The sequence below is a fragment of the Cavia porcellus genome, unplaced genomic scaffold (genome assembly GCF_034190915.1).
Source record: "Cavia porcellus strain 051 isolate PalLab524CR breed Dunkin Hartley unplaced genomic scaffold, mCavPor4.1 scaffold_19, whole genome shotgun sequence".
Classification (NCBI taxonomy): Eukaryota; Metazoa; Chordata; class Mammalia; order Rodentia; family Caviidae; genus Cavia; species Cavia porcellus.
The window spans coordinates 1,749,050-2,319,901 of NW_026947502.1; the positions used below are offsets into that span (position 1 = coordinate 1,749,050).

At 48.3% G+C, this 570,852-nt stretch overlaps 13 protein-coding genes, 2 long non-coding RNA genes, 1 other non-coding gene and 1 pseudogene across 45 annotated transcripts; 8 read left to right on the plus strand and 9 right to left on the minus strand.

Annotated features, from left to right (window-relative positions):
- The first annotated feature begins 2,553 nt into the window (after positions 1 to 2,553).
- LOC134471562 (uncharacterized) lies at positions 2,554 to 38,206 on the plus strand. The gene is made up of 2 exons (XR_010041004.1): positions 2,554 to 2,685; positions 31,643 to 38,206. It is a non-coding gene; the product is annotated as an uncharacterized LOC134471562 (long non-coding RNA).
- Positions 38,207 to 59,218: 21,012 nt separating this feature from the next.
- On the plus strand, positions 59,219 to 247,213 carry Adamts2 (ADAM metallopeptidase with thrombospondin type 1 motif 2). 4 transcript variants are annotated; one of them, XM_063230484.1, is made up of 23 exons: positions 59,219 to 59,961; positions 60,719 to 61,119; positions 131,699 to 131,858; positions 186,415 to 186,617; positions 197,301 to 197,384; positions 211,788 to 211,944; positions 216,512 to 216,617; positions 217,278 to 217,421; positions 217,690 to 217,822; positions 218,688 to 218,801; positions 219,419 to 219,564; positions 221,082 to 221,257; positions 222,043 to 222,176; positions 228,365 to 228,488; positions 229,754 to 229,834; positions 231,812 to 231,978; positions 233,525 to 233,684; positions 235,604 to 235,736; positions 236,450 to 236,657; positions 237,457 to 237,586; positions 238,473 to 238,559; positions 244,194 to 244,660; positions 247,058 to 247,213. In XM_063230484.1, the coding sequence occupies exons 1-22, from the start codon at positions 59,856 to 59,858 to the stop codon at positions 244,646 to 244,648; spliced, it is 3,609 nt and encodes a 1,202-aa protein (XP_063086554.1). In that variant the 5' UTR covers positions 59,219 to 59,855; the 3' UTR covers positions 244,649 to 244,660; positions 247,058 to 247,213. The 4 variants fall into 4 exon arrangements, with proteins under 4 accessions (XP_063086554.1, XP_063086553.1, XP_063086555.1 ...); XM_063230483.1 differs by lacking the exon at positions 247,058 to 247,213 and having other exon boundaries at positions 244,194 to 244,669; XM_063230485.1 differs by lacking the exons at positions 59,219 to 59,961; positions 60,719 to 61,119; positions 247,058 to 247,213 and adding an exon at positions 72,916 to 73,032 and having other exon boundaries at positions 244,194 to 244,669.
- Positions 247,214 to 248,056: 843 nt separating this feature from the next.
- Znf354c (zinc finger protein 354C) lies at positions 248,057 to 277,115 on the minus strand. Of its 5 annotated transcripts, none has more exons than XM_003461631.5 (5): positions 276,952 to 277,115; positions 275,160 to 275,211; positions 270,061 to 270,187; positions 269,377 to 269,472; positions 248,057 to 252,987 (listed from the first exon to the last, which is right to left on the minus strand). In XM_003461631.5, exons 2-5 carry the CDS (start codon positions 275,190 to 275,192, stop codon positions 251,576 to 251,578), a joined length of 1,668 nt encoding a protein of 555 aa, XP_003461679.2. In that variant the 5' UTR covers positions 275,193 to 275,211; positions 276,952 to 277,115; the 3' UTR covers positions 248,057 to 251,575. The 5 variants fall into 5 exon arrangements, with proteins under 5 accessions (XP_003461679.2, XP_063086560.1, XP_063086561.1 ...); XM_063230490.1 differs by having other exon boundaries at positions 275,160 to 275,243; positions 276,952 to 277,113; XM_063230491.1 differs by lacking the exon at positions 276,952 to 277,115 and adding an exon at positions 275,965 to 276,937.
- A 4,648-nt stretch (positions 277,116 to 281,763) lies between these two features.
- Positions 281,764 to 293,620, minus strand: Znf879 (zinc finger protein 879). Its single transcript, XM_013154939.3, has 5 exons — positions 293,454 to 293,620; positions 292,500 to 292,567; positions 288,715 to 288,841; positions 288,238 to 288,333; positions 281,764 to 283,737 (listed from the first exon to the last, which is right to left on the minus strand). Exons 2-5 carry the CDS (start codon positions 292,530 to 292,532, stop codon positions 282,299 to 282,301), a joined length of 1,695 nt encoding a protein of 564 aa, XP_013010393.1. The 5' UTR covers positions 292,533 to 292,567; positions 293,454 to 293,620; the 3' UTR covers positions 281,764 to 282,298.
- A 13,702-nt stretch (positions 293,621 to 307,322) lies between these two features.
- Grm6 (glutamate metabotropic receptor 6) lies at positions 307,323 to 317,837 on the plus strand. The gene is made up of 10 exons (XM_003461633.3): positions 307,323 to 308,309; positions 309,757 to 309,973; positions 310,260 to 310,395; positions 311,283 to 311,437; positions 312,277 to 312,417; positions 312,521 to 312,721; positions 313,405 to 313,550; positions 313,639 to 314,262; positions 314,641 to 314,952; positions 315,866 to 317,837. Exons 1-10 carry the CDS (start codon positions 307,806 to 307,808, stop codon positions 316,061 to 316,063), a joined length of 2,634 nt encoding a protein of 877 aa, XP_003461681.2. The 5' UTR covers positions 307,323 to 307,805; the 3' UTR covers positions 316,064 to 317,837.
- Positions 317,838 to 327,618: 9,781 nt separating this feature from the next.
- On the minus strand, positions 327,619 to 343,554 carry Znf454 (zinc finger protein 454). Of its 3 annotated transcripts, none has more exons than XM_013154907.3 (5): positions 342,685 to 343,554; positions 342,373 to 342,488; positions 339,723 to 339,855; positions 339,247 to 339,336; positions 327,619 to 329,301 (listed from the first exon to the last, which is right to left on the minus strand). In XM_013154907.3, exons 2-5 carry the CDS (start codon positions 342,403 to 342,405, stop codon positions 327,965 to 327,967), a joined length of 1,593 nt encoding a protein of 530 aa, XP_013010361.1. In that variant the 5' UTR covers positions 342,406 to 342,488; positions 342,685 to 343,554; the 3' UTR covers positions 327,619 to 327,964. The 3 variants fall into 3 exon arrangements, with proteins under 3 accessions (XP_013010361.1, XP_063086582.1, XP_023421699.1); XM_063230512.1 differs by having other exon boundaries at positions 343,262 to 343,553; XM_023565931.2 differs by lacking the exons at positions 342,373 to 342,488; positions 342,685 to 343,554 and adding an exon at positions 337,677 to 337,836 and having other exon boundaries at positions 339,723 to 339,798.
- A 5,484-nt stretch (positions 343,555 to 349,038) lies between these two features.
- Positions 349,039 to 383,512, minus strand: Zfp2 (ZFP2 zinc finger protein). Of its 19 annotated transcripts, XM_063230503.1 has the most exons (7): positions 383,390 to 383,512; positions 380,531 to 380,594; positions 378,948 to 378,971; positions 378,417 to 378,519; positions 368,835 to 368,967; positions 368,443 to 368,538; positions 349,039 to 351,468 (listed from the first exon to the last, which is right to left on the minus strand). In XM_063230503.1, the coding sequence occupies exons 4-7, from the start codon at positions 378,417 to 378,419 to the stop codon at positions 350,018 to 350,020; spliced, it is 1,683 nt and encodes a 560-aa protein (XP_063086573.1). In that variant the 5' UTR covers positions 378,420 to 378,519; positions 378,948 to 378,971; positions 380,531 to 380,594; positions 383,390 to 383,512; the 3' UTR covers positions 349,039 to 350,017. The 19 variants fall into 19 exon arrangements, with proteins under 19 accessions (XP_063086573.1, XP_063086581.1, XP_063086580.1 ...); XM_063230511.1 differs by lacking the exons at positions 378,417 to 378,519; positions 378,948 to 378,971 and adding an exon at positions 369,770 to 369,818; XM_063230510.1 differs by lacking the exon at positions 378,948 to 378,971.
- Positions 383,513 to 384,076: 564 nt separating this feature from the next.
- On the minus strand, positions 384,077 to 384,192 carry LOC111757438 (U11 spliceosomal RNA). Its single transcript, XR_002791788.1, has one exon. It is a non-coding gene; the product is annotated as a U11 spliceosomal RNA (small nuclear RNA).
- Positions 384,193 to 386,750: 2,558 nt separating this feature from the next.
- On the minus strand, positions 386,751 to 401,555 carry LOC100722937 (zinc finger protein 354B). Of its 3 annotated transcripts, XM_063230513.1 has the most exons (6): positions 401,364 to 401,555; positions 400,229 to 400,313; positions 397,540 to 397,666; positions 396,959 to 397,054; positions 395,030 to 395,129; positions 392,043 to 392,086 (listed from the first exon to the last, which is right to left on the minus strand). In XM_063230513.1, exons 2-6 carry the CDS (start codon positions 400,259 to 400,261, stop codon positions 392,080 to 392,082), a joined length of 363 nt encoding a protein of 120 aa, XP_063086583.1. In that variant the 5' UTR covers positions 400,262 to 400,313; positions 401,364 to 401,555; the 3' UTR covers positions 392,043 to 392,079. The 3 variants fall into 3 exon arrangements, with proteins under 3 accessions (XP_003461683.2, XP_023421689.1, XP_063086583.1); XM_003461635.5 differs by lacking the exon at positions 395,030 to 395,129 and having other exon boundaries at positions 386,751 to 392,086; XM_023565921.2 differs by lacking the exons at positions 397,540 to 397,666; positions 400,229 to 400,313; positions 401,364 to 401,555 and having other exon boundaries at positions 386,751 to 392,086.
- A 6,944-nt stretch (positions 401,556 to 408,499) lies between these two features.
- Prop1 (PROP paired-like homeobox 1) lies at positions 408,500 to 413,509 on the minus strand. The gene is made up of 3 exons (XM_003461645.2): positions 413,077 to 413,509; positions 411,809 to 412,044; positions 408,500 to 411,080 (listed from the first exon to the last, which is right to left on the minus strand). The coding sequence occupies exons 1-3, from the start codon at positions 413,183 to 413,185 to the stop codon at positions 410,742 to 410,744; spliced, it is 684 nt and encodes a 227-aa protein (XP_003461693.1). The 5' UTR covers positions 413,186 to 413,509; the 3' UTR covers positions 408,500 to 410,741.
- Positions 410,115 to 444,570, plus strand: LOC134471697 (uncharacterized). Its single transcript, XR_010041283.1, has 3 exons — positions 410,115 to 410,322; positions 440,748 to 440,805; positions 443,570 to 444,570. It is a non-coding gene; the product is annotated as an uncharacterized LOC134471697 (long non-coding RNA).
- Positions 414,885 to 418,677, minus strand: LOC100727343 (olfactory receptor 1361-like). Its single transcript, XM_003461646.2, has 2 exons — positions 418,548 to 418,677; positions 414,885 to 415,865 (listed from the first exon to the last, which is right to left on the minus strand). The coding sequence occupies exons 1-2, from the start codon at positions 418,582 to 418,584 to the stop codon at positions 414,934 to 414,936; spliced, it is 969 nt and encodes a 322-aa protein (XP_003461694.2). The 5' UTR covers positions 418,585 to 418,677; the 3' UTR covers positions 414,885 to 414,933.
- An 8,923-nt stretch (positions 444,571 to 453,493) lies between the features above and the next one.
- LOC100723217 (olfactory receptor 1361-like) lies at positions 453,494 to 454,386 on the minus strand. The gene has a single exon (XM_013154761.2). It carries the CDS (start codon positions 454,384 to 454,386, stop codon positions 453,520 to 453,522), a length of 867 nt encoding a protein of 288 aa, XP_013010215.2. The 3' UTR covers positions 453,494 to 453,519.
- Positions 454,387 to 467,715: 13,329 nt separating this feature from the next.
- LOC100727619 (olfactory receptor 1361-like) lies at positions 467,716 to 468,645 on the plus strand. The gene has a single exon (XM_003461647.2). The coding sequence runs from the start codon at positions 467,716 to 467,718 to the stop codon at positions 468,643 to 468,645; it is 930 nt and encodes a 309-aa protein (XP_003461695.2).
- A 35,565-nt stretch (positions 468,646 to 504,210) lies between these two features.
- LOC100728092 (olfactory receptor 1361-like) lies at positions 504,211 to 505,134 on the plus strand. The gene has a single exon (XM_003461649.2). The coding sequence runs from the start codon at positions 504,211 to 504,213 to the stop codon at positions 505,132 to 505,134; it is 924 nt and encodes a 307-aa protein (XP_003461697.2).
- A 26,692-nt stretch (positions 505,135 to 531,826) lies between these two features.
- On the plus strand, positions 531,827 to 532,849 carry LOC100728373 (olfactory receptor 1361-like). The gene has a single exon (XM_003461650.2). It carries the CDS (start codon positions 531,827 to 531,829, stop codon positions 532,748 to 532,750), a length of 924 nt encoding a protein of 307 aa, XP_003461698.1. The 3' UTR covers positions 532,751 to 532,849.
- Positions 532,850 to 566,308: 33,459 nt separating this feature from the next.
- On the plus strand, positions 566,309 to 567,239 carry LOC100723493 (olfactory receptor 1361-like; annotated as a pseudogene).
- Positions 567,240 to 570,852: the final 3,613 nt, after the last annotated feature.

The following is a 570,852-nucleotide window of genomic DNA, read 5'->3' on the forward strand; positions in this document are numbered from 1 at the left end:
GCAGGGGGCAATTTTTGTGCAAGGCAGTGTACACATGGGTGGTGCTGGTTACAGAATGAGACCCTGAGGGAGGGGACGCTTGGGCTCTGGGGACCCGAGTCGAGTGACTGAAGCAGCTGCAGGGGAGGTGCGTGCACTTCCCGTCAGGAGCATTGCCACTCGGTCTTTTCCATGTCCTTGCCAACTCAGCGTCTTCTCAAGGTTTCAGTCCTTAAAAAAATAGCACATTTGTTCACTCACTGTGAATGAGTTGGGCATCTCTTAATATTCTTTAAAAAACTGAAACAACACAGTTCTGAGAGGCACATTAAATTGCCCAACACGCCGGAACTCATCTGCCCTGTGTGCTTCATCTCAGGACCCGACTTCCTCTTCTCCTGTAATGGTCACTGTTCTGAATTCTGGGAGGGTCCTGTCATTTTAGTGGCCAGCCTTGAAATCATTACACAAGTTCTTAACTTAGGAAAGCCTACAGCTTAACTGAAACTCATCTTCATGAATGACAGAAACCCATAGAAAAGGTACATACTGTTTACCCTACTTTCCTTCAGCTTCTATGTTATTTCGGTCACCTATTTTAATCCTATCTCCTTCATATGATTTCTAGGATCTATTTGTATGTTAGGAAACCAGCTCCTTGTCAGTGGTATGAATTACAGATCCATCCCTCTTCGTTGGTCTTTTTAAAATCCTGACTTTGGCCATAGGGTCTTTTATTTTTGTTTTCCAGGTACAGGAAATTGAACCCAGGACCTTTACACTGAGCTATATCTCTACATTTTTAAAATTTTGAGACAGGGTCTCTCTGAGTTACCAAGTGGTGCAGACTGGACTCAAACTTGTGATTCTCCTGCCTCCATCTCCGAGAGTACTGAGATTACAGGAATACACTACCACACCCAACTGGCCATAGAGGTTTTCAGGCAGTTTTCCAAAACACCAATAACCACAAAAAATGGTAGAATTGGGGCTAATTTTTGACTTTGCATTTTAAAATTGTTACATTTTGTACTGAAAGTGTATACATTTTACTGTTTTTTTTTTTTTTGTCTTTTTCCTTTTTAGCGGTACCGAGGATCGAACTCGCCACTGCCTGCTTACAAGGCAGGCGCTTATGCCACTGAGCTAAATCTCCAGCCCCAAGTGTATACATTTTAATAAGAAAGCAAAGCAAAACATATCAGATGCCATTAAAGTAGACTTGTTCATGTGCAGTTGGTCTGTCCAATTCCCTGTGGACCTGGGGGTATTGATGAAGTTACTTTGCATTAAGGTCCAAGTGGTCCTGTGTCCTCCTTCTACCTAACCTGCTGTTGACAGTAGAGACTTCACTTGTCCCACAGTCCCCGTGTGTTTGGCAGTCTTCATGGTGAGTGTGTGCTGCCCACACTGCTGCCCTACCACCCGGAACCTTTCCTCGACAGTGTCTCTGAACCGTGGGCCCTCCAGGGCCTCGCCTGTGACAGCCAGGCTCTCCTGAGGCACATGGGTCAGATATCAATGAGGCCAGGAGACTCTGGTTCAAACGTCTCTTTTCCTGTGCAATCTTCACATCCCCCGGCTACACTCACCAGCAGCTTGATAAATGCTGTGACTAAAGGTATGAGGCAGCGAAGAGTTGGGGGCAAGAAGGAGCTGATGGGATATGCTGGGTCTAGAAATCTCCTGCAGGGGGCCAGGTGGTGACCACGCAGTGGTGGGAGGCTGTGGGTGGAGTGCGATGAGCGGAGACTGGAGAGGCTGGGCTGCCCCGAGCTCATCTGGAGGCCAGAACGCCAGGCCAGCACCTGCCCAGCGTAGGGCAGCTGCACCGCCCCTCTGGCCACACCACAGTGGTTCTGACATCTCTGTCCCTTCCGCGTGCCTGCCTCTCAAGGCCCATCCCCCTCCCCTGTTCTTGGCTTTGGGTCCCTTGAGAGATACTCCTGGCATTGCCGGGAGGTCTCCCGGGTGGTCTTGTGTGTGTTTTAATGTCCCCAAGGCCCAGGCTGCTGCAGAGGGCTCTGGAGCACGCCCCCTCCCCCGCAGCACAAAGCTCGTGGTGGTGTTTCCACGTTAGCCTCCTTCCTTGCTCTCGCTATGTCTCCATCCTTGTTTTTCGTTCTTTTTTTTGCTCCCACATTTAATTTATGCAATCTTGTTATATATGTGTATCCTTGTAAGCACCTTAAATCCTTTCCAGAAACGTTGGGGAGAAATCATAAATACCATTTCTATCTTCATCCGGAGCCTGGGGGTGGGTACATCTTGGTGACAGCCAATCTCATTAACCCTTTCCTGGGCAGCCGGGGGACAGTTCCTGCGTACAGCAAAGCCTCTGGGGTCAGAGTTTCCCCTACAAGGCTGGCCGGGTGGAGACTGAGGGGCGGGGCAGCGGAGAGGAAAGTTCCTCTGGGCCTGAACTTGCACAGGGGTCTTGGGGTGTGGACAGGCACAAGATCCGGTGGGGGAAGTAGGAACTGGCTGAGGGTGCTGCTGGGGGCTCTCCATTAGCTTCAGCTGCCTGGTTATTTGATAAGGAGCTTGATTAAGGTTGCAGAAAGATAGCAGAGAACCTTGGGAGCGACCAGGGGAATGGCTGACAGCTTGTTCCAGGCCAGCACGAGAGGAGAGGCAGGGGTGGAAAAGATCCAGGTCAAGGCAGGTGCTACGAGGTGCCCAGAGCCCAGGAGCCTCCGGACGCAGGTTTGGAGGCACCGTTTCAGGGGTCATCGGTTTCCAGGCTGGCTGCGGGAGAGGCTGGTTGAGGTGGAGCCTCAGGAAAGCTATGGGTTGTGTGGACATCCCTCGCACGCTGACTCCTTCTTGGGAGCTTGGTGTGCAGCCAGCTGGGTGAGTCCTCCAGGCTGGGGAAGTGGTGCTGTGGCCCTGACTGTGGCCTTTGCTGTCCCGCAGCCACTTGCCTCCTCCTTGTTACTTCGACGCAGTAGCTTTCAGAACGTGGCCCCTGTACCGATTCTCAGATCATAGGTTCTCAGCAGGCTGTGCTGCCTCTCAGGCCACAGCTGTGGGTGCATGGTAGGCCTCCCAGCAGGCTGATTTAATTAGTGAATCCTAGCACTCAAGAGGGAAATTCGGGGAAGCAATGCTTTCTTTCTTTTTGAACTAGAACATGGGAAGGGGAAGGCCTAGAACTACTGGCAGCCACATTGCCACAGTGAGGGGCAGCAGCAGAGCCATCTGTAAGCTGGTGTGATGGAAGCTGCACAGCCAGCGCTTGGGAAGGCCGAGGCAGGGCTGCAAGTCTGAGCCCAGCCTGGGCAACTTAGCAACTCAGGGAGGCTCCACCTCTGTCTCTGTCTCTGTCTCTGTCTCTGTCTCTCTCACACACACCCACACCCACCCACACACACACACACACGGGAGGGGTGGGGCTAAGCGTGGTGACAAAACCCTGGGTTCTGTCCCCAGGGTTGGAAAAAGAAAACCCTGTGGTAGAGGGGAAAGAAGGACTGAATGTGCTGTTTTCAGCTCCTGAAGCCAAGCTGTGCCTGAAGATAATTTATAGATTTATTTAATCAAAGTTCTGAGGGTAGCTTGAAATTTAGGAGAGGCTTGATGAAGCCCTCAGTAATCCAAGGACGCAGGCCTATCTGCCTGCCCGCTTGTCTCTCAGCAGTGTTCGCTTGTCTTGAGGCTGCGCCTCCTCTGGTGTCCGAGTGGCTGCCAGCAGTCACTCTGTTCCTCATAGAGGCAGAACTGGTCTCCCTGATCATCGCTGTGGGACAGGGAAGTGTCTTCCCAGGAGGTCTCTGCAGGCAGCTTCTCAGGATCACTGACCGCACTCACACACTGGGTCTACGCCAGGGGAACCCTGCAGCCCGGGAGCTGAGCCCGCCTGTGTGAGCAGCTCTGACAGGGCCCCTACACCATGTGGGAAATGCTGGGGTCTGGCTGGAGACGGGAAGGTATCTGCTGAGAGGTGCCCAGCCCCCAGTCCCTCAGTCAGCGGAGTGACCACCACTGGCTTCCTGAGACCTCTGCCCTGAGGCACTGCTCGGCAGCACAGCCAGCGAGCTCCGAGCTCTTCTCTGCCTAAGCCTCTGGGCGGTGTCTCTGGGTCTGACTCCAGTTATAGAGTTGGGGAGCCCCCGCTCCAAATGAGGCTCAGAAGTCACTAGGAGACTGGACATAGCTGAGAATGTTTACCCACATCAAGCCCGATGCCTGTTTACTCCAAATGACCCTGACCCTGATGATGGAATGGCCCCTGAGATGTGGATGAGTCGTGTCACTGGGGTTGATGGGCTGTGTTTTGATGTGATGAGTTGGTAACCACTGCTTCATGAATTTGGATCCCATGGCCTCACTAACTCTGCAGTCACCATGTATTTCAATTTAAGCACTATATATATATATATATATATACACACGCTTTATATTTATTTATATTTAAAATATATATTTATATTTGTGATATATATCATATTGAGACAGGGTCTCACCATGTAGTCCAGGCTGACCTCAGACTCACTATTGTGCCTTGAACTCCTGGAAATCCTCCTGCCTCGGCTTCCCAAGTGCTGGGATTACAAGTGTGCATCCCCATCCAGGCAACACCATATGTTCTGATCACATTACTGCCTGTGGCTCAGGGAGGTGGGGCTGAGATTGGCCAGGTAGCTTGTCTCCTTCCAGGGCTGGACTCCCTGATGGCCACTTCCTGGGAAAGGTGACCTTGAGTCCTGCATGCGTCGCCTGCCCAAGGCCACACAGTAGGTAGCTCAGTATGACGGAGACTGGGGTGCAGGCCTCGTACTGCTTCCGGCGGGACTGTCCGTGTTTGTGAGCATTCCTGGCTCTCCTGGGGAGGCCGTGCAAGTGAACACTGCAGGGAGGGGCTGCCCACATCTCAGGGCCCCGCATGCCCCCACCCCGTCTCCCATGGCCAGCATGCTGCGGCTCGATGTGCTTCTGTGAAGTTACTTCCTTGTCACTCCCCTGGACCTGCCTCTTCTTTGGTCGTGGACAGATAATCCACAGTGGTGATATGGCCCCTGCATTCCCAGAACTGACTCGCCAAGAGGGCAGACCGGGCAGTGGTGGCACATGTTCTTCAGAGAGCTAAGGCAGCCTCCTGTGCTGACGGGAGGCGGGGAGGTCACTCTGAAAGGGCCAGGCCCCTGGTGGCTCAGTCTGGTGTTGGCTGCACTGCAGCCTGGGAGCACGGCCGGCAGGGGGAAAGGGAGTGGGCAGGAGCCTGGGCGCCTCAGAGGAGGGCAAGTCAAGGCAGGGAAGGGCGGGGTCTCAGGGTTAACCTGAGCGTCAGAGGACTTTTCAAAAGACTGTCTCTGTGGGGGTGGAACTGACATTCAACACAGTGCGCCATTTCTTTTTTTGTGTGTGTTTTTTTTTTTTTTTTTTTTTTTTTTTCATTTTTATCGGTACCAGGGATCGAACTCACGACTGCCTGCTTTCAAGGCAGGCGCTTATGCCACTGAGCTAAATCCCCAGCCCCCAGTGCGCCATTTCTAAAGTGTACACCGTGATGAATTTTGACTGACGGCCACCTTGGCGAGGACGCAGAGCTCGCCCCTCATCTCCGAGGCACCCCTGCCTGTCCGAGTCAGCTGCAGTGCTCCCAGCCCCGGCCCTGGGCCTCCGTGCTCTGCACTGGCTGTAGATGAGCTCTGCTGTCCCAGAGCTCTGCTGTCTGTTGTGTCCGGCTCCCTTTACTCAGCGAAACGGCCCCGAATTCATCTGTGTTGTTACTCGGTGCATCTGCAGCTTCTCCCTACTGTGGTAATCCACTCCACGCATAGTTTACAACATTATCTCTTATCCTGTTGATGGGCAGCAAGGTCAGTTCTAGTCTTGGGCTGTTATGAATAAAGCGGCATTAGACATTCTTAACTAAATATATCATGATCAAGATATATTGTGAATGTTTACATTTGTAGAAATTCCAGTGAAAGACACATTGCTGGCCTGGGGATGTAGCTCAGTGCCTGCCTGGCAAGCATGAGGTTGTGAGTTTGATCCCAGTACAAAAAAAAGCAGGCACCTTGCCACTGACCTCCTTCACAGTACTCCCCTTGCTGTGATCACACTTATCCCATCCTTCAGGAGGAGTCCTGAACGCCTCTTTCGTCCGTGTCTTTATGCAATGTAACAAAGAAACACAGCGATGCTGCTGCCAAGTGCCACCCGATAGGGAGGCAGGTTTCATCCTCTTCTGCTTTATTCTCAGGGTCTGGCACAGAACAGTTCTGGCTCTTCCCCAAAGTCAAAATGATAATGAAAGGTGAAGGTTTTAAATCAGTCTGGGACCTCAAGGTGGCCGTGACAGCACGGCTAACAGCACTTGCGCGGCTCTGGGACAGGTTTCCACTGGTCTTGGTAACCACCACAGCATCGGAGCATTCACGGCTGGGACAAGCATGTGTCTGACCACACAGGGAAATGCAAGGCGGCTTCCAGGGGCCCCACCATTTCCTTGTTACCAGCACTGCTGGAGTGTCTGTGCCTCCGCATCTCACCAACACTTGATGCTGTCAGCTTTCACCTAAGCCAGGGTAGGGTGGGATTTTCTTGTGGACTGGATTTGAATTTCTACAGAGGGCTTTAACTGTCAGTGGAGTGGCCCCCGACACATGATAGAGTCTCATGTCAGACATCCGCTTGATTGAACTGGACTCTGTTCTTTGTTTTTCTCTTGAGATTCTGGCTCTCTTCACTCCCAGATCATCTTTTCTCCATGCTGCAGCCCCCTTGCAGCAGTTTGGATGTGGTTGGAGTGCGTCTTCCTGAGGTTCATGTGTTGAGCTTGGTTTCCCGTGACAGTGCAGAAAGGTGGTATGGCACCTTTAAGAGGCGAGGCCTGGGCAAAGTCTTTAGGTCATTGGAGACATGCCTGGGGGTCCTAGGGGGTTCCAGTCTCTCTGGCTGCCCCTTTTGATCTGTGATCACTTCCTACCACAAAGGCTGCTGTTAAATTGCACTGGTTGTCAGGCCTTGACGAGGGGCCCAGACACAGGAGCCTCCATAGCTTGGACCCTGAGTCTCCAGAACTAGGGGCAAACGAACCTCTTTTCTTTATAAAGTTGTAGACTGAGGAATTGTAAAAAACAGACTGATACATCCTTACAGAAAGGCCTGCAGCTGCCGTCATTGGCAGGTGGGTTTTTGGGTTCACAAGTGCACATATAGGGAGACCCGGGGACACAGGGCCAAGTCTGGCAGTGTCAGCCCTGAGCCTCACCAAGCCCTGGCACCACACTGGGTTTATTTTCAGAGAGGTATTGCTGGCACTTCTGAGTAAAGCTTCTGTGGTACCCCCTCAAGGGGGTTCCCCCATCCTTGGAGTGCTCAGTCCCTCAAGGCTAGTGGATGTCACACCTTCTCCATGCTCTCTGCCCTCCTCTCTTTGAGGGCTCTGATCTCAAGGCCCTGCTGGCAGCGGCCCTCTCCTGCCATGGCCCACTTTCCTGGGGGAATCTAACTCAAGCTCTGGAGTCGAGGGCGAGGCCAGCTGGTGAGTCTTGCTTCCCTCACTCAGGTGAGGGAACTGTGGGTGCCTCAGTCTCCTCATTTGTGAACTGTGGTGGCTGCACGTCTTCTTCAGGGAGTTGGTGTGAGGATGACCCTCCTAACAGGCAGCGTGTGGCACTGAGTCGGTTCTCCCCAAGCTCTGACCCTCCTGGCCCAGCGGTACCTATGGCCAAGGCTGGGTGTTTTGTCCTGGCTCCTGAGCATCTCGGTGTGGGGCGGGGGTGCCTGTCCCACAGAGGACCTACTGTGTGGCCTCCGGAGCCTCAGCTTTGTCTCACAGCCTGGCTTCCTGCTCCCTCCCTTTTGTCTGTGCCCCTCTCCTCCTGTTCCTCCCTCCTGCTCCCATCTTTCCTTGAGCCCCTTTTCCCCAATCCAGTTCAGCTGAGTTTCCTCCTACTGGTCCTGCCTGACCCTGGTGTCACACTTGGCCTGCTGTGACTGACACCTGAACATCTCTACACCTCACCCCACAAGGTGTGTTGGTGGTGAGTGCCCAGAAACAGTGTTCAGTTGGCTTGGGGTGGAGTGACCCACTGTGTCTACGCCCTTGTGGGTGCCCTGCACAGACCCACCCCCACGCTCCAGCCTCTGCCCCCAGACCCGAGCCAAAAGCTCCCATCATCCCGGTGACCTTGAAGGATGAGGGCCATGTCACAGCCCAGGGCTCTTTGTTTATTTAGATGTGGGTTTTGAAATCATATCTCAGGGACCCTCTGAGAGGCCAGCTGTGCCAGAGGCCAGCTGTGCCACATGGACCTGGATGTGTGTCTGACCCCTGCCTTGAGGCCCTGAGCCCCAGCAGGGCACACGCCGGGCTGTGGGGCCCCTGGAAGGTGGAGGGTAGGTGCAGACATGGGGTTCACACTGCTGTCCAGCAGGGAGTGCAGGCCTCATCTGGCTTCCTCCATAGTGATAACCACGATTCCAAAGTCACAGGATGTGACACACAGGGACAGCGTTCTGGTGGCTCGTCCAGGAGCTAGAGACAGGGGCACTGCTATTCAGAGAGTGAGGCCAGCATTCCTGAGTGCCCAGCAGTGCCACTCTGGGTTTGCTTGGCCCCTGACTTTTTGGGGCACACTTGGTAGGGGTGAGAATCACCCTGATCTCTGCTGCAGTGAGCAGCTGTGACTCAGAGGGACAGAGCCACGGCCCAGGCCTTCACTCAGAAACGGGGGCGAGTTGTCCCACAATGCAGTGGGCATGAAAGAACCCCAGAAGCGTGCTTCGAGTTTCACCAGGGTGCACAAAACACTAAGCTGCACAGCAAGCTGTCTGTGTGTGACCAGGAGCTTGCAGGGCCAGGGTGGGCAGGAGGGAACAGGGGCATCAATAGAGCCAGCAGGGCCCTCGTGGGCTGGCGGCTGGGCAAGGCATCAGAACTCCAAACTCTGCCCCAAAACCCAGCACACGACTAATAGGAAGTGGCTGTGCCCCTCACGGTTGCTCTGAGAAAATCATACAGGAAGAAAGGACTCCCTGGAGAGCAGGCGAGGCCGAGGTCCACAGTCAGAGGTGTCTGCCAGGGCAGGAGGAGCAGGAAAAGTGGGCCTGGATGTGGAGGGCAGGAGCTGTGAGGGTCGCCAGCCTGTGGACTCGAGCTGGGGGCCGGGAAGAGGCCTGGGGCGCTGCTTGCCAGAGGCAGAAAGGCTGGGCTCCCGGCTCCGGGCCTGTGGTTTCTCCTAACTTGGGTTCTACACTGAGTTGTTTAGTCCTCCTCGGCTCTGTAGATGGGGTTTGGGCCCAGCTCACGGGTAGCTTGGGTGTTGGTCACAGTGTCATTTGTGGTACAGTTAGGGCCAATGGGAGGGTGAGATTGGTGCCCTGGAGGTGGCCACATGTGGACTCTGCTTCTCAGACTGAGGATGCCGCTACTAGTTGGGTCCAGGTTGCTGTCCTCGATGGGGAGGGCTGGGGAGGACCCCAGAGTCCCCAGAGCTGTGCCTGGCCATGTGATAGCTTCTGAAAACCCAGCCTGAATAGCTTGTGTTCAAAGTGCTCAGAAGTGTTCCAGGTCTCCACTTTTTTCAGATTTTGAAATATTTCCTTAGACAAAGTGAGGAATTTTGGGGGATGGGACCCAAGTCCAGACTGAAAATCCACTTATATTTCGTGTACATTTACACACATCGCAGGAAGGTGATCTTGTACGCTATGTGAGTGCTCTTGCGTTTTGATTGTGATCTCTCTTGTGAGGTCGGGTGTGGCATTTCCCACACTTTGACACTTTCCAGATTTTAGAGTATTTCTGTTTTGGTTTTTGGGCTAGGGATGTATTAACAAGTGGGAATCAGGTCTCCTTGTCCTTCCCTTTGTGCCACTGCATCTGGCCCTCATACCAACCTGGTACAAGAACACCCCCATTTTACAGATGGGCAGGACAGGGGTCCTTTGGGAAGGTCATGGAAGTCAAGGAGCAGAGGTCAGCCTGGGTGCCAGGCTCCTGCTGGGTCTCGCACTGGCAGCCCCTTCCTGCCAGACGCAGGGCCTGATGGGAAGGCTGTCAGACTGCCAGCACCCCAAGAGGGGGACAGCTGCGCTGGGAACTGCGTCCCAGACCTGCTCTGCCCAGAGCCTCTAATTGCTGGGTGCTGGCCAGCCCGAAGGACAGGATGGTTATTGCAGACCTGGCGGAGTGTCCTGTTCTTTGGGGTGTTGTTTTTTTCCACTGTAGTCAAAACGAGTTTGCTCCTTCCTGCTGGATTGGGCCAGCCCCTCTTGGCAACTGGCATCCGAGCAGAACCCTGGAAACTCTGACCCAGCTGGGCACCCGGAAATGTGCCTGTGTCACTTCTTCAGCAGCTGGGCCTATGGCTGGTGGTGACCTTGAGGCTGTGCTCTAGCCACACACCGAGCCCCAGGTGGGGTCCAGGTCTGGCCTGAGTGTCCTGCCCAGGACAGCAGTGTCCTCCTCCTTGACCTTGGGCCATACAGGGAAAAACTCCCAGCCATTCCCATCCTGGCTCAGGGGAAGGACCTGTCTCTGCACCCACCTTAGATGCCCCAATCCAGTGGCAAGGCCCAGGAATCCAGGAAAAGGACGCTGGCCATGACCCAAGGAGAGTCAGGTATCCGAGGCCTGCTTCTGTCATCTCTAGAACTTTCCAAACCCCTGAACCTTCAGGGTTCCCCAAGAACCTGTTTCAGGGGGAAGAAGCTTGCAGAATACGAGAGTACACTTGAATGGGACAGGAGGAGGGAGTGGAGTGAAGGTGTGGCTCAGAGTTCGAGGGCAAGAGAAGGAGGCCCAGAGGGTGGGAACACTGGGGTCTGGTGACCGTGGAGCTGAGACCGTCCCAGCCCTGCAGGGCCAAGAAAGACACCGGGTTGACCGTGCAGCTGTAGATGAAATGTGCTCCCACTGTGCTGTGATAGCTGATGTCCAAGGTGTACAGCAGAGACACAGCAAACTGGTAAAAGTGTGTGTGTGTGTGTGTGTGTGTGAGAGTGTGAGGCGGGACTGCATAAGTGCGAGTGTGTGAATGTGTTCACCTGGAATACTCTCCCCCCGCCACTCATTCTTCCACTAGTGACTTGGTCTTCGAGGACTCCCCCTCCCGTCTTAGGCTGTCTTGTGTTGCTGTAACAAAATGCTCAAGGCTGGAAACTTTCAAAGAGGTTTATTTGGCTCACGGTTCTGGTCACCAGTGGGCACAGAGAACATGGCACCACATCCTGAGGACACCGCTGACTGCACCATGGCTTGGCAGAGAAGCACAAGGCGTCCTGGCATTGTGCAGGAGGAGGACGCAGGGGAGATGCCAGGCTCCCCATGAGGCCTACCTGTCCCTTCAGCAGCAGAGCTGGTTCCCAGTACTGATGTTAATCCCTTAAGCCTCACCTTCGCCAGGTGCCATGCTGCCACACTTGGGACCAAGCCCCTGGGTGACACACTTCAGCCCTGTTCGAGACAGAGCACCCCACTTCTCCCTGTCCACACTGAGTCTGTTTCCCTCTGCCGCCCGGATGTGGAGCGTCCTGATGCTGAAGTGGTCCTTGGGGTCCTGCATGGAGCCTGTGGCCAGCGATTCAGTCAGTCATCTGGGAACTGTGGAAAGAGGGAAAAAGTTGTCAGTCTGATAGATGAAGGAGAAAAAGGAAGAATACAAAGTGGACAAAGCCAGGCGTGGTGGCTCCCTTAGTCCCCGCACTCTGGGAGGTGGCGGCTGGATGGCAGGTTCAAGCCCAGCCTGGGGGAACAGATAAATAAGGTGGGGGACCAGGCCCTGGGTTCCCTCCCTAGTACCTCCACAAAGGGCAAGACAAGAGGGAGGTAGGGGTGGGGGATGCGCAGGCCGAGGGCTGCTGTGTGGCCACGCTCCTGCTTGCCACGCCAGCCACGCACAGAGGCTTGCTCCTGCCCTTGCCCTCCCCTTTGTGTGGAATGGCCCGTCCCTTCTGGTTTTATGATTTTTCCTTGCTGATCATGCCAAATGTCCTCTCCCGTGTGAACCCCCCCATTCTCTCTCTCATCCAAACCAGCCACAAGTTGTTGACCTGTCCCCGGCTGGGTGGGAGGTGCAGTAGGTGCAGCCCATCCACAAAGTGTCCACTGCTCAGTGTCACCATGCAGGGCCCAGCCTTGTTCCCCGCACGGTCCTCCGGGGCAGGGCCGCTGTCCGATCATGGTCCATACTCAACATGTTCACTGGATCCAATGGAAGCTCAGGTGGTCCAGAAATGCAGCTTCTGAGAGACTCCTGCCCTGAGGGACCAATTTATTTGGTGATTTTATTCAGTGGTCAGAGACATATGACTCCTACAGACAGGGGACTGGCCCAGCCCAGTTCAGGGGACTCTGTCCCGTGCTGAATCAGGACGCTTTGCAGGGAAGAACTATATTTCCCCAGCAGAACTCCTTGACGGTTAAACTGGGCCCCCTGGGGCCCTGCGGTGACTCAGGCCAGTTTTTCCCTTCCACTTCCCCGCTGTGGGTTTTGGAAGACTCTTCTGCTGGGGAGCAGCCTGCAGCCTCTGTTGAGCTGAGGTCAGTTGGTATCCACTGGTCCTGCCCTGACTTGGCCTGGTGCTGGGCTCTGACCCAGGGGAGACCAGGGTGTGGGGCAGGCTGGGGGCACAAGGGCGGGTTCTGGGTCCCCCTGGGTCTGGGTGCCTGGGCCGACCGAGGGCTGTGAGGAGCAGCCTCAGCCCGACTCTTCCCCCCACAGCTCTCTCAGCACCTCTCCCTTGGCCCTTCTGGCCCACAGGCCCTGTGCCCGCTCTGCCCTGTCCTGTTGCCTGGCCCCATGCAGTGGGCCGTCAGAGTGGTTTTGGGCTCTGGGCGGAGGCTCTTCGGGAATCCCGGGAGGCCTCTGGAGAGGGTGAGGAGGAGGCTGAGGGCTGGAGGAACTGCCCAGCAGGGCCCAGTGCTGCCCACGTGGCCCACCTCATGGACCACATCTGCCCCCAGGCCCCGCCTGTCCATGGGCCCGGTCACCCCACTGCTCTGGGCTCCTACGGGGGACCTGCACCTGGGCAGTCTGACTGGCTGGGGACAAAACAGGGCTGCAGGTCACTGCGCTGTCCACATGGGCCTTCCCAAAGCAAGGCCTCGGGAGTAGCTCCTCGTGAGGAAGGGATTTTTTTTTACAGATGGAAGCTCTAATTAAGACATTTGAATGTCTTCCATATTCCTAATTCTTTGTTCTTTTCCTTTATGTAATAGAGACGGTTCTGCCTAGCTCATTACCAGCTGGTCTAGTAAACATCTAGAGACTTTAAGGATATTTTATTTTAATTGCTCAAGCCTCAGGACTGTGGGAACAGGATGGTGGGGGAAGGGCTCCGAGGCAAAGCTCGAGGAAGAAGATACTCCTTGAGACGTTCTGGCTGGAAGACCGAGCTTTGGGTCCGTTTAGGGTTTGGTGCCTCCGGAGCGTTTGACCCTGTCCAGGAAGACAGAGAAGGGTTTGGAGGCTGAGCCGTGGACGGGTTGACAAGAGGGCAGGTTCTCAGCCAGTCACTTAAGCACTTTTCTCCTGAATCAGTGTGGCAAATGGCATGAAAATGTGCCTTATTTTCTAAGTTTCGTGAATCAAAGCCTGGCAGGAGGCCGAGAGGCGAGAGTGGCTGGCTCTGTGAGAGACATGTACACAACATCCTGACGCCGGCTCGGGTACAGCTCCCCAGACCAGGGGCCCCGTGCAGCCTCAGGGAGCAGGAATGGCAAGTGGGTCTGGGTCACCAGCCGGGAGGTGCTGTGGCGGTGTGGCCCCAGGCTTCCCTCTCCAGCAGAGATGCCATTAGCACCATGACTCCAGGGCCCGGGGCTCGCCCTACACATGTGCCTGCGGATGCTGACTTTCCTGGCAGACACAGGGCCCAGGAAGAGGGCAGAAGCCAACAGCTTCTCCTCGGCCTCCGGTGGGGCATTCCCATGTCTGACTCCGGGGCTGGCGGGGTGGGACCTACCCGGCCCCAGGGCATCTCCCTTCTTTCTTGCACTGTGCCTCCTCCTTTAGGAACAGACTATGGCTGTGTCACCCAGGCTGGCTTCAAACTTCTGGGTGCAAAGGATCCTCCCACCCCCGCCTCCAGAGAAACTGGAATCACAGGTGCACACCACCACGCCTGGCTGGGTGTGCGGTTCTTAAAGTGGGTTTTCTCCCTGGAGGGGAGCTGGAGCCGGCTGTCCTGGAGCGTCCATCCTGCTGCTGTCAGTGCCCCCTGGACACCCCACTAGGCCTCTGCCCCATGCCTGGCTGCTCTGGTGTTGGCTGCTGAGTGTGTGGGAGCCAGGCCTGGAGTGGGGCAGCTGGAGCTGGATGGGGCTGAGGAAGCAAGATGGAGATCTGGGCCTGTGGAGAGCCACATGGACCGGTCCCTTGCTGCTCTGCCCCACGTGACATCTCCCCCAGCCCTGTTATTGGTGGCGTTTTTGGTTCAGCTGGAAGAATCTCCCTTGGCCTTATTAAAACCAGGATCCACCGTAAATGTTAATTCTCCACTCTTAACCCACAGTGTGTGTGTTGATGGCCCAGGAGCACTCATTAGGACAGAGTGCTTCCTGGGCTGAGGAAGCCTGGTCTCGTTAGGGAGGCCAGCATAGCCCTGGTAGTACTAATGAGCTGTAAAAGCCACTCAGGAGCAAGGGAATTAGCAGAGAGGGTGTTCAAGTTCCAGAGGAGCCCGCAGCTGGGCGTTTCATGGGGAGGGGCTGGCCCCCTGGGACTCAGGAGCAACCTCCCGCAGGGGGAGTGCCCTGCCCTGCATCTCCCCGGCCTCTGGTTGGGAAAGGGCAGGTGGTGTTGGGTGATGGCCATGCTGGGGCTGCTGCAGATATTGGGTCTGTGGAACTTAAGAGGGAATGTGGACAGTGGCCACTGAGGGTCCAGGCAGAGGCTGGCAGGGGTCCTGGCCTACGGCTGGGCCAGGGAGATGGGTCTGGAGGGAGTGTACTTGGATGGCGGCTGTGAGGCCCACATCGGTTTGTTCTCAGAGACTCCTCCACAGTGATTCTTGAGCAAAGAGGCTCACAGGCTTCCTGAGCCCCTCTACCCAAAGCTCACAGAAGTGGGGACACAATGGGGTACCCAGGGTACCCAGGCATGCCAGGGGGGCAGTAGGCAGCCACTTTCCAAATCCTGGCTTCCTGGGGCAACAGTTTGTGCCCTTAGCCCAGCTCATCAGTATGATCAGCTGCACCCCAAGTGTGGCTCTGTGTCTGAGGCCAGGGGCTCCCCAGCACATACAGGTGGGGAGCAGTGCTGGTGCATCTCCTCTGCAAGGAGCACACCTCTGCTCCTCCTGGTCAGACCCTCCGTGGACCTTCGCGGCTCACAGGCCCCGGGGTGCCCTTCGCTCCCTCTGCACCCCGGACACAGATGGTCTCCGTCTGCACTTCTTCCTCCTGCAATCTTTGTCCCACACCCAGCTCCTAGCTCTCCCCCCTCCTCACTGTAAACCGTCTGCAGACAGTGTCATAGTCCCCAGGCTCGCGACTCCTGGCTCTGGACCCCAGCCCTGGGTTCAGGCGTGGCCCGCTTGACTTCTCCTCAGACCCAGCACTGAGCTTGCCTCCCCAGCCCCTCTGCTCCTCTGCAGACATGGCTCCTCCTGTCGCTCCATCCTGTGTACACACCGCGCTCTGCTCTAGACCTGAAGGGACCTTCACATGGCGTCGTGCCAGGCTCATCTTGGGGTGGCGTGTCCCTGGACGTCCTCCTCCTCCTGCCTATCTTCTGCATGAGAGCCTCTGACAGGCCACAGGGGAGGGGCTGTCTGAGTGCTGGCGTCCAGGGGGAAAGGAGTTCAAAGGATTTGAGACTTCTTGGTGTCTGAGCAATGAAGTGCTGCCTGGCCCTGACTGTGACAGTGTCACAGAAAGAGCTGTCCTGGGTACCGCTCCCTGTCACTGCTCCTATCCATAACGCCCTGCTTACGTTGATTTTACCTCCTGGGACACCCAAACCCCACACTCTTTTCTCCCCAGCACTGCGCCCTGGCCCAGGCTGTCATTGGCCAGCCCTGGACCCTTAGGTGGCCTCTAACTGGTTCCCTCATAGCTTTCTCGTTCGGCCCTCTGCCCAGCCGCAGGCTCAGCGCCTGGCCCTCGATGTGCTTGTGTGAGCCAGGGGTGAATGCAGCTGCTTGCTGGGCTCCACTGGCCCCAGGGAAAAGTTTCGTTTCTAAAGCTATGCAAAGCAATCCAGCAGGATGTTTTGTAGTACAGATCTACTAATGAGAAAAATGGTACCATTTCCAGTTCATTGAGGTTGAAAGTTATATTACCATCATCAAGATCTATTTGAAGTGCTGACAATATTTTAGGTTCTCACATTTGAAATTGTCTTTTCATAGAGGTACTGCTAAATATGGATACAATCCATAGGAGCATGACCTTTTCTCATTTTAAAAAAAATGACATAATCTACATAATAAAAATTACCACTTCAAATGTACAACTCAGTAGTTTTTAGTGTGTTAGTAGATCACTGTATTAACTATGCCATATGACTGTCATCATTAGCTAATTCTAGAAAACTTCCTTCAGCCCCCAAAGACACCCTGTTGTCATCTGTGGTGTACATAAGGACATTGTGACATCACAATATCCGCCACTCCTCAGCTCATGACAAGCAGTAATCTAACTTTTGTCTTTTTGTGGATTTGCTTCTTCTGGATATTTTATGTAAATGGAACCCTATCATAAATGGCCTCTTATGTTTGGCTTCTTTCATGTAATGTATTTTCAAGCTGTAGCAGGTAAAATACTTCGCTTGTCCTATGACTTGGGGATGCCCACTGGATGGCCGTGGGGCACTCTCTGTCCAGTCCTCAGTGAATGGACACTTGGCTCACTTCTGCTTGTTGGCCATGGTGCAAATACTTCTCTGAAAGGCATGTGCAAGCTTTCGTGTGAACACATTTTCCATTTTCTTGGCACAGCTATGGCTTGGGTGTGGTTGGTCCCTGCCAAAGGTCACGTTGGAATCGGATTGCCAGTGTAAGGGTGTTGGGAGCTGGGGGTCTTTAAGAGATGGCCAGGTCATGAGAGCGCTGTCCTCACCAGTGGGCTAATGTCTCTCTTGAGGCTGGCTTAGTTCTCAAGGGAATGGACTAATTCCTCGAAGAACAAGCTGTAAATGGAGCCTCACATCCCGCCCTCCTCATCCACGTGCGCTGTCTCCCACACACGCGCCTCTGCCCTTCTTGTTCTGCTGGGAGTCAAAGCAGCTCGTTGTCTGCACCGAGCGCTGAGCAGATGCAGCCACTGGTCTTGAACTTCTGGCCGCCAGAGCCAGGAGATAAGTCAACCTGTTCGTAAAGCGGATTTTCTAGTCACGGGTATTCTGTTATAGCAATAGAAAGCAGACTACGACTGGTATACTCTGAGGAGTGGATTGCTGGGTGGTCACTTTCTGTTTACCGGAGAAGCCAGCATGCTGCTGTCTACCAGGGCCACACCATTGCCATCCATGCCAGCGATGCACTGGGGCTCATTCTCTATCGCTCGTTTGTCAGCCTTTCCTCCCTCGCTGCTTCCCTCCTTTCCTTCCTGTTTCCTACCCCTTTTCTTTTTAATTACAGACACGCAGTGGATGTGAAGCTGTGAACCAGGATTTGACTAGCATTTGCCTAATGACTGATAATAATGAGCATTTACAAACATCCTTACTGACCATCTGTATGTGTCTTTATAGTTTTAATGTTTGCATTTGCTTTCTATTTATCTTTTCTGTGCAGTAAGAATTGAGATTCATATAACCCTGTACAGGCATCCAGTTGGTCCAGCACCACTGTTTGAAAGACTATCCCTTTCTGGGGTGGGAAGAATCTAAGATGTCCCCTTGAGGGCATGGCAGGGTGGCTGAGTAGATGGGCATGACCTGTCAATCACAGAGACCAGTTGCTCAGCGAGGTTCTGGACACGTGTGCAGATTAGTTTCCGAGCCCTGCACCTGATTCCGAGGATTGGAGAATGCTGTCTTTAGGTCTTTCGGCGTGAGATAAGTGGGCCTTTGATGGGTGGTCTGGATCTGATGTCAGGAAGAGGATGTTAATGATGGCGGCTACTGATGTCACTGCCGCTGCCCTCTCGCTCATTTCTTTTCTTCTTTTGTCTTAAATAAACATTAAACTTCCACATTCATCACTTTCCCTATCCAGTTCTGTGAATGAGACAACAAGAGTTTGGAAATATCCCTGGTCACTCTACCGTCCAGCAGCCTCCTGGTCCAGCATGAGTAGTGGCTCCACAGAGATGCCCACATCCTGATCCCTGGAACCTTGACTGTCGCATCGGATGGAAAAGATTGATTAAGGCACTAGGCAGAGTAAATGTTACTGATCAGCCGCCCTTGAAGCAGCAGTGCTATCCTGGATTATCTGGCAGGTGCGATGAAATCACAAACATCCTCGTGTGTAAAGGAGAGAGAGGCAGTGGAGGGCAAAGTGTTTAATGCGCTAAGAATTTGGTTTACAGTTGCTGACTTTGACAGTGATGGAGGAGTCATGAGCTCCAGAAGCTGGGAAGGGCAAGGGAACAGATTTTCTCTGCAGCTTCTGGAAAATAAGACAGACCTGCTGACACCTTGATTTAACTTGTTGGACTTTTGAACTCTAGAATTGTGTGTAACATTCGTGTTTTTTTAACCACCAATTTGTGGTAATTTGTCCCAGCAGCCACATGAAGCCCATGTAGTGTTCACGCTTTCTGCTTCCTAGCGTGCGCGCCCTGTGTGATGCCTCCCCTTGAGTGTGAGGGAGATGGGTGACTGAGGGCAGTGCCGTATGGCAGAGGGGATCCTGCAGCTGTCACGCAGGTCTTTGGGTGACCGTGGGTTAACGATAAGAAGGATCGTTCTCCAGTGGCCTGACCTCAGGAGAGGTTAAGGAGGCTCAAGGACAAGGAGATTCTTTTGATGTCTTGAACTAAGGACTTCAGGCCTTCAGCCAGAAGGATTTTCTTGGAAGAGGAGTCCAGATTCAAAAAAGGAACTCTATCTGGCTGACAGCATGATTTTATCCTTTTGAGACCTAAGAGAACCCAGGTACACTACGCCCAAACTTCTGCCCTGCAGAAGCAGATGCAATGTATACTTGTATGTGCAGTAATAAATCAGTGCCATTTTAAAGCTGCTACATTCTTACCAATTTGCTTTGTAGCAAGCAGTGGAAAAATAATGCCTTTCCTTGATCCAATTACTTTGACACCTTCATTGAAAATCAATTCAGTGTATGTTTGTCTCTGTTTTTGGATGCTATTCTGTCCCATTGATCTTTGTGCTCATCCCCCCCCCCCCCGAACTACTGTCATTGGATTACCAAAGCTTTTTAATGAGTCTTGAAAATTAGATGCCAGGAGTCTTCCAACTTTGTCACGCTTTTTCAAAACTGTCTTGCAATTTTGCATTTTTATATAACTTTTAGAATCAGTTCTCTCCTTCCCTCTTGAAGCCAGCCACTGTGTTAGAAGCAGCGATTCTGAGCCACCGTGCCACAAAGTGGCTCACGTCCAGGGATGCACAGGGAGTGCTGAGGTGGCAGACGCGTAAGGGATGCCTCTGTGACCTTCAGCAGGCACCACTGCCCGGCAAAGCAGCAGAGTGAGTCAGCCCAGCCACCCCATCTGGAGGAGAGGAGCCACCCAGCCACGGCAGGGAACTTAGCAACCACAAGACACTGCCATTGCTTTACGGTACTAAGCTTTGGGATTGCTAATAAAGCAATAGGATACTGGTAAGCAGGACTAGTTACTTTTTCTACTTTTTCCTGTGTCACTTTTGTTAAATTGTGAGGTTCAAGTAAGTTTTCCATTTCATCTAAATTATTGAATTTATTGTCATAAGCTTTTTGGTAATAGTTATTATTATTACTCTTTCAATATTTCTAGGCTCTGAAATGATTCTTTTCTTCCATTTCAACTATTTTGAGTGTGTATATATAAATGTATGTATACATGTAAACACACAAATATACACACATATACATACACTATATATAAATTGTGTGTCTGATATCATATATAATGCATAACACATATATGATTTTTCTCCATCAATTAAAAAATAAAAGTTTAAAAGATATTTTGTAATTTATATTCTTTTCCTTGATCAGTTGTATTACAGGTTTTTCAATTTTATTAATATGTACAAAGAGATATCTTTTAAAGATTTTTTATTTAAGGAGAAAAAGAAAAAAACAGAAAAAGGGTACAAGTTATACAGAATTAAAAAAAATAAACAGTAGGAAATCACTAGTTGATAGATTACATATTGTCATCTTAGAAATATTTGTTCAAGTTACAAAATTAAAGCATATAAAGTAGACATTCAAACAGTGAGACTGCAAACGTTCTGTTCAATGATCCAACAAAAACTCAGTAATATGGTTATCTATCTTACACACTTAAATATACATGCAGTTATATCGTTTAGAGCACTTTTTTTTTTGGTATTTTTCTTTTTTATCGGTACCGGGGATCGAACTCGCGACTGTCTGCTTGCAAGGCAGGCCCTTATGCTGCTGAGCTAAATCCCCAGCCCCTAGAGCACTTTCTTTTCCTCTCTTTTTTACAATGACAATTACACATTTTGGGTTTTATTGCTCCCACAGTTCTTATTACTTTTTTTTTGAAGAGAATAAAACCAAATGTGACATAACAAAACAGAGTCAGTCAAATCAAAAGGATGGACATAGTACATAATGTAAAAACAGAATACAAGGTGATCAACAATGGTTACCATAATGCCTCTTGCTTTCTTAAAAAGAATTGCCTATATCATCAGTTATAATAAAATTGAACAAAGCAATAAAGAACAAAACCAACAAAACCAAAACATTGGAGACATTACAGGACTTCAAAAGAAGATAATAGTCAAACCAGAATGGGCATCATAGTGAATCTTATTGTCTTCACAGTTGTTGCCTATACTCTCGAACTTGGTACTATCAAGCAAAACAGAATAGAGTAAAATCAGTCAAAATAAGATGGTGAGAACAATACAGGGTTCAAATCAAGTTAATAGGAAATCAAAGTGGGTTACTATAATATATCCTGCTATTTTTTATTTTTTCCCTTAGTTAAAAAGATAAAAATGAAAAAATAATAAAAAAGGGAGATTGAGATAAAAGAGGACATAACAACAAAATAGCACAGGTCAGAACATAACCATTTAAGCAAAATAGTGTTTCACCACAAGATATCCCAACATAAAAGTGGTTACCATAGTGTCTCTTTCCTTGAAATCTTTGAGTATAACTTCATATACTGTAGCATCAAACATATCAAGACAATGTAAAACCATTCAAGAGAATGACAGTATTACAGAATCAACTAACAGAAAATGAACAATGGTTTCTGTATAATCTCCTTGTCTATAGAAGTTTTTGTTTATATTACCACATATAATAAAATCCAATAAGATACAACATGTTAAGACCAATGGAGACAGAAGAACAAAAGCTTGATGGGACTTCAAAACAAGATGATGTTAAATCAGCACTAGCTATTATGATGTCTTGTTTTCTCCAAAATAGCTGTCCCTACCATCCAACCTTCTCTGCCTCATTTCTGTTGAGCTGTTTTTCTGTCATTAGTTGTCAGTTTGTTTTCTTCATTTCGCTTTCTGCTCCATTCATTGTGGCCGCTCTGCCACTGTTTCTGGAATCTTGGTATTTTTCTCTTTTAGAACTGTCCTGCAGTAATCTCTGTAGAATTGGATTGGTGGTTGCAAATTCCCCCAGTTCCTCTTTATCTTGGAAACACCTTGTTTTTCCATCAATTTCTAGGGACAATTGTGCAGGGTATATCAATCTTGACTAGAGTTGTCTTTCAAGGTTTGGATTATTTCACCCCACACTCCTCTAGATTTCATGGTTTGTGCCGAGAAGTCTGTTGTAATTCTGATGGGTTTTCTTTCGTAAGTGATCTGTTTCTTGTTTCTGACAGCTTTAAATATTCTGTTCTTATATTGGATTTCTGGAATCTTGATTATTATATGCTTGGGTGTAGTTCTGTTTGAGTTGTAGGTGGCTGGAGTCCTGTATGCCTCATACATCTGAGTATCTTTGCCTTTTGCTAAATTAGGGAAATTCTCCTGGATTATTTCTGTGAATAGCCTTTGCAGTTCATTTGTTTGTATCCCTGCTTCTTCCTTTACATTTTTAATTCTTAAGTTATAGATCCTCTTATCATCTTCTAGCCTTTGTATTATTACTGCTTGTTTCCTTGTTATTTTTAAGAAGTTTTTCCTTTCATGCTCCCACATCACAAATCTGTCCTCCAGTTCAGATAATCTATCCTTAGTTTCTTTCAAGCTGTTATGTGAGCTTTTCAAAAGAGTTTTTAGTTTCCTGGTAATCTCTTTGAACCTGTTTCATGTATTCTACGTTTTCTCTATTTTCTCCATCAAACAATTCTCCCCTTTTTTTCTGTTCTTCCATTCCACAATCTGTTTTTTCTTGGGAGGTGCTTAGCATTTCTTTAACTATTCTACTTATATCTTGCTTCACTTGGTTAAATATTTCACTTTTGAACTCGTCTATGAGGTCCCGGAGATACTGCTTTATGTCTATTGGTACCTTGCCTGATAGTGCATGTTTTTTGTCCTCATTCTCCTTTGCATTTACCTTTCCTGGATCAGTGTTCTCAGAATTGGAGACTGAGGACCCTTTCTTGTTGCTCCCTCTTCCCATACTTTTTGTTCCTTCCATACAAGCGTATATAGGAGGCCCAGTTTCTTTCTTTGTGGGTTACAGTTTGTTTGAATCGTGCCTGCTAGGTGTTCCCGCCCACTGCAGTGTATGAGGGAGACACAGACTGGGGCAGCCTATGCTGGGCCTGCCCCTCCAGGTCAGTCAATCTGTTGAAGGCTTCACTGCATTAGGGTGCACTGCCAGCCGCAGCGACCTGGTTTGGGCTAGCCTTCTGGGTCTTAGTCCTGCAGCGTCATCCAGGTCAAGCACTCCCTACCAATCCTGCTTGAAAGGGGAATATGTGACTAAAGTCACTGCAGCATCCTGTTTTGGCTAGTCTGCCTGGTCCCAGAATGTCCTCTGTTGGAGCCTTCTAGTCTATGGAAGGGTCCCTGTTCTTCTCACTCACCGCAGGTTGATGCAGGGCTCCCCACCATTTCTGCTCTCTATTCGATTCGCCGATTCCTGCTCTCAGAGCTTTCATGTCTCTATCCCTGCTGTGCCGATTCAGATGCAGCAGCGGTGGCAGGAAATTCAAGTCGCAGTTTCCAGAGGTGCGGGTTCCAGCTTTGGCACTGAGATTTTAGCTGTTCCAGTCGTAGCATTGGGATTGCATTTCCAGTTGGTTTCTCTCAGCTTAGTTCGTTCCTGGGTCATCAGGGTATATCTCCCCTTGCTTAGGACTCCTCACGCCACACCATTCCTGGAATCTAAGCTGGCTATCTCAGAGAGCCTCTGTAGCTGCTGTTATCTATCCACCATGTTCTTCTGGAAGTCCCCAAAGAGATATCTTCAGTTTTGTTATTTTTCTTCTATTTGTTTTGTATTTCATTGATGTTGGCTGTGTATTATTTCTTTCCTTCTCTCTACTGTGGGTATGATATTGTCTTCCTTTTCAGATTGCTAATGTATAAATTCAAATTAGAACTTTTTTGATGTTGGGTATCAAAGCCAGCATCTTATGCTTGCTAAGCAAGTGCTGTACCTCTAAGCTACATCCTCAGTTCTCAAACTGCTCGTTTTTAATCTTTGCTTTTTTCCTATTATGGACACTTAGAATGATAAATTTCTTTCAAAGCATTGCTAAATGCATTCTATAAAAGTTAATGTATTCATCATTATACATTTAAAAAAATATATTACTATTCATACTCCTGAAATAAACAAAACATATAAAATCATCATTGTGAGGTAAATTTTTTTCTGTCTTATGCACTTGAAAATAATGTGTATTTTGAAGTTGTATCATAAGATGCTAAAAATGTTAATTAGATCAAGATCATTGATAGTGTTGTTAAAATCTTTTATATCCTTATCTGTTCTTGTCTCCTTGTTTATAAATTCTGAGACACAGGTGTTAGCATTTCCACTTCTGACTGGGGGATTATCTGTTCCTGTTTTTCTGTTAGTCAGTTTTTGCTTTATAAATTTTGAAGCTCAATTATTAGGTACAAACAAATATCTCACCTTAGTTAGTTTTTATGATTTCCTACCAAGTTCATCCCTTTGTCATTATGAAATACTTGTAAAAGTGCTTTTTATCTTGTGTGTATTTTGTTTTACTTAGCAAGTTTTTGTTATAATTTTCACATCATACCGTTTCCATCCTCTTACTTGCAACCCATCTGTCTTTGAATTTCATTCTCAGATTGCTGGGAGCTCCTTTAAAAAGCTCTTCTGACAATGGCTGCCTTTTAATTAGTGTTCAGCTCATTTATAGTAAGTTGGGTTACGTCTAATATCTGGTTATTTGTTTCATATTTTTTTCATCTGCTTTGTGTTCCACTTCCTCCTTTGCAGTCTTCTTTTGGATTAAGTAAATATTTGGTAGTATTCTTTAAAAAAATTCCTCTGTTGGCATTTAGCTATTCTTTAAAAATTTTTAGCAATTGTTTTAGAAATTACAATATGTGCTCTTATTGTGGCCTACTCAGAATTAATGCTGTTTACTTCACACATGATTATTCACACTTCACAAGTGTGTGTAAGATACTGACAGAGTTACAAATTTATCTTCTTTCCAGCTCTCTGAGCTATTGTCATAATTTCATTTATATGTCTAGTGTAAAGCTCACCGTATAGTTCTGTTACATTTTCTTTGAATAGGTATTTGCCTTTTTAGAAAATTAAGGAAAAGGCTAATGTTTTCGATTTTCATGGTTACTTCTGTATTGTTTGCCATTCCTACCCAATTTCCATCTGTTTCCCATTCTCTTTCTGCCTAAAACTCTTCGTGTGTCTTACATTAAAGGTCCACTAGCAACCATGTCTTCCAACTTTGGGTCTCTGAAATGTCTTTTTCTCCGTCTCATGTCAGACCAGATCCTGTCTAAAATGCGTGGACCATGGCTTTGCACTCCGCTCCGATGTCCTTCTGGGATTTTTCTGGATAGCTGTCGTGGTGTCTTTGTCCTCCTGTGCACCTCACCATTTTAATTTGACTGCTTGGAAGTGTCCTCTTGCTCTCCGTTTCTCCGCAGTTTGACTAGAACGTGCTTGCTCCTGCTTCTCGTTGGGTTTACCCTTTGTGCAGTTCATGCAGTTTCTTGAGTTGGTCAGTTGATGATTCCCCCATATTTGTATACATTTCAATCATTATTTTTTCAAAATATTATTTTCTTCCTAGTCGCTCTCTGCTTTGCTCTGACATTAAAATGACATGTTGGACTGCTTAGCATTGTCTCACTAGTCATGGTGATTCTACTTGTGTTTTAGAAATTACTTTTTATCTCTTTCCTTCAGAATGGAAATTTTTGTGAATCTGTCTCTGTTCATTCTTTCTCTTGCCATATTAAATTTGCTGTTAAGCCAATATGGTAAATTTGATTTCTCCTACTTTTTTTAGTTATAAAAGTTTCATTTTTCCTTTTCACAAAAATTTCCAGTTTTCTGCTGATTATTCACCCATTTGCTTGTTGAGATAAAATTTTTCTTCCAGTTCTTAAATATATTTCTAATGTTGCTTTTAAAGTCCTTGTCTACAGATTTTAACATCTGGGTCATTTCAGGGTATCTTTCAGATACTCTTTTTCTGATTATGAGCTATATTTTTTGCTTGTTTGGATGCCTAGTAATTTTGGGCTATATGCTAGACATTGTGATTTGTATATTTTAAAGCATCTTGAGGATACTTTCTTCCTTTAAAGGGTTTCAGTTTAACAAGCAGTGAGTGTCCTGGCAGCTCTCCATAACCCTCATAAGGTTTCCTTTCTTGTTTGCTGAAGCAGGTTTGTATTACTAATTTACTGCTATGTGACAAATCACACCAAAACCTGGCACTTTAGGACAACAAAAATTCATCATGGCACCATTTTGGAGGACCAGGGCCTTGGGAATGACTGGGTTCTGTGGTTCTGTTTCGGGGTTTCTCCTGAGTGGGGTGTCATCAAGCAGTCACTTGGGGCTACAGCTGCACTAGGAGTACCAGCGGCTGCAGGAAATGCTACCCCACAGCTCCTCGCTGGCGGTTCCGGCTCCTTGCTCGTTGCTAGGTGCTGGCTGGAGCCTGTGCTCCCCTCCCACTCGAGTTTCTCCATGAGGGGTGTACTAGGCTTGGAATGGTGAGGGCCCAGGTAAAGGCATGGATAGGGGAGGTGAGCGCCCTGGGGGCCATCGAGGAGGCTGGCTACAGCTGCCACGGGTCTAGAGTAGCCCTTCCTCGAGGGCGGGGACTCAGCCCCCACGCACGTGAGGTGGGCAACCTTCTGGCTGGAGTTCTTTTCTGCAGGGAACAGCTTTGTGCACTGTGGGATGTCCAGCCGCATCGCCGGTCCCCACCCGCTAGGTGGCAGTGACGCGTCCCCCATGGCAGTCACAGCCACCTCCAGACACTGCCCAGCTTCCCTCGTGGGGCGGGCAAAGCTGTCTCCTCCCTGCCCAACAGAGAGCTGCCCTGGAGGACCCGGTCTTCCTCCAGGAGATGTGGGCAAGGACACGTCGTCTTCCAGGTCTCCCTGCTCGCCGTCTTACACTCTGCTCGCTTGGGCTGAGCTCGGGGGTTCTCGGCCTAGCCTTGGTGCACCTCGCAGTGCTGCCATCTTCGGGGGTCCCCCATGTGGGGGTCACCTCGGGCCCTCTCCTCTCCGCGTTACCCATGTGCAGCCCCTGTGCTCTGCTCAGCGTCCTGCTCAGGGTGCGGCCCTGGGGCTCAGCTGCTGGCACCTGCACCTGTACCCTCTGCTGTCCCCTGCCTTCCACGATTGCTGTCAGCAGTTTTGCACCTTCTTAGTCACTTCAGCTGCGGCAGGGACGAGCCCGAGCCCCGGGCCGGGCAATCTCAGTGTGGTGTCTTTGGCCTGGTGCCCAGGGTGGTGGTACTGGGAGGTGCTGCGAACCTGGAAGGGGTGGGGTCCAGGGGGAAGGCCCTTGAAGGGGCCAAGAGGGTCCCCGCTCTCTCCCCACCGAGTCTTCCTGGCTTCAGATGTGTGCATGCGCTGCCTCAGACCGGTGAGGCTGCCTGATCTTGGACCTGACCTTCAGAACTATGAGCCCAAATAGACCTCTCTCTGCTTCAAAAGCAGCCTGTGTCAAGTATTTTGTTATAGCGATGCAAAGCTGACTAATACAGGAACCAATTTAAACAAGTGAGAAGATTCCATTTCAACATTAATCTCCCCACTGCTCTTAAAAAAACCATGGCTTTCACCCTGTGGACAGTTCCATTCATCTTCTCCGTAGGCTGCTGTTTTCCTCATTTCTGTGAATCCCAAAGTCTCTACCTTTGCCTCATAAAAAAAGGAAAGACAAAGTGAATGGATGGTGTAAATCTTCTCACAAGTCCAGACTTTCACAAGTCCAGCTCACATTCAAGTCAGCGATCCCACCACCACCACCAAATTGGTACTTCTGAGGAGCAGGTGAGAGCCAGGGATAGAAAAACCCTGTTGTGATCTGTACGTGCATCAGAGTGTACGTAAGAACACTCTAGAAGCTTTTCTGACCCAGCGATTGTCCCATGGATCCGCCAGACTAGGTTAATCATACGGTCACCAGCACGCAATTCCAAGAGCAGACGCCCTGAGGGGTTTGCTCTGATGTGGTTGTCTGAGTCCAGTCAGAAGCTACACATTTTCCCGTGGCCTCTGGCTGGAGAACCTTCAGTGGCCAGAAAGATTACTGAAAGAAAGTTCAAAGAGGAGCAGGACACTTCATCACGTGTGTCAGGGCCGTCGTCTGGTCTGTATCCTGCCCCACCCTGTTTGGGATTCCAAGTGAGAGGAGCATATCCAGCCTCAGTGGGGATCTCAGTGGGGTTTGCAGATGCACATACACAGAGGGTCCCTGGTATATAAGAAAAGAATGAAGATGGGGGTGGTGTGACCTGGGCCCACTGCAAAGTACGTTTCCCACTCAGGCAACCTCTTTCCAAAGTGGAGAACTTGGAGCTGGTCACACACAGCGCCACATGGCTCTGCCTGAGGCCTGGCAGTCCATAGTTTCTGGCTCAAGCTCCAGGTGCATGAAGTGGAAGACATCACAGCCAGTTGCCCTGGGTGTCAGTTATCTCATCTGGGTAGATGGGCTCTTTTCAGTAGCTCGGAAGTTTCCTGATGGAGTTGGGGCCCAGGACAAAAGGCCTTAAGTGAGCTTGATGGCCACTCTGAGCTGGCCCCGACTGAGTGGCCCTTGGTGCCTTATCCCATGCCTGGGACCACACCCTTCTGTACATTCCCCTCCTCAGTTTGTAGCTAAGTTGTCTGAGTGGCACAGGGCAGCCTGCCATTCGCCGTCCCTGGCTGCCACCTGCATTTGCTCTGTGGGCTTGGCTTCCTGAGACTCCGCTGTGATCACTCGGGTGCTGGAGTCCTGAGGCCTGTGGAGTGAGACAGAAACAAGGACAGGAAATGCCCACCTGAGCCCAGGGGTCCATGAGAGGTGGTCATACTAGACCCCCACACCCCAAACTCCACTCCTTGTCCACAGCAAGTAGCCCCCCCCCCCGTCCACGCTGGTGGCCATGTCCCCTGTGTCTTCTTCCTACAGTCTCACCCAGTTCTTCACATTCAGAGGCCTCTCCGCATGAGCCTGGGTCCCCAGCTGGGCCAGCGGGGAGCCAGTGACATCTGCACCTCTCCTGTCTCCTTAGCACGCTTTGTTGAGTCCCACGCATTTTTCCAGGTGTTCCTGAGAAATATATGTTGCTCATTTTTAACTGTTATTTTAAATGTTGATATCGATTCTCTTCAGAGATTTAGAGAGCATAATTCAATGTCTGAGTTTCATTTTTAGAGATACCACACAACTAGGAATAGACAGACACTCCCGTGACTTTATGACAGCTGTTACGGAGTCACCCTTTGGCATCTCCGGGGGACCCATTTCAGCCCTCTTCAAAGCAAAATCCAAGGAGGCCCAAGTCCCTTATGTCAAGTGGTGTGATACTTGAATGGAATCCATGCACATCCTCTTGCATACTCTGAATGTCCTCTAGGTTACTTATAATACTTAATATAACATGTGCCATTAAAGAGTTGCTACCGCCATTATTTAGGGCATAAGGACAAGAAAAAGTCTTGTCATTTATGACTTGAGGTTGGTTGAATCTACAAATGCAGAACTCATGGATACACAGGGCCAAAGTGTGTTCTAAAGGTCTGTAGCAACTAGGGCACAGGAAGACATTTAGACTCACTCCTCTCACTGTGACCAGGCTGGGTGAGGAGCGCTCCTCACCTTTACTGTTTGTGGAGCTTAATAAAGTCCCTATTTGGATCTTGCTCAAGTAATAAGGAATAAAAATGACATAAGGCCTGTCAGGGTCTGAAAAACAAGTTGTTTATTAGTATTAAAATCCTGGTTATTTGCAGATGATAACTATATATATATATCCTAACAGATCAACAGACAAAACAGTAGAACTAACGAAGAATTTAAGCAAGGTTTCTGGATACAAAGATGCTGTCAGCTTCTCTCAAGGTCAGCAACAACTAACTAAAAAGTGTCACAGAGGCAAGTCACCCAGTTTGTGAGCACACCAGAGTCCCTGGGGCGACACACCCAGTGGCTTGTGTCTCCTTGTCCCGTGTTCTGTACTTTTCATCCTCTGCCCTGTGCGTCTCTTCTGCTTGGTCCTTACTGGGTTTTATTCTTACAGCAGGCTGGCAGATGGACTAAAGCTAAAGGCTGTAAGTACTTTATCTAGAATGTGTTAGTTACTTTTTTTCTCATTGCCGGGACAAAATACCCAACATCCAAAGTTAAAGGAGGAAAGGTTTACTTAGCTCACAATTTGTGGAGGTTTCAGTCCATAATCTGCTGGGTCCAAGGCAGGGTGGCGTGGTAGAAGAGAGAACAAACAGCCAGAACAAAAAGGAGGCGCACGAGAGAAGCCTCTTTCCCAGCCTTACCTCGGATGTAGGCCACACACCCCAGGGTGGGTGCAGGACTCACACCCGTCATCCCAGCGCTGGACCATGAGTTGATCACAAACTCTAGAAGCCTGCACCGTTGAATATTTGAGGCTTTGGGGGGACATCCAGACACAAAACATAACACAGAAACTGGGGCTTTTAAAATTCAGTTTTGGGGCTGGAAAACAGGCTCCTTTCTTTGTACGTGGTCTTGTGAAAGAACCACTACTTTCAGTTCTACTGCAATTCCAAGGATTGAAGCAATAGCAGAATTACCCTGGCCCTTGGCTTCAAACAATTCCAAACCAGCTGTAAATATGTAAGCCCTCTGTCGGCCTTACCTGATGATGAGACACTGACAGCCAAATAAATTCTCTTTGTAGAAAAATGAATGATCGTATATGAGCAAATGTACTGTAAAATGTTAATGTTAAAAGTGTACTATAAAATATTTCATAGGAACTAGTTCTTAGTGAAAAATGACTAAGAAAAAAACCACAAAAACCTTGCAATTTGCAATAGCAAAAACCTAAAAGTCATAGTGGAGTCAACCTAACCAAGACTACACAGGTCCTTTTTAGGGGGTAATTAAAGATTCTGCACAGGACACAAAAGGAGTCCTTACTCCCTGGGAGCCCGGCCGCGTGGATGGATGAGGCGACCTAACGCGACCCGGCCCCCACTCTTCCTGATTCAGCTGTGCGTCAGATGTAGTTCTGATCAGATCCGACTGGAGATGCTGAGGAAATCAACAAGCTCATTGTGAAGTTTGTGTAGAATCAAAGTTTGTGTGCACACTCGTTCCCCATTTGTATGCAATCCAGGCCCCAGAGTGACGGCCTGGGGGTGGGGAAGGTGATTAGGTGGTGAAGATGGAGCCTCATGAGTGAACTCTGGCCCTCACAGGACGCCCCGGGGCTGCCTGGCCCTCCAGCTGTGGAGCAGTGGTGAGCCGGGAAGCACCTCGAGCTTGGACTTCCAGCCTCTAGAGCTGTGAGAAACAGTCTCCCATGGTTCCTGAGCCACCCAAAGGGACCACAGTTCACACACAGCTGCATAAACTGCAGCAGTGTGTTTGGTAGCTGGGAACCCGTGTACGCCGCTGCAGGAAGAGACACAGGCTCAGACTTCGGTCCCTCTCCACGGACACTGCCCGAAAGCCTCACGGAGAGAAGGAAGCAGAGGGGGCAGCATGGTCAGCCCACCGGTGTTCACACCAAGAGCACAGCTGCAGGGCCGAGGCCCCCACACCCCAGCTGAGCATGCCTCTCGGGCCTTACGGAGAGGCCAGCGGCGGGCACGGGAGGAGGGGAAAGGAAGTGGCACAAATACGCCAGGGCTTCACGTGTCTGCATTTTTTAAAAGCTGAATTCTCAGGAGTATGGTTGCAGTGCAAATCGCTGGAGCCTAGGTTTAAACAAAGAAATACGTACTTAGCCGAGCAAGTTCTAGGTTTTCTAATAAATTCATGAAATCGTTTCTTCTTATATAGAGGACAGATTAATACATAGGGGAAACTGGGTTTTAATTCAGGGGAAATGATCTTAATTCACATAGTGTCTCAGATCTCATGGTGAGTTCTTGAAGATTTATAAAATAACTAAAAATTGAAAGGAAAAGTGGCTGCATGTTGTCTAAGCTCTGCATTCTCTTTTCTTTTCTAGTGTTGGGGTCAAATCCAGGGCCTGGCAAATGTTGGTCCAGCGCAGTCGCTGACTGCTGTCTCACCCCGTGAGGCTGTGTTAGCAGTGGATGGAGCGGACACCAAGATGCCTCCACCCCACACGTGTCAGGAGCGGCGTGCTCGGCTGTGATCCTTGTGTGTGTAGCTCTTTTGTGCTCTTGGTCACCAAGCCCCACAGATGCGCTCTGCCTTGTGGTGAGCTGGCTGCGCTGCAAACCCACCGCGAGCTGATATTTCAAAGACAGACTTAACACACGCAGCCCACCAAGCATCCTAGCTTCGCCTGCCTGAATGTCTCCAGAGCATTGCTCAGCACGCAGTTGGCGGTGGTATCACACCCGGAGCCCATTGTGTAAATTGACTCTCTCGTGTGACGTACATAGCACTTGTAGCCCAGAAATGCTTGCCAGCTGGCACGCTGTGGAACTGGTTTTTCCCTAGTGATGGTGGGGCTGACTGGGAGCTGCAGGTGCTGCTGCCCGGCGTCGGAAGAGAGGATCTGACCCCATATTGCTAGTCTGGGAAAAGAGCCAGATTCAAAATTCAAAACTCAAAGCAGGATGTTGTGCATCACTAAAAAGCTGAAAAAATCGCAAGTGGGACCATTATAAAGCCGGGACAGCCTGCGTTTCCACTGCAGGGGTGAGGCTCAGAGAGGGAGGTGAGGCTGGGCCCGAGCTGCTCACAGCGGCTGGGCTTTGAACACAGCCCAGGCCCAGCTTCTTCCCGCCTGCAGAGGAGGATCAAGGCGGCTGCATCACAAAGCCACACGCAGCCAAGGCCGAGCCACAGGTGGGAAGCGCGAGTGCCACCGAGGTGAAAATGAACCTAGGTACAAGGCTGAGTGCTCAGAGAGCGTGGAGAAGGGTTTTACTTAGAAAGAAACCAAAACGGCACACGAATGTTGCAAGAACGGCTTCACTTTGTAAGTCACTAAAAAGATGGCGAGCACGAATGCGTTATGCATTATCATCTCCGTTATTAGGCTACAAAAACGCACGTGGTGCCTTGGGGCAGGCTGGCAGAAAGCACGCACACGGTCACCCTATCCGCGAACCTGAGGCGCAGTGCAGACCCACGCCACGGATGGCACCAAACCCCGCGTTCACTGCTCTCCCTCTTGCATTCACAACTCTCTGGCAATTAGACATATTAAGGAATAGACAGCAACCACTAACACAGCGGCACAGTTACAACAGTGTGCTGTAACAGAAGTCATTCAAGGCCTCAGAACTGTTATTTGTGGAATTTTCCAGGTAAGAGTTTCAAACCGCCATTGACTGCAATTAACTGACTCCCTGGAACGTGACTGCAACAAGGCGGCCTGCTGGGTGAGGAGGAGGCGCCTCACGGTGGGGCCAGAACCGGGCAGTGGCTCCCTCTGTCCCCAGGGCCTGCGTGTGTTTGAGGAGCTGTCATTCTCTCCACATAAACCCGGCCAGTGGCAGAGCCAGGTGAGGGGCTCTGCACCACGCAGGAGGAGGCTGAGGCAGGAGCAATCTGAACCCTCAGCGTGCCGAGTGCACCATCGGGGAGGCCGCTGCTGCCGTGCTCCTCTTGGGGCTTCTGCTCTGTCTCAGCCCAGCCCCATCCTCCAGGGTGGGTGGGCTTCCTGCCAGGCCTTCAGGCTGTGGAAACTCATGCGTGGTTCTCTGGTTTCCTTGTTGGATTTTTCCGACTATAACTTCTAAGACAGGAACAACGTGCCCCTCCACATCCCCTCCAGGGGTCACCTCTTCCCTGAACTGATCAGGAAACGCAGGGCCAGGAGCAGGAGTACTCAGGTGACTGTGGCCTGGCGTGGTGTCAAGCACTCGGAGCTTAGGGCCTTCGGATTCCTTTTTCCCTGAGAGTCGGTCGGTCAAGTGCAGACGCCTCTCTCGGGCTGGGGTCACTAAGTCCACTTAGTGGTGCTGTTATCTCCTCAGACATGGGGAGCTCTGTGGGTTTTTCACACGTACTCAAAGGAACCGACGGCAGAATGACCAGGATTCAGGACCAGGATACGAGACGAGCAGGTTCTAAAGATGCCAGACACGTTGTCCAGGGCGGGTCCTGTGTGCGTCGTCCCTTAGCTGTGAGAAGAGCTGGACATGCCAGGCATGGGGCTGGCCACTGCGCATCTGTCACTCCTATGTCAGTCCTCACCACTGTGCTGCACGCCAGGGGTCACCGCTGCCCTGAATGGACGAGGAAAGGTGGGTTACAGTCCCCACAGGACACCCTCCAGGTACCCGGCTCCAGCCACATGACCTCATCAGGACTCAGAGGCCGCTGTGGCCTGGCAGATGCTGGCGCTGGTGCTTAGGACATTCCTGGCTGGAAGGGGTGCTGTGGGGCCTGCTGCTCCCCTGCTTCAGCATCCTTCCCCAAGGTCTTCTCTGCTCATGGCTCAGGGTAGAGGATTTGCATTTCTAGCTAAAACAGAGACAGCAGCCTGACCGAAGGTGGCCTTGCTGTGCCCCTGAGATCCTCCCCCTGAAGCCTCAGTGCAACGGCATCTCCAGCGAGCCTGCACCTGGCTCGGAGGCAGAGCATGGCCCCAGCACCCCATGCTGAGCTTTGGGGTGATCTCCACTGCCAGACCATCCCTGACAAGTGCACTCTGAAGGTGCTGGTGGGACTGGTTGCCTGTTACCGAGAACCCCAAAAGACCCTTAATTGGGAAGCCCTTTGCCCACCTGACATCCCACATCCAGGTCCAGTGTGCAGTGTCCTTCTCCCCGTCTGCTCTGCGTGCTTCTTGCTAGCTTGCTAGTGGATGTGAATATTTTCCCAAACCATCATGCTGGGTCTAGAGTTTTCTTTCCTGGAACAATGGAGAATTGTGGTCAAATTTAGGACATTTAATCTCTCTCCTGAAATCCTGACAAAAATCCTCCCAGGGTGACATCCAAACCTCAGGCTGGCTGAGTTCCGCCCCCACCCGTCGCCAGCCACAGCCCTCAGGCAGCCGCACACCCAAGGCCTCAGCCCCGCGCTCCCTCATGGTCATGCGCTGTGACACCTGCCTGCCTTGGCACAGGTGCCCGCGAAGCGGGGCCCTGCAGGGACCGATGTGTGCTTGTTCCCTCCCCCCTTGCTTATGTGACCAGGAGATGAGACATTTTTGTGGTCCAGGGACAGAAGTAGGAAGGTAGCTTTTCGGAGCAACCTTCACAACCAGCTTACCTCCGCATGACAGAGGGTCTCTGAAGCGGAAGGGGTGGCTGCAGCCGAAAGAGCATCATGGTGGTCTCTTCCTGTTTCTCCCTGCTCCTGGAGCTCTCTGCAGCCTGAGGAGGCAGGGTCCAAGCTCGGGACCAGGCCACGCGGCTTGGTGGCCCATGTGCCTGGGTCCACGGCAGGGCCACCTTGCTGAATGGATGGTGGTGCACAGGCCGGAAGCTGCCCATACCTCTGCCCATGCTTCCCAGTGGACAGCACTGTGTGGAAGTGACCAGTCTGGCTGGTTGCTGCCCTCACAGAAACAGTCAAAGAGGGGCGTCTGCTGGATGGTGGGCCCACGCGCCTCTCCTGGGCTTGGCAGCCAGCCCCACTGCGGACCTGGCATCCTTCTCTACCTTTCTCTGTGGACCCTTCCTGATGAGCCCCTCTTTCTGGCACCTGTCCCTAGTGGGTGCCTCTCTCTTTCTGCACCTGCGCAGAATGGAGGGCCCTGGGGTTCTGGAGTTCTCGTGGTATTACCCGCGATCGCCCACAAGGGGAGCTGTGGCGCTCTCCCGGCCAGACAGACCAGATTGAAGAGGGGCCTGAGTGGGGAGGGCCCCGTGGTTGCTGTGGGGCTACACATCCGGGGATTTAACCAGCCATGGAGTATGCAAGAAACGGCATCTTCACTGAACTTGCTCAAAGCTTTTCTTGTTCTTTTCCCTCTGTCAGTGGTGGAGAGCCTACGGCCTGAGCGCCCCAGCGGGCTGTTGTAGCCCTACCCTGCCCAGGATAATAACTCTACACAGCACTCACACTGTGTTAGATATTTTGCATTATCTAGAGGTGCTGTCAAGTGCTTGGAGGACAGGTTAAGGTATGTGCAAATATATCATTTTATACAAAAGACATGAGCATCTGCAGATTGGAACATCTGCAGGTGGGTCACAAAAGCAATTCCCAGATACGGAGGGATAAGTGTATTTTATGGGGGTCGCAGAGAAGGCTGGGTTGGGTATTGAAATGACACCGGAAGGAAGAGAGGAGGAAGTCACGTGGCACCTGGTGGAACCGAGCCTCAGGCAGATGGGTGGGAATGCACCTGGCCTGTTTAAGGAAGAGCGGGGAAGCCGTGGAGGGCTTGGGGAGCAGAACGAAGGGGATAAAGATGCCCTGGACTGCATACAAAACAGGCTCTGGACTGCAAGGGGCCCAACAGACTGAGGGAGCCGGGCTGCCACGAGCCCTTCCCTCTGGTCGAAAGGTCCCTGGTAGAGAGCGCCTGCTTGGGAGAAGCGCTGGCCAGCGCCGTGCCGGGCTGGTTGCTCTGGTGCCTTCCACACCCTTGCATCTGGACTCCCTGCTTCTGCTCCTCTCTTGGGGAGCCTTGAAGACTGTTTGATGAGGCCCAGACCCATAACCCTCATCCACAGCGCTGTCTACTCTGAACACACCCTGGCCACTTCCTGAGGGTCAGACACACGTGAGCTCATGGGCCATCTGGATGTCCTACCCATGCAGGCCTGCAATTCCCTTCTCCTGGGTAACACAGCCAGCTTGTCACCCTGTAATCCCTGCCTGTTAAGATACGGAAACCACCCACAGGCTTCAGCTCCTATGCCAGTCCATTATGGAGTTTTTGCTTTTCTGGAGAGAGATGCCAGCTGTTCCTGGAGGTCCAGTTCACACAGCTCTTCCCTGGGGACCCCTGGAGTCTGTCTGAACTGGGTGAAGTGCTGTGGTTGTAGGGTCCACCTCTCTGGTCAGCAGAAGCCTGGGCTGTTAGGATTCATGGCTGCAACTGCAACTCAAGGCAGCTCTAGGACTCACTCAGCAAGTTCCTGAGACTTGGAGACTTGGTAGACAGACACTGCCTTCCCACGGGTCTGGAGGTGCTCCGAGTCCACGGTCAGAGTACCTGTGTGTTGGAGATCTGGTGAGGGCTTCTCTCCACTGCCAAGATGGCACCCTGTAGCTGTGTCCCCTGGGTGGGCAATAGAAGGGTCAAGGAACACTGGGGTTCCTCTTCATTTATCACACTGGCTGTCTTAGTTACTTTTCTTTCATTGCTGGAGCAGAATACCTGACACCCAACATGAAGGAAGCAGACGTTTACTTAGCTCACTGTTTGTGGAGGCTGCAGTCCATAATCAGCTGGCTCCAAGGCAGGGTGGCGTGGCACCGGGGCAACACTTCAAGACAGCAGCCAGCAAAAGCAGCCAGAGCAAAAGAGGGAAGAACAAGCCTCTTCTCCTCCCTTGTATTGTATGCAGACCTCCCCCTCTCCAGGGCAGAGGTAGCACTCACCCATCTCCGTGCCCTCCTCTTGCACAGGCTGAGGATATTACAAAGTAGGAATGTGGCTGGCTGCTGAGTCTCTTAGTTCAGCTTCTTAACTGCTCAGTTCAATGCAGTGTATCAACCGTAACACTGACCACTCAGCTCCCACCCCTGAAGTGGGGATGAGTGACATTCACAGCATAGCACTCTGTCCCGTTTCCCAAATGTATGGCCTCATTTGCAGAATGTATTTATTCCATGCTAATAGCTCCTAAAATCTCAAATTTTTTGTGTCAGTTTATAACTACAGTTCAGAGTCCTATCTATATTGGAAGTGAGAGACTCCAGTCCCGGTCTGTCCTGAGCGAATCCCCCTCACTGTGAGGGAACAGGAGTGTGGCTGCGCCCAGAACTCTGCTGCTGCCAGGGCCGGTGCGCCCAGACCTCGCCTTCCACCTCTCCCTATCCCAGGCTGCTGCTCACTGCAGACCTGTTCCGTAGCCTCTTCCTCAGGGCTTTTGTTCAGCTCAAGAGCACCGCGGATGGACACTAGCTGGCCTTGTGTAGGCCACATGCAACCTGTAGCAGGAGTAGGGCACCGCTTTGGACTGGCGGCTCCCCTCCTGGCCAGAGATGACCAAAGTTTTCCCTACTCGGGTGAGGTGTGGGCAAGGCTTGGCGCATAACTGCCAATGACACCTCTGCATCCAGGCTCCCAGGCTCGTGCCCGAGACCCTCCTCACAGCTGTCCAGATGTGGGGAAGGACAAAGAAATGCACCTGTCAACCATGGTCATTACATCTACAGGCAGCGATCATCCACCCGCCATGTAGAACCTGTGTCCAGTGTGTTCAATCAACAATTCTCTTCCCACAGGAGCAGTTACTCCCATCCTCTACGTAGAGAAACTGAGGCACAGAGGCCTAAAGTGACTCTGAAGATCACCAGCCTAGCTGGTCTGCTGGGTTGGAAACTTGGCCTTTTCCTCCCAAAATGTTATGACCATGGACAAGTCCAGACAGGAAAAGAAGATTCTCCGAAACACAATGCAATGGAAACAAAACAAAATGTGTAAATATAAGAAAAGCAAAATAAATCAGCCAGATGAAGTGAACTGATATCTTTCACAGTCAAAGACGGCACCACTGCAGGAAAAGAGCCACCACTGTGCCACCATGTTAGAAGTGGAGGGCTAGGGAGACTTGGCTGACAGAATAAGCCCCCCAGGATGACCAAAGGTCCAGGACTCCAGGTGGGCGGTGGGAAGCCACACGGGTGGGGGATGCGTGAGGAAGGGGTCCAGCCTCTCCTCTCCACCAGGGCTGGGCCGAGGAAGGATCATGCCAGCCGGCTCCGGGCTCTGCATCTGGGCGTCCTGTGCCCAGGCTGGTGCCTGTAGGAGCTGTGGCTGGCAGAAGGTCTTTGACGGCACCCTGCTTCCCCAGCCCCTTCTCACAGCTGTCTGCCAGCCATGGCAGATGCACCTGCAGGTGTGTGGTTCAAGGCCCTGTCAAACTGTGGCTGCTCCCACAGCAGACAGGATGCCACAGTCCGCCCTGAGCTGAGAGGATGCACTGCCCACATCCTCCCTCGCCTGGGACCTGGGGAGGGGGCTCTGTCTCAGGTCCAGCAGGTGAGCGTGCTGCAGCCCTGGGGTCGGCCTGCCCGCTCCAGCCAGGAGCTCCAGGCCTGGAAGCTGCTGAGCTGGGAGCTGGGAGCAGCTGGGCCTGGTGTCTGAGAGCTGTGTCTTCTCAGGAGTTGCAAACAAGGGATGCGCGTGTTGTTGCTGGGATACGGCGGAGCCCCAGGAAGCTGGGCCAGCTGCTCGCTGGCAGTGGCATTGATTTTACCAAGGGCTGTATGTGTCTGGCCCTGCGGAGCCCGCGTCTGGGCAGGCTGGGGTCTGTGAGCCGGGCCTGGCTGCCAGGGGCCCTGAGGATACGGCTGTGAAGTGAGCCTTGAAGGTCATGTCTCTTGGGGACTGCCATGCTCAAGGCCATGGCCCTGTCATGTGGTGCTTTTGGGGCGCTGTGGCCCTGGTGGAGCCCACCTTCGGGGGTGGGGTACAAAGCCAGGTGAGGTCGGTGCTGAGAAGGCAGTGGAGGAAGGGAAGCAGCTAAGCTCTAACGTCCTACAGCGCGGTCCACAGGGACTGGAGGTTTGATTAAAATCCAGGAGAGAGGCATCCGGGGCTCCAAACAGAGGAATGCCATGTGTTTCAGCAGATCAACTGCTGGTCATCGGTTTGAACATTACACACATCACATGCAGGCACGAAATGATCACACAGTATCCCACAAACACCAGCAGGCATCTTGTGTCACTTGAAAAAATGTGGGGCAGAGGAAAAGTCCCGCGGTGGAGGAGATCAGCGGTGACCTCGGACAGCTGCCGTCCCCTGGCGGAGCCTGCTTCTCATCTCTAACGTGGGGTGGGGAAATAGTTCAGACCTCGGAGGGCAGTTGAGAGCCTGCAGTGAGGTAGAAGATGAGGCTTCTAGGACATCGCAGGTGCTCACCGGGGCAGGGGCCGAGTCACATCCTCCCTGAGCGCCTGCATTTAAGTTGCACCCAGGACCTCGCCATGGCACTCGGAGATGGGCCCTGAGAGAGGACTGGTTCAGGTGAGGTTGGTGGCGCCCTTGCGGAGACTCAGGCACACATGGAAGGAGCCCACGGGGCCGCTGAAAGAGGACAGCACCGGCACCCAGGCCTGGCCTCGCGGTGGGGGTCTGGGGTGGTGGGAGGGCCCTAAGCTCTGTGCTCTGCGGCCTGTCGTAGGCTCCAGCACTCTGGTCCTGCTTGGGCTGAGGTCTGTGCTTGCTGTGTGTGAGTGGACTTTATTCCTCTATCCCTCCCTCCCTTTTCCCTTCCCCTCCCTCCCTTCCCCTCCCTTCCCCTCCCTCTCTCCCCCCCTCCCGCTATTTCCCTGCAGCACAGCACTGAAAGCTGCAGCCTTGCAGGCTGCCCTGGGCGCACAGGCAAGATTTTTCTCACCAAGGCAGGGATGAACCTCCTTGGGGGCATGTAGAGTGTTAATTTTAATTTTAATAGATTTTCCGTTCACACTCATCACTCTAACGACCTCCCGAGACCCCAGGAGTCTGCCGCAGCGGTCTGTGCCCTCACACCTGAGGCGCAGGACCGAGTCTCCAGGGCACAGAGCAGAGGTGAGGGCCGGGCACTCCCACAGCCGCTGTCGCAGCCGGGACAGCCGGGGCCAGGGAGAGGGAGCCCCTACCTCTTCTCCCCCTCTGCCAGGACACGCTGGCTGAGAACTCAGAAGAGGAGCGGTGCCGCTTTTTCCTCCCGACTTCCAAGTATCAATCCTGGATCCTAGGACAAAGACACGGGGACTCCCAGGCCCGACCCAAGGGGGCCGGGCTCTCCTTGCTCCCTGTCCACTCCCAGACACCCCAGGGGCTGCAGGGCGGGCATCCCCGCCCCCAGGGAAGGATTTAAGGCTCCGAGTGACGAAGGCCCTCCAGGCTTGGTCCTGGAGCCACAGCTCTGCCTGTGCGCCCGCCCTGCCAGCCTTTCCGGCTCTCTCCTCTGCCGGGCAGGGATGGGCTAGAGAGCCGGGGGCAAGGATCCCAGGTGGAAGGGAAGCCCCAGAGGGGTAGAGCCGGCCGGCTGTTGTTCAGGACTGAGGGCCGTGTCCAGAGGGCTGTGAGCTGGGGCTAAAGTGGGAGGGTGGGGAAGAGGCCCAGTCTCCAGGCGGAGCTGGTTTTCTGGTTGGTTCTCTGGGCTCCGGCCAGTTGCTGGGTGTCCAGAAGTGGCCTGGACACACTTCTTTGGGCATTTAGAGGCAGAGCAGACAGTTGCCATGTGAAATCCCTCAGGGCCAGTTGCTAGGGCACAGGCTGAGTGGCATTTGTCTCCTGACTGTCCCCAAGGCTGACATCCCTGATGGAGGGTCGGCAGCCGGTTTCTTCTGAGCTCTCTGTGCTCAGCCATGGAGGGCCACCTTCTCCCCATATCTCGCCAGGCCCCTCTCGGGGTTCGGTCTGCCCATAGCTGTCTCCTGACATGGACTCGGGTCCTGTTGCTTTGGGGTGGCCCTGTGTGACCTCATTTCCTCGCTGTCCCTTCCTGAAGGACTCTGCCTCCAAATAACCCACTTTCCGGGGCACTGGGGCTCAGCATCTCCAATACGAATCTGGAGCGAGGCGTCATAATTTAGGCTACAGCACCCCTGATAGCTAACCGTTGAGCTTCTTTTTTGAAATGTGAAAGTTCTGTAGGGAACAAAGCAGCCCTTCCTGTGCTGCCCGTGCTTGGGGATGGCCTGAGGGACTCACCTCAGGCACGACCTTGAACCCAGCACCACCCAGAGCACCGTGTGTGACCAGGAGCAGGGGCTGCAGCTTGGTCTGCTGGGTGGACTGCTGCAGAGCCCCTCCTGGGGCTGCGGGTTGGGCAGGGCAGGACAAGGGGTGTCTGCGGAGGGGAGAGGGGTGTCCCTCCCTGCAGACCTGAGCAGGCCCCGGAGAGGGCTGGAGGGGCAGGGATGGTTGGCCATTGCTGGACAGAAGATGGCGTGCCAGGCACTAGGAGTCCATGCATGACGCCCCTCGTCTGGGTCTTGGTGGTCCCTGAGGTCTGCGCAGGACCCCAGTGGTGGACTTTTGGGTGGGTGGGAGTCTGGCGCCACGTTCATGCGGGAACAGAGTGGAGCTGGAGGGTGGGGGTTGGGGGCAGCAGCAGGATGAGCAGGTGATAGAGCCGCCGCCGTCCCCTGCCCACCTTGGCTCCTGGGCTGCACTGAGTCTTGGGCCAGGTCAGGTGTGGGGCTGGGCTGGGCCCAGGGGGGCACAGGAAGAATGCGAGGCCCAGGCTGTGCCTGTGCAGACGGGCAGGGCCTGGGCATCCTCGGGGAAGATGGGAGCCAATTGTCACTGCAGGACAGGCTGCCTGGCCAGGGAGGGGGCCCCGCTCTTCCTGTGGGGTGGTAGGGGTGGCAGGGCTGGCTGGGCTGCAGGCCTACCCTGGCCAGCAGGCGATGAAGGGGAGGGCCCAGTCCAGCAGCGCAGGCTCAGTAAACAACCGGTGGTGCTCTGGGCACCCTTGAGTTTCAGGCCCTAGACCCTGGGGGTGATGCCGAAACCTGACCCATTGGTAGCACACACCTGTGTGTGTGTCTGCTGTGGACGGGGCCAGTGGCCCTCATACCTGTGCTGAGGCCTGGACAAAGGACAGAAGGCCTGTGGCTCCCAGGAGCTGGCCTGGTGGGGATACATCCTACCTTTCACCAACAACTGTGTGGCCGGGACGAGGAAGGCTCTAGAAGAGACGATTCCGAGCAGTGCATCGGAGGAGAAATGGCACGGGATGACGAGACTGGCAGGGCACAGGCAGCAGCTGACCAGGCTCCTCTCCAGGTGGACCTGGGCTGTAAGCGTCCCATGGCCAGGTCAGCCTTTTCATCTCTACTTTTTGTTTTGAGACAGGTTTCTCCAAGTCACTATGGTGCCCAGGCTGGGCTCAGACTTGGGATCCTCCTGCCTCAGGCTGCCAGCATGCTGGAATTGCAGGTGTGCACCACCACACCTTCTCTCTCACATTTATAAGGTTACTAGTGCCATTATGAGGCCCTGTACCCCCATATAACCCTAATTACATCCTGGTTAGACTGCCTCCATGATCAAGTGCCCTTGGGGAGTAAGCTTCTAGTACTGAACTCTGTGTGTGTGTGCAAACCACAGCGAGTCTCCTTGGTCGCTCATGGTCACTTTGCATCTGTATCCTCACCTCTTCTCAGTACCTATCGGTGTCCAGTCCGGACCATTTGTCACCTTTCAACCTTGGTCACGTCTCTTTGGGATGACTGCAGGCAGCGGTGTGGTAGGGATGATGCTGCGTTCTCAGATCTCTGGGGAACTACTTCCTGGGCCCCTTCACCTCTGTGCTCCTTGCTGTGAGTGTAGGGGGGGGGTCTCCAGCGGCCACCTGCTGTGTGCGTCCCTCTGACTGGCGAGACCCATGGAAAAGAGCCCTGGCTTCAGGCTGCCAGCTGGTGCTGCAGAAAGGAAGTCGCACCCGTGGCCTCCTTGACCACCTTGGGATGGGGCAGGAGCCCTTTCTGTGAAGCCCCTCTTGTGGTCTTCAAAAGGAAGCGGAGTAGGACCTTTTCCTCAGTGAAATGGTGGCAGAATGGGGGAGAGGGAAGGACACCTTTCAGAGTCCTGGCTTGGGCCTCTGGGGAGCGAGGGGCCATCCCTGGAGGGACCACAGCAGGACACAGGTGTGGGGGGCCGCGTGGGAGCACCCCAGTCCTGGATCTCAGCACGCTGTGCTCAGGCACTGAGCTCCCTGCAGCCCCTTCAGGAGATCACCCCGCCCAGCCCAGGCCCACAGTGGAGGGGGGCTCTGGGAATCCCCTTCAAACCCGCCCCCGTTACCTGAGTCTCCTCTGGGGGCTCCAGCCTCCTTTAGAGCCTTTTTCACTTTGATAAAATCTCATTTTGGCTATTTTTGCTCCTGTTGCCCGTTCCCATCTAATCGCCTTAAAATCTCTGCGTATATCAACGTCTCCAAGTGTTTCTCCTGCGTTTTCTTCTAGCAGTTTCATAGTTTTGGCTCTTATATTTAGGTCTTTGATTCCCTTTGAGTGGATTGTTTTGTACTTTGAGAGGCAGGGGTCTGGTTTCATTCCTCTCCATGTGAGTATCTGCCTCCCGCCCCGCTTCCCACGGGGGCTGCCCTCTCTCCTCTCTCCAGTGCGTGTTCCTGGCACCTTTGTTTATCACACACACATGTGCATGTGCACGCACGCACACTTCCCTAAGGAACATTTGCGTGGCAAGACTTGGATTCGGGGTTGTACTGGGTCACTCAGAATATTCTAGAGCTGAGAGGACGGAGACAGTGAACTGGACCAGCTCCCTGAATTATAGCTAGGGAAACCGAGGCGCAGGGGAGATGGGGCAGGACGTCGGAGGTCACGGTCAGGTGGTGACCAAGCTGGGGTCTTGAAGGTAAGCCATGAGAGGTATTGACAGGGGTCGCGTCCACAGCCATGGTGCAGCCTGCAGCCCTCACACCCTCTCTCCTTCACCCTGATGGGGCTCTGGGGAGCCACTCTGACCGAGGCTTCGTTGGGGCGCTACAGACCCGATGTACACCGGCCAAGCTTGGCTTCATCCTGTGGTCAGGAGGTGCAAATTAAAGCAGCTGGGTGCTGTGTTCGCATATTGGATTAGCAAAAATCCGAAGTGGACACCCTAGGAGGACAGCCCAGCACATCGGCAAGAGCCGGCTGCCCCAGCTTGAGGGTTTAATCCCATGGATATAAAAGTACTTCATGCAATGAAGCAAAGATGTTCATCCCGGGATTGCTAGTACATACACACACACGCACACACACACACGCACACACACACCCCCACGCACACACACGCACGCACACACATACACACGCACGCACACACGCACACACACGCACAAACACACGCACACATGCATGCACACATACACATACGCACACCCACACGCACACATATACACACGCATGCACACACACACGCACACACACACACACGCACACACACATGCACACATACACGCACACACACGCATGCACACACACGCACTCGCACGTGCGCACACATGCACACACGCGCGTGTACACACGCGCACAGTGCACACGCACACACGCACACACATGCACACACGCGTGCACACACACGCACACACGCACACACATGCACACACGCGTGCACACACACGCGTGCACGCACGCACACACACGCACACACACGCACACACACGCACACATGCGTGCATGCAACACACGCGCGCATGCACGGACATACACGCACACACACGCATGCACACACACTCGCACGCAGTCTAAATGTCAATAAATACAAGGGTAGCCGAGCAAATCGTGGTGCTAGGCTTTTAAGCAGCTGTTACGAGAGGCAGCATGCGGAGCTTTCTGCTGTCAAGCCCAGCCGTGTATCGTAGAAGTTCTGTAACTGCTGGCTGCTGTGTGACGTGGGAAGATCCCATTTCCAATAAATGAGTCCCCAAAGGGCTTCATGTGAGCCTGGGGTGGGCTGTGCTGGACCTACGGTCGGCAGGAGGAAAGGGGAGTATGGTGAGAGGCAAAGGGTGTGAGCCTTAGAGGGACAGGCGCCCCGGTGGGGTTCTAAGTCTAGATTCTGGGGGCCGGGCACGGCTGCTGGGCTGGGAGAAGGGCCGTGTGGACCCAAAGTCTGTGCCCTAGGCAGGCTGTGATGTGTGGGGTGGGAGACGTGAGACAGCTCCCAGCCTGGGTCTTCAGCGCTCACTGTAGTGTATCTTGGGGGTCCCTTTCCCAGGGACCTGTTGAGCTGTTTTTTCTTGGAGCTCTCATGCTGCTCTGACTTGGGTGTGGTCTGTGCCCCTGATTTCATGTGTTCTTGGTGCCTGGTGTCACAGGCAGGGGAGGTGATGCGGCCTGGTGGGGGTCAGCGGGTCGTGGGGACCACACTAGGCCTGGGTTGAGGTCTGGGGAGCATGAGACAGGGCTCTCAGGACAGGACCTGTTGTAAAGCAGCTCCTCTGCCCTCTCTCCGGATGTGCATCAGCACCCTGCTGCGATCCACCTGGATAGGACGGATCCTGGGCGCGCTCCTGGGCGCGGCTGCCCTGCTGTGGGGCTTCCCAGCTTCCAGAATCGTGAGACACCCGAACCCATTCTTCATGGTCACCGGGCAGGTGTGCCGATGGGGCGACACAAAGGACCAGGGTACGTCGCAGTTACCCTGACCCTCAGGGACAGAGCACGCCTGACCGTGCCCCGTGCCCCATGCCGGGTACTGTGGGGAGCTGTCAGGAGGTGACCAGGGTTCAGTGAGGCCTCAGAGGGGGAGCTGTGATCTGACAGTGAAAGTTCCCACGAGAGAGGAAAGGACGGGCCTTGAGGGTGACCCTGTACGTCTGGAAGCTGGAGACGCCAGGGCTGTGCTCGCTCTCCGCCCTCCAGAGCCACGCAGAGGCGAGCTCCGTGGTGGCCCAGAGCAGCCCGACTGGTGCACCGAACCCCTGCACCACATAGCCCATGTTAGAAATGAGAGTGAACCTCTTCTGTGAGTCAGCAGACGGACGCTTTGTCAGCCTGTCGGAGGGGTGCAGGAGACACCCCTGTGCCTCCCCTGGGGGTAATGAAACTGGGGCAAAGCTGAGCCAGACCTGGTTTTAGGGGTGGATGCCCCTAGGCCAACACCAAGGCCTGGCCCCTGGGTGCCTTCTTGGGCATAGGATAAAGCGCTTGACCCTGTCTGGATCCACCAGCTATCTGGAACTAAGTGTCATTTGTGGAAGCAGCTTGTTCTTCCTCAGGCTTAGCATTGTAAGGCCATGAGGCCAGTGCTGTGGCAGCCTTCTTGGCATCATGAGGCTACTTCTTATTTGAGAAGGCAGTGACTCACCGGAAGAGGGGCGGTCAGTGGGAAAGAAAGACTGGCATTTCCAACGATGCCTGGATGGTTAATAAGTTCTCTTTTTGCCCAAATCAATCCATCAGTTTCTGTCCCTTGACTCTGACAGCACTTGATCTTCTAGTCCTTGTCAGTGTCTGAGTTGTCACAGGTCAAGGCAGAGCCATCCACTGTGCTGGGGCAGAGCCTGCTAGAGGGCACCCAGCTGCCCTGGCTTCCCGGCTCCCACCTCCCAGCCCAGAGCGCCATGGAGGGAGCCTGCGATGCCAGGCATTGTGGAACATTTCCTTCAAGGCGGCAAGCAGAGCATGGAATCTCTAAGGCCCAGCTTTAATTTAACTGACAACTTAAAAAATCAGAACCACTGTCTGGGGCATTCAGAATGTCTGTCTTCCTGGTTTAATTTCCCAGGGATTGTGTTATGGCTTTTGATAAAATGTTTCATTTTAAAGAACTTGGTTTCATCAAAGCAGGGCTTTTCTTCCTGGGACAGCGCCTCGGACAAAAGGCATTTTCATTAGGGAAAAGCAATGTTTAGCCCAGACTTAATTGTGGGTTCCTAGCCAGAGCTGTGCGTGAGCTCTTGGGGTCCCTGCAAGACCAAGGAAGCCTGTGTCCCCCACCGCGTGCAGATTCTCACTCTGCCTTTGCTGTGTCTCCTCTCCCTGGATGCCCTTTCCTGGAGCCTGGCTGACTTGACTTCCTGCTTCCAGTGCGTCTCTGTTGTGCGTGGAGGTGACATCCTTACCGTGCTCGGGAAAGCATCTTCAAAGACGTGATTACACGGATGACCCTGGGCTCGCTGGATGGCCCCCACACCCGCCTGAGCACACTCACATATGCACACATACATGGAGGAGGCGGACACATAGCCATGGAAGCTGCCATAGGCAAGGGGGTGGCAGTCACCAGAGGCCCCAGAGGCCAGGCGCACTTCCCCGGAAGGCCAGAAGGAGGAAGCCATGCTGTGCCTTGATTTCGGCCTGGTGACCCACTGTGGACAGCTGGATAGATCTGTTTCAAGTTCCCCCACTCAGCAGGGACAGGACTCTCACATGGGAGGGACACTGGTTGCCTGTCCCAAGCAAGCCTGCGGCCACAGAGGACAAGGCTGGTGCACAGTTCCCAGGACCCAGGGGAGACAGCAGCAACTCAGCTGTGAGGGTCGGGGCCCAGGGACACCGCTTCCTCCTCCGGCTCCCGGGACTCCCGTCTTCCTCGCCAATTCCAGCTCCATCAGCCTGCAGACCCAGGCTCACAGAGGATTCAGGCCTTCTCTCTGCACCGTTTGGAATTGGTTCACTTGTGGCAGCAGCTTGTACTTCCAAAACATGGCCAGGCTCGGAGATGCAGAGTGAGAGGTGCTGGGTCACTTTACCTTGGGGGCTCCCCTTGCCCAGATCCGTGGTCTCCCACTGGGCCGGGGTGGCCTTCTCTGTGGCTTGTGTGGCAGTGGAATGTGGGTGGAGATGCCTTCCTTTGTGGAACTCGGGCTGGAAAGTCGGGGTGCTCTACCATGGACACATCCCCAGCCCTTTATATTTATTGCTGATGTTGAAGTACAGCCTCACAAGCTGCCCTGGCTGGCTCGACACTCGCCATCCTCCTGCCTCAGTCTCCCCGGGAGCTGAGATGACAGGTGTGTGCTGCTGCTGTGCTTGGCCACGGTGCCAGTTCCGAGCTCAGGATTTAGAAGGCACTGGGTCTTTCTCCTCCCTCGGTGGAGAAGGCCGACTCCCCTGTGACAGGAGCATCCCTTGCACCCCTCAGTATGAGCCCCAGGAAGCAGGCTCAGAAGCAGGGCTGTGAGCCTAAAATACATCACTGTCTTTGGGAGCTGCCAGGTTTCCGGTGGTTTATTACGCAGTGCTATTATGGCACTGGTTAACCGCTACGGAATCTGGTACCTAGGACAGAACCTGCACCGTGGCATTGGCTTTGCAACCAGAAACTGCTGTAGGCAGCTGAAGCAAGGATGGCCTGAGCTGTGGAGGGCCGGGCACCTGCCACACTGTCACCTCAATACCTGGGATGTCAGGAAGTGTGTCACATGCGCTGGTAGCCATGGGCTGGGCATGTCCAGTGGGACCTTGATGGTGTGGACTGGCTCCTGCTGCCTGCGCTGATGTGAGGGTGAAAAGAGATGGCCCAGGATCAGCTGGCCACTTGTCAATGGCTCAGAAAGGAAATCCTGGCTGGGCTGGAAAAGCAGAGGATGCCAGTCTCGAGTCTTCCCATCAGGGGAAGGTTCTCAAGGTTCAGCCAAGAAAAAAGTCAAGTCACAGACACACCTGCTTGCTGCGAAGACCCGGAAGGATGAAGCAGCCTGTGGTAACCCGCAAGGTGGACTGTGCGGCCCTACGGCAGCCCTGGTCTGCAGTTAAGCCTTTTGAGGGTCCTGTCTGGAAATGAGTTGTAGCCATGGCTTTTGGCTCAGAGTCAGATACATGGGAAACCCACACTTTTAGGGAGAGCTGTACTGACAAGAGCCCACCAGTGTGGACTAAAAGAGAGGGCTGTCGGGCTGGATGAAGTGTCTGACCTACCAGGCAGGCTGGCCATGCCACCAGCTGAGGGTGAGGGGTGTGTTTTCCGGGGTCCTTGTCAGAAGCAGCCAAGGAGAATGAAGGATCTCCTGGGGGCAGACTCAAAGCCGCCCACGGGAATGGTGGAGGCTGCAGCATGTTCTCTGCTCTGCGCGAGGGTAGTGGCACCTGCCAGTGCTTCCCCAACGGGGCTTAAGCACTGTTACAGGCTGGGGCTTAGCTCAGCAGTGTAAGCGCCTGCCTGGCAAGTATGAGATCATGAGTTTGATCCCAGTACAAAAAAAATTGTTACAGACAGACCTTCCCCTGTGGATGGCAGTGTTTATGGGGTGCCCGTGATATGTGGGGTTTGCATGTGAGGAGCGGAAGGTAGACGGGGCACAGCTAACTTGTCCTCTGCTCCACGGGTCTCTGAATCCAGCAGAGCCCCACGTGGACCTATGGTATGAGATGCCACCGGCCTTGGTGGCTGGGCCTAGGCAGATGTTGGTAGGTGTCAGGGTGGGGTGAGCATATTTTGCAGCAGGAGCATCTGGTCTGGGTTGTGCTATGTAAGGGAATAGCTGTGTAAGCATATTTTGAAGATCACTCATGGGTGTGGGGACTGGGAGGCTGAGGACAGGGTTTTCCTGCTGTCCCCGCACACAGTGGACAAGCGAGAGCCCACCCTGATCTGTCCAGGAGGGCGAGCCCTCTGATCCGAACACAGCCCAAGGCCCACTTCCCTTGCATCTGTGCCCTGGGGGTTAAGTTTCCAGCACACAAGCTTGGGGGACACAGTCAAAATAGCAGGGTGGCGAGTGAGTGGCACCTTCATGACTGTGTCCTGCCCCTTACCTGTCCGACACTGGTTTTCCAGAGCTGTCATAATAAATCATCACAAAGTCAAATGAGGGAAGAAAACAGAAATTCACTGTCTGGAGGCTCGAAGTCGGGACGCAAGGCACCAGCAGGGTTGGCTTCTCTGCAGTCTGCTCCCTGACCTGCTCCTGGCTCCTAGGGCTCGAGGCTCTGTCGCAGAGGCTGCCCTAGTGACGCCAGGGCGCGGGGGCTGGCACATGGAAAACGCACTTCTCACAGTGCTGGGAGTGGAAGCCCCAGACGCTGGTCTCCGAGGCCTGGCTTGCTGACTTGCAGAAGGCCAAATTCCCGCCATGTCCTGCACAGTGAAGAGGGAGATGGAAGGAAGGAGAGCGGAGGAGAGGCAGAGAGAGTGCAGGAGAGGAATCTTCCTCTTTCTGTGAGGCTGCCAGGCCTGCTGACCTGCCCTGGAGGGTCTCTCTCACCCGGTTACCTTCTGCAGGCTCTAGCTCTGTACAGTCACATGGGGTCAGAGGTCAGCCCTGTGGAGGGGCACTGTTCATTCCGTCCTGGCTCTGGCAGTCCTCAGCTCCACTCTGCTGCATTCAGCACCCTCCCAGTATGTCTCCTGCAGGTCATCCGTCATGCTGGATTGTGTCATTCTGATCTGGAGCGAGCTCACTAATGTATATCCGCACAGACCTCATTTCCAAGCGAGGTCTCTTCCTAAGGTTCATGGGGACCCACTTGTCCTTTCCCACTGAATGTATATTTTAATTATGAATAAAATATTTTAAAATAGGGGCTGGGGATTTAGCTCAGTGGCATGAGCACTTGCCTTGCAAGCAGGCGGTCGTGAGTTCGATCTCCGGTACTGATTAAAAAAATATTTTAAAATAATTTTAATTATTTGGCAACTTATCACACCATTCAAGTGGACCTACGTTTTGGAGGATGCTATTCAATCCAGCTCACATCCCTGTGTGAGGTGTCCTTCCCTGCTGTTCACATGGGGCTGGGCAGTGAGTCTCCCCCAGCTGATGGAGCCTAGCTGGAAGTGATGGGTGCTAGCTTTGAGCCTCATGTCTTGCTCCTCGGCTTTTAGAAGCTTCTGGGCATTTCAGTGAGGTGAGCCTGCCCCGGGAGCTGCTGGCCCAGCACTCTGGGCCTGATATGAGTTGACATGGAGCTGAGCTACCCGTGCTGCTCCAGACGCCTGCACTGTGCGGCTCTAGGGAGGGTTGTGTGGCTGTGTCCGCGGGGCAGTAGCTGGCCAGCCCCAGCGGGGAGGGGCAGACACAGAATGTCAGCCTCCCCTTCAGGGGCCTCCCTGGTAGTGTGGGGTGTGGACCTAACACGCCTGAGGGCTCCTTGCTTAGCTGGCTCCCTGTAACGACTGCCATCCTGGCTGATTCTGGCTCCAGGAGGAAGGTGTCTTCCTGGGTGACACTCATCCCCGGCAGGCCCAACAGATGGGACACAGATTCCTCTCTGAAGGAAGGTAGAGCTCACCTCCCTGCGTGGGCCCAACCGGAGACGTGGGGAGTTGTTACCTGAGGCCCTCTGCCCCATACTGGGCATCCCGGGTGACACTGCCCAGAAACACTGGCATTTGAAATCTTTTCTCATGTCAATTCAAGAAAAAAAATAAAAGACAAAAATAACTTCAGACCAAAGAAGAAGAGGAGGAGGAAGGAGAGCTATTTGGCAAGGTTTGGCACGGAGACTCCTGGTAGCGGAAGCGCTGGCGTTGTCAGGCGGCTCCAGAGGGAGAGCTGCACCCCCAAGCCTGAGCCGGCTCCCTGGACGCGGCTCCCTGCAAGTTTGCCTCCAGCCCCAGTTCATTTGCCCTCCCAGACGTCTAGAAGGTGGCGTTCGAAATGTTTACACTTGTTTCAGCTGCCTTTTTGCCGAGTCTGGTCCCCACCTCCCTCCCTTCACTTCACACTCGCGGCACCCTTGCACACAGGCTCATCTCTCTAGCTACATATATATGTGGTTTTTATATATGGCTTGTGAAATCTGCCAGACAAAGACATGAAATATTCCCGAAAACAGCTGGAAAATTATGCAACGGCGGGGAGAGGGGGCACATGTACATTCTGTACTGCAAAGTTGCACAACAGACCAAGTTTGTTATAAGTGAGGCTGGAGGTTTTTATTTTTTCTCTACGACAACAGCTTGCTTGGTGGAGTCAGCCTCCTGCAGAAGGCGTTTTCTCGGGAGCCTTAGCTTTCCCAGGCAGAGAAGGGGAAGCTGGTACTGTGGTGAGAACTCAGGTCTGCACCCTGGGGTGCAGCTGAGGGGAGGCAGGGTCCGAGGTCCAGTGAGCCCCAGGCTTGGGGCTCAGTCAGGCCGAGGCTTGTACCTGGTGGGGCTGCGCCCAGTGCCCGGACTGCACTGAGGCTGGAGTCTGAGCCCAGTGTCTAGTGAAAGAGAGGTCTTCTCTCCTGCAGGAATCTGTTTCCTGTACCTTTGTCAGGTGGACAGAATCTTCTGCAGGCTTTGAATGTGCAAGCCTGACCCTCACCCAACCCTCCTGACACTCTCCCAGAGCTCTGGGGCTTCCCCCAGCTGGACGTCCAGAGCTGGTGAGTCCACCCTCCAGGACAACTCTGGAGTAAGGGGCTTGATTATTCAGAGCAGGCTGGGTCACCCTGGGACTTGACTGTCCCTGGGATTTTCCTTGCTCATCTCACAGATCAAGGAAGTGAACGAAAACCAACACTTGTGATTGGTTTCAAAATCTCCATTTTCCCGTGCCATTTAGGGATGGGGACACCTCACTATGTGTGTATGAAAACGATCTCACTTGCCCAGAGGTGTAACAACAGTGTGGTTGGTAAGACGGATTTACCTGCGCCAACACTGAGTGTGATAGGATGGTTAGCAGTGGCTTCCACTTGGGGTCTGTCTGGGATGCCACATGGAATGAAGGAGGAGGGGCTCCCAGATGCTGGTCTGCCCTGCAGGTCAGAGGGAGGAAGGTTAGGTAGAGGGTGAACTGCCCAGACCCAGGGACACGGGTCCCCTGGGTGGCAGCTGCACAGGGCTCCTGGGCTTGGAGCTGGTTCTGTGTCGGTGGGTAGCACTGTGCTCCCGCTCTGAGGTTTCAGCAGCACCAGGAGGTGGCGGCAGCCCAGCACCCTGCAGCCCCTGGACATGCCTGCAGCTCCTGTCCGAAGCCCCTCAGGGAGGGTGTGCAGGGGGCTCTGCAGGCCAGCTGGTGGAGGCCAGGACGCTCGCTAGCAATGTGGACCTGCCGAGGGTTGCTAAGCAGTCCGGAGCCGCCTTGGCCCTTCAGAACGGAGATGGGAAATCGCCATGGGGGAACAGCAGCCGCCTGACAGTCATTCGATTTCCTCTTTCTCATTTTCAGAAATGCAATTAGGGAGGCCAGAGTCCTGTGTGGGATCTGGAGCACACGTCTGCATGTCTGGGTCTGTGGGTATTCATGGGCTGCAGGTCAACATGTGTCTGCATGCACATCTGTGCACATGTACCATTGCATAGGTGTGTGCAGTGTAAGCATGTGTGTGTGTGTGTGTGTCCGATATGCATGTGCAAATGATTCTCGCCCTCCTGGGGAAGTTGCCTGAACTGGCTGCTTGCTTTCCACTCATATTAACTTATCAGCAAGCCCCCTAATTTGAAATGGGGTTCTCCTGTGGTAACCAGCTCCCCGCACCCCCACCCCCGCAGCAGCCTATGCTCCAGCACACACCTTTGGGGAGCCCAGGCCAGCCGCCTCGGGGCCATCTGGGGTGACTCCTCCCCGGAACCCCTGCACAGAAGGCCTAGCTGGGCTGGGCAGCGAGGGACAAAGCGACTGAGTGAGGGCAGCGCAGGCCGGGGAGACAGAGTCTGTGGTAGCCCCCGGCTCCAGCGCCCGGCTGCCACTGGGCCTCGAAGCCCAGCGTGGCCAGATGTGCTGCCGCCGCTTCTTCTTCCCATAAAAGCTGGAGCTGCATATTTCCATGGGAAATCTTTTGATTTTTAAAAAATCTTAGCAAAAAACTCAAGATAAAAAACAAAGCCCTGTGGGCTGCCAGTTGGTGGCCCCTCTGCATCAGCTGAGGTACTTGCATTTTAAGCAATCGCTAATGGCTCTGCTTTTGTCCCAGATCAAGAGTAGGGGCTTAAAATGGGGTGCTCAAGTCTGCACCAGGAGTTCAGGGGCTCAGAGAAGCTCCGGGGCTCCAGCTCCGCATGGAGCCGGGGCTGGAGGCAGCGGGGTGCAACCTGGCTCCACACCCTCGGGGGCCACCACGCCCAGCTTTGGCAGCATCATCCCAGGTGGCAGTGTCACGGTGCAACCTGGGGGTGGCATGCAGGGAGATCAGCTGCCAGACAGCTCTGCTAATTCACCAATGCAGCCCCACCCCAGTGCTCCCAGCAGCCTCACTCTCCTAATCCCAGCTGTGGCCCAGCTGTCCCAGCACAAGGGAAGATGAGGGGCCAGGGGCAGAAGTGTGCACCATCCTTCTCCTGGAAGGGACCTGGGAAGCCCCCACCCAGTGTCCCAGTGAGGCTCTTAATTCCCTAAGCACTGTCAAACCACCACTCAGGGCGAGGGGCTCCTGTCTGAGACCTGCAAAGCCTGGCTCCTCTGTGGTCCCTGGTGCCCACCCACCTCGTCTCCTCTGCTGTCACCTGTGGCTGTCATTCTTCACTCTGGCTTTTTTCTGGATGGCTTTTAGCCCAAACTTTCCCCAACCCTTCCTCCTTCTGTTCTATGCCTGCCATATCACTGGCCTTTTAAATTTTCTGCGTGGCCTCTGTCTTTGGAAATCATTTTATTTTGTTGATTTGATCCACAAATATTTACTGAGCATCTACTATGTGTTAGGCTGTGTTTTGTGAGTCTCCAGACTTCCCGGGAGGTTATTAAGCTAAACCCAAACTGCACTCACTCATGCCCCACAGAGTCGCTTGGGTTTGGCTCTAAAGTCAGAGTGGACATGGAAGAGGCCATGACCAAAGCGTTCTGTAGCATTTTCAGGCCACACATGGTTCCCGCTCATGACGCTTCCACTGAGAATTCCCCGCCTTACAACCGTGTGAAAGTGACACACTCAGTAGAAACCACGTTTGAACTTGGATCTCTTCTAGGTGTGTGGATAAGAGAGGGCGGCTCCTTGGCCACGAGCACAGCTCCAGCAGGCCCTGTGACCACGGGTGGGGCGGCTGGTGCTCCAAGCGGGCCGCTCGGAGGTTCGGTATACTCGAGACGTGCTGTTTTGCATTTTTCAGTGCACTTTTTTCCCTTGGATAATTTCGATTTGCAATGGACTGACTGCACTGTAGTTCTACAAGCATGCGCTCCAAGGTTCTTGTTCCACTAGGACTCAGTCCTTCCTTTGTCCTAAGTCGCTGGATTCTCAACCCCACTGGTGACGGATGTGGTGAGTGATGCCACTGTATGCTAAAGAAAGAGGGGTCCGGGGAGGCTAAGCCAGTGCCCCAGAGGCTGACGGAGTCGGAGTCGGAGCCGGTCTCAGGACTCCCGTAGTCCGCTGGTGAGCTAGGGTGGAGCTCAGGACCACAACCTGACAGCGTGGGCGAGGGAGCTGTCCGAGAGCAGGCCCACCTCACTATCCAAGCTGCTCGGATTGGCCTTCAGCTGAGAACAAATAAAGCCAGGCCCCAGCCCTGCCCAAGCCTGAAGGGACTCGAGTGTGTGATCCCTTCCTTATAAACAAGTGCAGATGACAGCTGTGTGTGGGTCACTGGCAGGGGCAGGGGGAGTGCACTGCCCATCAAGGAGGGTCGCACAGAGAGGGGCAGCGAGGCAGTGGATGGCAGAGCTAATCAGAGGGCAGCAGTGGCAGCGGACCCCTTCTCAGTGGAGATACAGACAGGGCGGGGCCGGTATGCCCCTGGTCTCTGGCTGGGGACCTGCCTCTGTAGACAGTGGGGACACAGGAGGACTAGAGCAGAGGTGGGATGGGTGGAGACAGTGACAGCTCATGGCAGCGAGCTTGTGGGGCCAGGAACACCCTGATGGAGGTGACCAGTTCTCATATGAGTGATACTTTAAGTGTCCTGGAATTTGATGTTGGGTCTTTGTGTTTTTATGGAGGAACGTGGAGCTTCTCAGGATGCAAGAACAACACTCTGCCAGGAAAGGGCCTTGCAATGAAGAGGTTGCTTCCTCTGGAAAGCTCCCAGAAATGCAGCAGGGGTCCCCAGGGAGCCCCCAGTGGATTTAGTGATGACCAGTGGCTTTTGACTTTGCACCTGAAGTTTTCCTTCCACCGGGGTCTTGGTCTCAGGCTCTGTGTGGGCACCATGGCCAGCCTCAGCATGACACTGTGAGCTGGGCAGGGTCAGGCTGGACTGTGCAGAAGGAACTTGACATTGGGATCTAAAGCCGCAGGGACCAGAGTACCTGGGGCACCTGCTGAGGCTGAGGCCATGCCCACTGGATGAGCCCCTCAGGTTGCAAGCTGTACAATGTTTGGACAGGCTTAGAAGAGGCTTGGGTCCATGGAAACAGGCCCTTCACACATTTCTTGCAGGACTTTTTCACAAGTTATGGGTTGTGCCCGCTGTACTGCTAGTGCAGCGTAGGAGTGTGTTGCTCACCAGGGGGGGTGTGCCTGGGACCGTGCGATGCCCTTGTTTGGAAACAAAGGCAGACAAGGCATGGGGGACATGGGGAATGATGCCTGACACTCCCCACTTCAGAGACCCTTGTCACAGTGACCCTTGTCTGCCCCCGTCACAGCTGGACATGACATCTAGCCTTGGTCTTCTGGGGCCAGTGAGATATCTCTGCGTGGGCCACTTTGGCATTCTATGTGGCCAGCCACAAAGAGAACATACAGACAGCCTGGTGCCATGGCTGAGTCTGGGGTTGCTGTCCCTGGGGATGTCTTGTTGTGTGACCTGCCCCTACAATTTAAGCTGGCTATGTTACAGGCAGCTGGGAACACTGGAAGAGATACACAGATTTCCCAGAAGGAAGGCTGAGACCCCGCCCTGGCCCCAGGGGAGCACGGACACAAGCACACTTGGGCTGAGAGCCCGGTCCACTTGCACTTAGGGTGTCCCTGCCTGCCATGTGCAGGTGTCTCCTTAGGGTTACTCTCCGCTACTCGGAACACATGTGAGGGACCCTATGATGGGCTGGCCATGAGCCGGGTCACCACGTCAAGTCCGGGCCTCCATCTTGTATCTCCACGTAGAAGTGCTGACTGAGCCTAACTGCAAGCCTTCTGTCTCTGCTCCCAGGGCCGCAGAGCGTCTCTGAGTGGAACAGGACAACAAAGAAATCTTCTGGCCAAATACCACCCACGTCTCCCCTTTCACTGCCAGCCTGTGTGACTCGGGAGCCAGAAGCAAAGCAGAGGGCCTCCTGGCCTCTGCAGGGAACAGGAAGGATGTGGGGGCCTCATGGCACCCCAGGTGACCAGGGCAGTTCCCTTTCTCTTGCTGCACCATGCATCTCTGGGCAGATTTTGAAGGGTCTGCCCTTGGTTTGTCAGAACTCCTCCTCCCATACAGGGGAAGCACGGTGGCGACAGTCATGCGTATAGGGCGACAGGGAATGGTGGGGCCTGTGTTAAGTTTGTAAGCTGGACCTGGAGATGTGCACGCTCAAACGCAAACACCTGTGGTGCATACCTCAGCTCAGGCCTGTGGGTCCTATTGTCTTCGGTTCCTAAGACAAGGGGATGCAGCCTGAGGGCTCCTGAATCTCATGTGTCACCTGGGGGAAGAGAGGTGGCTGCAGGCAGATGTGGACACACAGCTGGGTGACAATTCCCAGAGGCAAGGAGGACAGGGGCAGCCCGGAGTTTTGAAAGAGGCCACTGCTTTTAAGCAGAGAATGGGTGATCAGAAGCCTGCAATGCATCTCACCACCCTGAGTGCCGGCCAAGGAGGGTCTCACTTTAAGGCTTGCTGTGTATGTGCCTGCTTTATCCGCTGCCTCTCTCAGAGTGTCCTTCCGGGACTGTTGGATGACAGGGAGGATTGAAGCTGGAACTGGTCCTGTGGAGGGGGGATTGGTCAGAGCTCTGCCTGGGTCGGAAGGGAGTGACATGGGAAGAAGCGGCCTCCAGGAGTGTCAAGGAGACAGTATCGTCCCGAAGCAACATCACATAGCTTAGTTCCATGGACCCAACTGTCCCCTTGAGAAGGGAGAGAGTTACTCCTCAGTTCTGCTTTCATCCTGATTACACCAAAGAAAACACCTGCGCCCGGCCCTGGCATCTCCATGCCCAGTGCCCTTGCTGGAGAGCCTTGGCCTTTCACAGACGGCAGCAGCAATGATTTCTCCCCTTCCCTTTCATTTACTGGGGCAGGGGCGTGTGTCTTTGATTCATAGTGAGCTGGTGAGAGGCTGGGGTTGTCATGGATGACAGTGATTTACCCTCAAAAAGGTAAGTAAGTCATTAAGCACCCCCTGAAGATGCAGCGGTATTGCTGAAGCACGGCAGTGATCATAAACACAGCAGAGAAGCGAGCTGGGGGCTGGTGCTGTTTATGCTGCTTCTGCGGAGCACAGAAAGTGCATCCCCGGGAAGCAGGACAGAGCCCAGCAAGGGCCACTCTGGCCTGGCTGGCTGGCTGCCCTCATCTTCATGGGACCTCTTGCATGCCCAGCTCTGGAATCATCTCTCCTCTGACCCTTTGACTCCAGCTCCAACTTTGTCCATAACCAGCCAGGTCATCAGAGGTCATGAGAGCCGCACTTGCAGGGGTGAGGGGAAGAGGACCTTCCACAGCTACAAGGAGGCTGCTCCCTCTAGGGGTGGCTAAGCAGGAAGGGGGCTCAGTGGTAAGAAAGTTAATGCTGACAACTAGCCTCGGCGCCCTTGGGTGACATACAGAGCACAGCTGCCAGGTGGAGATGGCTCTTGAGAAGCAGGGGCCTCGCACCTGGGTTCCAGGAATGATAGCACTGAGGGTAGGATGTCACAGCCCCGGCCACTGAGCAAGTCACGCTTTTCCCTCCTTCTGACACCAGTTTCCTGGCCGCAAGGGCGGGGCCTAAGGCATCTCTGCATCCCTTGGCCCTAACCAAGGTCCACACAGACCCGGGCAGAGAGAATGAAGGACCAAAGGGACAGGTGTCTGTGTCTCAGCTCCAGGAAAGCAAAGCAGGGGCTGGGGATGTTTCTGCAGCCGCATGCCTGCGGGGCTGCCCAGGAGCGGCCTGGTGGGAGAGTGACTACAGGCCAGGGGGATGAGCTGCCCTGCGGAGGGCAGGGAGCCCACAGCACACCTGCGCTGCATAAACTGAGCTGTCTCAGGTGCTAATTGGAAAAGGTGGGCGGAGTGTGGAGAGCCCATCTCAGGCGGGGGTGGGATGCACGGGCCAGGGGCCTCATGGAACAGGTGAGGGCAGGACCCCGACCGCGAGTGGGGGCCAAAGCCCCAGTCCTGCGGGAAGAACTGTGCCCTGAGGCTGCAGCGGAGAGGAGCTGGGGTCTCGCGGTCCTGTCTTTCTAAGGAAGGGCGAAAGTTGGTTTTCGGAGTAGCTCAGGAAGGGCGCCCCCATCAGGGCAGGGCCGGCCCAGCGCAGCGCCGGAGCCGCCCTCGCCCTCGCGTCCTCCTTCCCGGTCGGGCCGGCTCGGGGCGCAGGAGGCGGCGCGGCGCCCTGCTCCGGGCGGGGCCGCTCCCGCGTGCCCGCCGCCCGCTCCGCCGCCCGCAGCGCTTCCCCGCCGCCGCCTCGGGGCGTCTCTGCTCCGCCGGCGGGGCCGCGGCGCGAGGAGGGGAGGCGGCGGCCGCGCGGAGAAGCGCCGGGTCACCGCAGGCGGAGGCGCCGCGCGCCGGCCCGCCCTCCCTCCCGCCGCCTCCCGCGCCGCCTCCCGCGCCGCCTCCTGCGCTCCCCGCCCTCTCCCGCGCCCGCCTCCTCCGCCCCGCGCCCTGCGGTGCTGCAGCTGCGGGCGGCTCCGGCGGCCCCAGATGTGGGCTGGGCGGCGCGCGGGGAACTTTCGCGCCGGCTGCGAGTGCGGGCCGCGGCCGCGGTCCCGGTGCCATGGCTCGGCGCCCGCTCTGCCCCGCGCTGCTGCTGCTGCTGCTGCCGCCGCTCCTGAGCCCGGCGCCGCCCGCGCACGCCCGGCTCGCCGCCGCCGGCGCCCCAGGTGAGTGCGGGTCCTCGCGGCCCGCGCCCCCTCCCCCGCCGCGCCCGGCCCGACTTGGGCAAACTCCGCGCGCCCCGCCCGGGGCCAAGTTGGCCAACTTCGGGGCCGGGGCGGTGGCGCGGGGGGCGCGGGGCGCGGAGCCCGGGTCGGCGGAGCCCGCGGCGGGGAGCAGCGTTCGGGCAGCGGGTCCGGGCAGCCGGGCGAGGCGGCGCCAGTGCTCGCGTCCGGGGACGCTCGGGAGGAGCTGGACCGAGTGCGCCGCCCGGGCCCTCGGGATTGGTCGGGGCGCCCCGGAGGGGATCCCCGGAGATCCGCGGGACCCTGCCTTACCCCTGCCTGTCAGCGGGCGGGGAGAGGGGCCGCGCCAGACCCCGAGAACAGGCCGCCCGTGCGCGAGGAGCCACGTCCCCGCGGCCTCGGAGGCCCCGCTGGGCACTTAGGCAGCAGGGCGCCGCGGGGTCGAGGCGCGCGGGCGGGGGCCACCAAGCACGGCTTTCGCGCAGCCCGGTGTTTTGCCTGGGGCTGTGGGTGCGAGGCCGGGGCGTTCTGCCCGGATCATCCCGGGGGACTTCCAGGTGCCAGCGGGGCCCCTGCTGGAGTGGGGCAGGAGCGCGAGTCCACGGCTGCGCGGTCCTCGAGGGCCCAGCCGGGGCGCTAGGGCCCCTTCCCACCCCTCGGGGCGAGGCTGGGGTGCGGGCTCTGCGGCGGAGCACTGGGGCTCCGAAGTCTGCTGATCTGACGCCCCTTCCCGTTGCAGGCGGGCCCCCGGGGCGCGGAGCCGAGCGCATCCTGGCGGTGCCGGTGCGCACTGACGCCCAGGGCCGCTTGGTGTCCCACGTGGTGTCAGCGGCAGCAGCGGTGGCTGGGGCGGGGGCGCGAGCCCGCAGGGCTGCCCCGGTCCAGACCTCGGGTTTCCCCGGGGGCAGCGAAGAGGACTCCGGTGGCCGCCTCTACTACAACGTTACGGTCTTCGGGAGAGACCTGCACCTGCGACTGCGACCCAACGGCCGCCTCGTGGCTCCCGGGGCCACCGTGGAGTGGCAGGGTGAGACGGGCGCCACCCGCGTGGAGCCCCTGCTCGGGACCTGCCTCTACGTCGGGGACGTGGCCGGCGTGGCTAAAGCCTCCTCCGTGGCGCTCAGCAACTGCGACGGGCTGGTGAGCACTGTTCTTTCTCTCCTCGGTGGACCGGTTCCCGGGGTCCCCTTGGGAGGGGCAGGCCTGAGCTGAGAACCAGCCTTTCCTGCCCACCGGGTGCTTAGGGACCACCTGCAAGGCTGAGCTTGACCGGAGGGCAAGCTGTTTCTGACTCTCTGAGGGGTTGATTTAGGGAGCCCCAAATCTGCTCCTTTTTACCCCCGTGCCTACGTGCAGGGTTTACAGGTTTAAGTCGGTGTCTCTGTGTGTGTGCATGTAGTCTCGGAAGTGTGTGCACTTGCACGAGTTTTGGAATGGTGTGTGCTTGTGTCTGGGTGCTGGCATACCCGTGTGAACCCGGAGTGTGCCCTTCCCTCTCCAGCGTGGGGCGTCTCTGAGTTTCTGCTCACCTGTGTATCCTCGTATCTGTTGAGTGAGCTTCTGTGGCTTTTAGAGCATGGATATGTGGAGTGTGTGTGTGTGTGTGTGTGTGTGTGTGTGTGTGTGTGTGCACGTGCACTGGCAGTGAGTATTCTTGCTTCTGTGTCTGTGAGTGATACCAGCCCCAGGGCAGATTGTGATCCCAAGGTGCCTGGTCACCCTCTGCCCTTGGCTGGTCAGTGATTTTACAAGGCAGTGATTTTACACTGTGGTTTCCTGCTGAACTCCAGCTGGCTGTTTGAAAAGTCAGTATTCTCCATTTGGAGCCAAGGGGAGTGTCTGGTGCCTGGGAGCTGCTTGATCTTCTGGGGGGCAGTCCCTGAAGGACAGGAGAGGCAGGCAGGATCCTCCTTCAGGATCGTGGGGCTGCCCAGTATGACCAGAGCCCTGGGATGTCCACCTGCTTCAGGGACCCAGCGGGACCGTGGCTCAATGCGAGGGCATCTTGGAGGGACCCAGTCAGTGCGCAGGGAGGAGGCCGACGTTGGTGGTACAGCACAGTCCCGCAGCCGGGGCCTGGCACACGGCAGCAGCCACTGCAGTTTTCTATTTTGGGTTGGGTATGTGGTGGTCAGGCCGGCCGTGCTGGCCAGACATCTGAAGCTGCCCACCGTGGGTTCTGCTCTAATTGCTGCCCGGGTGCTGCCAGCCTCCGGGCCCTGAGCCTGGCGGTCCTCAGGCTGCCCCGCTGGCCCTGCTGGCCGCAGAGCCTGCCATTACCCCCAGCCTGTAACCACTGGTGTTCTTTTTATGGACACACAGGAAACGTCACTTGTTGCTTCAGAAAATCACTGCCTGTGGTTGGAGTGAGTTAGAAGCTGGGCCTGCTGCAAATCCGTGACTGCAAATGTCCTTGGAGGAGTAGGGTGGACGCAGGACAGCTGTTTGTATTCCCTGCTGGCTCTGAGGGTTGCCCCGGGGCTCCCAGTGTGTCTGATCTTACGCTGCAGGCGGGTTTCCGATGCCAGGAGACTCGCTGGGGACTTGGTAAGGTGAGGGACAGCGCACGTGGGTGTGATTGCTGTCAGCCTTGGAGTGCATCAGGAAGGGCTGTGCCTCATTCCTCTTCATTCAGCCACCCCTCAGATGTCTGGTCCTGTTCAGAGATGTGGCAGACCCCTGCCCATGGGGGTGGGAATGGTGGGGGTGAGGGTGTCCTTGGCTTGGGTGTGCTCCTGGGGCTCTCCACATGGGGTCTCGGGCGGACTGGCTAGCTGGAGAGAGGAGTGTACCAACGAGCCAGGTGTGGGCTGGCCGGGGCAGGACAGGTATGCTAATGTATCACAGGGGTCAGACGTCTGCAGGGCTGGAAGGAACCCTGGGGACGCCTGACTGGCCTTGATGGCCAGTTCATAGTGGCCTCAAGGCAGTAGGCCACCATTATTAGTTCTCCATTTGTTCTGGTCTTTTAAGAGAAAAATGTATATCTGTTGCAATTTTATGCCAGTTAATTCCTTAGCCCTTAAAGTCCCCTTGTGCCTCTGTGATTTCCCTTGGCCAAGGAGCCAGGGCTCCACACCACAGGGTGCTTCTGTGTCTATAGACACTGCAGGTGGCAGGGGGAAGCCTGGTCCTGGGGGTGCAGATGCTGTATGAAGCTCCGAGAGGTTGAGTGACTTGCGTGCGGTCCCTCACCAGGGCTGGCGGGAGTCAAGCCCTTGTGCCTTGGGGCTCCCGAGTCTGAGTGGGTGGGGGATGCTGAGATGCAGTGAGGGAGCAGTGACCTGTGCCCCCCAGACTTCCTGTGGCCCAGTGACAACCTGTGCTGCCTGAGCCCTGAGTTCAGCCTCCCGCGCTTCTCCCAGGTGGATGGCAGATGCCTGAAACCTGGGGTTGCAGGGTCTAATGACCAAGCAGATTCAGCTGCTCCCCGGGGGAGGCCCAGGCTCTGCATCTACCTGGAGACCTCAAGAGGCTTTGCCAAAGGCCTGCTCACCCTGTTCCTCCCAGAGCGGTCTGTGAAGCTCTGCTCTGAGCAGTGAGCTCACAGGTCACAGGAAAAGGGAGAGCCGGCAGCTGCGTCCCCTGGGGACCGGGAGCTCTGGATGGGACACTGAAGAGGCCCGAAGAGCTTAGTGTGACCCAGCACTTTGCTCGTGGCTGGATCCTTTGCATGCACAGCATGCATGCAGAGCCCCGAGCGGCATGTGGAGGACCATGGTAACTAGGTCCCTTTCAGGTGCGTGGCACACATTAGGTATTGGCATCCTGATCCTGAAGACTGCGCACTCCTCTGAGGTGAGGGCAGGCTCTAGTTGTCGTTACCAGAGGTACTGGGCTCCTATTTAGTGCCAGGGACTCATGTCACTGTAGCAGTCAGAGTCATTTCAGCTATGGTGACAGAAAACTCACATTAGTTTAGACATGAGGGGACCTACTCAGCTCACTAAGCATTACGTCTTCAGGTGCGGCTGCATCTGGGCACTGCTCTGTGGTGACCTGTGGGCCCTGGTGGAGCCATGCTGCCCTTTCCCACCAACCTTAGCGGGATCTTGTGTGTGTCACTCAGACTCTCTAGGGTGACGCCCAAAGTCTTGGGCCGAAAGACAGTGTGTGTACTCATGGAGGGGCTGCTGAGTATGACATCCAGCCTCAAGTACAGCGGCCAGGAGTTGTGCGTAGTATTCTCTGGGCAGAGCAGAAACTGCCCATCCCGCGGGGAGAGATTGCTGAGCTGAGTCTCCCGCACATTATGCTGCTGCAGAGGTGGTTCTAGTGGGGCCAAGGGACGGGTGCAGAGACTGTGCATCATTTTTGTACACTGATTGAAAGCCCAAGGAGAGGCTGTTGGCATAAGGAGTAATAATCGTGACAGTGTTTAGCCGGGCCAAGCGCTTCTGTCCCATGGCCTTGTTTTGTCCTCATAAGGGCCTGTGGAGTGGGTCCTGATTTCATCCCCATTCTGCAGAAGGGTAAACCAAGGCTCAGGAGACCAGAGAGCTGGCTGTAGTCTTGGCAGCCAGGATTTGAACACACGTCTGTCTGACCACAGGGTCATGGTACTTTTTTTCCCCTGCATGATAACGAAAAGAACAAAGATGAACGTTTTCATAGTACACTTTCGGCCCCTCCTGTTCCATCCTGGAGGGCTCCTCGGTTGGCAGTGTTGGCCATTGTCAGTGTGAGTGAGGGCTCGGGAGCGGCCCGTGGGCTGAGTGTCCTTTGGCTGTTGGGAACTGGCTGTGGGCCATAGCTCGTGAGCATCCAGATGCCTCGCTGCCAGGTCACCACAGTGGGGACTCTAGTGGATGGAAGCTGCCACTTCTGTCCTTCACTCTGTGGGGCCAGGGACCTCCCTGCCTCAGCGCTGGACCCAGTGATTGCTGCCTGCGAGGGCAGTAGGGAGGGTCTGGCCTTTGAGGACTGATCTGGTCCTGGGGCCTTTGAGAGCAGGTGACACCTCCTGTGGGGGCTCTGGAGGGGTCCCCGCGAGCCTCAGTGTGTCCCAAGCTCAGAGGGCCCTGGGTCCACAGCAAGGAGGAAGCTGGCTGCTGCCTCTTGGGCCAGTGCAGGCGGTGTGCTGGTCAGTACTCAAACAGCCAGTCTTGGGCATTTGGAATCACTGGAAGACACAGGGAGAAGGCACAGCTGTCACTAGGGACCCAATTAGAGGGCTGCAGGTGCCGACGGGTCCCGGGGCTGGGGCTGGGGTGACGGGTCCAGCCGGCCACTCAGGGTCCCACTCCCTCCCGCTCTGCAGTGAGAGGGGGTAGTAGCTGGAGAGAGGCTCTCCTCAGGTCAGAGTGGGGTCCTTCCTGGCCACTGCTGAAGCATCTGCGTAGCCCCTGTGGCAGTCTCAACCTCCCCTCAGCTGGCTACCTTCCTTCGGATTCACTTTAAGTGACAGAAAGTTGGCTCATGGTGGATGCAGCCTGCAGAGGACTTGATGGACGCAGTGATTTGAGGGTTCTGAGGAGGTTAGCCTCAGGCACGCTGCACCCAGCAACTCAGAATGCGCTGTCTCAGTCCAGCCACTCAGATCATTCTAGAATGCGCCCCTCTTGTGTGGGAGCCTTCAGCAGCCCTGGGCCTGACCTATCTTCCAAGGAGTACGTCCTCTGAACTGAATGGGCCCTGCAAGAGTCCAGGCACCTCCTGGATCATTGTTCAACCATCTGTAATGTGGATGCTGAGTCTTGTGCCCACCTTTGTGACACCCCACCTCAGAAGTGGGAGGAGTTCAGTAGTGCTCGGCTGTGCAGCTGCTTGGGGGCACCTTCCCCACACATCCTGATGTTCTGTGCCATCCTCTACGCCCCACCTTTCGCTTGGATGGGAGTCCCAGGGCCCCTTCTTCTAGAGCACTGATACCCAGCTAGCCTCGTCTTGGAGACGGCTGGGCTGCACCCTGGTCTTCGCCCAGGGCTGCCTACCGCACCTGGCCTCATGCCCTGTCTTTGCCCCATGCAGCAGCCATCTGTCAAATCGTGTCACCTCTTTGCTTTTTACTGCTCTTCAAAAAGAAAAATCCAAAGCGGTGGGCCTGGTGCTCTGGCCCCTCTCTTTTCTGTGGCTCGGCTGGGACCACAAGCCTTGTCTGTCACCGTCTATCGCCGGACCCCCTATGGCTGTGCCCTGTCACCTGAGCTTTCAGTTTTCCAGTGGTGGGCTGTGCCTGTCCCCAGCTCTCCGCCCCTACCTGCTGCGCTCCGTAGGTCTTGGCTAAGTGACATCGTATCCTGGAAGCCGTCCTCGGTTGTGGGTCCTTGTCCTGTCCCTGCTCATGACATCTCCTAACTGATGTGGAGTCCAGCTGCAGCCTGGGTGGGTGGTATGCCCAGGTTCCTCTGTGCCCAGCGCTCAGGCCTGGCCCACTTCTCTGTTGTGCTCTGCTGCTAAGCCCAGGGCCTTCGGAGGTGGCCGAAGGTGCAGGAGGACCTACATGGTCATGCTGGTTTCCTAGCCTTGCATTGGGTTTGGAATGTGAGTTTGGATCCTCTGGTTTAACACGGGTGGAGCAGGGCAGGGGGTGGCGTCGGGGAAGGGGAGACAGGAACCGGGCTGCACTTCTGTGCTGTGCTTCTGACTCTGTTGACATTGTGGGGCCCAACAGGCTCTGTGTGAAGACCTCCCGGGGTCCCAATGGTGCTCCTAGAGGCAGATATGGAGGTGCAGGGGGCGTCAGCAGGCCACTGGCTGGCGAAGGCTAGTGGCAGGGGCTATCTGTGACACCCAGTCGAGGACACAGTCCATCTTCACCTTGGCCACTCTGTCTCGTCCCACTGCATGTGGCCCATGTCCCTGAGCCTGCAGCTCCGCAGCCTCCTGGCCACCTCACCACCGCCTCTCACTGGGGCCCACTTGGTGGAAGGAAGAGGCTTCCGAGGGGCTCTCCCCACAGCGGGTGGACAAGGGATGTGTGGTGGATCCGTGACTGCTGAGATGGAGGTGGCTTGCTGAGGGCTGTGCTCAAGGGGCAGGGTGCAGGGCGTGGGTCCCCTGTTCCCTGAGAGGGCTGTACTCAAATCTGCTCCAGCCAGGGTAGTATCTTGGGCTTGGGAGAGGGAACTCAGGAGTGAGTGTGGTGCCTTGAACCCCTTGCTCAAGTCCTGCTCTGGGACCCTCTTGGTTGCAGCTGCTCCCACACCCTGTGAGGCAACCTGGTGGGGAAGAGGGAGGAAGGCCGAGTTTACAGCAGGCACCCCCCGCTGAGTGCCCCCTAACCAGGCAGGCTTAGGTCACGGGACCTTTGCGGGACCACTTGCCATGGCTCAGGGATGAAACGTGCTGATTGGCTCCAACCTGAGTCACATGCTTTCCGGTGGACAGGTCATGAAGGAGCAAGGGCTGCTGGGAGGCAGACCATGAGGGTCCACCCCATGAGAGAGTGCTGGGCTATCCTTATTCCTGCTGTGCCCAGGCTGAGGGCTTCTGCATGAGAGATGCCCCTGGAAAGCCAGCAGTGGTGGTACCCAATCCCTGCTGTGTCCTATAAGCTCACCGGTGCTGCTCCCATTTTATAGATAAGGACCCTGAGGCCCAGGAGAGTTACTCAGATCTGTAGGGCTTTCCCTGAATGTGGAGTCAGCCCGGACCCTGGGGAGGCCACGCCCTGGTCTCTGGGCCAGAGCCTAGGGACACTTGCTCTCCCTGGACCAGCCCCTGCCATGCACTGGTGTTTCTGCCGCTGGGGGCTGAGTTGTCGGCACCACTCATTTCTGTGTGCTGGTTCTGGTTCCTCCTGTAGTGGCCGGCTTGGACCTCTGGGTTCCTCTAAGCCCCAGCACTTGATGATGATGAGTGGGGGACTAAAAGTCCTCTCGGCCGAGAGTCAGGCAGGAAGTAGGAGTGGCTGAGTCTCTGCCCAGGCCTGCAGTGGGGACCAGAGTTCCACAGCAGGTGTGAGTGGAGGAGTTGGGAAGGGCTCATCTTCTGGGTGCCCTGGGGTGTGCCCCAGGGCCCAGCATGCCCACTCCATCTGCTCAACTTCACTTTGACTTCGTAGCGGTCTGAGCTGCGGCCTGCACCTCCCTGTCTGGTCTGGGACGAGCCGTAGGGGCAGGTGTGTGGGCTTCCTGGGGACCGGGTTCTGCACAGAAAGCCAAGCATCTTTTGTAACTTGAATCTCCTGCTCTGGCAGGAGATTCTGTAGCCCTGGGCGGGGCCCTGTGTATCTATACTTGTGTGGTCACATATGAAGAGTGTGTGTGGAAGTATGTGCATGCATGTGCACGTCAGGTATGTAGGGATATGTGTGCGCACAGAAGTGTGCACGGCAGCGTATGTGTATGCATGCGTAGCTCAGCGTGTGTGGGTGTCCATGAGTCTGCCACGTGTGCATTGGAATGAGCGTGTGTATAAATGGGCACATGTGTAAGGGCACCTGTAGGTGCTTGTGTGTGTGTCTCTGTAGGCATAAGTGTGCGCTCAGGAGGTTATGGGTTTGTGTGTGCATTAGAGGAGCCACATGTGTGTGTGCCCTGTGTGTATGCTTGTGCATGTGTGTGTTCTCGGCAGGGTTCTCTGTGGCCATGGGTCCTGAAGTAGGGTGCAGGTGTGGGGGCCACCCCAGCCCTCTGTCCTCTGGCGCTGCCTTGTGGCTCCCCTCCCTCACTGGTCCTCAGGAATGGGAGGGTCCAGGTAGGAGCCCCGAGCTCTGCTGAGTATGTTTCATATTAAATGTCAGCTGTCCAGCGGTTCTGCGACGCTGCCATTAATATGGAGAAGTTATTACTAGCCCTGGAGCCAGCTCCTCAGGCTCATCCATGAATTTCAATTATACTGCACATTGACTCCAGGGCAGGTGGAGCGGGGCACGCGGTTTCCGCTTGCAGGCAGCGGCAGCCCTGGCATCCAGGAGCAGGGGCTGGGCACAGCTGAGAGCTCAGGTGGTCTGTGCTGACCCCACCCCACCCTGTGTATTTTGGTGGTTGCTGAGCAAGAAGTGGCCTTGGCACATCTGGGCCAGAAGCTGCTGCTCATGTGCTCAGCTCTGCCCCACAGCTACACAGCTGGGACCAGGGCCACGACTCTGGGAGACACAGCTCATCGGATGATAGAAGGAAGAGCCTGTCAGCACCCCTCCCCGGGCACCGGAAGACTGTGATTGATACTAAATGACCATGCAGCCCAGGCGGAGGCTCAGGACAGCCTGGCTGTTTCTGCAGTTCACTGGGCCTACAGAGCCATCAGGTATTGGTCTCCATTATTTTATATTCTGCCAAGAAAGAGGAGTGTTCCCGATGCAACTGCCACCTGCATCTCATCGCAATCTCCTGAGGCGTGGGCACCAGCGCCTGCAGCTCCTGTGGCCTGGGTGCACATTGCTGTCCACCCGGGTGAGAGAGTCAGCCCTCCTGCTTGAGCTGTTCTGCATGTGCAGTGACCAAGGGAAGCCCTGCCTGTCTGCTTTCTCCTGCTCTGGGACCCTGTGGAGTAGCAGTCGTTCCTCCAGGATGGGCACTGGCCTCTCCAGGGCTGTGTGTTCCTCTGCATGTCTCTGTGCTGTCCACTACCATTGCAGTGTGACTCCGCAGAGATGTGTTTGGTGGCAAAGGTCTGGACATGACAGTGCCACCCCTACTTATGCTTTAGTCGGAGCCATGGCTCGGGAAAGCACTGCCGAGGGGGCATGTGCCGGTGGAGCCCCCGTCCTGATGAAAAAGCATGCTGGCTTTGTTCTGTGTTCAGAGGTGGTGACTGTGGAAAATGCGCCCTACCAGCATGTGGATTTAGAGCCTTGAAGACATGGCTTGATGTGACGATGATGATGGAGGAGGAGGAGGAACAACTTGCCTGAGGCCCATTCAGGGAGCCGACCCGACCTGCAGGTTCTGTGCTGGGGACCTCAGGGCCTGGGCCATGTGTACTCACGGGGCCAGCTCCCAATGGCGGAGCATGTGAGGGTTCACCTAGCTGGGCCCTTCTCCTCTGGAAACAGACACTGGGACCACGTAGACAGTGAGATGCATGTATGTTGGATGCAGCACCGTGTAAGGGTCCGTGTGGCTAGTCTGATAGGGACAGAGTTTCTGCAGCTGTGATGGGCAGTGGCTTGAGTCCTGAGCATATTGGTGTGTATGTCCAGCTGTGCCCTGCTTAAAAACAAAGACCCGTCTAGGGTATGTGTCACTGGGCAGTGGTGTCACTGTGCTGCACCCACACAAACGCAGGCAGCTCAAGGTCGCTGGCACATGCTCGAAACCTGTCCTTCACCAGCCCAGGTGTCACCCTATGATTGTGACTGAGTGTGCATAGGTCATGCCACGCCCCAGGTCCTTTGTGTGCAAAGGAAACCTCAGGTTAAGGGACGCCTCAGATGAATTGTTTTCCTGGCATCTGTTCTTGCTCCAGGAATAAGCTGTGCTCACCATGTCAGCTTCAAAACACAGCAGCTACTGCGCCAGAGACTCGGAAGCCACGCAGTCCCAGACAGTAGCCAAGAGCCACTGAAACGTGCGGTTTCCGCCCAGAGTTTCTCTCTGTGTAAAATACACATCAGACTTTAACGACTTGCTGTCAAAGAAACAAATGTAAGGCATTTTACAGGTCATTCATTCATTCATTCTTTTTGTCATGCTGGAGAGCAAACCTAGGTCCTTGCATTTGTAGGCAGGTACTGCACCTCAAATCACACTCTTACCCGCCACAGGAAAAGTTTAGCACCGATTATAGGCTGCATTGATAACCTCTTGGATGCATGACGTTAAATGAAGCAGACTATTGAAGTGAATGCTACCTGTGTCTCATTCCATTTTTAAAAATGCGTTTGCTATGTGACGCCTGCCTATGTCCTTGCTGTCCTGTGCTGTGGGGATGCCTGGCCGGATCCTTCCTCCTCTGCAAGCATTTTCTTGCCTGGTCACATCTGTTCTTTCAAATGAATTTTTGAATTGTTTTGTCAAGTTAAACAATCCCTTGTGGATTGATTGACATTAAATTAAACTTAAAAGCTAATTACAGGAAGAATTGGTGTAATGTATTGTATTTACCAGGAACGTAGTTATCGTTCAGTTTATTTAATTCTGCTGTCATGCAGCGCAGTAAAGTATTCCACATGTTTAACTCATGCCATCATTTTTTAAAATCAAGGTTATTCCAAGGATTTTTTTTCTTTTTGCCAATGCAAATTGAATCCTTTCCATCTATTGTCGTTTACAGGAAAGCTATTGATTTTTATATAATTATTTTTTTATCAAGCAGCTTGACTAAACTCATTAATTCTCTCTGTGACTCCCCTGGGCTTCCTAGGTAAACAGTGGTGCTGTCTGTAAACCCGGACAGTTTTGGATTCTCATTTCCAACCTGCGCGTCGAGAACCTTCAGAGCCACATTGAGCAACCCGTGGCTTTGTGCCTTCTCCTTCTCCTTTTCCTCCTCTTCCCCTCCTCTGTGCTGGCTCTAATGGGAATGCCCCCAGAATTCTCTGCTTCATAGAATGCTTGCTTGAGGATTTAGATGGATTTCGTGTGAAGGCAATATCCTCTGATTCCTACTCTTCTAAGATCCCATCTTTATCAGCAAAGGAGCTGAAATCTAGATAGAAAATCACACCCTCTTGCCAGGAGAAAAGAGCCAGCAGTGCTTGCAGTCTGGAGCTGGGATCTTGTGTTCTTATGTGGCCACTGGTTCTGTCCCTCACTCTGCAGGCCCAGGGGGGAGACCCCACACAGGCAGCATGGCGGGTGGGGGTGCAGAGCAGGGGGCAGGCAGCACCTCCCTGCCAGTCAGGCAGCTTCCTGGAGGACATGGCTGCATGGGGAACAAAATGGGGGTACCCCCACAGCATCTCTACTGTACACCCCTGCAGGCCCCTCATTGCTTGCTGGACCCCGCCCTCTGTCCTGACCCCCGAGAGGGACAGACTGCACCAGCCTCATCCTCCCAGACCTTCCGTTACTTCTGTCCTGTGCGCATTTGGAAGATACTGTTCACACAAAGGCAGCTTTCTTCCAGGAGGATGTCTGGGGCTCGCTCTGCTGAGAGGGGGGCGTTTTGAGTGACCTCCCTGGCCATGCCATACCCCAAGGTTCTGAGTGATCAGATCCCGCTGAAACCTGGGCTTTGAATTTTTCAGTGGCTGCACAGGAGAATCCCGTACAACAGGACACGAACGCACTGACCTGGAGCGTGGGCTCGAGGCTCAGGCTGGCAGCCAGCCACAGGGTCCAGCTGTGCCCTTGTTGGCCCGTGATGCCTGTTTCCCCAGGTCCAAGGGAGCAAGGCTCCGGGCCTCCTTCAGAAGATTGGCGTGCGGGGACTGTGAGGACAGAAAGAGGGAGCCCAGCGAACAGACCCCTCGCAAGGCTCCCCAGGGGTGCCCACAGTGGGAGGGCCTGATGGCCAGCAGCGCCTGGTGCCTACTGGTGGCCTGTCCGTGTCAGAGGCGTCTGGGTCTTGGTAGACACTGGACCCTGGTCCTGCGGTCCTGGGTGCAGCACGGTGAGTCAGGAGCAAGCTTCTGCCCCTAGCCTGGCTGCAGCCCCCTGTCCCCTCCCCTTCCCCTCTGCACCTATTGCTGCCCCTGCCCTGAGCCGATCTCAGGGTCTCCGGGCAGCATGGCCCTGTTGCAGGCCAGGGTGGCTTGTCTGTGACAGTGGTAGGATAATCCCCAGCAATGCAAGGAAAAAAGTATCTGTTCTTCATCCCCAGTCCTTCACGTGGAACCCTAAAACTCCTGTAATTTCCTGAGTGCAAAGGGTGACAGGAGTGTCTTTTGTAGCAGTGCCCTGGCTTGTTCCCTAGCTTCCAACCCAGAGCTCCGGCCCGGAGTCTGCAGAGAGAGCAGGGTGTTGGTGCATGCTAACAAGGCTGGGCCCTGTCTGCAGAAGGAGCCAGGCAGGATGAGGGGGGCGTCTGGCCCCACCCCCATCTCTGGGGAGAGGCGTGGCCAAGGTCCACAGAACCCCGAAGCTACGTCTTGGAGTTTGGCAAGCTTCAGGGCTGGCCAGCATGTGGGGCTTTCTGGGGTGGGTGTCCAGGAGAAGTGTAAGCTCTGCGGATGCCCTCACTTTGGCTGCTCTGAGCAGGGCCCTTTATAATACCCCAGCCAGGGTAAGTATCCCCACACGAGGCATCCTGGGGAGTCCTGCTGTTGGACGCGGGGCCTGCTGGCCTGCAGGGCTCTGAGGCTTGTGGGGCCCTGGGAGGTTGGTGCCAGCCCTGAATGGAGCCAGAGAGGTGGGGGGCTGGGGGCCTGAAGGGGAAGCCACAGGCTGGCGTCTGAACAGCTGAGTAAAAACAGATCTGGGGAAGCACCACAGCAGGGCTGTGGGAGAGGAGGGGAGGTCCCAGCCGGCAGCCTCAGGGCCTGCGTTTCTCTGGCAGCTCCAGCTGCAGCTGCTTCACGGGGCAGGAGGCTGGGGGCTGCACAGAGCCCGCCTCTCCTCCCTCTCCTCTCTTCTCCCTTTGCTCCTCTCCTCACCTGGCTGCCTCCCTCCTTCTCCTCCTTCCCCACCCTTCATCACCAGGACTCCAGAGCCCTTCCTGGGTGGGGGCTGGCATTGGAGGTGGCATCCAGAACCCACGACTTCTGTGTCCTCCTGGGATACTTCCAGAGGCCCTGTTGTGACAGGTGCGCTCTTGGCACACGAGTGGCTGTCCCTCCGAGCTGGGAGGAATTGGGATGAGAGAGCGGGACTGGCCACCCAGGGCCACAGAGTTCAGAGCCCGGGCTCCTTGTGCCGCAGTGGCCCAGCCTCACTCTGCTCGGGCGCTGTAACCCCAGCCACCCACACAGGCAAAGCTAACTATGGTGGAGGAGGTCCCGCCAGCTCTAAGCTGGTTGCTAAATGCTTGGTGCATTCCCAGCAAAGAGGCTCCAGGCCACACGCTTAACTCCGCTGAAGCCAGAATAGCCCCTGCCCATAGGGTGGCTTGGTCTTTGCCCACCATTTCTTGGTGGGCAAAGTGAGGGCAGACCCTTGCTGGGTGTGTCGGAGTAGGGAGGCACTGCCTGGTATCTGTCCCTACCATCCAGGCATAAGATGCAAGCCAGGGTAGTCTTGGGCGCCGTTGGTGTCTAGGGGCTGAAAAGGCCTTGACTCTGGTCACTTTGTGGCCTCTGGTGGCTGTGTTAGCTGCCCCAGGACTGGGGCACCCTGTCTTGGTGACCCCCTGTCTCTGATTGGTGGTAGCCTTCCCCCAATGGCAGGAGGCTGCTGGGGCTGGGCTGGGCTCAGAGCCCTGGTTCTGGGTCCAGCTTCTGGTTAGTTATGTGCAGGCCCGGGGCTCTGTGGTCGAAACTTTGCTTCTTTGGTGACTAGTGGTTGCTGCCCTGCAACTTCCTCCTCTGGAGCCTGTTGGCTGTCGCAGGCAGCCGTTCGCCCCTGTTATCCTGGGCTGGTTGAGTTTACAGCCTCCTCCACTGACCTGTTTCTTCTGCTCAGCCTGCCAGGCCTTTCCTGTTAATTTCATCTGCTGACTCAGGCTGTAGGAAATAAACAGTTGTTCCCCGGCCCTCCTATTTGATTTTTAAGTGTTTAAATTCCTTTAACAGAAATGAAGTGTGCTTCCAGTACCAAGCAAAGTGTTGGTGTTTAGTATTTTTTCCTAAATTGCTACTCCGATGTGTTTTCTGCACCCCTGTACCGTGCTTCATGACTCTGGGATTCAGATTCCGCCATCCATGAAGCTCTGGAGCGGATCTGCTTTGCTCCGGGCGGTCCCTGTTTTTCTTTTTTTCACGTGATCACCAGGCTCTTTAAGAACTATTGCTTAGGGATGGATTCAGCGATCGGGTGGAGCACCTATCATCGTGACTCTATAAAGACAATTTGTTTGTTTTTGCCCCTTTTCCAAATGGGTTTTGTTTGCCTTGAATAGTGTCATAAGAGGGCCTTTGTTTGGGTTGGTGCTGCCACCTAAAACAGTGTCTAGCGTGGCGAGGCCTTGCCAATCTCTGCTGAATCTGTGAATTGATGATGTCTAATTTTTCCAGGAGAAATACAAGCTTTAAGTCTCTTACCATATATCCCAGTAGCTTTATTATTAAGAGTTTTAGAATTTTATTAACATGGTGAATTGGGTCTTTTCCATTGTATCTTATAGCATTGTATCTTATTATAGATATTTAGGAAACTTTTAATTTGTAATATGCACATAACCATTTACTCAGACTATCCGAGACCTGCTTGTTCCATGTGAATGAAATTCTCAGGTCAGACATCTTCATTCCAAGAGAGCAGAGTTAAAAATGACTCATTTCTCCGGATCACGGCAGAGCATATGCAGACCACAGATGAACACTGGACAGCTGCTGTCAGCCAAACCAAGGCCGGGGTCACCATCCTTGGGGTGGGGGCCTCCCACGACCCTTATCTGATGATTTGCTGGGTTCACATCTCCCCTTGTGTTTCAGCAAACTGGCTTCTGTTACTATAGTGGCATAAAAACGAAACACAGATAATCACAGAAGAATCCTTTTAAAATAAACCTCTGGCTTGGATGTTTCTCACGTTGCCTGCCTAGATACACAAGTGACTGTATTGATTTTGCAGAGATGTTTTAGTGAATGTCCTTATTACTTTTTCCCATTTTTTTTTTTTTTTGGTGTGTGTGTGTGGGGGGAGGATTTTTCTAAGTATGCAATCATCTTGGGTAACTCATAATGTTTTGTCTTTTTTTAAATAGTCATTTTATGTCTTACTACACTGGTTGGAATGCAAAGTGGAATTTGAGTAGTTTTGTGTGGGAGCTACAGCCCATGGCCTCAGGGCGCCTGAGCCTCCGTCCTAGGGGGTTGGGAGCCAGGTCCTGGCTGTGTGAACGCTGCTGCTGCCACTGCTGCTGCTGCCGGACCCCGAGTGTATCGACCTTGGCCCAAATGGATCTCCTGTGCTCTCTCAGCCTTGGGGATAGTCTTTTGTATCAAGTAAAGCTTCAAAGATGGGAGATGGCTGTGTGGTCGGTAGTTGTTTGGGGACGAGAACCTCTTCCATTTCTGGTGGTCTGTGGCTGGGTTGCGGTGCCCTGGGCCCCGCGCAGGATTGTGTGCAGGGATAGCAAGCAGGCTGCTGTGGATTTCACGGGGGAGGTGGTTCCGTGAGACACTTCAGGAGGCTGCAAGGAGCTGCAGTCGTACAGCCTGGAAGCTGTGCATGAAGCTGGCTGCAGGAGCCCTGCTGGAGCCCCTGCCCTCCCCTTACTGATGCCGTACCTTCTGAACTTCACTGTTCTTGCTCTGCAGGGTGGAGTTTGCGTACTGGCGGGCCGTGGGCCGTGTCCAGCCGCAGATGAGTTTTGTTTGGCCATCTCAGTATTTGATGAAGCCTCAGGTTTCCAGTTGCTCTTGAGAATTTGGGAGATCTGCTCGGCCTGTGTTGCTGAGGGCTGGAAGTCTGCTGCGGGGTGGCACAGTCTCTGTGTCACCCAGCCCTGCTCCTTTGGTGTGCATTTCTCACACAAGGCTTATGGAGGCACCTGGGATTTTCTCCTATGTGAGATGAACACTGCGTGGCTTTCGGATCCATCATGTCTGCCTCCCCCCTCTTTCTTCTCCATGATTCCGTTTATGGACCACTGGCTCTGTCCGTATTCTGCTTGGCCCCAGTCCCTCTCCGCAGAGTATGCCTGATTCTGGCTCCTGCCCTCACTGGCTGAGCCCACATTTCTCGTCTGTGAAAAGTAAAAGTTGATGGTGGTAATTGCTGTGCCGGGTTAAGATGAGGACGGAATGAAGTAAGGTCTGTAGTTGGCCCTTGGTGGCCACAGGCCTTTGTAGTCAGAGGCAATGTTTTCCTCATGTTGCTGCTCAGAGGAACCCGAGCCTGAGAGTGCAGTGTAGCTCTGGTCACTCAGGAAGCCCTGTGGGCTGGCGGGCTGAGTGGGCGTGGGAGGCGGGACTGGGGAGGGGGTGCAAGGCTGGGGGAGGGTGCTCTCCCGGCCTCACATTGGGATTGGCCTGGGCCGCACTGCCAGTTGAGGCTGTGACTCTTCTGCAATGGAATTCCTGGGTCAGAGGAAGGAAGACAGATGTTTACTGGAAGAGACTGATTGCCGCTGATGTCATCGTGAGCCCCGCAGGACACTGCTGCAGCCAAGGGTCCTCCGGCCCTTCCTGCCAAGGCAGCATTCCTGGGGCAGCTGCTGGGGCAGCCCCCCCCCCCCATTCTCCCATCATATCCCCCACCCAAACACAATTACAGGGATGCAGAAAAGATTTCCAGGCTGAAGAGCGAAGGGTATCGTTGGTGGGTAGGCGCTGAGCAAGGAGGCCAGGCGCGTTGTGGGGTGCGCAGTGCAGGATGGAGGAGCAGCCTGGGCGGGCGGAGGGCTGTGTGGAGCTGCGGGCCAGGTCAGGGAAGCACACATCCCTTCTGCCACTCCATCAGTGAGAGCCTGGCCTGGTTTCTTCTTCCAGTCTGGAGCAGGGTGTGGTGAGAGGACCTGGCGCCTTGCTCCTGTCCTTTCCCAGCATCTGTGCTGCTGATGCTGGCAGCCCATGCCTTCCTACAAGCCATCCCTCGTCCAGATCCCTGGGACTGCAAGTGATGAAGACCCAGTGCAAACTGGCCCAGGCTAAAGGAGGAACGTGCTGCCTTCTGGGAGCTGCTCAGGGCTCCTGTCCTGCTTTAGCTCTGCCTCCCTTTGTGTGGCCCTGCCTCAGCAGCACAGTGGGTGACACCTGGCTTACCTGGGTCCCAGCGGGCAGTCCCAACTGAGAGGCTTGCCTTTCTCTAAGGGCTTCAGTGGGAGTCCCAAACCTGGTTGTGACTGGCTCAGGCTGGGTCATGTGGGAGGTTTTGAGCAAATCACGGTGGCTGAGGTAAGTAGAAAGGCTTTGATTGGCCAGGCCTGGTCCCATGACAGCCTTGGGGGTGGAGTTTATTGTCAACCTCTTGAAGACAGTGGGTGAGCACTGGGGGCTCAGAAGAAAAGCAGGCTGCTCCAATGGTGTGGCGCTGAGAGGCGCCACTGCCTTCTCTGTCTCCAGGACCTCTGACTTATCTTCTCCCTGGGTCCTCTTGTTTCTGCTCTGACCAAGCTGCCCTGTGATAAGCACAGTGCGTCCTGCCATGCTCTATCGAAAGTAACTCCAGTGGTTCTGCTTCTCCTGAGATCAGCATGCCCAGTGCCCCTGATCGGTCACCATTTCCTGCTTATCTTAACACACTCTCCTCCCTCTCTTCCGTTCTGTGTGCCAGGGGCAGGAGCTCTACCATATCATACATTGCCATCAGACTTAAGCTCTCCCAAGTGGAAAACAGTCCTGTATAGATCCGGGGCTTAGTCACAGGTGAAGCTAAAAGTGCCGTGAGCCAGGTGTGCAGATCCGGGTAGGGCACCCCTGGGCTTCTGTGGGGTAGCATCAGCAGAGCAGTCAGAGGGGGTGTCCTCAGAGGTCTCTGGGCTTTGGGCTGCAGTGCTGGGGACCTGGCTGTGTGGCCAGCTTTCCCACCATCCCTGTACCGGACGCGGCAGCTGACATGTACACAGCCACATCGCTGTATCCTTTGGGGGCCTGATCCCCGTGTCCTGAGCCCTCTGGGCAGTCTCGGGAGGCCCATGACCCCTTATCAAAAAAGTGTCTTAAATGGACAACACAAAATGCAAAGGAAATCAAGTCTATTGAAACAAGGCTGTCAGCAGTGGAAAAAACTTATAATACATGCACACATATGTTTTTAGTTTTCTAAATCATCATGTCTTTTTTCTTATAATAGCTTTTTTGACATATACTTCACATACCTCCTCTTTCACCCATACAGAATGTGAAACTCAGTGACTTTGGCATATTGACAGTTATTCAGGCATCACCATAATTAATTTGAGAATGTGCCAGTCAGGAAGAAAATCACCCCAGTTACCCTACAGAGCCCGACCCTGAGGTGGTTGGGTTGTTCAGAACCTGCCTGTTCTGTACATTTCTTCTTCTTCTTTTTTTTTTTTTTTACTGGTACCAGGGATCGAACTCCCGACCACACGCTTGCAAGGCAGATGCTTATGCTGCTGAGCTAAATCCCCAGCCCCTAGTTCTGTACATTTCACGTCAGGGGAATCATTTATGTTTGCCCTTTGTGTCTGGCTTCTTTGGCTTACTGCTTTGGAGGCTTGTGGATGCAGCGTGCATCAGAACTTCTTTCTGGACAGGTATTATTCTGCTGGATGGGTATTCCACAGTTTTTTAATCCATTCATCAGCTGATGGATGGGGTTGTCTCCACCTCCTGTCTTTTGAGAACACTGTTGTAGACAGTCACGTGCAAGTGTTTCTTGTGCTTTTTAACTAATATGCATTAAATAACAAGAGCCAGGAGTGTATTTCGCAGCCTTTCTGTAGTGAGGTATCTCTTAACAATGTTTCAGTTAATGGTGGCCCCACTACTGGCCAGTGATTTGGTGATTTCGTGGTCACTGTATCAAAGTACATCACCCACGTGCTTGTGGTGCTGCTGGTGTGAAGTGATCAATGGCACTGCCAGGTACATAAAAGCACTGCAGATACAGTTGTATTGAGAACCTAATACTGGGAATAGTAATGAGTAGCTGTGTCACTGGCTTATACCCCTGCTGTCCTTTGTGTCATTGTTTGAGAGTGTATTCCTGCTGCCTGCACTGAGTGTACCGTGAACACCACGTTTACCTCGTGTTTACCGCTTCCCTTAATCGCATGGAGCGGCTGCATGCGGTGACTGCCTGGGTGCCCAAGTGTGTGTACATACACTCCATGATGCTCGTACAATAGCACAGTTGCTTATTGCACGTTTCTGAGATGCATGCGTGTTTGGCTGGGTGTAAACACAGCTTGGTTGAATCTGCAGGTGGCCGAGATGCAAATGTCAGATGCGCCATGCTGGGCACAGGTGCTGCCCTCCCTGGGGCTGGCTGCCCCCAGCGGTGCGGAAAGAAGTGCCAGCGCTTGGCGGTTAGCAAAGACACAGATGGAGGCTTCTCTTCTCCAGTTTGAAGTGCTTGCAGGAGCCCCCTGTGTGTGACAACAGCTTCTGGCCGCCAGAGACCCAGGAGTGGCCCCTGGCAGGACTGCACGCTAGGTCAAGGCAGTGGCAGTTGTGCCCTTGCCTCTACAGTGCTGGCCTCTGGCAGGCCCCAGGCCTCAGTCACTGCCTGTGCAGCCCCTGCAGCCACACTGGCAAGGACTCCTCAGCTTGGGGGTCCGAGGGTCTTGACTCTGGGTGGGTTTGGCTGGGCCGCTGAGTCCTGCCTCCTTCCCATCCCCGTCTGCAGGCAGGGCTAGACTGGACCCTGTGCTGGGCACACTGTCGCCTCCTTGCGGTGGTCGAGGAGCACGGCTGTGTCCAGGAGCTGCGTGGCCAGGCCCGTCCTGGGGCCCGGCCTCAGCTCGTGCACTGCAGCAGCTCTCTCCTAGCAGCTCTTGGTCCCGCTGGTAGGAGTCACAGCCTGGCGCGACCTCTCTGCTTTCCAGCTCTGTCCTCTGCCACTCTTGGGCTGCTGCCCCACCAGCCACAAGAGCTGCCAAGTCCCTTGTCTGGTGCCCTCTGTGGGACCTTCTGTCCTGCTTCTTGGGTTTCAGGGGCAGCCAGCGGGATCTAGACGTGGCCTCCTGGCATCTCCTGGCTGTCTCCTGTGGCCATGCGGCTCTGTGTCAGGGCCTGCAAGCACCTGTGTTACCTCAGGTTGCCGAGTCGGCTGGCAGATAGAGAGCTTGTTGCTTGTTCCTGGGTGACGCTGGGCAGGTCCCGCCATCTCTGTGAGCCTCTGGGGTCTTGAGATTTCCAGTGGACACTGCTCCAGGGGAGATGGAATGACAGGACAGTGTACCCTGAGTCCCCTCCCTGGCCCTGCTGGGGCCCTGGGGAGTCTTGTGTCTCCTGACAGCTCACAGTGCCTCCCAACTTTTGGTTCTATTATTCTTAAATCCCAAATATCTCATCTGCCTTCACAGGAAACGAAATCCACGGACGAACTGAAGGCAGGGAATCGGAGGCCTGGAGACTCACTGTAGTCAGTGGTTTCCTTCGTGTCTCCTGTACCTGGCACGTCTGGAATGCTTGGGCTGAAGGCCACGCTGTGCGTTCCCTTGGTGACTGCTTTTGACCCCAGTGCCACGTGGATGGGTGCTCTGTGTGGGGCAGGACAGCACCTGGGTCCCTCACCGTGCGGACATGGAGGGAGGTGGCCAGGTCCTGGGAGAGGACAAGGGAGTCAGGAGGGAGGGGCTCGTCCAGGCTGGTGGGCAGCGGGCACTGGGTCCCAGGGTCTGGGGGCTTCGCACTGCTGGGTCAGGTGTGGGGAGCCTGTGGCAGCTTGACTGACAAAGGGCAGAGTGAGGCCGGGGAGCGGGTGCATTACGAGGCAGGCACTGTCGGAGGGAAGCATCGGATTAGAGAGGATTTGCTCTCTGCGGAGGCTCTGCGTAAGGGATCTGAGCGAGGTGTTTGTGTGCGTGCCTGTGGGTGTGTGTTGCAGCTCTGCCACTTGATAGAGTGGATTTTAGGTGTGCACAGACTGAGGACACAAGTCCTGGAGAGGGTGCGGGGGAGCTCTGGGAGAGGAAGGGTGTCTCAGGAGGTCTTCCTCAAGGGTGTGAAACCCAGGAGGTTAGTGAACCTGCGTGTGGGGAACCCAGGGGTCTCTGGCTGCAGGTGTGTCTTGATCCAGGTGCTCAAATGCAGTTTCAGTCTCTGTTTTCTTTCTTTGCCTTCAATGTTGATCCCTCTCTCCTGTGGTGGCTTTGTTCTCAGGTGAGGTTTTGAGAGAAGGAAAGGTGGCCGCAGGCGTCACTGCCCAGCGTCCGTCCTCACAGTTCAGCAGCTCGGGAGGCCGCTTTAGTTCCATAAGAGTTCCCTAATTGAATCTGATTGATTAATGTCTTTGTCTGTTTTCTGTTTCTACACTGCAACACGAGGGACCAGGAAACTTATAAAGAAAAGAGGTTTATTTTGGTTTGAGGTTCTGGAGGTCAGTAGTCCGAGCCTCACCGGTGACGGTGACTGCATCTGGTGAGGCCTTTTGTGCTTGACTCAGGGGAAGTGGAGGGGTGAGCAGGCAGGAGGGAGGGAAGAGGCAGGAGGCCAGGGGAAGGGTGGTTCTGAGAACACAGCCGGGTTAGGGGAAGGAGCTGGTGGCGGCTGGCGCAGGCTGGCTCAGGGTTCCCAGGGGAAGTTGGGCGGGGTGGGGAGCCCGGGAAGGCCCCCTCCCCTGCCCGAGGAGGGGGAGAGAAGGAGCAGTGCAGACTCAGAGCCGGTGGGGATTCCCTCAGTGGCCTCTTCCCTTTCAAGATTGGGTTAGGACAACAGCCAGGTTGCTGGTAGGCGTTTACGGCTCTCTTGGGAGCTGTCTGGCCCTGGAAGCAGAGCATCGGGCTGGGGTGGTGGTCTGGTCACTGGCTGCCCCAGGAATGCCCCAGGACCATCAGGCCAGGCAGTGGAGCAGTCTGGACATAGGAAAGCAAGCGCTGAGAGCAGGCGTGGCTGTCCTGCTGTGTAGGGAGTCAGAGGCAGGGACTGTTAGCTGGGTGGCTCACAGATGTGGCAGGCTGGGTGCAGTGTGCTGCCCCTGCGGAGCCCCAGGGTCCAGGCGTGATGCACGCTGTGCCCTGGGACCCCAGGTCAGTCTTCAGTTGGGCTCTATGGGGCTTCTCAGTGAGAAGGGAGTCATGGGCTTGCCCTACCGATGGGCTGAGCAAACAAACAAAAAGCCAAATAAACGCCATTGCACATGGTGTAAGAACTGGGGGTGAATGTCAGAGGCCGTGTGCTCCCAACAGGCCTCTGGTGTGCACGCGTGTGCTGTAGGTGATGTGTGAATGCGAGTTATGAGTGTAAAGCACATATGTACAAATGTGTATCACATGTGATATATATAGTGAGTGTATGGTGGCAACACGGTCGTGCACGTGGTAGACGTGTGAAGAGTGCATGCAGACGTGTGTAAGGCATAGGGTACACGCATGCGAGGGCATCATGTACTGTTTGTGTGTGCACGTGAGGGGCACGTGTGGGGGTGTCGGCATGCTTGTCTGGGAAGCGCGTGATTGCGTGTGGGGTCCCTGCAGTGGTCCCACCGCCCCTCCAGCCCGTGTCCTCCGCCCTCGTTTCTCTCCGAGTCTTGGCTCTGGCTCCCGCCGCGCCTCCTCCCCAGCTTCAGTCTCTACCGTTTTAATGAGGGCCCGGCCTCCTGTGCGCCGTGGCTCAGCAGCGGTGCATTTAATTAATAATCTTACATTACACTTCTTCCCAGTAACTGCTGCCTCTTTATTCCTCACTAATTGGAAGGGGCTAGTTAAGCTGAGATGAATGACCTTTCTGTTGCAGATGTCTTCGCCTGGAATCTCCACCAGGGTGGACGTGCCGGAGCACGGGGCCAGAAGGCTGGGAGAGCCAGGCTGCCTTGTGCCTTCTGGGCCAGGGGAGGCTCCTTCGCTGGTGGCCAGGGCAGAGCTGGACTAGGTCGCAACCACCCCTGCCCTCTGGGAAGAGTGTGCAAGCCGGGGGTCCCGGTGACAGCCGGACCTTGGACTTGCCTTTTCCCTTTGCAGGGTTCCCCTGTCCCCCAGCTCCAGAGAGCATCAGTCTGGGTCTCTGGAGCCGGAACCTCCTCTGGTCACCTCCCTGCCTCCCAGTGACCCTGCCCCACCCTGTCCTCTCCCGCCCTGCAGCCGTGTGTGCTGGCTATGCCGCAGGTGTACCAGAGGCTTCCCAGGCAGCACATGCTCCCATCCCATTGCAGCCAAGAGAATACAAGTGATACCAGTGCTGCCATGCTGTTGGCCACCCACAGGGTGGCAGCTGCTGGTGCAGAGCTCGTGTGCTTGCCTGTTTCCTCCACGCGGGTCTCATGGTGGTGCCCCCCAGACTGACTGCTGGGGCCAGCACTGTACAAGAGAAAACATCCAAACACTCCATGTCCCTCCAGAGGAGAAACCGGAGTCATGGGCTCGAGGCCTCCTGCTCCTTCCCTGCTTGGTTGTGCAGGGGTTGGAGGTCACCTCTGGGCAGCTTGGGCGTGCAGTGTGGTACTGTGTTGTGACATTATGTCTTCTGCCAGCCGGGCCAGGCATTGGGGATAAGGCAGCTCTAGCCAGACTCCAAGCATGGTTTATAGGACCTACCAAACACTGGCAGGAGGACAGAGACAGAGTGCTGGGCATGGGGGTGCGGGTGGCTCCAGGGGCTGCTGCACAGGTGATATCTGTGCAGAGCTGGCAGCAGGGCTGGGGTGGGGGGACCAGCAGCACCCAGCTGCTGTGTGCTGTACCTCACCCGTGTCAGCTGCTGAGAACTAGCTGGGATTCCGCTCTCTGTCTCTGTCATGGATTAAAAACTGGTGGGCAACTTAATACCAGCTGTATTAAATCAGCACGGTGCGAGGTGTAGATGGCCCACCTGAGGAGAGTTGGCAGGGTAAATAGAAATGTGGAGGAGAGCAAGGCAGTGTGGGCTCTCCTAAGTGTTGCGGTTTGAGCCGTTGGTTCCCCTGGAGGAGCGCGCCATGACTAGCTTCCCCAGGGTGAGTTTGACCGTTATCATCAGAGGATGAGAGTGGCTGTGGTTCACTTTGGGGAGCTCTGGTCCTTGCATCGAGCATCACTTCCTGGCTCTGGAGGGGAAGATAGGTGCTGTTTAATCTCCAGGGGAAACTCGTTATGCTGGCTTTCTGTGCTCAACTGTTCTTATCGCTGGAGGAGCTCCAGGATCTGTGTGTCGCCGAGGATGGCTGTTTTGAGTGTGACTTCTTGGCTCCAGTGTAGAACCCTCAACCTACCAGCACAGCTCCCCCACTGGCATAGACTTTCTAGCTTCCACCGCTAATCTTTGGCCCTTACCGGTGCAGATCCATAAGACAGACTGGTGAGAGTCCTTCTCGTGGGCTCTAGACCTCTACTTGGACTTGTGGGAGGCATAGTGATGGGCTCTAGGTGTTTATCTGGACTCACACAGGACGTTGCTGAGGGGTCCAGGCCCTTGGCTGAATATTCCAGGTCTTCAGTGTTGTAGACAGATTTTCTGCACTTTCTGTGTTAACTCTGGGTGACCGTCATAAATAATACTATAAATTCTGTGTCCTGATTCCAGTTGTTCTCACAGTCCCAGACTACTGCCTGGCCCCCTGGCTCTGTGTTTCTGCCTCTGCCTCTGCCTCTCTCTCTGAAGACTGAGCCTGGGCTTCGTGCTTACCCTTGGTCTCTTCTCTCTGTCCTTCCTCTCCTTCTCCATTTCCTTCCATTCTCTCTCTGCCCCTCATCCTCCTCACCAGGCAGCGTTTGCCGTCCTTCCTCCACCCAGGCTTTGGGGATCGCTCTTGCTGGGAGCGCATCAGGAGGGTCTGGACCGTGCCTCTGCGAGCGAGGGGTGTCCTGCGAGGGCGGGGACTTCAGGCGAGCCCTTGCTGGGCTCTGAGGCAGGGCCTCCCCTGCAGGCATCTCCCATGTGCTGCCCTACGGGGTCAGTGTGACCTCGGCCACTGCTGTCCTCCTGTCCTCAGTGCTGGCTGCTGTGCTGCATTCAGGAGCAGAGGCACCTGTTCCCCCGAGAGATCCTTTTCTCCAGTTTTTTGTGGGTATGACTTCCTGGTGTCCCAGTCTCTTGTCTGCTGCCCCCACTCCGAAGAAGGGCCTTTCTTCGTCCTGGACTTTGATGTCCCTCTGGTAATTTCTTCTGTACAGGGATCTGCCCTTTCTCTCTGGGAGTGCTCAGAGCTTTCTCTTTGTCTTTAATGTTCCTGGGTTTCATTATGAGTCTGGCTGTGGGGCTTTTTCTTAGCTGTGCATTAGTAAGTCCTCTGTGATTGCACTAACACTGGATCTTTAATCTTGGGAAGTTCTTGGCCCTTGTTTTATGCCATGCTGCCTCCTCCTGTCCTTCCCTTCTGGGATTTGCCTGTCACACCAGCTTTTCCTTCGTGCCTTCGCTTCTTGATGGCCTCCGGCAGCACGGGAATTCTGTGGTGCTGCTTGGCTTTGGGGTAGGTCTGGGGCTCATCTGTTCACTGCTCAGGTCAGCCGCAGAGCCTCCCGGGCACAGCTGTGCTCCCTGGGCCTCGGTAGCTTCCCCCTGCCCCGCTGCCGTGTGTCGTTTTCTTTTCTCTCTGAGAACTGCACCATGCTGTTCCAGTTCTCCCTCCACTGCCCTGTGCTGCCCAAGTGTGGTCTTTGAGTCCTGGGGTGTGGGTCTCCTCTGCAGTTCTTTTGTGAGCTTTTATGGCCCAGCGGCTGAGTGGCTGTGGCTCACCCCTCCGGAGGATGGTGAGGGAGAGGAAGTTGGGGTGACAGTCCCCAGAACTGGCCTTCCTCCCACCCAGTATCCATGTACTGATCCAAGCTCAGATATCAGCGATGGGAAACCAAGTCTTTGAGGAGTGCCAGGAGCCTGGCACTCCACGCACAGCACCCTGTCTGCTGTGTGGATGGCCTCGTGTCCCTGGTGACCTTGGGAGCTATGAATCAGAAAGAGCTTTCTAGGACTGGGGGGCCGGGGAGGGTTGGGTCAGGTCATCCAGGAGGAAGAGAGGAGAAAGTTGCCAGGCAGAAGTGGACAGAGGAGGCCCAGAAGGCCAGGATGATGGGTGGGGCCAGGACCGCCTTAGGTTTGGGAGCGGATGTGGAGGAGTGGTCCCCAGAGGCCACTATAGATGGCTTTGCTTGAGGCTGCCAGGGCCAGGCCAGAGGGACTCACTCCCCAAGGCCCTGTGGCTGTGGCTTGTCCTGGACGTGAGGAGGTTAGAATAGCGGGACCTGGGCCCTGGGACTCAGGGGCGCTGTGGGCCTGGGTGCAGAGAGGTTGTAGGAAATCAGGTAGCAGGACCAGCCAGCTAGAGCCAGGAGTTGGAATTCTGGCCCTGCACTCGTGGGTTGGGAACAGGATGGTGGCCTCTTCCACCCGCTTCCCTGCAGTGAGCATGGCTGTTCCTCTGCCGAGCAGGGCGCAGTGCCTGAGGATGACTTGAGGAGGGGGCATGGCTGGCGGTGGCACTGGTGAGCTGCCGGCTGAGAAGGAGCTGGAGCCGGGAGCTCTGGTTCCTGGGCTCTGCGTGGAGCCCTGGATTTACTACTGTAGTTCCGTCAAGGAGTGAGGAGACGCAGCATGAGTTCTGCCCCGCTGCCTGCCTGTGGGTGCCGGGTTGGGGAGGAGCCTGCCCTGCAGTCTGAACCCGCCCCCCTCCCTCAGTTCCCCGCTCGCAGCCACCCAGCCACAAGTGAGACGTGGCAGCCAGGAGGCCCAGGCCAGGCCAAGTCCCAGATGGCTGGCTCAAGGTGCTTCCCCTGAGCAGGCGGAGCAGCGCCAGGCTGGGGGCCGACCTGGCGGGCAGGGCCAGGAAGGGATCGGATCCTGGGAGGCACCACTCCTGCCCACCCTGGCACAGCCCTGAACCCCCCCTCCCCCCCGAATGTTGCTGAGGATGGGGAAGGCGGGGGCGTGGGCTCTCCAAGGCGGTGGGGGCAGGGAGCCTGTGTGATTCCTGAGCCCGAAGCTGACACTCTGGGTCCAGTCAGGCCCCCGTCTGACACCACGTGCAAGTGCACATGTGTGCTTGTGCCGGTGTGTGCAAGCATGAGTGTGTAAAGACAGGCGTTCCTAGAGGGAGCCCGGCAGTTTTAGGCTGGGTGTCGGTTCTGCGGTTATTCTCAAGTCTCTCAATCCTGCAGTTTGCTGTTCAACTGAGGGCAGGGTTCCGTCCCAATAAAAGCATCATGAATGGAAAAGACTGTGAATCACAAACGCAGTCAATGCATCTGACCCTCCAACACCGCCTCACACACTTAAAACACTGCAGGCAGGGGACAAAGCCTGCGTGAAAACACCTCGTGTTGTTCAGCAGCGCTGCGGTGCTGGCCGTGTGCCCCGGGATCGGGTGCCTGGGAGGGGCTTGTCCCTGGGCTGCCCAGTCTCTTGCTGAGGACCACTGCCCTGGAAAAAATCAAAACTCAGAGTTTGGAGTGTGGTTTCTGCTGTGTGCATAGCACCTTCCCACTGCTGTGAAGTCAGGAAGCCATAGATGGGCCCACGGGAAGTAAAAAAAAATTTCTTTCCTTTAAAAACAATTACAGTGATTGTATCAAATGGTGGGCTTCCTGATGTCACTGTCACACAGTGTATCACATGCTCTGACTGTCCCCCTCCGCCTCCCCTTACTGCCCCCTTTCTACATTTATGGCATCTTTCTGGTTTCCTTTTCCCCTTATACGAGAGAAAACTCTGGTACTTGTCTGGGACTGGTTTATTTTGCTTCCCGGGATGATCTCCAGTCCACCTATTTTCTTGCATCTGGCTGATTTTGTTCTTGTTTATGGCTGAGTAGTACTCCATTGAGAACATATGCCACATCGTCTTGCCCTGTTGATGGGCACCTCGGCTGACTTCCTAACCAACTGTTGGGGCTTGGGAATGTGGTTATCCCGAGAGTGTGCCGACATATTTCCTCTGGTGTGCACTAGGGAACAGCTGTAGCATACGGCAGCTCCAGCTTTATGTTTGGAGGTCCCCCGTGCCGATTTGCGCAGTGACAGCGCTCATTCACTTCCTCACACAGAGTGTACTCTGAGCGCCATCTCCCTCCCCGGCCCATTCTTCAGGAGAAGGGTCACCACTTTGAGCCCACATCCTAGCTCCTGGATGTATTGGCTCCCTCTGGGTACTGTAACAAACTTACTGGCTTAAAACAGTTGCAATGTGTTGTCTCCTAACTCCGAGGCTGACGTCAGTCTTGACTGACCCAAATCAAGGTGTTTGCAGCGCTGAGCTCCCTCTGGAGGCTCCAGGATTGCTGCTGGTGGCCGTCAGCATGCCTTGGCTTGTGGCCGTGCCGTCCCGGCCTCAGCAGGGCATGCTTGGCCGGTGCTGTCTCACAGCACCTTCTCTGCGTGTCTGTCCACTCTCCCTCTGCCTTCCCTTATGAAGACCTGTGAGATTACTGCTGGCTCTGTCTCAGTCCTTGCAGGTGGTGGCAGAAACATGCCACGAACAACAGAAATTCGCTTCTCATGCTTCCAAGTCCAGGGTCCTGGCGAGGTCTGGTTTGGGTGAGAGTCCTCTTCCCATCTAACAGACCACCCCTTCTCTTGGCATCCTTCCTCATGGAGAAGGGAGAAGGGAGCGCAGGAGTCCCCAGAGCGCTACCCATTCCTGAGCTCTCCACCTCACAGCTGCCCCACTCCTAACACCATTACATCGGGCAATCGGGGTTCAGCGCGTACTTTTCCTGTGTGTGTGTGTGTGTGTGTGAGTGAGTGAGGGGGCACACAGCATTCAGTGTGTTGCAGTACCCACCCTGAAAATCCAGGATAATAGCCCCAGCTCAAGACCTGTAACTCGATCACATTGGTAAAGCCTCTTTTTATAGCACTGAGTAATATTCAAATTCAGGGGTGAGGACGGGTACAGACTTTGGGGGACCATTTCTTAGCACAACTATCCTTTAGCTCTCAAAGTCACACCATTGCTCCTTCATAGAGGGCCGCAGGCCCAGGCCCCCTCTGTCCTCCCACATCAGTGCTCCCTGCCCTACCTGGCACATCGGGTGTCATTAAAAGCCCTTCAGTGACGTCTGTGCCAGTGAGGTCCATTAAGGCAGATGGCCCTGGGGATCGTGGTAGGTACAGGAGCCACGGGGATAGGGGTTCTGCAGGGAGCTCAGTCCTGGGCACAGAGAGCCGGGGAGCTGAGGACTGGGCTGGGGCGGCAGATGGGAGATGGCCAGGAGGAAAGCCCGAGTTACGGGCCTCACTAACAGAATTCTTGCTGGAGACAAGCCAGGTAGGTGATCAGACATCACCTGGGAGGATGGAGGACGAGGGACCAGTCACACGTGGAGGTGAGTTCTTGTCGAATGGACTTAGCAGAACCCTTTGCTGAGCCTGGGTTCTGTGAGGGGCTGCAGAGGTGGCTTCTGGAAGGGTCAGGAGCCCGCTGTTCGGTGAAGCAGGGAGCCCGTGGCCACTGTCACACTCTTTGTTGTAACTAGGCCTTTGCTGATAGGGTTCCCAGACCGTGGCTCATGGCCTGTGGCTCACAGCTGTCTGGCCGTGGCTAATTGCTGGGAGAGCATGTGGGAGGGCCTGACTGGAGCCAGGACACTGTGGGCACTACGAGGTGATGTCCAGCAAGGCCAGCTCCCCCTGGGGGCCCTGAGGCCAGGCCCTGGGTGGAGAGGGATCAGGATGGCCTTCCTCTGTACGTAGGGGAGACCGCCACAGAGCGGGCATCTGCTGAGCATACGCATCTTTCCGTTATATAATCTAGCTGGGGCCTGGTTTTGAAAACTGGTTTCCTGCTGCGGTGGTGGACAGCAAAGCCCAGGCCTCCCTCAGGCGCGATGGGCGGGTCCAGTGGGGTCTCTTGGCTCTGGCCCGAGGTGAGAGAAGGCGAAGACAGTGGGCTGAGGCGCCCGGCAGGTGGGAGGCTGCCGGGCCTGTGTGGCAGGCTGGGTGCCCGCCGGGTGCGATGCTGGGCAGGGCCTCCTGTACTCAGGAGAGTGGCCGAAGTCTGCCCCAGAAGTGGACAGGGGCCTTTCCGCCATGGCCTTGTTGGTCTTCCCTATCCTTGGGAGGCTGAGGCTGGCACATTTCTCGCCTTTTGCAGCCAGTGAAGTGAGGCTCAGCCACACTGCTGGGCAGGGTCGGCTCAGCACCTGGGTCCCCCACATCGAGAGCCAGGCCTGGTTCTCTGCTGCTGGAGGAACGGGTGTCTGCAGAGATCTGACTGGTGGCAACTTTGGGGGCACCTTGTGACCTGGGCTCCATGGCCTTTCTCTAGTGCCCCGGAGTGGCCTGGGGCAGGGCAACCCTAGTTCTCAAATGAATCGACGTTGGTCCTCTCAGCCAAGCTGGACCGCCTCTCCCTGTGCACAGCCAGGAGATGACGGAGATGCAGGAGTGGCAGAGGGCTCAGACAGCCAGAGTCAGCAGCCGGCCCCACTCCCCTGGAGCCGCTCCCTGGGCCCAGAGCCTCATCTGTGCCCCTGGGAGCATGGCTGAGGGGAGACTTAGAGGCCAGAACTGGCGCCCCAGGGCTTGCAGTAGATGCCACAACACTGTAGGCCTGGGGAAGCAGGCAGAGGAGCTCGGAGCTTGCAGGAGGGAAGGATCCCCAGCAGCCAGCACCCCAGGGCCCACTGTCCGGAGGCTTCAGGGCCCGACTCCCCATCTATGTACACTGGCATCATTTGGGGGAGACCGTATTTTGCAAATACAGTGTATTCTGCCTTGTAATCATGGTAACAGTCATACCACTGTGCATCTGTTACAGCTCAGAACTGTACAACAAAAGTTTTCACTGTGCACATTTTTTTAAAGTAAATAAAAGCAGGATGAGGAATTTTAAAATGCTTTTAGAAAAAGCTTTTAAAAAGAGGGGGAAGGGGACTTCTTGTACAGTTTTTACTTAGACAAGGAACAAGCTGTGTACCGTGAGGACCTGCACAGGAGCCCCCGTGGCCCTGGGCCCACCTGCACCTTGGCCCTGGGAGCTGTGGCGGCTGCCCCTGCCCGCCCCGAGCCCGCCCGAGGCTGCGGAGCTCCTCCCCCGGCTGGCACTCCGACCTCACCAGCTGGCCTTCTGAGTGTGTTCTCTTGGCATTGCTTCCTTCTGCCCATCCCGAGGCGGTCATCTGTCAGATGGCCCTGGTGGCTCCCGACGTCTCTTCAGAGCCCCCTGCTGCAGGAGCGATTGTGTCAGACTCTCCCGGAGCCTCTCTTCCCACCTCTAAGTGGCGACCCGAATGCTCAGGCGCTGGGGAGAGAGCAGCCAGCAGTGTTCTCGGTGCAGTGCTTGCTGTGTGCCTGCTGGGCACAGCCTAACGGGAGGGGCAGGGGCTGCAGAGATGGAGCCACGGCTCTGTACCCTCGAGTGCCTGCTGGGTGCTGGCGCTGGGCTGAGGGAGGTCGGTTTACTTCCTGTTGCAGAGATGGAGTGAGTTATAAAGAAGGGGAGTTATTCTGGCTACTGGTTCTGGAGGGGGAGGGCCAAAGGCAGCACTGGTGATGGCCTCGCTGGCAGTGCCCCAAGGTAGTACGGAGCATTGCCTAGTAGGAGACAGGTGTGTGTGTGTGTGTGTGTGTGTGTGTGCGCGCGCGCGTGCACGCGCGTGTGCCTTCTCTACCTCTCCTTATAAAGCTGCCAGGATTTGATCCCATGAGCTCCATCCTGATGACGCTGTGTGCTGCGGCCACCTCCCAAAGGTCCCCTCTGTAGACACACAGTCGGGTGAGGTTCCATCCTCTTAATAATGGAGGTTAAAGCCCAGCATGAATTTCCAACCACAGCAGGGGCCTGTGGATCCAGCAAGGAAAGCTCTGCCTCTCTGGTCTGAGGGCCGGCAGTGACGGATAAAGAACCCCCAGGTCTCTAGCTGGGGAAGCGGTGTTTGAAAAATGGGGCAGGATGGCAGGGCGGCTTGTGACGAGCGAGGGACACTCCAATGCCAGCGTCCTCTGGGGAGGAGACATCTGCGCGGAGACCTGGATTTTGGGGGGAAGCGGCTCCAGGTGGAGGCTGCAGCAGGTGCAGAGGCCCCGAGGGGAGCCCCGCTGAGTGTGGAAAGGACAGAAGGGAGACCTTTGTGCTAGAGCTCGGATGAAGAGCGATGGGGAGTGACGTGTGCAGTCACATGGCGGGACGCTGCCGAAGGGCCCTGGGCAGGCAGGTGACAGGTCCGATTCGTGGTTCAGAGATTCTCCTGCGCAGCCATGTGGAGACCGGAGAACCAGGTCAGGCAGGCGCGGTCTGCCTGGCTGCCAATCTGGCACGCTCCGAGTTTTGTCAGCAGATGGTGTGGCCTGGCCCGGGAAGCCCCTGTGAAGCAGAGAGCCTGGTGTCCAGGCGGCTGAAGACTCGTTGGTAGAGCTCACCATGCCATAGCGTTGTCCTTGGTGCTAAGTGGACCCTCTCTCGGCTGGCCAGGCTGGAGCCCCGGGTGGGCGGTTGACTTGAGAAGCCCAGGCCCTGTGGCTCTGCAGACTGAACTTCGGTGGAGGGCAGTGCACCAGTGCACAGTACAGCAGGCCCGAGTGGGCTGGGTCAGTGAGTGGCTGGGTCCCCAAGGGCTGACGCTCAGTGCTGATGCTGCTGGAGTCACCACAGTGGTGGCTGGGACTTCTGGTTAGAGCCCTTGTCCAGACCCTACCCATCAGCCAGCTGATCTCTGATCTCCTCCAAGGTCTCGCCTGGATGCAGCAGTCCAGTCTCAGGCCCTGACTCCTGCCGGGTCAAGGCCAGGTCCTCTGTGCCTCTGGGATACTTGGTGCTTGAGGGCCCCTCACAGCTCTGCTGTCTTCCAGACTGCCTCCTCTTCTGCCTGGCTCCCTGCTGCACAAAGCCTGGTACTGGAGATTTCAGTTTCAGCCAGGTTGGTGCAGGAAGCAGAGAACCCTCCCCTCCCCGAGGCATGTTAGGGCCTCATCTTCTCCAGGCAACTGCCTTTCCCCAAGCACTGGCTTTAGGGGCCTCCAAGAAGTGCTTCCCCCAAGCACTTCTCTGGGTCTCTTCGGGCTCACAGGCTGCCCTGGCCCCAACAGTCTGTGCTGAGTGCTGGGTATGTGTATACAAGTGAGTGTGAATGTGCCCCGTGAGTTTGTGTATGTTTGAGGGAGTATGCAAATGTGTGCTTATGTGTCTGTGCGAGTGTCTTGGTTACTTTCTCGTTGCTGGGAAAAAAATACCTGACATCCACAAGTTAAAGGAGGCAAGATTTATTTTGGTTCACAGTTTGTAGAGGTTTCAGTTTGTAGTTGGCTGGCTCCAAGGCGGGGTGACACATCCGAGGAGAAGCAGTCCATGGCAGGGCAGCAGGAAGCAGAGCGGGATGGAAGGAGGGGAGGACGGAGGTTATTGTTCAGGCCACACCCAGTGACCTCTTCCCAGCAGGCTTCACCTCCCACTGTTACACCCAGCTATAGACCCCTCGGTGGACTAAACCATTCACCCCCCAAAAGTCCCACCTAGGAACACATGAGGCTTTCAGCACATCTAGATGTAAATGTTAACAGGGTATATTTGAGCAATGGATGTGAGCATAGATTTCTGTGTGTGATTAAGTGGTGTGTGTAGGTTGTCTGTTTGTATATGTGTGTCCATATGACTTCTTTGAATGTGTTTTGTGTCAGTGATGTGTGTATGAGAGTGATTATGTCTGTTTGTATGCGTGTGTTTAAGTGACGTTTGTGATCATATGGCATTTGTCTGTCTTAGTCTGTTTTCTGCTTTTATAATAAAATATCTGAGGCCAAACAATGTTACCAAGCATAGAGGTATGTTTGGCTCATGCTCTTGAGGCTGGAAAGTGTACTTTCGTGGTGCTGGCATCTACTTGGCAGCTGGTGAGGGCTTTCTTGTGGCACCGTAGCACGATGTAGGACATTTCACAGCAAGACAGAGCAAGCATTTGAGGTTGGGTCACTCCTCCTCTCCAGTAGTACCATCACGGGGTCCCACCCTCCTGATTTAACTCTGATTACCTCTTGAGGATTCCACCTTCAAGCACCCTTAACACATGGACCTGGGCCTAAGTTCCCAACACGTGGACTTTTGGAGGACACATCCAAGCCATTGTCATGTCCATGTGTCTGTGGACTTGAGTGGCATGTGACACAGTGCCCCAAGGAGGTCAGAGAATATGGGATCCCTAATAGGTAAGGTCTGCAGCCCCCTCCAGCTTGAAGATCCACTGCATTCCCGGGTAGCTAGTGAGGCTGTGTTTGTGTGCATCTATACGTGTGCATGGTGTGTGCACAGGTGGGATTGTGTGTGAGTGTGTGTGTGCGCGTGTGTGCATGTGTGCTCCCTCCCACTGCAGTGGGACAGCCCCCCTCTCTCGTCCTGGGCTGCAGCGACCTTGCTTCTTCCTGAGAGCTGGCCAGGCCCCGTTCCTGTGCACGCTGCCCCTGCCCAGCTGGCTGCCCCCTCACCCCCTCTGCCTGTCTCTCTTCAAGCCTCACCCAGGGGCCCCTGGGCTCTAGGATCAGCCTTGAAGATTTCACAGCAGATTTTTCTCTTTTGAAAAAGATATCTAATTTCAACAAATTCTTCTACTTTCATTCTATTTTAATCACCCGAGTCATTTGAATATGTTCTTGTAGAACTTGAAGCCATGCAGATAAGGGGAAACCCTGGGGCCCTACCCAGGCTTCCTGGGCTCCTGTTCTTCTGCAGGAAGGGTGACATTTAAAAATACCCTTCGAGGCCATTTTCCGCGTGTTTGCATGTACTTTAATGTCCTTGGAGAAAACAGAGTTCTGTTTGTATATTCCTCCCTTCCTTTAAAGATACATAAACTGTAATTATCATCCTATCATTTTCATTTTCACTCAGAATACACCCTGGGATTCTCGTCCTGTTGTGTAACTCCTCTCCTGGCCCCATTGCAGGAGCCCGCCCGGACTCTGGCCACTCCCGTCGGCGGGGTGCCTGGGCCGTTGCCAGCGTTTGCTGCCAGAAGCAAAGCTGAGAGAGTCCGCTTCTGAGCCCTCTGTGGCGGTGGTGGACGTGGCATCGGCAGAGTGAGGCTGTCGGGCGGGGAGTGCGGCTGTTCTGAGTGGCAGACGCGTGATGCAGAGGGCCGGGTCCTGCTTGCTTAGCTGTCCTGTGCCCGGGGCCCAGGCTGTGGCTGGAGCCAACTCCCCTGGCGCCTCCAGCCTGCTCTGCACTGCTGTCCACCCTCCGTCCTCCAGGCCTGAGGTTCTGTCCTTGGGAAGGAGGCATGTGGAGAGGTGTGGAGGGCACCAGGGCTGGTTGGGCGGAGGCTGGGGAGACTGGCTGTGCTCTCAGGCATGCGCAGCCTCTGTGTCTCTCCTTGGGTACCCAAGAGGCTTCCAGGCAGGTTCCGCCGGGGGCATTGGTGACTGTGCCTTGTTCGCCCTCCTGCTGGTCAGGACCAGGCAGCACTGTGGGGTTCCGGGCACCAACAGACGTGTCCACTGTGGCAGCTCACAGCAAGGCTGAGTGTTCCCCTCTCATTCCAGCCTCATCTATCTGGGGGACACGCACGGACAGGTCCTCAGGGCCATCGCTCTCAGCTTCCTATTCCTCTGTGCCAACATGGCACCATCTCGATTACCGCCGCTATACAGCAGGCGTTCTTCCTGGGTGGAATCCCACTTCTTCTCTCTTCCTTTTTAAAACCGTTCGTTCTAGTGATGCCAGTTCTTTACTCTTTCCTGTACATTCTAGAATCATGTTGTCTGTCTGTGTAAAAGTTCCCACTCGTAGTTTGATTAGACTTGCTTCATGTCTATATAGCAACTTGTGGAAGACCTTTAAAATGTTCTTGCAATCCAGGAACCTGGTGTAGCTCCATTTGTTTAGGTTTGCTTCGATTTCTCTTTATCAGATTGAGCGGCTTTTCACACACAAGTCCTGCAGGCTATTTAGATGTATACCTACGTAGTTGTTTTTGTTTGTTTTGTAAATAGTTTAGAAGTCTGCTTCAGTTAAGAGTTTGTTGCCAGAATATAAAAACATGACTGAAAAAAAATAAACATGATTGATTTCTGTGCGTTGACTTTGTGTTCTCTGACCTTACTAAACTCATGCATTAGTTCCAGAAATTCCTTTTATAGACCTTTTTGGGAATTACCTGCATAGGACAATCATGAGGCCCATGAATAGTGACAGTGTTGAATTTCTCACTTTCCAATCTGTACGTTGTCTATGTATTATTATTATTTTGCTTATTGAACTATCTATGGCTTTCAATACGTGACTGAATAATGGTTTTTTGTTTTCTTTGTAGATGTTCTTTTTCAGGTTGAGGAAACTCTCTGTATTAAGTAGTTGAGGGTCTTGTTTTTGCTTAGGAATGGATACTGAATTTTTTACATCGCGGGGTGTGATTGCATGTGTACTTTTTTAGTCTGTTAATATGGTGGAGCACATTGACTTTTGAACACCGGTCTAGTCTGCATTCTCAAGATAAGTTTAGTATGTTCGTGGCATATTGTTCTTTATTTATGTATTGCCAGGTTAAACTTGCCAATATTTTGTTTTTTCTGCATTTGTGAAAGATACTGGTTTCTAAGTTGATTTTTCTGTAGTTATTTGTGTCTATGTTTGGTTTTAGTATCAGGGTAATGTTGGCCTCATAAAATGAATTGGGAAGTGCTTCCTCCTCTTTTGTTTCTGAAAAATGTTATGTAGAGTTGTCATTTTTTCCTTAAGTGTTTAGCAGAATTTTCCAGTAAAACTGTCTGGATGGGGGATTTTTTTGGGGAAATTCAATTTTTAAAATAGCTGTCAGGACTTGTCTGGCAATCTGTTTCATCTTGGGTGAATTTTAGTAGTTCATCATTCTGTAGAAAATTATGCATTGCATCAGAGTGGTTGAATTTTATAGAGTTGTCTGTAATGTTCCATTATATTTTTAATACCTGTGAATGCTTTTTTAAAAAAATCCTTACATTCATATTTTTTTCTATTTTTCTTCTGTCAGTTTCACTAGAGATTTATCAATCTTATTGATCTTTACAAAGAACAAACTTTTGGATTCATTGTTCTTTCTCTTGTATTTTTCGTACTTGGTTTCAAAATGATTTTTGAATCATTTTGATTCAAAATGATTTTTGAAAAAAACCTTGATTTTTTTTTTTTAATGCTCATTTTCGTTTCTCTCTTCCTTTGGGTTTGTTGTGCTCTTCTATTTCCAGCTATTTGAGTTTTTTTTAGTATTCCATTTTATCTTACCTGTTGTGTGACTGCAGTTCTTTGGGAGTGTTTTCAGTGGCTGCTCTAGGGACTAAAGTGAGCATCCTTGTCATTTTGGTCTCCTTAGAATCAAGATCTCACCCTTCCAATTGTTAAGTGAGTTTTTTTCTCCTACTTGGGGTTGTAGTTGACTTTTATACCCGCAGATACATTGGAATCGCCACAGACGATGTGGTTTCTCTTCATTCTTTTGAGCTAGCCTGTCATGTTTTCTAGATACGCACTATTTCGGTCCTTCTGCTCTTGGTCCTCATGTTCAAAGGTCCTGGTGCCGTTGTCTTGAACTACACATAGCAAGCATTTTAGGGTCAGTCTGCTGGCAGCCTGCTGAGCTTTCCGTCACCTCTTTTCAGGCCTCTACAATTTTTCCTTCCTCTATTTTGTTTTTTTCTGACTCATAATAATTGTACATATTTATGAGATGTAATGTGATAGTTCTGTACAAGTATACAGTGTATAATGTTTCCAGATCCTTGAAGAATATTTTTGCTGGAAATGAAATTCTGGGTTAACATTTCATTTTTTTCAGCTTATTAACAACAGTTTTCAGTTCCGGTGAACTGTGGCTTTAATAAGAAATCTGCAGTTATCTGAATCATTCTTCCCCCTAGAGTAGGGCCCTTGATTCCCGATGACTTTCAGAATTGTTTTGCCTGTAGTTTTTAGCAGTTTAACGATAACACATGGGACCATTTTAAAACATTTGCTGCCTTTGAGGTTTGCTGTCCTGGTGGGCCTGTAGGATTGTGTCTTTCACAGCGTGTGGAAAGTTCTCAGCCACTGTTTCTCACCCATTTGTGTTATGACGTCTCCTCTTCTCCTTTCGGAACTTCAGGGTTAGATCTTTTGGTATTTCACTGGATACGTTTTTCATTTCCGTGGTTTGAACTGGATAACACCTATGGACCTGTTGGTAGGCACAAACCCATTTCTCTACCATCTTTGCAGAGAAACTGTGGTGAGTTTCTAAGTGTTCTAATACTACCTTTTTAGGTTTTAAAGTTTCCATTTACTTATTTTAAAAAATATTTTGTATTTCTTGCTGAGACTAGCTTTTCTTTTCTTTTTTTTTTAATTTTATTTAAGAGGAAAAAGAGAAAAACACAAAACAAAACAAAGCGGTGTAAGGTTACACATAATACAGAACTACAAAAAAAAAAAAAAAAACCTAACAGTAAGAAATCACCTGTTAATAGATTACATATTATCATCTTGGAAATAGTTGCTCAAATCACAGTATCAAAGAATACAAAGTGGACATTCAAACAGAGAGACTGCAAACAGCTGTGTTCAATGATCCAAAAACATTAATATAGTCAGCTATTTAACACCCCTAAACACACTTGCTGTTATATCCGTTAGAGCTCTTTTTTTTCCTCCCTCTCTTTTTTTACAACAAAATTTACACATTTTGGATTTTATTACTCCTTAGTTCTTATTACTTTTTTGGGGGGGGGGAGAGAATAAAGTCAAATATGGCAAAACAAAGCTGTCAGTCAAAACCAAGGATAGACATAGCACATGATGTAGAACAGAGTACAAGGTTATCAACAATGGTTATCAACGTTGTCTCTTGTTTCCTTAAAAAGAATTGTCTATCTCATTAGATATTATAAAGTTGGACAAAACAGTAGAGAACAAGACCAATAAAACTGAGGCATTGTAAACATTACAGGACTTCCAAAGGAGACAATAGTCAAACCAGAATGGGCATCTTAGTGAATCTTATTGCCTTCAAAGTAGTTGCCTATACCCTCAGACTTGATACTATCGCACAGAATGGAACAGAGTCTAATCAGTCAAAACAAGATCGTGGGAGTATTACAGGACTTCAAAACAAGTTAATAGGAAATCAAAAAGAGTTACTATTATATATCCTAATTTTTTTTAATTTTTCCCCTTAATTAAAATAAACATAAGAAATAACTAAATAATTTTTTTAATGAATAAGGGAGAGATTGAGATAAAACAGGACATAACAATATAAGAATACAGGTCAAAGCATGACTGTTTCAGCAACCTCGTGCTTCACCACCAAATAACCCGACTTAATAGTAGTTACCAGAGTGAGACTAGCTTTCCATTGTGGCAAGAGTTTCTCCTCCTCTTTTTGAGTATTTTTTATAATATAGCGGCTTTATAATCTTCAGATATTTCCAGCACGTGTGCTGTCTCAGCTTTGCTGTCTGTTGAGAAGTGGAGATTTTCCTGTTTACTCATTGCCAGGTCTGTAAGCTTTCTGACTCTGTGACAAAATAGCAGAAGCAATCAACTTACAAGGAGGAAAAGTTGCTTTCTGGGGTTGCTTAGCCTCACCGTGGCAGGGAATTCATTGGAGAGGAAGCTACTGGTGTCATGGCATCCAAAGCACAAGGGGAGAAAGGAAGGGGGCAGGTGTCCAGGATCCTGTTCCGGCCATGCCCTCCCGCGAGGTCCCATCTCCTAAAGGCTCCACTGTGTTCCAGTAGTACTGCAGGCTGGGACCAAGCCTTGGACACACGGGCCTTCGGGGCACAGTCATGGTCTCAACTACAGCACCTGGTAATTTTGGTGTATCTTGAACATTTCGGTATTACCCTGTGATTTTGGATCTTGTTTAAATGCTATGGAGCAGGCTGATACTTTTGTCTCCTTACATCATTGATTCTATCAGGTTAAACTGCAAGTTCCAGCTTATGGGGTGCAGTTCCAGTGTTCTGTGCATTGTTTTCAGTGATGCTTGGGTCAGCCCTCACTATGCACCCTCCACAGGCATCGGTCTACACAGAATGTAGTTCCAGAGCCTCCGGGGTGTTGTAGGGCCAGACCTGCCTGTGTGCAGCTCAAGGGTGGACCCAGAAATTATCACCAACTTCTGAGATCAGTTTCCCAGCCTTCACCGTTTCTGCCGTTCTTTAGCACTTCCCAGTTTTCTGGAACTGAAGGCTCCCTGTTTAGGCTCTCTGGCCAGAAAGTGGAGGTTTTATTTACCTTGATCTTTTATCTGCTACACTCTTGGGAAGATAGAGAAGGGGGAAAGCCATGGGGTTTTACTCCAGCCTCCTGAGGCCATCGCTCCTCCAGTTGGAGAGTCGGGATTCCCTCCTGCACAGTTCCTGGTGCCTGTGGGCAGCTGTGGGCCGGGCTGTGAGAGGGTGGAGACCAGGAAAAAGTGGTGTTGCTGAGTTTGGGTCTGCAGTGCCCTTCGGGATGCCCTTGTTAAAGGCGTAGTCCACAGTGGGGTCCTGCAGGCAGCTGGTGGAGCCTTCCAGAGGGGCCTCGTGGGCAGTCTTCAGATCCCGGGGCTGTGCCCTTGACCTGTCCACTTCTTTTTTAAAAGTCCTGGCTGTTAGGTAAGTGGCTTTGCCTTGCCACACCGAGTGTGCCTTAACTTCTTTATCAGTTGGTTAAGCTAGCGATTTGTTAAGTAACAAGAAGCTGACTTAATACAGCACCCCCATGCCATTCTGCACGTTAGGAATGGTTTCCGTCCCCACGAGCCACAGCGAAAGTCCTCTCCTGAGCACTCCCTCTCTGCCCCACTACGTCTGCAGTTTGAACTGTCTTGTACCTGGACTGAGGATTGGATGGTTTAAAAAAATTGGTAAACGCACTGCTGGTTTAGTGATCCTTCAGGTTCTGCTCTTCTCCTCTAATCTGCTTGGGACCACTTTTCAGATCCTTCAGCGTGGCCCGTATCATCAGGCTGCCTTTGGTGGGGTGCACTAGGTAGCGTGTGCTCAGCGTCTTCTGCAAAACTGGCCCCTCGCTCTGGCGGTGAGGCCCTTGCAGGCTTGACGGTGTCATGCTCTGTTTTCTGTTGCTTGTAACACAGCAAAAGACTGTCTAACTCTAAAGAGAGGTTTCTTTTGACCCATGGCTCTGATCCAAGTTTGGGGCTGCGCATGGCATCACGGGGAGAGAGGCAGGGCGTGTGTGTGTGTGTGTGTGTGTGTGTGTACCCACGCGTAGGTCCTCTGATCTCCGTCCCTTCTTTGTGACACCACTCCGATTCAGTTATGGAGCTTTGTCCTAATGACCTTCTCTGACCCCGACCGCCTGATAAACATCTCATCCCTAAACTCCACGTTAGATCAAGTTTCCACCTCTTAGAGCTCACCATGGGGATTAACTTTTGGAGTACAAGCCCTTGGAGGACACACTCAAACCATACCAGGCCGAGCTGGATTCCACCTGACCAAGACAATCTGCGGAGACAGGAGAGGAGGCCTCCTGCGTCACACTTGGCCCCTGCTGTTGTCATCCGACCCCTGAGCGGTGGAGATGGGACTGGGGTCTCATCAGTGCCCGTTGAAGGCCCTCCAAGGGCTCCGCGTGGCACAGGAGAGAAGATCTGAGCTCCGAGTCACAGCAGAAGGGGCTGGCAGCCTGTTCCTGTGCACGTCTGACCTCGAGCCTCACTGCCTGTCTGCCTTGGGCCGCAGTCACCCTGGACTCTCCCCTTAGATGCAGCAGCTGTGTCTTGGCCTCCAGGACGTGGCAGTTGCAGTCTCACCAGGCTGAGTGAAACCTGCTTGTATGATTGGCTGACTCACGTCACTGAGGCCGTGGCTTCAATGTCACCTCTTCTCAGAGCCCCTCCGACCCGCGTGCCCGTGGTATTGCTCTCCTCTGTTATCCTCACCGCCCTTTGCTGTCTCACGCTTCGCTGTTTGTTTCCCACTTGCTTGGCCCCATAAGAGGCGTCCTCTCGTCTGTGTCCAGCCCCTGTTGCAGGTGCTGGTGACCCAGAGCACGTATGTGGCCGCATCTGTGTGGTGTTGCTGGCAGGAGGGAGATTGGAGGGCTGGACCCCTCATTTCCTGGCTCAGAGGATGCCAGGAAAGTCAGCTCTGTGTTCTCCAAGAATCTTGGTGCCTCAGCTTGGGGTGCCCTGGGGTGCCCTGTGCCCTGACCCATCCTCCATTTTCTAGAGTACAGCAAGTGACAGGAGAGGTTGACTGGACCCTGGCCCAGTTCCCTCTGTGCTTCCCGTCCTGAAACTCTGCAGATTCCTCTGCAGTGAGCCTTTGCCTCCGGAGCCTCAGGGCCACCTTGGAAGGGCGCCCATAGGCCAGGCGTGCTGCCTGACTTCTTCCGAGCTGTGGGCAGCCTGCCTCCCTCCCGCCTGGCACAGCCTGTGGGGAGCAAGGGCACCTGCACCCCCACTGCCACCGCACTCCAGCTTCTCCCTCCCTCACACAGCCCCGCGGGGGAGCGGTCACTGCTGGGCCCACAGGGCAGGAGGTGTGGAGCCTGCTGGAAGCTGTGCTCCTTTCCCAGAGGTCAGGCTGGCTGCGAGCTGCCACTGATTCAGACTTGGCATTGTCAGGCGGGGTGTGTCTGCCAAGGGGCTGCCTGACCCTTTCACTCCCCGATGGCTCCAATGCGGCCCAGGACATGGGGGAGGTCTGACCGCTTCCTCCCAGGGCGTCCACCAGTTGCAGGTGGTGGGGACTCCCCCATCCCAGTGGCAGCCACAGAAGGGCCCCAGCTTTGGGGCCAGTAGAGCGGGGCCAGCTGGTCCTTAGGGGTGTGGCTCTGGGTCTTTGAGTCTCCACTTCCTGATCTGCCAAGTGCAGATAATGAACCTGCGCTCTCCCGCTTGGCCGCCTTCATCTTGTCTGTGGTTTGACAACTCGGTGAAGCAGGTCTGCTCTGTGCGCGGCCTAGCACATGGGAATGTTACCATTTCCCCCTGTCACAGTGCTTCCCCCACAGTCAGCAGTGGGACACCGTACGGTCTGTGATTCATTTTGTTTCTGGTAGTAGATCTTTGAAACCTGGTGTGTGTTGCACACATGGACACCTCTCCATTCAGACCAGTCACATTTCTAGTGCTCAGTGACCTCCCATGACTCACAGCTAGTACCGTTTTGGACAGAGCAGCTTCAGAGTGTCTAATATGGTAGATGTTGGAGCTTTGAAGCTCTAATAGTAAGCACAGTTCAGTATCGGAACAGGAGGAGACTGTCAGGAAAGCAGAATTTTATCTGTGGTGGTGTTACTTGAGGTTTCCTTTGCAACCTAGAGAGGTGGTTTGTAGTAAAATCTGTTCAGAAAACTATGCCTGGCATGATGAAGTTTCAGCCAACAACAGCCCACATACATGGTGGCCTGTAAAGTTATATGGCCGAGTGACCTTGTGGCCGTTCTGGTTTGTGTAAGTACACCCAGTGGTGCTTGTGCAATAAGATCCCTTGATGCGTGTCTCAGGATGCGTCCCAGTGCAATGGCAAGCAGAGACACCGACACAACACCCAGGATTTGGAGGCAGAGTCATTTATGTCGATGAGCACTGATCAGGATCATTCCCAAGACATCAGGCCCTGATCCCTGGTGGTCCAGGGCTTGTATTGGATAAGCAAGCAGGAAGTACAGCAGTGCAATGGCTTGTCAAGTGGGGATTGGTTATTACAAGATGCATCACAGTGACCAGATTTTTCTAGGAAACAGAAGCAACCAAAACTGCAACAGGAACTGTTACCTGGGCAACTAAGAGACTGAAGTATTCTGGCTGCGGGGGGGGGGGGGCTGTTTTTCGACAATTAAGTGACGCATGACTTTACAGTGCCATTTTATAGATGAATGAAAGAGCGGGATGGAGGCCATGTAGCCTGGAGTTACAGCGCAGAGATCAGCCTAAAAGAACGGTCAGTCGGTGAGATGACGGCTGTGCCGATCAGCCTGACCCCATCTTTCTTTTTTTTTTTTTAAATTTTATTTAAGGAGAAAAAAGAAAAAAACAGAAAAAGGGTACAAGTTATACAGAATTTCAGAAAAAATAAACAGTAGGAAATCACTAGTTAATTACATATTATCATCTTAGAAATAGTTGTTGAAGTTACAAAATTAAAGCATATAGAGGGGACTTTCAAACAGTGAGACTGCAAACAGTTTTGTTCAAAATCCAACAAAACTCAGTAATATGGTTATCTATCTTATACACTTAAATATATATGCAGTTATATCTTTTAGAGAACTTTCTTTTCCTTTCTTTTGTACAATGACAATTACACATTTTGGGTTTTATTACTCCCACAGTTCTTATTACTTTTTTTTTTTTTTTAAAGAAAGTAGAACCAAATGTGACATACCAGGACAGAGTCAGTCAAATCAAAAGTATGGACATAATACATAACGTAAAAACAAAATACAAGGTGATCAACAATGTTACCATAATGCCTCTTGTTATCTTAAAAAGCATTGCCTATATCATCAGTTATAATAAAATTGAACAAAACAGTAAAGAATAAGACCAATAAAACCAAAATATTGGAGACATTAGAGGACTTCAAAAGAAGATAATAGTCAACCAGAGTGGGCGTCACAATGGATCTTATTGTCTTCATAGTTGTTGCCTAGACTTTCAAACTTGGTACTATCTAGCATAACAGAATAGAGGAAAATCAGTCAAAACAAGATGGTGAGAGCAATACAGAGTTTCAAATCAAGTTAATAGGAAATCAAAGTGGGTTACTATAATATATCCTGCTATTTTTATTTTTCTCTTAATTAAAAGGATAAAAATGAAAAAGTAGATAATAAAAAGGAGATTGAGATAAAAAAAGAGGGCATAACAACAAAACAGTGCAGGTCAAAACATAGCCATTTAAGCAAAATAGTGTTTCACCACAAGATAATCTCGACATAATAGTAGTTACCATAGTGTCTCTTCCCTTAAAATCTTTGGGTATAACTTTGTATACTGTAGCATCAAACATATCAAGACAATGTAAAACCATTCAAGAGAATGACAGTATTACAGGGTATTTAGAATCAACTAACAGAAAATGAACAATGGTTTCTGTATAATCTCCTTGTCTATAAAAGTTTTTGTTTATATTATCACATATAATAAAATCCAATAAGATACAACATGTTAAAACTGATGGAGACAGAAGAACAAAAGCTTGATGGGACTTCAAAACAAGAGGATATTAAATCAGCACTACCTATTATGATGTCTTGTTGTCTTCAAAATAGCTATTCCTACCATCCAACCTTCTCTGCCTCATTTCTGTTGAGCTCTTTTTCTGTCACTAGTTGTCAGTTTGTCTTCTTCATTTCGCTTTCTGCTCCATTCATTGTGGCTGCTCTGCCACTGTTTCTGGAATCTTGGTATTTTTCATTTTTAGAATATCCTGCAGTAATCCCTGTAGAGTTGAATTGGTGGTTGCATATTCCCCTAGTTCCTCTTTATCCTGGAAGCACCTTGTTTTTCCATCAATTTCTAGGGAAAGTTGTGCAGGATATATCAATCTTGGCTGGAGGTTATTATCTTTAAAAGCTTGAATTATTTCCCCCACGTTCTTTGTGATTTTATGGTTTGTGCCGAGAAGTCTGCTGTAATTCTGATGGGTATTCCCTTGTAAGTGATCTGTTTCTTGTCTCTGATGGCTTATAATATTCTGTTCTTATATTGGATTTCTGGAATTTTTATTATTATATGCCTGGGTGTAGCTCTGTTTGGGTTGTAGGTGGCTGGGGTCCTGTATGCTTCATACATCTGAGTATCTTTACCTTTTGCTAAATTAGGGAAATTCTCCTGGATTATTTCTGTGAATAGCTTTTGTAGTTCATTTGTTTGAGTCCCTACTTCTCCTTTTATGTTCTTAATTCTTAAGTTATAGATCCTCTTATCATCTTCTAGTCTTTGTATTATTGCTGTTTGTTTTCTTGTTTTTTTTAAGAAGTTTTTCATTTCATGCTCCCACCTTACAAATCTGTCCTCCAGTTCTGATAATCTATCCTTTGTTTCTTTCAAGCTGGTATGCCAGCTTTCAATAGAGTTTTTAGTTTCCTGGTAATCTCTGTGAACCTGCTTCATGTATTCTATGTTTTCTCTATTTTCTCCATCAAACAGTTCTCCCCTTTTTTCTGTTCTTCCATTCCACCATCTGTTTTTTCTTGGGTGGTGCTTAGCATTTCTCTAACTATTCTACTTATTTCTTGCTTTATTTCATTAAATACTTCCTTTTTGAACTCATCTATGAGGCTCTGGAGATACCATTTTATATCTATAGGTGCCGTGTCTGATATTGCATGTTTTCTGTCTTCATTCTCTTTTGCTTTTACCTTTCCTGGATTAGTGTTCTCAGGATTGGGGACTGAGGACCCTTTCTTGTTGCTCCCTTTTCCCATACTTTTTGTTCCTTCCATACAAGTGTATGTAGTTTTTTTTCTCTTTGTCTGTTACAGTTTGTTTGAATCCGCCAGTTAGGTTTTCCTGCCCACTGCAGTGTACTAGGGAGATACAGACCTGGGCAGCCTCTGCTGGGCCCGCCCCTCCAGATCAGCCTACTGAATGCTTCACTGCTAGGGTGCACCACCAGGCACAGGGACCTTATTTGGGCTAGCCTACAGGATCTTAGTCCACGGCATCACCAGGCCAAGCGCTCCCCACCACTCCAGCTTGAGAGGGGAATATGTGACTAAAGTCACTGCAGGGCTGTGTTCCGGCTAGTCTGCTCGTTCCCAGAATGTCCTCTGTTGGAGCCTCCTAGTCTATGAAAGGGTCCCCATTTCTCTCACTCACCGCAGGTCGATGCAGGGCTCCCTGCCAGTCCCGCTCTCAAGCCGTTTGGGCCGATTCCTGCTCTCAGAGCTTTCGCGCGCCTCTCTCCCTGCTGTGCGGATTGGGGCGCAGTATCGGCAGCAGGAAATTCAAATCGTGGCTTCCAATGGCTCGGGATCCAGCTTCTGCACTGAGATTTTATCTGTTCCTGTTATAGCATCTGGATTGCATTTCCAGTTGGTTTCTCTCAGCTTACTTTGTTCCTGGGTCGGCAGGGTACATCTCCCCTTGTGTAGGGCTCCTCACATGGCACTGCTCCTGGATTCTAAGCTGGTCTGACCCATCTTTCTCTGATGGGTGCATAGAAACCTCACATAGCACCCCAAGGTATATGTCCTTACTATTTACCAATTAAAACACATACATTTTTACCAAGCCTTCATAAAGTCTCCTTCAGTTCAGGAGCTCAGGCTGGTGAGGCCAGAGGGGACCCCCGAGCCCGAGCCTGAGCCTTGGCCTTCTGGGGTTCTTACTGGGGCAGCAGCATGTGAGGCCCCCAGAGCTCCGCCCAGGGTCACTGCAGTGAGAATCAGGGTGTCTGGCTGGACAGGGTGGGTGCTACATCATCCCCAGCCAGGGGGTCTTGCCAGCAGCTGGCTGTAGCCCGAGGAGGCCGTGCGTCCAGCTCGCACTGGGCTGTGGGGAGTGTGTGCCCGCCCTGGCTGTGGGCCACCCTGGCTTCCAGCAGTGTCCTCCAGGCCAGAACAATAACGTTTTATCTGTCTGCTGGCTTATATTTCCCAGACTGTTTCTGAATTAACTTGTGTGTCTGAGGATTCCTAAATAACACTGTTTGACTCTGTGCTGTAATACAGAGCATTTTTGAATGCACACATCACTGCTGCAGGACCAGGCCTCCTTTTTAAAGGGTTTTGTCCTAAGGTTGAGGAACATTTAAACCTGCGTGCTGGTGCCCGTGGCCCAGGGCTGCATGCAGCAGTGGACCTCAGGCAGCTAGCAGCCCGAGGGACAGGGATGAAAGACCTAGCCCAGGGCCACTAAGGGGACAGGAGCCATGCTGCGAGAGTGCTGGGGCTTCTTTAGTTTTCTACTGTGTTCCGTATCAAATAATGCTTTTCAAACATGTACGAGTTGCTCAGTGTCAACCAAAAATATCAAGCAGTGTAGAAAAGCAGAAAGTCAAAAGCGAGCAGTATGACGTGTTGCCACGTGTGCCGAGATGGCCGTGGCGGGACCTAATTCTGCTCCCCAGAGACATCTGGCGCCTTGTCCCCAGACCTGCGTGCTTGTGCTGTTCGTGGCAAGGGGCAGGGCGGAGTGAAAATTTCTAATCAGTTGACTGTGAAATAAGAGGATTATCCAGCAGGCCCAGCGAGGCGGCAGAGATTCTTTAGGACAGAAGATCAGAGTCGGAGAAAGACTGCGGGGTGCCACACTGGTGGCTTTGAAGATGGAGGAAGAAGTGACAGCCATGGAAAGGAGGTGCCCGAGAGGCTGGAGAAGGCAGGAGAAGGTTCTCTGTGGAGCTCCCTGGAGGAGCGCGTCGTGTCGGCCCGGAGAGACCGATTTGGACCTGGAGCCCTGGAGCTGTACGGTGATAAATAACTGTAAATTTGGAGATGAATGTACACACACACACACAATGTATCAGCCCTAGATGCCCACATGGCCACCGCTAATTTCTAGTCTCCGCGTCTTGTCTTGTGACACGTATGCACCTTTTTATAGTGACGATCCCGCCATTCCTGTTGTTTTTATTATCTCACTTGCCCGAGGTCCACTTCGGCCCTCTCCTGTCTTCCTAACACAAGAGCCTGCCTGTGCCATGGGGCTCCAGGCTGAGAATTTGCTCCTGTGCAGCCGTGGCTGTACGCACACTGTGGTCTGCTAAACTCTTACAGCATCATTTGAAGAAGTATTTGTGATTCAAGCTATTCCAGGGAAAAGTTGCTAAGCTTTCCAGTGGCCAAGCTGTAGTGTGTTAACTGTGCGTGCTAACCCTCCTGTTCTCAGAATGCAGTGTCTCTTGTGGGTTTGCCCAACTCTGTTATTGTTAATGTGGGAGCCCCTCAGTGTCCGTGGAAGTCCCTCTCCAGCCAACACTGGTCTCGGTGTTCCGCAGGGGCCACTTCCCTGGCACTGCTTGGTCCCCTGGCACTGCGGGCGTCCTCGGGTTTAGTCTGCAGCCTCCTGCTGGGGGAGGGGAGTTCCCAGGCTTCCAGTATCTCCCAGCCAGAGCCCCTGGCCTGGGGGTGTCTCAGTCTGTGTGCGCTGTGGTAATGACCTCCGAGGACCTGGGGGACTCACACGTGACAGGACTGACTTCTCACAGCTCTGGAGGCCGGAAGTGCCAGGGTGAGGTGCCAGCTGCTCTGCTGTCCAGTGGGTCCACCTCCTGGCTCATGGATAGCACTTCTTTACACTGCCCTCAGTGGTGGACAAGCCCCCTGAGTCTCCATTACAAGGACTTGGACCCCACACACGAGGGTTCCAGTCTTGTGACACCAAGTCACATCCCAAAGGACCCAAGTCTTCCTTCCGTCTCCGGGGCTTAGGATTTTAGTGTCTGGGTTTTCGGGAGAGACCCACGTTCAACTGTGGGCATCAGGCACCTTCCAAGGCCACACTCTGGCAGGCTGGAAAGAGCTGGTCTCTGTGGAGACCTGGCCAGGTGGCCCTGGTCCAGCCCAGACTCCCGCACAGTGAGCGGAGGGGACCTGGGTGCTCCGAGCTCCATCAGTTGAAGGAGGCACGTGTGTGCACCACTGGTTCATTGCAGAGTCCGGGAACCAGTTGGACTCTGGTGCTCCTGGATACCCAGGAGGCACCAGACAGAGGCCAGAGACTGGGGCAAGGAGGTCCCCAGTGGCTTGGGGCCGAGAGGGCAGCAGCAGCCAGCCTGCAGAGGAGACAGGTGTGAAGGGAGGCGAGGTTCACTGGTTCCTGGGTGGAGGGGGAAGCCGCCCTCCCTGTGTCGGACCAGAAGCCAGGCCTGGTGCGGCCCACAGAAAGGCCCCCGAGGAGAGGGCACGGGGGATGCACTGAGCTCTCATCGGCTGAGAGCAGGGCAGGGTCCACACAAGGTGGACACCCCACCTGCTTCCCCTCCCACTTCCAGGAGACACTTTCTGTATTTGTAGTTTTCTTTATCTTCTTTTCAGAAACCAGGGCCTTCATACTGAGCTCCTTTCACAGCCCTTTTTATTTTTCATTTTGAGATTACAATCTCACTGTGTTTCCAAGTTGCCCAGGCTCGGCTTGAAACTGTGACCCTCCTGCTTCAGCCTCCCCGAGTGCTGGGATTATAGGTGTGCACCACCACGCCTGACTTTAAGTGTGAATAGCATTGACATAATTTAAAAAGCCTGATCAATATTTAACTGCAAATGCCAACCCTCTGACAGGTGTCTTTAGTGTTAAGAATGTTTGTGATTGTTTTGAACTGTTTTCTGTTGCTAATAACAGTATACCTTGGACTGGGTAAAATTAGATAAAGGGTTCCGGTCCAAGAGAAGCAGCATCCATAATGGCCTCGCTGGTGGAGTCCCACGGCAGTGACGTTGTCACATCTGGAGGACTGGCCAGACTGACTTTGATAGCGGCCACTCTTGAGATTGCCCACTGACCCTGGAGCCCACTCTCCCAGGTCGTGGCTCTCGGTGTCTCTAATGGGACTGAATTTCAACAAGAGCCTGGAGGGGATGGGCCACATTGGGGCGATGTCATAGTTTACCTGGGTTTTTCTCTGCGGATTATGCCTGGTGGCCCTCCTGACAGGGCAGGCAGGGGAGCTGGTGTCATCAGACACTGCACCCCAACCCATGCTGTGGCCCCAGCCACCCTGACTGGCCCTCCCCTCCATCTTGCCCCTCGGCCAGGCCCTGCTCAGGATACTGCCTGCTGTGGCTGGGCCTCCCCTGCCCTCCCTTGTCCAACAGCCCTCCCTGGGGGCCTCCTTCCCAGGACCAGCCCTGGTCTTTCTGGGTGCCTTGCTGGGCTCACCCGGCCCCTTCCCTGGCATTCTGCCTCCTAGCAGAGATGGTGTCCTGGCCTGGCCATGAGCATCTCCCTTATTCCTGACCTCAGGCCTCTGGTTGGAAGTGTCCTCTCCCAGGGGACCCCTGCTGTCCATGCTCCCTCCCGCAGTGCACAGCTAGTCCCTGGAGCTGCCCCTCGCTCTGCGGCCCTGTAGATTTGCCGAGCCCCAGCTCCGTGTGTAGACATCTTCACGATTGCCTGTGCCTGTGCGTCCTCCGGAGCTCGAGTCGTCTGGGGTGCCCACCCATTCCTGCAGACCACAGGGCTCGATACCAGGGCATTATCTATCCCTGCTCAGCTGTGTCTGTGTCATTCCTGCACCTCTGGCTCTGGGGTCTCCTCCTGCCTCGCTTGGTCCTCTGCGCCCCTCCATAGGGTGGGAATCGGGGGGCTAGACCCCACATCCTCCTGGTGTGCTCAGACCTTTGCAGAGCGTGACAACGGCTCCAGCCCTGCACCCCTGGCCTGTGTGGCTAATGGGCAGGCGTCTCGAGAGCGACTCCTCCGAACTGCCTTGCCTCCTCCGCCCCAGGCCACAGAGGAGGAAGCCCTCAGTCTGCCTGGAGGCTGAGCTCTTGCCCACCCTGCTGTGGAGCCTTCCTGGTGGGGCCCCTGGCCACACCTCACGCTGCCTGTGGCAAGGGCGCCTTGCAGCCAGCCCTTCCACAACTGCCACCAAAGTCACGCTTCTGCTTCTGGTGAGTACCAGGGAGCTGAAGGGATCCTCCCCCTCCCCCGCCCCACATGGGGCTAGCAGCCTGGTCCCTGCCTGCCCACAAGTCCCCGGCCCTCACCCTCACCCCAAGGAGCTGTCAGCGCCTTCCCACCAGCCTCCCCCTGCTGTGGTTCTGTGGCCGCATCTTGCTCTCCTGAAGGTCTCGAAAGGGTTTGCTTAATTAGAACACAACTTCTCATCCTCTTTCGTTATCTATATTCTATACTATATCCTTACTGTAAAACATGTCTCGGTTTTTTCCTTCTGCAGTGACTTGGAAGATAAACATCCGGCTTTTATCCTACTAGCTGTTACCTTTCAGATCGAAAACCTTCCTTGTGTTAAATTCCCCAAGAATGAGTGTCTAGGGCTCTGCCTGCCATTGCCCACCCGCCCCTTTCTGATGACACAGAAACAGAACGGATTTCGCTGTGAATAGACTTTGGGATTTTCTGTCCCTGTTAGAACTACTATATTATTATTTTTTTAATAATGTGTGTCTTCTGCTTTGAGAATTGCCTTTGATGTCTGTATTAAGTTTCACAAAGTATTCAGGATGATTTGGGCTGAGCTGGTCCTTGGTAGTCGTTTCTCTTGTTGCTTTTAGCCTGAGCTTTCTCTGTCCACGTGATTTGCGTTTTGTTTCGTCCTCAGCTAGTTGGAGAGCCTTCCTGGTGGTGATGGGAAGTCCACCCGATCTGGGGTGTGTCCCACAGATGCATAGACTGAAATCTAAGCCCTGATATGATGGTAGTACGAAGCTTCTGGGAAGAAATTAGGTCAGGAGGGTGGGGCCCTCCTGAGTAGGATTAGTGCCCTTATGGAAGAGGCCCCAGTGAGCTGCCTTGTCTCCTCTGCCATGTGAGGCCTCAGCTAGAATGACTGGGGGGAAGTGGGCGCTGGATCCCTAGACGCTGAATCTGTTCGTGCCTTTGATCGTGAACTTCCAGGCTCTGGAGCCTTGAGAAATATGTTTCTGTTGCTTATAATTCACCCTGCTGTCAGAGCCTCGAGATAAGTGACAAACAGAGCCACCTCCAGTAGGGTGCTCTAGGCTGGTTCAGAATGGACACCTGTGAGCCACGCAGCCAGTGGAAACCCTCCCGGCTCCCTGCATGCTGTGTTCATCAGGGGAACAGTGGCCACACTAGAGGCATCTGTCTGTTCCCAATTAGATAGCCTCAGTGGCTGTTGGCATTTGGGAAGCTAAGGCTGATTGGGTGGATGCAAACCTCACCTCTACTTAGTGGGCAAATCAAGAGCTTTTCAGTGATAGTGTTCACGTTTGCGGTGGACTCTAGAAGCAAGTTTATCTATGCTCACCAACAAGACGCTCCTTTCCCAGCAGAGCACGGGCCATCCTGCAAGTGAGGAGCACTGTGCTATGCATATGGGTGAGACCCAGTGGGGATGCTGCCCATTGTGTGGGGGGAACCAGGGATTGGGTGGCCCTTGCATTCCCTAGAGCCTGTGGGTGTGTGGTGGCACCATTCCTGAGCTCACGGCTCCCGAGGCTGTGTTGGATGTGTCAGACTCATGGGCATGTTCAGCACCCCAGTGCTGGTCCTGCTGGTGCAGCCTCAGAACCTGAATGGAGTCTCTAGAGATGTACGTGAGGTTGATTAGCCAATGAAAGGGCATTCTTTAAACATCGTTGGCCAGCTAGATGTGTTTCTGGGCTCCCAGCTCTGACTGCAGGACATATACCTTTCAGTGACACTGCTCTCCTGGCTCCCAGGTATTAAGCTGAGTTTCTGGGACAGACCAGGACCTAGAAAAACAAAACCACCCTGGGAAGCCAATTCCAGGGCTTGTCCTGGGCTTAGGTCACAGGCCCTTGGCACATTCATGTCCTTGGTAATGGGAAGCTCCTGTCTCTGTGTCCTACCTGTGACTCAGTTGCCACTGGCACTTGGCACCTTCTTGTCCATGGTAACCAGGAGGTGATGTTCCATGCCTGTCCTGGACTGAGGCCTGTCCGGCCTGGGCACATTCTTGTGCATGTGTCCGTAGTGATGGGAAGTTGTTCTTGTGTGGCCCAGGCTGTGATTGTGCCACTTTCACTCTCCTGTCCATGCTAATGGGCAGGTGGTGCTTCCTGTGTGACCTGTGTGACCTTAAGATCGCCAGCCATCGGCACATGCAGCCCATGGAGAAGGGAAGGTGAGGGTCCACGTCTACACAAGTCCCCAGCGCTGAGTCACTGCAGTTCAAAGGGAGAATACTCTTCATATCTGGAGGTTAGCTTTCACTCCAAGTCTAATTTCTGATCCGTAAACAAAGCCTGCAAGAATGAGGCTCCGCAGGTGCGAATCAGCTCACCAGTTTGACTTACTTCGAGCAACACCTTAGAGGTGCCTCTGCCTCTCGGTGAAGTTTAGCACTTTCTAAGCAAGTGTGAGTCTTGTTGGGACAAAGCAACACCATGATGCACCCCTTATGTCAGGAGCACAGAGAAAAGTGGGGCCAGACTGCCCTCCCTGTGAAGGGCAGGGGAGGCTCCAGGCCAGCACTACACTGTCTCCTGGGTGAGGTCACGATGCTTAGGATTTGGGGGGATAGTTCTCTTTCGCCTGGGACCTGGCAGGCATAGGTGAGTGCCTGCTTCCTCCAGGAACGCAAGAGGGACCCTATTTCAATAGGGCCAACAGAAGCTGACTCTGAGAAGAGAATCAGAGCTGAACCATCAGGGCCTGGAGACAGAGGCTTGGAAATAGGGTGCCTTTGAGGGTCCCCACTAGCTGCTCAGGAAGTGGCTTGGGCAGTGACCAGGCCTTGGAGTAGGGGCCTGGACTGGCCCGCGTCACACTATAGTTCTTAGATATACATCTCAAGGAGAAAGAAAAGCTGAGTAAGCTGACTCTCACCCGCTCCCCTGGGCTCCTTATCAAGACTTGCTGGACTTTCCCAGACACAAGGCCTCCTTAGGGGGAGCAGGGACCCTGAGAATGTACTGTTTCTCAGGACTCGTGTCTGTACAGAGAATTCAGTTAACTGTATGAGCCGTGGGGGTTTGGTGAGGCTCCATGAAGGTACAGAGGAACGGGGAGGAGGCTAGCCTTTGTTCACTGTCCGGTCTGTGTGCGTACAATCCTGGGCTGTGTGCAGTCCAGCGAGCCGAGGGTCTTTTACTGTCCAGTGCCCTGCTCTTGGTTGTTGCATATCTACATCTCCTCTCGTGGGAGGAGGCAGCCGTGGTTTCCCCTCACCCCAGCTGAGGCTTTTTGGAAGCTATTGTCGTGAGACCCTGTAGTTCTTGTGTGCTGCTGCCTTCTGTAACCTATGTTTAACTCGGGGTACGGCACCTCTCCCATCTTGGCGTCACACACGACACACCCACACATACACTGCCGCCTGTGACTTTTGAGTTTGTCCCTGCAGGAAAATGTGAGCCACTGCTCATTTCCTGTTCACGTCAGATTCACTGTTTGGAACTGTATGGTTTGTAAGGGAAGAACACACATCTTTGGGCCAAGGCTTTGGGCAGAGCTGTGTAGACTGTCAGCTCTGCACCCCTCAACATGCCCTTAGCCAGTGTGGAGACCCTGGCCATGGCCACCAGCAGGTGAGTGGAGGAGCAGTGCAGTGTGAGAGGCACCCACCCTCTGGAGACCCTCTGAGGGTGTGACGTCCTGGGACTCTCTCCCTGGGAGCGTCCCTCCAAGGAGATGGGGCTGCTCTGCGATGACCCAGAGCCTTGAAGGGTCCGAGGCTACCACCTGGGTCCAGGTCAGGGCACGCACATTGAAGAGGACACTGGGAGCCATTGCACCATGCCCGAGGCCCGGAGGTGACACTGAGCACACATCAACGGAGCTAGTGCCCTCGTGTGTAGCACACTTGTGTACTCAGAGTTCAGGGCTTGGACAGCAGCAGCCCAGAACCAGACACTCGGCGTGTAGTGTGTGTCAGCAGCATGCCCCCTATGACTGGAGGAAGCGCCTGCTGGCTGATGGAGCACCCCACCTGTGAAGCCACCTGCCTTGGACCTTGGGGCCACCCCCTAGGCACAAGTCCCGAGGTCCTGGGGCACCGGTGGCCCCATGTGTAGGAGTAAAGTAGCAGGCTGTGTGGGGGCAGTCCAGGCGGCCCTTTGTGGAAGAGCCCTGCTGTGTCTGCGTCGTTGCTAGGTTTGGATGTGTCCCCCAGAAGTCTGTGTACTGGAAGCATAATCTCCATAGTCATCTGTTGACAGTATCTGGATGTGGGCATTTAGGGGATCGTGGGGCCTTTAGATGAGAGCACGGGGGATGTGATGGCAGTAATGGCTTTATAAACAGAGGAGGAGAGTCCTGAAGTGGCTCGTGCTTGTGGTCACACAGGAAGATCTTTCACTGGGGCGCAGAGCAGCAGAGTGAGCGTCCTTTTGAGATACCAGGGCAGATACCAGCGACGCATTCTTAGACTTGCCAGGCCCCAGAACTGTGAGCCAGGGCCTCTGTTCTTCCTAAATTACCAGTGGCTTCTGCAGTTCCCATGACAGAAAACAGACCGAGGAAGCGCTGTCATGTTGTGCTCCTGGAATGCACCAGGCCCCTCCCTGGGCCTTTGGCCTCTGGCTGTTTCCCCTGGGACTCCCCACCTCCTTCGGTGTCATGCCCTTCCCTGCCCCAGGAATGCAGCTGGGCCCCCCTGTTCTAGAGAGAGGCAGCCAGCTCCAGTAAGCTGGTCAAGCTCTGAAAGTGGCTGGAGTGAAATTTTATGTTTGTGGATTAAAACTTTTTATTTGTTGTAACTATAGTTCTACGTTATTTTGCAAAAGTAGCAACAACAAAGAAGTTGCAAAACACAGCACAGATTTCTTGGGTGCCTTTCACTCTGCTTCTCCTGGCTGTAACATCTCACACCATCAGAGAACAAGGGCTGAAGCCGGAAACTTGTGATGTCACAATATTGGACTCAGTCTCCAGGGCACCAGCTCCTGTCAATTTGCCGACCAGGACTCCCGAGAGATCCCACACAGGGCCTTGGGTTGTGGTGTCTCTTGTTACCTCCTGTTGGGGCTGTGATCCCTAGTCACCTCTGAGGACACTAATCAACTTGCGTGCAAACTGTGCCTCTGCGTGGGTCTCACGTTCCCTCATGTCAGGCTGAGCTTACGCATTTTTGGCAGGAACCCGATGGACGCCAGATGCCTCCCGAGTCAGTTCAGTGTCACATTGTCTTGCATGGTTGCTGATGGCCTTCTCCACCTGGTTAAGGTGTTGTTTTCTGGGATTCTTCTCTGTAAAGTGACCAGCAGTCCCCACTTATCTGTGAGGGCTAGGATCCTAGCCCAAGGCGGAGGTCTGGAACCACAGCTTGTGTGGAATGTGTGTGTGTGTGTATGGGTGTGCACGTCTATGTGTGCATGAGGGATCTGTGATGAAGTCTAATTTACAGAGGAGGCACAGTAAGAGGTTAATGGTAACTAATAATAAAATAGAACAATTACAATAATTCTGTAAAAAAATGACAGGAGTGTAGGGTCACTCTGTCTCCCTGCATATTCATCCTTCTTGTTAACGCAGGTGTCATGGTTTATGTCTGTGTCCCCCAGGCTTCATGAGTTTGCATTGTGTATTTGTGATGGTTCATTGTCTAGTGCTTGGATTGATGGTGTCAGTATGCCACCCACATAGGGGTGGAGCCAGGATGTGATGTAATGGCAGGAAGAAGGTGTGTCTTTCTTTTTGCTGGTTCCTGTTTGCTGTTTGCAGCCGCCATGAACGGCGGCCCAGCCATGCCGACCTGCCTGGGAGCCAACTAAATGTAGACTAAAACCTCCAAAAACTGTAAGAAATAAACCTTTCCTTTCCCAACTTGGGTTTCAGGTATTTTGTCTCAGTGACGAGCATAAAGTAACTAAGACAGAATTTGGTACCAGGAGTGGGGTCGTTTGCTGTGACCATACCTGACCATGTTTCTTGAGAGGAAATGGCTTGTGGACAGAATTTGGAAAGGTTCAGACATGTCACCTGGATACTTAGAGCTGGAGCAGCTTAAGCTGTTCTGCAGAGGAGATTCTGGTCAGAGCTCAGGAGACCAGAAGGCTGATGGAAAGCCTGATGGTAATGACCAGGCTTGGGAGGTTTCTGCTGGGAAAAAGGACTGTATTGGTTGTTGGGCTCCACATGATGTGTGTTATGGCTTGGCAGAAAGTTTGTCTGCATTTTGCTCCTGCCCAGAGACTTTGCCTGAGACTGAGACAAAGGGCAATGGACTGATTAATCTTGAAAAAGAAATTAAAAAGCAATCAAACATTGAGGCTGTGGCATGGCTATTGTTGGGGGCTTTCAGCCAGCTTTATGTTTCAAATCAGGAGCAAAGAGCCCAGCAGGATAATGTACAATGCTGTGAGTTTGGCCCAAAGGAAAATTCAAGGAAGGCTGTGGATTGTAAAGACAGTTGAGCTTTTGATTCCTGAGGAGAAACAGAGAGATAAGAAAGATGGCCCCAGGGCATCCCAGGAATCGGGTCCCCATCCTTTGCAGCCTCACGACAAAGGTGAAATAATTTGCTCAGAGAAAAAAGCTACAGAGTGCCATGCTCCAGAATGGTGACAGAGGCCATGTGAGGTTCCAAAATGGCAACAGAGGCCACATGAGTTTCCAGAATGGCGGCAACACAGAAAAGCTTTTCGTCACAATCAGGTAAACAGAGCCCTGTGATCAGGCAACTGACCCCTACAGCCAAGGAAGAAAAAAGCCTGGCTACTGCTTCAGCTAGCAGCAGACCTTGGCGGCATCCACAAGGTACTGATTTTAGGTGCAAGGAAAATGCACAAATTCTGAGGGTAAGATGGCTTCCACCTCGATTGCAAAGGGCCTGGCTGGCCAAGCAATGTGCCCCTGAGACGGCAATTTGTGAAGATGTAAGTGTGAAGCCAAAGGTGCAGTGGAGACCCCAGAAGTTTGGAAAAGCCAGGAATGTGGATGATCCAAGGGAAGCTGCAAAAAGCGAGCAGAGATTTAAGAGAAAAACTGTGGGAGTTGAAATCACTGGAAGTGCCCTAGGGGTGGAATCACCCAAGGCTTTTGGAGCTTTCAACCAGATTGCTTCAGATGCTGAGCACGGAACTCTAGGACTTAATGTTTGTCCTGCTGGATGTTGGACTTGCTTTGTTTCCAATGTTTTGTATTCCCCTGTTTGTAACTTTTGGAATGGTAATGTTTATCTTGTGCCTTTGCATTTCAGAAATGTTTAACCTTGTTTCATTTATACAGGGGTTACAGTTAAGAGTTTGCCATAAATCTTGGAGGAGACTTGGGACTTGGACTGTTCAGCAATGCTGAAACTGTTAGGACTTTGGCAACTCTTGGAGGTGGACTAAATGTCTTTTGTATAAAGGATGTACATGAGTCCTGGGGGCCAGGTGTGGAATGTCATGGTTTATGTCTGTGTCCCCCAGGCTTCATGAGTTTGCATTGTGTATTGCATTGTGATGGTTCATTGTCTAATGCTTGGATTGATGGGGTCAGTGTGCTACCCACCTAGGGGTGGAGCCAGGGTGTGATGTAATGGCAGAAAGAAGGTGTGTCTTTCTTTTTTCTGGTTCCTGTTTGCTGTTTGCAGCCACCATGAATGGCGGCCCAGCCATGCCCGCCTGCCTGGGAGCCAACTGAGTTGGCTCCAAAAAACCTCCAAAACTGTAAGAAATAAACCTTTCCTTTCCCAACTTGGTCTTCAGGTATTTTGTCTTAGCGACGAGCATAAAGTAACTAAGACAGCAGGTAACTGAAACCCTAGAAAGAGAAACCCTGGACTGGGGGTCTTGAATGTTTTTCTTTGTGACTGACCCGCTCCTCTGGGGAGCTGCTCTGGCAACACAGGCATTCCCCTTTCATGGCACCTTTGCCCGCTCACTGTGGCACCCGGATGAGGCTTGCCTGCCCCCGTTCTTGCCACGCTGTTTGTGGTGGTTATCTGCTATCTTTGGCATTTCTCCAGCTTCTCTTGCATTTATTTATTGCTCACTTGCTTATACCACTGTAAACTCAAGGGTGTTTCTTTAATCCCGTGGGTTAGAACCCATTGCCCTTCCAATTGGATGGTGCGTGTTCTCTGCAGCCAGGGGGTGGCTTCCTGTGGCTTCAGAGGTTGTGCTGTCTAAGCCAGGCATACTGAGGTAAGCCAAGCCCTCCGGAAAGGGCCCAGCACAGCATGGCCGCCACTGGCCTGGGTGCAGCTGCTTCCCCGTGCGGTGTCCAGGGGAGGCCATGAAGGTCCAGGCTGGGCACTGCTGCTTGGTGGAACTGAGTTGTGTCCAGGTGCCATACTGCCTGGGGCCGGGCATAGAGTGGAGGGGCCACTGGTCATCTTCCTGATACTGCCCGTCATTCCCTGGACCTGTCATGCCCTCCCAGGATGCCAGGTCCCTGTGTGGCACCTGACCCAGTGGGTGCCCATTAGGGGTGGGGGTGGGGGATACCGAGCCTGCCTTTGTGCAGGTGTAGCGCTGTGGTTTCTCAGGGTCCTTGGCTGGGCTCTGATGACCTGAGGAGGGACATGGGCTGCCGTCCTCACTCAGGAGTGAACAAACCTCCCAATGTCACAGGGAAGACTTGCTGGTGACGGGGCCGTGGCCTGCCAGCCCAGGAGAACACATGACAGACTGTGCGTAACGGCCTGCAGGGCAGCCTGGCCCCAGCCCAGGCCACCTGGCCCTGAGAGACCCACTTCTTCCCAGAATAAACCAGACGAAATCCTTCATCAGATGGTGTGGCCTGATTTTTGTTTGGGGAAATCTGGACAGGAAGGGGCAGCAGACAGCCTTGGGCCCTGGCAGGGTTGTCCACCCAGGAGTGGCAGCTGGGCAGGCGGGCAGAGGACGGTCGGCGGTCAGCCTGCCCCGGATACCTCAGTGGGCCCCAGAGATGGGAACAGGGAAAGAAGCCAGACCTGGAGGAAACCAAAGTCAGGCTATTGTGTGTCAGGCCCAACGGCCTGGAGGGGCGCATGTGGCCCATAGAGTGGCCACAGTCCCCAGGAGCAGACGAAAGCCACAGTCCTTTGTCTGAGGAAACTTCCAGGCCTGGGCACCCCATGACGTGGGCATGGAGGCACAGTTCCTCCGAGAGTCAGCATCTCCTCCAGGGAGGCCTGTGGTAAGGAACAGCCGAGCCCGCCCTGCACAGGGGCAGCAGACTGTCGCTCACCTGCACCGTCCCCACCAGAATTGAGGTGTTTGCTCTCCTCTCTCAGCGCACTGCCCAGGTGCTGTGACTGCCTGCTCCCTGCCCTGGCCACGCCCTCACTACACGTGCTTTAAGAAAGTCCAGGTTGGAGGTGAGGCTGCAGGTCCCCTGCCCTCCAAACACCGATTCATTGCCACCCGGACACTGGACCCTGGGTCAGCACTTGTCCCCAACCATCCGGAGGCCCCTGGAGGGGCAGTGCGTGTTGTGGGAAGCAGAGCACGGCCTCCTCAGTCTTCCAGAGCCTCCCGAGGAGCATCACTGCCCCAGATTACAGGATTCTCTCTAGAGTTGTGAGTCCTGTCTTCCCACAACCGTAGGCCCGCCCAGAAAATCCTGGGGCGCTGTGAGCATATGGGGAGCCCCTTGGCAGGAGGCCTGACTACCTCTGAAGCCTTTACCAGGCTCTGCACAGGATGAAGGCTGCCAGCCCACATCTGACCTCAAATGCAGGTTCAGGGCAAAACTGCTGGGTTGAAAGGAAGGGTGAGTTCCGGTCTCCAGAACAGCAAGTGACCACTGCTGTCGGCTGAGCCTAGCCTGGGGTACTTGGTTATGGCAGCCCTAGCACCCGATACAGGTGCGCCAGAGTGGCTACTGGAGCTGGGCCTCACGGCCGGGCGGCAGGTTTCACTTGCTCCTCACAGTGGGGCTCCAGGGGGTCCTGGATAGTGAGGCTGGCGACAGCTGTAGGGCCTGGGGGCCTGTGGATATAGGGGGCCCATGTGCCTTGGCCTGGTTCCCTGCCACCAGGGATGTTGGTTTTGGGGGTGATTGGCCTCCTCTAAATCTTCCTTGGTACCCCCTCCCAAATAAACCCATACATCTAGGGAACAGGCAAGGGCCTCTGCCACCCCCATCTCCTTGACCAGAATATGCAGGACCTAACTGAGCAGGCTGGGGCCAGGAGCTCAGACCTGCTGGCCTCCAGGGCCTGGCAGCAGAGGGACAGGGCAGAAGGGCAGAGGGGCAGAGGGATGGAGACTGGCTGAGGACAGGTACCGAGGTGTTAGCCAGCCTAGCAGGGACAGGGACTTTGACCTCACTTTCTGAGCCCTCCTCTACCTCCCCTTTCCAGGCTATGGTCTGCCGTGGTCCAGCTGGTGAGATGCGGTAGCTCAGAAAGAAAGACCCTGCTCTCTAGCTTGGTGAATGCCCCACATGGGAGTCATTTTTCTTCTTTGGTGGCGGCCGCCCGTTATTGATGTGAATGTTAATGTGCGGCTGAGGACATTCCCCGACGTGGTCCTCATGCCAAGTGAGACCTGGGGGACGTCAGCTGGAGCATCCGGCAGGGAAGCATGTCGGCTCTCGTGATGGATGGGCAGGCCTGTCCTAGTCCCAGGGTCTGAGCCTGGCCCACTGACCCCTCTGTCCTGGCCTGGGGCAGCCAGCCAGCTCCACTTCCTGTAATCTCCCCGTGCCTGTGAGCTCAGGATCCTTGGGTGGGGGAATCTCGCTACAGAGGCCCAGTGCTGGACACTGGCCTCTCACAGGCTGTCCAGGCCACACCCATGGGAGTCACTTGAATGTCACCTGATTTAGTGGGAGACCCGCTTGGCCAGTCCCCCATTTTTTCTCTTCTTTTCCTGTCCCTGCCTGGTACACCCCCTTTGCCCTCTGCTCCTTTGTTCAAACAAAATGTATTGATGCATATCCTTGTAAAAATTTCAGAGCATACAGAGAATTGCAAAACTCACCCAAACCGTATCACCGACTCTGTCACATGGTTGTAGGCAACTCGCATGGCATCACAATAACAGTGATGGTGATAACGGACAATTTTCCCAGGCCCTGGGCCTAACGTCCAGTGCAGGAGCTCGTTCAGCCCTCCACAGCTGTGTAAATCTTACTGTGAACCTCATTCTCCAGTGTTTCATGAAACCTCGTTTTATGAAACGATGGAGGTTCAGAGAGACCCCCATTACCCAAGGGTGCAGTTGGTGCGGGGTCTAAGGGGGAACTTGGAGGGCACATGCCTCGTTTTGAGGTTCTACTGATGTTAGGCCCGGGGAGATTAAGACTTTACCCCTGGGGCACGTGCTGGAGCCTGCCTCCTTCAGTCACTGGTCTGTGACAGACATGTTTGTTCCCTGAGTAGTGAGAAATCTGCAAAACCCTTGGGCCTAGCAGAACTTAGAAATTTAGGAGAAGTGTTTTCAGCACACGGAGTGTTAGAATCACCCTGACCATTTACATTTATTGTGATAGCGGGTATATTTTTCTTGCCTCATCATCTAATTTAAGGATTAGATGCACGTGGGATTTTCTTTTTGGTGCTGTTTTCCTGTGCAGTCTGTCTTCAGGAATGTGGAAGTATGTATTAGTTTTACTTGTGGCTTTGCCAACTTCAGATATCCTTGAAGTCATATTGATTGGCTTTAGAGACTTATCCCTGTTAATCTATTCATGGAAGATTAGCAAGGCAACACTGTTAAACTATAACTTTCTGCCTTCCTGTACACTTTCTCTTGTGGGATTTTTGTGGGATTGCTCACCCTAACTTGGTAAACGAATCGCACATAGTTCAGGTTGTGTAGCTTTCTTTTCCAGAGGTAAATGGTTGGAAGTCCTGATTCGCACAATGGAACCAAGATGAAGGTTGACCACGTGCTCTAAGTCTGTGGTTTCCAACCATGGCAAAGTCAGTTCCGTCCTGAAATTGAGTCTGAGCTGCACAGAATGGCAGCTGAGTGGGGCCACCCAGTGAGGTGACGCTGAGGTGCTCGGGGGACTTTGCAGCAGCTAGAGTGAGACCCACTCCTTCTGCCTCCCCGTTTCCTGAGACCCGTGCTTGGGGTGGCCTGGCTGGTCAGCTGGCAGAGGACAGTCTTGTCTCGGGTCTGTATTTATTTTCTGATGCAATGTTTTCTTCCAGGCCTAAGGCTGGCCTCACAGGTGTACTACTGTGTACCACACGCAGATCGGCAGGCATTAAATCCCTTCAAAATCCAGGCTGGCTTCTTGGCAGACACTGACAAACTAATCCCAAAATTCATAGGGAAATACAAAGGGTCCAGAAGACCTGAAACAATCTTGAAAAAGAGGGGAAAAGTTGGAGGATTCTTGCTTTGTGGCTTTAAAACATACTGCAAAGCTATGGTGACCAAGATGGTGTGGTACTGGCAGAAGGGTAGACCAGGAGCAGTGGAACAGAACTGTGAAAAATATCTTTTCACATTGACTTTTGACAAAAATGCTAAGATAATTCAGTGGGAGAAAAGCCAGTCTTTTCACCAGTGGCATCTGTACAACTGGGTATCTGCCTGCAAAAGAACTGGATCTCTTCCTTCCACCGTATACACAGTGCAAGAGCTGAAGCATTTTATAAAAATCTTTTTAAAGGGAGGAATGAGCCTTCGTTACTTTGGTTTAGGCAGTGTTAGATACAGCGTCAGAAGCACAAGTGATAAAAAATAGATGAACTGGCCTTCAAGAAGATCTCATGACTTTGGAGGGCATCATCAAGAAAGGGAGCAACAGCCCACCGAATGAGGAACTCATCTGTGAATCCTGCGCCTGCCGAGGGACTCCCCTCGGTGAGAGGAGAACTGCTGCGTTTACAATGGACAAGGGATGCCAGGAGACATTTTGCAAAGGAGATAAACCAGCGGCCAAAAAACCACATGAAGACATGCAAATAAAAACGTCACGAGATGCTACCTCACCCCTGCTAGGGCTGCAGCCTTGCTGAGGAGGAGGAGGAACCGAGGCCTCCTGCACGGCCTGGAAATGGCCTGGGGCAGGCAGCTCATAGAGACAGAGGTGGACTCATGGTTACCGGGAGGGGAGGAGGGAAGAGAAGTGGGCTGACTGCCAAGGCGGATGGGGGTCTTTTGGGGGTGAGAACGATGTGTTCCAAGGTTGGTGGTGGTGAGTTGTACACTTGCCTTGTACCTTCTAAATGAGTGGATCGGTAGCATGTGCGTTACGGCACATAAAACTGGTGTATATTCTAAAAATGAATCTGACAGCGGGATTTCTCTTCTCCTTTCAGGTACATTTTCAATTCTCTCTTATGCCAAGTGGAGTCTCATTTGGGGCTGATGGATCTTTAACAGCTCTCTAACGCTTCCCAATCTTTTTCATAACCAGAAGGGATCAAAATTCGTGTGCCGTCTTAACAGACAAAGTGTCTGGTTGAAATTTAATAAAACTGGGCTGAGGCAGAAATCAGACTGTCATTGAAGAGAGTGCTGGACTGGTGATCCTCATGGCCTCCCTTGGGGGCTCCACTAGGCGTGCCCCTGTGAGCCCCCTGGGCGCCTGGGCCTGTGACCTCGCAGTCTGAGCCCGTGTGCTCTCTGCCCACGGGGCATCTGCTGTTAGAGCGTTAGAGAGCTCACCGTGTTTGAAAACCCGTGCATAACACCTGGCCCCTGGGTGGCCCTAAGGCTGGGGCCCCTGTATGACCCCAGATCCCTTGGGAAGGAGGAGCAGAGGTGCGGATGTTCCTGAGAGGGGCAGTGGGCAGCACTGAGGCACAGAGGAAGCTGGAGGCCAAGGAGGAGGCCTCTCTTGGCCTTTATCCCACAGACAGAGGTGGTGATCAGGGAGGAGCAGGCTTGGGATTCGGGTCTGCATGTCTCCAGCTCTCTCTCAGAGCTTTGCATAGTGCTGTCAGGATTACTGAAGATAGCAAGGAGGGGGCACCCAGTTCACAGGTCGCCCAGCCCCACTCCTCATTCTGCAGAAGGGGGATGAGGTGTGGTGGGGACAGGAGGGACCCACACCCACTGTCCAGTGTTCTCTGTCCCTCCAGCCTGCCTGTCAGAGCAGGGTCCAGCCTGGCCACCAGCTGGGCTCTGTACTTGGCCCTGGGTGCGTGTGACCGTTAGCATCAGGCTCAGAAACTGACTCTGGTAGGTTTAGGCCAAAAGAGGGACATTTGGGAATCAGGGATTCACAGGCCCCAGCCGGGGCAGGGCCTGACAGGCAGAGACTTTGGGGTACCATGGCACTCAGGGACAGCCCTGTCCATGGTCTCCACACTTAAGGCAACTCTAGAGGCCCCATCTCTGGCCAGAGGACAGAGCCCTGCTTGAGGGGAGGGAGGCCCCTATGTGTCCACCCCAAATGCTAAGAGGGCCAGGCAGGTAGGGCTCTGCTGCAAGGCACATCAGGCCCTTCCAGAAGGGGGTGCTCCAGAAGGCGCAGAACCAGAGCAGCCCAGATGTAGGCACGGGCGCTGGCCTGCCGATGGCCAGCCACTCTGGTGACGGCACCACTCCTGGCACAGTGGAGATCTGTACTCGGATGTCCTCCAGGGCGCTGCTCTGAGAAAGAGCCACACTGCCTCAGTCCCTGTTCAGCTGTGGTGCAACCTCAGCGCCCGGCCGCTTCCCTTCCTGGGGAGCCCCTGGATGGCCCTGCTGTGCCCGGTCACTGACAGTGTCCCCAGGCGGGCCGTGTCACTTGTACAGCACTCTCAGTGGCGCCACTGTGAGACCGGGCCATCTCTGGGGGGAGGCTGGTGGTCCCTGCCCCTCGTCCTGCTGAGTCTCCCAGGTCATTGTCTGAGGGGAGAGACGGGACATGGCTCTCCTGGGTGTGTAGTTCTCGGCCGGGAATCTCAGCAGGGCCAGCATTTCGGGCCATCCCATGGATGTGCAAGCCAGGTGTGTACACACCGATGCACACCATCCCGCCCTTTGCGGAAGTCTGGTTCCGTCTGTCGGGTCAGCCTCTGCCTTGCTTTTTCCTTATGCTGGGGCCACTGTCATTGAGCTCTGTTCAGTGCTTTATTATTGTCTAGGGTCTTGGGTTGTGCAGGCTGAACTTGTGATCCTCCTGCCGTCTGAGTGGTGGGATCACGTCTGTGTCCATGCCTGGCTTTTGCTATCCTTGTTGTTCCCACAGGAGCCTTGACAAACACCTGCCGGTCTGTGCCAGGGGCTGTGCAGACGACAAGGCTGCGGACAGGCCTGGCTGCGGGGCTGTGCACACAGGGAGGAGGAGCAGCCACTGACTTCTGTTTCCCATGAGACCCGACTGTGCGGCGTCCGTGTCCTGAATGCTTTAAGATCCAGAGGAACAGCATGCGGCTGTTGGTCCTGTGGATCCTTAAAAATTTTTTAACTTTAGTTTCAATTTCTAGTGACTGTTTCACCATAAATCAAGCAGCAAAGAGCAGGCACAGGAGAAGGAAGTGGGGGCCACTTCACAAGTCATCCAAGCCTCAGCGTGCTGGCGGGATGCCAGGCTCTGGGCTCCTGTGTGGCACGTGAGGCGTGGACCAAGCCTTCCCGGGAGCGTCTCTCCATCCCAAGGGGAGACAGGTGGGCACAGCGGTCATGGACTTGCAGAAGGGGCAGGGTACCATGCCTTGTGCGAGACACAGGCCGGACGGACATGGGAGACATGGGGAGCGACAGCGCGGCAGGCTCCCAGCTGAGCACTTCTCGGGTCGGGACACTTGAGAGATTTCTTTAGTGTTATCAGATTGGGAGCAGATGCTGATTCTTATTAATAAAGATCACATATAAGAACAGGGGCACAGGGCTGGGGATTTAGCTCAGCGGCATAAGTGCCTGCATTGTAAGCAGGCAGTTGTGAGTTCGATCCCTGGTACTGATAAAAAGGAAAAAGAAAAAAAAAAAATAAAAAAGTACAGGGGCACTTGCCACGGGCAGCAGGGAATCAAAGTCCTGGGAAAAACTCAGCAAAATGTAGCTCATGTTCTGTGCCTTGTTTTCCTGTCAGCTTTCTTCTGCTGTTCTTCGCAAGGGTTGCTCTTGGAGTACACACTAAAATGTTTGAAAATGAGGCACTTTATTAATGAACCCCATTTTGTGGAGAGCCCCACCCCCAGTGTTCTTCAGACTGGTGGCCTGTGGAGGAAGTTGGTGGTGCCTCGGGTAATTAGTGATGGTTTCAGCTTGGTCATCTGTTGGCTGGGGGCAGTGGTCTCTCGCTGGTTGTGGCTTGACTCGGGGATGCTCACTGCTGGTCCTCAGATGCTGGCCAGGCATTTGACTAGGTGATGGCCATGTTGATTTGGAGTGGTCCCTGTTGGCCTTGGGGGTGGCCATCCACTGACCTCACCATAGCCAGGCCCCAGATCATCAGCATGATGGACATGTGTGGGTTTCACAGTGCTCAACGGGATGGGTTAATTCTGGCAAGGAATATGTCAAAACTCTCATCTGAGGACGCCGCCTCCTAGAGGCTTCCGGTGTGCGAAAACCTGGCTTACCAGCCTCACTGCTGCCTCCGTGGGCTTTAGAGCCCCTCAAGGGGTCGCCTGAGAGAGCCCCCACAGGCATTGCCTCTGCCTGGCTTCCTGAGCATGGCATCGTCAGCAGACCCAGTTCCCCTGTCAGCTGGCCAGCTTCTCCGGGGTCCCGCCAGGGTCACCAGGGTATGTATCACCAGAGCCATCTGCCCTGCTATGTTGGGGTCTTCTGGAAGAGGAGCCTCCCTGAGGCACAGTTCATCCCTCTTTGTGCTAGAAGGTCCAGTCTGGCCCCAGCCCTTCCCAGACACCCTGGGCAAGCCTCCTCCCTCACTGGGCCTCAGTTTCCTCATTTGGAAAGCAGCGGGCTGGGTTGGGTCAGGTGAGCTACGAGGCACCGAACGGCGTGCCTGGCTCCGAGTGTGTCTGGGGTGTGTGTGAGGTGACGGGGTGGAAGGGACCGCTGTCTCCACAGAGGACTGAGGCTGAGGTCACCCGCTGGCCAGAAAGCACGCTGGGAGCCTGGGCTCTTGGACTTCACTTGCTACCGCCTGGCTGACTTCATTCCCACACTTTTTTGAGTTCTATTAATAAGTGGGTTGGAGACATTGGTCTTCCTAAAGCCACGCACACCAGGAATGTCCGTGACAGTGTGCTGCATGTTCCACTGACATGCAGGGGACTGGAACCACCACTGGCCCTTCATCACACGTCTCTCGGAGGACGTGTCCCTGAGCTCTCGGGCCAGCCTGGCACTCAGACTTCGAGCATTTGCTGACGGAGCCAGGGCTGGCAGCACCCTGGAGCCAGTGATGAGTCAGACGTGGGGCCTCGGGGCTCCCACCGGGGCTCCCTGCCCTCTCAGCATCCACGGCCTTGTCCTGCTTGTCCCTGCTGCCCTTCCGGGCCTCCTCCCTGCCGCGTGCCCTGCATATCGTTGTGCGTCCCCCTCCTCCTGCTCTTCCTGTGTCTCCCAGAGAATGAACGGCCTCCCCTCCCCCTGCTCCCTGCTGGGGAACCTGTATTTGTTTCCTGTGGCTGTTGTAACAAATTGCTTAAAAGGACAGACATTCATTTTCTGAAAATCTGAAATCAGCATGATCTGGCTGAAATCGGGGCATTTTCAGGGCAGTTCCTTGGGAGCTTCTGGGGCAACGCCTTTTGCTGGCTTCTTTCAGTTTCTGTGGCTGTCAGTGTCCCTTGGCTTGTGGCCACATCATTCCAGTTTCTGTCTCTGGTCACATTGCCTCCACCGTGTGCTTGCATCCGGACTCATCCTGGTCTTCAGGACAGGTAGCTGTGGAGCCTTTGACACGGTCACATCTGCGAAGTCCGTCTTTACCACATAAACTGCTGTGCATGGGGGCAGCACTGTGGACCTGGAGAATCTGGGGGGCTGTTTCCTCAGCCAGCCACAGACCCGGGAGCCCTGAGGCAGCTGTGCCCCAAGTCCTGACCTGAGTTCTGCTTCCCGGTTCCCTCGCATGGCCCTCCAGGACACCTGTTCTGTAGCTCCAGATCCAGCTGTTGCCCCCCAGGAGAGCCACCCTGAGGTGTGTCCTGCCCTGGGCTCTGTCTCCTGTCCATGTCCTCACCTGGACACCCACTGTCCAGTGCTCTGCCACTCCTCATCTCACCCTTCGTGCTCAGGCACCATCTCAGGGTGGTCCGCAGCCGGGGCCTGAGCTGTGGGCCTTCAGAGCTGTGGTTCTCTCTGGTTGGAGCACCAGCTCTCCTGGCCGCTCGTCTGGCCAGTGCAAAGGGCCAGGCAGGCACCAGCGTCCTCCACCACCTTTCCTGTTCTCGAGTCTGTCCTTTGTCCCTCTGTGTTTCCACTGGTCCAGCTGCTGGCCGCAGAGCCTCTGCTGGTGGGCCGTCCACATTACTGCCTGACACCAGGCCTGCCCCATAGTACCCATGGCTGAGTGCACCAGGGAATGGCACCCATGCCAGGCTCGCCTCTCGTGGCAGAGGTCAGCATGGCAGTGTCACCTCCTCTTTGTCCCTGAGGACTGCAAGCTGGAACCAGACAGGCAGCCCAAGGTCAGGGAGGAGGGCAGCCTGTCCTCCACACTGTCCTCCCGGCTGAGATGATGGTGTGGCAGAGGCCAGGGGGTTGTTTTGAGGGTGTGGTTTCCTGACATCCAGATGGTGACCTGGGACTGCATGCCCAGTACATACCCCACATCAAACGGGGACCCCAGCCGGTGCCAGCTAAGCCAGGTGTCCCACTTTCTGAGAGAATCTGGGAGTCTTTCCTTGTGGAGTCTTCTTATTCTTTTTTTTTTTGTACTGGGAATTGAACTCAGGACCTCATGCCTGCCAGGCAGGCACTGTGCCACTGTACTAAATTCCTGGGCCTTCTGGTTCTTAAGTCTGAGTTTGAGCTTTTAAAATCCCACAATGGTTGGTAATGGAGATGCACCTTCAGGTTGGACTCTGTGTGAGCCCCCAACAGGAGACCTTTGGGTTACGGATAGTGCACCAAAAATTGAAGCAGGAGAGGGCGCCGTGGGGTGGTGGACTAAAGGATGGCGGATGGTCCAGGAAAGTGGTACCCTGTGCTCACGGCGGAGGGGAGTTGAGAGGACCTGAGCAGGCGTTAAAAGGAGGGTAGGGGTTTACCAGCTGGCTGGGGCAAGAGGTGGGGTCGAGGTGCCCAGCTAAAGGCCTGGCAGGTCAGCTGTTCCCTGTGACTTGCGTAAGGACTGGGAAGATGGAGGCAGCTGCACCTTGAATGCTGTAGGACAGGGCTGCCTGATCCCGAGAGTAACAGGAAGGGCCGTCTGGTCTTCAGAGAGGCAGCAGGATGCTTCCTGTAGAGTCTGGTCTTGTGCTGGGGGTGGCTAGAGACCGGCAATGGGGTACAGTGGGACTGTGGCCAGTTACATGTCCATGTCTGTCCAAGGTGTCCACTGTTGGCGGAGTGCTACCCTCTTTGATCAGAGCCTACATTGGAATTGCCTTTTTAAAACAGGACATTTCTTCAGTTTGAGTGTCGGGCTCAGTTTTGTAAGTATTGTTTGGCCCAAATTGAATATGTCTGTGGCTGGCTTTGGCTCCTGGCTGACGTTCTCTACCTTTGTCTTGAGTTTTGGGCTGCTGGAGTTGGAGTGGCCCTTGGCCAGTATGGGATCATGCTTGGTGTCATGCTAGGGCCATGGACAGGTCTGCAGCTGCCCTGGAGTCCCTTGCCAGGGACTGAGTCAGGTTGCCCTTGCCATGTTGGTATCACGAGTGCACTGGTGTTTCTGGAAGGACAGTTGAGGTGCAGGTTTGGAGTGACAGTGGCCTGGCCTCTAAAAGTGGTGTCTGAGCAGAGGAGGGACACCAGCCCATGCCCTCTAGCCCACTAGGGCTGCAGTCGAGGCCAGTGGGGCTGGGCAGGACTCTCGAGGGGAAAGCACTGCCCTTCTCTGGCTCCCCGCTGCTCCTCCTCTTCGGTCTGTTGTGTACTGAGAGTGTGAACCTCTCTCCTTTGCCTCTGCAGGCCGGTCTGATCCGGATGGAGGAGGAGGAGTTCTTCATCGAGCCCCTGGAGCAGGGGCTGGCGGCGCAGGAGGCTGAGCAGGGCCGAGTGCACGTCGTGTATCGGCGGCCGCCTACGCCCAAGGCCCCTCTTCCCGGAGCCCCGCAGGCCCTGGAGACAGGTAAGGCTGCTGCAGCCATCAGGCTGCATGGGAAACACTGGGTCCCTGATTCCCAGGGGAACATCCTGGGGGGCAGAGACACCCCTCCTCGGGCCCAATAATAGGCAGAGTGCAGCCCGGCCATGGCACAGTGGAGTGCTGGGGCTTGGGGCTGGCACCCCCATTCTGGGTGCACACAGGCAGGAAACAGCTTCGGCACCCAGTGCGTGCAGGCCTGGGGCCCTCACGAAAGAAGCAGAGGTTCTTCCTGAGGACCAACACATGTAGGAGGGCAGGGCCAGCCCAGCCCAGGCCTGCACCCCACACCCCTCCTGCTGCCTGTGTTGCCCCATGACAGTGCAGCCTGATTGAGGGCTCTTTCTAGATTCCCCATGGGATGAGCCCCAGAAAGACCCTGGGTTGCTGCCAGTGCCTGAGGAGCCTCTATACATTTGTGGGATTTTCTCTTAATTTCACATGAGCGTGTACTTTGGGCCCAGGAATGTGAAGGTAACTGCAGGTGACCAGGGTGATTGGCTTCTGCCTGTGTCCTCACCATGGTGTCCCAAACCTCCCTGCAGTCTCTGATTCCGGACTATGGTGAGGCCCAGGCCAGGGTCTGCTGTGGTCCTGCAACAGCCATTGTTCCCAGGGCCCAACTGTGTGGACGAGGCCACCTTACCCAGGCTGGAGCCCTCGGCCTCTTGCCCTGCTATCTGGCTGCTGAAGGCTGCTGTGGGTGGTGACAGCCCAGCAGTTGGCCCTGGGGCCCTCGCTCCCAGGAGTGAGCACTCCTGAGCCTTGCACCATGATTTACTGCCTCACACGCCTCCCGCAGAGCGGCCCTGGCTCATTAATTTAGATCTCCCGACTGACAGATCAATTGGGTGCAGCCTGGCAGGGCTCATTCTAATTTCAAGAGGCCGTGTCAAATAACTTTGCAAAGGAATTGTTCCGTCAGGTAGCCCAGCGCGCTGTGGAGCCGATCAATACTTCTGGCGGGCCCCGCTTGCCTGGTAATGAATCGTCGTCTTCTGTGGTTGCCAGCAGCGGGGCTGCTGGGCACAACCTGCTTGGCCTCAGCGCCTGCTGCCTCCCCTAACCTGGGGCTTTCTGTGTGTGTGCACATGTGTGACAGCCATGGTGGGCAAGAGTGAAAATGGGGCAGGGCCCGCCCTCAGACCTGGGCTCAGGCCCCCTCCCCAGCACAGCCCTTGCAAGCCTGGGCCTCCGACCTCTCCCTTCTCCCAGCTTTGGACGGGCTTGGAAATGCCTCCCTCTCAGGCAGCTCAGGGCCTGGCCATGTCACGCTTCAGGCTTGATACTCGTGCGTGGGCTGGCCCCTGCTGGAAGGTTCTGGGTGGCTCCAGCAGTGCAAGGCGGGGCCTGCAGCGTGGACCTGGCCAGGTGCCTGTGGCTGAGTCTCTGGCCTTGAATTCCACAGGGCTCTTATCTTCCTGAGCATGGCAGCCCTTCCCCCGTGGCCTCGTTGGCCTAACCTTACTTTCTGACTTCTGCTGGTGTTTTGGCATCTTCTGTTGGATCCTCTCCACCTCACAACCCTCGTCCACCTATCTTTAATGAGAAGTTGAAACAGAGAACACAGGAAAGGAATTTCAAACTCAGAAGAAGTCCAGAAACCACTGGCCTTAGAAAAGTCTGGGTGAGGCCAGCGGTCAGGTCGGGGTGAGGCTGAAGGGTGTGGTGGTGGGGCTGGTCGTGGGCCATGGCGGGAGGTGGCCTTGGCCACGGCTGAGCCTGAGACTCCTGTCCTGGCTGCATAGACCATCACTGACCGTCCAGGCTGTGGGTGTGGGTCCAGGCCTGGGGCCATGGTCGCAGGGCACAGGCTCAGGGTCTGCAGCTTAGACCTCTCTTTGACGTTCCTGCCCAGTGTCAGCCTGACTTGCGTGAGGGAGTTGGGTTTTCGGGGAGTTCACTTTCTCTGGGTGTGCCAAACTGTTCCCACACGGCCAGGGCTGAGGTCGGCTCATTCCCTGGCTGGCAGGGGTCCAGAAACAGTTTATGTTGGAGCTGGGCTGAGGGCCCAGGGTGACCTCAGACGGCTCAGCTCCCATCGGTCTCAGCCATCCGGGATCAAAGTGGCAGTCTGGTGATGCACAAAAGCCATGTTCTGTGGCCAGCAGAGCAGAGGACATGGGTTGCTGGGCACAGAGTCTGAGGGCCTCAGAGCAAATTGTGTGTGCACGTGCGTGTGTGCACATGGAGGGGAGGTACCATGTGTGTTAGTGTGCGTGCATGCAGAGGGGAGACGCTGTGGCTTGGGCATGGTTTATTCCCCAGGCGTTCTGTGCTGGAGCCCCGTTCCCCGGGGCCAGGGCGGTGGTGAAGCGGTGGAACCTGGGAGAGGTGCCATGGTCATGGGCTCTACCTCCACGAGTGGATCAGCTGTGGTTTTACGGAGCTGGTGGGACTCACAAGAGTGAGTCCGTCCTCATGAAAGCAGGCTGTGGGTTATAAAGCGGGAACGCCCTGTGTGTGTCTCCAGCACGAGGCCCTCGCCCTTGCTGCTGTGCGCCTGTGTCTGAGATGCTAGTGCTGTGCCATGTGGACCCATGAAACTCTCAACTGATAACGTACCATCCCTCAGGTATTTTGCTATACAGTGTGGAATGGACACAGACACGAGGAGACTGTGGGTTTTTTTCTATCGCAAATACCTGAGAAAGGCTGACTGCATACAGAGAAGAGCTGTGTTTAGTTTTGGGGGTTTGAATACTGAAAGTTCAGGATCAGACGACCACGCCCGTTGCTGCTGCCTCCCAGAAGGACAACAGCTGCTGGTGTCACTGTGGCAGGCACACGTGGAACTCGAGGTTGCATCTATGGATGCGAATCCGGATAATCCATCTCAGGATCCTTAATCTCATCTCTTCTGCCAGGTGCTTGTTTCCCACAGAGGGTGCCGGCCCCAGGTTATAGGAAGCAGAGTGTGTCTTCAAGGGTCCTGTGCAGCCAGTGGCAGGAACTGTCCTTCCTGGGGCGGCTGGCCACCTAGTGAATGGTGCACAGGTCTGTGAGGCCCCTGGGGGGCCGTGAGGGGGAGCACCAGCCTCAGTCTCGCCAGGCCCTGCCCGCTGGCCAGAAAGGATGAATCACCAGGGGCTGGGCTGATCCCAAGACTGTGTGTTGGAGAAGCCGGTCCCCACTGCTGGCCTTCTGGTCTGGCTGTTTCTTCCTTTGAGGGACCAGTTGAAATTCTGCAAAGCTGCCCAGGTCAAGTGCCAGGCATCTGCCGAGGGCCTCGCCATCTCAAGAGAGAGCTACAGGGTGCGGCCATCAGTACCTGTGAGGCTGGCAGCACAGAAAAGGGAAAATTAACTGCATCCACCCGTGGGTCTGGCTTTATTCTAAACATAGATGACAGAGAAAACATTTGTGTGAAAATGAGAACAGCAGCATGAATGAGGCCGCACGGAGTCCCCGGCCCTGGGCTCACCTCGGGCACCTGGCAGAGCAGAGGCCCCCTCTGAGGCAGAGCCCTTTGTTGGATCCCCCTGCCCTTGGCCTGGTAGAAATCGGTCTGGGGAAGCTCGGTATCTTACAGCCAGGAGAATTCAGATATCATAATTGTTACGTGAACCGCCCTGACGTGAAAGTGTGGCTTCCAGTTTGTGAAAAGTACCATCTGGAGCTGATGGAGCACGCACATATCTGTTGGCCTTGCTCTGAGACAAAGGGCAGAAGCAGCTCTGCCCTGCTCTAGGGTTGCCCTCTGGGGACCCCAACACACCTTGGGGTCGAGGAGGGGTGGGTGGTTCCCATCTGCAGGTTGCTGTGCCCTGGAGCCGAGCATACTGCCCCTACCTGAGGGAAGGGATGTCAGCCCCAAGCCAGTGACCTTGGCTGCCCCACGTGGCCTCAGAAGCACCAGTGCCAAGCCTCTGCCCGCTGCTGTCAGGCCCCGGTGTCCTCCCAAGGAGCCTCTGCCCTGTGGCTGCTGCCAGGGCCGCCTGCCGGGGAGGCGATCAGAGCAGCTGCTCCACGTGGCCGGTGCAGCTGGCAGCTGCTGTGAGCGTCTCCGCCCAGCGGCCACAGCCAGGCCCCGGCCCCTCCCAGCCCGCTCCTCACCCTGCCGAGTTGCCCTGAGCCTGATACAGGAGTCCTCCAGGCTGCTGGGGAGCTCGTGTGGACCTGCGGGGGGGAGCACTGAGGGCAGCACTGCCTGCTGCTGGGCTGTGTGAGGCCACAGCCTCGAATGACCTGGGCCCTGGACAGTGTCCTGTGGGCAGCGGGCAGCTATCAGAAGGGTGTGCAAGCACTGAGTGAGGGCTGTGTGCTCTGGCCAGCCAGCCTTGGTCGCAGGAGGCTGCAGGGAAAGGAGCCCTGTCCTGACCAGTGGCAGGCAGATACCAGGCCTCAGTGATGCAGCGGATTTGGGGTATGGGGGAGGGCTAACCAGAGCGGAATGGGAGGAGAGGCGAGAGGACGGGGCTTAGACAGGGCAATAGGAAGGTATTTCCCTGCAGCCACTGTCGTCTTAGCTACTATGGCCACAGTGATGGGTGCCACACACTTAGTAGCTTAGGCAGCATGGTTTGTTTCCCCCAGTTTCAGAGCCAGGAGTCCTTGGTGGTGTCTGGGGGCCTCTCAGGACATCCACAGGGTTGCCTCCTCCAGAGAGCATCCGATTCCTGGCCTTGCCCCACTCCCCGAGGCTGCCAACTGCCAGGCTCACAGTGCACCCTTTCGGGCCGCTCCCCTGGGGTCCCATGACCTCTTCTTCTCTAGCCAAGTGCCCTGCACCTTCCCCTGCTGAAAACATGTGGGATTGCTTGGGGTCCAGTCGGGTAACCGGGGCTGTCCCTGTTTCAGGGTCCCGAAGTGAGTCATGTCTGCTGTCTCCTTTGCCCACTCACGGGGTCTGGAGAGTGGGATGTGGATCCCCTGGGAGCCATGACTAGCAGTGGCCTGGCTCAGTGACAGGTTGGGTCCTGGGATAGGATGGACAGAGCTCAGACCTTGGCCCAGACTCACAGCCTGATCCTCGGGCCTGGCTGGCGTCCCCTCGAGGGGACTTCTCTGTGGGTCTCTAACCCAGGTGCTGCTGTCCCCGGCCTGCCCTGGTGACCCTGGGCTCCCTGCCGCGCTGGCTCTGTGCCCTGCCAAGCCACCCTGCAGCAGCTGCTATAGCCGGCCCACCGTGCTCCTCCTCCTGGTTTCCGCCACACTGCGCCTGTAGCCGGGCCCGAGGAACTGGGAGAAGCACTGATTGTGAAACCGGAGCCGGCTGGCTCAGCGCCCGGAGGCGTTTCCCAGCCTAGCGCATCCTGGCAGGGGCCACTGTGCTCCTGTCGTGCAGCCTCCGGATGGCTGTGGAGATGCCAGGGTGCTGACGTGGCCCCGCGCGGGGAAGGGTGGGCGGGGGTTGGCGCTGGGAAAGTCGGAGCTGCACATTCTCAGAGGCACAGAGGTGTCTGGGGTCAGACTTGTGGAGAACACTGGGCTGTGCAAGCCAGAGGGGCCCGGCTCCCCGGCCTGGCCTGCGTAGCCCCCCTAAGTCTGGAATCTACAGCTGGGGAGCCCCACACACAGGCAGCTCCTGGAGCCGTGCTTGCAGCCAGGCTTAGGCTTGGGGCTCACCTCATTCAGGGGGAGACAGAATGAGGTGTCACTGTGTGTCCACTGCAGTCTGTGACTGGTCTGTCCCAACTACTGCTGGCAGGCTCCCAGTGTCAGTCCAGCGTGGTTTGGCTGCCCCGTCAGGCCTGCCGCCCCATCTCTGCCTCTGGGATCTGCGTTGGGTGGGACAACAGGAAAGCAGCCCCAAGAGTTCTGGGTGGTTGGTGGCAGTCTCGGTTCCTGCCTGGCCATGGTCCCAGCTGAGGTGTAGGGAGCCAAGCTCCTGAGGCTGTGCCTCGGAGGGGCTTCCGTGCCGTGCAGGGCTGGTGTGTATGTGGCTTGAGTGCCCCCACCCTAGTGGCTCCACTGCTGACTGTGGGGCCCTGGACCACGTCCCCAACCCTCTCAGACTCAGTTTCCCTGTCTCTAAATGGGTACAGCATTCCAGGCACTGTTGGAGTTGGCGCACCCTTCCTCCCCTAGCGTGGAGCCTGCTCCTGGCTGCAGGGCTGCGCCACTGTGATCCCAGGGGTGTTTGTGTCGGTTCCGGTCTCCCGCCCCCTCTCTGCTCACAGCCACAATAGATGGACGCTTTTCTCTTTCCCTGGCATCTGTGTTTCGAGGGACCCCCGAAGAGCTCTTCTGGTGGTGACATAATCACGGCTGCTTCCAGACAGCGCACAGCTGGTCAGCGGTCGGCCGCAGGTGTGTCTGGAACTTAATGAGCAGCAGTAGCGCTGGCCGCTGCTTTGGCGGGGCCCCCGCAGGCCTGCTCCTTGCGTGTCCCCAGCCCAGGGGACGCCAGCTCCTGGGGGGATGCTGTCTCCGGACAACTGTGCACATCTGCACACATCTGGGGCATTTGTGCTTCCGGCTTACAAGCCCGCCCGCCTGCAGGGGACAGGACCCCTCAGGGCTGGGTGGGCTCCCCTCACAAGACCAGGTGTTCTGTGTGGTGCGGGACCTGGATGGGGGCTGCAGCGAGAGCTCTTCCCCACTAGTGGTGTGGACAGGCCCGGCTCACACCCTGGCTGTGGAGTCCTCTCTGCCAGCTCGTACCAGCAGAGCCCTCCGGCCACAGGCCCCATTTCCTCTCGGAATTCTCGGCAGAATGGCAGACACCTTTAGCCAGCTCCAGGCTGAAGTGTTTTCTATAAAAATTTCCAATTTTCCTTGACCCATTTCTCTTTGAAATTAATCCCAAGCAGTGCTGTACACTTGGCCCTGGAGGAACTCTAGCCGGAAAAGTTCACGCAATTAGGTGGAAACGCTGGTGTCTGGCTCTCGCCTCCTCCCACCACGGGCGTCTTTGTCTCTCTGTTAGTCTCATCCTCTGTCTTGAACCCGAGCTGGGGCAGCCCAGAGACACGGAAGGGGAGGAGCATGGAGTCTGTCCCAGACCCAGCCTCGGGAGGTCATAGCAGCCCGGGGGCTATGGGCCGTGCGCCCCCTGCCTGACACATGCCGCCATTCAGCTCAGCTCCGCTGTCTCCTCCAGGCAGCTTTGACCTCAAGACACCCCACACCCTGCACGCCTCTGCCCGTGGCATCTCCCCTCCTGTGTCAGCTCAGGGAGAGCAGGGCTTCCTCTGGCTCCACCGCTGCTGCCTGTCATGCAGCTGTGGGATGTGGGCTGCATTCTTGAGTTGGGGACGCCTCTGCCAGAGCTCCTGACTTGGCCCTTTGGCCAGGACTTGGTTGTGGGGTGCTATGATTTGGATAAGTGCCCTGAAGACTACATTAAAGGGTTCATCTCCAGCCTGTGGTGCTTTGGGAAGTGGTGGGACCTTTAAGAGTTGGGCCTAGTGGGAAGAAGTGAGGTCACTCGGGGTGTGGCCTCAAAGGGACTATTGGGGCCCCACCCCTTCTTCTTCCTGTCTTTCACTTCCTGGTCTCCATGGCCTGAGCAGGCCTCCTCTGTCATGTGTTCCCACCATGGTGTTCTGGGCCATCACAGGTGCAAAGAAACAGACTGTGCCACTGTGGGCAGAAAACCCTGAAACCATGATTAACAATAAACCTTTCTTCCTTTTAAGTTCACTGTGGTCAGGTATTTTGTCATAGTAACAGAAAGGTAATCAATATAGGGTAAAGCTTCAGGAAACGTGCAGCCTGAGGGTACACACCTTGATGCACACCTGTGCACACTCAGCTTCGGGTTTGTGAGATGGAACAGAATTTGCAAATAGCTGGACCAGGACCTGGTGGGGCACATGGCCTGGGAGCTTGGCTTGTGCGGAGGGGAAAAGCTGAGCTGGGAAGGGCCAAGTGCTTGGGTGTCATGTAGGGCTCAGTGATACCTCACACAACCCTGCTCTGAGATCTCAGGAGGGATAATAGCAAAACAGCTGCAGCTCTCAGGAAGGGCTCTGCTGCACTGAAAGACCCCTCAGCACTGCCATTCTCATTCGTCCATTTAGTCTGCATTCTCACTGAGTGTGCACTGTGTGGGCGTCCTGGGATGCAGCAGTGGACCAGTCAGAGGGAGCCCCTCTCCCGAGCTCCGGGCAGCAGGGGGACACGGTGAGCAGGGGAAGTCCCATCCTCACAGGTGGATGGGGACCAGGGCAGCAGGAGAGCGGACTCTGGTTCAGCTGGAAGGGGCGACCAGTGCCGGGAAGCGTATTCAGGCGGAGTGAGCAGCAGGTGCAGAAGCCCTGAGGCTGGGTTATCTCCACGGGCCCCTGTGGAGAAGCCGAAGAGGCCCTGTGCCTCCGTCCTGCTGCTACGCCCTCCCACTGTCCGTGCCACGCTGGCTGGAAAAAGCCATTTTCCGGAGAGAAGATGTGGATGGTGGGCTCCTGGCGGAGGTGAGGCGGGGCTCCACCTGGGTTTGCCGCAGCTGCTCCTGCCCTGGGGGTCGGAGGCCTTGCCCTTTCAGGCTCCTGGGAATAGTGCGGAGCTAGGGTCTGGGGGATGTGCATGCATCTTCCCAGCCTGCCGCTGGGTGGAGTGTGTGCAGGACAGGCCACATGCTCGCTGTCCGTGCCTGTGATGACAGATGCCTACTACACAGTGGCTGCGTGCTCCTCGCCCCCAGTGCCACCTCTCTTGGAATCTGGGCTTGGGGACACGCAGGCAGCTGGCCTTGGGCTCCGTTCCTGTGCACCCTGCAGCCCTGGCTCTGAGCAGTGCTTGCTGAATGACAGAGAAATGTGGAACCCGAACACTGAAGGAGCACGACGCTCGGCAGAGCCAGGCCAGTTCCCACTGACACCCCGGTTTCCCACATCCTTGCCGCACAGGGCCTCGGCCGTAAAATAGTGCACTCACCCAGTGCCACTTTTTCGCTTTAATCTGTGGCTCTCAGTGGCCGAGGAGGAAGAATGCTCCACTCTGTGGGTGAAGACTGTACGGGTCTCCTCCAGGTTAGATTCTTCTGCCGGGTTAGTTCTCTCCTGGGGTCCTACCCTGGAGATGGGGCTGAGCCGTTTGTCTGTGTTGGACACTGACTTCCTGTCATATCTGATACACGCTGCCCCAGCTGCAGGCCCTTTTCCTTTCCAGCTTTGTCAGCGTGCACTGCACAAAGCCCACTTTTCTGTGGCCCACTTTTCTGATATGGATTGAAAACTGGTGCTCAACTTAACACCAGCTGAATTAAATCAGCATGGTGCTGAGTGTAGATGGCCCACCTGGGGAAAGTTGCCAGCATAAATAGAGACGCGGAGAAGAAGAGCTAGGCGTGTGGGTTTCTCTGAGTGTTGCTGTTTGAGCTGCTGGAGGAGCTTGTCGTGACTAGCTTCCCCAGTGTCTGACCACTGTCATCGGAGGAGCTTGGGACCTTGTTGGTGAGAGTGGCTGTGGTTCACTTTGGGGGAGCTCTGGTCCTTACATCGAGCATTGCTTCCTGGCTCTGGAGGGGAAGGTGTGTGCTGTTTAATCTCCAGGACACATTCCTGGTGCTGGCTTCCTGGCACGTACTCAACTGTTCTTATCGTCGGAGGAGCCTGGGTCCTCTGTGTCGCTGAGGATGGCTGTGGTGCTTTTCAGGACAGCCCTGGTCTTTGTCGTGAGTATGACTTCTCGGCTGCAGTGTAGAGCCCTCAACCTACCAGCACAGCTCCTTCACCCCGCTGGCATGGACTTTCTAGCTTCCACTGCTGATCTTTGGGCCTTCCTGGTGCAGATCCATAAAACAGACTGGCATGAGTTCTCGTGGGCTCTGGATCTCCACGTGGAGTCGTGGGAGGCATTGTCATGGGCTCTAGGTTTTCATCTGGACTCACGCAGGACATTGCTGTGGGATCCAGGCCCTTGGCTGAATATTCTATGTCTTTAGTGTTGTGGACACATTTCCTGTACTTTTTTGTGTTTAATTCTGGGTGACTATCATAAGTAATATTATAAATTCTGTGCCCTGATTCTAATTGTTCTCAGCACAACCCCTGACTACAACACCCCTCAGCACTCGAGCAGTGGCTCCTGGATGAGCGCATTTATTAAGAGCTTGCATGAGGGTCATTTAAATCTGTGCCGCAGCTGTGAAGCAGCTGGGGACACTGAGGCCCATTAAAACTGTCTTGTGTGAGAGCAGTGGGGGAGGAGGACAAGAGGAACTACAGCTCAGCTCCACTGGTGCCATGGCACGTGTCCCACAGATCCTCATGATGAACCCTCGGGGTTGCTTGGTGCCACTGCTGTGCCCACTTCGCTGATAGTAAACAGAGGAAGCCAGGCTGCTGGATTCTTGTATGGGGCCAGGAGGAACAGGCCTACAGCTCAGGGCTGCTGATTTCTGTGTCTCAGACCCGCCTCATGGTCAGCCGTCCTTGGGACACTTCTGAGTGCCAGGGCCAGGAGCTCCACAGAGAACACAGAGGCCGAAGCCCAGCAAGGGCATGTGAGTCCTCAGGCCGCTCTGCAGCGTAACTCGGGGAGGAGCTTCTGTCTGCAGCGGAGTGTGGGGTGGGGCGCCTGGCACCCAGTGGGCACCTAAATATTCGTGAAAACAGAGAATGAACGCAGCTCCTAGAAAGCCTGGCCCCGCGTCCCTCATTCCTGAGCAGCAGGGGTTTCTGCAGACGGCAGTGGCTACTTTTGCTGTGCCGCTCTTGCGGTGATGACGGGACGCACAGTGACGGTACTCCTGGCTGCAGTGTCTCAGGCTTGTGGAGGTGGGAGGCTGCTGGACTGCAGGACATCAGGGGCTCGGGGGCCTTTGCTGGTCCCATCTCCTTGCTTCTGACCAAGGCTGGCTTCAGGAGTGTGTGACCTGCCAGCTGTCACCATCCTGGAGCATGGGGTGAATGTGGGGTGCATGGAACCCAGGGCCTTGAATGTATTATGCAAGCGCTCCACCCTGGGCCCCCCAGCCCCTCCATCTTGGAATTCTTAATCACTCTGTGCACAGGAGCCTTGGGTTTTTATTTTGCACCAGACCCTGTGTATTGGTGGCCGATTCTGCCATCACCCTCTGGTCCATGGCTCTGCTCCCTGCCCCGACCCAGGCTTCCTGGAGCTCAGATTAAAGACCCCTGGTGAGCATTGCAAAGTGGCCTCTGTCTTCCTTCCAGACCCAAGAGCCCAGTTTCTTGGGAACTGTTGGACGTTTATTTTGGAACGTCTGCTGCAAGCCTCAGAGAACTGGTGGCTGGTGGGTGAGGCCAGGCCGGGCATGTCAGAGACACGCGCCTTTAGGTACCTGAGGACAGCAGTGCTGTGGGCCGTACTGTGGCCTCAGCCTGCTCTGTCTGGGGCTACTGTCAAGCAGCAGGGGGCTAAGCTGTGCCCGCTGCTCTTAGCATGCTCCAGCCACTGTTCCCAGCCCATTGTCTTTGGACATAAAGCGTCCTGTGGGAGCCAAGTTACTTGTTGAATTGGTCATTCAACCCATTGGACAGATATTTATGGAGATGCACAGTGGGGCCTGGTGCTGGCTCAGGTCCTACGTCCCTAAGGGGTGCAGATGGAGCCCAGGCATCAGGTGGCTTCTGGTGATACCCGCACAATTAGAAAAATTGGCGAGCAGTGCCGTGAAGTCACCATGCCGTAACTGGGTGTTGGGGCTGAGGTCATGGTGTAGACTCACTGGGGTGAAAAGAGACTGGGGGCCACAGATGGGCAGTCCTGAGGGAGGAGCCAGGTCCTGTGAAGGGACAGAGGGAGGGCTGGAGAGGCCCCTGTGGCAGATGGCAGCAGGGGTGCTGAGCCCTGGCTCTACGTGGCATGGCTTGGCGTCCCTGGGGAGGGCAAGTGGGGAGAAGGCGGGGAGCCGGATAGGGACTATGGCCCGATCAGAGGGGCCAAGAGGGGATGGAGAGGAGAGGCCATGGTCAGCAATGTGGAGCTGTGGCGTGAGAGGGTGCTGGGGCCCATTAGACCACCCCTGCCGTGGCTACAGGTAGCGTTTGCCTCATCCAGAATCACCTGAGACCAGGGAGAAGCCAGCACTGCCTGTCCCCTCCGCACTTCCAGAGCTCAGTGTGTCTCCTGTGGCTGTCACCTTTGCCAGAACACAGTCCCGGGAGGGCACTGAAGCTTTCTCTGGAGCTCCCGTCCGACTCCCTGTGGACACACCTGCATGCGCTTGCAGGTGGGGCTGCTGCAGGGCTGATGCAGGGCCTGGATTTGGGAACCCGGGCACTCGGCAAACAGTGGCATTAGGAGGACACAGTGCCGGGATGGGTCAGGCCACTGAGGACAGATGATTCCAAGAGGGCAAGGGACCAGGGGCCACCCCAAGAGCCCCTCACCTTGGGCACAAACACTTCCATGGTCTGTGGGGAGCAGGATCCCGTGCACTGGGCTGACCGGAAGCGCCGTATGTGTTGTTCAGGTTGGGGGCTCAGGTTAGGAACAAGGGGAGCGACGGGCTGCTCAGCTCTGAACCCCTACTCCAGAGCCGTCATGGGCTGGAGTGCCTACAAGAGATGAGGGACACCTGAGCCACAGCACCCAGCTTCGAGGGATGGGAGCATGTGTGCCATGACCTTGCCAAGAGCCTGGGGCTTGGGCATCCACGGAGGCCGAGGCTGTGCATGGACCCCGGTGGGAGCAGATGGCAGCTCGCAGGTGGAATGGGCTGGGTGGGCCGGACATGGGGCTGGCCGGCAGCTGGAGGGCCTCTGAGGTTACAGGAGAAGCCGGAAATCACGACTTTATGTAAAAGCGCTTCATTTTTAAATGTTGGCAGCTAATGTAGCATTTCTGAAAACTGTCTGAGCCAAGCGGCTCCCAGGTGGGTGGCGGTGGGAACCGACCAGGGCTGTTATGTGGTGGCTTCAATGCTGGGGACCTCCGCCCACGCCCACAGTGCTCAGGCCCTCTCAGATGTGGCTGGGGCTGCCTCTCACTTGAAATGTACTTCAGAGGAATTTTTATTTTCCTTTCGGGAATGTCAAGAGAGAACTTTCCAGTGGTTCTGTCTCTGTGAAGAGAAATCTGTGGTCGGCCTGTTTTTCTTGGGGGCCGGTGAGGAAAGCCATCTGCAGGGCGTTAATGGGAAGAGCGATGGGGTGGGGTGGGGAGGCGCTGTCCAGGCTGGACAGAACCCTGGATGGGGCTGGGTAGCTGGAGCAAGGCTGCCCGGCTCCCGGGAATGGCCCCCTGCCCTGGGCAGCCCTGAAGGAGCCGCCCCACACTGGCCAGGCCCCACGGAGCTGGGTGCGAGAGTTCCGGTTGGTTGGTCCCTGCCCGAAAGGACTGAGGTTTGCTTTTCCCAGGCTCCTTGTGGTGGGTCTGCCTGCCGGGACTCTGTCCAGACCCTGTGGCCTGGGAGCAATGGCCAATTGTAGACCCAGGAGATTCCACCCCTTCTCCGCTTGTGTCCAGGAGGTCAGACAGTGGGGCACTTTTGTTCTGGGAAAAATTCTGGGAGCAGCTTATGTTCTTGGCCTTCATTAGCAAAACTGGGCTCAGATTTGTCCAGCACTTGGGCCAGGAAGGAGCCCTGGGTCTTTGCATACCCAGAAACCTCGGGCTACTGCAGAGCTCCTGCTGTGTGGGCCCTTGGTGACGTGGACTGTGGGGAAAGGCCCGAGGTGCCCTTTCCTGGTGTCCTAAGTGGCAGGACATTGTGAGTGCTCCCCAAAGGCTGTGGCGGGTGGTGGTGGGCCCTGCTCTGGCCTGGCCTCAGTGTCTTCATTTGTAAAGCTGGGGTGTTAAACCAAAGCCAGGCCAGAGGTGAATCCCTGTATCAACACTCCCTAACTTGTTCACTGAATGTGTACTTAAAAATCAGGCGGTTTCATTAAAATCTCAATTTTCAGTTTCTGTGGCGATCAGAGGTGAGGCAGCTGTGGGCCTGGCCTGCAGGCAGTGCTCAGCTGTGGACCTCCTCGGCTGGAGGAACATGGCTCTGTACCCCCAGTAAATGGGCTGTCCGGGTCTTTCCGCCCGCTCCCTCTGTGTGGTGGGGTTTGAGAGTCCCGGACAGAGGCTGCCTCTGCTTGGGAGTTACCTCTGCTCGCGCTCTGTCTCTGCGTCTGCCTCTCACGTCTATCCACTTGCCTGAGTGTGCACATGCTGGTTCACATAGCAGGCAGTGTCTCCATCCACACAGAAAATGCTGGAATGAACCACACTGCCCTGGGGAGCTTCCAGGAGACTTGTGTCTACCTGTTTCTGGACAGCTCCCCCTCTCCTGGCCTCAGTGGAGGTCTCAGGCTCTTAGAGCTTCACAGGCCGCCCTGACACTATGGTCCCTGTGGGACAGTCCCAGGACCCTTCTCCATTGAGTGTTTGTGGTTCAAGAGGCACATCATGAGCCTGGACCACGTGGGACCTGAGCCATGGTTCCCGCTGGCTGCTGGGCCCTCTTCAAGGGTAGGAGGTGCTGTGTGCCTGCCTGAGGGGACCCAAGGCACAGTGAAGGGGTCTTGGCAAGAAAGTGGCCAGGGCCCTGTGGCTGTAGCAGACCTCCAGGCCCATCAGAGAGGCTGATGGGATGGCAACCCATTCAGGGGCTGTGCGGAGGGGCTCAGTAGGCCTTGGTGGTCTGGTGGGGTGGACTGTGCCATGCACACCACGGCTGCCCAGACTCCTCCTATTCCTGTGGATGGAGATGTCATGGGGGTAGAGGCAAAGCCCTGGCCTCCATCCAGTCAGTATTTGTACCAGTGTGTCTCCAGCAATGGCTGAGGGCCGGCTGGAGGAACATGGTGACTTTCCCACGTGCTGTCCTCTGAAGCCAGCCCTGTGGTCTAGGGAGATGACCTGCTGGAAGCTTTGCCGGCCCACTCTGACCCTGGCCCTGCTGGGAGAAGCTGAGCCGTAGGAAGCTCTGAACTCATGGGTGGAGAGAAGATGGGTAAAACTGCTGTCGCTCACAGTCCAGACCCTCCCCAGTGGTTTTCCCCAGGACGCCCATGTGCTATGGTGTCAGATCAGGTGCTCCAAGTTACGCAGCTCTAAGCCCTAGTTCTGAGCCTTGAGCAGGGCTTTGCACCCTTATTAGGCTCTGCAGGCGGCCTACCTTGCCTCTCTGAGTTGCTGTGGATTCCAAATTCAGGGAGAGATGAACCCGTGGTCCTGGCTGCATGGAAGCTGAATTTAAGTTTGACTTCTGCCCCATCTCTTCCTGAAGGCTCTTTTTTCCTGTCTTGGCCTTGGTGTTGCTAATCCTTGGCAGTGGGTCCACAGACACAAGAAGTTGTTTTCAGCTCCTCTTTCACCCTCCAGAATGGATTGCTGTCCAGCCTGATCGGAGTCAAACAGTGCTGCTACAGCGTCTGACTTTGTTATAGGTTGCAGTGCCGTGGATGTGAAGAATTCAATTTCCAGTGTCGGAGTTAATCTACCTGTCAGTCCATCCGTTTGTCACCAGTCACTCCGTACCCCCGGGGACTGGAAGCCACACATCTGCTGTCTCTGCAATCTACCTCTTGTGGGGATTTCTCCTAAATGCAGTCTGCCTTTATACCCTGGTCCTTTGAAAGACATCGTCTTGCTAAGCGCAGGTTCCCCTATGTGGCTGTGCGGGGTGGTTCTCTCCCACTGTGCCCAGGCTGGCTCAGTCCTGGCCCTCCCTGGGTCGCAGTGGGCCTGCAGGAGCCCTCCTTCTACCTTCCTTGTGTGTCTGGCTCTGCCAAGCAGCTGCCACAGTGTGTTCCCAGAGCCACATACCCAAGCCACCGCCCAAGCTGCTGTCTAACCTTTGGGGGCCACTCTTCACCCTCCTGCACAGGCAGTGCGCCAGCTCCCTGGCTCCTTCTGACGACTTAGTGCTGTGATCACTTATCCCTTAGCTCCAGCCAGGTTCCTTCCTGAAGCTGGAGATGAGGGGACTTCATTCCTGTCCCCGGAAGACCTTTCCTCTGAGGTCAGGTCAGCTTCTTAGGCTGATCTTCAGAACTCCCATCGAGGGGCTCCTGGAGCATCAGAGGCCCATGACGTGAATGTAAACCAAGGACTCCAGCTCTGCAAATGAGTGCTCGGGCGGCAGGGTGTCCCTGCTGGGTTCTGGGCTCAGGACGCTTCCCGTGGGCCTGCCCATCGCCCGATAGAAATGGGGCCAGGTTTGAGATATGTCGGGCTCCTGTGTCTCTGGAGAACGGGGGCTGCACACCACACGCCCTCCTCACAGTGGGAACATGGACCTGGGAGCCCTGGAGTTGTAAGGTGTAGGAAATGGGGAAGGCTGGAAAAACATCTTATCGCCTCCCTCTACCTAAGGGGTGACTTTCTCCCAGTTCCGGAAATGAGTTTGGTGTGGACATTGATGTGACATCTGTACCTGCCCAAGGCAGCGTGTTTGCAGGGTCTCTGATTCCCCACTAACTGGGAAGTGTGGGACCCCGTGGCACTGATTTCTACTCCCCTCCAAAAACCCCAGATGTACCCCAGCTTCAGGCTGGCATGGGTGTGCCATGGGTATACAGAGGTATGCATGTGTGCCCAGGCTGCAGTCAACACAGCTGTGAGAGGATATATTCCAGAAAAAAGTGGTCATTTTTTAAAATAAAAGTTACTTAAAAAAATAAAGGAAACAGAAAAGCCAAGATAAGTTGAAATCATAGAATAAGAGGAAAAATGAGGTCCAAAGATATCAGTAATCCCAGTAGATGAAAATAAATTAAGCCCATCAAATCAAAGAGAGGTTATTGTATTAGATAAACAAGATGAAGCCAGAATCCCAAATCCAGCAATATTTGATCACCAGAGATATAAATAAAGTGAGAAGACTAGAAAAGGTTACAAGTGGTAGTACGGAGACAGAAATGCCAGGCAGCCAAGGCGGGCTGGCGTCGTCATATGAATCTCAGCCTCAAGACCAGAGGTGTGGCCAGGGGAGGGTAGGTCACTATTTAATGAGAAAAGGTTCATTTCCCCGGGTGGTACAGGAGTTCTAAAGATAGCTCATTTAATAAGACAGCTTCCGTATACTGGATGTGAGCTTTGTCTGAAATACAGAAACCTGTCATCTGGGGAAGATTGCAGCTAGTTTTTTCTGATGAGTGTTGGATTAAGCAGATAAAAAATCAGCAAAGAGGAGGAAGATCTGAACAATGCAATGACAAGCTTAATTCAATGGACAGAGATAAATTTTGCATCTGATAAATATTCATTTTTCTCAGGCACACATGCAATACTTACAGGTATCTCTCAACTAAGTGAAAATTTCATGAAAATTCAAAGAATACTTATGATGCAGATCTTGTTTCCTGACTGTCATGATTTGAAGTTAGAAATTAATAACCTCCCCAAAGTTTTTTAAAAACATTATTTGGAAATTACAAGCAAACTTCTTAAATAATTTATGGATGAAAGAATTAATGATGAGGGCTGAGGATTTAGCTCAGGGGCTCAAGCTCTTGTATGGTAAGTGCAAGGTGCTGAGTTCAATTCCTGGTACCAAAAAAAAAACAAAAAGGAGTTAATGATGAAACTTTAAAAATACTTACAACTCAATTATAATTAAACACACCAAATATCAAAACTTGGATGGACTTTTATATGAGAAATGAAAGTCTACAAATTAAGGCAATCAATTTCCAGTGCAGGAACTTGGACATACAAATAGGATCAGAAATCATGAAAACTTCTCTGTTCTGACAGTTGTTGTTAGGGGGATGTGGGTCAATGTTGCCAGATCTTTGGTTTTTCAAAAGAAATCAGAAATACATAATTCTACAAGGAACTGAAGAATTTGAAATCTCTGACTGGTCTGTAGGAGACACTGTGAAGGCTGTTTGGCCTGTGCTTCTTTGTGACTCCTAACTCTTTTTTTTGTTGTTGTTTTTTAATTAGCATGCACTTTAATTGCAGAGTCTCGGGGAAGTGGGAAAGGACCCGGCTTCGGTCGGTAGAGGGTGGCACCCTGGTACGCGTTCAGACCAGTCCTCTTGCAGAGCGGGAAGCCAGAGTCACGGATGCCTGGTGGGCTGAACTAGGTTTGACAGTGACCTCATGCCAGTGCTGCACTCTGGGATCCTCATGTTCTGACAATTGTTGGGGGAACAGGAGTCTCTTCCTTGTTGTTTGAGGGATGATCTCTTCCTGGGATAGCGTTGTCCTTTCTATGGTGGCCGACTCTGCCTTTCCTGGAATCCAAGTGATCGCGGGTTTAGGATAATGGCTGGAGCCTTCTGGGTGTGCTGAATGTTCTGGTAACTTCTCTCCCTGGGGTCCTCAGTGTTGAAGGGAGATGGGATTAACTCAGGGCTAATCAACCCTGTCTGGCCAGCTCCTTAGAGACACCCCCTAAATGGTTGAGAGGCCCCTCCTCAGAGCCAGGAAGAGACCCAGCCCAGGCTAGGTCATGACTGGGTCACTACCCCTGAGAAACTATGCCCTTATCTTACGGAGACTAGGCAGAGATTTCTTTCTGTCTGTCTCTGTCTCATTTCTCTGTCTCTATTAGTATTTTAAGTATTTCACTCTAGTTTTACTTTCTTGTTGGTTAAGACCGAAGTGAGTAATCAAAATTTGCTTTCTTTTATTGGTGAGGCAGGGCTTCTCTGGGGTTCCTGTGGGGGCCACATGAAGAGCCTTTGTCCCCTCAGATCTTCATCGGCTGTGTCATCTGCCAGGACGGGTCACAGTCTGCCTTGACCATGGGCTTCCTTCAGAGCCTGGGACAGTCCCCTCTTACTGATACTGCTCTTAGCACGAGGCACATTAGCTGAGTCCTGTCCAACTGCCCCCCACCCCCGCTCCAGAGGTGGGGGGATCTGTGACTCGTGACTCAGTGGAGCTCCACGGGGGTTCTGTGTGTCCTGGGCGTGGCTGGCCTGCAGGGCAGGGCGAAGGTCGTAGGACATGTTTCTTCTTTGCTGTGGTCTCCACACCTCGGTTGTTGAACATCCAGGTCCTTATGCCAGTCTTAGGGCAGAAGGAGTAGGTCTTAATCCAACCATGGTGTCCTCTGGAGACTGAGAGTTAGTGTCCTTCCCCATTTGTCTGCCAGGGAGTGGCCGAGTAGCTTAAAATACTGTTCAGATTGTCAAAAATCACACTTCTGAGGATTGTGGCTAATAGGCCACAATCACAAAGTTTTGCTATGGAATATAAAACAAAGATGGTAAAACAAAACAAATCCAGCTAGCATAGAGGCTAGCTTAGGAAACATCATCTAGTCTTGTTTTCTCAGAATTAGAGTCCTCCTAAATAGAATGTATCTTTAAATGTGCCTTTTAGGTGACTAATTTTAGGCCGCACCAGAGTTAGGCATATCTAATTAGCCCCGTGCATTTAGGAACAGAACCAGAAAGTGGCTGTCTGCACAAACAGTGGTGGTTTTAGGGCGGGGATCCAGTACATCAAGGTGCTTCCCAGAGCTGTGTTCCAGAAGACTCTGCACACACAGGGACACAAACACATTTAATACACGACAAAGCCAGCCGTAATTAGTATCACACTGACATGGAAAATGTTACATACAACTGAGCTTTTTACTTTTAAGGCAAAATTTAGAATCTATAATCATGTAATTATGGCTAGAATCATGTGATTTTTTTGTTCTTAACAGATCTACAAAGTTTAACTGTACTGGCAAAAAAATCAGAATTTAGATTATGTATGCATCTGAGGACTAAAATTGTGCGAATATACAAAGTTTGTGAAACTAAAGATGCCTAAGTGTGATACAAGCACGTGCATCTGGCGTGGAGCATATATATGCACAGTGGTCAGTAGAGTTTAGCATTGCTGCTGTTACTTGGTACCATCGGGGAAAATCTGCCCCTCGGGCAGCGCTGCCCGTAAAATCTGGTGATGTCTGCGGGCACTGCCTCAGTGAGCATTTTGTTGCTGTGAGAATGAGATGCACCTGGCTGTCGGATAGTAAGTCTGCCTGTGGTTGTGAACACTGTCCCACCTCACTTGGCATTAGAGGGACATGCACCTGGGATTTAACTGGTGGTGGCAAAAGTGCCCCAGGGGGAGCGGCGGGGTCCACACTCTGACCCCTGCTGGATCTGACAGAGCTGGCTTCACCCCAGTGATGCAGTGGGGCGAATCTGTATTCTCAGCCGCTGGGCCCTGAAGCTGCCCCCCACCACACAGCACCTCCCTGTTTTCGGTCCCCGTCTGTTTTCTATCACTGACGACACATCCCAAGCAGGTTGGCACGCAGGTGAGTTATACAGGAAAGAGATTATTTTGCTCACAGTTCTGGTGAGTTAGGATCCAGGGTCGTATCTGGTGATGGCTCTTCTCCTGGCAGAGTCCCGAGGTGGTGCAGGGCATCATGTGGTGGAAGACAGTGTTTATGGAACGGGGAGAGTTCAATCAGGGGGCTCCTGTGATCCTCATCTCTTCCCAAACCCTCACCCCAAAAACTAGAGATGAACTTTCTACCCTCCCACCACCTCATAGGGGGATTAAACTCCAGCACGAGGCCTGGAGGAAAAACACATTCAGACCTAGCTCTCAGTTCCTCTGTGAGGGTTGTAGATGTTTTTCTGTGCATGGGCATAGGTTTGCATTATTTTGAGGTATAGGCCTAAGAGGAGACTTGTTAGGCCTCAGAATAATTCAGTGTTTAACACTTTACAAATGTTTTGCTTTATTTTATTTTTTATTAATATGTGTACATTAATGGGGTATGGAAAAACTGATGGAATTGGAGGACATTATGTGAGGTGAAATAAGCCAGACACAGAGTTTTGAGAGGCTGTCAGACTGTGTTTTATAATGTGTAGTATATGTCAGAGGGTAGTGTCAGGACCAATGCTGGTGACAGAGGTCCCTGAGAAGGCCAGATGCTGTTTCCTTATTAGCAGGGGTGTGTATGTGTGTGTGTGTGTGTGTGTGTGTGTGTGTGTGTGTGTGGTGTGTTGTGTGTTGTGTGTCCATGTCCTGGTCAGTTTGTTTTAGCCACAAACTGGAGAGGCAGAGGAGAAAATCTAAGCCCTGCTTCTGGTGTTGGAGAATCATTTCTTCACTGGGTCTGTGCTGATGTGGATTCTCCCATGGACACAGATGCATCTCCTGAGCCTTTCTTGGGGTAACGGTATTTTAAACTGTGTTGAGACTTGTTTTTTGACCTGCTGTGTGGTTTGCCCTGGAGAAGGATCCATTTGTACACAGAAGCGATAATACAGTCTGCAGTTGTTGGGTGAAGTGTTCTATGCTCTTGGGTCTACTTGGTTTTTAGTGTTTTTCAGGTCCTGTTTCCTTTTGGTCTTCTGGCTGATTGCTCTGTCCATTGTTGAAAGTGAGTTATTGGATCTGTCAGCTGTTTTGTCTGTTTACTTCTTCTATGTCAATTTTTTAATGTATTTTGAGACTCCGCTTTGGTGCGTATATGTATATAGTTCTTATACTTTTTGATGTACCGGTCCTGTCCTCAACATATCCTGCCATTCGTTGTGGCAAAAACTTTTGATTTAAAGTCTGTTTGTCTGGTATTAGTACAGCCATTCCAGACTGCTTCCGATTACCGTTTGCGAGGAGCTTCTCTTCCCTGCCTTCTACTTCCAAACTATTTGTTTATTTGGACCTAAGGACATTCTTTTATAGATAATTCAGTTGGATAATGTTTTTGTTTTTAAATCCTTTCTGTCAATTGCTACCTTTTAATTAGAACATTTAAACCATCTATATTTAAAGTAATTATTGGTAAGGAAGGACTGAATTCTGTCCGTGGTTGTTTTGTGTATGTCCTTATTCCACATTTTTTCAAGTCCTGTCTTCTTTTGTGTGTAATTGATTTTAAATAGTATACAATTATTCATTTCTTGTTTCTGTTTTATCTTAAAGGTATTTTCTTAGCAGCTACCCTAAGGATTATGACTTATCCTAAATACGTAGCGAGCTAATTTGAGTGAACACTAATTCAGTTTCACAAATCTGCTTCTATAGAGTTCCATCTTCTATACCTTGCATAATGTTACAACACAAATTACATCTCTGTTGTGTGTTCCTTAACATAAATTTATGATTTTAAAATGCATTTTAACATATAAGAAAAAAGAGTTAAAAACCAAGACTGTGTAGTTGCTTTTATTGGAATCCTTTATTTCTTCATAAGGCTTCGAGTTCCTATAAAATATCCTTTATTTCAACCTGAAGGGCTTCCCTGAGCATATCTTAGAGAAACGATCGATGTACACCTCTCTGGCTTTTGTTCTTCTAGGAACATCTTAATTTTTCAAGTATTTTTGAAACATAATTTTACTTAGTGACTGTTCCTGGTTGGTGTGTTTGCTTTCAGCACTGTAACGTGCGGTCCCACCGCCTCCTGGCGGCCACATCTGTGGGAGATCAGCTGTTCGTCCTACTGAGATCCCGAATGTAGCCGGTACCTTCCCGCTTGCTGCTTCCCAGAACTTTGTCTTTTGATCATTTGCTTACGCTGTATCTCAGCGTGTATGTCTGAGTTCATCAGATTTGGAGTTTACTGAACACGTCAGATGTATAGACTCATGTATGTTTTTAAAAATAAAATTTGGGAATTTGGGGCCATTTTTTGCACCTTTCTTTGTCTCCTCTCTTTCTGGAGCATCCATGTGTGTATTTTGGTGCGCTGAGTGGTCTCTCATCGGCCTCCTGGGTGCTGTTCATGTTTCTTTACTCAGCATTTTTGCCTGCTCCTTAGGCTGGACAATGGCCTGTCTTCGAGCTTCTTCTCCTCAGTCTGTCTCTTCCCGCGCTTTTCAATTCCTTGTCCTGCTCCCTTGTATTTGCGGCTGAACCCATGCACTGAATTGTTCATTTCAGTTATATTTTTGAGCTCCAAAGTCTTTTTATTTCTACCTCTTTATTCATACTCTATTTTACTAATAGATATTCTCTTATGAGATATTTTTCTGCTGTTTTACTTTAATTCTTTGTGCATGGCTTCCTTTAGCTCTTTGGCCATATTTAAGATATGGACATGAAGTCTTTATTTATAAAGTCTGGTATCTGAGCTGTCTCCAAAACAATTACTTTTTCTTTTTTCTTTTTTTCGCTTCTGTGAAAAGACCATAATTTTTTCTTTACACACACCAAAATTTTGTTCTGTTGTTAGAACTAAACATTTTGAATACTATAATGGGCTGATTCTGGAAATTAGATTCTCCCCGCAGCTCTAGAGTTTGTTGCTGCTTTTTATGGATTGTGGTTGCTTGTTTGTGTAGTGAATTTTCTAAGCTGCTTTTGGAAAGTCTGCATCCTTTGCTGTGCATGGAGACTGAAGTCTCCGTTCTGTTAGCGTGGTGAGCAGCCAGTCACTAGTTGTTGAAGTGCCCAGGGCCAGGCTCTGTGGACTGGCTGCATGTAGAAGCCATCCTGCAATGGCCAGTCAGGTTACTTTCAACTTTGGCTTAGCCTTCACCTGGTGTACCCCAACCCTGAAAGTCAGCCAGAGGTAACAACTTTGGGTCATCTCATTGTGTGTGTGTGTGATCATTCATCCAGCCCTGGGCACGTATATGTGACTTTCTAGATTCCCTGGCATACATGGGAGCTTTCCAGATTCCTTATTCCCCCAAATTTCTCCTTCCTACCCTCTTCCATTCCTAAGTTTTGGATCTGTTTATTATGTACTTTGTCCCAACTGTTACGCCTTGTCCCGGGTGGCCGAAGCTAATATATTCAACTTCAAGTGATTTTGACAGACATCATCTGGAAAACTACTTCAACCCTGAAGAAGAAGCTTCAAGGCGGGTGAAACAAAGGCAAGCCACCACCCAGGTAGAAATGTCCTACCACAGTCCTTCCAGAGCAAGGTTCTTCCTGCTGTGTCCCCTACACCAGTGTGTACCCTGAGGGTCGCCATCTTGGTGGAGCTCCTGGCTGGGGAGGCAGTAGGGTGAGCAGGCGGACTGACCCAGGACACTGCGGTCAGCACGCGCTCCCTGGTGGTTGTGTTTGTTTGTTGTGAGCTTGTGATTGTATTCTGGAACTCCCAAGACGTTGATTCTGAGAGATTTGCCAGCTTACTTATTGCTGTTGTGGAGGGACAGAGATTTAGAGCTTGGTGCTCTATCGTTTTGGTGATGCTCTCCCCTTTTCTCATCATCCGACTGCTCCAGAATGACTTGATGTTTACACTAATTCCACACGGCTCTTATACACCGCCGTCCCCCGACCCTTGTGCTGTGAACACAGCGTTCACACTATGTTATGTAGTAACACTACATTATTTTCTATTGCTGTTGCACTAAATTGCTGTAATTTAGTGGTGTATGTAACACATTTTAGTATTTTACAGTTCGCAAGGTCAGAGGGCCGAGGTGGGTCTCACACACTTGTGGGGCTTTGCTTCTGCGGGAGGCTCGGCCGGAGGACCGTTTCTGCGTCCTTCTGAGTGCTGGGCTGTGACTCTGTGCCCCACACTTCCTCCCTGTCCAGGGCCGACAGCGTCAGGCCAAGGACTTCTGCGTTGCTGTCTCTAGTTCTCTTTTCTTTCCTTCATTCCCCCTTATTCTTGTCCTTCCATTTGATATGTTTATCTAGTTTCAAAATTTTTCCTTCTGCCAGATCAAATATACTGTTGCTCTTCTTAGTTGTTTTCCTTTTCAACTCCTTTTAGCTTCGAGGCCACTTGCACTGCGCTCGGCCTTTTGGTTAATCCAGAATAAATTTCATTTGATTGAGGCACTGCTGTCCCTTTGCCATGTAGCCTTGCACATTCCAAGGTTCTGAGGCCGAGGACGTGGCCGTATTTGAAGGATTATTATTCTGCCTGCTACAGATCTGAAGAAAGCCAGGCCTGTGCACACACCTGTCACCCCAGCAGTCAGGAGGCTGAGGCAGAATGATTGCCATGCCTTTAAAACCAGCCTGAGCTACCTAGTGAGTTCAAGGCCAGTCTGAACTGTGTAGCAAGACACTGTCTCAAAAAGAAAGAAGAATCTGTATGCACTTAAAGTTTTTGCAGTGACCTTTCTATTTGCCACTTCGGGCTCTCTTCATTTTGTTCTTGACACCATCTGGCGTCATTTTTTACTTCAGTGTGGCTTTGTTCCCACCCATCTCCTGGGTGCTGTTAGTGTTGAATATATATAATTTTATATGACATATGCTCAACAGTACAGTTGTATACATATTTTTATATTGTTGCTTTTTAAGTCACTAAGAAAGAAGAAATATGCATTTACTACACTATCTTTTATAATTGTGTGATTACCTTTACTAATAATGCTCTTTTGGTTTTGCTGTGTAACTTGAATATCTTCTCACCTATTATATATATGGGACTATATTTCACCCTTACTTTGAAGGATGGTTGTGCTGGATATAAGATGCTTGGCTGAGGTTTTTTCGCTCTGGTTATGCACTTTGCTGCCTCTGGCTTCCTTTCTTCTTAGGAGAAGTCGGTGGTTAACCTCATTGGGGTTCCCTTGTATGAGACAAGTCATTTTTCTCTTGCTGTTTTCACACCTTTTCCTTTTGCCTTTTAGCATTTTTCTGTGCTGTCTTTGGGCATGGATCTCTGCATTTATTACTTGAGGCTTTTTGAGTTTCCTGTATACACAGACTAACAGCTTTCATCAAATTTAGGACACGCGCAGCAGCCACGGCTGATGTGTTCCTGCGCCTTCCTCTCCGATGTTCCCTTGAAGTCTGCACTCACACTCAGGGTGGCCCACATCTGTCTCCTATTTTTCTCCATTCTTTTCCCCATTTGTGCTTCAAATTGATCTCTTTTTGTGTGTTTTCAAGATTTCTCCTTTCCGCCAGCTCAGCTATACTGTTGAGTTTCTTAGCTATTTTTCTTTTCAACTCCAGAATTTCCATTTGATTCTTTTAAAAATTTTCTTTCTCCTTACTGGTATTCTTTATTTGATGAGACAGTGTCATTGTGACTTCTTTGCTTCTTGAGAGCATCGTCTCCTTTAGTTCTTTAAACAATTTAAAATGACTATTCTGAAAACTCTATTAAATATGCCTTCCCACGGGCACATTCTGCGGCCTGCTTTTTTCTTGTGAGGGCCAGGCTTTCTTCTTTCTTTTTGTGCCTCGTTTTTATTGCTTTTGTTGTTGCTGCTGCTGCTGTTGCTACTGTCGTTGAAATACAACAGAAGACACGACAGTGCTGCTGTTGCTGCTGAGCTCTACTCCCTGGACTTTGGGAATGTACATTAGAAAACCTGGGTACAGCTGCCCTGTCCCTCTCTGGGCCACGTCATTGCTTGTTCTTTATCTGTTCTCCACGTAGCTGCACTAGTGTGGTGAAGCCTGCTTCCTCTCCGAGGGAGGCCTCGCATTTATCCTCGGAGGTTGTGATCTTGAGCGCGGACACAGTCGTCTTGGTTTTAACAGGACTTGAGCATCTGTTTCCTGATCTCTCAGGTAAGCTCTCTGCCTACTTTTGTTTAATCACACCCAGCTGATTAGCTCCATTAATTGATTGGTCTATTAGTTTTGACAGTGTCCTGGGGCATATTTGCTACAGGATCTGATCCAATTAAATTTGAATAGGGCAGTCTTTAAAGTTGGTTCTCTGTCTGAGAGCAGAATTATTAGCTGTTTTCTTTGTTCTTCCCGGGAACTGTCTGTCCTATAGTTTTTTAGCTCCTTGCGTCATGTGCTCCTCGTCTGTGTTCACCTCCACACTCTCCACTGCTTTTGAGAGTGTGCCCAGGCGCTGTGTCAAATGGAATCCATCCTTTTGTGAGAGCTTCTACTCCTGGACTTGGGGACACCTCCTTTCCCGTGTGCTTGGGTGTGGATGTGGCTGTCCTGAGTGTTCCTGTTTTGAGAGGCAGTGTGGACCGTGTAGGAAGTGGGGCCTAGAGGGAGCTGGCTCATATCCTTGGGGTGTCCTCTTGGAAGGGCGAAGGTGATTTTCGTGGACCCCTGAGTTAATTCTCCTGAGCGGGTGGTTACAAAAGACCAAGCCAGCTGCACCCCACCTCCTTGGTTTGCTGCTGTGCTGTCAGTCCTGCCAAGGGCTCCCAGCGTTGTCATGTCCTCTGTCACGAGGCCCTTGCCTGAGCTGAGCTGATGCCGGCACCATGCCTACCACCCTCCAGAACTGAGAGCTAAACAGACTTCTTTTCTTATAAATTCCTGGCTGCAGGAAGTAGGCTAATGCATTAGGTAAAATCTGCTCTACTGGTTCAGGCATTAGGAAGAAGTAGCCCCTGCCTCCCAGTTTGCCACTCCCCGACCGAGCACTGTTTTCCAACACGCAAGCTGAGCCCAGGATTCTCCTTCGCCCTGCTTTGGTTGGAGTAGAGAGCTCGGTGAGTTAAGACTGGGTGGAGTCTACCCCTCAGCCTCGTTCACCAGGAGCTTAGCCCCTGCCACTTAGGCCTGGGGGGGCCTGTCTGTCTCTGTGAGACACCCTGTACCGTGTACCGGGGACCCAACAGCAGGGGGAGCCTGGTGCTCTGGCTGCATCCCCCAGCGTAGCGCTTCCCCCAAGCTGAAAGCGGGAGGAGGAAGCCAGTTCCAGCGCGCATGCTGGGGACGCCGGCCCTTCTTCCTGAGCCCTTTCCTCCCCAGGAGCCAGTCCATTTTCTTGAATAAACGGTGTTCCTTTATTTTTGCACGTCTTTGGTGCAGCTGCCAGAGACTTTGCATTGTTGACTTTGGTGTACTTTGCAGTCATGCTCACCAGCTGGGGCTGTTTTGTGAAGGAAGGCATCCACCGGGGCCTGTCTTGGAGCAGGTAGTTCTTAAGCTGTTTGGGGTCACAGCAATCACTGACATAGAGGACTGCATATCTGTCAGGGTCTTCAAAGTATAGCCCATGGATAGAGCTCCGAATCCAATTAAGCCACACAAAGAAATGTGTTGGTACATGTGAATGAGACAGGAAGTGCAGCTGGCCCAGGGAGGCCGTCTCCCCTCTGGAGTCTGTCTCAGATGGAGGCAGCTCCAGGCCGCGAGCTTGCCGAACCACAAAGGGAACGTTTTCCTCTCTGTGTGTCTGTATCTCATGGGGGACCTCTGATTGGCCTCATGCCACTCACGTGTCCTCCCTCCGGCCACTCACTGCAGCAGGGGGACGAACAGCAGGTATGTCAGGTGCCTCCGCTGCAGCCACCTGGGGGCCAGGTGGGCCTGGTTACAGAACTCTGCAGAGCCACAGCAGCCGAGCTGGGCCTGCCCCCAGCAGAGTGGGCCGGTCTGAAAAATCAACACAACAGTTGTCCCTTTTAGAAACTACTCGTAGGTAGTCTCACAGAGTTTTGTACATAAGGACAGTCAAATTATAGTGACTAAGTGATATTTGGACTGTGCAATGATCCGAAGCCATATGCACTCAGCAGAAACAGTGCTTCAGTTCTGCCTTTTCCTGGCTTGCAGCGCATGGTGCTGGCTGGCAGTGGCGGGCGGTCAGGCCCTGCTCTCCACAGACTCGTGATCGCAAGGGGAGGCTGAGACCCTGCCGCACTGCTAAGCAGGACGCTTGGTGGGTTAGGAGGGTCCAGCACGTCCTTTTGACTTACAATAGTTTAAATTTTTGATGGGTTTGTTAGGATGTGACCGCACTGTGAGTCAAGGAGCATCTGTAGTTAATTTTCATGCCCCGTAAATCGCCTTGATCTACTCAGAAGTTAAAAACAAACTTCGCAAGAGTTATCTCTTCTGACTGCACTTGTCATTTAAAAACGAATGGCCACTTCCTGACAACCTGAAATAAATTCAGATTGTGCAAGTAAAACGAAGAGCAGACCTGAACTCGGCCCAGCCGTGAGCGTCTCCGAGGGCTGCGGTCTCTGGCCTTTCATAAATGGAAATTACAGCGCAGCCTTGGACCCGGCCGCTGGCGCATCGTGCTGACATCAGATCGATTTTGACTCCCTTTGGATGGCAGTGAGGCTGAGCGCGCTGACTGGTGGAGTCCAGAGGAGCAAACCCGGGCCACCCTGCCTTGCCAGGTGGGGAGTCACACTGGGCTGAGCTGCCACCCCCTCATTTTTCACAAGCGTGAAGTTACCTCTGACTGTGTGTGGCTCGTGGAGGAGAGGAGGGCAGCAAGTGCTGGCCGTGGGTGCAGGGTCCCTCCAAAACCTGCCCGGGGTGAGGGAAACAGCCATGCCCACCCCCGGGAGTAGGTGTCTTGCACACCGTGCTGTTGGTACGGTGACAAGGCCTGCAGTGGTGTGGCCTCTCATGCTGGAGTGTTCTTTTCTCCCGTTGGTTTACACTCCTGTCTCATCTTGATGAAAGGACACTTTGTTCTCTGGCAGCTCTCACAAAGGCCTTGGTTTGCCTCATCCATGTAGCTTGTCAGGAACGCCAGGACTCGAGATAAGTCCTCCTGGGAGATGTGCCTCCCTCCTCCTCTTCAGATCCCGCTGCGCTGAGCCAGGCGCTTCGAAGTTGCCCCTGGCTAACACCATCTTCCTCTTCTCCTCCAGTCAGAGCTGGGAGAGGTGAGGCTCGCTCTGCCTTTGACCGTTTGTGGTTTCCACAGCCAGGACCATGGCTTCTGTCAGGTCCAGGGCAGCAAGGTGCAGGTGTGCGGAGCTTCTGGCCGCTTACACCTTGACACGCACCACAAGAACACACTTGACACTAGATCCAGTTTGCGACATTTCTCTCTGGTTTGACCATGGAAGAGCTTCCGAGTTTTCTACAAAGGACTCACTGACTGGATTTTTCTTTGATGGCATTATTTGTTAGTTATATCCTAGAGTCTAGGCCAGTAATGGGAAACCTTTTATAACCAAGCACCCAAACACCCCCAGACCCACTTATTTATCACAGAGTACCAACACTGCAGTTAAACCTAAATACTGAATTTTCAGGTTAGAAAAAAAAAAGGACTGGGATCAGATGCCCAGCTGCCAGGAGGCCTTGGGTCACAGACTGACAGGGTGGGCTCTGTGTGCCCACTGCAGTGTGCACGCCATAGGACCCCCACCACTGGTCTAGACCTTCATGTAAGTCCTGGTTTTGGTTCATATAAAGAGTACCCAAGACCAGGTAATTTGTAAGACTAGAAATTTATCTGTCTCATGGGTATGAAGGCTGGCGAACCCAAAAGCATGGTATCAGGATCTGCACAGCACCCAGTGAGGGCCCGCAGGCTGCATGAAACATGGCGGCAGGCATCACACAGGAGGGCCTGGTGAGTGTACCAGGGAGAGCTTATGCTCCTGCCATGGCCTCATCAGTCCTGCATGGGCAGAGCTCTCCTGACCCAGACTCCTCCCAAAGTGGCTGCCCCTCCAGTGCCATGAACAGGGTACCAGAAGTAAGCCCTTCTGTCCCACACACGGTAGGTGATTATAATTTATAACGATTTGTTTCATACTTGACAAAGAACTGGAAGAGGGGTTCCCAGTGTCCCAGGACAGTGCTCCGTGTAAGGGGATGGAGATGCCAGTTCCTCGGCATTGATCACTGTGCAGCGTGGCCTCACTCACTGAAGCAGCCTAAACAGGTACACGCTGCATGCAGTGATCACTCTGCACTTCCTCGGGACATGTAACCATCATGTGTCAACTTACAGTGAAGCCTAGTATTCTGTAGTATGATTTAGAACTTAGCTGGGAGACGAGTCCCAGGTATCTTGCAAGGCAGCGTGCTCTGTGGAGAGGACTCCAGCTTGTCACCTGGTCTGTGCCAAAGGGGACCACAGCCACTCCGGTTCCGGTGGCTTCCTTTGGGTTGGAGGGAACAGCTGTGACCCTGGAGAGGATGGGACTGCTTCACTGTCACACCAGTCATGGAGCAGCCTGGCTGTTCCCGGAGCACACGACTTCACCCCAGTCACCCAGAGCCCGGCTTCTGTGCATGATTGTTGGCAGACGCTGGATCCAGGCCCTGGTAGGGCAGGAATGGGAGCGTCTTTAATAGCAGTGCTGCATGTTTTGGGAGGGAACACGTCTGTGTGAAACCTTTGCTTGCTCTTGGTCAAACACCTCCCAGTTATGAAGAAACCCTGAGCTTTTGTGCCCTGTTAAATTCAAGGATGAAGGACAAAGCAGAGCACACAGATGGTCCAAGTTGCGTCCTTCATGGGGAGATCTCCTGGAGGACACAGAGGGGCCCAGAGCCCCTCTCCAAGCCCCGCCTTCCTTCCATCGCCAGAAGACTCTTACAGACGTTCGGGCCCGGTGACCAATGATCACACAGGACCTGGTGTGTGGTCAGCATTCTGTCACTGTGACAGAGTTCCTGAAGGAAAGCACTTCAAGGAGAAGTGTACCATGGTGTGCAGGGCGGGGACACAGCTAGGGGGAAGAGGGTGCCTTCCTCCGTTTTATCTGGGCCCCAGCCTGCTGGATTCAGCAGCAGGCTGCCCTCAGCTCACTGCCCCCACCCAGTGCCAGCTGTCGGAGGGAGCACCTCACATAGCCCCAGAAGTGTGCCTGCCTGGCTCCCTGGGCATCTCTTAAAGCCCCCAAATTGGTGGTCGGTGCTACTGGCACACCTGGCCTCCCAGCTGCACCCCACACTGTCCTGTGCCTGCGAGGTGACACAGCTGCAGGGTTTGGCTCAGAATTATGAAAGCTTTGGCCTAGTTCAAGGTACTATGCCAAAATGGCCATTGAGTGGGAGGTTTAAATCATAGCTGTCCTAGACGAGGGGCTAGAGAGTTGGATGTGGGTTCATTGTCTTGGAGAGCTAGGTCCAGATTCAAAGTGGCACCATCCTGCTGCATCCTTCCACAATGGAGAGGTGCGGAGCGCTCTGGGGTCCCTTTATCAGGGCACAACCTCAATCATGAGGCTGCAGGACCTGGTCACCTCCAAAGATCCCAGTCCCAGCTTCCAAGCAGCGATTAGGTCCTGACATGTGACTTTGGCAGTGGCCTGGGTTGCATGCAGTCAGTCTACTATGGGCAGAGGAGTGGGGAAGCCTTTTTAAAATTCTTCATCAGAGATCCTGACAGTGGCCCTTCTCCCATGTCAGGTCCCCTGGCCTTCTGCTGATCTTTCTTGGTTGGACTCATAGGACCTCAGCGGGGCCTGGAGCATGGGCACTCCCGGTAGATTTGGTATAAGGCCCTGTTTGCCCCCCAGGAATGGCAGGAACATCTTCCCCAAGCACCTGAAGACAGCACTTGCCCTTAGTGCACAGAGGGAGGAAGAAGGGAAGGAAGGGGGGGGGGCTGTTTCCAGGAACCACCATCCAGACGGAGCACGGGGCCTTCATGGCTCCTGGCAGGCCTTCCTCTGAGCAGGAGTCGAGCCATCTTCAAGGCCACATTGCACCAGATGTGAGTGACAAGCTCACAGGAAGCAGCAACATCTGGGTACTAGTGTGGCAGAGGCTGCGAGCTGGCTGCCACTTCAGGGGTGACGGGGACTGAGGGGCAGAGTGCTTGCCCATCTGCTCAGTGGCAGCTGGGACCCAGAGTGTGGCAGGTGGAGGGGGATAGGGGCAGAGGGTGGGGCTGGGGCTGAAGGATGTCAGAGAGCGGGCAGACCCTGCCCTGGAGAAGGAGGCCCTCCATCTGGGCCAGGGCAGGGATGAGGTCCGTGCCCGACAGCCGCTCTGTGGCATCAGTCCTGCTGGGATTTCTCTGCAGCTCCCTAGCGGGGCTGTCACGCAGCTCTGGTCTTGGTCACACATGCAGGGACTCGTTTTCCTTGGCTTAGGGGTACAGCTTCATCACCCCCCCACCCCATGCATTTCATGAGCCAAGGTGAGCCTGTTTTCTGGCTGCTGTTTACTCCCCCCATCCGTGTGTCTCAGTTTTATCACTGAGGGCCTCCTTCCAGCCAGGACACGTCCCCAGAGGTGAAGCTCACATATTTTTCTCTCTGGAGCTCATAGTCTTGATGAGTGAGACTTGGAAACTGATGGATTCATAGTTCTGCATGGTCAGTGACATGAAAATCTAACGTAGAGGAACTAGGTGGCAGGGTTGAACGAGGGTAGAGAACTGGGCTTTGAAACCTGAACAGTTGGTCCATTTTCTGTTGCTGTAACTGAATCCCACAGCCTGGATAACTGATGAAGAGCGGGTTTATTCGGCTGGTGATTCTAGAGCCCCGGCAGTGTAATGTCAGGGCGCCAGCGTCAGGGACAGGCCTTGTTTCGTAGCAAGGCAGACAAGGGCGTTGGGTAGCTAATCCCAGTCTCTCCCCTGTTCCTCCAAAGCTGCTGATGCTGTGGTGGAGACCCCTCTGCATGGTCTTGTTTAACTACCGCCTGAAGGTGCCACCTGTAAGCACCTGTTCCCAGCACTGTAGGATCACGTTTGGGACAGAAACTTCTAGGGGACACATTGTAACTCTGGCAGCCAGAGGGAGGGGCCGGGCATGGTGGGCAGGGCTGCTGTGCACTGCCAGACCTGCAGCTGCAAGAGCTGCAGCCACACCAGCCAGGTCTGGGGTGCTGGGGAGCTGCTGCATCCACTGGAGCCCCAGTGTGATCTGGGTAAGTCCTGGGGGACCCGTGCAGGGTTTTGATGGGCGGCAAGGTCACTTGAGGGCTCTAGCTGCTGGGTGGAGGGGGCATGTGAGTGGATCGGTGGAGGGTGGTAAGGAGGCCACAGCCCCCCAGGAGGGTGGGCCCATCTGGAGGAAGGAAAGACCACATTTCAGAGCCTAGAGGGGCGCGGCTGCTCAGAGGTCAGGGCTCTCATAACCCTTTTGTACTTAATGCTGCGTCCACAGCTAGGGCAGTGTCCATGGCGGGTCACTTGTGGCAGAGCAAAGTCTGAAGGTGGTTTCTCTAGGTGACAGGGCAAGAGGACAGTAAAATATTTTAGCAGAGAGATCTCTATGTTGTTGTTATTGCTAACCTCTCACATACCTAATTTTTGACCTAAGCTCTATTGGCAGTGTGTGAAAACCTGGTACTCACAGGGTTCCATGCTGCCCATGGTTCTGGGCATAGAGAAAGGCCTCGGCCCGCGTTGTGGTTTACACCAGTGTGCTCAGAGGCCGGGCTTTTGGAGGCTGATTGGGTCATTATAGACCTCAGCAGCCACAGAGCTGCCCACTGACCAACCCTTCCATGGATGTGCTGTCGCGAGCTGGGGCTGGTCAGAGGCTGGGTCATGGGTGTCACCGGCCTGGAAGGGTGCATCTCAGCCCTGGCTCCTCCTTTTGCTCTGTTTCCAGTCTCCGCCCCGTGAGCAGCTCTCCTCCCCGCAGACCCTCCCACCGTGGTATTTCTGCACTTAGGTCTGCCCACCATGCGCTGAAACCCTGAGCCAAAATAAACCTCTCCTTGAATTTGTGGGAGTTGGGAATTGTGATGGGAAGGTGACTGAAACAGTGTGTATCCCGAGTGAGGAAGTGGAGGCTGCCCGTCCCCAGGAGGCAGCACTGGAGATGGTCAGGCAGAACTGAGTCAGGGTTGGCCGAAGGGAAATACACCATCAGCTGTGCTTAGCAGACTGGTACCCAGACACAGTGGCCTTCACTGTAGAATGTGTGGTTATTTGCCACTCAGCAAAGCATACTCAGTATCTGATTGTCTAAATATGTTTGCTGAAAAACACAAAAAGCAGGTTTCTTTTTCCTTTCCAGTATAGCAGTTATTTTTCAGCAGCAGGTTTAAGGAGCACTGACATTGTAAACTTTTATCTCAGAGGTACACGCTGTCTTCAGACCTGGAAACACATGCTTGTGCAGCTGTATGCTTCCAGACTTGTTAGGAAGACCGTATTTTATGCTTTTATGATTTTGTTTTTGGCAGTGTTGAGGAGTGAACTTAGGGCATCGCGCATGCTAACTAGCACTCTATCACTGAGCTACACACTTGGTGCTCCTTATGTTTGGTTTTGGGACAGAGTTCTGCTAGTTGCCCAGGCTGGCCTTGAACTGGTGATTTTGCCGCAGCCTCCCAGCAGCTGGGATTACAAGTGTGCACCTCCAGGCCTGGATTATTGTATGTAGTCCAGTGAACAACATTATTCTACATTTAAACATTTGAGATGTAAATGTATTTTGCAATTTTAATGAAAAAAAATAAGAATGTGTTGAGCTTAAGCATGGGAATTAACAGTTCAGCAGCTCTTCGTTTTTAGAAAAACAAACAGAAAAAACAAAAACAAACATCTTAGCAGTGAAGTCAAAGGCAAAAATCAGTGGTGACAACCACAAGGTGCTCCACATGATCCAGTCACCTTAGCCCGACGCAGACACGGGCAGGAATCTTCTTGGCATGTGGAGCAGGGGTCAGGGCTGCCCTATTTTACAATTTAAGAGGCGGAGAGATATTTTTAAAGCATTAGTGGATTTCAGGGCTGGGTATTTAGCTCAGTGGCATAAGCGCCTGCTTGGCAAGCTTGAGATTCTGAGTTCGACCCTTGGTACCAGAGAGAGAGGGAGAGATAGAGAACATGAGTGACTTACTTGCTTAAAATGTCCAAGTTAAAGCTAGCATAATGTTAAAAGATGTCATCTGGGAGCATCAACTTCACTTTAAAAAGATGAGTTTCCCTTATCCTAAATGCTTGAAATCAGAAGTGTTTTGGGTTTCAGATTTGGCAATATTTGCATGTTTATAAATGAGCTATTTTGAGGATAGGATCAAAGTTTAAATCCAGTATCACTTATGCTTTGCACGCACCTTATACGCATAAGGTTTTATTCATTGTTTATATGTTGTTTCATACTTTATAGTGTAAGCTTTTGTACATTGTTTTATACATTGTGGTTTTGTACATTGTTTAGTGCACCTGCAGAGAGAGACCTCACATGAGGTTGGGTGTGAAACTTTTGGCTTGTTTCATCATGTTGGTGTTACATCATGTGGAATATTTCAGATTTGGAGTTCTCAGGATTGGAATGCCCGCTTCTACAGTATTTCAAATGTAAAATTTACACATTTTAAAGACATGCAAAGGCAGCAATAAATTTCTAGTTTTTAGGACATTGCTATGAGTTCTGCCTTATCTTCCTGGGAAATTGGTTAATTTCCTCTTATTATGGAATTTCAGATAAAACTGTACTATGTGGATCCTACAGGAACAGCCATGATTTGGGCAATCTGGACCCAGACAGTTTCGGCCCCGTGTCATTCATGAGCTGGGAACCGAGTTACTGTACGCCCGTTTCTCATTCCATTTGCTCGGGGAGCTCAGATCCTGCGTGCATTTCTCAGTGGGACGGAAGTGCTCCCTGCCCCGCCGAACTCTGCTGGACCGGTGAATGGGAGTGTGGTCTGTAACCCAAACCTGTGACACAGCCCTTTTCTGGTGTGTTGTGGTCACACTTGGTAACGTGCAGGTAACTCTTCTTACGCAGCACCTTCTCTTTTCTTGTAAGTTTTACTAAGATACCATTGCTAAGCAGGGCTGCACCTGTGTGATACCCATAGTGAGTCTGGATGTTTATAGCATCTGTAAAACCATCGCTGTGCCAAGGCACTGGTTGTATTCAACAGCGCCTAAAGTTTCCTTGTGTCCTACACCCCGCAGCCCACTCACCCCTTTTGAATGGTAAGAACCCTAATGTGAGATCTCCCCTGTGAGGTTGAAGAGTGCATAATACTTATCATTAACTTTAGGCATGATGGTGTGCAGCAGGTCTCTAGAATTCACTTATCTTTGTACTATTGAGAAATAACCCTCCACTCCCCCTACCCACGCTCCGAACAACTGTGTAAGCTGCTTCTGTGTGTCCACCGATGTGGACAGTATGGCCTGGCCCCGTCTGCAGCCGATGCATTCCAAGACAAGCCGTGGGTGCGCGAAACTGGGGGGAGGGGGCACTGAACCCTCCATATAATTATTTTTCCCTGCACATCCCTGCCTGTGATAAAGTTTAATAAATTAGGCGCAGTAGGAGATTAACTACAGTAAAGAGAAACAAAATAGAACAATCATAACAATATACTATGGTAAAAGTTATTTAAAGCTTATGAGTTATTTATTTCTATAACTTTCCATTTATATTTCGAGTTCACGACAGAAACCGAGCAAGGTTTCTGACCGCCATCTGAGTATCTTCATTCTGTCTCCATTCTTCTGGAATTCTCCTGATTCAGAATGTATGCACAGGGGCCAGGAAGCACCCAGTCACAGATGATGTGAAAGACAGACCCCAGGTCCCTTTCATTTTTTGAGAGCCACGTTGTGACAAGCAGTGATCCTTTCTGTCCTTTATGTGTCATCCAGACCCCCTGTCTTTCGATCAGGCAGGATTCACACCCTTAACCCTAACATTGCACCATGAATCAGCCACCACATCACACCCATGATCCAGCTTCACCCTAGATCCAGCCACCCCCAAAAAGCCCCACCATGCCCGCATGGGCTCTGCATGGGGGATGTCCCGACACAGCATCTCCTCTGATGACACAGCATCTCCTCTGAAGCACCACATCTCCTCCGGCCTCTGCAGGGTGGCTCCGGGCGGTCTGAGTGAATGACTGTGGGACCAGGCTCCCCAGGAGGTGTACCACAGAAGCTGGCTGAGGGCACCCAGGGCTGTGGAATGCTCTGGCCTGGGCCAGCAGGCTGGACTTTGAGGCTTCTCTCCGTCCTCTCTCACACCTTGACTTCCTGCCCACCCTCTGCATGTTCTGGCCTCTCGCCCACCCTGCTGCCCTGCCCACCAGCCTGCCAGCCCCTGGCTAGCCCTGCCCCTCTCCTGCCCCGCCCGCAGGGACCTCCTTTTGCTAAACCACTTAATCCGGTGATATATTTCCTCTGGCAGGCCCAGCCTATCGATTCTGACTCTCAAGGATTTGATTACAGTGTTTTCTAACAAAGCCAAAAGCAGATTTCCATGAGAGGCCTATAGTTAAGTAATTATGATGCTTTGGTGCTGTGTGCCAAGGCGCAGGGATGTCGGGGGTAGGGATGTCAGGAGAAGAGGTCAGAAAATTAAATTAGAGAGCGGGAAGGTGGGCATTAGCAAGAGAGGCTGGGTGGCTGGCAGGGGATCCCAGCAGGCTCGAGTACGTGAGAAAGGGGAGCTGTAAAAATGAACCATTTCACGCTTAATCACGAGTTCCCATCAGCTACTTAAGGAATGATGTTGCCAACTGAACTCGGACAATTAGCGTGATTAAACATTCATGCTGCCTGCGGTCCATTTCCTGCCAGGGGATATCTTTGGAATCAGAAGTGATTCTTCTTGGAGGTGATTTCAAGAGCGGCTTGTGGAGAGAGGGTTTCCTGTAGGGCTGGAGCTCGGGGGTCCACGGGGGTCCTGCATGGAGGCAGGACCTGTAAAGAGAGCGTGGCAGGAGCTGGGCCCTTACCTAGGTGCCATGGGGACAGGTTAGTGACCCATTGCCATAGTTGTCGATTCCACGCCACTTGATCGATTCTCCCCTCCTCTCAGTCCCCTTGTGAGAGGACCTTCATGATCACCTTGATTTCACTGGGCTTCAGCTTTTCCACATCCGGTAAGTACTTAACCCTGATTGCTGTTGTCAGGACCAGCATCTGTACTTTTCAAATGGGGAAACTGAGGTCCAGAGAGGGAGAGTGACTTGGCCACGTCACATATGTGGGAGGTGGCCTTGCTGTGATCCGAACTCAGGGCTCCTGCTCATGTGTTCCCTCTAGTTTTTCAGGTGTGGGTGGGGAGCACAGGTGTTCCCAGACTGGTGGAACTCACCAGAGGAGAGGCAGCAGGCTTCCGAGTAGGGTGGCAGTGGCTGCTGAATTTGGGGGCAGGGGAGAAGCACCCTGGGGTCTAGGGCCCTGCAGGTGCCCTTGGGTGCTCAAGAATGACACTCAGTGATGCCCGCCAGGTCCAGGTGGTGGGGGTTTTGTCGGTGTTAGGGCAGGGGCCGCAGTGGGCACCCCGAGCTGCCTGCTGGCTACAGAGGACAGGACAACTGGGGTGCGGGGGGCTCCTGTTGAAGTGCTGGCTTTGGCCATGGCCCTGCAGATGGCCACTCTCAGAAGGGGGATGCCCTGCTGTACAGTCACCTGGAGCCAAAGGTTGCTTCTATCTGCCAGGAGTTGTAGGGAGCACATGTGTGTGAGCTGGTGTGAGCCAGTGTGCGTCTGTGTGCAGGTGTTGAATGTGTGAGGGTATATGTGTGTGAGTGTGCCCGTGGATGAGCATGTGACTGTGTAAGAGTGCAAGCAGACGTACTCCAGTGGGGCTGGGGGTGGCAGTGGCTCAGCCCCCAGAAGATGTGACCGGCAATCCCGCCAGGACTGGCCTCGGTGCTCGGAGGCAGCTGGGAGAGAATGAATGAAAACAGGTGCTGGGAGGGTAAAGGAGCCACTTGGCTGGCCAGCGGTGCAGGACATGCAGTGAGGGCAGACGGGAGCTGCCCCATGCAGGTCAGGCTGGACCTGGAGGGAAGAGGGCCGCTGCCAGGCAGGCCGGGCTCTGCGCAGTGGCTGTGTCCCTGCTCGAGGAACCAGAGGTGCAAACGTGGTCACTGTCCTGGCCACAGCCTGTTCTCTGCAGCCCTCGGGGCATCAGCACAGCCGGGCCAGCACCGTCCTTCTGGCGGGAAGAGTGCTCATGTCCCCTGCCCTCCCCAGGCTCAGGGCAGCCCTGGGATCTGAAGTGCGAATTCACTGGCTCCCTGCGCCTGCTTGTGGGAGCGGCCATGTCTCGGGTTAAATTTGCAGGATTCAGCACTTGCTCTGATGCCCGGTTTCCTCCCTCCACTAAGTGGGGCCGATCAAATTAAGCTCTGTCAACACTGTGGTCTGAGAGGCCTGGGAGCAGAGCTGGCACCCCAGACTCCGGTGTCTCCCTCCGCAGCAGAGTGCCATCCAGGAAACCAATGTCCCCAGCTCTCCAGAGGCCGAATCCACACAGGAGGGCAAATGGGAGGCTGGCAGCCTTTCTGTGGAGTTGGATGCTAAAGATCAGAGTTTGGAAGTTTGATCCCCTCAGGGTCTCTGGCGCTGGCCCCTAGACTGCACCTTGGGAGATGTCATGGGAGGGGCAGGGCGGGGAGGAGGCTCATGGCCAGGCCCAGGAGGCCCTGTCCAGGAGGACAGGAGAGAGGCAGAAAGACAGAAAGACCAGCTGGCATTGGCCCTGTGCAGGGTTAGAGAAAGGAAAAGGAAGCCAGGCATGATGGCTCATGCCTGTAATCCCAGCACTCGGGAGGCTGAGGCAGGAGGATCATTGTGAGTTTGAGACCAGCCTGGGCTATAAAGTGAGCTCAAGGCCAGCCTGAACTGCATAGCAAGACCCTGTCTCAAAAAGACAAAAAAAAAAAAAAAAAAAGGAGGCAGGTAGTCAGGGATCATACAGCCCGAGGAGGGAGGAAGGGGGGTACCTGACATGCACAGGGCCAGGAAGGGAGGGGATTGGGGAGACTTAGGCCAGACAAAATTCATCAAGGGGGCAGGAGAAGGGATGCACTGAACCATGCACCTCAGTGCCCAGTGTGGGCCACACATGCAGTCATGTGGTGACAGCGACATGCTCAGGCATGTAGACCTTCAGCGGTGCTGCTGCTGCGGAGGCGCATGGACCCTTCATCATGGGAGGTGGCTCACGTACTGTTACCTGCTCCGCAGAGCTCCCCAAATCCCAACATCAGCAGGAGGAGCCACGTGCCGGCCCTAGACCTCCACTGCCTGGACCCTGGGGAGGACTGGGAGGAGTGGGGAGGGGACCGCCCAATTCCGGGGTGCTAAGTAAGCCAGGGCAGCATCGAGATCTCCTGCACATGTTGACATAGAGTCCATCCCAAAGGACAAATGTCCACACCCCACAGTGTGCCCCCAAACTACGTGACAGGGACACAGAGCCTAACAAGGGACAACCAGATGGAAGGGTAGCGAGAAGCATGCTGGGACTTGGATCTGATGCACTCAGGGTTAGACAAGGCACCAGGTCCTGCGGGAGGCCTGGGTGATGGCAGAGGGGACAGCACCACCTGAGAGCAAGGAGCAGAGGCAGCTGGGATGGGGTCGGCAGGCACGGTGCTGTCCTTGGAGACTGTAGGGTCCAGGTGGGGACTCCAGCGTGTTCGCTAGGTGGCAGGAGGGATTTCCTGGCCTGTGGCATGCCATGACAAGCTGTGACAAACAGGCTTCCAGCCGTGTGGTGGCCACGGGGAGCCTTCCACGGTGGCTGTCACCACCCTACTTGCCAGGCCCTCTTCCCTCATTCTGTGCTGAGCCTGTGGGTGTCTGTGTTTTGCTCTGAAGCCACGGTAAATATTTTCATTAGCAGGTCTGCCGGAGTCTCTCCCCCGGCTCCTGCCATCTGGTCGCCGTGTCTGGGAAGGGAAGGCTTGGGGACCCTCCTCGGCGTTAGCAGGTGCTCTGCTACCCGGGCTCTTCAGCCTGTGCTTGCAGCCTTTAGAGAGCAGGTGGCTGCAAAGGCTGCTGAGAAGGCAGCATGGGACAAGGAGCCCGGGCGAGTCGACTGGTTTGGTGGCAGAATGGGACGAGGATGCACTGGCCCTCTGGGACGAAGGTGTGGACAGGCCTGCCACAGGCAGCCCAGGCAGAGTTCCCGGGGCTCCCGGAGACCCGCAGCAGTCCGCTGCCTCACACTCAGCCTCGGCTCCCCTGAAGCACTGCGAGGCATTGCAGGAGCATCACTTGCCGTGGACAGAGCCTGGCCCCTTTCCCCGGGCCACAAGGCTTCAGTACCCAAGAGGCTACCCACTGGGTCCCCCGAAAGGAAGGAGTGCCCGCCCAGGGCAGAGGGCCGTGGTATGCCATGTGCCTTGAGGGTCTGACAGTGCCCGAACTGTGAAACACAGCTCTGCATGTAGCCAAAGTCAGTGTGTGAGACTCGCCTGCCACTGGGGGTCACACTGGACTCCCGAGCTTGAGGACAGAAAGCCAAGTGCGCTGACTGGAGAACGGAGCACCCAGGAGCCCATCAGCTCCAGCCACAGTCGGATTTGTTTTAGTCCTTTTTTTGTTGCTGTAACAAAATGTCTTGGACAGGCTGCTTTCTAAAAACAGCAACTTGCTCTCCTGGGAACCAGCCTGGGTCTGGAGTAACTGCACTGTGTGTCTGTGTCTCTGTCTCCTGTGGCCAGACACCCCCCAGCTCTGCCTCCCCAGTTTCAGTCAGCACAGGGTTGGGCTTCTAGTGCGAGAGACCCCAGGGCTCCCTCAAGCTCCTCCAAACCCTAGTCCTGGCTCGAATCATCTTTCTGCCTCTGCCACCCTAGATCGACGTGGGACCCTCCCGTGGCCTTGGCTTCCGTGGCCTGGCTGGGCCACGTGGGTGCTGCTGGAGCTGATGCTCAGTGTGGCTGGTGGTGGACAGTCACCAGCAGCACACATGATAGGGCAGGTCACCATGCCACTAGGGTGAGTGGCTGCTGGACAGGCCAGGCAGCCTGGGTCTGCCACGGAGGAGAGGCCTCTGCCTCTGCCCGGAGAGTGCATTCTAGGTCTCTCCACAAGCAGGAGGCAGGGAGGCGCCTTTCCTGTCTCCAGAGCTGCCCTCTCCCCTGTGCTGGCAGTGCTGGAAGGCGTCACAGGCTTCAGGCCCACGGGGCAGCTCCGCCTTTGGGCACCTGATGGGCTCTCTGACGCTCACGAGCCCTGGGAGCCCCTCCCTGCTCTTCTGTTCCACTTCAGGTCATGGAAACGACACTGGAGGAGCTTCCTCTGTGGGAGTCATGAAAATTAATTCAGACTCGGTAATAAAGTTATACAGGGCTGAGATGAAATAATCGTAACGAGCTTCTTTTAATAAAACTCACCAGTGGGACTCTGTGCTGATGGCCCCCGTGGGGCTGAGCCTCCTTTCTGCTCCCAGAGCCTCAGAGAGGCAGCCTGCTGCCGAGCAGGGCTGCTTGCCGTGTCCTGATTATGCTTCTGAGAAAACATATTTTAACTTAACGATCATCTTTACAGCAGTATGCAGGCCCAGGAACTGTCTCCTGGTAGTTAACAAATTGAGGGGTGACCTTTTTCCAGATGCCTTCCTCTGGGCTGGGGCCCAGTGAGCGCTCTGTGAAGGTGCTGGTACCAGGATTTCAGACCCCGACCCTGACCCCCAGTCCCTGCAGGGCCTGGAAGTGGCTGTCAGCTAGAGGAACGGCTCTGGATCTTCTTTGACCAGTTCAGTGAGCATCACTCTCCCCTTCTTAAATCACTCAACTACAACTGCAGGACAGTTTTGAGAATTTAAGCTTCAAAGTTTCCAAGAATGGGGAGAGCAGATCGTGCTCATCCACAGGGTTGATGGTTGGGGCGGTAGTGTGGTGCCTTGTCGAGCCCACCCAGCCACTGACCAGCCCTGTGCAGCCAGAGGAGACCCCGAGAGTTCAAGGTAGCTTACTGTACAGGGGTCATCAAGGAGGGGAAGAGAAAGAGCACTGGACTTGGGGCCCAAAGCCTGCCCAACACCAGAACATAAAAAATGTTTAGCAACATTTTCTTCTAGTACTTCTGTGGCTCCGTTCCAGTCATCCCAGACCACGGTTGCACTATAAGCGTTGCATTACTATGACAGGGTACCCAAAGCAGCTAACTCTACAAAAGAAAGGGTTTGTTTAGTGCATTCTTTTGACAGTTCAAGGGCATCGTGCTGGCATGCGTTCGGCTCTCAGCACTGTCGTTGTGGATAGCTGTGGTGGGAGTCCACGCAGAGAAAGCAAGCGGTCATGTCTTGAACCAGTAGCAGAGATTCTTTTGAGAATGGCTAAGGTGAAGTCTTGACCTTTTTAATACTCCCCCAGGTTCATTCAAGGGATCACAAGAGGAAATGGGCCACACCCCAGTGACCTAACACCCTGCCCCTAGACCCCGCCTCCACCACTGTCGTGTGCTTTAGTCACAGTGAACCCTTGGAGGACACAGCTCCCGTCAGCAGTGAGCCACCTGCCATTTGCTCTTGCCTACCGTGTGAGATCAGAACTCCATCTCTTTCTGCTGCATCTAACCAGTTGTCCTGACGTCATAGGAGCACGACTGGCTCCTCAGTAACCCTGTCTGCGTCTCCTCAGTGAGCCACTGTCATGAGGTGATCTGGGGTGCCCTTTAGTTAGTGTGTTTTTGCGTCCCGAGTGTGGCTGCCTAAATCTGTGTCTTCAGCCAATATGAACCGTTCTGCACCTACGTCTCAGTTTGCTTCTCACCGATTGCATGTGGCACTTTGTTTTTAAAACCCACCCATCCCTGTGGATGACACAAGTCTGCCCTCTGCAGAGCACTGCACAGGGTGCACCCGCCACACCTGCCTCTCCTCTTGCCCATTGGTAATACCCAGCCACCCCCGCAACCCTGCAGTAACAGTCTAGGAGCCTCCTTTTACACCTGTGCAAGCTTCCCACCTGCAGACCCAGTTCAGGGCAACAAAAAATGGCCTAGAGGACAAGGCTTGGTGTGAGGAATGGATTAGGGGTGGGAGTGTAGCTCAGCGGTACTGCACATGCTTTGTATGTGTGAGACTGAGTTCAGTACCCAGCAGGAAAAGAGGAAGGGAGGAGGGGGAGGGGCTGGCAGAGCCTGTAGATGTGTACAGCGTTAGCATATGGGGTGTAAGGACTCTTACAAGAGACCAAAGAAGAGGTGCCAGCTGCCCGCACACCCTCTGGCTGCTGTTGCCAAGGCTGTCTCGCTTTCCGCCCAAGCCTCAAGCGGTCACAGGTGGGGCTTTTTGGAGGTGTCCAGACCTGGGGTGTGGGATGCTGGGGCTAACTGTGTGGCACTGCCCAAAGGCGGGTACCCTGGGTGAAATACGCTGCCCCTCACTGCTTTGCTGCCTTCCGCCCAGCCTGGGCTGATTCTCCTCCGTGGAGCCCCTCTGCCACGGCACCCTACGTTGGGGCCAGGTGACTGTGGACTGAAATCTACAGACTGTGAGCTGAAATAAACCTTTTCTCCTTTAATTTTGAGTGTTGTATATTTTGCCTCAGCCATAAGAAAAGCAACTAAGATGGTGCTGTCTTTATTATTTACTAATTTTATCTACTGTTCTATTATTTGAGGGCTTACATGAAATGTAAGAGCTGACACGTAAATGCCTACTGGAAGTGATTAAGATGCTAGACAGCTGGGCATGGTGGTGCACACCTACAATCCCAGCACCCTGGGAGGACCAGGCAGAAAGATCAGCAGTTTGGACATCCCTTTGGCAAGATCCTGTCCAAAGCAAAAGGGGACCCTGGCCATGTAGTCCAGTGAGGAAGCCCTGGGTTAAATCTCCAGTACTGAGAAGGGAAGGAGGAAGAGGGGGGCGAAGTAAGCACGCACACAGGAGACACGAAAGGAGAGGGCGGCCTGACCCCGCTGGGCAGGGTCTCCGGGTCACCTCCCCTTCTTGAGGAGTATCGCAAGCCTCTTCTCAGGAGGTCTGGGCGAGGTCTCCAGAGGGTCTTGGGAGACCCAGGGCTCAGCACAGCCGGACACCAGGCAGGCCTGGGCTATGGAGCAGGTACTGGGCTGGCAGCAGAAGAGTGGCGGAGGGAGGGAGGGCGGGGGGCTCTGGCCCTTCTACTTCTGAGCACACTGCACCAGGGCCTCCTCCTCCTCTACTCCAGGAGAAGCTGAGGGCTGCTGAGTGGTGTGCGCCCGTCCTTGGCACAGCAGCAGAGGGCAGCCCTCCTGGGCACATCGTCAGCACCGGCTAGGGAGGGTCGAGGACCTTGTCCCTGCTCTCCTGGGTGCCCTGCCCTTGGGGTAGAACAGTGGGCCCAAGTCATGGAGTCCTGGACATGAAGGTCCCCTCCTGGGCCACGTGCGGTGTGGCTCAGTGGCCCCTGCGCTGGGGGCAGAGCTGTCCAGCAGGGATCATTTGTCATCATCTCTGAGGGATTCCGCTGTCGTGTGTTCTGCTGAGCCAACTATTTCTCCAACTTTTTCTTGGTCTCCTTTCTTGTTTTGATGGAGCACATCTCTGAGTAGCTCTTCAGACAGGGAGCTTGGAAGGTAAATGCTCTGAGAACCTGTATGTCTGCAAAGGTCTTTACTCTGCCTTCATCCTGGATTGGGAATCTGTTTGGGGGCAGAATTGCAGTTGGGAGATCATTTTCCTGCAGCTCTCTGAGGCCTTTGCTCCACTTTTCCCAGCTTCTAATGGTGGTTTTGTGAAATCAAAGCCATTCTGACCCCAATCCTCTGCATGCGACTTTCCTGTAATCTGCTTACTGCCCCAGCGTCCCTACGGATGCCTGCAGACTCCTGTGCAATTTCAGCGTGGAGGGGGGGTCCGATTTCCTCTGCTGTGTGGCCTGCTAGCTGGACCCTTTCAACCCGGGACTGCCTTCCGGTGATGGGAAATTTCCTTACATTGTTTTAGTACTAATTTCCTTTCTCTTTCTCCTTCTGCTGTGTGGGTATGATACACTGCTGGTCTTCTTATCTGTTGTTCTAATTTTGCAAGTCGTTGGCTCATTGTGCTCCTTTCCTGGGAGCTCTTTGACCTTTGCATCACTTCTGCCCAAACGTCTTTAACTGAAAGAGCCCTTTTATTGTTCTGCTGCTCTTACTTAGTGGATGCGAATCCCTTTGGCTCGTCAAGGGTGCTGGTGATAGGTTCCCACTTTTTTTTTTTTTTTTTTTTTTTATTTAAGAGGAAAAAGAGAAAAACACAAAACAAAACAAAGCAGTGTAAGGTTACACATAATACAGAACTACAAAAAAAAAAAAACATAACAGTAAGAAATCACCTGTTAATAGATTACATAATATCATCTTGGAAATAGTTGCTCAAATGACAGTATCAAAGAATACAAAGTAGACATTCAAACGGAGATACTGCAAACAGCTGTGTTCAATGATCCAAAAACATTAATATAGTCAGCTATTTAACATCCCTAAACACACTTGCTGTTATATCCGTTAGAGCTCTTTTTTTTCCCCTCCCTCTCTTTTTTATAACCAAATTTACACATTTTGTATTTTATTACTCCTTAGTTCTTATTACTTTTTTGGGGGGGAGAGAATAAAGTCAAATATGGCAAAACAAAGCTGTAAGTCAAAACCAAGGATAGACATAGCACATGATGTAGAACAGAGTACAAGGTTATCAACAATGGTTATCAACGTTGTCTCTTGTTTCCTTAAAAGGAATTGTCCATCTCATTAGATATTATAAAGCCGGACAAAACAGTGGAGAACAAGACCAATAAAACTTAGGCATTGTGAACATTACAGGACTTCCAAAGGAGACAATAGTCAAACCAGAATGGGCATCTTTGTGAATTGTATTGCCTTCAAATTAGTTGCCGATACCTTCAAACTTGCTACTATCGCACAGAATGGAACAGAGTCTAATCAGTCAAAACAAGATCTTGGGAGTATTACAGGACTTCAAAACAAGTTAATAGGAGATCAAAAAGAGTTACTACTATATATCCTAATTTTTTAAGTTTTTCCCTTAATTAAAATAAACATAAGAAATAGCTAAATAATTTTTTTAAAGAATAGTAGTTACCATAGTGTCTGTCTTTTTCCTTAAAATATTTGGATAAAACTTCATATACTATAGCTTCAAATATTTCCATATCAAAAAGCCCAGAATAAAGCCTTTCTAATTAATAAGTGAAAATTTTATAAGGCTTCAAGGTTTTGAGCCTCTGTTTTCTTCTTTCAGTTGTGTTTTGTCACCTTGGCCCCTTTCTGCAATGCTGGAGGCATCATCAGAGAACTCAGGACCCTCGGCTTGCCGGCTCCCGGGTGAGGGTGGGCGCCAGAGTGGAGGCCCCAGAGCCTTTGGTCTCTGGCTGGTGAGGTTCCCTGGAGGAGGCCGTCCAGTCTCCTGCCCAGGTGGGTGTGGTGTCGCGGGATGGACAGGGCAGCGGCTGGTGTCTCGGCAGAGTCCGTTTCCCCAACACCACCCCTCTGCTGTGTCCCAGAGACTCAGCTCCACCTTCAAGAGGGAGCGAGGCTCCCAACCAGGGACGGCAGAAGCGGGGTGCAGGTGTGGGGAACGTGCTTGACATCAGCCTGCACCCTTCATCTGCACTGCCGGGTGGTGCCCGACGCACCGGTTCCACAGCCTGTGACGCTGCCTTCCCTGGCAGCGTAGAGGTCAGCGCTCTTGGACCTGGCACATGCCCCAGAAGCGCCTGTTTCCAGCCTCCGACGGTGTGGTTCTTGCCTCCTCCGCCCCTCTGCCTGTCCTCGTAGAGCTGTGACTGAAAGGAAATCCCTTGACAGCAGTTGTAAGGGGACCCGGCAGGAGCTAACCAAGACTCGCGTGTTCAACCCTCGGCTTTTACCCAGAGCTCTCCTGTGTGCCTGCGCCTGGCTTTGGAGCATTCGATTCGGCTCTGCTGACCCACTGCTCCCCGACACGGCCCCTCTGTGGTCTGATGGATGTTATTTTGTAACGTTTATTAGAAAGACAAATACTCCCTAGTTATTCTTTTCCATGCTTTTGTGGATATTCTCTCCCATGTTGTGTTGCAGGAGAATCCTAGAGTTGCTTTATTAGAGCTTAACAATTCTTTGATGGCAATTGTACTAAATTTATGGATCAATTTGGAAGGGAATCAACTTCCAATACAGGCTTATGTCGTGGCATCTCCATTTACTGGGGTCTCTTTTCTGTTTGGGGCAGTTTTAGACTGTTACTTTTGGTGCAGTCTTTATTGTGTTACTTTTTATTTATTCCTGGGTGCTCTGGTGGTGGTGGTGGTGTTTTGGTACTGAGAATCAAACTCACGACCTTGCGCTTGCCAGGCAGGTGCTGGCCTGCCTGAATACAACCCTGGTCCTGTTTTGGGGGTTTTGTTGCTATAGAAAAATCCCTTTTCCTCACCCTGTTTTCTAGCTGGCCTTCACTGTGTATAAAGAAGGTACTGATCCTTATGAGCTCATTTCATGTAAGATGAGAAGTGTCTATCCCTGGGTCTATCCCTGCGAGGTTTGGTAAAAGTTTTCTATAACAGATTCCAGGTTTCCTCTTTTTTCCAGTTTTTTCTGAGGTTATTGGTTTATTTAGGTTTTCTATGTGAACTGACAGCTGGAGTTTCTATTTTGCATCTCATAGGCTTATCAGGACTTTGTTGTTAATTTCTGGCATTTAGAGCTTTGAGGGTTTCCTTTTCACAGTTACTTGTAATTTGGGTGTCAGTATTCGTGATTTTGGACACGCCTTTTGGGTTTTCTTTGCATCCCAATGCGATGCCAAGTTCAGCGCTTGCCCCCACCTGCTTACACAGGGCAGGCTCTCTGGTCTGGGGCTTTACACCCTGGACTGTCTGCATCGCTCAAGCTGTGCACGCCCCTCCCTAGTCTCACCTCATCCACTCTCGGGTTGGCGTGTTAACCTGTGCAGGTACCCAGCCCTGTTTGCCCTGCTGTGTCATCATCGGTGGGGGCGTCAGTCTCCCACCCCTTACATCTTCTCAGGGGAGCCTTGTGTCAGCCGCTGCTCCTCAAAGGCTCCCGGTCACATTTACTCTCGCGAATGTTATGATGATGCCCACTTGCTTTTTACTTCTGCTGCCTGGTGTTTTCCTCCCCGTCCGTTCTGACTCCTCCAGGCCCTTCTGCCTCGTTTACTCCTTTGCAAGTGAGTAACAGCCACGTTGTGCTCCCGCTCCTGTTCCTCGGCTGTCACCCCCTGTCCTCTCCCCATGCCTGGCCTTTCTAGTTCTGCCTGCACCTCCCTCTCCTTCCAGAGCAGCTTCCCGGGGGAGCCTGCTCCCCCCGCCCAGGGCCCTGTATTCACACTGAGCTGTCGGCCATGGCGCCTGCCCTTCACAGCCCTGTGGAGCTACAGGACAGCTGGGGAAACTGAGGCACACCTGACCCCACAGCTGCTGTCTCCCAGCAGCTGTCATCCGAGGAAGGGGAGGCAGCTAATGCACAAGCAGCTTCACAGGCAAGACTGGATGTGCACACAGTGCCCCGTTATGTGCAGGAACAGGATTCTGTCGGGGAGCAATGGGGGGCTCTTTCAGTGTAGGATAAACAGAGGAGGAGATCTTTCAGCTGGGGCCTGAAGGTGAAAGAAATGTGGGAAGTTGCCCCATTGAAAGGGGACAGCAGAGAGCTTCTCCGGGCCCAGGCACCCCAGCCCACCCCCGTCATCCTCAGGGTGTTTGGTGAGAGCTGCAGCGGAGGCCCGTGGTGACCGACCCGCCATCTCATCCCGAAAGCCTGGGATAACTCAGAAGCAAGAAGGGTTATTTGGGTTTCCAGCGGCCAAGCTTTCAGTCCATGGCCACGTGGCTGTGTCGCTTTCAGCCCACAAAGCCCAGTACACCGTGGTGGGAGCCCGTGGTAGAGAAGGCGTGGGAAGCAGAGAGAGATGAGGAGCCTTCCCTGGGGAGAGAGCAGAGGGGGGCAGGATCCCCACAGCTCTGCAAGGCCTTGCCCCAAGCGCCCATTCCCCCCACCAGGCCACACTTCCTAGGACTCCTGCTTCCCAGCGGTGCTGAGGGCTGCAGGCCAGACCTCTGGGGCTGCGTAAGATCACAATGCAGCGAGGATCCCTGACCCACGGCAGTTATGAGCCAGTGCAGGAGGGAGGCAGTGAGTGTCCTGCACTGGGGGACGTGGGCTGTTTTCCTTCTGGTCTTTGGGGATCCTGGGAGCCTCCTGCGAGGCTGACCGGGCAGATGCAGCAACACCAGCAGCAAAGGCGTGAAAACACCCAGGGGCCTTTGACACAATGGGCGGCGGCTCCGTGGGCAGCTCTTCTGAGTCGAAGAGCCCTGGCCCTGGCTTCTCCAGCTAAGCGTGCTTGTTTCCACCATTTTCTGCTCTCCCTGAACCAGTGCCGGGCCACGTTGAACAACACTGTGGCATGGAGAGTCTCACTGCAGTGTCCCGCTGTTCCCAAGTAAGCATCATTACTCTCTGGGAGAGAAGAAAACTGTGTGTCCTGGCGTGGCCTCGGGCCCTGGCCCCTCCTCGCTGGCAGCGTGCTTTGACAGCATCACTTCATCTTCTGCTCCTCCAATTCTTTGTCACTCGGCTTAGTACGTTTTGCGTTGCTGTAACGAAGTGTCCGAGGCCAAACGATGCATAAAGAACAGAGTCATTTCACTCACCATCGTGGAGGCTGGAACAGTCCATCTGGGCAGGGAGCCCCTGGCTGTGTCATGATGTGGACATGGCCAGTGGCATCCTGGTGGCAGGGCATGGGCAGGAAGGAAGGTCACCTCTTGGACAGCGCCTTTCTCTCCATCTGGAGACTCAGTCTGGAGTTGGTCTTAGACTTCCTGCTGTATCATCCTTTGCCCAATACCTGCGAAGAGACAACTCCAAACTGCTGTCCAGGACAGTCCTTGAGCACAGGGAGGACCTGGAGCTAAGCACCTCTCTGGCCACCCATTTAGAAAAGGTTCCCGTGACAGACCCCTTCCCTTAGGACAGGCTCAGTGTACCAGGGTGTGGTTGCTAGGGTCGTGGCTCTCTCTCTGCCACCCACTAGCCCCCCATGGGCAGTGGGAGGCATGCATGGACAGGTTCCAGAGGCCACGGCTGACGTCAACTGGACCACTGGGAGGCTGAGCCCGGACCAAACAGGAGCGCCCTGCACCAGAGATGCCTTTGGCACATGGGTCTGCCGGGACCAGGGCTGGCTTGGGCTTCGGATCAAGCCCACTGTGACTCCCATGCCTGATAAGGTGATGCCTCTACCTGGCTGCCAGTCCTAATGAGACAGGGACGGGCAGGAAGACAGCTGAACCAAGGTTTGTGAGGCCCCAGGCCTGGGGACCCAGCTGAACCCCCCAACTTTGAGGCTGCTCCCCATGTCCTGAGCAAGGCTGAGACTCGTGGGAACCAAATGGCTCAGGGGACTGTCCCCTGCCAGTGGACCCCCGGGGAGCCCTTCCTGTCTTCACCTGTTTTGCCTTTGGATTTTGAGGCTTCTCTGCAGGAGCCAGGGCTGGCTGTGTTCTAGAACATGATGTCCAAACAAGCCCCCAGATGATCATGACAAGAATAAAGACAGCAGTAATAATAATTATGCTGGATTTGAAGTTGACGTTTCTGAAGCATCTGTGGAAACTTTGCTGTCTTGTGTGGACCTGTAACGTTCACTTCCATTAAAGCCACCTGCAGGGCAGGGCACCTAGACCTGCCCTGGACCTGCCTTGGCCTGCAGTGGGCCCATATCCCCCAAGGGGCCTGTCCGGAAGGTATCTGCATGGTTGGGGGGGAGGCGGGCAGGAGGGCATCAAGGGCACCATGCTGCGGCCTGGTGACCTGGGCCCTGTGTCCTGCTTCCAGTGTGGCCCTGAGTCAGGGCTCTAGGTTGCCCTTGAGGTGGTCTCTCCTGGATCCTCAAGAACAACAGGAGGCTCTAGATGGTTTTTAACAGGAAATGTACCAATTATCATGTCCTGTCCACCAAATAATGCCGTGTGCCCTAGCAAGCCCTCTGCAGTCTGCATGCATCCCATGGGAGCTGCCCATGTGCGACCCTGCACTTGACAGAGGCAGAAGGGACTGTAGTCCGGCCTCTTCCCCAGGGGAGGAGTTTTCTATGGAAATCACCTCTTTCTGTTTCCCAAGGTGGTTCTGAAGGTGAGCTGTCCCTGCTCATTGGCAATGCAAAGAAATAAATGTATAAAAATAGAGTAGCAATTCCTCAACTCCTCTGTGGGCTCCAAGTCCCCGGCGCCTCCTCTGGGAGCAGCAGGGAGGCCTTGAATCATGGCAGGCAGCCGAGCAGAGAGCACTCGGCCCTGCCGGCCACTGCCCGCCGGCTAGCTGTTTGCAGAGCAGCTTCGGACGCCTGCCACATGCATGCACGTGTGTGCATGCATTGCCTGCACGGTGTGCACGCCTGTGTGCTGGAGGGGGGAGTTCCAGGCCTGAGGATCCCAGCAGGCACAGTGACCAGAACAGCTGCTTGGCCTGGCCCCAGTGTGCTCCCCACTTCGGGCCAAGGCCTCACCCTCTGCATCTCACCTCTCCCTCATTCGCGCCCACAGTCAGTTTTCCGTGTCAGAAGCAGACAGCTGTGCAAGGAGAGGGCTTTGGGCAGAGTCTGCACGCTGGGTCCACTGTCTGCTCCTCTGTAGGGTGGGGCATCATCCTGGAGACACCCGTCTGTGTGGCTTGGATGAGAGGCGCTAGGGTGATACTGAGCAGGCCCCAGGCTGGCGGTCTTCCAGCTCCTGTCTGAGGTCTGGCTTCCCTGTAGGGCTGCCCTGTGCCACAGCGACCCAGAGGGAGTCTGTCTCACCTGGGGAGGCAGCAGGCGAGGGCCACAGGGATGGTGAAAAGGGCATGGAAAACTGGACACGGGTGGTGACGCCCAAACATCAACTGCGGGGCAGCACTTCTTTGTCCCAGGGCACAGGCTGCAGGGTCCAAGTGCCACCCTCTGTTGGGTGGAGCAATCTCAGGTGATCTGTGGTCCTGTGGCCCTCCCTGGGCAGGAGACAGACCTGCCGGCGAATGCCATAGAGAACCATGACCTTGCAGCATGGAGTCCTGTGCAGCAGGTGGGGTGGGGGCTTGGTGGGCAGCAGGCAGTGTGGTTGGAGTAGATGCCCATGCTGCGGGTCAGCCTGGCCCACTTGGCTGTGACTGCGGGTGGCGGCAGGGAGGGCCAAGGTGAGCTCCGGAAGCCTCTGCTGTGCAGACAGTGGTGACGCCATACTGGGTGGTGGCATGGAACCCTAGGTCCAGGGCTGCCCAGCTGGGGTCCTTCAGGGCCCACTCCCCAGGACGATTGCTGCCCTGGTCAGGTGCTATCCCGGCAGCAGGTGGGTCCCAGAGCAAACTTGGGGAGTCGGCCTGAAGTGATCATGTTGGGCCCTGCACAATGCTTCAGCAGGGGTGGGGTGGGCACAGCTCACCGGGTCAGGGGAGGCAGCAGGCCCCTGAGGTGCCAGACCAGTGACGCAAACTTTGACCTTTCTGTGCAGGACTGAGTGAGGTGATGGGCAGGGCAGCCCTGAGGCCATGCAGAGGCTCACAGTGCCTGGGGAGGGCCCCTTTTTCCAGGGGGACAGAGCAGTAAGCTGCAGGACTCCTGGCCTTACCAGTGCTGGGCTGGCCTGACTTCCTTGTGCTGGGCAGAGTCTGGCAGGTTCTGCAGCACAAGGGGTCCTGCCAGGTACAGAGTGGATACCAGAGGTGTTGGTTTGTTTCCTGTGGAGTCTGAGCGGGCAGTACGGCCCCTTGCCCGCTCTGGAGCCCTGTCCTGTGACAGGTCCAGCACTGTCCAGGTCCAGGGCGTCTTGAGTGTTCTCAGTGTCTGCATTCATCTCTGTGAGGGGTATGGACACTGCACACACACAGGTCCCGCTGGTTTCTGACCCCTTCCTCGCTCTCCGCTGCTCTCCCTCTCCTGGGAGCCCTTCCCGGCTCCAGAAGGTCCACACCCTGTCTCCTAGGAGAGCTCCTCTACCTCACTCTTTAAATTATTTACATCTTGAATATCTCATATGAGAAAAACCATGGGATATTTAACCTTCTATGTCTGATTTATTTCTCATAACGTGATGCTCTCAAGACCCATCTATTTTCTGACGAGTTACAGGAGTTTTCCTTTTTTGGGGCTGCTGGTACCCAGGATGTGTGTATACAGTTCACGCTGTGCATCCATCTGCAGAGGGGCACCTGGGCCGTCTCCGCGAACACCGCACTGCCGGAGCTGGGGGTGTGCGTGATCCCTAGGACATGAAGACTTGGGCTCTTTCGGGAAAACACCCGGGAGAGGAACGGCTGGTCCAGTGGGATTCTTAGGCTGAGTTTTCCAAGGTCTCTGCGCTGGTTTCCACAGCAGTTGCCCTGTTTCCACTCTCGCCCACCATGTAGACCCTGCCACCCACCCCTACACACGTGGGTTTGGAGTCCTTAGTTAGGGCCGCCAGGCAGGCAGTGCTGCGCCTCCTGGCGTTAGGTTGCAACTGGCGGGCTCTTGCAGAGCAGCGCTGCAACCCAGGGCTCTGCTGCTGCTGACCTGGTCCTCTTCCCCAGGGGCCCCTGCGGACAGCCTGGACAGCCTCAGCCGGGCCTTGGGCGTCCTGGAGGAGCGCGTGAACAACTCCCGCCGGCGGACACGCAGGCACACTGCGGATGATGACTACAACATCGAGGTGCTGCTGGGTGTGGACGACTCTGTGGTCCAGTTCCACGGGACGGAGCACGTGCAGAAGTACCTGCTGACGCTCATGAACATCGTGAGTAGGGCTGGGGGCTCATTGGTGGGGCACCGGGTGGGCGGGGCCTCGCAGATGGGGCGGGTTGCTGGGTGGGCGTGGGCTCGTGATAGGCGAGCTGTTGTATGGGCGGGGCGTTGGAGGCAGGGCCGATTGTTTTGGTGGGCGGGGCATCAGATGGGCGGGGCCTCTGGGAGGGACAGGGCCCTGTGGGTCCAGGATCAGGTGGACCAGGTCACCTACCTCATAGACGTGGAGAGGGCCTGGATGTGGCTCTGAGGGCAGTGAGAACCCACTGCACGCACTGCTTCCTTTCTCATCAAAGGCAAATATGTGGTCCCCCTCTTCCCAGGAAAATGAGACTCTGCGGGGCTGCCCCTTTCATCTCCGACCCGCTTCTCACAGGAAGCTGGGGGCTGTATTAGTCTGTATTCTGTTACTGTAATGACATACCTGAGGCTGGTTACTTTATTTAGTGCACAGTTCTAGGTATTCACAGGAATGGCCCCAGCATGGGTCTCATCCTGGCTCTTACCTACCTGGCAGAGCGCCCCTGTCCTGAACTTGGTTTCCTCATTTTTAAACTGGAGACTCTACCTCCTCCCACACACTCTGATCTTCCAGGCAGGCCCAACAGTCCTTGTCAAGAGGGTAAGTCCGTCCCTGTAGATAAGCGGCCTCCTGCCCGCTTCCATACCTGCAGGTGGACCAGCCGCTTCTGAAGGCATCAGTGACCTCTTTTGAGTCGAGCTCTGCCTCTTTCCTGCTCACACCCTAGTCCTCCCCACTGCGCCCCACTTGACAGCTTAGAGGAGCCATTGAAGTCTCTTGGGGGTTCTTTCTAAAGGATGAAATTAACAGACCTTAACAATCATTTAATGACAGCTGGGCAGGAGGGGCAGATTTCTGGGCAGGCAGAGCATTCTCTTCCAGCTGTGTTAACAGTCTGTTCAGGAAGAATTCCTGGCCACTTGCCCCCTCAAAGTACGTCTTCTGCCGAGGACTGACACCCCTTCAGTCGACAGATAACATGGCTCTGCGGGCCTGACCTTTCCTTCTCCCCGCGTGAGGACGTCTCCGTACAGTGTGTTCTTAAACAGTTTCTCTTGAATGAATGATCTCTCTCTCTGCCAGAACTCAGATATTTTTCATCTTTTCTTTTCTAATTTAATCCAGAAATTGGCCTTGACTTACCAGAGCCTTGCCAGGGTTTGCAAACAATCGGAAAGCATATGGGCTCAATTTCTTACCAACTTTCAAGAATGCTGTGGCCGCGTGGTTGGGGGAGGGGCAGGGCAGGGCAGGAATGTTTCTGGTGGCTGCGGGGAGAGGGATCTGGATCGTGGAACTGGCCAGCCAGGCGGGAGGCGCCAGGCCCCAGGCTGGTTCACATGTCTGTTGCTCTGTTTTCTTGGAAAGAGAAAAACATCTCTGGCGCTGGCTGCTAAAAGTTGGTGCCCTTAAGTTTGGGAGTAGGGGGCGCAGGCAGGCTTTCCAGACAGGGAGCACACTCCGTTGGGATCTTCGGGTGCCAAGCAGTATCATTTCAGTTCCTCACGCTTGTCCTGCAGGTGTAGAGCTGGCTCAGGTGCCCCGGGGAGGCCCAGCCTGAGGGCCTGCCATGTGTGAGCTTTTGCTCGCTCTGCCCCCGAGGCGGGGCCAGGCAGGCAGGGGCCAGGGTGGCTGTAGGCAGTGGTGGCCACCAGGGGCCAGGAGAGCCCCCTGCCATGTCCTTCTGAGTCCCGCTGGCCTGTGGTCACGCAGGGATAAGCAGGCCTGTTGCTGCCCTGTCTTGAAAGGACAGCAACAGCAAAAAGCTGGAAATCCAATTTTCATAGGAAATCGAATTATTTTTCAACATGGGCAACTAACTGGAATTACGAACCCACGCAGCACAGGTAAACGAGGGCACAGCTGCAGGGCGAGGCTGGAGTCCTCCTTCCAGACTAGGAGAGAGGGGAACACTGCCCCAAGTGCTGTGTCCCACAGAGAGGGGACAGCTCCTGCCACCTGCGGGGACTGGAAGAGGCCTTTTGAGGTCATGAGCTGTCCTTCAGTCCCTAGTCCACACGAGGCCTTGTCTGCACATTTGGGTATAGAGGTGACCAGGACTCGGACCCCACTCAAGCTGCCCAGAGCAGGGGCGCTGTGGGACAGGATGAAGATGAGGAGTCACCCCAGTAGCTGGCCTGTTGACCCCACCAGGGAAGGTGACTAGGGCAGCCGGGTTCAGAGACCTTTATCCCTGCCCCAGCACAGGGCCCCGTGTGGTTCACACAGGGGCTGGCCAGAGCTCGGGCTGTAGGGAGTGGAGGGGATGAGGGCAGTTTGGTGTCCACACCAAGAGACTGGACCCGGGCCTTCTACATGGGAAACCCTGCATCCCCTCTCTGTCGACCAGCAACCCTGGGAGGGTCATGGGGGCTTGGAGTGTTTGAGTAAAGTGACCAGGACATGGCAGGTGGCATTAATGTGGAGCAGGAAGCCATTCTGGCCACCCAGTGCCAGGCCTCCCCTACATGCAGGCTGAAAGAGCCTGGATCGAGGGCAGGACAGGCATGTCTTTGTCTCAGCCCCTCTGGCTCCCTGCAGCCTCAACCTCCCAGATTGTACCCTTCCCCGCCCCACAGCAGACTTCGTGCTGTCTGTCACTGTGACTTTCTTGGGTTTTCCCCGGCTTCTCCCTCCAGGGCACTTGCCTGTTTTCTGTCATCTCGCCCTCCCTGCCACGCATGTCACTCAGCACAGGACAGAGCCGCCACCTCGGGTCGGGCGTAGTCGACGGCAGGCGGTGCCATGCAGGGCAGTGGTCCTGAGCAGAGCTCGCCCTCTGGTTGGAGTGGCAGAGGCCAGGGTGCTGAGCACCAAGAAGGAGGTACAGGCACCCCCTCGGCTGGCACACCCGCTCTTCTCCCCCCAACCTGCCACGCCCCCACCCCCGCGCTGCGTCTTGCCTGCCCTCCTTGGTGACGCCTGCTGACAGCATGGGGTGCAGGGAGCCCAGGAGCCGCCTGTCCTTGGCTCCCAGAGGGAGCTGACGGTTGTCAAAGCTGGAGCGAGAGTCCCAGTGGACAAGAGGGCCAGGCGCCGTCACTCCTCAGTGACAGCTCGACTCGCTCAGGCGCCAGCGAGGAGGTGACAGCTGAGCATCCACAGCGCCCGGCAGTGCCCACGACAGAAATGGTGCTGCCCAAGACAGGACTGCAGAGGACATGCAGTGGGGGGGCAGAGGGGGTGACTCAGGCCCCTCCTCACCTGCGCCTGGTCCTGACCGGGCAGGGGCTGCCCCTGCCCCAGAGTCCCGCCTGGCCCATGAAAGCAGAACCCAGCCTTTTGTTCCGGGGCTCTCTGGGAAGCAGAAGGCTGCATTCCGGGCCCCTTGGAGCTCGTCCATCCATCCCCTCCTCTGCCTGTTCCCTTGCTGGACACTTCAGAGGCCATTCTGGACTGGCCTGGGGGCGTAGACAGTTACGGGACAGTGCCGAGCCTGGGTATGGGGTCAGCAGGGAGCTGAGCCACCTCAACAGATGCTCCTGGTGCAGGGCACACATGCTGTGCAGGGCACAGCCCCTTCCTGCCGTGTTCAGCGGGGCACTGAGCCTGCCACGGCCCGAAGCAAGCACCTGATGACTTCATTGGGGGGACAGACGCCCCCACACACAGCCCCTTGGGCTGTGCTGAAGCGCAATTCAGTTCTCCTGAGGTCCCTGCCATGGGCTCGGTGGAGATGCCAGTGTAAGGTCCTTGGTCACGGTGCCCACTCCCTCTGGGGACCTTGCCTGCTTACCAGGGCCTCTCCTCACTTCTTCATGCCGGGATGGGGGGACCCATGGGGCCCACATGGCAGTGGAGGTCCAGGATCGGCTCTGTGTGACCCCGTGGGTGGCCCAGCTTTGGTGCCAGATTCTTTACCAGGGTTATTCAAGTGTGCTGGGCCTCCTGGTCCTGGTCCTGGTCCTGGTCCTGGTCCTGGTCCTGGTCCTGGTCCTCGATGGGCCCTGCCTTCTGAAGCCTCCCCAGGGTAACTTCTGGACCACCCATCCATGCCCATGTTGTGTCAGCTACCTGGCAGGTGCCACACTGAGCTCTGACTCCCCTCTAGGGATGCGGGCCTGTCTCAGAAGAGGGGGGCCCAGCCTTTATGGTCAGTCTGACCCTAGGTTGGGACGAGGCAGGGGCAAAGGTGGGAGCCCTAGCCCTGGACCTGACCTCCCCCTCTCCTGGACAGCCTTGCCCATCCACCTGTCCCCTAGCCTGCTTTCTTCTCCCCTGTGCCACCCCTGTGCCGCCCTGCTCTCCGCGGGGTGGCCTCTGCCCAGTTTCTTTCCCCTGGTCAAAATCTGATCAGAATACATCACACAGGATGCAACTCCCAAAGTGTGAAGCTGGGGTGAGCTTGGGGCAAAGGGGGAATGGAAATGATTAAATGTCGTGTGCACCCACTACACCGAAGTGAACCCCATGATCTGCGTAAACAGTACCCCTGATAAAAATATGGTCAGCAGGATAAAAGCTTCAATCTGAGAGGGCAGTAGGGGAGCATGGTTCATGGAAGGAGGGAGACCCTGCTGTTCTTGGGCACCACCATGGTGCCCAGCCGGAGCCATGCAGAGCTCTGGTTCCCAATCCAGGCTGTGCTATACAGGCGCAGGGCTGGGCACGACTGGGGAGTCTGCCCTGATCCAGGTCTCCACACGATCAGGGAAGCCAGCGAGCTGGGCAGAGTGCCGGGAGACCAGTCAACGGGTGTCCTGCTGCGGCCACTGCCAGCAGAACCACAGCCGCCTGATCCCGGCCTCCTCCCAGCGGTGGCCCTGCAGCCAGGAGGTCCCTGGCAGCACCAGCCCTGGCCCGAGGCCTCCACTATGGCCTTGTTAGTACGTGGCCTCACCCAGAGCAGAGCTAGGGTGGCCCTGTAGCAAAGCCCAGAGGGACCACAGTTTGGGACACCAGGGAAACAGCTCGCAGTCCTCGGTGCTCCTGTAATTTGATGACAACCTGGGGACAGTACAGGGTGCTGGGGATTATGTGGGTGGTCAATGCTTCACTGCCATCAGCCCCCATAGCACCCTGAGTGGCAGGGAGTGGCAGTCTCCGTTTCATGACTGCACTGGGGAAACTGAGTCACACCACCCGGCTGCCCACAGGCCGGGGCAGATCCCACACTGGCTGGAGTGGAGATTCCCCCCACCTCTGCTCAAGCCCCAGACTCCAGGGGGGCCGAGGCAGGGGGACGCGTCTGCAGCTATCAGTTAACCCCAGCCTGGCCTGGAAAGCAAAGGCAGCTTCGTCTTCGTGCTTTTGCCTGGCGTCCTATTCAGCTGCACGATCCGTTGCCCCCGACCCACAACCAGGTTCTGGGCATCGACCTGCCTGCCTGGGGCCCCTGGGCCCGAGAGATGTCCACAGCCACGCAGACTGTGGGCCGGAGGGAAGGAGGGAGAGGAGTCTCAGGGCCCAGCTCCTGCCCTCGGGCTGGAGGAGGGGCTGCTGCACCTCCACTCAGAGCAGCGTGACCGTGAGCGCGGTCACCCTGACCCTGCCGTGCACTCCGAGAAGTCTGACTTCCCTCCTTCCCTCCCTCCTTCACCTTCCTTCTTTCTCGCCCTTTTTCTGTCTTTTTCTTTCTTCCTTTTCTCCTTCTTTCCCTTCTTTTCCTTTGTGGCCCTAGAGGTGAACCCCAGGTCCTTGCCCAGACCCCCATGTTTGGTAAAGGTTCTTCTACCGAGCCTCCTCCTGGTCCTTTGTATCCTCTTCTGAGAAGGCCTCTCACTAGGTCACCCAGGATGGCCTTAACACTTGTGATCCTCCTGCCTCAGCCTCCAAAGTAGCTGGAATCACAGGTGTGTGCCGCTGTGCCTGGATGATACAGTTTGGTATCTTGAGCCATGTGAGGGTCCACATTGCCCCCAAGCATTTGTGGAGAACCAAGAGGAGCCAAGGGAATGTTTGGCCCTGGGACAAAGCCAGGCTCCTGCAGCCTCGTGTGTGCAGGGACGCGCACCGATGCAGGCCTTCCTGCGTGGGAGCCGCAGCTCTCTCCCCAGCTCTGGCCAGCACGCGGGCTCTCCTCCGGCCTCCACTGTGATGGTCCATGGCTGACTTTGGGGCCAGCAGAGGCTCCGCCTTTTCTGTTTATTTCCCGGCTCCCTGAGAGGGCAGGTGGTGAGTGGTGCAGGCTGCCCTTTTGGCCTCCAAACTCTCAGCCCGTGCCTGCTCCCCAGGGTTTTCCCGGGGGTCCCCTAGCTCTCTGGGCCCAGCAGAGGAGATTGTGTCTGGGAGGGTAGGGGTGCTCCTGGCCTCCAGCCCTTTCTGCCCCCGCAACCAGTGGGAGCCAAGCCCATATCGAGCCCCATTTCCTGGAACAGCTCCCCCTCTTGGCACCCCCTTCATCTCCCGACGACATAGCCAGAGAGAGATGCCCCTGCCTGGCAGCCACCCCAGGACTCACAGTGGCCCTGGCCGGAAGTCTGCTGACCATCGAGGTGAACTTTTCCATTGTCAAGCAGCTCTGCGACCTTCCTTACCGTCTGTTCCAGAACCGAGCTTGGCCGCCTCTGTGCACTGCAATGTGTTTCGGCAAACAGGAGCCCTTGGCCTCTCGAGCAGGGCTGCGGCTCTGAACATTTCCCCCAGGATCTGAAGATTCCAGGATCGATTTCTCAGACAGGGCTCAAGGACGCCGTCCGTCCGGGGCTTTCCCCCCTCCTGCAGACTGGGCACAGAGAGCGGCTTCTCCTCAGCTGCGGCAGGAGGCTGGAGGAGGGAGGAGAGCTCAGGGAGCTGGGACCACAAGCCTGCGGGGCACCGTTTGCCCACTTCCTGTCATTTATATCCTCCAACTGGAGTCCCTCATTCCTTCAGTCAAACATCCTCCAGAGCACATGTGAATGTCACGTGTTGCAGATGTGCGCCCGAAAGCCCCCTTTGCTGAATGCCTAGCAGGGCCTGGGAGAGCTGCAGGGAGGGAGGTCCGCAGGTAGAAAGGCCCTGGGGTCAGACAGGCTCCCTGCTGGGAGTAAGTGAGGCCTTCAGTGTTATTCCAAGTGCAGCCAGAAGGGAAGTAAATGCCTTTCTCTTCTGAACCCCATGTGTTACTATGCATTTTGTTTTGTTTTATTGTGTTTTTCCCAAAATACTCTTCTGATAGTTAAAGAATTCAGGGTCTGGAGCAGGAATGTGGGAATTTCAAGCACGAGCATTGTACAGGCAGCAGGCAGGGCAGCCAGGCTTGGGCGGGAGTCCAGCCACAGTGACTGCAGACTCATGGAGGAAGGGCTGGCGAGGGGCAGCAGGAGCTGGCAGGGCCACCTGGAGGGCTGCACCTACTGCAAAGGCCCTGGGGCCCCGGAGGGCTCCAGCAGAGGAGGGACAGCATGGATCCACTGCCATGCTGACCCTGGGAAAGAACAGAGTTGGGCAGGGGGAGGGCATGGCTGGGCTCACTGGGGAGCCCCTGCCACCCCTCTCCCTCCTGAGGGACACGCAGAGGGGCCCCGGAGAGGCAGAGGTGCTGTCTCCTGTCTTTTGTTGCCCTTTGCCCTGTCCATCAGCTCCGTCCTAGGTGAATGTGTCGTAGCTGGGGCCCCAGTAAGAACACGTGTTTCCCCGGGGACTTTACTGATTGTTCCCCGGGGGTCCCCGATGCCCACATGGGCCCTGCAGGCTTCTGGCCATGGCTGGGTCTGGGTGACAGCCTCCAGGGTAAGAAGACTCCAGACTCTGGGCGCCATGGCAATTTCAATGCCCACTAAAAGGCAAGTGAAGCCCTGGGCTTGAGGAAACGGGACCTTAGGCCAGCGGAGCAGAGGGGCACTGGGAACTCCCCCGCCTCGTGTCCCTTACAAACTGTGTCCCAGCCAGCTCTGATGTGGATATATTCAGATGTGAGGGTCAGGTCCCCACTTGCACTCTGGGTCTGCCATGGCAGCTCCACAGGCCAGCAGGTCAGTGACCTCCAGGGCAGTGTGCCTGCACGGAGAGCATGCTTCTGGGAGAAGATGCTCCCCAGCCAACTGCTTAGTGACCCTGGGAGCCCCCACTCCAGAGCTCCACAGCCCCGGGTTCTCAGGCACATACAGGCTTCCAGAGACCAATCCAGGGCGCCCAGCCCTGGGGCCACAGTTAGCTGCCTGACACCTGAAGGCCCTGTCCACCTTGACTCCCACACCCCACATAGCCTGGCCTGGAAATGCTCCTCATTCACAGAGTTCAGGGATGAGCAGTGGGGTTTGTGAGGTGCCTGGTCCCCTCTAGTCCTGAGTGAGGAAGTGGCTCAGACCTGCCCTGTCCAAGGACCCCTCCCGAGGATGAGAGCAGAGCCAGGAGAGCTAGGGGATCCTGTGCTGCGTGGGCAGGGCCTGCCCCCGAACCCAGTGGGGCCAGCTCTGCACCTTCCCCCTGACCATGGGGATGGAGCCCCACCTTCGCAGAGCCTCGGCTTCCCCTTGCTCAGGCAGAGCCCCAGCTCCTGCCCCAGGCCAGGGTCCTGGTCCTGCAGAGGGAGGGTGACCAGGTGGGGAAGGAGAATGCAGGTCAGAAGCACACGGTGGCTCTGGGCCTGGTGTACGCTCAGCTCAGGTTGAGAAGTCCTGTGGGGAGCCTAGGAAGGAGCCACTGGCTGCAGGCTGGGGTGAGCATTCAGACACCAAAGTGCAAAAGGAAGTGGTCTGATGTCACCCAGTCCCAGGCCAGAAGAAAACAGTGCCACTGGGTCCCCGAGAGCTGCCCAGGCTCTTCCTGTGTAAAGCCTTTGGAGGAATGGTCGGGTCAAGCCCTGCATTAGCCAGCTTCCCAACGCTGTGATAAAGAAGCTTAGCAGAACCAATTTAAAAGAAGAGGTGCAATTTGGCTTATGGTTTTAGAGGTTTCAGTTCATGGCCCCTGGCTGAATCAGAGCAAGAGAAAGGAGCTGGAGACCCCTTGGGGGTATCCCCGTGACCTCCCTCCTTCCCACTGGGCCCCGCCTTCCCACCTCTCCATGGTACCACAGGCTGGCCATCTGGCCTTCGGCACATGGGCCTTGGGGCGCAGTCAAGATCACAATCACTGTAAGCCTGACGCAGGGCTCAGTGTGGACTCTTAGACTGGAAAAGCAGACCCTACAGGCGGGACTTCAGACGGCAGGAGTTTCTCCCTCTCTCGGTTCCGGAGCCTGGGAATGCCAAGCCCAAGGCTTCCGGCCGACCCACTGCACATAGCTGGGCCAGGCCGCACCCTCTGGCTGGCTTGCTGTGGAGTGTGCTGAGCCCCCTCCTGGGCTGCCTGGGGCCACCTTTTACTCTTGTGGACCTGTCCCTCTGCAACCTCAACAGCAGCTGGCTTCAAGCTGCCTGCCTTCCCTTCCCTCTGGCTCTCAGACTGTTTCATCCTCTCCCTGCTTCTACCCCATTCATGAGCCCTGAGTTCAAGGACCAGACTGGGAGGAGTGAAGGGCACTGCCCCTCAGGGTGGCAGGTTCAGGGGACTCAAGGGAGCCCACAGCGCAGAGCCACAGGGCCTTTCTGATCCCTCCACCTCCCCACAGCACAGGAAGGCTACTGGGAGGGAGCTGGAGCATGACCAGGTGAGCTGCTGAGCAGGAGTTCCAGAGAGGCTGTGAGGGGCTGACGGTGGCGTCCGCTGGGAACCGATGAGCCCTCTTTACAGCAGCAATGACCGCGGCCACAGGGCGCCTTGTCTCACAGACCCCGCGTGCCTCTCAGCTCATCCACTGGGCTTTGATTTTCCTTGTCAGCTCTCAGATTTTCCGGAGCATCTTCTGCTAAGAGTGGTTTGCTGCCTGTCTATAGGTACCAATCACAGTCGCTCAGATACAGATTCTAAACATCAAGGTGCGGCACACCCAGGACCCTGGACTGAGGTGGCAGAGGGCTCTAGGAGGTGCAGCCTGCCTGTGTCTGTGCCGCAGAGGTACCCAGTGCCCAGTCAGCAGCCTCCCCTTGGTCTGCACACAGGGCAGGTGCGTGGCTGGTCCATGCCTCCCACTCGGTGATGGCTCCAGCGGAGTTAGTTATTATTCTTTTAATAAAAAGTCCTGCCGCATGCTTCTGTGCCAGGAGGCTGAGCATGCAGGAGGGAAGTACAGATTCTGGAGCGACTCAGAGTCTAGGGGTGGAAAGTTCCAGAAGCCAAGGCCACAGTGCTCCGTCAGGAGGAAGCAACTCCAAGGCTGGCTTGAGGAAAAGGGTTTGGTCAACCCATGAAGCAGAAGGGCAGGGGCTGTGCCCCGAGGGTGCTATGTGTGTGGCAGGAGGGTGGGGAGGATTTCGGGGGACAGAGCCTCCAACAGTGCCAGCCAGAGTTGACCTCACCCGTGTTTCTGGCTGTGTGGTGGAGCTGGGAATGCAGCCCTAATTTGTGCTGTGGGTCCTGTGACATCTGAGGAAGCCCATGGGACTGTGCACACTGGCTCAGAATAATGCCTTTAAATGCAGCAAGGAGGGGGGCCTATGGGGACGGGGGATGGTCCCAGCTCCCCACCCCCAAGCTGCAGTAATCCAGAGGGGTGGTGATGCCTATAGGGGAGGGGACTGGAGCCAAGGGTGGGCGGTGCGGTCACCCGATGCTCACAGCTGGTATAGTCACTGGGAGAGGGACAGGTGGGATGGGACCTTGGTCCCCACCTGGGGCCTGGGGGGTGAAGATGTGTTTATAGAGTCCCAGGCCATGATTCCCACTGATGCTGCTCTGGTTGTCTTCCAGGTCAATGAAATCTACCACGACGAGTCACTGGGGGCCCACATCAATGTGGTGCTGGTGCGCATTATCCTGCTGAGCCACGCGAAGGTGAGTGCACGCGTGTGGCCAGGGCCTGCCTGCCAGCCACCGAGCCCCACTGCACTCTGGGAGTGAAGGGGGCCCCAGAGCAGTACAGCCAGGGCAGTCCCTGCCGAGCAGAGCAGAGCAGAGAGGAGCAGAGCACAGGCTGTACCCCACCATCCAACTCCTGGCCCTGGGCTGTGGTGGAGGACAGGAGGAGGCTGGGGATACTGGGTCTGACTTGGCTGGTTTTACATGAAACACATACACACACACATTGTGGCTGTCTCTGGGAACTGCCCAGAGCTGGGAAGGACAGAGACTCCAGGGTCAAGACCTGAGGTGAAATTCGTGGTTGGCCTGCCTCTGCTGCCTGACTGCATTCTCCTCCTCTCCACCTGGTGGCTGCTCCCGTGGCTCCTTGCCCTACTGGTCTCCCTTTGCTATGAAGCTTAGCGCCCTTTCCTGACAGTGTGCCTGGGTCCCTGGTAAACAGCCACCAGGGACGGTGACCTGGGATAGAAAGAAAAGGGAGCTGCACGCAGAGAGAGATGGAGAGAGAGAGGGGAGCGCTGTGGTTCGGCCGGCACCGACCAGCTCTGCACGGGTTCACTCACAGGGGGCAGCACCGGCTGTGACAGTCCCCACCTGCAGAAAAAGACACTGAGACTGAGCGTGACTCAGTGCCGTACTAGGTAAGCAGCCAGTGCCACCTGGCTGCTCAGGAGTTGGGCTTCTCCCTCAGGCGGCCAAATTGTGCACCTGCTGTCTGAGTGAGCACACAGAAATCCTACTTGTGGCTGTCAGACCCCGCATGGGGGAAATATGTAAAAGCTTAGCTGCTTCTGCTCAGAGAATTTCAGTGCCAGAAACCGGCATCTAACTGCGCGCAGTCTATGCACAAGAGTCGAGCGAAGGGTGGTGAAGGCTCAGGTGCAGAGTGAACCCCGTGAAAAGCAGGTCTCGTCCTGCTCCTGCACCCACAAAGCCAGTCATTCGGAAGTAGCTGACAGCAGCCTCAGGAAGGACACTCGCACTGGGTGTGCGCAGCCTGAGACAGCTGGGAAACGTTCCAGAGCGAACTGTCAAGAAGAAAACACCTGCACACCGGCTGTGGGAGCCATAGGCTACGAGTTAAACCGCAGCAGACCAAATCCTGCAAAACTGGTGTCGTTTTCCCCTTGCTCTGTTAGAATTACAGAGGTATTTAGATTATACAGAAAATTTCAGTGAATTTTCTAGAGCAAAGAAGGATTAGGTTATATGCTCTGACTAAATGCCCCAAATCTGATGGCGAAGAATGATGGGAGAGGAGTTACAAGTCTGAAAACAGTCGAATGTATGAGAAAACGCTTACAGACCCCACTGGGAAGGAGAACATCAGGGCTGCAGTTGCAGACAGATCCAAAGGCTCATAAAAACAGCGGCACTACAGAGCAAAACTTTTGCACTGGCAAAAATAGCCAGTCTGATTCTCTGTGTACAGGTGATTTTAGGGTAACTTTGAAAGCCGTGCAGAGCTTGGATTCTTCCCATGGCTATGGCACCTAAGGTCTGTTCTACATGCCAGGGAGAGGAGGAGAGAAAAGCTCCCCCGTGGATCCGCTTGCGTTCCCCACCTGGATGCTCTGGTATCAGTTAAAAGGGAAAATTTGGAAATCGTGGGGTTCATTGTTTGCTGATGTTGGCAAAGCCCCGGATCTTATTTGGCCTGAAGAGAGTCTGTCTCCTGCAGTCTTGGCTGCTCGAAGAGGCCCCTTTCACTGCTCATCTTTGGCAGATTCTGTGCCGGACTGGCTCTACCCTGAGCCATTTCCTCTTCCTGTTTTCATCAGGAGTGTGGTCACAGAAAGTCAGGGTCTGAACATGAAGATCGTCAACAGGGAGCCAGGTCCTGGGGAAACCGAGACCCCACATAGCATGGGACGCGCCCTCTGTCCCCAGGAGACAGGAATTCAGAGGGGTTTTTTTGTTTTGTTTTACCATTTGCAAAGTTGTCATAAAATTACCCCTAAATGATCAGAGCACCCCTTTTTGCTGGTACTGTCTTATTCAATTCAAGGAATTATTCGTGAAGGGCAGTATAACACCATGGAAACTCACAGACCATTCTGCAATGCGCTGAATTCTCTCTCTCTCTTTTGTTTTGTTTTTGTTTTGTTTTGAGACAGGATCTTGCTGTGCAGTTCAGGCTGGCCTTGAACTCACTATGTAGCCCAGGCTAGGCTGAAACTCATAGAAATATCCTGCCTCAGCCTTCTAAGTGCTAGGATTACAGGCATGCACCACTATACCGGCTCGAGTTCATTTTTGTAGCCAGTGTGACCCAAACACCTAAAGCTGACGACAAAGTACTGAAGTGTCTTTCTTCTAAAAGTAGACACAAAAATCATACGACATGCAGTGTGCTGGAACGCCGCGTGAGGAGAAGCTCTCACCAGGGTGAAGCAGGACTTGTCCTGGGAGCAGGGAAGTTGTTCACATCAGGGATCTGTGGGTCTCACTGAGCCATCAGTTTACTGTGACAGATCTGGCCAGCTGGCCAATGTGTTTTCTGAGGGCTTCTATGTATCAGCTGTCATGGGGGCTGTCAGCAGGGCATGAGACACAGAGGTGGTGCGGGCCTTCCTCGCCTGGCCAGGGAGGAGCATGGCGAGGAGCTGCGGGTAGAGGCCATGTGGAGACCGAGCCGTGAGCTGCAAGGGCAGTGGTGCCACAGGGGCGCTGGCGGGAGGAGAAGCAGAGGGCACGGCCACTGCTGGAGTGGCCAAGGGATGGGGCCCTGTGATCGCTGCTGCAGTGCCGGCCATGCAGGAAGGCTACTCTGAGCACTGCATTTCCAAGTGTGTGACGCCAGTGGGGCAGGCACTGGGACCCCTGGTCACTGGGGTGAGGGCGGCTGCAGGAAGCTAGGTGCTCAGTGGGACCACAGAGTGACCACCAGGCAGATGTTTGAATGCCAAATGCCCCCAAAAACCCAGGAGTTACAATCTCCATCCCCAAGATCCCCTGCCCTCCGTCTCTGTGGCCCTGAGATGTGACCACGCGAGCTGCCTCACCAGAGCCTGAGTCAGCGGGGCTGCCTGAGCTGGAGCTTGAATGTCCATGCTGGGAGCCAGGCAAACCTTTTCTGCTTATGAAGTGCGCCTCGGGTATTTCATCACCGTGATGCAGAGCTGATGGAACTATGGGAAAGGCTGGCATGGAAGGAGCTGGGAGCAGAAAAAGAGAGGCTGGTGGAGGAGAGTGGCTGGGCTCGCCCGAGACCCCCGGTGCTGAAGGGCCGTGCCACCCCAGAGGAGGTGGCCAGGGCAAGGGCAGGGTGTCAGAGCCCCGAGGGAAACCTGCAGCCTGAGGTGATGAGTGGGGAGCTGGCTGAATGGGGACCACAGAGAAGGGGAGCCCAGGGCCCCCCGAGATGACAAGGCAGGCGGCAGAACAAGGCCAGCTCCACAGCAGCTGCAAGTAGCTCGTTTCAAGAATTTGAGAAAACTAGCGACAGATGGTAGCATGACAACCAAAATCTTAAGTGAAGTTGGAAAAAGAAGCACATTTACCTAAAATGTTCCACACGGCTGATTCTCGGATGTGAACAGATTTACACAGGAAAATGGAGGGCCCAATACTGCCGGTAAACAAGGGGAGCGGGGCCCCCAGGGGCGCTGCAGGAGCGGCCGCGAGCCGTCCGGGACTCCTCTCGGGGGCCACTTCTCCTCAGTGAGGAGTCCTGCAGCGCTTGCCTTGAGGGTGCCGCCTGGAGGCAGTCACAGCAGAACTGGAATCCAGGAAACCCCAGACAGGCTGTGCAGCATGAAACTCCTGCCAGGGGACAGCAGACAAAATGGTAACTATTTGCCCCCACAGATGTGCCAGGAAGACTCAAAAGAACGCCAGGTACAAGGTGTAGTTAATGAAGAAGTCTGGGCCTGACAGATGTCGCACATCACTTCAGGGCAGGACGTACTCTGAGAAGGAAGCGTAGATGATCTTCTTGCTGTTCAGACCTGGCCGGGACGCTCTGGGTGTCACGATCTGTGGGTCAGCGCTGTGCATGTGGCCGTCACTGGCCGTGGCATCCGTGCATGGTGCGTGAGCTGGTGAGAGAGTCACAACACTCAGTGAGTCGGGCGTGAACCAGCAGCAGCCTGGTAACATGTAACAGGGAGAGGAAAGTCTCCCGCCCACGGGTGACCCAAAGTTCAGGACACTGTCACCCGGCTGCCCAGACAGCCCGGGACTGCGGGAGGAAAGTTCACCTGGTCCTGGTAGGAGCTGGTGAAATAAACGAAGAAATCCAGGCTGCTCTTCCTGGGGAGACTCACACAGAGAGAATGTTGGGGTTTCCCAGATGAAGAATCGGAAGTCTGAGGAAACGGTTCTAAGGTTTGTTTAGAAACAGTGAAGGGCTGGGAACCCTCAGAAGCTCCACAGATGAAAAGGGAAATACTCCAGACACCTTGTAATGTAAAAATAATTAAAATAATACTGTGTCTGCATAAGCATGAGCAGATGAGTTGAATAAAATATCTGAGATTCTCCTCCTATAGATGATTTAACTTTTGATAAAAGCGGGATGGTTATCAAGCACTACAAATAAGTATAAATTTAATAAACACTTTACTAACATCATACGGTAAATATAAGTGACCGCAACAGTCAGCTATTTAAATCACAAATAAGAAGAAAAGAGCTTTCTAAGCATAAATTCAACCGGAAGAATTGTAAAGAGGAAGGTAGGTGTTTTTGGACACTTAAATATGAAACTTCTTTCACTACACAAATGAAAGGCAAATACTAACCAGAGAAAGAGTTGCAACATGACGAAGATGTCCTGAGATGTGGAGAACTAGTATGAATCATCAGGAAAACAAAAGTGGCCAGAGAAGTACATAGTTAATAGAAGAAAAGTACAGATGACGGACCGAAAACACATGTGAAAATCTCTAACTTCATTAGTAAACAGATGAAAGGATACGCACTGTCAAAGGCCAGCCCTGAGGAGCAAGAGGGCCGCTTCCTGCTGCTCGGAAGGTGAGTGGCTCGGCCTCGGCCTCCTAGCGGAGCATTAACCTGCAGATGTCCTCCTGGGAGGAAATGTGGCCGCGCCTGCCGTCGCCTCTGGGAAGTGCCGGATGCTTGGCACCTGGTCATTCGTTTCCACGTCTCTCTCCCAAAGCAGTTCTCGTAGCTGTGCACCCAGCTTTAGGACAAGATGGTTGTTGTGTTCTTATTTCTAAATGCAGAAAAGAGGAACTAAGTGACGGTTTCTGGTAGCAGAGGTCTGCTTAAACCAATCCTGACGATCTCTCGGTGGATCGCTAGGCTGCTGGTAAATCTCACTGTCAGAGCATGTTCAGAGACCTCGGGAGACTAACGGCATGAAGTCAAAAGTGCTCTTTGTTTGTTTGTCTGAAAGGCTGGGCCTCGGTGTACATGCGAACGTGTGTGTACGGGAGAGGCCGGAAAGCACCTGCCATCTGTCGTCAGTATTTATTGCTGGGCCACAGGCGAAGGAATTGTTATTTCCTTTTTGTGTATTTTACTGAATTTCTCAACTGTTGTGATACGCATGGTTTTTACAAGTGAAAGGGTGCATTTTTAAGTCATTAAAAACTAGTTCACATTTAAAAAATCCTTCAAGTATCCGGGGACCCAGAGATGCTGTTTACCTGGACCCCAGGGCCTGGGTAAGCATCTCTGCTGGTCCCGTCTCCGGGGCTCTGTGGTGAAGACAGAAAAGGGCCTGGTGCTTCCCCCGCACCTGGGTCTTGGGGAGGCCTTTGTGTTCTGCCTCATTGAGAGTCATGGACGTGTGAATCAGTCGGTGCTTATTAGAGAACAGGTTTGATACAAGATATACAGATACATAAGAATTTACCAGACTGGCTCACGATGCTGCCCAGTTGGGCAGAGAAGGGTGAGGGGTCTGTCTACGCGCTGGGGACCTGTGGGATCCAGTGCCAGGCCTGGAGCTCACCGCCGTGTCCTGTACCAGCCCCTTGGGAGGCTCAGGGTCTGCAGGAGAAGCCCGCAGATGACGCCCAGGATGGACGTGCAGACAGGAGCTGCTCGGGAGAAACAGAAACCAGACTCCTTCTTTGCTTCCCTCTTATGCCATTCTGGCGACAGTCCTCCCTCGGCTGTGTCTTCCCTACCCAGACGATGATGCTTCAATTTAGTTGGGCATTTCTGATCAAGTTGACACCATCAGTTACCTGTCACAGTGTATGTGTGGTGGTGTTAGCTTTCCACCACTGCGACAAAATACCTGACGTAACAACTTACAAGGTGAAAAGGTTTCTTTTGCCTCATTTTCGTAGACCTTAATGCATGGTCTTTTGGCTCTTGTTGCTTTGGGCAGTCAGAGACCAGTGCCTCACAGTGTGAGGGTGGGATGGAGGAAACTGCTCTGTCCTGGCCCAAGGAAGACCAAGAAAGGAAGGGCAAAGGGCTCGCCCAGTACCCTACTCCCCTCCAGCCACCCCAGGTCCTGAGGTTTCACCACCTCCCTTTCCCACCTTGATACCCGGGGGTCCATGCCTGCAGCACATGGGCCTTCAGGGAACATTCCAGAGCCCAACAAAAGCAGAAAGCATGGTGTTCGGCTGTGGACTTTGAGCTTAAGTAGACACAGCCTAGATGCAGCTTTAGAAGCAGCACCCGAGGGGGGGGGGCACTCACCCCCAGGGCCACGGGGACGCAGGAAAGCAGGAGCAGCCCAGCCCCTGAGGCACCTCAGCGCTTGGAAGCCTCCCGCTGCTGCCCCCTGCAGACCCGCTCCTGCGCTGCGGACCAGCTTTCAGATGAAGAGGCAAACCTGAGATAGGATTTTGCAGGATAGACAAAGAAATCCAACCCTGTGTTTTTATGATTAGATGCCATACATTTCATAAATTTCAGTCTGGTGGCTGGTAAATTAGCTCAGGTGGATGAGGTCTGTGTCCCTGGCATGGCTTGACCATGTATAATTCAGTCCCACATTCAGTTCCCAGGGTGCCCTGTGGCCCAGGTCCCCGAGCTCAGCCTCAGCCTGGGCAGCCTGGAATCCCAGAGCAACTCAGGGGTCTGCTGAGGTCACAGGGCCCGCAGTGAGACAGTCTGAATGTTGTGAGGAAGGTACCAGCCACCTGAGCTCTGGGGCGGGGACACAGGACCCAGTGGGCTTCACCTAACACCACACTGTCCACACGGGGTGTGGGGCTCTGGGGAGAGAATGCCCATGGCCACAGGCCCTGAAGGGCCTCTGTTGCCACTGAGGAGTGAGGCCCCATCCCAGGGATAAGCGAACTGTACAAAGGGCTACAGTCAGGAGCTGGACGGCTGCATCCCTGGGGGCAGGATGACCCTGGGCAGGGTGCTATAAGGCCGTGACCCAGTCCCCAAGGCAGAGTGGCCCGCACACCTACTCAGCTGCTGCGTTCATTCCCAATTGTGACAGAAATAGCCCCGCTGCCGCCTTCTGCTCCCTCCCTCCTTGCCTGTCCCCAGGTCCCAGCTCCGGCAGGGATAAAATTGGTGGCACTTGGGTGAGTGACATGTTGTTTGTCTTCTAGCTTATGAGAAGCCTCTGAGTTATCTCAAGTTTTTCCTAAAACAATATTTTTCTCCATTTCTTAAAAAAAAAAAAAAAACAGCAGAAGAAAAGAGATGATCTTATTTTATACAATATGCCATCAGCCCAGGAGCGAGCAACCGCCACACTCCAGGGTTGCATAGCAACTGGCTTTTCAATTGATTCCGAGAGAAGGGACCACACAGCTACTCAGCTGTTCTCATTTTGAATATTTCCTGGGATGATGAAAAAATGGAAATCAGAGACCTGGGGACAACCGAGAAAGACATGAGGCGTCTGGCTGGGAAAGGCCAGGTCCAGACAGCAGGGGACCTTGCTGGTGTTTCTCAGTGTGCAGAGCAAAAGGTCAGACAGCCTGGCTGAGTCTAGGCGGAGGCAGGGTAGGAAGAGCTCGGTGGCCCAGAGCACAGCTGGTGGCCAGAGCCTCCTGTGGTGCCACCCTGCTCACGTCTGAGTGGGTCCCCAGAGGAGCAGCGCAGCATGGGGGTAAGGCCAGAGGGCGTCTGGGGAGGCCCTGCCAAAGGCCCTGCGGGCCCTGAGACAGGGACAGGGAGGACAAGCGTGCTCCTGCCACAGCCCGGGGCAGCCCCTGTGCTTCCCGAGCACCACGGGGTCCTAGCTCCAAGCTGAAAGGCCAGATGGCCTGGGGCAGGTTACTCCTGTGTGACAGGGACACCCTGGGTCCAAGGAAGGACGAAGGGCTTCGGGGCCAGGCAGGACCCAGTGATGCTGCTGACCTCGGGGCCCAGCATCTCCAGGTGGCCTGGGTGCAGCAGGAGCCAGCCATGAGGGGCAGGCCCCCGAGGTCGGCTGTCAGGATGACCACGGTCACCGCTGTGGAGAGGCTCGGGAGCTGCCCGCCCGCAGGAGCCTGGAGCGGGGCGAGTCATCCGGAACCGCCCGGGAGCCTTGCGCGGCCCTGCGATCGGGTCTGGGCCTGGAGCCCCAGACTATCCGTTCTGGTTCCAGTTCTGGGGCGGCCCGAGCCCAGGCTACCAGTCGCGCTTTCCTGTCTCCTTGACTGCAAGAGGGAAGAACATAAATAATTCAGCGTCTTCCAGCGCAAACAATGGTAGGGCAGAGCTCCACGCGTGGAGCAGAACTTCCTGCGCAGGTCCCAGCCCGAGCCGCGCGCCCGCTGCAGCAGCGCCACCTGGTGGCCTCCGCGGGTGGAACTCGGTAAAAGGCTGGGGCCCGCGCCTCTTTCTAGCTGTGGGCTTGGGGCGATGAGGTCTCACCCCAAAAGTGGGGAAACAGAGTCCTCTGTATGAGGACAGCGGGAAAGGTTACTTGAGGTGGTAGCGCGAAGCTGTGTGTGGCCCGGGAACTGGCCCACGGCTGCCCCTCCCTGCGGCCCCCTCCTAACCCAGCCTGGCTCTCAAGAGTGCGTTCAGTCATTCACTCATTCGTGTCCGTTCAGTGCTAAACGTGAGCCCCAATGGCAGGGCCGCTGCTCCCCGTCATACACTCCCTGGCCTTGCCGGGTGGCTCGGAGCAGGGAGTATGCAGGTGTCTTGGGGTGGACACTGCCCACTCGCCCGCTGAAGTCCTGCTGACCCCTCACTGCCTCCAAGGGCCCAGTGGGGTCGCCCAGCTGCTGCAAGATGCATGAGGATGTGGGCGACCAGTGCTCCCCCAGCTCTGAAGCTCAGGAGTCTACAAAGTCACCCCGCCCACCACAGGGTGAGGGGCCAGGTCCTCAAGCCTCCAAGTGCTGTGCTTTGTCCCTGGGGCCCAGAGGCTCCCGCTCCCTCAGGACGGCCCTGCAGTGCCTCCCCGCCCCATCCACCGTCAGCACCACTTGCTCCCTGCCTCAGCCTCTGGAGAGAGCTGCACGTCTGTAAGCTGTGCCATCGCCCCTGCTGAGCCTGGGGTGCTGCTCCTCAGAGCACATCACTGTGGGCTCACTCTGTCCCTCCTCCCAGAAGCACTGCTGCGAACAGGGCATTGTACAGAGACTCCCCAGAAGCCAGCACAGAAGTGAGCAGGCAGGTGGGGTCAGGCCGCTAAGGAGGAGAAAGGAAGCCACAAGCTCCCAGCGAGCTGGCCCAAGCCTTCTTCCCAGCCGATGCAGGTGCGCTCTGCCTCCCTGGTTCACCGGTGCCCTGGGAGGAGCCTCAGGCTGAGAGGCATTGTTTCCCCTTGTCCAGGGCTCCAGTCGCCACCTTCTCAGTCTCCCAGGATCAGACAGTCTGAAAATATCAATGGAAAACTCCAGAAACAATTCTTAAGTTTTAAAAGCAAGCTGCTCAGAGGAGTGCCGTGTAATCTCTCACCCTCGATGCCCTGCGCCCTGCCTGGGTTGATGCTTGGCAGGATCCTCACGTGGTATATGCTACCCACCTGTTAGTGACTCCAGAGCTGGCTCAGGTTCACTTCAGCAGCTGTAGTGTGAGTGCCTATTTGTGTTAACCCTCATTTTAGTTAATAATGGTCCCAAAGTGCAGGATTAGTAATGTTGGAAACTTCAGTATGCCAAAGAGAAGCTGTGAGCATTCGTGTAGAAGACGTGGGATTCAGTGTTGTGGTTTCCTCAGGGGTCTTGGGACGTCCCTGTCATGGATGAGCGGAGAGCTCCGTGGATGCATCTCCTCACTTGGAGGAAGGCGCAGTCCTGGTGCAGTGACCCGGGGCGGGGGCTGGGCAGTGGAGGGTTGGATGGAGGCTGTGTGACTCATGGGAAGCTGCCGGGCATCAGGACCATCTCCTCTCCCCTGGCCCGCAGCAGGGAGACCCTGAGAGGTGCTGTGACCCCTGCTCTTCCAGGGGCCAGCTGCAGTCAGACCTCCTGGGACCCAGACCTGCCAGCCCCCACCCCATGCCTGATGGCTGTGCCTGGAACAGATCCTTAGGACAAGAGGCGCCAATGGGAAGGCCCCTGGCGGTCCTCATGGAGCGGAGAGAGTGGGTCGAAGGAAGGTGAGGGCCAGGTATAGGCAGGACTATGGGGGTGCTTTGGGGGCTGCCCCTGACTGACCCATTCAGCCTGGTCTTGGTGCTTCTGCATCTCTGCTCCATTTGCTTTGCCTGGGTCCTGGGCCAGCCCTGGGCCTTGGGGCTATACCTGAGCGGTGGGGAGCTCCTGAAGCCTTTACCAGTGAGACACACTGTGCAGGAAAGAGTCCCATTACTGTCACACAGACACCTCAGACCCTACACCACCCCACTAGGGTGCAGCCCCTCACGTACCTCCTCTGCCACTGTATCTCTGGTCACCTGGTCTCAAAGCAGAGACCAGGCACCATCCCTGCCCCATCCTCCCCACCCCCCAATCCCTGAGTCACCTCTGCTCCCTGCCACCCCCAGGTTCTGACTCCTGACACTGCCGCAGCTGCCCTGGCTGTCCCTTGTCCCCTCCCTGTCTCCTCCCTCCTCACTAGCCAGGGTGGCTCTGGCTAACAATCCCATGGGCCCTGCCCTGCTGCTGGTCACAGCCTCTCGTATGGTCCAGACCCAGTGAGGACCCTGGCCCGTGGCTCCATTGTGCCCACCTGAGACAGGCTGGACCTTGACAGGCTTGGGGTGGGCGGAGGGGAGGGAAGGGGAAGGTGCGGTTGGCCCTCCATACCTGTGGCTCAGCTCCTGCAGGCTCCTCCAAGGGGTGCCAAGGGGTGACGTCTGTACTGAGCATGCACCGTCCCCCACACCATGCAGCACAGTGGCTGTCCACGTGGTGTCTGCTTTGTGTGTGAGGTCAGGGATTTGGAGGTGATGTGAAGCCGGGGAGGGGGGAGATGCTGTGCACTGCGGTTTCACTTTACAGGAAGGGTGTAGGCACCCTGCTCTCCGTGGGCATCAGGCAACACCTCACCTTGTCACTCAGAGCTCGGCCTCAGAGTTCACTCTGGACTCCTGAACTCTGACCCATTCCTTTCCTCAGTTTGCTGGGTCGCCCCACATCCATCCCCTTGCAATGTGCAGCACAGGGTCCCTGTTTATGAAGTCCCCCCTGCCCGGAGCTCCCCCTGCCTGGGATCAAGTCCTCCAGTCCTCTTCTCTGCCCTGGCCTGGGGCAGCACCCTAAACCCTGAAACTAGGAGATGAATTCCGGACCAACCCTTTCAGCAGCACGAATGCCTCCAGGGTGGAGAACTCGGGTGGCTGTCTGCCTTCTTGGAACGGGTGAGGAACAAAACAAGGCAAGAACAAATCAATATTTCATCGAATTATCCTGCCACGGTAACAAGGTCACATTGGTGGCCACGAGGGGCGAGACCCTGACAGGGAGCGTCTGGAGGGAGCTGCCCAGTGACGGCCACGCCCAGGCTGGCAGAGCCCAGGGAGGCTTCACCCTGGGTCTCTCTCCAGGAGACCTGGGAGGGGCGCCTTCCTCCAGGCAGCCCTTCCTGTTAGCCTGCATCTTTGTGAAATGTGGGTTGATGAGTGCCTGAGACCCCCAGCCTAGCAGCAGATGCCACCTCCTCCTGCTGGGCCTGGGTTCTCAGTTGCCCCCCTGTCCTCACCGCTCCTCATTGGCCAGCACTGTCAGGAAACGTCCCACCATGGCGCGTCCCTTTGGAACCCGCAGACCCATTGCTCTGGTTTATGTCACCTCTGGCACCCATCCAGGACGTGGGTCGCAGTGTTCTTCCGATGCTCCCTGGAATGCAGGCTCTGTCTGCGTGGCCGCAGCCTTTGGGCTGGGTGAGACACCTTCTGTGCTGACCCTTTTCTGTGGCCCTAGACTGACATTTAAGCTCAGGTTGCACGGGCCCACACTCTAGGGCGTGGGCAGACTGGCTCCTGAGGCTGTGAGGGTCCCTGGGTCCACAGTGAGGAGGGAGAGGCTCCTATTTGCTCCTCCTGAGCTGTGGCCTGTCCAGGGCGCCCGGAAGTGGCTACCACCAGGCAGGGAGAGTCTGAGGGTCTGGCTTGGATATGATGCAAATATCTGCTTCCTTGCTGGGCAGCTCCTTCATGGGCTGGGCTGGCCACCATTAGGCTGCAGAAACAACAAAGCCCCACATCCCACATCCCACATCCCATAGCCCAGCGGCTTTAAACAGCAAAGAGTCATTTCCTGCTCGCTCTGTTTGCTGTGAGTCTAGGGTACCAACCACGTCTCGCAGGCCAGAGTGACAGAGCAGCGCTCCAGATGCTACTGGATCCCCTGCCAGGAGAAGGTGCCCCAAGGGTCCACGTGGACCCAAACACTTGGCCAAGGAGACCTGCACCCTTTTGCTATCATCTCCTTGGCCAGAGCTGCTGATGCTCCTCCCTGTCACAAGGGGACAGGAGCGCCCCTCCCCGGCCGCCTCCTGCTGCCCCTGAGCTGTCCTCCCGTGTCAGACCAGCCCCAGTCTCTGGTTTGTGAGTCACTTCGCTAGGGCTCGCTGCCATCCTGTTATAGTGAGCAGCTGAGGACAGCGACGTCACAGTGGGCCCTGTGCTTAGGACTCGGGAACTGGTCTGGCATCATGTGAGCCGCAGACGTGGGTGACACAGGGACCCTGGCAGTGTCTTCCCTTCCTTGGCCTCGTTCTTCTGGAACTGTCTTGCTCACTAACGGTTCCCTGCCTCTGCTCTTTGCAACTTACTGTGGCTGTCCTGTCACTCCTCTGTGTCCGAGGGGAACTGGCTCCAGGACCCTCAGGGATGCCCAAGTCCCATGCATAAAATGGTATTGTGTTGGCATAAAACCTGTGCACATCACTGTGGTTTGCACCATCTCTAGGTGACTTCGTAATACGTGATACAGTGTAAATGCTCTGTAGAAAGCTCCCGTCCCGTATTATTTAGAGAATAACAAGGAAAAGGCCTGTGCGCGCTCGGTACAGAGGTGGTGTTTCCCAGACATTTTCAGCTAGAGGTTGGTGGACTCTGGTTTAGAGTGGAGGGAGCAGTGCTCTGGGTACCTTTGTGCAAGAGAAGCAGCAGAGCCTCCTACGGCCGGGCCTGGAGTGTGCCTCTCTGCCTTACTGACCCGTGTCTCCTGGAAGAAGAGCAGGAACGCGCCCAGGGCTCTGACACAGTGTCAGCTCTGTGGAAGGGAATTTCTCCGGAGGGGGAGAAGGGAGTGGGAGCCAAAACCAGACGCCTGCCCTGAGGGTCTGGAGAGGGAAGGAGTGGCCGTCACAGGACCCCTTCTTCACGCTGAATGGTGCCTTCTGGTTGGGGGAGGCAGTTTAGGGTGCTGGGTGAACAGAGTCCGGCTTTAGCTCTCCTGGGTTCAGATCTGATCTCTTCCGCTTCCCAGGCACATGAGTTGGGGACACAACTTCTCTGCCCTTGCAGGGGTGCACACCAATGCCAGGGTGAGGAGCGGCTGTCCAGGACCGTGGGTCACTGCCAGCCGTGGCTACTGAGTGCGTGTCAGGATCCACGATGGAATGTGGTGGTTGCCAGTGGCTTCCCATCCGTGGATCCTGTGTAAATGTTCTGTTTTGCTCCTGCTCTTCACACAACCCCTCCAGAGCAGGGGCCTTTTCCTGTCATCGCTGCTGAGTGGTCACAACCGTCTAATGGGAAAACACAAGGCCATCTGCCCTTTCTCTGGGGGCGCACCCCCACAGGGATTGCCACCACTCCTGCTGGAACCCCTGAACTCTTTGGGTGAGATCCACATGCGCTCGCCTGCTGTCCCCAGCTCACCCCGGATAGGTCCCTGGTAGAATGCAGGGACTGCTGGAGTGGGCGGGTGAATTCATTGAGTGGGGGAGGCCTTAGATGACTCCTGAACTTTGCTTCCATGTCCTGCCTGCACACTGTGCATGCCTGCAGGTGACTGGAGCCGAGTGACAGGCGGGTCCAAGAGTGCCTGAGAAGGGCTTGGTGTCACCCAGACCCGACCCCATGTCAGCACAGCAGCCGGCTTGTCCCCAACAACATAGCCCCTCTCTCCCCTCATGCCCCTGCAGTCCATGAGCCTCATCGAGATTGGAAACCCCTCACAGAGCCTGGAGAACGTCTGCCGCTGGGCCTACCTGCAGCAGAAGCCGGACACAGGCCACGACGAGTACCATGACCATGCCATCTTCCTCACGCGGCAGGACTTCGGGCCCTCGGGCATGCAAGGTAAGCCCCACTCTGCAGGCCTGTGGCTGGGAGACCCGCTGGGCTGCATGGGGCCTGCTGGAAGTGTCCAGGCAGGCAGGGCTGGGGCCACCTGAGCTGGGTGGGTGTTTTGTCGTTGATGATGACCTCCTGGCCCTGGAAACCACTGGGACCAGATGTGACCAGAGAGACAGGAACTGGGCCCAGGAGCCTAAACCTGGACAGCTTCTAAGAGTGGGTTTCAGAGGCATTGGCTTCCCCTGGCTTCTAAACAAATCTGAGTCCTTTGCCAGCCTTCCAAACTTGGGGATTTTTACATAAAGACTCAAATTGCATAAAAGAGAGTGAGAGAGAGAGAACACTATACTAAAGTAGTGGAGAATATATACTGTTTATGATGCATGTGAAAATATACCAACACAGAAGAAAATCCCAACAAAATGTAAAGGATCAAACTCCTGCAGGGTATATTCCCTGACCACACTGGAAAAGAATGATGAGAAACCCTAAATGATTTGGAAATTAAGTAGTATACTTATAAATGATTCATGAGTCAAACAAGAAATAGCAACAGAAATTAGACTATTTTTGTAGTTGAATGGTAATGATGCTATGACATATCAAAACTCATAAACCAATATAATTAGATTGGTAAAGCTTTTAATATGGTGATTGGGAAAATGGCTGAAAATCAATTGTACGTATATATCTCAAAAATTTAACAGAACATCAAATTAAATGCCACAGAAGCAGGAGGAAGAATATTAAAATAAGAGACAAATTATTCAAATGTAAAACAGTTGTAATAGAGAAAATCAATAGACCCAAATTTCAATTCTTTGAAAAACATGGTTTGAAATTGAAAATCCCGTGGCAATGCTAATTTTAAAAAAGAAAGTACAAATCGTTATGCACCCTACAGAATTTTAAAAGATGGAAAGTATTTTGAACAGCTTTATATCAGTGAAATATAAAATCTGAGAAAATAACAGTGCCATATCTATTAAAGAAATTAAATGTATAATTAAAAGCTTACTTCAAATTTCAGGAGTTAATAGTTTTGCCAGGTAATTCTTCACGGTGTTTAAGGAATAATAGCACCAATACAGAACAATAATAATTGTTATAACCAATAATAACACACAAACCTCTAGAGAATGGAAACAAACAGTTTCCAACTAATTTTATGAGACCAGCATAAGCTTGAGAGCAAAATTCAAGAAAGAAATTACAGAGAAAACCCATAAAGGGTCATATCACTCACAAATATAAATTCAAAATCTCAAAATGTTAGCAAATCTAGTCTGGAGCTAGATTTACTAAACGGCGCTGTGTCATAATTTGTTTAGTCTAGGAAGGCACAGTTGGTTTGATATCTGAGTCACTGTGATTCATCACATCAACAGAACAGGGAGACCATTATACGGTCATCTCAGCTCATCCAGAAAAAGTTTCAACCACATCGAGATCCATATACAAATAAGTGTTCTATGGAGCTAGAAATAGAAAAAACTATCTTACTATGGTGTGGACAGTTGTGAAAAGCCCACCCAGACACCATGTGTAATGGTAAAGTGTTGAAAGCATTTCTTCTAGAGAGAGAGTAGGTGTGTCTGCCAGAGCCACTCCACTCAGCATTACAGTGAGGTCCTCGCCAGTGGACACGGCAGGAAAAAGAACTGCAAATATAAGTATCAGATAGGAAAAAATCACACCCTCATTTGAAGATGGTACTTTTGCATTCACAGAAAATCCTGAAGAAATTATCAAGGATTATGAGACTTACCAATTAATATGATCGTGGTTACTGGAAATGTTGATCACAAAAATCAAGTGAATTTCTGTATTTTTATAAAATAGAATTTTAGAAAGTTCCAAGTAATAAGTTCAACAAAATATAGCCAATGTCTAGACCAGAAAACCGTAAAGCTTTTTCGATAGAAATTGTGAAAGATAAAATAAAGGAAGGGATCCTCTCTAGGGCATTCTAATACGTTTAATTCCTGCAGGATATTTGGGGGATATTAGAACCAAACTGATTCTAATGTTTATATAAAAATGCAATAAGCTAAGAATAACCAAGAGCAAGAGCAAAATATTTAAAATGTATGAACATACAACAGTAAATGTCGATGTGAGGGTGGGCACACCTCACATACCATTAGAACAGAGCACTGAGTTGAGAACTGAACCTATGCGTGTTTGGACGCTTGGTTTATTTCAGTGGTGACCCTTCCCAGTACAGGATGAAGACAAACCTTTAAAGTGATGGTAGCATCAGCTGGACACCCACGCTGGGAAAGGAGCGAGGCGTGACCTCCCTGCTTTATGCTTTATACAGACACTGTCTCGTGAGAATTTCAGACCTAACTGTGAAGGGCGGACTAAAACCTACAGAGGGTAATACAGGCTGAGTGTCACTAACCTGAGAATCCAGAATCTCGAACTTTCTGCAAGCTGCTCTAGGACCCCCGAGGAGAAGATTGTGCAGGCGCCCGGACGGGCTGCAGTCGGATGCAGCGCAGCGAGGGGGAGCTGCCGTGTGCGCATGCGCGGTGCCTGCCAAGCGCCCCTGCGTCCCAGGTTTTGCCCTGGGGCTCGCCCTCGAGGCGTCCCACTGTGTTTATGAAAATACGCAAAACCTTGAAAAAACCTGAAACCCAAAACTTCTGGACCCAAAAATTTTGGATAAGGAGTCCTCAATCACTGTGGGAGAGAATCTCTGCATTCTGGGAATGTAGAGAAAATTTCGTTAAAAAGAAAAGAAAAGCACTGACTGGTGGGAAAAGCTTGGTAACATTGGCTGCATTAACACCAACAACTTCTGTTCCCTGAAGGCGCCATGAAGCCGTGGAGGTTCCGTTCATAGCAGATCTTAACTGAAGCCTCGTGTGGCGCACTCCTATGAATCAGTACTATGCTAAGGACGAATCCAGTAGAGCCATGAGCAGGGAACCTTGCCGGGCCCTAAATGAAGCATGCGTGACAGACCTGTGCAGGGGGTGGACCGCGGGGGCCTTGCAGGAGTGCAGTGTACCAGGGACACCGAGAAGGGCTGGGCGGTCCACAGCTGCCTGCTGCTCCTCCGTGCTCAGCAGCAGGACTGCGGCAGGGAGGAAACAGACACGACTTTCACATAAAGTGACCTCACAAAAACAGTCTGAAATGCAGAAGGACCGGAAGGACTGCCACTGAGTGCCAGACATTAAAGGACAAGAAACCGACAGCAGAGCAAAACAGGGCCAACGTGGGAAGTACACAGAAATCTTAAAACTGGACTCCAGAGCAAATGGAGCTAATTTAGAGGATGGAGAAGAGCATTTTATAAAGTAGTTTTCCAGAGATTTGAGAAACTACATCCACGAACCCACGATAGGTTGCTATGAACCGCTGGAGGGCAACAATATTTTTAAGACATTAAAGGCAGTGATAAGCAAAATAAAAAGTTCAAAAGCTAACACTGAAATTTATTTAAAAGGAAATACAAAAAGGCCAGCTCTCTGTTTAAAACAGAAGGATGTAAAGATTAAAATCAGCAAAGACTTAGAAGACACGGAGGCTCAGTCCGGGAGGTAAAACATCTACCTAATAAGATTTCCAGAAAGTGAGAACAAATGCAGAATCAGAAGTAAAACAAACAGAGTTTTTTCAGATATTTTTGTTTTCCAGCAGACAGTAGCTGCACCCTTTTTGCAATCTCAGCAGCTGCTGCAGTATTGAGCATGGGTGTCTGAAGGTGCTCACCCTCGGGATGCTCATGTGCCACCTACAATTCCCTCCAAGCCTGCAGAGCAAACAGTAAAGAGTCTCCCGTTTATCGCAAGAGGAAAGGGCAGTGGTCGGATTAGCATATTTGTACAGACAAGTCCAGAGCAACACGCCAAGGCTCAGTGTCTCTCCTCACTTCTGCTTCTGTTTTGTCCTTTAACTGTGCCACCTAGACATCTTGCAAGGGAGCGTGATGGGTATGAGCCAGCTCGAGCAGGGAGCCGGGGTTCTGATCAGGCAGGCTTCCGGGGAGCCCATGCGGATGAGCACGAACCTCTTGGGACACACAGCTCTGAGCGTGCTCCCCTGCCCTGTCCACACCTCCTCTCTCCCCTGAGATGAGAACCAGAAAACCAGAGGGGCCTGGGGAAGGGGCCCTCCCCATGGAGGTGGGCTCAGAGGCGGCAAGGCCAGGCGGGTGCAAGGCCAGGGCAGGGTGGTTCTGGAAGAGCAAGAGGTGTGGGGACAGCATGCTGCCGGAGGCCAGAAAGTTCCTCCAAAGGTGGGAGAGGCCCACAGGCAGGACGCTGTGGACATCCTGGCTGGTAGTTAGAGCTACAAAATCGACCACAATGTGAGCTTTGACAGGCAGGGCGGCCAAGGGCCTGGGCAGTGGCCGGCTGAGGTCTGGCATGCAGAGTGACTGTCTTCCAAGCTGCACCAGCAGGCAGCTCCTTAGCTCTGAACCGGACCCAGAAGAGAGTCAGGGCCAGGCCTGCCCCTCCCCGCACAGGCCCCATGTGAGTTTTACAGGGTCCCGGGCTGCCTCACATAGAGCTCGGGTCTGAGACTCTCCGAGTCACCTTTTATCCCCTCCCAGGCTATGCTCCTGTCACTGGGATGTGCCACCCCGTTCGCAGCTGCACCCTGAACCACGAAGATGGCTTTTCCTCGGCATTCGTTGTAGCGCATGAGACCGGCCACGTGTAAGTGCCTGGCCATGATTTCTGTCTGGGGACAGCCAGGGCTTGGAGAGGATCCCTGGATCCTCTACCCCTCTGCACACTTCCTGGCTGAGAGGGACAGCTGTGTATGACATTCTGTCCAGCACTGCCAGGGCGAGCTCCAGGTCCTCTTCTTACTGAAGGAGCAAATCAAGCGAGAAAGCCTGGAAGACCAAGCAGCTGCTTGGGCCCAGGGAGGCACTGGGGGCCTTGAGCCATTGTTCTATCCAAGCCGGGGAGGGGGGAGGGGCCTCCCCAAATTACAGGAGTCCTGGGGCCCCCCAAGCAGCTCTTCTGCCCAGCCTCTCGTGCCCGACACCTCTGAGCCCCTGCATCTCGCAGCTGGGTGGTGTTGACTGATGGGAGAGACAAGGTTCGTCCTGCCGGTGTGGAGGAGGTGCCCGGGATGCCATGGCCTGGCACATGCCACAGGCATCCCAGAGTCCACAAGACACAGTGGCCCTTGTTGGGGACAGGCTACCTGGGGGGCTGCTGCTGATGCCCCCTCCCCAGGGTAGCTCTAGCAGGCAGGAAACTGGTGGCACCAGCATAGATCAGGCCCTCCGAGTGTGGGGAGTCAGCATTGGCGGAGGGGGCCCCCCAGCTGTCCAGCCAGGCCCCTTTACTCTGCTCCTTGCACAGGCTGGGCATGGAACACGACGGGCAGGGCAACCGCTGTGGTGACGAGGTGCGCCTGGGCAGCATCATGGCGCCGCTGGTGCAGGCTGCTTTCCACCGCTTCCACTGGTCCCGCTGCAGCCAGCAGGAGCTCAGCCGCTACCTGCAGTGAGTACCCGCTCCCCAGGGCCCCGCAGTGACTCCCATCCCCGGCCAACACTAGGGCCCTCCGGCCACAGGCACCAGAGGGCGCTCCCGTCATTGGAGAGCCTGGCCTTGGTGGCAGGTGACACAGCAGCAGTCCTGGGAATGGCAGCCGGGACTCAGGCAGCACACAGAGGGCTGAGTGCAGATGAGCCCACCTTACGGCTCCAGCAAGGGCCTTGGCCAACATCCACTAAAGGCCGCTGTGGTGGGCGCCTGCATGTCCTCACAGCTCCTATGACTGCCTGCGGGACGACCCCTTCGCCCATGACTGGCCGGCGCTGCCCCAGCTGCCTGGGCTGCACTATTCCATGAACGAACAGTGCCGCTTCGACTTTGGCCTGGGCTACATGATGTGCACTGCGGTGAGTGGGCGCCAGGGGCCAGAGGGCAGGACATGGGGACAGACTGGCCAGAGGGCCAGCGGGGCATGCAGGAGTCTGTTGGGGGTCTGCAGAGTTTGGGGGGGGCCTTCCCTGGGCAGGAGGGGACATGGAAAGGCTGAGCTGGGACAGAGTGGTCAGCAAGGAGGAGTCCCACATGCAGAGGCCCAGAGGGGAGGGAGCAGGCACCCAGGGGAGCAGCACCCCATGGCCCCAGGGCTGAGTGCAGGGTGGAGACAGCAATAGCAATGGGGTCCCGAGACCGAGGCAGTGCTCAGAGGTCACTCAGCCACCTTAGAGACGAGAAGCCCACTCTCAGAGCTCGGTCACCAGCAGAGCCTGAGTGGAGCCCAATGGGCTCAGTTCTCAAGGTCAGTGCACCCAGATGTGGCGCTTGTTCCTTGGGATGTGCCGGTGCAGAACCCCCCAAGACAAGCAATAGAAAGGGGTAAAATAGGGAGGGGACAGAGGTGAAGCTGGGACTGGGGGAACTTAGGACCCAAGGGCAGGGCCTGTCTGGGGCCTGGGTGGAGGCATCTGTGGCAGGGAGGTCATGGTGCCCACCTGGCCCTGCAGTGACTGCCCCTTAGAGTACTGTTGCTCCTGCTTGGGCAGAGCGCTGCCCACCGGCTCCCTGGCCAGGTGCTCTGGCTCCCGTCTGCCTGGCCAGACTTTAGAAGGCTGCAGCCTCAGCCTCCAGGACCACGCTCGGCATCTGCTTTTGCATACTCAGTCCTAGAATCTCTGATCATGCAGAACTCACAGCACCCAGGGACCACGCAGACCCAGCACGAGGTGGTCCCTGCCACACCAAGTGACCTGGTGAGCTGCTGGCTCTGTCTTCCAGTTCCGGACCTTTGACCCCTGCAAACAGCTATGGTGCAGCCACCCTGACAACCCCTACTTCTGCAAGACCAAGAAGGGGCCTCCCCTGGACGGAACCATGTGTGCACCTGGGAAGGTGAGCCGGCAGGTGGCGGCTGGAGCAGCCCACCAGGTCACCTGTGGTGATGTCCACACGGGCTCCAGGCCCCCACCAGCTTCTTGCTGCCCATCCAATTACTCCCCACACTAAGAGGCAGTTCAGTGCCTCTGCCACCTTGTGCTTCTGACACCTGCGCTCTCCCCACAACAAAGCCCTGGCATGTGCATGTGCGGGGTGACTGTGGGCCACCTCACCACAAGGACAGCACTAGGGTGCCTGGCCCAGGACAAGATGCAGCCTCTGCACCCCAGGACCTCTGTGATGGCCCCTGTAAGGAAGACTGGTTCCTGGAGGTCACTAGCTGGTCACCCCATGCCCACCTCGAAGCAAGCCACAGAGAGAGGCTCTCTGCTTCCTGCCACTCCCGCCAAAACCCTGTGGCCGCCTCTTTGGGTCTCACCTGGTGCCACTGAGGCCAGACTGGCCACTGGGGGCACCATGGAGTCAGAACAGCCATCAGCCCAGACTTAGACTTATTTTTTTTGTACCAGGGATGGAACTCAAAACCTTGGCGCTTGCCAGGCAGAGGGGACAGGGCGTCCACTGACCCTGGTGTGAACCAGGTGTCACCGGGACGGCTTCCTGTCTTCTAGCACTGCTTCAAAGGACACTGCATATGGCTGACACCCGACATCCTCAAACGGGACGGCAACTGGGGTGCCTGGACCCCCTTTGGCTCCTGCTCGCGCACCTGCGGCACAGGTGTGAAGTTCAGGACGCGCCAGTGTGACAACCCACAGTGAGTGGCCCAGCTCACCCCACCCTCCTGAGTGACAGCGGAAGCCCCGCTGTCCCTTGATCGCAGGCAACCCTTGCCGGCTGTTGCCTGGCAAGGTGGACCGACCTGATCAAGGTCAAGAGCACAAGGTCCAGCCACCTGGGCCCATCCCCAGCCTGGGAGGAAGCTGGGGCTCGAGATGACACTTCCCTGAGTTGCCACCTGCAGACCTGGTCTCCCGATCCCAACCTGCAGTCCATTCTGGACACAGGCTTCCTCTGCTGGGCAAGGGCAGAGAGGGGCAGTGGGGGTCGATCTCCCAGGCTGCTGGGAACCCCAGAAGGCGCTGCTGTGACCATGCAGCAGTTTACAAGCTGGTGAGAGTCAGGGTCAGGAATGGCCCAGGGGGAGTCCACAGCCTCCACCAGATGCCCTGCCTCAGTGCGTCCCCCTGGTCCCTCCTCTGCGGGGCCGTACCCGGGGTCCTGCTGGTCCTCCACCTTGCTTTCTCCCTGGTCCGAGCCCTCGTAGGTGCCAGTGGCCTCCCCTGGCTGCTGCCCTTCCTCCCACTGGTGCTCTTCGCCCGGCCTGGTGCTGGGCAGTACCCCGTGGAGGGGCAGCGCTGGCTGGGGCTGACAGGGCGGGGTGGGCCTTCCAAGGTGCCCAGCAGGTAACCTTAGCTCTGCCTGGCAGACGTTGGGGGAAGGACCTTCATCTCATTTTGGCCTATCCAAAAGATTTGGATTAAAAGGTTTAAAAGATTTTGGGTTATCTGAAAACATTGAAAGGCTGGAATTTCCCACAAAAACTTGAACAGATTTCCAGCTTCCAAACTGGGCCAACACCGGCTGGTGGGCAGTACCTGTACCCTCACCTCTGTGGTACATCCCCCGCCATCTTCCTGGACTGCTGTACATTCACTGACATCAAGGACCCAGCTCAGTCACAGGCCGTCCTGGGCAAGACCAGATGGGAAGAGGGAACCTCGGGTCCCTCCTGCACCTCTGGGTGCTGCTACCCTCACGGGGAAGAGCTCAGGCTGGGGAGTTAGAACCCCGAGAGGCAGCTGGTGGATCAGTCTTATTCCCCAGCAAGCAAGGAAGCTGTGGAAACACAGCCTGGATCCTGCCATGTGAAGAACTCAAGCCACAGGATCCTGCTGCTTGATAACCGCTCTGGGGCGTCCCACATGCCAGGCCCTGCCTCGAGTGCCAGGGGTCTGACTGTGAAGTGGCTTGGCCAGGCTTAGCTGTACCAGGGCTGTGGCTGGGAGGAAAGGCAGGATCTGAAGGCCTGGGCCCCGCCCCAGGCTCAGCATGGGCCCAGGAGGGAGGCCCAGCACACAGGCCTCCCCTGGTCTGGATTCTCTGAGGCCTGAGGCTGGGAATGGCCCAGATGGACAGCGGAGACGCAGCAGGGCTCGGTCACTTTCCCCAGAAGAGGTGATGCCCCATTCCTGAGGCTCAAGGGGTCCCCTAAAATGCCCACCCGAAAGGCAGCTCTTCCCGAGCCAGCAGGCCCTCTGCTTCCTCCTGCAGCCCAGCCAACGGGGGCCGCACCTGCGCAGGCCTGGCCTACGACTTCCAGCTCTGCAACCCCCAGGACTGCCCCGACACCCTGGCCGACTTCCGTGAGGAGCAGTGCCGCCAGTGGGACCTGTACTATGAGCACGGGGACGGCCAGCACCACTGGCTGCCCCATGAGCACCGGGACGGTGAGGCCAGGGAGGGCGGCGGCAGGGCTGAAATCCTCCTGTGCCCAATGTCCTGTGAGGCCACCGGGGCCCCGCTGGGGCTGGGATTTGGGACTGGGGACTGGGCTGCAACCTCAAAGGCACCAGGAGGCTGCTGGGGGAGGCTGGAGGGGTCCAGGCTCCTGCCATCACCACCCCATAGGTGAGCCTCAGTTGCATGGTTGACAGATCCAGGGACAGAAGGTGACCTGTGACCTGCTCTGCCAGGCAGGACTCTCGGCTACCCGTGTCAGAGTCGAGCACTGCTGCGGACACTTGTGGCCGTAATCCCAAGCTCTGGAGGCTGAGGTGGGAGGGCCAGAAGCTCAGGTTCCCCTCGGCAGCATAGTGGGGCAGCATCTCAAAAGGCAGAATGTGGAGGGGGCTGGGACTGTAGCTGGGGAGAAGGTCCTGGTTCAGACTCACTACGAGAAGGAGGAAAAAGACAGGGACAGGGATAGGATGGCATTCTGGCTGAAAAGTCAGGTAACATCAGGCCCGGGGGTGCTTTTGTACACCCCTGGTCCTTGGTTCTAGGACCGCAAGCCTGAAGGAAACCAAACGCCACAAAGGCTTGAACCCTTGTGCAGTGTCATAGCATCTGTGTGCCACCTGCAGGAGACCTGAGGCAGCCTCAAGGGCTGCGAGCTGTGAAGGCAGCCTCGGCCCCACTCCCTTCCCTCCCTGCACCCTGGAGGGCGGGCTGCATGGGCTGGCGGATGGCCCTCCCTGGTGCTTCTCTTGAGAGCAGGCCACTTCCGTTCCAGCCAAGGAGAGGTGTCACCTGCACTGCGAGTCCAAGGAGACTGGGGAGGTGGTGTCCATGAAGCGCATGGTGCACGACGGGACTCGCTGCTCCTACAAGGACGCCTTCAGCCTCTGCGTGCGTGGGGACTGCAAGGTGAGTGCCACGGTCCCTGCCCTCCCCGCCCACAAACACACACACAGGCCAAATATCTGATAGAGCGCCTCAGACACAGGCAGCGCTCAGCAGGAGTCACTCTCCTCCTCCAAGTCTGGGTCTCACCCCTGAGGGTGTCAAGGAACCCCTAGGGCGTAGGGGGTATCATTTCCAATATTCTGGTCCCACGGTGTCTTGGTTACTTTTCTTTTATTGCTGAGACAAATCGGCCTCCACCCACAATGAAGGAAGGAAAGTTTATTTAGCTTACAGTTTGTGGAAGTTTCAGTCCATACTCAGCTGGCCCCAAGGCGGGGTGACAGGCATAAGGGCAAAACCGCTCAAGGCAGAGCCAGAGCAGAGGGGCAGAGCAGGCCTCTTCTCCACCCCCCTCCAAGGTCAGTGTAGCACTCACACAACCTCTGTGCCCTCCTCTTACACAGGCTCAGAATGTTTACAAAGGAGGCAACCTGGCTCCCTGCTGAGTCTCTTAGTTAAACTTCTAAATTGCTCAAGTTGACACAATGTATCAACCACCTCACAAGCTCAGCCTGAATTCTTGCTGTGCCCCACTGATTCTGATGCATGAGAGGCACAGGTGAAGCGTGCCTGGCGGGTCACCTCCAGTTACCCCACTGTAAACTGACAGTGTTGCAACCAAAGTGATACTGAACCCTGTGAACCTCCTGGGACCTCAGCATAGCAATGCCACACTCCATGGGGTGTCGTGCTCCCTGACCAGGGTGAAAGGGATGACAGGGGCTGCAGAAGCTGCTACTGGCCAGGCAGGGTCAGAGTCTGGTCACCAGCCCAGCGAAAGGTCAGAATTCCACCAGAAAGTGAGGCTGGGACTGTCTGTACATCCGTGGCTTCTCCTGTGTGCTGTCACAGAGAATAACCATGGGTAATCAGGGCTTTGGTGCGAACCCACACCCCTGGAAGCAGGGTACACCTCTGCTGGAGCTGAGTGGACAGGACAGTGGGTCGCAGGTGTCCAGACCTGACGCCTTCCTTCCTGAGACAGGCACACCATGGGGTGGGGCGGCGGAGAGCCCCGGAGCAAGACGGAGGAGAGGCATGGGGCACAGCAGTGCTCCCGGGCTGCTCACACTTGTGCTCCAGCAGGGCCACAGCAGGGCGGCCACCCAGCGGGCTGTGGGACAGCGAAGCCAGGACTCAGGGGAACACAGCAAGCCAGCACCACTGAGAGGCACTGCTTACTTACGGCTGTTATTACTTACGGTTTCCAGGGAGGACACAGCACACCACACAGGGTCACCTGCAGAAGCAGCATGCAGGGGGAGCCGGGACCACAGCCCTGAGCGGGTTTCCTTGGAAATACCAAGCCCACAGCCGAGGGAGGGCCTTTGAATGCCCCCGGCCAGCTGAGGGTTACTTGGAGCCTCCCGTTGTCTGGAGTGGGATAAAGAGGTCACCAGGCTGCAGAGCAGGGAGTGTGTGTGTGCAAGGTGCACCCGCCTGAGCCCTGCTCCTAGAGCCGAGGCTGGCCCTGGAGGGGTGCTTCTCCCCGGCTGGGGAGGTTTGCAAGATGCCTGAGCATCCTAGGATTCAGGGAATTTTAAAAAAGAAATAATACAGACAATCAGCATAGGACACATCTTAGCAGCTGTGAGTGTGATCACGGAGCTAACCGAGAGGCCAGAATCCTAGGGCAGCTGTTCACTGGGTGTGGTTATAATTTCAGTCTTGGTATTGATACTGGTGACTCAAGAAGAATAAGCTAAACATTTTATATCTTAATGGGGTGATTTTGATAGATAAAAGCAAGATATATATAAAAGGAGCCAGAAAGGAAACGGGAAATCAGATGAATTTATCAGTCCTGACAATACATGTGCGTGTGAAACTTGTCTTTTAGAAGAATCTAATACTGGTAAAAATAATAATACTTAAGTGAATGCTGTCAGTCAGAGAAGATTGACACACAGTGACTCGGAAGTTACAAGGGAGAAGACAGCAGAGATGTGAGCGGAGAATAAAGACACACACACAGAGCGGGGAAATCAAGAGAGAAGCATTAACGGAGGCCAGTTGGGGTCATTTTGTTTTAAAAGGCCATAATTTGATACCTTGATAAAACTAATAACCTGCCACCAAATATGTCATCCAGAATCTGCTACAAAAAAGAGAAATGTTGAAGTAAGCTGGCTTCCCCGTGCCCCTGGGGTATAGACACAGTGGTAGACAATGCCAGGAGCTCGCCACGGACAGACGCCCCCAAGCCAGAGCCTCGGTGACAGGCAACGCGCCTGACACGAGCCAGCCTGACTTCCTTTTGTTTTTTTCCTGTTGCTGTCACAAAATACTCAAGGCTGGGTAGTGTCTGGAGAGAACAGCATTGTTTAGCTCATAGCTCAGACTGAAAACCCAGGACCGGGCAGTCCTGTTGGTTCAGTGACAAGTGTCCCCCGACCGAGTCACAGCTCCACAGAGAAGGGCAGAGGAGGCGGGGCATAAGTGGGCTCGTTTTGTAACAACCTGCTCTTGGGACAGCCGTGTCACCCTAAGACCAGCGCTAGCCCCTCCGCGCTGTGCACCATCTCGGGCCCCTGCACCCCAAAGCCTCCAGTGCAGCATCCCAAGGCCCAAGCATCAGCACATGAACCAGGGCGGGGGGCCACACTCAGGCCACCCACGTCTGAACCACGGCACGAGTGCCACACAGACAGAAACCACCATGCCCAAACCCTCTCCAGTGACAAGCAAGGTCCTTTTGACTGTGATTCTTGGCCACATCCTGATTTCAGAAGTGATAAAAGATGGAAGAAATCAAGGACCTCAGCCTTGCAACAATCCTGGCTACTCTAATGCAGCAGAGCATCGAACGCCCCATGTCACAGATTTGGGGACAAACTTGAGTTGACGGATGCACCCTAGAAGACCATCCCACAAAGGGCCCTGGGAGTCAGCCCAGGCTGCAGTGCCATAAGAGACCAATGCTTTGGGGTCTCATTATCATAACATTTCCCTTGGGCAAAAATCGTTTTCCCAAGAACCTCTTCAGCAAATATGAATATGTTCAGCTAGGTGTGGCACACACCTGTCATCCCAGAACTCAGGAGGCTGAGGCAGGAGGATCGCTGTGAGTTTGAGGCCAGTGTGGGCTACAGAGGGAGTTTGAGGCTATTCTGCATAGGAAGGCCCTGTCTCAAAAGAAAAAAAGAAAAAAACCCAAAACATAAGTATGTTCATCTTGATCATTTCACATCCCGGACACTTCCAAAATTAAGTCAAAAAGCTTAAATAAAGCTAAGCATCACACAACCTACATTTCCAATGTCTTGGGAGGCCAAATAGGAAGGCTGCAAGTTCAAGTCCAGGCTGGACAAATTAGCAAAGCTCTGTCTCATCACAGTAGAAAGGGATGGGTAGTTCAGTGGTACAGCACCGTGGGTGTGTTGGTTTCTCTTCTCTCCTTGCTGAGACAAAATACCTGACACCCAAAATAAATGGAGGAGAGGTTTGTTTGGCTCACAGTCTGTGGAGGTTTCAGTCCATCATCAGCTGGCTCCAGGGCGGGGTGCTGTGGCAGAGGAGAAACAGTTCACGACAGCAGAAGGCAGCCAACGGGGGAGCAAACAGGAAGGAGCACGGACAGGATTCTGGCTCTGATACTGTATGCAGGCCACATCCACTTGGGTGTGGTACTCACACCCATAATCCCAGCGTTGGACCATGGATTTCACGAACTCCAGGAACCCGCCCCCATGACCATGAGGCTTTGGGGGACATCCAGACACAAACCATAACACTGGCTTCAATCCCCAATACTGAGAAGAAAAAAAAAAACAACCTTGTGAAACTACAGACTCACGAACCACAGATTATGAATTTCTATCCACGGATTCAAAAATGACGAGTCAGTCACCACTCTGCAGCCCTTTCATGGTCTCGAGTCCCTCACTCAAGTCTCTATAAGACAAAAGTCAGAAATCAGAGAGCAGACAGGAGAGGCTGGGCATGTAGCTCAATGACAGAGCATTTTCCTAGTCCAGATTGCAGTCCAGATTCAACCCCAGCGTCAAAGACAAAAACAAAACCACTCAAAGGAAAGGAAGTCTCTCCAGAGGTGGTGACAGTGGAGTCTTTAAAGGAGACCTGGCTGGGGATTTAGCTCAGTGGCATAAACGCCTTCCTTGCAAGTGTGCGGTCATGAGTTCAATCCCTGGTACTAATAAAAACGAAAAAGACCAAGAAAAGAAAACTGAGCTAAAGGAGACCTGGATTTGAGCCTCCTAACAGCCAGAGCAAAGAGGGAAGCCTGCATTTTGGTCTCTTCTCTGGGATGGCCAGGAGGACCGAAAGGCTCAGTCGGCTCCTCTCTGCTGAGCACCCCAGAAGTGGCCCCACAGACTGCACACTGCGCCCTTGCCCTCATCAAGCCCTTGGGCTGTGCACAGGAACAGAGCCTCATTTGTCCTCATCTCTGCTGGCCAGCTCCCTGCAAAGCACCATCCCCACTCCGTGCAACCATTTTAGTTCCTGGCGTGGCAGCATGTTGAGGGTTTAGCTGAAGAGTGAGCACAGAAGTGTCCATGTGGAACCTGACACCTGTAGACAGAATAAACAGACCTTGTACAGCTGCGAGCGGAGTGGAACGCACAGTCTAGACAATGCCTCTGGTGGGAGCCACTCGGGCTGCCTTGGCGATGCAAGTGGTGAGATGGGGCAAGGGCAGGGCTCCAATCACAGCCTCCAGGACAGAGGGGTCTGGGGCGTCTGGGCCAGGGTAGCCGCAGGCCCTGAGCTCCTGGTTCCTCAGATGCCCAGGAAGGCGATCGTGAACCAAGGAGGAGGTTGGGAGAGTTGTATTGGAAACTAGGAGAGAAGCTCCTGGATTCCAAGAGGGGCCTGCGGTGGGTTGGTAACTGGTGGTCAGCATAAACACTGGACTGAACCATCGTGGTGCTGAGTGTGGGTGGCCCCAGGGGAGCTGGGACCTTGTTGCTGAGAATGGCTGTGGTTCAGTTTGGGGGAGCTCTGGTCCTTCCAGTGAGCATCACTTCCTGGCTCCAGAGGGGAAGATGTGTGCTGTTTAATCTCTAGGAGAAGCTTGTTGCACTGGCTTCCTGATACGAACTTGGCTGTTATCACCGGAGGAGCTTGGGTCCTTGCTGTCACTGAGGCTGGGTGTGGCACTTTTAAGGGAAGCCCTGGTCCTTATTTTGAGTGTTGCTTTCTGGCTCCAGTGCAGATCCCTTGGCTGCTGGCACAGATCCTTCATCCCATTGGTGCGGTTTCCAGCTTCCACCACTGACCCTTGGGCCTTCCCAGTGCAGATCTGTGTAACAGACTTGCATGAGTCATTGTCATGGGCTCCAGGCCTCCAGCTGGACTCATGGGGGGCATTGCCATGGGCTCTAGGTCTTCAGGTGGCCTCATGCAGGTTATTGCCATGGGATCTAGGCCCTCAGCTGGATTTTCTAGGTCTAGTATATGGACAGATTTCCTGCACTTTCTTCGTATTTGACTCCCTGGGTGACCGTTATTAATGATCCTGTATATAATGTGTCCTGTATGTAATTGTTCTCCCTGCAACTGCTGAGCACAACAGGCCCCAAGGGGGTGGCCACGTGGTCACTCAATCTCGACCCACCTACAGATAAGCAGAGCCAGGAATGGCTTCACTGTTCAGTGGCCGCCTAACGCAGGTGGCTCTGTGGATTTGGAATCACCAATGGGTCTCTGGCTTTCTAACTCGGTTCTTCAACAGTTTCCTTTAAACTGGGATTTTAGAGAAAAAACTAGGTATTTTACATTTTAAATTCCTCAAAACTTGGGAGTGTGGCAGGGGGTGGGCTGTGCCCCTGCTGCTGGGCGAGTCCACTTTCGGTTCCTTGGTATGGCGGGTTGCCCAGCTCTGTCTCAGGCCTGAGCTGCTTCGCTCACAAGCTAACTAAAAACCTACACCTGGGCAGTCTCAGGCACGGGACCCCATTTTGCTGAACAACAGTGTCCAGTAGGTCATGCTTTCCAGAGAGGTAAACGGAAACACAGGAGGGCTCCTGGGGATTGCATCTCCCTTGTGAGAAGTTCCAGGAAGAGACACGCAGCCCATAGGCTGCAGGAGGACACAGACGCTGGGTAGGGAGGGCCCTGGAATCCCACGAGGCCAGGGCACAAGTGAGGAGAGCGTCTCAGGTGCTTCCTGTCACCCTCCCCTGCAGAAGGTGGGCTGTGACGGGGTGATCGGCTCCAACAAGCAGGAGGACAAGTGCGGCGTGTGTGGCGGGGACAACACCCACTGCAAAGTGGTCAAGGGCACCTTCACGAGGTCTCCCAAGAAGCTCAGTGAGTGGGCGGCACCCTGGGGCCCTTCTTGCACGGGTGGGTGTGGCTCAAATCACCCTTGGGCTCCAGCTGGGTTCCTGGGGGCTGGTGGCCGGATACAGGGAGGGTCCTGGGCTGGCTGCTGCCATGGTGGGCACAGAGGAGGGAGACCACAGGGTCGGATGGCCTTGCTGGTTGGGCCTTAGAAGTCTGCATCGGAGATCAGGGGCCGTGCAGGGCACCTTCCCTTAACCACCAGGATGCCAACTTGTCTGTCCCCACTCCGTCCCTCTGTCCCGCTGCTAGCCAGGTCTCAGTAGGGATCCCTGGGCTGTTGGTCTGTCCTAGCAGGGCTGCAAGTTAGAGCTGGAGACCTGGAGGGCTCCTGGCTCTGTTACTGCATGTTTCGGTACTATGATGAAATTCCTGAGACTGGGAAACTTGGGAAGGAATCTGTGTGGCTCACAGTTCTGGAAGCTGGAGGTCCATGTCCGGGGAGGGCCCCTGATTTCATCACCGCATGGCAGATGGCAGCACTGTGGCAGAAGCAAGACTGAGATGACAGGGCCACGGGGAGGGGCCAGAGTGACCGCCCGTGAGGTTCTGCCTCTGGAGGGCCAGCCCCTGAGCAGCACTGACCTGGGCCACACTCCCCAGGCCCATGCTGAGCTGGCCTCCACCTGGCCCTCAGCTCTCTGGACACACCTGCAGTGGCCAGCTACAGCTCTGTGCCTCAGCTGGTCCATCTGTGACTGCGCAGAGGCCACGTGGTTGGCCTCCCTTAGGAGAAGGCCCTGGGGCAAAGGTGCAGGTCTTTGCTGGGAATTGTACGCTGGGGAGGCCTCCTAAGGCAGGCGCTCAGCACTGGACTCTCCAGAGCCCACCAGGGTGCAGGGGCTGTGGAAGTTTGTGGACAACAGGCCGAGCAGAGGCCTCCAGTCCGCCATGGTATTGTGGACTCACATGTGTCAGGACTCAGGCTGGGTTCCCACCTGAGTGTCCAGGGGAGGAGACCAGCCAGGAGGGCACCTGGGATCTGAAGGGGAGCAGAGAGGCGAGTCAGGCAGCGTCCAGCCCTGGGCTGTGGCCACACCCCGACCCAGTAGCTTTTGTTGTCCCACTCTGATGGGCTTCCGAGGCCCTGGAGTGACAGCAGCGTCTGGAAACCACAGTGAGGCGAGGCCCTGCTCCCATGGTCCGCATCCAGCCGCCCCTCCACTGCCCTCTCCTCCTTTCCCATCCCCTCCTCTCCTCACTTAGTGTTGTCTTCCTGCACCTGAACAAAGGTTACATCAAGATGTTCGAGATCCCCGTGGGAGCCAGGCACCTGCTCATCCAGGAAACAGACGCCTCCAGCCACCATCTGGGTGAGTCTGGGGACCCGCCTGGCCCAGCATCTCTGGCACTGACTCTTCAGGCACGGGCCGGGCAGAGGTCTAGGCGAGGAGTCTGGCCGGAGCCGAGCGAGCCCAGGCTATCAGGGGAGGCCACAGCCACGCATCCCCTGTCCTTCTGCCTGGCGCCCGCTGGACTCATCACCCAATGGGGAAGCCAGGCTTTGCGGTCAGGGCTTCCCTGGCAGTGGTTCCTGTGGGCCACACCCCTCCACACTGCCCTCTGCCAGGCAGGCAGGTCCTGGGCAGCGTCCCCGTCACACCAACCCGGCCAGCAGAGCCACCTTGCAAGGCTGCGTCCTCCTGTGTTGAGGTATTTTACTCTGTGTTGATGTCCCCAGAGCCTTGTGCGCACTCCGAACCCACCGAAGCCCTGGTGCAGCACCTGTAGCCCATTATTTTAGATTTAAGAGAGTCCTCCTGAAATGGGGACTTTTGACCTCTCTTGAAGACCAGACGGTTCTCCGGCCCTGGGTGCCTGGGAGGCCTATCCCAGTCACAGTGCCTGACAGCACAGCCACTCAAGGGGACAGGGCTGGAGTTGGCAGGAACGGTGCAGTTGGAGGCCTGCCACGGGGTCAGGAGCTCAGCATGCGGCAGCCAGGAGACAGAAGAGAGGGGCTTCGGAGAGGAAGAGGCACCTTCCGTGTCCAGCTGTAGTGACCAGGCTCCACCCCCAACGGCAGTCCAGGGTGGGTGTGGGGCAGCCACCACCCAAAGGCCTGGGTCTGGAGCACACAGCTGGGGGACATCCACCTCCAGACCATCTGTGCTTCCCTTCCAAGGCATCTGGGGCAGCCCCTCGTGGGGTCCCTTCCCCAGCCTGAGTCACCCCTCACCCACCTCCGTCCATCCTTGGGAGGAGCCAGGCTTGGCAGGGGTTTCTGGCCTGCCACAGGGAGCCACCCCACCCGTGCATAATAAACCCATCCATGTCTTCAGCATGGCCTCCCTTGTCACCGTCCAAGAGGGAAGGAAGGCTGCAGCTCTGCCCTTGCCTTAGACAACCCGAAGTGAATTCCTAGACAGACAGACAGACACTGTGTTGTGGGAACCACAGGTCCCAACACTGGGGCTGAGGGAAGTCTTCACGATGTGGACAGAAGCGCAGGGGGCTTGGGCAGGAAATGCTATGCTGGATGGCAGCCTGTCTGGGGCCCCCCAACATCCACCTCTGCTGCAGAGAGTGGGGCTTCGGGGGCCACGTGGCTTTCCTAGACAGTCGGTGGATGCCCAGGGGCCTGTGTGGGGCATCACGTCACCAGTGGGTGGAAGCCACTGCTTTGCAGCAAGGTGCTTGTCACTTCCCACATGAAGCTCACCAGGCCCTCCTGGCCCTGTGCCTCTGTTTCCAGGGGAGGCTCCCTGCCGCCCTGGCCTGGAGGATTCCTCCTGCTGCGATGAGCAGGCAGGCTTAGAAAGGTTGATTCGAGCCCATAGTCCAGTGGCCACAGTGGGAGCCATAGTCATATCTCCAGCTGGGGGCCTGGTGGGCCAGGGTCCCACATTCTCTTGTAGGGCACGACCCCAGCGACCACAGAACATGCCCACAAGGGCCAGCTGAGGACCAGGCCTTCATCATGGTGGGGGGAGTCACCCCAGCCTCTATGTGCCTCTGGCCAGTGCTGTGCATTACAACGCTGCTTCCCCAGAGCCTGCAAGCCCCTGAGGCCTGGTGGGGACAGGCTCCAGGCTGGGCCCAAGGTCCGGGCAACGCCATGCAGGCTCCACCGAGAGACTGCAGCAGGAGTGGCTCCCGAAGCGGTTTGGGCTGTTGACAGCACAGACTGAGCCTTGGCAGAGGGCAGCGGGGAGAGATGAGGGGTGCTGCTCCCACGGTGACCCCCAGCTGCCCAAAGTAGTGCGCCCCTCTGAAGCCCCACAGTGGGCCTGGGTCCTGCTTTCCAGTAACCGTGGTGGGGCGGGGGGGCTCCCTTTTGTCATTCTCAGCCGTCAAGAACCTGGAGACAGGCAAATTCATCTTAAATGAAGAGAACCACCTGGACCCCAATTCCAGATCCTTCATCGCCATGGGCGGGGAGTGGGAGTACAGGAACGAGGAGGACAGGGAGACCCTGCAGACCATCGGCCCGCTGCGGGGTCCCATCACCGTGCTGGTGAGCAAGGGTTCGCCCAGTGCAAAAGGACAGGGGCTGGGGCTCCCCGAGTGCTTCAAGCCGTGCTCTGAACAGCCCCTTGGGCACGCTCTGTTCTCCTGGCTCCAGGGCCAGAAACTCATGAGGCCATATGTCGGGGCTGTGGTGCTGCGCCCACCCTGGGGACACTGGTGACCTGGGCAGGGACTGCTCTGAGAGCTTTGGCTTCTTCGTCTGAATGACATTCACAGTCATTGCTGCCATGCCCTGAAGTGACAGTTGGGGACAGGCCAGGCTGGCTTTGCATCCAGGCAGGCCTGGCCCCAGATCTCCTAGGGCAGGGCCACAGGCTGCTCCTGGTGACTAGGAACCCCCAGAGGTCTGGGTCTTCCAACCACTTTTTAGATGTAAATTCAGTTGGTTGTGTAAATGTTTTATTTCTCAACAAATTCACACACTACAGAAAAGCCTCCCGGCCCCTGGGCCGAGGCCCTCGGCACCAGCACCAGCAACTGTACACACAGGCGCGCTCCGCAGAGAGGGTCGGCTGGGCCAGCTGCCCACGAGTGCACGGTGCAGCCTGCCTGCCTGGCCTACTAGCACTGCTGCTCTGTGCTCGAGCCTTGGGGACCCACCGAGACAGGCCCAGCTCCTCTGTGTTTACTCCCTCCCTAGAATTCACTTGTGACCTGCAGCAGGACGTGGCCGGACTGTTTTTCCGGCTGAGAGGTGACTGCTGGCCGCTGCCTTCCTGTCTCGGCTCCCTTGCTCGGGAGTCTTCTGCGGCCTGTCTGGTGTTGCATCTTAGGCGTTGGGGCTTTCCTGGGGCCGGCTCTGCTGCTTCCCATGGCACCTAGGCCTTCTGCTAACGTCCTGTTTGGTGTCCCTGAGCCCAAAAGGCTGTGACAGGAGTTGGAGAAGTGTGTTCAGGTGTGAGTGACAGGGTTGTTGGTGACCAGGTCACTGACATTGAGTCAACGATGCCTTTTACAGAAACACACGGTAGAAACACATTTGTGTATTGATTGGTTGGCAGAGGAGGGGAACAAGAGCTCGCAGCTTCTCCCCCTGGACAGGTGGTCCTTGGCGCCAACGGGGTCACACCTCTTAAGCCCTTTTAAGTTGAGAATACCGAGTCCAAGTGCGTGTGTCCTCCTCACCTCCTGGGGGCCCCTGCTTGTGGTGGGGGTCATGTTCCTGGGGCCGCAGGGCTGACTGGGAGCTTGGTTCACTGCTGCCACCCAGCATCATGGGATATTGGACTACACATTACTACCCCAAAATCTAAACTCAGAGTGGGGGCTCTCCTAAGTGCATATTGCTTCTGTACCATCACAAAGTCAAGAATTGTAAGCCAAGCCATAGAAAGTCAGGTCCTGTCAGTTTCGCCCAGAGTCGTGGTTTATCACCATTATTTGCAAATCCACTTTGAGGCCGAGTCAGGGAGCATAACTCTGGTGAGGGAGAATGGACTGTGAATCTGCCCCGGGCTCCAGTCCCTCATCTGGGGCTGAGCTCTGGTGGGAGCATAGCGCGTATGCTCAAGGTCTACTTGGGGTGGGCACAGGTCATCCCCGAGGGAGACACCCGCATCTCACTGACCTACAAATACATGATCCACGAGGACTCGCTCAACGTGGATGACAACAATGTGCTGGAGGACGACTCCGCCAGCCACGAGTGGGCGTTAAAGAAGTGGTCGCCCTGCTCCAAGCCCTGTGGTGGAGGTGAGGGGATGCTTGTGGCCGGGGCTTCTGGTGGAGTTGGGGGTGTCCCTAGGCAGGGCCCAGCCTGAGCAGAGGCAGTTATCTGGAAAGAGGTCGGGGCTGGTGCGGAGGGGACTTCTTGGGAGGGGCTTCCCAGGCCAGCAGTGCCGGGTCTGAGGCCAGTGAGTGCCGGCATGTGCCAGGCATGAGAAGGCCACAGCAGTGACCTTGGCCAGGGGGCCTGGCCAAGCCTGGGAGGGAAGTGGGGATTGGGAAGCTTGAGCCATCAAGGATCAAGCCAGAGGTCATTGAGGGACCAGTGGGTCACACTGTGGCACTGTGGGACAGGGACAAGAGAGTAGGAACAGCCCTGAGGGGCTCAGGAAAGCTTCCCAGAACTCTCCAGGCAAGGGCTGAATGCAGAGGGGACCGCACTGCCCTGAACTCCAGAGTCCATGGCTGCATGGGAACACAGGACATGCACATGATCAGGACTGACCTCCCCCAGGGGCCGTGAAGTTCACCAAGGGGCAAGGGGCTCATGCCAGGCAGAGGGCACCCCCAGCTTCCTGTCATGCCACCATGACCCTGTCTCTGCATCCCACGTCGCTCTCATCACTAGGTCTCGCTGATTCTCCTCCTGTCTGTCTCTGGGATCCGTCTTTGATTCCTGTCTTCCTCCCCGCCCTCTCACGGTCCTCGGACCATCCTCCCCGAGCCCACAGTGACCTTGTACAGGGGTAAATCAGAGCACCTTGCTTCCTGGTGTCATGACGTCTTCTGTAACTCCCTCTGTTCTTGGCATAAAGACCAAGATTGCCCAGGTGGCCTCTGCGGTCCAGGTACTTTGCTGACCTCTCCTGTCCCATGGCAGTGCACCTCACTCCCCAGGTGCACCCAGGTCCTGGCCTCACCAGACTAGGTGCAGTGTTGGTCTGTTTCCCGTTACTGTAGCAAAATGCCCAAGATAATCAGCTTATTAAAAAGGAAATGTTTTGGCTCACAGTTTTTGAGGTTTCCATCCAGGGTCAGTTAACTGCATCCCTTTAGGCCTGTGGCAAGCAGAATATTTTGGTGAGAGCACCTGGTGTGGGGAGCTGCTCACTTTATGAGGGCCAGGAAGTAAAAGAGAGGGAGCGAGCCCTTCAAGGCCACATCCCCAGTGTTCTAACTTCCGCCCGCTAAATGCCACCTGTTAGAAGCCCTGCACCTCCCATGGCACCATAGACTGGCAGCCAAGCCCTCCAGAGTGGGCCTTTGAGGTTCATTTATCCAAAACATTTGTTAGACACACAGTTCTCCACTCAGAGCCTTGGCATGGCTGCCTCTCAGCATCCTCTCTTCCCTGCTCCCTGCAGTCAGCCACAGCCCACTGTGCTGGCAGAGACATCGCCAGATGCCCAGCCTAGCTCGGGCCTGGCTGTGGTCTATTCTCTTGTACGCACTGTCAACATTTTAAGCTCATTATTCTGTGTCTTGGGGCGTGGGGGGCACTGTAGGGTGCTGAGCAGCTCCAGCTGCTCTGCAGTAGGTGCCAGTAACACATCCACCCCCTCGCTGTGACAGCCACAAATGTCTCAGACTTTTGCTACATGGCAGGGGAAGGATGTCACCCACTGAGACCTGTGGGAACCATGCTCCCTCTGTGTAGTGAGTTAAGGTGGAGCTTATGACTAAGTGATGGAGGACAGGCAGACTGCTGTGTGCCTCAGAAGTCAGGAGGGACCAGGTGAAAAGCAAGGAGAGGGTAAGACAGCCGCTCGCACACGCTCTCGGCCTGCTGCTGGCTGAGCCCAGGGCGCCGAGTGAGTACAGTAACCCCCAGGGTCTCCTGCACATCGGGCTGCAGGACAGGACTGACCTGCAGTGGAGCCCACCCCTCCGAGTCCTCTTGGGGGGCCCTGCGCCCACATGAGCCCCTTTGAGCTCTCTGTCTTCAGGGTCACAGTTTACCAAGTATGGCTGCCGCCGAAGGCTGGACCACAAGATGGTGCACCGGGCCTTCTGCAATGCCCTGGCAAAGCCCAAAGCCATCCGCCGCACCTGCAACCCCCAGGAGTGCTCCCAGCCTGTGTGAGTGTGGGAGAGGGAGGAGGCCACTCAAAGGAGGCCAGATACCCCAGTGCTGCCGGGAGGGAGGGGCAGGACCAGTCCTCCGAGCCTGGGCCTGAGCACTGAAGGGTCCTCCTCACCCACCATGTTCTGTCAGGCCTGAGATGCTGCAGATGGAGGAGTGCACCCCAGTTTCAGACCTACTGAGCTGAGTGTGTCAGAAATGACACCAAATGGTGGAGTGGCACCCAAGTGGGAAACGGAGGCTCTAAGGCCCTGGGGGCGTCCAGTGCTATGGTGGGCATTTCCTACATAGCAGCTTCGAATCCACAGCCCCGGGGGTCTCACAAGAATGTCATTTCTGGCCCAGATTTCTGCCCGGCTGGCACACGGGCAGGTGGAGACCTTCAGGCACAGAGAGATGAGGGGGTCCTCATGGCTCTCAAGCTCAGCCCCAAAGGGGAGGCCAGAGCCTAAAAAGGGACAGAAAGCTGATGACACACTTCAGGCCTGGCCCCTCTGAGCCATCCACCCAGCAGTGGACTTGCACGGGGTTGCCCGAGCCTCAGTTCCCCTTTCTCACACCGCGCTGACAGCGCCTGTGTGAGAACAGAAGCTTCCCCTGTGGAGCACAGTGGGCTGCCCCGCTCCACCCTCTTGTTCACCCAGGCTGCAGGAAGGGTGGCTCTGCAGGGCCGGCAGGGGACTGACCCCGTGCTACTCTGCCCGGACAGGTGGGTCATGGGCGAGTGGGAGCCCTGCAGCCAGAGTTGTGGGCGCACGGGCATGCAGGTGCGCTCTGTGCGCTGCGTCCAGCCTCTGCACAACAACACCACACGCTCCGTGCACACCAAGCACTGCAACGACCACCGGCCAGAGAGCCGCCGGGCCTGCAACCGTGAGCTCTGCCCCGGTCGGTGGCAGGCGGGGTCCTGGTCTCAGGTAAGCTGTCTCTTGGCCCCAGCCCTTGGTCCCCAGGCTGAGCGTGCGTAAGACTGAGGTAGACAGGGTGTTCCACTTGGACACTTGGGCCTGGACCCAGCTCCTGCATTGAGCCACATCTCCAGGCCTCAGGGTACCGTGGGCACCACATGGTCAATGCCTGGCTGGTAAACGCAGCAGAATGGGTGCCTCTGTATCCCGTGCATGTGCAGGTTGGGCCCAGGAGACTGAGGGCAGCCCAGGCCCTACAGTGCTATGGATGCTCAGGGCTCCAGTACACTGAGAGTCCAGGGTCTCAGCTCAGAGGCTGCAGATACATCTAGAAGCCCAGCAAAGACCACCAGGAGGGTTGAGAAGCAGGGCTGTACCAGATCAGAGTGGATGAAGGGATGAGGGTGGGTGGAAGGCTAAATGCCAACCAAGGCCTGCACAAGCCGATGTGCGCAGGTAGCCCGGGCCCTCATTCAGGTGCAGGGACACCCTGCCAGTGCTCGCAGTTACAGTTTGCAATGATGAAAGGAGGCATAAGCCAATCAGCAAACAGAGAAGCGAGGCCATGGGGAGCCCTGGATTCCCCCAGCAATGATGTGTGACCACACTCTCGAGGCATTGCTACCGGGCTGCCCTGCCTGGCGTGGAGGCTGTGCAGCCATGGAGGGTGGATGAGGCAGCCTGCCTGCATCCTGTCCCCTGCCACTGGGCTCATGCCCAGGGGCTCAGATGCCTGCAGCTCATCCAGGCAGGGGTCCCCTCATCCCGGGTGAGAGGCGATGCTCACTGGGAACTCTGTCCCTGGCAGTGCTCCGTGACCTGTGGCAACGGCACCCAGGAGCGCCCCGTGCTCTGCCGCACCACAGATGACAGCTTTGGCATCTGCCAGGAGGAGCGGCCGGAGACGGCGAGGGTCTGCAGACTCGGTCCTTGTCCCCGTAAGCTCCCTGCTATCTCCAGCCCCAGTGTGAGGGAGGTGGGGGTTTGGCGCAGGGGAATTCAGCTTCCCCAGAACTTCCTGGACGTGGTCTTGTAAGAGAGGCTGAGCGCTTGGGGCAGGAATCAGTCCTTCCTGGGGGGTGGGGTGGAAGGCACTGACCGATGCCATGCAGGTTTCTGGGCCAGCTGATTGCAGTCAGTGCTGACCTCGACCATCCTGGCTCCATGACACTGTGTCATACTTAGGTTGCACTCTCCACACGGCAAGATCAGCCACCCTGCAGGTGCCAGGGCTCATGTGGGTAAGAGGCACCCAGTGTCCACACAGTAGCAGCCTGTGTGAGCAGGGCACACCCCACACCATACAAGCAGGAAGTCCCCATGTGGGTGTGGTGTCCACACAAGGGGCGCCAGGTGCACAGAGCACTGTGAACGCCTGGCCCAGCGTGGTACATGTGTCACTTCCTTTGGTTCCCATAGCAGCTAAGGACCACTCTATCCAGCAGGCAGAACAGGGAAGGCAGCGGGGTCAGGGCACCTGCCTTGGCAGGGTGGGTGGTGCCCAGGTTCTCATTTCCGCTGTGCCACTCTCTCCTGAGAGCTTGAGGCCTGCGGTGGAGAAGCAGGGAGAGCAGGGTGCAGTGCGAGGAAAGAGCCGAGCTTCGATGAGGCACACGGGGCTTTCTCGGGGTCAGTGAGGCCCGAGACTGGCAGAGAGAGGTGCCATGGTGGGACCTGCTATCCCAAGGGAAGGCCTGGAGTGCTGTGCAAGGTGCAGGCTGCTCTGCTGTCCCCTCCCCGAGAAGCGGGGAGCACAGCCACGTTGCCTGACCTGTGTGTGACCCCAGCAGCGGCAGCCACCTCTCTCTTCCCTCTCTCCTCCAGGAAACACCTCGGACCCCTCTAAGAAGAGCTACGTGGTTCAGTGGCTGTCTCGCCCCAACCCTGACTCGCCCGTGCAGAAGATCTCAAGTAACCGACCCGTTTATAACTCTGCCTCTGCCCTCCAGTGCATGCCCTGCGCCTTGTGGAGCTTGCCTTGGGCTCCCCTCCTCTCTGTCTATGGAAAGCTTCCCTGACTTCCGCTGAGCGCTGTCTCTTGGCTGAGATCTGTTTCTTCCGGGCCTTGTGCTCGGCTCTCCTCTGGAGCTTGTGCCGCCTGGCCTCGAGCCAGGGCCGGCCTCCAGGAGGCCTGGCCTCTTCCGGGGCTGGGACCCAGTTGGCGATGGCTTGTAAAGGGGCAAAGATCTGTCGTGGTGCTGGAGGGGCCGGAGGCCAAAGTGTGAATTCGACCACTTCGCCATGGTGACTGCCCGCAGGGCCACGTCCCTGCGGCTGAAGCTGCGGGCTGGAAGTCTGAGCCGCGCCCGCCCCGTGTCTTTTCCCACGCTGCCCAGCGCCAACACGAGGCCGAGGGTCTCTGGGTGCGAGTTTCTGTGTCGCTGTGCCAGGCGATGGGACCCCACGTTTCCTGTGGTATCAGGGGCTTCCCCGCTGCCACTGCTGTCGCTGCTGCTGCTCACCCTTTGCTGAGTGTGTCCTTCTGACTCCTGAAGCCACGGCCTGCCCGTTGGCCTTTGCGCCCAACCGCATAGCCCGGGCCCTGCCCCTGTCCTCTTGGGGTCCGGTTCTGTGGAAGAGGCGGGGGGCTGTGCTCCTAGGTGGGACACTGAGGACAGCCACCACTGTCATTCTGTCCTTCTGTTCCAATGGCCTTTTCTCATTGTGTGCATATGACCCAACCCAAGGGTGGAGAGAGTGAGCGGGTGACTTGTTGATTGGTGACTGATTGATTATCTGATATGGATGTGCCTCACCTACCAGTGTGAACAACTACAGAATTACCTCAATTTTTATTGCTTTTTTGCTTAGAAAAACTATGTAGAAAATGCCTTAAAGTTGAAAGGTAACAGAATTGGCTGCTCACCCCAGCCTCAGGGGGGCTTTGGTCCCGGTAGGAAGCGACACTGGAGGTCTAGGGGGTCCTGTCCCACTCACCCACCTTTGCCAAGGGGAGTGTTCCCAAACCCAGACAACTTTGCCCCTTCTGCTGGTGGTGGTCTGTCCTGCGGAGACGGGGGGTGCGCCTGCCCGCCTGCCCGCCCCTGGGGTAGGGACGCCCACCTGGCCCTTTGGCGCTGACTGTTGCGTGGAGACTTGCAGGCTCCAGCAGGGTGGCCTTACACCCAGATGGTGACACTCCGAGGTTCTTAGCCGTGACCAATGTAGCATTCCGGCCCCCGCGCCCCACCAGCCGCCGCCCAGCTGCTTCACCTGTTAATGACACTTCCGTCTGCTGGCCCGAGCCCTCCTCCGGCACTAGTTACTGTTATGTAAATAGCCAGTGTGTGCCCGCATACTAACTAATCCTCACGACTGTTAACTTCCAACTTTCACGAGGCAGTGTGAGTGACCTGTGTGACTGCGAGGTGCAGTACGGTCCCGGGCATTGTGCTCCCTGTCTATATGCACTTTGGTTTATCAGGGATATTTTATTAGTGTTTTGTATGTATTTAATGACGTAATCTATAGGTTCCATTGTCGTTGCTTTTCTGGTTTTTTTTTTTTTTTAAATGAGACGATGTTAGCGTGTGCCAAAGTGACTGTGAAAATGACCTTTTATTCTTACTAATGATGGAAAGATCTGTCATGCATCCCACAAATAAACTCAATAAAAATTCAGTGAAACTGGGTGCTTGGGTATGGCAAGCTCACGGCTCCTCCTGTTCACCTGCAGGGAAGCAGCGCTGAGGAGTAGCAGGTGTCACCCTGTCGTGTCACCTTGTTTCTGACTCAGATGCCTTTACGCCCTCTCCTCTCTGTCCAGCACTGATACCCAGGGCCCCCAGACGCACACCTGAGCGTTTTCCAAGCATGACAACAACCTTCCGTCTCGGTTTGGGGTTTGAGTGGTTAGTGCTAAACAAGAACTTGCAGGAATGCCTGGGTTTTCTGCTCATAGGGATGGTCTGGCAGCCAGGAGCATGGCGACCATCAGGCGACCCTGATGCCTGGCATGGTCCCCAGCCTTCAGGAAGGTATGGCGCAGGCGTGCGGCAGGACTCAGCAAGAACTCCTGATCTGGACATGTGCTGTGTCCCCCAGCACTCTCGTTCCTTTGCTGTGCCAGGGAGCAGTACAAAGTCACAGGACATCATGGGAAAGAAAAGCAGGGAGCCGCCCAGCACCGCAGAGATGGGCTTGGGGACACGGGCCTGGCCCCGGCCTCCAGGCACGTGCCAGTGGCGGTGGCCGAGTCAAGGGGGAGACAGAATCACCAGGCACATAGGGGCCTGAGTGCTGCCTGCCGCTGAGCCAGCCCTGGAGACAGGCAGGAGTGACTGCACTCCAAAGGGGCCCCGGGCTGCCCTGGAGGCCGTGTGACCAGGGGACACTGGGGCACTCACCTTTTAAACTACTGGCGTGCCCCTTTGAGTGGTGAGCGGAACACAAGAGCCCAGTGCCTGTTACTGAGTAAGCTGTGGGCGCTGGAGACCACAGGGTGCACAGACAGGGCCTACATGAGCTGCCCGTGGGCCCTTCCTGATTCCCGTGCCCTTCCAGGAACCTCTCAGAATGTACTCGAGGCTCACTCCGTGCCGCTTCTGCACCTGTCACACACTTCTTTCTCCGAGCTTTGCAGGGCAGTGGCTCGGTTTTGGTAGCTTTCTGTTGCTGTGATCAAATACTGAGAAAAGCAACTTAGAGGAGCAAATATAGCGATACTTTGGTACTCATCTTTAATTTGTTGTGGAGCTTGTGACAAGTGCCAAACAACAAGGACTGATGGAAATTGTTCCCATGAGAAATAACGTAATCACAAAAAAATCCACAAGCTTTCACACTTTTCAGGGCCAGTATAAGCCATTCAGGCTCAGTGGTATCACTGTTAGGTTTTTTTGTTTGTGTTGTTTTTTGTTTTGCTTTTCTAACCTGTGACTACTATTTAAAATGCACAAAATTGCAATACAGGAACAACAGATATATGTGACTTCTGCACAGTTTGCAAACTTGTGAAACTCAGGTGACAAATGCTAGGACATTTTCCTCCCATCACAATGTGGTGAGTCTGATGTAGACATATGCTGAAGCCAAGTACCAAGGGATAGCTGTACTTACTGTTTGTGGCGCATGATTTCAGAGGGTTCAGTCCACGGGTGGCTGACTCCAGGCAGAGCCATCATGGCAGGAAAGCACAGCCGAGGTGGGCTGCTCACCCCTGACAGGCAGGAAGTAGAATGGAGAGAGAGATGGAGCGAGAGGGGCTCAGCACAAGAAGGCCGCTTCCAGGCCACGGCCTGCTGACTGCCGTCCAGCCAGGCCCACCTCCTGCCTGCTCCAGACAGCTAGGAACTCACCCGTGGATCTATCTGCTGAAGACTGCAGCCCCTGTGATCCAGTCACCTTCTGAAAGCCCCATCTCTAAACACAAGAGCCTTCTGCGGGACATTTCTTATCCAAATGATGTGGTCTGATATGTTAGAATTTGGCTTTACATTTTACTTCGAATAACTTTTTCTTGGCATGATTCTGGAATTGAACTCAGGCCCTTCACTAAGCTACACCCCTACCCCTTTTTTTTATTTTTTGAGATAGGGTCTCAGTCCCTAAGTTGCCCAGGCTTGATTCAAATTGAATTCTCCTGCCTCAGCCGCTCAGAGTGCTTGAATCAGGATAAGGGATGTGGTCACTATGCCAGGCTACAATTTTCTTATAATCATGTTTTGGGCTAGTTTTATTTACCTTACTCTGCGTCCTTCTTCTTCTTCTTTTTTTTTGGTCTTTTTCCTTTTTATCGGTACCAGGGATTGAACTCACGACTGCCTGCTTGCAAGGCAGGCGCTTATGCCGCTGAGCTAAATCCCCAGCCCCTATTCTGTGTCCTTGAATGCTAGTAATATCAAGTTTTCTAAAATAAAATTCAAGTTTAAGAGTTCATTTAAAGGCAATCAGTAAGCAAAGCATAATCCAGATGGTGTTGGAGACTGCCGAGACTGTGGGTGAGGCACACAGGTGGCACTTACGAAAAGCATGTTTACTTCCTGTTCACGATGGTGGCTCCTGTTGGTTCACTGCTGCTGGAAATGGTGGAAGCAGGAGATCTATAAAATGCCAACTCTTCTCTTGGGGGAGACCCTCTGCCAGTCAGATCTCAGGACCTACTGTTCAGCCCTTTGGAGGTGTAACGTGCGTCTCCTTATCTCAGACGGCTTTCTGGTTAGCGGTGGGAGTTAATAATATGCGCCCACTGGTGTTCACTGGAGAGCAGTGGCAGTGATTAAAGCTGTCCCTCGGGAGGCCGGTTTCGGGACCTCCCCTGATGCTCGAGTTACTACAGACATGTTGCAGTGTTTGTGTGTAACCTGTGCAGCCCTCTCGTGTGTGCATGTCATCTCTAGGTGACTTCTAGCACCTGCTCTGTGAACATCTGGTAGACTGCTGCTTAGAGATGAAGGACCAGAAGTCTGTGCACGTTCAGGACAGAGGCAGCCTCCTCACAAATGTCTCTGATCCATGGTTGGTTGGACCTCAGGTGTGGAGCCCGTAGATACTGAGTCTGTCTATATCCCAAACATCTTCTAGGTTGATGTTAGCAGAGTCAAGCTCCCGAGCAATGGCTGTGCCCTGTCTATTCATTTTAATGTTACCAAGGGAGAGCTCTGCAGCTCACTGTTCAAAGGAAATGAGCAGTCAGGATGTAAACCAGCTGGAAGGGAGGTGTCCTGGAAGGGGCCCTGGTCCTCAGCGCTGTCTCCAGCACTCAGTAGACACTGAGGGTGCTTTCTGTGTCGAGCCCAGACCAGGCCTGCCCTCAACCAGGGCAGCCACCTTCTCTTGCAAGGGGCCAGAAAGTAACTACTTTAGCTCTGGGGCTTTAGAACACCTGTCCCAGCCACTCAGTACTGCTGTGTTAGTGGGGAAGCAGCAAAGACAGGACAAGAATGGGCGCGGCTGTGCGTCAGCAAAACTTCATTTACAGAACAGGGGGTGGCACAGATTTGGCCCCCATCTGCAGCCCCCCATTCTGACGCAGTGAATGAAAGGACATAGCTGTTGGCTGCTGGACATTTTTATGGCCACTTGGTCCTGTTGCTTTAGTATTATGGCAGCGCGGTTCACCTTAGCTGGAACGTACAGTTCAGGAGGGCTGCTTACCTCGTGGTGGGTAGGAAGCAAGAACAGACAAGCAGGGACACAAGCCAGAGGGACACAGGTGTATCTGCGTATCGGAAGGACATGCTGACGGTGGGGAGGTGACCTACTGGGATGGCGCAGGGCGACAGGGGGCCCCCGCTGAAGTGCCACTCTTTAAGCTGCGCTTGAAGTCACTCCGTAAGGACAACAGGCCTCACTTGGGGCTCTAACTGTGAGAGGCTGAGAAGCCCAGCTTCCTCGGGGCTGCGGAGGAGGGGAGCGTGGCTGGCAGCTTGCGTGGCCGCACTCCTGGGCTGGGCTCAAGGACACCTGACCAGAAGCCATACACCGCTGCACACCTGCCCTGTGCTGTCTCCGGCTGTCTCACTGCCTCTTCCAGCAGTCGCGCCTGGGGGGAGCAGAGCCCCCTCGCCGTGTCCTTTGGTTATGTGTCCCGCTTTTCTCTTTCAGAGGCCCACTGCCAAGGCGACAAGTCCATGTTCTGTAGGATGGAAGTCTTGTCTCGTTACTGCTCCATCCCCAGCTACAACAAGCTGTGCTGCAAATCCTGCAACCTGCGCAACACCACAGGTGCAGACGGCGAGGCAGAGCCACTGCCCGGGAAGCACAATGACATCGATGTGTTCATGCCCACGCTGCCAGGGCCCACGCTGGCCGTGGAGGGCCAGTCCTCACCTGGCCCCCCGCTGGAGGTCCCCGTCAATGCCTCCAGCGCCAACACCACAGAGGACCACCCTGAAGCCAACGCCGTAGATGTGCCCTACAAAATCCAGGCCCTGGACGATGAAGTCCAGCCACCCAATCTAATCCCTCGACGACCGAGCCCGTACGAAAAGACCAGGAACCAGCGGATCCAGGCACTCATTGATGCCATGCGGAAGAAAGAGACGCTCGGGAGGTTCTAATAAAGTGGAAAGGTAGCATCAGTAGCATTTTTTTCCTTGCTTCTAAAGATATTTCATGGGATAGCAAATCCTGCATCAAGAAGATGAAGCCCATTCCTGATTTTAAGTTTTGGGAAAGCAAAGGGAGGTTATGCAAATATATGTAACTCATATAGTGTGTGTGTGTGTGTGTGTGTGTGTGTGTGTGTGTGTGGCGATCAGGTGAGCGTGCGCGCTGCCAGCCAGAGGGATTCGAGTCCTGTGCGTACAGTGAGTGTGAGTGGAAGGTGGCAGAAGGCAGAGTTCCACCGCCTCCATCAGTGAGGGGCAACGAGAGGGACAGCTCCAAGAGGAAGCGGTGCCCAGGGGACTGAGCAGTGGCAAGGAGAGGACCTTTCCCTGCAGGTGATGCAGGCTGTGTCCTGCCAGTGCCCAGGGCCGGCACGAGCCCCGGGGCCGTGAGGGGTGGAGTTCAGGTATGAGCGAGCTGTTGCCAAGGTGAGTCGTGAGGTGGAGGCCATGGACACTCGAGCCTTCAGAGGCCAGGCAGGAAGTGAGCATGGGCGCAGAGGCCACCTCCACTTACAGCTGCCTGTCAGCCCCCGCCATCGCTGCGCCTGTGAAATCTGCACGCATCTCTCAGGGGCCTCAGCCCAGCTTGCCACACGGTGTCTAGATTTTCACAGGAAAACTCTCAATCTTTAAAGCTTTGCTCTAAATACTTTTAGTTTCCAAATGCGCTGGCTGCAGCCTGTCTCTTGTCTCAGCTCTGTATAGTTACCCTGAAGAATGAAAGACTTGAGAGAAGTCTCGGACCCAGTAGTGCTCATGCTGCTTGGTGCTCGACTGTCCTATTAAGTTGGGTCGTGTGGCTGTCACCCTCCCAGAAGCACTGGGAGCCCTGTGACTGGGGACAGACTGGAGGCAGAGGGGGAGGCAGTGAGGAAGGTCCCTGTCCCCCTCACCAAGCCCGGCTGCACCTGGCCCCTCCAGCACCCTGGCCAGCCTGTCCTCAGCTTCGGGGCCTCTGCATCTTCCTCATGCCTCCCGTGACCAGAGGATGAGCTGTGCCCTGGGCGCTGTCACACGGGCTCTGTGGGCTGTTTACTCCTGAGCACCAGCTCCACTCAGGTCTGCGGGCTCCCCGACCCCACTCTGCACCAGCCTAACCTGGCTGGGCACCCAGCAGGGACCTGCAGATGCGGCCTCGCTTTCCCTTCTGCTCTTTTGAAACTTTGAAGAACCTGGGTTCTGAGCAGAATGGCGCTTTGTGGGCAAGAGGCAAGGGAGGAAGACAGGCAGGGAGTGTGGGGGCCCGCGGGAGCCGAGTGGCTTCACTGTACCTCCCTTTGATGCTTTGTAAATGTGACTTCAGATGTCTAACGGCAAGACCTGGGCGTGTTTGCTGCGTCCTGGCCTGGCCTGGCCTGACCCAGAACCTTAAAGCTTCTTTTGTTTATGAACTCTGCATTCTTACCAGCCATAGATCTCAAAGAACACTATCTTGTGTTCTTGACTCCCCGTTAGGTGGATGAGTGTGGGGGTTCAGGTTACCCTCCGCTGAGTGCTGAGGTGCTAGTCTGTCTGGGTGTGGGTGTGTGCGTGTCTGTGCAGATGGTCTGAGGACAGTGAGGCGTGTAGGAGTGGGCCGGAGTGCTCTGAGCCCACGCTTATCTTCCACCTGGGGTGACAGCCGCTGCCCCGGCCTGGCCAGCCTCCCTCCTCTGTTGCCGCCTCCCCACCACCCAGCATTGTCTTGGCCTCTGTCCCCTGGAGAACCAAACTGGACGGTCTTTTGCAGTTCTCCCCTGGGATGTGGGGGAAGGCATGTGTGTGGGCCTGCCTCTGTTTGGAACAGATCCTGAGGCTTGCCCAAGCCATGTGGTGTTGGTTATGGGCTGGAGAACGAAGCAATTCTCTCAGGTCTTCAGAGGAAATTCAGGGCGGGTGCGAGCCACCAGGTGCTACTCGGTGACCCTACCTAGGGGCCGCCAACGGGGCTGCTGGCTTCCCAGAGCCCTCAGATGAGGCACCACCTGGATACTGTCCTCTACCACAGGTGCCCTCAGGCAGCCAAAGTCCAACATGGCCCCAGCCCCATGTGCCCTCGGTGGCAGTCACAGCTCAGAAGCTGAGGGGGCCCTTGGTCCTCTCCATCCAGCGAGTGTAGACTCGGGGGCTCTGGGAAGCTGCAGGGCTCCCTTGACCGCGTGAATGGGCTTGCACAGAGCCGTCACGGCCAGCTGCTGTGGAGCGGGGCAGGCAGACGCCTCTAGCCAAGGCTGTCACTTCTCATTGAGGGGAGGGGAGACTTGGGGACCCAGCTCTCTCTGTGCTTCTGGAAACCCATGTGTAAGGCTTTCATTTGTATCTTAGGGGTTTTTCTTGTCTGTCTTGAGTGTATCATGGTGCTCATTTACTCCTCTACAGAGGTGGCTGCCAAGAGGACCCTCAAGGTGCTGAACTCAAATTACAAATTTTTATCTCACTGCTAACTGCCACCGGGACATTTTTGTTCTGTATAGTAAAATTTGAAGCTCTACTTTTATAACTTATTAAAATAAAAGTGTCTTTTGCAAACCATAACTGTATTTGTTAGCTGTACTACGCTTGTCCCTTGGCTAAACCTGGACAGGAGGGAAGGCTGAAATACCTTCAAAGGGCTGCCCTGGGGTGGGGGACCCCAGGGCCCTCTGAGGAGCACCAGTGCGACACTCAGGACATGATGGTGTCCTCTAGGTCCCCCATCAGTGCTTCATTGCTACCCTTTCTCCCCTGGGATTAGGGTTTCCAAGAAACACCAGACTCCAAGTTAAATCTGAATTTTAGGGAACAGGAAACCACCTGATTATCACACACTCTTTTCCTTCTTGTTATGTATCAAACTGTCATTTACTGACTCATCAGCTCGAGTCCTTTTATTTTTTGACATATTTTATTTTTCATTCTAAAATATTTGGTTCCTTTTTTATATTCACTTTCCTGCTGAAATTCTGACCTTCCCAATCATTTTCTAGTGGTTTACTTTCTGAACCATTTCTGTGAATTTAGTCTAGCTGTGCAGCCAAACAAGAGGAGTGATGCCTGTCTGAATGTCCTGTAGCGGAGTAAGGTGACCACAGTGGGCAATGATCTCAAAGTGGCTAGAAAGGAGGCTCTTGAATGTTCCTAAGACAGTGTGTCTGAGGTGACAGAGATGCCAATAACTTAACATTTTACACTGTGAGCCGCACCCTTCTGTCAAACATAAAAATACATGAAAGCACCACCACACGATTCCGGCAGGGGTCATCCTGGAGTCAGTGTCTGTGCTCTTTTCCAAAATCAGTGTTTGAAATTCTCCTGATTTATGTATTTTGTCTCATTCTGCACTGTGTTCTGGACATTCAGTGTATGAGAGTATGAGTATTTAATTCTCACTTAACACAATCACTTTTGCCTCAGTTTTATTAAAAGTTTAAACATACAGACAAGTTTAAAGCATGCATATTTCCATATCTACCACAAAAAGGTTGAACTACTAATATTTTACGCATTTGAAAATATCCAGCAGACATGCTAACTTTTCAAACCTAAAAACTCTTGCATGCATCTAAGAATAACATTGTATTTCCAGTACCATTTCTAAGAAAATTAAACACACCATCTAATACCCTATCTTGACAGTTTCCCAAATGTTTCTGACAGCTGGCTTATTTTTTCCAGAGTCAGAAGCTATAAAGGATCCCTCCTGGGATCTGATTATGTCAAATATCTGACCTAGAGCCTGCCACATTTTCAGTACACTGACTTTCTGAGAAGCTCAGATCAGCTGCCCGGTACACAGTCTTAAAAAGCCGGAGTTGTCTACTTTCTTGCTGTGTAATTCAATTTATTTCTCTATTGCTTGGCATTTCTTGTATAATTTCTTGTCTAGTTCTAGATATTTAATTAGAATTCCATGAAACATTTTGACAATGTATCATATGCTTCATTTTGCATCGCATCAGAAGCTACATGTGAGCTTTTCATATAAACAGTGAAACCTGGTTAGAAGATCTCATAAAAACAACTTTTGCAATCATCTCTGATCCTTTAACATCATGTAAGCCATTTTTAAAAATCTTACAAGTTTTACCATCATTTTCCAGACTTAGTTACATTAAGGGCTGTGAAGTGATTTTCCTAAATCTATCATTCTGTATATCGAAAGATCAGCATTCTTCAAGTCATCTCAGACAGACCTTGCTTTTCTGTCTGCGTCCATCACTATGAGCTTTTGTTTCCTTCTTGGTATACTACAGTCAATTACAGTGATTTTTTTCTTTAAACTGTTGTAAGTTTGCACAGTGGGAACACACACACACACACACACACACACACACACACGTATGTGTACATCGAGGCTCCTGTCCTTCTGACATTAACCCATTAATGTCAAATGCTATCTAGCTTCTTTTTCCAGGAATGTTACACTTCCCCTGCTCCAAACACAGAAGCAGCCATTTCTCCAAAGAACCACCACGGTTCCTCACGAGTGGGAAAAGGCATTTAGAAACCAAAATTTGGGTCCTAAGAAGGTTCACTGTCATCATGTACAATGTTAAAGATTAAGGACTTTTAAAAGCCTGATTTTCTGCTGGGCACATTGGTGCACACCTGGAATTCCATTACTTGAGGCTCAGGTGGGAAGATTTTAAGTCCAAGCCCATCCTGAACAGCGTAGGGATGCAGTGAGATCTCATACCAAAATAAAAAGCCTGGAGATTTAGTTCAGTGCAAAACCCCTGGTCAATCTCCAGACTCTCCCTACACACACACACACACACACACACACACGCACGCACGCACGCACATTCACAAAAAGGAAAGTTTTAATTTTCCTTATAAATACACTTAAATAAATAAAATGATACAGTAAGAGCTTGTTCCACAAATGCTTCTGTTCACAATTCAGTTCTCAATCAAAAAGCATTTGACAAAATTTCTCTTCTCTACATAAACTCCATTTCAGGTGACAAACACAAAGACAGCATCTCCCCCAAAATTGGAAAATAAAGTTTAGGAGCTGAGTACCTCCATATTCTATAGTCAGTTAAGAAACAATCTGTGTTAAATGCTTGAGTTTAATTGTAGACCTTTTCTCAACAGAAGGTCCAGCTAGTTGTATTAGTACAGTATTCTCACTCCCATGAATGTCAAACATAGAACTGAAGGAAATAAACACATGTGGCGAGATAAGGCTTCAACCGAAGGTGTACCCACATACAACCTCACATATGAGAATTCCTAGAAGACACATACTGGAAAAGGCAGCTTTACAAATGGGAGCCGCTTGCGGCAACTCCACCATCTAGGCCGAGGCCAAGCTTGAGGATTTAAGTTGTTATGAGCACAGGTAGTCAGAGACTTGTAAGAAAACGGTCAGTGAAGATTAAAAGTGGGGAACCTTCAAAGATGAAAAGACAAGTGGTTACACCACTGTAGTGAATCTAACCAAAATGAACAGTGCTCCCGAGACACGACAATGGAACAGAACCATAATTCCCACCACACCAGAGCTGAAGGCTCAGTTCTGCCATTGAACTACACTTCGCTAGTAAATGGGAGGCCGTAACTAAACTAAAACTCTCGGCTCTAGTGAGCTACGGGGCATACAGGATCCTACTCTACCAGCACTGACCTTCTGCACAGAGACGACGTCTCTGCATGGGTCCTCCTACTTCACGACACTTTCTAATACTCTGAGACTATTCAGTTATACAGAATCACAGCAAATTAAATAATACAGGAAAGCAAAAGGAGGACTCCTGTTGGGTAAAATTTTAATTTTAAAAACTAAATTACAAATGACTATAGCTACATTTTAAAATCAAGAGCCTCGCATGGTGATACACACCTGTAATCCCAGCACTGAGGCAGGAGGATCATTCTGAGTTCGAGACCAGCCTGGGCTACAAAGTGAGGTTAAGTCCCACCTGAACTGCAGAGTGAGACACGGTCTCAAAAACACAAAAACATATTTTGTGTATATGTGCACATATCTGTGCACACATACACAGACACGTGTACACATGTATGCGTGTAGCCATGTCCCACATAATGATGCTTTGGTTAGTAATGGGACTGAAAAATTCCCATTGTCTAGTGACATCACAGCCATCATGACACAGCTGTCACGGAGCAGAGCATCACTCATGTGTGGAAACACTGGGACAGACAGACCCACCACAGTGCCTGTCAGGTAAAAGTGCTGAGCACAACATTAGAGAATGACGCTGAACGACGACGTTACTGGGGCATGTATTTACTACACTACAGTCTTATCATTACTGCAGAGCGCGTCTCCTGGATACCAAAATAAGCCTACTCTAAAATACCATGCTGCTTTGCACTGGCAGCAGCTACGCATCCCACATTTGCCACACCTCTTGTGGCACCAAGAGGCCACAGGCAGTGATGACCGAGACTTTCCACATGCACAAAGTGCCCCGTGATTACTGTGCATCCTGGTACACGTGCACACATATGTGTGTGCAGCTATCTGGCTTCGGGGCAGCTTGTCACACAGCTTTGTATCTTCATCCTCTCTGTGAAAAAGGAGTCAGATTGCCAATCTGGGAAATGGGGCCCCACATTTATGCACATTATTAACTCAACAACTACTTAGAAAATCCACATAGGGAAGCTTGCTTAGAAATTTAGAGTCTGAAGTAAAACACATCCAACTATTGTTTATACTTTTCAAAAAGTGAGGCCTTTCACACTTTTTCTATGAATTTAAAAATTGGCTTTAGAATTGAATAATGTTTATAAAATATGACAAGTCAGGGCTCTTCACATTTACACTGATACACTGATCTTACTATTAACTAGGTTTTTTCCTGTAGAAATAAAAAGCAATCTATTAGGAATTTGTGCTGCATTTATTATTGTACTGATCACTGTCTAATAAGGAGCCTTGGATTATTAGCACGATAAATTAAAGCTCACAGGTTTCTCTTCTCTCAGAAATGTCTGATACTGAGTAAAAGAGGAGCCATAGAGGAGAGGTTTCCCGTATTCCTTCCACTTGTAGAGCCTCTCTTTATTATGGACCTTCTTGTGTCTACAAAGGTTTGATCTGTAACTGTAAGCTTTCCCACACTCCATACATTTATAGAGTTTCTCTCCAGTATGGATTCTCTCATGTTCAGTGAGGAATGAATACTGGCTGAATGCCTTTCCACACTGGTTACACCGATAGGGTTTCTCTCCAGTGTGAATTCTCTGATGCCTATAGAGGTTGGACTTGCACCCAAAGGCTTTGCCACATTCTTGACATGTGTACAGCTTTTCTCCTGTATGGATTTTTCGATGCTCATTAAAGGATGAATACTGGTTGAAGGTTTTCCCACATTCATTACACTGGTGGGGTTTCTGCCCAGTATGGATGCGCTGGTGCTCCACAAATGTGGAGATGCGCGTAAAGGTCCTCCCACACTCCAAACACTGGCACAGCTCTTCTCCAGTATGGAGTCTTTGGTGTTCAACGAGCGATGGAAACTGGCTGTAACCTTTCCCACACTGGCTGCATTTATAAGGTTTCTCGCCGGTGTGGATTCTTTGATGCCTGTGAAGCTTTGCTCTACAGTTGAAGGCCTTCTCACATTCAGCACATTTGTAGAGCTTCTCTCCAGTGTGAATCCTCTGGTGCACGGTGAGCGTGGAACACTGGCTAAAAGCTTTCCCACACTCCCTGCAGCGGTAGGGCTTCTCGCCCGTGTGCACTCTCAGATGCTTGATGAGGGTGGAACTGCTGTTGAATGCTTTTGCACACTCGTTACACTTGTATGGCCTCTCCCCAGTATGGATTCTCTGATGTGTGAGCAGAGAGGACCGGTGGCTGAAGGCCTTCCCACACTCACCACACTTGTAGGGTTTCTCACCCGTATGGATTCTCCGGTGCTCCAGAAGATGAAGGCTCTGGCTGAAGCCCTTCCCACACTCCTGACAGACAAAAGACTTTCCTCCTGGGTAAATCTGGAAGTATCTCATGAGACGGAAATTCTGTGTCAGACCTTCCCCGAAGGTGCAACGCACCTTGGGTAAAATCTTCACAGGAACGCTCCGCTGTGCAACAAGGGCTGTGCTCATAAATGAGTTCCCCGCCAGGCCCAGACCCGTGCGGTGCCCGCCCTCACTGAGGGCTACCATTTGCCTAAGGGGTTTCTTTTGTTGCTCCTGTACTATCCTGCCCTCAAAATCCGCACCTTCTCTGAAGTCGACATTCCAAGGACCAAAGTTAGAGGATTTTTTCTTTACTATTCCATGACATATTTCTTCAGTAAAAATGTCTTGTCTGACAGGCACTGCTCCTATGTCAGGCCAACTCTTGAAATCTGAAATGAACCAGAAGAATTAATGCCTCCTAGAAAAGACGAATAAATAGATTAGTGGGGTAATAAAATTAGCAACAGTGCATACAAAAAATGTGGCAGCATCTGATGTCTAAGGCTGACCTGAATCTAGTGGAGAGAGAAGGAAACAGGTGAGGAGTGCTGTGGAGAATCCATCGGGCAGTGACAAGGACGCACCCAGGGAGAAGTAAAGCTGGGCTCAGAAAGAACAAGCCATGCGGAAGGTGCAGGTTACAGGGCCAAGGCATGTGGTAAGCTCCAGCTGAGCACCACGGGTTCTTTAATCTGTCGTCATTTCCTACCCTGTGTACACTAGGCAGTAAGCAGGTAAGCTGTCTTTCCTCTGTCCCTCCTATTTCTGCTCTGATTGTATGTATTTTTCCCATCTTCCCTCTGAAACCCCACATAATTTTAAACTATTTGGATTGTTTTCCTTGTATATTGTGATTTCATAAAGTAGTCTGTTAAAAGGCAGGCATTTGGGTTTTAACTTTACAATAGTCTTCAGGACATGATCAAGGAGATAATATCTGATTTAAGTTCAAGATTCTGATTATAAAAAAAGAGGAAAAAAATCAGCCACCTGCAACAATCTATCCCTTGGAGGAAGAATACTTTCATACTATTCTTCCATCATTTTTCCCCATTCTATTAGGTCACGAGGAAAAACACAAACATATTCATTTCCTTTAATAAACTGCAACCAAGAAAAAAAAAGCTGCAAGCAGAAGACTAGATGTTTTTGTAGAAATTTTTGAGCAATAGAAACTGAACACAGAGCTTCATATATGCTAGACAAGACCTCTACAGTGAATGATACCCCCAGCCCTTGAAAAAATCTTTTGAGAACAATGAAAATCTAAAATACATGAATTTGCCCGGACCCTGGAGGGTGGCCGATCCTCACCTACCCACCCCCTCAGACTCCAAACCCTGGAGGGCGGCCAATCCTTGGCCTGCGTTTGCCTTTGACCTTAAAGATCTGCAGAGTATTCCCTCCATAATGAAATGCCACAACTAGATACATCAACATGATTTACCATTATCTTATCAATGATTATCTGTTTATATTCTTTCAACTAAATATCTCATCACACCTATTCAATTTAGACCCCAAAACAGCCCACCTAGAAAATACAAAATAAAAATCACCTTGAGAAAACAAATGAACGAAAATCTATTTGCCTCTTTCATTACCCCCATACTAATAGGGATGCCCATCGTAATTATTATAATATTCCCTAAAATTCTATTCTCCTCTTCCAAGTGCCCAATAATTGCCTAATCACTGTCCAACAATGAACAATTAAACTAATCCTAAAGCAAATAATAACAATACATAATACTAAAGGATGCACTTTAGCATTAATATTAATCTCCCTCATCTTATTTATCGGCACCACCAACCTTCTAGGCCTCCTGCCCAACCCCTTTACCCCAACAACACAACTGTCAATAAGCTTCTGCATGGCTATTTCACTATGACCGGGAACAGTGATCTTAGGCTTGTGACATAAAATCATCAGTAGTACATTTTCTCCCTTAATTCTACTCATCCCAATACTCAAATTATTGAGACAATTGGCTTATTCATCCAACCTATTGCCCTAGCAGTTCGATTAACCACTAAATTACTGTTGGACACCTACTCATATACCTAATTGGAGGAGCCACATTAGTACTAACCTCTATCAGCCCTTCAACAGCTTGAAGGGCATTATTTTATTATTTACATGACAATGACCCACCAAACGCATGCCTATCATATAGTAAGCCCAAGCCCCCGACCTCTGACAGAAGCGTTATCTGCTCTTCTGCTCACATCGGCTTAATTGTATGATTTCACTTTAACTCTAAGACACTACTAATATTAAGCTTCCTAACTAATGCACTCACCATATATCAATTATGATGGGATATTGTACAAGAAGGAACATACCAAGGGCACCATATAACAATCGTACAAAAAAAGGACTATAGAATGGAGTCATCTTATTTATTATTTCCGAAGTATTTTTCTTTTCAGGTTTTTTCTGAACCTTTACCACTCCAGCCTAGCTCCGACTCCAGAACTGGGTGGGTTCTAACCCCCCGCAGAGATTAAACCCCTGACCCCCACGGACGTGCCCCTTCTTAACACGTCAATTCTTCTAGCACCAGGCGTATCAATCACTTGATCACACTGGAGTCTAACAGAAGGAAACTGAAACCAAGTAATTCAAGTTGTGATCATAGAATTATGTTAGGTATTTACTTCACCCTGCTTCAAGCTTCGGAATACGTCTAAACACCCTCCTCCATCTCAGACGGAGTTACGGTCTCCCTTTGCGTAGCCACAGGATTCCCAGCCTCCTCCGCCTGCTGTACGGTCACTTCACACCACAGCTCGGCTTGGAAGCAGCCACTTGGTACCGACTATTCCTCTATGTCTCCATCTACTGATGGGGCTCACGCTTTCTTAGGGCAGCCCAGACCCCTGACTTCCAGTCAGTGGGCCTCAGAACAGCCCTGAGAGAAAGCAGTAAACATTATAATCTCACTCCCAACCATCCGTCTCCTGACCTTTCTACTAATCACAATGGCTTTCTGATTTCCTCAGACAAATGCCTACACTGAAAACACCAGCCCTTACAGATGTGGTTTGACCCAACCACATCTGTATGACTACCATTTGCAATGAAATTCTTCCTCTCACAATCACTTTCCTCCTATTTGATCTGGATATTGCCCTTCTAGCTCCACTACCATGGGCACCCCAAATTAATAATCCAGAGCTGATACTGTTAGTCTCACTAATATGAAGTTTAATCTTAACATTAGGCTTGGCATACGAGTGAACCCAAAAAGGACTAGAATGAACTGAATATGGGAATTAGTTTAACACTCAAAACAAATGATTCTGACTCATTAGATCACATTTTAATCCATAACTACCAAAATGTCCTCAATTCACTTTAACCTAATTATACCTTATACTGGATCATTCTAGGTACAATAATATACCAAACCCACATAATATCCTCCCTCCCATGCCTAGAAGGTCTAATACTATCAACACTTACCTTTGGTGCCCCAGGTATACCTCACTCACACTGCCCTACCCTTTGCCATCCCTGTCATTACTCTTGTATTCCCGGCCTGCAAAGCAGCTGTAGGGCTGGCACTCCCAGTCATAATTTCAAACATTTATGGAATTGGTTACATACAAAACTTGAACTTACTACAATGCTAAAAATTATCCCTACACTTATACTCATCCCAACTCCTTGGCCACCTAATAATATGAATCAACACAACACTGCAAAGCCTACTAATTGCATTAATAAGCCTAACAATTGTAAACAAACTGGAAAGACATCATTGGACAAAACTATTCACTAAACTTTTCCTCTGACTCACTCTCCTCCTCTCTATTAGTTTTAACATGACTCCTTCCTCTAATAATTATCTCTAGTCAATACCACTTAAATGAGACAGAAGTACAAAAATATATATGTCACCCTACTTGGTTATCTCCAAACTTTTTAATCATAAAATTTCAGCCACAGAAATATTATTACTCTATATGTTATTTGAAGCAACCTTAATCCCAACCCTAATCATTATAACCTGATGAGGGAATCAAACAGAACAAATGAAAGCAGGCCTAATATTTCCTATTCTGTACATTAATAGGATCTCTGCCACTCCTAGCTACCCTAACCTACCTACAAAACCTCAGGCTCACCACATTTCCTCCTATTCAACTATAACAACATATTAAGGCTCACAACTTGATCCAGCAAACATGACTAGTGTGCATAACACGCTTTATAATAAAAACACCACTTTATGGCCTCCATCTGTGGCTTCCAAAAGCCCATGCAGAGGCTCCAATTGCAGGTTCAATAATCCTAGCAGCCATTCTGCTGAAGTTAGGGGGCTACAGAATAATGCGAATCTTACAACTCTTAGACGCCTTAACAACCCCACCCTCAGCACCCCTGCATTCTCCTGTCCCTGGAGGCTCATCATAACCAGTCCCTAACAGACCTAAAGTGCCTCACAGTCACACGACATTAGGTACCACAGCTATTCTAACCAAGCCCCATTAAGTTTTATAGGGTTAACAACTCTAATAATTGCCCAAGGCCTCACATCCTCCTACTTTGTCTCACAAATTCTAATTGTAAACACATTCATAGCTGAACTGTATGCTTATTATATTCTTCTGCTTAGGAGCTATCGCAACACTATTTACTGTCGTCTGCAGTATCATACAAAATGACATCCAGAAAATGGCAGCATTTTCCACCTCTCCTCAAGCAGGCTTCATAATGGTGACCACTGTGGTTGATTGGCCATACCTAGCTTTCCTCCATGTTTGCACACAGGCCTTTCTCAAGGCTATGCTTTTTATACGCTCAGGCGCAGTCACTTAAAATGATGAACAAGATATTCAAAAAACAGGACTCCTCAGAATTCTGCGTCTTCCCTCTTCCTCTCTTGTCATTGGCAGTCTGGCTCTCACAGGCTTACCACTTCTCACAGGCTTTTATTCCATGGACCTAACCGTGGAAGCTGCCACATCCCGTATCAATGCCTAGGCCCTGACCCTTCCTCTCACTGCCACATCTCTTAACAGTTGTTTATAGTTCTCGAATCTTATTTTTTGTTTTATCAGAAAACCTACAATATACTTTTCGATGATGATGATGATACTCATCGATGAAAATAATCCTATGCTAGTTAGTTCTATCAACGCTTGGTAACCGGAAGCATCTTCACAAGATTTATTTCAAGTACTATCCCACCTACAAGTGGCTACCAAATAACTACACAAAACTATCTGAAAACCTCAGCACTTATGGTAACGACTTTTACAACTGTAATAGAACTAAACTCAATAACCTATAATTTAAAGATAAGTTTAACTTCTCAAACATATTAGGCTACTTTGCGACACTCATTCATTGACTATTTCCTTACGAAACTTACTAATGAGCCAAAACTTATCATCAGCAATAACTGACTTAATTAGACTTGAAAAAACAGCTCCAAAAAGTATCTTCGACTTACAAATTTCAGTGTCTACAAGCACATTAAATCCAACAGGCTAAAATTCATCGAAGCCTGTGACAAATGGTATGCCTGATGACATTCAATCATCAGTATAATAATAAAAACTCTACAATTAATCCTAACAACAAAGAACTTCAAACAATTATGCTAGATCCTCACATCTCAGGGTACCATTCTGTGGCTAAAGCAGTTGTGTAACCAAATACAACTATTATTCCTTTTAAATGAATTAAAAATACTAGGAGTCAGGGCTGGGGATTTAGCTCAGCGGCATAAGCGCCTGCTTTGCAAGCAGGCAGTCATGAGTTTGATCCCTGGTACCAATGAAAAGGAAAAAGACAAAAAAAAAAAAAAAAAAATACTAGGAGTCCTAAAAATGACTCACCTTGACTTAAAATGCTTATACATCCAATACTGCCGCTAACAATTAATGTTAGAGCACTGTAAGTGGAAAAAAGTTTCGCCAATAGCCACACAAAGCCTGAACAAACAAGATGCTAAGAATGTACAAAGAGTCATAATTCCTACACAGAATTTCACCATGACTAGTGATATGAAAAGCCACTGTTGTGATTCAATTGTAGAAACAAAAACTAAGGGCCCACATACAAAAATCACACCCACTGACCAATATCATCAACCACTCATCCACTGACCTGCCAGCCCCACCTAGCATCTCAGCATGATGAAGCTTTGGCTCCCTTCTAGGACTCTGCCTCAGATTATCACAGGGTTACTTCTAGCAATACACTACACTGCAGACCAATCATCGTTCTCATCTGTCACCCACGCCTGCCAAGACACAAGCCACGGGTGACTAATCTGACACCTACACACTAACAGAGCATCCATATTTTTCATCTTTATCTCCACACTGCATGAGGCATTTACTACAGATCATATGCATTTTTAGAAACTTGAAATGTTGGAATCCTACTCCTATTCACAGTGATGGCCATCGCCTTCACAGGACAGGAGTTACCCTGAGGACAAATCTTATTCTGAGGGGCCACCATAATCACAAACCAATCAGCAATTTCCTACATGAGCACAACTCTTGCTGAATGAATTCGAGGCGACTTTTCAGTTGATAAAGCCACTCTGAGATGGTCCTTGGCTTTTCACTTTATCTTACCCTTCATTATCACAGCCCTAGTCACAGTACATCTATTATTTCTCCATGATACTGGATCAAACAACCTATCAGGACTCAGCTCTGATCTGACAAAATCCCATTCCACCCCTACTACACAATTAAAGGTATCATAGGGTTCCTGATCACAGTGTTGGCCCTCTTACCCTTAGTTCTCTTCTCACTGACCTTCTTGATGACCCAGACAACTACACCCAAGCCAACCCTCTAAAAACCACATACCAACCCAGAGTGATACTTTCTTTTCACATGCAGTCCTCTACTCCATTCCCAACAAACTTGGGAGGAGTGTTAGCCTTTGTATTCTCAGTCTTAATCTTAGCTTTATTCCCAGCCCTACACGTATCAAACAATGCAGCACATCCTTTCAGCCCTTTAGCTAATGCCTTCTATGGGTGCTAGTGGCAGCCATACATGAATCGGAGCCAACCAGTTAAACACCCGTACATCACCATCGGCCAGCCAGCATCCATCACTTATTTCTTCACCATCCTAATTCTCTTTCCACTAGTAAATATAACACAGAACAAAATCCTGGACAGTCATACTTGTATAAACAATTACTCTGGTTTTGTAAATCAAAAATGTAAATAATTTCCTCCAGGACACAATAACTCAAGGAAGAAACAAAATGTCACGCCATCAGCACCCAAAACTGAAATTCTTATTAAACTATTCCTTGATGCCAGCAGATACACATTCATATAGTGTAACCACACCCCAACTCTGTACATCGTGCTTTAATGCATATCCCCATTAATAAATGTACTAGTACATAACATGTAGCATAGGACATAAGCCATGATTTGTTTAATCAACATTAAACCCTCAACCCCACAGATATCGGGCAAGTACAACAAACCCTGAACATACACAAACCATTACAATTCTTTACTTCACCTCAACTTCTCAACAATATGCCTATTCATTCCCAAAATCCCACGACTTTTACATAATACACTCATTCCATCCTTAGACAGGCCCCGTTGAATCAAGTAAGTCCTCGTCAATATGCCTACCTCTTAATTTACTAACCCACTAGACAGGGACCCTCTACTCAGCCTGGGCCCATAACATGTTGGGTGCCTAATAATAATCTTTAAGAGACTTTGGATTCTTACTTTAGGGCCATCCAATCGTTCCCTTAAATAAGACATCTCGATGGGCTAATGTCTAATCAGCCTATAACCAACACAATTGTGGCTTCATGCATTTGGTATCTTTTTTATTTCGGGGATGCTGTGACTCACCATTGCCGTCGAGGCATGGTCTCAGTCAACTCAACTGTAGCTGGACTTACAAATGAAGTGTTTTACTCCACGTGAAGCAATTTCAGTGGCAATTCTTTTAATGCTTGAAGAACATAACCTTACGCACACGTACATACACGTGCGTACACGAGCATATATGCGATTTTTAGCAATAAGTGTCTATTAACAAACTCCCCTTAACCCTTGTTAAAGTACTATTCTATAGGTATAAACACGGAGAACATATATCCCCATTCCTGACAAACCCCAAAAACAAGAATTATGTTTACACTCAAAATAGTATATCAACACTCCCCATTCCACTTGTCACATCAACATAATGCAAAATTTATCACATTCATAGGGTGCACAATCCTCCCCTGCTCTTGTTCATTCATGAATACTCTCTGACCTCCACCCACTCTATGAACTTCCTAATACACACACATATAAAGTTAATGTAGCTTATACATAAAGATGAGTTTTATAATCCATAAACAATAGGCTCAGTCCTGACTTTTTAATTGGTTATTAGCAGAATTACACATGCAAGTCATCACATCAGTGAGAACACCCTCTACACCAAAAGGGTTAAGAGCAGGCATCAAGCACACTACAAAGTAGCTCATAGCACCTTGCTTTGCCACATCCCCGAGGAGACAGCAGTAATAAAAATTAAGCAATAAACGAAGTTTGACTGTCATGCAACTAACAAGGGTTGGTAAACTTCGTGCCAGCCACCTCGGTCATACAATTAACCCAAATTAATAAATTCCCAGCATAAAAAGAAATACAAAAAAAAAAGATTAAATTTTATCTAAGTCATAAAAAACTCTAGATAAAACATAAACCAGAAACAAAAGTAATCCTAATATATATATGAATACATGAAAACTAAGACCCAAACTGGGATTAGATACCCCATTATACTTAGCCATAAACAAAAATTCACACAAGAATTTTCGTCCGAGAACTACTAGCAACAGCTTAAAACTCAAAGGACTTGGTGGTGCTTTATATCCACGTAGAGGAGCCTGTTCTATAATTGGTAAACCCGATCTACCTCACCATTTCTTGCTAATACAGCTTATATACTGCCATCTTCAGCAAACCCAATCATGGAAATAAAGTAAGCATATTACATAAAAACGTTAGGTCAAGGTGTAGCCGATGAAGTGGGAACATTTTCTTATTAGAAGAACAATCAACACAAATCTTTATGAAAACTAAAGATCTAAGGAGGATTTAGTAGTAAATTAAGAATACAGAGCTTAATTGAACCAGGCTATGAAGCACGTACATACCGGCCGTCACCCTCCTCAAATATTCAAAATTCCAAAGCCCCAAAATTAACACATATGAGAGGAGATAGGTCTAACAAGGAAGCATACTGGAAAGCACGGCTGGAAACAAAGTGCAGCTTAAACTAAAAGCACTGGGCCTACGCCCAGAAGATTTCAATCACCAACAACCACTTCAAACCCATTCTAGCCCAAAAACTACCAAATCTAACTAATCTAAAGCCATAAAGTAAAATATTCACCTTTAAGAGTATAGAAGATAAAATTTTTTCTGGCACTACAGAGACAGTACATAAGGGAAAGATGAAAGATATAAATAAACAGTTAAAAAAAAAAAAAGCATAGATTACCCCTACTACCTTTTGTATAATGAGTTAACCAGAACCAACTTGGCAAAGTGAACTGAAATCAACCACCCCGGAAACCAAAGGAGCTACTTACAAACAGCTAAGACACAGAACTTGTCTATGTGGCAAAAAACTGAGATTTAGAGGCAGAGGTGAAAAGCCAGCCGAGCGCAGTGACAGCTGGTTGTCCAAATAAGAACTTCAGTTCGGCTTTAAGTTTTCCCAAAGTACTCCTAACTCAGACGAAAGCTTAAAACAGCTCTTTAAAGCAAGGAAACAACCTTCAACAACAGGTAAACAAACAAAATCACCATAGTTGGCCTAAAAGCAGTCATCAATTAAGAAAGCATTCAAGCTCAACAAACCTCACAACCTCCAATTTTAATAAAACTGGATAAACCCTTCATTAACAATTGGAGTACTCTATAACTACATAGAGGAGATAATGTTAATACCAGTAACAAGAATTATTTTTCCCTGCACAAGCTTAAGTCAAACCCACACTTGATCCTTAACTTACAAGTTTCCCCACTAATATTCCTCTTTTTTTATTCATGCTTGCAAGGCAGGCGCTTCTGCCACTGAGCTAAATCCCTCACCCACCCATTAACATTCTTATTAAAAATATTGTTAACCCAACACAGGAGTGCTATTCAGGAAAGACTAAAAAAAGCAAAAGGAATTCGGCAGACATAAATCCAGCCTGTTTACCAAAAAACGTCACCTTTAGCATATCAAGTATTAGAGGCACTGCCTGCCCAGTGACAAACCAATTTAATGCCCATGGTACCCTAACCATGCAAAGGTAGTATAATCACTTGTTCTTTAAATAAGGACTTGTATAAATGGACAAACGAGGATTGCACTGTCTCTTGCTTTATGTCAGTGAAACTGACCGACCCATGAAGAGGGGGAAATGTACTAATAAGACTAGAAGACCCTACATAGCTTTAATTGATAATTTACTCTTTCTCATCTTAGGACCACTAAGACATAAAACACAAGACCTAGATTAATAATTTTGGTTGGGGTGACCTCAGAAAATAACATACCCTCTAAATGACATTAAACTAGATACTCCAAGTCAAAATTCACTACCACTAATTGACCCAAAAACCTTTGGTCCACGGACCAAGTTACCCTAGGGATAACAGCGCAATCCTATTTTAGGGTCCATATTGACACCTCAGTGTTGGGTCCAGACATCCTAATGGTGCAGCTGCTATTAAGGGTTCCTTTGTTGAACAATTAATAATCCTATGTGATCTGCGTTCAGATCAACGCAATCCAGGTTGGTTTCTATCTATATGATTTCTCCCAGTATCAAAGGACAAGAGAAGTGAGGCCAATTAGCCAATTATGCCTGGATAACCAAAAGATGATATTATATAAATCTTATAATTATCCCAACCACACCCAAGAAAAGGGTTTGTTAAGGTGACAGAGCCTAGTAAACTGCATAGAACTTAAAACTTTATACTCAGAGGTTCAATTTCTCTCCTTAACACTTATGTTCTTAATCAACCTCTTTTTACTAACTATTCCTATTTTACTAGCCATAGCATTTCTCATCTTGACAGAACGAAAAATCCTTGGCTATCTACAAATATGTAAAGGACCAAACATCACATGCCCCACCCTGCCCCTGGACCTGGGACCCTGGACCCCAGAGGGCAGCTGATCCTCGCCTGTCTGCCTCCCTCAGGTCCCAGACCTTGGAGGGTGGCCAATCCTTGCCTATCCTACTACCTGGACCTGGTACTGCCGTAGATCTTCAGTTGCCCCTCCCCCTCCCAGAATCTTGTACTATAATCCATTAACCTTGCTGGGCTGATGGGAAACTTAGTAATCCCTCACCCAAACAGAGGACTTCAGCAGGCTTCCATCAGTGTGATAAGTTTGGCCCTAAAACAGAGAATTGCAGGGGGTAAACAGGAGCAGTAGTGAAGTCCCCTTCAGCTGTAGGATCTCGGTGAGCCTGGTAAGAGTGTGGGTGAGTCCTTCTTCTATACAGAGAACATCAAGTGGGTTGAACAGTGTGCCAATAAACCCTCTCCCAATCTGGAGGAAATTAAAAGAGCTTGAGAGACACAGTGACACAGTAGGATCCCAGTTGAGGCAAACACTATAACAAGTAGATCTGATGGCCTGGAACAACCTGAAGATACATTAATGACAGGAAACTAAGCATTGACTTACATCAATACTCCTAGGCGAGTCAGCCTAGGAAGAATATAGGACTCACCCAACAGTCCCTGCAGGAGGAATTCAGATGACTGGCCCTCCTCTTCATTATGGTACTCAGCAACTGGACAAACATCAACCACACAGTAGGACCCGAAGATAAGCACTACCAATAGTTGAGACTAGTTGGACCAAAAGACCAAATATTAGCCTGAAAGGTGAAAATTACAAAATGAAAACTCAAGCATCTAGTCCATCAGGAGCAAGTAGAGGAGACAATGAAATAGAGGAAATTAAGTCACACACTTGAAATGTCTGAAAAGATAGTAAATGAAATAAAGAAACAAATCTATGAGGCTGTAGAGGAAATCAGATTAGAAATAATTTCTCATGTAAAGACAGAAATAACAACCTTAATAAAGGAGTTACTCAGCATTGCTAAAGAAGACAGAAACAAAAGAAGTACAGGAGCATGGGGAGATGATGGAAACCTTGAATGAACGATATAGAAAAGAAGTAGAATGCATGAAACAAATTCAAAGAGATATCCAAGAAATAAAAAATTCTATTTAAAGCTAGCAAAACTGTTTAAATGAAGCTGAGGATAGAATTTCAGACCTTAAGGACAGGATTGCAGTTTGTGATCATGAAAGGATAGAACTTTTAAAAATAACAAGGCAGCATAAAATAACAATTCAACAGCTACAAGATGATGCAAAGAGAAACAATATAAGACTAATCGGCATCAATGAAGATGCAGGAGTCAATGCAAATGACATTGGTAAACTATTTACAGAAGTAATAACAGAAAATTTCCCAAACATGGAGAAAGAATCTGATATAGTTAAGTGGGGCATACAGAACACCAAAAAGTCACAACCAAAATAAATCTATACCCAGACATATAATAATTAAGATCCCAGACATACAGCATAAAAACAGAATACTAAAAACTATTGGAAAAAAGACACAACTCACCTATCAAGTAAAACCTGTTAGAATCACAGCAGACTTTTCAACACAAACCCTGAAGTTAAGACAAGCCTAGAGTGAAGTATATCAAGCCCTGAAAGAAAACAACTTTTGGCCCAGATTGATGTGCTCTGCAAAACTTTCTTTGACATTTAATGGAGAAATAAAATACTCCCATGACAAAGAACAACTGAAGAAATTCATGTCCACTTAACCAACCCAAGAAAGAGTCCTGAAAGACATATAGACAGACATAAAAATGATTACAATTCCCAGAACAACAATAGAAACAACCACCAGACAGGGCAAGCAATTAAACCAGGGGGAAAAGCAGGAAAACAACATGACAAAGTCGAACAAGTATATATCAGTTATATTCATCAATGAAAAATGGTCTCAGCTCATCTATTAAAAGAAATAGGTTGACAGAATGAATCAAGAAACAGGATCCAACAATATGCTGTATACAACAAACACATCTGACTCAAAAGGAAACTCATAGACTAAAAGTCAAAGGATGAAAAACAGTATTTCAGGTGACAAGAACCCAGAAAAAAGCAGGGGTAGCTATTCTATTTGCAAACAAGGTGAATTTCAAACCAAAAATGATCAAAGGAGATAAAGAAGGTCACCATATACTTGTCAAGGGAATAATTCACGAAAAAGAGCTAACAATCATACACATATATGCACTAAATACAGAAGAACCCAACTATATAAGACAAATACTAATAGATATGAAAAACCAAACAAGCAACACCATAATTGTAATAAAGGACCCTAATACACCATTGTCAGAAAGAGACAGATTAGACAAAAAGTTGGCAAAGAAAAAACAGAACGGAATCAATCCTGTGAGCAAATAGACTTGGTAGAGTTTGAAGAGTGTTCCACCCAACCCAGCTGTGCATGGGACATTCTCCAAAATAGACCATATATTACAGACCATAGAACATTCTTAAGTAAATGCAAAGGTGTTGAAGTTATCCCAGGCATATTATCTGACCATACTGTACTGAAACTGGAAATTAATGACAAAGGAAATTGCAAAACCTGCATGAATACATGGAAATTAAATAACAACCTCCTGAAAAATCAATGAAATTAAAGAAGAAATTAAGCAATACCTACAATTCAATGCAAATGCAAATGCAACATATCAAAACCTGTGAGACACAATGAAAGCAGTCCTAAGAGGGAAATATATAATAATAAACTGTCACATCAAGAAAACAGAACGAGCACAAATAAACAACCTAATGCTACATCTCAAGCTTGTAGAAAAAGAGCAAGTAAAACCCAAAGCTCATAGGAAAGAGGAAACAATAAAAATCAGAGCAAAAATTAATGCAACTGAGACTAAAAACACAATACAAAAATTAATGAATCAAATAGCTGGTTTTTTGAGAGAATAAACAAAACTGATAAAACTCTAGCAAACCTTATCAAGAAAAAGAAAAAACTCAAATTCATGCAATAAGGACTGAAAACAGAGGAATTAATACAGATCTCATGGAAATTCAAAAGGTCATGAATTTCTACTTTGGAAATCTTTATTCACATAGGGTGGAAAACAGAGGGAATGGACAGATTTCTAGAAACATATGACCTGTCAAAGCTCAATCAAAAAGATACAACAATTTTGAATAACCCAATACCCATTATCACCACTCCTATTCAATATAGTTCTGGAAACATTAACCAGAGACTCAGATAAGAAAGAGAAATAAAAAGAATAAAGATAGGGAAGGAAGAAGTTAAATTATCACTATTTTCAGATGACATGATAGTCTATATAGAAGACCCTAAAAACTCCATCAAAAGACTACTAGAGGTAATAAACAAATTCCGCAGTGTAGCTGGATACAAAGTCAACACTCAAAAATCAATAGCATTCCTGTACACAAACAAAAAACTCATTGAGAGAGAAATTATGGAAATACCGCCTTTCACAATAGCATTTAAAAAAATGAAATACTTAGGAATCAACCTAACCAAGAATGTAAAAGACCTATACACTGAAAATTATGTTACACCAAAAAAGGAGACTGAAGAGGATATTAGAAAATGGAAGGATATTCCTTACTCTTGGCTAGGAAAAACCAGCATTGTGAAAATGGCCATACTCCCAAAACTGTTATACAGATTTAAGGCAATCAAATACCATTGACATATCTTACAGATCTAGAGAAAACATTCCTAAAATTCATTTGGAAACCGAAGAAACCTAGAATAGCAAAGATAATACTGGGCAATAAAGGCGAGACAGGAAGCGTCTCAATTCCTGACCTGACATTATACCACCAGCTACCATGATAAAATCAACATGGTACTGGCAAAGAAATAGACCTGAGGATCAATGGAATAGATTAGAAGACACAAACACTACTACAAAGACACTCAGCCACCTTACATTTGACAAAGGGGCTAAACATGTTCACTGAAAGATAACCTCTTTAATAAATGGTGTTGGAAAAATTGGCTTTCCATATGTCAAAGACTGAAACTAGATCCATGCATATCACCATGCACTAAACTAAAGTCAAAATGGGTCAAAGATCTAAATATTAAAACAGAAACGCTAAATCTACTAGAAGACAAGGTAGGTAGAAACATTGGAGACATAGGCGTAGGCAGAGAATTCATGAACAAAATGCAAACCACACGGGAAACACTACGAAGAAACAACAATTGGGATCTCACATTATTAAAAAGTTTCTGCACTTCAAAAGACAACAAAGTGAAACAAAAGCCCACAGAATGGGAAAGAATTTTAGCCAGCAACCCCTCAGACAAATGACTTATATACAGAACATACAAAGAATTGAAAAACATCAAGTCCTCCAAACTCAAGGACCCTCTGCAAAAATGGGCATCTCAGATGAACACGTTCTCAGATGAAGATATACAAATGGCAAATAAATACATGAAGACATGTTCACCATTACAGGCCATTCGAGAAATGCAAATTTCTGGAGTGAGATTTCATCTCACTCCAGAAAGAATGGCTGCCATCAAGAAATCAACTGATAACAAACATTAGCAAGGCTGTGGGGAGAAAGGAACCCTTCTCCACTGTTTGTGGGAGGATAGACTGGTGCAGCCACGGTGGAAATCAGTGTGGACATTCCTCAAAAAACTAGGATTGGAAGTTCCATTCAATCCAGCTATTCCCCTCCTGAGTATTTTCCCAGAAAAACTGAAAAAGTCACATCACACTGATATATGTGCACCCATGTTTATAGCAGCACAATTTGTAATAGCTAAATCTTGGAAACAACCAAAATGCTCATCAACTGCAGAATGGATGAAAAAGATGTGGAATGGATTTACTCAGCTATAAAAAGGGCAATCTTGAAGCTCTTATAGGTAAATGGAGGCAACTTGAGACTATCCTCATAAGTGAAATAAATCAGACTCACATTTGTAAATATCGCATTTTCTCTCTATTGTAAAAATAATAAAAAACTGAAAGAATAGTAAGGTCCAAAATGTATAAGATATTGTAATAATGAAAGGGAAAGTACTCGAAAGGGAAGAACAACTTGCAGGTACACACATGTAACTCTATGTATGTTTAAGTGTGCAAGATAGAAAACCACACTAAGTTTCTGTTAGTTCCTCACATAGCATAGTTTATGCTGCTACTGTCTTTTCATTTTTTATGCTGACTTTGTAACTTGAACAACTACTTCTAAGATAACAATATGTAATTTATCAACTAGTGATTTCTTACTGTTATTATTTCGAAATTCTCTATTATTTCTACCCTTTTTGCTTTTTTTCTCTAAAAAGAAAAACAAAAAAACCCATGAATTCAATTTATCTTGAAGTTCTAGAATATATCCAAGCTCCAAGCTCAGCTGTGATAGCAGGCAGAAAGATTTAGCTTGAGCCGTTTTTAAGGCACTCTGGGTTAAACCTTTCTTTACAACTGAAAACAGAGTATTAGGTAACAGCAATTAAGCATTTGTAAGATCTTCAATACACCATGCAACCTAAAAACAACACAGCTGGACTTGAGCATCTCGCCAGACCACACCTCCTCCTACCTCGCTCATCTGCAGAGTCCCTGGGCCAGGGTTAGGGTCTCATTCACTCACCTGGGCAGGTGTCTGGAGGCTTTTCTCTTTCCTCCGTGTAGGGATCTTCTCCTTGCTGCAACCAGCAAATCCCTGGAGGTGTTGGAACTGGAATCCCTGATCACAAGGAAGGAAATAGGGTCTGAACAAAAAGCACAAAGAGCAGCTCCACAAAGAACTGGTCAGGCCCTGCCTGAACAGCCAGGGCAGGGTGGCAGCCTACAGCAGGACACAGAAGCACAGCATGCACACACGCGCACACGCGCGCGCACACACACACACACCCCCGAGGGGGACCAGGTCTGTCACTGCCTGAACCGCTAGGGCAAGGCAGCAGCCTAGGGAGCTGGGGGGTGGCAGCACAGCCCCTGAGGGGCACCAGAGTTCCCAGGGGTAGGTGAGAAGCAGGGATAGAGCAACACTGGGCCCTGGCAGTCCCATTACAGCTTTCAACATCTAATGACCTCTGTGATTTCAGGATCTAACCTGGGATCTAATCAGCAGTCTGCTTTATGAAGCAAGATGTACTGGAGTGGGGTACGAGGAAGGGCAGGAGGAAGCGAGAAGGGTAACATGAAGAACACTGCAATGAGCATGGGCCCTTTCAACTCGACAGAGGTGTGGGTCTCCCAGCAGGGTGCAAGCCGGAGGCTCTGCGCTCAGAATGGGCCATGCAAAGGTGAACCCCGGAGGGCAGCTCCTCACCCAGGGACAGCAGGTTGTTGTAGTTCTCCAGCATCACCTCCCGGTACAAGCGTCTCTGAGCAGGGTCCAGCTGCAGCCACTCGTCCCGGCTGAAATGCACAGCCACATCCCTGAAGGTCACCGACTCCTGAAACGGCAAAGCGGGTCCTGCTCGGCCAGGGGCAGGTTCTTCCAAATGAAGCTCAGAGAGACCAGAACACCAGGGTGCTGGCACGCAGTTCTGAAAATGTCTCAAGATTTTTCACACTATTTATATAATTTTTAAAAATTAACTATTTAATTAAATGAGTATGTATTGAATACTCACAGGGAGCAAAGATAAGTGCCACACGCTGTAGGGACAGGGAAAATTTGGCAAGGTCTGTGCCAAGAGGGAATTAAAATTTCAGCCTTCAAGCTTTCAAAGTGACTGTGGATGTCACCCTTCTACCCCAAACCCGAATTATGTATGAGAATCAGAACAGGCTTAGAGAAATGCTAAAAAATAAAAAAATCCTACCGGCTGAATAGAAATAATTTCTGAGACATTCAGCAAATAGTAAAAATAGCATTAACTAATGCTGAATGAATTCAGTAAGGACTATAACAGAAATTGTGTATGTAATATCTTTTTTAAGTCTTTAAAAATCCTGTGAGGAAGACACTATGATTAACCAATTTTGCAATAAACAAACAGGTCTAGAAAAGTCAAGGCTGGATTTGAATTCAGACAGACCTCGAAATGACACTGTCAGACAGGCGTTTGTTCACTGACTATGAAAACCTAAAGAACCACAAAACCTGTATGGCTATAGAGAAGGCACAAGCAGGGCCGATGGCAACTCTTCAGTGAAACAAAAGAGCTAAAAGAATCAAAATGGCATAATGCTTTTGGGGCATTTTGCTGGGAATCTATGAAAGTATAAGAGGCACATCGCTTCAGCCTTGCACTTATGGGATTCTACACAAGAAATAATCACACAAGCTGGCAGAGATACCTGCTCAAGGAAATCTACTGCAACATTATTTTTTGTTTAATGGCTGAACACCAAACCGGTAAAGGTTACAGGAATGACCAAAGGGACTCTGAGATCTGTTACAAGGATCTGGAGATGAGAACAGCACAGCAGATGGTCGTCCAGGTGGGCACAATGTCCTTGTAAGAAGGACCACATGAGTCTTGCGTGGAAGTGAAGGTGACGGATGACGCAGCAGGGACTGAGAGAACGTGCTCTGAAGAGGCATGAAAGCCAAGAAAATCAGGCAGTCACTGGCTGTGAAAAGCACAGGGAACCACTTTCCCCCTCAGTCTCCAGAAGGAACCAGCCCTGCTGACAGCGGGAGCTCACACCAGTGAAAGAATTTCAGACCTCAGACTTCTGCAACTCTAAGGGAATGGATGCTGTTTCAAGCTACTGTGTTTGTGGTAAACTGTTACAGCACCAGCAGGAAACTAACACAGTGATGAAAAATGAAGACAACCTGCATGTCTATCAAACAGCAAAGGGAGGGCCAAGGAAACAGCTCAGGGGCACAAGTGCCTGCCTGGCAAGCACAAGGTCGTGAATTTGATCTCCAGCACCAAAAAAAAAAAAGCAGCAAACGGAAGCTGGGTGTGTGGCATCTATAATCCCAGCATTTAGGAGGCTGAGGAGGAGACCAGCCTGGGCTACAAAGTGAGTTGAAGGCTAGTCCAAACCGCACAGAAAGACCCTGTGTCAAAGAGACAAAAAAAAAAAGCAAATGGAGAAGCAAAGTATAGTACAATCATTACATAAAATGCTATGCAGCCTGTAAAAGAATAAGGAAATTTGTACACTGACATTGGAATTTGATATTAATAGGTTATTGATTCATATGGAAAGCTATAAGACAATCTCTATGTGTTAAAAAATGCTGTACATGGGTGCGTGCACACACACACACACACATTTACAAAAACTATCCAGAAGAATACAAACTGTTGCCCAGATTATTCTTTGATATTTGTGGAGAAAAGCAGAAAAACAATCTTCCACTCGTTCCTTCCTTCCTGCCCCTTTGTTTTCCTTCCGTGGTACCGTTACAGGCCGCTGAGTTAGAAGTATTACAGTCAAGACAGGGCTGAGCCCGTGAAGAATCTGACACAGACCAGATGTCTGATGACCTTGGAGGAGACACACATCCCTCCTGTGGGCCAGATCTTAAGACAGAAAGCAAAACAAATGCAACCACAGCGTTAAATATAATCCTTACAGATTAATGATGGCTCACCTGGAGAAGCCAGGAGGCTACATCCCAACCTGCTATGGGAAGAGCACTGGTGTGTGAAGAATGCTGGCTTCCCCATCTGTCCCTGATTTGGTCAATTTTACCTGAACAATTAACTTATTGGCTGACCACAGCTCTGTCCCACCTCATGCCCTTCTACCTCACAAGCTCCCAGTTTTTCGCACTTCAAACTCGCCTCATGAAAACTTCATGGTTTTACTAGAAAAGAAAGAGTCCCTGGTAACCCACCCAGGACCCCTTCTTCTCTCTCAGACAGAAGCTTCCTTTCTTCCAATTAATATATTCCATTTTCAACCTCCATTGTTCCTAAAACTCATTCTTCAACGTTAGAGAACACGAACTCGTTCCAGACATCAGTACTAGAGACTGATCTAACAGTGCTCTACCACCGATCTGCATCACAAATCACACCCCTTTGTAATGTTTGGTCTGAGAGGGCCTCACTATGTTGCCCCAGGCTGGCCTCAAACTTGCAACCCTCCTGCCTCAAGCTCCCAATAGCTGAGATTTCAGGCATGTGTCACAGCAGGCTTCTAGTCCTTTCTTTACACCTTTTTATTGGGCTTACTTACTTTCCTTTATGTTCGTGGGCCTTTCTTTTGAATTCTTTAATTATTTGCTTATTTGGCAGTGTAACGCATCAAACCTAGGACTAAACACGTGCTCTACCACTGAGCTTCACCCTCAGTCCTTGAATTCTTTGATTCCATTTTAATTTATATACTGACTTTTCAGTTAGACCTCATTGCATGTTTTGGGGTTGCTCTGAGACTTATGACACAAATTCTTGGTTATTCCTAGTCTATTTAGAATAAACATCTTTTCTTATAGAATGCAAGAACCTTGCAAGTATATAGGATACCACCGCCCTTTTTTTTTTTTTTTTTGCAATGGTTGTTAAAAAAGACTTTCTTAGTTCACAGGGCTGACAGGACTCACATTTCAGGGAACATTCTCGCATGAGGCTTTTCCTCAAAGGCCAAGGGTTGCAGTACAGGGAACCCTACCTCGGCAGATAAGGCCTCTCTTATCTGCAGCAGGGTGAATCTCTGGGTATGCAGCTCTCTGCAGAAGCCTTCTGTGTAATGAAGTAGGGCTCGTCAAGCAAGGTAGGCCAGGTGCAAACCATGGGAAAAAGGTTTCCTGGGGTAGCCAGTGTGATTTAAAACACTCATGCTGCCCTTACCTTGTTTAGTCACAAACAGACATCCAAGCACCTCCAGAGATAGAGAAGTAACTTCCCAGGGTCACATCCCAGGCTCACATTTGAGTCTGTGTCAACCTGTGGTCTATACCAGTCCCTTCTACAAAAGCAACCATGAAAAGAGGTTCTGGGGTGTGGCGGAATCCCTGATCCACAGAAGGGAGGCAACAAGGATGGACACTGATGCCAGGGAGAGGATGGGAATTCCGCAGGGAAATATCTACTAAGCATTTGGGAATGGTGGGCTGGAATGCTAGGAGAGGCCTAGGGACAGAGATTTGAAGAGAGTCTCCCAAAGATAATGGTTCAAGTAATGAGAATGGGTCTCAAAAGGAAAAAGAGAAGGGGCTAGGAGGGCAGTCTGGAGTAGCAGTGAGAAAAGCAATCAGAATGTGATGAGGAGATCAAGCAACCCTCAGATGAAAAGAGACAACACTGGGCAGTTGACCCCGCAGCAGCACTAAGCAGAGGAAAGCCCAGCCCTGTGCTCCCCAGTGCCAGCTCAAAGCCCGAGCCAGGCCACGCTCCCACTGGGACACCCTGGGTCTCCTCTAACCACCAGTATCAGTCTTGCCCTTCAGTACAGCAGATGACCCCACTTCTAGGATGTTTCCTTGAAATGCCTTGCATAGGGAGTCATGCTTCCTAAAATCCAAATTACTTGAAGAAAGGAAAATCTTTCCTCTTTGTATCCTGTGTTCTGCCAGCATCCTGTACCCGGTGGGTACTCAGTAACTTTTTGTTGGAGGAAGAAAGGAAAAGATTATATGCAGATAACTATGCTACTAATCTTTCTTAGTTCTCAAAAAGAACAGCTTGTACTGTCATTGTTTGATCAGTTTTGTATCTAGATTTTGTAATCTTAACAACTAGTTTTGAGATAACAATGTGCAATATATTAACTAGGGTTTAATTCCCTACTTTTTTCTTTTTTGAAATTCTGTATCATTTCTATCCTTCCTATTTTGCTTTTTAAAATAAAAAGTAAAAAAAAAAATTACATTTTTGTTGAAATCTTCCAGTTCATCCCTGTCTTTGCCCCAAGTATGACTAACTCCTCTGTGAAGAAAAATACTCATGGGCTGGGGATTTAGCTCAGCGGCATAAGCACCTGCCTTGCAAGCAGGCGGTCGTGAGTTCAATCCCTGGTACCGATTAAAAAAAACAAAAAAACTCATTTACTAGGCTGTACTCCTCACCAGAGGAAGGATACATCCAGCAGTGACTCAAATTCTGATCATGAAATGAGTTGGGGTGAATTAACAGTGACCCAGGGCCCAACACAGTGGCATGTGTCTATAATCCCAACTACTCTGGAGGCTGAGGCAGGGGGACTGCAATTTCAAGGTTAGCCTAGGGAACTCAGTAAGAAGCTATTTTTAAAAAGTGACGGATGTGACTTAGTGGTAAAACACTTGCCTAGCGTATGCAAATCCCTAGGTTCAATGCCCAGTACCAAAGAAAAGAAAAAAGAATGACTTGGACACAAATAGGCACGTTCCTTAGCAGCCTGGATAAGCCCAGTATTCTGAGAAAAACTTTCAAGGCTCTGGTTTCCCCTAGAGCAACACATGGAGAAAGTTATGTAAATGTGTTCCCGTCTCTGAACCCACTTGACAATCTGTAAAAGAAATAAACTACTTACTGTCACCTGAGCAGGCAACAAATCCATAGCCATCTCTCCCTTCTCAGTTTTTCTGTCAAAGAAGAACACAGTGCTGATGAGATTCTGGAAAGGAAAAAGTGTCATGAGGACCTCTGGTGTTAAGGGACAGCTTGGAGAGAGGGTTCCAACCACGCTAACATCTGTCCCATCTCAGCAAAGGCACCAGGTGCATATATGAGCAAATCAAGTGAGCAGTGGCCAAGCCAGTCTGCTAGCCTCCGTCCCTTTCCTGTATCAATCAGGCTTCTAATTCCTGTAAATTAGTATTTTAACATCCTCCTAAGAGCCTGTTAGCTGCCTCTAGGAAACTGTGACCCATCCACAGGCATCGAGGGTCTTTGACAGGTTTCAACTGTACCCTGTGACAGCCACAGGAACTTGACTATCCTAGGGCAAGCAGTTCAAACACAGCCAGCTGATCCCAAACCTGCTTTCCTCCCAGGGAAAATTCCAATCATGACACCAGCCCCATTCCCCTTCTCTTTGCCTGGTGACATACCCTCCCTAGTGCTGGCCCTCCCTCAGTGGCCCTGAATGTAACACTGGATCCTCCTCACGAACTGTGAGGTAACCGGCATCTAAATGTTCTCAGCCTCTTTGTCTTGCCCTGCATCTGGCCACTGCACAACCTGTCCCAGATAACATGATCACAATCTACCCAGACCCAAGTTCAGCTGCCACTCTTTAAACACTGACCCTGTGGGTGCTACCTTTTACAGCATCCTCAGCCCCATACAGCCCTGTCCCCCCATGTGCATGCCCATCAAGAGGAGTAGAATCCCACCTGCTCAGAAAGAGCCCAGTGCCTGGAGCAGCAGGGCAAGAGTCACTAACTGCAATGGGCTCCTCTTCCCAAAAGAGGAGCACAATCCCGACTGGCACCTCAGCCAACAGAAAAGCTGCCTTGGAAGCCACCACAGAAACTCTACGTGCGGCCTTCCCTCCAGGTGTCTCCAGTGCTCTTTATGTATTACTTCAGGTCTTCACAGTAACTGCAGAGGAAATACAGTTGTACCCCTGAATCTGTGGGTTCTGCATCCATGACTCTAAAAAACCTCTGTCCTGAACATGCGCAGGTTTCTGTTTCCTGCATTACTCCTCACGCTGTACAGCATAACAACCAGTGTCAGGTATTGTAAACAATCTAGTGTTGACTTCAAGTGTATCAGAGGATGCAGAGATGAGAATCGAAGGATTTTAATATCCTGGAGTGTGAAGGTTGGGCCTTTTCCGAAAAGCGTGGCTACAGCTCCCACATTTTACAACGCGAGGGAGACCGCGCCAAAGATTGGCGACCTGCCCAAAACACACAACGGTTAGCACGGGCAAGGGAGGAATCTTCGTTCCAGTCCGAGGCTTCGGTCAAATTTTGGCAAATTATTTGGTCACGCTGTGCCTCGGTTTCTCCATCTGTACAATGGGATCAGCATAGGGCTAACCCAGCTGAAATTTGGTTTTAAGATGTGTTAACGGCACACGCCAAAGCCCGATGAACGCAAACATTATGTACCACAAATACGTGCAGCTGAAATTAAAACCTCAAACCTCGCAGCCCAAGAAAGTGTTAATTTACTTAAGATGCTAGACCGACGCCGGACACAGGGACGTTCTCTGCAGGCGGTCACGACTGCGCTTAGGATCCCCGTCGTGCTAGGAAGCTGCGAGAGTCACAGGAGCAGGTCCCGCCGGGCTGCGGGCCTTGCAAAGCTGGGACCCCGCCCCGGGCCCAGGCCTGCCCGCCCGCCTCCCGGAACCCGCGCCGCCCGCTCACCCGGAGAGGCGCCGGCTCCCCCGCGGCCCTCCAGAGGTGACTACGAGTGTCTCAACCGCGGGCCGGCCACAGTAACAGGGCCAGAACTTCGCGCTCCCCAAGGCTCCCCAGAACAGGCCGAGGGCTGCCCTGCACCGGCGTGAGGGATACGGCTCCCGGCATGCCTCGGGCTGCGCCCGCAGCGCTTCCCAGAAGGCACCGCGCGAGGCGACTTCCGGGAGGCGCGCGGCGCTCTAGCGCGGGAACCGGAAGCGAGGCGAAAGGTGTACTGCGGGCCGAGCGCCGCGCAGGCACAGCGACGTGACAGAACCAACCGGGTTAGATGTCTGCACTTCGGAGGACCGGGGTGCGGCAACTCCTAGTTACGATTATTTGTCACGATCCCGAATGCAAAGCTGCAGCTGATGGGTAATCTAATACGCGCCCGACATTTAGATCACAAGAAACACAAACTTTACCAGGGCTTGGGAAGCTTTACCCACAGCGTCTCCCTGAGGTGTTTTCAGCATTCTCTGTGTTTCCGTAATGTCTACACTATGTCTACACCTGTTCTGCCGTGCTGAGAATAACTGGATCAACTGAAAGGTCAACGTGTAGGGTCAGAGGTCTAGACGGGAAAAATAGAAGAGGGGTGTCATTGGGTCTCCTAGCTAATCCTGACTGGACGGACAGACAAGAGAAATTCCCGTAAGAAGCAGGTCAAGGGTGGGGGTAGGGAAAGAGAAACCATATAAAGAAAATCGTCAAGTGACGTGCACCAAGAGCCAGAAGAGCTGACAGGCAGGACACAGCAAGTGAACAAATGATAAGCCACCCCCACGGATAAAACAGGGAAGCAAGGGGAGTTGACAGCATGTACTCAAACCTGCGCACTGCCATGTACATATACACACACATTCACTCTAGGGTCATTATATACTGGATATCCACATGCTCCCTCACCTATAAGTTAACCATGAATACAGCACTCCTTGCCAACTAGCCACCCACCCCATGGGGCCTTAAGAACTAAATTGAGGAAGAGTGAACAGAAGCTGTATATAGGCCACTGGAAGAAACAGGAAACAGAGATGCCTAGAAGCCAATCCAGATATGGCAAGTTCCTGAGTGAGGAGTCTCTCAACCCATCTCATAAAAGCAGCTGAAAAAGGGCCCACAGGTCCTCCATCTTCCAGAGCCCCCACACTGACTCTTTATCAGGGTAGTTATCTTCTCTCCTCCCTCTTCCTTTTCTACTTTGCAATAATGTGTCTTCCTTTTATTAAAACTTATTTTTTAATTGGGGCTGAATTTATGATTCCAGTGGGCAGCTTGGATACCAGAGGAGCAGTGCTGTCCCCGAGATGAGACATCTTTGGTTCCCTGACCAGAAACCAGATATGACAAAGTACAGACCCATCATCTCTGTGAGAAGACGGCAGTTTGGAGGGACAGGAATTTTGAGAAGTGGTTGGATGCTGGATAAATTGTAAAGCACAGCTGAGTAACACAAGAGACACAGGCCTGACAAACCATGCTTCTATAGGAAGCTCTTCCTAGACCTCATCACAGTACAGTGGAGTTTGTATTTGTAACCCCAGGGGAAGGTTATGGAAATTCCAGTAAAGTAATTCCAATCTACAACTTTCAGTGCGACTCTCACCAAGAACAAAGACACTGCGACATATCTGCAGTACTGGGAACCAAGGGCAACATAAAGTCCAGTCAGAACAGTGGGCCAACTGGAACAAAGGCCTTGACCCAGGGCCAAACTCAGATTTTATTTGTGAAGAGGGGAATGGCTCAGGGATGAGTGACTAAAAGGAAAGGTGGGAAGTACATACATGAGTGCTGTGAGCTGGATTAGGTAGGAGGCCTGATAGCACCTCTGCAGTATGATACGCAGAAAGAGTAATCTGCATATTACAGACTAAATAAGCATCTTCTGTTCAGGGGTCAGTGCTTCAGCTTTGGTGTATCATCTTCATGTCCCAAGACCTCAGAGCTTCTTTCTCAAGGTTCCAGTCTGAGCAGACTACAGTGTCATTCAGCCTAGCTCATGCATATTAGTTGGGAGCTACAGACAGGACATCACTCATCTGTCGCATTGCTTTAAAGACTACACAATGGCTCTTTGGCACCTCAGCTAGACCCATTTGTACTGCTTAAAGCCAACTGAGGGGGTGGAGTAATACTCTACCCAGCTCTGCACTTACCAACACATAGAAGTAGGGCCAGATGCTCTTCTTTCAAGGGGAGAAGTCCAGGTGGTCCTCTATGACTTCCATCATGGTTCTGGATGGCCTGGGCAGCATTTGCCTCAAAAGGAAGTCTCTAGGACACCAAGCAATCTGACACTGTCCCTGCCATGTGTCATTTTCTTACATCCTGCCCAAAGCTAACTCAATATCCCAAGTTTTATTTATATGGTGGTCTCAAGGTCGCAATTAATGAACCATGACACAATAACTTCTTGAATCTGAGCAAAATATGTTAGATCACCAGAATTAACACGTTTATGACAGGGCCTTAATTTTTATGTCTCACTGCTGGCTGACTGAACTACCAGTGACACATGCATGACTATCCCATTGGCAACACTGGATAGCCATTGGGTGCCACAAGCCACCTGACAATTGTGCATACAAACTGGTGGTTAAAGTCGGTGGGGACATATGAATTCCATGTGGCCTCCAAAGCTGGTTCGTAAGACTTGCAACTTCCATCTGGAACATTTGCCCACAAAATGCTCCCTTAGAACCCACCACCTCTCTGTGAAATACCCACATTCTCAGCCAGCAGCGGCAGCAGCTGCCAGCTGTGGCGAAAAGCCTGCCCTGCTGAGCTCCTACAGAGTAGAGCTCTAGCCATTTCACATACATTTCAAAACTCAGTGTTGTTGTACCTCATAATGTTTTCCTCCTCTGTAAAATTTTTAAACTAATAAAGCTGAGATCTTTTCATGTTCCGGGAAACTGCCATTTCATCTGTAAAATAAAGTCATCATATGGTGTGGAAATGACCAAAGTATATGTATGCACAAATATGCCTTAATGAAACATTCTTTTGTACATTATTTACTAACAAAAAAACTAACCATATAGACTGACTTTGTCCTATTAATTTGTAAAAATTTTTTAAATTTCCAGATCATATAATAGTTTTCTTGGCATACTGTACAAAGATTCATTTTGTGTCATGACTTTTCCTTCTTGGTGTACTTGGGTAAGCTTAGTGTTTAACATGAGCAAATACATCAAAAGCTTCATATGGCTGATCTGCATTAAGAAATCCTTCCCTGCTAGGTGTGGTGATGCACACCTATAATCTTTGCACTGCACAGGCTGAGGCAGGAGGCTCGCCATGAGTTTGAGGCCAACGTGGGCTACACAAGTACAAGGCCAGCCTGTGTGAGACCCTGTTTCAAAAAAAAAATCCTTCCCTGCACTTTTGCATCTCAGCACTGCCATGTAGTTAGTTCTTCTCCATATTCCTTTCAGTTCTTCTCCATGTATGTCTTTGTCACAAATGCTTTTTACATTTTACTATTTCTGTTGGTTTTCAATTTTAAAAGTGTTATATTTATCATGAAGTTATACATTAAGTTTTGTTTAGGATTTTTACATCTCTTGTTCAAAGATAACAGCAGCAAGCTATCTTATTCCTCCACCATCCTTATCTGATTTTAGTACTAGGTGAGTTTGGCCTCATTCTTCTCTGGAAGATTCTGCAGAAGACTTGAATAAACTTACTTGAAAGTTTGGTAGGCCCTCCCTTAAAAATGGGACCTGTTTTCTTTGTGGGATTTTAACCCAGATTTAACTCTTTTGGTAATTTGGAGATTATTCAGACTTGGGAAGTTATATTTTCCTAGGAGTTGCCAGGGAATATAATAGAATGTAAAAGAAGAGTTGTAGGAAAAGGGACCTTAGATTATTAAATGGCCAGAAAGTATGTTCTTGTAAGTCTGAAACAATGAGACCCATTATCCCCTGAAGGTAAAATGAATGTAATCAGTTTTGTTCTGCTTGCTACTATGACCTTTTCTTTTTAAACTCCCAGGCAAGACAAAAGAAACTAGCATTTTATAAAATGTTTGAGTTCTTGAGTATTTGCCTACTGCAATTTTTTTTTCCAGGTACCAGGGATTGAACTCACAATCTCGCCCTTGCCAGGCAGGTGCTTAAGCCGGTGAGTTAAATCTCCGGCTCTACTGAAAATTTTGCAGAACTAGATACTATTTTCTGTAAAGCTCAACAATTTTATTAGACTTGGGATATAACTTTTCTAGCTAATATGGTGATTTACATTTTACAAATGCTGAACTTGTTTGAGGATATTAGTTCATTATTATTTAGGGGAAAAAGCATCTGAACATAAAGCTCAATTCTACCCAGTGGCCTTCAGAGCATAGAACGGTATGGAGCTTTACGAGACAGCCAAAGACAGCAGGCGTGAGTCATCTGGCTAACTCCACCTCTTGGGAGGACAACCTGAGCTCCATATGTTCCTGGTCATCTCCATGACCAGTGACCAGAGAGCTCGAGGGAGTAAGCTCACTGTGGGAGCTGAAGATCTCGTTCCTTGTGAGATAATTTCTAATTCCCACATTTATCAGTAAATTAAACAGCAAGTGGTAAGTCATCTGCATTATCTTTAACTGTAGTATAGCAAAGGTAATCACTTTCTGAGAAAGACAGATTAAATACTAAAACTGTAACACAAAGTGACTTTAGATTTAAATCAGAGGTTGGTACACATAGGAAAAAACCACAAAGGGTGGTGTACCTGCATAGTTCAGAGTGATTTTCTTCTCAAATGAATGGCTTAGAGTGCAGAAGTGACCTAACATTTTAATAACCACCAAGTATATAATTTGTTTTCAAAATAGTAAAAAACAAATTTTAGTGACAGTGAGGTAGACAGTTACCTGTGTACATCTCTCTTTTTCCAAATATTCTTTCTAGTATAACTGGCTTGCATAAGATCTAGATGCCGTTTCAAAAAATAAATTCCCAAACTTATTTTCCGGCTGCACTTTAACCTAGATCATTTTCCAATGCTGCCTGTGAAAGCTGGCAGCTGTTACGCAGCACTAGAAAGTAAAATGCTGCTCTTCCAATCTGAGTCTGTTTTACAAACAGTAATAACTTAAGAACATATGAGAAACACTTTATGGATGCGTCCTTAGTATTCACAAAGTGATCCTGCATGAAGTGTCTGTTGATGAGGTCTAATTATAAAATTTTACCCACAATTACCTAACTACTCATCACCTTCTCTCCAGGATGAACTCGCTGATACTTAGTATGGAATGGATTTCACCTGGAACATTTCCCACATGCATTTCACTCATATGGTGTTTTTCTCAGTTATGAGTCCTCTGATGATTAGTAAGAGACGAGCTCTGACTAAAAGCTTTCCCACATTCTTTGCATTTGTAAGGCTTTTCTCCAGTGTGAATTCTCATGTGCGTCATCAGGGATGAGCTCTGCCTGAAAGCTTTCCCACACACTTTACAGTTGAATGGTTTCTCCCCAGTATGGATTCTCTGGTGCTGAATTAGGGCTGAGCTTTGGTTGAAGGCTTTTTCACAGTCATTACATTTATAAGGTTTCTCTCCAGTATGAATTTTTCTATGAGTATTCACTGCTGAGTGGGAACTAAAAGCTTTCCCACACTCTTTGCAATGATACGGTTTCTCTCCAGTGTGAATTCGGTGGTGTATGTTAAGCCGTGAGATCCAGGAAAAGGCCTTCCCACATTCGTCACATTTGTAAGGCTTTTCTCCAGTGTGGATTCTCTGATGCTGGATAAGTGCTGAGCTTTGGCTAAAGGCTTTCCCACATTCCTTACATGCATATGGTTTCTCACCAGTGTGAATCCTCTGATGTATGATAAGGGCCGAGTGGTAACTGAACACTTTGCCACATTCGTTGCAGTGAAAGGGTTTCTCTCCAGTGTGAATGCGATGGTGTCTACTCAGCCGTGATATTGAAGTGAAGGCTTTCCCACAGTGACTACACTCATACGGCTTCTCTCCAGTATGAATTCTGTGGTGCTGGATGAGAGATGAGCACTGACTAAAGGCTCTCCCACACTCGTTACATTTATAGGGCTTCTCTCCAGTATGGATTCGCCGGTGATTGTTAAGGGATGAGCTACCTTTAAATGTTTTGCCACATTCCTTACATTCATAGGGTCTTTCTCCAGTGTGCATTCTCTGGTGCCCAATAAGAGAGGTGGTGAAACTGAAGGCCTTCCCACACTCGTGGCATATGTACGGCTTCTCTCCGGTGTGCACTCTCAGGTGCTGTGTCAGGGATGAGCTCTGGCTGAAGGCCTTCCTACATTCCTTACATTTGTAGAGCTTTTCTCCAGTGTGGATCCTCTGGTGCTTACTAAGGGAAGAACTATGAAGGAAGATTTTCCCACAGATATTACATTTATAACACTTACGGACTGCGTTGACTCCCAGTTGTTTAAATAGGATTGAATACTGCTGTGAATGGGGTTTCCTGCCTCTGGAAACAAGTCCAGGCTTTCTAGAAAATGATGATGGTTTGGGATCAAGGGTTTTCCCATGTTCAATACCGTTAAAGCTCTTCTCTTTCATGTACGTGTTCTGGATGGTAATAAATACTTTCCTGAGAAGTTTGTTCTTTCTACTTTGTTGCTTCTCCAACTTGTCCTCATTGATGTAGGTTTTTCCAAACTTAAAGTTCAAAGGACTATCCATTAGGAAGTTTTTCATGGCTTCCTGGTTTGCTTCTTTGGAAATGGTGGTTTCAAACAAGCTCTCCCATCCTAAAGTAAATAAAATATGTAAGTCTCCTTGCACTGGGAATAACAGAAAATGACATCAAAATACTCAAGTATAGGTAATAAATAGGCCTTGAAATCATACGGAATGATGGAATAGGCCTCTAACAAATGAAGCATATTGACAGAATGCACGAGTGGGATGGTGCCACAGGACCCTAATGCAGGGGGCTGAGGAACTCAAAGGGAAGCTCTGCCAAGAGGAGGAGGTCAGCAGTAGCATGGCACCCGGGGTAGAGCTTCTGGTTACTTCGCACCACCTACAGTATACCGTAGGGAAAACTGCAGAGGTTCTAAAAATAAGTGCCCCACACAGCTGTGTGCAATGTAGGGTTTGAGTACTGCAACAGTGGGATTTAACAGAGTGCTACGAATCATGTGGTGGACAGTCACTCCATTAACACTCACGGAGTGCCCACCTACAAAAAGAAAGGATGGAACCCTGGGAACAACAGGGAACAGGGCGGACAGGGGCTAACTCTTATAGGCTTACAATCTAATAGTCAGATACCAATAATGACTGAGCAAGTGTATCAACACAGAAGCACTAGGGATTGAGAAGAATTGCAAGACAACAAACAAAAAGCAATGTGTAATAGTAGTGAACAAGTTGGTATTTACAATGGGTGATAAGGGAGTAACATTTCAAGATAAAATCTAACTAACAGCAGCAGGACAAGCAAAGCTGTGGGTACAGATGATTCCAAAGAGAAACCACAAAGGCCCTAAGATAGGACTAGGCTGCCGGTAGTCCAGACCGCGTGAGAAAAAATCTGGGGCGGCTGACGCAGAGAGGACAGAGTGCTGCTAACAGGGAAAGGAAGGTCCTGTCAGCGAGTCGCAGGGGACTGAGGCAGCGTTTGGAAAGCATTCTGAACATCGCTGGCGGAACAACACATGGTTTTCGTTTTCAAAGAACTGTTTTCATCGTGTGACAAGTGGAGAAGAGAACGAGGGCAGGTGCACAGTGGAGGAGGGGTGGGCGTATGTGGGATGTTTTAGGCACTGGCTTTCCACCGTAACACACCCTTTACACAGTCACTTACTCTTTGGACGTTTGCACTTGGTATTATCCTTTGGATTCCCAAAGCTATCGCAACAATTTTAAAAATAGGGCAGAGCTGGAAACTAAAATTTCCAACAGGAAGACTGTTTAACAACTCAATGGGCTGTGGAGACTGTGCAGAGGAAAGGGAACCCATGGCTCAAGGGTAAGCCCTGGCTTATGGCCTGGGCAGCTCAATGGAGATTTAGATGCTGGAAACATCAGAAGAGTACACACTTGAAAATACTCTTTTTGCCCACTTTGATTTTGTAGGATACACTGCGAGAAATAATGCTGATTCAAAAGAAATGTGAATTTTATGAAAGACATTTGTTTTCTTGACTAAAAAAGAAATATATAACCATTTAAAAATTAACCCATAAAGCTACAGGTGACACATATGCTGAACTGTCACCTTAACTGGGCTGAGATCGGTAAAGAACATTTCTGAGTGCGTCTGAGTGGGCTGTGAAGGCGCGGGCCTGAGCGCTGGGTCTGCTCCCTGCTGCCTTCCTCCCCGGCCCTGCTCCCTCGTGCTCTGCTTTCCAGGCCACCATGGACTGAAACGTCTGAGACCGTGAGCCCCAGAGACCCTCTCCTCCCTTCAGTTGTAAGTTTGGGTACTTTGTCAAGCAACAAGATAACTAGTAGAGTTAAAATGAAAATGTAGCACACCCATAAGCACATCACACAACTATAATCACACGGGATGAGATTTCACTCAACACAATGTTTTTGTATGTAAAATCACTTTCACATACAAAATAAAAATGGATCGAAACTAAACTTCCCTCACCTTGCCCCTCCTCAACATCTCAATAAATGAAGGAAAATACATATGTCTAAAGTACACATATATCATTTAGTAAGTTCCTTTTTGAGTCATTTAACTTCTTTTTGTACCTATTATCTCACTAGTCATAATTAACCTCTTTTGCAATATCTTTGCAACTTGATAGAATTATTGAATTATTTTAAGATTAAAAAACATCAAATTAAACTTTAGTGTCAGTAAATCTAAGGTCACACCATTTGTGTGGTTGTTCTACTGTGTCATTCTATGAACATACTATCATTGTGTTTTGATTCGTATTTTTTGCTTTGTTTAATTTTAGACAGTCTTGCTAAGCTGCCCAGGCCGGCCTCAAATCCTCCCTCCTCAGTCTCCCCAGTATGCAGCTAGGATTACAGGTCTGTGCCACTGTGCTCAGCACAGACCTGCTTTTAACAAAGCCAGGCCTCTGGAAAGACTGTGCACTCAAAATCCCATGAAAGATGCAGCTTACTGCTCTGCATGTCTTAAAACACTAGACATGCAGTTCTTACTATTTGGTAAAGGGAAATAGTATTTCAGGACTGTAGTTGGAATTTCATTGATTATAACAAAGTTAAACATTTTTCAAAATATCCTTTGAAGGTTTTGGGTTCATAGTCCTTGTATTCTCAAACACAACATTCATATCTTTATATTATAATGATTTACTCTTTGCACTTTTTCTTTAAACCTCTTTACTGATACCTGTGCATTCCCATAGCTACCTCAGCAATATTAAAAATAGGGGAAAACACGAAACTCACATTTCCAAAAGGAAGACTGCATATTAAGTAGGGTTTAACAACACCATAGAGTGCTTTTGAAGACATCAGCTGCAATTACCTAAGGCTGAATCAGTGAAGGATAAGTCTTGAGAATACACAGACTCAATCTGTCTCCCAGAGATACACTCAGTCTGGATGGAGAACAGTACACTATTAACAGTGGTTGATTTACTCAATTACAGGTGAGTCCTCTTCTTTTGTTCCCTTCAATCTCAATCCTGCTAGTTCTGTTCTTTTAAAAATATCAAATGTAACATACAAATTAAAATGAATTTGTTAAGATGCTTGGAAAAACAAATCAACTTGGTATTAATGATTTCTTTGCCAACCAGAAAGCTTAGAGCTAGATCTGTAGCTCTAGAGCTACTATTCTGGTCCTGACAGTGTACTCATTTCCTAAATCTCTGCTTGAAATTTCTACTGCAGGGCCGGGGATTCAGCTCAGTGACATAAGCACCTGCCTGGCAAGCGTGAGTTTATAAGTTCGATCCCTGGTACCCGCCACAAAAAAACTCTACTGTATTATGTAATTATTCTCACAGATTCCCCAAATTGTTGGTGAAATGCAGTGAATATATGTAAGTGTGTAACAGAAATAAAAAATTCCCAAAAGAAGGACTTGAATCACAAAAGGCCCAATAAACATCAACTAATGACATTAGAGGAAGAAAAAAACCCTTATAAAAAACATAATGAATTTTCCAAATTCTAAAGGTAAAGGAAGATATCCTCTAAGGTTTCACACAGAAAACAAAAAGGAAAGATGAGGCGACCCGCACTGTAGAGAGGCGGCCAGGCTGACTCATCAGTCACACCCAGGGCCAGGGACCACAGGCAGTCTGGACCCCCAGGACCGGAAGCACTGATGTCAAAAGACAATTCTCCAAGCCAGGGAGGGGAAGAGATGAGTTTAGAGTCACACATATCACACACATAAACACCTCTGAAAACGCTCTTCATGAACACGTTCTAATCAAACCAAGGGGGAAAATCTGAAGATCAAGTTCTTAAAAGGAAACCTAAGACTGAACTAACAAAGAAAGACAACCTCCTGCCAGAATCTCCTGGGTAAGTGGCAAAGCTCAAGACAGCCAGCCTCTGGTACCAAAGGCAAAGGATAAACACAACACGGACAGTCCACAGGCGTTTTGGAGAACCAGTGGTACCTCATAGAGGCCAGGATCTGGAAATTTGAATACTTTTGTAGGAAAGCAAAGAATCACATGATAAATATTTATAATCTATTTAAATTTTATAGTTGCTACCCTTTTTGCTATACTTCTCTTTCATGCATGCATATACTCTGGCTTTTTTTTTGACTGAACCATGCATAATAAGATGCTGAGAAGTAAAAAAAAAAAAAATCCAACCAAGAGGAAAAAGTGAGGGACCACTGAGTAAAATAATTGAACAATCCAGTAAAAAATAAGTAAAAAAGCAAAAGGTATAGAGGTCAAACATTTACATTGCATTACATATTCTGTTAGTACAAGATGCATTTGACAAAAGTGCAACCCATCCTGTAAGAATTCATGTCTCCCTCTGAGCCTGTTGAATCTAGGAATCAAAAGCAGAAAGCCAGGTATCGGGGCACACACTTGTAATCCTAGCACTAGGGAGGCTGAGGCAGGACTGTTGCAAGTTTGAGACCAGCCTGGGCTACAAATTGAGCTCAAGGGCAGCCTGAACTGCACAGTGACACCCTGTCTCAAAAGAAAAAAAAAAAAAGCAGGCAGAGAGCTCAGCACCACAGCCAGAACTACCCTCCTGGCCCGGCACATCCCGGCCAGTAAGTATCCCCTGCTTCCCGCCCTGAGCCACACGACTTCCCCAGCACTCACCTCGACACAAGCCTCTTAGGGCTCCAGTTCCTACCACCTGGCTGTCTTCTGTTTGCTCTAACTGGGAGATGACCTCTGGCTTGGAAAACAGAATCCCTGCAATGAATGAAAAGAACATCTGACTGGCCATGACGTCCCCAGGACAGAGGATACAGGAGAAGGGGTCTGGTTACACAGAGGCTTAACACTGAGCTCCTGGAAAATGGCCAGGCAGTGGTCTCAGGATGGCACTGTGCTCTCCTCACCTGGACACTTTAGGGGTCCCAGGGAGACAGGGCAGGGGGCTGAGGAAGGCAGGAGCCAGGGCAAGCATGGAAAAAGATGCTCTGTCACCTCAGCAAAATGCACATCTCTCCGCACAGCTGGTGGGAACAGCAGAGCCGCCACTCTGAGCCCAGACCTGACCAGCTCTTCAGACCTCCTCCCTGGCAGGGCCCATGCTGTTCCCGCACACCTGCACCCCGGGAGAGGCCTCACCCAGGGACAACAGGTTGCTGTAGTTCTCCAGCATCACCTCCCGGTACAAGCGTCTCTGAGCAGGGTCCAGCTGCAGCCACTCGTCCTGGCTGAAGAGCACAGCCACATCCCTGAAGGTCACCGACTCCTGAAACGGAAAGCACCGTCCTGCTCGGCCAGGGGCATCCCACAGTGGGAGGGTCAGAAGGGAACTCAGTCCCCACTCGGGCTCTGAGTGTTTCAAGCCTAGCCAGGGGTTCTGGACAGCAGTTCGGTTACCATGTGCCCTCCGACAGCTCCCACACAGCGGCCAAATGACAAGCACACTTGAGACGGAGCAACAAAGTCAGAAGGGGCACAGAGAACTTCAGACTTGGAAATGTCCATGAGCGCTTGGGTCAGCCAGCCAAGGCTCATCGGAGACACCAAGAGTCAGGGGTTTTGGGGGGTTTTTTTAAAGAGGAAAAAAAAGAAAAAATCGAAAAGCAAACAATCGAAAACCAACAAAGCAACTTGACAACAGCAACAAAAAACAACAGTGATACAGGATTTCAAAACAAGATGATAGGAATTTAACAATGGTTGTTATATTGCATATTGTTATCTTCAAAATAGTTGTTCAGGTTACCAGATGCAAGATTGATCAAACAATGTAATTTCCCTGTGAGCAGTGTCTTCCCATTTCTTTTACTATTGTAAATTTTGGATCTTATTTACTCTACCAGTTTCTTTTACTAGTGAGACAATAGAGTGTTTACACAGGCAAGTCTGATTTATTTCACTTCTGAGTATGGTTTCTAGTTGTACCCATTTACCTGTAAAAGCTTCAAGTTTATCCTTCTTTATGGCTGTGTGGTATTCCACTGAATAAAAATACCACATCTCTTTATTCATTCCTCAGTGGGCATTTGGGTTGTTTCCAAGACTTAGTTACTACAAATTGTGCTGCTATAAACACGGGTACACATATATCACTGTGGCATGATATTTTCAATTCTTCTCGGAATCCAGAAGGGGAATAGCTGGGTTAAATAGAACTCTTAAGCCTAGTTTTTCGAGGAATCTCCACACTGATTTCCACGATGGCTGTACCAGTCTACACTCCCACCAATAGTGGAGAAAGGTTCCTTTTTCCCCTCAGCCCCACCACCATTTGTTATTGGTTAATTTCTTGATGCTAGTCATTCTTTCTGGAGTGAGATGATATCTCAGAACTGTTTTAATTTGCATTTCTCAAATGACAAAAAAGTCAAGTTTTAGAAGGTGACCCTGGCTCCCTCACTTAGAGAGAAGGTGGGAAGCCATGCATTATGCTGGAAGAGACCATACAACATGCCTGGACCATTTTATAAAGCAAAGTAGAAAGACCAGTAAGTCAGAGAAAAACAAATGTTAATCTACCTTTCTACCACCAAAAAATGCAGTAACTTTTTACTGTACATTTTTTCAGACTTTTTTTTTTTTGTGTGTTAGGGATAGAACTCAGGACCTTGTACTTGCCAAGTAGGCACTGTGCCACTGAGCTACATCCACAGCCCTTCTTAACAGACTTTTTACCTGTAAATACGGTTCTATATTCAACTAAAAATAAATTTATGTCATACTACTCACCCTAACTCAACACCTTTTATCTCTGTAGGGATAAACTAGCTTGATTCATCTACAGGTGGATGTTTGTTGTTTGCACTGCAAATGCTGGGCTTAGCACCCTTGCACATCACCTTAGCACATCCTTAGCACAACTTCTAGAACACCACATCACAGCTTGCTTTCTCTTTACCACCCCCCAGGTATGCCCTGCAAACCCTGGCAGGAGATCACAAGGCCAGGATCTTCCCTCAAGTGTCAGGGCAAAAGGGAGCTAAGAGCTAAGAGGGTCCCAGTCCCTGGGTTTGCCTTTTTTTTTTAAGTGGTCTGATTCTCTCTGTTGGAAACAAAGAAAGTGGCATTTCCTGCCTGTCTTTTCTTTCAGAATTCCTTTTCAGAGATAAATCGTTTTGATGGCTTAATCACTGGCCAACATCACAATCAAAGGTTTCTTCAAGGAAGCAGTAGCCATTTCTCTACGCATAATCTTCAAAACAATAGATTCTTAATAAATGAAAGCCAATTAGAAGCACCAACCTAGTATAAACCGGATTATCAGGAATGTCCTGTGAGGAGAGTCCAAATAATTGAAACTTTAACCGAATTACTTGTTCCCTACTTCTCCATTCACCATTTAAAAGCTTTCTTCTCTTATTCTTTGGGCTGAAACTCACAACCACTCCCAGCCTGATATCTCCTCAAGTAAATCCTAAAATTTTAGTATGCCCAAGTCTGCCCCTGCTTTCCTAGGAAGAATGGGCCTGACTCGCACCTGACTCCAAACTGCACAACTTCCCTAACATATTGGGTGGCATCACTCAGCCATCTTAGGTGGGCTTTTTCTGTGGCCTTTTTAGTAGAATCCAAGTGACATGCATCACAATCTGGTTTTTTAAAGAATAAAATGATCTTCTTTTTCTTCTGCCTTTGTGGCGAGGTCTTCTGGGTTGGGAGATAATGTTTTCTAATTATGCTTCTTCCCCAAACTATCAATGCTGCAGATTAAGTGGCAAGAAAGGGCAAAGAAATCCTTGGGAGGAGAGTACTTCCCACATTACAGAAACAGCCCACACCACTGCCCAAACTTCTATTTCCTCCGGCCAGTTTCCAATCACCATTTACACCAGGCTGGACCTGCCCAGTGCTGGGGAGGCCCTCTGAAAGATCCTGCTGACTAACAGGTTTCTTTCTTCAGTCTTTCTAGAAAACCACCCATCTCTAATCTGTAGTCATTTCTTGGTATCCATGAGTGACTGGTTCCAAACCCACCCCCCCCCACCCCCGCAGGTACCAAAAGCAAAGTATGAGTAAACCTGTTATGGTTTATATCTAGATGCCCCCCAACAGTTTCATGGGCTCATAGGTGGGGCTTCTGAAAGGTGACTCGTTTATGGGGCCTTAGAGCTGACTGGTGGGAAGAGGTGGGTCCCTGGAGGAGTGGCTGAAAGGGTGCGAGACTGCTGCCCCTCCTTTATCTCTCCCTGCTTTTAGTCGGAGCTGCTTGCCTCTGTCTTGTGCCTCTGCCATGCTGTTCTGCTTAGCACCAGCTGACTGGGCTCTAACACATGAGCTAGAATAAACTTTCTCCTCCTTTAAGCTGTCAGTGTTGGGTATTTTGTACCAGCAGTGAGACAGACAGTAACTAAGACAGTCCGTTATAAAAAGCAAGGCGCATCTGCATGTAACTTATGCAAGTGCTCCCATGCACTTAAAATCACCTCCCGGACAATGCCTAATACAGTGTAGATGCAAACAGTTATTACACTGTATATTTTAGGGACTAACAACAAAAATAAATGTCTGTACGTTTAATACACACCAGTATTTTTCAAATATTTTTGCTCTGCAGTTGGTTCAATCTCCCTGTGCAGTTCTCACAGATGTGGAGACCCAACTTTGGTTTTTTTGGTTACTGAGGGCAAATGTCATGTTTCTCTTTGAACCCCTGGTACTGAGGATTTAACTCCTCCATGTCTTTGTCCTCCATCGAGCAAAAGGTACCTGGATTCCTCACAAGGCCTGGCTGTGGGGGGAGAGGGGGCTTCATTCAATCCTTAGTCAACTAGCGCTTCGCAGGCCAGAGAAACTCCTTCCTTCCCAAGCGCCCCACTTACCAGGCCTTCGGGTCCCTCCACAGGTTCTGCTGCTTCACAATGGACAGAATGACTTTGCCACCTCTGAACCCTGCAGGCCCAGGAAAGAGGCCACCTTTCACTCACCTGAGCCTGGGCTGGCAGCAACCTCTTGGCCATTTCTCCCTCCCAGCAGTCCCTCCTGGAGAAGGCACCTCGAGTGGAGAGAGAAACAGATTTACTCATCCCACCGGCACTCCACCGGCATCAGATCCAATCAGGGCTGCATTGGGCAGGCTCTTCCCAGCCAGAGAGGCTCTGCGTGTGGCTTTCTACTGTTTTCAGCCAGTAATTATGTGTAAAGTTAAACAAAATGAAGAGATTAAAACCACCCGCATGCATTAACAAATAAAGAAAATAATCACTCTTGGCTCATAGAAATGTTAATTAATCTGAAAAGATAAGTATTCCACTCTTCTGCACTTGGGCTTAAGAACAGCACCGCCCACAAACGAATTTAAAATACAGAGAAAGGGGGCTAAGGTACAACTCAGCGGCAGAACTCAGGCTCCATCAGGTTCCATCCTCGGCACCTTCTCTCCCAAATAATAAAAATAAAAATTTAGAGGAAAAAAAAGAAGTAATTTTGTAAGCGGGCAAAACTGATCAAAGAACACAGTTAAATCACTCGGACACAGTTAAGTCACCGGAGGAAAACGATGTCAAGCCAGAAAGACTGACAAAAGCGAACTCACAGGAAAAGTTTCGGCGGGGGTTGGCGAGGTTAAGCCCACAAACCGGGGACAGCCAAGCGCGGCCCCAGACGCCCAGACCCCGAAACGGGGCGCGGCTTCCGGCAGCCTCTTCCGGGGCCCGGTCGGGAGCCCGGCCTGACGCGGAGGCGCGGCTCGGCTGCCGGGCCCGGTCCCGGGGGTGCAAAAGGAGCGGGCGCCCCGGCGACGCCCCCTGCGGCCGCGTCCACCTGCAGAGGCCGAACAGCTTGGGCGCCGGCCCTGGCTCGGCAAGAAATGAGCGCGGCGTCCCGGCTTCGGCACTGCCGCAGGTCAGCGCGCCCGGCCCGCCCTCCCCGGCAGTTTGTACCTTAGCCCGCCTGGGCCGGGGCTACAAGCCGCGCACGGTGCTGGAGTCCAGCTGGACGCCTAGCGCAGGGACACGGCTCGCCGCCGCCACTAAATTGCTGAGCGCAAGTGCGCATGCGTACTGGAACGTCGCTGGATTCCCCGTCTAGATCGCCCGGCTTATCCTTCATGGCCTACATTTCCCAGACGTCACTGCGAGACAGCTGGTACGGGGTCCGAAAAGGAAAATAAAGCTGAAGGATAGGGAATGCGTGTTTTTCAATCCCGACCATCTGCGCCTCTTTTATGTACTCATTTTGCTCGTAATCGTAGTAACAGTGATATTAAGGAAGGAAAAGTGTGTGTATTCAAAAAGTGGGCAACGAGCCATTCGTCGCAGTTTCCTGTCAGGTTGTAGTAGAATTGTTAGATTCTTCGATTTATGTATAAATTTTGTGACCTACAAAAGGTGTGCGCGTGTGTGCACCTGTGGTGTGGTTGTTGCAGTGCTGGGGTTGGAGCCAGGGCTTCCCGCCTGCAGGATAAGCCCAAAACACAGTATGTATTTTAACTGGCACGTACATTAAACTTAAACTCTGTATTTTCCTTTCATAACACTCACTACTTCTTTTAAAGGGCTCTTTTAATGGTAAGATAAAAGCAGCCCACCAGGATCGTCAGCCTCCTATTCACAGCTGCATCCTCCAGTATTAGCACTGCATGCCCCAAATAATATAGGTCAGCGTTGAAGGGGCAGGTGCTGATGATGAATCCCGGGGCCTCGTGCACATGGAGCTACACCCCAGTCCCTGTACTGATTTTTAAAATATCAAATATTGTAGTTTACAAATACAGACATAAAGCCAAAGTGTTCCTGAAGGTAGAAAACAGAGGTGGCCTAAGATATGCTAGGGAAAAATCTGAAAAAAGTCTGGGATCACAGGGTTACAATGAAAAGACAAAGGTCATTTCAATGTAAACATAATTAATTTGGACAGAATTAGCTGTTTCTGAGTCAAAATGGTATTGTGCAGTTTATTTAATAACAGCTTCTAAAACCTAGACGATTATAAGAGAGTGGCAGTGAAAGAGCAGAAGCTGTAATAGCCTGGAGAGGCGGCTCATAGATGAGGTGCATGCCACGATGTTCACGTAAGCAAAAGGAAATACAAATAAAAGCTTTAAAGAAGTTAAGTGAAAGGGCTGTTGACTAAAGTTTGAATTGGAAATGCCAACAACCAATTTTTGGTTATTTCTTTTAAAAAGTAAAAAATGACCTTCCCCTGTCCTCATCCACAGTAAAGGTCTAGAGGGAATGACCATCCAGTAGCAATTAGCAAAGAAAAAACACTTAACACAAAAATGCTCTTTAGGGGCTGGGGATTTAGCTCAGCGGCATAAGCACCTGCCTTGCAAGCAGGCAGTCGTGAGATCAATCCCTGATACTGATACCAAAAAAAAAAAAATGCTCTTTAGAGATGAGCTGCAAATCCAAGGCACTGGTGCCTGAAATCAGGAAAAAGGTAGCCAAGAGTCATGTCAGAAGAAGGAACCCGCCTGAGGGATTTCTACAGATAGAGATGGAATAATCTGATAATTAGCTGCAGAGGATTGAAATTCATCAAATGCCCTAAGAATCTATCTCCTACTCTTGTCAAGATAGAGTAAAAGGACCTGGAACTACCCTCGCACTCTTGCTTTCTTCCTTTTCGGTGGGATTACAGGTGTGCACCCCCGTGCCTGGCTGGCATAGTCATTGTAACGTACTGTCCTGGAACTACTGACTAGTCACATGTGAGGAAGTCAGTGTTGATTTACAGCCCACACAACGAAAACAAAAGCAAAGTCAAATTAGACCTGCTGACGTTAACTATAGAACTAAATTAAATCCCAAAACATTAAAAATTCCTAGGAAAAAATAAGAAAAATGTTGTGATATGCATTAAGTAAAGATGTCTTGTGGCAGCAATCCATGAAACTAAGAAATGGGAAATGAGGCCATCATCAAAGTTAAAACTTCAGTGGGATGAAGAGACCAGACATCGAGAGATAAAAACCATGCTTGTCATGGTTTATGTCGGTGGCCCCCAGGCCTCACCCATTTGCATTGTGCGTTTGTGATTGGTTCATTGTCTAGCACTTGGACTGGGGATGTGCTGCTACACTGGCCTAGGGTGGAGCCAGGATGTGATGTAATGGCTGGAAGAAGGTGTCTCGCTCTCTTGCTGCTTTCTGTTTGCATCCGCCATGAACTGCGGCCCAGCCATGCTACCCTGCCTTGGAGCCAACTGAGTATGGACTGAAACCTCCAAAAACTGTAAGAAATAAACCTTTCCTTTCCCAGCTTGGTGCATCAAGTATTTTGTCTCAGTGACGAGTAAAAAGTAGACAAGACCATATATCCAATCAAGGACTTCCATCCAGAATACATAAAATACTTTGGAAATTCTATAATAACAACCCAACAACAAAAACCCAAACAACCTAATTTTTAAAATGAGCAAAAGATTTGATCACCAAAGAAGATACAAGCCTGGCAAAGAAGCTTATAAAAAGTTGCATAATATCATTGCTCATTACGGAAATGTAGAGACAAAATGCAATCAGACACCATTCAGTAGGCTCCATAATCCTCTACCCTACTGTGTCCACATGCTGGGGAAATTCAAGACCTATGGATAGAACCTCACACTGCAAACAACAATTTGGATTAGATTATGATGAAATAAGTATTTTGAAATGGGGAGAGGATGTGGTAAAATTATTAATAGTGATTAGTGTGGAAGACGTCAGCGTAAACTTGTGTTTCTTGATCTAGGTGTCAGTTGGTCAACTTTCTTGACAAAATACTTAGTGCCTATAGTTTGAAGGAGGAGAGGCTCATTTATCTCAGGGCTCCAGAGATTTCAGTCCATGGTCGGTTGGCTCCAAGGCAGAGGCTGCAGGTCATAGGTCATGGTAGGGGAAGTTACTAACGCTGTCTGGGAAGCAGAGTGCAGGGAAAGTGCCAGAGAGAGAAGGGGCAGGGACTGGAGACAGCCCAGGCCACACACCCCTGACATGCCTCTCCCATGGGGACCCCACTTCTTAGAGGCCCATTCAGCTGTAAATCCACAACTGGTCAACACACTGATGAGATTAGCGCCATCACAACCAATCACTCCCCCAGGAGTTTCTTAGTCCAATCAAGTTGACAATCAGGATTAACTGGAACAAAGTAGAAATCACCATGTAGAACTATTTCCAGGGATGGTATACGTGCGTATAACTATGCACATACAGAGCAACGCCTCAGTTCACAAACACTTCTGTTTGCAAATCAGTTTGGCAGAATTTTGCTTCTGTTGGAGAACTCCACTCTGGATGATGAACGGACCGCAGCCACCTTCCCTGCAGGAGCACGCACGGGCCATCTTCCCCACTCCGACACGTCGCTGTGGCTCCTCTAGTGGGGCTGAGGTTGCAGACGGAGCTGTGCACACTTGCTGTGGAGCACGTGCAGCGCAGTATTACACAGTCAGCCTGGCTCAGGGAAAGTGCAGAGCGAGCACGGTGGTGAGAACAGCGAGCAGGGAGATAATGAGGTGACAGGAGAGGACCACTCAATGGAAGAAGCAAAGTGTAGAAGAGCACGGTGTGCCTCTCTCCGCGTGCCTGACCTGCACTTGGAGTGCAAGACGGTGAAGGTGACAATCTCGCCAGGAGCTGATGCTGCAAAAGGAGCAATGATGTTACCCGAGCAGGGACACAGGTGTGAGGAGGGAAACACTTCCCTTAGTGCGGTTCAGGGACAAACGGTCAGTGCAGCCGTGAGCTATGAAAACATCAGGAAGTAACGCAGGGGTTTACTGCAAGAGAACCTCTACCTCGAGTGCAATAAGCAATGAATTTAAAGCCAGTAGAGGGTGGCTTGACAAGTCCCGCAAGTGAAGCGGCACCTGTGGTGTGATGGGCCCGGCGAGGCGTCTGCCTTGACAAGGTGCTGCGGGAGAGCGCGGGAAAGCACGTGCAGAGCTGTGAAGGCACAGAATTCGCTGACCAGTGGCCACTGCCACGCGGCAGGCCCTGCTGGAAGAAGGTGCCGAACCGAACCCCTATCACAGGAGGATCCCAGCTGGAGCTCAGCTGGAGCCTGCCAGGAGCTCAGGAAGGCCCTGGGGGTGGGGGAGATGCTATACGGGACCGCTGGAGCCACTTACTGAGAGACTGACCCATCCGTGAAATCTCTCCCGCGCATGTGCGATGGAGCTGTTAATAAATTCTTAGCTTTTCTTTTGTTAATTTGTCTTTTGTCAATCTATTTTTGCAATTTTTCCATAAATAGAACACTAGTTAAATTTAAAAGTTTATGTTAAAAATGAGATCTGGGACAACAGGTAGAATTATTCTAATATTAAGCAAATGAGCATTATATGTATTTAAATATTTTGACAGTGTAATTAGGATTTCTTAAATTTGTAAAAACTTTTTCTTATATGTTTGTTGTCATTTATATTTTTGTACTTTTAAAAAAAATTTTATTTGTCCTTCGTTTCCCTCTTTCCTCTTGAGGGTAGAGGGGAAATGAGAAAGACTTTTCCATAGGCCAAAACTTCCCGGGTACTCTGTGCCTGGGGGAAGCTCAGCCTTTCCCTGGCTTCAACCTGCGTTAAGGTCCTGGAAGTCGTGGGAAATTGTTAATAATACAAACTGTTCTTGCCTACAGAAATGCAAATTGCTTGAGTCAGTGGAATGCAACTGATCATTGCCCCGTGCCTGGAATTTTTGAGCATCTATTTGTAAGTTCCTGCCCACTCATACAGGTGTGGTTCTTTGAACGTTCCTTTGAACTCAGTTTTAAACCCTACTGTTTCTCTCTTGTAAATAAGTTAAATAATAACCTTACCATGTGTTCAGTGTGTATGTGTTTGAGTCATGACTTTAACTTTTGAATCATTTTACCCCCCCCCCCGGGGGGAAGCTGAGGTCAGGGGGAGCCCTCTCTCCTGAGGGGAGAGAACAAACTGCTCAACCACTGCCCCGACCACTGCCCCAGGTTTGTTTATACCCTTAGGAGGATGAGGTCAGTTTCAACCCCACTGCCTAGCAACCAGTTTGCCTGGCTGGCCTGGGGCCCTTGTCTTCTCCAGCCAGGAGCAGCTTCTTCACACGGGTCACCTTGGGCTCTCTCAGGGCTGGCCTGGCTGTGGCCCCACATGTGATCGAGCTCCAGCTTCAGCTGCTCCCTACGTCTCAGAACGGATCTGTTATCTTTCAGCAATGCATGACCATGCCTGGAAAATTGCAAGTGTGTATCATATAAAAAAAGACAACGTATTAATAAATAATTGGGGATCCTTGGGTAACCATCAAGAAAAAGAATGGGGTTTCCAGACATTTGGTTCAACATTGTCTGGGCACTATGTGAGGGTATTTCTGGATGAGATGAGATGAACAATTGGACTGGTAGACTGTGTAAAACCAAGTGTTTTAAAGAAATGTGAGTGGGTCTCATTCAACCAGCTGAAGGCATGACTAGAATCAAGGGAAAAGGAATCCCCTGGCCTTGACCGCCTGGAGCTGAGACAGCCATTTTTCCCCACCTTTGGTCTTGAATGGAAACATCAGCTTTTCTTGGATCCTGAGTCCTCCAGCTGCAGCAGAACTGATGCCATCAGCTCTCCTGGGTCTCAGGTCTCGGGGCCGCACAGCTAGCCCACCTGGTTCTCCAGCTCGCCACCTGCACATGTGAGATTTCATCCTACATGATTGCACGTACCAATACAACCTTGATAACAAATCTCATATATATTTGTTTTATCTATATCATTTACCAATGGACTTAATATACAAGATTTACATTTCCCTGTACAACTCTGACTAATGTAATAGGTATTCACATCATCTGCAAATAACAAAAGCTGTGTATTTTCCAGCTCAATAATATGCTTCTCTTTTCTTACACAGGCTAGTGCCCTTTGCATGGAGAATTGCAGCTACTGTCTTATTTTCAGTTTTAAGGAAACAAATAATTTAAATGACTAATCATTGAGTGCAGTATTTTTTGCTGGCTTTAGTAGATAATGCCATCAGGTTAAAGACAGTCTCTGGATTGCTGAACTTTTAAAAACATGAATGAACATTAGATGTTATCAAATGTTTTTCTGCATCCATTTAGATAATCATGTTTTCCCTTTAATCTGTTAATGCAGTGAATTACATTAGTAGGTTCCTAAGTCATTAATCTGCTCAAGTGCATTTTTGGGACAAGGAAGACATGTTTATGACATTTTTGTGTGCATAGTTTGTACATGTTGGACTAGAATTTCTGTATCTGTGCTCCTTAGTATGGCTTGTAAATTTGACTCCTTACTGTAGCTGTGTATTAGCCCCATAAGATGCATTGTCAAAGGATTTTGTTTTCTATTCAGCAACACTCTGGGAAGAGTTACATTTTGCAACACAGCCCAGCTTGAGAAAAGAGAGCTATGCTTGGTATCTTCCACTCTTACAAACTCTTAGCTCAGTGTGGCGCCTGCTTCTTCTCAGAAACGCCTGTTATCTTTTATTGTTTTTGGTGCTGGGGGTCAAATCCACAGCCTCCCATGTGCTGAACTATGTCCCCAGTCCTGCTTTCATTAGGACTGTGATTTTCACGAATGCTCTGCTTCCAAATCTGCTCAGAGCTTGTGGGATCTGTTCTAATTTTGTTCTCCTCTGGTTGTTATTTACCTGGAGTTTTACACAACACACGATTTTCAAGAATACTGTGGGAGCTCTGTGCTCCCACACAAGTATCTGTATTCATCTCTTGAAAATTCTGTGCTATTTGTCTGCACCTGGAGTCTCCAATTATTGCCCCTTCTGCCTGGCAGACGTCAACACTGTTTTATCAGACTGTTCACTCAGGTCTCTGCCAACACACCATCCATCACAGAGGCTGAACACACAGCTGGACGTCCACATGCAAAGGGGCAAAGTGGCACCCTGCCTGCCATCATGTACAAAAATTAGCTCAACATGGATCAAAGACCCAAATGTGAGAACTGAAGGCCTAAAAACTCAGAAATAAAACATAGGTGTAAATTTCCCTGACCTTGTATTTGTGATATATTCTCAAGTGTGACACCAATAGTGCAAGAAATAAAATAAAAATATAGTTTGAACTTCACCAAAATTAAAAATTTTTTAAATCAAAGGACATTCTCAAGAAAATGAAAATGCGACTCACTGAATGGTACAACATATTTGCAAATCATACATCTAACAAGGTTATAGTGTCCAGAATATATAGATACATTTACAAGTCACCAAGAAGGCAAAAAACTCCATTCAAAAAGGGCCAGCTGGAAGCCAGGTGTGGCGGTGCACACCTGTAACCCTAATTTGGGAGACTGAGGTACGAGGATCTTTGAAAGTTTGAGACCAGCCTGGGCTCTAAGTGAGCTCAAGTCCAGCTCAAACTGCATAGCAAGACCCTGTGTCAATAAAGTGTGTGTGTGTGGGGGGAGATTCTAGGCATGCTGGCGCACATCTGTAATCCCAGCACTCAGAAGGCTGAAGCAGGAGGACTGCTGTGATTTGGAGGCCAGTCTGGGCTATATAAGTGAGTTCAAGGCCAGTCTGCACTACATAACAAGACCCTGTCTCACAAAAAAACAAAAAAGGGAGAGGGGCAGTCAAAGGCTTGACTTTATTTTCTTCAAAAAAGATACACAAATATTTAAAAGCACATAAAAAAAGATGCTCAACATCATTAAATCATTAGGAAGTGGCAAATAAACCCGCAGTGAACTGGGACTGCACACACACCAGGAAGCAGACGGTTAGAGACCTGTGAGTGCACAGCAGGCTCCTGTATTTAGTGTTCACAGCTGCTGGGAAGCTGCTGCTCGGCTGCAGATCTGCAGATCATGCTGGGAATGCAGCTCCCTGAGATCACAAGGGTCGGCGGGGCCAGCCTGGGCTAGGTGCTCATCCCCTCTAGAAGCAAGACGTCCTTCAGTGCTTCAGCCCGATGAGTCACTCCAAGCACAAAACCAAGGTCGAGGACACCTCCTCGGCCCTCACCTGTAGTGCAACTGAGTCACACAGACAGAATCCAGTCTGCTCTGAGCAGCTTTCCTGAGCTCGGGAACCACCTAGTCATGAAATCCAGGCTCCCGTGGTCACTTACTGCCAACACACCTGCCTCATGCAGATTGATCTGCAGGTGTGGGTGCCCCGCCTCTCCAAGCTTAGCCGCACTGGTACCCAGCGCCTGCCTATGTGGGCAAGAATGCAGGGAAATCACGGTCCTGGGCACCGTGGGTGGGAATGTGCTGTGGATGAAAGTGTAGCCCCGTGGTGGGGCTCATGTCAGGGACGCCAGGGTTCCCCCCTCAGTACCGGGGGTGGGGGGAGCCAGAAAGAGAAAATTACTCTATGACCAGCTATTTCATGTCTAGGTACATACACAAGAATATTTAAAATAGAGACACAAACAAATGTTCATACACAAATATGCAAAAGATGGAAACAGCCCAAATGCCCCTCATGGATGCTGGATAAGCAAATTGTGATACAAACATGCAATGAAATATTATTCGGTCATAAAAGGAACGAAGGACTGAGACACGCTGCAGAGTTTGTGAACTTCAGAAACACTGTGCCAAGTACGGGGAGCGGACACAGAAGATGACACATGGATGAAATGTTTACAGGAAATGAAACGAAAATAGGCAAATCCACAGAGACAGGAAGCAGCTTAGCATTGGCTTCACGGCGTGCTTTAGGACGGTTCTCTCCTTTATTTGACAGAATTCACCCAGATAAAGCCATCTGGCTCCAGATTTTTCTTTATTGGGAGATTTTTTCTATCAGTCTGCTCAGATTTTTTATTTCTTCTTGAATCAGGTCTCATAGTTTCTACGTTCCTAGAAACTTGTTCATTTCATCCAGGTTATCTGGCTTGTCAGCATGTGCTAACTGTTCTCATTACCTAACTGTTCAGTGTTGCCTTATAACCCTTTATGTTTCTGGAAATTAGAGAGTAAAGCTGGGGATTTAGCCCAGCGGCATAAGCATCTGCCTGGCAAGCGTGAGGTTGTGAGTTTGATCCCTGTGCCAAAAAATACCCCAAAACAAAAAACAAACAAATAGCCTTGATCTGATCACATCTCCAGAGGCCCCTTTGCCGTACACCGTGGTGTCACAAGTTCTGGAGTGAGGACTTGAACAGCAGTGGGCCATACTCAGCCTATGCTCGGCCTTTAAAGGGAAAGTCTCCTGCTGGGCGTGGTGGGCACACCCACCACCCCAGGACCTGGAGGCTCCAGCCTGGGCTTCTCAGTGAGTTCAGGGCCAGCCGGAACTGCTAGCAGACTCAGTCTCTAAATAAATTCATTCATTCATTAAAGAAAAAGAAAAAGTTCCTTCGCTCCTGCATAGACTTTTTGTCACATGTCTAGGATGGCTTTTTCCACCTTGATTTCTCTAATTTTGAGGAAAATTTGTATTCTGGCTAAAGGCTTTCCTGTCACACAAAAACAAACTATCTCTGAACTCAGAGTACTCTGGTACCTAACAAAGACTTTAAAAAAAAAATGAAAAGTTTCTCAAATATATTTCATTCTTGAAACCCCTTATTGCCTGTCATGGTTTATGTTGGTGGCCCCCAGGCCTCATGCGCTTGCGTTGTGCATTTGTGATTGGTTCATTGTCTAGCACTTGGATTGGGGGTGTGCGTGCTACATGGGCCTAGGGTGGAGCCAGGATGTGATGTAATGGCAGGAAGAAGGCATGTCTTGCTCTTTTGCCGGTATCTGCCTTGCTGTTTGCAGCTGCCATGAACTGTGGCCCAGCCATGCTACCGTGTCTGGGAGGCAACTGAATATAGACTAAAACCTCCCAAAACTGTAAGAAATAAACCTTTCCTTTCCCAACTTCGGTCTTCAGGTATTTTGTCTCAGCAACGAGTAAAAAGTAACTAAGACATTGCCCCTTGGGGAGACAGGTAAAAATACAACCTTTATAACCATGTCTGTAGTTCATTAGAACATTTCTATTTAAAAATGGAGTAAATTTCTCCAAAAACTGTGAGCCCAAGTTTTAGGTTCACATTGACCTTCACATCAATGCTAAACAATAAAGAACAATAAAGAGCCAGAAGAAAAATTGAAAATCTACAGCTCATCTGGCCAGCTGTTACAGCCTCTGCTGCTTAGGGCAAGATTCAGATTTGATAAAATCACTGTAAGGGTTTCCTTTTGCTAATAACCTCTCTCCATTTATATAACATCCAAACCATCAGAACTGGCCATGCATTATTTAGGAACAAACAGACACCTTTCTTTGAGACAGGATTTCACTGTGTTGCCAACCTCTCTTCAAATTCAGGATCCTCCAGCCTCAGCCTCCCTCCCGGCTGGGATACAGGTCCAGGTCATTATGTTCAGCTTAGGCACATATTTTAATATGCACTCTGATTAACCACTTTGATAGATTTCCATGTGTCATATCCCTCTAAGCTGGCCTGGCCTACCATGAGCCCTCAGGATTTTGGGTTTCAATGGCTGTAGTGCTTTGTGACTGTCTCTCTCTCTCTCTCTGTGTGTGTGTGTGTGTGTGTGTGTGTGTGTGTGTGTGTGTGTGTAGCAACAAACCCTGCTTCTCTGCCTGTTCTTCACACACCAACCACTCCTGGCCCAAGCTCTGGGCAAAACAGACCAAATAGCAACCAAACGCAATGCAGGATTCTCCGCTAGATTCCAGATTGGAATATGAAGAGCTATTTGGGGGTCTTTTAGCAACTTGAAGTTTACCTCGATTGGACAAGCCGAGGTCACACTGCCTGCCATGTGACACCATAACCCTGTCACCAGTTATTCCTGCTTCCAGGAGGCAGTCAAGGTTAAGTGAGGTCACAGGTGTGGGGCCCTCATCCCGGGCAGGTGGCTCTCTAAGAAGAGGAAGCAAGAGCTCCACGTGCACACACTGAGGAGCGCCGGGAGGCAGGGCTGCACCCGGTCCCTCAGCCCGCAGCCGCCTGAGACTTCTAGAACCCAGAGGACAGATTTCTGTTCTCTCAGCGCCCGATCACCGTGTTTCGTTAGGGCGGCCCAGACGACCTACAACCCACACACTCAGACACCAGCTCAGAGTCACTGGGAGTCTCTTTCTGGGCAGATCTTTTAAATCTCATCCTAAACATCTTGCAAAAATCCTGTGCTCCTGCCTGAACTCCACTGTTCCAGAATCTGCCAGGCCCTGGGGCGCGTGATCTGGTGTCCCCAGGGGCTGTCCCTCTGCTGGGGTGGGGTGGGCTGGGCAGTCCCTGGTCATCCAGGCGCAGTTCAGGGGAGGGCAGGGCTGGGGTCTTGCTACCTTTCCTCCAGGCTCTGAGCCTTCTCTGTGTTGGTAATCCTTGCAGTTCTAACCCTAATGTACTCTCCTCCCGACATGCCCTAGAATTTATCTCTTGCACAGAACTTGTATCCTCAGAAACAGGAGTGGGTGGAGCGGAACGGGACAGCGAAGCTTTGGTTAGATGAACCGGAGTGCTGCTTGCTTATCTGCTTAGGTCAGCGCACAGGCTGCTGCCCTCACCTAAAGCTCACGCTTGGCTTCATCACTGCACAGCTCCTCATTCTTGGCTCCGGCTCCTCTTGTAGCCACTGAGCAACCTGGTGGCCACAGCGCCATCTGGTGCTTTGTAGCTCAAAAAGCCAATTCTTTAATTTTTTTTTTTTTTTTTTTTGTCTTTTTCGTTTTTATCGGTACCAGGGATCGAACTCACGACTGCTTGCTTCCAAGGCAGGCGCTTATGCCGCTGAGCTAAATCCCCAGCCCCAAAAATCGAATTCTTGCATCCACAGAGCATTTGAACTCTGGTCAGTCCCCGGAGGGGTCTCTGGGGGAACCGGAGGTAGAGGACGCTGGGTCTTGGTGCACCGCTGCCACAGTGGGGTCCAAGGCCCCCCAGATCTGCAGAGTCTCCCTCCCGGGGTGGAAGGTGCCGAGGAGGGCAGCTGGCAGGGCAGTGGGGATGTGGAGCGGCTTCCTTATACACACACGTGCTCCTCGACTGTCCACGTGAGACCCTCAGGAAAGGATCAGGCAGGTGTCCTCAGGTACAGGGACCATGCTAGATTCTCTGGTTCCCACCACAGGGAAGGGGGCTGTAGTGCCCCCAGGGTTTGGATGCTCCAAACTGACCAGCCAATGAGCCTGGGAATATATGGTTTTTAAGTGAACTGTGTAGTACCGTGGGGTCAGTGCTGTGTGTGTGTGAGATCCAAACTCAGGAATTACGAGGGTATAAACACATGGAGGACCACAGCCCTGGGTCTTGCACTTTATTTATGCTTCTCTGAGGAAGTATCTGGAGCTGACAGCAGAGGTGGAGAGGCAGGGCTGCGGAGCTTTTGTGACCACAGGTGGTCTACGCTGAGTGGCCCCAGGGAGTCGCCTTGCTGTTTGTCTCCGTGGCTCTGGCAACAGTGACTCTGTGCCTGTGCGGGGTCCAGGTCATTACCAAGTCTCCCTCAGTCCTTGCCCCCTGGCCTCTGTGCTGCCTTCTTCAGGCCTCACCTCCCCCTGGGCCGCCCCTTCCAGCTTCCTCCTCTGCTCTGCCCAACACATCACGTCTGGGTTCTTGGGGGGGGCATCCTCACCTTCTGTCCATCCTGTGGCTTGGCATCCCAGGCCGCTGCTGATGCCGCTTCCCTCAGTTCCAGACTTGTGAACCTGATCTGGACTTGAGCAAGCCCTGAGCTCTAGAATGTGCTCAGCTGCTCCATGCCTGCACCTGAGCTCCTGGTTTCTGCCCTGCCTCACCCTCTCAGCCCTGACCGTGGTCATCACAGCGTGAGGCCTTCGGTTCCTTCTCGGGGACCCCAGGCTTTCTCAGGCCTGGAACCCACCGGCTTCCTCCTCTCCTGCCCCAGCTCCCTCCCCTGGGGCGCTGTGAAGGCTCCTGCCTTCTCACTCTGACTCTGCTCTCTAGGGGTGTGCCTGTCTTTCGGTAGCCAGTAGCCGAGGCCAGTGATGGAGTACATTGGTGCCCACCCTCCTGAGCACAGAGGGGTGTCTGCTGTGTGAGCCCCACTGCAGGCCCCTGCAATGCTGCACTTGGTCTCACAGCACCTCGGCATCCCCCTTCCCGCCCTGTCCTGACTCCTGGCCCAGTGCTCTCCTAGGACCTGCGGTGCTGGGGGAAGAGAGGGGTGGCATGTTTCCCACTCGCCTCCTCTGTCAGGTGGGCCCAATCCTCTCAGCCTCCCTAATCCACCCCGTTAATGGAGCCCAAGCCGGCTCAGACCTTCGTTCCGCAGCTGGCTAATCTCTGCTGCTAGAAGTCACCACCTGTCCCCGAGATGCCCTCCGCTCCCTGGCATCAGAGAGCAGAGTCAGTCCCAGGCAAGAGTGGAGGGCAAGGGACTTCTGACGGGGACTTGGGCCTTGGCCCCAGGATGCAGACTCAGAGCCAGGGAGCCTCATAGGTGGACTGGGGACAGTGTGTTAGGGACTGTCACCAGATGCCAGAGACCAGAAGCCCCAAAAGCTGGCATCTCCGGCTTCCACTAGGGCAGTGTGGGCTGGCAGCTCTGTGCCACTTGTGGCAGTGCAATATGGGGCAGGTGGAGTCACTCTTCAAGCTCTCCACTTCCCTCATCTGCAAAAATGGAGCTGACCAGAAGCCTGTGTCGGGCGGGGCTGTTTGTGCCAGCCAGGGCTGAGGGTCTGCTCTGCCTGGCCTTGCTCTGACTGCACTCGCTGGTCACTCAGCCTCTGCCTTGTCCCCTCACTCAAGGGCTTGCTGCAAGCTGTGGTCAGAGGCAGGCTGCAGAGACCCAACTGACTGGAAGGCAGCTGAAGTCCAGAGGCTGGAAAGACAGGGAGAGAAGGAGAGGGAGGGGGGCGGGGCGAAGAAGAGAGACGCAAGGAGAGCCAGAGACCGGGAGGGACAAAACCAGAAAGAAGCCGGCCAGCCGGGGCAGAGGAATAAGAGTCACAGTAGCCAGCGGCAGAGAGAAGGCGGCAGAAACAGGGTCTGCACGGGACACAGTCAAAGGCCAGAGAGCTGGAACCGGCGCAGGAAACGTGCCAGGGCGGGCAGAGGAGAGGGGAGCCGGCTGCGACCGCGAGTCAGGAGGGGCTGGGGGGCCGGAGGCGCCCCGCCCCGCCCCAGCCCTTAAATCCCGGGCTCAGCCCGCGGCTCGTAGATCGGGCCCGACACGCACGGCCCGTGCAGGTCGCCGGGAGGCGGTGGAGCCGCAGACCGGACTGACCAGAGCGAGGGCTGCAGGCAGGGGAGCGGCGGGACGGGGCGGAGGCTCGGGCTTCACCGCGCGCCTCGCCTCCCGTGCAGGACCCGGAGGACCCCCTGGAGGACGCGCCCGGCCCTGCGCTGCCGATGCCGCCGCCCAGGCTGACGGCGCTGGCCTCGGCGCGGGCGCGGCTGCTGCTGGCGCTGGTGGCCGGGCTGGCGCGCTGGGGCGCGGGCGCCGGCTCGGTGCGCCTGGCGGGCGGCCTCACGCTGGGCGGGCTGTTCCCGGTGCACGCGCGGGGCGCGGCGGGCCGGGCGTGCGGGCCGCTCAAGAAGGAGCAGGGCGTGCACCGGCTCGAGGCCATGCTGTACGCGCTGGACCGCGTGAACGCCGACCCCGCGCTGCTGCCCGGCGTGCGCCTGGGCGCGCGGCTGCTGGACACCTGCTCGCGGGACACCTATGCGCTGGAGCAGGCGCTGAGCTTCGTGCAGGCGCTGATCCAGGGCCGCGGCGACGGCCACGACGCGGTGCGCTGCCCCGGGGGCGCCCCTCCGCTGCGCGCCGCGCCCCCCGAGCGCGTGGTGGCCGTGGTGGGCGCCTCGGCCAGCTCCGTGTCCATCATGGTGGCCAACGTCCTGCGCCTGTTCGCGGTGAGGCGCCCCGCGGGCCCCTCCTCGCCCCGGATCGGGGCGTCTTTCCCGCTCTGCTCTTTCTGGAAGGGTCCAGCTCGCTGGGCCGCTCTGGCGCACACGGAGGAGGGAGGCTTGGGCTGCAGCCCCTACTCGCTGGAGCCCTCGGGCCGTGCACATCCTGCACCACCGTCCGGGCCCTCGGGGTGATGAGGAGCTTTGAGCTGGCCCAGAACCCAGGACCTGTTTTCCAGAGCGGAACCTGGGACTTGTCCCCAGCTACCCTGGAGGATGGGACGAATAGGTCCAGGGGTCCTTTCCTTCCTTTGACCTTTTAAATTCGATCTGAAAATACCTACTTTTAAACGGCTCCTAAGGGCCTCTAAAGAAGTGCAGGGGACTCTGGGCCTGCTGGGCTCCCGAGGGCTGCTGCAGCTCCCGCCCTGAGGGAGCAGGTGAAGGTTTGGAGCTTTGGAGCTTCAGCTCGGCCACCTCGCCTTCCCCGAGGTGCGCGGGGCTGTTGGGAAATTAAACTCTGTATGGCGGTAAGGGGCTGGACCATCGCCGGCCCTTTCTCTGCCCGTTTCCCCGATTTTCCCTCTTTCTTCATCTCTCTCCCTGTCCTTTTCTTACCCCCGAATCCCCTCCTCCCCCGCCTGGCCCACTGAGTCTCTCCGTGGTGGAGGACACACTCGCGGCTTCTGGTCACGCCCTCTTCCCGCCCGAGCGTCTGCTTTCTTCTTTTGCTGGAGCCCGGTGTGTGTCTGCAGTTCAGGGCTGCAGTGCGCACTCTCATTTGGGGGAATCCACGGCGCGTACATGCAGTGCTGACCCCGCCCTGCCTCCGCTTCCACCCGCTCCCTCTGCTCTGCTTGGAGCCTCTGCCTGTGATGTGCTCTTGGTTTATACGCCCCCTCCTCCCCGCTCCCAGCCATGTGCCCCGGCCTCAGCCCTCCATCCACTCAGCGCCTTGATGGGCTCTGCTTTCTAATCTCATCGCGCACCGTGCTGCTGTACACAGATGAACCCCGATTCATAGGCCCCTCCATTAGTGTGGTGCCTCACTGAGCCCAGCTCCCCCTGCAGCTCTGAGGCCTGGGGCAGCCCTTGGTGTGAAGAGGCAGAGCATGCCTGGGGCCATCAGTGTGCCCACACTTAGGTCGGCTGCAGGCTAGTGACACCACTGCCCTGGTCTCCTGTGCCTCTGTTCAGGACACGGCTGGGCAGCAGTGTTAGGTTGCCCTGCTCTGACATCGGACCTTCGTGCCTTCCATAGGCCGCCAGGTCCACACACGAGCAGCAGCCCTTCCCCACCCTCTGGGCTCCCTGTGAGGCTGCAGCTGCCCCTCCCAGCCCAGTTTTCCATGCGCAGCTGTCCCCACCTGCCCCAGCACCCTCCCCGGGGTCTCTGTGTCCCGAGTCCCCATTGCCCTAACCCCAACCACTCCCGGCTGTCCTTCTGCCCCAGATCCCCCAGATCAGCTACGCCTCCACCGCCCCAGAGCTCAGCGACTCCACTCGCTATGACTTTTTCTCCCGAGTGGTGCCGCCCGACTCCTACCAGGCCCAGGCGATGGTGGACATCGTGCGGGCACTGGGGTGGAACTACGTGTCCACGCTGGCTTCCGAGGGCAACTACGGCGAGAGTGGGGTGGAGGCCTTCGTGCAGATCTCCCGTGAGGCTGGTGAGCTGAGGAGGGGACATGAGCTGGGCTGTGGGGTGGCATGAGGGACGGGGACCCGGCGGCCCAGTGGGCGCAGGGCTGCATTAGCCTGGGTGCACTCCCGCAGCCCCAGCCCTTCCTCAGGAAGGCTCAGTGCTTGCCCTGCACCTGTCAGGTGGGGCCCAGGGAGGATTTCACCCCTGCGCAGCTCCACCAGGCCCTGTGCTGCCCACGATGCAGCAGAGTCACTGGAGGGGGCAGCCAGGCCCAAGGGGCAGGAGCCGACTGTGAGGTCTCCCAACACCAGGTGGGGTCTGCATCGCTCAGTCCATCAAGATTCCTCGGGAACCAAGGCCAGGCGAGTTCAACAAAGTGATCAAGAGGCTCATGGAGACGCCCAACGCACGAGGCATCATCATCTTCGCCAACGAGGACGACATCAGGTGGGCTGCATGCTGTCCTGGCGGCAGGCTCCCCACCTCACCACACATGGCTGCCATATTTGTGTAGTCATCACAGAGGGGATCCAGGTCTGGTCTGAGAAGAGGTGTCCGAGGCTTGCCCTGGAGACACGTGTCCCTTTTATCACCGTGGTGAGAGAGGGGCCCTGTAGGTCACCTGTGTGCAGGAAGTGAGCTGCCAGGAATGGCTGGGGTGGGGACAGTACAGAGGGCAGGGGGCCTTGGACCCAGGCCTGAGCCCCCTGGTGGCTTTGCCGCCAGCCTAGGAGTTGCTGTGACTTCTGATTGTCCTGTTTCCCCCATGGACTGTCCATATCCATCCTTTTTTGGTTACTGTAACAAAATACCAGAGGCCAGGTGATTTATAAAACAAAAGTTTGTCTAGCTCACATTTTGGAGGCTGAGAGCCCAGAATGGCCCCAGCTGGGGTGGAGTCCCCAGGATGTACCACCATTTGGCAGATGGTGTCATGGCTGGAGTGAGGAGGGGCACAATTGCACGGTGGGTCAGGAACTCATTTGAGTGGCACTGATCAGGGTCCCTGGAGAACCACTTAAGCCCCTGAGGTCTCAGCCACCCCTCAGGAGGCCACCCCTTCATGTCCAGCTGCCTCCCGGCACAGCCGTACTGGAGACCAAGCTCCCAGTGCATGGTGGGAGCCTGTCATGCACAAGGACAGTGTGTGTGTGGGTGGCTTGGGGTCAGGGGAGCCCAGGGAATAAGTCCTGAACACCCTATACCCTTTTCTAAAAAACAGGGCACTACTGTGCCATGTGGAGATGGTGGGTGGGGAGAGCATGGGAACTACCCAGGGGTAAGATGGAGGGGACCCGGGTCCCCGCTTAGTACCCGCTGCTTGCTCCCACTAGGAGGGTCCTAGAGGCCACACGCCAGGCCAACCTGACTGGCCACTTCCTATGGGTCGGCTCGGACAGCTGGGGGTCCAAGATCTCGCCTATCCTAAGCCTGGAGGATGTGGCTGTGGGGGCCATCACCATCCTGCCCAAAAGGGCCTCCATTGATGGTGAGTCCGGGGCTGTGCCGTCCCCTCCTGGGTCCTCCCGGTGGACCCTGCTGGGGATGCCCATTTTCCACATCTGTGCAGCTGATGCCATAAACTGAGTCCTCCTGGATCCCGGCCAGTGACTGGCCCCTCCAGGCAGGGCTTGAACAAGCGGTCAGGAAGGGGAAGTGTGCACAGGCAGGGTTTGGCTTTGGTTTTATGAAAGCCACTCTGAAGTGAAGAGGAGGACAGGTATGGCAGATGCTGCCCTGCTGGGGACGGTAAGCAGTCTGCCTTGGCCCTGGCCCCCTTCTCACTGTGACCGTCTGGAAGAGCCAGCTTCCCATTGGGGTTGCTCGTTTCCCAAAGACCTGAACTGCAGACGTCTTGATCTGCCCAGGGTTGTAAGGCCGGGCCTGGCAAGGGAGAGGCCCTTCTTGGGGCTCAACACGCTTCCCGGTGGCAGATGCCCTGCACCCTGTCCTTCAGCTCCTCCAGTTACAGGGAGTGAACTGGACCAAGGGTGGCTTTAGGAATAAAGACCTGCCTGAAAGCAGGTGACTCCAGGGAGAGGGCAGCGAGCTGGGGACGCTATTGGCCCTCCTGTCCCCCCCATGCTCTGTGGTTGCTGTACCCTATGGCCTCATGTTCACAGGATGGATGCTGCGGCTCCACCCATTCCATGTTTACAGCGGCAGAGATCCAAAGTCCTTCAGGTGGCAGGGCTGAGCTTGTGTCAGGATGCAGATTCCACCCTGAAGCTCCCAGCTTTGAATTCACAGCCACTGACCGATGCAGAGTGAGCAGGTGGCACAGGGACTGGCCCAGGCGGTGGCCACGCTCCCTCATTTTCCTCCTAGGGTTTGACCAGTACTTCATGACGCGCTCCCTGGAGAACAACCGCAGAAACATCTGGTTCGCCGAGTTCTGGGAAGAGAATTTTAACTGCAAACTGACCAGCTCGGGCAACCAGGCTGACGATTCCGTCCGCAAGTGCACAGGTGAGGGCTGTCCAGGACAGGGAGGCAGGCGCGGGAGGAGGAGGGTCAGGCCGGGCGTGGCTCCCGGGGACAGGAACACTTCCTCCGCGGGTCCCTAGGACAGGCGAGGAACGCATCGGCCAAGACTCGGCCTACGAGCAGGAAGGGAAGGTGCAGTTTGTAATCGACGCCGTGTACGCCATCGCGCATGCGCTGCACAGCATGCACCAGGCACTGTGCCCCGGGCACTTGGGACTGTGCCCAGCGATGGAGCCCACGGACGGGCGGACCCTGCTGCAGTACATCCGGGCGGTCCGCTTCAACGGTGAGGGAGAGCCTGGGTGGGCTTTCCGGGCGGCTTGGTGTGGCCTGCGGCAGACCAGGGCCTGTGCGTCAGGTCTGCACCTGTCAAGTCTCTGTCCCTAGAGAGTTTCCAGCCCCACCCACACCTAGAATTTCCCCCTCCTGGCGCTCCTAGCACCTCACCTATGTGCCTGGCCTTTGCAGTTTGTTCTGAAGGCTCCATGTGAAATGGGTCAGAATTTCTCTTCCTCTAAGGATGAGTATGTTCCCTGCACTCTGGACCACGTCTGTCCCCCTTTCCTCTGTGGACAGACACCAGTGCCTGAGGCCTTGCACCCTGGGTGAACCATGCGGCTCTGAACATGGAGGTCAAATGTCTCTTCGCGTCCCCTTCCCGTTCCTTTGGGCCTACTCACAGGGGTGGCACTGCTGGTGCATTGGGCGGCTTCCTTTTTAATTTTTGAGGTGCCCCTCAGTGGCTCATCATTTACTTTCCCGACATCACTGCACACCCCTGGGCCGGCCAGTGACCTCTCTGGGTGTGAGATGGCCTCTCGAGTGGTTTTGATTTGCATTTGCACCAAATGCGTTTGCAACACTGGGTGTCTTCTCATGACCTGGTCTAAGGCCGCCTTGTCCTGGTTGGGCCTGGTGGCCTCCTGGGAGGCTGGAAAGCCAGGTGAGAATGGCAGGCACCCCCTGCAGGCAGCGCGGGGACCCCAGTGATGTTCAACGAGAATGGAGATGCACCTGGGCGTTATGACATCTTCCAGTACCAAGCGACCAACGGCAGCGCCCACAGCGGCGGGTACCAGGTGGTTGGCCAGTGGGCAGAGGCCCTCAGGCTGGACGTAAGTGGCGCAGCCCGCACCTGAGTGTCACTGGCAGGGCCTGATTTCTGGCGGCAGGGGGCACCGGCCTGTGTGTCCTCTGCCGCAGGTGGAAGCCTTGCTGTGGTCCGGGGGCCAGCGCGAGGTCCCCACATCGCTGTGCAGCCTCCCCTGCGGGCCAGGAGAGCGGAAGAAGATGGTGAAGGGCGTGCCCTGCTGCTGGCATTGCGAGGCCTGCGACGGCTACCGCTTCCAAGTGGACGAGTTCACGTGTGAGTCCTGTCCCGGGGACATGAGGCCCATGCCCAACCACACGGGCTGCCGCCCCACGCCCGTGGTGCGCCTCACCTGGGCCTCCCCCTGGGCCGCCTTGCCCCTGCTGCTGGCCGTGCTGGGCATCATGGCCACCACCACAGTGGTGGGCACCTTCGTGCGACACAACGACACCCCCATCGTGCGCGCCTCGGGCCGAGAGCTCAGCTACGTGCTGCTGACCGGCATCTTCCTCATCTACGCCATCACCTTCCTTATGGTGGCGGAGCCCGGGGCGGCTGTCTGCGCAGCCCGCAGGCTCTTCCTTGGCCTGGGCACTACCCTCAGCTACTCCGCCCTGCTCACCAAGACCAACCGCATCTACCGCATCTTCGAGCAGGGCAAGCGCTCCGTCACCCCACCGCCCTTCATCAGCCCCACGTCGCAGCTGGTCATCACCTTCAGTCTCACCTCCCTGCAGGTGGGGCCCTGGCTGTCCCAGGATGGGCGGGTGCCACCTCCAGGGCTGGGATGGGGCAGCGCATGTGCTGAGGTCTGCCCTCAGTTTTAAAAGTCAGAGAAGTGGTAGTCTGATGTGGAGGTGCATGCCTGTAATCCCAGCGGGCAGGGAGGCTGAGGCAGGAGGATGGCAAGTTAGAGGCCAGCCCAGGCAACGTAGTGGGATCCTGTCTCAGTGAAAAAGGCTGGAAATGCAGCTCAGTGGTACAAAGCTTCCCTGACATGTGGCAGACCCTGGGTTCCAACCCCTGCTCCAGGCATCCCCACCTCCAGGACCTGGGACAGGGCTGGGATCTTGGTCCCTGGCCTTGGGTGCCTCTGACCTGCCTGGCTCCTGCAGGTGGTGGGTGTGATAGCCTGGCTGGGGGCCCAGCCCCCACACAGTGTGATCGACTACGAGGAGCAGCGCACGGTGGACCCGGAGCAGGCCAGGGGTGTGCTCAAGTGTGACATGTCGGATCTGTCCCTTATCGGCTGCCTGGGCTACAGCCTGCTGCTCATGGTCACCTGTACGGTGTATGCGGTCAAGGCCCGAGGGGTCCCCGAGACCTTCAATGAGGCCAAGCCCATCGGCTTCACCATGTACACCACCTGCATCATCTGGCTGGCCTTCGTGCCCATCTTCTTTGGCACCGCCCAGTCTGCCGAAAAGGTACCTGGGGTCCCCGTCCCTGGCCTGTCCCCTGTGCTTCCTTCTTGTCACCCAAGGGCTCAGCAGAACCAGCTGAGCCATGTGGAGGCTGCGACATCAGATGACTGCACAGTGGCAGATCCGTGTGTGTCATGGAAGCCACACCCGTGCTCCCCTGGGGTCTCTGCTGCCCACCCGGCCTCTCAGCTCCTCCTGTGTTCATGCAGGAAGGGGGACAAGCAGTGGGGATGGGGAACAGGAAAGAGTAAATGGAGGATAGGAACGGGGAACAGGGACTTCTCAGGAACGGCTCCCGAGGGCCGTGGGGTCCCGAGAGGGTTGCCCTGGCCTTCCTGTTGCTTTGACTTTGGGGCAGTACTGGGGGTTGAGCCCAGGGCTTTCACCTGAGCTGTATCCCCAGCCTTCTTTTGAGACATGAACTGGCTAAGTCACTAAGTTGTCTAGACTGGGCTCAGACTTGGGATCTTCCTGCCTCAGCCTCCCAGACTTGGGGGACGACAGACATGTACCGCCACACTCAGCTCCTGATTTGTCTCGGTTCAGTTTTCCCCATTTGTATCCCAGTTAACTGGTGGATTGACAGAGCCATTTGCTTGATCGTGCATGTGGTCACTTCTGCATGAACACAGCAGAACCCACGTGCATCCTCCCGTATGTGCCTTTCGTTTGCTCGTGAGCTCTTTCCCCAGTGCCTCCGAACTTTCCTTCCTGCATTTGTCCTGTGTTTGAAAGCATTCGTTCCTTCATGATGTGCTGCAGCCGTGTGGGTGCGGGGGCCGCTTTCCCCAGCTCTCCTTTCCTTCTTAGTGGGGTCCCTCCTGCCACTCACCCCTTGCTACCCGGATGGATCAGCAGCCGGCTGCTGCCTCCGGCCCATTCCCGTGGGCCTGAGCACTCCCCTCCTCTGGCGCAGATCTACATCCAGACAACCACGCTGACCGTGTCCTTGAGCCTGAGCGCCTCGGTATCCCTCGGCATGCTCTACGTGCCCAAGACCTACGTCATCCTGTTCCACCCTGAGCAGAACGTGCAGAAGCGCAAGCGGAGCCTCAAGGCCACAACCACGGCGGCTGCGCCCCCAAAAGGGGAGGAGAAAGAGGACCCCAAGTAACCACAATGGGCTGCCCCTCTCCCTCCTCCCTGCCCCTCTGACCACCTCGTAGTTCTGGCCTCTGGGAGTGCGAGGAACAGGGGTCCACGCCGGACACGATGAATGCACAGCCTCGCCTGATCCCATCCATACCGCTGGGGTTCTTGGGCTCCACATTTGTGCCCCGGGGGCCATGCTTCCTCCCAGTGAGGCTGCTCCAGAGGAGGCCAAAAGGGCAGCACTGGCCCTTGAGAGCCACTGCCCCTTGTGTCTGATGCGCCTTGGGGCTGGTGGTAGGAGAGCTCTGAAGGAGAAGGCCTGCACCCCACTGCAGGGGAATTTGGGTCCCTGTGTGAGGTCACCACTTCCAGGAAGAGTGGCCCTCGGCCCCAGCGTCTCCCTTAACCCCTTCCCCCAACCAGCGGATCCAAGTGCACTCTGCTGAGGGGAGGCCACTGGCCTCTGTGGGGCAGACACCGTCGGCTGAGGCTGTTCCAGAGCTCCACAGTGGGACCAGGGACAGCTTTTTGTGTCCATGGTGAAGACCGGTCTCAAGTGTATAATTTAGGGTGGACCTAACAACTCTCCTTTCTGGACGTTTTTCTGAGCAATGGAAAATGCTTGGGGTGTAGATGCCTGAGTGTTCATTTCTCAGTCATCTTTCTAACAAAAACCTACTCAGTGTTGGAATTTTGTTTTCATGGATATGGAATTTACCCGTGCTGAGCTGGCTGTTTTATGATCCAGAACTCTCTGGTAGCTAATGTCCATGACAAAGCACAAAGGAGACCCACACTACGTGCAAGCTGAAGACCCTCTGACGCCCCGAGCCCTGACTGTGGGCTGCTTTCTGGAGAAGGACGTTGCTGGGGTGCAGATTCACCCCTCGCTGCCCAGTGGGAGCTGTGAATCTCATTTATTGCTGACTGCTTTTCAAAAGTCATGGTGCTGTGGGGCTTCTCTTCCGTGGGAGTCTTCTGACATGCGTATCAGCACTTTTGTGGGGTTTCTTCCTACGTGAACACTTGGAGAGTCAGCAAGCTCAGATCGCCAAATGAGTTTTCCCATTTGCTGTTTTCTTAGTATGTAGTCCAAGTAGTCCATGTGTACATGAAGTCACTCCCTTTGATCATGCTCCGACGTTTAGTGACAGGTTGACAGCTCCCTCAGGGTTCCCTGGTTTTTGGCTACACAGTGTTAGTGCCCGGATGTCCAGTCCAGTGCTGAAGTCCTGGAGGAAGGACTGTGCTTTTTCTGTGCGTTCTCCTAGGATGGGATCTCTTCTGCTGGCTAAGAGTTGGGCCCTACCTGAAGGCTTTCTCACGTTGTTCGTCATCTGGCATTATTTCTGTCTGGTGAGAACTACGCAGTTCAGCAAGAGTGCACTCAGGAGCAGGGCTCCACTACCGTTTAGTACAGGACGGCTTTCCCTCGGGCATGAGTTCTCCAAAGCAGAGTGGGATGACACCTTAGCGCCTGGCTGCTGCACTTTCCATGTGGTCTCCAAGGTGCTGAGACCTCCGCCTAAGAGGGCTTTTCCCTGTTATATTCTTACGCTTTATCACCAGTGTGAATTTTTGACACATCGATGGCACGTTGTCACATCTCCATTCCCCGTACTCCATTACACACATTGCCTCCTCTTTTAGGCTCTGAATTCTTACTAAATAAACGTCACTTCTCCCCAGAGCTTTGTGGTTTTCTGTTACCTCTTTTTGTATTTTTCAGTCTTAGGGATTTCTAAAATGAACAGAATACACAATTCCAAAAATATCCACCGTCGTTATTTTGAATAAAACAGCTTCATAAATAATAAATACTCTTTATTATATGGGTACCTTGCTTGGGCATGGTAGTGCACCCCTGTAACCCTAGCCCTCAGGAGGCTGAAGCAGGAGGATCACTGTGAATTCAAGGCCAGCCTGAACTACACAGTGAGACCGTGTCTTAAAAAATGAAACAGAAGTCATTCATAGGGAAACCTTTCCTTAAATGTGGAAAATTCCAAAGTGTAAATAGTTTTCATCTCAGATCTGTGAAGGAGAAGGCACTCTAGTGCTGGCAGAAGGAAGCAGAATCCGACAACTGTTATGGGCAGCTCTGCAAGATTCAAAGATAATTTTTTTTTTCATCTTTTAAAGATGACTTCCTGGAAAAGGGTAAAGAAATGCCAAGGGCAGGAACCAAGAGAAGCCCGGCCGTGGAGGGCAGGGACGAGAAGGGTGGGATGGACAGGCAGACAGGACACGGAGGCACCAGAGAGAGGACTGGGTCTTGGAGCTGGGGTGGAGCCAGCACCTGGCGTGTTCCAAGCCCAGCTCTGCGGTGAGCTGCACAGCCTGGATTTGGATCATTAGTGCTGGTCGCTTCACCTGTCCAGGCTGCTGCAGCACAGTATCATAGATGGGGAGCTTATAAAAGCATTTACTTCTCAGTTACAGAGCGGGAAAGTCCACGCCCAGGACATCGGCAGTCAGCGGGTCTGCAGGGCGCTCTTCCTGTTCATAGGTGATGTCCTCTCCAGTGTCCTCCCCTGGCAGAAAAGCCCAGGGAGCTTTCTGAGGTCTCTTTAACAAGGGCAGTGATCTGAGGCATCCACTGTCACGACCAAGTCAACTCCAAAAGGCCCACCTCAAACCCCGCTGCACTGCAGGTTGGATTTGACTCGGGGGCTGTTGGGAAGTGAGCCTCTGTCTGTAGCTGCTGCTCTGGGAAGGCACGAGCTGTCGCCGCTCCCAGCGTCTTCCCGTGTAGCCACTCTATGCAGAAATCACTCTACGCGCTGTGAGCAGATCCCATAGCCCCAGCCCTCCTCCTTGGGTGCTTACTCCGGGCTATGTACCTGGGATGCCTGTGGACAAGATGGGCAAGGATTGTCCCCTTCATGGGACTTACGTCTGACCCACGGCAAAGATGGTAAGCAGCACACAAGATATCGGCATGGAGCATGCTAGGTGACAGGTGCTGTGGAAAAGAGCACAGAGCTGGTTTGGCAGAATGGGGCAGCCAGGAGGATGTGCTGCATGGAGGGTCCAGCGCTGGTGGCAGCAATCCCAGGGCTATCTGTGTGAAAGAGACCCCTGAGGTGCTCAGAAGGCAGAGGCCCAGGGCAGGCTGGGCCTCGCATGGCTGAGGATGTGGCAGAGGAGACTGGAGGAAGGGAACCACGTGAGAACTTGGCTGAGCTCCCCCAGCAGGGGCTCTCGAGCCGCAGAGCCGAGGGTCTGCACACCTGTGTGTCTCCCCGCCCTGGCCTCAGCCGGGCTGCACGCTGTGACTCATGCCATGGGCTAGACGACAGACAAGGACAGGTTCCTCCTCACAGCTGCAGAGGTGCGAGTCCAGGCTGAAGGGCCTGTGTGGGCAAGGCTGCTGTTGCTGCGTTGTTCCATGCGGAAGAAGATGGCACACTCAGCTGGACACACCCTTTCTAAGGCACCCTTTCTCTGCTGTGTGTGGGGCCCACTCTGGCGGTACTGGCACCAACTTATCAGGAGGAAAAAGCGCTTCTGACCCAGTCCCCCTTGAAGGCCTCACTCTCAGCACTGCTGCACAGGGGCTCAAGTTTCCAGCACGGGACTTTGGGGAGCACGTTCAGCCTCAGCGGTGCACACACATGATGGTAAGGGGGTGTCTCGGGGCAGTGACAGCAAACCTTTCAGGGACGAGCACCTAGACTGCAACCCTAAATTGTAACCCCAAACCCACTGATTTATCGCAGAGTGCCAACACTGCAACTAAACCTGAATCCTGAGGCTTAATTTGGAGCTCTATATTAACGTCTTTTGTCTTAAAAGCATGCATGCTATAGGTCTGCCTGCACTGCTCCGAGGGATTGGCTTATGTGTCTGCAGAGGCTGGCCAGTCTGAAGTCCAGGGAGCAGGCAGCAGGCTGGACACTTGGGCAGGAAGGATGCTATCATCTTGAGGCAGAATCTCCACTTCTCTGGGAAAGGAGGCCTTCCACTGATTGAATGAGGCCCACCATATCAACGGGCATGAGCTCCTCTGCGTAAAGTCAACTAGTTGCACCACATCTACAAAATACCTTCACAGCAGCACCGGTGTCTGATTAACTAAGCGGGTACCATGATGTCCAAGCCAAGTGACACCTAAAACTCACTATCGCCGGAGGGGATGCGAATGTTACCTGCAGCCTTGCAGGCTGTCATAACTATGAACTCTCTCCCACTGTGAGTGAGATGCTGCAACACTGCCAGGTCACAGTGCAGCGCTCCGAGGCAGCCTGACAAGCACCCAAGGCCACCTTGGTTCCTGCGCTGGGCATATCTTTAAAACAGTGTCAACACAGTGCTTTTTTCTGAGCATATTACATGCAGATTAGTGTGGAGGACACACGTAGTCCCTGAAGCAATACTGTTCTCAATCAAGTGTGCAGGCTGCATTCTCAAGAACGTTGTTATGTGTGTGGTTTACACGCAGACTGGCATGACGAACACTGCACGGCCCTAGGGAGCGAGCATACACCAGCATCCCAGGGGGATCTTCTGATGTGGCCTGGTATTTGGGGAAAGGACAAGGAGGGGCGAGAGAGGGCTTGGCGAACACAGGGACCTGCACATCAGATAAGACTCGACTCCCTTGGAGTTTGTTACGGTTTGATAACTAGTGGTCTACTTAACGCCAGCTGGATTACATCAGCATGCATTGAGAGAAGATGCTCCACCTGAGGAGGGTTGCCAGGATAAATAGGTGGAGAAGAGAGGTGTGGAGAGGGATTGAGGTGTGAAGGAGACATTGTGGGTTCTCCTACGAGTTGCTGTCTGAGCTGTTGGTTCTCCTGGAGGAGCTTTGGTCTTCACGTCGAGCATTGCTTCCTGGCTCCGGAGGGGAAGACATGTGCTGCCTGGTCTCCAGGATGAACTCGTCACACTGCTTCCTGGCGCGTACCCGACTGTGCTTGTCGTCAGAGGAGCTTGGGGCCTCCGTGTCGCTGAGGACAGCTGTGGTTCCTTTCAGGACAGCCCAGCTTTTTGTTGTGAGTGTGACTTCTCGGCTCCAGTGTAGAACCCTCATCCCACTAGCACAGCTCCTTCATCCTGCTGGCATAGACTTTCTGGCTTCCACCACTGACCCTTGGGTCTTCCCGGCACAAATCTGTAAAAGAGACTAGTGTGAGACCTTCTTGTGGGCTCTGGACTTCCAGTTGGACTCGTGGAGGTGTTGTTCTGAGCTCTGGGTTTTTATCTGGACTCATGTGGGACATTGTCATGGGGTTTAGACTCTTGACTAAATAATCTATGTTGTTAGTGTTGTGGATAGATTTCCCGCATTCTCCTGTATTAACTTCCGGTGACCATTATAAAAATATTATAAACATGTCCTGATCTGAATTGTTCTCTGTGTACAACCCCTGACTACAACAGAGGTCTTCCTGCACCTTGGAGGACCAGCACACCATGCATCATGCAGGGAGTTAAGGCCTATACACTGTGTCAACTTGAGAAGTCTAGAATCTTAACTCAGGGATTCAGCAGCTCTACATCCCTGGTGCAGAGGACAAGCCAGTTACCATTCCAGGATACTGTTCATTGTGTCAATGTGAGAAGGTTGGAACCTTAAGTGACTCAGCAGAGGCCAGGGTTCCCAGTTTATACATTCTCAGCCTGTGCAAGAGGACGGCTGGCAGATGGTGAGTGCCACACACACTCCCAGGGAGCAGCCTGCATACAATAAAAGCCAAGTAAGGGGGACCAATTGCGGCTTCTTCAGAGCTCTGGTGTTTGCCTTTAACTTGGTCGCCGTCTCCTGGCTTCTGCCTGGGACTCTTCAGCCTTCCATTGTAGATTCTGTAGTATTCTGGTGCTGACCCATCGGCCTCCTGATAGGGAACTGCACGGGACACTGCAGTGAGCTCCAGCCCCTGGGCTGGACCTTTCAGCTTCCAGTGTGTAGACACCCTCTGCCCACTCCCTCAGCCCATTTTGTGGTTGAGCACCGTGAGCCAATCTTGTAATTTCTTACACATTGTATATCTTGCATTATATCCGTTTCTCTAATAAACCCTGACTGATACCCAGAGAGGCTTTGTTCTCGCTGTTGGCTCTGCAGGTGAGGAGCCTGCTGTGCATGACCTGTGTGCATTCTGCCTGATGGACGCAGTCAGGTAACTATCACATGGTAGACTGCTTTGCAAGTGTCCTATTCCATTTTCTCTTCCCACATTCTCCAATAATTTGCTGATTTCCTGTGTTTCCTCTTTAGGGTCCATGAAGGCAGTGACCACATGAGTGTAGGACAGCCGTTGCCGGCAGACATTATTTAGTAAATGAGTGGCTGCTTCTCCCTATTTCTGGCCCCTCTTGCCTCTTGCTTGTGGAGCATGTCCAAAACAGGCATCGCTAGCTATGCATATGACATCTCACAGGACCATGCTGTCCGTCTCTGCCATCTGTCTGTGGACTCCAGCTGATGGAGCGCTGTTTCGTCCACTCTCAGGCCGCGCCTGGAGAAGGCCCTCTTAAGCACATGTGGAAGTGTGGTTGCTGGAGTGGGCACCTGTGACCTGCCTTGCACACACATCTGCTCCGCCCCAACATCTTGAGCCACAAGGCTAGCATGCATCACAAACAGGTGAGCAGGGGTGAGGGGTGAGCACAGGCACCCTGGCCGTATTGCCTGGAGTTGTCTGTTTCTGTTTACCAATGGTGACTTTCACCTGATTCCTAAGCATTTCTTCAGTCTCCTGCTGGGCCTGATACTCTATGGATATTTTCAGCATGGCATTCTTTGACATCTTAGAAAAACTTTTCAGCTGGGGAAAGAGTCCTTCGGCTCTAGCCAGTTTCTAAGAGACGGCAAAGGGCCGGGCCAGCCACGTCTTGTGCAAATAGCCATCAGGGCCACACCTCCACTGCCTGGCCCAGGCACCCAGAACGCAGCTCCTTCAGCTTTAGGCAGCCCAGGGCTGGGTCCTAGGGAGTGGGAAGCAGTCCTGTTCAGCTCGGAGGCCATCATGATTCTGGCTGGGCAGTCCCGAGCCTCTCACCCTGCCTGCCGTACCTTTCCCTCAAACACCCCTCAAAGGCTCTGGCACAATGTTTCCCGCCCTCCTGTCTGTGCCTCCTCCACACTGGCGCCTTGCCTGCCTGCTCTGGGACCCGTGAATACGCCACACTCTGCTTTCCCGCGCCTCTCCTGTCTCCTCCCATGCTTACGTTGGGCTCGCTGTCACACAGCTGAACACACAACAGGGCGGCAGTCGCGGGGTGAGGCGCATTAGTGCACAGAGCCCTGCAACAGCCCGGGCACAGGGCACGCCCTCCAGTGTCAGCTGCTTTGCGTGTTCCACAGCCTGAACATGATGGTTAGTGGGGCTGGGTGGGCTCGGGGGCACTGAGGGGAGCCATGTGACCCGACCGACCGTGCCGGACAGTACTCAGCAGGCAGCTTCCGGTGGTGTCTCCAAGACCCCCATGCCCTCCAGTGTATGCATCTCAGCACACCGGGTGCTTTCCTCACTTTATTTTACTTTCACAGACACACCAATGAACAATGCATCCACAGCCTTTCAGAAAAGCATGGCAGCGTGTGGTGTGCAGGCAACGCCGGGAACCTGAACTACGTGGGCACCACTGCAGAGAATGATCATCGGCACAACTGACAGGTCCATGAGTGACGAGAAACAATCAAGCCACACATTTTCCTTCAAAAACTTGTATAAAAATATTAAAAGTAAAAATAGTACCAAAATATATTTAGTGGCGTCGAGGTGGTCCCCAGCACTGCGTACCCTGCCCTGTGGGGCGCAGTGGGAGAGCTGGGGCTGATCGGAGGGGAAGTGCAAAGGGCCCATGGTTTGGGGAGAGGATCAGACACGGAGCAGTGACAGTCTTAACGTCTGAGTGTTATTCCGGTCCCCTACCATAGGTGTTTGCTCAGCAAAGGGATCCTGTATTCCAAGCGGAGGCCTGGACACAACTGGGGGCTGCGGTGAGGCTAAAGTGCTATCTCAAAAGTGGACCCTGCCGGTGGGGGAGGGCGAGAATCTAGGGACCGTTGCTGCCAGAGCTAGGTAAACAAGTGGACAGGGACAGAGAACCCAGACATACGATGGTCAGGCATTCAGCAAGACCTGACAAGACAGAGAGAGGGCCAGCACAATTTAAAGGGGAAATTTGTAGCACATTATTTTGCTCAAAACCAGGGAGTTCCAGCAGCTGCTGAAGAATGTACCAGGAGCTGGGGATTTAGCTCAGTGGCATAAGCGCCTGCCTTGTAAGTGCACGGTAGTGAGTTCAATCCCTGGTACTGATATAAAAAAAAATGTACCAGCGTCTAGATGTGTATCCTGTCCCAGGGTCTCCACCCAGGTGTGTATCCTGTCCCAGGGCCTCCCCCCAGGTGTGAATCCTGCCCCAGGGCCTCCCCCCAGGTGTGAATCCTGCCCCAGGGCCTCCCCCCAGGTGTGAATCCTGTCCCAGGGCCTCCCCCAGGTGTGAATCCTGTCCCAGGGCCTCCCCCCAGGTGTGAATCCTGCCCCAGGGCCTCCCCCCAGGTGTGAATCCTGCCCCAGGGCCTCCCCCCAGGTGTGAATCCTGCCCCAGGGCCTCCCCCCAGGTGTGAATCCTGTCCCAGGGCCTCCCCCCAGGTGTGAATCCTGTCCCAGGGCCTCCTCCCAGGTGTGAATGCTGTCCCAGGGCCTCCCCCCAGGTGTGAATCCTGTCCCAGGGCCTCCCCCCAGGTGTGAATCCTGTCCCAGGGCCTCCCCCCAGGTGTGAATGCTGTCCCAGGGCCTCCTCCCAGGTGTGAATGCTGTCCCAGGGCCTCCCCCAGGTGTGAATCCTGTCCCAGGGCCTCCACCCAGGTGTGTATCCTGTCCCAGGACCTGCCCCCAGGTGTGAATCATGTTTCAGGGCCCCCCAGGTGTGAATCCTGTCCCAGGGCCTCCCCCCAGGTGTGAATGCTGTCCCAGGCCCCCCCCCAGGTGTGAATCCTGTCCCAGGGCCTCCCTCCAGGTGTGAATCCTGTCCCAGGGCCTCCCCCAGGTGTGAATCCTGTCCCAGGGCCTCCCCCCAGGTGTGAATCCTGCCCCAGGGCCTCCACCCAGGTGTGTATCCTGTCCCAGGGCCTCCACCCAGGTGTGAATCCTGTCCCAGGGCCCCCCAGGTGTGAATCCTGTCCCAGGGCCTCCCCCCAGGTGTGAATCCTGTCCCAGGGCCTCCCCCCAGGTGTGAATGCTGTCCCAGGGCCTCCCTCAGGTGTGAATCCTGTTCCAGGGCCTCCCCCCAGGTGTGAATCCTGTCCCAGGGCCTCCACCCAGGTGTGAATCCTGTCCCAGGGCCTCCCCCCAGGTGTGAATCCTGTCCCAGGGCCTCCCCCCAGGTGTGAATCCTGCCCCAGGGCCTCCCCCCAGGTGTGAATCCTGCCCCAGGGCCTCCCCCCAGGTGTGAATCCTGCCCCAGGGCCTCCCCCCAGGTGTGAATCCTGCCCCAGGGCCTCCCCCCAGGTGTGAATCCTGCCCCAGGGCCTCCCCCCAGGTGTGAATCCTGCCCCAGGGCCTCCCCCCAGGTGTGAATCCTGTCCTGGGGCCTCCCCCTCAGGTGGGACTGCTACTTTGTATGGGTTCCCCAGCTCCTTGAGGAAAGGCAGGGTGGAGGCCAGGCTCTCCCTCACCTTCTGGAGGTGGCAGTGGTCCTGCTTGTGCCGGGGCTCCCTTGCTTGTGCACTGAGTGAGCAGCAGGTACAGGAGGGCAGCACTCTTCCAGCTTCCTGACTCTGCACCAGCAGAGGGTCCCCAACAGCAGCCCATCACCTTCTGCCATAGTCAGGGGACCTGTGTGGCAATATACAGGGATCCACAGGTCTAATTTCATGGAGATCCATGTGTGAGGGAGGCGCTCTCGAGGGCAGACCATATCTCAGCAGACACTGTCAGCCGGTGGCCACCACCGAGGAGCAGCTCCTGGCACTGTCACTAGCTGGAGGAGGGTTCCACCCTGACACCAGGCTTTGGCCCAACTGCAGGCCAGTGCCACTCTCCTGCTTTCAACAAACACCATGAGCAGCAAAATCAGCTCAGAAAGGACTTTCTCAGGGATGCAAAGGTAAGGTGAGGGCAGCAGTGTGAGAGGGTACTCGGCAGGCAACAGGGCTGGTGCCTCAGCAGTAGTGAGCATGGTTTCCTAGGTTTACTGAGCAGTCTGGAGCAGTCAGCCTGGGAAGCCCCAGAAAACTGTGTGGGCATGCAGCTGGGCAGCACCAAGCAATCTCTTGGAATGCTGCTTTCCTGTGCTCAGTGGACAAAGGAGGTCTTGGTGCTGATCGCTGGACAGGAAATGCTGCCCAAAGGTGCTGGCCTTTATCAACAGAAGCTGAATTTTGAGAACTTGGGCTTAAAAGCAGCTGGAAGCTTAAGCATCTCTCAGCCTAGAGGCCGACAATGACACACAGTGGCCAGCAGCTGCCCCATGGCTTCCCTGAGTGTTGACCAGCTTTTCTCCTCACCCTGTACTCGACTCCTTTGCAGCTTGGAGGTGGAAGAGGTGTGGCCAGGTGCCGCCTGTGCAGTAGTGCATAGTTTGCTGCTGTCCACGAACAACACGAGGAATTATGGGGGTGAGAGCTGCATTTGCAGGGCCAGTGTGTCACTCACACTTCTGATTTGGGCCCCTGCCAGAGAAGCTGATGGCACTGTGACTCACTTCTGGACCATGAACTTACTCAATGCGCTGCTCACACTGTCAGAAGGACCAAGACAAAGGACAGAAAGCAGCTACTTTCAAATGAAAAGGCCAAATTGAAGGGTTTCCTGTGAACATTAGTATCTTTAGACCCTGACACAAAAGCTGAGCAGGGACAGGAAGCTGCAGCTGACTATCCTGGAAGCAGCAGATGTGCTCTCACGTGGTGAACATGGGACGCTCCGGACAAGGCAGAGCAGGCCCAGGGCTCTGAGAAGTGGCCTCAGGCTGTCATCTCTTACACTAATCACACACCAGCAAAAGTGTCACAGAAGTCAAGGGGGCCAGGAATTCCAACTGCAACAGGAGGCTGGTGTCATTGCACACATGCACACACATCACAGGAAGCAAGCCCAGCTGCTGTGTGCAGAGCAGCTCAGTACAGTGCAAATGGTGGGGGAGGAGCAGCTAGCAAGCACAGCCCTGCGCATGCACATCCCCATGTCAGACTTGGGCAGAGGCCCCAACGAACCGGGTAACTCAGGAGGTTGGATGGAACAGGCCCCAGAATGGAGAACCCCAAATTGTGATTCTGATTCAGGTTCATCCTGTGGTTCTGATTCCAGTCAGCAGATTCTGATGCATACTGTGTATGAGGTCAGGTCAGACTCCCAAGGGTGGTGGTAACAAAAGACACAATGTTAAGAGTTGGGAGTGGCCAAGTCAGAAAGAGGGTCACAGGTTTCCAGCAGAAGAACAGAGTAAGCAGCCAGGGACACACAGACCATGTCTGACCAAAGACGGTTTGGAGCAGGGTGGGGGAAGCATGATTTAAATTCTCCCTAGGCCTCATGGGTGTCAGGAGCGTATGTGAGGAGAGAACAGAGGTGACATTACAGTGGCAGCTCTGACAGAGGACAATCTACAAGAATGGGATGTGTACAGACCACTTTTTACTCTCTTGTTCCTTGGCTTCTAAACCTTAATTTTCATAATTTTATGATTCTCTTAACAATTACAGATTCTATAAACCATTTTTTGTATCATTAATGAAGTTCCATTTTGGTTCTGCGACTTGGTAATTCAGACTACAAAAAAGTACTGCTGTTCAACCAGGCAGAACTAAATGTGTTTGCCATTCTCAGCAAAAACTATGATGTGGTGAATCCTGCCTTAGTCAATATGATGAGCATCATAGGTATACTTTAGAATGGGTTCTCTCGTATTCAGTAACTAATTTACTCAATCGAAGCTCTTCCCTACAAACTGCAGTCACGTATCACTTTTCCCCAATATGATGTCTCTGATGCTGAATGAGGTTTGCTGTCTGATTAAAAGCTTTCCCACACTTATTACATTTATAGGGTTTCTCTCCTGTGTGAATTCTCTGATGTTGGGTAAGATGCGTGCTTCGGATAAAGGCTTTCCCACAGATTTTACATTTGTAGGGCTTTTCTCTTGTGTGGATTCTCTTATGCTGGGTGAGGGCAGAGTGATCACTGAAGGCCTTCTCGCACATGTTACACATGTAAGGTTTTTCCCCAGTGTGAATTCTCTGGTGTTGGGCCAGGGCTGATTGGTCCCTGAAGGCTTTCTCACACAAGCCACATCTGTAGGGTTTCTCTCCAGTGTGAATTTTCCGATGGCGTGCAAAGGATGAGTTATCCCTGAAGGCTTTTCCACATTCACTACATTTATAAGGTTTCTCTCCAGTGTGAATTCTTTGATGTTCAGTGAGGGAAGAGTTCACCCTGAAGGCCTTTCCACATTCATTGCATTCAAAGGGTTTCTCTCCAGTGTGGATTCTCTGATGCTGAAGAAAACTTGTACTCTGGTTGAAAGCTTTCCCACATTCACCACATTTATAGGGTTTCTCGCCACTATGAATATTCTGGTGTTTGGTAAGATGTGCCCTGCACACAAAGGCTTTTTCACAAATGTTACATTTGAAAGGTTTCTCTCCAGTATGTATTCTATGGTGGTGGGAAAGATGTATGTTCCGGATGAAGGCTTTCCCACACAAGTTGCATTCAAAAGGCTTCTCTCCAGTATGGATTTTCTGATGGTAGGTCAGCGAGGAGCTCACTGAGAAGGCCTTGCCACATTCCTTACATTCATACGGCTTCTCCCCCGTGTGAATCCTTTGGTGATGGATGAGGTGTGTGCTCTGGTGGAAGGCTTTCCCACACTCCCAGCACTCGTACCGTTTCTCTTTCATGTATGCTTTCTGGCTTATGGTAAGTTTTTCAGCATGGGTTTTCTGATGCTTGCTAAGCGTGGAACTCTTGGAGAAGACTTTCCTGCACTCATTACATTCAAAGCTTTTTCTGCTTGGCTGCAAGTCCCGGCTCTGAACGCGCGAGGAGCTCTTTGGGCAGCCCTTCCCAGACTCATGGCCCTGCTGCTGCCCGACTCTTGGTGAGGTGTCCTGATGGGCAGAGGCCACTGGCTGCCAGTTCATCTTCTGACTTTCTTGGTGCGCACACTGCAACAGGCTGGCACATTTCCAGGGACTGCCTGTGGTCAGCCATTTCTTAACTGTCTGTGGATCCAGCTGCTCTTTGGGAAGGTCTGTCTGCAGAGCAGAGGCCTTACTCACAGTCACGGTCATCCAGTCTGCAAGACATTAAAAATAAGAAAATAAGACCATCTATTCTAGCCTGATGAACACAGCAGTGGCATGAGGCGCTGAGCTGTGAGCTGCACTAACAAAGATTTGTTCCAGTGATAACAGGGAAGGAAAGACTCCTGTGTGAGGAGGAGAGGTGTGGAGCTCACTGCAGAGGTCCCACGTCTGGGCTGGACTCCTGACTGCACAGCTTATTTTATTTGTGATCCGAGAAGCTACCTGACTCTCTAAGCCTCATAAAAACTGAATACAGACCATGATGTGTGTGTGTGTGTGTGTGTGTGTGTGTGTGTGTGTGTATAAATATAAATATAAATACATATATATAAAACTTGTCTATTCTCGTGATATGGCTTTTTAAAAAAATTTTATTTAAGGGGAAAAAAAGCAGAGAGAGGGTACAAGTTATACAGATCTACAGAAAAAAAAAATAAACAGTAGGAAATCACTAGTTAATGGACTACACATTGTCATCCCAGAAATAACTGTTCAAGTCACAAAATTAAAGCTTGTAAAGTGGACATTCCAACAATGACACTGCAAACATTCTGTTCAATGATCCAACAAAACTCAGTAATATCATTTTCTATCTTATACACTTAAATATACATGCAGTTATATAGTTTAGAGCACTTTCTTTTCCTCTCTTTTGTACAATGACTATTACACGTTTTGGGTTTTATTGCTCCCACGGTTCTTATTACTTTTTTTGGAAGAGAGTAAAACCAAATGTGACATAACAGAACAGAGTCAGTCAAATCAAAAGGGTGGACATAATAGATAATGTAAAAACATAATACAAGGTGATCAACAATGGTTACCATAATGCCTCCCGCCATCTCTAATAGAATTGCCTACATCATCAGTTATAATAAAATTGAACAAAACAGTAAAGAACAAAACCGACAAAACCAAAACATTGGAGACATTGTAGGTCTTCAAAAGTAGATAAAAGTCAACGAGAATGGGCGTCATAATGAATCTCATTATCTTCACAGCTGATGCCTAAACTTTCAAACCTGATACTATCCAGCAAAACAGAATAGGGGAACATCAGTCAAAAACAAGATGGTAATACAGGGCTTTAAATCGAGATAATGGAAAGTCAAAGTGGGTTACTATAATATATCCTGCTATTTTTATTTATTTTTCCCTTAATTAAAAGGATAAAAATAAAAAAGTAAATAATGGAGTGGAGATTGAGATAAAAGAGGGCATAACAGCAAAACAGCGCAGATCAAAACATAACCATTTAAGCAGAATAGTGTTTCACCACCAGATAATCCTGACATAAAAGTAGTTACCATATTGTCTCTTTCCTTGAAATCCTTGAGTACAACTTCGTATACTGTAGCATTAAATATATCAAAACAATGTAAAACCATTTAAGACAATGACCGCATTACAGGGTATTTAGAATCGACTAACAGAAAATGAACAATGGTTTCTATATAATCTCCTTGTCTTTAAAAGGTTTTTGCTTATCCTATCATACATAATAAAATCCAATAAGATACAACCTATTTAGACCAATGGAGACAGAAGAACAAAAGCTTGATGAGACTTCAAAACAAGATGATACTAAATCAGTATTACCTATTAAGATGTCATTTTCTCCAAAATAGCTGTTCCTATCATCCAATCTTCTCTGCCTCATTTCTGTTGAGCTCTTTTTCTGTCAGTAGCCGTCAGTTTGTCTTCTTCATTTTGTTCTCTGCTCCATTCATTGTGGCCTCCCCACCACTATTTCTGGATTCTTTGTATTTTTCTTTTTTTAGAATATCCTGCAATACTCTCTGTAGAGTTGAATTGGTGGTTGCAAATTCCTCCAGTTCCTCTTTATCCTGGAAGCACTTTGTTTTTCCATCAATTTCCAGGGACAGTTGTGCAGGATATCTCAATCTTGGCTGGATATTATTATCTTTCAAAGCTTGAATTATTTCCCCCCACGCTCTTCGTGATTTGATGGTTTGTGCAGAGAAATCTGCTGTAATTCTGATGGGTGTTCCCTTATAAGTGGTCTGTTTCTTGTCTCTGACAGCTTTTAATATTCTGTTCTTGTATTGAATTTCTGGAATTTTTATTATTATATGTCTGGGTGTTGCTCTGTTTGGGTTGTAGGTAGCTGGGGTCCTGTATGCCTCATACATCTGAGTATTTTTACCTTTTGCTAAATTAGGAAAATTCTCCTGGATTATTTCTGTGAGTAGCTTTTGTAGTTCATTTGTTTGAGTCCCTACTTCTTCTTTTATGTTCTTAATTCTTAAGTTATGGATCCTCTTATCATCTTCTTGTCTTTATATTATTGCTGTTTGTTTCTTTGTTATTTTTAAGAAGTTTTTCATTTCATTCTCCCATATTACAAATCTGCCCTCCAGTTCAGATAGTCTGTCCTTAGTTTCTTTCAAGCTGTTATGCCAGTTTTCAATAGACTTTTTAGTTTCTTGGTAGTCCCTTTGCACCTGCTTCACGTATTCTATGCTTTCTCTGTTTTCTCCATCAAACAATTCTCCCCTCTTTTTCTGTTCTTCCATTCCACCATCTGTTTTTTTCTTGGGTGGTGCTTAGCATTTCTCTAACTATTCTGCATACTTCTAGCTTCAGGTCGTTGATAACTTCATTCCTGAACTGGTCTATGAGGCTCTCTAGATGGCGCTTTATGTCTATTGGTGCGGTGTCTGCTATTACCTGTTTCTCTGAATTGGGGGCCGAAGAGCCTTTCTTGTTGCTGCCTCTTCCCATATTCTCTGTTCCTTATATATGCAAGCTTATATAGGAGGCCCAGCTTTCCTCCCTGTCAGCCACAGCCTGATCGAATTGCGCCGGTTAGGTGTCCCCACCCACCGCAGCACACTAGGAAGTTCCAGACCAGGCAGCCTACGCGGGGCCGCCCCTCCAGGCCACCGTCAGGCTCTGGGATCTGGGTTGGGCTAGCCTACTGGGTCCGCCAGCAGTGTCACGTAGGCTAGGCACCCCTCACCAATCCTGCCTGAGAGCGGGATGTGTGGTTGAAGTCACCACCGCGCCCTGCTCCCACAGGACTGCCCGGGCCCAGAATGTCCTCCACTGGAGTCAAAATGTGGTAGAGTGTCAGTTTCTCTCACTCACCTCACCACAAGTCAGTGCACGCCTCCCTGCCCATCCTGTTTTCGACTCCGTTCGCAGATTCCCGTTCTCACAGCTTCCGTGCGTCTCTCTCCTTGCCGTGCCGATGTAGAGGCAGCCGCCACGTGGCGGGAAACCCAAATCGCGGCTTCCAATGGCGCGGGCTCCAGCCTTCACACTGAGGCTTTTCTGTTCCTGTTCTAGCACCAGGACTGCATTCCAAGTTGGTTTCTCTCAGCCCAGTTCGTTCCTGAGTCAGCAGAGCATATCTCCACCGGCTTATGTCTCCTTACTCCGCACCCTTCCTGACTTCTGAGCTGAGTCTTTCAGAGAGCCTCCGTAGTTGCTGTTATCTGTCCGCCATGTTCTCCTGGAAGTTGTGATATGGCTTTTAAGAGAACCCAGATGTGAGCTTATAAAATCAATGAAACCTGTACTTGGTGAGGAAAAACACCAAGGGAAAATCCCACATTTTTATGTTCTATCCATTCATTTGAGCATTCAGATGGAAAACAAAAAATGATTTAGAGAAAACAGACTTTAAGATATTTCACACTGACAAAATGGTCAATTTTTCAAGAATATATAACACATTTCCATTTGCAGACAAGTAATATAACTTCAAAATATATTTTGTTTCAAAAGCAAAAAACTTGGGGCCAGGAATATAGCTCAGTGGCATAAGCACCTGCCTAGCAAGCACAAGGTCGTGAATTCAATTTCTGCTACCAAGAAAAAAAAAGGGCAAAAAACTTAAGAGAATGAAACGGAAAAACAGACATATCAATAACTATAGTGAGAAATGTTCACATGCCACTTGTGATGATCAGAAATCAAACCATTAAGAAGGTAAATTTCAACAATGCAACAAATCAATTTAACCTAATTTACACACCTGAAACACTATACTCAACCATGACAAGATATACATTTTTTAAAGTCATTGATTACTAAAATTGACTAGAATAGTGATCATTCAGAATATATTCTCTGAACTCAGTGGAATGAGGCCTGAAATGTACGTAATATCCACAGGCTAATTAGAAAATTTGAACATAGTTCTGCCATGAGCTGACCGTGTCTCCCAAAGCCCATGTGTAGGGAGCCATGCAACAGCCCATTGCTGCCTCCCTGCCTCTCTCTCTCCTATGGGCACTGTGTCTGCCTACATTAACCATAATCCTCTCCTGCTTACGTCACATACCCGGACATGACAGTGACCCTGTTGTATTCATCCCCTTAGCCTCTTCCTGTCCCACCTCCCGCCCTTGGCCTATAAAAGATGTAATCACTTCCGGAATACACTGGGGGCTTGATCGGATTCTCTTGACTTGCTTCCATCTCTCTTTGTCTCCCCTATGTCTTTATTTAATGCCCGTTTCGCCTCCAGGTATATCCCATGGATTGATCTGCAGGCCAGATCACCCATGCTTTAGAGCCAGTCCTCAGTGCCCAGCACTAAGTGGAAGGAAGGAAGCCTGGGGTCTGTCCTCAAGAACACATGAGTGCTGTCCCGGTGACAGCAGGTCACTTACTGCAGGAGTGGTTCTGGGTGAGCTGGGCACCCCATCCCCTCCTCTTCTGCCACAAACTCACATGTTCTCACCCCAAGTGATGCCTTCTGTCATTCAGGACACAGTAAAAAGGCTCTCACCACATGTGGCCTTTTGATCCTGGGCTTTCCAGAGTCCAGAACCATGAACTTTAAATAAACTTTTTCTTTATTAATTACCCAGTGTGTAGGATTTAATACAGAAACACAAAACAGAATAAAACAGCCTTTAAACAATACATTTCTAAATAAGTGATACACAAAATAAGAAATCATAACAAAAATTAGAGTCTACATATATATTTTAGAAAATACTTTTAACTAAATCTGAATACCGATATGAATTAGAACTTATAAAACACAGCTAAACCCATTTTAGGAGGTAATATACAAATATACATTGATTACTAATCTCAAAATTAAAACAACAGCAAAATTAACTCTATGAGGAAAGAAACAATATAGAAAAGACATTAATAAAAAATCGATAAGACCATTAACAAGCTAAATCAAGATGAGAAGGAAGCACATATTACTAATGTCAAAAATGTTAAAGGTCACATCAGGACAGAGTCTGCAGAGATTAATAAGATAATAAGAACACAATGAAGACATTTTATGGCAAAAAATGTGACTGTTTATAGAAAAAGACTCAAGCTCCCATGGTAGAAATGTGTGATGCAACATAATAGGCACAAGAAGAAACAGTATCTATATAAAGTCTTCAGTTCAAAGCTTTCTCAGTGGCAGAGATGGCTTCTCTAGGAATCCTTCCAATGATTATGGAAGAAGTCACTCTACTAGTACATCAGGTCTTCTGGAGAACTGAAAAGGAACATCTCCAACTATTTTTTCCTGTTAAGTGACTCCGGGAACTGAACCGAGGGCTTTCGCAGTGAGCGACATCCCCACCGCTGTGTCTTCCGTTTTAATTTGAGACGAGGTCTCCCTAAGTCTCTATACACAGGTAAGCCAGCTGCTACCTTTAAGGACAAAAGAGGCTGATGGAACTACAGGGGTCTTGGGGTGCTGGCAATGTTCAACTTTGTGACAGGGGTACTAAACACAGATGTGTTTTTACTGCTAAAAATCACTGAACTGGACACTGATGACGTGTGCACCGTCCTGTAACATACTTCAAAAACAGTTTACTGAAGAAAACCTGGGAGACGGTTTTAAAAGACACCAACGTCTAGTGTTCTTTTTCTTCAGCATTGAACCCAGGGCCTTCACACTGAGCTACATTCCCAGTCACCACCAAATCTCTTTGCAATGGGTCTTGCTAAACCATTAATTTGTCCCAAGTGGGGTGGCACTTGCAGTCCTGCCTCAGCCTCCTGGAGTGCTGGGATTATAGCTGTGTCCCACCATGCCCAGCTTTACATCAGCTACTGACGCTTACACTGCTAGAGTTTCCTTAATTGGTCGGACTCTGTAAAGTCAAGAGGTAGCAATATGAACACGCCACCTGGACCACAGAAACAAGACATCTCATCATCAGCACAAGAAGAGGAGTCATCACCTTGAGAAGGAGGAATGGAGAAACGGGTATGAGGCTTATTATGCTGCTCATAAATACAGAATCATCAGATTTGTAGACTTATGCAGGCATTACTTGGACAAAATAAAGGAAAAGAAGAATAGAATACACTCCGAAAAATGAGAAGGAAAGAAATAGTGAAAGAATTAATATAGATAAACAGGAGATCACAAAAGTTAAATTTTGTTAAAAAGGCTAATAAAAGGACAAGCCTCTGACAAGACATGGGAAAGACAAAAGTAAATATTATTTGGAGTTAATTTTTCATTCAACAAACACTGAGACCTAGTGTGCCAAGGACACAATAGCAAACAGGATGAACCTCTCCTTATGTTGATCCTTCATTGATAGAAAAGATTAACACAGAAAACACTAGGAATAAAGACAAAGGAGAAATCTATCATTACTCCACTGAGAACTTCTGTTACAAAGAAATGAGACAAGCTACAGGCAGGAGAAGAACAAGCTACAGGCAGTGACACACACTGACTGCTGAGTTCCTGGATGCAGAAAGAACTGTGGATGAATAGAGAAACCAGCACAGAAAAATGAGCAAGGGAAGCAGTACACAAGTCACAGTACACAAACAATTAGTGAACATGAGAGAACACTCACCCTCGCTCAGAATACGGGAAGCGCAGAGGAAAAGCCCAGTGAGGCTCGCTTCTAGGAGTGAGGGAAGCAGAGTTTCTAAAAGTGTGAGGGGCCGGCGTCTGGCAAGGAGGTTAAACAACAGGAACCTGCACTGACAACTTACCCGACATCCGGGGCAGCATCTCTCCATCCCTGAGCACCCCCAAACTCCCAGGTACGTGAGAAAATCTGCATAGGAGTACTCAAATCACGCTACTGAACACTGAGGGAAGCCTGGCAACAATCCACGTGTCCATGGGTGGCAGGAGGATGGGTACACGAAAGCGGGGTTACTAAGGGAGGAGCACCCAAAGCTTCGGGCCTCATACGGATGGGGAAAGTCAAGTGTGGAAACTTGTGTCCTGCGTGTGCATCTCACGGCACATACACACCCGAGTAAAGCAGGGGAAAGTGAAGGCGTGTGTGAAGCTGCACGCATGTGGTAAACCTGTGAGGGACGCCCAGGAGACACTGCGTAGAGCCAAGCCAGCGGCTCTGTGCAGGAGGAGGAGATGGCTGTGCCACGGCCCTTCCGAAGCAGGTAGCAGGGTGGGTACTATTTCCTTATTGTCCTTTACAGCCTTCCACACATGACTCACTCTCTTTTATATGCAATGCACACAACTAACAACACATGTTTTAAAGTGGAAGAAGAAGGAAATAATAACTGTAAGTATAGAAACCAGCAAGAAGAGCAGTGTAGAAGTGCTAGTTCCCCCCACCAAAAAAAATTCCCTGTGAACTTATGAGAAAAAGTACAAATGAAGTGGAAAATGAACAGGGGACGTAACACACAATGCTAAAACTACAGATACATACATGGTTGCTACTAGTACATTTTATAGCTCACAAAAGGTAAGTTAGAATGAATAAAACAATTGGTGTAAACAAGGAGTCCAAAGAGATGAATATGTAAGGAAGAAATTAAAAAGTTACTAGTAAACTACTCGAACTAAGAGGTCATGCCCTTTTCTTTGAGTTTATGGAAGGAACGATACCTGTGTTCATTAAAAGTATTTTGGAAAAGCAAAAAAATGCAGCAGTAGAGTCCAGTGGCTGCAGTCCTGCTGGCTTTCTGCGAATCCTGACTGGCCATGTAACAGCAATATCAGTCCTAACTGCCCTGGAGACTCAGTCTTTGATGACGTGGGTTAATCACACATTATCACGGGTCATCGGGATTAAACAGGGCAATGCAACCCCCCCACCCCATTCACCCAGCAAATGCTCAACCATCAGCTCTCGTCTCCCTCTATGACAGCACTTCACAGGGCAGGAAGCAGCAAACTTAACAAAGAAAAGCTGTGGCTCAGAAGGACTCGTCCTATTAAGATGAAAAATGACTGTCTAGTCTAATCCAAGAGTAACGAGGACAATCCTGCAAAGTTCCAGACTTAATACAGCTTAAGGACCTCTTACATGAAGTGCCTCGGATCGTTCTAGGCTTGGGAATAGCTGCATATCATAGAGTTACTTTACAGAAGAACACAGGATTAAACAGGAACCTTATTTCTGTGTCATGCAAGCCTCACCGTGCACACACCCAGACGGTTGTTGGCGCAGTCTTTAGTGAGGCTGCATTCATGCTGCAACCTATCACACGAAGTCAGGTGCGCACATTTCTACTTGTTGCAGCATGTCCAGGCTCAAAAATGTTGGATTCTGGAACAGTACAGATGTTTAACCTGCACCCTGAAGATTAGAAATAGGCCTATTAGGATTCTATATGGCCGTTAGGGTCCTGGCCAGTCATTAAGGGATTCCAGGAATAAGAAAAACTAAAAATGAAAACCAACAATCATTTAAAGATGAGTACGAATCAGGAGTGACAAGAGTGGAATAAACACTGGGAATCGCTAGCATTTCTTTCTGGCAGTAATTTCTAGTCAAAACGAGTAACATGGTTCACTTAACATGCTTGGCTGTGCTTCATGTCAACACACACTCCTGCCTATAAAACCCCGCTGTCCTGAAAAGTCTTTCTGCATCTTCCTATTCTTCCCATACATGTACAGTAAGGGCCTGGAGTGAACCATTAATGAACAGCTGATTGAGTGACTTAAATACAAATAGCCACACCATACTAGTAGGACTGTGGACCAGTTTCTTTTGGTTAATCTCCCCATCATCTTCTTTTCTATATAATAACTAGTATAATACAGAACGAAACATTTAAAATGCTTTAATTTGGTTGGAACACAACATACAAATTCTGAGAATATTTGTAATTCTATTGGGCTAAGAGTTTTTTTTGATAACTGAGACTTAGAATTAATATACATTTCATAAAAGGCTTGGGTCCTAGACATTCCAGGTGGGTAGTTATTAAGGCAAGATAAAAATTCCTGCCTACTTCATTGGATTACTATGAAAGGCACTAATAAATGGTTTCTAAAATTATTTTAAATCCTGCAAAATATTAGCTAAAAGTGCCATGCTAGTGTATTTTATTTAAGGTAATATGCTTTCTAGCCTGTCAAGTGGTGGTAGAAAGACTCACCCCGCCCTGTGCACCAGACCCAGTAGGTTCTTGGGGACAAGCTGCAGCCACAGAACCATGATACTCACAGCCGCTCAGGTAACAGCCATGGCTGCTTCAGGCAGCCGAGCTTTGTGCCAGGTGTGACTGATGCAGCAAAATGCATGGCCAAGCTGGCCCGCCTGGCACCTGTAGTCTGGCAAGAGCTAGAAGACAGTCCTGTGCTGGTGGGACTGCACATCTATACAGATGAACAGCTACCAGGCACCAGTACGAGGTGCAATGCTCCCTGGAGGAGACAGCATCTATGGCACTCAAGCTGCCCTCCTGTGTGTGACCGTAGAGAGGAGCCAATGGACCTCATACTGCTGGGCGTGGGACAGGATGCATGAGGTGGGCAAGAGCTGCCCGCATGACAGCTGAGGTCTTTTTAAAACCAGAGCCTCTTAATTCATATCAAACAAGGAGAGAAAAATGTCAGCGAGGGGAGGATTCAGAGAGGCACAGCTGGCCCAAGAAAGGAGCAAGACAATTTGCAGTGTATCCTGGGACACTGGCTGAGCTGTCAGGCCTACCCTGCCCACCCATTTCCCCCCACCGCCTCCCCTGTGTGTCACTCTTACCAAGACAGGAGCTTCCTGCGGCCACCTCCGGCACCCATTCTTCTTCCTTTCCCAGCTGAGAAAACATACTGCATTTGGGTCCTAAGAGGCCTGTTTTTGAGGGGAAAAATAAGAGCGACATCTACTCATAATAGAGACAAAAATCATTGTGAGGATGAGACCTGACCTCAGAACTTCCCAGAAAGGGGGCCTGGACAGGAAGGCCCAGGTGGTCACATGCTTGGAGAAGGAAGAATGGCCCAGGCCTGACCCTGACACCTGTTCCTACATCCCTCTCCTTGCTAGAAAAAGGTGGAGGGGGATTCAACCCTCAGATTTTGAGGCATTTGCACTCAGGACTAAAATAGGCCTGGGATGACAGACAGGCACTGAGCAGCTCTGAAGACAGCGTTCTGGACAGGCCCACTTCCATGCCACACCGGGGTGGCATCAGTCTGAAGGTCCTACCAAGGTTCCCACTCCAGGGTCCGCCTTACCCAGTGAGACGACATTGCTGTAGTTTTCCAGCATCACATCCCTGTACAGGGCCCTCTGCGGAGGGTTCAGTCGTCCCCACTCTTCCTGGGTAAAGAGCACAGCCACATCCCGGAAGGTCACCAAGTCCTGAAACTGCAAAGCCAATCTTGTCAGCCAGGAGCTATCCTGGGCAGGCTGAGGCAGGCAGTCCCCTGGTGTGTGTGAGGATGTACAGGACTGTAAGCATATAGGAAGCTGGCGTTCTGGGGCAAGCAAGCATTTGCTAGGGGCTGGACTTTGAATTAAATACAGCTTCCCACTTCGAAGAGGCACAGGCTGTAGTGAAGACATGCTTCCTCAGCACTGGGACCACGTATTGCTGTTCATTTCTCCCGTCCCCAGCAATGTGCCCGCCCTGGCCTCTATCTTCCCCAACATGGTCAAGTCCTAGTCTCTGCTCAGCCCACTTCAGCACAGCCTTCCCTGCTACTGCTGCACCCGTCGATGTGGACCTGCTGCAGCTCTGGCCCACTCCACTGTGAGTTTTGGCTTCCTTTTAGTCTCCTCCTTGGGACTGCTACCTCCAAAATATGGAACAGCTCTAAGTCTCCCTTGTCTTCTTAGCATCTTCAGCAGGGCTTGTACACTCAGCAACTATTAAAGTCACACACAGCACAGTGATGCTCAGGTCAGTGACACCACATATGTGGCGGGGCCCCCATAGGACTAATCATAATGGAACTGAGAATCACTACTGCCTAGTGATGCTCCTACAGCTGCGGTCAGGTTTTAGCACAGGGCATTGCTTCTGCACTCAAGGTGGCCCTGGGTACAGTACTTTCTGTGGTTCCAGGTGTATGGAAGTGTGGCACACACAATCTCGTACAGCACCTGCTATCACTTGGTTATGACAGAAAACAACGTTCCTAGTTACCATATCCAGTATACTTTTAGTGGAATATATTCCTACTTATTAAACAAAACAAAACAAAGCAAGACAAAACCTCCTTGTAGAACAACGCACTGTGTCACACTGCTAAAACCGTCATACATCTCATGTCCATCCTGACTGCATCAGGAAGCCACATGGCTGACCCTGGTCACTGAGATTTGCATGGATGCTGTTTGTGGTATTTGCACAAGGATGAAATCACCTTGTAATGCATTTTTTCAAGACACACTCTGTTTCATAATGCAGTGTGTACTTTTCAGTATCTCTTCAACTGCTCAGCTGTCCATCTAACACACACACAAACACACACACACACACACACACCATGGAAACACATCTCATACCCTGGGACTCTGCTCCCTCTGATTTACAACTAGCCCTTTCTTTTTTCAAACTAAGACAGAAGAAATTGCCTCTCTCAGGTAACTCAATTCTAATAAGTAAAATTTAGTATTCTCACAAAGTCTTCTTAGTTAACTGGAAGCTGGTCTACACTGCCAAAGAAAGGTTAAGTGGAAACTCAAAGAAAACCAAGTGGTTAACAGAAAGTACTTTGCCTCTTGGTTTGGGAAAAGAACTCAGCATCTTTCCCATACCTGCTGACTTCTGATTAAGACTATCTCAATCAGGCTTCTGTTACCTGCAACAAAGCCCTAGCGCATGGCAGCTCAACTAAACTCATGAGCCAGTGAGTTTTCACCTGTGAGTTTGCGGTACAGACCAGAATGCCCGGCACACCGGTACAGACCAGAATGCCCGGCACACTGAAAATCCCTGATACATGTCTGCTGTGTGGCAATCAAAGTAATGCAGGCTACAAGCCAAGATGAGTGTGACACTGTTATAGTTCAGAAATGTTTGTATGCTAGGTTGGTCTTCAACATAATGGTGCTGAGAAGTGGCATAACCTTTACAAGGTGGAGTAAAGTGGGCATTGACTAGGTAAAGCTCTAAATGTGAAGGAATTAGAAAAATTTTGCCCAATGCACCAGAATTTAGACACCCAAATGAATGCATGAATGCGTCTCCTTCAAAGCAAATTGTATACTCTTATTTTATTTTTATTTTGAGACAAGTTCTCACTATGTAGTTCAGGCTGGCCTTGAATTTATGGCAATCCTCCTGCCTCAGCCTCCAGAGTGCTGGGGTTACAGGTGTGTGCCATCATGCTTAGCTGCATACTCATTTTAAATGGGTTGGCACCACTCAGAGCTTTTTAGTAATTTACTGAATTTGGAAGAACTTTTTTTTTTTGGTGGGAAGGTGTGCTAGGGATGAACCCCAGGATTTAAGCATGCCAAGCAAATGTTCTACAGCTGAGCTAAATCCCCACCCCACAAAAGAAGTCTTTTGAATAATTTCATTGGTACTCAATATTTATATTAAGTAAAAATCTGAATAATATTTTAAGAAAAAGAGATCAATAAACCTTTCCAGAGCTGTCAGGTCTTTATCACTTTAGACCTCTAATCTTACTGTGTGGAAACTGTGCCAGGGGAAAGGTTTTCATTTCTGACTAACCACTTGTGCCCCTTATGTGATTTTTAGCAAGTCATCAGCTCTAATGTCCACGTGGATGAGCCCAACATGGGGTGAGAGGGGACAACTTAAGTCCATTGTCTGGGGGAGACTGGAGCGGGAATGAGGGTCTTGGGCAGGGGAAGAAACATCCTCATTCTTCGAATCAGAAGGCAACTTATATAGAAAACCCTACTCACCTGGGCGAAGGTTGGCAGGTGGCTCAGCGCCATTCTCTCTTTTCTGATGCAAAGTACTGAAGTCAGTGGGGTGCTTTGCAAACGTGTGATTCCTCAGGCTAGAAGCTTCGGCACACCTGTTAAAGAGTGCTGAGTCAGAAGGTGTTGCACAAGCAGGAGCCAGTCTGTGAGCATTCACACCCCGATCCCGCTTCTGAGAGGATCCTCCCAGCTTCCTCTCACATCTTTTCTTCACCCTTCATTGTCTAAAATGCTTCGCCTTGTGGAAAGCTTGCACCAGCCCCAGTTTTAGTTTTCCTACTTTGCACCCACTCTCTGGCATTTCTCCTAAAGCTGTGCGTAAGGAACAGTCTCCTCTGGGACTGCTGTGCAGAGAGGAGCAGAAAAGAGCTGATCGATTTCTTTTTCCTGAAAAGACGCGCTCCAAGTCGGCTAGATCCTCATGGTCGAAGTCTCTCAGGCCACGTTCTTCGGCTGCCTCAGCCTCTATCTGGGTGACCCCGAGTCAAAGGCGAGGCCTGAAACAGCGAGCTTGTGTGCCCTGCCTCGCGCTCGGTCCCCGGGGAGGCGCTGCAGGGCTGCACTGCGGCTCCCGCTCCGCCTCGGCAAACCCTGTCACGGGCTCACGATCTGCCACGCGCCGGGGGAGGCTCTCGCCCGTGCGCTCCACACGACTTAGACTCGGACCATACACCCAAGATGCCCTAGCCTGTCGGCCGCTCTCTTCCATGTAGAATAAAAGCTCAGACAGACAGGCTGCCAAGTTTGGGGCATCAGACCAGGGTCGCCCGGCACGGATCACGAGCCGGACCTCTTGAGCATTCCCTCAGCCTTCTTCCCAGACCTGACCACCCCACCAACGCCCCTCTTCGCGGCTCTGGCACCGTGCCTGGTCACCGCTAGGTTGCCCTTCAAGGAGCCTCTGCCGCCGGCGAGAGACCGCAGCCACCACATCGCAGTCAGTACACAATGAGCCCAGAGTCCTCACACCTCCCGAGGTCCGCACTGCGCTTGCGTGTTGCCATGGGACCCGCGGACCCCAGTTCCCACAAGTCTTAGGGCTGCGGCCCTTCTGTTTGCAGGACTTCACATCCCAGAAGGCGAAGCGGTGGCGACTGTGAAGATCTGCGTCTGCGCAGACGGGCAATCCCGTTCGACTCTGTGCGCTGCGGTTTTGAACTACGTTTCCCAGAAGCCTCTGCGGGTTTTCGCCATGCCCCCATTCTGCTCATACACCGCGCGGAGTGGTTTAGTGCGGAGTTGAGCTCAGTGTCTACCTTGAAATAACGACCAGGAAGCTGTACACCAAGAGAAGTTGACCAGAAGAGCAGGAAAGTTGGTCCAGGGGAGCAGCGCCTGACCTCTGACGAGAGGCCTCCAAGGGCAGAATAGTTACTGGGAAAGCTGGCAGGATTGCATCCTTGGCTTGAAAGGAGCATCAGATTGGCTCTGTCTGATCCAGCAGCCGGGTCCTGGCGTGGTTTCGAGAGATGACAGAAACTCCTGAGGCAGTTTTGGGGTGGGCGGGGATATCGGGGTGAAGGCTGGCGGAAGCTGCCCCAGCGACTCAGGACGGAGTGACAGCGGCTGGAACCAGGGAGGAACGAGGGGACTGACAGGGTGCTGGAAAGCACATGGCAGGTGGAGCAGACTTTGGGGTGAAGGCAAGAGAGCCTGGATGCCAAGGACTCTATCTTGGACAACTGGATAATATTTAGAAAAGTTAATTTTTATTGACCGTGTTTGGCTTGTGTGGGAAGCATGAGGTGACGTGTAGGAATATCCTCTCTGGAGACACTTGTCATTGAATATGTAATATTCATAGATATCAGGAAGGAAAGATGAGAGGATTTCATGTGACCTGAGCTTACTCACTTAGGGAATTTTTGGCTGCCTTTTAGGAAGCAATGTCAGTGAGTATGTGATACAATATTCTGTAAAGATGGGGGTTTTGAGTTCATTCTCTAGACACTTAGGAAGTATTTTATGAGTTAGGCACTACTTCAGAGCCTGGGTACGTAGAGAAAAACCTGCACTCTTGCAGTTTTTAGTCTATGAGGGGAGGCAGTGAACTAAATAGAAAATGGCACATAGTGCTAACTGTGCTGGAGGACAAGGGAGAGAGGAAGATGGGGAGGAGGTTAACGAGAGGTCTGAAGACCATGGTAGAAAATTTGGATTTACTCTGTACGTGATGGCATGCTATCAGACAGATCTGAGCCAGCACAATGGCTAAGAACAGTAGAATAAAATCACTGGTAAACTTCAGAAAGAACAGGCTGGTGAGGTTGAAGGAGAATAAGAAACTAGATAGGAGGCCTTTATGGCAGGGAGAGGGAAAGCCTGCCACAGTTAAGTGACATTTCTAAGGCATTTGCTTTGGGAGCTTATTGACTCTAAGATAATTAAGAGTTCTGGATGCTACACTAAGTAGTTTAGATTCGATTCTGCTTCAGGATGACAGAAATATTTATCAAACACTGAATACTAAAAATTACACACCTTTACAGCACTTTGCATTATCTAATGCAACTCAAAGCAATCACCTTTGTGCTATTAGCAAGTGAGACACTGATACGTTAAATGGAATTAGTAATCCTGTTCCTGCTGATGGAGAAAAGGGCAAAGACTACTTTGCTGAGAGCTGACATCCAAGGGTCCAGTTTTCCAAAATGAAAAATAGTTACAAAGCCTTCACTTACTTGACCAACCTCTTTGAGGGTTACTGTGGTTTCTTGAGGAGTACCCAACAGGTGCTTTCCACAGCCAATTAAAAAATAAAGTCCAAACTGAATTCAGAAATGACACCTTCATGTGAAGCCCACTGTGCCCTCTTGCTCAGGCCAAGGCCCAACATGCTTTATTTTTCTGAGCATTCAACACAGCAGCCTCCACTCAAGGATTTTTTACTATGATCAAGTCTGCTCAGAGAAATGAGGTTAAAAATGTAGTCAGAGGGGCTGGGGATTTAGCTCAGCGGCATAAGCGCCTGCCTTGCAAGCAGGCAGTCATGAGTTCGATTCCCGGTACCGATAAAAAGGAAAAAGACAAAAAATAAAAAGATAAAAAAAATGTAGTCAGGAAGAAAATTTCCCTCTCTGCTTCCACTATCAATAATGCAAATGTACACTTACATGCAAACAGAACCTCCATCAAATCTTAATTCCTCTTCCTTAGAACACGTGATACTTCCCTCAAGTTCTTAGTGTTCACTTGCGGAGCCATATTACATAGGCTTTGCTATAGGATGTAATGGATTTCATTTAGCTCTATTTCCTGTCATCTCTTGACTTCTATTCCACTCAAATCGTATACTCTTTACAGACTCCTAAATATAAACATACTCTTAGCCTTCTTGCAATCCTGTCTGCTCTTACCTCCTTCTATCTTCTTTGCACCTATCTTACTCCCATGGTAACCTGTGCTGGGAGCTGCTCAGCAGCAGGGACTAGGGGTCTGTCACACTGGAATTCATACATGCTGCTTCTACAGTAGCACTGAATAGGAACACTGTTTATTCATACTTCAGCACAGTGAAGTATTCAAGCAAGTCTGTGGCCTACAGACAGGAAATGAAATGTGCCAATGTCTATTTACCCTGGGAAGTAACCTACCTCAACTATATTCTAAGAATTCATGGAATTTTCAGTCTCTTTCCCTCCAGATCAGCTGTAAATCTTTTGTAGGAGTTGGGTGCAGTCCCCATGCACATCCATGTGTTGGGGGCTATATTTAACCTAAGGGAGGAATATTGACAGTATAGTCTTCAGCTCCACCTGTTACAGAACACTGGTAACCTCTTTAAACATCCAGATACCTATCTCACACAGCTGTGGTGAAGGAAGTGGCCCATTTCAGTGACAGTCCAGCCACAAAGAAAAGTTACCTAACACCCCATTGTCTGTGGTTTCTTGCAATTTTAGGCATCATCTGACTTGCATACTAATTCTCCTTTATTCACGACCCCTCTCCCATGAGATCCTTGAGAGCCCTAGATCTCCAGAAGCTATGAAGCCAGTACTCAGCAAACACCCAATGGCATATAGGTCATGCCTAGCTGGCTGCTGCTCAGAGGCCTAACTGTTAGGCTGGTGGCCATGGCAGCGTCCTCCTCACCAGCTGACTGGAAAAGGAGCAGGTACTCAGGAGGAAAAGAGCATCTGTGAGGTCTGTCCTAAAAGGATAATTTAGACCAACTAGGATTCCTTCACAGAATTTTAGTATTAGGATGGAGAGATGTGGTGGTCAGAACGAACAGCTGATACTGATGTTTTGGGTGATGTGCAACTTTAACTGTAAACATGAGAAGTCACCCATCCATCAGGACAGTGGCAGAATACCAGGTGGTGGTGGTAGTAGCAAGTGAGGGGTGGAGGGTAGAGGGGGAGTGGGCACACTGATATGGGCTGCTGATGGTTCTAGCTGACAAGGCCTGGCTGTAATTTCAAGTAACAACAACAACAACAACAACAACAACAACAACAACAAATTCTCGAATATTACAGGGCCAGGGATTTAGCTCAGATGCATAAGCACCTGCCAGGCAAGTGTAAGGTGGTGAATTTGATCCTTGGTACTCCCCCTGCAAAAAAAAAAATTACACACATTGCCATTTCACCCAAGAAAGAACACCAAAGAGAAGAACTTGGTTTAACAAGAGGACAAAGTAGCCAAAGTCTTCTTACCCAAATCTTTATACTCTCAGTATCCTTTCAAGGTGTTTCCCAAATAAATAAATACCTTTTCCCTCTACCCAAGTATAGAAGCTGAGGATGGAGCAAATCACCAACATAGCTTCTCCTCTCTGATCCCTAAATGCCTTGGTTACCATGCAGATCCCGGGGCTCATTCATTGTATTCAAACCTAAACTAGTGGAGAACAAGCAAAGAAAAAGAATGAATCCCAGAAAGATTAATTCTGAGAATGATTTTTAATATACTGTGCTTGTGTCCTTTCTCTGTTTCCTGTTGGTTGCCTGACCTCAAGATAAAAATGGAGGGAAAAAAGAAAGGAGGCAGAGAGAAAAGAGGGTAGAAAATAGATGACAATGATACAGACAGCAACAAAATAAAAGCTTAAGAGGAAGGCACAGGAGGGGGAAATGAAGGTTGCTGAAACAGGATGGATACAATGAAACAAAGCTGGTACCAATCCGGAGGAATTACAAGACCCAAAGCCTACACTGCCTAGGGACCAACACTAGTTCATAGGCATGTCTGGCACTGTCTCTCACTGGAGATTCCATCCTCCTGTTGAAAGGATTCCTGTAGCCTCAGTGCTCCAAATCTTACTTTCTCACTCTGAGCTGTAGATTTCCTTGTGCTTCCTAACTCTCCCAGGCTTCCTTCTTTTTTCCAGTTATAAACACACTTACCCCTTTCACCATACAAACATTCCCTGGCAGACTACTGGTTGGCCAAATTGACACCATTCTGAAAGCTGCTTTTTTAATGTCTAACCTCACTAGGTGGAGTGGAATTCTTTTTTCAGCCTCCCTTGCTTCTAGGGGTGGATCATGTATAGCTGTGGTCAATGAAACGCAAGTGGTATGCTGAGGGGATTCTGGGGAGACACTTTCTAAAAAAATGCATTGATATTGCTGGTGCTATTCATCCCATATTCCTACTACAAATGTAGACATTTTACCTGAAGCTTGACTGCCATCATACACCAAGAGAGAACACCATGAAATTGAAGATATCCAATTACACCTGTGAACCAATGCCAGCACCCTCTAGATCTGCTGAGAAAATTAATCTTTACTTTCTTAAGCCATTGTTAAATGGGCTTTTGATTATCTGCAGCCAAAGGATCTTCTGATAGGTAAACCGTCTTTTGGCCCCCATCTCCCTCTGGTTATCTACAGAGCTCCTGTCTGTAACACTAAGTTCCTTACAACATTTAACTCATTAAAATTTACAGAGGTTCTAACATCTATTTTAAATTGATAATTATAAGCAAAGGGCTTATTCTGTGTTAATCTTTACCTTCCATGGCACTGTACAAGATTATCCTCCGTTTACTTTACGGCACCATCACTTCCTGATTTTCTATTTTTCTTCTGGAGTTCATTCCTTTTAGCTTCTACTTATTGCTCCTTGCCCCACTTCCCTCAGTAACTGTAGTCTAAGTATTTCCTTCTGCTTATTTGTGTGTATTCCGCTGCCTATCAGGAATTTTCACTCTGCTCATAGACTCATCACATGCTCTTAAACTGAACACATCACTGCCTGGCAAAATTGGCTGATTTTGTATGTTCTAAGCTATGGCATGTGAATTCACTCGGATAAGAAATTTAAGTCATTCTAAACTCTTCTTTCTCATTCAGATAGCTATATTTTACAAGGTATTGGGTTGTTTTTGTACAGTCTACCTCATCACCACTTCAATTCTTCTTTCCCCACATGACACACTGCCACTTCCTAGGTTTAGCCCTTACCACAGTGACGGTGAATCTATTACAGTTCTCGAGGATAATGAACAGCCTGTAGTACATATGCCACAGTCTCACCACCATAGCCTTAGAAAATAATGTATTTTAATCATTCTGATTTTCAGGGGCTGGGGATTTAGCTCAGCGGCATAAGTGCCTGCCTTGTAAAGCAGGCAGTCGAGTTCAATCCCTGGTACCAATAAAAAGGAAAAAGACAAAAAAAAAAAAATCATTCTGATTTTCTAATCATATCTTTAATATTTGTTAAACATGAGTAGAATAAATGAAAGTAAACTACTAATACTATGAAGATGTCTAAAATATCCCTATGATTGTTTTGAATATATTCTGAGTTGCAAAGGTTTTGCCAATATGGCAGATATCCGTGCTTCTTAGTGTTCGATCCCACTTGCTCTTCTCTTTTTTACTTAGTCAAGTACAACACACAGATACGTATTCTGAATCTATGCTGTACATATAGACTATATTTAGTCTTCCGAACAGCTAATTTAACAACAGTTTACTATTGATTAGAACTCAAAACAGCATGCCAGTGCATTAAGATTTGTACAATTATTCTATTACCTGGTAGAAACCAGCTAATATTTTAGGGTAGGAAGGAAGAAGGGAAGAAACATGGTAGATAATAGCTGTTGGTAGAGGTAGATAATTTTGACTACAAACATCTAAGTAAAACAAATTAAAAAAGAAGCATCTAGAAAACACATAAGAGAGTAAAATACCAGTAAATTCCCAATATCAATGTTTGTAGTATTTTTAGCAAATAGGAGTCCTGCAGGTTTTCAAAATCCAAAAATCTCTCAATTACCAGATAATGAAACCATGACCCAGAGACTTTTTCCAAATTAGTGGCAGTCAAGACAACCTACCAGGTCTTTGGGCTAACGATCCATGTTCTGTGATTTTTTTCTTTTCACTATGAAGTACCTGATGTCCAGAGGAAAATCTGCAGTATGACACAACAGAACTTATTTTCTTTGTCTACATACTAATTCTCAAACCTGACATAAAGTAACTTTTTTTCTTCTGAATCAAAATCTCTCCACTCTTATAAGGTTTCTCTGCCATGGTATGTATTTCAATGAAAAGATTTCCACAAGAGTTATATTTATTAAGCACCTACATCAGCATGACTTATGTGACAATTACTTAAGAGTTAATCATGATGTAGGAGCTCATGAATGCTTTCCTCACATATGAGTTCTTTGATGTCTTGTAAGGTTTGTACTCCGACTGAAGGCTTTTCCACATTCATTACACTGATAGGGTCTCTCTCCTGTATGAGTTCTCTGATGCACTATAAGAGATGAATTCTTAATGAAAGCTTTCCCACACTGATCACATTCATAGGGTTTCTCACCAGTATGAATTCTTTGATGCTCAATAAGGTAGGCGCTCTGGCTGAATGCCTTCCCACATTCAGTGCATTCATAAGGCTTCTCTCCAGTGTGAACAACCTGATGAACAGTCAGAGATGATCGTCCAGTGAAATGTTTTCCACATATCATACACTCATAAGGTTTCTCTCCAGTGTGAATTCTCCGATGTTGAGTAAGAGATGAGTTCTTACTGAAAGCTTTTCCACATTGATTACATTCAAACGGTTTTACTCCAGAGTGAAGTCTTTGATGTTCTATAAGGTATGTACTCTGGCTAAAGCACTTTCCACATTTATTACATTTATATGGTTTTTCTCCAGTGTGATTTCGCTGATGTAGGGTAAGGGTTGAACTTTTGCTAAAGGCCTTTCCACATTCACTGCATTCATAAGGTTTTTCTCCAGTATGACTTCTCTGATGCACAATAAGATGCATGCTTTGACTGAAGGCTTTTCCGCATTCATTACATTCATAGGGTTTCTCTCCTGTATGAGTTCTCTGATGCACAGTAAGATTCATGCTTTGTGTAAAAGCTTTCCCACATTCATTACATTTATAGGGTTTCTCTCCAGTATGAATCCTTTCATGTTGAATAAGGGAGGAATTCTTACGGAAGGCTTTCCCACACTCTTTGCACTCATATGGTTTCTCCCCAGTGTGAGTTCTTTGATGGACAGTAAGGTTCATGCTCTGACTGAAGGCTTTCCCACATTCATTGCATTTGTAGGGTTTCTCTCCAGTATGAATTCTTTGATGTACAGTAAGGGAGGAACGTTCAATAAAGTGCTTACCACAGACATTGCACTTATAGGGTTTCTCCCCAGTATGAATCCTCTGGTGTTTAAGAAGGGAGGAGCTCTGGTTGAAGGTTTTCCCACATTCATTACATTCATAGATTTTCCTTCTTACAAACTTTTTTTGAGTTTTTGTTAACTCAGAGTTTTGTTTGTTATTTTTTCCAAGTGAATTCCTTTTGTGGGGAGATTTTGACATAGGAATCCCTTGCTGTTTATTAATGACTGAATCCTGATTGGAACATCTTTCAAGGTCATTTTCTCTACATACCCTCTTCTTAGTGAAGGTTTCTTTATGGGTTACTTGGCCCAGATGTCTTTCCTGTTGTTCCTCTAAGCAATTATCAGGTTTCCAGGCTTCTGCTAAGGCTGAATGCAAGATACCTTTCCTTTCCATTATGGATCCATAATCTTCAGTAATGTTGGGCTTTGGAGATAACTCATTTTGTTCAAGTCTTGTCTCTAGGTCTGAAAAAAATTAAAATTCATATTAGTTTCTGTGTTGAAGAGTGAAAACTTTGAAGTTGGCATTAAGTGATTCAAGCAAGAATAAATATTAGACTTATTCCAGAGCTTAGATAAACAAATTGCAAGAGAGGAAAGGAACAGTGGACCTGTTCACAGAAAACAGGAGAACTAGAAGCAGGTGATGGTAAATCCATTGGGTGATAGTAGAAAAAGTGCATTTAACAGGGATGGCCAGTGGAATCACTGAACACTGGTCTAGGTCCAATAATGAAGATGGAACTATGGGAAAACACATGAATCAATGTGATTGGGAGAAGTATACCACAAGGCTGTAACACATGATATATATATATTCCCCCCCCCCAAGCATTTTGTTCCCTCTGTTAAGGCTGCTTAGAATCCTACGGCAAATTAATCTTTGGAAAACATCACAGTGTCATGCAGGGAAGAGATTGCTGAGATGAGCAGCAGACAAATGGGCTCAAACCATGGCCTCTCATGCTATCTAAATTATTATCATTATTATTTTTCTTTTTAGCATTGGGAATCACTCAGGACTCTGCACTTGCCAGGCAGGTGCTGTGCTGCTGAACTGTATCATCAGCCCTTATGGGATCTAAATAAATTATCTGTTTCTCTGAGTCTGAGTTTTTACAGACATAAAATGTCTGCATCTCACACACACATATGTCTTCTGCTAAGGTTGTCTCTCTGTGTGTGTGTATGTGTGTGTGTGTGCAGGATGAGAGAGGCTTGGTAAGGGAATAAGATGACATATGAAAATTATCCTCAATGAATAGAATATCTGGAACAGAAAGCACCAGAAAATACTTGAAACTACTTCCTGCTTGAGGATGATGCAGTTTAAAGGCTTTTCCTTCTTAAACGTCAAGCATAACAAAATGTGTCATATAAAAAGCACCCTAAAGGACTGTATCCTTTTCTACATTTCCTTTCTGTGATTATTAGAACTGGTGACAAGATAAACTGTTGACATGCTGGAGACAGGGATGATGGAAGGATACTGGAGTCATTCAGACTTTATTTATTCAGAACCCAATCCTTATCCCAGAAAAAAATGGTCTACTGGCAATGAGTACAAAGGACAGGAAACTGCAATCTGAAAATCAACCTTATGACTGCTGATCAGATGAACAGAATGGAGATCAATAGTGGACCAGTGAACCAAATGCTGTAAGCACAGGCTCTATTGTGAAGCAAGAGAGATTCATTAACTGGGATCATCCTTTCCAATCTAATCTATTTACAAAGATAAGAGAAACTATGGAAAATCAAGCAGGTTCCATTTCCAAAATATACCAAGTAACCTCAGCAAAGATCCAGCTAATGGAACATGCAAATATAAGCAGACAAGTGATGAACCGGAGACTGCCTCATGCCCTACCTCACTATGGACACATTCAGCTATCTGATTCAAGTTCTTTGGGAGTATTTAAACTGCAACCCATCATCTACTCTTACCATTAGACAAATACAAAGCTCAAACAGAATCACATCTATTTAAAGAGAGATAATCACAGAAAAATTATCTTTGGAAATTCTACACATCAGTTTTTTTTAAACTGGGAATCAAACTCATGAATTCATGCCTGCCAGGCAGGTGCTTGTGCTGCTGAGTTAAATCCCTGCCCCACGTCTACAGATCAGTAAATAATATTTAAAAACAACAGCAAAATAGCAAGAAATAAAGGCAAGACAAACTAGGTAGAAATCTTGAAGACATAGGGGTAGGTAGAGAATTCATGAACAAAAATCAAACTGCATGGGAAATACTCCCCAGAATCAATAACTGGGATCTCATCTTATTAAAAAGTTTTTGTATGTCAAAAGAAATCTCTAACAAAGTAAAAAGGAAACCCATGAATTTTCAAAAAATCTTAAGTCAACGGTCCCTCAAAGGACTTCTGTCTAGAACATATAAAGAATTAAAACAATCAGACCCCTGAAATGCAAAGATGCAATCCAAAAATGGGCATCTGAGATGAATACACAGTTCTCAGCTATAGAAATACAAATGGCAAATAAATAAATGAAAAAATGTTCAGCATCATTGGCTATTACAGAAATGCAAATTAAAATGACACTGAGATTCCATCTCACTCCAGAAAGAATGGCCAGGATAAATAAAACTACCATCAACAAATGCTGGGGAGGCTGTGGGGAAAAAGGAACTCTTCTGCACTGTTGGTGGGAGTGTAGACCAGTGCAACTACCATGGAGATCAGTTTGCAGGTTCCTCAAAAAGCTGGGATTGGAAGTTCCATTTGACCCAGCTATTCCACTTCTGGGCATATTCCCAGAAGAATTGAAGGCATCATATCACAGTGATGTATGTGCACCCATGTTCATGGCAGCACAATTTGTAATAGCCAGATCTTGGAAACAACCTAAATGCCCATCAACTGAGGAATGGATAAAAAAGATGTAGTACTTTTATACAATGGAGTACTGCTCAGTTATAAAGAACGATCACATTGAGATATTTAAGCGGAGGCAACTTAGAACATACTCATAAATGAGATAAATTAAACTCACATGAATAAATAGCATATTGTCTCCGTAATGTAAGAAATTGTAATAGTACATAAGATACAAAACCCTCAATAAATACAGTGAAAAAAAAAAGAATCTTCTCAAAGGTGGGAAATATTTCAGGGAAAAGCAGGAAAAAGAAAAAGGGAAAAGAAAAAAATATCTAAATTTGTATAAACACACTTAGGATAGCTAAGATGATTGTTCTACAAATTCTATAAGTTCATAGAACAAAGCAGTTAATAGAAGATTGGAACAATTTTGCATGTTTGCGTTGGGTGACCTGAGGAACTCTTGAAGATCACTATGTAAAATATCAATCTTATTATGTTCCTACCACTGTGTTTTGAAGGCCTGTATCATTATTGTTTTGGGCTCTTTGTTATTGTTATTTACTTGTCTTTTTTGTTTCTTATTTTTCTAGTAATGTGTTTTGTTTTTTGCTGTAATGCAGAAAGGATAGGTATACATGTAGAGGCTTATATATGCCTAGAACTTTTCTTAAACAGTTTATTAGAATTGATTATATTATGTGTGATGAAATGAACAGTTATTTTGAAGAAAAACACATTATGGTATCCATTGCTGATTTCGTATCATCATGCTGTGAAATCCAATAATGCTTCTATTCTTTGTTCAGAGTGGTTTTAGTCTGTTTTGTATTGTTTAATTACAACATACATAAAGGTATGGACAGCTATTTTGAAGAACAAGAGACATTATGACAGCCATTTTTAATTTTCATATTTGCTGGTTTTGAAGGCCTGTAATGCCTTCATTACCCTGTTGTGAGCAGTTTTATACTATTTTGTTTTGTGTGAGTTCATTGTGTGTGAAGATACAGAAAACCATTTAGAAGAAAACAAGAGATATTATGGTAGCCACTGTAGATCTCCTGTTGTCTTGTTTTGAAATCTGTGTCACTTATATTGTTTTCTTCTGATCTGCTTTGTTGTTTTGTTTAGTTTTACCCTTTTTTAAAAAACAAAATTAAATTTAAAAAAGAAATTAAGGCATAAAAACCAAAAGGGAAAATATGAATTGAAAAAATGCTTCCAGTCACCAAAAGACATTACAAAGTGGAAAAAAATAAGTTATATACTGGGAGAAGATATTTGCAACAGATGAGCCATATAAAAAGTACAAGCTAGACAGATGAAACAATGTCTATGAAACACTAGGCCACTACAAAGGGGCAAAAGGCTTGAATAAGTACTTGAGAAAATGTGTTTTGTGTTTATATTCTGTAAATATAAGCAAAGACATGCAGCCTCAGTAGCATCCAGGGGAAGGCAAATTAAAACTGTAATGAAAGTCAGGCACAGTGTTGTACACCTATAATCCCGGCACTCACAAGGATGAGGAAGGAGGCTCAACAGTTCAAGGCCAGCCAGGGCTAAGGAGCAAAATCCTATGTCAAAAGGAAAATGAAAGCAAAAATGTGTATTGAGATTCTATTAACACATCAATCTATGTAACAAAGCTTTTGTAAAAATTCAGATAGATGGACTGATGGCTTCAGATTTTGGAAAATGGTTTAAAATGAGAAATTCTACTAGCTACCGGTAAAAGTGCAATTTGGTTTGAATACTGGAAAAGATTTAGTACGAGTAAGAATATTCACGTAGATTATGACATTGGAAATCTTCCATTAGGCACATACATATATATGTGAATCTACCTTGATCAACAAGATTTGTAATTCTTAAAGTAGCATTGTGCAGAACAGCAAAAATTGGAAGCAACCATATGTCTATCAACCAGAGAATGAAAACTAAATTGTCAAAGATTTAAATGGAAGCAAGCACCTCCTCTCCCTGGTAAGCGGAGGCAGTGTGGCCGACTGCAGCCCTTCCAGGGGGGGAGAACCAGCAGTGTTTCCTGAGATCCATGCCATGTTGGAACTTAGGACTCTGGGAAGCAAAGCAAGCACCTCCTCTCCCTGGTAAGTGGAGGCAGTGTGGCCCACTGCAGCCCTTCCAGGGGGAGAACCAGCAGTGTCTCCTGAGATCCACGCCATGTTGGAACTTAGGACTCTGGGAAGCAAAGCAAGCACCTTCTCTCCCTGGTAAGCGGAGGCAGGGTGGCAGACTGCAGCCCTTCCAAGGGGAGAACCAGCAGTGTCCCCTGAGATCCATGCCATGTTGGAACTTAGGACTCTGGGAAGCCAAGCAAGCACCTCCCCTCCCTGGTAAGTGGAGGCAGTGTGGCCCACTGCAGCCCTTCCAGGGGGAGAACCAGCAGTGTCTCCTGAGATCCACGCCATGTTGGAACTTAGGACTCTGGGAAGCCAAGCAAGCACCTCCCCTCCCTGGTAAGTGGAGGGAGGGTGGCAGAATGCTGCCCTTTCAGGGGGAGAACCAGCAGTAGCTCCTGAGATCCGCACCATGTTGGAACTGAGGATGCTGTGAAAACAAATGACCATCCTGCCTCCCTGCTTAGCAATAGTGAACCTACTGCTATATGGCCTAGAGTCTAATATCCCACTTTCCTGAGGCCCTCCCCCCCCCCCCGCCCATTAGCAAATGGGAACCAGAAATCTGGGCATCTCCTGGGAGGCTGACCATAGCAAATAAGGGGGACTTCCTTCTACCATTTCTTTGAAGGCAAGTATTTTTATTACTGTTTCGCTCTTTTCTGATTAATGGTACTGCTCTATTCAATATTCTGTTTTGATAAGTTCTATAGTATTCTATATTTCATCTCATTTTGATATACATGATTGAAAGAACAACCATTATAAAGATAACAAAATATATTGTGATACCTATTACTGTTATCCCGTTAACTTGCTGTGAAGTTCTGTACCAATTTCACTGTATGATCTTAGCTGGCTTTATTCTGACTTGTTCTGTTGTATACTTTCAAAATAAAAAAAAAAGATTTAAATGACAGAATAATAGCGACAGTGAACATAATAAGGATACATGTATCTTGATTTGACTGAAAATAGGCAATGGGGCTGGGGATTTAGCTCAGCGGCATAAGCGCCTGCCTTGCAAGCAGGCAGTCATGAGTTCGATCCTTGGTACCGGTAAAAAAGGAAAAAGACAAAAAAAAAAAAAGTATAGGCAAAGGTAAAAAAAAATATATAGTACATCTGGATAAAGCTTTAAAACATTACAGCAGGCTGGCTCTAGTGGCATATTCCTGTAATCCCAACGCTCTAAAAGGCTGAGGCAGTAGGATCACAATTTTGAAGTCTGCCTGGGCCGTTTAGCAAAACTCTGTCTATAATAAAAAAAGAGCAGGGACTATCTTATTGCAACGTCCCTGGCTCTAAGTCCCAATACAAAAACAAAACAAAACAAAATAACCCCGCAACACTCACAAAAGCAGAGCAAAACTAAAGGGCATTGTCTAGAGGCTCATTTATAGATGACAGTATTACAAAGAACACAGAGGGAAGGTAATTACCACAAAAGTCAGAATAGTAGTAGTATATGGAGTGGAGATAACAGGAGGTGAATGAAGGGATGCACACAAAACATTTCTATGATGGTACAAATCTGTCTGTTTCTTGATTTGGGTTCTGGGACCTAAGTGTTTTCCTTATTATTCATTACTCTATCATTATTAACTATAAAGGAAAGTTGTATAATATAGTGGTTAAAATAACAACTCTGGAGCTAGATTATCTGGTTAAATTTAAACTCAACTACTATTACCTGTGTGATTTGGGGTAGGTTTCTTAATTTGTCTATACTTCAACTTCATGATCTGTTATTTGGTGCCTATCTCAGTGTTGACATAAGAACACAAATTAGTTCAAACTTGTAACAAACTTAGAAGACTATGCAGGTTTCTTGTTAAACAGTAAATACATATATTTCAAAAATCAAGTGAGAGAAAGAACAAATCATTTGTTATTCTGAGACATATTAACAATTTTAAGTGTGAACATCTTTTTTAAAACAAAAAGTTAAAGTTATTAAATTCAATATACTGTCATAGACTAAAGAGATCTAATTTCAAAGTTAGTTCTGTAGATTTGATGCGTAACAAAAAAGACAGATTACCTACACATTTTTAAAAACTGGCCTAAAACATCTTCCTAGGAAAACATGATGTGAAAGATGCTGACCCATAGCTTTAAAGGACTGAGGAAAGGCAGCCTCTGTGGTGCAGCAAGTCAGTGCTGACAGTACTCTACTCATACAGAGACCAAAATTTTTTCGAGACCAGGGCTCACTACTTTGCCCAATGTTGCCTTGAACTATGATTTTCCTGCCTCAATCTTCCAAGTAACTAACTCAAGATGATATATGATTTCTTATATAGACATTAATCATTAAACGATGAGATACATCCCAAAAATTGCATCACTAGTTGATCCTATCACTGTGCAAACAACACAGAGTGTATTATGACAGCTACATCATTAGATGATGTAATGCTTTGCAACCTCTATGAGTATGCAATGCCAAGGCGAAGTGTCATTAAATAGTGTGTTAGGGTTTGTCTGCAGGTCCCCCTAAAGCCTCATGTGATAGCACAGCCAACACTTGGGAGGTAAATTATAGGGGCATAATAGCTGACTTGTAGTTAGGAGGTAGGGTCTGGCCAGATGGAACCAGTCACTGCAGATTATATCTCTCTTCCAGCTCTTCCTTTGCTCTTTGCTTTCTGTTTGCGTGAGGTGAGCAGTTTTTCTTCTGCCGTGCCTTCGAGCCAGCTGACTGTGGAATGTGAGAAAAAAATAAACCTCTCCTCTCTTAAATTATGGGTGCCTGAGCAGTGAAGAAAGTGACTAAGTACAGAGCATGGATGCTTGTGATTCAGTGTTGCAGTACCCCCCACCCCCAGCATTCTTGAACAATTATTAAATATTCAACTTAAAAAACTGGGTTGGAGTCATAGCTCAGTGACACAGCACCTGCTTGGCAAACGCAAGGTCCTGAGTTTGATTCCTGGTACAAAAAAAAGTAAATTTTTGAATGGGAAAGGTTGGGGTAAACAACTTCAGTAAAATACTGAATCCACTGGTATGTATTTTTTAAGTCAATAAAAACAATTGAAGACAAACTGTAAAATGCACAAAAAAAGAAAAACCGGAAGTAGCAAAGATAATATAGGTATTAATTTCTTAAGAGAAATTAATATGAAGTTTTTTTTCTACAAATGGTAAGAAAATAGCACTTAGACTATTATTTAAACTACATGGGCAAAAATGAATGTAGCTAAAACTATGTCTCCAGATTAACATGGAAGGCAAATGGAATAAATAAAAAATTACATAAAACAAAAATGCTCAAGTAGTATTACCAATGTCAAAAAACAAAACAAAACTAGAAAAAGAAAAATACATTTTTATTACCCCAGTAGATGTCTATCACAATGGGTCTAAACACTATCATTAATAAAAGATACTACTAAAACAGTGAGCCCTTGACAATTTGAAAGTAAAAAGATAAATGCAAAAAAACAAATTATAAACTCATAAATATCAAAGTTAAACAGCATTGAGGGTCATAAATGATGAGACAATCAGAAATAATTAAGATATATCTGTTATGAATATTTATGCTTCAAATAATGGACAGAAAACAAGAAAAAGAGGACATGCAACAAGAGTAAAGACATAAATAAAAACTGTCAGAAATATAAAATATAAAGAAGGTTTTGAATATATATTTTAGTACTTCACAAAGCAAATATATACAAAAACAAGAATGATTAAGAAAAATAATTAAGTGCATATAGATCAAACTCAACATTTTAGTAATATTAAAAGTTTTTATTGGCCATGTGTGGTGACATATGCCTCTAGTCCCAGCACTAGACTACATAGTGACCTTACGGTCAGCCTGAACTACATAGGGAGACGCTGTTCAACAAGCCAAGAAACAAACAAAAAAAAAAGCTTTAATTTAGTATTCATGAAACACACAAAATCTTATCATGAATTATATAACACAGAATTTTAACAAATTAGTAAATCAGCATGAGAAAATAAAATTTGAAATGATCGAGAAAACACAAAAGAAGCTACAAAATAACTTGCTAGTCAAATCAAAAATCCAATATTCAAGAAAACTAAAAATATTAATAGTTTTTATAATGCATGACATAGCTAACATATACTGTTAAACAACAACAAAAAATGAATAAACCTGAAAAAGAAAAATTGAAGGTATAAAAAAATAAAACTTTTAAGATGTAACAGATGTGATGTTTTAAGCCTGCCCCAAGCAAAATATGTGTACTATCCCCAAAATTAAGTAAATCCAATTGGAAAAGTAGAGTGGAAAAATGAATATAGGTTATAGACCAAAGCAAAAGAATTAAAGAGAGTTTTTTGTACAATGTCAGTACATCTGCATGTCTGGATAAAATGGAAGTTTTCTTAGGAAACACACATTATCAAAGGAAGTTTTTAAAAAAGGTGAACAAACTGAAAACATGGACAGTATTCAAAGTGTTGTACAGAAACTACCCATAAAAAGAACTAGAGGCACAAGGGATTTTATCCATGATTTCTTTGAAGTCGTTAAGAGACAAGAATTCTAGTGTCACAAATGATTACAAGGTAAACATAAAAGTTAAATTGATAAAAGTCTTAGAAAAAAACATTCAGAACAAGTTTCATGACATTGAATTTGGCAATGATGTCTTGACATAACATCAAAGCACAGGCAACAACAACAAAAACAGATAAAATGGGGCATCGCCAAAATGAAGGACTTTTATGTATCAGAATCACAGTAAAATGAAAATGTAAGCAATGGAGGGAGAGAGAGAGGAAGATAAGGGAAAGCTAAAAGAATTAAAATGTGTTATGCACATGTACAAACTGCCCACAATAATTGTAATCATTATGTACTGAAAACATGTGATGATAAAAGTTAAAAGGATTTAGAGCTGGGGATTTAGCTCAGCGGCATAAGCGCCTGCCTTGCCAGCAGGCAGTTGTGCGTTTGATCCCTGGTACCGATAAAAACTAAAAAGACCAAAAAAAAATTAAAAAAAAAAAAAAAGTTAAAAGGATTTTTTTTTTTTGTCTTTTTTGAGACAAGGTCTCCCTATGCAGTTCAGGCTGTCCTTGAGGTCACTTTGTAGCCCTGGCTGGTTTTGAACTTGCAATGATCCTCCTACCTCAGCCTCCCGAGTGCTGGGATTACAGGCATGAGCTACCACACCCGGCTAGTTAAAAGATTTTTAAAAAATAAATGAAAGGGGCTGGGGATTTAGCTCAGTAGCATAAGCGCCTGCCTTGCAAGCAGGCAGTCGTGAGTTCGATCCCTGGTACTAATAAAAAAGAAAAAGACAAAAAAAACCATGTAAAAAAATGTAAAAAAAAAATGAACATCCAACTCACAGATGGAAGCTATTTGCAAATTGTGTATCTGATAAAGGCTCAATATCCAGGATATAGGAAGAACTGCTATAATACAACATATACACACATAAACAATGTGTCCCCTCAAATAAGCTGTTTAAAAAACAAGTAAAGGACTTGGATTCTTTCTCAAGGAAGATACACAGGCGGCCACCAAGCACATGAGAAGACATGCAAGTTATATACCTCATTAGAGAAATGCAAATCAAATCACATGCAATTATCATCTCACACTGATTAGCATGGCCACTATTAGAACAGAAAATAACAAATGTTGGTGAGGATATTGAGAAATTGGAACCCTTGTGCTCTGCTGGTGGGAATGCAAAGTAGTGTAGCCACTACGGAAAACACTGGATTTTCTCAAAAAATTATAGAGTGGGAATAGTGGTGCATACTCAGAACCCCAGTACTTGGAAGACTAAGGCAGGAGGACCACCATGAGTTCAAGGCTAGCTTGGGATACAGCAAGATCCTGTCTTTTAAAAAAACAGAGTTACCATTGAATCCAGTAATTGCATTTCACAGCATGTACCCCAAAGACCTCGAAAGTAGAGACTGGGACTCAAACAAGTATTTGTACACCGATGTTCACAGCAGCTTTGTTCACCATAGCTAAGAGAGGAAGCAACCCAATGTCCACTAGGGAATCAATAAACAGAATGTGGTATAGATATAAAACATAATTAAACCTCAAAAAGGAAAGAAATTCTGACATCTTACACCATGGATGGACCTCAGGGACACCATGCTAAGTGAAATAAGCCACAAAAAGTCAAATAGTATGTGATTCCACTTGATAGTACTTGGAGTAGTCAAAATCATAGAGACAGAAAATGGAGGGATAACTGCCAAGGACTATGGGGTGAGGAGATTGGGACGTCAGAGTGTAATGGGTATAGAGTTTAAGCCGAGGAAGATGAAAAAGTTCTGGAGATGGATGGCTGTGTGTCCATACTTAAATGCCTCCCAACTGTACACTGAAAATGGCTAAAAAGTAAATTTTGTATTATCTGTATTGTACCAGCACATTACACAATAGAAAATAACAAACGAATTAAGTTTTGACAATTTTGTAAAACTCTGTAAATTAAAAAGTAAACTATTACATTTCAAAGGGGCAGGGAAAAGGAAGAAATCACAAGGGAAATGAGAAATATTTTGCATGATGTAGCCAAAACCAGTGCTTAGAAGGCAATCTATAGCTTTAAATGTTTTCACCAAATATAGGAAGTCCATAATCTGACCTTTTTTACATGTTCAGAAGGTAAAGGAGATCAAATTAAAACTGAAGTGTAGAAACCTGCTTCAGAATAAGCTGGGGCAAGCACACTTCCCTCTGTCTGTCCTCCTGAAGACCTCCCCAGCAAACCTGGCCCCAAAGAGCAGTGAGAAGCACCATTTCATCTTGCTTTATCTTCCTGCCACTTGGCTCTGGATGTGGGCAGCCACTGAAAGTCACAGCTGCGTGGGGGACTAAAGGCCCTGTATGCGGCCGGAGGGTTGGGAAACTCCAAGGAACCATTAATACTGAGGAGACAGAGCAGAGGCACCTGAGAAAGTGACGCCTAAAGTTATTTATTTATTTATTATGTGTACCAAATAGTATGAGACACAATTGTAAGCAAGGGAAGAATCTTTATGCCCCAACACGGTGGGGAAGTCTGGGGGTGGCGTTGGAGTAAAGCAGTGAAAGAGGAAAACTGTATCAACAATACGGTTCATCTACTGCCTCTGAAAACTCACAGAAGACATCAAAAAAGCCTCAAAAAACATTCAAATCTAGTGAACATGGAAAAGATACTGCATATGTACACCAAAACATAGCCCCCAAAACAACCAAGAAATTTTAAATGTCTTTAGAAAAACTGCTATTAAAAAAGAAGAAACTGAGACTAACAGGAAAGCTTGTAGAAATTAAAAATCTGACAAGAGAAACAGACTTTGTATTGAAGGAATGAAAGGCAAAGTTTAAAGAAACTAGCACTCTCCCCTCCCAAGATGCCATGCTGCTTCTAATCAAGAGTCTTTACAACTGCTGTTCCCTGAGCCCAGAGTGCTCCCCATCAGCCTGATACTTTATAAGAGTTCAAAAGTACTGTAACAGTTGTATACTGTGTCAACTTGAGAAATTTAGAAGTTTAAGTCACTCAGCAGGAAGCCAGGGACCTTACTTTATAAATATCCTCAGCCTGTGCAAGGAGAGGCCGGAGGTGGTGTGAATGCTACACGCACCCTGGGGGTTGGTAGCCTGCTTACAATATAAGGGAGGACAACAGGCTTGTTCTCCGCCCCTGCTTTTGCTCTTATTGTTTTTGCTGCCTTCTGCCACCTTTAAATGTTGCCCCTGTGCCATGCCACCCTGCTTTGGAGCTAACTGATTATGAACTGAAACCTCCACAAAACTGTGAGCCAAATAAGCCTGTCCTTCCTTAGTTCTGGTGTTGGGTATTTTGTCTCAGCAATGACAGAAAAGTAACCAAGACAGAACTTGGTACCAGAGAAGTAGGGTCATTGCTATGACTATATCTGACCATGTGGTTCAAAAGCCTTTGGCAGTGGCTTGTGGGACGAGTTTGGGAAGGTTTGGAGATGTTGTCTGAAAGAGCAGCAGTAGAATGCCTCAGCCTGCTCTGAATGGGAGATTCTGGCCAGAGCTCAGAAGACCAGAAGACGGACAGAAATCCTGCCGGTAAAGACCAGGTTCAGGAAGTTTCCGGTGGGAGGAAGGTCTGTATTGGGTGCTGGACTCCAGTGAAATGTCCTATAGCTTGGCAGAAAAGTTTGTCTGCATTTTGCTCCTCCAGAGACTATGACTGAGGCTGAGATTAAGGGCACTTTACTAATCTGCCAGAAGAAATTTTAAGGCAGTGAAATGTTGAGGCTGTGGCACAGCTATTACTGGGAGCTAAAAAAGCTGGATTTATATTGTAAATCAAGAGCAAATAGCTAGGCAGGATGATTTAAAATATGTTTGGCCAGAAAGGAAGTTCTGACAAAGCTGTGAACTAAAGAGATAGAGCTGAGATCTTGACTGCTGAGAAGAAACAGAATAGAAATGAGGGCCTGAGAGCATCACAAGAAGCAGCAAGTTATCACCCTTTTCAGCCTCAAAACTGCAGAAATGAAAGTCTGCTTTGAAGAGAAAGCCACAGAATATCATGTTTTAGAATGCTGGCAGCCACACTATGTTCAAGAATGGTGAAGGAATAGAAAAATTTTTCCTTGGAATTGGATTCAGAGTGCCCAGCAATCCAGGCACTCAACACTACAGCTAAGAGAGGAGAGCCTGGCTAATGCACCAGCTGGCAGCAGACCTTGGCATCATCCATGTGGTACTGGTTTTAAGTACATGTAGAATGTAAGAGTTATGGGATTAAAAAGGCTTCCACCTTGATTTCAGAAGGCCTGGGATACAAGGCAGTGTGCCCCTGAAAGGGTAATGTGTGAAGCTGTGAGGGTGAAGCCAAAGAGGCATTGGACACCCTAAAAATTTGGAAAATCCAGGTAAGTGGATCATCTAAGGAAAGCTGCAAAGAAGGAGCAAAGCAGGCATAGGAGAGAAGCTGTGGGAGCCACAACCACCAGAAATGCCATAGGGGTAGAGTCACAGGAGCTCTGTGCATCTCACAATCTGCCACAGATTGCTTCAGATGCTGGATGTGGAACTCTAGAATTTAATGTTTGCCCTGCTGGATTTTGGACTTATTTTGTTCCCAATCCTTTGTATCCCTTGTTAGTAACTTTTGGAGTGAAAATGCTATCTAGTGCCTGTTGAATGTTGGAAGTGTTTAACTTTGTTTTCATTCACACAGGGGACTGTAGCTGTTTGCTACATCTCAGAAGACTTGGAACTTGAACTTTTCAGCAATGCTGAAACTGTTAGGACTTTGGCAACTGTTGCAGATGGACTAAATGCCTTTTGTATAAGTGAATGTGCATGGGTCTTTGAAGGGTCAGGAGCGAAATGTTATGGTTCTAATATAATATGTTGATAGACAATACTTGTTTTTAAGGATTGTTAAACCTTTATTATAATGTTCAAGTTGTGAATTGATAAGAATATGCATGCCTTTGTATTTGGAAACCAGTTTAAAGAAATGGGTTGGGTTGCCAAATTGACAAGGAGTAGATTGTAATGGTTGATGCACTGTGTCAATTTGGTAAGTTTGGAATTTAAATGAGCCACTCAGCAGGGAACTAGGGTCTTTACTGTGATTTTCAGCCTGTGCAAGAGGAGGGCACAGAGGTGGTGTGAATGTTACACACCCCTAGTGGTGGTGGTAGCCTGATTACAATTTAAAGGAGGACAGAGGCTTATCCTCTAGCCCCCTTTTGCTCTTGCTGTGTTTGTTGTCTTCTTCCACCTTTAAATGTTGTCCCTGTGCCATGCAACCTAGCCTTAGAGCCAGCTGCTTATGGACTGAAACCTCCATAGACTGTGAACTAAATAAAACTTTCTTTCCTTAATTCTGGGAATTGGATATTTTTCTCAGTCACGAGAGAAAAGTAACCAAGACAAGCACCTTCCAGGAGAAGCCTTCCTTAACCAGCTCTATTAACAGCACTCTTGCTTTTCTTATTTTCCTGCAGCACTCCTGTTAATCGCTTTGTTTAAGCTGCCTTATCTTTCCATAAAGTACCTACCATCACTCACACTGTATTCATTATCACTTTGTTTTCTTTCTTTTCCCTTCTCTCTTACTTTGTGAATTTATTGTCTTTTCTATTATAATACAAGGCCATGAAAGAAACTACCTATTTGTGTATTGCTATATTCCAGTGCTAGGAACAGGGTTAGCACTCGATAAATATTTATGGAAGGAATATGTTATTTACCTAAGAATAAATAAAAATAGCAATAGTAGTATAATTTACAGAAATCAGTAATAAAAGCAATTAAAGCTGCCTTATGAGATCATAACAAATAAATTAGCATTCAAACCACCAAATGATACTGAAAACTATGATGTAGTAAGACTCACAAAAATGTCTGTCCTATCTGACCCAGTGATTTCTCTCCTAGAATCCTATTCTTTAAAAAACTTAAAGGAAACCAGCAATGATGGTCATGAAGATTTTTTCCCCCTCTGTGGTGAAATTAAACATTCCCAAAGAAACAAGTGCAATAGAATTTCTACACACAAGTAGAGTACTAAACAGGCAGCTTCTTTTTCATCTCATCAGGAGACGTAAACATAGGAAGGTGTACTGGTGGCCTTTAAGACCCTGCAAGGATCTTACAAGAAACATTTTGTGACTTTAATAAACAATCCATTACTTTTGACTTCGGTATCTGACCTAAAATTCTCGTGACTATTAGGTAAACCTTTTGGGGTATACGTTAGATTTAAGTGCTCATCCATAGCTTGACCAAAAATGGAGCCCTCACTTGACCAATCATCTCGCTAGGAATACAGTAAGCTACCTTATCTCAGTACAATGTTCAGATTTTTTATACCTTAACCAACCTATGTAACTTCCCCACCAATGTACTCCCCCACAATGTACTGACTTACAATTATAATTGCTCTCTCTCTACAAAAATAGTTACATGTCTTTTTGTTTTGATCACTCATGGCAAACTGAATCTGTGATCCAGGCTTAAGTCACTTACCTGTGGCTTAGAATAAACTGTTTTCTCATATTCCATCCAAGCAGAGTTGTTATTCTGTGTTGACACTGTGAATACTTTCTTTTACTGTACCATTCCGAGGCCAAATAAGTGTCTGCTAGCTCTTTAATTTAAAAAAAAAAAAAAAACCTGTACAAAAAGACATGATGACCTCGCGATATACCTCAGGGTAGAACACTTGCCCAGCAGGCAAAAGGCTCTCAGTTCAGTCCCCAGGAAAAAAAAAAAAATATAAGAGATAGATGTTTTTCACATAGTAGATAACATACAGGTGTCAATTGCATTTTCTTTAGAAAAAGTAAGTGATAATGTCTAAAAGAGAAGTTTCAGTAGTGACAAGGATTAGTAAATGGGTCACAAAGATTAGGAAGCATGAAACATTAAGAGAAATGGGACTGAATGGATAATGAATGCAAATTGGAAATTTGGGAACAAGAAGAAAACTGTGAAATGAAGCATTGTTAGAAATGCAAGCAAAGCTCAAGTCATTTTTCTTCTGTTTTTAAATGTAGACTACATGGAATCTGTGGGAAACCAGTTAAGGAAGATTAAGACCTAATTGGTCTCTTCTGTGAGCACAAAGGAGAAAAATATCATCCATGGCTAGTGCATGTTGCAGGTTCTAGAGAAAGCAAGTACAGATGAGCTTAAGTTATTTACCTGAGCATGTATTAATACATGCTATAAGGCAAAATAATTTTGTGTTACTTTAATTGCTTGTACTTGTGTGTGGGTGAATAAAAAGGGGACAAGCCAGAGGCTCGGAGCTCCTCTGTCCTAGAGTCATCAGCTCCCTGGCTGACATTAAACTGACTCTGTGTCTCTTTGTCATTCATCCTTGTTTGGCCTTTGGTTAGGGAAACAAAATCGCAGGACTAGGTCCCTAAAAGTCGCACCTTGGGTGGAGAAAACTGGAGAAGGGGATGGGAAGGGCTTTTTCTCCACCGTGGTACCTGGAGCAGTGACCTGGGACCAGCAGGGCAGATCAGTCTTCTAAAGAAATCCTTATAAAAGGCAAAGGAAAAAGAAATGGCAGTTTTTTTTTTTTAAATGAGAAGGGAGATTTTAAACATTTATATAAGTAAGGGAAAGGAAGGGGCACAGATTATATCTGGGAAGACACACTCATAAAAGTCAGTAAGAGGAGATATCCTACTCACAAGAGATGGAATGCAAAGTACAGAGGAAGAACCAAGAGAAAGTAGTAACCGCTGATAGTTACTGAGTGCTAAGTGTCTCACACAATATGGTTGCTATGGTACATTACCTCTCTCCAAGATAAGGACATATGTAAGAGCTGGGGAGAAAGTGTCCTATCAGTACCGCGAGCCACCTTCTGATAGTGAGTACGCTAACTGGCACTAGGTTCTCAGGACCCAAAGACTGCTGAAGTGATGACTCCCTAGTGAGACACTAGGGTGACAGGGCTCGGCATCCTGACACTCACCTGGAGAGAAGCACCCTGGGAGTTCTTTGTTCCTTAGGCTTAGTTCTTCTTGCTCCAGCTGGGATATCACATTTGGTTTGGAAAGCTGGTGCCCTGCTTGGAAGGAAAGAGATCCAGTGTAGGTTCTGAACTGAGTCTAAAATCCAATCCCAGCATAGTTCTGATCCCTTTTCTTTAGGGGTTTAGTGACAGGAAGGTGTGGTTCATGAAGTTTCCCATTTTCTATTCTCTACAGGAAAAAAAGATCTTTCACCTTGAAATAGGGGATATCAAGTGAATACTCTAAAAACAATACCTATGAGAGTAAGGATTCCAGTCCAAATCCATAAATTTCAGAGGTCACAGGGGATCAAGGGGTACCAAGAAGTAGGTCCTGAATTAGCAGTCCTTACCCAGTGAGACCAGATTCCTGTAGTTCTCCAGCATAACTTTGCCATACAGGTTTCTCTGAGCAGGATCTAGCTGCATCCACTCCTCCCAAGTGAAATCCACAGACACATCCTTGAATGTCACTAACTCCTGAAACTAAAAAGTCCTCCTCAAGAAGGGATTATGCAAAAACAAACAAACCCGCTAAGGGCAGTGAAAAACCAAGAAACAGGAGAGAGAAGGGACAGGATACAGAGATCTAGATGAAAAAAATGTTTTACCCTTCAACATAAATGGAATAGTTGTAACAAAAATAGGCATTAACATGAATGAGTTAGAGCTAAATACATGAAGTGACTTAGGAATCAAGGACAGGAAGAGTAGGTGTACAGGCTTGTGTATAAGTCTTCAGGGGCTAGTGGAGGGACACTACAGTTTAGTGTCCCTCTCTAGATGTCCTCCTAAAGACTCATGCAGTCTTAGGTGGGGTTTCTGGGAGATGACTGGGTCGTGGGGGTGTGATACTCATCAGCAGATTAATGAGCTGATAGTTTAAATGTGATGTTGGGAGGTGAAGCTGGTTGGAGCAGGTAGGTCGGTAGGGGCATGGCCTGGTAAGGTTCAGCCATCTCCCTCCTCCCTTAATTCTGTTTCTTGCTGTCATGCCATGAGCTGTTTCTCCTCTGGAATGCTGCCCTGCTTGGAGCCAACCAAGACTGTAGACTGAAACCTCTATGAAGTGTGCTTTCCTTCTTAGTAGTGGGTGACAAGTATTGTGTCTCTGAAAATGAGAAAGTAACTAAGATACCAACTTAACTTGAAAATGCCATTTCAAATTTGTATCTCCATTGCAGCTTTGTTCTCTAACTTTTAATGGAGGAACTATGACATGCTAAGCATTTAATATCTTTTTAATGAGAACATAAAACCAAATAAATAATTATTAGAAATAACTCACATTTCTACTTAAATTTTGCAGCCTCCCTTTACGTAGTTCAGATACCAACCTACAAGATGACAGCAAAAATATTACTTTATATGTGAGGAATCTGATAATAAAAGATTGACTTACATATTACACATTTGGAACTCAAGTCCAGTGCTATCCACTCCCTATTCTTTGAGACAAGAAGGTGGCCAAGAAAAGAACCCTACTAGCGCCCAGAAAACTAAAGTAAGAAACAGAGAATTTGGAAATGAAGGTCAGGGAAAAAGGGTTTCAAAATAGAAAGTCATGGTCAACAGGAGCAGAAGTGGAACAGGTCAAACGAATGATCACTGAAAAGAACTGCTGGCTCAAAAGTTAGGTAATTTTGGGAAGAAAAAAAAATGGTGGCTTACTAGGAAGCTGGATAGAGAACCTCTCCGGGGAAAACAGCCCAAATGCTAGAATCTAACAACACAGAGAGGGCCAGACGATTGGAGAATGATTCTCAATAACTCAGGAGGAAATCGAAAGAAAAATAAAATTAGGAAGAGGAAGGAAAAGCACAGGTGGAGGGCTGAAGCCCAACAGGCTCACTGAGACCTGTTCTGTGATGTGCTGGGTATGCCATGGAGTCTGACGATTCAAGGTCGTGCAGAAGCCGAGGCTGGCGATAACGCGAGTTGGTGAGTCCTGGGACCTTGGTGGGAGGATGCAGTGCAGTGTGGAGTGGAGCCAAGGTAGAGAGCTTTGTTGGCTCTCGGTGAGTGCTGGAAATTGGGTCCCACAGCATAGAGGCTGACTGGAAGACATCTTGGAATAGGGCAGAGCCTGGTGCTGCAGTGGCGTCAGTCAACTGCCCCGGGCCTAGAGAGGACTGGTGGGAGCAGCTTGGGCTGAACCATACCCCTGGTAGGGAACCAATAGCTAGGGACGAAATTGTTCCGACCCTGTGACCTCCGCCACAGCACAGTGTAAAGTACAGAAGGCAGTCACAGGTTGACTGCCTCAGAGGGGAGGGGCCAACCCACAGCCTGCACACCACCTCAGATATCAGCAAACTGGAGAGAACAGCAAGCCCCAGCCAGCACACTTTAGAAAAACTGTAAGGAATACAGATATGGCCTGAGACCTCCTCCACACATCTGTCTGAAAGAAACCAGAAACATGACAAAAGCAAAAGACAAGACAAAGCCTCCAGCCACTGACCTGGGAAAATAGCCCAAGGGAGATACATACGGAAAAGAACCAGTCCAGCAATCATGCAGTGTTAGCCACAACACCAGCAGACATAAAGAAATACATTCGTAACTTCATAGATGAACTTAAAACTGAAATTCTAACCTAAATGAAACAAGAAATAAAAAGGTTAATTAAAGAAATGCTAAGCCCCTCTCAAGAAAACACAGAGGGAAGAAGGGAGAAACCCAAGAAAGGAAGAGAAACCTTTGGTGAAGAATATAAACAAAATCTAGAATACATGAAACAGATCCAAAGAGACTACCAGGAAACTAAAAACTCCATTGAAAGCTGGCAAAATGCCTCCATTGAAAGCTGGCAAAAGTTAGCCTTTCGAAACTTGAAGAGAGATTTACAATGTGTGATCATGAAAGAAAAGACCTGTTAAAAATAACAAGGAACCAAGAGATAGCAATTCAAAGGCTAGAAGACAACAAGAGGATCTATAACTTAAGAATAAAAAACGTAAGCAAAGAAGCAGGAGTAACCACAAATGAATTACAAAGACTATTCACAGAAATAATTAAGGAAAACTTCCCAAGCATAGGAAAAAGAAATGATATCCAGATAAATGAGGCATACAGGTCTCCAGCCAACTACAACCAAAACAGATCTACACCCAGACATATAATAATCAGGATTCCAGAAATCCACCACAAGAACAGAATATTAAAAGCAGCCAGAGAAAAGAAGCAGATTACCTACAAAGGACAAATCATCAAAATAACAACAGACTTATCAACACAAACTATTAAATCAAGAAGAGTCTGGGGGGAAATAGTCCAAGCCCTGAAAGAAAATAACTTCCAAGCAAGATTACTGTATCTTGAAAATCTCTCTCTCAAAACTAATGGAGAAACAAGATGTTCCAAGACAAACAGGACTGTGGGAGTTCATGGCCACCAACTCAACCCTACAGAAAATACTGAAGGACATTCTAGAGAGAGAGAGAGAGAGAGAGAGAGAGAGAGAGAGAGAGAGAGAGAGAGAGAGAGAGAATACCAGGATTCCAGCAACAGTGGCAGAGAGGCCTCAATAAACAAGGAGGACAGTAGAATGAAGGAGAAAAATGGGACAAATAATAGCAGAAAAATAGAACAGCAATTGAGGCAGAGAAGGTAGGCTATAATTTTTAACATAGGCTAGATACACTAACAAAAAGAAACAGGCTTAACCTACTCCTAACAGAGTAGGTTAGGAGGCATCCATTGAGATGCTCTGAATAGGAAATATATTCAACCTGAAAGAAGGTTAATAAACTGAAAGTCAAAGATGAGAAAACAAAGCTCTAAGTGACAGGGAACCAGAGAGAAATAGGGACAACTCACCCAGCAGCCACAGATAGGTTGGAAAGTTATGACACTTTTGTGCAGTGTAGAACTACAAAGCTAGAAGGAAGGAAAACCCTGTGGCTTTAGTAAGTAAAAGATCAAGCTGAGGGGTAAAAAGGTTTAGCACCACTCAGATAGATAACGGGTTGCCCCTTAATCTAAAAACTAAAGGAGTTAGTGGGACCCAAAATACACAAAGCATCCTGAGAAAGGGAAAGGTGAGGAATTGCCTAAAAAAGGAAGGCAGAGGACATTGTTAATAGAGTATCAGAATTTAAAAGCCACAGTAATCTATCGCTCTCCTTAGTTTGATTTTATTTTGTTCAGGTCAGTCTACTCATACTAGATTTGAGGGCATAGATAGCTATCCCCAACATAGCAGGCTATACCACAGTAACTCTCCTTTATTTCCTATTAACTTAAACTGAAGCCCTGTATTACTTACATTGTCTTACTATGACTGATCTTATTTGAAGCTGGTTTGTTAAACTGCTGTTTTGCTTTGACTGATCTTATTCAAATTTGGTATGCTTGATAACATTGAGTCTAAGAGTAGAGACAACCATGCTGATGATGACAAGATGTAATAACATACCCATTCCGGTTTGATATTAACTGCTTTTGAAGTCCTACAATGTCTCCAAAGTTATGTTTTTATTAAAATAGCTATGTAATGCTATGTTTAATTATTATGTCCGATGATGTGGACAACTCTATTGAAAATAACAAGAGAAAGCATAGTGACTACTGTAGATCACCTAATAGGTTTTATGTCTTTTTCATTTCATGTTTTTTCTAACCATTTGTTTTTTTGTCTTATTACGATCTGTTTTTCCCTATAATACAGAAAGGATAGATATACATGTAGAGATTCACACATGGGAAGAATTTCTAAACAGTTTACAGGAACAGATTATATAATGCACAATGTAATGAACAGATAATCTGAAGAAGAGACACTAAGAAACCCAGTGCTAATTCTGTAACATTATGATATAAAATCTAGCAAAACTATTATTCACTGTTCAGAGTGATATTAGTCTAGTCTTTTAAGTTCAATTTCAGCACACATAACTATAAGGACAGCTACTATGAAGAGAATGAGGGACATTATGGCAGTCACTATTGACTTCCCCAATGTCAGGTCTTGAAGACCCAAAAAGTCTTCATCACCCTGTTATGATTAGATTAGTTCTGTAATGTTCAGTATGTATTCACTGTGTGTGAAGATGGGGACAACTATTTGGAAGAAAACTAGAGACAATAAGACAGATAGTGAAGATCTCCAGTGGACTTGCTTTGAAATCAGTGTTTCTTAAAATTGTTTCCTTATGATCTGTTTTGTTCTGTTTTGGTATGTTTAATCTTACCCTCTTTAAGATATGGGCAATTCTTTTGAAGATAGCAAGAGGCATTACAGTAGCCATTGTTGATCACCTTGTATTTTGTTTTTACATCATATACTATGTCTATTCTTGTTTTAACTGACTCCATTTTGCTTTGTCACATTTGGTTTTATTCTCTTCAAACAAAGTAATAAGAACTGTAGGATTAATAAAACCTAAAATGTGTAATTGTTATTATAAAAAAAGAGAGGAAAAGAAAGTGCTCTAAAGGATGTAACTGCATGTATGTTTAAGTGTATAAAACAGGTAATCCTATTACTAAGTTTTTGTTGGATCATTGAACAGAACTGTTTGCAGTCTCACTGTTTAAATGTCTACTTTGTATGTTTTACTTTTGTAACTTGAACAGCGACTTCTAAGACGACAATATGTAATCTATCAACTAATGATTTCTGTTTTTTTGAAATTCTGTATTTTTTTTTACCTTTTTTCTGCTTTGCCTTTTTTTTCTCTTTAAATAAAATCCTTTATTAAAAAAAAGTTAGGTAATTTCAAGTAAGTGGTGGAGTCAGAAGTGAGCTTACTGCAGATGAAAGAATGAATGAATATAAAGAATCTGTAGCAGTCATAATAAATTACTGGAATTTTTTGATCCAGCAAGAAACAAATCAATAAATAAATAACTGGAATTTTTGTGAAAAAAGTGAGAGACATGTATAGAAATAAGGAAGTAATAAATAATGGAAATGAAATAATAGAAAAGGTCTTGATAATTTAAGGACAGAGAGCATTTTAATATATAAATAGCTAAAGAGAACAAAATGGTGGAGTAAAAACTAGAGAGATGGAAGATAGAGTACAAAATAATTTCAAAAAAAAATATTTATTTTATTTCTAAGACTAGGAATTCTACAGTATTATCAGTCATGTACAGAATTAATTTTCTTTCTTTCCACTTCACTATTTTCTCCTAATTTCAATAGGATGTCTTTATTGTAATCTAATAAATGCTATGACAAACCAACAGCCAATGGCATACTAAATAGTCAAATCTGAAAGCATTCACTAAAATCAGGAACAAGACAAGAATGACCACTATCACCATTCCTGTTCAATACAGTTCTGGAAACAACAGCCAGAGCAATTAGACAAGGGAAAGAAATTCCCAATTTACAGTTATACTATGAAGCTACTACAATAAAAACATCATGGTACTGGCAAAAAACAAAAAACAGACCCAAGTGCTTCCACCAGAAGAAAGCCTCTTTAATAAATGGAACTGAAAAAAACTGGCTTCCCACATATTGAAAATTGAACCTAGACCCGTATCTTTCACTATACAGTAATTAAAATTGAAGTAGATCAAATATCTAAATGTTAAAACAGAAACACTACATCTGTGGAAGAGAATAGGTTTAAAAAAAACTCTTGATAGGTACAACTTTTAATCTATGGCAAAGACTTTATGAACAAAACCCCAAATACATAGGAAATATTACAAAGAATCATCAATTGGGAATGCACCAAATTAAAAAGCTTTTGGACAGTAAAATAAACCATCAACAGAGTGAAGGGACAACATATGGAATGGGAAAAAAAATTTGTCAGCTGTTCCTCAGACAAAGGGGTAACATCTAGAACAAAGAACTCAAAAAAAACCAGAATCACCCCTCTCCAAAAAAATTTAAAGTCCCAGTACAAATTGGGCATCACAAATGAATTGACATCTCCCAAATAAAGATGTACTAACAGCAAATGAATACATGAAAAAATCTCTGGTTATTTGGGAAATGCAAGTTAAAATAATCCTGAGATTCTATCTCACTGAAAAAGAATGGCTATTGTTAAAAATAAAAAACAAATGCTGGCGAGGCTTTGGGGGAAAAAAGGAACACTTACATTGCTGGTGGGAATGGAAACTGATATAACCATTATGGAAACCAGTATGGAGATTCCTCAAAAAACTAAAACTAGAAGTTCTGTCTGACCCAGGTTTTTCCCTCCTAGTTATCTTCCCAAAAGAGTGAGAAGCATCACAGATGCATACCTATGTTTATAGCAGCACAATTTATAATAGCTAAATCTTGGAGACAGTCTTATGCCTATCAACAGATGAATGGATAAAAATAAGTGTGTTTATATACAACAGAGTACTACTCCGCCATAAAGGATAAACTTGAGACTTCAGCAGAAAAATGGATGCAACTTTGAGGCCATAACTTTAAGTCAAATAAATCAGACACACAGGTTTAATTATCACATATTCCTCTTATCTGAGAAACCTAAAGGGTGAATAAGCATAATGGATGACAGTTATTGGGAAATATGAGAAGGGGAACAAGGAGGATGAATGGAAGGAGGGAAAAGAAAAAAAGAAGAGAAGAAAAAGATGGAAACAAAGCTTTTGTGACTAGGGAGGGGACGAAGAGTTGAAGGGAGGGGAGGAGACTGGGGCAAAAAGAATCAAGATATATTACACATAGATAAAAATGCTCCACAATAAATGTAATCAATGTGTATGAAAAACATGCACTAATAAAAAAAAGTTGAAAAAGATAGAGACAAGATATGGCAGACTCATAAATACAAAGCAGAGAGGACAGCAGGTGAATATCAAGCAATGCAGAATACAAGCAGAAATAAGACAAATCTCTTTAAGATGGTATTATATCAGAAATAAGAGATTCCCTTTCATTAAACATTTACTTTTGTCAATTGTCTTGTTAGCTAAATACATGAGACAAAAGTTAAAAAGCCTGAAGTCAGACTGCTATGTGCATTCACCTTCAAAGCCCCAAGCTCTCATCACCTTGCCTCAGAAACTAGTATGCCACAAAGCATCTCTCATCACTGAGGTTCCTGTGCTGGCCACAGGGTAACTGCAGAAAGGCACAGGACTTTTAAAGGTTAAGTGAAACTGGGAAACATGAGTCATAGAATGTGTTTGCTGTTATCCCATAAACTGCTGTTTCCCTTTTACCTTCTTCCTAGTCTGAGGTCTTTACCCCCAGTCCACTCCAGGTTCATATTAAGCAGACTCTTATACAAAAGTTTCACAGGTTTGCCTTACTTATGCAAATCGCTCTTAAAACCAGAAACAAACTTTTTGATACCATCATTCTTCCAAAAGATTTATACATCAAATGAAATAAATTAGGCTATCTCAACTCATAAAAAAATCTATTAAAGTGATGAAGTTTTAGGCACCATAGCAGCAAAAGGTCTTCAGACATATACTTGCCAGTCCAAATCATTTTGCTTCACAAAATCCCAATCAGTTAAATCTCAATCATAACAGGAATTAAAAGTGAACCACCTAAGAATACACTTATTATTAGAAAATATGTAAGCTCTTTCTGATCAGTCTATAAAAACCTAACAAAGGCCACAATGAAAATATGAACTGAGCAAAGAACAATTTTGTTACTTAATAAGAGGAATAAATATTGTAACTGTAGTAGTCTTCTTCAAATATCTACTTGAAATTCAAATCAGAATGGCATATTCTTACATTTTTATTGTTATTGTTGAAAGTTGGTAATAGATGATAAAATTTGACTGGAAGACTAAATGTATAACAACAATAACTAAAATTCTGCAGAGAAAACTGAGGAGAGATTTGCCTTACAGAATAAAATAAATTCTAAAATAACAAAATAGCTGGGGACTTAGCTCAGCGGCATAAGTGCCTGCCTTACAAGCACTAGGTTGTGAGTTCGACTCCCAGTACCAAAATAAATAAATAAATAAATACAGAATAGTAAGACACAACAAAATACAACTACAGAGGCCACGGATTAAGCTCAGTGGTGTGAAGTGCCTGCCTTGCAAGTGCAACATCATGTGCTGTGCCATGCTGTGATCCTAAATACAACTACAGGATAGAACCTAGAAACGTAAGCTATCATATAATATAAATTAGGTACACAGAAATTCAGTACATTATAAAGGTTGCATTTTAAACCTATGGAGAATGAATATATTACTCAATAGATGATCCTGGCTCAAACGTCATCTCAGGTGCACTCCTGCTCTCCTCTAAAGAGGCCTCCTAGTGTGCTCCAGCACATGGTTCTCCCAGCTCAGGTAATCATCCTCAAGTCTCAACATTTTCTCTCTACAGTCTGTTTCCCTAACAAGAAGGTAAGATCACAACCTGACCATTCTATTCACTGCTGCCTTCTCATTCCCCAGGACCCTGTCCCACACATGGTAGTAGGTGCTGAATATTTGTTTAATGAATAGATGGAAAGATGGATGAAATGGCCCACATCATATTGACTATGTAGGGTTAGGGTTAGGGTTAAGGGCAATTTTAAGTGTAAAAAGAAACTTTTAAAACTTACATTTTTAACATTATTTAAAGATGGGACTGGAATGCACAGCCTATTCCCACAACTAGAAAATTAAAAAACCCAGCTAAGCTTGACATTCCCTATGCCAGTTGCAACTTGTAAGGTAAGTGTAACTCAACCAGACCGTGCATCTGATTTTTTTTTTTTTTTTTTGCTTGTTTTCAACTTTTTCTTGAAGGACAGCTTGGCTCAGTCTCAGACAAGGGTTGATTCTTCAGGCTCACCATAACCTAGACCTCTTTGTTAACTCCAATTAGCTTATATAACATAAATTTTGCCGACTAACATATGACATGCGTAACCAACTATAAAATATCTTGTTATCTGCCTTTTCTATTTCTTTCTGAAAACACTACATAAGCAACTATTTTACCCCAAGACAGGGCTGATAATGTGAAACTGAGATTACCATCAGCCTGCTAGTGTAATAAAACTGTCTGCATTCCAAAGTTCCTTGGTGCCATGTCTTCCATCTGGTCTGGTCCTGAGTTCCGCAGCAACTGAAGTGAGATCTCCGATTCAAAGTACATACAAGAAATTACAGACAGCCCAAGGGTATAAATTAAAAATTATAAGAGTAATAGAGAACAAAGAAAATATATATAATCTTGGAGTGTACAAAGCCTTCATAGCTAGGACTCCTTAGCCAAAGGAAAATAAATATAACTCCACAAAACTCATTTGTAGCAGACATGATAAACAAATTTAAAAGAAAAATGTCATAATATAGGCAATTTATGGAAAGCATTACTATCCACATTATACAAAAGGTCTCATTTGTATAAAAATAACCCAAATGGCAAAGGAGGTAGAATGGTATTTTAAACAGTTAGAAGAAAGTATATCATAGTTGCTTCTGAGGTTTGGAGATTTAGAATTTTATGTTATAACCTTTAAAGTTTAAAAAAGACTGTAAGAAGCAAGGCATGGAAGTACCTACCTGTAATCCCAGCATTCTTGGAGGCTGAAGCAGAAGGATCTCAAGTTTGAGCCCAGTAATAGAAATTGAGTGATTTAATGAGACAGTATCACAAAAGGGGGTTGGGATTGGGATGTATTTTGGTGGAAAGACGCTAAGTCAGTTCCCTACTACTAAAAAAAAAAAAAAAAAAAAAAAAGACTACAAAAGATGATTAGGCCATATACCTAATATTTATATTCAGAAAACAGTACCATTTATAGGCAAAAATAAAGTCATTCTTGGGCAATGCATAGTAATAAAGACGAAAACAAGATGAATACAGGAAAATGGTTCTAATTTTGCAGAACATCTCCCAAATGCTACCACACTTCAAAATTTTGGTCAATTTACAGCTTATAATCACAGCTTCTAATTAGTCACTCATTTCCCATTACCTGCTGCGTAGTTCTAAGTGACCAGTCATTTTGAGATAGAGCAAGAAATTAAGGAAGTATCTGTAGCCAGCTGATACCAAATATCTAGGCTAACGTCCTTTAACAGAAACTGATTAAATGATGGCATACTCACACAATAAAAGACAGAAGCTTCTTACATACATACCAATTTCCAAGATACCACAATGTTGTAATGGTTGACACACTGTGTCAACTTGAAAAGTTTAGAAGTTTAACTAAGGGACTCAGCAGGGAGCCAAGGTCCTTACTTTAGAAACATCCTCAGCCTGTCCAAGAGGCTGAGGATGCTATGCTCACCTCGAGGTGGGGGGCTGCTTACAAATAAAGAGAGGAAGAGACTTGCTTCCCCTTACTTTTGCTCTTGCTGCTTTTGCTGCCTTCTGCCACCTTGAAGTGTGGCCAGACTGTCATGCCACCCTACTTTAGAGACAGCTGATTATAGACTGAAACTTTTACAAACTGTGAGCTAATAAGCCTTTCCTTCCTTATTTTTGGGTGTTGAGTATTTTGTTCCAGCAACAAAAACAGAATTTGGTACCAAGGAAGTGGGTTGTTAGGGTGATTGTATCTGACCATATGATTCAAGAGCCTTTGGGAATGGCTTGTGGGAGAATCTCCACACTGAAAGAGTTTGGAGATGCTGCCTGAAAGAGTAAGCACTGGAATGCCTTAGGCTGTCCTGTATGAGAGATTCTGGTCAAAGCTCCAACGACCAGAGGCTGACATATCCTGAGTGTAAGGACCAAGCTCACGAGGTTTCTGCTGGGAAGGACTACCCTGGGATTCTGGACTCCAGATGATACATATTATGGTTTGGCAAAAAGTCTGTCTGCATTTTGCTCCTGTCCAGGGATTGCCTGAAACCATGAAAAACCGTAGCAATGTCAAGTATACAGTAGACATTGTTAATACTGTTATTTCTATCATGACCAGTGGAAACTGAATATGATTTCATTCCATTACACGATCAAGAACTCAGCAGGCCAGGCCATCCACTGGCATCTGAGAACAAAAGGGACATTCAGAAGTTTTGTAAGAAATACCCAACATTCTCCTACCTTTCTACTATGCCACAGATTCTATCCTGTGCAGAGAATCCCCCACACTGTATGGAAGTTAAGAGATCTGAGAGAAAAATGAGCTCACCTGAGCTCCCAAAGGCAGAGGCCCAGCAGCCATTGTCTTCTCTTTCCTTCCCGGGGAGTCCCTCCTAGGGATGGTGCAGATTCCAAGGAGGCAGAACAGAAGGAAGAAAAGGAAAGGAGGTCAAGAGAAGTGAGATTTCTGAGACACCAGCAATAAAAACACCTAAAATGGATAAGATTTATAAGGTATCTTCAAAAAAAAAAAGAAAATGACAATGTTTATTTAGAGTTTGCTTTATTAAGATTATTTAGCTATATAAAAGCAAGATGAAATCAAAGACATGCTGTAATCCAGGTTAGGATAATCTTGATATACTAATTTGTCACTTATTTGAAATTAATCTATAACCAATATAATCCTACTCAATCTACACCTAAGTAAAAAAATACTTTAAAGTAATTATAGAAAAATGACTGAACTTAATTGTGTTATATAGCAGCCAGGAAATTTTTAAAGGACTTCCTATGAAGACAAATATCACGGAAGTTAAATAAACTAATCTCATAGAAGTAGACAGCAGAACAATAGTTACCAGAGGCTGTAGAAGGGATGGCACAATAGAGGATGATTGTCAGGTATAAAAATACAAATAGGAGGGATAAGTTTTAATGTTCTAGAGCTCAGCAGGGTGTTTACAGTTAATAACAACAATGTATATTTCAAAAGACCTAGAAGGAAGGCTTTTAATATTCTCAATACAAATAAGTAATAAATATAAGGTCATAGATATGCTAATTACCCTTGTTCATTATACAGTACAGTGTATTATCACACTGTACCATACAAGTATGTACATTATGTCAATCACAAATAAAATGAAATTTTAAATAATAAAATGAATACTGATGAGTGAGAACTTGCCCAGTAATTTTCCTTTTTTTTTCTTTTCTTTTGGAGACAGGGTCTCACTGTGTAGTTCAGGCTGGCCTTGAGTTCCCTATGTACCCAGACTGGCCTTGAATTCAAAGTGATCCTCCTGCCTCAGCCTCCCAAGTGCTGAGATTACAGGCATGAAATACCACACTGGGCACCCAGTAATTTTTTTAAAATTCTAAGAACCTAGTATTATGGAAGAATCATTCATTCACCAAACATATTGTCAACCTAGTGTGTAAGAAGCACCATTCCAAATAATGGCAGTGTGTAGAGCTTTAAATGAAACAGATAAAGAATCCTCTTGGATGTTACAGTCTAAAAGGGAAAAGGATCAACAGAACAAATTAAAATCCAATATAGATAGTTCAGGAAAAAAAAACTATGTAAGAATTCAGGGGCTGGGAGAACAATTTAGTGGCAGAGCAGTATTTTAGCATGAATAAGGCTCAGGGTTCAATTACCAGGACCACAAAAGAAGAATAAGAAAAAAAAAAAAAAAGAATTCAGCATATTAAAAGAATGACATTTCACATGGGCTTCCCATCTGGAAAAGAATGAAAAGGTACATGGAATAAAACAAAAGTATTAAATAACAGATGAACATTTTTGTGATTTCATGAAACAGAACCTCTCCCCAAATGAGGGAATGTTACGTCTGTCCATATGAACATGTAATATTTTTATACAGTCAGGAAACGTATGCTGAGGTATCGACTACAAAGTGTAAAAAGAAAATAGCTCAGTGACAAAGCACTTGTCTAGCATCCCCAAAACTCAAAAGCAAAAATAAAAAATGGCAAACTACCTAAAAATATCTGAGTTTTCAAAATGCAAACTTAACCCTATCATTTGCACTTCTCAGAAGGCTAAAGTCAATACTAACACCCAGAGTTGGTATGGCTCTATCAGGCACCGTAACATTTCAACTATTATAGATAGAAACTGCTACTTTTTTGGAAGGATAGAGGCGGTATCCAAAGCCTTGAGGTATCCTTGACCTAGAAATTTCACTCGAAGAGATTTACAGAATAAGACTACAATCCACACATGTATAAAATGTATGAAGCCAGATAACCTATTATTACTTACAATATTAAGAGGAAAAACAGAAAAACCCCACAAAAACCTGAAAGATAACATATGACACAAGCACGCTTTCCCTCACGTTAAAATTTTGGTGTCAGCTGTTTTTAAAAATCTGTATTAGATGTGTTCAAAATATCAAATTTTTAGAAAAGTTTATACTATATGTTCCCTTAGGTTGTTACACAAACTCGTGGAGTTTAAGATTCCTGCGCTGCGACACTTAGCAAATAAATTTCATAATTCAACTTTAAGACTAATGGAGAAGACATACTCATTTGTATACACATGTATACACATATGTCAACCGACATGAAGATGCTGACACATTTTTAATGCTTTTGCTTATCTACACTTTCTAATTTCACCAAAACGAACTTGTAAGAAAACGCTTTGAGCCCTCCCCAACCCCGGAGAACGGCACAAGGCGGACCGAGGGCGCCCACGCCCGCACCCTCCATCTGAGGACGCGGAGGGCGGGAGCCGAGGGGCGCTCACACAAAGAGCGGGCCCGGAGGCCCGACCGCCGTCCCGCGCTCCGCCTTCCCGAGGCTGGCTGCACCGCCACCGCCGCGCGCCCGGAGGGCTGCAGGCCCGGTAACCCCTGCGAGGGGCGCGGGCGCCAGCGGCTCCGGGACTGCGTGCTGCGCCGGTCCGCAGCCCGGTACAGAGGAGGCGGTGTCCCCGGAGAGCGGGCGTCCGCCCCCCGCGCGTGGCCCGGGCCGTGAGGGGCGCACCTGCAGCCCGGCGGGCCGCGCTCCTCAGGGCCGGGGTGACGCTTCTCGGCGCACCCACGCCGGCCCCGCCCCTCAGGCCGCAAAAGCCGCACCCCACAGTCCCGGCTCCTCCTCAGGGAGCCTGCGAGGCCCGCCACCCGCGCACTCAGAGCGCCACACTCACCTCGCGCCAAAGGAGCCCGTGGGACTCGCGGCGGGACGCGGCCGCACCCTCCGGCGCGTCCGACTACATTTCCCACTAGGCTGCGGGACCGCGGTGCGGAAGTACAGGTGCGCAGGCGCAGGAGGCGGGGCCAAAGAGTACGGGCTACTGCTGGCGGCAGGGTTCCCAGCTTGTGTCTGGTGTTTGTTGGAGTTGCAAAACCGGGAGGTAATCTGAGCGATCCTCTTCCTACGGCTGCCCCTCTTTAGAAACCCAGCGACTGTAGATGGGTCAGATAATCTGGCCAGACCTCGCTTTTCCTCATCTAAAACAGGGAGCCCCTCATGCACTCCTTGAGATGGTAATAGTAGGAGGTATGGTTGTGACTCGCCAGATGTAGCGGGCGTTTCATGAGCACGAATGGTGGCTGCTGCTGTACCAAGCTTGGTGTCAGGAGATGCTCTCCGTTCTTCAAAATTGCCACTGTATAGAAAACCAGCAAAATGTCTCCCCATGAAACGTTTGCCCTATGTTCAGGTAGTTTGACCGAACTGCCACTTAGAAACTTGGGTAATGTATGACATTTAAGGGGCACAAGAATGTGATCTCTTTGGTTGTAACATTTGGCTTTATAAAATTGATATACAATTGATTGCTGATTTTTTCTACCTTTGTTTTCCCCCTCATATTTTTTACAAATACGGTTGCGGGGATCAAAGATCCAAGAACCAAAATATTATGCTTCCAAAATATCTTCATGCCAATTCTACACAAAGTGCCAACAAGTTGTCCTATGTGGGCCACTCATTACGGAAGCCAATTTTGTCTTTTCCTTTTCTGCCTCCTTTTTCAACTTTTTTTTTCTGTGTCAGTCTGAGTGGTTCTCCACACTCTCCCAGTGCCAATTGCTAGGGTTTAGGAAACACTATCCCCAAAATATGACACTTTGGTATTTGGGAAACTAGCAGAGGCAAGAAGATAATGCTCACCTTGTACTAGTCAGTTCCCTGTTCCTAGGACAAAATACCAGACATCTGAGTCTTAAAGGAGAAAAGGTTTATTTTGGCTCATGATTTTAGGGGCTCAACCCATGGTAGATTGCCTACAAAGCAGAAACATCATGGTGTTAGGGTATGATGGAGAAAGGCTGCCTAACTCACGGATGCCAGGACGCAGATAGAAAATAGAAGACAGGATCAGGGATAAGACTGACCTTCAAGGTTATGTTGAATACGGTGTCATTTTTTTCTCTCACTGATTTCCAGTTTCTCCCTTTTAGTTTTTAGAAGTTTTACTATGATGTGTTTTTGTGTAGATATCTTTGGGTTTATTCTTTTGGGGGTTTGCTCAATTTCTTGAATCTACAACTTCACATCTTTTGCTAAATTAGAGAGTTTTCCTCCATAGTATTTTAAAATCATTATAGGCTCACTCTTTTCCCTTTCCTTCCTGAACTCTGATGATAAATATATCTTTTGTTATAATCTCTCTGGTTCCTACGTCTCTTCTCTTTTTTCTAGTTTGTTTTATCTCTGATTTCTATTGTCCAATCTTCAAATCCACTGATACTCTCCATTCAGTTCTGTTGTGAGTCTCTGTAGTGAGTTTCAAAATTATGGTTATTGTATTTCTTTAGTTCTAAAATTTCCATTTGGTTTTCTTTATCCCTTCAATTTATTTTCTGAGATGTTCAGTTTCTTCATGGAGACTTTGTAATTGGTTTCAAGTGTTTTCATGTATTTTATACTTTATCAGCATTAAAGTTTTTATTAATGTGGTCACTAACTGGTGTCTATTAATTGTCTTTTTTATTTCACTTAAGTGATCTTCCTGGTTGTTGGTATGATGAATATCTTTCAGTAAAGCCTGAATATTTTGGTATTATATTATGAAATATTATTTGAACTTTCTATCTGCCTTGCTTTTATACTGTCACAGCAGAGGTAAAGGAGGTGCCACTTAATTGTGGGCAGATGGGTAGTTGTGCAGGTCTTTCACTTGACCTGACACCTTGAGAGGAAAAAGTCCGTTTATTGCTTGGTGTAGTGATAGTCCCAGATTCTCATTAGGTCTCTCTGTAAGGGCAGAATTTTATGGTTAGTAAAGGCACAATTATAGAATAACAAATTTATAGACATGTTATGGCAAGTTAGAACCAAATAGTAGCCTCCACCTATGCCTGCTGGCTGTCACATAAAACACCCCGCTGAATTCAGTCAGCCTTGACAGTCTGGGTCCAGCTGTTTTTCTTCTAATGGGTTGGGCCAATTTGACCATTCTGTTTGTTTTCCTTTAGAAAACACTGCTTCTAACTGCCTTTAAGGACTTTGGTTGGTGCAGATTAACCCAGTCAAAGATATTTAACTCTGCCTGCTCCACTTGAATCCCCTCCCCTCATTCCCAGGATGTTCCTGTTATGATAAACAATTCCTTTTAAGCAAATATATTTAGAGTTAGTTTCCTGACAATTTATGACTTAATTCATTCCATGTCACTAATCATGTAATGCCTTGTATGTCCTGCTTGTAAACTATAAACTAACCAAAATAAATAAATAAGTAAACTATAAACTAGACCCAGAGCTGGCTCTTTGATAGTGATTTGGACTTGGGCCCACTGTCCCACTAGCATAATAAACGGTTACCTTCCAAATTCCTTGGTGTAAAGAGTCTGCCATGGTTTTTCTATAACAGCACTATGGTTTGGAGGACCAAGAGTGCTTTTCTTGCTGCTCCCTATTTTGCCTCACATCACCAGGCAGTTGAAATGTAGCCTTATTACAGCTGCACAGTGATAAAACTTGTATGCACTCAGCCATCTCTGAGACTGACCTATCAGGGAAGAAGAGATGCTGTCTCCTTCCTCGGTAAAAATTCATAAATCTAGGTTCCCCATCTTCAGTGTTCTTGGTGGGATGCAGCAGATGCCCATAACCAGCCAGTGTGGATGAGTATCCCAATTCTTGGGTCACTGTAGCCCAGTTAGGTCTTTATGGTCCATCTTAACAGTCTTGCAAGGGTGGAAGTCTAAGCTTTCCCCGTGGCCTTTGCTGGTATGTGTAGTGATAGAATCATCCTTTTCTGTTACTTGGCTAAAGTACAGTGGTTATTTTCTAAATGCTTATGGTCTTGGTAGCATCCCCTTCCTTGGTCATGTGGGCAGAGAAATGAAGTTTTGTTGGGACTTTTTTCCTTTGCCCAATCAGTTTTTCTGGGATCACAATCTTTTTGGCTTGAGGTCTTGGACATATAAAAGCAAAAGAATCACCAAAATTTTATATTTATTTTATATACAAGGTAAAGAATTTTTACATATACCTATTAAAAACTGGAAAACTTACATGTCTGCTCCATTTTCCTAAAACAATGACTTTTAGACTAAAAACTTAATGTATAATTTATTTTATTCAACAGTACTCAAAGCAATTTTACTAACAACATGATGTAAAGGGTATTTCTTTGTATTGTTAGTTCTCAACTCATCTTGATCTTTCTTTTTTATTTTTGTCTTTTTCATTTTTATCGGTACCGGGGATCGAACTCATGACCGCCTGCTTGCAAGGCAGGTACTTATGCCATTGAGCTAAATCCCCAGCCCCATCTTGATGTTTCTTTACACAAATGTATATGATGAAGATTTAGACTTTGAGTTGATCTTTAAAATCAAAAACCATAAAGCAGGACATTAAATGATATGGTGGAATTTCTGGAGTTGAAAAAGTCAGGGACTATATAACTCAAAACCAAATGGGGACTAGAAAATAGATCTCTTGACTATGTTCAGTGTTTTTATTGAAAGTTGTATTTTTAAATGGTACTACTGAAACAGTTATTTTTTACAACATGAGACAGACTGGCCAGTGTACTAATGTACACTGGTTTTCAAAGACTAATAACACCCTGACTTTGAAAAGTCAGATGTAATTAAGAATTTTGCCACCATTGGTGTTCAGCAAAATACCAGGACAATTACAGGGCACTAGGAATAGGACTAACCTCTTTTCCTTCTCATTAAGGAATATTTTTTATAGACTGCCAAACGCCTATCTCCAAAAATCAATTTCCATCAATTTCTCAAGCCAGAAATTCACAAATCATCTTCAAACTGTTTGCTCCATCAAATATTGATAAAAGTCTTCAAATTGTCTACCCACTCTTTGGATATATAAATTAGGATCTTCAGAATCAGACTCCCACAGTCCTTAACACTACAAAGATCATTCCCGGTCTCTGACAGCTGAACTCTAGCTTTGATTTCTAATTTTCTTTCATCTTGTATATCAACAAGACCAGTCTCTCTCCTGGTTCCTGTAGATTTTGGACTCTGTCTTCCTCTAAGGCTTTTACTTCTCCATTACTCTATGGCCTTGTCTTCTCCTCCCTTTCCAGACATTACTGTTTTATGGATCCTTCATATCTGGATGAAAAAAATTTCTTTCCATTCTAAATTTTTAGAAGACAATCTTGGTCACTTCAGCCAGGTTTCTATTACATAAGACACCTGCTCTTATACATCTGCATGATGATACATTATGATCAAGTAGGATTGATTTCAGATATGCAAAGTCCAAATTAAAAGGCTGCAATTCTTTTAACACAAAGTGAAAAACAGTACAATCTCAATCTGCAGAAAATGGATGTGACAAAAACATTACTCATTTATAATAAATTTATAACACACAAGGGAAACAAGAAAATGTCCAAGAAAGCTAATATCAGATTAAATGGATCAGTATTCAGTGTTATCATTTCTACTTGACATTGTCATGGTCCATGTTATATAGGATTAAAATGTAAGAAAAGGTATGACTGGAAAAGGCAAATTAAAATGGTCTTTTTTTGTAAATAACAATTGTGTATGCACAAAATCCAAAAGCATCTACAAACAAGCTGTTAGAAATAACTGTGTTTAACACGATCCCTAGATACCAGGACAATATAAAAAAATAAACTGTGCATTTATATACTAATAATGGAAAATAAAGTTTAAAAATATTTCCAATACTACAGTGAGCACATCATGTCCTCTCAGTGCCTTCATGACACTGCCTAAGCTTGCCCCCTGTACAAAATGCCTTTCCAGATTTTGACATACCTGGTCAACTCCTGCATTTTAGTTTTCAGGCTTACCACTTTTTTCTCTTTTTGAGAAAGTGTTTCATTATGCAGTTTAGGCTGCCTTGAACTCACTTGGTATCCCTGACTGGCCTCAAGCTCATGGTGATCCTCCTGCCTCAGCCTCCCAAATGCTGGTTATCACAGGTGTGCATACCATGTCAAGACTTAACTCACTCTTTAAAGCATTTTCTCCTGCCCTGAGTATCTTTAAAACTTTAATTCATCAACAAATTCCCTAAGTCCCTCCTCAGATTTCAAACATATGAAAGTGTAAAAGTAGGACGTTTTTAATGAAACAACTCTAAACTGAGCCATATAAAAATTGAGCCATGCTTTCTTTACAAAATACTCTAAAGCAGATTTAAACTTATTGTCTCATTTTTAAGCCCCAATTATCTAGTGCTACGTTTATTAACATCTTACAAATGAGATCTTTTCCCTACCGTGGAGAAAATGTTTGCAGGCCAGGCTTGTGGGATTAAGCCATCTTTGACATCACAAAACATCTTTAATACTATTGCCAGAAGTTTCGTACTAAAAATTTCTAATTGATGTCATAAGCATCAGAATGAAATTCAAATTCCTTAGTACAGAAAGACCTTTTGTTACCTAGCCTCCTACATTTTCCCATACCATGCTCTTTACTTCTCACCACACATTTTCTACAAATGTGCCATGCTGTCACCCATCCACCCATGTCTTTGCATATGTGCCTTCACCTATTTTGAACACTTCTCTCACTCTTGAATGATTTCAGTTCTTTTTCTAAAATGTCCCTGAAACATCACATCTGGTCTTTCCAGAATCCCTTGGTTAGTCTTCATTCCTCTCTGCATCCTGTGCAAATCCTTTTGTACCTCTACAGAGTATCATCATAAATTAGACCTCTTTTCTCTATAAAAACCAATTAATGTAATTATTACCTACTATTCCTTTTAACTCATACATGCCCCTTTCATTTAATATTAGAATATGGCCTGTTTCTTCCATGCAATTTCTAGTTCTCAAGATAGAATCTGGCCCAAATGTAGGCCTTAAACACACATATACTGAGCAAACCAATTCGAAAGATCACTATATAGTCTGAAATTTTCCAAAACTATAAAACCTCAACTGAAGAAATTGTTATTCACTGATTCCTTTTCAAAGACTTAGTCACATATGCTATGTATTTAAAACTATCAAGATCTATTTTACAACTAATGTAAAATTATAGCTTTAATTTTGAAGTGATTGGCTAACCAATATAAAAGTTTTTGTTTAAATTATCAAACAAGAGCGCCAGGGATTTAGCTCAGTGGCATAAGCACCTGCCTGGCAAGCACGAGGTCGTGAATTCAATCTGCAGTTCCGCAAAATAAATAATAAATAATCAAACATTGGTGTTCAAAGCATCATTATGAGTTTCTAATAAGTGACCTCAATAAAATTTTGAGAACAAAATTAAGAATTGTTTAGAAAGCATGGAAGACATTTGGGTATCATCTGACAGAACAAAAAAGAAGGTAATAGACTTTTCTTTCTTCTTTTTAATAAAAGCCACGCAAAAAGTTTGACAATAGGTAAGGGAAAAGGTAAACTCCAAACACTGAGGTAGTCTGCTGTTTCTTTTTTTAAAATTTGGTCCTTTGCTCTAAAATGCATTTAAGATCAATTTCTTTTATTAAATTAGCTCTGATAAATATGCTAGCAGCTCACACTTGTTTTCTGAGAAATCTAGCACCCTGAACACCAACTTTCCTCATGTTTACACGATGTAGATATTGTACAATGCTGATAAAGACAAGAAAAACCAACTTTTTATCTTATAAATGGCTAATACCAATATCTGCAAATATGAGGTGTCTTAGGATATTACAAAAAGTGACTGACAGGTATAAAATTATTCACCATAATTATTATATAGACAAGGTTTATCCTTGGAAATTAGTATCTGATGAGGACTAAATTAAAGTTACCTCATTTTCATTACATTTAATAAATCAGTCTCAAGTACTTATTCTCTGATAAACTTTGGTTTAAGGCTTTCACACATGCAAATCTCCTTTCAACGTTTCTGATTCAATATGAATTTTATAATGATTAGTAAGGGATGACCTCTGGCTGAAAAGTTTCCCACATGCATTACATTCATAGGGCTTCTCTCCAGTATGAATTCTTTGATGTGCAATAAGCGAGGAGCTTTGTCTAAAGTTCTTCCCACATGTATTACATTTGAAGGGTTTCTCTCCTGTATGAATCCTTTGATGTTGAGTAAGAGCAGCACTTTGACCAAATGACATCCCACATTCTAGACATCGATAAGGTTTCTCTCCAGTATGAATTCTTTGATGATTACTAAGAGATGAGTTACACCTGAATGTTTTCCCACAATCAGTACATTTATAGGGTCTTTCACCAGTATGCATTCTCTGATGCTGAATGAGAGCTGAACTTTGCCTGAAGGCTTTCCCACACACCTTACATTTACATGGTTTTTCTCCAGTATGGATTCTCTCATGAATGATAAGGGTTGAATGGGAACTTAAGGCTTTGCCACATTCATTACAATTATACAGTTTCTCTCCAGTATGAATTATTCGATGTCTGTTGAGTCGTGAGATAGAAGTGAAGCCTTTTCCACACTCATTACATCTGTAGGGCTTTTCTCCAGTGTGAATTCGTTCATGTTGAATGAGTGATGCACTCTGACTGAAGGCTCTCCCACATTCACTGCATTTGAAAGGCTTCTCTCCAGTGTGAATTCGCTGATGATAACGAAGGGAGGAGCTAGACTTAAAGGTATTGCCACATTCATTACATAAGTAGGACTTTTTTCTGAGGTGAAGTCTCTGACCTCCTGAAAAGGAAGTGGTACAACTGGATGGCTTCCTACCTGGATTATACTTATGGGGATTTTCTCGAGCATGGATTTTTTGATGTATAAAAAGACCAGATCTTCTGCTAAAGGATTTACCACATTCTTTACATCTATAGCATTTCTCCACAGTATGGGTTCTAAGGTGCTTACAAAGGGATGCACTATGGCTGAAGGCTTTCCCACATTCTTTACATATGTAGGGCTTCTCTCCAGTATGAGTTCTTTGATGTTGAATAAGAGCTGAACTTTGGCTAAAGGCTTTTGAACATTCTCTACACTTAAATAATTTTTCTCCACTATGGTTTTTCTCATGTTTACGAAGGGATGAATTGTGAAAGAAAGCTTTTTCACATGTACGACATTTATAGCGTTTCTCTGCTGTCTTGATTTTTGGCTGATTAAATGAATTTGAATTCTGCTTGAAGCTATTTCTTTGTATTTCATATTTTAAGGGTATTTTGTCTCTAGCAATCCTTTGTGTCTTAATAACTGATTTCACACTGACATTTTGTCTAAATTCAAAACTATTACGGCATTCATCTAAAGCAAGAATTTTCATATGGGTTAGTGAAATTATTTGCACACTTTCATTTTTGTCCTGTTTTTTAAATCTGTCTTCAAATATGCAGGGCTTTTCTGGTATGACATTTTCATCTTTTTTTAGCTTCTTCCTTATTAGTTCCTGAAGTAATAAGTCTTTTGTTTGAGGTGTTTTTGTGATCTCAAGACTGCTTTTACATCCTGGAGGGAAAAAAATGATCAGTGTGATTAGCTGAGACTAAATTTGTAGAAGCTGTATTATATCAAAATAAAGTTTGAGATGTGTATATGTGGCAGCATGGGAAAAATAACATTTAATTAAATTGATAATGAGCAATAGCTTTACTACCAGAGTGAACAAAAGAATAAAACAAGCTCATTTAAGGAGCATGAACATGAGAAGAATGATTAGTGGGATGAAAAGAAGAATTAGGGAAGTAATGAATTGGGAAGTATAGTCTGATTTCCAAAGCCTAAGACTGACTCGTCAACTATCTCACTTTGTAATTTTCTATTTTTGAACATCTTGCCTCTCTTTCCTACGTGACAAGCTTTTCTACACCCTTCAGATTCATTTCCATGTTACCTTCTCTGTACCCTACTTCCTGACTCTGAGCTCCAACAATTCCTGATCCTCTTTTAGAACATACAGTTTAATTACAGGAAAATACTATGAGAATCTTCTAAGACCACTGTTGTATATACAGTCTGTCATTGAGGACAGTATTAATATAGCACATGCCTATACTACATATAAAGAAAAAAATTTATCTCATGCTGAGAAAGGCTGCAATAAAATTCAGCACTGCTGACAACAAAAATAGGAACTGAGGAATACTCCCCCAAAATGGTATAATTTATACACCTTAGATCTTAAACTAGTATCTTACATAGTGAAGAAGCACTAGATGTATTTCCACTATGCTCAAGATATCTATTATTTTCTTTACTACTCAACACTGTACTAGAAGCATTAACATATGCAATTAGATAAAAGAAACCAATTAGAGACCTAAGGATGAATCAGGAAGTGTAACCACTTGCATTTGCTGACGTTACTGTATATAAAAAAATCCTAGGGAATCAATGATTCACTAAAGTAATAGGGTATGCAACTGGCATACCAGACAATACCTATCACTGACAAAGAAAGAGAGGAACAAATCTGCAAGAAATGAAAGCCAAGCATGGTGGCACATGCCTGTGATCCTAGCATTTGGGTGAGGCAGAAGGATCATCGTAAGTTTGAGGCCAACATTGTGAATTCAAGGTCAACCTGTTCATAGGGAGACTTTGTCTCAAAAAAAATATGAAAAACCTATATGAGAAAAATTTTATGAGCATTTTGAATGACATTAAGTTACACACAAATAAATGGCATGCCCTCGCATATTCTTGGCTAGAATAATTCAAGGTCATAGGTCATAAAAACGTCAGGGGATAAAGACAATAAGAAGTCCCATGGCAAGCATTCTATTAATATCATAGAGAAGCCCTTGTCCTGCAACTAACAGGGTTCTGACCACCCATTGCTGCTTTGTACCACAAAGATGCAGGCACAAAGGCAGGACATCACTGTTGCCATCTCTACTGGCTGAGATGGCTTCCAAAGGATTTGAGCAACAGTGCCTAATCCTCACAAATCTCACAAAAATCTCTAACTCTTTTTTTTTTTTCTTTCTTTGTGAGGCATTTAACAGTAAGGACATTGAAAAGCACCTACATAACAGGAAGATTTAGTAAGTCATCATGCTTGTCCAAAGAAAGGCTCAGAAAAGGCATGAAAAACCTTTGGTTTATACCTCAGGCTAATTAATGGCAAAGAGACCCCCTGTAACTAAAGAAAAACCAAAAATAAAACCAACAACCACCACCACCACCACCACCCAAATTCTAGAACAATAAGAATAACAATCACCCAAATTCTAGAAGACCCAGGGAAGGAGGCAAATCTGATTCCCAGAGTTATGAGTAACAGATAAAATGCATACTTTTTTTTAAGAAAAGGTCTTGCATGTAGTTCAGACCAGCCTTGAACCCACTGCATAGCTCAGATTGGATTCAAATTCATTGTGATCCTCCTGACTTAGTCTCCCAGGTTCTGGGATTCCAGGTGTGTCACCACATCTGGCAAAATGTCTTACTTTCAACAAAAATCATAAGGAATTTTTTAAAAAGGGAAAGTATGATCAGTTCCAAAGGAAAAAAACACAGAAAACACTTATGAGAAAAGATCAAATGGTGGCATATGACTCTAAGAATAAGACAACTGTCACAAAGATGCTCAGAGAGCTAAAGGAGGATAGAGAAAAGTCATGAAAATTACACATGAAGAAAAAATATGAATAAAAAAACAGAAAACTTAGAAACAAATTCTGAAGATAAAATGTAGAAATTCAGTGGTTCATGGCTGTCATCCCAGTACTTAGATTTGGGCAAGAGAACCCAAAGTTTGAGTTCTCTTGGGTAACTTAATGAACCTGTCTTAAAAAAAAAAAGGCAAAATAAAAGGGCTGAGACTGTAGCTCAGTGTGATGGTCCTGGGGTTGAATGCCCAGTATTTAAAAAAAAGGAAGAAAAAAAAAAAAAACAGAAAAAATAAAAGAAGCAAAGAGAAAATTTCATTTTAAGTTTTTAAAGATTTGAGTAGATAGAAAAAAGAATAGGCAAAGTTGAAGGTACAATAATTAAATTGAGTCTGAGAAACAAAGTGAAAAACATTGAAGAAAAGTATACAGAACCTGAGATACTCAAAGTCTGTCAATAACACAGTCATGACTTGCCTCCAGGGCTGGTCCTCAGAGCTGAAGAGGAGGGAGCTGATCCCACCACCCAGGGTCCCAGCCTCTCCCTGCATAGCTCAGGACCCCAGCCCCACTTCCTACTCAGTCTAATTCCTCTCACACTCACTTTTCACATCTCTCAAGGGGATCTGATGATGGGGCATAGGGTGAGACTCTCTCTTTTCCTCATTCGCACACACTCAGACTATAGCTACTGGACAGACATCCATGTAATAATTCTTGAAGGCCGCCCTGCTGCCTGCATGTTGACAGTTTGTTTTCAAGTAGCCTCCTTGATCTTTGACAGTGGCTATACAATTATGTATTTGTTCCAAATCAAAGTTAAAAAAAACCCAGATACCTGTAGTTGTCATTTCGGATGTTGTCGCTGGAGATCAAGCCTGGACTGCCAAGCCTGGGCTGGCAGGACAATGTAATCTGTCCTGTGGTTCTCCCTGACCCTGGTGTGAGGGGCAGATGACAGAGTGGAACTCCTTATCTCTGCTCAGTCCAGTACAGCTCTCAGATCCTCAGACCAAACTCTGATCAGCCCAGGACTGGTGATATCTCATGCCACTGCTGTCTCCTACAGGCTCATCTATCCTTTTCCTCACTAGACACTGGCTTCCCATCTCAGAGTGATCACACCTGTGACTTTAGGGCTGGACTAATTACCCCTGCCCTTCCTCAGGGAAGTCTTGGCTGCTGCTTCCTCTACTTTGCCCTCATAGTACTTTGACTTTCCCCTGGCCCTCACTAGAATTTGTTCTTTCATACCCTGAGTGTACAGGGCATCTTCAATCTTGTCTGCACTTCAAGATCATGAGGACAGGACCCTGTCTCACCATGTCCAGTGCTGGCCTCTGGGTCCCTCCCAAGAGGTTACAGAGCACATATGAAGGCAGGGAGACAAGCTACAGGGAAGAGTACAAATCTCAGTCCTCCAACACCAGAGATTCCCAAATTATACATCTCTTATCTTTAAAGGCCTCTCCTAGTTCTCTGCATTGGTAACTTTACCTCATGCTCAGTAACAGATTCCTCTTAACCAGCAGGCAAAGATTGCTTCCTCTGCTCTGCTCACTCACCTGGTCAGTTCAAGGCTGCCAATGCCACCTTCACAGTGAGGGATCCCTGACCTCCTCTTGGGAGTCCCAGGTCTTCCATTTCCTTTACATGCCTGCCCACCAGTGATCTCTACCAAGTACTTAACTCACATTTCAAACAAAAACCATTTTCACTGAGCTCGTCCTGTACCCTTATCAAGCTGACTTTTCCTTGTCCCTAGGACTCCTATGGCAGGTGCCTCTGTCCAGGCCTTAGCAGCTTCCGGTCTACAAGACTGCAATGGCTCTGGGAAGCTTCCTGCCTCCAATTCTGCCTCACTTTAGCTTTACCCTCCACATTGCTCCATCGTTTATCCTCCACCATGCTCATTAACATCAAATCCCATAAGAGCTTCAGGAACACACCCCGCCTTTGGGAACAGTAAAACACTGCATGCAAAGAAAGCCCCATGTGTTAGATTCATTCCAAAAGTAACTACTGTTAACAGCTAAGCTGTACCCCTTAAGTTTACCCCACTTCCTCCAAAGCTTACTCTCTGCTCCCACATCATGTTACACTGTGTAGACACACACGGCACTGCCATCAACATAAATGGTGGCATAGGTTAGCATCACTCTGCAACTTGCTTCATTCCTTAACGTCCCTTGGAGCTCTGTCCAAGTCAGTGTGTTTTTATTTTAAGTGTGGTGATGGATGCCACAGAAAGAATATACCGTAGTTTCTTCAGCTATTTGACTGAAGGACATTTAAATTGTTTCTGATTTAGACCAATTTTTCTAAACTTTCAGGATCATGTAAAGTGCTATTTGAATTGTTGAGTTATTTCCAGTCATCCAGGAGACAGTCCCACTCTCTCAAAACTGCACCAAAGCACTGTGGTCCTTACACAACTTCCTCCTGTCATTCCTTCCTCAGCTTCCCCTTTTCCTGCACCTACCCTGAGCTGCAGCCAGAGGAATTACTTGCAGTTCCTTAAATACACTGTTTGTTGAACCAATAAAAATGTAGACCTTCTTGGAAACAACAGGAAACAGTAAGAAGAGAGACCCTGAGAGATTCATGTGAGAAGTGATTACAAGAGAAAGAGAGGAAGCCAATATCTAGGAGCCTGGGCTTTGCCTTTCTCTCTTCTTAAGGATCCAAAGCTGAAGAACCTGCCAGGCAACACTCCCAGATTCCCCTGCTTCCTATTAACCCAGGCACCTTGGGCCCAATCACTCACCGAGTGAGGGGTCTCCAGGGATTTCTTTCTCAACCTTCCAGGGATCTTCTCCTTGCTGCAACAGGGAAATCACCCTTGGTTTGGTAAAGGGAAATCCTGCTCATAAGACAAAAAAGAATTCATAAAAAATTTGAGAAACCAGAAAAACACCAGAGGCTAATAAAATAGATTACAGAGACCACCTGTAATCACAAAGCCTGAAATAGTCACCACTTGGCTCTTTAGAGAGAAATTCTGCTGACCCCAGTAAAAGCAAATGCAGGGACAAACAAAGTCCTCTGCCATAGTGAGCAGGAGCCATAGGAGAACTGGTGTGGAGAAAGAGGCTGGGACATGAAGAAAGCTCCCACAGGCAACCACAGAACAAAGGGAGTGATTCCTAACACCACCTGCTATTCCTGTGCATGGTCCATTCCCTGCCTGTGAGTGGGGAGGATTCTTTCAACATTTATTTGGAGACATCTAATTTGTATAGTCCTAAGGCAAAACTTGGGAGATGTTTATTGATGGTCAACAGCCCTGCTACTCAGGGAAGGAACGCCTCCCTTTCCCAAGGTTGGTCTCCATGGGAATTTCCTTACCCAGGGAAGCCAGGTTCCTGTAGTTCTCCAGCATCACGTCCCGGTACAAGCTTCTCTGCAGAGCATCCAGCTTCCTCCACTCGTCCCGAGTAAAGAGCACAGCCACATCCTCAAAGGTCACTTCCACCTGTAAGGACAAGCTCACTTGGGACGAGCTCAGAGGACTAAAAATTTATATATATTATATATATATATATAAAACGTATTGCATAATATAAGAAATGAGCTTTGTCCTCAAAGAATTTACAATACAATTGGCAGACAAGAGAAATGTATGAAATAATGTGAACAACTGAAGAAAGCCATGCAGGCTCCTGGGCTTAACTCAGCAGAATCTTACACAGCACACCAGAAGTCATACTTTGATCCCCAGCAGGAGGAAAAGAGTGACAGAGCTGAGCAGGCACGATAATATGTTACTTCCTACTTTAATCTTCACTACAGAGACAAGAAAAAGAAGACTGAGATGCAGGGAGATGAGACCCCAGGCCACACGCTTTACTAGGGCAGCAGCACAACCAGAACTGAAACTTTCCAGCTGTGAACTTAGCTCCCAGCCTGTTCCTTCTCTAATCTTAAACTTGCCATCCCACACGTGACACAGCACAGCATGCAAGCATGGGCGGCAGCCATGGACAGAAAGATGCAATAGGGGATTTTCACACAGAGGGATGGAGAAAGTCTAGACAGGACAGCAACCTGGACCTGTTTGAATAGAGTGGGGAAACCTGAAGGAAACAGTGCTGCCCAATCAGCAAACTGCAGGTCCTGACCACAGTCTCAGATCCACTCCCACCACACTTGTGGGTCCAAAGACAGTGTGGAAATTAGGAAAGTGCCCTGCTAACATGTGACCTGGGCTGCATGCTCTCCATGGTGATCTAGTGTGGGTCAGAGATTAATTTAAACTACTTTAACCATAGGTTATCCAGGGACTCTGCGCTCTACTAGGACATATGATTATTGTTCTGGAAAAAGTCTTATAAATACATGTGTTTAAGGAAAGGAACGCCAAACCTTAGTCTCAGTGAAATGCTGCTGGGACAACATGAGATGCTTTGCTAAGATGGGTCCTAAAGTACAGTAAACATGAAGGCCAAGAATAGCCAGAGATGGCCCCTGGGACAGGTAAACGATTAAGTTCTCACTTATCTGCACTTTAATTCTCTCATTTCTCACTTCTGCTTTTTGTAAAAAATGACCAGAGAAAACTATGACCAAGGCTTCAGTCCTAGATACTGTGGCCCCCTGATCCCATAAATGTGTCTCCATCATTTTCTTGTTTTAGCTTTTTTTTTTGGTACCAGCGATTGAACTCACCATCTTGTGCTTGCCTGGCAAGTGCTTTTGCCACTGAGCTAAAGCCTTGGCATCTCTCTTGTTTTCTTCTCATCTACTGCATTTCATTTAGCGGACCTGTCTCCACATAGAAACCAACAATCTAGTGGGTCATTGGAGGATTTAAGCCTGGATTGAGAGCCAGATTCACTGAGCCTGAATGTGGGTTATCTAACTTGAGCTTCAGTTTCTTCAAATGTATTTAAAATAAGGATGCTAACAGCCCTCCTATATTAAGAACTAGAAATAAATGCAAAGCCTCAACAGAGTCAGCAGTATGCTGGATGGTCAAAAAACATCAAGTGTTAAGTGAAAATGAGCAGAGAATGAAGGAGTATTTTCCAGTTCCTACAAACACTGGAAAGCAGTTTTTCAACATTTAATACTATTAACACAGCATGCTGGATGGTCAAAAACACATCAAGTGTTAAATGAAAATGAGCAGAGAATGAAGGAGTATTTTCTAGTTCCTAGAAACACTGGAAAACAGTTTCTTCAACATTTAATGTTATTAACACAGCACTATTCAGCTGTCATAAATACCATGCATTAAGTATGATGTACCAGGTCCTCATCTAAACATTCTCTAGGCACTAACTCAAGTCATCCTCTCTCCTCCTCTAGGAGGTAGGCACGGCTGTTCTTTGTATCTCATAGGTTGGGTGGAATTATTTGCCTTCAGCTCACAAACAACAGGAGAAAGAGGTTAAAACTCATCCTTTGGCATCACAGCCCCACTTCTAAACACTGTATGCACTGCTTCTCCATCACGGATATCCCATGAAACCATCCTGTATCTTCCAACTGTGTCTCCTCAACATGGCTATCTTTTGTTTCCACTGACACCTGGCCTGAATGGGTCCTCTCTTGTCCCCAAGCATAAAGATGAAAATGGCAGGTCAAGATCAGATTTTGCCACTGCTATAGACAAAGCCAATGAATGATCCATACAGGTAAAAGGGAGGAAAAAAGCAAAACTTCCAGCCATGGAAGCCAGGGGGAAGTATTGTGACAATTCTTGAGACTTAGAATCATTCTTGAGGAAGACATGCATGAGTCAAAGCAGCAGGTGAGAAAGAAATTTTCTCAGGTGTGCATGTTTGTTCTGCCCCTAGCGATAGAAAGACACCTGTCTCCTGCAGTGTCAAATTTGTAATCAGATGGTGGAGTGAGATTAGTAAACAGTGTGTGTATCAGGAACAGAAAGGGGGCACTACATGTGGAAAGATATGGGCAGTGTTCTCCTCCACGATAAAAGGATTTGTGCTCGAAATCCTGGGGAAGACTTGGGTAGAGGTAAAGGAGGAAACAATAAATTCCACCCATAAGAACTAAAATGCACTGAGCTCACCTGAGCCCTTGCTTCCTTGTGCCAATTAGCCATGTCCTCTTTTAGCCTCTTCCCCTTGGATGGCGATGATCTTCAGAAGGCAGATCTGAGAGAAGAAAAAGGGGTCAGGAGGAAGCCCCTTCCACTTTCCCCTCAGAAATCAGCCACTTTGAAGTCCTTCCACCCCCCAGGAAAGCCCAGATGCGTCCTCAGAGAGGGATAGCAGAAGCTGGTAGTAGACAGAGGCAGAGGGAAGGGCAGAGGCCATCTGGTTGCAGACTCTCATGCTTCTTGCCTCAGAGAATTCCCAGACGCAGACCTGGAGAAGGCACTTAACGCTACCAACTACAGGAACTCACTGTGCCTCACCCCGTTCCAGGCACTGCTTACTGTTCAGTCTCACAGCTCACTGGCATTGTCAGCACCCCGTTTTATAGACTGGGGAACTGAAGGCAGTGTAGGGGCACCTGGCCCTGTCCACACAGCCACGGAGGGAGGTACGGACATCCAATCCAGAAGGGAACCTGAGATCTGTCCTATTGTTACTGGGCATCCTATGCCAACTTTCCTGACCCTCAAGCTTCTTCCGCCCAATTTCTGTCTCCTGTCAAGGAATCAATTTCCAGAGTTTTAGAGAAAACTGTTCCAGAAAAATGAAACCATGGGTTTTCCATTGACATAGGACAAAGACATAAAGAGGCAGAAGGGAGAAAGGGAAACCAAAAATTCACATTGTACCCTCAAAGCCAATCCCCGCTGCAGGACGCGCGCTCAAAGTTACCCAAGGCTGCAATTCCTGTCCCTTTCGAGCCCCTCCTAAACCCTGAGCTCAGCTCACTGCAGAGCGGGCCGCGCCGCCCACCCGCGCCCCGTCCCGTAGTGCGGCGTCAGACCCCAGGCTCGGCCCGGGACACACAGCGGCCCGCCGCCGCACCGCGCCCCCTCCGAGCCCGGGCGCCCTCTCGAGCGCGGCTCCTTGACTCCCGGGCCGCGGCCCGCGCCCTCCAGAACCCGTCGGGAGGAGCCTGGCGCGACGCGGTGAGCCCGGCCGGCTGTGGGGCGCTCGGGGCCCGTCCCGTCCGGGCCGCCAGGGGCGCAGGGACCGGCGCGGAGGTGACAGGCCGGGCCGCCCGCACAGAGGCCGGGCCGCGCTCACCTCGGGCTCGGTCCGCCAACCTCGCCAGACCAAGCTCGCGGGGGAGGCGCCGGCCCCGCCCTCCCGCCTGCCCGTAGCAGGCCGGCGCGAGGACTCCGCCACCAGCTACCTCAGCCTGGGGCCGCGAGCCTGGCGGCCGAAGCTCCGCAGCAGCTGAGGGGCTGAGGTGCTGAGGTGCTGAGAGGCGGGGCGGGGCCGGGGCGGGGCGGGACGGAGCGGCAGCTGGTACTTCTGGGAAATGGAGTCCGCTTGAGCCCCAAGTGTTCTGGGAAATGTAGTTCTGCGCCTTTGGCTGAAGGAGAAGACTGGACTAAACCCTCTGGTTCCCAGACTAGAGAGTGGGCGTGGGAATTTTTTTATGTCCCATTCTTTCGGGGGAGCTCTTTGTGCCCTATCCCTCTGGATGGTATCAGAGAAATTTTGTTTTAGCTCTGTATTTGCATAAATGTTATGAGATCATTAGATAATGACCAATAATAGACCCATTTCTCTTGCAGTTATTCAGCAAACCTGGTGGTGAGCTCTTGCTAGATGCCAAGCCAAATTGGAACAGTTGGGTTTTTTTGATATGTAGTTAACGCTAATCCTGTACTCACTGTATCTCCCAGGCTGGCCTTGAACTCCCAGCAGCCCTCCAGCCTCAGTCTCCCAAGTGTTGGACTTGCAGGCGCGTACCTCCACACCTGGCCTGAAAACAGGTTAAAATACATTAGTGAACCAAAATATCACTGTCCTGAAAACTCTTGAGTGGTAGGGAGCATACAATAAGTCATGTACATATAACATTTGTTATCACTTCTATGTAGATCTCTGCTCAAAGCCTCATAAAATCCTATGTGGTGTTTTTTGGAGGTGACTGGATTTAGGATGTGTGATACTTGGATTAAGGGTATGTGATATTGATTTATCATAGTTGGGTGTGGATAATTGGAAGGTCCCCCTCCCTCTGGTTGTGGGTGATACCACCCAAAAGGCTTGTAGCCTGGATGGGATAAAAGATAAAGGAAGGATTTCTGCTGATATTTATTTTCCTTGCCTCCTGCCTTCTTTGCTGTGGACTGTTTCTCCTCCGCAATGCCCCTTTACCATACTGATCTGCCTTGCAACCAGCTGGCTATGGGCTGAAACCTTTACAGACTGTGAGCTGAAATAAACCTTTCCTCCTTTAACTTGTAGTGTTGGGTATTTTATTCCTGTAATAAGAAATTAATTAAGACAGTATTTTAGAGGGTAAGTGTTAACAGTAAAAATTAAAAGAATAAGCCATTATTATAGCTTGTAACTAGACGTCCCCCGCCCCAAAGCCCAGTCATAGGTGGGGCTTTTTCAGAGGTGGTTGAATCTGGAGTTGTGATTGAGTCATGGTGCATTGCTAGGATTAAGGGTGAGTGATTACTAAATCAGTCCACTGGTTGGTTTGGCATCACCCTAATCCCAGTAGCCTGGATACAATAGAAGGGTCAGGAGAGGCTTGTCTTGTTAATTCCTGCCTTGCTTTGCCACCTTCTGGCCACCATGGACTATTTTTTTCTGTAACACCCCTCTGCCAACCCACCCTGCCTTGGATCCAGTCAGTTATGGACTGAAAGCTGTACAAACTGTGAGCTACATAAATATTTCCCCCTTTAACTTTGGATGTCAAGTATTTTGTCTCATCAAGGAGAGAAATGTAACTAAGACAGCTAGTGTTCCTTATTGGTATAGACGAAAATTTGTTCAACAAAATAGCAATTAACTTCGTTTGGCATCATATAAAATCAGTTGTACAACATGAACAGTGAGCTTTCTATTATGCAAGAATCAATCAACATAGGAAATTCGATCAGTGTAATAAAGGATCATGTATCAGGATGAAAGGTAAAAGCTCCCACATAATTATTTAAACTAATGCATTAAAAGCATTGGACAAAATTCAACACATTAAACATAATAAAGTAGGAATAGAATGGAACTTGTTCAACATGATAAATACCATATGAGAAAAAGGCACAGCTAAGGATATGGTAGCCCCCACCTGTAATCCTAGCACCAAAGGAAGGTTGCAGCGGGAGGATCAAAAGTTCAACCTCATCTACACAATTTAGATTTTCTCTGAAAATACCAAATAAAAAGGAGATGTAGCTCTTAAGTGAGTTTCCCTGGTTTTGATCCCCAATACCTAAAAAAAAAAAAAAAAAAAAAAGTTTACAAGGAAGGCCTAGCCACAGATGCTGTCTCTGGTCCTTCAGCACAAGAGTGTGGAGCCACAGGATAACTGTCAACATTTAGACCAAAATGGAAACTTCCATTCTATTCCAATAGAGAGAACCAGGTCTGTAGTGTCCCCTGGAGCACAGCAAAGCCTATGAACCTGTGACCTCAATTTTTAGGGCTTCGAGTTTCCCTGCCAGACTTTGCTGCTTGCGGCCACCTTCAGGCTGTGAGCTTGTGTCTTGGCAGTTTCCTTCAGCTCTTTGTCCTGCGCCCCTGCTGGGACTCTACGTGGACCCGAAAAGGTCACCAAGTATTTTTTTTTTTTGACACAACTCCACTTCTGATCCATTCTAATGCCTGATATAAAAAGAGTGACATCCTATAAGAACAATTCATGTCTGTATATGATACCAGTATAAACTCTAGTTTCCTTTTAAGTTACCATGCATTGACGTAAGAAATGTACTGAGTGAATGGAGGTGACTCTCGGGGCAGTTATCAGAGACACTTTCTGTGTCAGGATGGAAATCTACATTTCTGTTTTACATGAACTCAAAGATTTCATAGTATGGCCTGTTAGTTTTTCTGTAAATGTGCACACCACTATGTCTTCTCTGTCATAGTTTGGATCTGAAGTGCCCCCCACAGGCTCACTGCGTTGAGGGCTTTATCCTAGTGCACTGATATTCCGGTGGGGCTCTGGTGGAAGTGCTAGCTCACCAATGGCTCATCCGCCTGCCCCTTAGGAGGTGGGGTCTTGTGGAAGGGCGTGGGTCACTCAGGGGTGACCCTGGGGGCCAGACACTGTCCCTGCCTGCTCCTCCCTTCTCTCTGCTTCCTGCCTGCCATAAGATGAGCAGCTATCCTCTACCGTGCACTCAGGCCTTGTGCCAGCTTGAGTACAGTGGAGTCCATCATGGATTGAGGCCTCCAAAACTGTAGCCAAAATAGACCTTTCCTCCTTTACGTTGTTCGTTTTTTCCCTTTTTCTCCACATATTTAGTCACAGCAGTGAAAAGCTGACACTGGCTTTTCACATACCTTTCTTCCACAGGCTTCATTAGAGCTTAAAGACGTAGAGAACAGCATTGACGGCTCCAGAAGCCTGTCAGGAAGTAGACCCTGTCTCAAAACGAAATAATAAAAAGGGCGGCGGTGTAGCTCGGTGCGGAGGCCCTGGTCCAACCCTCAGTACCACGAGTTGGGGCCTGGTGGGGTGAAACAGGACGGCTGCGGCCCAGGAGTTGGGGCCTGCCACGAGAGGGCGCTATCCACAGCTCCCGGCCTGGGTTAAACCTCACAGCAGTGTGTCCCGGGACAGCGGGGAGCTCAGTCCTTGCTCCTCTTTCACTCAGTGATATTCGCTGCATGGAAATGCACCAGCGACAATCCATCCTGCACTCTCCAGCCTCACTCCCTCTCTCCACCTCTTCTCCCACATTTGGGTTAAATAAAGCATGAATCCTCTGACATGCTGTACTCTGTTTCTATCTTTAGCTTCCTGATAACTTCATTCTCTCCAAGTTACGACATTTGTGTGCTAATAGCTTGCAACCAGTCTCGTTATTAACAAACAAAACGTGCAATTCCTATCTATAGCATACCAGGAACCACCAGCGAATCACTCAGATACTCCTGATTTCTCATTTCTATTTCTCTAACCCTATTCAGTTGATAATTATTATCACCCAGGTACGATCACACACTACATACTCACATTCTCCACGGTGTCCCAGTCTTGCATTTATGGTCATCACAGTCAGACTGTACCCTGGTTAGTGTATCTGATTATTGCCCTGAGAATTCGGATCAGCTATTTCATTGTAATCACTGCCTTCTGCCTTTTAAAATTTCTCCAAAGTAGGGAACATATAGAAAACTTGTTTGAAGCCTTTAAAGTTGAAGAGCCAGCCAGAGTCTTCCTTTTGTTCATCAACTCTCAATAGTGTTTTTCCTTTTTATAATTCTATGAAAAAAATTCATAACAAAATAAGAGTAACAAAAGTTAATATACCGTGTATTTTTAATTCTCAAAGTAGTTATTTAAAATGTAAGGCATAAACTGAAAGTATTCTTGTGAAAAAGAAATGAATAAATAGTAACTCAAAAGTTTGTTTTTCAATGATCTAAGATAAATTAGCATATAAAGTGATCATTAGCATTTATATTAGGATATATAATTAGCATATAAAATATGCTTGAAACAGTGAAATATGTAATTTAAGGAAGTAGTTAAACTTTCTTTGCCTTCTTTTTGCAGTGCACCTCCTGCCCCACTCGCCCTGCCTCTGCGATCTGGTTCTGATTTTTCTTAGGACGGCCGACCCTGCTAAGGGTCTTACATAGCTGGACCACAGCTGGCCCTGGCCTGTGTGGACAGTCTCACCTCATCACAGGCCCTCGGCGCTCCCAGCCCACACTGAGCTCCCGAGCTGTCCTCTGCCCTGCGTATTTCCGCAAGGAACCAGTCGCCCCGCCGTTGCTTTCAGCGCATCCGCTGTCTCGCTTATCCGCGGCTCCAGCGCGCAGGCTCCGCAGCCCTGGAGGCCAGCGCTGAGCGACGCCTGCTGCGGTTCTGCGCTGTGGCCACCAGAGGGCGGAGCGGCCCAGGGTCCCCGGAGAGGGGAGACTTGGGGCCACAGGGGAGCGCTCTGCGGGGCTTTCGAGGCTCCAGGCTGCGGAGTGCCGGGCGATCTGACTGTTCCCACCCGTGCTCGGCTCGGTTTCTCCTGGGCTGGGGGAGAGCGTCGCGCTCCTGCAGAGCCGCCCCTTGAGTCCTGCCAGGCCTTCTTCAGAACTGGAGCCACTCTTCCCGGTTTCCTGCTCTGGAAGACCGAGGGCCTGGAGGCGAGGCCAAGACGCAGCTGCTAAGCCTGCCCTGCCGCCGCACCCCACCGCACGCCTGCTTCAAGCCCAGGGTGTCCCTACATGCATGCCAGGGGCGACAAGGAATGGACGCCCGGGAAGGGGCTCTAGCGGAGGAGTGAGGCACGTGACTGAGCAGGAAGGCCTAGACCAAGCGCCTGAAGGAGTGGACAACGGCTGCGGGAGGCAGCAGCGTAGCTCCAGGTCCCCACTGCCTCCTACAGAGGAACACAGACTCCTCAGAAGCCCAGCGATTAGCTGCACCCCAGGGAGCTTGCACCCAGCAGCTCCCACTCCAGATCCAGCCACCCTGGAAAAACCCTACCTGAGACTGTGGGAGGCTTTGGGGGGCCATCTTGCACAAGCCAGTACCCCCTTCCCTCAGCTAACACACATCCCTTTATGCAAAAGGCATTTAGTCCATCTCCAAGAGTTGCCAAAGGCCTGTCAGTGCCAGCGTTGCTGAAAAGTTCAAGTCCAAAGTCTTCTCTGAGATGTAAGGCAATTTAAGCTATGAGCCCTGTTTTAAAAAAAACTGTCAAAAGAAAGTTAAATACCGAGGACATACAAAGGCACTGTTCCCGTTCCAAAAAGGAGAAATAGGATAGAAAAGAATGGGACCAAAGTGAGACTGAAACCCCATAGTTTCCTGTCCAGGACCCAGGGCCGGCCTGGTGAGCTGTGAACTCCAAAGGGCTTGGGGCCCCCTGCAGCACGGCATGTGGTTGGAGGTCTCAGGTTTCTCTCTTGGGCTGGCTTTGCTTCCTCAGAAGATCCACCTTCTGGACTTCTCCAAGCTTTTGGGGTCTGTGCTGCACCTTCAGCCTCATGCTCACAGCTGCACACACTGCCAGGCCTCCCAGGCCTTCTTCTGAAATCTGGGCAGAAGCCTTCCTGACACCACAACTCTTGCATTCTGCATGGGCTTAAGACCAATGCTGCCTGGATGACAGCAGTAGTCAAGCTGTTTTCCATCTTGCAGAGGCCTTTAAGGGCCTGGATAGCTGAGTGTGGTGGAACAAATCCCAGGAAAGTGAATTCCAAGAAATTAAAGGAAAAACTTTAAGAATTACATTAAAATACTCTGAGACATCTGGCCCAGAAAAGATACTGCAGACTAGTTTCTCCCTGTTCCATCCCACTGAGTACCACTATGAACCCTGGAGTAGTGCAAGGGGCAAAAAGGAAACGGTCAGAGAAGAAGAATAGGGCTGGTGAGGGGCACTGGAGCTGGGAGGTCCACAGAGTGCAGGGAGGCTCCCCAGCTCCCACCAGAGGGAAGAGGCCCAGCACTTCCCAATTCTAGGCCTCACACAGAAGGTGGCCCAGGGAGACCCTGTCCACCTCTGGATTTGAGAAGACACGGGGGATAGCACCAGCTAAGCTGAGCTGTGCACAAGAGAATTGATCAGGAGCCCAGCCAACGGGAAGTGGTCAAGAAAAGGGCCCTCTTTAAAAAAGAAAAGAGCCCTCTTTCTTCTCTGGATCTGAAGCTTCCCTCACCCACAGAGAAACACTGATCAGGAAACGGCAGGATTTAAACTGCATGCTGGGTAATAGCATGTGCCTAAAGTCACTCTAGAGGCTGGACCAAGTGGATTGTGAGCTCAAGGCCATCCTGGGCAACTTCAGTGAGATTCTGTCTCAAAAAATCATTACACTAATGTAAGATACATATACATGTATATGTCTATATAAATTGGGTGGACTCAGTACTCAAATGAAGAAGATAGAAGATAAAATCAGTGAACTTGAGAACAGAACTCATCAAATCTGAGCAGCGGAGATGAAATATACTCAAAACAAAAATGAAACACAAACATTCAAATATCTGTGGGACACTAACAAAATTCAGCATTTTGGGCTGGTGAGGGAGCCTGTGAGAGATTGCTTGCCTAGCAGGAGTGAGCCCTGGGTTTGACTCCCAAATCCTGAAAAAAAAAATCTAATGTTTGTTATTATTAGAGTATGACAAGGAAGAGAGAGAAAGAGACAGACAGACTGACTGAAAGATTACTCACGGTAGCAATATATAAAAAGAATCACCACCACTAAGCTGGGTTTATTGTGGATATGCACAGTGGGTTAACACTTGAAAAATCAATCAGCATAATCCATGTCATTAACAGTCTAAAGAAATAGTCTCATCAGTGGACATAGGAAAAGCATTTAACAAAATTTAACACCCATTTATGATTAAATAACTCTTAAGAGAAGAGGGGCAACTACCTCAAATTGACACACAACATCTCCAAAAACCCTACACTAAACCTAAAGGTAAAAGACTGAGTGTTAATTATACGGCATAACTGAAGGTTTCTGAACCAGGGCTGGTGAGTAAGGTTTATTTTGTGGATTCCCTGCTTCCCTCTCTGAGGTGATGAGGGCCCAGACTCACCTGCAGTAGGGGACCTGTGTGCTTCCTGGTAGAGAGGGGAGGCAGGATCCCCCGACACGTTTACGTCCTTTTAGTTTAATGAGAAGGAGACAACTTGTCTTGTGTCTGCTTCTGCTCAGTTGCCTTTGGCGCTGAACAGCTCTCACGCCAGGTGGCACGTTTTACACATTCTGCAGTCCTTCAGGAGTCCCTGGGGTGCCAGGGACAACTGAGCAGCAGAAAGGAAGGGAGACGGCGTTGGCACCCTCTCACGTCACTGTGACACCCAAGCCCCGGGATGAAGCGAAGACCGTAAGGCCTCCAGGAGGTAAGAATCGTGTCCCTTCATGGTGACAAAGATTATCTTCTCAACTCGGATCCTTCTGAGCTCTTTTTCTCAAAGTATGCCTTGATGTTTGGATTTCCATGTTCATTTCTGCCTTGTTCAGTTTTAGGAAGAATCTTATAAAGCTGATTTACAGCAGAATTCCCACTGCTCACATCTGTCACCTTCACCTCCAGGTGCTGACTGGTCACCCTGGAAAGAAATCTGTTGGATTGCTTCAGGCCAATCCCTTCCCCTCAGCTCCCCCTTAGAGGTTTCTGCCCTCTGGACCATCAAACAAAGAAACAAACTGATTTCTAAATTCCCTCAGTTTTACAGATACTTAAGACAGAAGCTGATTCATTATATCCAATAGATTCATTATATCCAATAGGGGCCTCAGGAATTATGGCTTAATTCTGCTAGGAAACCTTCATTGGGAAAGCTTTAAAAAAATAGCAAGTTGTTAGACACAGTTGCAACATATATGTTGTTTTTATCCCTAAAATGCAAAGTTCTCAAGCACAAATAAAACATTATATTGGCATACAAAGACACAAATAACTCAGAAGCAATGCAGAAAAGAAAAACAATGTATAAATTGCATATAAACATGAAGCTATTTTGAGTCCTACTAGCAATTAATGATAAAGTTAAAATAAGCAAAAAAGAGACATCGTTGTCAGGTAACATTGCCAAAAATGGCCCAGGGTAAAGAGGACGAATTGAAACCAACACTCGGGTTCTTTCCGCAGAGTGCAGACTGGCACAGTCACCTCAGCGTCACAGGAGTCTTGTTCTGGGACCTCCGAAAGTCCAGAGATTCTCAAGTCCCTTGTGTTTTAGGCCATATTTGCATGTACCTAAGACCTAAGCATGTTCTTAGGGATGCTTTTTTACTGCGAGACAGAGTCTCACCAAGTCCTTACGCTGCCGGCTTAACAGGCTGAGCTTGTGCTCCTCCTGCCTCAGCCACCCAGTACTGGGATGACAGATGTGTGCCGCCACCGCACTCAGCTTCTTTACGCGTTGTTCGAGCCATGGGAGAGTCAGCCCTTGATGCTCACATTTGCAAAGGTCTGTGGGAAGCGGGGTAGGGTGCGGTTAAGGAAAACAATGAAGGCGATGCCTCACAAAACCCAGAAATGCCGGAGTCTGCGGAAGGGAAGATGGCACTCGGCAGCCAGCTCTGGAGCGGGGTGAGCACTGCGGCGGGTGCGATGGGACGCGTGGGTGATGAGCGCGGGCTGCACAGGCGGCCTGCACGTCATGAGCTCAGCTAGTGACAGCCGAGGTGAAGTTTGCCAGCTGGGGTCTCAGGGAACGAGGCCCCTCGAGCCACCTCCACTCGCCAGCCGCAGGCGGGCTCCAGGAAAGTCCCCTCCGCAGCCCCTCTCCAGCCTTCTTGCCTGTCTGTCTCTCTCACTGGTTCACCTCCCCAGATTCTTTCGGTGCGCTGCCTGGATGAGAATCCCCGAGTGCCCCCATTTGTAGATTTCTAGTATCTGAGCTGCCCCTCAGCTGTTTCGGACTTCGCCCTCAGGAGGACAGGGACCACCCACATTTGTTTCCCGAGGGATGCGGGCTGCAGATGGCCTCTCCTTGTACCTGTCTGACCTTAGTTCCAAGACTTGGGTGGCTCGAGGCCGAGGGGGAGCACCGGCGGGGGTGCAGGGTAGGGCAGGTGAGCCGCGGGGGCCGGGTGCAGTGCGGGGTACCAGTCCTCAGGCTGGGGCGGCAGGGCGAACGGGCCACCCGCGGAGGACTGGGGGGGCAGGGCGTGGTTGTAGGGGTGAGGGAAGCAGGTCACGGGGGGCGGGGGTGCTGGGTAGGAGTAGGGACAAGCTGGGGACTCGGGCAAGAGCCCCGTGAAGGCAGCAGGCGGCAGGCGGGCCAGGGGCTGGAGCAGTGCGCGCTCTTGCTTGCGCTGCTTAGCTCTTCGGTTCTGGAACCAGACCTGGGGAGGGCGGAAGGCCGCGTCAGACTTCCTGCGCCCCAGAGGTGCAGCCCCTCCTCCAGGGGCAGGAGCCCCGGGCCAGGCAGGAGGCCTTGCCCCACCCGGAGGAAGGGCAGCTCTTCCAGAGGCTTGGCCGAGCGGGCAGCGGACAGAGAGACTTGAGCCCTCACCCCAGCCTGCATCTCTGTTCTCCCTGTTTCTCAACTTTGGGTGTTAAGAGATGTCACGTCCCAAACAGAAAGGGACAAATAAGACACAGAGGTGTCTTTGCTCCCCAGGTGATGGGAAAGTGCTGGGGACTTGGGTTTAGCAAAGAAGACCACACACAGGTGTAACTGTTACAGACAGGGGCGGGTCGCAGTGGAGGGTCCGCTTCAGGCTAACTAGGGCTGGGACCGGGGAGTGTGTGGCTGGACCGGGACCAGCGAAGGGCTTGTGTCTGTGCGAACAGTCGGGGCTGTGTTCTGGGTGGCCTTCATGTCCATGTTAAAGGCTGGGGGAAGGCGTTGAAATCCAAGGTGGATCTGCTTAGAGCTAAAGTTAAACTCAGTGATATTCACAGTACAGGTGAGGCTGTGTTGACTGTTGGACCAAGCTTAAGGTCTGGTGAACATTTAGCTTAGAACTGGAAATCGCGAGATGATTTAAGCCCAGGCAAGTCCTCGACTGCCAAAGAAAGCTGCCTTTGCTGCCTGGGCTGGAGGTGGGGGGAGGGTTCGGGGCATCACCTGGATTCTGGCCTCACTGAGACCTGTGTCCCGGGCGAGGCCCTCTCGGGCCCAGATGTCAGGGTACTGGCTGCTGCTGAAGGCCAACTCCAGCTGCTCCAGCTGCGCAGGGGTGAAGGTGGTGCGGTGGCGGCGGCGGCGGGGGTGCGGGAGACCATGTTGTCCTCCTTGTGGAGAGAGCCCCAGCCTGCCCACTCCGGGCCCCAGCAGCCTCCTGGGGGGCTGAGCGCTGGGGCCTGGGGAGGAGGGCGAGGGAGGGTGAGGTGGTCAGGAGGGACCTGCACCTGTCGCTGTGCCCTGGTGAGCTGCTGTGTCCTGCTCAGGCCCCTCTGCACCCCACCTGGCTTCCTGCTCCTGGAGGAAACTCCTCCGCTTTGATGCCTGGGACCCCCACACCCGGCGTAGTCTCCATCAGCACTTTTCCTCCAGTCCCCTAAAGCCGGCTGGGTCACCCTGCAAGCCCAGTTCCTCCAGAGGACCCGCGCTCCTTCCGAATGCCTTTCACATCTGAGCTCCTGCGTGACCCACCCTAAAGCCCCTGTGGGTTTTCTGTCCCTTGCAGGCCTCAGTGAGCTTTCTAGATCTCCCCTGGAGGTGCCCGTGGCTTTCTCTGTACGGCTCCCACCCTTCTCCACCTCACTTGGGCGGGCGAAGCATCCCCTGCCCTGTCCTGCCTCCCTCTCACACACCCTCTCCTCACGTGTGCGCTTTTTGTCCTGGTGGCCTGGCCACCAGGCTGCAGGAATCTGAGCTCGTGGGAAAGGCTCACTTCTCCTCCAGCGGGCTCACCAAGCCCCCACACTAATTAGTCTGAGAGCCGCTCTCAGGCAAGGCAGCAGGGTGGGCAGAGGAAACCCCTGGGAAGGTGCACTCTGAGAGCAGGGCTGTCTGGAGCCCAGGCACCTCCCCCTGGGGACCTGCGGGGGGGGGGGGCTGCTGCTCCGGCCCAGCGTCCGTCCTGGGGACAGACTTGCGTGGAGTTGCCTTTCCGCAGCCCACCACAGCAGCAGCCCCTGAGTGCACGGACCCTGAGTTAGGAGTGGAGGGAGACTCCAGGGGCACACCCCAGGGTCCCCACTCCCAATCTGCAGAGCAAGGGGGCTGCTGGGTGTTTCCTGTGTTTTCTGAGAGTGGCTGCCTTACTATGCTGAGATGCTGTTTTGTTTCTCCCCTTAGCCTTGCTCACAGTGAGCCACCCCAGAGGAGATGAGGCACTGAGCCCCACCCTGCACCCCTGCAGGGAGCCCAGCCCCCTGGGGTGCACTCACCTCCTGTGGAGGCCAGAGGTCCAGCTGCAGGGCACTGCTCGGGCCAGAGGATTCCACATGCTCGTCCTCTCTTGTGCTTACCCTGCTGGCTCCTCCCTTCATCTTCCATGGCTGGCCAAGGCCAAAGATTGCCCGGGCCTGCTCCAGGCAATCCTGTGTTTCTGCTGGTCCCTTGATGATCTCTCCTCCTGCCTCTGTTTATCCTTGTTTCCGAGTCCGAATCTCTGACTCCCGTGTTTGTGCGTGTGTGTAGATGTGTAGCTGTAGGTACACACAGCTCTCTGTCCCCTTCACCGTCTCTCCCTTTTCTCTAGTTTCCCCCCAGCTCCCCATTCCTTTGCTGGAGCATCTTCTCCTTCTGTCCGTCTCAACTTTACCTGTTTCTGTGTGTGTCTCTGCTGTTCCCTCTCTGTCCCTTCTCCCTGGCAGGTGCTCTCTCTTTTCTGCCAGCTGCCTATTTTCCCACTCCGCCCCTCAGTCCGAGCCCGCTAGTCACCTCAGGGCCCGTCCAATCACTACCTGGTCACCAGAGCCCTTGCTTAGGCGATGATCCCAAGCCGGACAGGGGAAGGTGTTCGGTCGGAGGGTCCAGGGACTGGGGCCAAGAGCTCGGGTTCCCAGGGGACCAGATTCTTTTGTCTCCTTAAATCCTCTCCTGGGAACAGGCAGGCAAAGGAGGGGAGAATGAATTCCTCCTAAGACTCCCCTCTTCAAGACCCCACTGTGGGAAGGGGACAAGTTGGGAGCCAGAAGCACAACCTTTCTGGCATCTCAGCATGTAGGTGACACCCGAGAGCCTGTTTCCAGGAAACTGAAAAACAGAAAGTCAGTGCGTGCTCTCCTCCCAAACCCAAGGACAACTCACCCTGTACCAGCGTGCCTTTCCCCACCAGGAAAGCCTGCACTCAGTCCGTAGGGTGCGCCCACGCAATCTGTAACTTCTCACATACTCTCTGATTTTTCCACCATCGTCCAGAACCCCTAGCACATCGTGACCTTTCAAGGTCACTGCACCTTAAGGAAACTCTGATTCTCAAAAGCATCTTAATTCTGGGTTTATCCTGGCCCACTCAAACCTCAGTTAATTCATGGAACTATGTCCTTAGGATGCTGGACACATCACCATGATGTGCTGGACACATTCATGGAACTATGTCCTTAGGATGCTGGACAACTCTCAGCACATCACCTTGAAGGGAATCTCTGCTTCTGACACCTGTGTAACCCTGGAGGGACACCCCAAGGTTCCACGCAAAGGACAGTCACCCCTGAGGCTTCTAGGTACCCATCCTGAGCACTACTCATGCTGAGTAACAAATCACTAAAAAATTAGGTTGAGGAACGAGGCAAGGCCTAGAGTTCAGAGTTGAGGGAGGACGAGGGAGGGAATTAAGCTAGGACAGAGGAAGAATGACCAAAACATGGCCTTGACCAAAGACCTGAGGACAGAGTGGGGATCATTCTGGAATCATTGGTTACTAGTTCTGCGAAGCTTTGTGTTTGTCAGTAGTCATTTGGAGTCATGCAAAGCAAGTGACTCCATGGAAGGTCATCTCTAAAGTCCTCTGAAATTCCCAGACCATGATTACCTCTAATGGAGGACCCCCGGACTAGCAAAAAACAGACATCCAAATATATGTGATACTTGGTTGTTCTTGTACCTTAAAATCAGCCAATTTTATAGATAGCAAATTGCTCTTTTTATGACTGAGCAGCTGTCAGCATCAAACTGAAAACATGATCATTGCCATTGTCAATGATTAAAGGAAGTTGTACACATATCTGAGCTCCAGTGTTTCTGGTTCTACAAATGAAGAAATTCATAATGTCCAACAGTCCTTCTAGCTCTAAAAGTTCCTAATCCTGTGACCTGAAAAGTAGCTTCCTTAGGGCAGCTCTCATGTCAGAATTCCTCAGGCTGTAGATGAAGGGATTGACCAGTGGTGTCGCCACTGTGAAGATGACAGAGGCCACCCTGTCGTGCACTGAGTAGGAGGATGAAGGGTGCATGTAGACCCCCAGGATTGCCTCATAGAAGAGGGAGACCACGGTGAGGTGGGACCCACAGGTGGAGAGGGCTTTCCTTATCCCCTGGGCTGAGGAGAACTTCAGTACCTTAGAGAAGGTGCACACATATGAAACCACAATGCACGTAAATGGCGTCAGAAATATCAACCCACCCTCAGTGAAGGCCATCAGGTTATTGATAAAGGTGTCAGAACAAGAGAGCTTCAGGACAGCATACAGGTCACAGAAGAAGTGGTAGACTGTGTTACTGGAGCAAAAGTTGAGTCGAACCATGAGCAGAGTGTGCAGGAGAGCATGCAGGTTCACTGTGACCCAAGAGATGGCCACCAGGAGGACACAGAGTTTGGGCCTCATGATCATGGTGTAGTGGAGAGGCTGACAGATGGCCACGTAACGGTCATAGGCCATCACACTCAGGAGGAACCCGTCCATGTTGGCAAAAGTAAGGAAGAAGTAGGTCTGGGTCATGCACTGCACATAAGAGATGGACTTGCTCCCCACTACGTGACTGACCAGCATCTTGGGGACTGTGACTGATGAGAAGCAGATGTCGACACTGGAGAGGTTGGCCAGGAAGAAGTACATGGGTGTATGGAGCCGAGGGTCACAGCTGATGGCCAGGATGATGAGCAGGTTCCCGCTGAGGGTGACCAGGTACAGGCCCAGGAAGAGCCCGCAGAGAACCACTTCCTGCTCTGCGTGGGCAGACAGCCCCAGGAGGAGGAATTCTGTGACTGTGGTGTCGTTGAACCCACCCATGTCTGTGGGGCAGAAAATATATCGTATGAGATCATATGTTAGCATTTGAGCAACAACATACACTTTGGAGGAATTGTCCATTGGTGAACAATCAGTTATTGTGCGTGTAAGTTTAAAGGCAGTGCCTAGTATCAGCAGTGCTTGGTTACCAAGTGTTATGGTGTTATTGATTCCACTCTTTTCTGAGGTAAGAAGTAGTTATTTTGCAATGCAAGATTTAACTTATTTTAAACAATGAGTTGTTGCAGTCACTTTATAGGTGAAGAAACTGGGGGTGTGGAGAAACCTCCCTATGCCACTCAGGCTGGCCTGGAACTTCTGGGCTCAAGCGATTCTCCCCCAGCAGCCTCCCCCCAGCAGCCTCCCAGGGAGCTGGGACCACACACAGGGGATTGAATGTGATTGGCTGCTGGTTATTGAAAGCTTCCCTTTCCTGGGTTTGGTGGTGTTGGGAAGGAACCCAGGGCCTTATGCTGGTGACACCTGTGCCACCCCCTCAGCTCCCTGCTCCCTGCTCCACATACTGAAAACACAGCCAGTGACAACATCTACCTAAGCGCCACACTGTCGAAATGGAAACATTTCCTGTGGCATTGTAATTTTTCCAGAATTTGAAAATTGTGCTGTTTGCTCCTTTGGTGTAGCAATTTAAATCCAGCTGGTGCAATATTTGGCAGGAGCCTGTGGGGTCAGCGCAACTTCCCCTGCCCTGTCAGTGCTGTGCCTGGTCCCATCCCTGAGAAAATGGAGCTGCGTTTTCACTGTTTCCTTGGAGGAATGTTACCCTTACTGAAGTGTATTTCATCATCACATCTTTCTGGGCACAAGATCTATCATGTCTCTGGCTGCAGGACGCTGCTGTGGTCACCCTGTCATGTGCACCTGCTTCCTGCTCAGTGCAGGGGACTCCAGGTGACAACAGATGAGTTTGCTGCCTGCTGCATCAGCTGCAATCTACGTTCTCATGTATTCTTTACTAGTGTTTTTTCAAAACAAATGTGTATGGTTTGTCTCAAATATCAACTTACTTTGGATACATGGTGGTGGCAGTATTAACAATGCGTTGGGGGAAATAGTTACAGGGGAACAAACACCTTTGTCCAAAAAACTTGGTACTAATTTAGCATTGAGAGACCCAAGCAAACCTGGGCTCCCTTTCAATTTCTCTTTCAAAGGGTTGGAACTTGCACAACAAACAGTGCAAGAGACTTGGGCTTAGCACTGGGGCTCTGTGGGTGTCTCTTTCACGGGTGGTTTAAGGTAAAACATCTGGTTCCACTGAGCCTGGTTCTCACTGACCGATTCCTTCAGCTCTTCACACAGTCACTTGGATGGACACAGGAGGCATCATCACAGAGCCTGGCTGCTCTTCCCCACACCAGCTCATTAAAGATGAACTGCACCGAAAACTCTCTTCAGTGAAGGGGCAAATTGTTTATTTAGAGCATTTGTTGTGATAAAATAAATAAATGGAACTTAGATGCTAAAATATGACAAGAAGACAAATCTTCCTGGCCCTTGGTGTTTCTATGTTATTGAAGAATGATTTTCAAGGGCTGGGGATTTAGCTCAGTGGCATAATTGCCTGCTTTGCAAGCAGGCAGTCGTGAGTTTGATCCCCGGTACCGATAAAAAGGAAAAAGCAAAAAAAAAAAAAAAAAAAAAAAAAAAAAAAAAAAAAGAATGATTTTCCAGAAAAGTGAGTTTTTCTTCATTTTTACTGTCATTGTCAATCTATTCTGAGATAATTTTATGTATTGAACTTGGATTGTTTTTGACAGCTTTTTTTCAGATCAACTGCATTTGTTTTAAGTATTCAGTTTTTTGTGTAATATATCTATTGTCATTTTAGTTGGTTGGAACAACTTTCCTTTTGTTTATCTTTAATTATCCTGTTATATCTTAATTCCATCCAAAGAAGAGACACTTAGAAGACTGAAATGTCCTATTAACAACGTAATTTACCATACTGTTAGAAATAAAAAAAATGTTAAATAGGGAAGATATTTGCTATTATTAAACATTTTGAGGTTTGGATAAAGTACATTTTAACTGAATGTCTACAGTGATTATTATTTTCCTCACATGTCAGTCTTGCATATTTTTGGGGTTTGAATGAAGGCTTTATGTAACAATTTATTAAAACAGAGGGGATAGATGATAAATGCATATAATATTAAATCCTGTAATGTAAGTGTGGATTCCCAGGTGCATTTGAAGGCCCAGATTGACAGAGGAGGACTTTTTTCCTGATGGTGATTGCCATAGACATGTGAGGATTTGTGTGGGTTTACGTCTTGCCTACCACTGCATGAAACATTGGGGTTTTTCCCATTGTGTGTGTCATACTGTTTGGGGGAGGGAAGTTGTTTTCTTCTGTTTCTTTTCTGCAAGTCCTACAGGGAGTAAATCTGTACTTTAGAAACATTTAATCATATTTATCCTGTCTGGGATGCATAAGTAACATCTGAAGCATTACTGCTTTAGAATGTTCAAATAAAATCTCCTGACCAAAGAGGTTTTTGGAAATAGATGTGTTTACAATTTGAAGATACCTTTCAAACAGCAACTAAAAGAATGGCACCCAAAGACCCAGTACTGCGAAATCAAAGGACACAGAGAACAGATCCAGGGAAAGCAGCGGCACCAAGGGGCAGAACAGGGCCAGGACAGGAGGGGCTGACCTGTGTGCAGAGGACTTTCATAGGAGGACGGTGGCATGGAGCTGTTGGCTTTGGGCTTCTGGTCAACCTCAGGACGAGCCTCCACTCTCTTCCTGTCACCACTCTCAGTGTTTAGGTGTATAATGGCCCCAAAGACCCCTGTGGTTGGAAGGTGACGGGGTTATACGGGTGCTTTTGTTGACTTCCTGTTAGGAGGTGAGGTCTGGGGCCATAACCCACGAGCGTTTATCTCTCTTCCTGCCTCCTCTTTCTGCCCTCTGGTCACCAGGAAGTGGGCAGCTGTCCTCCACAGGCTATTCATCCTTGCCTTTGTGTATTGCATCTGGCCATCCATGGACTAAAAAAGTGGGCCAAAATAAGTTCCTCCTTTGACTTGTAAATATTTGGTATTTTGTCGCAGTGATGAGGAAGGTGACAAAGAACCTCTCAGCCTAGTCGGCTTCTTCACTTCCCCCCACTGCTTAGTTTTCTATTCCCATCTTGGAGCTGGGCCTGCTCTCCTCTGAAGTGGGCAGCGCTGCCTGACGGCAAAGGCTTCTGAGCCTCGGGCCGAGCCACAGCTGCCCTTTGCCCGAGGATAGATGCAGAGGGATTTAAGGCCCTGGTTTTCCTAAGGTCACCCTGCCCCTTGGTGTCCAGCCTGTGTAGGAGGGCCTGTGCCCTCGCCTGCTTCCCGGCCCCTTACCTGCTGCCATCTGCCTCTATCAGAAGCTCGCATGGAGTCCCCGCCTCTGCTGGCTCCCTGCTGGACCTGGATGAGGGGAGACTTAGGACAGGGACTGAGACCTGGGAGACCTCACCTCAGACTGGGTGAGACATTAACACTGTGTCTCTCCCCGGGGCCAGGCTGGAGGATTGGGATCCAAGGAGCATATCCTCCCTCCTGGATTCAGGGTTTCCATGGGCACTGTTGCTAATTCAAGGTGCCCCCAGGGTGGATCCCTCAGAGGTCTTCATTAGGCAGATGTTTTCCTTGTTTGCATTCTGCAAGGACACAGAAAATAGGATGTGCAGAATTCAGTTCTTATGCAATAGCTTTGAGGAATTGTGACTGTGCCACCTCCCTTTTCCGGACTGTTTTTCCTCTCAGAAATCAATGAGGGAGGACACCAGAGCTTTCCGGAATGGAAAATACTTAACACCCAGAAACATTTTACCAGTGTAAAATGCGTGAAAGCTATAATAAATACAAAAGTTCATAGATAAAACTCTCCTAAACAGAACAATTTTACTAAGTCTGTACTATTGTTGGATTACTAATGTGTACCTCAGAAGGTAACCACTGCAGTAATCCAAAATGAATAGTGATGATTAAAGATTTGAATGTCTTTCTTTTTTTCTTTTTTTTTTTTTTTTGTCTTTTTCCTTTTTATCGGTACCAGGGATCAAACTCACGACTGCCTGCTTGCAAGGCAGGCACTTATGCTGCTGAGCTAAATCCCCAGCCCCGAAGATTTGAATTTCTAAAAGAAAAGCATGATTTAAAAATTTCAAATGAGCGTACTCATTGAAATTTATATGTATATTTTCACTTGCACCATATATCTGCAAAATAATTATACATAATTATATATTTCCATTAAGCTTAGTGCCTCTTGACTAACAGTGAGAATCTGCTTATAGGGAAATACTTTAAAATTCTCCGAAATACACACCATAGATAATGAAATTGGATACTAACCAATATAACACTGAGAACAAATGTTAGTTTTAAAATAGCTGTCTCCCAAGAGAAGTCTCTTTCCCAGGGTGGCCAGTGCAGGCAGAGAGAACCAGCAGATCTGCCTCCACCTGTAGGGAGCTGCCACTAGAAGGCTCCTTCCTGCAGGCAGCCAGCAGGAGCAGGGACACAAAGCCAAGTAAGCTCTGGGCACCTGTAGGCCACCACTGAGGTCCTTGGTTCCTTTGAGAAGCCACCACCCACTGCCAGAATCAGACAAACTCACCCCTGTGTGTCTGCCACCATTGCGGTTGTCCCATTGTAGACACACAGGCTGAGAGAAGCAGCCCCACCTCCAAGCACCCTTGATCATCAGGGAAGCCCGAGTGTAGCTGCACAGGTCTGGAGAAGCCTGCTCCATGCCCTGCTACCTCCCTGTAAATCTGGGGTTAGAGGAACCCAGTGCCTGTCCAATCACCCTATGCAGTTGAGGGGCAGCCAACATGGGAAATGCATTGGGCCCCACAACCAGCTGTTGGGAGGACCCACAATGTCAAGATGAAGGAGCAAAAGGCAATCTCAGACCTCTAGCCCACATAGAAGAAGTCTGAGAGGGACAGTCATGGAAAAAATTGGAAGTCACACACCTGAGATCTCTGAGAGGATGGAAACTGAATTATGGAAATAACTTCATGAATTATAAAAGCAATCAAATCAGAAATAACATCTCATGTAAAAGAAGAAATCACAAACATATTGTTGTAGACAGGGGTTGGTGCAGAGAACAATTAGAATCAGGACATAGAATTTATAATATTATTTCTGATGGTCACCCAGAGTTGAACACAAGAAAGGGCAGGAAATCTGTCCACAATACTAAAAACCTGGAATATTTAGCTAAGGACCTGGATCCCACAGCAATATCCTGCACGAGTGCAGATGAAAACCGAGAGCCCATGACAATGCCTCACACAAGTCTAACTGGAGATCTAGAGCCCATGAGAATGACTCAGAGCAGTGTATTTTATGGATCCATGCTGGGAAGGCCCAAAGATCAGTGATGGAAGCTAGAAAGTCTATCCTAGTGGTGTGAGGAACGTGATGGTAGGTTAAGGGTTCTACACTGGAGCCAAGAAGTCATGCTCAAAATAAGACCAGGACTGTCCTGAAAAGCACCACAGCCATCCTCAGTGACTAGGAGGCCACGAGCTCCTCCAACAATAATAACACTTAAGTACATGCCAGAAAGCCAGCATGATGAACTTGTCCTGGAGATTAAATGGCACACATCTTCCCCTCCGTATCCAGGAAACAATGCTTGATGTAAGGACCAGAGATCCCCCAAAGTGAACCACAGCCACTCTCACCAACAAGGTCCTGAGCCCCTTCAATGACTATGGTCAAACTCACACTGAGAAGCTAGTCATGATGAGCTCTTCCAGGAGAACCAATGGCGCAAACAGCAACATGTAGGAGAACCCACGCCTCCCTCATCTTCTTCATGTCTGTATTTATGCTGGTATCTTTTCTCAGGTGAAACATCTACACTCAGCACCACGCTGATTTAATTCAGCTAGTGCTAAGTTGACCACCAGTTTTTAGTCCATAATGGCAACTCAAAGAATTGTTCAGTAGGTGTAAAGAAGACATAGACAATAAAGAGGAACATAGAAAAATGATGGAAACCTTGAATTAATATTGAAATGAATTACAATGCATGAAACAGATTCAAAGAGACATCTAGGAAATTAAATATTCAATCAAAAGCTGGCAAAACTGCTTGAAAGAAACTGAAGATGGACTTTCAAACCCTGAAGATAGGCTTGCACTAGTGATCATGAAGGAAAGTTCTCTCAAAGACAACATGGAATCAGGAAATAACAACTCAATAAGAGTGACAGGTGTTGCTGAAGAAGCAGGGTCAACACAAATGAAAGAAAAAGGCTACTTATAGAAGTAATAGAAGAAAACTTCCCAAACATGGGAAATGGATCTGGCATGCGGATAATTGAGGCATGTAGGACTCCAGCTAGCCACAACCAAAGTAAATCACACCCAGACATAGTAATCAAGATCCCAGAAATCAGCACAAGAATAGCATATAAAAGCTGTTAGATAAAAGAAACACACCACTTATAAGGGAAAACCAATCAGAAGTACAGCAGATTTATCAACACAAATCATAAAGTCAAGAAGAGTTTGGAGTGAAGTGTTTCAAACCCTGAAAGAAAACAACTTCCAACCCAGATTGATCCACCCAGAAAAACTATCTTTCAAAATTGATGGAAAAATAAGATACTTGAGTGATAAAGAACAACGGAAGGAATTCATGACTACCAAGCCAGCCCTACAGAGAGTGCTAAAGTCCTAGAGAGAGACAAAGCTGACCACGGTTCCAGGAACAGCAGAGGAGGATCACCAAACAGGACAGGCAATTGGATGAAGGGGAAAAGTGGAGGGCCAACAACAGGAGGACAGCAGCGCAGAGACAAATCAATGCTGGTTGTAACCATCCATTTATGTAGAGACATCAGGTCAGCAATAAAAAGAAACCCAGGGAGAGTGGATCAAGAAACAGGATCCATTGATACATTGTACACAAGAAACTCATTTAACTGGAAAGGAAATTCATAGACTGAAAATCACAGGAAAGAAAACAATTATTCCATGTGATGGGAGACCAAAGAAAGCTAAAAGTAACTTGCCCATCAACTGCAGAATGGATAAGAAAGACATGGTATTTCCATGCAGTGGAAAACTATGCAGCTATAAAGTGGAATAATCTCAAGGTTCCTGTAGGTAAATGGATCCAACTGGAGACCATGTTAATGGGTGAAACAGTCTGAACTCATACACATGAACCCTAGCATAAGAAACAGAAAGAGCTAAAGGGATCCAAAAGCAAAATAGTTATTTTTAAACTGAAACTTTTAATTTTTCTATTTTCTTTTAAAAAGAAAAAAGTCAGAAAAGAAAAGCAAAAAGCAAGAGACAAACAACAAATCCAAAACCATAACAATATAGGTTTTCAAAACAGAATGAAAGAAATTTAGCAATGGTTGTTATATTGCATATTGTTCTTTTTTTCAAAGAAAGAAAAGAAAATTAAAAAAATAGAAAACCAGAAATAAATGTAGAACAATAATGAATTAAAAATATTAACATCATAAAATTGCTAGTTGATACATTATCCATTGTCTTAAAAATAGTTGCTAAAGTTACAAAATCAAAGCATAAAAAGTGACTAAACCCTCAAACATTGACAGTGCAAACCCTTCTTTTCAATGATCCAACAGAAATTCAGTAATATGATCATCTATCTTACACACTATATATACCATTATACCTTTAGAGCACTTTGCTTTCCTCTCACTTTCACAATATCTATTACTTTTTGGATCCCATTATTCTGTCAGTTTTTATTATTTTTTACACTAGAGAGACAATGTGATACTTACTAATATGAGTATTGTTTATTTCACTCATGAAGATATTCTCAAGTTGCCTCCATTTACCTAAAAAGGCCTCATGGCTATCCTTTTTTATAGCTGAGTAGTAGTCCATTGTATAGAAATACCACCTTTTTTCCATCCACTCTGTGGTTGATGGACATTTTGGTTGTTTCCAATATTTAGCTATTACAAATTGTGCTGCTATGAACATGGGTGCACATATATCACTATGACATGAACTTTTCAGTTTTTCTGAGACAACAGCCAGGAGGGGGAGAGCTGGATGGAATAGAACTTCCAATCCTAGGTTTTTGAGGAGTCTCCATACTGATTTCCACAGTGGTTGCACCAGTCTGCACTTCCACCAACAGTGGAGCAGTGTTCCTTTTTCCCTACAGCCTCTCCAGCATTTGTCATCAGTTGTTTTCTTGATGGCAGCCATTCTTTCTGGGGTGAGATAAAATCTCAATGCTGTTTAATTTGCATTTCTCGAATGACCAGTGATGGTGAGCATTTCTTGTGTTTATTTGCCATTTGTATATCTTCATCTGAGAACTGTGTGTTCATCTCAGATGCCCATTTTTGGAGAGGGTCTTTGAATTTGGAGGACTTGATGTTTTTCAGTTCTTTGTATGTTCTGGATATAAGTCCTTTGTCTGAGAGATTATTGACAAAAATTCTTTCGCATTCTGTGGGTTTTCTTTTCACTTTGTTGGTGGTTTATTTTAAAGTGCAGAAACTTTTTAGTAATGTGAGATCCCAGCTGTTGATTCTCAAGTATTTCCCGTGCAGTTTGCATTTTATTCATGAATTCTGTGCCTACCCTTATCTCTCCAAGATTTCTACTTACCTTGTCTTCCAGTAGATTTAGTGTTTCTGTTTTAATGTTTAGATTCTTGATCTATTTTAACTTTAGTTTAGTGTATGGTGCTAGGCATAGGTCTATTTTCAGTCTTTGGTGTGTGGAAAGCCAATTTTTCCAATATCATTTATTACAGAGACTATCTTTTTTCCAGAGAACATATTTAGCCCTTTTGTCAAATATAAAGTGGCTGAGTGTCTTTGTAGTTGTGTTTGCATCTTCTAATCTATTCCATTGATCCTCAGGTCCATTTCTTTGCCAATACCATGCTGATTTGTCTACGGTGGCTTTGTAGTATAGTTTTGAGTAAGGAATTGAGATGCCTCCTGTCTTGTCTTTGTTGCCCAGAATTACTTTTGTTATTCTAGGTTTCTTCTGTTTCCAAATGAATTTTAGGAATATTTTCTCTAGATCTGTAAGGTATGTTAATGGTATTGTGATTGGGATTGCATTGAATCTGTATAACAGTTTTGGGAGTATGGCCATTTTCACAGTGTTGGTTCTTCCTAACCAAGAGCAAGGAATATCCTTCCACTTGCTAATATTCTCTTTAATCTCCTTTTAAAGAGTAGTACAATTTTTAGCATATAGATCTTTTACATTCTTGGTTGGGTTGATTCTTAATATCTGATTTTTTTAGATGCTATTGTGAAAGGTGATATTTCCATAATTTCTCTCTCATGGAGTGGTTTGTGTACAGGAATGCTATTGATTTTTGAGTGTTAACTTTGTATCCAGCTATGCTGCTGAATGTATTACTTGTAGTAGTCTTTTGATAGAGTTTTTGGGGTCTTCAATGTAGAGTATCATGTCATCTGCATATAAAGAAAATTTAACTTCTTCTTTTCCTACTTTTATTCCTTTTATCTCTCCCTCTTGTCTGATTGCTTTGGCTAATATTGCTATAACTATACTGAATAGGAGTGTTGATAGTGGACATCCTTGTATTGTTCCTGATTTTAGAGTGAAGGCTTTCAGTATTTGTCCATTTAGTATTATGTTGGCTGTTGGTTTGTCATAAATGGCCTTTATGAGATTGATGTATACACCATCTATTCTGAGTTTCTGTAGGGTTTTTATCATGAACAGGTGTTGGACTTTATCAAAAGCTTTTTCTTTGTCTATTGAGGTGATCATGTGATTTTTATTTTTGGCTCTGTTGATGTGGAGTATTACATTTATTGATTTGCATATATTAAACCATCCCTGCATTCCTGGAATAAATCCCACTTGGTCGTGGTATATAATCTTCTTGATGATTTGCTGCATTCTATTTGCCAATATTTTATTGAGAACCTTTGCATCAGTGTTCATTAATGAGATTGGTCTATAGTTCTTTTTGGTTGGGTCTTTCTCTGGTTTTAGTATCAGAGTAATATTTGCTTCCAAGAATGATTTAGGGAGGAGTGCTTCTCTTTCAATTTCATTGAAAAGTTTAAGGAGTATTGGCATTAAATCTTCTCTAAATTTCTTATAGAATTAAGCTGTGAATCCATCAGGACCTGGGCTTTTCTCTGTTAGTAAGTTTTAAATCATGCTTTTTATTTCAGTGGCTGATAATTGGGTTGTTCAAAATTGTTATATCTTTTTGATTGAGCTTTGGTAGTTCATATGTTTCTCAAAATCTGTACATTTCCTCTGTGCTTTCTACCCTATGTGAGTAGAGATTTTCAAAGTAGGTGTTCATGATTTTTTGAATTTCCACAAGATCTGTAGTAATTTCTTTGTTTTCAGTCCTTATTGAATGGATTCAAGTTTTTCTTGATAAGTTTGGCTAGAGGTTTATCAATTTTGTTTATTCTCTCAAAAAACCAGCTCTTTGATTAGTTAATTCTTTGTATTTTTGTTTTTATTGCATTAATTTCTGCTCTGATCTTTACAATTTCCTCTCTTCTATGAGCTTTGGGTTTGATTTGCTCTTTCTTTTCTAGAAGCTTGAGATGCAACGTTAGGTTATTTATTCATGCTCATTCCATTTTCTTGATGTGACTGTTTATTGCTATATATTTCCCTCTTAGGATTGCTTTCATTGCATCCCATAGGTTACAGTATGTTGTGTCTGCATTTTCATTGTATTTAGGTATTGTTTTATTTCTTATTTGATTTCATCTGCAATCTACTGGTTGTTTAGAAGGTTGTTATTTAATTTCCATGTATTTATGCAGGTTTTGCAGCTTTTTCTGCCATTGATTTCCAATTTTAGTGCACTATGGTCAGATATTATGCATGGGATAATTTCACTCCATTTGCATTTACTTAAGAATGTTTTGTGAGTTAATATATGGTCCATTTTGGAGAATGTACCATGTGCAGTTGAGAAGAATGTCTATTCTGATGTGGTTGGGTGTAACATTCTGTAAACATCCACTAAGTCCATTCTTTCACAGGTATGATTCAGTACTATTATTTCTTTGTTGATTTTTTGTCTAGTTGATCTATCTCTTTGGACAGTGGTGTGTTAAGGTCTCCTATTACAATTGTGTTCTTGTGTATTTGGTTTTTCATGTACATTAGTGCTTGTCTTATATAGTTGGGTTCTCCTGTATTTGGTGCATATATATTTATAATTGTTCTTCCTCTTGTAGTTTTCCACTTACACATATGTAGTGGCCTTCTTTATATGTTTTAGTCATTTTAGGTTTAAAGTTCACTTTGTCTGAAAACAGAATAGCTACCCCTGCTTTTCTTTGGGTTCCTGTTACTACTGTTTTCCATCCTTTGACTCAGTCTATGAGTTTCTTTTTGAGTCAAATGTGTTTCTTGTAGACAGCATATTGTGGGGTCCTGTTTCTTGATCCATTCTGTCAACCTGTTTCTTTTGACAGGTGAATTGAGCTCATTTACATTTATGGATATCACTGACATGTGCTGCTTGACTTTGCCATACTGTGTTCCTGTTGTTGGTTTCCTGTATTCCTCCCTGATTTAATTTCTTGTCCAACCTGGTGGTTTCTTTCTGTTGTTGTTCTGGAGATTGTGGTCATTTTTATCTCTTTCTTGCATGTCTTTCAGTATTCTTGCTAGGTGTGGTTTGGTAGATATGAATTTCTTCACTTGTTCTTTGTCATGGAATATCCTGTTTCTCCATTAAATTTGAAGGACAATTTGCTGGGTACATCAGTCTGGGTTGAAAGTTGTTTCCTTTTAGGGCTTGAAATACTTCACTCCATGCTCATCTTAAACTGAAGGTTTGTGCTGAGAAGTCTGCTGTGATTCAAATGGGCTTTCCTTGATAGGTGAGTTGTGTCTTTTCTCTAACAGCTTTCAGTATTCTGTTTTTATGCAGCATATTGGGGATCTTAATTATTACATGTCTGGATGTAGATTTATGTTGGTTATGGCTGTTTGGCCTTCTACATACCTCACTTATTTGTATGTCAGATTTCCCCCCATATTTGGGAAATTTTCTGCTCTTAGTTCTGTGAATAGCTTAGTTATGTCCTTTGTGTTGTCTCCTGCAACCTCACTGATGCCTATCATTCTCACATTGTTTCTCTTGGCATCAGCTTGAAGCCACTGGATTGTCATTCCATGCTGCTATGTTGTTTTTATAAGCTCTATCCTTTCATGGTCACTATCTGCAATCCTGTCCTCAAGATCCAAAACTCTATCCTCAACTTCATTTAAATGGTTTCAGGAGAATTTTTGGTTTCTTGGATGTCTCTTTGAATTTGTTTCATGGAGTCTGCTTGTTTTCTACATTGTTCATTCAAAGTTTCAATCAATTTCCCATGCTCCTGTATTTTTAAAATCTGTTTCTTCCCTAGCTATGTTGAGAAAATGCTTTACTAAGATTTTTATATCTGTCTTTACATAAGACATTACTTCTAATTTGATTTCCTCTGTGGCCTCATGGATTTGTTTCTTTACTTCATTTGCTATCTTTTTAGAGATTTCTGGTGTATGACTTTTGAAGTCCTCTATTTCTCGGTTCCTGTTCTTGAACCTGATGGACTAGATGTTTGAGATTGCATTTTGGTTTTTCGTTTTCTAATTTTCAGCTTCTGGGCCAATACCTTGTTATTTAATCCCAATTGTCACAACTGTCAGCAGTGTATCTCCTAGGGTCCTACTGTGTGGTTGATGTCTGCCTGATTGTTGGGAACATAGTGACCACAACCTACTAGGCCCTCTGTATGGGTGAGGGACCACCAAGTCTCTTGCCAAACCAGCACTGCCAGTCCAATGCAGTTCAAGATTCTGGGAGGGAGACTGGGAGCCAAACATTCATAGCAGTGCTTGCTCTAAAAGATGGGGAGGGTAGCCGAGGGCAGCAGGTCATGCCAGGGTGGGTGCAGTGGTCCTTTGGTTCAGCACACAGAAGGAGAGTGCTGGGTCCCAGGCACAGCTCAGCGGCCCGAGCTAGGGTGGAGCCTAGCAGTCCCCCTCTGGCTGTTGGTGGTGGGAGGTGCTGAGAGGTGCAGGTGCAGATCAGTGGCCTGAGCTAAGGTGGAGCCAAGGTGGCTGCTGTATTTGTCCTGCAGCGGTAGGAGGGGGCTAAGGCTTGCAGGCTCAGCTCAGTGGCCCAAGCTAGAGTGGAGTAAAAATACAGTTATTGTAAGAGTGACAGGGGAGGAAACACTTGGGAGCTAAAGGTGGTAACTATCTCAATTTCTTATTGTCTTGTCTTGAACTCTTGCATTGTTTTCACAATTTTGTTAGGTTTGTCCTTGTTCTGTCTTGTTTTGTTACATTTTACTCTGTCTGATGGTAGGGGCAGCTATTTTGAATATAATGGGATATATTATGGTTATCATGGTTGCCTATTGTTTTGAAATCTTATAATGCTTTCAGTCATTTGTTTGACTGGTTTTGTTCTGTTTTGTTTGATTTTATTATGTGTGATGCTATGAACAGACATTTTGAAAAAAATGAGACAATATAGTAGCCATTGCTGATTTCCTATCATCTTGCTTTGAAGTCCTACCATGCTTTTGTTCTTCTGTTTTGATTGGTTCTATCCTGTTCTGTTTTATTTGATATGTGTGTGTGATGGTATGGACAATTCTTTTGAGGAAAATGAGATATTATTGTAGCCATTGTTCATTGCCTGTTATCTGGTTTTGAAGTCCTGTAATGCTTCCATGGTTTTGAATGGTTTTATACTATTTTGTTATGTTTGCTATTATTGTGTGTGAAGGTATGGTCAACTATTTCAAAGAAACAAAATACCTGATGCCCCAATTTAGGGGAGGAAAGGTTTATTTCTTACAGAAAAGATAATATGGTAGCCACTATCGATGTCCTGTTGTCTTGTTGTGAAGTGCTGTGTTGCTTACATTGTTCTGACCTGATTTGTTTTGGTCTGTTTTATTTTCTTTTATTCTCTTTAAAATTAAAAAAAACCTGTCTCTGTGCAATACACAGTAAAAGCCAACCATTTCATGGTGACGTTCTATGAATTACGAGAGATGCATCCAGTAGTATAAAAGCCATCACAAACACGATAGCAATATTTCAATTACCTGTGAAGGATTTCCCAGTGCTCATTGTGGTTCACACATATCCACACTTCAGCCTCACACTCATGATACACGTGAATCAGCAGCAGCTCCCTTCCCATTGCCAAATAGTATTTAAGTGTTTTGAGGGACCAGAAGCTGTTAATCCCTTGTTCAATTCATGAACATTGAGGCCATTTCTAGTGTGAAGGATATGAACAAAGATGCTGTGATAGTTGTATACAGTCTCTGGTGAGCACAGCTTGATATTTTATTGAATATGGAAGAATGAAATTAGTGACCATAAAGTGTCATTCATGGGTAGAATATCTGTGTCCCTCCACATTTTGTATATTGAAGCCACTGTCCATAGGTATATTTGAGGATATCTTAGTTACTTTTTTATATTCATATTTGAGTTTATAGTTGAGGGTGTTTTAGTTACTATTTTCTCGTTGCTGAGTCAAAATACCTGATGCCCAAATTTAGGTAAGGAAAGGTTTATTTCTTACAGATCTTGTAGGTTTCAGTCCATCCTCAGTTGGCTTCAAGGCAGCGTGGCATGGTGGGACAGCCATTCATGGCTGCTGCAAACAGCAAGGCAGAAACTTGTAAGAGAGAGACACTCACACCTTTATCCTGCCCTTACATCATATCATGGCTCCACCCCTAGGTGGGTGTAGCACTCACATCACCAACCCAAGTACTAGACAATGAACCAATCACAAATGCATGATTGTGTGAGGCTTGGGGGCCACTGACATAAACCATGTGTCATGGTTTATGCCTGTGTCCCCCAGGCCTCATGAGTTTGCATTGTGCATTTGCATTGTCTAGTGCTTGGATTGATGGTTTTAGTGCTACACCCACCTAGGGGTGGAGCCAGGATGTGATGTAATGGCAGGAAGAACGTGTGTCTTGCTTTTTGCTGGTTCCTGTTTGCTGTTTGCAGCCATGTACTGCAGGCCAGCCATGCCCGCCTGCCTTGGAGGCAACTAAGTGTGGACTGAAACCTTCAAAAACTGTAAGAAATAAACATTTCCTTTCCCAACTTGGGCTTCAGGTGTTTTGTCTCAGCAACTAGTGAAAAGTAACTAAGACACCATGACATTTCACCCCTGGCTCTCAAAGACTCATGCACATCCTTTATACAAAAGACATTTAGATCAGCTCCAAGAGTTGCTAAAATCCTAACAGTTTCAGCATTGCTGAAAAGTCCAAGTCCCAAGTCTTTTCCAGATCTATGGCAAACTCTTAACTGTAACCTCCTGTATAAATGAAACAAGGTTAAACATTTCCAAAATACAAAAGTCACAAGATAAACATTACCATTCCAAAAGTAACAAACAGAGGAATGCAAAGCATTGGAAACAAAGCAAGTCCAACATCCAGCAGGGCAAACATTAAGTCCTGGAGTTCCATGCTCAGTATTTGAAGCAATTTGGTTGGGAGGTCCAAAAGCCTTCTATAATTCCACCCCCATGGCACTTCTAGGGATTTCAAGTCAAGCAGCTTCTCTCTTAAGCTCCCTCTGCTTGCTTTTTGCAGCTTTCCTTGGATGATCAATGCTCCTGACTTTTCCAAACTTCTGGGGTCTTCATTGCACCTGTGGCTTCACCCTTACATCTTTACATATTGCCTTCTCAGGGGCACACTGCTTGGCTTCCTAGCCTTTTTGCAATTGGGGTGGAAGCCATCTTACCCTCAGAATTTGTGCATTTTCCTGGCATCTAAAATCAGCACCATGTGGATGCCGCCAAGGTCTGCTGCCAGCTGGAGCAGCAGCCAGGCGTTTTCTCTCTCTTGGCTGTAGGGGTCCAGTGCCTGGATGGCTGGGTTCTGTGAACCTGAATGTGAGGGAAAGCTCCTCTGTGTTGCTGCCATTCTGAAACCTCATATGGCCTCTGTCACTACTCTGGAGCATGATGCTCTGCAGGTTTCTCTGCTGAGCAAAGTCTTTCACTTTTACAGTTAGAGGCTGCAGAGGATGGAGACCTGCTACTTCCCGGGATGCCCCCTGGCCATCTTTTTTGTTTCTCTGTTCCTTCTCAGCAGTCAAAGTCTCAGCTCTGTCTTTACAGTCCACAGTTTTACTGGAGTTTTCCTTCTGGCCAAACTCACAACATTTTAAATTATCCTACTGGGCTCTTTGCTCTTGATTTGCAACATAAACCTGAAGAAAATCCCCCAAGAATAGCCATGCCACAACCTCAACATTCTGCTGCCTTGACATTTCTTCTCCCAGATTCATCAGTCCACTGCCCTTAATTTTAGTCTCAGGTAAAGTCTCTGGACACAGGCAAAATGCAGAAAACTTTCTGTCAAGCCATAACATACATCAACTGGAGTCCAACAACCAATGCAGTCCTTCTTTCCAGCAGAAACCTCTTGAGCCTGGTCTTACCAGCAGGCTTTCTATCAGCCTTCTGGTCTCCTGAGCTCTGACCAGAATCTCCCATACAAAACAGCCTAAGCTATTCCAGCTCTACATAATCAGGTGACATCTCTGAGCCTTCCTTACTCTTCCCACAAGCCATTTTCAAAGGTCTTTGAACCATGTGATCAGGTTTAGTCACAGCAATGGCCCCACTCCTGGTACCAAAGTCTGTCTTAGTTGTTTTTTTCCTCATTGTTGAGTCAAAATACCTGATGCCCCAATTTAGGGAAGCAAAGGTTTATTTCTTACAGTTCTTGGAGGTTTCAGTCCATACTCAGTTGGCTCCAAGATGGCGTGGCATGGTGGAGCAGCCATTCATGGCTGCTGCAAACAGCAAAGCAGAAACTGGCAAGAGAGAGAGACACACACACCTTCATCCTTCCCGTACATTATATCCTGGCTCCACCTCTAGGTGGGTGTAGCACTTACATCACCAACCAAGTGCTAGACAATGAACCAATCACAAATGCATATTTGCATGAGGCTTGGGGGACACTGACATAAACCGTGACCTACGGCTGCCCCAGAAGTGATACAGGAAGTCATAAGTTTGGGTACTGATTCTGTAGAATTTGTGTCCTTATAAGAAGTCTATCTCTGTCTCAGTCTCTCAGTCACAAAAGAAAGCACATGTGAAGACCTAGCAGATAGTTGGCCATCTTGAGCCAGAAAGAGAACTCTCAGCATACACAGAATGGACCAGGATCTCGGGCTTGGCCTTGTAGCCTCCAAAATGTGAAAAAATGAATTCCTTCTCTTTAATCCACCCACCCTGTGGGCTAGTGTTATGGCAGCCTGAGCTGATGAAGGCAGTGGGTTTAGAAAGCACTTAAGTGTGTTTCAGAGTAGTGAAGCCATTTTGCATTCTCATGAGCAGTGCAGTAGAATTTGTGTTTTTGTGTATACCAAGGTATTTTCTGGTTTTAAGAAGTCATTCTATCTGATAGATTATTTCTTTTTCAGTTTAGGTTGCATTTCTGAAGATTAAGTTGGCCTTTTTTCTATATGTACATCTATTTTGATAGAGTATCTGTTCAAATCTTTTTCTAAGTTTTAAAGTCTTTTAATTTTCAAATTTGAAGGATGCTTCATATAGTCTACTTATTACTTAGTATGTACAGTATTTGACAGTGATTCCTCCTTGTTTTATGGGTCTTTCATTTTCTTAGTAGCACATTAGAGAGGAAATATATTTAATTTTATTGAACTCTAATTTGGAAATTAAAATTTTGATAGATCATATTGCTATATATACAAAATCTTTGTCTGCCCTGAGTAGAAAAACCTGCTTCTATGTTTTCCCCCAGAGTAATTTTAGGTTTCCTCTTGCAATTATAATCCATTTTGTAAGTGATTTCTGTTACATTCAGTTTATGGTTATAAATAGGGCTATTTATCAGGAGAATTTAATGGCAAGATCATCTTTCTCCCACAGAGTGCTTGGCAACTGTGTGTCACATCCAATCAGTCTGATCGAGTCTGTCTCTGAACTCTGTTAAATACCGTTGGTCCTCAGGGCTAAGCATCCTGTCTGACCTTTACAATGTGGAGGTAATTCCTGCAGTCAGGTAGTATGAATAATTCTGTTTTTTTCTCTCTCTAAATCACTTTGCTCTTTTCATTAATTTGGCTTTTCACATCAATTTAAACCATGTTTATCAATTTCTAATGTAAATTCCTCTCATAAGTATATTCATTACTTAGAGGGTAAATGATTTGCTACCAATAAAGACTCTGAACTGTTGACACTGTGCATCTCCTTATTTAGTTAGTTCTTACTTTTTTCTTTCAAATAAAACTTCACAGTTAGATTTCATAACTTGTCAAGATTTTGATACTATTTAAAAGGTGCCCTTAAAAGTTTGGATTTTAAAACTTGATGAGAAGTATACAGAAACCTGACTGATTTTTAACATTGAGCCTATGTCCTGTGACTGTCGTAAATCAAGTTGTAGGTGTGTTTGCTTGGTTTGGCTGGGTTTGGTTTGTATATTGCTGGAGATCTCCTGCACGGGGAGTGACGTCACCTGTGAGCATGGTGAGCCTCTTGTTAGGCTTTGGTCTACTTTCCCACTGACTGAGTGATTGCTCTGTGTTTCCCTCTTTGTACATGACTTGTCTGGTTTGAGTATCAGCCTGGACTGGCCCAATTAGTAGTGGTAAGTGTTCATATGCTCCTCTATTTCCTCAAACATTTTATGCATACCCATATTGATTTTTTGCCAGATTTACTTTAGGCCCTTATCAATCAAGTTAATTGTCAGAAGCACAGGTTGATAGCCAGACTAACAGAGCAAAGTATATATAAAAGCATAAGACAATTACACCAAATCAAGGCACTTTTGAAACATTGGTCATGCTGAGTATCCATATTATTTCTTAAGTGATTGAAAGAATTTACCAATAAAATCATTGTGGAGTATACTTTTAGAGTTTTGTTTTTGATTTTTGTTTCAATGACTTAAAATAACAGGTCAATATTAAAACTTTCATTTCAATAATTTATTGAGTACATTTGGGTAAGAAATATTTTTTCTGGGAATTTTCCTTTTCATTCAAATTGATAAATTTGTGGCAAGAAGATGGATAATAAGGCTTCTTAATTTTCCTTTGAAAGATTCTGGGATCTATTGTCATATTGCCCAATCATTCCTTACAATGCATTTTAATATATCATTCCTGACAAGGGATATTTTGTCACTTTTTACTGTTTTTTATTCCTAATGCTAAGAAATAATCTGCAACAGAATTTACTTTGAGCTTTTCAATATATTCTCTCTCTTATTTTAACTGATTTCTACTTAATTTTTTCACTACTGTGTTTTGTACTCAGGGCCTTCACACCCTGAGAGGCACCCCCAGCACTTCTGATTTGAACAGGATCCCCTTCAGTCCCTATCTGCCCCGGCCAGCTTCAAATTTGTAATCCTCCTGATTCAGCCTCCCAGAGTGCTCGGAGTATAGGTCTGTGCCGCTAAACCCAGCTTCTGATTCTCATTTTGTTTCCTACTTTATTCAATTTCTTTGAATAATTTTAGTTTTCTTTTCTCGTAGCCCCTACCTTTCCTAGTTAGAATCACAGATTATTGATTTAATCTTTTCTCTTATTTTTTACTAGGAGCACTTACAAAAGTAAGTTCTCACTTAGTGGTCCAAACACTTCAACATGATTTAATTCATTGTCCATTGATTAAAAACATTGATCCATTTTGATTATAATTTTTCATGGGACTCACTGATAATCTAAAAACATGTAATTTCTCATATTTGGAGTGACTGTGTAGATTGCTTATTGATATTACTTATTAATTCAATTTTGCTTAGCCCAGAGATGATAACCTGTTTGCTGAACTTGCAGTGTGCACTTGAAGCTGCACTAAGAATTACAGCATTTGGCCTCCTCCTCAAATGGTGGAGTGAGTGTGTCCGTATGTTTGACGGTATCCCACAGCATCCTCCTTTATTTCTGTCTGCTCTCTGGGTTTCATAATTCCAATAGATGCATCTTAACCTTTGTGGGTCTTTTCTGCCTTCTTTTGAGATCTGGGTGGAACTGTGTGTGTGTCACTGTCATTAGTAATATTGTTGATCCCCTCTCTACCTGCCCTTAGTCTGGCTGTCACTGAAAAGAGATTACATCTGTTTTCACTATTGCCAGTTTTAATTTCCTTCGCTTCAAGTTTTATTTTGAGGTACCCATACGCTTAGGATTGCAAGGTCTTCCTTATGAACTGACCCTCTATCTCTTAGAAATATGTCTTCATAGTTTGGGAAATACTTTCTGTCTTGAAATATCTTGCTTTGTAAAGTTAATATATCCATACAGCTTTCTATAATCTTTAGAAACTAAATGGCATATCTGTTTCCATCTTTTAATTATAATCATTAACATAGTCTCTCTAGATATTTTAACCAGTTTTTAAAGTTACTTTCCTAGGCACAAGACTGGTACAGAAAGAGAGTTTTCTTGTGTTTTTAAGACTTCTTCATATATTGGGAAACATGTAATGGGAAGGTCAGCTTTTTATCTAATATGCCAATTTCTGCTAGGTAATAGGAGAGTTTAATCCATTTGCGTTATGTGATTATAAAGAAGCATTTACTTCTGCCGTCAAGCTGTTACTTTTCTGTCTGCCTTCTATATTTTTCTTCCCCAATTCTATTATTGTCATTTTTTGGTATTTATTTTTCAATGTGCTACTTTGAGATTCTTCTCTCTCTCTGAATATTTTTAAGTTGCTTGCTTAGTGGTTCTCTGAAAATGATAACGAACATTGTACAGAGCGGACACTGTGATCTGAATAAAGCCACAGTAGGGGTCACTGTCCACCCCGGGACACAGTTCCCACACCGGCAGCCTAGTGGAAGGAAGAGGGGCTCGGCCGGCTCACGGTTTCTGAGCTCTGGGTCTGTGGCCAGCTGGCTCCAGGGCAGAAACATCAGGGCAGCGGGAAGAGGTGTAGGATAGCTGCTCCCTGATGCCAGCCGGGAAGGGGACAGCAGGAAGGAGAGCCCGTAATAAAACCTGCCAGGTCCCAGTCCCCACACCAGGGAGGCCCCGCTCTCAGCTACAAACTCATTACTGAATGAATCCAGCGATGCGCACGGTGCCCTTGATCAATCACCTCTCAAATGTCCCTGTAAGATGCAAGACTTGGGGGACACTGTAGACCCACAGGATAACACCAATGTGAACTTTCTGCCATGCTCTCCTCTCCTACAGACTACGGTCCCTCCCCTGTATATTCCAGGTGTTTCCTTTTACTTTAAAGTATATAATTTTACATCCTGTGCCCATTGATTTGGCTCCATAATTACTATTTTATGCGTGAGCCTTTTACCTCACCTGGAGAGGGAAGAGCAGCTGCACCGCGTGAAGTAATCTCTGTGTAGCTGCCGACATGGGTCTTTATTATCACATCACAGTTCCCTCTTGGCCAGAACAGTTGCCTTCATCAGATACAGTGGGGCAGCTCGACTGGCAATGAACGTCGTCAGCTTCAGTTACCTTAAAAGATCTTCATTTCCCCCATTCCTGAGGAGTGCTCGTTCCCAGTCTGGAATTCTTGGTTAATAGTTTTTTCCTTCAGCCTTTCAGGCCCTCACCCGTTTGTGCTGGCCGTCACAGGCTCTGAGGAGAAATCAGCAGCCCGCGGCGCTGAGCATCTTTGTAAGGAGTGAGCCCCTTCTCTTGCTGCTGTCAGAATTCTGTCTGTCTCTGTTGATGTTTGAACTCTGTCTCAGTCTGAATCTCAGCACTTATCGTGCTGATAACATCAAGCTTCCAAAGAGGACGTATTTTTTATCTTCATCAGATTTGAAGTGGCTTTAGTTATTTCCTTTTCTTTTTGTTTCTTTTTTAGACAGGGTCTCGGTATGCAGTTCAGCTGGCCTTGAGCTCGCTTTGTAGCCCAGGCTGGTGTCAAACTTCCATCAACCCTCCTGCTTCAGCCTCCCGAGTGCTGGGGTTACAGGTTGTGCCACCAGGCCTGGCTTAAGTAGTTCTTAAATATTTTGTTTTTCCCATCTTTTATCTCTTCTGAAATTCCTCTGATGCATGTGTTGGTGTCACGGGTACATTCTTTCTCTTTTTTCTCTCTGCTCCTCAGACTAGATAATTTCAATAATCTCATCTTTACTTTTGCTGATTCTTTCTCTGCAGCTGAGAACTTGGTTGCTATTGTATTAATGAATTTTTATCTGCAAATTATTACACTTTACGCGCCTCAAATTGTAGGTGGTTTCTTTCTATAACTTATGACGGTTGATTCCCCTATTTTGTTTATGATTATCTTCCTCCTTTCTTCCTCCATCTTTTTCTTCAGTTCTTGGGCATTTTTAGGCGGTTGGCATAATGTCTCTGACCAGCAATTGAAACGAGTGGTTTTCTTCAGTATTGATGATGGAAGATAGATGTCCCAGCCCCGAGAAAGGGCTGTACTTTCCTCTTTGAAATCTACTTTGTGCTTTTGTTGTTGTTGTTGAAAACTTTGTCTCCTGATTATGCTACAATTAGAAATCAAATATTTCCTAATTTCTGGAATTATTACTATTTCTGATTTTTAGGTTTTTTTGTGGGAGAGTTGGAATGGAAGTGTACTGTGATCAGAATATGGAATATTATACTCCCAATATTATAAACTGTGATCCAAATATTGTAATTTCTCTTGTATTCCCTCTCACAATGCAGAAAAGTGTATCTGTAGTATCACTGAAATGTTTTTTGAATCCTTGCGAGTCAATTCCAATCTACCACCAGCTATCTAAACCACGGTAAGAGTAAAGACACTAAGCCAAAGCCTCTCCCTGAAGTTACTATCTGGTGAAGAAGGGAGTGGTTCAAGGATGAGTGACAGTGAGGCCAGCGGGAATTACAAAGCAAAGTGAGCTGATCCACCAGGTGGAGACCAGGCACGTGTGCTGTATGCAGGGAGGGAGATATGCAGAAAGGCCAGGCTGATAACTTGGTAGAGAGACAGTGTGAATGAGGCGAAGAGGCTGTTGCTTCAGTTTCTGCCATGTAAACTTTGTACCCTGGGAAGCCATAGCCTCTTATTCTGAGGATCGTACCCAGCTGACATCCCTGGAGCTTTCTGGCTCTGCTACCCCGCTGCATTCAACTGTTTAACCTGGAACACAATGCAGAGACAAAGGCAATTCTCAGTTGGCCTTAAAGATGATATATCAGTACCTTAGCTAGCTGTCTTTGCATTGCTTAGACCCAATTGAAGGAAGGATGAAGTAACTAGCCAGCTCTGTACGTCTCAGTACATGGAGACAGGACCGATTTAAATAATGTGGAGGTAACACTGCATTCAGAGCGCTGTCCACTTGGTGTTCTACAAAAGTGCCCTTTTTTTGATGATCATAAACTACTTTGCAGAAGGTGCTTTCCTTGCTACGTATGAACTTTGACATATGTATTTTATTTTCTCTCCAGTTAGCGAGCAGTTTAAGAAATATAGTCATAATTATCTGGCTCCATAGTAAAAATAAAAGAAGTTCTTTCCTTTAAAATCTTCTGATAAGCATCAGTGGCAAAAGCCACCACAGCTGAGATGACCAAAACCAGCATAGATTTCCATGTCATTACATCCGGGATCCCCCAGAGCTTCCAACATATTCAAGGACATTGGGAAGACAGTGATTCACTGGGACCTCCGTCAGCCCCTCCAGAATGTGGGCTGCTGTTGCCACAGGCACAGGGGCTGAGGACTGAGGAAGGCAGGTGGTTCATGTATCCTAGCCTGTTAAAAAGCTCTGTGACTTGGGGCTGTGGATTTAGCTCAGCAGCATAAGCGCCTGTCTTGTAAGCAGGCAGTTGTGAGTTCAATCCCCCTTACTAAAAAAAGGAAACACACACACACACACACACACACACACACACACACAGCTCTGCAATCCTTCCCTCCAGCCAGTACACCCAGGCTGTCATGATGTCTAGCTAGAGCCTGAGTTTCAGAGTAGTTAGCTATGCTTACTTTTCTGATTTCCTGGTTCTCTCTGAATGAAGGACCACCCTCTAGAAATGCTGCTGTTCCATTTTGCATCTGGACCTATTTCTGGTTTTCCATTAGAATCTACTGGATGTTTGCAGTATTCACTGGTTGTATTAGAGGAATTTTATAACGTGTACTGATATCTAAGTAAGAATCATTATCTCCTTCTATGCAACTTTAGTGCAGAGCCTTAGAGCTCCAGATAAAACTATCTTGATATTTTCAGTATTTACCACTCACCAGTTAGAGTAAAACAGATCAAACTAAAAGCTCTGTAATCCTGAAGGAATCTATGCAAGAACAAAGACTGTATTACACGTTGAAGTGTACCTGCATGTGCCTAATACTTCCTGCACGTTTTTTCTATCACTGTTGTTTATCCTCATGTGCTCCCTATTTTGCACAAGTCTCTTAGCTACCGATTACACTCTTAAGTAAACATCTTATGACTGACTGAATTATTACATTTTTAAAATTTATTACAATTCTCAAAGAATCTCCAGTTTCCCACTGTATCATCTCCATATTAAGATACTTCTGACTCTTACTTGTGCAATTGCACTGACTTACACATTAGCACAGTACAGACGCCACAGGGAACATTTGGTATACCCACCTTCTTACTGAGTTTTGTTCTAAAGCCTTTTTGTTTCCACATTCAGTAAAACGCTGGTGTTGAGAGATGGAGTATGCGTCCGTCAATGTCTTAAACCAGTAACAGTAAATTCTGAATTCTTTGTGTGCTGCAGTTAGGAATGTTTGTGGAATCATGATTATCAGCATCCAAGCAGATAAACAGTTCATCCCTGTGAGAGGTTACTATGATAAATAATTTTGACCCATTTCCAGGTGTTGAATCACTTACATTCTATCAAAGAGTTGCTGCACTGATCATCCATCTCCTCAGGTAAGCCCCGATATTAATGCTAATGATTTACTTGTGTAAATATTGCTAAGTAACACTGAGCTGTGGTTTCCTGTTTGTGTCCTCAGTGCATAGGAGGGACGAATGTTCAGCTTCACTTTTTACTTGTGATGTCAGCTTTCATGGCTTGGTTACGGGGATGTGTATCAGATTGTTTCACTGCAAAGATCATTGTTCTCTCTTGGAACCTTTCCTCTGGCAGCAGTGCTCTAAGTTCCGCTCACTGTAAGGGGAGTGCAGAGAGTGCAGCTTCTTGTCTGCTGGGTGCGGGATGGTTGGGAGAAGCATCTAGATACATTTATTACTCCAAGTTCCTCTGTGAGGAAGATTTGTCCTCTCAGTTATTTGCTTATTCAATTATCTGTGTCCAATGTCATAGACTTATTTATGCTTATTTTATATTTTGAGTTGTAATTCAGCATAGATTGAGTTTCTAGTATCCAAAATCCTTGGAACCAGAAGTGTTTTTTTAGATTTTGGAACATTTTCTATACATAATGAGTCAGCTTGGAGATGGAACCAAAGTCTAAGCCTGATGTTAGTCGATGTTTATACACCCCTTAGACACATAGGTTAAGGGGATACCATGGGATATTTTGGGGATACCTGTATTTTGACTGCAACCCCTCACGTGTGGACATGTGTGGAATTTTCTACTTGGGACATCTGGCACTTGAAATGTGTCCCATTCTGAGGCATTTCAGGTTTTCTGACAGGGATGCTCAGCCTGTGTTTGTATACACATTTATTGATTGAATTCTTCCAACTTTGACCATTGGGAGTCCCAGAGATTGTCTACTATGCCTCTTTCAAAGGCTTTTCTTTTTTCTTTGTTTGTTTGTTTGACACATTCTTTTACTTATTTATGTTTTTGGTACTGTCTTAGTTACTTTTTACTCATCACTGAGACAAAATACCTGATGCCCAAAGTTGGGAAAAAGAGATTTATTTCTCACAGTTTTTTGAGGTTTCAGCCCACACTCAGTTGGCTCTAGGCAGGGTGGCAGGGCGGGGCCACACTTCATGACAGCTGCAAACAGCAAAGCAGAAAGGACAAGAGAGAGAGACACACCTTCTTCCAGCCATTACATTGTATGCTGACTCCACCCCTAGGCGGGTGCAGCACTGACACCATCAATCCAAATGCTAGACAGTGAACCAACCATAAATGCACAATGCTATGGCATGAGACCTGGGGGCCACTGACATAAACCATGACAGGTACCGAGGATCGCACTCATGGCCTCAAGCTTGCCAGGCAGGCATTTATGCCGCTGAGCTAAATCCCTGGCCCTGGTTGGCCCAATTCTTATTTTCTCGCACTCTTCATGTATGTTTTCCCTGTCTCAGGTGTGTGGTTACCTGTTTCATTAAGGAGCCAAAGTAGGATTTTCTGCACAGCCGCAGGAAGCGTGAGGTCAGCGCCAATAACAGCTGACAGGGCTGGAGAGATGCAGCGGGCCCGAGACACACTCTGCACAGCTGCTGTGACAGTCAGCTTGGTGAGGACTGAGTTGAGCAGGTAGACAAAGCCAGCTCTCAACATTTGTGTGGCACCAGATCAGTTCCCAGAGCAGTCACCCCTGAGAGCCCAGGGACATCAAGGCGACAAAGTGCTAGGAGCTGAGCTCCAGCTCTGAGACTTGGGGAAAAAGACACCTGGGAGGAAAGTAACTTTTTCAGGGTCTGAATCACCAGCGAAAGGCTGGAAGGGCTTCTTGGTCTGTGTCGACATTTCCAGGCTCTCCATGAAGGCCCCTGGCACACAAGGGTCTTGGCGTGGAGACCCGCAGGACAAGGTGAGGGGGGTGATGCCGTGAAGCGTGGAAATGCCTCCCTGGCCAGGACAGGAGTCTGGGGCTCCTCTGGAGAGAATGGTCTCTGGGGAGGGGTACATAGGATGCGGCTCTATTTCAACACTCACGGATCAGCCAATGAGGGGAGGGCTACTAAGACCCAGCATTCCTCAGTGATCACTGTCTTCAATTCCGGAGAACTGCTTTGGACACCAGGAAAGAAAGGTAGCCCTGTTCCCAGCGGTTGAGATGGAGAAGAGGCTTGGACTTCTGGACAGTTGTCCACAATGAATCTGGATTTGGAATCTGAGGTTCTGAGTTCAAAGCCCAGTGCTTCAATGAATTCATGTTCCACAGTGACGCTAGACAGTAGCTTTAATAGAATAACTGCTCCTTGCTGTTATCTAATCCTGAAGGAACGGCATGCGCTCCATGGAGAAGCCCTATAGGCCTTCACACTGACCTACCTCCCCACCCCTTTTTATATCTGTAGGACACGGTCTCAGCTAAGCCATTAAATTGCCCTGGCTGGGCTGGGATTTGTGCTCCTCCTGCTGAGCCTTCCAGGGTGCTGGAATTACAGGCATGCATCACCTTGCCTGGCTCTGCTCTTGTTTGATTTTGTTTTAATAAAATGGAATATTGTAGATCTCCTTTGCAACCCGGTTTTTCCTCCCACTAAAGGATATACCTTAAATATTTTAATTTGCCAGTAAATATTCTCCATTTCTTTTTGGGAGGAGGGTATTGAACTCAGGACCTTGTGCTTGCCAAACGTGTTTATACCACTGAGCTAAATCCCTGGCCAATATTCTCCATTTCTAACAAGTTTGATGTACTCATTGCATTTTAAATTTTAAGATATTTGACTAAAGTTATTTCTTTAAAAACACTTACCTAATCCGCTGGTGCTAATAATTTTTGGGTATTTTTCTCTTTTGCACCTTTAGTGTCCTCGTGGTTGTATCTTTGAAGTTTATTTTCTTAAACTCCTTGAAACTGCTCTGCTGGATGAAGACTGGTGAGACCCTTAAGACAGCTGAGTACAGTGCGCAGCTGCCTTCCTGAAACATCTCACAACTCAAGCAGCTGTGGACAGTATGGACCTAACATCCCTGCAAACTCTGGATTTTTTAAAACAATGTTTTTATTCATTTAATGAGGCAGAGAGTGTCACAGTTACTTTTCTTGTTGCTGAAACAAAATACATGACACCCAGAGTTAAAGAAAGAAAGATTAACTGTAGCTCACAGTTACAGCAGTTGCAGGTCACAGCTGGCAGGCTCCAAGGCAAGAGAGGCCTGGCTGAGGGCGTCTCAGCGGCGAGGCGACTCATGGCAGGCAGAAGGCAGCAAGCAGCAAGCAACAGGTGACAGGTGGCCAGGGCAGCTGTCTTTCTGTCCCTTATGTTCTCTGTCCAGGCTCCCTGCCCTTAGAGGGGTGGCACTGACATCCAGAGCGGGTCTTCTCATTACCACACTCAGACCTGTGCCAGACCAATCAGTGGACTGGTTCGGTGATCACACACCCTTGATCCCAGCATCACACGTGCCAGCTCCAGCCACCTCTGAAAAGCTCACCTGTGACCACGAGGCTCTGGGGCGATGTCTAGACACAAGCCATGAAGATGGCTATCCTGTTTTTACATCTAACTGTGAGTGCTTGTGAAATTAAGTGTGAGAGAAGAAAATGTTATCTTGTTTTTATATGTAAATTTGGTTACTTGTGAAATTAAATATGTCATGTTTGTTAACCATTTGGTTATTTTTTATTTTAATTGTCTATGTAGATATTTTGCCGATTTCTTTTTTAAATGTTGAAACATTTGATATTTTAAAATGCATTTCAAAGGTGGAAAATCTTTTTTTCTTTTAAGAAGAAGGCATTCACTATGGAAATTTACACCATATGAGGATGAAGAAACGTGTAATAAAGAAAAAGTTCAACAGAAGTGTGGATCACCTCCACTCGTAAAGGTTACTGTGTCTGCAAACAATAATCTGTGTGTGTTTAAACTGGAATCACAGTTCTCATATTATTTAAAATGTAAAATATGCATCAAGCCACTTAGCACATAAAGTCCAATCTAGCTGTGATTATATGGAGAACACGTCTGTACCTCACCCAGATGGACAAGTAACTTGTCACTAACCCTTAGTCCGCCTCCCTAGCCACAGCTGTTGTAAGCAGCAACACACACCTCTAAGGTTGTATTGTATTAGTGCGCCTCTGTGGTGCACCGTGAGCATATCTATCCTGTAGCTGGCGGGGGAACGGCTGTTTCCTGTGGTTTGTTTCCTGCTGTAGTTTGAGTGTGGAGTGTCCTCCAAAGGTATTCTAGGCTTGGTCCCCAGTGTGCCAGTGTTCAGAGAAACACCTCAAGACAATTTAAAACTTTTCATGAGTACATGTTTGGAGGACATAATGATTGCATTTATGTCGGGAGGTCGGACGGGTACACATCTGACTTTTTTCTGTCTCTTTTCCTCGCCGTCCTCTCTGCTCCCTCCAGGTCTTGCTCCTCTTCCCATTTGTGAAAGCTCTATTTCCATTTACCTTCGCCTGTCTCTTTTTTAAATACACCTTTTCCCTTCCTTCCCCCACTCCCCATCTTTCGCTCCCATTCCCATTTGAAAAAGCTCCCCTGCTCCCTATTATCTGGCTTCTGTTTTGCTCTATATTTATACTTTGGATTTGTCATTTAGGAGAAACTCTGTGACATTTAAGCTGTGTGTCTGATTTATTTCACTTAAAATTATGGTCTTGAGGTGTACCCATTTCCCTACAGATGCCTCAGATTTATACTTCTTGGCCGAACAGAATTCCACATTGAGCTAAATGCCCAGCCCCCTCTTTTTTGTTTTGTACCAGGGATCGAACTCATGACCTCACGCTTGCCAGGCAGGCGCTGGTGCTGCTGAGCTAAGCCCCCGCTCACATTTTCTTTATGCATTCCTCAGTTATGGGCATAGAGACTGTTTCCAGGATTTAGCTATTATAAATCGTGCGCTATACACATGGGGGTGCGTGGATCACTGTGGTGTGGTTACTTTAACTTGAGAAGGTACGAAAAGGGAATGGCTGTGTCAAATGGAATTTCTAGTTCAGTTCTTTGGAGGAACCTCCGTGCTGATGACCGTACCGCCCACACTGGTGCACATCTCTGCCAAGAGTGGGAAGGGATCCTTCTCCCCGTGGCCTCGCCAGCTTTTCTTCCCCCTGATTTCCTGGTGTAGCCCTTCTCTCAGGAATAAGAGCCTCAGTGTCGTTTTAATTTGCATCTCTCTAATGGCAAGTGATGGGGACAATTTTCCACATGACTATTGGCCATTTCGGCTTCTTTTGAGCGGTAGCTATTCATTTCCATCAGCATTTTTTTCACTGAGTCTTTATTTTGGGAGGTCCACATTTTTTTGAGTTCTTTATATATACTAGATGTCAGTCCACTGTCTGAGGAAAAGCTGGCAATTTTTTCCGATTCTAAGAATAAACATTGGGAAGGAGGAAGAACATGTTCAGATGGAAAGAGGGACACAGGATGGGAAAGGAAGCAAGAAAACACAGGTGAGAATGAGAGTGGGAAGAAAAATGGGAATAAATCATTTGTAAGTGGGGAGGGGAAGAATGGTTGAAGAGAGGGAAAGAGAACAGGGCTCCCCTGGGAGAGAAGACAGCTGGCTACGAGGGGCCCCAAGGAGTTCGCAGTTCACAGAACAAAGTGGTGGAGAGGACCGAGCTGCCCAGACAGAGCGCCTGGGGGGTCTGGGGAGAGCCCTGCTCAGGCGCTCAGCTGAGCAGATGAAGGTGCAGCCTTGCGCTCAGGACAGACCACCTGCATGGGGAGAGGGGACTGTCTGGGGCCGACCTAGTGCCAGGACAACGTGTTGGAAAACAGCAAGATTCACACAGCGCCGGGTAACTACACAGAGGCGGCTTACCTGGGGGTGGGGGGTGGGGGCGTGTTAGCCTGGGCCCAGCACTGCTCCAGGAACGCCAACCTTACTTTAAAACCGAGCCCTGGGTGAGCAAGCTGTTCAAATCAACATCAGTGCCTCTGAGAGCCAGGATCAGGGTAGCTGTGAGAACACACAAACTTTTGGCACCCCACAAGGTAAAACTCCCATCGTGTGTCATCTAGTAAGAATGGCCAGGCACGTAAAGGAGTGGGAAAATGGATGCGGAAGCAGAAGTCAAAAGAAATGGTATCTGGAGAATCTCCTAATAGTATCTGGAAATTAATCGCATACCTCTAACTTACCAGAAGCTCAAAGAAGCGCTCACAAGGGCAATTACCAACACAATTATGGAAACAATATATTAAAATCTGGAAGATGAAGTCAAACTGTGTACAGGAAACCTTAAAGTTGTAAGTATTAGAATTAGGAAGATAAGTGTGCTGCAAACTTTTGGACCAAACTGCCAGCATAAAAAGTTAGGGAAGGAATAGAAAATTGAACTCAACCTAATTAGAAATGATGCAATGATAAAAAAAATAAGATTTGAAATGAATGAAACAGAAAACAACAAAACCCAAACCCTACACTGGTTATGCATAACATGCCAGGATTTAAAAACAAGTAAGAAACAAGGCCGCACACACACAAAAAGGGAAGAAAAAGGCTGAAGAGACAAAGCCATCAAATCAGTCTCAAATACGACCCAGATGTCATATGTAAGCAATAAGTAGGAAATTTAAAATAACTATGATTAAAATGTTGAAAGGTCAATAGGGGAAGCGTAGACAACACGCAAAATCAAATGGTAATTCCAACACATATAAAATATTAGAAACATGAACAGCAGAAAAGCCCATAGTCACACAGAAACCTCTCCTCCTCTAAGATGTGTGTGCTGTGTATTGTCTCAGCAATGAGAGTGGGGGTCATGGTCGGGTATTTTGTAATATTCTCTTCTATTTGGGGCTCTCTTTCACTTCATGAGCATCCGGTCATTTTGGTTTTTGCAGAAGAATCCCCACACGGGTGACATACATCGTGCCATTGCAGAGATACATGATTTAGCAGGACCTGTCACAGGGGGTGCTGACTTCCATCACCTGGTTCGGGTGACAGTCACCAGGGTTGTCCACCACGAAGAGGATCCTTCCCTTTCTATAATCTACACTTTGTCAGAAAGTACGGATTCCTGCTCACCCTCCGGGGGAGGAGAGGAGTCAGCCTCCATTCTGGTGGTGGGGATGGGAGTGAAGCAGCCTGATGCATTCCTGGGAAGTCTGTAAGGAAAGGTGCCTCCTTCTCTCACCTGTCTGCTTATTCAATTGCTTGTTTGTAATCCATGTATTCTTACTTATGTGACTTTCATACTTTGAGTCATAATCCCATATTGACTGAGTATTCTTATCTGAAATGCTTGGGATCAGAAGTGTTACATGTGTTTCCAGATTTTGAAATGTTTTATGTTTTGTGGTACCGTTGGGGAGAGCATGTAAGTCTAAACCTGAAATTAGCTTCTGGTCCATGTACAAATTACACCCATAGGCGGGAGGTAATTGATGTGCTATTTTTATGGTGGCTGCATTTTGACTGCAGTGTCATGTAAATTCAGCTGTGGAATTTTTCCCTTTGTGACATCATCCTGTCCCTCAAAAGTTTTGGTGTTTTGGAACATTTTGGAATGCTTATTAGGGGTGCTCAAACTGTACTCCATGACTCATTTTGTTGCTGGAACTGCTCCAGGCTTCCTCCCTTCCCTCCTCCCTTTTCTCCTTCCTTCCTTCCTTCCTTCCTTTTCTTTTGGGCATGTTCTTCCTTTCTTGTACTATATGGTGCTCTAGATTCACCTTGTTTTCCTGTACCAGGGCCAAAATCAGCTATTTTTTTTTACAAGAAGCCAAACCCAATCATTTTTGACCCACAACACAATAAGCACGAGGTCCAGAGCGACCAGAAGACGACCCATTCTGAGGCTCACAAGGAAGAGTTGGTGTCCATTCTCCTGTGTTAGCACTCAGAGCTCTCCAGATGGACAAAGCCAGCTCTCAACATCCGTGTGCCAGGAAGCCAAGGCTCCGAGCACAGTGGTTGCTGAGTGTCACCTACACCGTCAGATACTGAAAGATGAAGCTGTGCAGGAGACATTGCTGTTTTTAACAAGTGGTTGTTTGGAAACTGCCCAGCTCTGTAACTGCTCCTTGGCTTTGTAATCACTTTCTGGAACCACGCGAGCCTAACTGAACATGCGGTGTGCCTGATGGGACCCCTGTCACCAGCACTGTGACCTTGTGACTGATGAGCTCACCCTGCTAGCTGGGCAGAAGAACGACCAGGCTGTCCTGTCCGGCCTTTGCGCCTCCTGCTTGTGCATCATATGGAAAGCCCCGGATCACCAGAGATCAGGGTTGATACGCTGGGAAGGATCTCGACCAGTGTCTGTCAATGTGAATAAATCCGCCACCAAATGCAGGGAGTTGTCTTGGTGGTTCTGCTTGCCACTGCAATAGAAAGTCCTAGAAAGTCCAGCATCTCCCTGAAGCAACACGAGATGATACGACACAGGGTGACAGGACCATCTGTAGAAGGTCACCATCCCCTGCAAGTGGCCAGAAGGGCTTCTTGGTCTGTGGCGACATTACCAGGCTCTCCATGAAGGCCCCTGGCACACAAGGGTCTCGGCGTGGAGACCCGCAGGACAAGGTGAGGGAGATGATGCCGTGAAGTGTGGAAATGCCTCCCTGGCCAGGACAGGAGTCTTGGGCTCCTCTGGAGAGAATGGTCTCTGGGGAGGGGTACATAGGATGCGGCTCTATTTCAACACTCACCCAGCAGCAGTCAAATTTTCTCTTAATTGGCTCCCAAACTGAGTTCTCTTAATTGGCTCCCAAAGGTTGAGGCACACAGGATGGGAATTGCCTGTGGGGCAGAGGGAGTGCCCTCGCCCGGGAGTCTGGAAGGTGGCTCCTGGCTCAGGCCTGGTCCCTGGGAACTCAGGCCCTGGAGGGCAGCTCAGCAGACTCCTTGGCAGGTGCTGGGGAGGACTCTCCCACCTGGCATCGGGCCTGCTTCTACAATGTGACATCACTAGGGACCGCTCACTGTGAGCAGCTGTAATTTCTGATTAGTTCATGCCCTGTGAGTGGACTGCACACAAAAACCCGCATCAGGCCTGAGCCACCTGGGCTCCTGGAGCAATCTGCCCTGTACCCTGTGTACTTTGCCCATGAAGACACGCAGAGGCTCTGATGCTGTCGTGGCTTGTGCCAGCAGTCGGAGGCTGAAAGCCCTGGGGGTCATGTAGAATTAAGCAGCACATGACCACTCCCACTGCAGACGGCCAGCCCAGGGTGGGCCTTTCCTCTTCCACCCACGCCACGCTGTGGACCTTGCAGGGCTTTCCTCACCCTTTCAGGCAGACTTCCTGGTGGCCATCATGCCTCCCAAGGATTCCCTGGAGCACCTGTTGGTTAGAGAATGACTGCGTTTAGCCCTGAGCCTTTTAATAGGTTCCCCGACTTCCCTCTGCCCTCCAGCTCCTCTGGACACCTAGCTCCGGACTGAGAGTTCAGGGAGGGGGAGGTGGGAAATATGTCTTGTTTTAGTTCACTCCATGGCTCCTCCCAGGTGCCCTGGCTTTTCGGTTGGGTCCCAGTGAAGTCTGTCCTTCTTGTGATGTGTTGTCCTTGTCACATTTCTATTACTCAGATTCTGTTCCATTACTCTGGTTTTTGAAAGCTAAGAACGTAACTTCCCAATTTCCTATGAAGTAGTAAACATTAATCATCTTTGTCTAGAAATCCATCGGTTCTCAGTTGGGAGGGATTCCCCCTGACATACGGCAGATTATCAGGAGGAGACACAGTCCGGGGTAACATCGTGTAGTGTGCCTCATGCAGAGAAGAAGCGAACCTTCAGGAAAGTAAGCGGCTCTCTGAACAGTGGGCTGCGGCTCCCTGCCTACTATACTTTAATAGAGCAGCGCCCCTTACAGTGACAGGACTAAGGACGGGAAGGTCTGGCCTGTGGGCTGGGAAGAGCACGGGAGAGGCCTGAAGTCTGCTCCTGGCCTCCTCTGCCAGCTGCAGGCGCCATCCCGTGGTGGCTTCTCCAGCAGGGGCACGGGGCTGAGGCCTCTGGTTTTAGGAGGTCAAGGAGGGCCCCAGAAAGACCTTGGTCTGCCTGACTCTTCCTCTGCCATCAGGCAACAGGAAGGCAGGGAAAGCTTCTGCTTCTCCATTTTCTTCAGCTGCACCATCCTCAATGTTTTAGAAAGAAATATTTTGGTTTCCTTCACCCATTACATTCCCCTATCAGCAGTTATTCTGCAGCTCATGGCTTTTGTGTTTTGTTTTTTGAGCAAGAACCATGTGGAGCACTGCAGAGTGGCTGTCCATGCAGGAGCTGTAGTGCTTTCACAAACCGAGTGTGTGATGTGACAGTGGGACGAGGCGTGTCTGCAGATGTGGGTATTGCAAGGAAGATTACGATGGAAACCAAATATAAAGCCTTATAACGTGAAGCAGCAAGACCAGGAATTGAACTCAGGAACTTCCACTTGCCAGGCAAGCGCTGTACAGCTGAGTTATGTCCCTGGCCAAGCAGCAAAACTTAGAACATGTTGTTTTATCTGAGACCTTGCCCCAAACTTCCTCTAAAGCACATCTGACCTGTCAGAAAGTAGCTGAGGTTTTTCACGTGCTGTCAGGTTCCTGCCGCCACCACACTGGCCCCCCTGGGGTTCATTCTCAGTTTGAGGGTGTCTGTGTGGTGAGATCAGCCGTGCTGTGGGAGATGTGAAGGGGTGAAGACAAATGTACACTTGCTAGAATTTTTTTTTTTTTTTTACCGGTACCAGGGATGGAACTCACGACTGTGTGCTCGCAAGCCTGGCGCTTATGCCGCTGAGCTAAATACCCAGCCCCCCACTTGCTAGAATTTTTACAAAGCAGAAAAGACTTAAGATTTGGAAAGAGTGTTGTGGGAGACAGAAACAAAAAGTCAATGAGAACAAAAATTTTGCGAACACCTTGGCATCAAGTCACGCCAGGCTTTTGACTCTAAGGATGTATGCATGGGTTTCTCCTGGCCTCTTCTGCCTTTTCTACTAGGATTGGCTGTCAGGGCTCTTTAGGAGGCTTAAACTGAGCCTGTGGTGTGACAGAGATGCACAGGGACAGGCAGGAGGCTGTGGGAACAGCCGGTGAGTGGCAGAACCCAGTGCGGAAGGAGCTGACGCTGAGGGCCGTGCTTCGCAATGGGCCAGGAGATGGAAGGGAACGGAGAAGGGGAGGAGTGAGCAGCAGGAAGGTGGGGGAGGGCAGGTGAAGTCTGCTCACTGGAGATTCAGGTGAGTATGTCTGGTCACCAAGAGCCAGACGGTGGGACCTGGCCTTGGCAGTGCTGAGTATGACGAGGGGGAACTGACCTTGCTGCTCCCATAGATGGAATAGAAAACAGACAGGGACTTGGGCCCATGCGTCAGAACAGACCCTGGACTATGTTCTGAACCCAAATGCACAATGAATTTATACCTCCGTGCCCTGAAGGTGGTATAGAGACTCAGACACACCGCTGTATGGGCGCTCTGTTTTCTGCAGCTCAATACACCTGAGGGATACGACCAGTTCCCTGCTGAAGGACAGCTGCTCTCTGTAGCTTCCTGTCACCCGTCCCTCACGGGAACCTCAAAACAGAACAGCAAAAGTTAGGCTGGTGTTTGGTTTTCCAAGGGTGTTTTCACCCTATGAGACAGAGGGAAATGATGTCTGGACAGGAAAAGAAGGACCTGACATGACTGTGACCAAATCCTGGGACAGGTCGGCCCATTCCGTCATTACAGCTACTGGTTATAGACTCCTGGACACGTTCAGCTCTTGTGTAGGTCAGTTACCAGGGTAACAGTAGCATCTAGGCATCTGACTCTGAAGACAGCCAGCTCCAAAGTCTCCTGAAATTCTTAGATCACTGTGATGGCTGCTGTCTTTATTTGAAACTTTTTATCATTTTGAAGTTAGTAAAATACAACAGAACATGAGAGATCAAAGACAATTGAGACAATGCAGTGAAATTTGTACAGAACAGTATCTTGGGGACTGTGACAGATGAGAGGCAGATGTCGTAGCAGGTTACCGGGATTGCAGTAATAGGTACCACAGTATATCTCATTATCTTCACAATATTTGTTCTTTTAATCAGGTATAGCAAAATCACACCAAATACAGAACATTATAGAACTTATCAAAACAGAATATTGAATAGAGCAATACAATTTAATCAGAACAAAGCAAAACAGTGATAACAATATTTGCCTTCAGAGAGATGGTAGAAGGAAATCCCCCATGTTTGCTATATTGCATATGGTCATCCAAGAGATGCTCTAATGTCTAGCTACCATTTGTTAATGGGTGGGATGGGATTATTGATTCTCAGCCCATGCACCAGTAGGCTGGGTAGGCTCACAGGGAGGCTCACAGCTGCTTACCAGGGAGACAACAGGGTTGCTTTGTTTCCCAGCACCCTAAGTTTCAACATGGTGTGGATCTCGGGAGATACTGGCTGGGTGTCTCCCGGGGCACCCAAATGGCTGGTGTCTTATGGGATCTCTGGCTACTCCCAAAAATGAATGAAATCTAAATATTTCAGGTTCTCCATTTTCTTTGTCTGCTAAAGGATTATCTTGGTATCAGACCATTTAGTAAAGAATGTATTGGTTTTATAACTAGGAGCACCTGTCCTTCACAAATTTAAAACTTGACCATAATCACAGATCACTAATTAGAGGAATAGCCAGCCTGAATATTAACCTGATGTGGGTCCAAGTTTTTCTGTTTTTGTATGAAAAATTTATGCACAATGTCCAGCAGTCCTCTCAGCGATAAGGTGCCCAAATTCTGGAATCTGAGAATTAACTTTGTCAGGGTTGCTTTCATGTCCTGATTTCTCAAGCTTTAGATGAAGGGATTGACCGAGGGTGTCACCACTGTGAAGATGACAGAAGCTACCATGTCTCGCACAGAGAAGGAGGATGAAGAGTGCATGTAGACCCCCAGGACTGCCCCATAGAAGAGGGAGACCACGGTGAGGTGGGACCCACAGGTGGAGAGGGCTTTCCTTATCCCCTGGGCTGAGGGCAACTTCAGTACCTTAGAGAATATACACACATATGAAACCACAATGCACATAAATGGTGTCAGAAATATCAACCCACCCTCAGTGAAGGCCATCAGGTCATTGATAAAGGTGTCAGAACAAGAGAGCTTCAGGACAGGGTAGGGGTCACAGAAGAAGTGGTTCACAGTGTTGCTGGAGCAAAAGTTGAGTCGAATAATGAGTAGTGTGTGCAGGAGAGCATGCAGGTTCACTGTGACCCAAGAGACGGCCACCAGGAGGACACAGAGTTTGGGCCTCATGATCATGGTGTAGTGGAGAGGCTGACAGATGGCCACGTAACGGTCATAGGCCATCACACTCAGGAGGAACCCGTCCATGTTGCCAAAAGTCACAAAGAAATACAACTGTGTCATGCACTGCCCATAAGAGATGGACTTGCTCCCCACTACGTGATTGACCAGCATCTTGGGGACTGTGACTGATGAGAAGCATACATCAGCACTGGAGAGGTTGGCCAGGAAGAAGTACATGGGCGTATAGAGCTGAGGGTCACAGCTGATGGCCAGGATGATGAGCAGGTTCCCGCTGAGGGTGACCAGGTACAGGCCCAGGAACAGCCCACAGAGAACCACTTCCTGCTGTGCGTGGGCAGACAGCCCCAGGAGGAGGAATTCTGTGACTGTGGTGTCGTTGAACCCACCCATGTCTGTGGGGCAGAAAATATATCCTATGAGATCATGTCAGCATTTGAGCAACAACATACACTTTGTAAGAATTATCCATTGGTGAAGAGTGAATTAAAATCAGTTATCGTGTGTACGTTTAAAGGCAATGCCTAGTATCAGCAGGGCTTGGTTACTAAGTGTTAGGGTGTTATTGATTCCACTCTTCTGAGTGTAACAAGTAGTTATTTTGCAATGCAAGATTTAACTTACTTTAACATTGAGGTGTTGCAGTCACTTTATAGGTGAAAGTTGGGTGTGGAGAAATCTCCCTATGTCACTCAGGCTGGCCTGGAACTTCTGGGCTCAAGGGATTCTCCCCTAGCAGCCTCCCAGGGAGCTGGGACCACACACAGCGGATTGAATGTGATTGGCTGCTGGTTATTGAAAGCTTTCCTTTCCTGGGTTTGGTGGTGATGTGAAAGAACCCAGGGCCTTGTGCTGGTGACACCTGTGCCGCACCCTCACCTCCCTGCTCCCTGCTCCACATACTGAAAACACAGCCAGTGACAACGTCTACCTAAGCGCCACACTGTCGAAATGGAAACATTTCCCATGGCGTTTTAATTTTCCCAGAATTTGAAAATTGTGCTGTTTGCTCCTTTGGTGTAGCAATTTAAATCCTGCTGGTGCAATACATGGCAGGAGCCCGCGGGGTCAGCGCAACTTCCCCTGCCCTGTCAGTGCTGCGCCTGGTCCCATCCCTGAGAAAATGGAATATGGATCTGCGTTTTCACTGTTTCCCTGGAGGAATTTTACCCTTACTGAAGGTGTGTCATCATCACATCTGTTGTAGTCAGGGGTTGTACACAGAGAACAACTAGGATTAGGACATGGAGTTTAAAATATTTTTATAATGGTCACCGGAAGTTAACACAGGAAAATGCAGGAAATCTATCCGCAACACCAAAGACATAGACTATTTAGTCAAGAGCCTAAACCTCACAGCAATGTTCCACTAAGTCCTAACACTTAGAGTCCAGATGAAAACAGGACTCTAAACAGCAGAGCTCAGGACCCCATGAGTCCAATTGGAGTCCTAGAGCCCTCAAGAAAGATTCACGCCAGTCTCTTTTACGGATTCGTGCCTGGAAGACCCAATGGTCAGCTGTGGAAGCCAGAAAGTCTATGCCAGCAGGATGAAGGAGCTGTGCTAGTGGGATGAGGGTTCTACACTGGAGCCAAGAAGTCACACTCACAACAAAGACCAGGGCTGTCCTGAAAAGCACCACAGCTGTCTTCAGCGACATGGAGGCCCCGAGCTCCTCTGATGACAAGCACAGTCGGGTAGAGGCAAGAAAGCAGTGTGATGAGTTCATCCTAGAGACCAAGCAGCAAGTCTTCCCCTCCAGAGCCAGGAAGCAATGCTCGATGTGAGGACCAAAGCCTCTCCAGAACCAACAGCTCAGACAGCAACTCGTAGGAGAACCCACAACGCCTCCTTAATACCTCAACCCTCAACACCTCCCTTCTTCTCCACCTATTTAGCCTGGCAACTTTCCTCAGGTGGAGCATCTTTGCTTAATGCCATGCTGATGTAATTTAGCTGGCTTTAAGTTGACCATCAGTTCTTAATCCATAACAACATCTTTCTGGGCACAAGATCTATCACGTCTCTGGCTGCAGGATGCTGGTCCTGGTCACCTTGTATACGGTGACTGCCTGCATGACTGTCGTATGCACCTGCTTCCTGCTCAGGGTGGGGGACTTCAGGTGACAATAGATGACTTTGCTGCCTGCTGCATCAGCTGCAATCTATGTTCTCATGTATCCTTCACTAGTGTTTTTTTTCAAAACAAACCTGTATGGCTTGTCTTAAAATCAATTTACTTTGGATACATGGTGGTGGCAGTATTAGCACCGCCTTGGGGGAATGGTTATGGGGGAACAAACACTTTTGTCAAAATCTTGGTACTAAGTTGAGCATTGATGAGAGACTCAAGCACACCTGGGCTCCCTTTCAATTTCTCTTTCAAAGGGTTGGAACTTGCACAACAAACAGGGCAAGAGACTTGGGCTTAGCACTGGGGCTCTGTGGGTGTCTCTTTCATGGTGGTTTAAGGTAACATCTGGTTCCACTGAGCCTGGTTCTCACTGACTCTTCCTCCAGCTGTTCACACAGACGCTTGGATGGTCGCAGTAGAGATCGCCACAGAGCCTGGCTGCTCTTCCCAGCACCAGCTCGTTAAAGATGAACTGCACCGAAAACTCTCTTCAGTGAAGGGGCAAATTGTTTATTTAAAGCATTTATTGTAATGAAATAAATAAAGGAAACTTAGATGCTAAAATATGACAAGAGAAATCTTCCTGGAACTTGGTATTTCTATGTTATTGAAAAATGGTGATCCAGAAAGATAACTTTTTCCTCATTTTTACTGCCATTGTCAATTTATTCTGGGAAAATTTTAGTATTGAATTTGGATTCATTTTGACAGGTTTTTTTTCAAAGCCACTGCATACTTTTTCTTAATGAAAAATTTTAAAATATTAAATTATGCATGCTAGATATCTACTGTCATTGTAGTTGGTTGGATCAACTTTCCTTTAATCTTGTAATTATTATGTTGTATTTTAATTCCATCCAAAAAGGATACACTCAGAAGGTACAGGTGTCTTCTTGACAATGCAGTTTATCATACAGTTAGCAAAAAAGTTAAATGGGGAAGATATTTGCTTTTATTAAATATTCTGAGATTTAGATAAAGAACATTTTAACTGAATGTCTACAGTGATTATTGTTTCCCCGAAAGTCAGTCTTACATCTTTTTAGGGTTTAAATGAAAATATTACATAAGAAATTACTAAAAAACAGAGGGGATAGATAATAAACGCATACAATATTAAATACAGTAATGTAGGTGTGGATTCCCAGGTGCATTTGAAGGCCCAGATCGACAGAGGAGGACTTTTTCCTGATGGTGATTGCCATAGACATGTGAGGATTTGTGTGGTTTTTACGTCTTGCCTACCACTGCATGAAACATTGGGGTTTTTCCCATTGTGTGTGTCATACTGTTTTGGGGGAGGGAAGTTGTTTTCTTCTGTTTCTTTTCTGCAAGTCCTACAGGGGGTAAATCTGTACTTTAGAAACACTTAATCATGTTTATCCTGTCTGAGACACGTAAGTAACATCTGAAGCATTACTGCTTTAGAATGTTCAAAGAAAATTTCCTGACCAAATTGCTTTGTGGAAATAGATGTGTTTACAATTTGAAGATACGTTTCAAACAGCAACCACTACTACAGCAACAAAAAAAATGGCACCCAAAGACCCAGTACTGTGAAATCACAGGACACAGAGAACGTATGCAGGGAAAGCAGCGGCACTAAGGGGCAGAACAGGGCCAGGACAGGAGGGGCTGACCTGTGTGCAGAGGACTTTCCTTAGGAGGACGGTGGCATGGAGCTGTTGGCTTTGGGCTTCTGGTCAACCTCAGGACGAGCCTCCACTCTCTTCCTGTCACCACTCTCAGTGTTTAGGTGTATAATGGCCCCAAAGACCCTGTGGTTGGAAGGTGACGGGGTTATACGGGTGCTTTTGTTGACTTCCTGTTAGGAGGTGAGGTCTGGGGCCATAACCCACGAGCGTTTATCTCTCTTCCTGCCTCCTCTTTCTGCCCTCTGGTCACCAGGAAGGGGGCAGCTGTCCTCCACAGGCTATTCATCTTTGCCTTTGTGTATTGCATCTGGCCATCCATGGACTAAAAAAGTGGGCCGAAATAAGTTCCTCCTTTGACTTGTAAATATTTGGTATTTTGTCGCAGTGATGAGGAAGGTGACAAAGAACCTCTCAGCCTAGTCGGCTTCTTCACTTCCCCCCACTGCTTAGTTTTCCATTCCCATCTTGGAGCTGGGCCTGCTCTCCTCTGAAGTGGGCAGCGCTGCCTGACGGCAAAGGCTTCTGAGCCTCGGGCCGAGCCACAGCTCCCCTTTGCCCGAGGATAGATGCAGAGGGATTTAAGGCCCTGGTTTTCCTAAGGTCACCCTGCCCCTTGGTGTCCACGCGGGTCAGCCTGTGTAGGAGGGCCTGTGCCCTCACCTGCTTCCCGGCCCCTTACCTGCTGCCATCTACCTCTATCAGAAGCTCACATGGAGTCCCGGCCTCTGCTGGCTCCCTGCTGGACCTGGAAGAGGGGAGACTCAGGACAGGGACTGAGAGCTGGGAGACTTCGCAGTCAGACTGGGTGAGACATTTACCCTGTGTCTCTCCTGGCCGGCCTGGAGGATTGGGATCCAGGGAGCAGATCCTCCCTCCTGGATTCAGAGTTTCCATGGCACTGTTACTAATTTGAGGTGCCCCCAGGGTAGATCCCTCAGAGGTCCTTGTTAGGCAGCTGTGTTCCTTATTTGCATTCTGCAAGGACACAGAAAATAGGATGTGCAGAATTCAGTTCTTATGCAAATAGCTTTGAGAAATCCTGGCTACTCAGCCTTCCTTTCCCTAGACTCCTCTTAGTTCCAGAAATCAAAGAGGGAGGGCAGGAAGCCTTCCTGAACAGAAAATAGTTAGCACCCAGAAACATCTTATCAGTTCATAAACTGCATCAATGATATAATAAATAGAAAAGAAGGTAGTTAACTTTGCAAGGAGAAAAATTTGACTAAATCGGTACTATTATTATATTACTATTGTGTACCTCAAAGGTTAACCAGTGCAGTAATCCAAAATGAATAGTGATGATTACGGATCAGGAGCTTGACCATGGACGTTAAGCCTTGAGAATATGAGAAAATAAATTTCTGTTGTTGAATCCATGCACTCTATGGCATTTTGTTATGGCAGCCTGTGCTTGCTAACATAATGAGTGTATTTTTAAACCATGAGAAGCTGGTAGATTGTTTTGCAATGTAACGGGGCCATTTGCAGGGCAGTAGAATTTGTATTTTTACCCCTCCTCATCCACAGCATTTCCAGGATCTTATTTATTTATATATTTATTTTAAAGGAAATTAACAAAACAAAATGGAATCAAACTAATCAGAACAGTATAATGAAAGTGATACAGGACTTCAAAACAAAATATGAAATCAACAGCGCGTACCAAAATGTCTCTTGTTTTCTTCAAAATGCCTGTCTATTCCATCAGGCATAATAAAATCAAATAAAACAGAACAATCAAAACAAAAGCATGAATGCATTATTGCACTTCAAAACAAGATAACAGCAAATCAACAATGGCTACCATAACACATTCTGTTATCTTTAAAATAGCTGCCTATACCATCAGACACAGTAAATCAAACAGAACAAGAGAATTAAACCACACTAGGTAATAATAAATTCAAAACACGATAATGGGAAACTAACAATGGTTAGCAATTTCCCTTTTACACGTTGCCTCCCCTATCATCTTCATATTGTACATTTTGGATCCCACTAACTCCTTCAGTTTTTTACACTAGGAGATAACATGATCTTCACCCATATGATTCCAAACCATTTCACCCATGAGACTGATCTCAAGTTGCATCCATTTACCTACAACAGCTTCAAGATTAGCTTTCTTTATAGCTGAGTAGCTTTCTAGAAGCATAATAGCTGGGTGGAATGGGACTTCTAATTCTAGTTTGTTGAGGAATCTCTACACTGATTTCCACAGTAGTTGTAACAGTCTACATTCCCATGAACAGTGGGTGGAGAAGGGTTCCTTTTCCCCCACAGTCCTTCCAACATTTGTTATAACTTGATTTCTTGTCTTGTTTGTTGCATTCACTGAAGGAAAGCATTAGGAACATATCCAGATCCTTCCAAACCAAGGTGATGGCTAAGACTGCTTTGTACTATGTAAATTTTCTCATGGCACTTTAGTTGAAGGTAAGGTAATATATATATATTTGGATCAACAAGCAAGATCCAACATTATGCTGCATACAAGAAACACATTTAACTTAAAAATAAATTCATACCCTGAAAGTTAAAGGATGGAAAACAATACTGCATGTGACAAGAACCCCCAAAAAAAGCAGGGGTAGCTATTCTATTTGCAGACAAAATTAATCTCAAGCCAAGACTGATTAAGAGAGATAAAGAATGTCACTACATCTTTGTAAAGGTAATGATCTAAGAGGAAGACATAACAATCATAAATATATATGCCATAAATATCAGTATATACAACTATATAAAACAATTACTGTGGGACATGAAAGATCAAATAAGCCACAATACAATTGTATTGGGAGACCTCAATATCTCACTGTCACAAAAAGATCAACTAGACAAAAAATTAATAGTGAAATATTAGAACTAAATCAAACTTTTGAACAAATGGACTTAGTAGATGTCTACAGAGTGTTCCACCTCATAACATCAGAATATACACCCTTCTCAGGGTGTATGTTTTCCAAAATAAACCATATACTGGCTCATAGCACATGCTTAAGTAAATGCAAAGAAATTAAAATTATCCCATGCATACATTTGGATCACATGCAATGAAATTGGAAATCCATGGCAAAGGAAACCACAAGAACTTCATTACAACATGGAAATTAGATAGCACCCTGCTAAACAACCAATGAATGCTAAACAACACAGATGAAACTAAACAAGAAATTAGACAGTTTTTAAATTGAATGACAATGACAGTGTAACATACTGGAACTTGTGGGACACAATGAATGCAGTCTTGAGAGGGAAATTTATAGCAATAATATCCATATGAGAAGAACAGAGCAAACGCATATAACTTAATATAGAACCTCAAACTTCTACAAAAAGAATAGCAGGCTAAATCAAAAGCTCATATGAGGGAGGAAATTATACACATCAGAGCAGAAGTTAACACATCGGAGACTAAACACAAAATGCCACAAAGAATCAATGAATCAAAGAATTGGTTCTTTGAAAGATTAAATAAAATTGACAAATTCTTAACCAACTTTATGAAAAAACAGAAAGACTCAAATCCATACAGTTAGGAATGAAAAGGGTGAAATCACAATAGACTCTGCAGAAATCCAGAAGATCATCTATACTTGCGTTGAAACCTTATATTCTACTAGGATGGAAAATACTAAAAAAATGGACAGATGACTAGATCCATTTGAATTACTAAAAGTGAATCAAGATGACATAAAAATTCAGTGAAATTGAAGATGTAATTAAAAACCTACTAGGGATTTAGCTCAGTGACACAGTGTTTGTCTGGTGAGTGTGAGGTTGTTGAGTTCAATCCCCGGTACAAAAAACTAAAAACACAAACAAATAACAACAACAACAACAACAAAAAGCTACCAACAAAGAAAAGGTCAGGTCCTAATGGATTCACTTCTGAATTCTACACCACTACTTCTCAAAACTCTTCAATGAAATTAAAAAGAAGCATTACTTCCAAATTCATTCCTGAAAGCAAGAATTACCCTGATACCAAACCAGAGAAAGACCCAACTAAAGAAAGAGAATTACAGGCTAATGTCCTTAAAGAACACAGATGCAAAAATCCTCAGTAAAATACTGGCAAGCAGACTGTAGCAAATCATCAAGAAGATTATACACCATGATCAAGTAGGATTCATCCCAGGGATGCAGAGATGATTCAACATACGTAAATCCGTAAAGGTAATATACCATATTAACAGATGATATTATGATCATCTTAATAGATGCAGAAAAACTTGTGACAAAATCCAACATTTATTGATGATAAAAACTCTACAGAATATTGCAAAAGGTGATCTTTACCTCAATCTGATGAAAGCCATCTATGACAAATTAACAGCCAACATCATACTGAGTAGGCAAAGACTGAAGCTTTCTCTCTATAATCAAGAACAAGACACGGATGCCCAAGTCTCCACTCATATTCAACATAGTCCTGGAAACTTTAGCTGAAGCAATTAGACCAGAGAAAGAAATCAAAGGAATAAGGGTAGGAAAGGAAGAAGCTCAACTATCATTATTTGCAAATGACATGATAATGTACTTAGAAGACCCCAAAAACTCCACCAAAAGAATAAAAAAGAAATACCTGGGAATCAATCAAACAAAAGATGTAAAAGATGCCTACATTCAAAACTATGGTATTTTGAAAAATAAGACTGAAGAAGATCTTAGAAAACAGAGATGTCCCATGCTATTCAGTAGGAAAAAGCAATATAGTGAAAATGGACATACTTCCAAAATTGTTCTACAGATTCAATGAAATCAAAATTCCAAAGGCATATCTCACAGAATTAAAGAATACAACTCTAAAATTCATCTGGAACCAGAAGAGACCTAGAATAGCAAAGCAATCCTCGGCAACAAGGACAGGACAGGGGGCACCAGAATCCCTGACTTGAAATTATGCTATAAAGCTACTGTGATAAAGACAGAGTGGTATTGGCAACAAACAAACAAACAAAACCCCCAAGAAACAGACTGAAGATAGTGGAAAAGGTTAGAAGACGCAGAAACAGCTCCAGACATAGTCAGCCACCTTATCTTTGACAAAGAGCCAAACACATTCACTGGAAGAAAGACGGCCTTTTTAATAAATGGTGTTGGAAAAAATGGCTCTACACATGTGAAAGATTAAACTGGACCCATAGCTTTCATCATTTACTAAGCCAAAATCAGAATGTATCAAAGAGAAATATTAAATCTGATGAAAGATAGAGTAGGTTAAACTCTTGAACACATAGGTGCAGCCGAAGATTTTATGAACAAAACCCCGATTACATGGGAACTATCACAAAGAATCAACAACTGAGATCTCACCCTATTGAAAAGTTTTTGCACAGCAACAGAAACCACCAACACAGTGAAGAGAAAACCCACAACATGGGAGAAAGTGTTTGCCTGCTATACCTCAGACAAAGAATTACTATGGAGAACATATAAAGAACTAAAGGAAAAATCATTCTTCCCAGATTAAAAGACCCAGTCTACAAATGGGCATCTGAGATGAACACACACCTCTCAGATGACTAAATACAAACAGGAAATAAGTGTGAAAAAATGTTCAGCATCTCTGGTCATTGAAGAGATGCAAATTGAAACAGCACTGAGATTCCCCTCACCCCAGAAAGAAGGGCTACTATCAAGAAATCAAGCAGTAACAAATGTTGGAGGGGCTGTAGGGCAAAAGAGAACCCTTCTGCACTCTTCATGGGAACATAGACTTGTTCAACCAGCGTGGAAATCAGTGTGGAGATTCCTCAACAAACTAGAGTTAGAGGTGCCATTACGCTCTGAGTATTTCTCCAGAAGAGTTAAAAATATCATACCACAGGGCAATATGTGCACCCATGTTTATAGCAGCACAATTTGTAACAGCTAATTGTGGGAAACAAATCAAATGCCCATCAATCAGTGAGTGAATAAAAAAGGTGTGATTTTTTTTATACAATAGAGTACTCCTTGGCTAGAAAGAAAGATAAATTGAGGCTTTCTTAGGTAAATGGAAGCAACTTGAGACCATACTCATGAGTGTAATAAATCAGGTTCATGTGTGTAAACATCATATTTTCTCCCTAGTGTAAAAAACTAAATGAATAAGTAAGATTCAAAATGCGCAATACATATTTTGAAAAGAGAGGAAACTGATCCACAGGAAAGAGCAACTGGGACAGGAGGAAGGATAAAATCCCTGTATACATATCCAGGATAGCTTAGATAATTGTACTACTAAGTTCTTGGTTCATTGAAAAGAATGCTTGGTGTTTATACTGTTTGATCAGTTTTCCATGCCTATAGCTTAAAATCTGAGCAGTTAACTTTGAAGATAACAGTATGCAATATATTAACCAGTGTCAACCTCCTATTATCTTGTTTTGAAATTCTGTTTCATTGTTTTTATTGTTCTTTCTCCTTAAAACACTGACCACACTATTATTTCACAAATATCAGTGATTTCTGGGTGTGGTGGAGCAGGTCTTCAATCCCAGCAGTCAGGAGGCCGAGGCAGGGGGATCTCCATGAGTTCGAGGCCACACAGGCAAGTTTGAGGTCATTCTGAATACACAGTGAGACCCTACCTCCAAAAGAGGAGATTCCTGGAGGCTAGAATTTGGTGGGTTTAACTGAACTACAAAGGGCACTCGGGAAATAGGTTTTGCAGGAACTGAGCTGCTCGATACTTTGTTTATAGTGGAAGCAAGGCGAAATGCATTTCTCAAAACACACAGAACTGAACAGTAAAATGGGTGATTTTTACCATATATAAGCTATGCTTAAGCATTTAAAGTCTAATAAAATTTATTCTGTATTATGTATGTTGGGTTCTCATTTCATCACTTTATGATCAAAAAACATGGCATATGAAGTATCTGTTTCAGGAAATTTAAGACTTTCACCATAAATACTAAAATATTGAATAATAGTTATTGTACTCTGAGATAACAAACATGTTTGCAATGCGTACAGGCATATAAGCTATCTTATTATCAGATATGTATAGTACAATATATGTGCATAATCTTCCATGTGAACATTTGTTTGAATTTTATGTTCTGTTTTTTATTTGAAAATTCAAATTCGCAAGAATTACTATTTGTTCTCAGTTTTGAGAGATGTTTTAGCATCCAAGTAAAATTATAGATTTGGTAAAATTCTTATACTTCTAACAGATTTCACCTTGTCCTTTTGTGCTTGTTTAAATTTCTTATATGGTTTTCCATTTTATAAAATATTTCTTATTATCAAAAACTATGCTCCCTTCTGCTCCCCCCACATGATTATTTTCTTAGGCTAGGAGCACCATGAGGGTAAGTTAAGCTGCTGAGATGGTGCCATGGGTATTTTGCACAAGAACTGAGATTCTCACAATCCTGTTCTCTGTCCAGACAGATTGCTAACAACAAACACCCTGTGTCCTTGATGAGGACCTCTGGGGCTGGTCCTCAGGGGCACCCAGACTTGGCAATGGTCCTCACAGAAGCCCTGCCCTGCAGGCCCCGAGAATCTACCTATGTGACTCAGGCCTCTGAGGTTGGCCCAGGAGAGCCCCCATCTCACCAGAAACATTCCCCCGAGGTGAAAAAGGCCCTTCTACTCTCAGCCCCGCTGCTGTGCAGTTCCTGTCCTCCCTGTCGCAGCACGGAGCCACAGAGATGCCCGCCAGGGGCACATAGCAGCCAGGTGAGAAGGGAGAAAGCCGGGATCGCAGCCCCTGCCCAGCAGCCTCATTCACAGAGACAGAGCAACATTCGCAGAGCCAGCCCACTGAGGCCCCTGCCTCTGCCATGGGCCAAGGGCAAAGCCTCTTGGCCTGCCGTGTACAAGCCTTCTTCTAGGAGATGTGCTGTCCCCAGAAGAAAGAACATTTCCATCACAGACAGGCAGGTAGTGGAAAAGGAAGAAGACAATTAGATTTCGTGACCCTAGAACTGTGACTGTAGGCTGTGACTGAGCTTGGCCTGAGCTGGAGCCAGGAACCCCTGCTCCAGGCCAGCCCTCTGCTAGGCAGGCAGCACCCCTGCCCACCTCTGCCTTTTGAACAGCTGCTTCCCTGTGTGCATCCTATAGTCAGCGACTGCATAACAAAGGGTGTCATGGTTAGGTGACTGGGTACCCCACGGAGGGACGCTGACTTGCCTTGCAATGCAGAGACTGAGAAGCCCACGTTTAACATCCAGGGGTTGTAAGCACTGTGTGACACAGGTGTGCATATCGGGTGGTGCAGCAGTCACACAGAGGTGTAGCTTGCAGAGATTAAAATACATGAAATCAGACATTAAATCATACACACTCATGGGTCTTGTCAAAGACAACGGGAGAAGCATCTGTGTGTGTGAGGGAGCCACATGGGAAGCCTGAGGTATGTCCAGCAGATGGGGGGTAAATATGCAGCCACAGTGAGAACTAACTGCGGGACTTACTGTGCCTGTGTCCTGAGTTTTCCTGCAGGAGCCCCTGTTGCTGAAGGTGAACTGTGAGGTGATAGTGTGTCCACCCCAAGATGCCAGGCACCTCTCAGAGTGCAGAGTAATCTGAGCTCGAGGGTCTCCATTTGCCTTCTGTTACGGTCTGTGTCTGGGTGGACCCCAAGGCTCATGCAGTCAAGGAGGTGGCTGAACCTAGCGATTGTGGTTGGTTCATTGTCTAGCCCTGATTTGTGATGTGAGTGCTGCTCCCACCTATGGGAGGAGCGCCATACAATGTAAGAGCGGGATGAAGGTGTGCTTTTTCTCTTTTGCCCTGTTTGCTTTTGCTTTTGTGGTTGCTGTGAACTAATGCCCTTGTGTCATACCGCCCTGCTGTGGAGCTAGCTGAGTACGGACTGGAATTTCCAAAAATTGTAAGATAAAAGTTTTCCTTCCCTAATTTTGGGGATCAGGTATTTTGTCTCAGCAATGACAGAAAACTAACCAAGATACCTTCCTAGTGATTGAAACTCCACAGGACCATTCCCACTGATGTCCCACTACCCACGTTCTCTATGACCCTCCACGGGAACCCATCTGTCCTGAAGGTGAGAGTGTTAACATCCCAGAGCCAGGACACTCTCCTCCTCTCTCGGTGACACATCACACCTCACCCTTCCTCACCCATCTGCTCCCAATGTCCCTGTGCCCCTTCACTTCTCAAGAGACCCCTGCTGGTGCTAATACTTCCCTGCCAGCCTTGGTTCTGACAGTTAATCCAGGCCTAAGAGGAGTCCTGTCTCAGCACTTTGCCCTTACCTGTGCTAATTGAGCTCTGCAGTGGCAGTCACATCCCAGTCCCCTAAGATGTGCAATGTGTACCACTTTCCTCAGAGAATCCCCAGGGTGGCCACTGCCCCCCCCACCCGCCTGATCCACAGAGCAGTCACTGCCTTTTTCTCTTCCTGTTTTCTCAGGCCTTTGCAGCTCCCCTTCTCTTCTTTTCCTATTATTTTTTATGAATTCTTCCAGGGACATTCAGGTCACAGAGTTTGACCTGACTCTCTACTGTGATGATTTCTTAATAATTAAGGATACCTTTTGATTATACTGTGTGAATTTGCTCTCTACCAGTTAGTGAACCATCTCATTCCAGATCAAAAAGAATCCAGAGACTGTGCAAACTGCGCCAATGTGCCTTTGTAGCTCGGGCCAGCAGACAGGAGGAGGAACACGGCATCCAGCAACCCAGATAGCAGGCCCAGGTCTGCTGCCTCAGTCACTGTGAGCTGTGGTGAGACCCTAACGGCGGGGATACTACTGGGGCTAATCCACTAGAGTCTATGGTGTCTGAGGGCACACTTACTATCAATCAGCTCCTGTTGCCAGGCAAGGGGCCTAGGCCTAGGACAGACTCACAGATAAACATAGAAAGCCAACTAGTAAAATTTAAATCCTGCTCAGAGCTGCTTCTTAGTGGTCTCCAACAGCTTACTGTATGATGTCACTTCCTTGGTCACAGACATGGGTGGGGACAATCAAACGACAGTCACAGAATTTCTCCTCCTGGGGCTCTCTGGGCAGGCAGAGCAGGAAGTGATTCTCTGCAGGCTGTTCCTGGGCCTGTACCTGGTCACCCTCAGTGGGAACCTGCTCATCATCCTGGCCATCAGCTGTGACCCTCGGCTCCATACACCCATGTACTTCTTCCTGGCCAACCTCTCCACTGTCGACGTCTGCTTCTCATCAGTCACAGTCCCCAAGACGCTGGTCAATCACCTAGTGGGGAGCAAGTCCATCTCTTATGGGCAGTGCATGACACAGTTGTATTTCTTTCTCACTCTTGGCAACATGGACGGATTCCTCCTGAATGTGATGGCCTATGACCGTTACGTGGCCATCTGTCAGCCTCTCCACTACACCATGATCATGAGGCCCAGACTCTGTGTCCTCCTGGTGGCCGTTTCTTGGATCACAGTGAACCTGCATGCTCTCCTGCACACTCTGCTCATTATTCGACTCAATTTTTGCTCCAGCAACACTGTGAACCACTTCTTCTGTGACCCCTACCCTATCCTGAAGCTCTCTTGTTCTGACACGTTTATCAACCAATTGGTGATCTTCACTGAGGGTGGGTTGATATTTCTGACACCATTTACGTGTATTGTGGTTTCCTATGTGTGCATCTTCTCTAGGGTAGTGAAGTTGCCCTCAGCCCAGGGGATAAGGAAAGCCCTGTCCACCTGTGGGTCCCACCTCACCGTGGTCTCTCTCTTCTATGGGGCAATCCTGGGGGTCTACATGCGCCCTTCATCCTCCTACTCGGTACAGGACAGGGTGGCCTCTGTCATCTTCACACTAGTGACACCACTGGTCAATCCCTTCATCTACAGCCTGAGGAATCGGGACATGAAAGCAGCCCTGAGGAGGCTAATTCTCAGATCCCACAGCTGAAAATAGGGCTTAATGGAAAGTTAGACATCATATGTTACTTCTTTTACACAAACATAGACACAGGCAGAACTCACCATGACTCTCCCTGTAATTAGTAATATATGATACTAATCTTGCTTTAAAATGTGAAGCTCACAGGCTCAATCATGCAACCAGCATGTACTACCTATGACTGGCCCAGGCCTGACACTTCCTTTAACAATAAGAAAAACTGAGAGTCAGAGATGTGGGAGTGTTTGTTTCTGGATGAATGAGACCACTCTCTAAGACCCTGGCCACCTCCAGCCTCAGGGAAGTTCCTGAGCCTCCAGAGCTGACTCTCCGCAAGCCCCTGCCCTGCAGCCCAGGTGACAGGCTTCACTCAGCCTGGACACAGACTGAAAAAAGGTTTTCTTGACCTCGGCCTCATAACTAGGCACTGTTGACCACAGATTCTACGGACATAGGTCCTTGGTCCTTTTTCCTCTGCCCATCTGCCCTCCCCGAAGAATTGAGAACCACGGAGTCATCTGAACACAGACGTACAGAGGGCTGTGAGATACTTCCTAACTTGCTGTTAATAGCTGCACATGTCTAGAAGTGTAGACGTGGTCCCGCTAGCTCTCCCAGCCAGGCCAGGAGAGCTCGCTCAGGGGGTCTGAGTTCCCCGGAGACGCTGCAGGCTGAGCTGCGTGGCACCCCCTTCCTTATCCGGACCCTGCAGTGCACTCTGGCTGTGCCCGTGCCAGGATGTCTTCTGCATTTGTGTTTCACACTTCTCAGCACGTGATAGATCCGGCACAAGTACCCCTCAGCAGCGCTGGGTCTTGTCTGCATGTTTCTGCCTGTAATGCCACCTCCATCTTTATCTCTGAGCAGACGCCCTTCCCCAGCTGTCCTGCTACCTGCCTTTTCCATGCCCTTTTTACACTTCAGAGCAGCAAAAATGAACAACCCAAGCGGTGTCTGCTCTGTGTTTAGTCAGCACTCACGACGGTGGGTGGCTGTATCGCAGTGTAACCGAGGGAAACAGGGAGCAGCCCTGGAGGTGCGCCAGGCGCAGGCGTGCTCTCATACAGGGTGCCTTGGCTCCTTTTCCTGTTGCCGAGACAGAATTCCCAGCACCCAGTGAGGGGAGGACAGGCTGATCTGGCCAGTGTGTGGAGCTTTCTGTTCATAGCCGGCCGGCTGCAAAGCAGGAGGGCGCGGCAGCGAGGAAACAGTCCTCAGAGGGCAGAGGGGAGGAGGGCGGGCAGCAAAGCCGAGCAGCCAGCAGGACAGCCGCGCTCTCTGTGCTCACCCTACCCGGCTGCCTGCCTAGGGGCAGCGCCCACCCCCGGTGGCCTCCGCGTGACTCACTGCACAACTACGCCAGACCAGTCGGTGGACTAAGCCGGGCCCTCTCACACCCCCCCCCCCCCAGCCCTGGCTGTGCTCTCATCGCCTGCGCAGCTCTGGCCTTTTCAGAGCCCAGGAGCAGATGGAGGAGCAGGCGCAGGCGGGGTCTGGGGCAGGGACGGGCGCGGTCCCCAGGTGCCCGGGGCGATGCCCAAGGTGAGTTTAAAGGAGCTGCGTGTGCAGTCAGCGCTGCTGGACTCTGAAAAGGCGGAGGGAAGATGGTGTCCAGCGGCACAACTGCGGGAGCCGGTCTCCTACTGGGGAAACCGAGGCACCGTGCACAGCGCGAAGGAGTTACTGAGTTGCACGTTAAAAGAGGTGGAAGAGGGGAGTCGGCTATTCCCAGCCCAAAGTGCAGAGAAACGCTAGAGGTGACAGATGGGCTAATGACCCTCTGCATCATACTTCCCCCCATAAATACATAGAATTATTACATCAACGAAAACAAAGTTGTTATGTGAGATTTCCTGGCTGTATTTTTGGACTAGAATTTTAATTGTAATGAAATGTTTAACAGCTGCTTTTCCATTCAGTTGTTGGAAACCTTTGATGCATAGTTGGAACAAAAGGTATGTGAATTTCAGAGTGATCCACTTGTAAAGAACCTCTCATCTGAGCATAGAAAAATGCGATCTCCTAATAGTTTCAATTGTGTCCTTTGTCTTAAAGCCCGAGCTAATGAATGGAGCCATCTTCTCTCACCACCTGAAGGAAAGGATTTTGTTATATACCTCAAGCCCAATTTGAGTCAGAAACACACAACCTATCCTTAACTACTGTGCTGTCCAAGCCACACTGTAAGCATCTCAGGTTGATAGGTGACCTACAGACACACAATTAGGGTCACACAAACGTGTTAAATCTGGTACATACCATACCATCAGATGGTTTCGGATTTGTTCCTGGTGATATGTTCAATACAGCAATGATATCATTTGTTTGGATTTTTAAACATTACTGTATTATTGAAGTGTGCATTAAAATGTTCATATATGGGGCTGGGGGTTTAGCTCAGCGGCGTAAGCACCTGCCTTGCAAGCAGGCAGTCGTGAGTTCGATCCCTGGTACCGATAAAAAGGAAAAAGACAAAAAAAAAAAAAAAAAAAAAGTTCATATATGAGAAGCGGGACACAAAAAGATGCTATCTGTAAACAGTTCTATCTCAATAAATGTTAATTTTTTATTTATATAATTTTTTTGTAGTACTGGTGGTTGATTCCAGGCTTTTCTCCCTGAGCTGGAAACCCAGCCCTGCTACTTTTTAATTTTAAGACAGTTGTTGGTAAATCACTATTTCCCAGGCTGGGCTCTGTTATGGTTGATACATTGTATCAGCTTGAGAAATTTAGAAGTTTAACTGAGAGACTCAGCAGGGAGCCTCTCAGTTACATCGTGCACCTGTGCCAGAGCAGGGCCCAGAGCTTGTGAGTGCTACACCAGCCCTGGAGTGGGGGGTGGCCTGTGTACCAGTAAGGGAGGGGAAGAGCCTTGTTCCCCCTTTGCTCTGTCTACTGCCTTGAAGTGTTGCCCCACCTCCCTGCCAACCAGCCTTGCAGCCAGCTGATTATGGACTGCAACCTGCAAAGCCTGTCAGCTAAATAAACCTTTCCTTCCTTCATGTTGGGTGTTGGGTGTTTTGTCCCAGCAATGAGAGAAAAGTAACCAAGACAGACTCCAATTTGCAATCCTCCTGCTTCAGCCTCCTAAAGTGCTGAGGTTACAGGTGTGTGCTACCGTGTCCAGCCTACAATTATGAATGCTTCAGACCTGAAATTAATATAAATGTTGAAGTCAGAGAAAAGTGTTCACCTTGACTTTATCAATACCAGGCAGTGTCTGCAGCATTCATTTTCACCCTAATTCTTACTGCGAGCTCTTCTTCCCTCCCAGCCTCTTCCAGTCATAGCAAATTCTTCAGGTTTACTTGGCAATGACACCGAGTATTTGCAAAGTCAAAATGGCCAAAAGTTGAGTTTTTAAAAAACATCAGAGAAGGCAGCTATTTAATTATTTCTAACTCTCATGAAAATCATCCATGTTGAACAACAGAAAATGCTACCAGAGTGAATGCTTGCACTATCATTTAAACAGCAGCTTACAAAATTTAAAATTTAAGAAACAGCAAAGTCAGATTAAGTCCATATTAGCACTGGGCTCACAAACAAAATTCCACTGAGATTCTGCTAGAGAATGAACCAATTGAACTCTAGGTGTTCAAGAATTCAGTTTTGAATCATTGCTTTGAAGAGTTAAAGCCTTAAGATAAAGATAATGGCAAGCAAAGTGATTTTAGAAACTGTACTGAAATTCTTGATTCATCCTGAATGTAAGGCCCACACCTGCAATTACAGCATCCCAGGAAACTGAGGCAGGAAGACAGCAAGCGGAAGCCTAGCCTGGATAGTTTGGTGACTCGGTGAGACCCTGTCTCAAGAAGAAAAGTGACAAAGCTGTGCACAGTGGCTCAGCATGAAGGATCGGTGCTCAATCCCAGTACTCGCCACACCCAAGGATTTTTCAGGTTCCCGATCTCCAAAAGGACAATAATGTGGGGGCAGAATCTATGGCCACGTTTACCGAAACAATGCTATGGGCATCTGCAGTAGTGGGTGAGCGAAGAGGCAGAGAAACCCTCCCAGAGGCGACCACGGCTGTGTCTGGTGTCCCCCAAAGCCTCATGTAGTCATTGGCTTTTCAGGGGTGGCCAGATGGACCTAGGCTGTGTGGTGCTGGGGTCGGGGTGTGAGTGATCAAGCAGTCACGGACTGGTCCGACGCAGGCCCTGGTGTGGGTGGTGGGAAGGCCTGCCCTGGCCGTGCAGCCCGCCGTGAGGGTGGGGCCTGGATGGAGCTCGAGGGACAGAAGGAGGTGCCACAGTCACTCTGGGCTCACTGCTTCGCCGCCTTCTGCCAGCCGTGAAGATTTTCTCTTCTGCCACCACCCTGCCCTGGAGCCAGTCATGAACTGCGCCTCTGCAAACTGTGGTCCAAATAAACCTTTCTGCCTTTAACTTTCAGTGTCGGGTATTTTGTCTCAGCAATTTAAAAAGCAACTAAGACAGAGACAGAGACGGAGACAGGCAATGGTTCCCACGTGAAGTCTGTCTCTCCACATGCTGACGGGAGGCTCAGGCTTCTCTCATAACTACACCATGCCGAATTCCACTGTGATTTCCCCCATGGGAAGATCGACTTGCTTTTGCTTGGCACAAGTCAATTTTGTGTTTCCACAATGCCCAAGTAAAAAGCATAGCAACCACTGGAAGGCATTGTCTCAGTCTGGGCCTTTTTCTGTCACATACTAGGTTATGACAAGACAAAAATGTTTCCTTCTTAATACAAAAAATATACTATTGTCTGCTACAGAAATCCAAACAAAAGTAAAAAAAAAGATCAATATTATGTAGTAATATTTATGCAAAAATAGTATGGAAAATATTAACATAAAAAGCAAGTTTACCTTGCAAAATATAAACAAAATGCATATATATTAAGAATTCAATGAAATGAATCAAATTTATTTTCCATATTGTTTCTAAAGGTATATATGTTATGCTAGAAATGATTTCCCAAACATGCTGATTAAAACACAAACTAAAGTTTTCCTGGTATTTGATTAATGCATTAAAATACACACGTTTCAGTTCTAGAGCTGGCGTTTTACTGAATGAGGAAAGTGTAAAGACACTTCCTGGAGCCTCTGAAAGTAGAGAAAATGAGATTACTAGTGCTAACAAAAATACTCGGGAGATAGAATTCTTTACACACATAGGCAGACACACACATACACACACATGCATGCACATACACTATGAAGTATATTTTTAAAAAGGAAGGGAAGCATAGCGCACTACTAGGGCTGGACCAGCCATCCCTGCGAGTCCCATCACACAGAAGCCCAGATAGTAGATCACCAGCCAGCAATGTTGTATTGCCTGTTTTAGCTGTGCTTGTGGACTGAAAAGAAACCTGCAGAAATAGAGGAAGCAGTTCAGCAAACAAGGTATCAACAAAATGAGAAAACTGACAATCCAATACAAATCACAGGTAGAAACCAAACAGGAATTCTGGACCTGAGAAATATGACATCGAAGATAGAAATTCACTAAAGCAAACCAGAAAGAGCAGGCAGGAGAAGGGAAAGGCCCACATTAACACAACCACTGGAGCTGTCCGATGTGAGGGGGAGACAGGAAAAAAGGTGGGAGAAAGAGGAACTTGTGTTCCCCCAACGAAGCGGGGCACCAACAGGCACATCAACAGAGCAACTGGAGGAATTTCAGAAGAGACAGCAGGGAAGAAAACGTATTTGAGAAATAATGCGGACAGCACCTCAGATGTGACCAAAAACATGACTACACACTTCCACACTTGCAAGAAGTTTAATGAATGCCAGGCAGAATCAACTCAAACAAATCCACATGAAGTGATGGGACTGCCAGAATGTCATGAATAGACTTCAACTGGTGCTGGGTGTGGGCCTGTAACCCAGTACCCTGGGAGGCTGCGGCAGGCGGAGCAGGAGTTTGAGCCCAGCCTGGAGCCACTTATCAAACATCTGTCTCAAAAAAGAACAAAAAGGACAGAAGGGAGTCAGCTTCTGGAAAGATGGCAGAGCAGTAAGCAGCAGACAAAACAGCTTCTCTGAGAGTCACCGTCCAGACGCAGGAATCTAACATCACAAGGAAGACGAGAAGTAGGACGTGGGTCCCCTGGACCCAGAAAGAATCTGAAGTGGGAATTGAAACCCACAGAGAGAGTGAAAAGAAAAACTTCAGTGAAGAAGAAGGCAGTAGCTGGTGGCACCTTCGCCCTGAGACAGGACTCACTGCGCAAAAGGAGCTCTTGGAACGTGGGTATGGACGGTGATGGTGACGGTGATGGTGACAGTGACACGGTGATGGTGACAGCTGGTGACCTCTGCAGACAGACGCAGCATGGAGGGGAGCAGCAGAGGAAGAGGACCGCACTGGCTGGCGCTGAGTGCCGAGGACTCAGTCCTCCTGCAGGAGAGAGCAATTAGCCGGGAACACCTTGGAGCTGGGCCAGCTGAGCCCAGGCTGGTCAGGGCTGCTGAGCCAAATCCCCAGACCTCCTCCAGCAGCCCCCAGCTGGGCTTAGACCCAAGGAAAGTGCTTGCTCTGCTCCGAGCCCAGTGAGTCTGGTCTCAGAAAGGTCTGCTGGGATTATCCACCACCCACCAAATGGGTTCGGCGGTTCGGCGGGCTTGCTGGGACAGAGTGACACGATTTGGCACTCTGTCTCTACAGGCTGTCTACTAGTGAAACCAGAGAGAATCCTGGAAGTGGGGTGTTTGTGTTTGCTTGTTTTTGTTTTTTTAATTTTCTTTTTCTTTCAGTGTCCTTTTCTCTTTCCTGGCATGGCTTTTATAGAGTGTGAAAGTGGTTCCCAATCTATTTATAGGTGTGGCTCTGTTCTGTTCTTCCTTTCATCTCTTGCATCCCTCTTTCCCTTCAGTCTTCTGCACCAGCTTCCCAAACTTGGCCTGATTCCGCCTTTGTCCTCCACCCACACTTCTAATCACTTTCTCTTCTTCCACTTTTCTACATTCTTCTTAATCCATTTTAAAGTTTAACCCCCAAGGGAGAAATTCACACATTAAACATTTATGTATTGCTTATAATTATCTGATCTGTTTTACATTTTGTTATATAATCGCAAATCTAGTTCCTATTGTTAAAAGCTGCAAATCAAGAGTTAGCTGTTTGTTGTTTTATAGACTGATGTTATTGGTACCACATTAGCCAAAATTCACACAATTGTTTTACATAGTTGTTGGTCCTGGTAATTCATGACTGAGATTGACTAAAGGTCACAGAAAATACTGTGGCACAGGGGAAAGGAACCAAGGACTAGGCCAAACAAGCAACAACTTCTCATCTCCATCCAACTGTAGAGGTCAGATCTTCCAACAGACTCAAAACCCAAAAAGCAGCTACACCTGGAAGATGCCTCAGAGAAGTGCTCATCACCTAAGTGCCCTAAAACTGCCATTAGCAACCCACCACAGGCAACCTATAAGCATTGCCCCAGGAATTAAACTAAAATAGGGGAGAAAATAAACTGAGAGGACATTTAAGCAAAATGCAACCCCAGACATCCAGTTCACCAAAGGCAAATCTAGAGAGTAACGAGGTGTGACAATCCAAAGCCCCGCCAGGCCTATCTGAAATGGGACCAACAAAGCAATTGAAGGAGTCTCTGGAAAAACTGACATCAGAACTAACGTCTCATAACTACAAAGATGACCAGAATACACACTATGCTTAACATCGTTAGAGCAAAGACAAAAAAACAGATGAGCTGAAGAACATTATGGAAGCTCAAAACTGATGGAGAAATAAGATACCGTCATGATGAAGAACATTTGAGGAAGTTTATGAGCACCAAACCAGCACCCCAAAATGTTCTGAAGGACATTCCAGAAGACATAATGAGGGCTCCAGTTCCATAAACCACAACAGAAGGAATCCACCAGGCAAGGCAAATAACTAGAAGAAGGGGGGATGGGGGGAAGCTCACATCAGTAAAATAATATGACAAGGATAAGTCAACACATACATGTTATAGCCATCAATGAAAATGGTCTCAATTCACCAATCAAAAGACATAGATTGGCAGAATGGATCAGCAAGCAAGATCTAATAATATACTGTATATGAGAAGCACATTTACCTCAAAAAGAAATTCATACTCTGAAAGTCAAAGGATGGAAAACAGTACTCCATGTGGCAAGACTCAGAAAAAAAGCAAGGAAAACTAGTCTATTTTGTAGACAAAGTGAATCTCAAGCCAAGACTGATTGAAAGAGATAAAGATGGTCACTATATACTTGTAAAGGGAGCAATCCAAGAGAAAGATATAGCAATCATAAATACATATGCAACAAATCCTAGTGCACTCAGTTATATAAACAATTACTATTGGACATGAAAAATCAGATAAGCCATAATACAATTGTATTGGGAGACCTCAGTAGCCCACTGTCACAAAAGACAGACCAATTAGACAAAAAATTAATAATGAAATAGTAGAACTAAATCAAACTTTGAACAAATGGACTTAGTAGATGTCTACAGAGTGTTCCACCTCATAACATCAGAATATACACCCTTCTCAGCTGTACAAGATGTTCTCCAAAATAGACCATATTCTGCCTCACAGGACATGCTTAAGTAAATGCAAAGAAAGTGAAATTATTCCACGTATACTATCAGATCACAGTGCAATGAAACTGGAAATCCACGGCAAAGAAAACCACTAGAACTTCATTAACGCATGGAAATTAAATGGCACCCTGCTGAACAACCAATGAGTCACAGATAAAGAAGAAATTAGACAGTTTTTAGAGTTGAATAATATGACAATACAACGTACTGGAACTTGCGGGACACAATGAAAGCAGTCTTATGAGGAAATTTATAGCAGTAATACCCATATAGGAGAACAGAGCAAAGGCACATAAACAACTTAATGTGGAACCTCAAACTTCTACAAAGAGAATAGCAGGCTAAATCAAAAGCTCATGTGAGGGAGGAAATTATAAACATCAGAACAGAAGTTAACACACTGGAAACTAAACAAAAAAACACCTCAAAGAATCAATGAATCAAAGAGTTGGTTCATTGAAAGATTAAGTAAAATTGACAAATTCTTAACCAATATTATGCAAAGAGGAGAAAGAAAAGACTCAAATCCATGAAATTAGATATGAAAAGGGTGAAATTACAGTAGACCCTGCAGAAATCCAGAAGGTCATCTATACCTACATCGAAAACTTGTATTCTACTAAGATGGAAAATACCAAAGAAATGAACAGATGCTAGATCCATATGAATTACTAAAACCAAATCAAGATGACATAAAAATCCTAAGTAAATCAGTATCAATCAGTGAAATTGAAGATGTAATTAAAAACCTACCAACAAAGAAAATCTCAGGTCCTGATGGATTCACTGCTGAATTCTACAAGAAATTTAGAGAGGATCTAACACCACTCCTTCTCAAAACTCCTTAAGGAGATTAAAAGCAAAGCATTACTTCCAAATTCATTCCTAAAAGTAAGAATTATCCTGATAGCAAAACCAGAGAAGGACCCAACTAACAAAGACAATTAGAGGCTAATATTACTAATGAACACAGATGCAAAAATCCTCAGTAAAATACTGGCAAACAGACTTCAGCAAATCATCAAGAAGATTATACACCATGATCAAGTAGGATTCATCCTAAGGATGCAGGAGTGATTCAACATACGTAAATTCATAAATGCAATACATCATATTAACAGACCCAAGGACAAAAATCATTTGACCATCTTAATAGATGCAGAAAAACTTGTGACAAGTCCAGCATCCATTCATGATTAAAAACTCTATTAGAAAATCTGAGCAGATGGTCTTTGTCTCGATCTGACAAAAGCTATCTATGACAAACCAACAGCCAACATCATGAGCGGGCAAGAATTGAAAGCTTTCTCTCTAAAATCAGGAACAAGACACAATGTTGAAGTCTCCACTCATATTCAACATAGTCCTGGAAACTTTAGCTGAAGCAATTAGACCAGAGAAAGAAATCAAAGGAATAAAGATATTCAAGGAAGAAGTTAAACTATCATCATTTGCAGATGACATGATAATGTACTTAGGAGACCCCAAAAACTCCACCAAAAGAATGAAAAAGAAATACCTGGGAATCAATTGAACAAAGGATGTAAAAGATGTCTACACTCAAAACTATGGTATTTTGAAAAATGAGACTGAAGAAGATATTACAAAATAGAGAGATGTCCCTTGCTATTCCGTAGGAAAAACCAATATAGTGAAAATGGACATACTTCCAAAATTGTTGTACAGATTCAATGCAATCCCAATCAGAATTCCAAAAGCATGTCTCACAGAATTAGAGAAAGCAATCCTAAAATTCATCTGGAACAAGAAGAGACCTAGAATAGCAAAGGCAAACCTGGGCGACAAAGACAAGACCGGGGGCATCACAACCCAACTTGAAATTATACTATAAAGCTATTGTGATAAAGCAGTGTGGTACTGGGAAAAAAACAGACCTGAAGATAGTGGAAAAGGTTAGCAGACGCAGAAACAACCCCAGACACACTAAACCACCTTATCTCTGACAAAGTGGCCAAACACATTCACTGGAAGAAAGACGGCTTCTTTAATAAATGGTGCTGGGAAAACTGGCTCTGCACATGTGAAAGATTAAAACTGGACTCCTAGCTTTTGTCATGTACAAACCAAAGTCAGACTGGATCAAAAAGGAACATTAAATCTGCTGGAATATAGAGTAGGTAAAACTCTTGAAGACACAGGTGCAGCCAAAGATTTTATGAACAAAACACCAATTACATGGGAACTATCACAAAGAATCAACAACTGGGATCTCACCCTACTGAAAAGTTTTTGCACAGCAACAGAAACTACAACAGAGTGAAGAGAAAACCCACAACATGGGAGAAAGTGTTTGCCTGCTATACCTCAGACAAAGAATTACTATGGAGAACGTATAAATAACTAAAAAAATCATTCTTCCCAGATTAAAAGACCCAGTCTACAAATGGGCATCTGAGATGAACACACACCTCTCAGATGACTAAATACAAACAGGAAATAAGTGTGAAAAAATGTTCAGCATCTCTGGTCATTGAAGAGATGCAAATTGAAACAGCACTGAGATTCCCCTCACCCCAGAAAGAAGGGCTACTATCAAGAAATCAAGCAGTAACAAATGTTGATGGGGCTGTAGGGGAGAAGGAATCCTTCTGCACTGTTCATGGGAGCATCAACTGGTACAACCAGTGGAAATCAGTGTGTAGATTCCTCAACAAACTGGAGTCAGAGGTGCCAGCTGTTACTCTTCTGAGTTTTTTCCCGGAAGAATTAAAAACATCATACCACAGTGCAATATTTACACTTATGTTTATAGCAGCACAATTTGTAATAGTTAAAGCTTGGAAACAAACCAAATGTCCATAAATCAAGGAGTGAATAAAAAAGATATGATTTTTTTATAAATGGAGCACTCTTCAGTTAGAAAGAAAGAAAAATTGAGGCTTTTTTAGGTAAATGGATGTATCTTGAGAACATGTTCACTAGTGAGATAAATAAGACACGCGTAAACATCATATAGTTTCATTACTGTGAGAAGATGAAAGAAAATTATATGTACATAAGAATAATAGTTAAGATAGTTATCCTACTGATTTCTCTGAGTTCACTGAAGAGAGACTTGTGCTGCTACTGCTGGGGAGTTGAATGTAAATGTCTTGTGCTTTGGGTGAAGGATTTGCAGATGACAATGTGCAATATATATACTATTGTTGTTCCCTGATTGACGTATTTTGAAACTTTGTTGTAGTTTTTTCTTCTTTTTAAAATTTTTATTCTTTTTTTTTTTTTTTTTTTTTGCTTTTTCGTTTTTATCGGTACTAGGGATCGAACTCATGACTGCCTGCTTGCAAGGCAGGCACTTATGCCGCTGAGCTAAACCCCCAGCCCCCAAATTTTTATTCTTAATATAATATGGATTTGGAAAAAATAAGATAAAATAAAATATTTTATTGATGGGTTCTCATTTCATTCCTTTATGATCAGAGTATGTGCCACATAACATGTATATTTCTGAGGACAGCGCCTGTCTTAGGTCAAGGACCTCACTACATGACCCCAACCAGGCCTTACCCGTCATGGGCTTGCAGGACAGCAGTTGGTCCTGTGCCTGTCTTAGGCGGCCAATGGTGTAACATGTATGTCTTAGTTGCCGGTCTCTGGCTGCCTGTCCATTGCCCCAGGGTGGTTAGGCTGCATCATCATATGGGCCACTTGTGGGAATTCCTTCCCAGTAGGTTTGTTGATCTGCCATCTCCAGCTGGTGATAGTGTACCTGAATGGGCTTTGCCATAAACGCATCTATCTGGTTATTAATGAGCATCATAATCCTCTGAAAAATACAAGGACCCACAGAGAGGAGAAGCAACAGGGCAGCTAGGGGACCCAAAAGGGGCGCCAGGTAAGGGAAAAGTCTCCCCCCCCACATCAAGGAGAAGGGGTTAGCGGCCATTTGTTGTCGTCACTGTTGAAGTCGTTCTTTTATTTCTTGGAGCTTGCCTCACACAACACCGGACTGATTGACATAGAAGCAACACTTTTCCTGTAAGGCAAGACAGATTCCCCCCTGCTCTGCTGTGAGCAGGTCTAGCCCTCATCTGTTTTGTAAGACGACCTCTGCCAGTGAGTCTAATTGGTTTTGGAGAGTTTTTATTATAAAGGATAAGGCTTGAACATCTTCAGACAACTGGTTGGACAGTTGTCTGAAGGTCAGTATATTTGTCTAAGGCAACGGTGAGGCCAGCAGTACCCGCGGCTACAGCACCAGTGACATCCATTCCCACCAAAAGTGGGATCAGTGTTACTGCTCGTTTTTGGCAGCCAGCAATGTAATCAAGTATTGGCACCAGGACAGGTTGGTCACCTGAGACAATATCTATGTCAGGCAGGAGGGAAGCAGTTATGCATGTACCTGTCCACTTGGCTGGAATATAGGTATAGGCCCTATTATTACCACAGACAAAAATGTGTCCTGTCGGGGGGCACGGGGGGCCTGTATGACTGACAAATTGAACACAGGCAGTGGACAGGAGATGGCCCATATCTATAAGGGTAGAATCATTTTGGAGAGAGCCCTGTAGGCAGGTCATAGATATGTTGGGTGTTATTAATGGCTGGACTAGAAATGATTGGGAAGGTCTACAGGTAAAATTATGTGGAGAGGGGTCAATTGTTGAGTTGGAGGGGATGGCTAAGGGTATAGGAGTGCCTAAGGCCATGCACAACCAGCAGTCTTGCGCTAAAGCAGGGTTAGTGAGGTTAAGTACATGGTGAGTGGCTGAAAGGATATCATAAGTTTGTGGGTCTAAATCCACACCCCGTGATTTGGGGAGAGTTAATGGGTGGTAAGTGATCTTTGGGAATAGAATGTCTTCTATTTCTTTTAGATTTTCTCAACATAAAGTTCTCTCATTTGGTCTTGAGGGCAGAGTTTCTTTCTGTGGAGCCAAAAAGACCTCCGCCGCCTGTAGGAGGCGATCGACAAAGTCTGAAAAGGGCTCCTCAGGCTTTTGTTTTATTTGGGTGAGAGAGAGGTAGGCTCGCCTCCTGAGGGGAGTTGTTTCCACACTCTAGTGGCTGCCATGTTAATCTGCACAAAGAGGCTCGAATTGAACCACATTTGGGTCTCTATTGTGGCAAAATCTCCTGTTCCTGTAAGCATAGTGAGGGTCCAGGGTTTTTGCCGTGCAGGGTTATCTCTGGCTATGCCCTCGCATTGATCAAAAAATTCAGATTTCCATAATAGATAATTGCCTCCAGAGAAGGTGGCTTTTGCTAAGTCTTCCCACTCATTAGGAATAATCCAGCCCTGAGTCAAAGAATCTAGAACCACAATGGTATAGGTGGCAGTCGGGCCGTATTGAGAGACTGCGGCCTTTAACTCTTTTAGGGCTGTCATGGTGAGAGGTGTGTGTATCCTAACTGCCTGTGGCTCAATGCCCTCTTCAACATCCTGTCAGGGAACAATGGCCTCCGTGACTGGGAACGCCATTTTGGGCTGGCTGCCAGACGCAGGCGCCATTTTAAGAGCGCCATGAGGCATGCCGGAGGCAGGCGCCATCTTAAGAGCACTGTAATGCTGTGTAGCTCGGAGGACCTGCAGTTGAGTTGAAAGATTTTGGCATTCTTTTTCTAGCTGTATCTGTTTTAAAAGATCCCTTTTTTCTGTTCTAATTCCACTAGCGTGCTAGAAGGTTGAGGGCAGACGCTAAGTGCATCATCATAGTCAGGGGGCGGCTTAATGGTGGCCGGTGCCGCAACAGGGTCAGAGTGGTATGTAGAGGCTTGTTGTGCTAGTTGCTCCCAGTCGAGCCCTTGAAAATCAGAGAGGTCGGGGTATAAAGACTTATATGAATCCCCGATCAGCTGCGGAGGCACAGGGGGTGACGGGCCACCATCTTGGAACTTGTCGATCATGTCGACAGGAGAAAGTGGCAGCAGATCGCCATCTTGGAGGACCTCTAACAGCTCATCAGCCTCTGAGTCTCAGAGATCAGAGGCTTCAGATTTTTCTGAGGATGATTTTGGGGTAGGATTAGCAGAGTCATGCAGGGCAGCCTCACCTTGTGCGACCATCTCCTCAATCTGAGGATCTGCATGCCACTGGGTCAGCAGCTCAGAGATTAAATTCCAGTATGCAAAGATGGTCACCAGAACCTTTTCAGGACCAAGACCCTATAATAATTTTTTAGAGCATCTCCTACTCTTTTCCACCTCTTGGTATCTATAGAGCCCTCTAGGGGGAACCAAGGGCAAACTTTTTGGATAAACTGAAAATACTGCAACAATTCTTTTGTTCTAACCCTCACCCCTCTTGTCTTTAATGCCTTGCTAAGGCCTCCCACAAACAATTCATGTTTGTTCAATGCTTCACCCAGGTCCGGGAAAGGGGATGGGGTTGCCGTTCACTCACTGTGACTGGGGTGGCACATCGGGCAGTCGTCCATGCAGGCCTTGGTCCTTGATTCAATTTGCTTTCACTTATAGCCAGCGTTCTCGAATGGCTCCCTCGTTGACTCCCCCGTGCCAGGAGCCCCCACGCTGGGCACCACTTGATCTGGCCCGCGGATCAATCCATGGGGTATATACCTGGAGGGTACATACCTGAACAGGGATGAATAAAATGGGGTGGGAGACAAAGAGAGATGGAGACAAGTTGAGGAGTCCAATCAAGTCTCGTTTATTCAGGAAGTGGTCGCATTCTTTATGGGCCAAGGGCAGGCTGGTGGGACAGGAAGAGGCTACAGGGTGGTTTCTGATAGGTCATCATCATGTCTGGGTATGTGATGTAAGCAGGAGAGGATTATGGTTAATGTAGGCAGGCACATTATGTGCCCATAGGAGGGACAGGCAGGGAGGCAGCAATGGGGGTGTCGTGCCGCTCCCTACATATTTCAGGGAATTTTAAAGAGCTTCAATACAAAAAATGAGATGTTCAATACTAGTTAATATAAGTGAAGCTTAATGGAAATACAAGTATAATAAATATTTCAAAAAAATAAATATTTCACCAGAGAAACACATGGTTATGAGTGTATGTGCCTCCATGTGTATATATACTTTATTATATTTTAAAAGTTTTTATTTTAAAGAGAAGAAAGCAAAACACAATGAAGCAAATCAGAACAGAACAATGCAAGCAATGCAGCACTTCACCACAAAACATCAGGACATCAACAGTGACTACCATATTGTCTCTTGTTTTCTTCAGAATAGTTGAGCATACCTTCACACACATTAATATCAAACATGACAAAATAGTATAAAAACATTCAGAAGAATGAAACCATTACAGAGCTTCAAAACCAGAAAACAGGAAATGAACAATGACTACCATAATATCTCATTTTCCACAAAAAAGTTCTCCATACCATCACACATAATAAAATCAAATAAAACACAACATGATAGAACCAATCAAAACAGAAAACAAAAGCATGATAGGACTTCAAAACAAGATGAGAAGAAATCAGCAATAGCTACCATATGTCTCATTTTGTTCAAAATATCTGTTCATAGCATTACACATAATAAAATCAAACAAAACCAGTCAAACAAATGAATGAAAGCATTATAAAACCTCAAAGCAATATAATAGGAAACCATGATAACCATAATATATCCCATTATATTGAAAATAGCCACCCCTACCATCAGACAGAGTAAAATCTAACAAAACAAGACAGAACAAAGCCAAACCTAACAAAATTGTGAAAACAATGCAAGAGTCCAAGATAATAAGAAAGTAAAATAGTTACCATCCTTCCTTCCCAGGTATTTGCTCCCCTGTTACTCTTACAATAAATATTTTGATTTTGGATCTCATTAACTCCTTCTGTTTCCTATACTAGGGTGCACACACATCAGTTCGAACTGTTTCACCTATGAACCAAACAGTTGGGTCCATGTAGGAGCCTTGAGATTATTCTACTTTATAGCTGGGTAGTTTTCCACTGCATGAAAATACCATATCTTTCTTATCCACTCTGCAGTTGATGGGCAAGTTACTCTTGCTTTTATTCTGGTCTCCTATCACATGGAACAATTGTTTTCTCTCCTTTGATGTTTAGTCTATGAATTTCCTTTCCAGTTAAATGTGTTTCTTGTATACAGTATAATGACAGAACTTGTTTGAAAGTCTATCTTCAGTCTCTTTCAAGCAGTTTTGCCAGCTTTCAATTGAATTTTTATTCACTGGATCTCTCTTTGAATCTGTTTTATATATTGTAATTCACTTCTATATTCATTCAAGGTGTCCATCATTTTCCTATGATCTCCTTTTTTGTCTATGTCTTATTTAGACCTGCTGAAAAATTCCTTAATTTTCTAGATGTTTGAGGTGTAGTATCAGGTTGTTTATTTGTGTTTGCTCTATTTTCCTGATGTGGGAATTCACTGCAATAAATGTTCCTCTGAGGACTGCTTTCATTGCATCCCACAGGTTCCGCTAAGTTTTATTTGTGATTTTGTTTGCTTGTAGATATGGTTTAATTTCTTCTTTAACTTCCACTGTGACCCACTGGTTGCTCAGGAATGTATTATTCTTTTTTTTTAAATTTATTTAAGGAGAAAAAAGAAAAAAAAAACAGAAAAAGGGTACAAATTATACAGAATTTCAGAAAAAATAAACAGTAGGAAATCACTAGTTAATTACATATTGTCATCTTAGAAATACTTGTTGAAGTTACAAAATTAAAGCATATAGAGGGGACTTTCAAACAGTGAGACTGCAAACAGTTTTGTTCAATGATCCAAAAAAACTCAGTAATATGGTTATCCATCTTATACACTTAAATATATATGCAGTTATGTCTTTTAGAGAACTTTCTTTTACTTTCTTTTGTACAATGACAATTACATATTTTGGGTTTTATTGCTCCCACAGTTCTTATTACTTTTTTTTGAAGAAAGTAAAACCAAATGTGACATACCAGGACAGAGTCAGTCAAATCAAAAGGATGGACATAATACATAATGTAAAACAAAATACAAGGTGATCAACAATGGTTACCATAATGCCTCTTGTTATCTTAAAAAGAATTGCCTATATCATCAGTTATAATAAAATTGAACAAAACAGTAAAGAATAAGACCAATAAAACCAAAGCATTGGAGACATTAGAGGACTTCAAAAGAAAATAATAGTCGACTTCCGGGAGAACATGGCGGACAGATAACAGCAACTACCGGAGGCTCTCTGAAAGGCTCAGCTCAGAAGTCAGGAATGGTGCGGACTAAGGAGACATAAGCCGGTAGAGATATGCTCTACTGACTCAGGAACGAACTGGGCTGAGAGAAACCAACTTGGAAAGCAGTCCTGGTGCTAAAATAGGAACAGAAAAGACTCGGTGTGGAGGCTGGACCCCGCGCCATTGGAAGCTGCGATTTGGGTTTCCCGCCGCTCGGCGGCTGGCGCCTCTACCTCGGCTCGGCAAGGAGAGAGAAGCGCGGAAGCTCTGTGAACGGGAGTCTGCGAACGGAGTCGAAAACAGGATGGACAGGCAGGCGTACACTGACTTGTGGTGAGGTGAGTGAGAGAAACTGACACTCCACCACAGTTTGACTCCAGCGGAGGACTTTCTGGGCTCGGGCAGTCCGGCAGGAGCAGGGCGCAGTGGCGACTCCAGCCACACTTTCCCTCTCGGACGGGATTGGTGAAAAGTGCCTGGCCTGCATGACACTGCTGGTGGACTCAGTAGGCTGGCCCAACCCAGATCCCAGAGCCTGACGGTGGCCCGGAGGGGTGACTCCCGCGTAGGCTGCCTAGTCCACAACTCCCTGGTGCGCTGCCGGTGGGCGGGAACACCTAGCTAGCGCAATTCGATCAGGCTGTGGCTGACAGGCAGGGAAGCTGGGCCTCCTATGTAAGCTTGCATATATATAAGGAACAGAGAATATGGGTAAAGGCAGCAACAAGAAAGGCTCCTCAGCCCCCAATTCTGAGAAACAGGCAATAGCGGACACCGCACCAATAGACATTAAGCGCCATATAGAGAGCCTCATAGACCAATTCAGGAATGAAGTTATCAATGACCTGAAGCTAGAAGTATGCAGAATAGTTAGAGAAATGCTAAGCACCACTCAGGAAAAAACAGATGGTGGAATGGAAGAACAGAAAAAGAGGGGAGAATTGTTTCATGGAGAAAACAGAGAAAGCATAGAGTACGTGAAGCAGGTTCAAAGGGACTATCAAGAAATTAAGAAGTCTATCCAAGACTGGCATAACAGCTTGAAAGAAACTAAGGACAGACTATCTGAACTGGAGGGCAGACTTGTAATATGGGAGAATGAAATGAAAAACTTCTTAAAAATAACAAAGAAACAAACAGCAATAATACAAAGACAAGATGATAAGAGGAGCCATAACTTAAGGATTAAGAACATAAAAGAAGAAGTAGGGACACAAACAAGTGAACTACAAAAGCTACTCACAGAAATAATCCAGGAGAATTTTCCTAATTTAGCAAAAGGTAAAGATACTCAGATGTATGAAGCATATAGGACCCAGGCCACCTACAACCCAAACAGAGCAACACCCAGGCATATAATAATAAAAATTCCAGAAATTCAATACAAGAACAGAATGTTAAAAGCTGTCAGAGACAAGAAACAGACCACTTACAAGGGAACACCCATCAGAATTACAGCAGATTTCTCTGCACAAACCATCAAATCACAAAGAGCGTGGGGGGAAATAATTCAAGCTTTGAAAGATAATAATCTCCAGCCAAGATTGAGATATCCTGCACAACTGTCCCTGGAAATTGATGGAAAAACAAGGTGCTTCCAGGATAAAGAGGAACTGGGGGAATTTGAAACCACCAATTCAACTCTACAGAAAGTATTGCAGGATATTCTAAAAAAAGAAAAATACAAAGAATCCAGAAATAGTGGCGGGGAGGCCACAATGAATGGAGCAGAGAACAAAATGAAGAAGACAAACTGACAGCTACTGACAGAAAAAGAGCTCAACAGAAATGAGACAGAGAAGATTGGATGATAGGAACAGCTATTTTGGAGAAAATGACATCTTAATAGGTAATACTGATTTAGTATCATCTTGTTTTGAAGTCTCATCTAGCTTTTGTTCTTCTGTCTCCAATGGTCTAAACAGGTTGTATCTCATTGGATTTTATTATGTACGATAGTATAAGCAAAAACCTTTTAAAGCCAAGGAGATTATACAGAAACCATTGTTCATTTTCTGTTAGTTGATTCTAAATATTCTGTAATGCTGTCATTCTCTTAAATGGTTTTACATTGTTTTGATATACTTAATGCTACAGTATACGAAGTTGTACTCAAGGACTTCAAGGAAAGAATCAATATGGTAACTACTTTTGGGTCAGAATTATCTGTTGGTGAAACACTATTCTGCTTAAATGGTTATGTTTTGATCTGCACTGTTTCGCTGTTATGCCCTCTTTTTTCTCAATCTCCACTCCATTATTTACTTTTTTATTTTTATCCGTTTAATTAAAGGGAAAAAATAGCAGGATATAATATAGTAACCCACTTTGACTTTCTATTATCTCGATTTGAAGCCCTGTATTACTCTCACCAGCTTGTTTTTGACTGATGTTCCCCTATTCTGTTTTGCTGGATAGTATCAGGTTCGAAAGTTTAGGCATCAGCTGTGAAGATAATGAGATTCATTATAACGCCCATTCTCATTGACTATTATCTACTTTTGAAGACCTACAATGTCTCCAATGTTTTGGTTTTGTCGGTTTTGTTCTTTACTGTTTTGTTCAATTGTATTATAACTAATGATATAGGCAATTCTATTAGAGATAGCGGGAGGCATTATGATAACCATTGTTGATCACCTTGTATTATGTTTCTATATTATCTATTATGTCCACCCTTTTGACTTGACCGATTCTGTTCTGTTATGTCACATTTGGTTTTACTCTCTTCCAAAAAAGCAATAAGAACCGTGGGAGCAATGAAACCCAAAATGTGTAATAGTCATTGTACAAAAGAGAGGAAAAGAAGTGCTCTAAAATATATAACTGCATGTATATTTAAGTGTATGAGATAGAAAATGATATCACAGAGTTTTATTGGATCATTGAACAGAACTGTTTGCAGTATCATTGTTGGAATGTCCACTCTACAAGCTTTAATTTTGTGACTTGAACAATTATTTCTAAGATGGCAATATGTAATCCATTAACTAGTGATTTCCTACTATTCATTTTTTTCTTCTGTAAATCTGTATAACTTGTACCCTTTCACTGTTTTTTTTCTTTTCTCCTTAAATAAAAAAAAAGAAAAAAAAGAAAATAATAGTCAACCAGAATGGGAGTCACAATGAATCTTATTGTCTTCATAGTTATTGCCTATACTTTTAAACTTGGTACTATCAAGCATAACAGAATAGAGGAAAATCAGTCAAAACAAGATGGTGAGAGCAATACACAGTTTCAAATCAAATTAATAGGAAATCAGAGTGGGTTACTATAATATATCCTGCTATTTTTTATTTTTCCCTTAATTAAAAGGATAAAAATGAAAAAGTAGATAATAAAAAGGAGATTGAGATAAAAAAAAAAAGAGGGAATAACAACAAAACAGAGCAGGTCAAAACATAGCCATTTAAGCAAAATAGTGTTTCACCACAAGTTAATATCAACATAATAGTAGTTACCATACTGTCTCTTCCCTTAAAATCTTTGGGTGTAACTTTGTATACTGTAAAATCAAACAGATCAAGACAATGTCAAACCGTTCAAGAGGATGAAAGCATTACAGGGTATTTATATTCAACTAACAGAAAATGAACAATGCTTTCTGTATAATCTCCTTGTCTATAAAAGTTTTTGTTTATATTATCACATATAATAAAATCCAGTAAGATACAACATGTTAAAACTGATGGAGACAGAAGAACAAAAGCTTGATGGGACCTCAAAACAAGAGGATATTAAATCAGCACTACCTATTACGATGTCTTTTTTTCTCCAAAATGGCTGTTCCTACCATCCAAACTTCTCTGCCTCATTTCTGTTGAGCTCTTTTTCTGTCATTAGTTGTCAGTTTGTCATCTTCATTTCACTTTCTGCTCCATTCATTGTGGCCTCTCTGCCACTGTTTCTGGAATCTTAGTATTTTTCATTTTTAGAATATCCTGCAGTAATCTCTGTAGAGTTGAATTGGTGGTTGCAAATTCCCCTAGTTCCTCTTTATCCTGGAAGCACCTTGTTTCTTCATCAATTTCTAGGGACAGTTGTGCAGTATATATCAATCGTGGCTGGAGGTTATTATCTTTCAAAGCCTGAATTATTTCCCCTCACGCTCTTCGTGGTTCGATGGTTTGTGCTGAGACATCTGCTGTAATTCTGATGGGTGTTCCCTTGTAAGTGACCTGTTTCTTGTCTCTGATGGCTTTTAATATTCTGTTCCTATATTGGATTTCTGGAATTTTGATTATTATATGTCTGGGTGCAGCTCTGTTTGCGTTGTAGGTGGCTGGGATCCTGTATGCCTCATACATCTGAGTATCTTTACCTTTTGCTAAACTAGGGAAATTCTCCTGGATTATTTCTGTGAATAGCTTTTGTAGTTCATTTGTTTGAGTCCCTACTTCTTTTATGTTCTTAATTCTTAAGTTATAGATCCTCTTATCATCTTCTACTCTTTGTATTATTGCTGCTTGTTTTCTTGTTATTTTTAAGAAGTTTTTCATTTCATGCTCTCACCTTACAAATCTGTCCTCCAGTTCTGATAATCTATCCTTAGTTTCTTTCAAGCTGTTATGCCAGCTTTTGATAGAGTTTTTAGTTTCCTGGTAATCTCTTTGAACCTGCTTCACGTATTCTATGCTTTCTCTATTTTCTCCATCAAACAATTCTCCCCTTTTTTTCTGCTCTTCCATTCCACCATCTGTTTTTTCTTGGGCGGTGCTTAGCATTTCTCTAATGATTCTACTTATTTCTTGCTTTATTTCATTATATACTTCATTTTAAAACTCGTCTATGAGGCTCCAGAGATACCGCTTTATGTCTATAGGTGCCCTGTCTGATATTGCATGTTTTCTGTCTTCATTCCCTTTGCATTTGCCTTTCCTGGATCAGTATTCTCAGGATTGGGGACTGAGGACCCTTTCTTGTTACTCCCTTTTCTCATACCTTTTGTTCCTTCCATACAAGTGTATGTAGGAGGCCTAGATTTTTTTCCCTTTGTCTGTTACAGTTTGTTTGAATCCGCCAGCTAGGTGTTCCTGCCCACTGCAGTGTACTAGCGAGACACAGATCTGGGCAGGCTCTGCTGGGCCCACCCCTCCAGATCAAGCTAGTGAAGGCTTCACTGCTAGGGTGCACCGCCAGGCACAGGGACCTGATTTGGGCTAGCCTACTGGATCTTAGTCCGCGGTGTCACCAGGCCAGGCATTCCTCACCACTCCTGCTTGAGAGGGGAATATGCGACTAAAGTCACTGCAGGGCCCTGTTCCAGCTAGGCTGCTCGTTCCCAGAATGTCCTCTGTTGGAGCCTCCTAGTCTATGAAAGGGTCCCCATTTCTCTCACTCACTGCAGGTCGATGCAGAGCTCCCTGCCCCGCTCTCAACACTATTTGGTTCGCCAATTCTAGCTCTCAGAGCTTTTGTGCGTCTCTCTCCCTGCCATGTGGATTGGGACACAGTATCGGCAGCAGGAAATTCAAATCGCGGCTTCCAATGGTGTGGGATCCAGCTTCCGCACTAAGATTTTATCTGTTACTATTATAGCATCAGGATTGCATTTCCAGTTTGTTTCTCTCTGCTTAGTTCGTTCCTGGGTCAGCAGGGTACATCTCCCCTCGCGTAGGACTCCTCACACAGCACCTCTCCTGGATTCTAAACTGGTAATCTCAGAGAGCCTCCATGGCTGATGTTATTTGTCCGCCATGTTCTCCCGGAAGTCAGGAATGTATTATTCAATTTCCATGTGTTTCTGGAGTTTTTGCCATTTCTTTCGTTATTAATTTCTAGTTTCATGTTACTATGATCTAATAACATGTATGGGATAATTTCAATTCTTTTGCATTTACTTCAGCATGTTCTGTGGGCTACTAGATAGTGTATTTTAGAGAATGTTTCATGTACTGCTGAGAAGAATATATATTCTGATATTGAGTGGAACACTGTATATGTGCACCAAGTTCATTTGTTCATAGGTGTGATTCAGTTCTGTTATTGCATTGCTGATTTTCTGTCTAGTTGATCTATCCCTTTGTGTCAATGAAGTGTTAAGTTCTCCTGTTACAATTGTGTTATTGCTTACTTGATTTTTCATTAATATTAATATTTGTTTTGTATAGCTGGGTGCTCCTGAATTTGGTGCATATATATTTAAGATTGTTATCTCTTCCTCTTGAAGTTTTCCTCTAACTAGTGTGGAGTTACCTTCTTTTTCTCTTTGGATCATTCTTGGTTTGGAGTTCACATTCTCTGCAAACAGAATGGCTACCCCTGCTTTTTTAGGGTTCCTGTTGCATGAAGTATTGTTTTCCATCCTTCGATTTTCAGTCTATGAGTTTCCTTTTGGATTAGATGGGTTTCTTGCAGGCAGCATATGGTTGGATGTTGTTTCTTGATCCATTATTCCAGCAGTTTCTTTTAATTGGTGAATTGAGGCCATTTACATTAATGGTTATAACTGATACATATTGGCTTAGTTTTACCATGTTATCTTTCTGCTATTGATTCTTTATCTTTCCACTCTGTTTAATTGTCTGCCTTCCTTAGTGGTTTTTTCCTATGTCTGTCTACAATGTCTGTTGGTATTCTTTTTAGGGTTGGTTTGGTGGACATGAAGTTCTTCAGCTGTTCTTTGTCGTGGAAGTATCTTTTTTCTCCATCTGTTTTGATGGACAATTTTTCAGGATACATCAGTCTGGGTTGGACACCATTTTCCTTTAGGATCTGAAATACTTCACTCCATGCCCTTCTTTTTAAAAAAATTTTATTTAAGGAGGAAAAGAAAAAAAAACAGAAAAAGGGTACAAGTTATACAGAATTTCAGAAAAAATAAACAGTAGGAAATCACTAGTTAATGGATTACATATTGTCATCTTAGAAATAGTTGTTCAAGTTACAAAACTAAAGCATATAAAGTGGACATTCAAACAGTGAGACTGCAAACAGTTCTATTCAGTGATCCAACAAACTCAGTAATGTGGTTATCTGTCTTAAACACTTAAATATACATGCAGTTGTATCCTTTAGAACACTTTCTTTTCCTCTATTTTTTACAATGACAATTATACATTTTGGGTTTTATTACTCCCACAGTTCTTATTACTTTTTTTTTGAAGAAAGTAAAACCAAATGTGACATACCAGGACAGAGTCAGTCAAATCAAAAAGATTGACATAATACATAATATAAAAACAGAATACAAGATGATCAACAATGGTTGCCATCATGCTTCTTGCTATCTTAAAAAGAATTCCCTATATCATCAGTTATAATAAAGTTGAACAAAACAGTAAAGAACAAAACAAATAATACCAAAACACTGGAGACATTACAGGACTTCGAAAGAAGCTAATAGTCAAACCAGAATGGGCATTGTAGTGAATCTTATTGTCTTCACAGTTGTTGCCTATACTCTCAAACTTGGTACTATCAAGCCAAACAGAATAGAGTCAAAACAAGTCAGTCAAAACAAGTCAGTCAAAACAATATGGTGCGAGCAATACAGGGTTTCAAATCAAGTTAATAGGAAATCAAAGTGGGTTACTATAATATATCCTGCTATTTTTGTTTATTTTGTCCCTTAATTAAAAAGATAAAAATAAAAAAGTAAATAATAAAATAGGGAGATTGAGATAAAAGAGGATATACCAGCAAAACAGGCTAGGTCAAAACATAATCATTTAAGCAAAATAGTATTTTACCCCAAGATATCCTGACAGAAAAGTAGTTACCATAGTGTCTCTTCCCTTGAAATCTTTGAGTATAACTTCATATACTGTAGCATCAAACACATCAAGACAATGTAAAACCATTCAAGAGAATGACAATATTATAGGGTATTTAGAAACAACTAACAGAAAATCAACAATGGTTTCTGTATAATCTCCTTGTCTATAAAAGTTTTTATCATATCACATATAATAAAATCCAATAAGATACAACATGTTAAGGTCGATGGAGACAGAAGAACAAAAGCTTGATAGGACTTCAAAACAAGATGATACTAAATCAGCACTAGCTATTATGATGTCTTGTTTTCTCCAAAATAGCTGGTCCTACCACCCAACCTTCTCTGCCTCATTTCTGTTGAGCACTTTTTCTGTCATTAGTTGTCAGTTTGTCGTCTTCATTTTGCTTTCTGCTCCATTCATTGTGGCCGCTCTGCTGCTGTTTCTGGAATCTTGGTATTTTTCTTTTTTAGAATATCCTGCAGTATTCTCTATAGAGTTGAATTGCTGGTTGCAAATTCCCCTAGTTCCTCTTTATTCTGGAAGCACCTTGTTTCTCCATTAATTTCTAGGGACAGTTGTACAGGATATATCAATCTTGGCTGGAGGTTATTGTCTTTCAAAGCTTGAATTATTTCCGCCCATGCTTTTCGTGATTTGATGGTTTGTGCTGAGAAGTCTGCTGTAATTCTGATGGGTTTTCCCTTGTAAGTGATCTGTTTCTTGCCTCTGATGGCTTTTAATATTCTGTTCCTATATTGGATTTCTGGAATTTTGATTATTATATGCCTGGGTGTAGTTCTGTTTGGGTTGTAGGTGGCTGGGGCACTGTATGCCTCATATATCTGAGTATCTTTAGTTTTTGCTAAACTAGGGAAATTCTCCTGGATTATTTCTGTGAATACCCTTTGTAGTTCATTTGTTTGTATCCCTACTTCTTCCTTTACTTTCTTAATTCTTAAGTTATAGATTCTCTTATCATCTTCTAGCCTTTGTATTGTTGCTGTTTGTTTCCTTGTTATTTTTAAGAAAATTTTCATTTCATGCTCCCATAATACAAATCTGTCCTCCAGTTCAGATAATCTATCTTTAGTTTCTTTCAAGCTGTTATTCCAGCTTTCAATAGAGTTTTTAGTTTCCTGGTAATCTCTTTGAACCTGCTTTAGGTATTCTATGTTTTCTCTATTTTCTCCATCCAACAATTCTCCCCTGTTTTTCCTGTTCTTCCATTCCACCATCTGTTTTTTCTTGGGAAGTGCTTAGGATTTCTCTAACTATTCTACTTATATCTTCCTTTACTTCATTAAATATTTCACTTTTGAAGTCTTCTACGAGCCTCCGGAGATATCGCTTTATGTCTATTGGTGCCGTGTCTGATATTGTGTGTTTTCTGTCCTCATTCTCCTTTGCATTTTACCTTTCCTGGATCAGTGTTCTTAGGATTGGGGACCGTGGACCCTTTCTTGTTGCCTCCTCTTCTCATATTTTTTTCCATCCATACAGGTGTATGTAGGAGGGCCAGTTTCTTTCTTTGTGGGTTACCAATTGTTTGAATCTGCTAGCTAGGTGTTCCTGTCCACTGCAGTGTACTAGGGAGACACAGACCTGGGCAGCCTATGCTGTGTCCACCACTCGAGGTCAGTCAACCTGCTGAAGGCTTCACTGCATTGGGTGCACTGCTAGGCACTGGGATCTGGTTTGGGCTAGCCTACTGGGTCTTAGTCCATGGCTTCACCCTGGTCAGGGGCTCCCCACCAATCCTGCTTGAGAGGGGAATATGCATCTAAAGGCACTGCAGCATCCTGTTCCAGCTAGTCTGCCCAGTCACAGAATGTCCTCTGTTGGAGCCTCCTAGTCTATGAAAGTGTTGCCGTTACTCTCACTCACCGCAGGTCGATGTAGGGCCCCCACTAGTTCCACTCTCAATTCGGTTTGCTGATACCCACTCTCAAAGCTTTCATGTCTCTATCCTTGCTGAGCTGATTCAGAAACAGCAGCGGTGGCAGAAATTCAAATCGTGGTTTCCAGAGGCGCAGGTTCCAGCTTCCGTGCTGAAATTTTATCTGTTGCATTTCCAGTTGGTTTCTCTCTGCTTAGTTCATTCCTGGGTCAACAAGGTATATCTCCCCTTGCTGAGGACGCCCCACACTGCACCATTCCTGGATTCTAAGCTGGCTGTCTCAGAAAGCTTCTGTACCTGCAGTTATCTTTCAACCATGTTCTTCTGAAAGTCCTCCATGCCCTTCTTGATTTCATTGTTTGTGTTGAGAAGTCTGCTGTAATTCTGATTGACTCTCCTTTATAGGTGATCTGTCTCTTATCTCTAACAGCTTTTAATATTGTGTTCTTATGTTGGATTTCTGGGATGTTGATTACTATATGTCTGAATGTAGTATATTTTGGTTATGGCTATTTGGAGTTCTATATGCTTCACTGATCCTGACGCCAGTTTCTCATGTTTGGGAAATTTTCACCTATTAGTTCTGTAAATACCTCTTGTCATCATTTGTGTTGTCCCCTTCTTTTTCATTTATCCCTATAAATCTTATGTTGTTTTTCTTTGCATCATCTTGCAGCTGTTGAATTGTTATTTCTTGATTCCTTGTTATTTTTAAAAGGTCTCTCCTTTCCTGTTCAGTAGCTGCAATCTTGTCTTTGAGGTCTGAAATTCTATCTTCACTTTTTTTTTTTTTTCAATACTGGGGATTGAACTTACAACCTCATGCTTGCCAGGCAGGGGCTTATGCCTGTGAGCTAAATCCCTGGCTCAATTTTTTAAAATCTTTTTTTTAAATCAGTACCAGGGATGGAACTCACGACCATGTGCTTGCAAGGCAGGCACTTATGCTGCTGAGCTAAATCCCCAGCCCTTATCTTCACTTTCATCAAGGCAGTTTGGCAACTTTTGATGGAATTTCTGATTTCCTGTGTATCTCTTTGAATCTGCTTCATTCAGTTTGTTTCTTATATTGTTCATTCAGGGTTTCCATCTTTTTCTTTTGCAGTCTACCTCTAATTTTTTAACTATGTCTTCTGTAGATGTGTTCAGCGTTTCTTTCATTACATTTAGAATTTCTTTTATTGCCTGGGAGATTATTTCTGATATGAGTTCTTTTATAGCTTCCCGCAGTTGTTTCTTTACTTCAGTTGTTATCATTTCAGGAGTTTCAGGTATATGGCCTACATTTTCTTCTATGTCTGTGTCTCCTACGCTTGCTTGGAATGGGCTAGAGGTTTGAGATTGCATATAACTCTTTCATTTTGTCATTTCCCTATATTTCTGGGTTTTGAGCGATGTTCCAAAGCTTCCCTGTGTGCTTGGAATCACTTCGTGCACCTTCAGCTCTCAGGACAGAATGGATGTCGCTGGGCATGGCCCAATCAGGATCGCGGGGACCTCCAGTGCATCCTCAGGTAATTTAGTATGCTGGGCAGGGTCTGACCTGCTGGGAGCAATGGTCCAAAGCTTCCCCATGTGCTTGGAGTTACCTCGCTTACCTTCAGCTCCTAGGAGGGAAACTGGACAATTCTTTCAGGATGTTTGTGATTTCTTCTTTTACCTGAGACATTATTTCTAATTTGACTGCTTTTACAATCTCATGAACTTGTTTCCTTCCTTCAATTGCTATCCTCTCAGAGATCTTAGGTGTGTGACTTCTGTTTTCTTCCATAAGTGTATCTTGCAGACTTGTTCTGTGTGGACTAAAAGTCTGAGATTGCCTTTTACTCCTGTGTCTTGACATTATCCTGGATTCCTCCCAACAAGCTGGTTGTGGGGCCCTAGGCACTTCCCATGTTGGCTGCCCCTCCGCTGTGTAGGGGGATGGGACAGGCACCTGGGTTCCTCTAACCCCAGATTTACAGGGAGGTAGCCCGGCATGGAGCAGGCTTCTCCAGACCTATGCAGCTACACTGGGGCTTCCCTGATGATCAGGGGTGTGTGGAGGTGGGATTGCTTCTCTCAGCCTGTGTGTCTACACTGGGACTCCCACATTGGTGACAGACACACATGGGATTGTTTGATTCCACTGCTGGGTGATGGCTGCCTGAGGGAACCAAGGACCTCCAATAATGGCCTATAGATGCACAAGGTTTACCTGGCTGTGTGTTCCTGTTCCTGCTGGCTACCTGCAGGAAGGAGCCTTGTGGTGGCCGCTTCCTGCAGACAGTGGTGGATCTGCTGGTTGTCTCTGCCAGCGCTGGCTGCCTGGAGGACATGGCCTTCTGATAGGGCACCCAGCAGACAGAGGCAGATCTGTCTAGCTCTCTCACCCACACCTGGGCACATGGGAAAGCTCCTGCTTGTGGCAGTGCCAAGCTTTTTATTACATTTTTATATGATACCTTTTATTTGGGAAATCAAATCCTTAATTATCAGTATTTCTACTGGACTAGTAGAAAGATTAAAATTCTGTGAGATATTTTAGTATTCCAATACATACAACAGATTTAGTACAAGTCTTCTTGTATTCCTATGTGTACCCATTTTTGTGTGTGTGCTTTACAATTTTCACACAGCTTATCCACTTGTCCCTTCCCTCTTTGCTGTTTGAATAAAAAGCGGGGCTGAGTGCTCAAGACTGTGCAGCAAGTATTTGCATAAGAGCTGAGTGTAAACAGTATGATATAATGAACAATTAATGGGGGCCTTATACAGGCCTTGGGAGGAATCACCCTCGGGGCACTAGCACTCAATAATCTTCAGGGAAGTCTCCACCTCTGGGAAAATACGCAGCGAGGATCTGTTTGTTTACTCCCAATCATCAAGGCTGTGCTGGCTTCAGCAGGGCATACACCAGAGAGCCTGTCCTCCTCTTACTTAGCCCTAAAGTTGCGTGAGTTTCCCACCCAAAGAGAGAGCAAGGAGCCAGCAGAGGCTGGGATTTCTGGAATGCACCTGAGGGCAGTGGCAGAGAGCGGCCAGGTAAGAAGGGATGGGACTGCAGTTGAGGCTCAGCCAACCCCAGTGGCAGACAGATTCCTAGAACACAGAGTGACCTTTGGACTCGCTCTGCAGATAACCCAGCTCAGAGCGGGAAGCGTCCCTTGATCTGATGTAAAGAAGTATTGTGTACTGCGGGAAGACCAAGTGGGATTCTGACTTGGAAACAGGAAAGCAGGGTGCGGGTACGGGAGGAGACAGCAAGGCAGGGGAGTGGGGACTGCAGAGCATTGCTCAACTGGGCTGGAAGCTCAGATGCTGCAGCCTGCATGTCCAACATCTGGAGAGAGTCTCCTTGCCCAGCCATGCAGGACCTGCTCAGGTCCTTTCTCCTCCCCGATACAGCCATTTCTTTATGTCATTCACTGTACCCTGCCATCACACTGGCTCCATGGATGCCATTCTGAGCTCCACCGGGCAATGCTGACTTGGACGGAAATCCAGACACTAAGCAGTCTCTCTCTCTTTTTTAAAATTTTATTTAAAAGGAAAAAGAGAAAAACACAAAACAAAACAAAGCGGTGTAAGGGTACAAGTAATATAGAACTACAAAAAAAAAAAAAACAATAAGAAATCACCAGTTAATAGATTACATATTATCATCTTAGAAATAGTTGCTCAAATCACAGTATCAAAGAATACAAAGTGGACATTCAAACAGTGAGACTGCAAACAGTTGTGTTCAATGATCCAACCAAAAACATTAATATGGTCAGTTATTTAACACCCCTAAACACACTTGCTGTTGTATCCTTTAGAGCTCTTTTTTTCCCTCTCTTTTTTATAACAAAATTTACACATTTCGGGTAAGTTCTTATTACTTTTTGGGGGGGGAGAGAATAAAGTCAAATATGGCAAAACAAAGCTGTCAGTCAAAACCAAGGATAGACATAGCACATGATGTAAAACAGAGTACAAGGTTATCAACGATGGTTATCAATGATGTCTCTTGTTTCCTTAAAAAGAATTGTCTATCTCATTAGATATTATAAAGTTGAACAAAACAGTAGAGAACAAGACTGTTATAACTCGTGCCCCGGTATAAAATCCAAGGAAACAAGAGACTGAAAATTTAGGTGGCAAAGGCTTTATTTCCAGGGCTGGTGACAAGTCTCTGGGAGCCAATTTGGAGACTGTCACCCAGAGACTGAAGGGAGGACTTTAAAAAGAGGCTGGAGGAAAAGGGTGGGGGGAGGAACAAAGAAACCTGCAGAGCCATCAAACTTGTTGACCCGAGTCTGGAAACTGTATTGCTGTCCACTTAGCTCTGACAATCTCGGGAGTTCCTGGTGTTTCTCAAATTACTTCCATCCTACAGACTGACATTATCTCAGAGTGGCACATCTGCAGCAATATTTGGAGAAGAAAGTAGACAGTTAATTATCCCAGGACAGCTCGTTTTCGCTAGTGGGTGTGAAGGGGTCAAGAGTTACAAGAAGCTGAAACTTAAGTTTTACAAAGATCTGATATCTAAATCATTTGATGCATACAGAACAAAAGGAAAGCACTGATTAGGGTTTGGGCCATAGTATTTCCCGGTAATTTCTTTGAAGCAAAACAGTTCTTAAAATTTGGAGCGGGCTCATTTTATGAAAGATCATCACCGGGTCAGGAAGAGGTCACCAGAAACCCAAATTCTTTATGGCCTAGATAGATAGGTGAGGGGAGAGGGAGGCAATAAGGCCCCATACAGAACAGAAAATGGCGGTTATGTGTCAAGGTCAGGTAAAGGGTTAAACTCATACGCAAATCTCTCTGCACACAAGCAAGTTACTTCAAATAAGTATAAATTAATGGGCCATTCCAGTTTTCTTTAGCTCTTTAGTGGAGAATAGAGGCACCTAACAGTGATTAACAACCCTTGTTAGTTTGTTTTAGCACAACTTCTGTAGTTTGTAGAGGGCAACAATGGTTAACATATCAATTAGGTGAGATTCTTGCAATTCTTTACAGAGGAAAGTATTGCTCAACATATCAATTAGGTAACTTAACATATAAGTTAGGGAAAAAGGATAAAAAAAAACACATTTAGTAAGCCACATTGCAGGTTTGCTATAATACACATATAACGAAGCTATTTTCTTAGAGTACAACAAAGACCAATAAAACTTACGCATTGTAAACATTACAGGACTTCCAAAGGATACAATAGTCAAACCAGAATGGGCATCTTAGTGAATCTTATTGCCTTCAAAGTGGTTGCCTATAGCCTCAAACTTGATACTATCATACAGAATGGAACAGAGTCTAATCAGTCAAAACAAGATCGTGGGAGTATTACAGGACTTCAAAACAAGTTAATAGGAAATCAAAAGGAGTTACTATTATATATCCTGCTAATTTTTTAAATTTTTCCCCTTAATTAAAACAAACATAAGAAATAACTAAATAATTTTTTTAAAGAATAAGGGAGAGATTGAGGAAAAACAGGACATAACAATATAACAATACAGGTCAAAGCATGACTGTTTCAGCAACCTGGTGCTTCACCACCAAATAACCCGACTTAATAGTAGTTACCATAGTGTCTGTCTTTTTCCTTGAAATATTTGAATAAAACTTCATATACTATAGCTTCAAATATTTCCATATCAAGAATCCCAGAATAAAGCCTTTCCAATTAATAAGTGAAAAATTTATAAGGCTTCAAGGCTTCAACACCTGGAGAGAGTCTCCTTGCCCAGCCATGCAGGACCTGCTCAGGTCCTTTCTCCTTCCTGGTACAGCCAGTTGTTTATGTCATTCACTGTTCTCTGCAATTGCACTGGCTCCATGGATGCCATTCTGAGCCCCACTGGGGGATGCTGACTTGGACGGAAATCCAGACACTAAGCAGTCTCTACTCAGAGAGGACGACCAGACACAAAGTGATGGGGAAATGTCAGGAGGCACAGATGCAGTCCCATAGTGCTGGCGCACGGAGGGTAACACATGCAAGCAGACATCAGCATATCTAAGTCACGGAAACTGAAGGTTATGGTCAAACAGAGTGGTAAGAAAAATAAAGAGTGGTAAGAGCATCTCTCCCAAGGAGGAGGATGCGTGGAAACCTGAGTCAAAGTCCAGAAGTCGGGGGGAGTGTCCAGTTAGAGGAAGAGGAAGCGAGTGCAGGACCTCCCGTGACACACCAGGTTCCTGCAGAGCCTCAGTCCACTGGCCTTGAGCTGCGAACCACGAGCAGTGCAGGAAAGGGTGATATGATTTCCCGGTAACTGACCATGCCAAGCCCGCTATGCTTTTCAGTATAGACACCATCACTAGACAGTGGAGGAAATTTTGAGCTTGTTGTTCTCAGGATTTGACCTCACAGGCAAATGCTCCACCAGCACAATAGACACTGTATGATTTCTCTTTGTCTCTGCTTTGCTTGGGGGACCTACCTAGGAACCTAACTGTTGTGAGCATCAGAGTACTAATGTCTGGTGCTTACGATGCTCTCTTCTTTCTCTTGAGCCTGTATCCCACCACTTCCTTCCCCCAATCCTCCCCCAGAAGTTCTCCATCACTTCGCTCCACCCAGAACACGTCAAATTTGTGCTCCTTGTGCTCTGGTTCTGGGAGCTAATTCAGGTTACAATGATCTCAGCACTTAGCCCTTAATTTTGCTAATTTAATTCTCACGTGGTCACCTTGTCCCCATTATATAAACAAAGGATGGCCAAAAACTATGGTGAATGTGTTAAAAAGATTTTTTAAATTTTTTTCCAACAAAAGGCACAATGTCAAGAATTATGGGATAAATGTGTTGGCATTTGGAGTGCTTTGAGAGGCATTATTGGCACTGTGTGTTTTACTGTACTCATTTTCTAGTTGGATGTTCACTGTGTCTTTGATCCCTGCGTGTATCCTATAGCAGCTTCCTCCGCAGGATTCCCGCAGTGTCCTCTGCTCTGACAGCCAGGCCTCTGCATGGTGGCAACTGCCTGGCTCTTCCCTTTCCCTTGACCTCTGCTGCTGCATCTCCTCTCCTTTTCTGTTTGGACACCAAGAGTTCTTTCGGGACTGTTACCTTCCTAAGTTCTCCTCTGACTTGTTGCTGAAGTCCTGGTTTCTTCTGAGATTCTCTTTTCTATGTCCCTTCACCCAGCTACAGCAGCATCCTCCTGGCAGCGTTCTTCAGACAGCAGGGGGCTACACTGGCAGCTGAGCCCATCTCTGTTAAGCAGACCATGGCAGTGAGCTTCAGGACAGCAGCTTAAGTGCAAGTAAAAGGTGGGGCAAACAATGAGACGAGTCTCTCAGACCCTGTGCATCTCCTGAACCTGAGAAAACTTAGAAGCTGCAGACTAAATGTGCATGTTTGTAGTGGTACTGAATGCAGACTTCCCTATCGGGTAATTTAATGAATTGTCACTCATCAAAATATAGAACAGGCAGGGGCAGCCCACAGCCCACAGGTTGCACGTGGTCAGGACAGCGGGTAACACAGGGTCACAGGCTGCAGACGTGAGCCCTGCTATGTGATGAGGAGTGGCTTTGCACTCAGATAAAACGCACTGTGTTGAGCTCAGATGGGATGCGCACCTGTGGGGCTTGACAGGGACAATGGGATTCCTGGCAGTGTTGCTTCCCCGCCTGGCAGGTGTGTGCCTGGGAGACAGTGCTCTCAGTAATTAAGAGGCATGGAGTCTTCGTGTTCAACGGTTCAGTTAAACTGGAGCTTGTGGTTTCATTTAGTGTTCTAACAAAATATTTTAAAGTCTGGGAATTTTTTATTAATGTGCAGTAACTGTATGACATATTTTGTACCCAGCCCAAGACCATTCCTCCTCACTCAGTGTGACCAAGACAAGGCAGACTATTAGACACCCATGTTACAAAGAAACAAAGCAAGCCAGCTGGTGTGGGAGTCTCCCTCCCTCTCTATGAATTGGGGTAAATCCCCTAGCTATCCTATTCTAAGTCTCTCCATCTACATAGTGAAATAAAATATCTCTGCCATTACCGTGAGTCACATATTATACAGGAAACTACCTACAAATGGTACCCAGTAGTGCAGATGATAAAACTATAGCCATGGTAATTAAAGATTATCAAAGTCAGGTAGGTTTTTCCAGTAATGTTTACCTAAGAAGTTAGTTCAGTTTTAGTTAATCATCATCAAAGTAGTAAACTACTTTAAATTACACAATGTTTTTACTGAAACACTGGCATAGGATTCTTGAATGTGCTGACACTTCCTTTCCCACAGACATGGGTGGGGTCAACCATACCACAGTCACAGAATTCTTCCTCCTGGGGCTGTCTGCCCACGCAGAGCAGGAAGTGGTTCTCTGCGGGCTCTTCCTGGGCCTGTACCTGGTCACCCTCAGCGGGAACCTGCTCATCATCTTGGCCATCAGCTGTGACCCTCGGCTCCATACGCCCATGTACTTCTTCCTGGCCAACCTCTCCAGCGTCGACGTCTGCTTCTCATCAGTCACAGTCCCCAAGATGCTGGTCAATCACGTAGTGGGGAGCAAGTCCATCTCTTACACGCAGTGCATGACCCAGATCTACTTCCTCATTACTTTTGGCAACATGGACGGGTTCCTCCTGAGTGTGATGGCCTATGACCGTTATGTGGCCATCTGTCAGCCTCTCCACTACACCATGATCATGAGGCCCAAACTCTGTGTTCTCCTGGTGGCCGTCTCTTGGGTCATTACAAACCTGCATGCTCTCCTGCACACACTGCTCATGGTTCGACTCAACTTTTGCTTCACCAACACTGTGAATCACTTCTTCTGTGACCCCTACCCTGTCCTGAAGCTTTCTTGTTCTGACACCTTTATCAATGACCTGATGGTCTTCACTGTGGGTGGGCTGGTATTTCTGACGCCATTTACATGTATTGTGGTTTCCTATGTGTGCATCTTCTCTAAGGTACTGAAGTTCCCCTCAGCACAGGGGATAAGGAAAGCCCTGTCCACCTGTGGGTCCCACCTCACTGTGGTCTCCCTCTTCTACGGGGCAATCCTGGGGGTCTACATGCACCCTTCATCCTCCTACTCAGTGCAGGACACCGTGGCCTCGGTCATCTTCACAGTGGTGACACCCCTGGTCAATCCCTTCATCTACAGCCTGAGAAATCGGGACATGAAAGCAGCCCTAAGAAAGCTATTACTTAGATCGTAGATTTAGAAAATTGTAGAGTTGAAAGTCTTTATTACAAGCATTAAATAAAACTCACATTTTTTTTTTGTATTTTTATCAGTACCAGGGATCGAATTCATGACTGCCTGCTTGCAAGGCAGGTGCTTATGCCACTGAGCTAAATCCCCAGCCCCGAAACTCACATTTCTTATAATTGCTAGTAAGTGGTGATAATCATGTTTATCAATTTCAGGCTGACATGTATTCACAGTCATAAGAGCATTAATTTGTTATGTATAAAAATCAGTGATGCTAAGGTATCCATTTTATAGGCAAGAAAAAACCAAGGAGCAGAACTATTTGGATGTATGTTTTTAGACAACGCTCCAAACTCTCTCATGTAACTGGCCCTCACAATGACCTGAATTTCAGAAGACTTTGCAGGTGACCTTCCTCAGAGTCACCTGCCCTCTGTGGCCTCCGAGGAAAAGTGGCTGCAGTTCTCTGGTGACTGACAAATAAATGGAAAGGTTACCTCACCTTGGCTGATTCCTTTGGGAGGGGTTGATACACAGTGTCCCAACTGTGCACTGTCAGAGTCTTTGTCACTTTGGTGTTAGGTCATTCTTCCTCTGCTCTAAGCTTAAGTCCTCCCCAACCTCTCTCTGCTAACTATCCTTTGGGTTACCTTCTCCTATCTGCATATCTGTTTCGAGTTTTGTTGTTCTGCACAGGAACAGGTCAGGATGGGTACCAGGAAGTTAAAGAGAGTAGAGCTTCTCCATGGATGGCACGCTGTTCCTTCAGGATTAGATACCAGCAGGGAGCGGACATTCTCTTAAAGCTATTGTCTAGCATCACTGTGGAGCAAGAATTCATTGATGCACTGGGCTTTGAACTCAGAACCTCAGATTCCAAATCCAGGTTCATTGTGGGCAACTCTTCAGAAGTCCAAGCCTCTTTTCCAACTCAACGACTGAGAACAGGGCTACCTTTCTTTCCTGGTGTTCAAAGCAGCTCTCCAGAATTGAAGACAGTGATCACTGAAGAATGATGGGTCTGTAGAGCCCTCCCCTCACTGGCTTCCTGCCTGTCACTGCTGTCCTTTTTCCAAGTCCTTCAATCGGGTGGCCAGTTGCCCCTGACCATCAGCCCTGTCCTGACGCAGCCCTGCCACTCACCAAGTCCTACCTGGACAGAGCAGAACCTCCTTCCTCTCCCTGTGCAGCTCTGTCCTGCACGCAGGCTCGCTTTAGAATATTGTACTTATCCTGAAACTCACCCGTTTAGAAAATTTTGAAGATCATGAACAACCCAAATATTTTAGGTAGTATTTATGCCTGGCATTGCCTGGCATTGAGATGGCATTACAGCTTCCTTCCTTATCAGCTAAGCTTTCTCTCCCCTCTCATATGTCTCTGATTTCTCATCCTCTTTCCTTTTTTGTTCTGTGCTGAAACACTCCTCTGAGTTTTAGAAACTCCTACAAGTGTGCATTTATCTTCAGGCCCTTGTGGTCTTTATTACCCAGATCTACAAACCTATTTCATCTCCTTGCTATATTCCGCACTTAGCTGAGAAAGCACCCAGCATGTATGTGTCCTTGGGTGAGCTCAGTAGAGCTCCAGTTCCCCTAAAAATGCCTGTAGGGAGCTACCATGGATCATGTAAGTCACATCTAATGAGTGAAGGTGGCTGATAGATTGTTTTCTTAAAATACTGAGAATTGTTGACTTTAAGACCATGGAAATGCTGAGCCCTTTCTCCTTCCCCTGTTTGCCTGATGGAAGGACAAGGATTCACACAGGCAAATGGTTAGTCTGCCCCTGCCCACTTTTATCCCCTAAAATGAGTGGCAAGAACCCGCCCCTCTTAGAGAAACTCTTGGCAGCTCAGAGTTCCGGCGCAGACGCCACAGGACTCTGAGAGCAGGCACCTCCACATTCCCACGCCTGCGCCCACAAGCCCTACCATTTGTATCTGTGTTGAGACAGATTGTTCTTATTAAAAGCATATTGGAGAATATGGCGGACAAATAACAGCCACCACAGAGGCTCTCTGAGATTACCAGCTTAGAATCCAGGAGTGGTGCCCTGTGAGGAGTCCTAAGTGAGGGGAGATGTACCCTGCTGACCCAGGAATGAACTAAGCTGACAGAAACCAACTAGAAATGCAATCCTGATGCTATAACAAGAACAGATAAAATCTCAGGGCAGAAGCTGGATCCCACACCATTGGAAGCCATGATTTGAATTTCCTGCAGCCGATGCTGCATCCCAATCTGCACTGCAGGGAGAGAGACGCGCTAAAGCTCTGAGAGCAGGAATCGGCCAACCAAACGGCATTGAGAGCAGGACTGGCAGCAAGCCCTGCATCAACTTGCAGTGAATGAGAGAAATGGGGACCCTTTCATAGACTAGGAGGCTCCAACAGAGGACATTCTGGGAACGGGCAGACTAGTCGGAACAAGGCCCTGCAGTGACTTCAGTCGCATATTTTCCTCTCAAGCAGGATTGGTGGGGAATGCTTGGCCTGGTGACGCCATGGACTAAGATTCAGTAGGCTAGCCCAAATCAGGTCCCTGCACCTGGCGGTGCACCCTAGCAGTGAAACATTCAGTAGGCTGATCTGGAGGGATGGGCCCAGCAGAGGCTGCCCAGGTCTGTGTCTCCCTAGTACACTGCAGTGGGCAGGAACACCTAGCTGGCGGATTCAAACAAACTGTAACAGACAAAGAGAAAAAAAAACTGGGCCTCCTACATACGCTTGTATGGAAGGAATAAAAATATGGGAAAAGGGAGCAACAAGACAGGATCCTCAGTGCCCAATCCTGAGAATACTGTTCCGGGAAAGGTAAATGCAAAAGAAAATGAAGACAGAAAACATGCAATATCAAACACGGCACCTATAGACATGAAGCCGTATCTCTGGAGCCTCATACCCGAGTTTAAAAATGAAGTATTTAATGAAATAAAGCAAGAAATAAGTAGAATCGTTAGAGAAATCCTAAGCACCGCCCACAATGAATGGAGCAGAAAACGAAATGAAGACAACAAACTGACAACTAATGACAGAAAAAGAGCTCAACAGAAATGAGGCAGAGAAGGTTGGGTGGTAGGAACAGCCATTTTGGAGAAAAAAAGACATCGTGATAGGTAGTGCTGATTTAATATCCTCTTGTTTTGAGGTCCCATCAAGCTTTTGTTCTTCTGTCTCCATCAGTTTTAATGTGTTGTATCTCATTGGATTTTATTATATGTGATAATATAAACAAAAACTTTTATAGACAAGGAGATTATACAGAAAGCATTGTTCATTTTCTGTTAGTTGATTATAAATACCCTGTAATACTGTCATCCTCTTGAACGGTTTGACATTTTCTTGATGTGTTTGATTCTGCAGTATACGAAGTTATACCCAAAGATTTTAAGGGAAGAGACACTATGGTAACTACTATTATGTTGAGATTATCTTGTGGTGAAACACTATTTTGCTTAAATGGCTATGTTTTGACCTGCTCTGTTTTGTTGTTATGCCCTCTTTTTTATCTTAATCTCCTTTTTATTATCTACTTTTTAATTTTTATCCTTTTAATTAAGGGGAAAATAAAAATAGCAGGATATATTATAGTAACCTACTTTGATTTCCTATTAACTTGATTTGAAACCCTGTATTGCTCTCACCATCTTGTTTTGACTGATTTTCCTCTATTTTGTTATACTTGATAGTCACAAGTTTGAAAGTATAGGCAACAACTATGAAGACAATAAGACTCATTATGACGCCCATTCTGGTTGACTATTATCTTCTTTTGAGGTCCTATAATATCTCCAATGTTTTGGTTTTATTGGTCTTATTTTTTACTGTTTTGTTCAATTTTATTATAACTGATGACATAGGCAATTTAAGATAATAAGAGGCATTATGGTAACCATTGTTGATCACCTTGTATTTTGTTTTTACATTATATATTATGTTCATCCTTTTGATTTGACTGACTCTGTCCTGTTATGTTACATTTGGTTTTACTTTCTTCAAAAAAATAAAAGTAATAAGAACTGTGGGAGTAATAAAACCCCAAATATGTAATTGTTATGGTACAAAAGAAAGGAAAAGAAAGTGCTCTAAAGGATATATGTATATTTAAGTATTTAAGTATATGCATGTATATTTAAGTGTATAAGATAGATAACCATATGACTGAGCTTTGTTGGATCACTGAACAAAAGTGTTTGCAGTCTCACTGTTTGAAAGTCCCCTCTATATGCTTTAATTTTGTAACTTGAACAACTATTTCTAAGATGACAATATGCAATTAGTGATTTTCTACTGTTTATTTTTTCTGAAATTCTGTATAACTTGTACCCTTTTTCTACTTTTTTTCTTTTTTCTCCTTAAATAAAATTTTTTAAAAAAGCACATTGCAGATGGTGTCCCGATGATTGCTGAGAGACAGTGATGTTCCTAAGAGAGTTGCTTCTCTCCTGCCAGACAGGTACAGAAGTGTTTCTGAAACTGCCTACATTTTCCTCACAGTGAGCTGCGTTTTTGTGGAAGATAGTCTCTCCCAGCTAACAACCTCTAAGCTCAGGGCAAAAAAAAACAATACTTTTCTCTGCTTCACAGGAAGTTAGGAAATGAGAGCCTAGACATCAAAAATCAGAATAACGAAACGTAGAATGTAGGTAACAACAGTTCCAAGGTTGCTGCAGTGGCCAGATTCCATGAATTTCTGGGGCTCAGCAAGGAAGCCAGGTGGAAGGGAGCAAGCTGTGGCTGGGTCCGGGTCTGTCTCTCAGTCTCTGTCTCTTTCAGCTCCAGACAAACTCTGTGGGGTGGGGGTGGGGAGAGGGTGCAGCCAGAGGAGAGTTACTGAACTTAGTACAGGGTTTGCTGAACCAAAGGGAAAATCACTTCCAAGCATATGGTCACCACAGTTCATCTGGGGAAGTCACCTTGGGCCATGCAGAAGACCCAGGAAACCCACACAGGAACACCAGTGCGGTGTGAGCAGAGCTGCATAGGCCTGGAGCTGGCTTGGCCTGCCCACATGTGAGCAGCTGTGTGCTGGCTGATCCCTCAGTCCTGTGTCCTGTCTCTCAGTGCCCTCTGCTGGGCACCATCCCCACTGCTCCTTCACTGACTCACAGGCCTCTTCTCAGGACCCCAATGCACAGGGCCAGAGCCTCGGGCATATTTGCACGAGGGGCACTCACAGAATGTGAAGTGGTCAGAAACTGCAGCAGAGCTTCCTGTGGATCTCTGGTGGTCTCTCTCCCTGGAAGCAGATGCTGCGCCAGAGAGGAGAGTCCCCCCAGGGATGGCCAAGGAGTCTCCTGAGCTGCCCTCCAGGGCCTGAGTTCCAGGGTCCAGGCCTGAGCCAGGAGCCACCTTCCAGGCTCCTGGGAGGAGCAGCCCCCTCTGGCCCATGGCAATTCCCATCCTGTGCTCCTCAGCCACTGGGAGCTCACGCTTTGGGAGACAATTAAGAGAACTCAGGAGAAAAGTTTGACTGCAGTTCGGTGAGTGTTGAAATAGAGCCGCATCCTTTGTACCCCTCCCCAGAGACCATTCTCTCCAGAGGAGCCCGAGACTCCTGTCCTGGCCAGGGAGGCATTTCCATGCTTCACGGCATCACCTCCCTCACCTTGTCCTGCGGGTCTCCAGGCCAAGACCCTTGTGTGCCAGGGGCCTTCATGGAGAGCCTGGTAATGTCGCACAGACCAAGAAGCCCCTCCAACCATTTGCTGGTGATTCAGACCCTGAAAAAGTTATTTTCTTCCCACGTGTCTTTTTCCCCCAAGTCTCAGAGCTGGAGCTCAGCTCCTAGCACTTTGTCGCCTTGATGTCCCTGGGCTCTCAGGGGTGACTGCTCTGGGAACTGATCTGGTGCCACACATGTTGAGAGCTGGCTTTGCCTACCTGCTCAGCTCTGAGTCCTCATCGAGCTGACTGTCACAGCACCTGTGCAGTGTGTCTGGGGCCCGCTGCGTCTCTCCAGCCCTGTCAGCTGTTATTGGCTCTGACCTCACGCTTCTTGCTGCTGCGCAGAAAGTCCTAGTTTGGCTCCTTAATGAAACAGGTAACCACACACCTGAGACAGGCAAAACACACATGGATAGTGCAAGAAAATAAGAATTGGGCCAACCAGGGCCAGGGATTTAGCTCAGTGGCATAAGTGCCTGCCTGGCAAGCTTGAGGTCATGAGTGGGATCCTCAGTACCTGTCATGGTTTATGTCGGTGGCCCCCAGGTGTCATGCCATAGCATTGTGCATTTGTGATTGGTTCACTGTCTAGCACTTGGATTGATGGTGGTAGTGCTGCACCCGCCTAGGGGTGGAGTCAGCATACAATGTAATGGCTGGAAGAAGGCGTGTCTCTCTCTCTTGCAGTTTTTGCCTTGCTGTTAGCAGCCTGCCATGAACTGTGACCCTGCTGTGCCACCCTGCCTAGAGCCAACTGAGTGTGGGCTGAAACCTCCAAAAACTGTGAGAAATAATCTTTTCCTTTCCCAACTTTGGGCATCAGGTATTTTGTCTTAGTGATGAGTAAAAAATATCTAAGACAGTACCAAAAAAACCTAAAAGAATGTGCCAAACAAACAGAGAAAAAAAAGAAAGAAAGAAAGAACAAAGAAATGCCTTTGAAAGAGACATAGTAGACAATCTCTGGGACTCCCAATGGTCAAAGTTGGAAGAATTAAACCAATAAATGTGTATACAAACACAGGTTGAGCATCCCTGTCAGAAAACAGAAATGCCTCAGAATGGGACACATTTCAAGTACCAGATGTTACAAGCAGAACATTCTACACATGGCCACATGTGAGGGGTTGCAGTCAAAATATAGGAACCCCCAAAGTATCCCATGGTATCCCCTTATGCTATGTGTCTAAGGGACGTATAAATATCAACTAACATCAGGCTTAGACTTTGGTCCCATCTCCAAGCTGACTCATTATGTATAGAAAATGTTCCAAAAATCTAAAACACTTCTGTTTCCAAGGATCTTGCAATCTCAATCTATGCTGAATTACAACTCCAAAAACATAAAATAAGCATAAATAAGTCTATGACATTGGAACAGTATATTGAATAAGCAAATAACTGAGAGGACAAATCTTCCTCACAGAGGAACTTGGAGTAATAAATGTATCTAGATGCTTCTCCCAACCATCCCGCACCCAGCAGACAGGAAGCTGCACTCTCTGCACTCCCCTTACAGTGAGCGGAACTTAGAACACTGCTGCCAGAGGAAAGGTTCCGAGAGAGAACAAGGATCTTTGCAGTGAAGCAATCTGATACACATCCCCGTAACCAAGCCATGAAAGCTGACATCACAAGTAAAAAGTGAAGCTGAACATTCGTCCCTCCTATGCACTGAGGACACAAACAGGAAACCACAGCTCAGTGTTACTTAGCAATATTTACACAAGTAAATCATTAGCATTAATATCGGGGCTTACCTGAGGAGACGGATAATCAGTGCAGCAACTCTTTGATAGAATGTAAGTGATTCAACACCTGGAAATGGGTCAAAATTATTTATCATAGTAACCTCTCACAGGGATGAACTGTTTATCTGCTTGGATGCTGAAAAATATGATTCCACAAACATTCCTAACTGTAGCACACAAAGAATTCAGAATTTACTGTTATTGGTTTAACACATTAACATATACATACTCCAACTCTCAACACCAGCGTTTTACTGAATGTGGAAACAAAAAGGCTTTAGAACAAAACTCAGTAAGAAGGTGGGTAAACCAAATGTTCCCTGTGGCGTCTGTACTGTGCTAATGTGTAAGTCAGTGCAATTACACAAGTAAGAGTCAGAAGTATCTTAATATGGAGATGATACAGTGGGAAACTGGAGATTCTTTGAGAATTGTAGTAATGAATTTTAAAAATTTAATAATTCAGTCAGCCATAAAATGTTCACTTAAGAGTGTAATCAGTAGCTAACAGACTTGTGGAAAATAGGGAGCACATGACAATAAACAACAGTGTTAGAAAAAGCTTACAGGAAATATTACACACATGCAGGTACACTTCAACGTGTAATACAGTCTTTGTTCTTGCATAGATTACTTCAGGATTACAGAGCTGTTAGTTTGATCTGTTTTACTCTAACTGATGAGTGGTAAATACTGAAAATATCAAGATAGTTTTATCTGGAGCTCTGAGGCTCTGCACTAAAGTTGCATAGAAGGAGATAATGATTCTTACTTAGATATCAGTACACGTTATAAAATTCTTCTAATCAACACTGAAGATTGGAAACATTCAGTAGATTCTAATGGAAAACCAGAAATAGGTCCTGATGCAAAATGGAACAGCAGCATTTCTAGAGGGTGGTCCTTCATTCAGAGAGAACCAGGAAATCAGAAAAGTAAGCATAGCTAAGTATTCTGAAACTCAGGCTCTAGCTAGACATCATGACAGCCTGAGCGTACTTGCTGAAGGGAAGGTTCTCAGAGCTTTTTAACAGGCTGGGATGCAGTAACCGCCTGCCTTCCTCAGTCCTCAGCCCCCGTTCCTGTGGCAACAGCAGCCCACATTCTGGAGGGGCTGACTGAGGGCCCAGTGAATCACTGTCTTCCCAATGTCCTTGAATATGTTGGAAGCTCTGGGGGATCCCGGATGTAATGACATGGAAATCTATGCTGGTTTTGGTCATCTGAGCTGTGGTGGCTTTTGCTACTGATGCTTATCAGAAGATTTTAAAGGAAAGCAACTTGTTTTATTTTCTCTATGGAGCCAGATAATTATGGATATGTTTCTTAGGATGCTCACTAACTGCAGAAAAAATGAAATAGATATGTTATCATTCATACATAGCAAGAAAATCACCTTCTGCAAAGTAGTTTATGATCATCAAAAAAAGGGCACTTTTGTAGAACACCAAGTGGACAGCACTCTGAATGCAGTGTTACCTCTACTTTATTTAAATCAGCCCTGTCTCCCTGCACTGAGACGTACAGAGCTAGCGATGTTACTTCCTTCTTCCTTCAATTGGCTCTAAGCAATGCAAAGACAGCTAGCTAAGGAACTGATATATCATCTTTAAGGCCAACTGAGAATTGCCTGCGTCTTTGCATCGTGTTCCAGGTTAAACAGTTGAATGCAGTGGGGTAGCAGAGCCAGAAAGCTCCAGGGATGTCAGCTGGGTACGATCCTCAGAATAAGCCTATGGCTTCCCAGGGTACAAAGTTTACATGGCAGAAACTGAAGCAACAGCCTCTTCGCCTCATTCACACTGTCCCTCTACCAAGTTATCAGCCTGGCCTTTCTGCATATCTTCCTCCCTACATATAGCACACGTGCCTGGTCTCCACCTGGCTGGATCAGCTCACTTGCTATGTAATTCCCGTGCCCTCACTGTCACTCATCGTTGAACCACTCCCTTCTTCAGCAGATAATAAATTCTGGGAGAGGCTTTGGCTTAGTGTCTTTGCTCTTACCGTGGGTTACATAGGTGGTGGTAGATTGGAATTAACCTGCAGGGATTCAAATAACATTTCAGTGGGACTACAGATACACTTTTGTGCATTGTGAGAGGGAATAGGAAAGAAATTACAGTTTTTGGATTATAGTATATAATATGGGCAATACAATATTCAGTATTTGGATCACAGTACACGTCCTTTCCCACTCCCCCACAAAAAACCAAAAAATCAGGAATATTAACAATGCCAGAAATTAGGGAAAATTTGATTTCTAATTGTAGCATAATCAGGAGACAAAGTTTTCAACAACAACAACAAAAGCACAAAGTAGATTCCGAAAAGTAAAGTACAGCTCTTTCTTGGGGCTGGGACATCTATCATCCATCATCAACACTGAAGAAACCACTCGATTCAATTGCTGGTCAGAGACATTATGCCAACCGCCTAAAAATGCCCAAGAACTGAAGAAAAACATGGAGGAAGGTAATTATGAACAAAATAGGGGAATCAACCAGCATAAGTTATAGAAAGAAACTGCTTATAATTTGAGGGGTGTAAAGTACAATATTTGCAGATAAAAATTCATTAGCACAGCAGCAACCGAGATCTCAGCTGGTGGCAGAAAGGATCAGCAAAAGTAAAGATTATTGAAATTATCTAGTCTGAGGAACAGAGAGAAAAAAGACAAAGAATGTACCCGTGGCACCAACACATGCATCAGAGGAATTTCAGAAGAGATAAAAGATGGGAAAAGAAAATATTCAAGAACTACTTAAGCCAGGCCTGGTGGCACAACCTGTAACCCCAGCACTCGGGAGGCTGAAACAGGAGGGTTGATGGAAGTTTGACACCAGCCTGGGCTACAAAACAAGCTCAAGGCCAGCTGAACTGCATACCGAGACTCTGTCTAAAAAAGAAACAAAAAGAAAAGGAAATAACTAAAGCCACTTCAAATCTGATGAAGATAAAAAATACGTCCTCTTTGGAAGCTTGATGTTATCAGCACGATAAGTGCTGAGATTCAGACTGAGACAGAGTTCAAACATCAACAGAGACAGACAGAATTCTGACAGCAGCAAGAGAAGGGGCTCACTCCTTACAAAGATGCTCAGCGCCGCGGGCTGCTGATTTCTCCTCAGAGCCTGTGACGGCCAGCACAAACTGGTGAGGGCCTGAAAGGCTGAAGGAAAAAACTATTAACCAAGAATTCCAGACTGGGAACGAGCACTCCTCAGGAATGGGGGAAATGAAGATCTTTTAAGGTAACTGAAGCTGACGACGTTCATTGCCAGTCGAGCTGCCCCACTGTATCTGATGAAGGCAACTGTTCTGGCCAAGAGGGAACTGTGATGTGATAATAAAGACCCATGTCGGCAGCTACACAGAGATTACTTCACGCGGTGCAGCTGCTCTTCCCTCTCCAGGTGAGGTAAAAGGCTCACGCATAAAATAGTAATTATGGAGCCAAATCAATGGGCACAGGATGTAAAATTATATACTTTAAAGTGAAAGGGGACACCTGGAATATACAGGGGAGGGACCGTAGTCTGTAGGTGAGGAGTGTAAGGCAGAAAGTTCACGTTGGTGTTATCCTGTGGGTCTACAGTGTCCCCCAAGTCCTGCATCTTACTGGGACCTTTGAGAGGTGATTGATCAAGGGCAACGTGCGCATCGCTGGATTCATCCAGTAATGAGTTTGTAGCTGACAGCGCGGCCTCCCTGTCCGGGGACGGGGACCTGGCAGGATTTATTACAGGCTCTCCTTTCTGCTCTCTTCTTCCCTGCTGGCAGGAGGGAGCAGCTCTCCTGCACAACTTCCTGCTTTCCTGATGTTTCTGCCCTGGAGCTGGCCAGCCACAGAGCCAGAGCTGGGAAACCCGGAGCCAGCCGAGCCCTCTTCCTTCCACTAGGCTGCCGGTGTGGGAACTGTGTCCCAGGGTGGACAGTGACTCCCACAGTGGCTTTATTCAGATCACAGTGTCCGCCCTGTACAATGTTCATTATCATTTTCAGAGAACCACTAAGCAAGCAACTTAAAAATACAGAGAGAGAAGAATCTCAAAGTAGCACATTGAAAAATAAACAATGAAAAATGGCAGCAGTAGAATTGGGGAAGAAAAATATAGAAGGCAGACATAAAAGTAACAGCTGAATGGCAGAAGTAAATCCTTTATAATCACATAACACAATGGATTAAACTCCATTATCTAGGAGAAATTGGCATATTAGATAAAAGCTGACCTTCCCATTACATATTTCCCAACATATGAAGAAGTCTTAAAAACAGGAAAACTCTCTGTAACAACCTTGTACCCAGGAAAGGAACTTTAAAAACTGGTTAAAATATCTACAGAATATTTTACAGAATACATATGTTAATGATTGTAATTAAAACATGGAAACAAGTATGTCATTCAATTTCTAACGATATAGAAAGCTGTATGGGTATATTAACATTACAAAGCAACGTATTTCAACACAGAAAGTATTTCCCAAACTATGATGACATATTTCTAGGAGATAGAGGGTCAGTTCATAAGGAAGACCTTGCAATGCTAAGTATATGGGTACCTCAAAATAAAACTTGAAGCGAAGGAAATTAAAACTGACAACGTAGAAACAGATGTAATGTCTTTTCAGTGACAGCCAGACTAAGGGTAGGTAGAGAGGGGATGAACAATATTACTAATGACAGTGACACACACACAGTTCCACCCAGATCTCAAAAGAAGGCAGGAAAGATCCGCAAAGGTTAAGATGAAACTATTGGAATTATGCAGCCCAAAGAGCAGACAGAAAGAAAGGAGGATGCTGTGGGATACCGTCAAACATACGGACACATTCACTGCAAGGTTTGAGGAGGAGACAAAACACTGTAATTCTCAGTGCAGCTTCAAGTGCACACTGCATGCTCAATAAACAGGTTATCATCTCTGGGCTAAGCAAAATGAATTAATAAGCAATATCAATAAGCAATCTACACAATCACTCCAAATATGAGAAATTACATGTTTTTTAAATTATCAGTCCTATAAAAAATTATAATCAAAATGGATCAATATTTTTAATCAATGGAAAAAGAACTAAATCATATTGAAGTGTTTGGACCACTAAGTGAGAATTTACTATTGTAAGTGCTCCTAGTAAAAAATAAGAGAAAAGATTAAATCAATAATCTATAATTCTAACTAGGAAAGGTAGGGGATACGAGAAAAGAAAATTAAATTATTCAAAGCAAATTGAATAAAGTAGGAGACAAAGTGAGAATCAGAAGCTGGGTTTAGTGGCACAGATCTACACTCCGAGCACTCTGGGAGGCTGAATCAGGAGGATCATGAATTTGAACCTGGCCAGGGCAGATATGGACTTGGGGGATCCTGTTCAAATCAGAAGTGCTGGGAGTGCAGCTCAGTGTGAAGGCCCTGGGCTCAAACCACAGCAGTGAAAACAGTAAGTAGAAATCAATGAAAGATAAGAGAATATATTGAAAAGTTCGAAGTAAATTCTGTTGCTGATTATTTCTTATCGTCAGGAAGAAAAAACAGTAAAAAGTGACAAAATATCGCTTGTCAGGAATGATATATTAAAATGCATGGTAAGGAATGATAGGACATTATGACAATAGATCCCAGATCTTTCAAAGGAAAATTAAGAAGCCTTATTATCCATCTTCTACCCACAAACTTGTCAATTTAAATGAAAAGGAAGGGGGCTGGGGATTGAGCTCAGCGGCATAAGCACCTGCCTTGCAGGCAAGCAGTCGTGAGTTCGATCCGCGGTACTGATAAAAAGGAAAAAGACAAAAATAAATAAATAAATAAATGAAAAGGAAAATTCCCAGAAAAAAATATTTCTTACCCAAATGTACACAAAAATTATTGAAATGGAAGTGTTAATATTGAAATTTTATTTTAAGTCATCAAAACAAAAATCAAAAACAAAGCTCTAAAAGAATACCCCACATTTATTTTATTGGTGAATCCTTTTAATCACTTAAGAAATAATACGGGTACTCGGCATGACCAGTGCATCCAAAGTGTACCATGATTTCGTATAATTGTCTTATGTATTTATATATACTTTGCTCTGTTAATCTGGCTATCAACCTGTGGTTCTCATTAACTTGAAATGGCTTAAAGTAAATCTGGTAAAAAATCAATATGGGTATGCACAAAATGTTTGAGGAAATAGAGGACCATGTGAACACTTACCACTACTAGTTGGGCCAGTCCAGGCTGATACTCAAACCAGACAAGTCATGTACAAAGAGGGAAACACAGAGCAATCACTCAGTCAGTGAGAAAGTAGACCAAAGCCTAACAAGAGGCTCACCGTGCTCACAGGTGACGTCACTCCCCATGCAGGAGATCTCGAGAAATATACAAACCAGACCCAGCCAAACCGAGCAGCCCTCAAAGAAGCAAACACACCTACAACTTAATTTATGACAGTTACAGGACATATGCTCAACATTAAAAATCAGTCAGGTTTCTGTATACTTCTCATCAAAGTTTAAAACCCAAACTTTTAAGGGCACATTTTAAATAATATCAGAATCTTGACAAATTATGAAATCTAACTCTGTGAAGTTTTATGCTGAGAATTACTAGATATTTTTGAAAGAAAAAAGTAAGAACTAACTAAATAAAGAGATGCACAGTGTCAAACAGTTCAGAGTCTTTATTGGTAGCAAATCATTTATCCTCTAAGTAATGAATACACTTATGAGGGAAATTTGCATTAAAAATTGATAAACATGGTCTAAATTGATGTGAAAAGCCAAATGAACAAAAAGAGCAGAACGACTTAGAGAGAGAACAAAGTTGGAGAATTCATACTACCTGACTGCAGGAATTACCTCAACAATGTAAAGGTCAGAGAGGACGCATAGCCCTGAGGACCAATGGTATATAACAGAGTTCAGAGACAGACTCGCTCAGACTGATTGGTTGTGACACACAGCTGCCAAGGACACCATGAGAGAAAGATGATCTTTGCATTAAATTCTCCTGGTAAAAAGCCCTATTTATAACCGTAAGCTGAATCTTAGAGATATCACATACAAAATTAACACGAAATGGATTATAATTGCAAAAGGAAACTTACAATTACTCAGGGGGAAAACATAGAAACATGTTTTTGCTAATCAGGTCATACAAAGATTTTTTATGTATAGCAATGTTGGGAGTGTCTTGAGCACTCTGAACTCCGGGAAAAGGCACACAAACACACCAGATCGGGACACGGGGGGTGCAGCGCTAAGAAAAGAAACAGAAGAGAAGGCAATTGCTACTGCCTGCACTGCACTGCACGCACAATCTTTATTTTAGGATTCTTATATAGTAAACCGGATCAATTCACAGAGCACAGACAATTAAGTAGTGAAAAAGCATTCTTTGTGACAAGCTACAATGTGACAGACTACAATGTTTATTCTAAACTATCTAAGTGAAGTAAACAAGCACAACCAGTTCTTCTAGCTCCTCTAGCCCAGGAGGAAATTCATTAGCCCAAGAACGTTGTTAATTATGTTTGTTGCTAGTGTCACTATGGTGGTCAGCCACTTCCTCATGACTCTGTAAAACAAAGCCAGGTCACACAGCATGGTTTTCAGAGGGTGAGAAGAACTCCACTGAGAACAGGCATTCCTATCCCAACTCTGTCTCGCATACCGGGGGCTATTGTTTACTGCAGGTCCGAGGGGGCCTAGGGCCTTCAAAGTGAAACCTCATCCCCCACATAGCAATATGATCTATCAAAATTTTAATTTACATAGAAGAGTTCAATAAAAATAAAATATTTCCTCCTCTAATGTGCTACTAAGAAAATGAAAGACCCATAAAACAAGGAGGAATCATTTTCAAATACTGAATATACTAAGTAATAAGTAGACTATATGAAACATCTTTCAAATTTGAAAATTAAAAGACTTTAAAACTAAGAAAAAGATTTCAACAGATGCTCTAAAATGTACATAAAAAAGATGTATGTATAGAAGAAAGACCCAACCTAATTAATCTTCAGAAATGTAAACTAAACTGATAAAGCAATAATCCATCAGGCAGAATGACTTCTTAAAACCTGAAAATACCTTGGCGTACAGAAAAACACAAACTCTACTGTACTGCTCGTGAGCATGCAAAATGGCTTCACTACTCTGAAACACACTTAAGTGCTTTCTTATATTAAAGATAAACCCAGTGCCTTCATCAGCTCAGGCTGCCATATGACACTAGCCCACTCAGCTAGTGTTGAGCTGAGTCTTTGCTGAGAAGGAACAGAGAAACAAAAAAGATGGCCAGGGGGCAACCTAGGAAGTAGCAGGTCTCCATCCTTTGCAGCTTCAAACTCTAAAAGTGAACGACTTTGCTCACAGGAGAAACCTGCAGAGCACCATGCTCCAGAATGGCGACAGAGGCCATGTGAGGTTTCAGAATGGCAGCAACATAGAGAAGCTTTCCCTCACATTCAGGTTCACAGAGCCCAGCCATCCAGGTACTGGACCCCTACAGCCAAGAGAGAGAAACGCCTGGCTACTGCTCCAGCTGGCAGCAGACCTTGGTGGCATCCACATGGTGCTGAATTTAGGTGCCAGGAAAATGCACAAATTCTGAGGATAAGATGGCTTCCACCCCAATTGAAAAATGCCTGGGAAGCAAAGCAGTGTGACCCTGAGAAGGCAATATATAAAGATGTAAGGGTGAAGCCAAAGGTGCAATGGAGACCCCAAAAGTTTGGAAAAGTCAGGAGCATTGATCATCCAAGGAAAGCTACAAAAAGCAAGCAGAGGGAGCTTAAGAGAGAAGCTGCGTGAGCTGAAATCCCTAGAAGTGCCATGGGGGTGGAATTATCGAAGGCTTTTGGACCTCCCAACCAAATTGCTTCAAATACTGAGCATGGAACTCCAGGACTTAATGTTTGCCCTGCTGGATGTTGGACCTGCTTTGTTTCCAATGCTTTGTATTCCTCTGTTTGTTACTTTTGGAATGGTAAGACTGCTGCCTTGACATTTCTTGCATTTTGGAAATGTTTAACATTGTTTCATTACAGGGGGTTACAGTTAAGAGTTGCCATAGATCTGGAGGAGACTTGGGAGTTGGACTTTTCAGCAATGCTGAAACTGTTAGGAGTTTGTCAACTCTTGGAGATGAATTAAATATCTTTTGTATAAAGGATGTGCATGAGACTTTGAGAGCCAGGGGTGAAATGTCATGGGGTCTTAGTTACTTTTCACTAGTTGCTGAGACAAAACACCTGAAGCCCAAGTTGGGAAAGGAAAGGTTTATTTCTTACAGTTTTTGGAGGTTTCAGTCAACACTTGGTTGCCTCCAAGACAGGCGGGCATGGCTAGGTCGCAGTACATGGCAGCTGCAAACAGCAAACATCAACCAGCAAAAAGCAAGACACACCTTCTTCCTGCCATTACATCACACCCGGGCTCCACCCCTAGGTGGGTGTAGCACTAAAACCAAGAATCCAAGCACTAGACAATGCAAATGCACAATGCAAACTCATGAGGCCTGGGGGACACAGTTTGTGGCCCCCAAGCCTCACGCAATTATGCATTTGTGATTGGTTCATTGTCTAGTACTTGGGTTGGTGATGTGAGTGCTACGCCCTCCTAGGGGTGGAGCCATGATATGATGTAAGGGCAGGATAAAGGTGTGAGTGTCTCTCTCTTACAAGTTTCTGCCTTGCTGTTTGCAGCAACCATGAATGGCCGTCCCACCATGCCACACTGCCTTGAAGCCAACTGAGGATGACTGAAACCTACAAGATCTGTAAGAAATAGACCTTTCCATCCCTAAGTTTGGGCATCAGGTATTTTGACTCAGCAACAAGAAAAAAGTAACTAAGACACCCTCAAATACAAACTCAAATATAAATATAAAAAATTAACTAAGGTATCCTCAAATATACCTATGGACAGTGGCTTCAGTATATGAAATGTGGAGGGACACAGATATTCTACACATAAATGACACTGTATGGCCACCAATTTCATTCTTCCATATTCAATAAAATATCAAGCTGTGCTCACCAGAGCCTGTATACAACTATCACAACATCTTCATTCATGTCCTTCACACTAGAAATGGCCTCAGTGTTCATGAATTGAAGAAGGGGTTAACAGCTTGTGGTCCCTCAAAACACTTAAACACTATTTGGCAATGGGAAGGGAGCTGCTGCTGATTCACGTGTATCATGACTGTGAGGCTTAAGTGTGGATATGTGTGAACCACAAAGGGCACTGGGAGATTCTTCACAGCTGATTGAAATATTGCTATCGTGTTTGTGATGGCTTTTATCCTACTGGATGCATCTCTCGTAATTCATAGAACTTCTCAATGAAATGGTTGGCTTTTACTGCATATTACACAGACAGTTTTTTTTATTTTAAAGAGAATAAAAGAAAATAAAACAGACCAAAACAAATCAGAACAGAACATACAAGCAACACAGCACTTCACAACAAGACAACAGGATACCAACAGCAGCTACCATGTTGTCTCTTGTTTTCTTCAAAACAGCTGACCCTACCTTCACACACAGTAATAGCAAACATAACAAAATAGTATAAACCCATTCAAAACCACGAAAGCATTACAGGACTTCAAACCAGGTAACAGGAAATGAACAACACCATAATATCTCATTTTCCTCAAAAAAGTTCTCCATACCGTAACACATAATAAAATCAAATAAAACACAACATGATTGAACCAATCAAAACAGAAGAACAAAAGCATGGTAGGACTTCAAAGCAAGATGATGGGAAATCAGCAACGGTTACTATATTGTCTCATTTTCTTCAAAATATCTGTTCATAGCATCACACATAATAAAATCAAACAAAACAGAACAAAACCAGTCAAACAAATGAATTAAAGCATTATAAAACTTCAAAGCAATATAATAAGAGACCATGAAAACCATAATATATCCCATTATATTCAAAACAGCTGCCCCTACCATCAGACAGAGTAAAATCTAACAAAACAACACAGAAAAAAGCCAAACCTAATAAAATTGTGAAAACAATGCAAGAGTTCAAGACAAGACAATAAGAAATTAACATAGTTATCATCCTTCCCTCCCAGGTGTTTCCTCACCTGTCACTCTTGCAATAAGTATTTTGATTTTGGATCTTATTGCCTCCTTCTGTTTCCTATACTAGGGTTCACACACATGAGTTTGAACTGTTTCACCCATGAAAGTGATTTTCAGTTGGGTCCATTTAGGAGCCTTGAGATTATTCTACTTTATAGCTGGGTAGTTTTCCACTGCATGAAAATACCATATCTTTCTTATCCACTCTGCAGTTGATGGGCAAGCTACTCTTGCTTTTATTCTGGTCTCCTGTCACATGGAACAATTGTTTTCTCTCCTTTGATTTTTAGTCTGTGAATTTCCTTTCCCGTTAAATGTGTTTCTTGTATACAGTATACAGACAGAACTTGTTTCTTGATCCACTCTCCCTGGGATTCTTTTTATTGCCGACCTGATGCCATCTACATTAATGGATGGTTACAACCAGCATTTATTTGTCTCTGCCCTGCTGTCCTCCTGTTGTTCTCCTCCACTTTTCCCCTTCATTCACTTGCCTGTCTTGTTTGGTGATCCTCCTCTGCTGCTGCTCCAGGAACCATGGTCCATCTTTATCTTTCTCTCCAGAATATCCTTAAGCACTTTCTATAGGGTTGGTTTGGTAGTGATGAATTCCTTCAGTTGTTCTTTATCATGGAAGTGTCTCATTTTTCCATCAATTTTGAAAGATAATTTTTTAGGATAGATCAGTCTGGGTTCGAAGTTGTTTTCTTTCAGGGTTTGAAACATTTCATTCCAAACTCTTCTTGATTGGATTGTTTGTGTTGATAAGTCTTCTGTGATTCTGATTGGTTTTCGTTTATAGGTGATCTGTCTCCTTTCTCTTAACAGCTTTTACTACTCTATTCTTGTGCTGATTTCTGGGATCTTGATTATTATATATCTGGGTGTAGATTTACTTTGGTTGTGACTAGTTCGAGTCCCACATGCCTCACTTATCTGCATGCCAGGTCCATTTCCCATGTGTGGGAAGTTTTCTTCTATTACATCTGTAAATAGCCTTTTAAGTTCACTTGTGTTGACCCCTGCTTTTTCACTGACACCTGTCACTCTTAAGTTATGCTTATTTGCATCACTTTGCAGCCATTGAATTGTTATTTCCCAATTCTGTGTTGTTTTTAAGAGAACTTTTCTTTCATAATCACTAGCTGCAATCCTATCTTCAAGGTTTGAAAGTCTATCTTCATTCACTTTCAAGCAGTTTTGTCAGCTTTCAATTGAATTTTCAATTCCCTAGATCTCTCTTTCAATCAGTTTTATGTACTGTAATTCACTTCTATATTGATTCAAGGTGTCCATCATTTTCCTATGTTCTCCTTTTTTGTCTATGTCTTATTTAGACCTACTGAAAAATTCTTTAATTTTCTCGATGTTTGAGGTGTAGTATCAGGTTGTTTATTTGAGTTTTCTCTGTTTTCCTGATGTGGGAATTCACTGCAATAAATGTTCCTCTGAGGACTGCTTTCATTGCATCCCACAGGTTCCGGTAAGTTGTATTTGTGATTTTGTTTGCTTGTAGATATGGCTTAATTTCTTCTTTATCTTCCTTTGTGACCCACTGGTTGCTCAGGAATGTATTATTCAATTTCCATGTGTTTCTGGAGTTTTTGCCATTTCTTTTGTCATTAATTTCTCGTTTCATGGAGCTATGGTCTGATAACATGCATGGGATGATTTCAATTCTTTTTCATTTATTTAAGCATGTTCTGTAGGCTACTATATAGTCTATTTTAGAGAATGTTCCATGTGCTGCTGAGAAGAATATATATTCTGATATTGGGTGGAACACTGTATATGGCCACCAAGTCCATTTGTTCACAAGTGTGATTCAGTTCTGTTATTTCTTTGCTGATTTTCTGTCTAGTTGATCTATCTCTTTGTGTCAATGAGGTGTTAAGGTCTCCAGTTATAATTGTGTTATTGCTTATTTGATTTTTCATTTCTATTAGTATTTGTTTTGTATAGCTGGGTGCTCGCAAATTGGGTGCATATATATTTAAGATTGTTATCTCTTCCTCTTGAAGTTTTCCTCTAACTAATGTGGAGTGATCTTCTTTTTCCTTTGGATCATTCTTGGTTTGGAGTTCACACTGTATTCAAACAGACTAGTTACCCCTGCTCTTTTGGGGTTCCTGTTGCATGAAGTATTGTTTTCCATCCTTTGACTTTCAGGCTATGAGTTTCCTTTCGGATTAGATGGGTTTCTTTCAGGCAGCATATGGTTGGATGTTGTTTCTTTATCTATTATGCCAGTCAGTTTCTTTTAATTGGTGAATTGAGGGCATTTACATTAGTGGTTATAACTGGTATATATTGGTTTACTTTTACCATGTTATCTTTCTGCTGTTGATTCTTTATCTTTCCACTCTGTTTAATTGTCTGCCTTGCTTAGTGGTTTTTTCCTATGTCTATCTAGAATGTCAGTATTCTTTGCTGGGTTGGTTTGGTGGTCATGAAGTTCTTCAGCTGTTCTTTGTCATGGAAGTATCTTATTTATCCATCTTTTTGAAGGACAGTTTTTCAGGGTACATCAGTCTGGGTTGGAAGTCATTTTCTTTGAGGATCTGAAATACTTCACTCCATGCTCTTTTTGATTTCATTGTTTGTGTTGAGAAATTTGCTGTGATTCTGATTGGCTTTCCTTTATAGGTGATCTGTCTCTTCTCTCTAACAGCTTTTTTTTTTATCAGTACCAGGGATCAAACTCATGACCACACACTTTCAAGGCAGGTGCTTATGATGCTGAGCTAAATCCTCAGCCCCTCTCTAACAGCTTTTAATATTCTGTTCTTATGTTGGATTTCTAGGATGTTGATTATTATATGTCTGAGTGTAGTTTATTTTGATAATGGCTATTTGGAGTTCTATATGCTTCACTGATCCTGGTGTAAGTTTCCATTTTCATGTTTGGGAAATTTTCAGCTATCATTTCTCTAAATAGCCACTTGATATCATTTGTGTTGTCCCTTTCTTTTTCATTTATCCCTATCATTCTTAACGTTGTTTTTCTTTGCGTCATCTTGCAGCTGTTGAATTGTTATTTCCTGATTCCTTGTTATTCTTAAAAGATCCTTCCTTTCCTATTCATTAGCTGCAATCTTATCTTTGAAGTCTGAAGTTCTATCTTCACTTTCTTTTTTTTTTTTTTCAGTACTGGGGATCGAACTGGCGATCATGCTTGCCAGGCAGGTGCTTATGCCACTGAGCTAAATACCAGCACAAATTTTTTAAATTTTTTTTAATTGGTACCGGGGATCGAACTAATGACTGCATGGTTGCAAGGCAGGCACTTATGCTGCTGAGCTAAACCCCCAGCCCTTATCTTCACATTCATTGAGGAGATTTTGGCAACTTTTGATGGAATTTCTGATTTCCTGTGTATCTCTTTGAATCTGCTTCATTCAGTTTGTTTCTTATATTGTTCATTCAGGGTTTTCATCTTTTTGCAGTATTCGTCTAATTTTTTAACTATGTGTTTTTAGATATGTTCAGCATTTCTTTCATTACATTTATCATTTCTTCTTTTGCCTGGGATATTATTTCTGATATGAGTTCTTTTATAGCTTCCCACAGTTGTTTCTTTACTTCAGTTGTTATCATTTCAGGAGTTTCAGGTATATGGCCTACATTTTCTTCTATGTCTCTGTCTCGTACACTTGCTTGGAATGGGCTAGAGGTTCGAGATTGCATTTTACTCTTTCATTTTGTAATTTCCTTATATTTCTGGGTTTTAAGTGATGTTCCAAAGCTTCCCTATGTGCTTGGAATCACTTCATGCACCTTCGGCTCTCAGGACAGAATGCATGTCGCTGGGCGTGGCCATGTCAGGACCGCAGGGACCTCCAGTGCATCCTCAGGTGATTTAGCAGGCTGGGCAGGGTCTTTCCTGCTGGGAGCAATGGTCCAAAGCTTCCCCATGTGCTTGGAGTCACCTTGCTTACCTTCAGCTCCTAGGAGGGAAACTGGACAATTCTTTCAGGATGTTTGTGATTTCTTCTTTTACCTGAGACATTATTTCTAATTTGACTGCTTTTAGAGTCTCATGAACTTGTTTCCTTCCCTCAATTGCTATCCTCTCAGAGATCTTAGGTGCGTGACTTCTGTTTTCTTCCATAAGTGTATCTTGCAGACTTGTTCTGTGTGGACTAAAAGTCTGAGATTGCATTTTACTTCTGTGTTTTGACATTATCCTGGATTCCTCCCAACAAGCTGGTTGTGGGGCCCTAGGCACTTCCCATGTTGGCTGCCCCTCCGCTGTGTAGGGGGATGGGACAGGCACGTGGGTTCCTCTAACCCCAGATTTACAGGGAGGTAACAGGGTATGGAGCAGGCTTCTCCAGACCTGTGCAGCTACACTGGGGCTTCCCTGATGATCAGATGTGCATGGAGGTGGGATTGCTTCTCTCAGCCTGTGTCTCTACACTGGGACACATACAGGTTTGTTTAATTACACTATTGGGGGATGGCTGCCTGAGGGAACCAAGTACCTCCGATAATGGCTTATAGATGCACAGGGTTTACGTGGTTGTGTGCTCCTGTTCCTGCTGGCTACCTGCAGGAAGGAGCCTTGCAGTGGCCGCTCCCTGCAGACAGTGGTGGATCTGCTGGTTCTCTCTGCCAGCGCTGGCTGTCTGTAGGACATGGCCTTCTGGTAGGGCACCCAGCAGGCAGAGGCAGATCTGTCTGGCTCTCTCACCCACACCTGGGCATGCAGGAAAGTGCCTGCTAGTGGCAATGTCCAGCTTTTTATTAAATTTTTATATGATACCTTTTATTTGGGAAATCAAATCCCTAATTATGAGTATTTCTACTGGACTAGTAGAAAGATTAAATTCTGTGAGATATTTTAGTATTCCAATACATACAACAGATTTAGTACAAGTCTTCTTGTATTCCTATTTGTACCCATTTTTGTGTGTGTGCTTTACAATTTCCACACAGCTTATCCACTGTTCCCGTCCCTCCTCTCATTGCTGTTTAAGGGAATAGACCTAGAAAGGGGCTGAGTGCTGAAGACAGTGCAGAAAGTTTTTGCATCAGAGCTGAGTGTAAACAGAATGACATAATGAACAATTAACAGGGGCCTACAGAGGCCTTGTGAGGAATCACCCTTGGGGCACTAGCACTCAATAATCTTCAGGGAAGTCTCCACCTCTGGGGAAATAGGCAGGTAGCATCTGCTTGTTTGCTCCCAATCACCAAGGCTATGCTGGCTTCAGCAGCACATACACCACAGAGCTTGACCTGCTCCTCCTTAGCTCCAAACTTGAGTGAGTTTCCCACCCAAAGAGCTGGCAGAGGCTGCGATTTCTAGAGTGCACCTGAGGGCAGTGGCAGAGAGCGGCCAGGTAAGAAGGGATGGGAAGGCAGGTGAGGCTCAGCCACCCCCAGTGGCAGACAGATTCCTAGAACACAGACTGACCTTTGGAATCTTTCTGCGGATAACTCAGCTCAGAGCGGGAAGTGTCCCTTGATCTGATGTAAAGAAGTATTGTGCACTGCAGGAAGACCAAGTGGGATTCTCACTGGGAAACGGAAAGCAGGGTGTGGGTATGGGAGGAGACAGCAAGGCACGGGAGTTGGGACTGCAGAGCATTGCTCAACTGGGCTGGAAGCTCAGATGCTGCAGCCTGCATGTCCAACATCTGGAGAGAGTCTCCTTGCCCAGCCATGCAGGACCTGCTCAGGTCCTTACTCCTCCCCGGTACAGCCATTTCTTTATGTCATTCACTGTTCTCTGCAATTGCACTGGCTCCATGGATGCCATTCTGAGCCCCACTGGGGGATGCTGACTTGGACAGAAATCCAGACACTAAGCAGTCTCTACTCAGAGAGGACGACCAGACACAAAGTGATGGGGACATGTCAGGACGCACAGATGCAGTCCCATAGTGCTGGCGCATGGAGAGTAGCACATGCAAGCAGACATCAGCATATCTAAGTCATGGAAACTGAAGGTTATGGTCAAACAGAGTGGTAAGAAAAATAAAGAGTGGTAAGAGCATCTCTCCCAAGGAGGAGGATGCGTGGAAACCTGAGTCAAAGTCCAGAAGTCGGGGGGAGTGTCCAGTTAGAGGAAGAGGAAGTGAGTGCAGGACTTCCCGTGACACACCAGGTTCCTGCAGAGCCTCAGTCCACTGGCCTTGAGCTGCGAACCATGAGCGGTGCATGAAAGGGTGATGTGATTTCCCAGTAACTGACCATGCCAAGGCCGCTATGCTTCTCAGTATAGACACCATCACTAGACAGTGGAGGAAATTTTGAGCTTGTTGTTCTCAGGATTTGACCTCACAGGCAAATGCTCCACCAGCACAATAGACACTGTATGATTTCTCTTTGTCTCTGCTTTGCTTGGGGGACCTACCTGGGAACCTAACTGTTGTGACATCAGAGTACTAATGTTTGGCGCTTATGATGCTCTCTTCTTTCTCTTGAGCCTGTATCCCACCACTTCCTCCCCCCAACCCTCCCCCAGAAGTTCTCCATCACTTTGCTCCACCCAGAACACGTCAAATTTGTGCTCCTTGTGCTCTGGTTCTGGGAGCGCATTCAGGTTACAATGATCTCAGCACTTAGCCCTTAATTTTGCTAATTTAATTCTCACGTGGTCACCTTGTCCCCATTACATAAACGAAGGATGGCCAAAGACTATGGTCTATGTATTAAAAACATTTTAAAAATTTTTTTACAACAAAAGGCACAATGTCAAGAATTATGGAATAAATGTGTTGGCATTTGGAGTGCTTTGAGAGGCATTATTGGCACTGTGTCTTTTACTGTACTCATTTTCTAGTTGGATGTTCACTGTGTTTTTGATCCCTGATGTACCCTACAGCTGCTTCCTCCGCAGGATTCCCGCAGTGTCCCCTGCTCTGACAGCCTGGCCTCTGCACGGTGGCACCTGCCTGGCTCTTCCCTTTCCCTCCGGTTTTGACCTCCGCTGCTGCGTCTCCTCTCCTTTCCTGTTTGGACACCAAGAGTTCTTTCAGCACTGTTACCTGGCATCCTCTGACTTCTTGCTGAAGTCCTGGTTTCTTCTGAGATTCTCTTTTGTATGTCCCTTTACCCAGCTACAGCAGCATCCTCCTGCCAGCATTCTTCAGACTGCAGGTGACCACGATGGCAACTGAGCCCAACTTTGGTCAGGAGACCATGGCAGTGAGCTTCAGGACAGCAGCTTAAGTGCAGGTAAGAGGCTGGGCCAAGCAATGAAACAGGTCTCTTGGACCCCGAGTATCTCCTGAATCCAAGAAAACTTAGAAGCCACAGACTAAATGTGCGTGCTTGTGGTGGTACTGAATACCGCCTTTCCTATTGGGTAATTTAACTAATTGTCACTCATCAAAATATAGAACAGGCACATGCAGCCCACAGCCCACAGGTTGCACATGGCCCAAACAGCGAGGAATACAGGGCCACAGGCTGCAGAGGTGAGCCCTGCTGTGGATGGGGAGTGGTGCTTTGAACTCAGATAAAACGCACTGTGTTGGGCTCACATGGGAGGCGTGCCTGTGGGGCTTGACAGGGACAATGGGATTCCTGGCAGTGTTGCTTCCCTCCCTGGCAGGTGTGTGGCTGGGAGATAGTGCTCACCGTAATTAAGAGACATGGAGTCTTCGTGTTCAATGGTTTGGTTAAACCAGAGCTTGTGATTTCATTTAGTGTTCTAACAAAATATTTTAAAGTCTGGGAAATTTTTATTAATGTGCAGTAACTGTATGACATATTTTGTACCCAGCCCAAGACCATTCCTCCTCACTCAGTGTGACCAAGACAAGGCAGACTATTAGACACCCATGTTATAAAGAAACAAAGCAAGCCAGCTGGTGTGGGAGTCTCGCTTCCTCTCTATGAATTGGGGTAAATCCCCTAGCTATCCTATTCTAAGTCTCTCCATCTACATAGTGAAATAAAATATCTCTGCCGTTAACCTGAGTCACATATTACATAGGAAACTACTTACAAATGGTACCCAGTAGTGCAGATGATTCAACTATAGCCATGGTAAATAAAGATTATCAAAGTCAGGTAGGTTTTTCCAGTAACATTACCTAAGAAGTTAGTTCAGATTTAGTTAATCATCATCAAAGTAGTAAACTATTTCAAACTACACAATGTTTTTACTGAAACGTTGGCATATGGTTCTCAGATGTGCTGACACTTCCTTTCCCACAGACATGGGCGGGGACAACCACACCACAGTCACAGAATTCCTCCTCCTGGGGCTGTCTGCCCACGCAGAGCAGGAACTGGTTCTCTGCGGGCTGTTTCTGGGCCTGTACCTGGTCACCCTCAGCGGGAACCTGCTCATCATCCTGGCCATCAGCTGTGACCCTCGACTCCACACGCCCATGTACTTCTTCCTGGCCAACCTCTCCACTGTCGACGTCTGCTTCTCATCAGTCACAGTCCCAAAGATGCTGGTCAATCACGTAGTGGGGAGCAAGTCCATCTCTTACACTCAGTGCATGACCCAGATCTACTTCTTCATTGCTTTCATCAACATGGATGGGTTTCTCCTGAGTGTGATGGCCTATGACCGTTACGTGGCCATCTGTCAGCCTCTCCACTACACCATGATCATGAGGCCCAAACTCTGTGTTCTCCTGGTGGCCGTCTCTTGGGTCATTACAAACCTGCATGCTCTCCTGCACACTCTGCTCATGGTTCGACTCAACTTTTGCTCCACCAACACTGTGAATCACTTCTTCTGTGACCCCTACCCTGTCCTGAAGCTCTCTTGTTCTGACACCTTTATCAATGACCTGATGGTCTTCACTGTGGGTGGGCTGGTATTTCTGACACCATTTGCGTGTATTGTGGTTTCCTATGTGTGCATCTTCTCTAAGGTACTGAAGTTCCCCTCAGCACAGGGGATAAGGAAGGCCCTCTCCACCTGTGGGTCCCACCTCACCGTGGTCTCCCTCTTCTATGGGGCAATCCTGGGGGTCTACATGCGCCCTTCATCCTCCTACTCAGTGCAGGACACCGTGGCCTCGGTCATCTTCACAGTGGTGACACCCCTGGTCAATCCCTTCATCTACAGCCTGAGAAATCGGGACATGAAAGCAGCCCTAAGAAAGCTATTACTTAGATCGTAGATTTAGAAAATTGTAGAGTTGAAAGTCATTTTTACAAGCATTAAATAAAACTCACATTTCTTATAATTGCTAGTAAGTGATGAAAATCATGCTTATATATTTTAGGAGGACATGTATTCACAGAGTCATAAGACCATTAATTTGTTATACATAAAAATCAGTGATGCTAAGGTATCCATTTTATAGGCAAGAAAAAACCAAGGAGCAGGACGATTTGAATGTATGTTTTTAGATAACTCTCTAAATTCTCTGATGTAACTGGCCCTCACAATGACCTGAATTTCAGAAGACTTTGCAGGTGAACATCCTCAGAGTCACCTGCCCTCTGTGGCCTCCGAGGAAAAGTGGCTGCAGTTCTCTTGTGACTGACAAATAAATGGAAAGGTTACCTCACCGTGGCTGATTCCTTTGGGAGGGGTTGATTTACAGTGTCCCAATTGTGCACTGTCAGAGTCTTTGTTACTTTTGTGTTAGGTCATTCTTCCTCTGCTCTAAGCTTAAGTCCTCCCCAACCTCTCTCTGCTAACTATCCTTTGGGTCACTTCCACCTTCCTGCATTTCTGTTTTGAGTTTTCTCCTTCAGCACAGGAACAGGTCAGGATGGGTACTAGGAAGTTAAAGAGAGTAGAGCTTCTCCACAGAGAGTGTGCTGTTCCCTCAGGATTAGATATCGGCAGGAAGCAGACATCCTGTTAAAGCTACTGTCTAGCGTCACTGTGGAACATGAATTCAATGAAGCACTGGGCTTTGAACTCAGAATCTCGGGTTCCAAATCCAGGTTCATTGTGCGCAACTGTCCGGAAGTCCAAGCCTCTCCTCCATCTCAACCACTGAGACCAGGAACACCTTTCTTTCCTGGTGTCCAAAACAGCTCTCCGGAATTGAAGACAGTGATCACTGAAGAATGATGGGGCTGTAGAGCCCTCCCCTCAGTGGCTTCCCGCCTGTCGCTGATGTATTTGTCCACCTCCTTCAATCTGGTGGCCAGTTGCCCCTAACCATCAGCCCTGTCCTAACGAAGCCCTGCCACTCACCAGGTCCTACCTGGACCCAGCAAAGCCTCCTTCCTCTCCCTGTGCAGCTCTGTCATTCATGCAGGCTCGCTTTAGAGTATTGCACTTATCCTGCAACTCACCCGCGTAGAAAATTTGGAAGAGATCATGAAAAACCCAAATATTTTAGGTAGTATTTATGCCTGGCGTCGCGTGGCACTGAGCTGGTATTACAGCTTCCTTCCTTATCAGCTAAACTTTCTCTCCCCTCTCATGTGTCTCTCTGAGTTCTCCTCGTCTTTCCTTTTTCATTCTCTGCTGAAACACTTCCCTGAGTTTTGGAAACTCCTACAAGTGTGCAGGCCCTCGTGGTCTTTATGACCCAGATCTGCAAACCTATTTTATCTCCTAGCTACATGCCGCACTCAGCCTGCAAAAGTACCCAGCCAACGTATGCCTGGATGTGTCCCTGGGTGAGCTCAGTAGAGTTCCAGTTCCCCTAAAAATGTCTGTAGGGAGCTATCACGGATCATGTCAGTCACATCTGAGGGGTGAAGGTGTCTGACAGATTGTGTTCTTAAAATATGGAGAATTGCTGGCTTTAAGTCCATGAAAACAGTGGCCCCTTTCTCCTTCCCCTGTTTGCCTGATGGAAGGACAAGGATTCACACAGGCAAATGGTTAGTCTGCCCCTGCCCACTTCTATCCCTTCAGATGAGTGGCAAGAACCCGCCCCTCTTAGAGAAGCTCTCGGCAGCCCAGAGCTCCGGCTGCAGACACCACAGGACTCTGAGAGCAGGCACCTCCACCTTCCCACGCCTGCGCCCACAATCCCTATCATTAGTCTCTACATTGAGACAGATTGCTCTTGTTAAAAGGGTATTAAAGATGGGGTCCCGATCATTTCTGAGAGACAATTATGTTCCTAAGAGAGCTGCTTCTCTCCTGCCAGACAGGTGCAGAAGTGTTTCTAAACCTCCCTAAGTTTTCCTCCCAGTGAGCTGCGTTTTTTTTTCCGAAGATATTCTCTCCCAGCCAAAAACCTCTGAAGCTCAGCGGAAAAAAAAAACAAAAAAAAAAACAAAAAAAAAAACAATACTTTTCTCTACTTCATAGGAAGTTAAGAAATGAGAGCCTAGACATCAAAAATCACAATAATGAAACTTAGAATGTAGGTAACAACAGTCTCAAGGTTGCTGCAGTGCCCAGATTCCAGGAATTTCTGGGGCTCAACAGGGAAGCCAGGTAGAAGGGAGCAAGCTGTGGCTGGGTCCGGGTCTGTCTCTCAGTCTCTGTCTCTTTCAGCTCCAGACAAACTCTGTGGGGTGGGGGTGGGGAGAGGGTGCAGCCAGAGGAGAGTTACTGAACTTAGTACAGGGTTTGCTGAACCAAAGGGAAAATCACTTCCAAGCATATGGTCACCACAGTTCATCTGGGGAAGTCACCTTGGGCCATGCAGAAGACCCAGGAAACCCACACAGGAACACCAGTGCGGTATGAGCAGAGCTGCATAGGCCTGGAGCTGGCTTGGCCTGCCCACATGTGAGCAGCTGTGTGCTGGCTGATCCTGTAGACTTTGTCCTGTCTCTCAGTGCCCTCTGCTGGGCACCATCCCCACTGCTCCTTCACTGACTCCAAGGCCTCTTCTCAAGACCCCAATGCACAGGGCCAGAGCCTAGGGCATATTTGCACGAGGGGCACTCACAGGACATGAAGTGGTCAGAAACTGCAGCAGAGCTTCCTGTGGATCTCTGGTGGTCTCTCTCCCTGGAAGCACATGCTACGCCAGACAGAAGAGTCCACGCAGGGATGGCCAAGGAGTCTCCTGAGTTGCCCTCCAGGGCCTGAGTTCCAGGGACCAGACCTTCCAGGCTCCTGGGAGGAGCAGCCCCCTCTGGCCCATGGCAATTCCCATCCTGTGCTCCTCAGTCACTGGGAGCTCATGCTTTGGGAGCCAATTAAGAGAACTCAGGACACACTATCCCCTTAGCCCAGCCTGTTTCGCAGCCGCGCCTAGCCATCGGTGTGCAGAGGAGGAGCTGGGCCGATCTGGGGTGCCTGCATCGGCCCCTCCCTGTGTCTGGAGGACTGTGGATATCTCTGCAAGCAGGGAGGGATCACAGGTTCCTGAGGCACTGCAGCCTGTGGTGAGTACCCTAATCCGGCTGCGATTGAAGAGCTGTGGAGCTTCCAAGGGGCAGGTGGGCGCACAGTGTCCCTGAGGCCCAGCTTGTCTGGAACTGCGGAGTTCTGAGCAGGCAGAGGAGGGCCATTGGTTCTGCAGGCCCAATGGCTTGGGGTAGCGTGGTGCCAGAGTCTCAGTAGCTGCAAACATAGAACAGATCCTGAGGAAGCTTTCAAATAACACTTGAAACACGGAAATATAGGAAAATGACAAAACAAAAGACCAAATTACAACCTCAAAACTCCAGCCCATCTCAAGAAACCCTAGGAGGAATGTATTTAGAAGAAAATATATCCCATCCACCTCATATATCGGACACAATAACTACTGAAATTGACAAGCAACCCCAGGAAGCTTTAAAGAAATTCAAACTCGAAATAATCTCCCAGATAAAAGAAGAAATGATAAAAGAAATGAAAGAGATTCTGAATATATCTAAAGAAAACACAGATAAAAAATTGGAGGAACTAAACAAAAAGATAGAATCCCTAGACGAGCAATATAAGAAACAAACAGAATACATAATGCAGATGCACAGAGATATACAGGAAATAAAAAACTCCACTGAAAGTTATAAAAACCACCTTAGTGAAAGTGAAGATAGAATTTCAGACCTTGAAGACAGGATTGCAGCTAGTGAACAGGAAAGGAAAGATCTTTTAAAAATAACAAGGAATCAGGAAACAACAATTCAACAACTGCAAGACAATGCAAAGAAGAATAACATAAGAATGATAGGGATTAATGAAAAAGAAGGAGACAACATAAAGGATGTCAAGAGGATATTTAGAGCAGTAATAGCTGAAAATTTCCCTAGCATGAGATCAGAAACTGACATCAGGATCAGTGAAGCATATAGAACTCCAAATAGTCATAACCAAAATAAAACTACACCCAGACATATAATAATCACCATCCCAGAAATCCAACACAAGAATAGATTATTAAAACTGTCAGAGAGAAAAGACAGATCACTTATAAAGGAAAACCTATCAGAATCACAGCAGACTTCTCATCACAAACAATAAAGTCAAGAAGAGCATGGAGTGAAGTATTCCAGATCCTAAAGCAAAATGATTTCCAACCTAGACTGATATATCCTGCAAAACTATCATTCAAAATAGATGGTGAAATACGATACTTCCATGACAAAGAACAGCTGAAGAACTTCATGAACACCAAACCAACCCTGCAAAAAATATTGAAAGACAGTTTAGATACACAAAGGAAAAAAACACTAAGCAAAGCAAATAATTAAACAGAACAGAAAGATAAAGATGCAACAGCAGAGAGATAACATTCCTACAATTAACCAGCATTTAACAGTAATAACCATTAATGTAAATGGTCTCAATGCACTAATCAAAAGAAACAGACTAGCAGAATGGATCAAGAAACAAAATCCAACCATATGCTGTTTACAGGAAACCCATCTAACCCAGAAGGATACCCACAGACTGAAAGTCAAAGGATGGAAAACAATTCTTCATGCAGCAGGAATCCAAAAAAAGGCAGGAGTAGCCATTCTGTTTGCAGACAACGTGAACTTTAAACCAACAATGACCATAAAGGACAAAGAAGGTCACTACATACTCATAAGGGGAAAACTCCAAGAGGAAGAGATAACTATCTTAAATATATACGCACCAAACTCCAGAGCACCCAGTTATATAAAACAATTATTAACAGAAATGAAAACTCAAATTATCAGTAACACAATTGTAACAGGAGACCTTAATACGCCACTGACACCAAGGGACAGATCAACCAGACAGAAAATGAGCAAAGAAATAACAGAACTGAATCATACCTGTGAACAAATGGGTTTGATAGACATATACAGAATGTTCCACCCAACAACATCAGAATACACATTCTTCTCAGCAGTACATGGATCATTTTCTAAAATAGACCATATATTAGCTCACAGAACATATTTAAACAAATGCAAAAGAGCTGAAATCATCCCTTGCATGTTATCAGATCATAGCACTCGAAATTAGAAATTAATGATAAAAGATACTGCAAAAATCCCGCAAACACATGGAAACTGAATAACACACTCTTGAGTAATCAGTGGGTCACAGAAGAAATTAAACAATACCTAAAAGAAAATGAAAATGCAGATACAACTTACTGGAATCTGTGGGATGCAATGAAAGCCGTCCTGAGAGGAAACTTTATTGCACTGAGTTCCCACATCAGGAAAACAGAACGAATACAAATAAATAACTTGATGCTACACCTCAAACAGCTAGAAAAAGAAGAGCAAGTCAAGCCCAAAGCCAAAAGAAGAGAGGAAATTATAAAAATCAGAGCAGAAATCAATGCAATAGAGACTAAGAAAACAATCCAAAGAATCAAAGAATCAAAGAGTTGGTTCTTTGAAAGAATAAATAAAATCGATAAGCCCCTAACCAACCTTATTTTAAAAAAGGGAACAAAAAGCTCAAATTCATGCAATAAGAAATGAAAAAGGTGAAATCACTACAGACCCAATAGAAATACAGAAGATCATCAACACCTATTTCGAAAACCTCTACTCTCAAAAGTTTGATAACACAGAAGAAATAGACAGATTCTTAGAAGCATATGAAGTACCAAAGCTAGATCAAGAGGATGTAAAACTGTTGAATAACCCAATCTCTGTTAATGAAATTGAAAATGTAACTAAGTCCTTACCCACCAAGAAGAGCCCAGGCCCAGATGGATTCACTGCAGAATTCTACAAGAAGTACAAAGAAGACCTAATGCCGACACTTCTCAAACTATTCAATGAAATTGAAAGGGAAGTAATCCTTCCTAAGTCATTCCTGGAAGCAAATATTACTCTAGTACCAAAACCTGAGAAAGACCCAACTAAAAAAGAGAACTATAGACCGATCTCCCTAATGAACACAGATGCAAAAATCCTCAATAACATATTGGCAAGTAGTATCCAGCAAATCATCAAGAAGATTATACACCATGACCAACTGGGATTCATCCAAGGAATGCAAGGATGGTTCAACATACGCAAATCAATAAATGTAATCCACCATATCAATAAAGCCAAAAATAAGAATCACATGATCATTTCTATAGATGCAGAAAAAGCCTTTGATAAGGCCCAACATTTATTCATGACAAAATCTTTACAGAAAATTGGAATAGATGGTCTTTACCTCAATATAATAAAGGCCATTTATGACAAACCAACAGCCAGCATCATACTAAATGGCCAAAAATTGAAAGCCTTTACTTTAAAATCAGGCACAAGACAAGGATGTCCTTTATCACCACTCCTATTTAATATAGTACTGGAAGTACTACCCAGAGCAATTAGGCAAGAAAGAGAAATAAAAGGGGTAAAGATAGGAAAAGAAGTTAAATTACCAATAATTGCAGATGACATGATACTCACATATTAGAGCCCCAAAACTCCAATGACTCTTAGATACAATAAATAAATTCAGTAATGTGGCTGGATACAAAATCAATACTCAGAAATCAATAGCATTCCTATACATGAACAACAAAATCACAGAGAGGGAAATAAGAGAAACTGGACTATTCACATTAGCAAGCAAAAAAATGAAATATTTAGGAATTACTCTTACGAAAGAAGTGAAAGACTTATACAGTGAAAATTATAATACACTGAAAAAGGAAATTGAAGATGATCTCAGAAAATGGAAAGACATCCCTTGCTCATGGATAGGAAGAACAAACATTGTGAAGATAGCCATTCTCCCAAAACTGTTATACAGATTCAATGCAATCCCAATAGAAATACCATCAACATACCTTATAGATCTAGAGAAATCACTCCTAAATTTCATCTGGAACCAGAAGAGACCTAGAATCACAAAGGCAATTCTAAGCAGCAAAGACAAAGCAGGAGGCATCACAATCCCTGACTTGAAGTTATACTACAAAGCAACAGTAGTAAAATCAACATGGTATTCGAATCAAAACAGAGCTGAAGATCAATGTAATAGATTAGAAGATACAACCACAACTACAAACACACTCAACCACCTTATCTTTGATAAAGGAGCCAAGCAGGTTCACTGGAAGAATGACAGTCTCTTTAATAAATGGTGCTGGAAAAACTGGCTCTCCATTTGCCAAAAACTAAAGCTAGACCCATGTCTATCACCATGTACTAAATTAAAATCTAAATGGGTCAAAGATCTGAATATTAAAACAGAAACACTAAATCTACTGGAAGACAAATTGGGTAGAAACCTTGGAGACATAAGAGTAGGTAAAGAATTCATGAACAGGACTCAAACCGCACGGGAAATACTTCCCAGAATCAATAACTGGGACCACTTCTTATTAAAAAGTTTCTGCATGTCAAAAGAAATCTCCAGCATAGTGAAAAGAAAACCCACAAACTGGGAAAAGATTTTAGTGAACTCTCTCTCAGACAAGGGACTCTTGTCTAAAACATATAAAGAATTTAAAAAACTCAGACCTCCAAAATTCAAAGATCCAATCCAAAAATGGGCATCTGAGATGAATATGCAATTCTCAGATGAGGAAATGCAAATGACAAATAAATACATGAAAAAATGCTCATCATCATTGGTCATTAGAGAAATGCAAATTAAAACCACACTGAGATACCATCTCACTCCTGAAAGAATGGCCAGGATCAAGAAAACCAACAACAAATGCCGGAGAGGCTGTGGGGAAAAAGGAACTCTCCTGCACTGCTGGTGGGAGTGTAGACTGGTACAGCCTTTGTGGAGGTCTGTCTGGAGATTTCTCAAAAAGTTGGAATTGGAAATCCCATTTATTCCAGCTATGCCACTTCTAGGCATATTCCCAGAAGAACTGAAAGCATCATACCACAGTGATATATATGCACCTAGGTTTATAGCAGCACAATTTGTAATCGCCAGATCTTGGAAACAACCCAAGTGTCCATCAACTGAGGAATGGATAAAAAAGTTGTGGTATTTCTATACAATGGAGTATTATTCAGCTATAAAGAAGGATCACATTGAGATATTTATCAATAAATGGGCGCAGCTTGAGACCATACTCATAAGTGAAATAAATCAATCTCGCATGTGTGAATACCGAATAGTTTCCCTAATGTAAGTAATGATTCAAATATATAAAAATATGTGGTAATCATGATTCCCCATTAGGTGGCCTTGAAGCCTTATAAAGTTTTCACTTATTAATTGGAAAGGCTTTATTCTGGGCTTCTTGATATGGAAATATTTGAAGCTATAGTATATGAAGTTTTATCCAAATATTTCAAGGAAAAAGACAGACACTATGGTAACTACTATTAAATCGGGTTATTTGGTGGTGAAGCATGAGGTTGCTGAAACAGTCATGCTTTGACCTCTATTGTTATATTGTTATGTTCTGTTTTATCTCAATCTCTCCCTTATTCTTTAAAAAAATTATCTAGTTATTTCTTATGTTTGTTTTAATTAAGGGGAAAAATTTAAAAAATTAGGATATATAATAGTAACTCTATTTGATTTCCTATTAACTTGTCTTGAAGTCCCGTAATACTCCCATGATCTTGTTTTGACTGATTAGACTCTGTTCCATTCTGTATGATAGTATCAAGTTTGAGGGTATAGGTGTGGGGGATGAGGAGTCACTTTGAAGGCCCTGGCCCCCTCGGGACCTGCAGTAAACAATAGCCCCCGGTATGCGAGACAGAGGCGGGACAGGAATGCCTGTTCTCAGTGGGGATGTTCCCCCCTCTCTGAGCCCATACTGTGTGACTTGGCTTTGTTTACAGAGTCATGAGGAAGTGGCCGACCACCATTGTGACACTAGCAACAAACATAATTAACAACATTCTAATGAAGTTCCTCCTGGGTTAGAGGGGCTAGAAGAACTGATTGTGCTTGTTTGCTTCACTTAGATAGTTTAGATAAACATTGTAGTCTGTCACATTATAGCTTGTCACAAAGAATGCTTTTTCACTAGTTAATCGTTTGTGCTCTGTGAATTGATCCAGTTTACTATATAAAAATCCTAAAATAAAGCACAGTGTACAGTGCAGTGCGGTGTAGTTGCAATTGCCGTGTTTCTCTGTTTCTTTTCCTTGCGCTACACCCCCCGTGTCCCGATCTGGTGTGTGTGTGCCTCTTCCTGGGGTCCAGAGTGCACTAGACACTCCCAACAAGTGGCGCCCGAACAAGGACCCCAAAGGTCGCTTAGGAGAGGTGAGTATATATATTTACTACGGGGAAATGGGACAATCTTTCTCTTCTCCTTTCTTAAAAATTCTTAAGCATTTACTTTCTATATATGGCATATCGCTCAGGTCAGCTGACTTAGATATGTGTGTTCATACAATTAAAGAATATAATCCTTGGTTCCCGGATGAAGAAACTTTAGATGTAAAATTATAGAGGAAGGCGAGAGCTAATATAGAAAAGGCTATGCAACAAGATGAAAAAATTCCTTTACGTTTTTGGGCTATTTGGTCGGTTGTGTACTCTTTATTAAAAGCTATGGAAGATAAACATATTATAAAAAATCTCCAACTAGAAATTAAACCGGTTATTCATGAATTACCCCTCACAGAGGAGGAGCAAACTGTAGTCCAAAATGACGCTATCGCTTTAACTAGTAAAAAAGCGTCCAAACCAAAAGTAAAACTTGCCACAGCTGATTCGGCCTTAGCTGCCGCAACAATGTCAACTTCTGACGATCGCCCACTATTACAGGCTGTACAACACCTAACACAGGTGGTAAAACAGCTTTACATTAAACAGAGCCTACCTATATCTCCCTCCACACCTCCCCCGTCTAACCCTGACTGAAATAAGGCTAAACTAACTTTGGCCGATATACCAAAAATAGGGGATTCTGACAAGGAAACGTCTGTCTTTGCTTTTCCTGTTATTAGGCCACAACCTGTGGATGGAGTGGCACCTCCCCCTAGATGGGAAGGATTTAATATGTATGATTTAGCAAAATTAAAAAAGGCCGTAACCCTTTATGGCCCTCAGGCTCATTACACTAGAGAATTAGTAATGGCAATAGCAGATCAATATGGTAATCTTGTTCCTTATGATTAGAAAACCTTGGCTAAAATTCTTTTAAAGGAGCCAAAATATTTACAGTGACATATGTGGTTTATAAAAGGTTGTGCTAAAAAGACAAGACAAAATGCTGAGGACCAAGATCCTAATGTTAGACTCATTTCCTATCCCATGCTCTCTGATACAAGTTTTTATGATACTGTTAAACATCAGGCTGCGGCCCCAAGAGAGATTCATGCTCAATTAAAAAATATTGCTTTAAAAGCTTGGGATAAAATACAGCCTCAAAGATCAGAATATAAATCCTGGGCTAAAGTTCTACAAAAAACTAATAAACCATATGTTGAGTTCATTACAAGACTTCAAAATGTTATAAAAAAAACAATACTGGGGCAAGATTTACAACAACATCTCTTAAAACTTTTAGCCTTTGAAAATGCCAATGATAAATGCAAAAAGGTTTTAATTCCAATAAAAGATACTGGAACGATTGACAATTTTATAAAACAATGTAAAGATTTAAATTCAGAACCTAAAAAAATGCAACTGTTTGCTGAAACCATGGTAACCACGTAGAATAATTTACAGTCGAAAAAGGAACAGTCGTACATTAACAGCAGAAGCAGAGCAGAAATTAGTTTGTAGAACAACGAATTAAGGATGCATTTTTAATTAGGATTGATCCTCAATTGCCTCTAACTTTATATATTATTAATACTTTTCAATATCCCTCTGCAGTTTTAGGTCAGAATGCTATGCCAGTAGAATGGGTATTTGCTAAAACTAAACAATCTAAAAATGTTATGCCTTATATTGACATGGTTGCCTCTTTAATTATAAATGGTAGGGCTCGTTCTATAACTTTGATAGGAAAAGATATAAATAATATAGTTATCCCCTTAACTAAGGAACAATGGGAATATTTGTTATCAATTACTGAAACCTTACAAATTGCCTTAGCAGATTTCATGGGAATCTTTTCATATCATTTTCTTAAAAGTAAATTATGGGACTTTTTTAGATGTCAACAATTTGTGGTTAATACTTTATTAGCTATACAACCAATTCCACAAGCTTTGACTATATTTACAGATAGATCTAAAAATAAAGCTGCATATTAGACTCAAAAATCCTATTGGGTACGTCAGACAAATTTTAATTCTGTGCAACAAAATGAACTTTTTGCTATATTGCAAGTGTTTTTAGATTTTCCTGACCAACCTATTAATATTATAGCTGATTCAGCCTATTCTGTTAGAGTAGTGACAAATATCTATTCAGCTGTGTTATATTCTAATAAGCCTGCCTTATTGTCTTTATTTCAAAAATTACAAATACATGTTCAAAAAAGAAATCATTCTTAATTATTACTCATTTACGTTCTCATTCTCAGTTACCCGGACCATTAGTATCAGATAATAGAGTAATAGATTCTTTAGTTATGTTTACTATACCTGTTGAAGAACATCAATTTAATCATGCTAATGCCGGACATTTACATTTTAAATATAAGATATCCTTTACAAAAGCTAAACAAATTATAAAAGTCTGTCCTATTTTCAGGCCATTACACTTAAGAATTACCCCCTCAGGTGTTAATCCTAGAGGAACTCAACCTAATGAGTTATGGCAAATGGATGTTACACATGTACCTTCATTTGGCCGGCTTTCTTATGTGCATGTAACTATTGATACTTATTCTTCATTTCTATGGGCCACTGCCCAACAGGGAGAATCCACTAAAAATGTTATTATACATTTATTGGAGACTTTTGCAGTTATGGAAATTCCCTCTAAAATCAAAACAGATAATGGACCCGCTTATATTAGCAGAACATTTAAACAATTTTGTGATCTCCATAATATCATTCATATTACAGGGATTAAATATAATCCCCAGGGTCAAGCTATTGTTAAAAAAGCACATGGCACTCTTAAGTTGCAAATTAAAAAAATTAAAAAGGAGGAGCCAGGAGGATATTCAGATACCAATACTGTTTAAATTGCAAAACAGTCCAAAAACATTGCTGCATCAGGTACTGTTTATTTTAAATTTTCTCAATTTACCACAAGGTGAAATATTAACAAGGGCTGAAAGACATTTCAAACAGCAGCAACAACCATATGTGATTAATGAGCCTATTTGGACTAAAACAGCCCCAGAGGCAGAATGGGAGAAGGGTACATTGCTTTATAAGGGGAGAGGTTTTGGTTATATCTCCACAGAACATGGAATTCAACAATGGGTCACTGGACGATGGATCAAGATCCGCGCCTCGAGGCCCTGTTCGCCAGCCCCGGAGACAACTCCCCGAGGAACCGTACCCTCCGAGGCGAGCTCGAAACCTGCTAGAGGATGAAGATAATGAACCTGTCCCTATTGCCGCCATGGCCAGATTACAGCTAAGAAATTCCCGCCGCCATTCACGGCGACCAAATTTAAACCCTCTTCCTACATGGGGACAAATAAAAAAATTGACCCAGCCAAAGAATACCCTCATAATCTCCAAAATCACATTTAAAAGATTCCAGCCGCTATGCAACCTGTAACCTTGTACAATGTTTCCTATTCAAAAACTAGTCAATCTGTATCTACTACTTATAATTTTACTAGTTTAAGATATATAATATTACTGTTTGTGCACCTCTGCCTTATGTCTTTTTAGTGGTAACTTTTAATTTTACACATTTTTCTTGAACTTGTTTAAATTGTCAATTGTTTACCTGTTTAAATAGCACATTGAATTTCACTAAGCCTTATACAGTTATGCTGTTACAACAAAAAACTCATATTTGGTTACCTGTAAATCTAACTCGACCATGGTCTCAAGACCCAATAATTTCTGTTACTACTAAATTTTTTCAACATCTGTTAAAACATACAAAAAGATTTATTAAAATAGTGGTCGCTATATTGTTAAGTCTGATAACTGTGGCATCTTTAGCAGCAGTCTCAGGAATAGCTTTACAAACCTCTTTGCAAGAAAAACATGTTGTAGAACAATGGCATGAGAATTCTCATAAACTTTGGTTAACCCAATGGCAAATAAAAGCTAAACTACAGCAGCAAATAGACCTTCTTAAACAAACAGTTGAATGGATGGGAAGAAAAATATTGACTCTTCAGCATCAAGTGTTTTTAAAATGTGATTGGAATTCAACTACTTTCTGTATAACACAACAACCATATAATCAAACAAAACATGAATGGGAAATGATTAAAATATATCTAAATAGAAACACTTCTTCCCAAGAGGAAATAAAATCTTTACATAATCAAATTGACAAAGATTTTGCAAAGCACAATGATAATAAATCTCTGGCACAGTTTGCTCAATTGCTTGCCCATTCCTTGGAGGGGCTGGACCCTAAAGGAATTTGGCAAAGCTTTACCCACACTTTAAGCGGCACAGGACTTAGCTTGATTATAGCTCTCATTGCCATAGTTCTTGTATATTTTTACTGCATAAGACAAAATGCTACAAATAATCTGGTCTTATGGAAATTGTTCTTAAAAAATAAAAAGGAAGGAACTGTGGGGGATGAGGAGTCACTTTGAAGACCCTAGCCCCCTCGGGACCTGCAGTAAACAATAGCCCCCGGTATGCGAGACAGAGGCGGGACAGGAATGCCTGTTCTCAGTGGGGATGTTCCCCCCTCTCTGAGCCCATACTGTGTGACTTGGCTTTGTTTACAGAGTCATGAGGAAGTGGCCAACCACCATTGTGACACTAGCAACAAACATAATTAACATCATTCTTGGGCTAATGAAGTTCCTCCTGGGTTAGAGGGGCTAGAAGAACTGATTGTGCTTGTTTGCTTCACTTAGTTTACATAAACATTGTAGTCTGTCACATTATAGCTTGTCACAAAGAATGCTTTTTCACTAGTTAATCGTCTGTGCTCTGTGAATTGATCCGGTTTACTATATAAAAATCCTAAAATAAAGCACAGTGTACAGTACAGTGTGGTGTAGTTGCAATTGCCATGTTTCTCTGTTTCTTTTCCTCGCGCTATACCCCCCGTGTCCCGATCTGGTGTGTGTGTGCCTCTTCCCGGGGTCCAGAGTGCACTAGACACTCCCGACATATAGGCAACTACTTTGAAGACAATAAGATTCACTAAGATACCCATTCTGGTTTGACTAGTGTCTCCTTTGGAAGTCCTGTAATGTTTACAATGCCTCAGTTTTATTGGTCTTGTTCTCTACTGTTTTGTTCAACTTTATAATATCTAATGAGATAGACAATTCTTTTTAAGGAAACAAGAGACAACGTTGATAACCATTGTTGATAACCATGTACTCTGTTCTACATCATGTGCTATGTCTATCCTTGGTTTTGACTGACAGCTTTGTTTTGCCATATTTGACTTTATTCTCTCCCCCCCAAAAAAGTAATAAGAACCAAGGAGTAATAAAATCCAAAATGTGTAAATTTTGTTGTAAAAAAGAGAGGGGGAAAAAAAGAGCTCTAAAGGATATAACAGCAAGTGTGTTTAGGGGTGTTAAATAGCTGACTATATTAATGTTTTTGGATCATTGAACACAGCTGTTTGCAGTCTCTCTGTTTGAATGTCCACTTTGTATTCTTTGATACTGTGATTTGAGCAACTATTTCCAAGATGATAATATGTAATCTATTAACAGGTGATTTCTTACTGTTATGTTTTTTTTTTTTTTGTAGTTCTGTATTATGTGTACCCTTATACCGCTTTGTTTTGTTTTGGGTTTTTCTCTTTTTCCTCTTAAATAAAATTTAAAAAAAAAAAAGAGAACTCAGGAGAAAAGTTTGACTGTAGCTCGGTGAGTGTTGAAATAGAGCTGCATCCTTTGTACCCCTCCCCAGAGACCATTCTCTCCAGAGGAGCCCCAGACTCCTGTCCTGGCCAGGGAGGCATTTCCACCCTTCATGGCATCACCTCCCTCACCTTGTCCTGCGGGTCTCCAGGCCAAGACCCTTGTGTGCCAGGGGCCTTCATGGAGAGCCTGGTAATGTCGCACAGACCAAGAAGCCCCTCCAACCATTTGCTGGTGATTCAGACCTGAAAAAGTTACTTTCATCCCACGTGTCTTTTTCCCCAAGTCTCAGAGCTGGAGCTCAGCTCCTAGCACTTTGTCGCCTTGATGTCCCTGGGCTCTCAGGGGTGACTGCTCTGGGAACTGATCTGGTGCCACACATGTTGAGAGCTGGCTTTGCCTACCTGCTCAGCTCTGAGTCCTCATCGAGCTGACTGTCACAGCACCTGTGCAGAGTGTGTCTCGGGCCTGCTGCGTCTCTCCAGCCCTATCAGCTGTTATTGGCTCTGACCTCACGCTTCCTGCTGCTGTGCAGAAAATACTAGTTTGGCTCTTAATGAAACAGGTAACCATACACCTGAGACAGGCAAAACACACATGGATAGTGCAAGAAAATAAGAATTGGGCCATTCAGGACCAGGGATTTAGCTCAGTGGCATAAGCACATGCCTGGCAAGCTTGAGGCCATGAGTGGGTTCCGCGGTACCTGTCATGGTTTATGTCGGTGGCCCCCAAGCCTCATGTGATAGCACTGTGCATTTGTGATTGGTTCACTGTGTAGTGCTTGGATTGATGGTGTCAGTGGTGCACCTGCCTAGGGGTGCGGTCCACATACAATGTAATGGCGGGAAGAAGGCGTGTCTGTCTCTTGCCCTTTCTGACTCGCTTTTTGTAGCCTGCGTGAACTTTGGCCCCACTGTGCCATCTTGCCTTGGAGCCAACTGAGTATGGGCTGAAACCTCAAAAACTGGCACGAAATAACCTTTTCTTTCCCAACTTTGGGCATCAGGTATTTTGTCTTAGTGAGGAGTAAAGAGTCTCTAAGAGAGTACCAAAAAAAAAAAAAAAAAAAAAAAAAAAAAAAAAAAAAAAAACTAAAACAATGTACCAAACAAACAGAGAATAAAAGAAAGAACATAGAAAAGCCTTTGAAAGAGGCATAGTAGACAACCTCTGGGACCCCCAATGGTCAAAGATGGAAGAATTAAACCAATAAATGTGTATACAAACACGGGCCGAGCATCCCTGTCAAAAAACCTGAAATGCCTCAGAATGGGAAACATTTCAAGTACCAGATGTTCCAAGCAGAAAATTCCACACATGGCCACAAGTGAGGGGTTGCAGTCAAAATATAGGAACCGCCCAAATATCTCATAGTATCCCCTTATGCTATGTGTCTAAGGAGTGTATAAACATGAGGCTTAGACTTTGGTCCCATCTCCAAGCTGACTCATTATGTATAGAAAATGTTCCAAAATCTAAAATACTTCTGGTTCCAAGAATCTTGGATACTAGATACTCAATCTATGCTGAATTACAACTCAAAAAACGTAAAATAAGCATAAATAAGTCTATGATATTGGACGCAGTATATTGAATAAGCAAATAACTGAAAGGACAAATCTTCCTCACAGAGGAACTTGGAGTAATAAATGTATCTAGATGCTTCTCCCAACCTGCACCCAGCAGACAGGAAGCTGCACTCTCTGCACTCCCCTTACAGTGAGCAGAACTTAGAACACTGCTGCCAGAGGAAAGGTTCCGAGAGAGAACAATGATCTTTGCAGTGAAGCAATCTGATACACATCCCCGTAACCAAGCCATGAAAGCTGACATCACAAGTAAAGAGTCAAGCTGAACATTCGTCCCTCCTATGCACTGAGGACACAAACAGGAAACCACAGCTCAGTGTTACTTAGCAATATTTACACAAGTAAATCATTAGCATTAATATCGGGGCTTACCTGAGGAGAGGGATGATCAGTGCAGCAACTCTTTGATAGAATGTAAGTGATTCAACACCTGGAAATGGGTCAAAATTATTTATCATAGTAACCTCTCACAGGGATGAACTGTTTATCTGCTTGGATACTGATAATCATGATTCCACAAACATTCCTAACTGTAGCACACAAAGAATTCAGAATTTACTGTTACTGGTTTAAGACATTGACGTACGCATACTCCATCTCTCAACACCAGCGTTTTACTGAATGTGGAAACAAAAAGGCTTTTGAACAAAACTCAGTAAGAAGGGGGTATACCAAATGTTCCCTGTGGCGTCTGTACTGTGCTAATGTGTAAGTCAGTGCAATTACACAAGTAAGGGTCAGAAGTATCTTAATATGGAGATGATACAGTGGGAAACTGGAGATTCTTTGAGAATTGTAGTAATAAATTTAAAAAATGTAATAATTCAGTCAGCCATAAGATGTTCACTTAAGAGTGTAATCGGTAGCTAACAGACTTGTGCAAAATAGGGAGCACATGAGAATAAACAACAGTGATAGAAAAAACTTACAGGAAATATTAGACACATGCAGGTACACTTCAACGTGCAATACAGTCTTTGTTCTTGCATAGATTCCTTGAGGATTACAGAGCTGTTAGTTTGATCTGTTTTACTCTAACTGGTGAGTGGTAAATACTGAAAATATCAAGATAGTTTTATCTGGAGCTCTAAGGCTCTGCACTAAGGTTGCATAGAAGGAAATAATGATTCTTACTTAGATATCAGTACATGCTATAAAATTCCTCTAATCCAACCAGTGAATACTGCAAACATCCAGCAGATTCTAATGGAAAACCAGAAATAGGTCCAGATGCAAAATCGTACAATGGCCTTTCTAGAGGGTGGTCCTTCATTCGGAGAGAGTCAGGAAACAAGACAAGTAAGCATAGCTAAGTACTCTGAAACTCAGACATTATGACAGCCTGAGCGTACTTGCTGAAAGGCAGGATTGCAGAGCTTTTTAACAGGCTGGGATGCAGTAACCGCCTGCCTTCCTCAGTCCTCAGCCCCTGTGCCTGTGGCAACAGCAGCCCACATTCTGGAGGGGCTGACGGAGGTCCCAGTGAATCACTGTCTTCCCAATGTCCTTGAATATGTTGGAAGCTCTGGGGGATCCCGGATGTAATGGCATGGAAATCTATGCTGGTTTTGGTCATCTGAGCTGTGGTGACTTTTGCCATTGATGCTTATCAGAAGATTTTAAAGGAAAGCAACTTCTTTTATTTTCACTATGGAGCCAGATAATTATGGATATGTTTCTTAGGATGCTCACTAACTGCAGAAAAAATGAAATAGATATGTCAACGTTCATATGTAGCAAGAAAAGCACCTTCTGCAAAGTAGTTTGTGTTCATCAAAAAAAGGGCACTTTTGTAGAACACCAAGTGGACAGCGCTCTGAATGCAGTGTTACCTCTACTTTATTTAAATCAGCCCTGTCTCCCTGCACTGAGATGTACAGAGCTGGCTATGTTACTTCCTTCTTCCTTCAATTGGCTGTAGGCAATGCAAAGACAGCTAGCTAAGGTACTGATATATCATCTTTAAGGCCAACTGAGAATTGCCTGCGTCTTTGCATCGTGTTCCAGGTTAAACAGTTGAATGCAGTGGGGCAGCAGAGCCAGAAAGCTCCAGGGATGTCAGCTGGGTACGACCCTCAGAATAAGCCTATGGCTTCCAGGGTACAAAGTTTACAAGGCAGAAACTGAAGCAACAGCCTCTTCGCCGCATTCACACTGTCTCTCTACCAAGTTCTGTGGCCTGACCTTTGTGAATATTTTCCTCCGTGCATGCGGCACAGGTGCCTGGCCTCCACCTGGCTGGATCAGCTCACTTGCTATGTAATTTCCACAGTCCTCACTGTCAATCATCGTTGAAGCACTCCTTTCTTCACCAGATAATAAATTCTGTGAGAGGCTTTGGCTTAGTGTCTTTATTCTTACCATGGGTTAGATAGGTGGTGGTAGATTGGAATTAACCTGCAGGGATTCAAATAACATTTCAGTGGGACTACAGATATAGTTTTCTGCATTGTGAGAGGGAATAGGAAAGAAATTACAGTATTTGGATTACAGTTTATAATGTTGGGAGTATAATATTCAGTATTTGGATCACAGTACACATCCTTTCCCACTCCCTGACAAAAAAAACCCCAAAAATCAGAAATATTAACAATGCCAGAAATTAGGGAAAATTTGATTTCTAATTGTAGCATAATCAGGAGACAAAGTTTTCAACAACAACAATAAAAGCACAAAGTAGATTCCAAAGAGGAAAGTACAGCCTTTCTCGGGCTGGGACATCTATCTTCCATCATCAATACTGAAGAAAACCACTCGTTTCAATTGCTGGTCAGAGACATTATGCCAACCGCCTAAAAATGCCCAAGAACTGAAGAAAAGCATGGAGAAAGAAAGGAGGAAGATAAGTATGAACAAAAGAGGGGAATCAACCAGCATAAGTGATAGAAAGAAACCACCTATAATTTGAGGGGTATAAAGTAGAGTATTTTGCAGATAAAAATTCATTAATACAATAGCAGCCAAGGTCTCAGCTGCAGAGAAAGGATCAGCAAAAGTAACGATGAGATTACTGAAATTATCTAGTCTGAAAAACAGAGAGAAAAAAGAGAAACAATGTACCCGTGGTACCAACACAGGCATCTGAGGAATTTCAGAAGAGATAAAAGATGGGAAAAGAAAATATTCAAGAACTACTTAAGCCAGGCCTGGTGGCACAACCTGTAACCCCAGCACTCGGGAGGCTGAAGCAGGAGGGTTGATGGAAGTTTGACACCAGCCTGGGCTACAAAGCGAGCTCAAGGCCAGCTGAACTGCAGAGTGAGACCCTGGCTCAAAAAGAAAAAAACAAAGAAAGAAAAAGAAAAGGAAATACCAAAGTCACTTCAAATCTGACGAAGATAATAAATACGTCCTGTTTCAAAGCTTGATGATATCAGCACGATAAGTGCTGAGATTCAGACTGAGACAGAGTTCAAACATCAACAGAGACAGACAGAATTCTGACAGCAGCAAGAGAAGGGGCTCACTCCCTACAAAGATGCTCAGCACCGCGGGCTGCTGATTTCTCCTCATAGCCTGTGACGGCCAGCACAAACTGGTGAGGGCCTGAAAGGCTGAAGGAAAAAGCTGTTAACCAAGAATTCCAGACTGGGAACGAGCACTCCTCAGGAATGGGGGAAATGAAGATCTTTTAAGGTAACTGAAGCTGACGACGTTCATTGCCAGTCCAGCTGCCCCACTGTATCTGATGAAGGCAACTGTTCTGGAAGAGGGAACTGTGATGTGATAATAAAGACCCATGTCGGCAGCTACACAGAGATTACTTCACGCGGTGCAGCTGCTCTTCCCTCTCCAGGTGAGGTAAAAGGCTCACGCATAAAATAGTAATTATGGAGCCAAATCAATGGGCACAGGATGTAAAATTATATACTTTAAAGTGAAAGGGGACACCTGGAATATACAGGGGAGGGACCGTAGTCTGTAGGTGAGGAGTGTAAGGCAGAAAGTTCACGTTGGTGTTATCCTGTGGGTCTACAGTGTCCCCCAAGTCCTGCATCTTACTGGGACCTTTGAGAGATGATTGATCATGGGCACCGTGCGCATCGCTGCATTGATCCAGTAATGAGTTTGTATCTGACAGCGCGGCCTCCCTGTCCGGGGACGGGGACCTGGAAGGTTTTATTACGGGCTCTCCTTCCTCCTCTGTCCTTCCTGGCTGGCATCAGGGAGCAGCTCTCCTGCACCTCTTCCTGCTGCCCTGATGTTTCCGCCCTGGAGCCGGCCAGCCACAGATGGAGAGCTCAGAAACCGTGAGCCAGCCGAGCCCTCTTCCTTCCACTAGGCTTTCGGTGCTGGGAACTGTGTCCCGGGGTGGACAGTGACTCCCACAGTGGCTTTACTCAGAACACAGTGTCCGCTCTGTACAATGTTCGTTATCATTTTCAGAGAACCACTAAGCAAGCAACTTAAAAATACGGAGAGAGAAGAATCTCAAAGTAGCACACTGAAAAATAAATAATAAAAAATGACAGCAGTAGAATTGGGGAAGAAAAATATAGAAGGCAGACATAAAAGTAACAGCTGAATGGCAGAAGTAAATCCTTCTTTATAATCACATAACACAATGGATTAAACTCTATTACCTAGGAGAAATTGGCATATTAGATAAAAGCTGACATTCCCATTACATATTTCCCAACATATGAAGAAGTCTTAAAAACAGGAAAACTCTCTGTAACAACCTTGTACCCAGGAAAGGAACTTTAAAAACTGGTTAAAATATCTACAGAATATTTTACAGAATACATATGTTAATGATTATAATTAAAACATGGAAACAAGTATGTCATTCAATTTCTTTTTTTTTTTTTTTTTTTTTTTTTTTGTATTTTTCCTTTTTATCGGTACCAGGGACCGAACTCACGACTGCCTGCTTGCAAGGCAGGCGCTTATGCCGCTAAGCTAAATCCCCAGCCCCTAATTTCTAACGATATAGAAATCTGTATGGGTATATTAACATTACAAAGCAACGTATTTCAACACAGAAAGTATTTGCCAAACTATGATGACATATTTCTAAGAGATAGAGGGTCAGTTCATGAGGAGGACCTTGCAACACTAAGTATATGGGTACCTCAAAATAAAACTTGAAGCGAAGGAAATTAAAACTGACAACTGTAGAAACAGATGTAATCTCTTTTCACTGACAGCCAGACTAAGGGTAGGTAGAGAGGGGATGAACAATATTACTAATTACAGTGACACACACACAGTTCCACCCAGATCTGAAAAGAAGGCAGAAAAGACCCGCAAAGGTTAAGATGAAACTATTGGAATTATGCAGCCCAAAGAGCAGACATAAAGAAAGGAGGATGCTGTGGGATACCGTCAAACATACAGACACATTCACTGCAAGGTTTGAGGAGGACGCCAAACACTGTAATTCTCAGTGCAACTTCAAGTGCACACTGCATGCTCAATAAACAGGTTACCATCTCTGGGCTAAGCAAAATCAAATTAATAAGCAATATCAATAAGCAATCTACACAATCACTCCAAATATGAGAAATTACATGTTTTTTAGATTATCAGTTAGTCCTATAAAAAATTATAATCAAAATGGATCAATATTTTTAATCAATGGAAAAAGAACCAAATCACGTTGAAGTGGTTGGACCAATAAGTGAGAATTTACTATTGTAAGTGCTCCTAGTAAAAAATAAGAGAAAAGATTAAATCAATAATCTATAATTCTAACTAGGAAAGGTAGGGGATACGAGAAAAGAAAACTAAAATTATTCAAAGCAAATTGAATAAAGTAGGAGGCAAAGTGAGAATCAGAAGCTGGGTTTAGTGGCACAGATCTACACTCGGGGCACTCTGGGAGGCTGAATCAGGAGGATCATGAATTTGAACCTGGCCTGGGCAGATATGGACTTGGGGGATCCTGTTCAAATCACAAGTGCTGGGAGTGCAGCTCAGTGTGAAGGCCCTGGGCTCAAACCACAGCAGTGAAAAAAGTAAGTAGAAATCAATGAAAGATAAGAGAATATATTGAAAAGCTCGAAGTAAATTCTGTTGCTGATTATTTCTTATTGTCAGGAAGAAAAAACAGTAAAAAGTGACACAATATCGCTTGTCAGGAATGATATATTAAAATGCATTGTAAGGAATGATTGGACAATATGACAATAGATGCCAGAGTCTTTCAAAGGAAAATTAAGAAGCCTTATTATCCATCTTAGTCCCACAAATTTATCAATTTAAATGAAAAGGAAGGGGGCTGGGGATTTAGCTCAGCAGCATAAGCGCCTGCCTTTCAGGCAGGCAGTCGTGAGTTCGATCCCCAGTACCGATAAAAAGGAAAAAGACAAAAATAAATAAATAAATAAATAAATGAAAAGGAAAATTCCCAGAAAAAAATATTTCTTACCCAAATGTACACCAAAATTATTGAAATGGAAGTGTTAATATTGAAATTTTATTTTAAGTCATCAAAACAAAAATAAAAAACAAAATTCTAAAAGAATACTCCACAATGATTTTATTGGTGAATCCTTTTAATCACTTAAGAAATAATATGGGTACTCAGCATGACCAGTGCATCCAAAGTGTACCATGATTTCGTATAATTGTCTTATGCATTTATATATACTTTGCTCTGTTAGTCTGGCTGTCAACCTGTGGTTCTGATTAACTTGAAATGGCTTAAAGTAAATCTGGTAAAAAATCAATATGGGTATGCACAAAATGTTTGAGGAAATAGAGGAGCATGTGAACACTTACCACTACCAATTGGGCCAGTCCAGGCTGATACTCAACCAGACGAGTCATGTACAAAGAGGGAAACACAGAGCAATCACTCAGTCAGTGGGAAAGTAGACCAAAGCCTAACAAGAGGCTCACCGTGCTCACAGGTGACGTCACTCCCCGTGCAAGAGATGTCGAGAAATATACAAACCAGACCCAGCCAAACCTAGCAGCCCTCAAAGAAGCAAACACACCTACAACTTTTTTTACGACAGTTACAGGACATATGCTCAACATTAAAAATCAGTCAGGTTTCTGTATACTTCTCATCAAATTTTAAAATCCAAACTTCTAAGGGCACATTTTAAATAATATCAAGATCTTGACAAATTATGAAATCTAACTCTGTGAAGTTTTATGCTGAGAATTACTAGATATTTTTGAAAGAAAAAAGTAAGAACTAACTAAATAAAGAGACGCATAGTGTCAAACAATTCGGAGTCTTTATCGGTAGCAAATCATTTATCCTCTAAGTAATGAATACGCTTATGAGGGAAATTTGCATTAGAGATGGATAAACATGGTCTAAATTGATGTGAAAAGCCAAATGAACAAAAAGAGCAAAATGATTTAGAGAGAGAACAAAGTTGGAGCATTCATACTACCTGACTGCAGGAATTACCTCCACATTGTAAAGGTCAGAGAGGACGCATAGCCCTGAGGACCAATGGTATATAACAGACTTCAGAGACAGACTCGCTCAGACTGATTGGTTGTGACACACAGGTGCCAAGGACTCCAGGGGAGAAAGATAATCTTTCCATTAAATTCTCCTCATAAAAAGCCCTATTTATAACCATAAGCTGAATCTTAGAGACATCACATACAAAATTAACACGAAATGGATTATAATTGCAAAAGGAAACTTACAATTACTCAGGGGGAAAACATAGAAACAGGTTTTTCTAATCAGGTTATACAAAGATTTTGTATATATAGCAATATGATCTATCAAAATTTTAATTTACACAGTACAGTTCAATAAAAATAAAATATTTCCTCCTCTAATGTGCTACTAAGAAAATGAAAGACCCATAAAACAAGGAGGAATCATTTTCAAATACTGCATATACTAAGTAATAAGTAGACTATATGAAATATCTTTCAAATTTGAAAATTAAAAGACTTTAAAACTAAGAAAAAGATTTGAACAGATGCTCTAAAATATACATAAAAAGATGTACGTATAGAAGAAAGACCCAACTTAATTAATCTTCAGAAATGTAAACTAAACTGATAAAGCAATAATCCGTCAAGCAGAATGACTTCTTAACACCTGAAAATACCTTGGTGTACAGAAAAACACAAACTCTACTGTACTGCTCGTGAGAATGCAAAATGGTTTCACTACTCTGAAACACACTTAATTGCTTTCTTATATTGAAGATAACCCACTGCCTTCATCAGCTCAGGCTGCCATAACACTAGCCCACAGGGTGGGTGGATTAAAGAGAGGGAATTCATTTTTTCACATTCTGGAGGCTACAAGGCCAAGCCCGAGATCCTGGTCCATTCTGTGTATGCTGAGAGCTCTCTTTCTGCCTCAACATGGCCAACAATGTGCTGGGGCTTCACATGTGCTTTCTTTTGTGACTGAGAGACTGAGACAGAGATAGACTTCTTATAAGGACACAAATTCTATGGGATCAGTACCCAAACTTATGACTTCCTGTATCACTTCTGGAGGGGCCCTGGGTCACGGTTTATGTCAGTGTCCCCCAAGCTTCATGCAATTATGTATTTGTGATTGGTTCATTGTGTAGCACTTGGGTTGGTGATGTGAGTGCTACACCCACCTAGGGGTGGAGCCAGGATATAATGTACGGGAAGGATGAAGGTGTGTGTGTCTCTCTCTCTTGCCAGTTTCTGCCTTGCTGTTTGCAGCACCCATGAATGGTTGCTCCTCCATGCCACGCTGTCTTGGAGCCAACTGAGTATGGACTGAAACCTCCAAGAACTGTAAGAAATAAACCTTTCCTTCCCTAAATTGGGGCATCAGGTACTTTGACTCAGCAAGGAGAAAAAAGTAACTAAGACAGACTTTGGTACCAGGAGTGGGGCCATTGCTGTGACTAAACCTGATCATGTGGTTCAAAGACATTTGAAAATGACTTGTGGGAAGAGTATGGAAAGGTTCAGAGATGTCACCTGATTATGTAGAGCTGGAATAGCTTAGGCTGTTTTGTATGGGAGATTCTGGTCAGAGCTCAGGAGACCAGAAGGCTGATAGAAAGCTGCTGGTAAGACCAGGCTCAGGAGGTTTCTGCTGGAAAGAAGGACTGCATCGGTGGTTGGACTCCAGTTGATGTATGTTATGGCTTGACAGAAAGTTTTCTGCATTTTGCCTGTGTCCAGAGACTTTACCTGAGACTAAAATTAAGGGCAGTGGACTGATGAATCTGGGAGAAGAAATGTCAAGGCAGCAGAATGTTGAGGTTGTGGCATGGCTATTCTTGGGGGATTTTCTTCAGGTTTATGTTGCAAATCAAGAACAAAGAGCCCAGTAGGATAATTTAAAATGTTGTGAGTTTGGCCAGAAGGATAACTCCAGTAAAACTGTGGACTGTAAGACAGAGCTGAGACTTTGACTGCTGAGAAGGAACAGAGAAACAAAAAAGATGGCCAGGGGCATCCCGGGAAGTAGCAGGTCTCCATCCTCTGCAGCCTCTAACTGTAAAAGTGAAAGACTTTGCTCAGCAGAGAAACCTGCAGAGCACCATGCTCCAGAGTAGTGACAGAGGCCATGTGAGGTTTCAGAATGGCAGCAACCACATGAGGTTCCAGAATGGCAGTATCACAGAGAAGCTTTCCCTCACGTTCAGGTTCACAGAGCCCAGCCATCCAGGCACTGGACCCCTACAGCCAAGAGAGAGAAAACGCCTGGCTACTGCTCCAGCTGGCAGCAGACCTTGGCGGCATCCACGTGGTGCTGATTTTAGGTGACAGGAAAATGCACAAATTCTGAGAACAAGATGGATTTCGCCCCAATTGCAAAAAGCCTGGGAAGCCAAGCAGTGTGCTCCTTAGAAGGCAATATGTAAAGAGGAAAGGGTGAAGCCAAAGGTGCAATGGAGACCCCAGAAGTTTGGAAAAGTCAGGAGCATTGATCATCCAAGGAAAGCTTCAAAAAGCAAGCAGAAGGAGCTTAAGAGAGAAGCTGCGTGAGCTGAAATCCCTAGAAGTGCCATGGGGGTGGAATTATCGAAGGCTTTTGGACCTCCCAAGCAAATTGCTTCAAATACTGAGCATGGAACTCCAGGACTTAATGTTTGCCCTGCTGGATGTTGGACTGGCTTTGTTTCCAATGCTTTGTATTCCTCTGTTTGTTACTTTTGGAATGGTAAGACTGCTGCCTTGACATTTCTTGCATTTTGGAAATGTTTAACATTGTTTCATTGCTACAGGGGGTTACAGTTAAGAGTTTGCCATAGATCTGGAGGAGACTTGGGAGTTGGACTTTTCAGCAATGCTGAAACTGTTAGGAGTTTGTCAACTCTTGGAGATGAATTAAATATCTTTTGTATAAAGGATGTGCATGAGTCTTTGAGAGCCAGGGGTGAAATGTCATGGTGTCTTAGTTACTTTTCACTAGTTGCTGAGACAAAACACCTGAAGCCCAAGTTGGGAAAGGAAATGTTTATTTCTTACAGTTTTTGAAGGTTTCAGTCCACACTTAGTTGCCTCCAAGGCAGGCGGGCATGGCTGGCCTGCAGTACATGGCTGCAAACAGCAAACAGGAACCAGCAAAAAGCAAGACACACGTTCTTCCTGCCATTACATCACATCCTGGCTCCACCCCTAGGTGGGTGTAGCACTAAAACCATCAATCCAAGCACTAGACAATGCAAATGCACAATGCAAACTCATGAGGCCTGGGGGACACAGGCATAAACCATGACACATGGTTTATGTCAGTGGCCCCCAAGCCTCACACAATCATGCATTTGTGATTGGTTCATTGTCTTGTACTTGGGTTGGTGATGTGAGTGCTACACCCACCTAGGGGTGGAGCCATGATATGATGTAAGGGCAGGATAAAGGTGTGAGTGTCTCTCTCTTACAAGTTTCTGCCTTGCTGTTTGCAGCAGCCATGAATGGCTGTCCCACCATGCCACGCTGCCTTGAAGCCAACTGAGGATGACTGAAACCTACAAGATCTGTAAGAAATAAACCTTTCCTTACCTAAATTTGGGCATCAGGTATTTTGACTCAGCAACAAGAAAAAAGTAACTAAGACACCCTCAATACAAACTCAAATATAAATATACAATATTAACTAAGATATCCTCAAATATACCTATGGACAGTGGCTTCAGTATATGAAATGTGGAGGGACACAGATATTCTACCCATGAATGACACTGTATGGTCACCAATTTCATTCTTCCATATTCAATAAAATATCAAGCTGTGCTCACCAGAGACTGTATACAACTATCACAACATCTTCGTTCATGTCCTTCACACTAGAAATGGCTTCAGTGTTCATGAATTTGAAGAAGGGGTTAACAGCTCGTGGTCCCTCAAAACACTTAAACACTATTTGGCAATGGGAAGGGTGCCGCTGCTGATTCACATGTATCATGAGTGTGAGGCTGAAGTGTGGGTATGTGTGAACCACAAAGGGCACTGGGAAATTCTTCACAGCTCATTGAAATATTGCTACCATGTTTGTGATGGCTTTTATACTACTGGATGCATTTCTCAGTGGTGAGGATGGCTATGGTGCTTTTGAGGACAGCCGTGGCTTGAGCTATTTTGAGTGTGACTTCTTGGCTCTAGTGTAGTACCCGCAACCTATCAGCACGCTCATCATCCTGCTGGCACAGACTTTCTAGCTTCCATCACTGATCTTTGGGCCTTCCCAGCTTAGATCCATAAAATACTGTTGTGAGTTGTTCTCACGGGCTGTAGACCTCCAGTTAGATTCGTGGGAGGCATTGTCATGGGCTCTGGGTTTCCATCTAGACTCATGCAGGATTGGGAACCAGGTTCTTGGATGAATATTCCAGGTTTTTAGTGTTGTGGATAGATTTCCTCTACTTTCTTGTGTTCAACTCTGAGTGACCATCATAAATAATATTATAAATTCTGTCTTGATTCCAATTGTTCTTTGCACAACCCCTGACTACAACAGTATGTTTGTGATCTCTTCTTTTACCTGAGATGTTATTTCTGATTTGACTGCTTTTACAATCTCATGAAGTTGTTGCCTTACTTCAGTTGCCATCCTCTCAGATCTCAAGTGTGTTGTTCCATATTTTTCCATGACCGTATCTCTCAAAGTTGTTGTATGTGGGCTACCGGTCTCAGATTGCCTTTTGCTCCTTCATCTTGACATTTTGTTGGGTCCTCCCAACAAGCTGGTTGTGGGGCCCCAGGCATTTCCCACATTGTGTGCTCCTCCACGGTGTAGGGGGATGGGACAGGCACTGGGTTCCTCTAATCCCAGATTCACAGGGAGGTAGCAGGGCATGGAGAAGGCTTCTCCAGACCTGTGCAGCTACACTAGGGCTTCCCTGATGATCAGGGATTCGTGGAGGTGGGGCTGCTTTCTCTCAGCCTGTGTGTCTGCACCTGGACTCCCATGATGTTGGCAGACACACAGGGGTGTGTTTGTTGATTCTCCCAGTGGATGATGGCTTCTTGAAGGAACCGAGGACCTCAGTGGTGGCCTACAGGTGCACAGGGCTTACCTGGCATTGTGTCCCTGTTCCCACTGGCTACCTGCAGGAAGGAAACTTTTGGTGGTAGCTGCCTGCAGGCAGAGGTGAATCTGCTGGTTCTCTCTGCCTGGGAAAGGGCCTTCCAGTGGCAGCACCCTGCTGATGGGGGTGGATCTGTCTGGCTCTCTGCCCATACTGGGCATCCATAGGAAAAGGCCTTCTGTTGTGAGACAGCTATTTTGAAACTAACATTTGTTGTCAGTGTTATATTCGTTGGTACCTAATTTCATTATCTATGGTATCTATTTCGGAGAATTTAAAGTGTTTCATTATGAGGAGACTTATAATATTAGTTAATAGGATTAAGCTTAATGGAAACATATAATTATGTATAATTATTATGTGGATATATGGTGCAAGTGAAAATATATATATATAAATTACTTTTTTTAACTTTTTATTGAAAAATATATATATCTAAATTTCAATGAGTGTACTTCTTTGAAATTTTTAGTTCATGCTTTTCTTTACAAATTCAGATCTTTTTTTAAAATCAGCACTGGGGATCGAACTCACAACTGCGCACTTGCAAGTCAGATGCTTACGCTGCTGAACTAAATCCCCAACCCCAGAAATTCAAATCTTTAATCATCACTATTCATTTTGGATTACTGCAGTGGTTACCTTCTCAGGTACACATTAGTAATCCCACAATAGTACACATTTAATTAAAATCTTCTGTTTAGGAAAGTTTTAACTACTACCTTTGTTATTATTATATCGTTGATGCAGTTTATGAACTGATAAGATGTTTCTGGGTGCTAACTATTTTCTGTTCAGGAAGGCTTCCTGCCCTCCCTCCTTAATTTCTGAGACTAAGAGGAGTCTAGGGAAAGGGAGGCTGAGTAGCCAGGATTCCTCAAAGCTATTGCATAAGAACTGAATTCTGCACATCCTATTTTCTGTGTCTTTGCAGAATGCAAACAGGGAACACAGCTGCCTAACAGGGACCTCTGAGGGATCCACCCTGGGGGCACCTCAAATTAGCAATAGTGCTCATGGAAACCCTGAATCCAGGAGGGAGGATCTGCTCCCTGGATCCCAATCCTCCAGGCTGGCCCCGGGGAGAGACACAGTGTTAATGTCTCACCCAGTCTGAGGTGAGGTCTCCCAGGTCTCAGTCTCTGTCCTAAGTCTCCCCTCATCCAGGTCCAGCAGGGAGCCAGCAGAGGCCGGGACTCCATGCGAGCTTCTGATAGAGGTAGATGGCAGCAGGTAAGGGGCCGGGAAGCAGGCGAGGGCACAGGCCCTCCTACACAGGCTGACCCGCGTGGACACCAAGGGGCAGGGTGACCTTAGGAACACCAGGGCCTTAAATCCCTCTGCATCTATCCTCGGGCAAAGGGGAGCTGTGGCTCGGCCTGAGGCTCAGAAGCCTTTGCTGTCAGGCAGCACTGTCCACTTCAGAGGAGAGCAGGCCCAGCTCCAAGATGGGAATGGAAAACTGGGCAGTGGGGGAAAGTGAAGAAGCCGACTAGGCTGAGAGGTTCTTTGTCACCTTCCTCATCACTGCGACAAAATACCAAATATTTACAAGTCAAAGGAGGAACTTATTTTGGCCCACTTTTTTAGTCCATGGATGGCCAGATGCAATACACAAAGGCAAAGATGAATAGCCTGTGGAGAACAGCTGCCCACTTCCTGGTGACCAGAGGGCAGAAAGAGGAGGCAGGAAGAGAGATAAACGCTCGTGGGTTATGGCCCCAGACCTCACCTCCTAACAGGAAGTCAACAAAAGCACCCGTATAACCCCGTCACCTTCCAACCACAGGGGTCTTTGGGGCCATTATACACCTAAACACTGAGAGTGGTGACAGGAAGAGAGTGGAGGCTCGTCCTGAGGTTGACCAGAAGCCCAAAGCCAACAGCTCCATGCCACCGTCCTCCTATGAAAGTCCTCTGCACACAGGTCAGCCCCTCCTGTCCTAGCCCTGTTCTGCCCCTTGGTGCCGCTGCTTTCCCTGCATACGTTCTCTGTGTCCTGTGACCTGCATACGTTCTCTGTGTCCTGTGATTTCACAGTACTGGTTTTTGGGTGCCATTCTTTTAGTTGCTGTAGTAGTGGTTGCTGTTTGAAAGGTATCTTCAAATTGTAAACACATCTATTTCTAAGCAATTTGGTCAGGAGATTTTCTTTGAACATTCTAAAGCAGTAATGCTTCAGATGTTACTTATGCATCCCAGGCAGGATAAACATGATTAAATGTTTCTAAAGTACAGATTTACCCCTGTAGGACTTGCAGAAAAGAAACAGAAGAAAACAACTTCCCTCCCCCAAAACAGTATGACACACACAATGGGAAAAACCCCAATGTTTCATGCAGTGGTAGGCAAGACGTAAAAACCACACAAATCCTCACATGTCTATGGCAATCACCATCAGGAAAAAGTCCTCCTCTGTCAATCTGGGCCTTCAAATGCACCTGGCAATCCACACCTACATTACAGGATTTAATATTATATGCGTTTATTATCCACCCCCTCTGTGTTAATAAACTGTTATGTAAAGCCTACGTTCAAACCCCAAAAATATGCAAGACTGACATGTGAGGAAAATAATAATCACTGTAGACATTCAGTTAAAATGTACTTTACCCAAACCTCAAAATGTTTAATAAAAGCAAATATCTTCTCTATTTAACACTTTTTCATTTCTAACTGTACGGTATATTGCACTGTTAATAGGACACCTCAGTCTTTTAAGTGTCTCTTCTTTGGATGGTATTAAAGTATTATGGGATAATTAAAGATAACAAAAGGAAAGTTGATCCAATCAACTAAAATGACAGTGGATATATTACATGAAGAATTTGACATTTTAAAATTTCCCCTTTTAAAAAAAAGTATGAAGTGGATTTGGAAAAAAAAAGGTGTCACAAAGAATCCAAATTCAATACATAAAATTATTTCAGAATACATTGAAAATGACATTACAAATGAGGAAAAACTCACCTTTTGGGAAAATCATTCTTCAATAACATAGAAACATGAAGTTCCAGGAAGATTTTTCATCTTGTCATATTTTAGCATCTAATTTCCCTTTATTTATTTCATTACAATAAATGCTCTAAATAAACAATTTGCCCCTTCAGTGAAGAGAGTTTTCAGCGCGGTTCATCATTAACAAGCTGGTGCTAGGAAGAGCAGCCAGGCTCTGTGGCGATCTCTACTGCATCCATCCAAGCAAGAACAGCTGGAGGAAGCGGTCAGTGAGAACCAGGCTCAGTGGAACCAAATGTTACCTTAAACCACCTGTGAAAGAGACACACACAGAGCTCCAGTGCTAAGCCCATGTGTCTTGTGCTATTTGTTGTGCAAGTTCCAATCCTTTGAAAGAGAAATTAAAAGGGAGCCCAGGTTTGCTTGGGTCTCTCATCAATGCTAAATTTAGTACCAAGTTTTTTGGATAAAGGTGTTTGTTCCCCTGTAACAATTTCCTCCAACGCAGTGCTAATACCACTACCACCATGTATCCAAAGTATACTGATATTTGAGACAAGCCATATACATTTGTTGTGAAAAAATACTAGTAAAGAATACATGAGAACGTAGATTGCAGCTGATGCAGCAGGCAGCAAACTCATCTGTTGTCACCTGGAGTCCCCTGCACTGAGCAGGAGGCAGGTGCACGCGACAGGGTAACCAGTACCAGCGTCCTGCAGCCAGAGACATGATAGATCTTGTGCCCAGAAAGATGTGACGATGACACACCTTCAGTAAGGGTAAAATTCCTCCAGGGAAACAGTGAAAACGCAGCTCCATTTTCTCAGGGATGGGACCAGGTGCAGCACTGACAGGGCAGGGGAAGTTGCGCTGACCCCACGAGCTCCTGCCAAGTAGTGCACCAGCAGGATTTAAATTGCTACACCAAAGGAGCAAACAGCACAATTTTCAAATTCTGGGAAAATTAAAACACCACAGGACGTGTTAGCATTTTGACAGTGTGGCGCTTAGGTAGATGTTGTCACTGCCTGTGTTTTCAGTATGTGGAGCAGGGAGCAGGGAGCTGAGGGTGCAGCACAGGTGTCACCAGCACAAGGCCCTGGGTTCCTTCCCAACAAAGCAAAACCCAGGAAAGGAAAGCTTTCAATAACCAGCAGCCAATCACATCAATCCCCTGTGTGTGGTCCCAGCTCCCTGGGAGGCTGCTGGGGGAGAATCGCTTGAGCCCAGAAGTTCCAGGCCAGCCTGAGTGGCATAGGGAGGTTTCTCCACACCCCCAGTTTCTTCACCTATAAAGTGACTGCAACACCTCAATGTTTAAAGTAAGTTAAATCTTGCATTGAAAAATAACTACTTACTACACTCAGAAAAGAGTGGAATCAATAACACCCTAACACTTAGTAACCAAGCACTGCTGATACTAGGCATTGCCTTTAAACTTACACACAAGAGAACTGACTTTAATTCATTGTTCACCAATGGATAATTCCTCCAAAGTGTACGTTGTTGCTCAAATGCTGACATATGATCTTACAGGATGTATTTTCTGCCCCACAGACATGGGTGAGGTCAACCACACGACAGTCACAGAATTCCTCCTCCTGGGGCTGTCTGCCCACGCAGAGCAGGAAGTGGTTCTCTGTGGGCTGTTCCTGGGCCTGTACCTGGTCACCCTCAGCGGGAACCTGCTCATCATCCTGGCCATCAGCTGTGACCCTCGGCTCCATACGCCCATGTACTTCTTCCTGGCCAACCTCTCCAGCATCGACGTCTGCTTCTCATCAGTCACAGTCCCCAAGACGCTGGTCAATCACGTAGTGGGGAGCAAGTCCGTCTCTTATGGGCAGTGCAAGACCCAGTTGTATTTCTTTGTGACTTTTGGCAACATGGACGGGTTCCTCCTGAGTGTGATGGCCTATGACCGTTATGTGGCCATCTGTCAGCCTCTCCACTACACCATGATCATGAGGCCCAAACTCTGTGTCCTCCTGGTGGCCATCTCTTGGGTCACAGTGAACCTGCATGCTCTCCTGCACACTCTGCTCATGGTTCGACTCAACTTTTGCTCCAGCAACACTGCGAACCACTTCTTCTGTGACCCCTACCCTGTCCTGAAGCTCTCTTGTTCTGACACCTTTATCAATGACCTGATGGCCTTCACTGAGGGTGGGTTGATATTTCTGACACCATTTACATGTATTGTGGTTTCCTATATGTGCATCTTCTCTAAGGTACTGAAGTTCCCCTCAGCACAGGGGATAAGGAAAGCCCTGTCCACCTGTGGGTCCCACCTCACCATGGTCTCCCTCTTCTATGGGGCAGTCCTGGGGGGTCTACATGCACTCTTCATCCTCCTTCTCTGTGCGAGACATGGTAGCTTCTGTCATCTTCACAGTGGTAACACCCTGGGTCAATCCCTTCATCTACAGCCTGAGAAATCGGGACATGAAAGCAGCCCTGAGGAAGTTAATTCTCAGATCCCAGAATTAGGGCACTTTATCACTCAGAGGACTGCTGGACATCTTGCATAAATTTTGCATTCAAACAACAAAATTTGGATCCACATCAGGCTAATATTCACGTTGGCTATTCCTCTAATTAGTGATCTGTGATTATGGTCATGTTTTAAATTTGTGAATGACAGGTGCTCCTAGTTATAAAACCAGTACATTCTTTACTAAATGGTCTGATACCAAGATAATCCTTTAGCAGACAAAGAAAATGGAAAACCTGAAATATTTAGATTTCATTCATTTTTGGGAGTAGCCAGAGATCCCATAAGACACCAGCCATTTGGGTGCCCCGGGAGACACCCAGCCAGTATCTCCCGAGATCCACACCATGTTGAAACTTAGGGTGCTGGGAAACAAAGCAACCCTGTTGTCTCCCTGGTAAGCAGCTGTGAGCCTCCCTGTGAGCCTACCCAGCCTACTGGTGCATGGGCTGAGAATCAACAATCCCATCCCACCCATTAACAAATGGGAGCTAGACATTAGAGCATCTCTTGGATGACCATATGCAATATAGCAAACATGGGGGATTTCCTTCTACCATCTCTCTGAAGGCAAATATTGTTATCACTGTTTTGCTTTGTTCTGATTAATTGTATCACTCTATTCAATATTGTTTTGATAAGTTCTATAATGTTCTATATTTGGTGTGATTTTGGTATACATGATTAAAAGAACAACTACTGTGAATATAATGAGATATACTGTGGTACCTATTACTGCGATGCCGGTAACCTGCTGTGCCAGTAACCTGCATCTGCCTCTCATTAGTCACAGTCCCCAAGATGCTGTTCTGTACAAATTTCACTGCACTGTCTCGATTGGCTTTGATCTGTCATGTTCTGTTGTATTTTACCACCTTCAAAATGATACAAAATTTCAAAAAGAGACAGCAGCCATCACACTGATCTAAGAATTTCAGGAGACTTTGCAGCTGGCTGTCCTCAGAGTCACATGCCTAGATGCTACTGTTACCCTGGTAACTGACCTTCAACAGAGGACAACTTTTCCAGAACTCTATAACCAGTAGCTTTAATGACGGAATGGGCTGACCTCTCCAGACCCAGAATTTGGTCACAGCTATGTCAGGAACTTCTTCTCCAGTCCAGCTGTCATTTCCCTCTGTCTCATAGGGGTGAACACACCCTTGGAAAACCAAACACCAGCCTAACTTTTGCTGTTCTGTTTTGAGGTTCCCATGAGGGACGGGTGACAGGAAGCTACAGAGAGCAGCTGTCCTTCAGCAGGGAACTGGTCGTATCCCTCAGGTGTATTGAGCTGCAGGAAACAGAGCGCCCATACAGCGGTGTGTCTGAGTCTCTATACCACCTTCAGGGCACGGAGGTATAAATTCATTGTGCATTTGGGTTCAGAACATAGTCCAGGGTCTGTTCTGACGCATGGGCCCAAGTCCCTGTCTGTTTTCTATTCCATCTATGGGAGCAGCAAGGTCAGTTCCCCCTCGTCATACTCAGCACTGCCAAGGCCAGGTCCCACCGTCTGGCTCTTGGTGACCAGACATACTCACCTGAATCTCCAGTGAGCAGACTTCACCTGCCCTCCCCCACCTTCCTGCTGCTCACTCCTCCCCTTCTCCGTTCCCTTCCATCTCCTGGCCCATTGCGAAGCACGGCCCTCAGCGTCAGCTCCTTCCGCACTGGGTTCTGCCACTCACCGGCTGTTCCCACAGCCTCCTGCCTGTCCCTGTGCATCTCTGTCACACCACAGGCTCAGTTTAAGCCTCCTAAAGAGCCCTGACAGCCAATCCTAGTAGAAAAGGCAGAAGAGGCCAGGAGAAACCCATGCATACATCCTTAGAGTCAAAAGCCTGGCGTGACTTGATGCCAAGGTGTTCGCAAAATTTTTGTTCTCATTGACTTTTTGTTTCTGTCTCCCACAACACTCTTTCCAAATCTTAAGTCTTTTCTGCTTTGTAAAAATTCTAGCAAGTGTACATTTGTCTTCACCCCTTCACAAACTGCATCCCACAACATGACTGATCTCACCACACAGAGACCCTCAAACTGAGAATGAACCCCAGGGGGACCAGTGTGATGGTGGCAGGAACCTGACAGCACGTGAAAAACTTCATGTACTTTCTGACAGGTCAGACGTGTTTTAGAGGAAGGTCAGGGCAATGTCTCAGATAAAACAACATGTTCTAAGTTTTGATGCTTGGCCAAGGACATAACTCAGCTGTACAGCGCTTGCCTGGCAAGTGGAAGGTCCTGAGTTCAATTCCTGGTCTTGCTGCTTCACGTTATAAGGCTTTATATTTGGTTTCCATCGAAATCTTCCTTGCAATACCCACATCTGCAGACACGCCTCGTCCCACTGTCACATCACACACTCGGTTTGTGAAAGCACTACAGCTCCTGCATGGACAGCCACTCTGCAGTGCTCCACATGGTTCTTGCTCAAAAAACAAAACACAAAAGCCACGAGCTGCAGAATAACTGCTGTAGGGGAGTGTAATGGGTGAAGGAAACCAAAATATTTCTTTCTAAAACATTGAGGATGGTGCAGCTGAAGAAAATGGAGAAGCAGAAGCTTTCCCTGCCTTCCTGCTTGCCTGATGGCAGAGGAAGAGTCAGGCAGACCAAGGTCTTTCTGGGGCCCTCCTTGACCTCCTAAAACCAGAGGCCTCAGCCCCGCGCCCCTGCTGGAGAAGCCACCACGGGATGGCGCCTGCAGCTGGCAGAGGAGGCCAGGAGCAGACTTCAGGCCTCTCCCGTGCTCTTCCCAGCCCACAGGCCAGACCTTCCCGTCCTTAGTCCTGTCACTGTAAGGGGCGCTGCTCTATTAAAGTATAGTAGGCAGGGAGCCGCTTACTTTCCTGAAGGTTCGCTTCTTCTCTGCATGAGGCACACTACACGATGTTACCCCTGCCTGTGTTTCCTCCTGATAATCTGCCGTATGTCAGGGGGAATCCCTCCCAACTGAGAACCCATGGATTTCTAGACAAAGATGATTAATGTTTACTACTTCATAGGAAATTGGGAAGTTATGTTCTTAGCTTTCAAAAACCAGAGTAATGGAACAGAATCTGAGTAATAGAACTGTCAACACATCACAATAAGGACAGACTTCACTGGGACCCAACTGAAAAGCCAGGGCACCTGGGAGGAGCCATGGAGTGAACTAAAACAAGACATATTTCCCACCTCCCCCTCCCTGAACTCTCAGTCCGGAGCTAGGTGTCCAGAGGAGCTGGAGGGCAGAGGGAAGTCGGGGAACCTATTAAAAGGCTCAGGGCTAAACGCAGTCATTCTCTAACCAACAGGTGCTCCGGGGCATCCTGGGAAGGCATGATGGCCACCAGGAAGTCTGCCTGAAAGGGTGAGGAAAGCCCTGCAAGGTCCACAGCGTGGCGTGGGTGGAAGAGGAAAGGCCCACCCTGGGCTGGCCGTCTGCAGTGGGAGTGGTCATGTGCTGCTTAATTCTACATGACCCCCAGGGCTTTCAGCCTCCGACTGCTGGCACAAGCCACGACAGCATCAGAGCCTCTGCGTGTCTTCATGGGCAAAGTACACAGGGTGCGGGGAAGATTGCTGCAGGAGCCCAGGTGGCTCAGGCCTGTGGGTTTTTGTGTG

What these genes read in the sequence shown, in the direction of transcription:
- Adamts2 (XM_063230484.1), top strand. Translation starts at nt 59,856, where the DNA reads ATGGCTCGGCGCCCGCTCTGCCCCGCGCTGCTGCTGCTGCTGCTGCCG. An exon ending in CGCCGCCGCCGGCGCCCCAG is followed by an intron (nt 59,962 to 60,718) that starts GTGAGTGCGGGT and finishes TTCCCGTTGCAG; the next exon opens with GCGGGCCCCCGGGGCGCGGA. An exon ending in GCGCATGAGACCGGCCACGT is followed by an intron (nt 216,618 to 217,277) that starts GTAAGTGCCTGG and finishes CTCCTTGCACAG; the next exon opens with GCTGGGCATGGAACACGACG.
- Znf354c (XM_063230487.1), bottom strand. Translation starts at nt 275,264, where the DNA reads ATGACACTTTTTCCTTTCCAGAATCTCATCAGCACTGTGTTCTTCTTT. An exon ending in TGTTGCCTGCTCAGGTGACA is followed by an intron (nt 270,188 to 275,159) that starts GTAAGTAGTTTA and finishes TTGCCGTTTCAG; the next exon opens with GAGTCGGTGACCTTCAGGGA. An exon ending in CAACAACCTGCTGTCCCTGG is followed by an intron (nt 269,473 to 270,060) that starts GTGAGGAGCTGC and finishes CCTTGTGATCAG; the next exon opens with GGATTCCAGTTCCAACACCT.
- Znf879 (XM_013154939.3), bottom strand. Translation starts at nt 292,532, where the DNA reads ATGGCCAAGAGGTTGCTGCCAGCCCAGGCTCAG. An exon ending in TGCTGCCAGCCCAGGCTCAG is followed by an intron (nt 288,842 to 292,499) that starts GTGAGTGAAAGG and finishes TTTCCGTTTCAG; the next exon opens with GAGTCGGTGACCTTCAGGGA. An exon ending in CCTAAGAGGCTTGTGTCGAG is followed by an intron (nt 283,738 to 288,237) that starts GTGAGTGCTGGG and finishes TATTTACTTTAG; the next exon opens with GATGGGAGAGCTTGTTTGAA.
- Grm6 (XM_003461633.3), top strand. Translation starts at nt 307,806, where the DNA reads ATGCCGCCGCCCAGGCTGACGGCGCTGGCCTCGGCGCGGGCGCGGCTG. An exon ending in GCAGATCTCCCGTGAGGCTG is followed by an intron (nt 309,974 to 310,259) that starts GTGAGCTGAGGA and finishes TCCCAACACCAG; the next exon opens with GTGGGGTCTGCATCGCTCAG. An exon ending in CCGCCCAGTCTGCCGAAAAG is followed by an intron (nt 314,953 to 315,865) that starts GTACCTGGGGTC and finishes CCTCTGGCGCAG; the next exon opens with ATCTACATCCAGACAACCAC.
- Znf454 (XM_013154907.3), bottom strand. Translation starts at nt 342,405, where the DNA reads ATGGCGCTGAGCCACCTGCCAACCTTCGCCCAG. An exon ending in CAGCAATGTCGTCTCACTGG is followed by an intron (nt 339,337 to 339,722) that starts GTAAGGCGGACC and finishes CCTCAAAAACAG; the next exon opens with GCCTCTTAGGACCCAAATGC. An exon ending in CGCAGGAAGCTCCTGTCTTG is followed by an intron (nt 329,302 to 339,246) that starts GTAAGAGTGACA and finishes AATGTCTTGCAG; the next exon opens with ACTGGATGACCGTGACTGTG.
- Zfp2 (XM_013154896.3), bottom strand. Translation starts at nt 380,563, where the DNA reads ATGGCTGCTGGGCCTCTGCCTTTGGGAGCTCAG. An exon ending in CAGGAATCTGGTCTCACTGG is followed by an intron (nt 368,539 to 368,834) that starts GTAAGGACTGCT and finishes TTTCCTTCCAAG; the next exon opens with CAGGGCACCAGCTTTCCAAA. An exon ending in CCCAGGGTGCTTCTCTCCAG is followed by an intron (nt 351,469 to 368,442) that starts GTGAGTGTCAGG and finishes AATTTTTTTCAG; the next exon opens with ACCTAGAGACAAGACTTGAA.
- LOC100722937 (XM_003461635.5), bottom strand. Translation starts at nt 400,261, where the DNA reads ATGGCTAATTGGCACAAGGAAGCAAGGGCTCAG. An exon ending in ACAAGGAAGCAAGGGCTCAG is followed by an intron (nt 397,667 to 400,228) that starts GTGAGCTCAGTG and finishes TTGTCCTTACAG; the next exon opens with GTGGAAGTGACCTTTGAGGA. An exon ending in CAGGAACCTGGCTTCCCTGG is followed by an intron (nt 397,055 to 397,539) that starts GTAAGGAAATTC and finishes TCTTATGAGCAG; the next exon opens with GATTTCCCTTTACCAAACCA.
- Prop1 (XM_003461645.2), bottom strand. Translation starts at nt 413,185, where the DNA reads ATGGAAGATGAAGGGAGGAGCCAGCAGGGTAAGCACAAGAGAGGACGA. An exon ending in ACCTCTGGCCTCCACAGGAG is followed by an intron (nt 412,045 to 413,076) that starts GTGAGTGCACCC and finishes CCTCCTCCCCAG; the next exon opens with GCCCCAGCGCTCAGCCCCCC. An exon ending in TCAGTGAGGCCAGAATCCAG is followed by an intron (nt 411,081 to 411,808) that starts GTGATGCCCCGA and finishes CGCCCTCCCCAG; the next exon opens with GTCTGGTTCCAGAACCGAAG.
- LOC100727343 (XM_003461646.2), bottom strand. Translation starts at nt 418,584, where the DNA reads ATGCCACCGTCCTCCTATGAAAGTCCTCTGCACACAG. An exon ending in TGAAAGTCCTCTGCACACAG is followed by an intron (nt 415,866 to 418,547) that starts GTCAGCCCCTCC and finishes TCTGCCCCACAG; the next exon opens with ACATGGGTGGGTTCAACGAC.
- LOC100723217 (XM_013154761.2), bottom strand. Translation starts at nt 454,386, where the DNA reads ATGGGTGGGTTCAACGACACCACAGTCACAGAATTCCTCCTCCTGGGG.
- LOC100727619 (XM_003461647.2), top strand. Translation starts at nt 467,716, where the DNA reads ATGGGTGGGGACAATCAAACGACAGTCACAGAATTTCTCCTCCTGGGG.
- LOC100728092 (XM_003461649.2), top strand. Translation starts at nt 504,211, where the DNA reads ATGGGTGGGGTCAACCATACCACAGTCACAGAATTCTTCCTCCTGGGG.
- LOC100728373 (XM_003461650.2), top strand. Translation starts at nt 531,827, where the DNA reads ATGGGCGGGGACAACCACACCACAGTCACAGAATTCCTCCTCCTGGGG.